The 463,385-nt window shown below is 54.5% G+C and overlaps 159 protein-coding genes across 159 annotated transcripts; 85 read left to right on the forward strand and 74 right to left on the reverse strand.

The window, feature by feature from the left end:
• Window positions 1-518: 518 nt before the first annotated feature.
• On the reverse strand, window positions 519-2,114 carry KRP23_6354 (uncharacterized protein; the record flags this gene model as incomplete). Its single annotated transcript, XM_067891537.1, has 1 exon — window positions 519-2,114. One exon carries the CDS (start codon window positions 2,112-2,114, stop codon window positions 519-521), a length of 1,596 nt encoding a protein of 531 aa, XP_067745883.1.
• A 3,878-nt stretch (window positions 2,115-5,992) lies between these two features.
• Window positions 5,993-6,825, forward strand: KRP23_6355 (uncharacterized protein; the record flags this gene model as incomplete). Its single annotated transcript, XM_067891538.1, has 2 exons — window positions 5,993-6,254; window positions 6,485-6,825. The coding sequence occupies 2 exons, from the start codon at window positions 5,993-5,995 to the stop codon at window positions 6,823-6,825; spliced, it is 603 nt and encodes a 200-aa protein (XP_067745884.1).
• A 257-nt stretch (window positions 6,826-7,082) lies between these two features.
• KRP23_6356 (uncharacterized protein) lies at window positions 7,083-12,242 on the forward strand (the record flags this gene model as incomplete). The annotated part of the gene is made up of 10 exons (XM_067891539.1): window positions 7,083-7,351; window positions 7,575-7,895; window positions 8,120-8,440; window positions 8,664-8,977; window positions 9,209-9,530; window positions 9,754-10,074; window positions 10,298-10,618; window positions 10,843-11,163; window positions 11,388-11,701; window positions 11,932-12,242. 10 exons carry the CDS (start codon window positions 7,083-7,085, stop codon window positions 12,240-12,242), a joined length of 3,135 nt encoding a protein of 1,044 aa, XP_067745885.1.
• Window positions 12,243-13,619: 1,377 nt separating this feature from the next.
• Window positions 13,620-14,997, forward strand: KRP23_6357 (uncharacterized protein; the record flags this gene model as incomplete). Its single annotated transcript, XM_067891540.1, has 3 exons — window positions 13,620-13,881; window positions 14,112-14,426; window positions 14,657-14,997. 3 exons carry the CDS (start codon window positions 13,620-13,622, stop codon window positions 14,995-14,997), a joined length of 918 nt encoding a protein of 305 aa, XP_067745886.1.
• A 256-nt stretch (window positions 14,998-15,253) lies between these two features.
• KRP23_6358 (uncharacterized protein) lies at window positions 15,254-21,525 on the forward strand (the record flags this gene model as incomplete). The annotated part of the gene is made up of 12 exons (XM_067891541.1): window positions 15,254-15,522; window positions 15,746-16,066; window positions 16,290-16,610; window positions 16,834-17,154; window positions 17,378-17,698; window positions 17,922-18,242; window positions 18,466-18,786; window positions 19,010-19,330; window positions 19,554-19,874; window positions 20,098-20,418; window positions 20,642-20,962; window positions 21,186-21,525. 12 exons carry the CDS (start codon window positions 15,254-15,256, stop codon window positions 21,523-21,525), a joined length of 3,819 nt encoding a protein of 1,272 aa, XP_067745887.1.
• A 1,345-nt stretch (window positions 21,526-22,870) lies between these two features.
• KRP23_6359 (uncharacterized protein) lies at window positions 22,871-24,790 on the forward strand (the record flags this gene model as incomplete). Its single annotated transcript, XM_067891542.1, has 4 exons — window positions 22,871-23,132; window positions 23,392-23,676; window positions 23,936-24,220; window positions 24,480-24,790. The coding sequence occupies 4 exons, from the start codon at window positions 22,871-22,873 to the stop codon at window positions 24,788-24,790; spliced, it is 1,143 nt and encodes a 380-aa protein (XP_067745888.1).
• Window positions 24,791-25,047: 257 nt separating this feature from the next.
• Window positions 25,048-31,322, forward strand: KRP23_6360 (uncharacterized protein; the record flags this gene model as incomplete). The annotated part of the gene is made up of 12 exons (XM_067891543.1): window positions 25,048-25,316; window positions 25,540-25,853; window positions 26,113-26,397; window positions 26,657-26,941; window positions 27,202-27,493; window positions 27,717-28,037; window positions 28,261-28,581; window positions 28,805-29,125; window positions 29,349-29,669; window positions 29,894-30,214; window positions 30,439-30,759; window positions 30,983-31,322. 12 exons carry the CDS (start codon window positions 25,048-25,050, stop codon window positions 31,320-31,322), a joined length of 3,711 nt encoding a protein of 1,236 aa, XP_067745889.1.
• Window positions 31,323-32,124: 802 nt separating this feature from the next.
• On the forward strand, window positions 32,125-45,468 carry KRP23_6361 (uncharacterized protein; the record flags this gene model as incomplete). The annotated part of the gene is made up of 25 exons (XM_067891545.1): window positions 32,125-32,393; window positions 32,617-32,937; window positions 33,161-33,481; window positions 33,705-34,018; window positions 34,278-34,562; window positions 34,822-35,106; window positions 35,366-35,657; window positions 35,881-36,194; window positions 36,454-36,738; window positions 36,998-37,282; window positions 37,542-37,826; window positions 38,086-38,370; window positions 38,630-38,914; window positions 39,174-39,458; window positions 39,718-40,002; window positions 40,262-40,546; window positions 40,806-41,097; window positions 41,321-41,641; window positions 41,865-42,178; window positions 42,438-42,722; window positions 42,982-43,273; window positions 43,497-43,817; window positions 44,041-44,361; window positions 44,585-44,905; window positions 45,129-45,468. The coding sequence occupies 25 exons, from the start codon at window positions 32,125-32,127 to the stop codon at window positions 45,466-45,468; spliced, it is 7,488 nt and encodes a 2,495-aa protein (XP_067745890.1).
• Window positions 45,469-55,026: 9,558 nt separating this feature from the next.
• Window positions 55,027-57,477, forward strand: KRP23_6362 (uncharacterized protein; the record flags this gene model as incomplete). The annotated part of the gene is made up of 3 exons (XM_067891546.1): window positions 55,027-57,007; window positions 57,075-57,215; window positions 57,302-57,477. 3 exons carry the CDS (start codon window positions 55,027-55,029, stop codon window positions 57,475-57,477), a joined length of 2,298 nt encoding a protein of 765 aa, XP_067745891.1.
• A 165-nt stretch (window positions 57,478-57,642) lies between these two features.
• KRP23_6363 (Phosphatidylinositol 4-kinase beta) lies at window positions 57,643-61,872 on the reverse strand (the record flags this gene model as incomplete). The annotated part of the gene is made up of 2 exons (XM_067891547.1): window positions 57,643-57,882; window positions 57,964-61,872. 2 exons carry the CDS (start codon window positions 61,870-61,872, stop codon window positions 57,643-57,645), a joined length of 4,149 nt encoding a protein of 1,382 aa, XP_067745892.1.
• A 489-nt stretch (window positions 61,873-62,361) lies between these two features.
• Window positions 62,362-65,142, forward strand: KRP23_6364 (uncharacterized protein; the record flags this gene model as incomplete). Its single annotated transcript, XM_067891548.1, has 8 exons — window positions 62,362-62,652; window positions 62,723-62,893; window positions 62,963-63,069; window positions 63,145-63,286; window positions 63,357-63,446; window positions 63,520-64,858; window positions 64,993-65,044; window positions 65,115-65,142. 8 exons carry the CDS (start codon window positions 62,362-62,364, stop codon window positions 65,140-65,142), a joined length of 2,220 nt encoding a protein of 739 aa, XP_067745893.1.
• A 118-nt stretch (window positions 65,143-65,260) lies between these two features.
• Window positions 65,261-67,023, forward strand: KRP23_6365 (Tubulinyl-Tyr carboxypeptidase 1; the record flags this gene model as incomplete). Its single annotated transcript, XM_067891549.1, has 6 exons — window positions 65,261-65,332; window positions 65,393-65,481; window positions 65,548-65,980; window positions 66,059-66,394; window positions 66,453-66,665; window positions 66,742-67,023. The coding sequence occupies 6 exons, from the start codon at window positions 65,261-65,263 to the stop codon at window positions 67,021-67,023; spliced, it is 1,425 nt and encodes a 474-aa protein (XP_067745894.1).
• A 79-nt stretch (window positions 67,024-67,102) lies between these two features.
• KRP23_6366 (Mitochondrial import inner membrane translocase subunit Tim22) lies at window positions 67,103-67,826 on the reverse strand (the record flags this gene model as incomplete). The annotated part of the gene is made up of 4 exons (XM_067891550.1): window positions 67,103-67,191; window positions 67,268-67,418; window positions 67,490-67,552; window positions 67,623-67,826. 4 exons carry the CDS (start codon window positions 67,824-67,826, stop codon window positions 67,103-67,105), a joined length of 507 nt encoding a protein of 168 aa, XP_067745895.1.
• Window positions 67,827-68,030: 204 nt separating this feature from the next.
• KRP23_6367 (uncharacterized protein) lies at window positions 68,031-70,285 on the forward strand (the record flags this gene model as incomplete). Its single annotated transcript, XM_067891551.1, has 2 exons — window positions 68,031-68,398; window positions 68,464-70,285. The coding sequence occupies 2 exons, from the start codon at window positions 68,031-68,033 to the stop codon at window positions 70,283-70,285; spliced, it is 2,190 nt and encodes a 729-aa protein (XP_067745896.1).
• Window positions 70,286-70,519: 234 nt separating this feature from the next.
• Window positions 70,520-71,699, reverse strand: KRP23_6368 (uncharacterized protein; the record flags this gene model as incomplete). Its single annotated transcript, XM_067891552.1, has 3 exons — window positions 70,520-70,842; window positions 70,900-70,909; window positions 71,004-71,699. 3 exons carry the CDS (start codon window positions 71,697-71,699, stop codon window positions 70,520-70,522), a joined length of 1,029 nt encoding a protein of 342 aa, XP_067745897.1.
• A 192-nt stretch (window positions 71,700-71,891) lies between these two features.
• On the forward strand, window positions 71,892-73,499 carry KRP23_6369 (uncharacterized protein; the record flags this gene model as incomplete). Its single annotated transcript, XM_067891553.1, has 7 exons — window positions 71,892-72,329; window positions 72,396-72,469; window positions 72,525-72,600; window positions 72,663-72,967; window positions 73,033-73,123; window positions 73,186-73,241; window positions 73,307-73,499. 7 exons carry the CDS (start codon window positions 71,892-71,894, stop codon window positions 73,497-73,499), a joined length of 1,233 nt encoding a protein of 410 aa, XP_067745898.1.
• Window positions 73,500-73,634: 135 nt separating this feature from the next.
• Window positions 73,635-79,037, reverse strand: KRP23_6370 (DNA-directed RNA polymerase I subunit RPA1; the record flags this gene model as incomplete). Its single annotated transcript, XM_067891554.1, has 1 exon — window positions 73,635-79,037. One exon carries the CDS (start codon window positions 79,035-79,037, stop codon window positions 73,635-73,637), a length of 5,403 nt encoding a protein of 1,800 aa, XP_067745899.1.
• A 256-nt stretch (window positions 79,038-79,293) lies between these two features.
• KRP23_6371 (41 kDa peptidyl-prolyl cis-trans isomerase) lies at window positions 79,294-81,918 on the reverse strand (the record flags this gene model as incomplete). Its single annotated transcript, XM_067891556.1, has 6 exons — window positions 79,294-80,478; window positions 80,544-80,683; window positions 80,758-80,888; window positions 80,952-81,050; window positions 81,311-81,600; window positions 81,679-81,918. 6 exons carry the CDS (start codon window positions 81,916-81,918, stop codon window positions 79,294-79,296), a joined length of 2,085 nt encoding a protein of 694 aa, XP_067745900.1.
• A 208-nt stretch (window positions 81,919-82,126) lies between these two features.
• KRP23_6372 (Kinesin-like protein KIF1B) lies at window positions 82,127-87,504 on the forward strand (the record flags this gene model as incomplete). Its single annotated transcript, XM_067891557.1, has 4 exons — window positions 82,127-82,311; window positions 82,612-86,822; window positions 86,909-87,097; window positions 87,158-87,504. 4 exons carry the CDS (start codon window positions 82,127-82,129, stop codon window positions 87,502-87,504), a joined length of 4,932 nt encoding a protein of 1,643 aa, XP_067745901.1.
• A 458-nt stretch (window positions 87,505-87,962) lies between these two features.
• On the forward strand, window positions 87,963-88,613 carry KRP23_6373 (uncharacterized protein; the record flags this gene model as incomplete). Its single annotated transcript, XM_067891558.1, has 2 exons — window positions 87,963-88,422; window positions 88,504-88,613. 2 exons carry the CDS (start codon window positions 87,963-87,965, stop codon window positions 88,611-88,613), a joined length of 570 nt encoding a protein of 189 aa, XP_067745902.1.
• Window positions 88,614-88,673: 60 nt separating this feature from the next.
• KRP23_6374 (putative E3 ubiquitin-protein ligase HERC1) lies at window positions 88,674-89,960 on the reverse strand (the record flags this gene model as incomplete). The annotated part of the gene is made up of 1 exon (XM_067891559.1): window positions 88,674-89,960. The coding sequence occupies one exon, from the start codon at window positions 89,958-89,960 to the stop codon at window positions 88,674-88,676; it is 1,287 nt and encodes a 428-aa protein (XP_067745903.1).
• Window positions 89,961-102,481: 12,521 nt separating this feature from the next.
• Window positions 102,482-104,567, reverse strand: KRP23_6375 (uncharacterized protein; the record flags this gene model as incomplete). The annotated part of the gene is made up of 2 exons (XM_067891560.1): window positions 102,482-102,589; window positions 103,554-104,567. 2 exons carry the CDS (start codon window positions 104,565-104,567, stop codon window positions 102,482-102,484), a joined length of 1,122 nt encoding a protein of 373 aa, XP_067745904.1.
• A 112-nt stretch (window positions 104,568-104,679) lies between these two features.
• KRP23_6376 (uncharacterized protein) lies at window positions 104,680-107,209 on the forward strand (the record flags this gene model as incomplete). The annotated part of the gene is made up of 8 exons (XM_067891561.1): window positions 104,680-105,047; window positions 105,106-105,166; window positions 105,236-105,360; window positions 105,784-105,897; window positions 105,977-106,028; window positions 106,094-106,324; window positions 106,396-106,437; window positions 106,514-107,209. 8 exons carry the CDS (start codon window positions 104,680-104,682, stop codon window positions 107,207-107,209), a joined length of 1,689 nt encoding a protein of 562 aa, XP_067745905.1.
• A 45-nt stretch (window positions 107,210-107,254) lies between these two features.
• KRP23_6377 (Myotubularin-related protein 2) lies at window positions 107,255-109,517 on the reverse strand (the record flags this gene model as incomplete). The annotated part of the gene is made up of 7 exons (XM_067891562.1): window positions 107,255-107,726; window positions 107,814-108,218; window positions 108,309-108,409; window positions 108,479-108,703; window positions 108,763-108,961; window positions 109,029-109,096; window positions 109,167-109,517. The coding sequence occupies 7 exons, from the start codon at window positions 109,515-109,517 to the stop codon at window positions 107,255-107,257; spliced, it is 1,821 nt and encodes a 606-aa protein (XP_067745906.1).
• A 229-nt stretch (window positions 109,518-109,746) lies between these two features.
• KRP23_6378 (uncharacterized protein) lies at window positions 109,747-111,345 on the reverse strand (the record flags this gene model as incomplete). The annotated part of the gene is made up of 1 exon (XM_067891563.1): window positions 109,747-111,345. One exon carries the CDS (start codon window positions 111,343-111,345, stop codon window positions 109,747-109,749), a length of 1,599 nt encoding a protein of 532 aa, XP_067745907.1.
• Window positions 111,346-111,502: 157 nt separating this feature from the next.
• On the forward strand, window positions 111,503-112,530 carry KRP23_6379 (Ethylmalonyl-CoA decarboxylase; the record flags this gene model as incomplete). The annotated part of the gene is made up of 2 exons (XM_067891564.1): window positions 111,503-112,298; window positions 112,376-112,530. 2 exons carry the CDS (start codon window positions 111,503-111,505, stop codon window positions 112,528-112,530), a joined length of 951 nt encoding a protein of 316 aa, XP_067745908.1.
• A 336-nt stretch (window positions 112,531-112,866) lies between these two features.
• On the forward strand, window positions 112,867-113,919 carry KRP23_6380 (uncharacterized protein; the record flags this gene model as incomplete). Its single annotated transcript, XM_067891565.1, has 1 exon — window positions 112,867-113,919. One exon carries the CDS (start codon window positions 112,867-112,869, stop codon window positions 113,917-113,919), a length of 1,053 nt encoding a protein of 350 aa, XP_067745909.1.
• A 49-nt stretch (window positions 113,920-113,968) lies between these two features.
• Window positions 113,969-114,952, reverse strand: KRP23_6381 (Ethylmalonyl-CoA decarboxylase; the record flags this gene model as incomplete). The annotated part of the gene is made up of 1 exon (XM_067891567.1): window positions 113,969-114,952. One exon carries the CDS (start codon window positions 114,950-114,952, stop codon window positions 113,969-113,971), a length of 984 nt encoding a protein of 327 aa, XP_067745910.1.
• Window positions 114,953-120,411: 5,459 nt separating this feature from the next.
• KRP23_6382 (uncharacterized protein) lies at window positions 120,412-122,630 on the reverse strand (the record flags this gene model as incomplete). The annotated part of the gene is made up of 3 exons (XM_067891568.1): window positions 120,412-120,424; window positions 121,398-122,415; window positions 122,492-122,630. 3 exons carry the CDS (start codon window positions 122,628-122,630, stop codon window positions 120,412-120,414), a joined length of 1,170 nt encoding a protein of 389 aa, XP_067745911.1.
• Window positions 122,631-122,852: 222 nt separating this feature from the next.
• Window positions 122,853-124,305, forward strand: KRP23_6383 (uncharacterized protein; the record flags this gene model as incomplete). The annotated part of the gene is made up of 6 exons (XM_067891569.1): window positions 122,853-123,026; window positions 123,086-123,238; window positions 123,294-123,665; window positions 123,725-123,898; window positions 123,984-124,169; window positions 124,258-124,305. 6 exons carry the CDS (start codon window positions 122,853-122,855, stop codon window positions 124,303-124,305), a joined length of 1,107 nt encoding a protein of 368 aa, XP_067745912.1.
• Window positions 124,306-124,538: 233 nt separating this feature from the next.
• On the reverse strand, window positions 124,539-127,897 carry KRP23_6384 (Kinesin-like protein KIN-14N; the record flags this gene model as incomplete). The annotated part of the gene is made up of 10 exons (XM_067891570.1): window positions 124,539-124,739; window positions 124,839-124,958; window positions 125,021-125,087; window positions 125,163-125,350; window positions 125,427-125,640; window positions 125,709-125,950; window positions 126,028-126,114; window positions 126,178-127,056; window positions 127,128-127,280; window positions 127,349-127,897. 10 exons carry the CDS (start codon window positions 127,895-127,897, stop codon window positions 124,539-124,541), a joined length of 2,700 nt encoding a protein of 899 aa, XP_067745913.1.
• Window positions 127,898-128,474: 577 nt separating this feature from the next.
• Window positions 128,475-130,659, forward strand: KRP23_6385 (Protein argonaute MEL1; the record flags this gene model as incomplete). The annotated part of the gene is made up of 3 exons (XM_067891571.1): window positions 128,475-128,693; window positions 128,756-129,096; window positions 130,062-130,659. 3 exons carry the CDS (start codon window positions 128,475-128,477, stop codon window positions 130,657-130,659), a joined length of 1,158 nt encoding a protein of 385 aa, XP_067745914.1.
• A 326-nt stretch (window positions 130,660-130,985) lies between these two features.
• KRP23_6386 (putative secretory pathway GDP dissociation inhibitor 1) lies at window positions 130,986-132,374 on the reverse strand (the record flags this gene model as incomplete). The annotated part of the gene is made up of 1 exon (XM_067891572.1): window positions 130,986-132,374. The coding sequence occupies one exon, from the start codon at window positions 132,372-132,374 to the stop codon at window positions 130,986-130,988; it is 1,389 nt and encodes a 462-aa protein (XP_067745915.1).
• Window positions 132,375-132,641: 267 nt separating this feature from the next.
• On the forward strand, window positions 132,642-133,991 carry KRP23_6387 (Actin-3, muscle-specific; the record flags this gene model as incomplete). The annotated part of the gene is made up of 1 exon (XM_067891573.1): window positions 132,642-133,991. The coding sequence occupies one exon, from the start codon at window positions 132,642-132,644 to the stop codon at window positions 133,989-133,991; it is 1,350 nt and encodes a 449-aa protein (XP_067745916.1).
• A 393-nt stretch (window positions 133,992-134,384) lies between these two features.
• KRP23_6388 (uncharacterized protein) lies at window positions 134,385-134,807 on the forward strand (the record flags this gene model as incomplete). Its single annotated transcript, XM_067891574.1, has 1 exon — window positions 134,385-134,807. The coding sequence occupies one exon, from the start codon at window positions 134,385-134,387 to the stop codon at window positions 134,805-134,807; it is 423 nt and encodes a 140-aa protein (XP_067745917.1).
• Window positions 134,808-134,988: 181 nt separating this feature from the next.
• KRP23_6389 (U3 small nucleolar RNA-interacting protein 2) lies at window positions 134,989-136,416 on the reverse strand (the record flags this gene model as incomplete). Its single annotated transcript, XM_067891575.1, has 1 exon — window positions 134,989-136,416. The coding sequence occupies one exon, from the start codon at window positions 136,414-136,416 to the stop codon at window positions 134,989-134,991; it is 1,428 nt and encodes a 475-aa protein (XP_067745918.1).
• Window positions 136,417-136,530: 114 nt separating this feature from the next.
• On the forward strand, window positions 136,531-138,255 carry KRP23_6390 (Sarcalumenin; the record flags this gene model as incomplete). The annotated part of the gene is made up of 1 exon (XM_067891576.1): window positions 136,531-138,255. The coding sequence occupies one exon, from the start codon at window positions 136,531-136,533 to the stop codon at window positions 138,253-138,255; it is 1,725 nt and encodes a 574-aa protein (XP_067745919.1).
• A 178-nt stretch (window positions 138,256-138,433) lies between these two features.
• On the reverse strand, window positions 138,434-140,769 carry KRP23_6391 (Dynein intermediate chain 2, ciliary; the record flags this gene model as incomplete). Its single annotated transcript, XM_067891578.1, has 2 exons — window positions 138,434-140,464; window positions 140,548-140,769. 2 exons carry the CDS (start codon window positions 140,767-140,769, stop codon window positions 138,434-138,436), a joined length of 2,253 nt encoding a protein of 750 aa, XP_067745920.1.
• A 127-nt stretch (window positions 140,770-140,896) lies between these two features.
• KRP23_6392 (DmX-like protein 1) lies at window positions 140,897-142,581 on the reverse strand (the record flags this gene model as incomplete). Its single annotated transcript, XM_067891579.1, has 6 exons — window positions 140,897-141,013; window positions 141,090-141,495; window positions 141,560-141,636; window positions 141,706-141,789; window positions 141,870-141,947; window positions 142,024-142,581. 6 exons carry the CDS (start codon window positions 142,579-142,581, stop codon window positions 140,897-140,899), a joined length of 1,320 nt encoding a protein of 439 aa, XP_067745921.1.
• A 236-nt stretch (window positions 142,582-142,817) lies between these two features.
• Window positions 142,818-143,030, forward strand: KRP23_6393 (uncharacterized protein; the record flags this gene model as incomplete). The annotated part of the gene is made up of 1 exon (XM_067891580.1): window positions 142,818-143,030. The coding sequence occupies one exon, from the start codon at window positions 142,818-142,820 to the stop codon at window positions 143,028-143,030; it is 213 nt and encodes a 70-aa protein (XP_067745922.1).
• Window positions 143,031-146,609: 3,579 nt separating this feature from the next.
• Window positions 146,610-149,279, reverse strand: KRP23_6394 (uncharacterized protein; the record flags this gene model as incomplete). Its single annotated transcript, XM_067891581.1, has 4 exons — window positions 146,610-146,612; window positions 147,571-147,605; window positions 147,672-147,771; window positions 147,837-149,279. 4 exons carry the CDS (start codon window positions 149,277-149,279, stop codon window positions 146,610-146,612), a joined length of 1,581 nt encoding a protein of 526 aa, XP_067745923.1.
• A 129-nt stretch (window positions 149,280-149,408) lies between these two features.
• KRP23_6395 (SAGA-associated factor 29-like protein B) lies at window positions 149,409-150,478 on the forward strand (the record flags this gene model as incomplete). Its single annotated transcript, XM_067891582.1, has 3 exons — window positions 149,409-150,161; window positions 150,233-150,345; window positions 150,454-150,478. The coding sequence occupies 3 exons, from the start codon at window positions 149,409-149,411 to the stop codon at window positions 150,476-150,478; spliced, it is 891 nt and encodes a 296-aa protein (XP_067745924.1).
• A 319-nt stretch (window positions 150,479-150,797) lies between these two features.
• On the reverse strand, window positions 150,798-151,217 carry KRP23_6396 (putative histone H2A.1; the record flags this gene model as incomplete). Its single annotated transcript, XM_067891583.1, has 1 exon — window positions 150,798-151,217. The coding sequence occupies one exon, from the start codon at window positions 151,215-151,217 to the stop codon at window positions 150,798-150,800; it is 420 nt and encodes a 139-aa protein (XP_067745925.1).
• A 436-nt stretch (window positions 151,218-151,653) lies between these two features.
• KRP23_6397 (putative histone H2A.1) lies at window positions 151,654-152,076 on the forward strand (the record flags this gene model as incomplete). The annotated part of the gene is made up of 1 exon (XM_067891584.1): window positions 151,654-152,076. One exon carries the CDS (start codon window positions 151,654-151,656, stop codon window positions 152,074-152,076), a length of 423 nt encoding a protein of 140 aa, XP_067745926.1.
• A 368-nt stretch (window positions 152,077-152,444) lies between these two features.
• On the reverse strand, window positions 152,445-155,110 carry KRP23_6398 (Reticulocyte-binding protein 2-like protein a; the record flags this gene model as incomplete). The annotated part of the gene is made up of 3 exons (XM_067891585.1): window positions 152,445-154,753; window positions 154,827-154,925; window positions 155,005-155,110. 3 exons carry the CDS (start codon window positions 155,108-155,110, stop codon window positions 152,445-152,447), a joined length of 2,514 nt encoding a protein of 837 aa, XP_067745927.1.
• A 136-nt stretch (window positions 155,111-155,246) lies between these two features.
• Window positions 155,247-158,068, forward strand: KRP23_6399 (Regulator of MON1-CCZ1 complex-like protein; the record flags this gene model as incomplete). The annotated part of the gene is made up of 6 exons (XM_067891586.1): window positions 155,247-156,890; window positions 156,968-157,168; window positions 157,226-157,311; window positions 157,373-157,589; window positions 157,675-157,777; window positions 157,848-158,068. The coding sequence occupies 6 exons, from the start codon at window positions 155,247-155,249 to the stop codon at window positions 158,066-158,068; spliced, it is 2,472 nt and encodes an 823-aa protein (XP_067745928.1).
• Window positions 158,069-158,756: 688 nt separating this feature from the next.
• KRP23_6400 (uncharacterized protein) lies at window positions 158,757-160,694 on the reverse strand (the record flags this gene model as incomplete). Its single annotated transcript, XM_067891587.1, has 4 exons — window positions 158,757-158,888; window positions 158,957-159,142; window positions 159,226-159,645; window positions 159,714-160,694. The coding sequence occupies 4 exons, from the start codon at window positions 160,692-160,694 to the stop codon at window positions 158,757-158,759; spliced, it is 1,719 nt and encodes a 572-aa protein (XP_067745929.1).
• Window positions 160,695-160,903: 209 nt separating this feature from the next.
• Window positions 160,904-162,394, reverse strand: KRP23_6401 (Equilibrative nucleoside transporter 4; the record flags this gene model as incomplete). The annotated part of the gene is made up of 1 exon (XM_067891589.1): window positions 160,904-162,394. The coding sequence occupies one exon, from the start codon at window positions 162,392-162,394 to the stop codon at window positions 160,904-160,906; it is 1,491 nt and encodes a 496-aa protein (XP_067745930.1).
• A 168-nt stretch (window positions 162,395-162,562) lies between these two features.
• KRP23_6402 (Syntaxin-31) lies at window positions 162,563-163,898 on the reverse strand (the record flags this gene model as incomplete). The annotated part of the gene is made up of 5 exons (XM_067891590.1): window positions 162,563-162,695; window positions 162,757-162,842; window positions 162,924-163,123; window positions 163,204-163,453; window positions 163,515-163,898. 5 exons carry the CDS (start codon window positions 163,896-163,898, stop codon window positions 162,563-162,565), a joined length of 1,053 nt encoding a protein of 350 aa, XP_067745931.1.
• Window positions 163,899-164,049: 151 nt separating this feature from the next.
• Window positions 164,050-167,606, forward strand: KRP23_6403 (Zinc finger CCCH domain-containing protein 3; the record flags this gene model as incomplete). The annotated part of the gene is made up of 9 exons (XM_067891591.1): window positions 164,050-164,331; window positions 164,398-164,569; window positions 164,635-164,782; window positions 164,871-164,980; window positions 165,044-165,168; window positions 165,319-165,541; window positions 165,971-166,572; window positions 166,662-166,885; window positions 166,961-167,606. 9 exons carry the CDS (start codon window positions 164,050-164,052, stop codon window positions 167,604-167,606), a joined length of 2,532 nt encoding a protein of 843 aa, XP_067745932.1.
• Window positions 167,607-169,244: 1,638 nt separating this feature from the next.
• KRP23_6404 (DnaJ-like protein subfamily C member 13) lies at window positions 169,245-171,442 on the reverse strand (the record flags this gene model as incomplete). The annotated part of the gene is made up of 4 exons (XM_067891592.1): window positions 169,245-169,304; window positions 169,376-169,624; window positions 169,692-171,146; window positions 171,221-171,442. The coding sequence occupies 4 exons, from the start codon at window positions 171,440-171,442 to the stop codon at window positions 169,245-169,247; spliced, it is 1,986 nt and encodes a 661-aa protein (XP_067745933.1).
• Window positions 171,443-171,659: 217 nt separating this feature from the next.
• On the forward strand, window positions 171,660-173,369 carry KRP23_6405 (2-oxoglutarate and iron-dependent oxygenase JMJD4; the record flags this gene model as incomplete). Its single annotated transcript, XM_067891593.1, has 9 exons — window positions 171,660-171,845; window positions 171,913-171,970; window positions 172,036-172,129; window positions 172,190-172,225; window positions 172,294-172,346; window positions 172,423-172,474; window positions 172,539-172,593; window positions 172,668-173,147; window positions 173,223-173,369. The coding sequence occupies 9 exons, from the start codon at window positions 171,660-171,662 to the stop codon at window positions 173,367-173,369; spliced, it is 1,161 nt and encodes a 386-aa protein (XP_067745934.1).
• A 135-nt stretch (window positions 173,370-173,504) lies between these two features.
• On the forward strand, window positions 173,505-175,616 carry KRP23_6406 (uncharacterized protein; the record flags this gene model as incomplete). The annotated part of the gene is made up of 1 exon (XM_067891594.1): window positions 173,505-175,616. The coding sequence occupies one exon, from the start codon at window positions 173,505-173,507 to the stop codon at window positions 175,614-175,616; it is 2,112 nt and encodes a 703-aa protein (XP_067745935.1).
• A 135-nt stretch (window positions 175,617-175,751) lies between these two features.
• KRP23_6407 (Protein disulfide isomerase-like 2-1) lies at window positions 175,752-177,467 on the forward strand (the record flags this gene model as incomplete). Its single annotated transcript, XM_067891595.1, has 2 exons — window positions 175,752-176,412; window positions 177,463-177,467. 2 exons carry the CDS (start codon window positions 175,752-175,754, stop codon window positions 177,465-177,467), a joined length of 666 nt encoding a protein of 221 aa, XP_067745936.1.
• A 1,536-nt stretch (window positions 177,468-179,003) lies between these two features.
• KRP23_6408 (Calcium-activated potassium channel subunit alpha-1) lies at window positions 179,004-182,374 on the forward strand (the record flags this gene model as incomplete). The annotated part of the gene is made up of 6 exons (XM_067891596.1): window positions 179,004-179,060; window positions 179,138-179,223; window positions 179,301-179,409; window positions 179,488-179,669; window positions 179,759-181,634; window positions 181,715-182,374. The coding sequence occupies 6 exons, from the start codon at window positions 179,004-179,006 to the stop codon at window positions 182,372-182,374; spliced, it is 2,970 nt and encodes a 989-aa protein (XP_067745937.1).
• An 80-nt stretch (window positions 182,375-182,454) lies between these two features.
• On the reverse strand, window positions 182,455-184,286 carry KRP23_6409 (Acid phosphatase type 7; the record flags this gene model as incomplete). The annotated part of the gene is made up of 4 exons (XM_067891597.1): window positions 182,455-182,500; window positions 182,550-182,688; window positions 182,761-183,568; window positions 183,648-184,286. 4 exons carry the CDS (start codon window positions 184,284-184,286, stop codon window positions 182,455-182,457), a joined length of 1,632 nt encoding a protein of 543 aa, XP_067745938.1.
• A 1,269-nt stretch (window positions 184,287-185,555) lies between these two features.
• On the forward strand, window positions 185,556-186,174 carry KRP23_6410 (Ubiquitin carboxyl-terminal hydrolase 19; the record flags this gene model as incomplete). The annotated part of the gene is made up of 2 exons (XM_067891598.1): window positions 185,556-185,911; window positions 186,000-186,174. The coding sequence occupies 2 exons, from the start codon at window positions 185,556-185,558 to the stop codon at window positions 186,172-186,174; spliced, it is 531 nt and encodes a 176-aa protein (XP_067745939.1).
• A 988-nt stretch (window positions 186,175-187,162) lies between these two features.
• Window positions 187,163-188,956, forward strand: KRP23_6411 (putative inactive serine/threonine-protein kinase slob1; the record flags this gene model as incomplete). Its single annotated transcript, XM_067891601.1, has 1 exon — window positions 187,163-188,956. One exon carries the CDS (start codon window positions 187,163-187,165, stop codon window positions 188,954-188,956), a length of 1,794 nt encoding a protein of 597 aa, XP_067745940.1.
• A 493-nt stretch (window positions 188,957-189,449) lies between these two features.
• KRP23_6412 (uncharacterized protein) lies at window positions 189,450-192,279 on the forward strand (the record flags this gene model as incomplete). The annotated part of the gene is made up of 6 exons (XM_067891602.1): window positions 189,450-189,550; window positions 189,633-190,234; window positions 190,311-190,366; window positions 190,432-190,500; window positions 190,570-190,640; window positions 190,740-192,279. 6 exons carry the CDS (start codon window positions 189,450-189,452, stop codon window positions 192,277-192,279), a joined length of 2,439 nt encoding a protein of 812 aa, XP_067745941.1.
• Window positions 192,280-192,456: 177 nt separating this feature from the next.
• Window positions 192,457-193,418, reverse strand: KRP23_6413 (Pyrroline-5-carboxylate reductase ucsG; the record flags this gene model as incomplete). The annotated part of the gene is made up of 3 exons (XM_067891603.1): window positions 192,457-192,698; window positions 192,769-192,847; window positions 192,921-193,418. 3 exons carry the CDS (start codon window positions 193,416-193,418, stop codon window positions 192,457-192,459), a joined length of 819 nt encoding a protein of 272 aa, XP_067745942.1.
• A 301-nt stretch (window positions 193,419-193,719) lies between these two features.
• Window positions 193,720-195,900, reverse strand: KRP23_6414 (putative serine/threonine-protein kinase; the record flags this gene model as incomplete). The annotated part of the gene is made up of 4 exons (XM_067891604.1): window positions 193,720-194,144; window positions 194,223-194,245; window positions 194,315-194,452; window positions 194,540-195,900. The coding sequence occupies 4 exons, from the start codon at window positions 195,898-195,900 to the stop codon at window positions 193,720-193,722; spliced, it is 1,947 nt and encodes a 648-aa protein (XP_067745943.1).
• A 440-nt stretch (window positions 195,901-196,340) lies between these two features.
• Window positions 196,341-199,259, reverse strand: KRP23_6415 (uncharacterized protein; the record flags this gene model as incomplete). Its single annotated transcript, XM_067891605.1, has 6 exons — window positions 196,341-197,696; window positions 197,765-197,854; window positions 197,936-198,006; window positions 198,071-198,146; window positions 198,235-198,774; window positions 198,834-199,259. 6 exons carry the CDS (start codon window positions 199,257-199,259, stop codon window positions 196,341-196,343), a joined length of 2,559 nt encoding a protein of 852 aa, XP_067745944.1.
• A 258-nt stretch (window positions 199,260-199,517) lies between these two features.
• Window positions 199,518-203,783, forward strand: KRP23_6416 (Rap-GAP domain-containing protein; the record flags this gene model as incomplete). Its single annotated transcript, XM_067891606.1, has 4 exons — window positions 199,518-199,583; window positions 199,648-200,033; window positions 200,095-202,039; window positions 202,107-203,783. 4 exons carry the CDS (start codon window positions 199,518-199,520, stop codon window positions 203,781-203,783), a joined length of 4,074 nt encoding a protein of 1,357 aa, XP_067745945.1.
• Window positions 203,784-204,047: 264 nt separating this feature from the next.
• On the forward strand, window positions 204,048-206,928 carry KRP23_6417 (Phosphatidylinositol 4-kinase beta; the record flags this gene model as incomplete). Its single annotated transcript, XM_067891607.1, has 2 exons — window positions 204,048-206,081; window positions 206,149-206,928. 2 exons carry the CDS (start codon window positions 204,048-204,050, stop codon window positions 206,926-206,928), a joined length of 2,814 nt encoding a protein of 937 aa, XP_067745946.1.
• A 122-nt stretch (window positions 206,929-207,050) lies between these two features.
• On the reverse strand, window positions 207,051-208,456 carry KRP23_6418 (DNA repair and recombination protein rad22; the record flags this gene model as incomplete). The annotated part of the gene is made up of 3 exons (XM_067891608.1): window positions 207,051-207,491; window positions 207,660-208,046; window positions 208,112-208,456. The coding sequence occupies 3 exons, from the start codon at window positions 208,454-208,456 to the stop codon at window positions 207,051-207,053; spliced, it is 1,173 nt and encodes a 390-aa protein (XP_067745947.1).
• Window positions 208,457-208,777: 321 nt separating this feature from the next.
• Window positions 208,778-209,058, forward strand: KRP23_6419 (Protein transport protein Sec61 subunit gamma; the record flags this gene model as incomplete). The annotated part of the gene is made up of 2 exons (XM_067891609.1): window positions 208,778-208,874; window positions 208,940-209,058. The coding sequence occupies 2 exons, from the start codon at window positions 208,778-208,780 to the stop codon at window positions 209,056-209,058; spliced, it is 216 nt and encodes a 71-aa protein (XP_067745948.1).
• Window positions 209,059-209,196: 138 nt separating this feature from the next.
• Window positions 209,197-210,348, forward strand: KRP23_6420 (Serine/threonine-protein phosphatase 6 regulatory ankyrin repeat subunit A; the record flags this gene model as incomplete). Its single annotated transcript, XM_067891610.1, has 2 exons — window positions 209,197-209,346; window positions 209,410-210,348. 2 exons carry the CDS (start codon window positions 209,197-209,199, stop codon window positions 210,346-210,348), a joined length of 1,089 nt encoding a protein of 362 aa, XP_067745949.1.
• Window position 210,349: 1 nt separating this feature from the next.
• KRP23_6421 (Serine/threonine-protein kinase TNNI3K) lies at window positions 210,350-211,603 on the reverse strand (the record flags this gene model as incomplete). Its single annotated transcript, XM_067891612.1, has 1 exon — window positions 210,350-211,603. The coding sequence occupies one exon, from the start codon at window positions 211,601-211,603 to the stop codon at window positions 210,350-210,352; it is 1,254 nt and encodes a 417-aa protein (XP_067745950.1).
• A 181-nt stretch (window positions 211,604-211,784) lies between these two features.
• On the forward strand, window positions 211,785-216,180 carry KRP23_6422 (General transcriptional corepressor trfA; the record flags this gene model as incomplete). The annotated part of the gene is made up of 2 exons (XM_067891613.1): window positions 211,785-215,882; window positions 215,944-216,180. 2 exons carry the CDS (start codon window positions 211,785-211,787, stop codon window positions 216,178-216,180), a joined length of 4,335 nt encoding a protein of 1,444 aa, XP_067745951.1.
• Window positions 216,181-216,222: 42 nt separating this feature from the next.
• Window positions 216,223-217,229, reverse strand: KRP23_6423 (uncharacterized protein; the record flags this gene model as incomplete). Its single annotated transcript, XM_067891614.1, has 2 exons — window positions 216,223-216,974; window positions 217,049-217,229. 2 exons carry the CDS (start codon window positions 217,227-217,229, stop codon window positions 216,223-216,225), a joined length of 933 nt encoding a protein of 310 aa, XP_067745952.1.
• Window positions 217,230-217,441: 212 nt separating this feature from the next.
• On the reverse strand, window positions 217,442-218,917 carry KRP23_6424 (Sulfhydryl oxidase 1; the record flags this gene model as incomplete). The annotated part of the gene is made up of 1 exon (XM_067891615.1): window positions 217,442-218,917. One exon carries the CDS (start codon window positions 218,915-218,917, stop codon window positions 217,442-217,444), a length of 1,476 nt encoding a protein of 491 aa, XP_067745953.1.
• A 391-nt stretch (window positions 218,918-219,308) lies between these two features.
• Window positions 219,309-220,808, reverse strand: KRP23_6425 (Sulfhydryl oxidase 1; the record flags this gene model as incomplete). The annotated part of the gene is made up of 1 exon (XM_067891616.1): window positions 219,309-220,808. The coding sequence occupies one exon, from the start codon at window positions 220,806-220,808 to the stop codon at window positions 219,309-219,311; it is 1,500 nt and encodes a 499-aa protein (XP_067745954.1).
• Window positions 220,809-223,147: 2,339 nt separating this feature from the next.
• Window positions 223,148-223,564, reverse strand: KRP23_6426 (uncharacterized protein; the record flags this gene model as incomplete). Its single annotated transcript, XM_067895875.1, has 1 exon — window positions 223,148-223,564. One exon carries the CDS (start codon window positions 223,562-223,564, stop codon window positions 223,148-223,150), a length of 417 nt encoding a protein of 138 aa, XP_067745955.1.
• A 569-nt stretch (window positions 223,565-224,133) lies between these two features.
• Window positions 224,134-225,780, forward strand: KRP23_6427 (Beta-glucosidase 32; the record flags this gene model as incomplete). The annotated part of the gene is made up of 1 exon (XM_067891617.1): window positions 224,134-225,780. The coding sequence occupies one exon, from the start codon at window positions 224,134-224,136 to the stop codon at window positions 225,778-225,780; it is 1,647 nt and encodes a 548-aa protein (XP_067745956.1).
• Window positions 225,781-228,258: 2,478 nt separating this feature from the next.
• Window positions 228,259-230,334, reverse strand: KRP23_6428 (Glutamyl-tRNA(Gln) amidotransferase subunit A; the record flags this gene model as incomplete). The annotated part of the gene is made up of 7 exons (XM_067891618.1): window positions 228,259-228,684; window positions 228,766-228,865; window positions 228,938-229,212; window positions 229,288-229,372; window positions 229,434-229,552; window positions 229,625-230,234; window positions 230,312-230,334. 7 exons carry the CDS (start codon window positions 230,332-230,334, stop codon window positions 228,259-228,261), a joined length of 1,638 nt encoding a protein of 545 aa, XP_067745957.1.
• A 42-nt stretch (window positions 230,335-230,376) lies between these two features.
• KRP23_6429 (60S ribosomal protein L28-1) lies at window positions 230,377-231,137 on the forward strand (the record flags this gene model as incomplete). Its single annotated transcript, XM_067891619.1, has 4 exons — window positions 230,377-230,386; window positions 230,564-230,571; window positions 230,645-231,017; window positions 231,091-231,137. The coding sequence occupies 4 exons, from the start codon at window positions 230,377-230,379 to the stop codon at window positions 231,135-231,137; spliced, it is 438 nt and encodes a 145-aa protein (XP_067745958.1).
• Window positions 231,138-231,385: 248 nt separating this feature from the next.
• Window positions 231,386-234,394, forward strand: KRP23_6430 (uncharacterized protein; the record flags this gene model as incomplete). Its single annotated transcript, XM_067891620.1, has 7 exons — window positions 231,386-232,150; window positions 232,215-232,538; window positions 233,523-233,609; window positions 233,682-233,744; window positions 233,816-233,911; window positions 233,979-234,155; window positions 234,209-234,394. The coding sequence occupies 7 exons, from the start codon at window positions 231,386-231,388 to the stop codon at window positions 234,392-234,394; spliced, it is 1,698 nt and encodes a 565-aa protein (XP_067745959.1).
• Window positions 234,391-234,723, reverse strand: KRP23_6431 (Protein MHF2-like protein; the record flags this gene model as incomplete). The annotated part of the gene is made up of 1 exon (XM_067891622.1): window positions 234,391-234,723. One exon carries the CDS (start codon window positions 234,721-234,723, stop codon window positions 234,391-234,393), a length of 333 nt encoding a protein of 110 aa, XP_067745960.1.
• KRP23_6432 (uncharacterized protein) lies at window positions 234,464-234,751 on the forward strand (the record flags this gene model as incomplete). The annotated part of the gene is made up of 1 exon (XM_067891623.1): window positions 234,464-234,751. One exon carries the CDS (start codon window positions 234,464-234,466, stop codon window positions 234,749-234,751), a length of 288 nt encoding a protein of 95 aa, XP_067745961.1.
• A 273-nt stretch (window positions 234,752-235,024) lies between these two features.
• KRP23_6433 (Ribokinase) lies at window positions 235,025-235,996 on the forward strand (the record flags this gene model as incomplete). Its single annotated transcript, XM_067891624.1, has 1 exon — window positions 235,025-235,996. One exon carries the CDS (start codon window positions 235,025-235,027, stop codon window positions 235,994-235,996), a length of 972 nt encoding a protein of 323 aa, XP_067745962.1.
• Window positions 235,997-236,798: 802 nt separating this feature from the next.
• Window positions 236,799-238,543, reverse strand: KRP23_6434 (Adenylate cyclase; the record flags this gene model as incomplete). The annotated part of the gene is made up of 2 exons (XM_067891625.1): window positions 236,799-237,804; window positions 237,864-238,543. The coding sequence occupies 2 exons, from the start codon at window positions 238,541-238,543 to the stop codon at window positions 236,799-236,801; spliced, it is 1,686 nt and encodes a 561-aa protein (XP_067745963.1).
• A 1,491-nt stretch (window positions 238,544-240,034) lies between these two features.
• KRP23_6435 (uncharacterized protein) lies at window positions 240,035-241,210 on the forward strand (the record flags this gene model as incomplete). Its single annotated transcript, XM_067891626.1, has 1 exon — window positions 240,035-241,210. The coding sequence occupies one exon, from the start codon at window positions 240,035-240,037 to the stop codon at window positions 241,208-241,210; it is 1,176 nt and encodes a 391-aa protein (XP_067745964.1).
• A 287-nt stretch (window positions 241,211-241,497) lies between these two features.
• On the forward strand, window positions 241,498-243,931 carry KRP23_6436 (Prostaglandin reductase-3; the record flags this gene model as incomplete). The annotated part of the gene is made up of 5 exons (XM_067891627.1): window positions 241,498-241,708; window positions 241,780-242,563; window positions 242,768-243,006; window positions 243,076-243,144; window positions 243,213-243,931. The coding sequence occupies 5 exons, from the start codon at window positions 241,498-241,500 to the stop codon at window positions 243,929-243,931; spliced, it is 2,022 nt and encodes a 673-aa protein (XP_067745965.1).
• Window positions 243,932-244,151: 220 nt separating this feature from the next.
• Window positions 244,152-246,687, forward strand: KRP23_6437 (uncharacterized protein; the record flags this gene model as incomplete). The annotated part of the gene is made up of 2 exons (XM_067891628.1): window positions 244,152-245,121; window positions 246,080-246,687. 2 exons carry the CDS (start codon window positions 244,152-244,154, stop codon window positions 246,685-246,687), a joined length of 1,578 nt encoding a protein of 525 aa, XP_067745966.1.
• Window positions 246,688-246,807: 120 nt separating this feature from the next.
• KRP23_6438 (uncharacterized protein) lies at window positions 246,808-247,503 on the forward strand (the record flags this gene model as incomplete). Its single annotated transcript, XM_067891629.1, has 1 exon — window positions 246,808-247,503. The coding sequence occupies one exon, from the start codon at window positions 246,808-246,810 to the stop codon at window positions 247,501-247,503; it is 696 nt and encodes a 231-aa protein (XP_067745967.1).
• Window positions 247,504-247,594: 91 nt separating this feature from the next.
• Window positions 247,595-248,872, forward strand: KRP23_6439 (Leucine-rich repeat-containing protein 45; the record flags this gene model as incomplete). Its single annotated transcript, XM_067891630.1, has 2 exons — window positions 247,595-247,666; window positions 247,733-248,872. The coding sequence occupies 2 exons, from the start codon at window positions 247,595-247,597 to the stop codon at window positions 248,870-248,872; spliced, it is 1,212 nt and encodes a 403-aa protein (XP_067745968.1).
• Window positions 248,873-248,987: 115 nt separating this feature from the next.
• KRP23_6440 (uncharacterized protein) lies at window positions 248,988-250,631 on the forward strand (the record flags this gene model as incomplete). The annotated part of the gene is made up of 1 exon (XM_067891631.1): window positions 248,988-250,631. One exon carries the CDS (start codon window positions 248,988-248,990, stop codon window positions 250,629-250,631), a length of 1,644 nt encoding a protein of 547 aa, XP_067745969.1.
• Window positions 250,632-254,244: 3,613 nt separating this feature from the next.
• On the reverse strand, window positions 254,245-255,898 carry KRP23_6441 (TRPL translocation defect protein 14; the record flags this gene model as incomplete). The annotated part of the gene is made up of 7 exons (XM_067891633.1): window positions 254,245-254,572; window positions 254,653-254,749; window positions 254,815-254,997; window positions 255,060-255,223; window positions 255,290-255,508; window positions 255,588-255,677; window positions 255,738-255,898. 7 exons carry the CDS (start codon window positions 255,896-255,898, stop codon window positions 254,245-254,247), a joined length of 1,242 nt encoding a protein of 413 aa, XP_067745970.1.
• A 473-nt stretch (window positions 255,899-256,371) lies between these two features.
• On the reverse strand, window positions 256,372-259,478 carry KRP23_6442 (Zinc phosphodiesterase ELAC protein 2; the record flags this gene model as incomplete). Its single annotated transcript, XM_067891634.1, has 5 exons — window positions 256,372-256,616; window positions 256,685-257,766; window positions 257,841-258,020; window positions 258,104-259,170; window positions 259,254-259,478. 5 exons carry the CDS (start codon window positions 259,476-259,478, stop codon window positions 256,372-256,374), a joined length of 2,799 nt encoding a protein of 932 aa, XP_067745971.1.
• Window positions 259,479-259,621: 143 nt separating this feature from the next.
• KRP23_6443 (uncharacterized protein) lies at window positions 259,622-260,092 on the forward strand (the record flags this gene model as incomplete). The annotated part of the gene is made up of 2 exons (XM_067891635.1): window positions 259,622-259,754; window positions 259,812-260,092. 2 exons carry the CDS (start codon window positions 259,622-259,624, stop codon window positions 260,090-260,092), a joined length of 414 nt encoding a protein of 137 aa, XP_067745972.1.
• Window positions 260,093-260,219: 127 nt separating this feature from the next.
• On the reverse strand, window positions 260,220-261,406 carry KRP23_6444 (uncharacterized protein; the record flags this gene model as incomplete). Its single annotated transcript, XM_067891636.1, has 5 exons — window positions 260,220-260,825; window positions 260,906-261,006; window positions 261,066-261,111; window positions 261,184-261,191; window positions 261,262-261,406. 5 exons carry the CDS (start codon window positions 261,404-261,406, stop codon window positions 260,220-260,222), a joined length of 906 nt encoding a protein of 301 aa, XP_067745973.1.
• Window positions 261,407-262,105: 699 nt separating this feature from the next.
• On the reverse strand, window positions 262,106-262,819 carry KRP23_6445 (CTD small phosphatase-like protein 2; the record flags this gene model as incomplete). The annotated part of the gene is made up of 1 exon (XM_067891637.1): window positions 262,106-262,819. One exon carries the CDS (start codon window positions 262,817-262,819, stop codon window positions 262,106-262,108), a length of 714 nt encoding a protein of 237 aa, XP_067745974.1.
• A 1,143-nt stretch (window positions 262,820-263,962) lies between these two features.
• Window positions 263,963-264,358, forward strand: KRP23_6446 (uncharacterized protein; the record flags this gene model as incomplete). Its single annotated transcript, XM_067891638.1, has 1 exon — window positions 263,963-264,358. The coding sequence occupies one exon, from the start codon at window positions 263,963-263,965 to the stop codon at window positions 264,356-264,358; it is 396 nt and encodes a 131-aa protein (XP_067745975.1).
• Window positions 264,359-279,832: 15,474 nt separating this feature from the next.
• On the forward strand, window positions 279,833-282,523 carry KRP23_6447 (Serine/threonine-protein kinase Nek5; the record flags this gene model as incomplete). The annotated part of the gene is made up of 1 exon (XM_067891639.1): window positions 279,833-282,523. One exon carries the CDS (start codon window positions 279,833-279,835, stop codon window positions 282,521-282,523), a length of 2,691 nt encoding a protein of 896 aa, XP_067745976.1.
• Window positions 282,524-283,182: 659 nt separating this feature from the next.
• Window positions 283,183-284,152, reverse strand: KRP23_6448 (Ras-like protein 1; the record flags this gene model as incomplete). Its single annotated transcript, XM_067891640.1, has 5 exons — window positions 283,183-283,314; window positions 283,386-283,625; window positions 283,687-283,787; window positions 283,867-283,957; window positions 284,126-284,152. 5 exons carry the CDS (start codon window positions 284,150-284,152, stop codon window positions 283,183-283,185), a joined length of 591 nt encoding a protein of 196 aa, XP_067745977.1.
• A 329-nt stretch (window positions 284,153-284,481) lies between these two features.
• Window positions 284,482-285,255, forward strand: KRP23_6449 (E3 ubiquitin-protein ligase SDIR1; the record flags this gene model as incomplete). Its single annotated transcript, XM_067891641.1, has 3 exons — window positions 284,482-284,581; window positions 284,644-284,935; window positions 285,078-285,255. 3 exons carry the CDS (start codon window positions 284,482-284,484, stop codon window positions 285,253-285,255), a joined length of 570 nt encoding a protein of 189 aa, XP_067745978.1.
• Window positions 285,256-285,485: 230 nt separating this feature from the next.
• On the forward strand, window positions 285,486-287,846 carry KRP23_6450 (uncharacterized protein; the record flags this gene model as incomplete). Its single annotated transcript, XM_067891642.1, has 1 exon — window positions 285,486-287,846. The coding sequence occupies one exon, from the start codon at window positions 285,486-285,488 to the stop codon at window positions 287,844-287,846; it is 2,361 nt and encodes a 786-aa protein (XP_067745979.1).
• A 184-nt stretch (window positions 287,847-288,030) lies between these two features.
• Window positions 288,031-289,999, reverse strand: KRP23_6451 (E3 ubiquitin-protein ligase RNF123; the record flags this gene model as incomplete). Its single annotated transcript, XM_067891644.1, has 2 exons — window positions 288,031-288,127; window positions 288,201-289,999. 2 exons carry the CDS (start codon window positions 289,997-289,999, stop codon window positions 288,031-288,033), a joined length of 1,896 nt encoding a protein of 631 aa, XP_067745980.1.
• Window positions 290,000-290,160: 161 nt separating this feature from the next.
• Window positions 290,161-291,515, forward strand: KRP23_6452 (Mitochondrial amidoxime reducing component 2; the record flags this gene model as incomplete). The annotated part of the gene is made up of 2 exons (XM_067891645.1): window positions 290,161-291,104; window positions 291,179-291,515. 2 exons carry the CDS (start codon window positions 290,161-290,163, stop codon window positions 291,513-291,515), a joined length of 1,281 nt encoding a protein of 426 aa, XP_067745981.1.
• A 1,692-nt stretch (window positions 291,516-293,207) lies between these two features.
• Window positions 293,208-294,083, reverse strand: KRP23_6453 (Protein tyrosine phosphatase domain-containing protein 1; the record flags this gene model as incomplete). The annotated part of the gene is made up of 4 exons (XM_067891646.1): window positions 293,208-293,216; window positions 293,281-293,597; window positions 293,658-293,738; window positions 293,825-294,083. The coding sequence occupies 4 exons, from the start codon at window positions 294,081-294,083 to the stop codon at window positions 293,208-293,210; spliced, it is 666 nt and encodes a 221-aa protein (XP_067745982.1).
• Window positions 294,084-294,650: 567 nt separating this feature from the next.
• KRP23_6454 (uncharacterized protein) lies at window positions 294,651-299,022 on the forward strand (the record flags this gene model as incomplete). The annotated part of the gene is made up of 2 exons (XM_067891647.1): window positions 294,651-298,567; window positions 298,644-299,022. The coding sequence occupies 2 exons, from the start codon at window positions 294,651-294,653 to the stop codon at window positions 299,020-299,022; spliced, it is 4,296 nt and encodes a 1,431-aa protein (XP_067745983.1).
• A 60-nt stretch (window positions 299,023-299,082) lies between these two features.
• Window positions 299,083-299,741, reverse strand: KRP23_6455 (Protein-lysine N-methyltransferase; the record flags this gene model as incomplete). The annotated part of the gene is made up of 2 exons (XM_067891648.1): window positions 299,083-299,332; window positions 299,419-299,741. 2 exons carry the CDS (start codon window positions 299,739-299,741, stop codon window positions 299,083-299,085), a joined length of 573 nt encoding a protein of 190 aa, XP_067745984.1.
• A 403-nt stretch (window positions 299,742-300,144) lies between these two features.
• KRP23_6456 (uncharacterized protein) lies at window positions 300,145-300,360 on the reverse strand (the record flags this gene model as incomplete). The annotated part of the gene is made up of 1 exon (XM_067891649.1): window positions 300,145-300,360. One exon carries the CDS (start codon window positions 300,358-300,360, stop codon window positions 300,145-300,147), a length of 216 nt encoding a protein of 71 aa, XP_067745985.1.
• Window positions 300,361-302,340: 1,980 nt separating this feature from the next.
• On the forward strand, window positions 302,341-305,179 carry KRP23_6457 (uncharacterized protein; the record flags this gene model as incomplete). Its single annotated transcript, XM_067891650.1, has 4 exons — window positions 302,341-302,474; window positions 302,799-304,041; window positions 304,121-304,373; window positions 304,848-305,179. 4 exons carry the CDS (start codon window positions 302,341-302,343, stop codon window positions 305,177-305,179), a joined length of 1,962 nt encoding a protein of 653 aa, XP_067745986.1.
• A 788-nt stretch (window positions 305,180-305,967) lies between these two features.
• On the reverse strand, window positions 305,968-310,082 carry KRP23_6458 (Calpain-7; the record flags this gene model as incomplete). Its single annotated transcript, XM_067891651.1, has 6 exons — window positions 305,968-308,184; window positions 308,247-308,393; window positions 308,458-309,429; window positions 309,489-309,677; window positions 309,748-309,824; window positions 309,890-310,082. 6 exons carry the CDS (start codon window positions 310,080-310,082, stop codon window positions 305,968-305,970), a joined length of 3,795 nt encoding a protein of 1,264 aa, XP_067745987.1.
• Window positions 310,083-310,253: 171 nt separating this feature from the next.
• On the forward strand, window positions 310,254-311,642 carry KRP23_6459 (uncharacterized protein; the record flags this gene model as incomplete). The annotated part of the gene is made up of 4 exons (XM_067891652.1): window positions 310,254-310,273; window positions 310,372-310,431; window positions 310,517-310,561; window positions 310,643-311,642. 4 exons carry the CDS (start codon window positions 310,254-310,256, stop codon window positions 311,640-311,642), a joined length of 1,125 nt encoding a protein of 374 aa, XP_067745988.1.
• A 417-nt stretch (window positions 311,643-312,059) lies between these two features.
• Window positions 312,060-313,725, reverse strand: KRP23_6460 (Regulation of nuclear pre-mRNA domain-containing protein 1B; the record flags this gene model as incomplete). Its single annotated transcript, XM_067891653.1, has 2 exons — window positions 312,060-313,245; window positions 313,325-313,725. 2 exons carry the CDS (start codon window positions 313,723-313,725, stop codon window positions 312,060-312,062), a joined length of 1,587 nt encoding a protein of 528 aa, XP_067745989.1.
• Window positions 313,726-313,999: 274 nt separating this feature from the next.
• KRP23_6461 (Tubby-related protein 2) lies at window positions 314,000-318,154 on the forward strand (the record flags this gene model as incomplete). Its single annotated transcript, XM_067891655.1, has 9 exons — window positions 314,000-314,288; window positions 314,355-314,424; window positions 314,491-314,994; window positions 315,062-315,131; window positions 315,208-316,193; window positions 317,147-317,766; window positions 317,841-317,914; window positions 317,991-318,030; window positions 318,105-318,154. 9 exons carry the CDS (start codon window positions 314,000-314,002, stop codon window positions 318,152-318,154), a joined length of 2,703 nt encoding a protein of 900 aa, XP_067745990.1.
• A 522-nt stretch (window positions 318,155-318,676) lies between these two features.
• Window positions 318,677-319,639, reverse strand: KRP23_6462 (uncharacterized protein; the record flags this gene model as incomplete). Its single annotated transcript, XM_067891656.1, has 1 exon — window positions 318,677-319,639. One exon carries the CDS (start codon window positions 319,637-319,639, stop codon window positions 318,677-318,679), a length of 963 nt encoding a protein of 320 aa, XP_067745991.1.
• A 362-nt stretch (window positions 319,640-320,001) lies between these two features.
• Window positions 320,002-320,916, reverse strand: KRP23_6463 (uncharacterized protein; the record flags this gene model as incomplete). The annotated part of the gene is made up of 1 exon (XM_067891657.1): window positions 320,002-320,916. One exon carries the CDS (start codon window positions 320,914-320,916, stop codon window positions 320,002-320,004), a length of 915 nt encoding a protein of 304 aa, XP_067745992.1.
• A 340-nt stretch (window positions 320,917-321,256) lies between these two features.
• On the reverse strand, window positions 321,257-322,162 carry KRP23_6464 (uncharacterized protein; the record flags this gene model as incomplete). The annotated part of the gene is made up of 1 exon (XM_067891658.1): window positions 321,257-322,162. The coding sequence occupies one exon, from the start codon at window positions 322,160-322,162 to the stop codon at window positions 321,257-321,259; it is 906 nt and encodes a 301-aa protein (XP_067745993.1).
• An 804-nt stretch (window positions 322,163-322,966) lies between these two features.
• Window positions 322,967-323,860, forward strand: KRP23_6465 (uncharacterized protein; the record flags this gene model as incomplete). The annotated part of the gene is made up of 1 exon (XM_067891659.1): window positions 322,967-323,860. The coding sequence occupies one exon, from the start codon at window positions 322,967-322,969 to the stop codon at window positions 323,858-323,860; it is 894 nt and encodes a 297-aa protein (XP_067745994.1).
• Window positions 323,861-324,155: 295 nt separating this feature from the next.
• On the forward strand, window positions 324,156-325,700 carry KRP23_6466 (U3 small nucleolar RNA-associated protein 15-like protein; the record flags this gene model as incomplete). The annotated part of the gene is made up of 1 exon (XM_067891660.1): window positions 324,156-325,700. One exon carries the CDS (start codon window positions 324,156-324,158, stop codon window positions 325,698-325,700), a length of 1,545 nt encoding a protein of 514 aa, XP_067745995.1.
• A 235-nt stretch (window positions 325,701-325,935) lies between these two features.
• On the reverse strand, window positions 325,936-326,774 carry KRP23_6467 (Eukaryotic translation initiation factor 3 subunit K; the record flags this gene model as incomplete). The annotated part of the gene is made up of 3 exons (XM_067891661.1): window positions 325,936-326,069; window positions 326,141-326,369; window positions 326,448-326,774. The coding sequence occupies 3 exons, from the start codon at window positions 326,772-326,774 to the stop codon at window positions 325,936-325,938; spliced, it is 690 nt and encodes a 229-aa protein (XP_067745996.1).
• A 271-nt stretch (window positions 326,775-327,045) lies between these two features.
• KRP23_6468 (uncharacterized protein) lies at window positions 327,046-327,498 on the forward strand (the record flags this gene model as incomplete). The annotated part of the gene is made up of 1 exon (XM_067891662.1): window positions 327,046-327,498. The coding sequence occupies one exon, from the start codon at window positions 327,046-327,048 to the stop codon at window positions 327,496-327,498; it is 453 nt and encodes a 150-aa protein (XP_067745997.1).
• A 68-nt stretch (window positions 327,499-327,566) lies between these two features.
• On the forward strand, window positions 327,567-328,829 carry KRP23_6469 (uncharacterized protein; the record flags this gene model as incomplete). The annotated part of the gene is made up of 1 exon (XM_067891663.1): window positions 327,567-328,829. One exon carries the CDS (start codon window positions 327,567-327,569, stop codon window positions 328,827-328,829), a length of 1,263 nt encoding a protein of 420 aa, XP_067745998.1.
• Window positions 328,830-328,859: 30 nt separating this feature from the next.
• KRP23_6470 (uncharacterized protein) lies at window positions 328,860-329,459 on the reverse strand (the record flags this gene model as incomplete). The annotated part of the gene is made up of 3 exons (XM_067891664.1): window positions 328,860-329,044; window positions 329,115-329,186; window positions 329,276-329,459. 3 exons carry the CDS (start codon window positions 329,457-329,459, stop codon window positions 328,860-328,862), a joined length of 441 nt encoding a protein of 146 aa, XP_067745999.1.
• Window positions 329,460-329,564: 105 nt separating this feature from the next.
• On the forward strand, window positions 329,565-332,688 carry KRP23_6471 (RNA polymerase II subunit A C-terminal domain phosphatase; the record flags this gene model as incomplete). Its single annotated transcript, XM_067891666.1, has 8 exons — window positions 329,565-330,345; window positions 330,431-330,559; window positions 330,654-331,117; window positions 331,198-331,305; window positions 331,382-331,582; window positions 331,648-332,256; window positions 332,347-332,571; window positions 332,650-332,688. The coding sequence occupies 8 exons, from the start codon at window positions 329,565-329,567 to the stop codon at window positions 332,686-332,688; spliced, it is 2,556 nt and encodes an 851-aa protein (XP_067746000.1).
• Window positions 332,689-333,022: 334 nt separating this feature from the next.
• On the reverse strand, window positions 333,023-333,598 carry KRP23_6472 (uncharacterized protein; the record flags this gene model as incomplete). Its single annotated transcript, XM_067891667.1, has 1 exon — window positions 333,023-333,598. One exon carries the CDS (start codon window positions 333,596-333,598, stop codon window positions 333,023-333,025), a length of 576 nt encoding a protein of 191 aa, XP_067746001.1.
• A 508-nt stretch (window positions 333,599-334,106) lies between these two features.
• KRP23_6473 (uncharacterized protein) lies at window positions 334,107-335,159 on the reverse strand (the record flags this gene model as incomplete). The annotated part of the gene is made up of 1 exon (XM_067891668.1): window positions 334,107-335,159. The coding sequence occupies one exon, from the start codon at window positions 335,157-335,159 to the stop codon at window positions 334,107-334,109; it is 1,053 nt and encodes a 350-aa protein (XP_067746002.1).
• A 1,666-nt stretch (window positions 335,160-336,825) lies between these two features.
• On the reverse strand, window positions 336,826-337,878 carry KRP23_6474 (uncharacterized protein; the record flags this gene model as incomplete). The annotated part of the gene is made up of 1 exon (XM_067891669.1): window positions 336,826-337,878. One exon carries the CDS (start codon window positions 337,876-337,878, stop codon window positions 336,826-336,828), a length of 1,053 nt encoding a protein of 350 aa, XP_067746003.1.
• Window positions 337,879-348,210: 10,332 nt separating this feature from the next.
• Window positions 348,211-350,027, forward strand: KRP23_6475 (uncharacterized protein; the record flags this gene model as incomplete). Its single annotated transcript, XM_067891670.1, has 6 exons — window positions 348,211-348,712; window positions 348,796-348,983; window positions 349,065-349,239; window positions 349,317-349,379; window positions 349,460-349,739; window positions 349,820-350,027. 6 exons carry the CDS (start codon window positions 348,211-348,213, stop codon window positions 350,025-350,027), a joined length of 1,416 nt encoding a protein of 471 aa, XP_067746004.1.
• Window positions 350,028-350,280: 253 nt separating this feature from the next.
• On the forward strand, window positions 350,281-352,557 carry KRP23_6476 (uncharacterized protein; the record flags this gene model as incomplete). Its single annotated transcript, XM_067891671.1, has 3 exons — window positions 350,281-350,434; window positions 350,497-351,291; window positions 351,365-352,557. 3 exons carry the CDS (start codon window positions 350,281-350,283, stop codon window positions 352,555-352,557), a joined length of 2,142 nt encoding a protein of 713 aa, XP_067746005.1.
• Window positions 352,558-352,738: 181 nt separating this feature from the next.
• KRP23_6477 (uncharacterized protein) lies at window positions 352,739-354,159 on the forward strand (the record flags this gene model as incomplete). Its single annotated transcript, XM_067891672.1, has 5 exons — window positions 352,739-352,909; window positions 352,975-353,034; window positions 353,096-353,425; window positions 353,506-353,669; window positions 353,748-354,159. The coding sequence occupies 5 exons, from the start codon at window positions 352,739-352,741 to the stop codon at window positions 354,157-354,159; spliced, it is 1,137 nt and encodes a 378-aa protein (XP_067746006.1).
• A 246-nt stretch (window positions 354,160-354,405) lies between these two features.
• Window positions 354,406-355,217, forward strand: KRP23_6478 (uncharacterized protein; the record flags this gene model as incomplete). Its single annotated transcript, XM_067891673.1, has 2 exons — window positions 354,406-354,598; window positions 354,658-355,217. 2 exons carry the CDS (start codon window positions 354,406-354,408, stop codon window positions 355,215-355,217), a joined length of 753 nt encoding a protein of 250 aa, XP_067746007.1.
• A 123-nt stretch (window positions 355,218-355,340) lies between these two features.
• On the forward strand, window positions 355,341-356,853 carry KRP23_6479 (Chaperone protein DnaK; the record flags this gene model as incomplete). Its single annotated transcript, XM_067891674.1, has 2 exons — window positions 355,341-355,922; window positions 355,996-356,853. The coding sequence occupies 2 exons, from the start codon at window positions 355,341-355,343 to the stop codon at window positions 356,851-356,853; spliced, it is 1,440 nt and encodes a 479-aa protein (XP_067746008.1).
• A 69-nt stretch (window positions 356,854-356,922) lies between these two features.
• On the reverse strand, window positions 356,923-357,387 carry KRP23_6480 (putative acetyltransferase; the record flags this gene model as incomplete). Its single annotated transcript, XM_067891675.1, has 1 exon — window positions 356,923-357,387. The coding sequence occupies one exon, from the start codon at window positions 357,385-357,387 to the stop codon at window positions 356,923-356,925; it is 465 nt and encodes a 154-aa protein (XP_067746009.1).
• A 213-nt stretch (window positions 357,388-357,600) lies between these two features.
• On the reverse strand, window positions 357,601-358,053 carry KRP23_6481 (putative acetyltransferase; the record flags this gene model as incomplete). Its single annotated transcript, XM_067891677.1, has 1 exon — window positions 357,601-358,053. The coding sequence occupies one exon, from the start codon at window positions 358,051-358,053 to the stop codon at window positions 357,601-357,603; it is 453 nt and encodes a 150-aa protein (XP_067746010.1).
• A 2,034-nt stretch (window positions 358,054-360,087) lies between these two features.
• On the forward strand, window positions 360,088-362,475 carry KRP23_6482 (uncharacterized protein; the record flags this gene model as incomplete). Its single annotated transcript, XM_067891678.1, has 1 exon — window positions 360,088-362,475. The coding sequence occupies one exon, from the start codon at window positions 360,088-360,090 to the stop codon at window positions 362,473-362,475; it is 2,388 nt and encodes a 795-aa protein (XP_067746011.1).
• A 321-nt stretch (window positions 362,476-362,796) lies between these two features.
• KRP23_6483 (Protein lap1) lies at window positions 362,797-363,883 on the forward strand (the record flags this gene model as incomplete). Its single annotated transcript, XM_067891679.1, has 2 exons — window positions 362,797-363,264; window positions 363,326-363,883. 2 exons carry the CDS (start codon window positions 362,797-362,799, stop codon window positions 363,881-363,883), a joined length of 1,026 nt encoding a protein of 341 aa, XP_067746012.1.
• Window positions 363,884-363,999: 116 nt separating this feature from the next.
• KRP23_6484 (uncharacterized protein) lies at window positions 364,000-365,348 on the reverse strand (the record flags this gene model as incomplete). The annotated part of the gene is made up of 3 exons (XM_067891680.1): window positions 364,000-364,371; window positions 364,442-364,597; window positions 364,665-365,348. 3 exons carry the CDS (start codon window positions 365,346-365,348, stop codon window positions 364,000-364,002), a joined length of 1,212 nt encoding a protein of 403 aa, XP_067746013.1.
• Window positions 365,349-365,822: 474 nt separating this feature from the next.
• Window positions 365,823-370,955, forward strand: KRP23_6485 (Centriolin; the record flags this gene model as incomplete). Its single annotated transcript, XM_067891681.1, has 1 exon — window positions 365,823-370,955. The coding sequence occupies one exon, from the start codon at window positions 365,823-365,825 to the stop codon at window positions 370,953-370,955; it is 5,133 nt and encodes a 1,710-aa protein (XP_067746014.1).
• A 155-nt stretch (window positions 370,956-371,110) lies between these two features.
• KRP23_6486 (Transcription initiation factor TFIID subunit 6) lies at window positions 371,111-372,742 on the forward strand (the record flags this gene model as incomplete). The annotated part of the gene is made up of 5 exons (XM_067891682.1): window positions 371,111-371,323; window positions 371,406-371,945; window positions 372,016-372,247; window positions 372,329-372,477; window positions 372,566-372,742. 5 exons carry the CDS (start codon window positions 371,111-371,113, stop codon window positions 372,740-372,742), a joined length of 1,311 nt encoding a protein of 436 aa, XP_067746015.1.
• Window positions 372,743-372,905: 163 nt separating this feature from the next.
• Window positions 372,906-374,123, reverse strand: KRP23_6487 (putative beta-glucosidase btgE; the record flags this gene model as incomplete). Its single annotated transcript, XM_067891683.1, has 1 exon — window positions 372,906-374,123. One exon carries the CDS (start codon window positions 374,121-374,123, stop codon window positions 372,906-372,908), a length of 1,218 nt encoding a protein of 405 aa, XP_067746016.1.
• A 334-nt stretch (window positions 374,124-374,457) lies between these two features.
• On the reverse strand, window positions 374,458-376,899 carry KRP23_6488 (putative inactive purple acid phosphatase 29; the record flags this gene model as incomplete). Its single annotated transcript, XM_067891684.1, has 1 exon — window positions 374,458-376,899. The coding sequence occupies one exon, from the start codon at window positions 376,897-376,899 to the stop codon at window positions 374,458-374,460; it is 2,442 nt and encodes an 813-aa protein (XP_067746017.1).
• Window positions 376,900-377,776: 877 nt separating this feature from the next.
• On the reverse strand, window positions 377,777-378,730 carry KRP23_6489 (uncharacterized protein; the record flags this gene model as incomplete). The annotated part of the gene is made up of 1 exon (XM_067891685.1): window positions 377,777-378,730. One exon carries the CDS (start codon window positions 378,728-378,730, stop codon window positions 377,777-377,779), a length of 954 nt encoding a protein of 317 aa, XP_067746018.1.
• Window positions 378,731-379,209: 479 nt separating this feature from the next.
• KRP23_6490 (Bardet-Biedl syndrome 1 protein-like protein) lies at window positions 379,210-381,624 on the reverse strand (the record flags this gene model as incomplete). Its single annotated transcript, XM_067891686.1, has 10 exons — window positions 379,210-379,267; window positions 379,360-379,451; window positions 379,513-379,617; window positions 379,689-379,781; window positions 379,842-380,002; window positions 380,076-380,686; window positions 380,756-380,929; window positions 381,006-381,201; window positions 381,282-381,347; window positions 381,411-381,624. The coding sequence occupies 10 exons, from the start codon at window positions 381,622-381,624 to the stop codon at window positions 379,210-379,212; spliced, it is 1,770 nt and encodes a 589-aa protein (XP_067746019.1).
• A 257-nt stretch (window positions 381,625-381,881) lies between these two features.
• Window positions 381,882-383,119, reverse strand: KRP23_6491 (uncharacterized protein; the record flags this gene model as incomplete). The annotated part of the gene is made up of 5 exons (XM_067891688.1): window positions 381,882-381,980; window positions 382,046-382,214; window positions 382,298-382,713; window positions 382,769-382,955; window positions 383,016-383,119. 5 exons carry the CDS (start codon window positions 383,117-383,119, stop codon window positions 381,882-381,884), a joined length of 975 nt encoding a protein of 324 aa, XP_067746020.1.
• Window positions 383,120-383,517: 398 nt separating this feature from the next.
• KRP23_6492 (1-phosphatidylinositol 3-phosphate 5-kinase fab1) lies at window positions 383,518-387,287 on the forward strand (the record flags this gene model as incomplete). Its single annotated transcript, XM_067891689.1, has 7 exons — window positions 383,518-384,123; window positions 384,285-384,634; window positions 384,722-385,158; window positions 385,246-386,444; window positions 386,527-386,847; window positions 386,928-387,044; window positions 387,120-387,287. The coding sequence occupies 7 exons, from the start codon at window positions 383,518-383,520 to the stop codon at window positions 387,285-387,287; spliced, it is 3,198 nt and encodes a 1,065-aa protein (XP_067746021.1).
• Window positions 387,288-387,455: 168 nt separating this feature from the next.
• Window positions 387,456-391,258, forward strand: KRP23_6493 (putative ATP-dependent RNA helicase DDX46; the record flags this gene model as incomplete). Its single annotated transcript, XM_067891690.1, has 6 exons — window positions 387,456-389,895; window positions 389,987-390,213; window positions 390,292-390,390; window positions 390,460-390,603; window positions 390,679-391,059; window positions 391,136-391,258. The coding sequence occupies 6 exons, from the start codon at window positions 387,456-387,458 to the stop codon at window positions 391,256-391,258; spliced, it is 3,414 nt and encodes a 1,137-aa protein (XP_067746022.1).
• A 477-nt stretch (window positions 391,259-391,735) lies between these two features.
• On the reverse strand, window positions 391,736-393,546 carry KRP23_6494 (uncharacterized protein; the record flags this gene model as incomplete). Its single annotated transcript, XM_067891691.1, has 5 exons — window positions 391,736-391,843; window positions 391,938-391,967; window positions 392,050-392,801; window positions 392,877-393,399; window positions 393,463-393,546. 5 exons carry the CDS (start codon window positions 393,544-393,546, stop codon window positions 391,736-391,738), a joined length of 1,497 nt encoding a protein of 498 aa, XP_067746023.1.
• Window positions 393,547-394,420: 874 nt separating this feature from the next.
• On the reverse strand, window positions 394,421-396,184 carry KRP23_6495 (uncharacterized protein; the record flags this gene model as incomplete). Its single annotated transcript, XM_067891692.1, has 5 exons — window positions 394,421-394,425; window positions 394,524-395,579; window positions 395,650-395,775; window positions 395,842-396,030; window positions 396,127-396,184. 5 exons carry the CDS (start codon window positions 396,182-396,184, stop codon window positions 394,421-394,423), a joined length of 1,434 nt encoding a protein of 477 aa, XP_067746024.1.
• An 89-nt stretch (window positions 396,185-396,273) lies between these two features.
• On the forward strand, window positions 396,274-397,578 carry KRP23_6496 (uncharacterized protein; the record flags this gene model as incomplete). Its single annotated transcript, XM_067891693.1, has 4 exons — window positions 396,274-396,612; window positions 396,679-396,789; window positions 396,857-397,431; window positions 397,506-397,578. 4 exons carry the CDS (start codon window positions 396,274-396,276, stop codon window positions 397,576-397,578), a joined length of 1,098 nt encoding a protein of 365 aa, XP_067746025.1.
• Window positions 397,579-397,932: 354 nt separating this feature from the next.
• Window positions 397,933-398,231, forward strand: KRP23_6497 (uncharacterized protein; the record flags this gene model as incomplete). Its single annotated transcript, XM_067891694.1, has 2 exons — window positions 397,933-398,012; window positions 398,087-398,231. The coding sequence occupies 2 exons, from the start codon at window positions 397,933-397,935 to the stop codon at window positions 398,229-398,231; spliced, it is 225 nt and encodes a 74-aa protein (XP_067746026.1).
• A 464-nt stretch (window positions 398,232-398,695) lies between these two features.
• KRP23_6498 (putative N-acetyltransferase CML1) lies at window positions 398,696-399,238 on the forward strand (the record flags this gene model as incomplete). Its single annotated transcript, XM_067891695.1, has 1 exon — window positions 398,696-399,238. One exon carries the CDS (start codon window positions 398,696-398,698, stop codon window positions 399,236-399,238), a length of 543 nt encoding a protein of 180 aa, XP_067746027.1.
• A 118-nt stretch (window positions 399,239-399,356) lies between these two features.
• On the reverse strand, window positions 399,357-399,674 carry KRP23_6499 (uncharacterized protein; the record flags this gene model as incomplete). The annotated part of the gene is made up of 1 exon (XM_067891696.1): window positions 399,357-399,674. One exon carries the CDS (start codon window positions 399,672-399,674, stop codon window positions 399,357-399,359), a length of 318 nt encoding a protein of 105 aa, XP_067746028.1.
• A 503-nt stretch (window positions 399,675-400,177) lies between these two features.
• On the reverse strand, window positions 400,178-400,450 carry KRP23_6500 (Mitochondrial 37S ribosomal protein S27; the record flags this gene model as incomplete). Its single annotated transcript, XM_067891697.1, has 1 exon — window positions 400,178-400,450. The coding sequence occupies one exon, from the start codon at window positions 400,448-400,450 to the stop codon at window positions 400,178-400,180; it is 273 nt and encodes a 90-aa protein (XP_067746029.1).
• Window positions 400,451-400,797: 347 nt separating this feature from the next.
• Window positions 400,798-401,502, forward strand: KRP23_6501 (Ribulose-phosphate 3-epimerase; the record flags this gene model as incomplete). The annotated part of the gene is made up of 1 exon (XM_067891699.1): window positions 400,798-401,502. The coding sequence occupies one exon, from the start codon at window positions 400,798-400,800 to the stop codon at window positions 401,500-401,502; it is 705 nt and encodes a 234-aa protein (XP_067746030.1).
• A 172-nt stretch (window positions 401,503-401,674) lies between these two features.
• KRP23_6502 (mRNA turnover protein 4-like protein) lies at window positions 401,675-402,379 on the reverse strand (the record flags this gene model as incomplete). Its single annotated transcript, XM_067891700.1, has 1 exon — window positions 401,675-402,379. One exon carries the CDS (start codon window positions 402,377-402,379, stop codon window positions 401,675-401,677), a length of 705 nt encoding a protein of 234 aa, XP_067746031.1.
• Window positions 402,380-402,676: 297 nt separating this feature from the next.
• Window positions 402,677-403,780, forward strand: KRP23_6503 (Eukaryotic translation initiation factor 3 subunit H; the record flags this gene model as incomplete). The annotated part of the gene is made up of 1 exon (XM_067891701.1): window positions 402,677-403,780. One exon carries the CDS (start codon window positions 402,677-402,679, stop codon window positions 403,778-403,780), a length of 1,104 nt encoding a protein of 367 aa, XP_067746032.1.
• A 389-nt stretch (window positions 403,781-404,169) lies between these two features.
• Window positions 404,170-406,860, reverse strand: KRP23_6504 (uncharacterized protein; the record flags this gene model as incomplete). The annotated part of the gene is made up of 2 exons (XM_067891702.1): window positions 404,170-406,628; window positions 406,710-406,860. The coding sequence occupies 2 exons, from the start codon at window positions 406,858-406,860 to the stop codon at window positions 404,170-404,172; spliced, it is 2,610 nt and encodes an 869-aa protein (XP_067746033.1).
• Window positions 406,861-410,667: 3,807 nt separating this feature from the next.
• Window positions 410,668-412,414, forward strand: KRP23_6505 (ATP-dependent DNA helicase Q-like 3; the record flags this gene model as incomplete). The annotated part of the gene is made up of 2 exons (XM_067891703.1): window positions 410,668-411,694; window positions 411,783-412,414. The coding sequence occupies 2 exons, from the start codon at window positions 410,668-410,670 to the stop codon at window positions 412,412-412,414; spliced, it is 1,659 nt and encodes a 552-aa protein (XP_067746034.1).
• Window positions 412,415-412,576: 162 nt separating this feature from the next.
• Window positions 412,577-415,734, forward strand: KRP23_6506 (Coiled-coil and C2 domain-containing protein 1A; the record flags this gene model as incomplete). The annotated part of the gene is made up of 5 exons (XM_067891704.1): window positions 412,577-414,313; window positions 414,403-414,843; window positions 414,917-415,000; window positions 415,076-415,381; window positions 415,450-415,734. 5 exons carry the CDS (start codon window positions 412,577-412,579, stop codon window positions 415,732-415,734), a joined length of 2,853 nt encoding a protein of 950 aa, XP_067746035.1.
• A 5,862-nt stretch (window positions 415,735-421,596) lies between these two features.
• KRP23_6507 (uncharacterized protein) lies at window positions 421,597-423,696 on the reverse strand (the record flags this gene model as incomplete). Its single annotated transcript, XM_067891705.1, has 5 exons — window positions 421,597-421,621; window positions 421,702-422,043; window positions 422,123-423,371; window positions 423,445-423,527; window positions 423,602-423,696. The coding sequence occupies 5 exons, from the start codon at window positions 423,694-423,696 to the stop codon at window positions 421,597-421,599; spliced, it is 1,794 nt and encodes a 597-aa protein (XP_067746036.1).
• Window positions 423,697-423,928: 232 nt separating this feature from the next.
• On the forward strand, window positions 423,929-424,906 carry KRP23_6508 (Eukaryotic translation initiation factor 4E1; the record flags this gene model as incomplete). The annotated part of the gene is made up of 5 exons (XM_067891706.1): window positions 423,929-424,039; window positions 424,124-424,245; window positions 424,314-424,488; window positions 424,560-424,801; window positions 424,891-424,906. The coding sequence occupies 5 exons, from the start codon at window positions 423,929-423,931 to the stop codon at window positions 424,904-424,906; spliced, it is 666 nt and encodes a 221-aa protein (XP_067746037.1).
• Window positions 424,907-425,100: 194 nt separating this feature from the next.
• On the reverse strand, window positions 425,101-426,866 carry KRP23_6509 (Angio-associated migratory cell protein; the record flags this gene model as incomplete). Its single annotated transcript, XM_067891707.1, has 8 exons — window positions 425,101-425,361; window positions 425,433-425,517; window positions 425,586-425,743; window positions 425,813-425,861; window positions 425,929-426,008; window positions 426,087-426,524; window positions 426,592-426,677; window positions 426,752-426,866. 8 exons carry the CDS (start codon window positions 426,864-426,866, stop codon window positions 425,101-425,103), a joined length of 1,272 nt encoding a protein of 423 aa, XP_067746038.1.
• A 178-nt stretch (window positions 426,867-427,044) lies between these two features.
• KRP23_6510 (CAAX prenyl protease 2) lies at window positions 427,045-428,467 on the forward strand (the record flags this gene model as incomplete). Its single annotated transcript, XM_067891708.1, has 8 exons — window positions 427,045-427,170; window positions 427,243-427,317; window positions 427,385-427,630; window positions 427,694-427,805; window positions 427,871-427,939; window positions 428,012-428,074; window positions 428,144-428,248; window positions 428,316-428,467. The coding sequence occupies 8 exons, from the start codon at window positions 427,045-427,047 to the stop codon at window positions 428,465-428,467; spliced, it is 948 nt and encodes a 315-aa protein (XP_067746039.1).
• A 311-nt stretch (window positions 428,468-428,778) lies between these two features.
• Window positions 428,779-432,519, reverse strand: KRP23_6511 (Remodeling and spacing factor 1; the record flags this gene model as incomplete). The annotated part of the gene is made up of 10 exons (XM_067891711.1): window positions 428,779-428,931; window positions 428,999-429,112; window positions 429,185-430,318; window positions 430,385-431,279; window positions 431,349-431,510; window positions 431,600-431,688; window positions 431,780-431,880; window positions 431,974-432,103; window positions 432,166-432,230; window positions 432,489-432,519. 10 exons carry the CDS (start codon window positions 432,517-432,519, stop codon window positions 428,779-428,781), a joined length of 2,874 nt encoding a protein of 957 aa, XP_067746040.1.
• Window positions 432,520-442,534: 10,015 nt separating this feature from the next.
• KRP23_6512 (uncharacterized protein) lies at window positions 442,535-443,017 on the reverse strand (the record flags this gene model as incomplete). Its single annotated transcript, XM_067891712.1, has 1 exon — window positions 442,535-443,017. The coding sequence occupies one exon, from the start codon at window positions 443,015-443,017 to the stop codon at window positions 442,535-442,537; it is 483 nt and encodes a 160-aa protein (XP_067746041.1).
• Between the last annotated feature and the right edge of the window lie 20,368 nt (window positions 443,018-463,385).

The following is a 463,385-nucleotide window of genomic DNA, read 5'->3' on the forward strand; positions in this document are numbered from 1 at the left end:
CCTAAGGCTGCGGTCCCTCAATCCCTTCGCTTCACCAAAGCTAAATGAAATTCATAATGCCAATACATACAAGTCATACACGGAAGTCAGTCTTACGAGCTAGCAATACGAACAGAGTGAGGATGAAGTCGCAGAGCGTGTAGTAGATACGTAGCATGGGCCGTGTTGCACTCAGAATCGGACCGTGAGACGAGTACGAGGTTATCAAGCAGCGCGTAGCGGTGGGTGCGGGCGTGGTGAAGCTCGGGCGCGTGTGTCGGTTGTGGCTGTGGCGGTATGGGTGTATTTTGGTGTGGGTGGTGTGGCATGTGGTTTGCCGGTCGTATAGCTCAGTCGGTAGATCAACAAATTACATTACACTTAGGAGTTTGAGTGTGCAATGAGCACTGCTAACCCACCTATCAATAAACTAATTACTCACTTTGTAGGATGGTCGAGTTGCCGAAGTATTTCCGATGATAAGTCGGGCTTGACGTGAAGGCACATGGTCGAAGTGCCTTGATCCTTGTTGCGAACACTTAGTCGTGTGCTGGTGTCATGTTGCTTGTGTTGTCTTGTCCGTCGTCGCGTGGATGTTTGCGGTGGCGGTTGGCTTCATCATGGTCGAGATGGCGCTTATGATGGCGTCCAATGGGGGGTTCAACACCGATTTCACCCGTGAAGACGAAGCGGTAGACCCCTGTGACTTGAATCAGGAAGCTCTTGGCCTCAGTGGCGGGAATCCAAGCGCCTTCATCGAAGACTTGGTAGAACCCTCCTGCCATGACTTCCATGGCCATGCAATGGCGAGCATGTCCGCTGATGAAGCAGTCCACGAAATACTTACCGATACCAAGATGGAGTCGGAAGAGTCCGCTGACGCCTTTGCCATTGCCCTTGTAAAAACTGTTCCGTTTGGACACGTATCCGGCGTGCACATGCGGCTCCGGCATCCGTGATCGGATGTATCGAAGTAGTGCACCGACCTTGGCCATGCTGATACCTGCGTTCTTGTCAAAGTGGTTCATGCTGAGGAAGTCCGTCCAGACTTCTTTCGTGATGGGGGCCGAGCGACCTGACGCCTCAAACAAGGCGTTGATCGCGGCCACCGCACAGTCGTTGTTCGGCGAGGCGCGCATGAGGTTCCAGCCGGTCTGGGTGCCTCGGTAGTACCGTTCAAAGGGTTGCGTCTCGCGCTTGTTGATGTCGATCCAGTCATCCACGATCTTGCAGTTTTCTTCGAGGTTGTCTCGGATCATGGCTTCTCGCGGATTCCACCATTCCGAGCCGTCCATGTAGCGGATCTGATACCAGTAGCCGAGACCGTCCAGATGCACGCGATCGTGTACGATTTCGATGGGGTAGCTCTCGTCCGACATCGTCTTGAGCCCTTTCTCGAAGTCGCGTACTTCTTCTTCCGTGTGTTGTCCAGCGGCGCGGAACGCAGCAATCTGTGCCTGCAATTCAGCACTGAAGGGTACGTCTGCGTCTTCGCTGGCATCCGCAGCTGGTGAAGTCATGCCGGCGTCAACGTCGGCGGCAGGTTGAGTCGACTTAGTTGCAGAGCGATGCGAGCGACGGCGTTCGCGATGCGTCTTGCGCGCTGTTTGGTGATGACGGTGCTCACCCATCATCTCCTTGTTCTGTTTGCGTACTTGCCGAAGATGTTCGCGGCGGTGTTGCTCCTTCTCCTCCTTGCGGCGGAGTTCGGCTTCCTCCGCGTTGAGCTCTGCGGCAGCTTGAATGGATGCTTCGTCCTTCTTGGCCTGAGCCGCCATATATTCGTCGAAGGTCATGTCTTCGGCTGGCTTCTCGGCTGGCTTGTCTTCGTCATTTTGTTGCGAAGCGGATGTACTGCTTGGATGGGAGTCGTCCGTCGCTCCTTGAGAGGGGGCGTCGTCGACCGCCTCCATGGCAGCGAGAGCGTCGACATGTTCGGTTTCAGCGTACTGTACCAGTGTCTCGAAAGCGGCAACTGGATCAGTAACGCTTGATGTCGAGGTCGACGGGTTCAGAATGTTGGCGAGGCTGGTGGCGATGCTGTCAATGTCCTCGTCAGCCATCTCCGCACAGCTGAAGGCGGGGGCTGTAGTCGAGTCCGGTTCGGGCGAGCCTGGAGTGGCTGGTGTAGCCATGTCCAGCGTAGGCGAGTTCGGGGTGGCGAGTGTAGCCCTTTCCCCCCCCCCCCGGAGTGTGTGGAGCACTTGGAACAACTCCACCTAGGCCGCTAGTGTCCACAGCCTCCTTCTCAACCAGTGGGCTAGCGAATGAATTAACAGACGCAACGGCACTCGGACTGGTCGAGGGTTGGAGGGATGCGGGCGGTGCAGCGCTGGGCGGAGCCATGTCCGTGGGTGGGGCTCGCAGGGTGCTGGGTGTAGCCATGTCTGGCGTGGGGTGGGGTCTTGGTCTGGGAAGAGATGTGAGCTCGAGCTGGCAAATTGCCGAATGAGGCTCTGCCGGCTCAGGGACCGATTCGGGACATAAAAACGTCATCTTTGTGACATGAAAATGGGTCATCCGGGGGACCCATTTTGGGTCGATTGGGTTCTGGAATGTATCTATTTGTGTATAAAAAGTACATTTGGGTACCCACTGGACCCAAATTCTGGAACATTCGAGAACTCCTGCTGGATTCCCGGGCCCTTCTATCGGCCCGTTTGTCCGGCCACATCACGAGGCTGGGTGAGTGCCCATTTCTGGCTGGGACTCGGGGCCACTCGTGTCTTCGGCTTCGAAGGGCGCGGTCACGGGCAGGCTGCCCAAAAGTGCTCGTAGCTGCACCTGCTTACGCGAGGAGTGCCGGAGCGCTTGCATGGCAGTCGCGCGCCATAGGGAGGCTACATGGAGGTCCACTAGAGCATGGACGTGGGCTTGTACGGTGATCAAATTCGGTTCATGATCGTGGAAACGGATGTCGTTCCGATGAGTCCAAAGACTGCGGAGCACTACCGTTCGCACAATGTGGAAGACAACAAAGAGGCAGTAGCCATATTCCTTCGTGGCACCCGGTGTAGGCACGATGCCTTCGAAGTAGACTATAGTGGCCCACTCAATTGGTGAATCCAGCCACTGTTGGAAGGCATCCAACCACTCCTTCCATACCTCAGTGGCGAATCCACAGATGCGATGTCGTCTCCAGAACTCAGTCGGTAGAGCACAGTGCTAATAACGCTGCGGTCCAGGGTTCGAGCCCTTGTATGACCATTTTGCTCTCTTTTGTCGTCTCCGTGGTGCAGCTGCGACGCTCGTTTTGCTGCTTCGGTGGCACTCGGCGACCTTCCGGGGCCGATGTGGCTTCGCACTCACGCATCCGCGCCTCCCCAAGATCGTTCTAGAAGTGGAGGAGGCCTGGATGGCTCCATCCGATGCGGCAGCGCGCATCTTCCCGGGTGGTCTTTCGCTCGACGTGGAACGCTTGGGTGCTCGCTGTGCGGCCTGTGGCGTCGGTGAGCGAGTGCACATGCGATTACAGCCGGCGAGAAGGTCGATACGAGGCGCCACGTTCGGATCGCGCTGGGCCGTGTTGCACTCAGAATCGGACCGTGAGACGAGTACGAGGTTATCAAGCAGCGCGTAGCGGTGGGTGCGGGCGTGGTGAAGCTCGGGCGCGTGTGTCGGTTGTGGCTGTGGCGGTATGGGTGTATTTTGGTGTGGGTGGTGTGGCATGTGGTTTGCCGGTCGTATAGCTCAGTCGGTAGAGCACAGTGCTAATAACGCTGCGGTCCAGGGTTCGAGCCCCTGTATGACCATTTTGCTCTCTTTTGTCGTCTCCGTGGTGCAGCTGCGACGCTCGTTTTGCTGCTTCGGTGGCACTCGGCGACCTTCCGGGGCCGATGTGGTTCGCACTCACGCATCCGCGCCTCCCCAAGATCGTTCTAGAAGTGGAGGAGGCCTGGATGGCTCCATCCGATGCGGCAGCGCGCATCTTCCCGGGTGGTCTTTCGCTCGACGTGGAACGCTTGGGTGCTCGCTGTGCGGCCTGTGGCGTCGGTGAGCGAGTGCACATGCGATTACAGCCGGCGAGAAGGTCGATACGAGGCGCCACGTTCGGATCGCGCTGGGCCGTGTTGCACTCAGAATCGGACCGTGAGACGAGTACGAGGTTATCAAGCAGCGCGTAGCGGTGGGTGCGGGCGTGGTGAAGCTCGGGCGCGTGTGTCGGTTGTGGCTGTGGCGGTATGGGTGTATTTTGGTGTGGGTGGTGTGGCATGTGGTTTGCCGGTCGTATAGCTCAGTCGGTAGAGCACAGTGCTAATAACGCTGCGGTCCAGGGTTCGAGCCCCTGTATGACCATTTTGCTCTCTTTTGTCGTCTCCGTGGTGCAGCTGCGACGCTCGTTTTGCTGCTTCGGTGGCACTCGGCGACCTTCCGGGGCCGATGTGGTTCGCACTCACGCATCCGCGCCTCCCCAAGATCGTTCTAGAAGTGGAGGAGGCCTGGATGGCTCCATCCGATGCGGCAGCGCGCATCTTCCCGGGTGGTCTTTCGCTCGACGTGGAACGCTTGGGTGCTCGCTGTGCGGCCTGTGGCGTCGGTGAGCGAGTGCACATGCGATTACAGCCGGCGAGAAGGTCGATACGAGGCGCCACGTTCGGATCGCGCTGGGCCGTGTTGCACTCAGAATCGGACCGTGAGACGAGTACGAGGTTATCAAGCAGCGCGTAGCGGTGGGTGCGGGCGTGGTGAAGCTCGGGCGCGTGTGTCGGTTGTGGCTGTGGCGGTATGGGTGTATTTTGGTGTGGGTGGTGTGGCATGTGGTTTGCCGGTCGTATAGCTCAGTCGGTAGAGCACAGTGCTAATAACGCTGCGGTCCAGGGTTCGAGCCCCTGTATGACCATTTTGCTCTCTTTTGTCGTCTCCGTGGTGCAGCTGCGACGCTCGTTTTGCTGCTTCGGTGGCACTCGGCGACCTTCCGGGGCCGATGTGGCTCGCACTCACGCATCCGCGCCTCCCCAAGATCGTTCTAGAAGTGGAGGAGGCCTGGATGGCTCCATCCGATGCGGCAGCGCGCATCTTCCCGGGTGGTCTTTCGCTCGACGTGGAACGCTTGGGTGCTCGCTGTGCGGCCTGTGGCGTCGGTGAGCGAGTGCACATGCGATTACAGCCGGCGAGAAGGTCGATACGAGGCGCCACGTTCGGATCGCGCTGGGCCGTGTTGCACTCAGAATCGGACCGTGAGACGAGTACGAGGTTATCAAGCAGCGCGTAGCGGTGGGTGCGGGCGTAGGTGAAGCTCGGGCGCGTGTGTCGGTTGTGGCTGTGGCGGTATGGGTGTATTTTGGTGTGGGTGGTGTGGCATGTGGTTTGCCGGTCGTATAGCTCAGTCGGTAGAGCACAGTGCTAATAACGCTGCGGTCCAGGGTTCGAGCCCCTGTATGACCATTTTGCTCTCTTTTGTCGTCTCCGTGGTGCAGCTGCGACGCTCGTTTTGCTGCTTCGGTGGCACTCGGCGACCTTCCGGGGCCGATGTGGCTCGCACTCACGCATCCGCGCCTCCCCAAGATCGTTCTAGAAGTGGAGGAGGCCTGGATGGCTCCATCCGATGCGGCAGCGCGCATCTTCCCGGGTGGTCTTTCGCTCGACGTGGAACGCTTGGGTGCTCGCTGTGCGGCCTGTGGCGTCGGTGAGCGAGTGCACATGCGATTACAGCCGGCGAGAAGGTCGATACGAGGCGCCACGTTCGGATCGCGCTGGGCCGTGTTGCACTCAGAATCGGACCGTGAGACGAGTACGAGGTTATCAAGCAGCGCGTAGCGGTGGGTGCGGGCGTGGTGAAGCTCGGGCGCGTGTGTCGGTTGTGGCTGTGGCGGTATGGGTGTATTTTGGTGTGGGTGGTGTGGCATGTGGTTTGCCGGTCGTATAGCTCAGTCGGTAGAGCACAGTGCTAATAACGCTGCGGTCCAGGGTTCGAGCCCCTGTATGACCATTTTGCTCTCTTTTGTCGTCTCCGTGGTGCAGCTGCGACGCTCGTTTTGCTGCTTCGGTGGCACTCGGCGACCTTCCGGGGCCGATGTGGTTCGCACTCACGCATCCGCGCCTCCCCAAGATCGTTCTAGAAGTGGAGGAGGCCTGGATGGCTCCATCCGATGCGGCAGCGCGCATCTTCCCGGGTGGTCTTTCGCTCGACGTGGAACGCTTGGGTGCTCGCTGTGCGGCCTGTGGCGTCGGTGAGCGAGTGCACATGCGATTACAGCCGGCGAGAAGGTCGATACGAGGCGCCACGTTCGGATCGCGCTGGGCCGTGTTGCACTCAGAATCGGACCGTGAGACGAGTACGAGGTTATCAAGCAGCGCGTAGCGGTGGGTGCGGGCGTGGTGAAGCTCGGGCGCGTGTGTCGGTTGTGGCTGTGGCGGTATGGGTGTATTTTGGTGTGGGTGGTGTGGCATGTGGTTTGCCGGTCGTATAGCTCAGTCGGTAGAGCACAGTGCTAATAACGCTGCGGTCCAGGGTTCGAGCCCCTGTATGACCATTTTGCTCTCTTTTGTCGTCTCCGTGGTGCAGCTGCGACGCTCGTTTTGCTGCTTCGGTGGCACTCGGCGACCTTCCGGGGCCGATGTGGCTTCGCACTCACGCATCCGCGCCTCCCCAAGATCGTTCTAGAAGTGGAGGAGGCCTGGATGGCTCCATCCGATGCGGCAGCGCGCATCTTCCCGGGTGGTCTTTCGCTCGACGTGGAACGCTTGGGTGCTCGCTGTGCGGCCTGTGGCGTCGGTGAGCGAGTGCACATGCGATTACAGCCGGCGAGAAGGTCGATACGAGGCGCCACGTTCGGATCGCGCTGGGCCGTGTTGCACTCAGAATCGGACCGTGAGACGAGTACGAGGTTATCAAGCAGCGCGTAGCGGTGGGTGCGGGCGTAGGTGAAGCTCGGGCGCGTGTGTCGGTTGTGGCTGTGGCGGTATGGGTGTATTTTGGTGTGGGTGGTGTGGCATGTGGTTTGCCGGTCGTATAGCTCAGTCGGTAGAGCACAGTGCTAATAACGCTGCGGTCCAGGGTTCGAGCGCCTGTATGACCATTTTGCTCTCTTTTGTCGTCTCCGTGGTGCAGCTGCGACGCTCGTTTTGCTGCTTCGGTGGCACTCGGCGACCTTCCGGGGCCGATGTGGTTCGCACTCACGCATCCGCGCCTCCCCAAGATCGTTCTAGAAGTGGAGGAGGCCTGGATGGCTCCATCCGATGCGGCAGCGCGCATCTTCCCGGGTGGTCTTTCGCTCGACGTGGAACGCTTGGGTGCTCGCTGTGCGGCCTGTGGCGTCGGTGAGCGAGTGCACATGCGATTACAGCCGGCGAGAAGGTCGATACGAGGCGCCACGTTCGGATCGCGCTGGGCCGTGTTGCACTCAGAATCGGACCGTGAGACGAGTACGAGGTTATCAAGCAGCGCGTAGCGGTGGGTGCGGGCGTGGTGAAGCTCGGGCGCGTGTGTCGGTTGTGGCTGTGGCGGTATGGGTGTATTTTGGTGTGGGTGGTGTGGCATGTGGTTTGCCGGTCGTATAGCTCAGTCGGTAGAGCACAGTGCTAATAACGCTGCGGTCCAGGGTTCGAGCCCCTGTATGACCATTTTGCTCTCTTTTGTCGTCTCCGTGGTGCAGCTGCGACGCTCGTTTTGCTGCTTCGGTGGCACTCGGCGACCTTCCGGGGCCGATGTGGTTCGCACTCACGCATCCGCGCCTCCCCAAGATCGTTCTAGAAGTGGAGGAGGCCTGGATGGCTCCATCCGATGCGGCAGCGCGCATCTTCCCGGGTGGTCTTTCGCTCGACGTGGAACGCTTGGGTGCTCGCTGTGCGGCCTGTGGCGTCGGTGAGCGAGTGCACATGCGATTACAGCCGGCGAGAAGGTCGATACGAGGCGCCACGTTCGGATCGCGCTGGGCCGTGTTGCACTCAGAATCGGACCGTGAGACGAGTACGAGGTTATCAAGCAGCGCGTAGCGGTGGGTGCGGGCGTAGGTGAAGCTCGGGCGCGTGTGTCGGTTGTGGCTGTGGCGGTATGGGTGTATTTTGGTGTGGGTGGTGTGGCATGTGGTTTGCCGGTCGTATAGCTCAGTCGGTAGAGCACAGTGCTAATAACGCTGCGGTCCAGGGTTCGAGCCCCTGTATGACCATTTTGCTCTCTTTTGTCGTCTCCGTGGTGCAGCTGCGACGCTCGTTTTGCTGCTTCGGTGGCACTCGGCGACCTTCCGGGGCCGATGTGGCTCGCACTCACGCATCCGCGCCTCCCCAAGATCGTTCTAGAAGTGGAGGAGGCCTGGATGGCTCCATCCGATGCGGCAGCGCGCATCTTCCCGGGTGGTCTTTCGCTCGACGTGGAACGCTTGGGTGCTCGCTGTGCGGCCTGTGGCGTCGGTGAGCGAGTGCACATGCGATTACAGCCGGCGAGAAGGTCGATACGAGGCGCCACGTTCGGATCGCGCTGGGCCGTGTTGCACTCAGAATCGGACCGTGAGACGAGTACGAGGTTATCAAGCAGCGCGTAGCGGTGGGTGCGGGCGTGGTGAAGCTCGGGCGCGTGTGTCGGTTGTGGCTGTGGCGGTATGGGTGTATTTTGGTGTGGGTGGTGTGGCATGTGGTTTGCCGGTCGTATAGCTCAGTCGGTAGAGCACAGTGCTAATAACGCTGCGGTCCAGGGTTCGAGCCCCTGTATGACCATTTTGCTCTCTTTTGTCGTCTCCGTGGTGCAGCTGCGACGCTCGTTTTGCTGCTTCGGTGGCACTCGGCGACCTTCCGGGGCCGATGTGGCTCGCACTCACGCATCCGCGCCTCCCCAAGATCGTTCTAGAAGTGGAGGAGGCCTGGATGGCTCCATCCGATGCGGCAGCGCGCATCTTCCCGGGTGGTCTTTCGCTCGACGTGGAACGCTTGGGTGCTCGCTGTGCGGCCTGTGGCGTCGGTGAGCGAGTGCACATGCGATTACAGCCGGCGAGAAGGTCGATACGAGGCGCCACGTTCGGATCGCGCTGGGCCGTGTTGCACTCAGAATCGGACCGTGAGACGAGTACGAGGTTATCAAGCAGCGCGTAGCGGTGGGTGCGGGCGTAGGTGAAGCTCGGGCGCGTGTGTCGGTTGTGGCTGTGGCGGTATGGGTGTATTTTGGTGTGGGTGGTGTGGCATGTGGTTTGCCGGTCGTATAGCTCAGTCGGTAGAGCACAGTGCTAATAACGCTGCGGTCCAGGGTTCGAGCCCCTGTATGACCATTTTGCTCTCTTTTGTCGTCTCCGTGGTGCAGCTGCGACGCTCGTTTTGCTGCTTCGGTGGCACTCGGCGACCTTCCGGGGCCGATGTGGCTTCGCACTCACGCATCCGCGCCTCCCCAAGATCGTTCTAGAAGTGGAGGAGGCCTGGATGGCTCCATCCGATGCGGCAGCGCGCATCTTCCCGGGTGGTCTTTCGCTCGACGTGGAACGCTTGGGTGCTCGCTGTGCGGCCTGTGGCGTCGGTGAGCGAGTGCACATGCGATTACAGCCGGCGAGAAGGTCGATACGAGGCGCCACGTTCGGCTCGCGCTGGGCCGTGTTGCACTCAGAATCGGACCGTGAGACGAGTACGAGGTTATCAAGCAGCGCGTAGCGGTGGGTGCGGGCGTAGTGAAGCTCGGGCGCGTGTGTCGGTTGTGGCTGTGGCGGTATGGGTGTATTTTGGTGTGGGTGGTGTGGCATGTGGTTTGCCGGTCGTATAGCTCAGTCGGTAGAGCACAGTGCTAATAACGCTGCGGTCCAGGGTTCGAGCCCCTGTATGACCATTTTGCTCTCTTTTGTCGTCTCCGTGGTGCAGCTGCGACGCTCGTTTTGCTGCTTCGGTGGCACTCGGCGACCTTCCGGGGCCGATGTGGCTCGCACTCACGCATCCGCGCCTCCCCAAGATCGTTCTAGAAGTGGAGGAGGCCTGGATGGCTCCATCCGATGCGGCAGCGCGCATCTTCCCGGGTGGTCTTTCGCTCGACGTGGAACGCTTGGGTGCTCGCTGTGCGGCCTGTGGCGTCGGTGAGCGAGTGCACATGCGATTACAGCCGGCGAGAAGGTCGATACGAGGCGCCACGTTCGGATCGCGCTGGGCCGTGTTGCACTCAGAATCGGACCGTGAGACGAGTACGAGGTTATCAAGCAGCGCGTAGCGGTGGGTGCGGGCGTGGTGAAGCTCGGGCGCGTGTGTCGGTTGTGGCTGTGGCGGTATGGGTGTATTTTGGTGTGGGTGGTGTGGCATGTGGTTTGCCGGTCGTATAGCTCAGTCGGTAGAGCACAGTGCTAATAACGCTGCGGTCCAGGGTTCGAGCCCTTGTATGACCATTTTGCTCTCTTTTGTCGTCTCCGTGGTGCAGCTGCGACGCTCGTTTTGCTGCTTCGGTGGCACTCGGCGACCTTCCGGGGCCGATGTGGCTCGCACTCACGCATCCGCGCCTCCCCAAGATCGTTCTAGAAGTGGAGGAGGCCTGGATGGCTCCATCCGATGCGGCAGCGCGCATCTTCCCGGGTGGTCTTTCGCTCGACGTGGAACGCTTGGGTGCTCGCTGTGCGGCCTGTGGCGTCGGTGAGCGAGTGCACATGCGATTACAGCCGGCGAGAAGGTCGATACGAGGCGCCACGTTCGGATCGCGCTGGGCCGTGTTGCACTCAGAATCGGACCGTGAGACGAGTACGAGGTTATCAAGCAGCGCGTAGCGGTGGGTGCGGGCGTGGTGAAGCTCGGGCGCGTGTGTCGGTTGTGGCTGTGGCGGTATGGGTGTATTTTGGTGTGGGTGGTGTGGCATGTGGTTTGCCGGTCGTATAGCTCAGTCGGTAGAGCACAGTGCTAATAACGCTGCGGTCCAGGGTTCGAGCGCCTTGTATGACCATTTTGCTCTCTTTTGTCGTCTCCGTGGTGCAGCTGCGACGCTCGTTTTGCTGCTTCGGTGGCACTCGGCGACCTTCCGGGGCCGATGTGGCTCGCACTCACGCATCCGCGCCTCCCCAAGATCGTTCTAGAAGTGGAGGAGGCCTGGATGGCTCCATCCGATGCGGCAGCGCGCATCTTCCCGGGTGGTCTTTCGCTCGACGTGGAACGCTTGGGTGCTCGCTGTGCGGCCTGTGGCGTCGGTGAGCGAGTGCACATGCGATTACAGCCGGCGAGAAGGTCGATACGAGGCGCCACGTTCGGATCGCGCTGGGCCGTGTTGCACTCAGAATCGGACCGTGAGACGAGTACGAGGTTATCAAGCAGCGCGTAGCGGTGGGTGCGGGCGTAGGTGAAGCTCGGGCGCGTGTGTCGGTTGTGGCTGTGGCGGTATGGGTGTATTTTGGTGTGGGTGGTGTGGCATGTGGTTTGCCGGTCGTATAGCTCAGTCGGTAGAGCACAGTGCTAATAACGCTGCGGTCCAGGGTTCGAGCGCCTGTATGACCATTTTGCTCTCTTTTGTCGTCTCCGTGGTGCAGCTGCGACGCTCGTTTTGCTGCTTCGGTGGCACTCGGCGACCTTCCGGGGCCGATGTGGCTCGCACTCACGCATCCGCGCCTCCCCAAGATCGTTCTAGAAGTGGAGGAGGCCTGGATGGCTCCATCCGATGCGGCAGCGCGCATCTTCCCGGGTGGTCTTTCGCTCGACGTGGAACGCTTGGGTGCTCGCTGTGCGGCCTGTGGCGTCGGTGAGCGAGTGCACATGCGATTACAGCCGGCGAGAAGGTCGATACGAGGCGCCACGTTCGGATCGCGCTGGGCCGTGTTGCACTCAGAATCGGACCGTGAGACGAGTACGAGGTTATCAAGCAGCGCGTAGCGGTGGGTGCGGGCGTGGTGAAGCTCGGGCGCGTGTGTCGGTTGTGGCTGTGGCGGTATGGGTGTATTTTGGTGTGGGTGGTGTGGCATGTGGTTTGCCGGTCGTATAGCTCAGTCGGTAGAGCACAGTGCTAATAACGCTGCGGTCCAGGGTTCGAGCCCCTGTATGACCATTTTGCTCTCTTTTGTCGTCTCCGTGGTGCAGCTGCGACGCTCGTTTTGCTGCTTCGGTGGCACTCGGCGACCTTCCGGGGCCGATGTGGCTTCGCACTCACGCATCCGCGCCTCCCCAAGATCGTTCTAGAAGTGGAGGAGGCCTGGATGGCTCCATCCGATGCGGCAGCGCGCATCTTCCCGGGTGGTCTTTCGCTCGACGTGGAACGCTTGGGTGCTCGCTGTGCGGCCTGTGGCGTCGGTGAGCGAGTGCACAGTGCGATTACAGCCGGCGAGAAGGTCGATACGAGGCGCCACGTTCGGATCGCGCTGGGCCGTGTTGCACTCAGAATCGGACCGTGAGACGAGTACGAGGTTATCAAGCAGCGCGTAGCGGTGGGTGCGGGCGTGGTGAAGCTCGGGCGCGTGTGTCGGTTGTGGCTGTGGCGGTATGGGTGTATTTTGGTGTGGGTGGTGTGGCATGTGGTTTGCCGGTCGTATAGCTCAGTCGGTAGAGCACAGTGCTAATAACGCTGCGGTCCAGGGTTCGAGCCCTGTATGACCATTTTGCTCTCTTTTGTCGTCTCCGTGGTGCAGCTGCGACGCTCGTTTTGCTGCTTCGGTGGCACTCGGCGACCTTCCGGGGCCGATGTGGCTTCGCACTCACGCATCCGCGCCTCCCCAAGATCGTTCTAGAAGTGGAGGAGGCCTGGATGGCTCCATCCGATGCGGCAGCGCGCATCTTCCCGGGTGGTCTTTCGCTCGACGTGGAACGCTTGGGTGCTCGCTGTGCGGCCTGTGGCGTCGGTGAGCGAGTGCACATGCGATTACAGCCGGCGAGAAGGTCGATACGAGGCGCCACGTTCGGATCGCGCTGGGCCGTGTTGCACTCAGAATCGGACCGTGAGACGAGTACGAGGTTATCAAGCAGCGCGTAGCGGTGGGTGCGGGCGTGGTGAAGCTCGGGCGCGTGTGTCGGTTGTGGCTGTGGCGGTATGGGTGTATTTTGGTGTGGGTGGTGTGGCATGTGGTTTGCCGGTCGTATAGCTCAGTCGGTAGAGCACAGTGCTAATAACGCTGCGGTCCAGGGTTCGAGCCGCTTGTATGACCATTTTGCTCTCTTTTGTCGTCTCCGTGGTGCAGCTGCGACGCTCGTTTTGCTGCTTCGGTGGCACTCGGCGACCTTCCGGGGCCGATGTGGCTCGCACTCACGCATCCGCGCCTCCCCAAGATCGTTCTAGAAGTGGAGGAGGCCTGGATGGCTCCATCCGATGCGGCAGCGCGCATCTTCCCGGGTGGTCTTTCGCTCGACGTGGAACGCTTGGGTGCTCGCTGTGCGGCCTGTGGCGTCGGTGAGCGAGTGCACATGCGATTACAGCCGGCGAGAAGGTCGATACGAGGCGCCACGTTCGGATCGCGCTGGGCCGTGTTGCACTCAGAATCGGACCGTGAGACGAGTACGAGGTTATCAAGCAGCGCGTAGCGGTGGGTGCGGGCGTGGTGAAGCTCGGGCGCGTGTGTCGGTTGTGGCTGTGGCGGTATGGGTGTATTTTGGTGTGGGTGGTGTGGCATGTGGTTTGCCGGTCGTATAGCTCAGTCGGTAGAGCACAGTGCTAATAACGCTGCGGTCCAGGGTTCGAGCGCCTTGTATGACCATTTTGCTCTCTTTTGTCGTCTCCGTGGTGCAGCTGCGACGCTCGTTTTGCTGCTTCGGTGGCACTCGGCGACCTTCCGGGGCCGATGTGGCTCGCACTCACGCATCCGCGCCTCCCCAAGATCGTTCTAGAAGTGGAGGAGGCCTGGATGGCTCCATCCGATGCGGCAGCGCGCATCTTCCCGGGTGGTCTTTCGCTCGACGTGGAACGCTTGGGTGCTCGCTGTGCGGCCTGTGGCGTCGGTGAGCGAGTGCACATGCGATTACAGCCGGCGAGAAGGTCGATACGAGGCGCCACGTTCGGATCGCGCTGGGCCGTGTTGCACTCAGAATCGGACCGTGAGACGAGTACGAGGTTATCAAGCAGCGCGTAGCGGTGGGTGCGGGCGTGGTGAAGCTCGGGCGCGTGTGTCGGTTGTGGCTGTGGCGGTATGGGTGTATTTTGGTGTGGGTGGTGTGGCATGTGGTTTGCCGGTCGTATAGCTCAGTCGGTAGAGCACAGTGCTAATAACGCTGCGGTCCAGGGTTCGAGCGCTTGTATGACCATTTTGCTCTCTTTTGTCGTCTCCGTGGTGCAGCTGCGACGCTCGTTTTGCTGCTTCGGTGGCACTCGGCGACCTTCCGGGGCCGATGTGGCTTCGCACTCACGCATCCGCGCCTCCCCAAGATCGTTCTAGAAGTGGAGGAGGCCTGGATGGCTCCATCCGATGCGGCAGCGCGCATCTTCCCGGGTGGTCTTTCGCTCGACGTGGAACGCTTGGGTGCTCGCTGTGCGGCCTGTGGCGTCGGTGAGCGAGTGCACATGCGATTACAGCCGGCGAGAAGGTCGATACGAGGCGCCACGTTCGGATCGCGCTGGGCCGTGTTGCACTCAGAATCGGACCGTGAGACGAGTACGAGGTTATCAAGCAGCGCGTAGCGGTGGGTGCGGGCGTGGTGAAGCTCGGGCGCGTGTGTCGGTTGTGGCTGTGGCGGTATGGGTGTATTTTGGTGTGGGTGGTGTGGCATGTGGTTTGCCGGTCGTATAGCTCAGTCGGTAGAGCACAGTGCTAATAACGCTGCGGTCCAGGGTTCGAGCGCTTGTATGACCATTTTGCTCTCTTTTGTCGTCTCCGTGGTGCAGCTGCGACGCTCGTTTTGCTGCTTCGGTGGCACTCGGCGACCTTCCGGGGCCGATGTGGCTTCGCACTCACGCATCCGCGCCTCCCCAAGATCGTTCTAGAAGTGGAGGAGGCCTGGATGGCTCCATCCGATGCGGCAGCGCGCATCTTCCCGGGTGGTCTTTCGCTCGACGTGGAACGCTTGGGTGCTCGCTGTGCGGCCTGTGGCGTCGGTGAGCGAGTGCACATGCGATTACAGCCGGCGAGAAGGTCGATACGAGGCGCCACGTTCGGATCGCGCTGGGCCGTGTTGCACTCAGAATCGGACCGTGAGACGAGTACGAGGTTATCAAGCAGCGCGTAGCGGTGGGTGCGGGCGTGGTGAAGCTCGGGCGCGTGTGTCGGTTGTGGCTGTGGCGGTATGGGTGTATTTTGGTGTGGGTGGTGTGGCATGTGGTTTGCCGGTCGTATAGCTCAGTCGGTAGAGCACAGTGCTAATAACGCTGCGGTCCAGGGTTCGAGCGCCTGTATGACCATTTTGCTCTCTTTTGTCGTCTCCGTGGTGCAGCTGCGACGCTCGTTTTGCTGCTTCGGTGGCACTCGGCGACCTTCCGGGGCCGATGTGGCTCGCACTCACGCATCCGCGCCTCCCCAAGATCGTTCTAGAAGTGGAGGAGGCCTGGATGGCTCCATCCGATGCGGCAGCGCGCATCTTCCCGGGTGGTCTTTCGCTCGACGTGGAACGCTTGGGTGCTCGCTGTGCGGCCTGTGGCGTCGGTGAGCGAGTGCACATGCGATTACAGCCGGCGAGAAGGTCGATACGAGGCGCCACGTTCGGATCGCGCTGGGCCGTGTTGCACTCAGAATCGGACCGTGAGACGAGTACGAGGTTATCAAGCAGCGCGTAGCGGTGGGTGCGGGCGTGGTGAAGCTCGGGCGCGTGTGTCGGTTGTGGCTGTGGCGGTATGGGTGTATTTTGGTGTGGGTGGTGTGGCATGTGGTTTGCCGGTCGTATAGCTCAGTCGGTAGAGCACAGTGCTAATAACGCTGCGGTCCAGGGTTCGAGCGCTTGTATGACCATTTTGCTCTCTTTTGTCGTCTCCGTGGTGCAGCTGCGACGCTCGTTTTGCTGCTTCGGTGGCACTCGGCGACCTTCCGGGGCCGATGTGGCTCGCACTCACGCATCCGCGCCTCCCCAAGATCGTTCTAGAAGTGGAGGAGGCCTGGATGGCTCCATCCGATGCGGCAGCGCGCATCTTCCCGGGTGGTCTTTCGCTCGACGTGGAACGCTTGGGTGCTCGCTGTGCGGCCTGTGGCGTCGGTGAGCGAGTGCACATGCGATTACAGCCGGCGAGAAGGTCGATACGAGGCGCCACGTTCGGATCGCGCTGGGCCGTGTTGCACTCAGAATCGGACCGTGAGACGAGTACGAGGTTATCAAGCAGCGCGTAGCGGTGGGTGCGGGCGTGGTGAAGCTCGGGCGCGTGTGTCGGTTGTGGCTGTGGCGGTATGGGTGTATTTTGGTGTGGGTGGTGTGGCATGTGGTTTGCCGGTCGTATAGCTCAGTCGGTAGAGCACAGTGCTAATAACGCTGCGGTCCAGGGTTCGAGCGCTTGTATGACCATTTTGCTCTCTTTTGTCGTCTCCGTGGTGCAGCTGCGACGCTCGTTTTGCTGCTTCGGTGGCACTCGGCGACCTTCCGGGGCCGATGTGGCTCGCACTCACGCATCCGCGCCTCCCCAAGATCGTTCTAGAAGTGGAGGAGGCCTGGATGGCTCCATCCGATGCGGCAGCGCGCATCTTCCCGGGTGGTCTTTCGCTCGACGTGGAACGCTTGGGTGCTCGCTGTGCGGCCTGTGGCGTCGGTGAGCGAGTGCACATGCGATTACAGCCGGCGAGAAGGTCGATACGAGGCGCCACGTTCGGATCGCGCTGGGCCGTGTTGCACTCAGAATCGGACCGTGAGACGAGTACGAGGTTATCAAGCAGCGCGTAGCGGTGGGTGCGGGCGTGGTGAAGCTCGGGCGCGTGTGTCGGTTGTGGCTGTGGCGGTATGGGTGTATTTTGGTGTGGGTGGTGTGGCATGTGGTTTGCCGGTCGTATAGCTCAGTCGGTAGAGCACAGTGCTAATAACGCTGCGGTCCAGGGTTCGAGCGCTTGTATGACCATTTTGCTCTCTTTTGTCGTCTCCGTGGTGCAGCTGCGACGCTCGTTTTGCTGCTTCGGTGGCACTCGGCGACCTTCCGGGGCCGATGTGGCTCGCACTCACGCATCCGCGCCTCCCCAAGATCGTTCTAGAAGTGGAGGAGGCCTGGATGGCTCCATCCGATGCGGCAGCGCGCATCTTCCCGGGTGGTCTTTCGCTCGACGTGGAACGCTTGGGTGCTCGCTGTGCGGCCTGTGGCGTCGGTGAGCGAGTGCACATGCGATTACAGCCGGCGAGAAGGTCGATACGAGGCGCCACGTTCGGATCGCGCTGGGCCGTGTTGCACTCAGAATCGGACCGTGAGACGAGTACGAGGTTATCAAGCAGCGCGTAGCGGTGGGTGCGGGCGTGGTGAAGCTCGGGCGCGTGTGTCGGTTGTGGCTGTGGCGGTATGGGTGTATTTTGGTGTGGGTGGTGTGGCATGTGGTTTGCCGGTCGTATAGCTCAGTCGGTAGAGCACAGTGCTAATAACGCTGCGGTCCAGGGTTCGAGCGCTTGTATGACCATTTTGCTCTCTTTTGTCGTCTCCGTGGTGCAGCTGCGACGCTCGTTTTGCTGCTTCGGTGGCACTCGGCGACCTTCCGGGGCCGATGTGGCTCGCACTCACGCATCCGCGCCTCCCCAAGATCGTTCTAGAAGTGGAGGAGGCCTGGATGGCTCCATCCGATGCGGCAGCGCGCATCTTCCCGGGTGGTCTTTCGCTCGACGTGGAACGCTTGGGTGCTCGCTGTGCGGCCTGTGGCGTCGGTGAGCGAGTGCACATGCGATTACAGCCGGCGAGAAGGTCGATACGAGGCGCCACGTTCGGATCGCGCTGGGCCGTGTTGCACTCAGAATCGGACCGTGAGACGAGTACGAGGTTATCAAGCAGCGCGTAGCGGTGGGTGCGGGCGTGGTGAAGCTCGGGCGCGTGTGTCGGTTGTGGCTGTGGCGGTATGGGTGTATTTTGGTGTGGGTGGTGTGGCATGTGGTTTGCCGGTCGTATAGCTCAGTCGGTAGAGCACAGTGCTAATAACGCTGCGGTCCAGGGTTCGAGCGCTTGTATGACCATTTTGCTCTCTTTTGTCGTCTCCGTGGTGCAGCTGCGACGCTCGTTTTGCTGCTTCGGTGGCACTCGGCGACCTTCCGGGGCCGATGTGGCTCGCACTCACGCATCCGCGCCTCCCCAAGATCGTTCTAGAAGTGGAGGAGGCCTGGATGGCTCCATCCGATGCGGCAGCGCGCATCTTCCCGGGTGGTCTTTCGCTCGACGTGGAACGCTTGGGTGCTCGCTGTGCGGCCTGTGGCGTCGGTGAGCGAGTGCACATGCGATTACAGCCGGCGAGAAGGTCGATACGAGGCGCCACGTTCGGATCGCGCTGGGCCGTGTTGCACTCAGAATCGGACCGTGAGACGAGTACGAGGTTATCAAGCAGCGCGTAGCGGTGGGTGCGGGCGTGGTGAAGCTCGGGCGCGTGTGTCGGTTGTGGCTGTGGCGGTATGGGTGTATTTTGGTGTGGGTGGTGTGGCATGTGGTTTGCCGGTCGTATAGCTCAGTCGGTAGAGCACAGTGCTAATAACGCTGCGGTCCAGGGTTCGAGCGCCTGTATGACCATTTTGCTCTCTTTTGTCGTCTCCGTGGTGCAGCTGCGACGCTCGTTTTGCTGCTTCGGTGGCACTCGGCGACCTTCCGGGGCCGATGTGGCTCGCACTCACGCATCCGCGCCTCCCCAAGATCGTTCTAGAAGTGGAGGAGGCCTGGATGGCTCCATCCGATGCGGCAGCGCGCATCTTCCCGGGTGGTCTTTCGCTCGACGTGGAACGCTTGGGTGCTCGCTGTGCGGCCTGTGGCGTCGGTGAGCGAGTGCACATGCGACTACAGCCGGCGAGAAGGTCGATACGAGGCGCCACGTTCGGATCGCGCTGGGCCGTGTTGCACTCAGAATCGGACCGTGAGACGAGTACGAGGTTATCAAGCAGCGCGTAGCGGTGGGTGCGGGCGTGGTGAAGCTCGGGCGCGTGTGTCGGTTGTGGCTGTGGCGGTATGGGTGTATTTTGGTGTGGGTGGTGTGGCATGTGGTTTGCCGGTCGTATAGCTCAGTCGGTAGAGCACAGTGCTAATAACGCTGCGGTCCAGGGTTCGAGCGCTTGTATGACCATTTTGCTCTCTTTTGTCGTCTCCGTGGTGCAGCTGCGACGCTCGTTTTGCTGCTTCGGTGGCACTCGGCGACCTTCCGGGGCCGATGTGGCTCGCACTCACGCATCCGCGCCTCCCCAAGATCGTTCTAGAAGTGGAGGAGGCCTGGATGGCTCCATCCGATGCGGCAGCGCGCATCTTCCCGGGTGGTCTTTCGCTCGACGTGGAACGCTTGGGTGCTCGCTGTGCGGCCTGTGGCGTCGGTGAGCGAGTGCACATGCGATTACAGCCGGCGAGAAGGTCGATACGAGGCGCCACGTTCGGATCGCGCTGGGCCGTGTTGCACTCAGAATCGGACCGTGAGACGAGTACGAGGTTATCAAGCAGCGCGTAGCGGTGGGTGCGGGCGTGGTGAAGCTCGGGCGCGTGTGTCGGTTGTGGCTGTGGCGGTATGGGTGTATTTTGGTGTGGGTGGTGTGGCATGTGGTTTGCCGGTCGTATAGCTCAGTCGGTAGAGCACAGTGCTAATAACGCTGCGGTCCAGGGTTCGAGCGCTTGTATGACCATTTTGCTCTCTTTTGTCGTCTCCGTGGTGCAGCTGCGACGCTCGTTTTGCTGCTTCGGTGGCACTCGGCGACCTTCCGGGGCCGATGTGGCTCGCACTCACGCATCCGCGCCTCCCCAAGATCGTTCTAGAAGTGGAGGAGGCCTGGATGGCTCCATCCGATGCGGCAGCGCGCATCTTCCCGGGTGGTCTTTCGCTCGACGTGGAACGCTTGGGTGCTCGCTGTGCGGCCTGTGGCGTCGGTGAGCGAGTGCACATGCGATTACAGCCGGCGAGAAGGTCGATACGAGGCGCCACGTTCGGATCGCGCTGGGCCGTGTTGCACTCAGAATCGGACCGTGAGACGAGTACGAGGTTATCAAGCAGCGCGTAGCGGTGGGTGCGGGCGTGGTGAAGCTCGGGCGCGTGTGTCGGTTGTGGCTGTGGCGGTATGGGTGTATTTTGGTGTGGGTGGTGTGGCATGTGGTTTGCCGGTCGTATAGCTCAGTCGGTAGAGCACAGTGCTAATAACGCTGCGGTCCAGGGTTCGAGCGCTTGTATGACCATTTTGCTCTCTTTTGTCGTCTCCGTGGTGCAGCTGCGACGCTCGTTTTGCTGCTTCGGTGGCACTCGGCGACCTTCCGGGGCCGATGTGGCTCGCACTCACGCATCCGCGCCTCCCCAAGATCGTTCTAGAAGTGGAGGAGGCCTGGATGGCTCCATCCGATGCGGCAGCGCGCATCTTCCCGGGTGGTCTTTCGCTCGACGTGGAACGCTTGGGTGCTCGCTGTGCGGCCTGTGGCGTCGGTGAGCGAGTGCACATGCGATTACAGCCGGCGAGAAGGTCGATACGAGGCGCCACGTTCGGATCGCGCTGGGCCGTGTTGCACTCAGAATCGGACCGTGAGACGAGTACGAGGTTATCAAGCAGCGCGTAGCGGTGGGTGCGGGCGTGGTGAAGCTCGGGCGCGTGTGTCGGTTGTGGCTGTGGCGGTATGGGTGTATTTTGGTGTGGGTGGTGTGGCATGTGGTTTGCCGGTCGTATAGCTCAGTCGGTAGAGCACAGTGCTAATAACGCTGCGGTCCAGGGTTCGAGCGCTTGTATGACCATTTTGCTCTCTTTTGTCGTCTCCGTGGTGCAGCTGCGACGCTCGTTTTGCTGCTTCGGTGGCACTCGGCGACCTTCCGGGGCCGATGTGGTTCGCACTCACGCATCCGCGCCTCCCCAAGATCGTTCTAGAAGTGGAGGAGGCCTGGATGGCTCCATCCGATGCGGCAGCGCGCATCTTCCCGGGTGGTCTTTCGCTCGACGTGGAACGCTTGGGTGCTCGCTGTGCGGCCTGTGGCGTCGGTGAGCGAGTGCACATGCGATTACAGCCGGCGAGAAGGTCGATACGAGGCGCCACGTTCGGATCGCGCTGGGCCGTGTTGCACTCAGAATCGGACCGTGAGACGAGTACGAGGTTATCAAGCAGCGCGTAGCGGTGGGTGCGGGCGTGGTGAAGCTCGGGCGCGTGTGTCGGTTGTGGCTGTGGCGGTATGGGTGTATTTTGGTGTGGGTGGTGTGGCATGTGGTTTGCCGGTCGTATAGCTCAGTCGGTAGAGCACAGTGCTAATAACGCTGCGGTCCAGGGTTCGAGCGCTTGTATGACCATTTTGCTCTCTTTTGTCGTCTCCGTGGTGCAGCTGCGACGCTCGTTTTGCTGCTTCGGTGGCACTCGGCGACCTTCCGGGGCCGATGTGGTTCGCACTCACGCATCCGCGCCTCCCCAAGATCGTTCTAGAAGTGGAGGAGGCCTGGATGGCTCCATCCGATGCGGCAGCGCGCATCTTCCCGGGTGGTCTTTCGCTCGACGTGGAACGCTTGGGTGCTCGCTGTGCGGCCTGTGGCGTCGGTGAGCGAGTGCACATGCGATTACAGCCGGCGAGAAGGTCGATACGAGGCGCCACGTTCGGATCGCGCTGGGCCGTGTTGCACTCAGAATCGGACCGTGAGACGAGTACGAGGTTATCAAGCAGCGCGTAGCGGTGGGTGCGGGCGTGGTGAAGCTCGGGCGCGTGTGTCGGTTGTGGCTGTGGCGGTATGGGTGTATTTTGGTGTGGGTGGTGTGGCATGTGGTTTGCCGGTCGTATAGCTCAGTCGGTAGAGCACAGTGCTAATAACGCTGCGGTCCAGGGTTCGAGCGCCTTGTATGACCATTTTGCTCTCTTTTGTCGTCTCCGTGGTGCAGCTGCGACGCTCGTTTTGCTGCTTCGGTAGGCACTCGGCGACCTTCCGGGGCCGATGTGGTTCGCACTCACGCATCCGCGCCTCCCCAAGATCGTTCTAGAAGTGGAGGAGGCCTGGATGGCTCCATCCGATGCGGCAGCGCGCATCTTCCCGGGTGGTCTTTCGCTCGACGTGGAACGCTTGGGTGCTCGCTGTGCGGCCTGTGGCGTCGGTGAGCGAGTGCACATGCGATTACAGCCGGCGAGAAGGTCGATACGAGGCGCCACGTTCGGATCGCGCTGGGCCGTGTTGCACTCAGAATCGGACCGTGAGACGAGTACGAGGTTATCAAGCAGCGCGTAGCGGTGGGTGCGGGCGTGGTGAAGCTCGGGCGCGTGTGTCGGTTGTGGCTGTGGCGGTATGGGTGTATTTTGGTGTGGGTGGTGTGGCATGTGGTTTGCCGGTCGTATAGCTCAGTCGGTAGAGCACAGTGCTAATAACGCTGCGGTCCAGGGTTCGAGCCCCTGTATGACCATTTTGCTCTCTTTTGTCGTCTCCGTGGTGCAGCTGCGACGCTCGTTTTGCTGCTTCGGTGGCACTCGGCGACCTTCCGGGGCCGATGTGGTTCGCACTCACGCATCCGCGCCTCCCCAAGATCGTTCTAGAAGTGGAGGAGGCCTGGATGGCTCCATCCGATGCGGCAGCGCGCATCTTCCCGGGTGGTCTTTCGCTCGACGTGGAACGCTTGGGTGCTCGCTGTGCGGCCTGTGGCGTCGGTGAGCGAGTGCACATGCGATTACAGCCGGCGAGAAGGTCGATACGAGGCGCCACGTTCGGATCGCGCTGGGCCGTGTTGCACTCAGAATCGGACCGTGAGACGAGTACGAGGTTATCAAGCAGCGCGTAGCGGTGGGTGCGGGCGTGGTGAAGCTCGGGCGCGTGTGTCGGTTGTGGCTGTGGCGGTATGGGTGTATTTTGGTGTGGGTGGTGTGGCATGTGGTTTGCCGGTCGTATAGCTCAGTCGGTAGAGCACAGTGCTAATAACGCTGCGGTCCAGGGTTCGAGCCCCTGTATGACCATTTTGCTCTCTTTTGTCGTCTCCGTGGTGCAGCTGCGACGCTCGTTTTGCTGCTTCGGTGGCACTCGGCGACCTTCCGGGCCGATGTGGCTCGCACTCACGCATCCGCGCCTCCCCAAGATCGTTCTAGAAGTGGAGGAGGCCTGGATGGCTCCATCCGATGCGGCAGCGCGCATCTTCCCGGGTGGTCTTTCGCTCGACGTGGAACGCTTGGGTGCTCGCTGTGCGGCCTGTGGCGTCGGTGAGCGAGTGCACATGCGATTACAGCCGGCGAGAAGGTCGATACGAGGCGCCACGTTCGGATCGCGCTGGGCCGTGTTGCACTCAGAATCGGACCGTGAGACGAGTACGAGGTTATCAAGCAGCGCGTAGCGGTGGGTGCGGGCGTGGTGAAGCTCGGGCGCGTGTGTCGGTTGTGGCTGTGGCGGTATGGGTGTATTTTGGTGTGGGTGGTGTGGCATGTGGTTTGCCGGTCGTATAGCTCAGTCGGTAGAGCACAGTGCTAATAACGCTGCGGTCCAGGGTTCGAGCCCCTGTATGACCATTTTGCTCTCTTTTGTCGTCTCCGTGGTGCAGCTGCGACGCTCGTTTTGCTGCTTCGGTAGCACTCGGCGACCTTCCGGGGCCGATGTGGCTCGCACTCACGCATCCGCGCCTCCCCAAGATCGTTCTAGAAGTGGAGGAGGCCTGGATGGCTCCATCCGATGCGGCAGCGCGCATCTTCCCGGGTGGTCTTTCGCTCGACGTGGAACGCTTGGGTGCTCGCTGTGCGGCCTGTGGCGTCGGTGAGCGAGTGCACATGCGATTACAGCCGGCGAGAAGGTCGATACGAGGCGCCACGTTCGGATCGCGCTGGGCCGTGTTGCACTCAGAATCGGACCGTGAGACGAGTACGAGGTTATCAAGCAGCGCGTAGCGGTGGGTGCGGGCGTAGTGAAGCTCGGGCGCGTGTGTCGGTTGTGGCTGTGGCGGTATGGGTGTATTTTGGTGTGGGTGGTGTGGCATGTGGTTTGCCGGTCGTATAGCTCAGTCGGTAGAGCACAGTGCTAATAACGCTGCGGTCCAGGGTTCGAGCCCCTGTATGACCATTTTGCTCTCTTTTGTCGTCTCCGTGGTGCAGCTGCGACGCTCGTTTTGCTGCTTCGGTAGCACTCGGCGACCTTCCGGGGCCGATGTGGCTCGCACTCACGCATCCGCGCCTCCCCAAGATCGTTCTAGAAGTGGAGGAGGCCTGGATGGCTCCATCCGATGCGGCAGCGCGCATCTTCCCGGGTGGTCTTTCGCTCGACGTGGAACGCTTGGGTGCTCGCTGTGCGGCCTGTGGCGTCGGTGAGCGAGTGCACATGCGATTACAGCCGGCGAGAAGGTCGATACGAGGCGCCACGTTCGGATCGCGCTGGGCCGTGTTGCACTCAGAATCGGACCGTGAGACGAGTACGAGGTTATCAAGCAGCGCGTAGCGGTGGGTGCGGGCGTAGTGAAGCTCGGGCGCGTGTGTCGGTTGTGGCTGTGGCGGTATGGGTGTATTTTGGTGTGGGTGGTGTGGCATGTGGTTTGCCGGTCGTATAGCTCAGTCGGTAGAGCACAGTGCTAATAACGCTGCGGTCCAGGGTTCGAGCCCCTGTATGACCATTTTGCTCTCTTTTGTCGTCTCCGTGGTGCAGCTGCGACGCTCGTTTTGCTGCTTCGGTAGCACTCGGCGACCTTCCGGGGCCGATGTGGCTCGCACTCACGCATCCGCGCCTCCCCAAGATCGTTCTAGAAGTGGAGGAGGCCTGGATGGCTCCATCCGATGCGGCAGCGCGCATCTTCCCGGGTGGTCTTTCGCTCGACGTGGAACGCTTGGGTGCTCGCTGTGCGGCCTGTGGCGTCGGTGAGCGAGTGCACATGCGATTACAGCCGGCGAGAAGGTCGATACGAGGCGCCACGTTCGGATCGCGCTGGGCCGTGTTGCACTCAGAATCGGACCGTGAGACGAGTACGAGGTTATCAAGCAGCGCGTAGCGGTGGGTGCGGGCGTAGTGAAGCTCGGGCGCGTGTGTCGGTTGTGGCTGTGGCGGTATGGGTGTATTTTGGTGTGGGTGGTGTGGCATGTGGTTTGCCGGTCGTATAGCTCAGTCGGTAGAGCACAGTGCTAATAACGCTGCGGTCCAGGGTTCGAGCCCCTGTATGACCATTTTGCTCTCTTTTGTCGTCTCCGTGGTGCAGCTGCGACGCTCGTTTTGCTGCTTCGGTAGGCACTCGGCGACCTTCCGGGGCCGATGTGGCTCGCACTCACGCATCCGCGCCTCCCCAAGATCGTTCTAGAAGTGGAGGAGGCCTGGATGGCTCCATCCGATGCGGCAGCGCGCATCTTCCCGGGTGGTCTTTCGCTCGACGTGGAACGCTTGGGTGCTCGCTGTGCGGCCTGTGGCGTCGGTGAGCGAGTGCACATGCGATTACAGCCGGCGAGAAGGTCGATACGAGGCGCCACGTTCGGATCGCGCTGGGCCGTGTTGCACTCAGAATCGGACCGTGAGACGAGTACGAGGTTATCAAGCAGCGCGTAGCGGTGGGTGCGGGCGTAGTGAAGCTCGGGCGCGTGTGTCGGTTGTGGCTGTGGCGGTATGGGTGTATTTTGGTGTGGGTGGTGTGGCATGTGGTTTGCCGGTCGTATAGCTCAGTCGGTAGAGCACAGTGCTAATAACGCTGCGGTCCAGGGTTCGAGCGCTTGTATGACCATTTTGCTCTCTTTTGTCGTCTCCGTGGTGCAGCTGCGACGCTCGTTTTGCTGCTTCGGTGGCACTCGGCGACCTTCCGGGGCCGATGTGGCTCGCACTCACGCATCCGCGCCTCCCCAAGATCGTTCTAGAAGTGGAGGAGGCCTGGATGGCTCCATCCGATGCGGCAGCGCGCATCTTCCCGGGTGGTCTTTCGCTCGACGTGGAACGCTTGGGTGCTCGCTGTGCGGCCTGTGGCGTCGGTGAGCGAGTGCACATGCGATTACAGCCGGCGAGAAGGTCGATACGAGGCGCCACGTTCGGATCGCGCTGGGCCGTGTTGCACTCAGAATCGGACCGTGAGACGAGTACGAGGTTATCAAGCAGCGCGTAGCGGTGGGTGCGGGCGTAGTGAAGCTCGGGCGCGTGTGTCGGTTGTGGCTGTGGCGGTATGGGTGTATTTTGGTGTGGGTGGTGTGGCATGTGGTTTGCCGGTCGTATAGCTCAGTCGGTAGAGCACAGTGCTAATAACGCTGCGGTCCAGGGTTCGAGCCCTTGTATGACCATTTTGCTCTCTTTTGTCGTCTCCGTGGTGCAGCTGCGACGCTCGTTTTGCTGCTTCGGTAGCACTCGGCGACCTTCCGGGGCCGATGTGGCTCGCACTCACGCATCCGCGCCTCCCCAAGATCGTTCTAGAAGTGGAGGAGGCCTGGATGGCTCCATCCGATGCGGCAGCGCGCATCTTCCCGGGTGGTCTTTCGCTCGACGTGGAACGCTTGGGTGCTCGCTGTGCGGCCTGTGGCGTCGGTGAGCGAGTGCACATGCGATTACAGCCGGCGAGAAGGTCGATACGAGGCGCCACGTTCGGATCGCGCTGGGCCGTGTTGCACTCAGAATCGGACCGTGAGACGAGTACGAGGTTATCAAGCAGCGCGTAGCGGTGGGTGCGGGCGTAGTGAAGCTCGGGCGCGTGTGTCGGTTGTGGCTGTGGCGGTATGGGTGTATTTTGGTGTGGGTGGTGTGGCATGTGGTTTGCCGGTCGTATAGCTCAGTCGGTAGAGCACAGTGCTAATAACGCTGCGGTCCAGGGTTCGAGCCCCTGTATGACCATTTTGCTCTCTTTTGTCGTCTCCGTGGTGCAGCTGCGACGCTCGTTTTGCTGCTTCGGTAGCACTCGGCGACCTTCCGGGGCCGATGTGGCTCGCACTCACGCATCCGCGCCTCCCCAAGATCGTTCTAGAAGTGGAGGAGGCCTGGATGGCTCCATCCGATGCGGCAGCGCGCATCTTCCCGGGTGGTCTTTCGCTCGACGTGGAACGCTTGGGTGCTCGCTGTGCGGCCTGTGGCGTCGGTGAGCGAGTGCACATGCGATTACAGCCGGCGAGAAGGTCGATACGAGGCGCCACGTTCGGATCGCGCTGGGCCGTGTTGCACTCAGAATCGGACCGTGAGACGAGTACGAGGTTATCAAGCAGCGCGTAGCGGTGGGTGCGGGCGTAGGTGAAGCTCGGGCGCGTGTGTCGGTTGTGGCTGTGGCGGTATGGGTGTATTTTGGTGTGGGTGGTGTGGCATGTGGTTTGCCGGTCGTATAGCTCAGTCGGTAGAGCACAGTGCTAATAACGCTGCGGTCCAGGGTTCGAGCCCCTGTATGACCATTTTGCTCTCTTTTGTCGTCTCCGTGGTGCAGCTGCGACGCTCGTTTTGCTGCTTCGGTAGCACTCGGCGACCTTCCGGGGCCGATGTGGCTCGCACTCACGCATCCGCGCCTCCCCAAGATCGTTCTAGAAGTGGAGGAGGCCTGGATGGCTCCATCCGATGCGGCAGCGCGCATCTTCCCGGGTGGTCTTTCGCTCGACGTGGAACGCTTGGGTGCTCGCTGTGCGGCCTGTGGCGTCGGTGAGCGAGTGCACATGCGATTACAGCCGGCGAGAAGGTCGATACGAGGCGCCACGTTCGGATCGCGCTGGGCCGTGTTGCACTCAGAATCGGACCGTGAGACGAGTACGAGGTTATCAAGCAGCGCGTAGCGGTGGGTGCGGGCGTGGTGAAGCTCGGGCGCGTGTGTCGGTTGTGGCTGTGGCGGTATGGGTGTATTTTGGTGTGGGTGGTGTGGCATGTGGTTTGCCGGTCGTATAGCTCAGTCGGTAGAGCACAGTGCTAATAACGCTGCGGTCCAGGGTTCGAGCCCCTGTATGACCATTTTGCTCTCTTTTGTCGTCTCCGTGGTGCAGCTGCGACGCTCGTTTTGCTGCTTCGGTGGCACTCGGCGACCTTCCGGGGCCGATGTGGTTCGCACTCACGCATCCGCGCCTCCCCAAGATCGTTCTAGAAGTGGAGGAGGCCTGGATGGCTCCATCCGATGCGGCAGCGCGCATCTTCCCGGGTGGTCTTTCGCTCGACGTGGAACGCTTGGGTGCTCGCTGTGCGGCCTGTGGCGTCGGTGAGCGAGTGCACATGCGATTACAGCCGGCGAGAAGGTCGATACGAGGCGCCACGTTCGGATCGCGCTGGGCCGTGTTGCACTCAGAATCGGACCGTGAGACGAGTACGAGGTTATCAAGCAGCGCGTAGCGGTGGGTGCGGGCGTGGTGAAGCTCGGGCGCGTGTGTCGGTTGTGGCTGTGGCGGTATGGGTGTATTTTGGTGTGGGTGGTGTGGCATGTGGTTTGCCGGTCGTATAGCTCAGTCGGTAGAGCACAGTGCTAATAACGCTGCGGTCCAGGGTTCGAGCCCCTGTATGACCATTTTGCTCTCTTTTGTCGTCTCCGTGGTGCAGCTGCGACGCTCGTTTTGCTGCTTCGGTGGCACTCGGCGACCTTCCGGGGCCGATGTGGTTCGCACTCACGCATCCGCGCCTCCCCAAGATCGTTCTAGAAGTGGAGGAGGCCTGGATGGCTCCATCCGATGCGGCAGCGCGCATCTTCCCGGGTGGTCTTTCGCTCGACGTGGAACGCTTGGGTGCTCGCTGTGCGGCCTGTGGCGTCGGTGAGCGAGTGCACATGCGATTACAGCCGGCGAGAAGGTCGATACGAGGCGCCACGTTCGGATCGCGCTGGGCCGTGTTGCACTCAGAATCGGACCGTGAGACGAGTACGAGGTTATCAAGCAGCGCGTAGCGGTGGGTGCGGGCGTGGTGAAGCTCGGGCGCGTGTGTCGGTTGTGGCTGTGGCGGTATGGGTGTATTTTGGTGTGGGTGGTGTGGCATGTGGTTTGCCGGTCGTATAGCTCAGTCGGTAGAGCACAGTGCTAATAACGCTGCGGTCCAGGGTTCGAGCCCCTGTATGACCATTTTGCTCTCTTTTGTCGTCTCCGTGGTGCAGCTGCGACGCTCGTTTTGCTGCTTCGGTGGCACTCGGCGACCTTCCGGGGCCGATGTGGTTCGCACTCACGCATCCGCGCCTCCCCAAGATCGTTCTAGAAGTGGAGGAGGCCTGGATGGCTCCATCCGATGCGGCAGCGCGCATCTTCCCGGGTGGTCTTTCGCTCGACGTGGAACGCTTGGGTGCTCGCTGTGCGGCCTGTGGCGTCGGTGAGCGAGTGCACATGCGATTACAGCCGGCGAGAAGGTCGATACGAGGCGCCACGTTCGGATCGCGCTGGGCCGTGTTGCACTCAGAATCGGACCGTGAGACGAGTACGAGGTTATCAAGCAGCGCGTAGCGGTGGGTGCGGGCGTGGTGAAGCTCGGGCGCGTGTGTCGGTTGTGGCTGTGGCGGTATGGGTGTATTTTGGTGTGGGTGGTGTGGCATGTGGTTTGCCGGTCGTATAGCTCAGTCGGTAGAGCACAGTGCTAATAACGCTGCGGTCCAGGGTTCGAGCCCCTGTATGACCATTTTGCTCTCTTTTGTCGTCTCCGTGGTGCAGCTGCGACGCTCGTTTTGCTGCTTCGGTGGCACTCGGCGACCTTCCGGGGCCGATGTGGTTCGCACTCACGCATCCGCGCCTCCCCAAGATCGTTCTAGAAGTGGAGGAGGCCTGGATGGCTCCATCCGATGCGGCAGCGCGCATCTTCCCGGGTGGTCTTTCGCTCGACGTGGAACGCTTGGGTGCTCGCTGTGCGGCCTGTGGCGTCGGTGAGCGAGTGCACATGCGATTACAGCCGGCGAGAAGGTCGATACGAGGCGCCACGTTCGGATCGCGCTGGGCCGTGTTGCACTCAGAATCGGACCGTGAGACGAGTACGAGGTTATCAAGCAGCGCGTAGCGGTGGGTGCGGGCGTAGGTGAAGCTCGGGCGCGTGTGTCGGTTGTGGCTGTGGCGGTATGGGTGTATTTTGGTGTGGGTGGTGTGGCATGTGGTTTGCCGGTCGTATAGCTCAGTCGGTAGAGCACAGTGCTAATAACGCTGCGGTCCAGGGTTCGAGCCCCTGTATGACCATTTTGCTCTCTTTTGTCGTCTCCGTGGTGCAGCTGCGACGCTCGTTTTGCTGCTTCGGTGGCACTCGGCGACCTTCCGGGGCCGATGTGGTTCGCACTCACGCATCCGCGCCTCCCCAAGATCGTTCTAGAAGTGGAGGAGGCCTGGATGGCTCCATCCGATGCGGCAGCGCGCATCTTCCCGGGTGGTCTTTCGCTCGACGTGGAACGCTTGGGTGCTCGCTGTGCGGCCTGTGGCGTCGGTGAGCGAGTGCACATGCGATTACAGCCGGCGAGAAGGTCGATACGAGGCGCCACGTTCGGATCGCGCTGGGCCGTGTTGCACTCAGAATCGGACCGTGAGACGAGTACGAGGTTATCAAGCAGCGCGTAGCGGTGGGTGCGGGCGTAGGTGAAGCTCGGGCGCGTGTGTCGGTTGTGGCTGTGGCGGTATGGGTGTATTTTGGTGTGGGTGGTGTGGCATGTGGTTTGCCGGTCGTATAGCTCAGTCGGTAGAGCACAGTGCTAATAACGCTGCGGTCCAGGGTTCGAGCCCCTGTATGACCATTTTGCTCTCTTTTGTCGTCTCCGTGGTGCAGCTGCGACGCTCGTTTTGCTGCTTCGGTGGCACTCGGCGACCTTCCGGGGCCGATGTGGTTCGCACTCACGCATCCGCGCCTCCCCAAGATCGTTCTAGAAGTGGAGGAGGCCTGGATGGCTCCATCCGATGCGGCAGCGCGCATCTTCCCGGGTGGTCTTTCGCTCGACGTGGAACGCTTGGGTGCTCGCTGTGCGGCCTGTGGCGTCGGTGAGCGAGTGCACATGCGATTACAGCCGGCGAGAAGGTCGATACGAGGCGCCACGTTCGGATCGCGCTGGGCCGTGTTGCACTCAGAATCGGACCGTGAGACGAGTACGAGGTTATCAAGCAGCGCGTAGCGGTGGGTGCGGGCGTGGTGAAGCTCGGGCGCGTGTGTCGGTTGTGGCTGTGGCGGTATGGGTGTATTTTGGTGTGGGTGGTGTGGCATGTGGTTTGCCGGTCGTATAGCTCAGTCGGTAGAGCACAGTGCTAATAACGCTGCGGTCCAGGGTTCGAGCCCCTGTATGACCATTTTGCTCTCTTTTGTCGTCTCCGTGGTGCAGCTGCGACGCTCGTTTTGCTGCTTCGGTGGCACTCGGCGACCTTCCGGGGCCGATGTGGTTCGCACTCACGCATCCGCGCCTCCCCAAGATCGTTCTAGAAGTGGAGGAGGCCTGGATGGCTCCATCCGATGCGGCAGCGCGCATCTTCCCGGGTGGTCTTTCGCTCGACGTGGAACGCTTGGGTGCTCGCTGTGCGGCCTGTGGCGTCGGTGAGCGAGTGCACATGCGATTACAGCCGGCGAGAAGGTCGATACGAGGCGCCACGTTCGGATCGCGCTGGGCCGTGTTGCACTCAGAATCGGACCGTGAGACGAGTACGAGGTTATCAAGCAGCGCGTAGCGGTGGGTGCGGGCGTAGGTGAAGCTCGGGCGCGTGTGTCGGTTGTGGCTGTGGCGGTATGGGTGTATTTTGGTGTGGGTGGTGTGGCATGTGGTTTGCCGGTCGTATAGCTCAGTCGGTAGAGCACAGTGCTAATAACGCTGCGGTCCAGGGTTCGAGCCCCTGTATGACCATTTTGCTCTCTTTTGTCGTCTCCGTGGTGCAGCTGCGACGCTCGTTTTGCTGCTTCGGTAGGCACTCGGCGACCTTCCGGGGCCGATGTGGCTCGCACTCACGCATCCGCGCCTCCCCAAGATCGTTCTAGAAGTGGAGGAGGCCTGGATGGCTCCATCCGATGCGGCAGCGCGCATCTTCCCGGGTGGTCTTTCGCTCGACGTGGAACGCTTGGGTGCTCGCTGTGCGGCCTGTGGCGTCGGTGAGCGAGTGCACATGCGATTACAGCCGGCGAGAAGGTCGATACGAGGCGCCACGTTCGGATCGCGCTGGGCCGTGTTGCACTCAGAATCGGACCGTGAGACGAGTACGAGGTTATCAAGCAGCGCGTAGCGGTGGGTGCGGGCGTGGTGAAGCTCGGGCGCGTGTGTCGGTTGTGGCTGTGGCGGTATGGGTGTATTTTGGTGTGGGTGGTGTGGCATGTGGTTTGCCGGTCGTATAGCTCAGTCGGTAGAGCACAGTGCTAATAACGCTGCGGTCCAGGGTTCGAGCCCCTGTATGACCATTTTGCTCTCTTTTGTCGTCTCCGTGGTGCAGCTGCGACGCTCGTTTTGCTGCTTCGGTGGCACTCGGCGACCTTCCGGGGCCGATGTGGTTCGCACTCACGCATCCGCGCCTCCCCAAGATCGTTCTAGAAGTGGAGGAGGCCTGGATGGCTCCATCCGATGCGGCAGCGCGCATCTTCCCGGGTGGTCTTTCGCTCGACGTGGAACGCTTGGGTGCTCGCTGTGCGGCCTGTGGCGTCGGTGAGCGAGTGCACGTGCGATTACAGCCGGCGAGAAGGTCGATACGAGGCGCCACGTTCGGATCGCGCTGGGCCGTGTTGCACTCAGAATCGGACCGTGAGACGAGTACGAGGTTATCAAGCAGCGCGTAGCGGTGGGTGCGGGCGTGGTGAAGCTCGGGCGCGTGTGTCGGTTGTGGCTGTGGCGGTATGGGTGTATTTTGGTGTGGGTGGTGTGGCATGTGGTTTGCCGGTCGTATAGCTCAGTCGGTAGAGCACAGTGCTAATAACGCTGCGGTCCAGGGTTCGAGCCCCTGTATGACCATTTTGCTCTCTTTTGTCGTCTCCGTGGTGCAGCTGCGACGCTCGTTTTGCTGCTTCGGTGGCACTCGGCGACCTTCCGGGGCCGATGTGGTTCGCACTCACGCATCCGCGCCTCCCCAAGATCGTTCTAGAAGTGGAGGAGGCCTGGATGGCTCCATCCGATGCGGCAGCGCGCATCTTCCCGGGTGGTCTTTCGCTCGACGTGGAACGCTTGGGTGCTCGCTGTGCGGCCTGTGGCGTCGGTGAGCGAGTGCACATGCGATTACAGCCGGCGAGAAGGTCGATACGAGGCGCCACGTTCGGATCGCGCTGGGCCGTGTTGCACTCAGAATCGGACCGTGAGACGAGTACGAGGTTATCAAGCAGCGCGTAGCGGTGGGTGCGGGCGTGGTGAAGCTCGGGCGCGTGTGTCGGTTGTGGCTGTGGCGGTATGGGTGTATTTTGGTGTGGGTGGTGTGGCATGTGGTTTGCCGGTCGTATAGCTCAGTCGGTAGAGCACAGTGCTAATAACGCTGCGGTCCAGGGTTCGAGCCCCTGTATGACCATTTTGCTCTCTTTTGTCGTCTCCGTGGTGCAGCTGCGACGCTCGTTTTGCTGCTTCGGTGGCACTCGGCGACCTTCCGGGGCCGATGTGGTTCGCACTCACGCATCCGCGCCTCCCCAAGATCGTTCTAGAAGTGGAGGAGGCCTGGATGGCTCCATCCGATGCGGCAGCGCGCATCTTCCCGGGTGGTCTTTCGCTCGACGTGGAACGCTTGGGTGCTCGCTGTGCGGCCTGTGGCGTCGGTGAGCGAGTGCACATGCGATTACAGCCGGCGAGAAGGTCGATACGAGGCGCCACGTTCGGATCGCGCTGGGCCGTGTTGCACTCAGAATCGGACCGTGAGACGAGTACGAGGTTATCAAGCAGCGCGTAGCGGTGGGTGCGGGCGTGGTGAAGCTCGGGCGCGTGTGTCGGTTGTGGCTGTGGCGGTATGGGTGTATTTTGGTGTGGGTGGTGTGGCATGTGGTTTGCCGGTCGTATAGCTCAGTCGGTAGAGCACAGTGCTAATAACGCTGCGGTCCAGGGTTCGAGCCCCTGTATGACCATTTTGCTCTCTTTTGTCGTCTCCGTGGTGCAGCTGCGACGCTCGTTTTGCTGCTTCGGTGGCACTCGGCGACCTTCCGGGGCCGATGTGGTTCGCACTCACGCATCCGCGCCTCCCCAAGATCGTTCTAGAAGTGGAGGAGGCCTGGATGGCTCCATCCGATGCGGCAGCGCGCATCTTCCCGGGTGGTCTTTCGCTCGACGTGGAACGCTTGGGTGCTCGCTGTGCGGCCTGTGGCGTCGGTGAGCGAGTGCACATGCGATTACAGCCGGCGAGAAGGTCGATACGAGGCGCCACGTTCGGATCGCGCTGGGCCGTGTTGCACTCAGAATCGGACCGTGAGACGAGTACGAGGTTATCAAGCAGCGCGTAGCGGTGGGTGCGGGCGTAGTGAAGCTCGGGCGCGTGTGTCGGTTGTGGCTGTGGCGGTATGGGTGTATTTTGGTGTGGGTGGTGTGGCATGTGGTTTGCCGGTCGTATAGCTCAGTCGGTAGAGCACAGTGCTAATAACGCTGCGGTCCAGGGTTCGAGCCCCTGTATGACCATTTTGCTCTCTTTTGTCGTCTCCGTGGTGCAGCTGCGACGCTCGTTTTGCTGCTTCGGTAGCACTCGGCGACCTTCCGGGGCCGATGTGGCTCGCACTCACGCATCCGCGCCTCCCCAAGATCGTTCTAGAAGTGGAGGAGGCCTGGATGGCTCCATCCGATGCGGCAGCGCGCATCTTCCCGGGTGGTCTTTCGCTCAACGTGGAACGCTTGGGTGCTCGCTGTGCGGCCTGTGGCGTCGGTGAGCGAGTGCACATGCGATTACAGCCGGCGAGAAGGTCGATACGAGGCGCCACGTTCGGATCGCGCTGGGCCGTGTTGCACTCAGAATCGGACCGTGAGACGAGTACGAGGTTATCAAGCAGCGCGTAGCGGTGGGTGCGGGCGTAGTGAAGCTCGGGCGCGTGTGTCGGTTGTGGCTGTGGCGGTATGGGTGTATTTTGGTGTGGGTGGTGTGGCATGTGGTTTGCCGGTCGTATAGCTCAGTCGGTAGAGCACAGTGCTAATAACGCTGCGGTCCAGGGTTCGAGCCCCTGTATGACCATTTTGCTCTCTTTTGTCGTCTCCGTGGTGCAGCTGCGACGCTCGTTTTGCTGCTTCGGTAGCACTCGGCGACCTTCCGGGGCCGATGTGGCTCGCACTCACGCATCCGCGCCTCCCCAAGATCGTTCTAGAAGTGGAGGAGGCCTGGATGGCTCCATCCGATGCGGCAGCGCGCATCTTCCCGGGTGGTCTTTCGCTCGACGTGGAACGCTTGGGTGCTCGCTGTGCGGCCTGTGGCGTCGGTGAGCGAGTGCACATGCGATTACAGCCGGCGAGAAGGTCGATACGAGGCGCCACGTTCGGATCGCGCTGGGCCGTGTTGCACTCAGAATCGGACCGTGAGACGAGTACGAGGTTATCAAGCAGCGCGTAGCGGTGGGTGCGGGCGTAGTGAAGCTCGGGCGCGTGTGTCGGTTGTGGCTGTGGCGGTATGGGTGTATTTTGGTGTGGGTGGTGTGGCATGTGGTTTGCCGGTCGTATAGCTCAGTCGGTAGAGCACAGTGCTAATAACGCTGCGGTCCAGGGTTCGAGCCCCTGTATGACCATTTTGCTCTCTTTTGTCGTCTCCGTGGTGCAGCTGCGACGCTCGTTTTGCTGCTTCGGTAGCACTCGGCGACCTTCCGGGGCCGATGTGGTTCGCACTCACGCATCCGCGCCTCCCCAAGATCGTTCTAGAAGTGGAGGAGGCCTGGATGGCTCCATCCGATGCGGCAGCGCGCATCTTCCCGGGTGGTCTTTCGCTCGACGTGGAACGCTTGGGTGCTCGCTGTGCGGCCTGTGGCGTCGGTGAGCGAGTGCACATGCGATTACAGCCGGCGAGAAGGTCGATACGAGGCGCCACGTTCGGATCGCGCTGGGCCGTGTTGCACTCAGAATCGGACCGTGAGACGAGTACGAGGTTATCAAGCAGCGCGTAGCGGTGGGTGCGGGCGTAGTGAAGCTCGGGCGCGTGTGTCGGTTGTGGCTGTGGCGGTATGGGTGTATTTTGGTGTGGGTGGTGTGGCATGTGGTTTGCCGGTCGTATAGCTCAGTCGGTAGAGCACAGTGCTAATAACGCTGCGGTCCAGGGTTCGAGCGCTTGTATGACCATTTTGCTCTCTTTTGTCGTCTCCGTGGTGCAGCTGCGACGCTCGTTTTGCTGCTTCGGTGGCACTCGGCGACCTTCCGGGGCCGATGTGGCTCGCACTCACGCATCCGCGCCTCCCCAAGATCGTTCTAGAAGTGGAGGAGGCCTGGATGGCTCCATCCGATGCGGCAGCGCGCATCTTCCCGGGTGGTCTTTCGCTCGACGTGGAACGCTTGGGTGCTCGCTGTGCGGCCTGTGGCGTCGGTGAGCGAGTGCACATGCGATTACAGCCGGCGAGAAGGTCGATACGAGGCGCCACGTTCGGATCGCGCTGGGCCGTGTTGCACTCAGAATCGGACCGTGAGACGAGTACGAGGTTATCAAGCAGCGCGTAGCGGTGGGTGCGGGCGTGGTGAAGCTCGGGCGCGTGTGTCGGTTGTGGCTGTGGCGGTATGGGTGTATTTTGGTGTGGGTGGTGTGGCATGTGGTTTGCCGGTCGTATAGCTCAGTCGGTAGAGCACAGTGCTAATAACGCTGCGGTCCAGGGTTCGAGCCCCTGTATGACCATTTTGCTCTCTTTTGTCGTCTCCGTGGTGCAGCTGCGACGCTCGTTTTGCTGCTTCGGTAGCACTCGGCGACCTTCCGGGGCCGATGTGGCTCGCACTCACGCATCCGCGCCTCCCCAAGATCGTTCTAGAAGTGGAGGAGGCCTGGATGGCTCCATCCGATGCGGCAGCGCGCATCTTCCCGGGTGGTCTTTCGCTCGACGTGGAACGCTTGGGTGCTCGCTGTGCGGCCTGTGGCGTCGGTGAGCGAGTGCACATGCGATTACAGCCGGCGAGAAGGTCGATACGAGGCGCCACGTTCGGATCGCGCTGGGCCGTGTTGCACTCAGAATCGGACCGTGAGACGAGTACGAGGTTATCAAGCAGCGCGTAGCGGTGGGTGCGGGCGTAGTGAAGCTCGGGCGCGTGTGTCGGTTGTGGCTGTGGCGGTATGGGTGTATTTTGGTGTGGGTGGTGTGGCATGTGGTTTGCCGGTCGTATAGCTCAGTCGGTAGAGCACAGTGCTAATAACGCTGCGGTCCAGGGTTCGAGCCCCTGTATGACCATTTTGCTCTCTTTTGTCGTCTCCGTGGTGCAGCTGCGACGCTCGTTTTGCTGCTTCGGTAGCACTCGGCGACCTTCCGGGGCCGATGTGGCTCGCACTCACGCATCCGCGCCTCCCCAAGATCGTTCTAGAAGTGGAGGAGGCCTGGATGGCTCCATCCGATGCGGCAGCGCGCATCTTCCCGGGTGGTCTTTCGCTCGACGTGGAACGCTTGGGTGCTCGCTGTGCGGCCTGTGGCGTCGGTGAGCGAGTGCACATGCGATTACAGCCGGCGAGAAGGTCGATACGAGGCGCCACGTTCGGATCGCGCTGGGCCGTGTTGCACTCAGAATCGGACCGTGAGACGAGTACGAGGTTATCAAGCAGCGCGTAGCGGTGGGTGCGGGCGTAGTGAAGCTCGGGCGCGTGTGTCGGTTGTGGCTGTGGCGGTATGGGTGTATTTTGGTGTGGGTGGTGTGGCATGTGGTTTGCCGGTCGTATAGCTCAGTCGGTAGAGCACAGTGCTAATAACGCTGCGGTCCAGGGTTCGAGCCCCTGTATGACCATTTTGCTCTCTTTTGTCGTCTCCGTGGTGCAGCTGCGACGCTCGTTTTGCTGCTTCGGTAGCACTCGGCGACCTTCCGGGGCCGATGTGGCTCGCACTCACGCATCCGCGCCTCCCCAAGATCGTTCTAGAAGTGGAGGAGGCCTGGATGGCTCCATCCGATGCGGCAGCGCGCATCTTCCCGGGTGGTCTTTCGCTCGACGTGGAACGCTTGGGTGCTCGCTGTGCGGCCTGTGGCGTCGGTGAGCGAGTGCACATGCGATTACAGCCGGCGAGAAGGTCGATACGAGGCGCCACGTTCGGATCGCGCTGGGCCGTGTTGCACTCAGAATCGGACCGTGAGACGAGTACGAGGTTATCAAGCAGCGCGTAGCGGTGGGTGCGGGCGTAGTGAAGCTCGGGCGCGTGTGTCGGTTGTGGCTGTGGCGGTATGGGTGTATTTTGGTGTGGGTGGTGTGGCATGTGGTTTGCCGGTCGTATAGCTCAGTCGGTAGAGCACAGTGCTAATAACGCTGCGGTCCAGGGTTCGAGCCCCTGTATGACCATTTTGCTCTCTTTTGTCGTCTCCGTGGTGCAGCTGCGACGCTCGTTTTGCTGCTTCGGTAGCACTCGGCGACCTTCCGGGGCCGATGTGGCTCGCACTCACGCATCCGCGCCTCCCCAAGATCGTTCTAGAAGTGGAGGAGGCCTGGATGGCTCCATCCGATGCGGCAGCGCGCATCTTCCCGGGTGGTCTTTCGCTCGACGTGGAACGCTTGGGTGCTCGCTGTGCGGCCTGTGGCGTCGGTGAGCGAGTGCACATGCGATTACAGCCGGCGAGAAGGTCGATACGAGGCGCCACGTTCGGATCGCGCTGGGCCGTGTTGCACTCAGAATCGGACCGTGAGACGAGTACGAGGTTATCAAGCAGCGCGTAGCGGTGGGTGCGGGCGTAGTGAAGCTCGGGCGCGTGTGTCGGTTGTGGCTGTGGCGGTATGGGTGTATTTTGGTGTGGGTGGTGTGGCATGTGGTTTGCCGGTCGTATAGCTCAGTCGGTAGAGCACAGTGCTAATAACGCTGCGGTCCAGGGTTCGAGCCCCTGTATGACCATTTTGCTCTCTTTTGTCGTCTCCGTGGTGCAGCTGCGACGCTCGTTTTGCTGCTTCGGTAGCACTCGGCGACCTTCCGGGGCCGATGTGGCTCGCACTCACGCATCCGCGCCTCCCCAAGATCGTTCTAGAAGTGGAGGAGGCCTGGATGGCTCCATCCGATGCGGCAGCGCGCATCTTCCCGGGTGGTCTTTCGCTCGACGTGGAACGCTTGGGTGCTCGCTGTGCGGCCTGTGGCGTCGGTGAGCGAGTGCACATGCGATTACAGCCGGCGAGAAGGTCGATACGAGGCGCCACGTTCGGATCGCGCTGGGCCGTGTTGCACTCAGAATCGGACCGTGAGACGAGTACGAGGTTATCAAGCAGCGCGTAGCGGTGGGTGCGGGCGTGGTGAAGCTCGGGCGCGTGTGTCGGTTGTGGCTGTGGCGGTATGGGTGTATTTTGGTGTGGGTGGTGTGGCATGTGGTTTGCCGGTCGTATAGCTCAGTCGGTAGAGCACAGTGCTAATAACGCTGCGGTCCAGGGTTCGAGCCCCTGTATGACCATTTTGCTCTCTTTTGTCGTCTCCGTGGTGCAGCTGCGACGCTCGTTTTGCTGCTTCGGTAGCACTCGGCGACCTTCCGGGGCCGATGTGGCTCGCACTCACGCATCCGCGCCTCCCCAAGATCGTTCTAGAAGTGGAGGAGGCCTGGATGGCTCCATCCGATGCGGCAGCGCGCATCTTCCCGGGTGGTCTTTCGCTCGACGTGGAACGCTTGGGTGCTCGCTGTGCGGCCTGTGGCGTCGGTGAGCGAGTGCACATGCGATTACAGCCGGCGAGAAGGTCGATACGAGGCGCCACGTTCGGATCGCGCTGGGCCGTGTTGCACTCAGAATCGGACCGTGAGACGAGTACGAGGTTATCAAGCAGCGCGTAGCGGTGGGTGCGGGCGTAGTGAAGCTCGGGCGCGTGTGTCGGTTGTGGCTGTGGCGGTATGGGTGTATTTTGGTGTGGGTGGTGTGGCATGTGGTTTGCCGGTCGTATAGCTCAGTCGGTAGAGCACAGTGCTAATAACGCTGCGGTCCAGGGTTCGAGCCCCTGTATGACCATTTTGCTCTCTTTTGTCGTCTCCGTGGTGCAGCTGCGACGCTCGTTTTGCTGCTTCGGTAGCACTCGGCGACCTTCCGGGGCCGATGTGGCTCGCACTCACGCATCCGCGCCTCCCCAAGATCGTTCTAGAAGTGGAGGAGGCCTGGATGGCTCCATCCGATGCGGCAGCGCGCATCTTCCCGGGTGGTCTTTCGCTCGACGTGGAACGCTTGGGTGCTCGCTGTGCGGCCTGTGGCGTCGGTGAGCGAGTGCACATGCGATTACAGCCGGCGAGAAGGTCGATACGAGGCGCCACGTTCGGATCGCGCTGGGCCGTGTTGCACTCAGAATCGGACCGTGAGACGAGTACGAGGTTATCAAGCAGCGCGTAGCGGTGGGTGCGGGCGTGGTGAAGCTCGGGCGCGTGTGTCGGTTGTGGCTGTGGCGGTATGGGTGTATTTTGGTGTGGGTGGTGTGGCATGTGGTTTGCCGGTCGTATAGCTCAGTCGGTAGAGCACAGTGCTAATAACGCTGCGGTCCAGGGTTCGAGCCCCTGTATGACCATTTTGCTCTCTTTTGTCGTCTCCGTGGTGCAGCTGCGACGCTCGTTTTGCTGCTTCGGTAGCACTCGGCGACCTTCCGGGGCCGATGTGGCTCGCACTCACGCATCCGCGCCTCCCCAAGATCGTTCTAGAAGTGGAGGAGGCCTGGATGGCTCCATCCGATGCGGCAGCGCGCATCTTCCCGGGTGGTCTTTCGCTCGACGTGGAACGCTTGGGTGCTCGCTGTGCGGCCTGTGGCGTCGGTGAGCGAGTGCACATGCGATTACAGCCGGCGAGAAGGTCGATACGAGGCGCCACGTTCGGATCGCGCTGGGCCGTGTTGCACTCAGAATCGGACCGTGAGACGAGTACGAGGTTATCAAGCAGCGCGTAGCGGTGGGTGCGGGCGTGGTGAAGCTCGGGCGCGTGTGTCGGTTGTGGCTGTGGCGGTATGGGTGTATTTTGGTGTGGGTGGTGTGGCATGTGGTTTGCCGGTCGTATAGCTCAGTCGGTAGAGCACAGTGCTAATAACGCTGCGGTCCAGGGTTCGAGCCCCTGTATGACCATTTTGCTCTCTTTTGTCGTCTCCGTGGTGCAGCTGCGACGCTCGTTTTGCTGCTTCGGTAGCACTCGGCGACCTTCCGGGGCCGATGTGGCTCGCACTCACGCATCCGCGCCTCCCCAAGATCGTTCTAGAAGTGGAGGAGGCCTGGATGGCTCCATCCGATGCGGCAGCGCGCATCTTCCCGGGTGGTCTTTCGCTCGACGTGGAACGCTTGGGTGCTCGCTGTGCGGCCTGTGGCGTCGGTGAGCGAGTGCACATGCGATTACAGCCGGCGAGAAGGTCGATACGAGGCGCCACGTTCGGATCGCGCTGGGCCGTGTTGCACTCAGAATCGGACCGTGAGACGAGTACGAGGTTATCAAGCAGCGCGTAGCGGTGGGTGCGGGCGTGGTGAAGCTCGGGCGCGTGTGTCGGTTGTGGCTGTGGCGGTATGGGTGTATTTTGGTGTGGGTGGTGTGGCATGTGGTTTGCCGGTCGTATAGCTCAGTCGGTAGAGCACAGTGCTAATAACGCTGCGGTCCAGGGTTCGAGCCCCTGTATGACCATTTTGCTCTCTTTTGTCGTCTCCGTGGTGCAGCTGCGACGCTCGTTTTGCTGCTTCGGTGGCACTCGGCGACCTTCCGGGGCCGATGTGGTTCGCACTCACGCATCCGCGCCTCCCCAAGATCGTTCTAGAAGTGGAGGAGGCCTGGATGGCTCCATCCGATGCGGCAGCGCGCATCTTCCCGGGTGGTCTTTCGCTCGACGTGGAACGCTTGGGTGCTCGCTGTGCGGCCTGTGGCGTCGGTGAGCGAGTGCACATGCGATTACAGCCGGCGAGAAGGTCGATACGAGGCGCCACGTTCGGATCGCGCTGGGCCGTGTTGCACTCAGAATCGGACCGTGAGACGAGTACGAGGTTATCAAGCAGCGCGTAGCGGTGGGTGCGGGCGTGGTGAAGCTCGGGCGCGTGTGTCGGTTGTGGCTGTGGCGGTATGGGTGTATTTTGGTGTGGGTGGTGTGGCATGTGGTTTGCCGGTCGTATAGCTCAGTCGGTAGAGCACAGTGCTAATAACGCTGCGGTCCAGGGTTCGAGCCCCTGTATGACCATTTTGCTCTCTTTTGTCGTCTCCGTGGTGCAGCTGCGACGCTCGTTTTGCTGCTTCGGTGGCACTCGGCGACCTTCCGGGGCCGATGTGGTTCGCACTCACGCATCCGCGCCTCCCCAAGATCGTTCTAGAAGTGGAGGAGGCCTGGATGGCTCCATCCGATGCGGCAGCGCGCATCTTCCCGGGTGGTCTTTCGCTCGACGTGGAACGCTTGGGTGCTCGCTGTGCGGCCTGTGGCGTCGGTGAGCGAGTGCACATGCGATTACAGCCGGCGAGAAGGTCGATACGAGGCGCCACGTTCGGATCGCGCTGGGCCGTGTTGCACTCAGAATCGGACCGTGAGACGAGTACGAGGTTATCAAGCAGCGCGTAGCGGTGGGTGCGGGCGTGGTGAAGCTCGGGCGCGTGTGTCGGTTGTGGCTGTGGCGGTATGGGTGTATTTTGGTGTGGGTGGTGTGGCATGTGGTTTGCCGGTCGTATAGCTCAGTCGGTAGAGCACAGTGCTAATAACGCTGCGGTCCAGGGTTCGAGCCCCTGTATGACCATTTTGCTCTCTTTTGTCGTCTCCGTGGTGCAGCTGCGACGCTCGTTTTGCTGCTTCGGTAGCACTCGGCGACCTTCCGGGGCCGATGTGGCTCGCACTCACGCATCCGCGCCTCCCCAAGATCGTTCTAGAAGTGGAGGAGGCCTGGATGGCTCCATCCGATGCGGCAGCGCGCATCTTCCCGGGTGGTCTTTCGCTCGACGTGGAACGCTTGGGTGCTCGCTGTGCGGCCTGTGGCGTCGGTGAGCGAGTGCACATGCGATTACAGCCGGCGAGAAGGTCGATACGAGGCGCCACGTTCGGATCGCGCTGGGCCGTGTTGCACTCAGAATCGGACCGTGAGACGAGTACGAGGTTATCAAGCAGCGCGTAGCGGTGGGTGCGGGCGTAGTGAAGCTCGGGCGCGTGTGTCGGTTGTGGCTGTGGCGGTATGGGTGTATTTTGGTGTGGGTGGTGTGGCATGTGGTTTGCCGGTCGTATAGCTCAGTCGGTAGAGCACAGTGCTAATAACGCTGCGGTCCAGGGTTCGAGCCCCTGTATGACCATTTTGCTCTCTTTTGTCGTCTCCGTGGTGCAGCTGCGACGCTCGTTTTGCTGCTTCGGTAGCACTCGGCGACCTTCCGGGGCCGATGTGGCTCGCACTCACGCATCCGCGCCTCCCCAAGATCGTTCTAGAAGTGGAGGAGGCCTGGATGGCTCCATCCGATGCGGCAGCGCGCATCTTCCCGGGTGGTCTTTCGCTCGACGTGGAACGCTTGGGTGCTCGCTGTGCGGCCTGTGGCGTCGGTGAGCGAGTGCACATGCGATTACAGCCGGCGAGAAGGTCGATACGAGGCGCCACGTTCGGATCGCGCTGGGCCGTGTTGCACTCAGAATCGGACCGTGAGACGAGTACGAGGTTATCAAGCAGCGCGTAGCGGTGGGTGCGGGCGTGGTGAAGCTCGGGCGCGTGTGTCGGTTGTGGCTGTGGCGGTATGGGTGTATTTTGGTGTGGGTGGTGTGGCATGTGGTTTGCCGGTCGTATAGCTCAGTCGGTAGAGCACAGTGCTAATAACGCTGCGGTCCAGGGTTCGAGCCCCTGTATGACCATTTTGCTCTCTTTTGTCGTCTCCGTGGTGCAGCTGCGACGCTCGTTTTGCTGCTTCGGTGGCACTCGGCGACCTTCCGGGGCCGATGTGGTTCGCACTCACGCATCCGCGCCTCCCCAAGATCGTTCTAGAAGTGGAGGAGGCCTGGATGGCTCCATCCGATGCGGCAGCGCGCATCTTCCCGGGTGGTCTTTCGCTCGACGTGGAACGCTTGGGTGCTCGCTGTGCGGCCTGTGGCGTCGGTGAGCGAGTGCACGTGCGATTACAGCCGGCGAGAAGGTCGATACGAGGCGCCACGTTCGGCTCGCGCTGGGCCGTGTTGCACTCAGAATCGGACCGTGAGACGAGTACGAGGTTATCAAGCAGCGCGTAGCGGTGGGTGCGGGCGTGGTGAAGCTCGGGCGCGTGTGTCGGTTGTGGCTGTGGCGGTATGGGTGTATTTTGGTGTGGGTGGTGTGGCATGTGGTTTGCCGGTCGTATAGCTCAGTCGGTAGAGCACAGTGCTAATAACGCTGCGGTCCAGGGTTCGAGCCCCTGTATGACCATTTTGCTCTCTTTTGTCGTCTCCGTGGTGCAGCTGCGACGCTCGTTTTGCTGCTTCGGTGGCACTCGGCGACCTTCCGGGGCCGATGTGGTTCGCACTCACGCATCCGCGCCTCCCCAAGATCGTTCTAGAAGTGGAGGAGGCCTGGATGGCTCCATCCGATGCGGCAGCGCGCATCTTCCCGGGTGGTCTTTCGCTCGACGTGGAACGCTTGGGTGCTCGCTGTGCGGCCTGTGGCGTCGGTGAGCGAGTGCACATGCGATTACAGCCGGCGAGAAGGTCGATACGAGGCGCCACGTTCGGATCGCGCTGGGCCGTGTTGCACTCAGAATCGGACCGTGAGACGAGTACGAGGTTATCAAGCAGCGCGTAGCGGTGGGTGCGGGCGTGGTGAAGCTCGGGCGCGTGTGTCGGTTGTGGCTGTGGCGGTATGGGTGTATTTTGGTGTGGGTGGTGTGGCATGTGGTTTGCCGGTCGTATAGCTCAGTCGGTAGAGCACAGTGCTAATAACGCTGCGGTCCAGGGTTCGAGCCCCTGTATGACCATTTTGCTCTCTTTTGTCGTCTCCGTGGTGCAGCTGCGACGCTCGTTTTGCTGCTTCGGTGGCACTCGGCGACCTTCCGGGGCCGATGTGGTTCGCACTCACGCATCCGCGCCTCCCCAAGATCGTTCTAGAAGTGGAGGAGGCCTGGATGGCTCCATCCGATGCGGCAGCGCGCATCTTCCCGGGTGGTCTTTCGCTCGACGTGGAACGCTTGGGTGCTCGCTGTGCGGCCTGTGGCGTCGGTGAGCGAGTGCACATGCGATTACAGCCGGCGAGAAGGTCGATACGAGGCGCCACGTTCGGATCGCGCTGGGCCGTGTTGCACTCAGAATCGGACCGTGAGACGAGTACGAGGTTATCAAGCAGCGCGTAGCGGTGGGTGCGGGCGTGGTGAAGCTCGGGCGCGTGTGTCGGTTGTGGCTGTGGCGGTATGGGTGTATTTTGGTGTGGGTGGTGTGGCATGTGGTTTGCCGGTCGTATAGCTCAGTCGGTAGAGCACAGTGCTAATAACGCTGCGGTCCAGGGTTCGAGCCCCTGTATGACCATTTTGCTCTCTTTTGTCGTCTCCGTGGTGCAGCTGCGACGCTCGTTTTGCTGCTTCGGTGGCACTCGGCGACCTTCCGGGGCCGATGTGGTTCGCACTCACGCATCCGCGCCTCCCCAAGATCGTTCTAGAAGTGGAGGAGGCCTGGATGGCTCCATCCGATGCGGCAGCGCGCATCTTCCCGGGTGGTCTTTCGCTCGACGTGGAACGCTTGGGTGCTCGCTGTGCGGCCTGTGGCGTCGGTGAGCGAGTGCACATGCGATTACAGCCGGCGAGAAGGTCGATACGAGGCGCCACGTTCGGCTCGCGCTGGGCCGTGTTGCACTCAGAATCGGACCGTGAGACGAGTACGAGGTTATCAAGCAGCGCGTAGCGGTGGGTGCGGGCGTGGTGAAGCTCGGGCGCGTGTGTCGGTTGTGGCTGTGGCGGTATGGGTGTATTTTGGTGTGGGTGGTGTGGCATGTGGTTTGCCGGTCGTATAGCTCAGTCGGTAGAGCACAGTGCTAATAACGCTGCGGTCCAGGGTTCGAGCCCCTGTATGACCATTTTGCTCTCTTTTGTCGTCTCCGTGGTGCAGCTGCGACGCTCGTTTTGCTGCTTCGGTGGCACTCGGCGACCTTCCGGGGCCGATGTGGTGTTAGAGGGTGCTGCGTGTGCATGTGCGTGTGTGCACCAGGTGTGGGTGCAAGGCGTGTGTGCGTGCGTGTGCCTCTACGCGTGTGCGGGGGGATTTGTGGCGGCGTCAAGTGCTCATGATGAGACGCGCAGGTTGCGTGCGCGTGAGAACAAGCGTGTGGGAGCGTGTCCAAGTGCTCAAGCGGCGTGGACATGCGTGTGGGTGCATAGTAGGAGATACATATGTAGGAGTAGGGTGTGCGTGACTTTGGTCATGCAGTATGGTGTAGTGGGTTAAGTGCCGGGTCTTTGATCCGAAGGGTGTGGGTTCGAGTCCCCACATGGACGTTTTTCTTTTTGCCGACAAGAGAGCGTAGGAGGCAGGCTAGCAGCTAAAACTCACTCAATCAATCTCACTTTTGGTTTTGCAATCTCGGCCCGAAGCCGTCTTCTAAGCTTTCAACTCTCCGCAGCTCGTAGCCCAACTTCCTTTTGGTTATGAGCCCAAGTACCGACACCAAGTTCAAGGTCGAGCCTTTCGACGGCTCGAACTACTCGCTGTGGAGCTACAAGATGAAGATGTACCTGATGTCCAAGGGATTGTGGGAAGCTGTCTCCGGGGAAGCCGGATCGACGGCGAAGGAGCAACAAGCGCACGCGGCGATTGTGCTCAACCTAAACGACTCGCAGTTGATGCACGTGGTGACGTCCACGACTGCGAAGGAGGCGTGGGACACGTTGAAGAAGTTCCACAAGACTCAAGACATGGCGAACCGGCTGTGGCTCAAGGAAAAGTTCTCGGCGTTCAAGTTCACGGCGTCCTCCGTCGGCAAGCACGTGACGGAGTTGGAGAAGCTCGTGATGGAGATGAAGAACGCGGGGTGTGAGCCAACTGAGGAAGACGTCTGCGCGACGATGCTGCGGAGTCTGCCATCGAGCTACGAGGCTCTGGTTCAAGCGTTTCGCATGTCAGTGAGTGAGTTCAAGCTTGCAGACCTGGTGAGCAAGCTGATTGCGGAAGAAGTGCGTCAGAAGGACTCGAACCGCATCGAAGAGGCGACTGCGCTTCTTGCCGGCAAGGGCAATGGGAAGCAGCAGCAGAAGAAGAAGAACCCACGCGGGATGCGCAAGAAGGGGCCCTTCGGGAAGTGTTTCAACTGTGGCAAGCCTGGCCACTATGCGAGGGATTGCCGTTCCGAGGCAAGTCCCGATGAAGATGTCCAAGACCAGTCGAACGTTGCGTTCCACGCGACGGAAGCTTTTGCTAGCGAGTGCTGGGTGATGGACAGCGGTGCTTCGGCACACATGTGCAAGACACGCGACGCGTTTCAAGAGTACTCGGGTGTAAAGACTGCGCGCACCATATCGAGCGCAAAGAGCAGCGCGAGCTTGAAGATTCTCGGGGTTGGAACAGTTGTTCTGCGTGTCTGGACTGGTAGTGCGTGGATAAATGCGCGACTGGAAAACACACTGCACGTTCAAGATTTGAACAAGAACCTGTTCTCTCTCACGGCTGCAACGGCACGCGGCATGACCGTGACTATGGACAGCGAGCAGTGCGTTGTGAAACGCGGCAGCCAAGTGGTGGCGACGGGCAGGAAGCAAGGCAAGCTGATGTTCCTCAACATTGAGGGCGGCGACGAGTGCCATGCGGCTGAAGACAATATGGATTTGTGGCACCGGCGACTCGGCCACGCGTCTTTCGGCACGCTGAACTCCATGATCAAGGACGGGAAACTCAAGGGTGCGCTGGCAGAGCCTGGAACCGTGTGTGGCGTGTGTGCGACTGCGAAGCAGGCACGCAAGCCTTTCAAGTCGACCAAGGAGGGACTCGAAGCCAGGGAGAGCGCACGCAAGGACACCACTGTGTGCTCTGATGTGTTGGGGCCCGTCACTCCTGCATCCAAGTCGGGCTACAAGTACATTGTGAGCTTCATCATGATGAAGAGTCGCTTTGTGACAATCTACCCACTGCACAAGAAGAGCGAAGTGTGTGAGGCGTTCAAGAAGTTTCTCAAGGAGGCAGAAACAAGTGCGGGCATCAAGGTCAAGGTGCTACGCAGTGACAACGGCGGTGAATACTGCAACGCGGGGATGGTGGCTCTGTGCGACGAGAAGACCATCAAGCAAGAGTTCACGGTGCCTTACAACCCGCAACAGAACGGCATGGCAGAGCGGATGAACCGTACGCTGGTCGAAATGACACGCTGCATGCTGGGGGAGAGCGGGATGGACAAGTCGTACTGGTGCGAGGCCATCATGACAGCTGCAGACATTCGGAACGTGTTGCCTAACACGTCAAGCCCACACGCAAGCCCATTCCAGCTGGTTTTCAAGAGGGCGCCACGTCTGGAGCACATGCGCGTTTTTGGGACCGAGTGCTACGCCCATGTGACCAAGCAGAAACGCAAAAAGCTGGACAACTCGGGGATCAAGTGCGTGTTTCTCGGCTACGCCAAGCAACACAAAGCATATCGACTCCTGGACCCCAGCGACGGATCGATCGTGATTTCAAGGAGTGTGGCGTTTGCTGAAGCGCCACCGGTCACAATGGCGAAGACGCGCAACCAGGAGGTGATCGACATCATCGACAACGATGAAGAAGAGGAGCGCACCGAAGAACCCAGTGTTGACGACGGTTTCAGCACGCCCCCGACACGCCCACTCCACGAACCCGAGGAGCACAGCGGACCGACCGGATCTGTGCCAACGCGTGGCTCTAGCACGCCAGGGAGAGACGGCGAAGAGGAGTGGATGGTGCGTCCGGCACGCAAAAGGCGTGGAGTCGTGCGCTACCAAGACGAATTTCCCGGGACTCGAAGGGGTGAGTTCAACCTGGACGACTACGAGGCTGAGTTCGATTCCCTCTACTGCTTCCTCACCGAAGACGACGACGGTGAGCGCGCGGTGTCGTACGATGAAGTCATGCGGAGCAAGTACAAGGACGAATGGCTGCGCGCCATGGAAAGCGAAATGAAGTCGCTTGAGGATCACCGCACCTGGAAGTTGGTGGACATGCCGTCAGACAAGAAGGCGACCGGGTGCAAGTGGGTGTTCCGTATCAAGCGTGACCCGAGCGGGAAGATCATCAAGTTCAAGGCTCGTCTCGTGGCGAAGGGCTTCACGCAACGTCCAGGGGTCGACTACACGGAGACTTTCGCTCCTGTAGCACGCAAGGAGTCCATCAACACGGCGGTGGCGATTGCAGCAGAGGAAGACATGGAGGCTGAAAATGTGGATGTGGACACCGCGTTTCTCTACGGCGACGTTGAAGAGGAGCTCTATATGGACCAGCCGGACGGATTTGAAGACCAAGTCAACCCAACCAAGAAGTGCCTGTTGATGCAAGCGCTTTACGGCACGAAGCAAGCGGCACGCCAATGGAACAGCAAGCTGAACAAGCACCTGGAGGGCCAAGGTTTCCATCGGTCAGCGGCGGATCCGTGTGTGTATGTTCGGCGTTCGGACTCGAAGTTCAGCATCATTATCGTCTACGTGGACGACCTCATGATCTTCAGCAGGACGAAAGCGGAGATCGGTGAGATCAAGAAGGCGCTGAAGCGCGAGTTCAGCATCAAGGAGCTCGGTGAGCTGAAGTACTGTCTCGGCATCGAGATCCACCGCAACCGCGACGACAAGACCATCGTCATGAATCAGCGAGCGTATATTCAACGACTCGCGGAGAAGTTCGGCGTGGAAAAGTGCAAGGCAGTGCACACACCAGCGGACAGCAACTCGAAGCTGGTGAAGCCGTCAGAAGACGAAGATTTCGTGCCCAGGTACCCGTATCGCGAGTTGGTGGGGGCTTTGATGTACCTCGCAACTTGTACGCGCCCGGACATTGCTCAAGCTGTGGGTGAAGTGGCCAAGTTTTGCGAGCGGTACAACAAGTCTCACTGGGTGGCTGCGAAGCGGATTTTGAAGTACTTGAAGACCACTCAGGACCTGGGACTCGTGTTCAACGGCGGGACTAAGGGAGAGCTCATCGGCTACGCGGATGCGAACTGGGCAGGTGATTTGGACACCCGGCGCTCGACTACTGGCTACGTGTTCTTCCTGAACGGGAGTGCAATTTCGTGGAAGTCGAAGCGGCAACCGACAGTGGCAACCTCGAGCACGGAGGCAGAGTACATGGCACTGTACAACGCCACTCAAGAGGCAGTGTGGCTGCGTCAGCTACTACTGGACGTGGGGTGTGAGTGTGTGGGTGCGACTACCATTTTTCAGGACAACCAAGGTTGCATTGCGCTGGCCAAGAACCCAGCGTACCACTCACGCACCAAGCACATCGACTTGAAGTATCACTTCTTGCGCGAGAAGGTGGAAGACAAGGTCATCGTGCTCGAGTACAAGCCGACAGACGAGATGATCGCAGACGGGTTTACCAAGGCACTGGCGCGACCCAAGCACCGCCAGTTTCTCGTCGGACTCGGCATGGACGCCTAAGACGCCAAGCACAGCGCATCAAGGGAGAGTGTTAGAGGGTGCTGCGTGTGCATGTGCGTGTGTGCACCAGGTGTGGGTGCAAGGCGTGTGTGCGTGCGTGTGCCTCTACGCGTGTGCGGGGGGATTTGTGGCGGCGTCAAGTGCTCATGATGAGACGCGCAGGTTGCGTGCGCGTGAGAACAAGCGTGTGGGAGCGTGTCCAAGTGCTCAAGCGGCGTGGACATGCGTGTGGGTGCATAGTAGGAGATACATATGTAGGAGTAGGGTGTGCGTGACTTTGGTCATGCAGTATGGTGTAGTGGGTTAAGTGCCGGGTCTTTGATCCGAAGGGTGTGGGTTCGAGTCCCCACATGGACGTTTTTCTTTTTGCCGACAAGAGAGCGTAGGAGGCAGGCTAGCAGCTAAAACTCACTCAATCAATCTCACTTTTGGTTTTGCAATCTCGGCCCGAAGCCGTCTTCTAAGCTTTCAACTCTCCGCAGCTCGTAGCCCAACTTCCTTTTTGTGGTTCGCACTCACGCATCCGCGCCTCCCCAAGATCGTTCTAGAAGTGGAGGAGGCCTGGATGGCTCCATCCGATGCGGCAGCGCGCATCTTCCCGGGTGGTCTTTCGCTCGACGTGGAACGCTTGGGTGCTCGCTGTGCGGCCTGTGGCGTCGGTGAGCGAGTGCACGTGCGATTACAGCCGGCGAGAAGGTCGATACGAGGCGCCACGTTCGGATCGCGCTGGGCCGTGTTGCACTCAGAATCGGACCGTGAGACGAGTACGAGGTTATCAAGCAGCGCGTAGCGGTGGGTGCGGGCGTGGTGAAGCTCGGGCGCGTGTGTCGGTTGTGGCTGTGGCGGTATGGGTGTATTTTGGTGTGGGTGGTGTGGCATGTGGTTTGCCGGTCGTATAGCTCAGTCGGTAGAGCACAGTGCTAATAACGCTGCGGTCCAGGGTTCGAGCGCTTGTATGACCATTTTGCTCTCTTTTGTCGTCTCCGTGGTGCAGCTGCGACGCTCGTTTTGCTGCTTCGGTGGCACTCGGCGACCTTCCGGGGCCGATGTGGTTCGCACTCACGCATCCGCGCCTCCCCAAGATCGTTCTAGAAGTGGAGGAGGCCTGGATGGCTCCATCCGATGCGGCAGCGCGCATCTTCCCGGGTGGTCTTTCGCTCGACGTGGAACGCTTGGGTGCTCGCTGTGCGGCCTGTGGCGTCGGTGAGCGAGTGCACATGCGATTACAGCCGGCGAGAAGGTCGATACGAGGCGCCACGTTCGGCTCGCGCTGGGCCGTGTTGCACTCAGAATCGGACCGTGAGACGAGTACGAGGTTATCAAGCAGCGCGTAGCGGTGGGTGCGGGCGTGGTGAAGCTCGGGCGCGTGTGTCGGTTGTGGCTGTGGCGGTATGGGTGTATTTTGGTGTGGGTGGTGTGGCATGTGGTTTGCCGGTCGTATAGCTCAGTCGGTAGAGCACAGTGCTAATAACGCTGCGGTCCAGGGTTCGAGCCCCTGTATGACCATTTTGCTCTCTTTTGTCGTCTCCGTGGTGCAGCTGCGACGCTCGTTTTGCTGCTTCGGTGGCACTCGGCGACCTTCCGGGGCCGATGTGGTTCGCACTCACGCATCCGCGCCTCCCCAAGATCGTTCTAGAAGTGGAGGAGGCCTGGATGGCTCCATCCGATGCGGCAGCGCGCATCTTCCCGGGTGGTCTTTCGCTCGACGTGGAACGCTTGGGTGCTCGCTGTGCGGCCTGTGGCGTCGGTGAGCGAGTGCACATGCGATTACAGCCGGCGAGAAGGTCGATACGAGGCGCCACGTTCGGCTCGCGCTGGGCCGTGTTGCACTCAGAATCGGACCGTGAGACGAGTACGAGGTTATCAAGCAGCGCGTAGCGGTGGGTGCGGGCGTGGTGAAGCTCGGGCGCGTGTGTCGGTTGTGGCTGTGGCGGTATGGGTGTATTTTGGTGTGGGTGGTGTGGCATGTGGTTTGCCGGTCGTATAGCTCAGTCGGTAGAGCACAGTGCTAATAACGCTGCGGTCCAGGGTTCGAGCCCCTGTATGACCATTTTGCTCTCTTTTGTCGTCTCCGTGGTGCAGCTGCGACGCTCGTTTTGCTGCTTCGGTGGCACTCGGCGACCTTCCGGGGCCGATGTGGTTCGCACTCACGCATCCGCGCCTCCCCAAGATCGTTCTAGAAGTGGAGGAGGCCTGGATGGCTCCATCCGATGCGGCAGCGCGCATCTTCCCGGGTGGTCTTTCGCTCGACGTGGAACGCTTGGGTGCTCGCTGTGCGGCCTGTGGCGTCGGTGAGCGAGTGCACATGCGATTACAGCCGGCGAGAAGGTCGATACGAGGCGCCACGTTCGGATCGCGCTGGGCCGTGTTGCATTCAGAATCGGACCGTGAGACGAGTACGAGGTTATCAAGCAGCTCACCCCCGTTGCGAGACGCACGCGGGGCAACTCGCTGGATCGTCCAGCGAATTGTTGGTCATCGGAACCAGACCCGAGGTCCGGTTCATTTTCGAATTCGTTGGAGAGGATTTCCTCCCCAACACGATACGTGGGAATCACGGAATGCCCTGATGGAGGACATTCCGGAAATGGTGACGGCGTACGAAGGCCGCCACCGCCACCGCCGAAGGGCGTAAAACTTGGGCGAGCGCTGTAGTCGCCTACAGCACTAGAAGATGCCTGCGCCTGAAAACTAGCGCGCAGGGTCTTGAGGTCGTCAGGTACACACATGGACGTGTACCCGTTGATGTCCCGTTCAGTAATGCGTACTGCTCCGGGGTAGCAGTACTCACAAGCAGTGTCATAAGGCACTGCGCAAGGAAGTCCAATACCGACTGCACCATGGTGCAGTCGTTCAAGTTTACCACGCTTCGAGAACTTCTCATAGCGCTCCCGCACCTGGCTAATCCGGTCGCGATAGCCAGCGGGGTTTTTGTTGAAGTTTTCAACAAAGGCACTCCAACTCTGACAAAGTGCCTGCCACTCGGACACTTTGCTTCTGCGAGAAGTCTTCTTGCTCGCAAACCATCGGAGCTCGTGGAAGAGCCCGATGTAATAGTCGCGCCTTTGGTCCGTCATCGGATCAAAGTGCAATCGCTTCGCGACGTCATCGTCAACGATGGAGTTGCACGAATACAGCGCGTACAGATTCGGTGGCGCGGTCGCACCGAATCGGCTGCTGATCTCAAACTGAGACGGCATCCACGGCTCGCGCACTGAGCCAGTGCGCGAGGCAGCAACAACAACGGACGGAGTGGAGTCATCTCCATCCCGCGGAGTCGTCAAGGCTCCAGCGGCAGCGAGCGGTGTTCCACTGCCGCTGCGCGAACGCTTCGAGCCCGAAGCGTTCGAGTCGTCCTCGCGTGGGCGACGCAGACCCACATTGGGGTCAGTGTGGCCCGGAGACAAGGTATCCTTGTCTCCTTCGAGTTCCCCCTCCTCGACTTCACTACCATAGTCGAGGGGAACTCCCTCTCCACCAGGAGAGTAGATGCCCACCCCAGTCTCGACAGCAATGATCTTGCATGTCTTGTTTCGGATGGCATGTTTCTCATGCCATCTCGAGTGGTATCCAGCAACAGAGAGGCGACTCTCTGTTGCCGCGCTTGTCGACATCGCCGTCGAGGCGATGTCAGTAGCGGTCGTGGCTGAGGCAGCGGCCGTCGTCGCCTTGGAGGCGACGACAGCACTTGCTGTTGCCGAAGCGGCCGGCGTCTTGGACGAAGACGTCGTTGGCGTGCTCATTCCCAATGAGCACGTATTCTCCCGAAGAAAATACGGATTGACGTGTCGAGACCGGCACGTCAAATCCTAACGGGGGGATGGTGTAGCGGGGCTACACAGTCGGTTCACCTCCTACCTTAGTGCAACATGCACTAAGGGATACATTCAGGTGACTACTCCATAGGGCGGTCCACATTCATAGCCCAAAGCATATGACTGGTAGAAATTAACATATTTCTACCAATGAGAGTCATTCAATAGATAGGGGTTCTGCCAGCCATCTAATGGCAGAACCTCTCATTAGAAATATCTGTTTTAGGAGGAAACCCCATTTACAATCAATACAGTTCTCATTTAGCACCAAAGCTATCATTCGGTCCCTTTGTCTTAGTTTAAGTATACTTGCGGATACAAGTATACTGAAGTTAAATACTCCTACGCTTCCTCATACACGTGCGCACACGTGTAAGCTTAAGTAGTGGGTCTAAGCAGACCCATTACACAGAGTTCGAGCCCCTGTATGACCATTTTGCTCTCTTTTGTCGTCTCCGTGGTGCAGCTGCGACGCTCGTTTTGCTGCTTCGGTGGCACTCGGCGACCTTCCGGGGCCGATGTGGTTCGCACTCACGCATCCGCGCCTCCCCAAGATCGTTCTAGAAGTGGAGGAGGCCTGGATGGCTCCATCCGATGCGGCAGCGCGCATCTTCCCGGGTGGTCTTTCGCTCGACGTGGAACGCTTGGGTGCTCGCTGTGCGGCCTGTGGCGTCGGTGAGCGAGTGCACATGCGATTACAGCCGGCGAGAAGGTCGATACGAGGCGCCATGTTCGGAACTGGCCAATGAACTGTGTAAAAAAATATAGTTTCGAAAAACTGAAGGATTGCATCTAATTTGTTGAAATCAGCTCCATGTCAGGTTTTCATTGGTTCGATTTATAGAAGACCAATATTTTTGCGGTCTACTGTGATGTATTTGATTGGGCGTAGTATCAACGTGTAAAATCAAATTTAAAAGCGTTTTAAAAAATCACTGGCGCGTTGTTTTTTCACCCCAGCCACTCACGTTGCTGGCAGCCATTCGCGCGCGCTTTTCATTCCTGTAGTTGAGCAGAGCACCAACGGAGCTATAGACAACTTTGACCACGCGGCGATGGCGACAACGCTGACCACTACGGAGGGCGAGATGGTTCTGCTGGCCACGCTGCCGGAGGAGGGCCGTATGCTGCTGGTGCAGACGCCGCGCCTGCGCACCATCGCGGACCTGGAAGGCTTCATCGTGGACGAGTACGCGCGCGCGTTCCCGCACCTGCCGGCGCTCAGCTGTGACGTGCGCATCCAAAAGTGCGTGTCGCCCGAGATGCTTGTGAACCGCCGCTCGCACGAGGTGCGTCATCAGTCGCCGCACTTCTTCGTGGATGTGTCCAAGAACGCGCAGGCCGGCATCGTGTTCGCAAACATGGAGCAGATCTACATTGTGATCAACGAGGGCGCCAAGAAACATGAGCAGCTTGAGCCGAAGAAGATTGTGGCTGAGGCCCACAATGTGCACATGACTGGTTCGCAGAGCAGCAAGGCTGCTACCAAGAAGAGCGTGGAGCAGCCAGTCTCGAAGAAGAGTACGTCGGCGAAGCCGGAGAACAACAAGAAGAAGGGCGCTGCTGAGAAGCTCACCCGCGACGAAAAGAAGGCCAGGAAGGAAAAAATCGACTCGAAAAAGGTTGCCTCGAAGGAGAAGACCGAGTCGAAGAAAGCGGCGACAAAGGAGAAAAAAATTGCAGACAAGACCGCAAAAGGTAGCACCGACGCGAAGAAGGCTGCGACGGAGGAGAAAACGGTTGCTACAAAGGATGGGGCTGAAGCGAAGAAGACTGCTACGAAAGAAAACGCCAAATCGAAGAAGACTTCGATGAAGGAGACCGTGGATTTGAAAATGTCTGCGAAAAAGAAGACCACAGATGCTGAAAAGCCCGCTGCTGGGGAAGAAGAATCCACCACAATGAAGGCCCCCAAGAAGGTTGCCCCGAAAAAGAGTGAGAACGCTCTGCTGAAGAAGATGTTGGCGGCGAAGCACGATGCATCCGAATCGGGTGCTGCTTTGATTGTGAACTCCCTTCACAACGCTTCAGCTGAGGTGAAGCCGATGGCGCAGTCGAAGAGAGAGCGAACGCGCAAAACCAGCGATAAGGACAATGCATCTGAGGGAAACGCTATGGACGCCAACGAACCACCACAGAAAAAGAAGAAGACTACTGCGAAGGCTGATACTAAAAAGACTGAGGATGCAAATCCTGTTGGGGATAAGCAAGCCGAGCCTAAGGAGAAGAAATCAGCAAAGAAAAAAGCTGCCGCCAAGTCTGTGGCGAAGGCTGATACTAAAACGGCTGAGGATGCAAATCCTGTTGGGGATAAGCAAGCCGAGCCTAAGGAGAAGAAATCAGCAAAGAAAAAAGCTGCCGCCAAGTCTGTGGCAAAGGCTGAACCAAAAAAACAGGAACTCGACACGACCGTGAAGACGATTAAGAAAAAAGGAGCCGCCAAGGCGCTTAGCAAGGCTGACGATGACTCATCCACTGCTAGCGAGAGTACGCCTACCAGTCGTAAGTCGAAGAAGAAGATTGATATCGAGTCCGATGACGTTGAAAAGCCAGCGTCGAAGCGCGCAAAGAAGGAGAAGTCACCTAAGGAGGCACCGGCAAAACCCACTAAAAAGACCGTAATCTCCGTGCTGGCGAAGGCCACGTCTGCTAAGACTGAATCAAGCTCCAGCTCTAGCTCGAGCCAATCGACTCAAGGAGATGAGTTAGCTTCTGGTGAAGAGACTGATGTGGCTGAAACCCCGGCGGAAACTAGCAAGCCGAAGTCGGGATTCGAGAAGATCCTAGCAGACAAGGGGAAGCGACTCGCTACTAAAGCTGACCTTGAGCATGCCGCAACTGAGAATTCGAAGCAGACGCCTTCCGAGAGCACGGCCACCGAGACTTCATCCGATTCAGACGAAGCTTCCGTTGTTGTGGGAACGGCAAAACGCTCTCCGAAAAATGCTGCCCCAGTTGAGAGTAGCTCATCCTCCTCTTCGGACGAGGAGGAGCTGGACTACTCCCAGAGCCTTTTGGCTGACTTGACCAAGAACGGTTAGGCTTAGCAATTGCTTGTGATCCCAATAGATTCATGAGCTCACGCGTGTGGGTTGCTTTGCAGATTCTGATGAAGACGAGGTAGCATCAGTTGTTTTCAAGAAGAGGAAAGCGCCGAAGAACGTTGACACGGACCCTACAGTGGATAGCGCTCAAGACACAGAGGACTCGCTGGATATGCCTTCATCCGAGCTCACTCAGATGTGTACGTGCTGTACTATTGCCGTGGCAAAAATGGGAACGCAGACAAAGGGCTGACTTCATTGATTTTTAATTTAATTTCTCTTACAGCGCAAGAGTCAAACAGCGTGCTGACGCCCTCGCTTTCCCGGAATCGCTTCTCGCTTGGAAGCATGCCAGTGGCCAAACTGAAAAAGTCATCCAAGAACCCGTTCTCATCCCCCAAGGAGGCGAAAGCCAAAACTGTCCGCCCGCGCGGCCGTCCATCTAAAGTGAAAAACGCGTAGAGAATCGACTCGCCCCGATGGGTGTGTTTTGCGAAAAGTGGGTTTGTCGAATATGTTCATATATTCGTGTTTTCGTTTCTCTTGTTTTCCTTTATCGAACCACGTCTAACACGTAAATCTAAGAACGACACAACTGACATGGTAGGTTCGCATCTGACCAACCTGCTAGGGAAGAATGCCATTTGTCATCCGCTGGAAAACATCGTATTGGCGCGTACGATAGCTGTTGTGGCTGCGACGGACAAGGCTGATCACATGCTTGATGACCTGGCTTTGATCGTAGTCGAGGCGGAAGAGCTGCTTGGTTGTGCTTAGAATGTCACGCGGGTTCTGGGACAAAAAGCATGGACACGACGACTCCTGAGCCATGATCGCGATCATCATCAGAATTGTATCGGCATGTTGCTGCAAAATCAACAAAATAAACGTTCACATGATCAGCGCGAAATCAACACATTACTACCACAGCAAGAGCGTTTCCAGTACCTGAAGAGCCAAAAATCCTTGGATTAGGAAGATGACGTAGGCCTTGAAGTAATCCGATTGAGTTCCACCCATGGCATCAACCATCTCGCCCGTTAGTTTGAATGGTGCCGTCTCCAAGCTGAACCGACCTCCGGGGGCGATACCAAGGATAAAACCGAAGTCGATATGGACCACATGGCCATCGCTATCAATCATGATGTTGCCATTGTGTCGGTCCTTGATTTGCAGAAAGTAGCACGCCAACGAATAAGCAGCCATGCTCCGCACAAAATTTGTCATCGCAGTCTTGTATGCAGCCGATTCTGCCTGACCATACGTTTTCAGGAAGTGGTCTGCCAGCGTCGTGTAGTTACCCCGCTTTTTCAACGCATCTAGAGACACCGCATTCTTGACGTACTCGATCATGCCGGTAGACGCCGAAGTCGCAATGATCTCGTACGGCAGCAGACGAAGAGGTAAATCCGCGCTCTGGAAGATATCCTGCAGTTGTCGAATGATCTGCTGACACAGCACCTCCTGTCGCAGATCATCGTTAGACTTGACAATGAAAGCGACACAATCCCAGTCGAGCGACTCCGATGCACCAACGTGAGACGATGTTTCACGCAAACGTTCCCTTTTCTCTTCAAAGCTTTCTCCGAACGCTGATTCCACCGCAACGTGAAGACGTTTCCGCTTATCGATGACGTACTCGTAAACAATACCCAGCTGTTCTCTCAGTACGTGGAGGTCTTCGTTAAGTTGAGCAGCGTTTGCAATGCCTTCTTGAGGCAGAACATACTGCTGCATCGCTTGTTCCACCGAATTCATCGCCGCAAGAGCCATTTCAGGCTCGAACTTCAAAATAAACGAGCCACCATGAACATTTGAAGCGACAGAGCGTCTATCATCACAAGAACCCGTTAGGCATTCCTGGAGCGGCCTAGAAGCTTTAGACGTGGAGTTCGGGGCACTTTCAGAAGTTGTTCCAGTTAAGTTTGCATCAACAGCGTCAGCTAAGTCAGCGATGTCCACTTTCTTTTCTTGAGTTTTCAGCATAATTCGTGAAGAAGTGCGAGTTAGCGATTGCTCGCGATCGGCAGATTCTGACGCCGATTCTTCCGTTGATCGTGGGGACTGTTCCAACATCGGTGGGTCATCATACTGCAGTGTGTGGCGGCGCCCATTAGATTGGAAAATTGTGCTCGACTCGCTCTTCAATTGATACGACGTCTCCTCATCGGCTGCAAACCCACTGACTGAGTTGGATGGAATTGACGTCTTCTCGAGAGCTCCACAACGGAGGAGCTCGCTTCCAAGCCAGAGAGCATGCGCCTTGTCCGATACAATCTCATTATTCGTCATCCAGTCTACGACTTGTTTGCCCGAAAAGATGCCATGATCAGAGGGATTGCTTTCCAGCATACTGATCTCCATGTTTTGGGCCATGGAAATTAATTGATCATCTGTGAAGTTTTCGACCTCGTTAGGCAGCGAGCCAAGATTGTTGTTCTGAGACCTCTCAAGTCCAATGAATCCGGAACCCTCGCTGATCGAGCGCTTTCGCCGAATCTTGATTGTGTCAGCACACGATGCAATAATAGAGTCCAAAGACTTCGTCGTCGAGTTCATCAGCGAACCCGTTCGAATGCGGCGACTTCGTTTCTTTTTGCCACCAACAGCTCGAGCCAGGGTGACCAGCGATGGCGGAGGATCAGAAGAAACACGATCTCTCAACTCTTCCGATTCGCTATCGTCCTCGTCTCCACCCGACGATTCCTCATCTCTTGTATTCTTTTTCGTATTGGAATCATCCGTAGGGTCGTCGTTGTGGCCATCCTCATCACCAGAAAATGTATCCATCGCTATGACTTGCGCGATATCACTGCTTGTGGCCATTTCAATGGCATTTTTCGCGACTTCGACTTCACTAGCAGGGACCAGCACTTCAAGCCCATTAACGTCGATTAGTTCCTCGGAATCACTGTCCTTATCATTTTGGACGCTGAAAGTGAGTGATCGACCCCGGTGCAACCACGCACTCTTTTCACTGGCAGTCGCATGCTTCGCGACCTCAAAGAAAATTAGCGCTGGTGCGCGTGCCCGTGTCGTAAAAACAGTCCCTTCTTCTTTTGCAATCGTAAGGAGCCGCTGCAGTGGGTCATCGCATGACCCTAGTGGGCAGAAAGCTCCTTCTGGCAACTCGAGTTTTTGCAATTCACGCCTCAATGCGTTCTTACGTTCATGCGGAGGACAGAACCTTAGTCTTTCTGTCATCGTACACAGCTCTTCGATGAACTGAATCTGCGTGGTGAAGATCCGACGCTCTTCCCCGTCATCACGATGAGAATCTTCTGGAAGAGTATTGTTTGGCAGTAGGAAATCTGGAGGAATTGAACAGCCATTAACAGCATCGCAGATTGCACCAAGCGGAATAGTGGCCTTCGTATCTGTGTGAACGAGGATTAACAGGCGATCGAACAGACACTTGATGATGGCCGTTTGCTCTGTCGAAGCTGGTAGATCCTTGTCCGTTTCAAAAGACCAATCTCCATGAGAAATCTGCATCTCTACGTTGATCATTAGCAACTTGCACATGCTCATCTTCCGGTACAGGAACTCGGGCACATACAACTCTGACTGGCCGAAACCCCATCCACAGCTGTCGTCAATTGCTGCGCGGGTTAACCAGTAGATAGCAGTTGCTAAGCGGATATGGAGCTGAGTCGCGTAGCAAATCACTCGAAAAAGAAGTGCCGCTTTGACACTGTTGCTTGTCCAGTCCACCGTGAGCCACATGTGAAAAATTTGCGGTAAAAAAAACTCGAAATCCGACAAATTTGATGCCGACAATTCCAGGAGCTTGTTCACAGCAAATGCATACGCTTCGTCGCAGCCATGGCGATGCAAGTGCAGCACTTGAATGACGTCAGATATACCAAACGCATCGTCGCCAAATATGGAGAACAATGCCTCCACCTCTTCTTCGTCGGCTTTCGACAGAGCAGGCTTCTTGGCACCCTCAGCCTCCGTCTGGGCAATGCTTAGCCGCTGCAGTAACATCCCGAGCCACAACACAAAGCGCTGAACTCGATAACATCCCACACAGAGGCGCACTGCGTGGTTCATGTGGAAATGCCTAAGCATCGCAAAACGGGAGCTGTGGTCCGAGCACACGGACCCGCCGCAATTCCGGCAGTGGTGCTGTCTCTTTCCCGTACTGTCAAAGCGTACATGGCAGCCTGGGTGGCAGCACGTCACATCATTCTTAAACTTGGGCGGACTGCACTTCTTCTCAGCAAACGCGAGACCTCCAGGGGTAATCTCCACGATCCCAGGGCTGACCGAGGCATGCGCATTCCACTTTTCCACAGCAGCCTCCGTTCCTCTCAGCGCCGTCTCGATATACTCGATCCACTGCCGCTTGTCCTCCTCCGAGTCCGCGTCCACATTAAACACGACCCCAGAAGTGAACGAGAGCTTAAACGAGTGGCGGTACGTGTGCCACAGCCCCTTGCCGTCCCACGCCTCCACCTTCTGCACCTCGGCACTGAAAAGCGCCGCGATCATCGCCGACGCCACATCACGCGACGCAAAGCGCGAGAAGTTGACACCCACGCAGCGACAGTAGAAGCGCTTCATGCGGTGGTATGTCACGCCCTCGTCACGCATGCACAGGTACCCCTTGATGCCCAGTCCGTCTCGCTCGACGCCCAGAGGGCCCAGCAGCTCCATGGAGGACGACGCGGCGTTTTCGGACATAGTGGAGCTGCGTCGCTCGTCATCTGCCCCTTGTGTGGACGGTGGAGCGGAGACGGCGGCCGCTGGAGACCGCAGATCGTCGTTGGTGGCATCGTCTGCACTGCGCGATCCTTCGCCGTCTTCCGAGTGATTCACAGGTGTCCGGGGCTCCTCCGACTCCTCGGTCATGTTGTCATACACAAGCAGGTAGGTACAACGCTAGTAATTGAGCTGTGGATGCGTCCGCTATTGTGCCTATGCAGCGAGCAGGACACGTCGACAGGTGAAGTGCCGGCGCGATTCAGCGGCAAACGTGAACGCGACGTCGGACCTCGACTGGACGTTTGCGTGCGGTTTATGTAACCAATGTGTGGTGCACATGGAATATGGTGTGGTAGACATAGCTTCTTTAATAGAATATTCCGGTCGATTTTCGAACGCTATAATATCAGAACTGAGGGGTTGATTGTGTGTAATTTGTGTATATCTGATCCGATTTGCCAGGGGATGGCACATCCTGAACATAAACACCGACAGCCGTCCATCTGTATGCGATACTAGAACGGGGCCAGATACACGGAGCACGCCGCCGTGGGAGGTTGACGGTCGCAGGAAGAAAGGAAGGAAGGAAGGTCGGCAGCGCCAGAGCACAATCCGCTTCTTCAAGACCGAGCAGCCATGACGACGGCTCGGCAGTCGCGGAAGAAGGGCGTGCGTCGCCTGAAGCAGATGCAGGGACTACTACGGCTGTCGCGTCTGGACGAGTCCGCACGCCACCACCAGTCGGGCAAGGCCAAGCCGCAGCGCGTGACAGTAGCGCTCCAGCCGCAGCTGCTGGAGCTCGCATACTCGGCGCTGGCGGACCAGGACATGCTGCATCCGTTGGGGCGCATTGACCTGCGCGACGCCAAGCTGGAGCAGGTCCCCGACGGATTCATCATCCACGAGGCGGGCACGGGGCTTCGCAAGGTTCGTGGAGGTAGAATTAGGTAGAGTGAAGTAGGCTCTGAAACCACTTTTTTGTTGTGGTGCTCTGCAGAAGGTCAAGCTGCAGGACAAGGACAAGGCCACCACGGACGCTTGGTTCTTCGCAGTCTACACGGCCATCACGGAGTACGAGCGCCTCCCGATCAGCGCCAGCGAAGACATTGGCCACAAGTTCTCGGCCGTGCTCACGTCCAGTTTACGTGATGAACACACGGAAACGGTGGTGCGTGTCTTCCGCTGTTCGATTCCATGACAGGATGGGGTGCTCAACATGTGGTGATTCTGTCTGTAGGAGTTCGAGTTGTCATGTCAGCTGTCGCTACCTGCGCGTCCACTTGATCAGCCTAGTATCAAGTGGAAAGTCTGGAAGACCTTCGAGGAGCTGCAAGCCTTTGACGAGTGAGTTGATGATGAGAGGTGGCGCGTTGGGACAGATTTCGTATTGACTTGCTGCTCTGCTGTATGCTTGTATAGTGAATTGCGCGTGTCATTCGGTGCACACATGACGCAAATTGCGTTTCCGAGAGACCGCAAGCGGGATTCGATTTTTGGTGGCATACGGAAGCGGTCCTTGCAGGATCTGAAGGAGCAGCAGCTTACTCTTTACGTTGAGCTGGTTCGTGTTGCATCTGTTACCGTTACTACTCCCTTCTTGATCATAGTTGCGGTTTGTTTGGTGATTGCAGGTGTTCCAAATGCCAGAAATCTCCACGGATCCTGTCCTGGTTGGCAAAGTCAAAAAGTTCCTCGGCTTCGATTCCTTCTTCGAGATAACCGTGAGTTGTGGTTGCTGAAATCCGATCCATGCGCGTAGCCTAATGCCTTACGTCTTCTTTTCGGATTGCTCAGCCATCTTCATCAAGCGAAGATGATGCAACCGATAATGAAGTCTCGAATCTACCTGTCAGTAGTGAAACAATACCAGCGCCGTATGAGCCGCAGTTTGCCGAGGCTGACGAGGCCAGCGGAGTATCGGAACCGCCCCTGACCAATGAGCAGCAGCAGAATGTTGAACAAGCCGCTGCTGAACCGCTGACCTATGAGTCTCACGCACCACCCAGCCAATATTCCAGCACAGATTCTACGTTGCCTGCGTTGCTACGTAGAAAGAGCTCAACAGCTCTGGAAGACGAGGGTGAGGAGTTTGTGAAGGTCGTCCCAGAAACTGACCCGAAAGCTGCGAAAAAGCTTCACAAAAAAATCATCCAAACGGTCCGCGAGCTGGTCTCTAATGACGAAGAGCGTGTGCAGGATTTCCAGGACCAAACAAAAGACTTTGGCCGAGAAAAGACATCTGCCATGGAATATTGCGCCTTCCTCCTAGGTGCTGTAGGTGCGCAAGAGTGCTGCAAGCTGATCCCAGAAATGGCGAGACTTCTTCCCGATGAAGTTAAGAGAGATGAACTGATACAGGCTCGAGCTGCGATCTGGAGACGTACCCACAGACGTCACCGCAGGCGCTCAAAACAGTTCTCGGAGAGCGTCGTGATGCAAACGCAAAAGGAGGAGCAGCAGCAAATGGAGAATGCGCATAGCAGAATGCGCCCGAAGTCTGACAGCCTCAGCGCTCTGAACTGGGGTTCGGATCGGGTGCAACCCATGCAGATACCGGGACGGAACTCGATGATTGAAAGACCAATGCCCGCTATTCACAGTGATTCTCGCATTGAGGCAGAAAAAAGTGCTGCACCAATCCCTGTTCACCGCGCAGGGGTGGCTGACCCACGACGCCACCTTAATCGACGCGCTTCGTTCAATACAATGTTCGGTGAAACATTGCAAACAGACCCGATCAAAGAAGAAAACCCAGCAGAAAACGACTCGGATGATGACAGCGACGATAGCCTTCTGGATAGACCGCGAGTCTCGAGCAAGGCGACTTCGCACATTGACCGGAAATCGTCGGGGAACGGAAACGCGGGGACGAGGCCTTCGGGCCTTGGACGCCAAAACTCGTCATTCATGGACGAAGATGAAGATGAAAGCACCGAAGAAGATGAAGAAATGCATCACTCTGGCCGCTCTCGTCGCTCTCGCCACAGCCGCCATCGGCAACAAAGTAGCAACGGTAGTGGCAGTCTTGAGAAGCGGACTGTGAAGGAGAGACCTTTGTCTCGTGGAGGACTGACACGAACGCGGTCTCGCCAAAGTTCTTCATTTATCGAAAGCGACGAGGAGCGTAGCGATGGTGAAGGGGAAGATAGCCACACGCGTTTCCGCAGAAGCCAACGCCGTGCAAGCCGCAAATTTGATGAAGAGACCAAATCTGGACCTGCGCCCGAGGAGGAGGAGAACCCCGTGCTGGCGCGCCTTAAGAAGCAGGGGGCTATAAACTTCATGGCGCAGCTTCGCTAAGGGGCCGTGTGCATATTGTGTAGGTAATGTTGCGTATGACTCGATTCTGAAGTACCTAAATCACTTTGACTGCTTTTTCGATGTGTTAGTTGCGGATCAAGCAAGGGCTCATGCTAAGATTTTCTTGCAGCCAAACATAGGTGTGGAATTGTTTTCGCCATTTTTAGCAGGAAACACGTTCCATGTGACGGTAAACACAGTGTGCCGTAGAAGTTAATTTGATTTGGCCAGCAGCATGGCGGCTATCTCCAGCGAGGAGCTTCAGGATGCATGGCAGAAGGTGAAGGCCATGACGATTCTTCCAGAGGTTCGTGCGGTGTTTAATTGTTTTTGCCATGGCCATTGGCTGACGCCTAATCAAACACAGCCGCCGGAACCGAAAATGCCCTCGTTCGGACCCAAGGTGACCATTAAGAGCAGGCTCCATGCTGTCCAGAATGTCATCACCTCTCTTGAGTGCGTAGATCGAGATCCCTGAGTGCAAGCAGACCCCGTCTTACTCATGTGTTTCGTTCTGGTCAGGTACAACTACACTGGGACCCTGTACTTCGACGTGAACAAGAATCGCAGTTTCAAAAGCATCGCAAACACCGCGAAGGAAATTATCAAAGAGGGTCTTCCTATCCAATGTCTGGAAGCGGTCTTCTTGGCCGCCTACCTGACGGCGGGACTGCAGACTTTGGAACGCTTTCCCATCAGCTTTAAGACGATAGCTGGCACATCCACGCACCGCCACATTGTGTTGGGTGTGCGCCACCAACAGCAAAAATGGGGAGCCTTAGGTCTCAGTCGATGCGACAAGCTCATGAACAAGGAGATGAAGTTTGACTCTCTAAGCGACCTCGTGCTCGATTACTGCCAAGAGTTTCAAAATGTTTACCACAAGGTTGTGAGGGTCAATGTGGGTTTTCCACTTTCCCACGATATTCATTCATCTGAGCGCGTTGAATGGCGGGTTCGTGTCTTCCCAGTTTACTAGCCGCGTGGTGGCAATTGAAATGATGAATGTAATATTGTTTTGCGAACGCTCTAGGTACTCAATCTCCCAGTCGACACGAACGTGTGGACGGATGTTGCCAAGCAGTTGGACAACTTCGGAAAAGATGCCGCAGAAATAGAGAGTTTCAAGAAAGCGAAGGGCGAGTTTCCAGCTTGGTTTGGAGCGAAGTACGCCCTGAACGCCCCAGAAGTCGAGATCGGGGTGCGCTCACCTCGGGCAGCTCAACGCTTCAACTCGTTTTCCGATGACTTCGAGGAGTTTGAAGAGGAATCACAGAGTCACGAACCCACACCTGTGCCGACTCCGAGGAAAATCCCAAGACCCATTCTTGTGACACCAGAAGAATTCACGTTCAAAAAACCATCATCGGTGCGTGAGTTAGATTTCTTTGACAAAGAATTTGTGCTAAACTCGTGAATTCTTGCAGAGTGCTGTTCCTGCTCCACCGACCAATATATTCCTGCAAAACACCTCGGCATCGCCGTTCCTCATCGAGATTGAGGACAACTCCGGCCTTCTGGAAATTGTCACGAAATCGCAGCCCGCTGCACCACCGGAGAAGACTCAGCAAAGTGAAGAACGTGACGAGGCCTTGAAGCTTAATACTACGAAGTGCACTGCATCAGTCCGCATTTCAGCAGTAAGTGTGCAATTCTTCGTATTGAAATCGACCAGGGCTCGGAATTGATGTTTGGGATGTTGTACATGATTTTCAGAGGGGGATGATTGTCGTGGCGATTAAGTACAATCCACATCGGCTCGGGACCAACAAGCTTGCATCTGTGTCTTCGTCCGAGAAATCCCCTCAGTCCAAGCTGCTCAAGAAGGGTGTGAATGAAAACGCATGCTCTGTCGAGCCTACCGCAACGAGTGAGCAGCACCAAGTCGTCTCGTTCCGCTGCACGCCCACGACACGTTCAAGTGAGAACCTGACAGATGCAGAGCCTGACGGAGAAACATTTACACTGGAAACACCCTTCGTCCTCAAGGACGTGTAGGCCAGAGAATAAAGCTCGTCTTCAGAATTCGGCATTTGCCCGAGCGCGTCTATTTGTTGCCCAGTCTTCAACCTGCAGTCTAATTCGTCATAAACTCGATACCCTTTTCAAACACGACAGCCATGACGGCGAACCCCGCCGCACCTTTGGCAGTGTTCTGCACCAGTACTGCACCCACCCCAATACGCAAAGCCACCGCAGGTCAGTACCCCATATTCAGTCTACCATCCCCAGTATAACTTACATTTTGCACCAGAACTGCGCGCCGCCCACGCGCCCAGAGCGCCACCCGACACGCCGCCAGCCAAGAGGGGGTTCAAGATGTCGTGTGCCGCTCGTTCACGCTCGATCACACACTCGACGCCGGCGAAGATACTGCCCACCAGCGCAAACTCCTGTCCACCGCAACAATGGTGTCAAAAAGTCAGGTCCCTCGTCGTATTCAATCAGTTTTTCCACCACATACCTTGGAGAAGTAGACGCTGCGCACGTAACCAGCCTTAATGGACTTGCTGAAGCCGTTAACAAGCTGCACACAGGATACCAACGTATTGCAGTCAGTATTTCCTTCTTGATTGCGATCAAATGTCCAGTCGCACCTGCTCGCGCATGTTGCGGCCCACCAAGTCTCCGTGTGCGCCCTCAAACGTTCCGAGGAACGTGCCCAGCCCCACGCCCATAGCCGCACCAGCCACACACGCAACGACGCTGCGCTTCCAGCAGCTCTCGCGAGACTCCTCCGCGAACTTCATGGCGCGGTAGGCCGCGATCTGCCCCATACTTGGCGTCTGCGAGTCGCTCATGGTGATCTCCACTATGGCATCCACTAACTGCCTGGTCCAGTATCAGGAATGCGGTTCAATAGTTCATTAAGTTCTACGTCTTTTATCATAATTTGTTTATGTGAGACTCAACCTCAGGAGTATGCTGGTTAGTAGGTATAAGGTATACGTGTTTTCGTCTCGGCCGTGGTCAAGAGCCAAATTCTGAAGAGCCGAGACAAGACGATGCGCATGCGGCTGCGGGCGCCGGACGAACCGGAGGCCGAGAGCAGCTACGACGGTGACAGCGTTGACAGTGCGCCGTCCATTCCCGAGGACAGCCACAGCCTGCCGCCGCTCGACGTGGGCTCGCCCGAGTACATCGAGGAGCGCCTGGAGAACCTCAAGCGCCGCCCCAATTGGGGGGAGTTCCTGGACCAGTACGTACAGGACCACCCGGACAGCGACAGTGAGAGCGAGGCTGAGGACTTTGTGGACGTCTCGGTGGTCGACACAACTGGCTTCCTCTGCTCGACGCTGTGGTCGCTGTTGGTCGTGTCAATCGCACCGTTGCTGGTGCTCTGCGCCCCGTGCTTGAGGCACAAGGAGTACGGGTGGGTTGGACCTGCAGATTGCTCATATATGTGCAGTAATTGCTGACTTTTGCGATGGTGGACAGGTTCTGGCCGTTGGGATGTCGCTCCTTGAAAGAACTTCTCGGTGTCGCCCTGACCAATGTGGCGTTCGTGGCGTTTGGACTCGTGCTGCTCTACTGGACAATCTGCCGAGAGCTGCCGGACGTTTTCAATGTGAGCAACACGCTGGTCAAGCTGAACGTGCAGATGGACGAGGTGCAGCGTGCGGCAAATACGTGCCATGCGGCGTTGCTGCAGTGGGAAAGGACGCTTGCCCAGGAGTTGTGCATGCCTGCGGGCATCGATGGTGTACTGTTGCTTCTGAATACGTGGCTGCTGTTGCATTGCCATCGCCGATGGGCGAGATACTTCATGGTACTCATGGCAGTGATGTTTGTGGTGGATGTGCCGGCCAAACTGTACGACGCCACTTTTCCTGCCCCTGAGATCTACAAGGTGGACCCAACATTTGCCATGGTTGACGAAGAACTGCAGGTTGCATTGGACGGGAAGAACTTGAAACCTGGTGGAAGTGTTGCTTGGGTGGCATATTGGGGCTGTGCAACTACATCGGATGTGGACACCTGTGAGAAGCAATTTCAATCAACCTTCGAAGCAGGCATCGTGCCTGTGACTTTCAAATCACTGGATCACTTCATCCCATGTTACCGTGATCCACCGAACCCACTCAAGGCGCAGGAATACCTGTGCTTTGAAAATGTTCGCATTCGTGTAAAGGACAAACAGAGCATTCCCGGATGGTCCAGATCTGCACCCCAGGCTTCAGTGAATACACGACCCACTCACGTCGATCACGCTCTAAATGGTGAAGTGCTGGACTATCTGGAGGTCCCTCCTCGGAAGCCTGAAGAGGCTTCATTGTCCTCTCAAATCAACCAAGAAGTCGTCGAGCCGACGCGCAGCAAGCAAAGGATGGTGACATCTTCCGAATCAAACGAATTAGTTGATATCGATATTTCTGCGACGATTACTACTCGTGAATATACCCTGGAAACCGATGATCGTAACGAGCTCAAGAACGAGGCCGTAGGTTTATCGGGAGAAGGGGCCACCCAAGACAATGAAAGCGAAGTTGAACCGGAATCGACGCAGTCAACAATTCTGCATGTAGAGAAACATGTTATCGGCGAAGAGCTAGACGTAACGTCTGAAGCGGAGTTGAAGGTGCCTCACGATAACGTCGAGCTGGAAATTGCGACACAACGCGAAAATGTTGTGTCATCACAAGAGAACTTGTGGCAACCAGCAACACAAACGAGAGGGCTGCAGGAGATTGAGGTGGATGGTACTGTGAACCAGGCAATTGCTGAAAAGGTCCAAGAAGTAGTGCTTACTTTGGACGAAAGTGAGCTGGAATTCGACCTCGTGGAATTTGACCTCGTGCTAAAAGAATACTATGATGCGAAATCGAATGGATTCGTCGAGGAGGTCAAAGCGAGTACAGTTATCGTTGTCGACGAGGAAGAAGAACCAGAAAAGCCGGTTTTACCAAGCAGCAATAATGATGAAGCATTTGAAGCGGAAGCGAAGAATGCCAAGGAGGAGAGAGAGAGTAGAGATGAGCAGCGAACTATGAAAGGGAGCACTGACGAGCCGCGGCTCGAAGAAGTGAGCGTGTCAGACATAGTTGAGCAGGAGAAACAAGATCCCAACCTGAAAGTCAGCACATCCGAAGGCGTGACTTCCCAGCCGAAACCTAGTGATGCAACGCAGCCGACTGGCGTCAATATGAAGGAGAAACCCTCGATGAAGCAAAAGAGCCGTCGCAGTCGCCAGGCCAAGAAGTCTTTGGATTCGGTTGTCGTGGACAATGTAGAACTCACCGCCGCTACCGGTACGGTATAAATGGTCGACAAGCTTTTAGTTTCAACGATAGTACTACGAAGAAGTACTTCGAAGTATTTTTTTTTCTATTTGCCTGCTTGCCTGCTTGGCTGCGTGCCTAGATCAATGTCACGATCAATATTATTTGGAGACGCTAGGCCCACAGGCGGAGACATGCTTCATGACAAGAACAGCGTGAAAGAATTTTGCGAAATAAACCGCGTTTCACGAGTACCGGTACAGTCGCATCGCAAATTACACCACGGACGCTGCTTCCGATGAACTTTGAGCTCCTGTGATCGCGTCGCGTAGGACCTCGGCTAAACGGTAGAACTTAGCGCTCTCGAGTTGCGCGTTGTCGCGATTTGCCTCGCATACCTTCTCCTGCAAAGCGATCTTCTGCTCCATGTGCTTCTCTCGAAGCGCTAGCTCGCGCTCTCGCAGTTCGACCTCCTTCTTGAAGCGTATTTTTTCGAACTCCAGGCGCTCGCGGTCCAGCGCGATCTGCTCCGTCAAATGTTTCTCGTAGTCAAACGTGCCCCGTGAGTTAGTTGTTGACCCTGAAGCCGCACCTGAAGCTGCACCATCAAATAAGTTAGTAAGCGGTTTACAACTAAAGCAAACTGGGCACTTACCGTTGTAAGTCTGACGTGAAACAAAGAATTTAAACATTCATCAACACAGAATCACAATCAGCCCAAAGTAATTCAACCTGGCTCACGCAGAAAAAAAAACGTACCAACGACGCTGTCATCTGCGTCCCGCTTTGATTCGAAGTATGCGCGTTGTGTGCTGCCTGTGCAGCTGCAGCTTGAGCAGCAGCATGTTGTGCTTCACTGATCGCCGCCGCCTGTGCAAGCGCCTGCGCCTGAGCGTACGCAATATCCGACTCTGCATTCAGCACCACGTCGTCCATCGGCAGGTCGTACGTCTGCAGCTCACCGTGCAGCTGCAGATAGCGCGCACGGAGGGTCTCCTGCTTGGGCAGCACCTCGTACTCGGACCACCGACGTGGGTGGGCGCCCTGCAGGTGGCTGCGGATGTTGTCCACCCGAAAGGCCCGGAAGAACTTGGTGGTGGTTAGCGAGCGCCGCCGCCGCTTCTTCGAGTCATTGCCGGCCTCCTGGTCCGCCTGCACCAGCTGCTCGTACTTGTCCTCGCGACCGAAGGCCTTGCAGAAGCCGCACATGGCCAGCAGCACGTCCCCGGACACGGAGTCGCGCTCGATAACCAACAGGCCGAACTCCATCTCATACTTGGACTGCCAGTTGTGGCGTCGCCCCTGCTTATTCAGTGCGCGCCGCTTCTGCGCCTCCTTGTCCTCCTCGTCCTCCTCTTCGTCCTCGCGCTTGCGACGCGCATCCGTGAGCTGTTCATTGTCCTCGAACTTCTCGAGTGTCGGCGGCTCCACGAGGAGCTGGTCGCGCGCCTCCATTGTATGCACTTAGTGTCCACCACCCAATTTCAGGTAGGACGTACTTAATAGTAGATATGGGACTGACTTCTCGAAAGACCCATAATTATCTTGTTTAAGTACGACTTCAAAGTTGAAGTTGTGCTGGCTAAAGTTAGGTGGTATTGTTGCTACTTCTGCTGGCGCCCAGATTGCACGACGGACGCCCCCAGCATGGCGGACGCGAGCGGGACGACGAAGCCGCGCAGCGAAAATGGCCGGCGACGCAGCTCCAGCGCCAGTGTGGCCAAAAGCCAGAGCTTAGTGGAGGCGAAGGAGCTGAGTAAGCAGAAGTACGACTCGCCGTTCGACGCGAGTCTCGTGACGGCTCGTAAGCGCTCGCAACAGGAGCGTCTGTGGGAGATCTTCACGGCCTACGCATTGCAGATCTCGAGCGAAGACCCCACTCGCATCCGCATCGTGAACGTGGTCAAGCTTCTGCAGGACTGCGGCATCATTGACGGGAACAACACCGAAGAGGCGAAAATGATCGAGAAGGAGGTCGCCATCGTGTGCGAAGCGTTTCTAAAAGCCCACCCAACTGATCGCGATAGCAGCAAGAAGTTAGATTTCGCTGCGTTCCTGGCTCTGCTTCTGCATTTCGCGGAAATGGTGCGGAGCATTGGCTTACATTTGATCAACTCTTGACTGTTTTTTTTTGCTGTTGTTTCATAAAAGTCAGGAGACCGGGATCCAAGTCGAGCATACGACTCACTAGTGCGCACCTGTCTGGAAAAGCAACAGAAGTCGAGGTATCTTGGCTGCGAAATATCTCAATAGGTTGGTGCTAACGTGGGCGATGCTTAGAATCCGTGTGGTAGTCGTACAAGAAATGCAGGATTGCAAGAAGGTTCTTTCTGCGTTCGAAGACCCGCTTACGAAAGTACGTTTCGATCCTGCACCACGATTGCAGTGCTTAACGTAACTATGCCATGGGTGCGTTAGATCTTCATATATTACGCAGCGCAAAGTCATAGCAAACTCGAAAAGATCGACACGAAAATGGCGCAGTTCTGCCCTCCTCACTTGAGCTACGCGGAGGCTGTCGCTTTTGGGCGCAAGTACGGTATCATCGCACACGGTGTGCTAACGACGACCGAGTTCGCAAGCATTTACATCGACAGCCTCCCCAAAACTCCTACCACAGAATACGAACGGGTTTTGACATACGACGCATTCTGTGAGATGCTCGTGCGATTATCGAAGAAGACGTGTCTTGATATAACCCTTCCTGCGGATCGAAATCTGAAGTACGCGTGCGTGGCAAATATTTCCTCTATTACGCATTGCTCACATTTGTATTTTACCACTCCAGGGGGTTACTTCAAGTGATGTGGCTGGCTTTGGCGTCTACTTCGCCCCGCGCTCTCAAAATCACAGACGTCCTCAAATCGGATCGGGTCGATGTGCGTAACAGCTCTTGGTTGCTCATAGTTCTTGCAAAGAATGAAACTAAACACTTTTTCAGGTCACCAAGCACTTCCTGATCCATTTTGAGAAGTACTGGAAGAAAGAACGCTACGAGTACGTACTTGCTTTTTTGCTCTTTTCATCCTTATCGTGTTCATCATCGTTCTGCTTCATGTTAGGAACTATTTTGGAGATCGACCGACTTCCGTACGGCAGACCGTGATGAATCCACCCTCTCCACCAAAACCACCAATGTCTCGTCGATGGAGCTTGAACCCGCCGCCAACCAGCAAGACAAAAACGCTTCAGCGCAGGCTTAGCGTTCAGGCTCCTCCACCTGCCCCAACTTCGCTGGAATCCGAGGCGATGTGAAATGCACGCAACACTTCTAGCTTAGCTTTACGAACGTGTATATTGTAGGTTGCAGTCATGAAAATATGGACATGGCTCGTGTTGTACCTGCTGCACTTCTATTTGCTACTGCGCTGTGTAGTGGGTAACTTCTGCTTATAATGCAATGGGCTGCAAAAGCGAGAAGCTGCCAGTACCCACGCGCGGCGGCTGGCCAAGCACCAGACGAGCGGACGGACTCTCCAACGTATCCACCAGACCACCCAAAGCGGCCTGCGACAGGAACTTCATGGACGTCTCGAACGTAATTTGCTGCAGGGATGAGCCCTTGTAGTTCATGCCCATACGGTTGAGCGGCATGTACCCGCCCTGCGCAGTCATGTAGTCGGCAAGCAAGCTCAAGTGACGAGGATCGACACTGATACCGTAAACGCCGAACACGTCCATAATCTGCTTCGAAATACTTGCGCGAGCGGCCTCAACGCCGTAAGTCTGTAGCACCTTGTAGACGTCGTTGGTGGCAAGGTTGTTGACATCCAGGATGTCGTCGAAGCCCCAGATCTCCTGGAAGTTGAGACCCTCCGTCTGCACGCATGGCTTCTCCTCCTGCGCCTCGCCAATACGCTGGTTGATGAGGTAGCATCGCGAAATACCTGGGCAGTACTGCACCAGCACCTGCTTGGCGATCTTCTCCACGAGCGGCACCATCAGCAGCGTCTTCGAGTGCGTTGGGAAACGCAGGTGCAGCTCCACGAAATTCTTTTTTTCATTGCGTCCGCAGAACACAAAATAAGGATTCTTGCGCACGCTGTTTGGGACCTCAAGGGACTCCATACCATTGGCAGCGAAAGTCTTCTTGCCGTTCTCCGCAGGCTCGTCATCCGAGCTGTTCATGTCGTTGATACCGGAAGCCTCATCGTCCGAGTCATTGTCCAAATCATCGTTGGCCATCTGATCCTTGCGAATCTTCTCGTCCTCTTCGTCCATCTCACCATAGCCCTGGACTTCACCACGGCTGCCGAAGCGGAGAGTGCCCTGTTCGTCGTCGTCATCGTCATCGTCATCCCCCTTCTTTTTCCGGTCAGATGCCGCAGGAGCACTAAAGTTGTTAGATTCCGCCTTAGCAGAAACAGTCACACCACTCTTCTTCATCTCACGAGAGATAAGTGTGAGCAGCTTGCCCACAAAGCCCCGTCCTACAGAGTTAAACACCTGGTCCGCACTCAATCCGAAAACGCGCTTGATCTCCTCCAGCTGGAAGAAGGTCAAACGGATCTGGTAATCGCGTACCCACAGAATGCCATTTTCGCTGCTGTGGAACTCGTCCTTCACGCGAACACCGTTGGTACTGTTGATGAGCTCAGATAGAGCAACCTGGTTCAAACGCTGTTCCACCTCCTGGGCCCTTGACGATTCAACATCATCGCGAAGAGGAATAGTCATCATAGGAGTAGACATCTTCTGACTAGCCGTCATGATAATTTCACGCAAACGCGGGATACCCAGAGTCACATTAGCAGCACCGTGACCAGCAAGATGGAACGTGTTCAGCGTCATCTGCGTGGACGGCTCACCAATACCCTGAGCTGCCAGGATACCAACGCACTCACCAGGAGAACACATGCTACGCAAGTAGTTCACCCACACCAAAAGCTGGAATGCATCAGGGGTCACCAGGTGCTTTGACTGCATAGCGTCACGGTCAATCTCGCCATCCCCGTCGTGCTTGCTCTTTTTAGACTTCTTGCTCTTCTTTTTCTTCTTCAGCTCCAGGCAGTGCGATGGGTTGCGCTTGTTGTAGCTGCGAAGTTTATCCTGGATTCTCTCTGAAATTAATCCAACGTGGTCGTTCAGCGGCAAACTCTGCATCACAGGGTCCTCAAGAGAAACCTTGATGATGTCAACGCGACCGGACATCGCACGAGTTGTGTTTGTCGGCTTGCTGGCCTTGAATTTGGTAGTGCGGGGAACTCCGAACGCCTTCAGACCCGTGTCCAGGTACTTGATGTCGTACTTGCTCTCTCGGCCGTCCTCGTTCTCCTCTACCACAGCCACGATCTCAGCAGCGTGGAAACCAAGTTCAATGGTCCCACGTTTCCACTTCGTCTCACCCTGCTTCAAGCGACGGCACATAGCCTTCACACCAGGCTTCAGCACCGACGAGGTGCTAGCGAAGTCGTTGTCCTTAGCCTCGCGAACCTCCTCGTGCAGCTTCAACGGCTTCATGATGTCCAGCTTCGTCTTCTCGAAGAACTTGGCATTAATGCCATGCTTGTGCGAAATACTACGGTGGTTCATTGCCTGGAAGTCAAACTGAGCATCCTTTCCGGACAGCATGGCGCTTTGCACCGGGTCGACACCATCTTCACCGTACAGAAACTGAACCACGTTACCATCACTGTTGCGCACAGTGTGGTCGTACCCAACCTGCAGATCTTCGAGATGCTTGATCAAACAGCGCTGCAGGTAACCACTACGACTCGTTTTCACAGCAGTGTCGACAAGACCTTCACGGCCAGCCATACAATGGTGGTAGTACTCCTGAGGACGAAGACCAGTAAGGAATCGATCCGTAACGTAGCCACCAGCGCGCGGGGCAGGGTCGAAAGGCTCAAACGATGGCAGAGAACGACCGCTACACAGGATAGGGACTCGACGACCCTCAAGAGCCTGCTGGCCAAGACCACATGAAATCTGGGAGTGGTTCACCATCGAACCCTTAGCACCAGTCAGCACCATGAGCGAGAAATTGTTCTTTGGGAACGGCTTAGACTGGCCTGAGGGCAAACACGTCTTGATAATGTCACTGTTGGATCCGTGAACGCAGCCCATCATGTGGGCATCAAGAGCCTTGGCGTTGTCGGCAGCGTCGGTTCCAGAAAGCAGCGTGCGCATGCGATCCCGGATCTGAGTACGCTCCATCTCGTTCATACGGCGTTTTTTGCCATCCTTCTCAGACTCACGCTTCATCTCGAGCAACTCAGTGAGGCCAGCAAACTCAGCGTAGGCCTCCTCGCCCATAACCTCAGAATCCTCAACAAGCTTGCGACGCCGCTTCTCGGCCGCCTTGTTGAGTGTCAGGTCCTCCATAGCGCATGTGTGGCCAGCAAACTGCAGATAGCAAGTGAACAGACGACCAAGCGCAGACAGAAGATCGGCGGCAATACGCGCACCGTACACCTCGTAGCATGCGTGAACCATACCGTGCATGCTCGCACCAAACTGACTCTTGTCCAGAACTCCCTGGAGCAGTTCGCCATCACGGAAGATCACAACGTGCTCATTGTTCGCTGAGCCGTAGAGATCTCCCTTAATCTTGGCTTTGCTGTCCAAGTTCAGAGGTGGAAGGCCCTTCGTCAACAGCTTAAGCACCGAAGTAATCACTTGTTTACCCGTCCAGAGCGGTTCCGGCTTCAGGATAGCCGGCGCCACGGTCTCAATGTGCGCCTTCTCGACACCGGCATCCTCCATACTAGCCCAGGCATTGTACAGGAGCTGCATGTACATGTCCTTCGTCAGGAACGTATCACGTTGCGTAAGCTTCACACCCGAGTCAACGTGATCCTGAATAAGACCACGCAGAGGAGATCCATCTGTCGGCACGATGTACTGGTTGTCATTCGAGGCAATGTTGTAAGCCTCCGAGCGAGCCAATTCATTCTGCGGAAAGTGCATGTTCATTTCATCACCATCGAAATCGGCGTTGAACGTGTTACAGTTGGCGTAGTGCATACGAATGGTCTGCATCTTCGGGTTCGTGAGAACACGCGTGGTGTGCGCCATAATACTCGGCTTGTGCAGAGTCGGCTGACGGTTCATCAGCACAACATCACCCGTCTTCAGGTGTCGCCAGACACGCTTCACGCGATTCTTACTGGTACCCTGAGCACTCGCAGAGCGCGTAAGTAGAGTCTTACTGATAGCCTCACGCTGGTGCGGCGAACGCTTGCTCAAATCGATAAGGCGGCCATTTTCGCTTTCCACAAAGTTTGCGCCAGGGTGTACATCAGGCCCGTTGATAACAAGTTGACGCATTTCCTCTACGTTCCACGGCGTCACGGGCTGAGGGTATGTGAGCGTCTTAGCAAAACGCAGGGGTACACCAATCTGACTGGTACTGATGTACGGATCAGGAGAAATAACCGAGCGGGCAGCGTAGTTCACGCGCTTACCCATCATGTGTTTGCGGAAGAGACCCTCCTTCTTTTCGATAACCTGCTTGATACCCTGCGCAACGTCGGTACCCGGTTTAGCCTTGCTGCTATCGACAAGGAGATTGACAGCGTTCTGCAATTCCGTCCAAAGCGCAAGCTTACGCGAGAGGTTAACCTGCGCCTCCTTCTCTGCATCCTCCTCGTCTGAAGTTGTGGCGCCTTGGCGCTTGTAGTAGTCGCCCTGCACAATGCTTTCAGCAAGGGTCATAATCTTAGACAGATGTGAGTTTTGGGCGTGCTCGAACTGCTTGTCACCCATGAACACGGGTGGACGGAAACGAGACGGCGCAACAGGAACAACATTCAGGAAGAACTTGCGCCAGCCGTCGGGCTTACGGCCAGAGATACGTCCGCTGGCAATGTGGCGGTCACCGTAAAGCAGCTCCATGAGACCATCCTCGTTCTGCCACATCAACTGCAACTGCGACTGCACCTCAAGAGGGGGTAGGAACTTGCTGCGCGAGGACGAGTCTTCAGTCATCGCGTATTTGTCCTCATCGTCCTCCATTTCCGACTCGGAGTCGTCACCGTTCATGGGATCGGCCTCACCGTCCGACACATTGCCACGAATCGTGTCCAAAGCCGACGTGACCGTCAGGTTCTTGGATCGGTTAACCTTGCGCGCGCGTGCGCTCAATCCCTTGAGGAAGATCTTGGCGTTAGCGTCCTGACGAAGAGCCGGAGAAATAGCTCCGCAGTTCTCGCACTTGTTCTTCATGCCCTTGAGGAATTCCGTTGCAAGCTTCTCGCGCTCTACCTCGGCGAGACGAGGCAGCGGGCGCAGCAGCTGCGTCTTTCCGTTGGTACTACTGAGGCTCTTAGACAGCGCGAGGCGCTCGTACTCATCCAGAATAGCCTGCTGGCGCTGGAGCGTGCGCTGCGGGGGCTCATCCTCTACACCGTTGCGCTGCTCGAGCAGCTCCGTCAGCTGGGCCGCCTCGTTCTCGAAGCCGTTGTCCAGCAGGAGGATCTTGACGCGCACCACGCGGGAGCGCGCACTGGCGACGCGGAACTTGTGGCACGTGAAGCACTTGCGCTTGAGCAGGTTGAACATCTGGCCGAAGAGCACAGGGCTGTACACGGGCACGGGCAGCTCAATGTGGCCCAGGTGACCGGGGCACTCCTTCTGCGTCTGGTGGCACGTGGGGCAGATCATGTTGAAGTCCACTGGGCCCATTGCTGGGTCGTACAGCCCGCCCATCACGGGGTTGTTGAGCGAGTCGAAGCTCAGGCGGCTCGTGAGCTGCTTGACACTCAGGTCGCGGATCTCGGCGTCGCTGTAGAAGCCGAAGGCCACCTCCGCCACCTCATGACGGAGGATGGTCTGGTCTGTGGCCGAGTCCATTGGCGGGTGCTTGCTACTTCCGCGCTTGCTGCTGCCGTGGAATGCGCACTGCACTGCCCGTGGTTGGAAATCTACTGGTGGGCACCAAACGACATCGCCGTTACAGGATTGTGGCCAGTCAAGTCAAGGCGAGTTTTAGCCAATCGCAAGATGTTTTCCGGCAGTAAAGTGGGATTTTCAGAAAGAGTGACGAAATCGAGATGGCTACATTAAAATGAATTGTTGCGGCCGCACCTGTGCCACTGCTGGTGGTGATCTATGCCTCCTCGTACATGCCGCAGTCCGCGATGACGACGGGAAGCGTGGGTTTGTCGCCCTTGTCCGTCTCCAAGTCCTCGAGTTGCTTCACCAGCTCGAAGCCCTCCACGACCTTGCCGAACACCACGTGCTTGCCGTCTAGGTGCGGCGTGGCCACTGTCGTGATGAAGAACTGCGACCCGTTCGTGCCCGGGCCGGCGTTGGCCATGGACAACAGACCGGGCTCCGTGTGCTTGAGCCGGAAGTTCTCGTCCGGGAACTTGTCGCCATAAATGCTCTCGCCGCCCGTGCCGTCCCCGCGCGTGAAGTCTCCGCCCTGGATCATGAAGTTCTTGATCACGCGGTGGAACGAGCTGCCCTTGTAGTGCAGCGGCTGGCCCGTCGAGCAGTTGCCCTTCTCGCCCGTACACAGCGCACGGAAGTTCTCGGCCGTCTTCGGGCAAATGTCCTTGTACAGCTGCATTACGACCCTGCCGGCGTCCTCCTCGCCAATCTTAATGTCGAAGAATACCTTCGGGTTGTTGGGGTCCAGCTCCGGCTCGGTCTCCACAGTCGACTTGTCGTCGTACATTGACACCTTGCCGAACAGACCGCCGAACACAGCCTTCTCTTTCTGGCGTGCATCCTTCATCTTCTTCTTGAGCACCTCGAGCTCGCGACGCACCTCGCGGTTGGCCGGGTCCTGCTTGCCAGCAGCCAGCAGGTCCTCCTTCGCGCGCTCCAGGTCGTTCGTGTGCATGCGGCCCACGCCACGGCGGTATAGCGCCTTAACATTCGTAGGCTCGTTGTTCAGCGCCTTGGTAGCAACGGACACTGCCTCCGCGTAGTCGTTCACCTTGAGGAACGCCATAGCAGCGTTCAAGAAGCACGTGGTCTGCAACTGCTTCATGGCCTTCTTGTCCTCGTCAGCGACATCGTACATGTCCTCCATGTACGAGGCAGCCTGGTTGTAGGTGGCCGCGGCGGCGTCAAACTGCTTGGCCTTGAACTGCTCCGTCCCCTTCGCTTTGAGCTTGGTCGCCTCGGCGATCTTCTCCTCGGCGTCCATCTCCCACATCTCCTTGGCCTTGGGGCTGAAGCCCAGCAGCTCTACGTCGAACTTGAGCGTGGCATTGGCCGGGATCTTGGGCGGGCTGCCGCTGGCCCCGTACGCGTACTCGGGCATACACGTCAGCACGGCTTTCTGCAGGCACAAAGCGTCAAACCGTCAGCAAACCAGCCACACTGCATTGCTGCAATTACACGCACCTCGCCAACTTTCATCGAGGCGAAGGCCAGGTCCCACGCCTTGATCACGTTGCCCTTGCCCAGCACGAACTTAAACTCGGAGTCGCGGTCGCGCGAACTGTCAAACTTAGAGCCGTCCAGCAGCGTACCGGTGTAGTGGGCTAGCAAAAGGTGCACATGATCCACGTTAGAGAGTCGCTGCATTGCAGCCAATTGGTCTGTGAATTGCACGTACCGCGGATCTCATCGCCGGCGGGCGGGAGCTCGCCCGAGCCTTCCACGTACGTCTCCTTAAGTACGCCGCCGTCTCCTGACAGGTCCACAGGCTCCTTCTTGGTAGCGTCGGCCATGGTTTCAGTCTCTAAACTGGAAAGGATAGCAAAAGAGGTCAGGGCGACGCAGCGGCTACTGCGCGGCACGGCGACTTACTTGGCTGCTGGCTGTTTACTTTGTGAGCGGGGAAGATCTGGCGGCGGAAAATCAGGTTTTACGAGTTTTGGACAGATTTTCTCATACAGGGTATATGATCTGGAAGATATAAAATGTTAGAAAGGTATTTTCAGCTACATTCAAGCCTAGCACTGTAATCACTTATATCCAACTATTCGTTATGACAGTTATCACTTATCTCAGTCGAAGCTCGTCGTGATTGGCTCGAATGTTCTGGAAAAGTATCCATTTGCTGACGATGAGCAACAACATGGCTGCAACGCGCACAGCGCAGAGCTTCTCTGCGTCAGCGCAGCAGGTTGTTCTTGGCCGCGGCCGCCGCGAGCGCCATCTTGCACTCCTCGCGGACTCGGGCGATCTGCGCTCGGTAGAAGGCGCGCTCCTTGTCGTGTCTGCGCTGCATGCGTTCGCGGCCGAGCGGGGCGACCTCCAGCCGCGTCGCCACCTCTCGATCCATCTCGCGAGTCAGCTCCTCCACTACCAGCTCCTGCAAGTGGCACGCGTAGCCCTGCTTGGTCTTTTCTAGTAGCTCCATGGTCAGACTCAGACGCGTCGCTTCCGAGAGTCCGCGACTCTGCAGCTCGTGTCGAATCCCTGCGAGCGAGTCCCGAAAACTTTCCTCCGCTTTCTGTTGGTGAAGTCCATTCAAGTATCATGGTTAGTGGCGCAATCGGCTGCATTTCATATGGTCTCAGATAGCTCGCACCTCCACTTTGGAGACTTGCTGCCGTTCCCAGTCGACATAGTCGCCCAGGGACCGTTGTGACTGTGTATCACGGTGAACAGCTCGAGTCGGGGGAGGCTGGATCTTTGGTGGCTCCTGCTGCTGGAACAAAGCCAATTGAACGATTGGTGCAGAAGATGATCCTGGAACGTCAACAACTACTGGTGACTGCTGCAAGAGCTCGAGCATTTCACCTGTCTCGGCATCAAACACGTCGTCCATTGCAACAGCAACAACTTCATGAAGCAGGGACGTAGCGTCTCTTATTTTTATCGCGAGCAGATATGTGTATGCGAATAACTTCTTCAGCCGACCTTCGACAGCAACCGACACAACAACGAATGCCCGGTGTCTGCCTGAGGTTGTCTAGCTACGGGTAAAACTCGGAGCAACGAGCAGGCACTAACCGATTTAAGCGGTAGAAGGCACCATGAAGGCCGATGAGAAGGAGGCCGAGAACATCCGCGTGGCCGTGCGATGCCGGCCCATGAACGAGCGAGAAAATCGTGAGCAAGCAGTCTCGTGCTTTACATGTCAGCCGAATGGTACGGCCGTGCTTACAAACATGGATAACCCGGCTGAGAAGCACGAGTTCGGCTTCGATTTCGTTTACGGGTGCGACTCGGAACAAGAGTCTGTATTTCAAGACATTGGTATGCCCCTGCTGGATCGAGCTTTCGGAGGCTACAACGGCACCATCTTTGCGTACGGACAGACTGGTAGTGGTAAGTCTTTCAGCATGACAGGTGTTACCGGCGGGACAGCGAGCCTAGAAGGTCTCATTCCACGAGTAAATCGCGCCATCTTTGAGCGAGTGGCCACAGAACGCGTCGAAAACCCCAACAAGCGCTTCCTCGTCGAGTGTTCATTCTTTGAGATTTACAACGAAATTATCTACGACTTGTTGGACTCCAGTGGGAATGGCAAGAAGAACAAAGGTGGCTTGGAGATTAAGGAGCACTCAGTGCTGGGAATCTACGTGAAAGATTTACAAGAGCGTGTTGTGGAAACGCGGGAAGAGATAGTAGAGCTCATGGCAATTGGTGCACAGTCTCGAACTGTCGGCTACACGCAGATGAACGCTGAAAGCTCACGTTCGCACTCCATTTTCACGATCAAGATTCACCAAAAGGATGCCGATGACGAAACTAAGAGCCTGTTTGCGAAGATCAATCTGGTTGATCTTGCCGGTTCTGAACGCGCTGCGTCTACTGGGGCACAAGGTGATCGACTTCGTGAAGGCGCCAACATCAACAAATCACTCAGTGCCCTAGGCAACGTCATCAATGCTCTCGTCGAGGCCTCCCGTGCCAGTAAAAAGGTGTTTATTCCTTACCGAAACTCCAAGCTCACGCGTGTGCTGCAGGAATCACTTGGTGGTAATAGTCTCTGCTCAATGCTTGCAACGCTATCACCAGCCAGCATTAATTTTTCAGAGACGCTAAGTACCCTCAAGTACGCTAGTCGTGCTAAGAGTATCAAGGTGAATGCCAAGAAAAATGAGGCATCGTCACAAATTTCACAGCTCAATGAAGAGATTGCGGCACTCAAGCAAAAACTTCAGGACCAAATGGAGGCTACGATGGGGCTCGATCCCAAAGAAAAGGATGATATCGTAATGAAATACGAGAAGCAGATTCAAGAGATGGATCGCGTGAGACTACAGACTTGGGAGGACAAGGCTAAACTGTCGAAACAGCATGAAATGGAGCGCAAAAAGCTTGCTAGAGAGCGTGCACTAGCTGATCAACGTATCCGTGAAGAGCGTACCAAGAAATGGCGGCTTCTGGAGGAAAAGGGCGACTTAGAGCTCATGATGCGTGCGCTTCGTGATCTTGACGGCAACAATACGGCTGCGACCGATGTTGTTGCTGCTTCTGTGGCGGTTCAGTGGCTCGAGATGGCCCAGAAAGTTAAGTCGATGGAAGGCGAAGCGAAAGACTTGCGCACACTCATTCAGGTATTCCGTGATTCACTCCAAAAAGACGTAGAGCTTTGGTCTCGGCGATGTGGTCTTAGCCAAGAGGCCAGCAGTGCCTCCAAATCGACGATGAACCTTTTGCCCCAGCGGCGTGAAGATTCAGTAGCTACGTCAGCGGCTCACATGACCGCAAGCCAAATGGGCAGTAAGTTGCAGAATATTGGAGACGAAAGTGACAAGCTGTTGAAGCTGGAAGGGCAACTCGTGAGTGATCGCAGTGCGCTCATCAACACAATGACTCGCGAGCTATTACGTTTAAAGGCAAGGCATGCACAGCTCAAAGCGGAGCAGGCTGCTGCATCAGCTGTCACGGCCGGAAAGGTGGCATCAAACGCTGCGCAGGCAGCAAAAGCTGCAAAGGAAGAAGAACAACTTCTAGAAGAGCGAGAGCGTGGCTTATCCATTACGTTAGCTCTAGTACGGACTCAGCGTTCGACGCTGGTTCAGTCCATCAAGAGCGATCGCGAGCGAATCTTCGAATTCGCCACCGTTACGAAGCACTTCGTAAGTTTTGCGGACCAGCACATCGTTCTGTTACAAGATGCTACCACTAAAACACCTGAGGTCGCTCAGCAGCTTACTCGCTGGGAGGAAGCTAGAACCAAGCTGTTAGCTGTCTCGAAAGCCTGGGAGGAAACGTGGAAAGCCAAGGCCACCTCCCAAAATGACAGCAGCTCTGCAGATTATATTGGAGACGGCGAAATAGCTGCACTTGGTCTGGAGTCACGATTACTACCAGATGAATGTCTCTCAGCCTCATCAAAAACGCAAGACGCGAAGTATACTAGACTAAACGGTGCTCAGTGCTGGACCCCCGACGCACAGGATACCACACCGTCGCTAGTGATCGATTTCGAGCTTCCCCGCATTTTTGACTCGGTATCTGTACGTGGTGGTACATTACAACCAAATGGGAGTTCGACCTCTTCAGCGGAGTCACGTGCAGCATCACAATCAGTAGGTGGTAGTGCCCCAGCCGCGGATCCTGTGGCTTCAACCTTTGTATTACCGAACACCGCTGACCTCCAGGTGATAACAGCTCGGTACAAGCTTGATCAAGTGGCTGGGACGAACGAATTGACTTATGAGCTGCTAAGTCATGCTATGTCCTGGCAAGACTTGTTGAAGACGGATGTGATCCCCGCAAAGCTGTTCGCACGGCCACCTGTGCGATTCTTGCATGATGTGATTTCGGCGGTCATGCGAAATACAGGCTTCGCAATCGACGCGATAACAGAAACACAGCGTGACTACGCGCAACTCGCCACCAAAACGGAACGTGGAGAGTATTTGTCTGCTGTGCTAGACTATGTGCAGGCTTGGTATCAACGTCAGCAACAAAATGTTGAGAATGCTCCGAGTGTGATCATCGCAGCTACGACCTCGAACATTTTAGCAGGCAAGGAGCCCACAGACACACTCCAGTTCTTAGGGTATTTTGTGCTCGCAGCGATAGACCATGCAGTGAAGCACCCACGTGTAGTCCAAGAGCAGAGTGCCGCGAGTAGCACTCCGGCAACCGAGACCGAAACTGAAGCCGAACCTGAAACTAATGCAGATACTCCACAAGATGGCTGGGTGACGCGCCTTCGAGTCGCTACAAGCTTCACAGGCAATGCTGACGACTGGCGTGTCCTAGGCGAGTTCGATGCTAACACGGATGCTGAAGGTACGATCTCCATTGCGCTAGCAGGCGATTCTAAGGCGGATGGAAGCAGAGCAGGTCGCTTTCTCCAGCTTACATGTGCCAAATGGCATCACCGCGCTGCATTGCAGTGCGAGGTTTTCGGCCGGGAGGCACACGAGAGTAGCTCCCTCGCACAGAATATTCAGGCGCTAGCATCCAAGGCTCAGGCGTTGCTTGAACAACTTCGGCACACTGCGGTACTTGTGCTGGAGGAAGCTCGTGCTCTGTATGAACGTGCTAAGGTTGCAGAAAGTGAAAAACATGCTCAGTTAGCAAGCTATGGAGAGGAGCTGGCAAAGTTGAGAGCTGCGAGCGCTGCTTGGGAGAAGAAGGAGCGTGAGATGCAAGAGCAGCATGCGCATCTTTCGGCTCAGGTAGAAACTGCAAACCAGCGCACCGATCGTGAGAAGTCTCGCGGGGATAGCCTTCATTGCGAGTTAACACAGGCCACTACTCAGTCTGACGATTTTAAACGCCGTGGAGACACGCTGCAAACGCAGCTCAGCGAGAAAGAGCATCAACTACAAACGCTATCCCTGCAGGCCGGAGAACAAAAGCGTGCTCATGAGGCATTGCAGCAGACAAAACAGCAGCTCGAGGAGTTAGCTACCAACTTGCGAGCACAGTTGACAAACAACAAGGAACAGCAAGATGCGACTCAACAAGAAGGACAGTCACGGTTAGCAGAACTGAATGGAGAACTCATGTCCGCTCGCGTGCAGCTGGATGAGCAGCGCCGTGCTCTAGAAGCAGCAGAGCTACAAAGCAAGGAGCAAGAAGCATTTGGACAGCAGCAGTATTCACTCCTTCAGCAAACACGAGCTGCACTTATGGAGAATGAAGCCGAGGCAGATGCAACACTGAAAGCTAAAGCGGCGGAGGGTGAAGCTGCACTTAGAGCTCTTCACGACGAACATGATCGCATGAAGCAAGAGCTCGAACGCGCATTGGCGGCCGAGACTTTACTCAAATTGGCTGCAGGCAGATTGGAAGCGCAGTGCAGCACTGCTGGAGCTGAGCTCGACAGTTGGAGACGACGAGCCGAGGCAGCAGAGGCCGAAGTACAGGCTCAACCCCAGTCGACTGCAGCAGATGGATCGAACAGTGCTAGGACAAACAATGGTGAATCGGAATCGGCAGTTCGGGAGAATGAAAGGCTGCTGTTGGAGGCACAGACGAACGAGCTTCGACGTCTAGCCGATCTGGAGAAGATGGAGGCTAAGGTGCTGACATTAGAACAAGAGCTTGCTACCAGCGAGGAAAAGGCACGGCAAGCAGAGCAGGCGCTGCTTGAGTCTGCCAAGCGTGTGAAAGAGCTCGAAGAGGCAGAGGAAGAACTACAGCTCCAGTTGCAGGTTGTGACTGAAGAACGTGACTCTGCACGGCAGAAGGAAGAGCAGCTTTTCGCCGAGACCAACGAAAAGGACCAAGAAATCGAGCGTATTCGCGATGGCTACGGTAAGGACTGGAGGTTGTTACGTAGTTCGCAATATGTAGTTCTTGCTGCTGACGGTTGTACATATTGGCACTGTTTTGTGAATTAGTGTGGGTTACAGATCGGATGAACTCGAAAGAAGACGAACTCAGTGAGCTACAGGAGCAATTGGAACGCTATCAGTCGCTGATAGAGATGACGGGTGCCAAAGGTGGAGGCAGCGAGACCTCAGTTCCCACAAAACACAAGGACGACAAGCTGGGTGCTGAAATTACTCAGCTATACGTGTTAGCCATCGGTGAGGGTCTGATCGAGCGACACTATTTAAAATATGCTAACAAACAATCTTTTGGCGCAGGAGCGGCGGATGCAGCAACAGGAAATGAAGCAATGATAGCAAAACTCGCGGAATGGATTCAATTGGCGAAAACGCCTTCGCAGACGGAAGTACAGCCCCAGCTACAACCATCTACTGACACGAACAAACTTGATGACAAAGGTGCAAAAATCTCAGCCTCTGATATTAATACCGTTGAAGTTACTAAGTCAGAAGCAGAGCCACAAGGTGTGCCAAATGACAATGTCCCTAGTGGAGCCGACAACGACGAAGCAGACTACGACGATGATTTCGACGAGACGGATGACACGGACGAAGCGCGCAAAACCCGGCGAAAAACCACCGTCGTAAACGCTAACCAGCATTAACAAAAGAAAAACTTCTTCTTGCTCTTATTCTGGCTAATACTAAAATTGTCCCTTTCGCCTCAGCTCCTGACGCAAGGGGTGCACCATGTCCTTACCCACTGCTAAGATCGATGCCTCACAAGCACACTCAGGGCCCGACCTTCCCTGCCCAGCATTATCTAAGTAACGAGGAGATACCCTATTTCGCCAAATACACACGGAGCCGGCCAACCTTGTGAATGCTGCCACTCCAGCTAGTGCTGCGACCTGAACGAGCTGAAAGCGCTTGGCCAACTCCTCCCCGCGCCCTCGTTAAGCGCCGAAACTCCACTTCGTCGCCAACACGCCGTGCAAACCCACGCTTCAGCAGGTCGCCCCTTGTGTTGTGCCCCGTACAACATCTGTATAGGTCTCCACCAACACCTAAAACAGCTTCCCGTCGTCGGTCTCGACACCTGGTAATTCACCATGACGCATGGATGACTATCGGCTCAAGCGTGTTGGACCTGCCGCGAGTCTGTATTAACCTTTTCGAGGCTGCTGTTTCGACGGCGGCAAGCATTGCCCAAACAGTTATCGACACAGCGTCAACGGTGCTGCTAAGGTGGTGGAGTGGAGACAAAGAGGATGATTCAAGTACGTTGGAGACCGTCGAGCGCCAGACTAAAGACGTGCAGGATCTTGACGACATCGTGGAGGAGAACAATCGGCTCAAGCGTATGCTGGAGTTTGCTATGACTTCCCACGTCATCATGAATGAGGCTACCAGCATGCTGGAAGATAACGCGGACTTCTGGATGAAGCGAGCAGAGGACATTGTGGTTGCCAAAGTGCAGGAGGCAGAGGCAGAGCGAAATGCACTCGCACTTCAATTCGAGGGGCTTCAGGAACAGCTCGGCGAGAAGGAACAGGAGATTGAGCGTCTGCGTGACGGCTTTGGTACGGACTCCCTGCTGGTTTTCGGCTAGACAAGACTTTTTTTGAGACGATGCTGAAGTGCTGTCTGCGTTCTTGCTACAGTGTGGTCGACAGAGAGCCTAAACGCCAAGGAAGACGAGATTTGCGAGTTGCACGAGCAACTGGAACGCTACGAAGCGCTACTGAAGGTGCTGCAAGCGAAGGTTTTGTAAAAATGCATTATGAATCAAAATTACTACCGACATACATGCACCGGGTGATCCACTGACTGTTCATTCCTCCCACCCGAGCTGATTTGCTGCAACACTGTCACCATCGCCATCAATTTCTTGGCAGTTGTAGATAGCGTACAGCAGTTTCTCGCGCAGTACAGCCTCACTCGAGTATGCAGGGAGTTCGATTGAGAAAAAACAAGTGTGGGCCACTGGCATGTAGGCATCGACGCTGCGACCTGCACGCTGTTGGTTGAATGACTGCAGCTTGAAACGCTGGGGAAACTCGTCTGCGCTAGCTGGAAGGCGTGAGCGGCCCCATACAAACCGTAGGAAGGCACTTCGCTCCTCATGTGAGAAATCTCGCAGCGCTCGCCAAAACCATACAATGTGGCCATCCGTTGGTGAGCAGCTGGAGTATTCCGTGCACTTCTCCAGCAATTCCACGTCCACTTCTGGGGACCCGCACACCATTAGCTCCAGCTCAGCACCAGAAAAGCATGCAAGTAGTTTGGCAGGTACAATCTTGGCGATTCCACGGAAGATTGCCTGCGCTTGCTCATCGCTTTCATGCAGTCGAGCCTGCTCAACGAGATCAGCGTACTCACAGCGTGAGCTAAATGTCACAGGCAAACTTGCACCCCCAGGTTTGAGCTCTACAATGCGATTATCTGCCCCTAGGGTCGTAAAAGTTTCCATGACGATATCCTCAAACATTTCCTCTGTTACTCCGTAGCGGTCGATTGTTCGCATCTTGGACATCGAGTTCACCAGCATCGAGTCCACAGCTGCTAAGTCGTCCAGACCCAGACGCTCACCAGCGAGTTTCTTCCAGATTAACGGCGCCATATTCAGCGCAAGATATTGTTTGCTGCGAATGGATGCACCCATAAGTTTACCGAGGAACTCGAGCATCTGGAGGGCAGTAAAAGATTGGGCACCTGGGTTTAACAACCATTTCTCGCGTCCAACACCAACGTTGTGCTGCGAGTTTGGAGTAGGCAGCATTAATGGCAACTGCGTACTTTGCAACTCCTCGCAGTATTGCGCAAAGGTCTCGCGGTACGGACCACCGGCATCTTGCGCATTTTCCCCAAGAAAAGTCACGTGATAGAACGCGTCCTCCCGCCGAAAATGGGTTCCATCAAGCGTTTGCAATTGACGGAACGCTTGCGAGAAGAGCGTGTGCCGACCTTCCACATCCGCTTTCCCAGTTGCGCGGAACCGCATAGCCTTTGGCCGGTTTAGCGTCAATTCAAACGGTACCCCAGGTTCGTTTGTACGTCCTAGTGCATTGTCCCAGACTGTGCGCTTTACGACGCTCAAGATCCGATGCCGCTGCTCCATTACGAGTCGACTAAGTAGGAATCGCTTGTCCAAGGTGCTGATGTCAGGATCGCCGAGACTGGGAGGGTGAAACGCAACAAACGGCAGGATCCGATGAATTGCAGCGTTGAACTCTTGCAATACTTTGAACCGCTTTGAAAGACGACCATGGGAATCAACGAGCGATTTGGCTGGCGCGGAGCTGTCTAAAGCTCGCGACAAGATGGTGGGTTTCGACTCGGCTCTTTCACTCTTCAAATCATCGCCCCCTGAATTTACGACTTCCATCAACGCAGGCCAACGCACCAATTCGTTTTCCTGTGGTGCGATTTCGCTCCAAGATCCATGCAGCAGCTGAGTTACGTTAAGGTTCTTGCTTTGCCCCTTTTTGTTAATGTACTTGATGAGCTGCTGATCATGACGAGGCAACAAGTTGCGAGGACAGTCACTGAAACGCACTGAAGGTGACTGGAAACGCCGACGACCAACTGTCTCCGCGGAATAATGTGGAATCACGTAGAATTTATACCCCCAAAAAGAGTCACGCTTTTTCGTAGCGTCACCGCTAGATCCAAACGAAAAAAACGGTGATGCATTGATACTATCGCCGGTACGTCTGCGCGCAACAGCAGGTGGAGAGCAGTGCTCATTCCAGCAGACTCCTTGGAGCATCTGCATCGCAACTGACCTTTTCTTTTCATCGACACTGTCATCGCATAAAACCAAAGTGCCCTGCTGTCTGTTTCCACTTGCATCATCAACAATGCTACCCTCGCCTTCGTTTAATTTCCACCATCCGACAAGACGAGGCGTAAAATCTTGAACCTTGTGGCGGTAGACAACCCGATCCCAGTGGTGTTCATCGTGGTCATACACTTCAAAATATGCATCATCCTCCTCACAGCTTGAGGCTTGGAAGATCGTCAGAATGTCTTGGCCCTCAAGAGAAGGCTCAAACTTGAACGGTCGTTGTCCAAAATTCCAGGCCAAACCTTGCGCACCTTCAGGGCCAAGACTCGCTGAAGGATAGAAGCTTCTTCCAGCAAAAGTGAATAGAGCACCAGCTGTTGCACTTGACTGCGACGGCTTCTTCACAGCGATGACCTCGTCGACCAAACCATCAAACTCTTGGTCCTTGCTATTGCTCAACAGGGTTGTAGACTCCTCGGTACCCGGACTTGCGCTGCCTAAGCTCTCACCACCGCTTGAAGAGAAATACTCCGCAACAAGCGCGCCATTTACGTAAAATGTTTGGTTGCCGGTTGCAAGATTAATGGCACAGCCGATTACATCACCACTGCGGCAGAAAGTATCGTTCGTGAAGGAGCTACCCCCGATTGACCGGCGAGGGCTGCTGCATCCAATTGGTTCGGCCCTGGTGAATGGCGCAAGGACTTGAGAAGAGGACGAAAAATTGGCCACCTTCTTTCCGAGGTCGATACCAAACGAATTACGCTCTTCTCCGATCATGGCCGACCGATTACTGACATTCACACCATCCAAAATCCATCCGACGCACATCTTGCCATTAGATAGTGCGTGTGCTTCGTAGTACACTGTAGCATTTGCCTTTGTATCGTCGCCACCTGCGAAGGGTAATAATTTCACGCAGCAATTCAAGCGAACAGTGGAGATCTCCCTACTAGTTCGATTCGTTGTAATCCATTTTCGTATGTGTAGAGGTATTGCGGGACCAGGGCGCAACCATCTCCGCGGTGATCGCGGAGAAGATAGATATCTCATGAATGGTGACAGAGGCTTCGTGCATCCATAAGTAGGTGTTCCTGAACGACTGTTGCTTCTGGGCACCACTACAACACTGTCCAAACCTCGGAAATGACTGCGAAGCTGCTCAACTCGAAACGCAACATCCCAGATCCGAATATCGTAGAGATGACCGTGGAATCCGATGCATTGCACCAGCGTGTTCATTTGACCATCAGGCCACGCGACATCGTGGGAAGTATTTCCAAAAACCAAGGATGGATTCGAACCCAAAGCTGATCTGTCGTGCTCCGAAAATCGAGCAGAATAGATTATGTCGCCATTCTTGACAACATATACCTTTGAGCCAGAAAACACCAAAGCTAAGTGAATCCACTGACCGAAGACAAGATTACCAGTTCTGCCGCTCTCTGAAGCAGTACACTCATCACACGGACGCTTTCCCACGACTGACTCCTTTTCATCCACTCTTTGAAAGTCGAGCGCGCATTGACCAAGTCCATTACTTAGTAAAACAACTCTGCCGTCTGTGCTATCGATGCGAAATACTTCCATGCAACCGACTGCATCAGACTGCTTTGCCATCAACTCTTGCACATGCCCGGAGATGCATGCCCAGAACTCTATAGAAAAATCACTTTTGGAGAGAACACGCTCATTCTCTTCCAACACCTGAAGGTCCAACTGCGACGACCCGTTTAGTTCCAAGCTACCAACAAATTCCGGGATTGTACTCAGATCAAGATTTGCAGGTCCTTGTGGCGTAGTTGGCACAAACTCATACGAAAATTTACTTCCTCGTATGATAAATGGCGTGTTTTGATACTTGGTATTCTCCAAGTTTTGCACATCGTAGCGGCCATTGAAATCATACCGGTACACACTTTCGAAGCCATTTTGTTGCCACCGGACGCGTACACCTTTTCCACTGTGGCCTCCCCAAGCAGTTATCTCTTGCACAATACCGATGCCCCCACCACCTCCATCCTCGTCACTGTATTCCCAATCCAGCGATCTCACGACCAAATCTCCAACAGACAAAGAATGATTAGATATCTTTAAGGTCTCGGCTGCAAACAACTGAGGAGCTTCTTTCTCGTCAACCTCGCCATTGATTCCCGAAAGCACCACAGAAGGTTCGTCACCGTCGTTAGGTGGCGTGGTAGACTGGTTTGTGTAAAAGAAACGGAGCTCATCGTTTTTCGGCAACTTAGTTCTCTTATCAAATCGGATCTCCAACGCTACTGCACCGTTGATATCAATATGCTCACGCGTAGGTTTAGAAAGCGTTATTGAAGACACCAATGGGTGGCGGCTTTCTCGCGAGACGATTGCAGGTGAAATGTTTTCTCGGAAATCCAACATCATACCAACTGCATCAACAATCTTGCGGTACCAGTTTGGCACTACACGTTGAGGAATGAGTGCGACAGGAGAAAACGGGAGTGAATTAAACTCAATCCGGTTTTCGGAGTTCGAATGTGAAACCACCAGTCGGATATCGCTCTCTTGGTTTAGTGAAGGTCGAAGGGTTTCCCACGGAACCAAAGCACCGGATCCTGTTGGCCCCGCGATTAGAGCCGCCACAATGCTATTTTTCCGGAAAACGAGTGTTTGCCGTAGGACATCAACTTGGATAGTCACTGTGTCTCCCTCACAAATTCGACTTTTGTAGCCAGGAATTTCGACGAGTTTGTGACCATCACTGTTGCTAGGATGAGAACTGAACGATACTCTTCCGTCGTTCTCCCATTTTACAAATAACACTGGGTCTCTTGTGGTCACCCCTAGTGTTCCATCAACGAGTCCGATAGTCACTGCCGACACGAGTCTGTTGAATACCAACTGGAACTGGTAGCTTCCGGAAGGTGATATACATGTACTTTGATCACTGACGAAGCTGCTAACACCTTCCTCACCGGATTCATACGGTAAGTAAACGTGCGCACTCAGTGTGTCGGTGCTCATAAGTCCATCAAAGCAGTGACTGTCTATCGATAGATCCACCGCAACAGCACACTGCACCAGTGTTTGCAGGTACGGAGACTTCAATTCTACACGGTCTTCGGCCTGATACTTTGCGCGCATTTTTACATTCATCAAGTCACGCACTTGCTCGACAAGGATGGCTGGTATTGTATGAAAAGCAGAACTTTGTGCCATGTTACCAAGCACTTGAAGCACACAAGTTTTAATGCATTGGGGCGAGTCGTCGAGGCTTTTCATCAGCGTCTGCAGAGCCTCAGCCGAGTACAGCGTTTTAAATGCTGTCGCGCTTGCTTGAAAGTCAGCATCAGGAATTGAGGTCACCGTTTCTAAAATCCAGGAAGCCATAGAAAGTAGCTGAACCACTGTCTCGGAGTTGCTTGACTCCTTGCTTTCCACCGGTGGCATCATTTCGTCCTCCATAAATATTCCGATGGCGTAAAATTTGAACCCCCAGTCATTATTACTTGAGTCAGAGTGGAAATATACTTCGAACGAGTCCGAGTCGACATAGAGCGGAGGGCGATCGCCACTTCCTGGCCAGTTTTCAGTGTCTGCACGCCCACCAATTTGATCGGGCCCTATTGTTTCCGTTCGGTTTGAGCCGGACTTGTAAATCCGCAACCAGTCACATCCCACTTCACTTTTGCAACGTCGATCAAAAATGAGTTTAATTTTCGTGGCTCCAGGAATTGAGATATCCCAGTACTGGTCCAAATTATCCTGGTATGGATGCGTGCTCTCTAATACCCGCACAGCACCACGACCTTTAGGAAGCAATCTCGGACCAGTGTTGAGAATCTTGAGGCTCTGAATTATGATTTCCGAAAGAACCGAGTCGCTAGCTCCACCTAGCACCATATGCTTTAATCGCTTGCGTAGTGCAAGCAACACACTAGATTGGCTATCATATGCTGCGCCAGAGTTTGACTTTGAGAACAAGTGTGACAGGAGTAGTAGGATGTCCTCCGCGTTCCCGAAATCACTAAGTGGTACCGGTGTTCGTGCTGGATCACAAGAAAGAAAAGTAAGAACAGCATCTCGCGCTGCCTTTGTCGTCATAGCACGATGCGAATCATACGCCAAGCTTTGAATCCGATCTGTTTGCCCTTTGAACTCGTCGAAAGCAAACGGCGAACATAAACCTGTCAGAGATTTTTCCTCGTCATTGCTCTCATCCATTTCTAATACGGAATGCTTACTCTCCAAAGTGAGGTCGTCCACGCCCAACGTCAGTAAATCCTCCCCGTAAACACATGATAAAAAGGAAGTCACGTGCACTATCTCGTCTGTTCGTTGCCATACCCAGCCGGAATTTCCATCTCCAAGCTGACTGACATTTTCAGAGCTCACTTTTAACCAACCATCTGGGTGGATTTCAGCGATAAATTCCGTTCCAGTATCAAGTCCAACCAATACACTCGATTCGCGATCCATATCATCATATATCTTTGCCCCATCTTCATCAATGACGCGGAAATGTTGCACTTTTCTAGACGCTGTGCTACCCCATTCAGTCAATCCAGGTGCCACCTTTGAGCAACAGACTGAAAGTAAATGACGAATTGGATCTCTCGTTTGCTTTTGCTTGCATGACATATCATCATCGGCAAACTCCTCAAACTCGCTCTTGAGCGGAACGCGTTGATGATTTACCTTCTCGTACAAGGTCTCAAACAGGCGATAACACCATGAATCTAGTTGCTTCAAACTTTTGTCCAAAGGAAACTGAGGCTTAAAATCCGCTGTGACGTTAAATTTCCAACCCCAGTCGACATTTGATCCATCAGTGGTCCAGAGAAGCGTGAACGAGTCCGAGGGAATGACGAGAGGAGGTCGGTCATCTGTACCAGGCCAGTTCGCATCGGTACCTATTCCACAGTATTGATAAGCGCCCCATCGCTCTGTCAGCGACTTGTCTTTAAAAAAGGAGAGATAGTCGCACCCTTGTTCTGTTCGGGATTGTGGATCGAATGTTATAGTTAACGTGGATGCACCGCTGAAAGTCACCTTCATATATTCCATCACCGAATTCGCGTACGGGTGCTTCGACTCGAATATTTGTGATTTTGGCGGCGATTGAATTGGACGCCCGTCACAGGGAGCCGTTGCGATCTTAGCCAGCGATGGAAGCAGCGGTGCAAAGGTTGGGATGATATCCGTATGTGTTCGTGATCGAAGAATTTGCCCGAGCGATTTAATGCATCTCGCGCGAATATCGTGTAGTGCACTTACCATAATTGGAGGTGGAATTTCTGGCGGATAAATCAAGGCCTCTTCGAATGCGTGTGCTGTGAGTTTAAATCCCCACTCAGAAATTGTGCTGGAAGTACTTTCCGTATAGTAGTGCACATCAACACATCCAGCCGGAATTCGAAGAGGTGGCATTGTACCCACACCCGGAAAAGATTCACCATAGTACTTTTCCTCGCCCCAGTACTTCGCTTCATTGCCACTTTCGTTGATATCTGCTTCCCGTTTTATGAACTGAATGTAGTCATTTGGTCCAGCTGTACACGTCATTTTATCGAACCGCACTGTTATCTCGCTCGCCCCTCGAAAATTGAGAGAGTAGGTTATATCTTCTCCTGCACCATATGGGTGATTACTTTCAAGCACCTCGACATTTTCTTTCTTTGTCAACTTTGGCTGGTACGACGCATCTTCCTGGGACATACCAGTGGCCAGATCAAGTACACGTTGATACAAATCCCTTAACTCCGAAGCAAAAGGTGTGATTCGTTGAAGGAAAGACGCAAGTTCTCCTTTCTCGATATCATCCAGGTGCGCAACGTCAGTCAATGGCACGTCTACAGTGCTCGACTGATCACAATCGAATATGACCCGAGCAATCTGAACTCCGCCTTTCATGCGGAATTGAACAAGGTATCCAGTCTCAATCATCTCTTTGCCATCAACGTTTACGCAGCAACTCACTCTGCCACCAACGTAAACACCACAGTAACTTCCACCTAGTATCGCAAGCGATGCTAGCATTGGACCGACATCACGTCCAGAGAACACGCCATCGTGCTTATTCCATTCGTGAGATGGTTGCAACCCAGCTATCACCAAGTCAAAGATCTGATCGCCCCAACAGGAACACCCCGCGGTCTTGCGAAGCAGCGATATATAAGCTGCCGCCAAGCTTGTCTCTCCTTGCGCTGAAATTCGCAAATCTAAAACGTCACCCATTGCTGCTGCCTCGTCATCTTGTTCCTTGCTGGCAGGCGTTGTAGCTTGCTTGTCATCCTCATACGAACGCCAAACGTTTAGAGAACGAGCTAAACGTTTGAAAACAAAAGGCAGGAAACCGTCAGTTTCAAGCGGCAGAGCTTGTTCTAGTTGAGCATCCATTGTTTCCGGTAACACAACGCTGGTGAGATCTTTCAGAACTCGGATGCCTCCAACTTGAACCTCTACAGACATACGATCATCAAACGATAAATACATGAGGTTTGCAAGATTCTCTTGGGTGCCAATGAGGCTCCGACCAAATGAAGTTTCCGCGCACGTCTGGATCAGCCCTAGTATGTGCAAAATTCTTTCTGACGGAACCCAGTTTGAAACAATCTCGGACGACGGGTAGCTAGCCTGGATCTCCTCTGTCAAATCACTTTCTGAAATTGGGTAGCCCAGCACCTTCGGCTGATAAATCCAACATTTAGCAGCAGGGTGGTCCAGGACCCGGCCTGGCGTCTCACCAAAGTAGAATGGATACGGGTTTAAGTGTGGCACTGGACTGAAATGCTCGCCATCGGATGGAGCGAACTCAGGTGATGCGAGAATCCGAAATCCCCAACTGTTAGTGTCTCCTTCATTATGGAAATACACCAAAAATCGATCCGCCGGGATCTCAAGAACGTTCATATCCACATCATCCGTCTCTTGTGTCTGTTGGAGACTACGAGCGCGGTTGCTCTGAGCACCAGGAAAATTTCGCTCGGGGTCGCTGTACTTGCCCGTATATTTGTCTTCGCCCCAATATTCCACGCATGTTGCATCTTTGTAAATGCGCACAAACCCTGTAGACCCATCAATATCACACAACGGATCAAACGTCAAACGAATTTTGACGGCACCAGGGATATGTACTGGACAGTATCCGTCAAGTGAGTCTTCAAGGGGATGCGCTGCCTCGATGATAGCGGATTCAGCTGGGTCGACATTCCCGTTCAAAACTAGAAATGACGCGAGTAGATGTTGCGATACCATTGAGCCGTTCACATACACCCTCAATATGTCTTCGTCTTGCACGATAGCAACATGAGACCACTGATCAGCATCCAATTCACAATCCGTTTCAAACACACTTTCCTTGTCCGAACCGCACGCAATTTTGTAGACTAGCATTCGATTATCAGTCAAAAACAAACCAAGGTGGCTCCATGGATTCGCCGCCGTAGTATCTTTGATCGTATTCTTGTTGCCTTTGAAGAAAACTGTGCCTCCTGCACCTTCATCGACTAAAACTACGTCAAAAATACCACTCTTCGGATCAAATTCACATTGGGAGGTTAGGTCCGAGGAATTCCATCGAACATGAACTTTCGTTGGCGTTGGGATGCTGATAACGGTACCAATTTCGGCCTCACCAGTTTCTAGCTCGTCAGTACCGACCCAGCTTGGACCTCGACGAACTTCATCGCCCACTTTGAGAGCGTACAATGGACCCTTGCTTGGACTGTAAATCCAGAGCATAATAGAATGATTCCAGCTGACGACATTGCGTTGTAAGCATGGAGCAGTGAATCCAGGCGAATTTTCGGGAAGAAATTGAGGAGATGACTTCTCCAAGTCGGTATCGCTGCCTGGGTTCGGTGATGATTTGACTATAGAAACGATACCCTCCAGCTGATGACCAACTGCAGAAAAAAGTTGAGTCTGAAATGCTGATACGTCATGCGCATTGCTAGATCCGTGCTCATCAACACCTTCTTCAGGGCTCGATTCGACTCGTCCAGCAATAAAACGAGAAAGAAGTACACCTAAAAGCGATTGTGCTGCATTTCTGGTCGGAACTGAGTCTGACGACAGCAGATGCAATATCTGCGGCAACACCCGGCTCTCCTGCAGCAGATACGAGTCCTCCAAATCGTAATCCAACGCACAGCATTTCAAAACACCAGTAATTAGTCCAGAGCAAGTGCTGTCATCACTAATTGACACGAGCTGCTTAGCAAATATGACAAGACAGTTGCCAAAAGCTTCTGCAATTCGTTGACGCAATGATTCGTCGCATCCTGGGAGTAGAGTATCGAAATGCAGTCTTGGAAAAGAGTCCAACACTGATGCACTAGTCGAGGGCGACACAGACATAGTTGCAGGAGAATTTGTGACAGCAAAAATCTTCAAGGTAGCGGCGAAAGACTCGAGCAGAATTCCTTTCAGGCGTGAGCTTTGACAATCATTTAATGTCTGGATGAAAATCTCCATACCAAGTGCGCGGCTCGCCGCCCTTTGATTCCGAGTTTCGATCACTTTCCGCAGTTCCGACACATCTACGTCACTTTGAATAAATTCTAGTACCTGCTCCGTGACCGATTTTGCTTGGCCATGCTTAAGGCGCTCACTAGACGACCTTCTGTACTGAAACAGGCTGCGTAGTTCGGTTGCAGCTTGCAGCTCATCCAATAGATTATACCATTTGTCTAGTTGCGTATCAGATGAACACTGTTTGCCAATGGCATGGCCATACTTGGCCAATAGGCCCCACCTCCGTTTAGCACCCGTCACATAGGCAAACGATACCGGCGTAATTTCCAGTAAAAAAGTTGCACGCTTGATAACGTTGTCGCACAAAATGGCAAGCGATTCTTCAGAGAGGCCCTTGTAAGCGGACGGTTGCCGTCGTAGTCGTCCGGAACGCCGTCGATTGGGCACCATCTGCCCGTGAATACCGGCATCCGCGGCGTCACCAAGATGAAACCAATCACGCATCTTCTGCGCGTTTTTCCAGCCACGAAGGAGTTGCTCAGAAATATCTTCACGCAAATTTTGTGTAAAAGCGTACGCATCCATTCCCCACATATTATGATGCAAGATTGCGGCTGCTACCGCACGAACGGCGCTGTTCACATATTTGTTTGGCGCAGAGCTTGTGATTTGATCGAACGATGATGACCGCGCTATAGCCGAGCTTGGGCGAGTTGCACCTGACCGCACTTGAAGGGCTTGGATTACTTTCTCCGCGTCGGACGATTCAGGTGGATCCACAAAGTCTTGTAGCAATTGTAGCACCTCTGCATTTTTGCTGTCTTCTGAACACACACCACTTTTCAGCAAGTCACTTAGTAGATACTGCTCGTTCGAAACCTCCATCTCCTCGATAGGAGTAAATGCAGTCCCATCAACTAGCAGGCTGATGCTCTCGTCCAATAGTTGGACTACGCTTTCCAGTAGAAACACGATCCAGTGCTGTTGCAAGCTCTTCGTCTTTTCCAAAATCTCAGCTGTCGCCGTGAATTTGTACCCCCAATCAGTATTGGACCCGTCTGTATGAAAGTAGACAAAACAGTGATCGCTTTCGATAATCAACGGAGGGTTGTCACCAACTCCAGGCCAGTTTTGTTCAGAGTCACGTCCCGAGTAAAACTGACTCCCGTAATACTCTCCTTGACTCTTATCCTTGCAAAAAGTCAAGTAGTCGTAATTAACTTCAGTTCGCGATCTTGGATCGAACGTGATCACCATCCGAGTAGCCCCCGGAACTTGAAGCTCCGTCAGTGCGTCCATGTTATTTTCATACTCGTGGGATGACTCCATCGTTTCAGTTTTCAGCGCCGTCGATACATTTTCCACAGTATGCTCTCTCTTCGATGGGTCTACCATTGAAACGAGAATGTCCAAATTCACCATTAACTTCAGCAACTTCGACGAATTTTCCTTGAGAAATTCAAGTAAACGTGAAGATCCGGATGATGTCTTGCATGCTGTACAACCGATAACTGTATCCAACAAACCTGATGTTTTTTCGACGCCGTCATTCAGGGAGCTTATGGCCTTTACGCTCTCGTGACTTCGCAATAGTGCTACTCCAGATGACAGTATGACAGGCGCCAAAATCCCGACAAATCCATCCTTAAGCGTCTTCTCCATTTCCAGCCACTGGGTTTGGCAATTTTGCTGCTTCACCTGATCGGCCAAATCACTGCAAATACTTGAGCAAGCGTCTCGAATCGTGTCGAATATCACAACCGCGATATCAAACGGTCTACGGCTGAGCTCATCACCAGTGTAAGCAAGTGTAACGAACGAGGTTTGGGTGATCGCATTCACTAGAGATATTAACTCAAAGCAGCTTTCTTTACTGTGCTCAAAACCTTGGGTTGGATTAGCCTGACCAGCGTAGACAAACCGGAGCTGTTGTTGTTGCATCGCTACTGCGAACTCGACCAGCGTTAAGAATTGCCCTAGTGCGTCATCTGACGCCACCATGGATAAATAAATGGTGTCCACGCGAGTACACAGATGAGCAAGGAGGCGTGCTAAAATCTTCAGCTCCATCTTAGTTGCCTTTGATTGTTGCCACAGCTGCAAATATTTAAGAACATGGGCAAACTGTTTGCTCACATCCGACTGGAAAATGCGAATGGATGTTGTGTACAGATCTAATGCAACAGATGCTACTTGAAGTCGGCTTCTTTCATCAACCTTTAACGTCGACAATGCTTCACCTCCATTCTCCGGAATTTGATTGCCAACTTCTTCAGTGGAGAACTCCAACAGCTTATCTAGAGGAATCGATAAACCATCCTTCAATATATGAAGTGACTCTTGTTTACAAGAATCGCTTGGAAGGAGCAGCAATCTCTCCAGATTTTTGTTTAGAATCCCAAGGCATGCTTGCAGAATATAAACTTGAATGATAGACGCGTCATTCGTCTTAAAAACATTGACATACTTTGATATGAAAGTCAGCAGCAACTGAAACGTCGTAACATCGACGTCCACAGCAAATGGTATCCGTGTCAGTAAACCAAAGTCTTCCCCAGCTTGCCCTCCAGTTGAATCACTTGCGATCGCATTTTTATATAAGAAGCTCAGCAATGAAAATGCCGTTGTTTCAGCAAAGCTTATATAATCACCACGACCAATTTGCGTCTGGATAATGGAGTCAGAAGGAATAGAATTCTCATCTAAGGGGATTCTTTTTCCCGAATTTTGGTACGACCGAAGAACCCTCTTATTCTCGTCATATAACCACAACAAGTTGTTCCTTGCATCGAAGCACACCGACGTACATGGAAGACAGCGCTCGAGGCAGCCAATACTCTCGCCATTATTATGCTGGTCCTTACTCTGACCGGTTTCACAATCAAACAATACGCTGTGAACGCGATTCTTCGTCGAAGGGTTTTCTGGTGCGATTGGATCTACGATCAGCATTCCCAGTATAGCACCATTGGTGTAAAATAATGGCAACTGCATTTCCAGCTCATCTTCACGATTCACAACGATGCTGCGAAGTTTCGCTAGACACAGCACAAATTCAAAACAGTGCACCGACTTCTCGTTTAAGATGAATTTGCGCGTTACGAAGAGATCTTTACCCCCTCCTGGCGCTGTCTTCGGGTTGATCACGTTCACACTAATTGCACGAGCCTCGACGTTGATCTCGTAGATTAATCTGCCCTCTGTAGCATACGCGTAAAATGGCATTCCACGGTTCGCATCAGCACTGGATGCATTGACGGCAGAGGATGAACTTCTCACTGACAAGGCCTCCAGAAAACCAAGATCTTGTGGGGATATACGCAACAGTTGACGGCATCGTCCAGGCGTTTCATCAGTAAATAATCCGCTTGTGCCTAACCCCGGATACATCACACTCAGATACAGTGAATCGTCACAGTATAGTAGACTCGAATAATACGAATCACAGCGTCTTTCTTCCACGTCGACAAATCGATCATCTTCATCAAGGACTTGTGCTCCCACTACGTTAGCATCATCATCACTTGCAAAAACCACAACCAGCTTCTTTGAATTCACAACGTTTTCCAGTGAAATTCCCGACAGAGTTAGGAGCTGTTCAAGCAGCTGACGGTTTAACGTAACACCTCGTTCTCCACCTTCCACCTCAGCACGAGCTTTCTTCTCTTCAAGCTGCTGCCGGAATTCCAATAGTGCTGCGGCATTGAGAACATCGAAGCTGCCGTACCACGCTCGATTGATTATCACATCGTCAAAGCAGTTATCTGAACGTGCCACGGGAAGCGCAAAAATCTCTCCATCGTCAAGAACACATATATCCTGGGACTTTCCTACACAGTACGAAATGAGCAGCTTGGATGCCGTAAGCGACCCTTGATCATCAGTTCCACTAAACAAGGCATGCACAGTCTCGTTCGACGAGTTGGTGGGCAAGAGAGAGCGAAGTCTCGACATTTTCTCTCTCGCGACTTCAGACACATCCTTAGCATCTTCTCCAAATCCATAGATCAACTTTCGAGAGACTCGTTTCACCTCAAGAACTTGTAAATATACACTTGGTGAAGTCTCGGCATATACTCTTCCGGCGATAGTGAAATTGAGACCTGTTCCAATCTTTGCTAAACCTTTCGTCAAGCTCCACGTATAGATAAAACTTCCATCCGTGGCCAAGGAACTCGAGGAGAAATTAGCGCCCATATCTTGCAACCCATGATCTGGCTTTTCGTCGCCTCTGGAGTTTATTTCACCGGGAAGTGTCTTCACCGTAAGCTTTTTGACGAATGTGCTCTCTTCGAACGTCCCCAAGGCATAATCGATGCGGTACGACTGCATTCGCTGCATGAACACCTTTATCCATGCAGAAAATGAATAGCCTTGCACAAGCGCTTCACTAAAAGTTGCTTCACGTGGCAGAGCTAGCAGCTCATCAACGAATTCGAGCAGCAGGCTGACGCGCCCACTACTCACTCCGACTGACAGCAAAAGCAGAAGGGCAATTTGTCGCTGTACTTGGGATGTCACTTGCCCTCCGTCTTCAGGGTACAATATATCCCTGCAAAATCTGTGTACATCGCTCAAGAGCGCATCTTCGGGGGAGCCTGCAACAACTTCTTGTAGTACAAAAGGCGGGCTGTCCAGCAATGTTTGCACGAGCGCCATCGTCCCGTTCTCGAACAGCCGCGGACTGAAAACGCGGAATTCACGCAGCATCTCCAGCTGCATCCGCAGCGACCCGACCGAAAAAATGCTCGCTGCTGTCACACCTTCCGAAATCTTGCATCGCTCACCCACAACCGGCCCGCATGGTAATGTCACTCCTAAAGACGATGGCATCCCATCGTCATCAGGTAACTCTGATGCTGTCAAATCTCTTGCAACTGCACCAAAACCTTCCTCCAACGTCTCCTCCTCTGATGATGATGCTTGGTGTAGCTTCATTCTTGCAGCAATCTGCTCAAAGTACACTTGCAGCAGCTCGTCTCGCTGAGCCCGTAGCTTCTCGTTGTCGAGGCTCTCCGGCGACTCTCTCGACAGAGTGTTCCCTAGCATTCCAGCCAAAGCGCTGGGCAGGTTCTCCTTGCTCGTAGACGACATCAGCGTTGACGCGATCGCCCCCGTCGCGGACGGAGACGCGGGCTGCGAGCCGCTCTGGTCCCCGGTCGCACCCTCCTCCCGCAGGGTGCGGGCGAACAGCTTGACGCGCGCCATGTCCGTCGCGTGCTGCATTTCATCCATGGGCGCCTCGTCCATCCCCGAGACCGTCGTTTGCGCCTCTTCCAGCGCTTTGCTCGGTGTTGTCTGCACGCTCGAGGCTGCCAAAATCTCGTTGTATTTCTCCACCACGAAGCCCTCGTCGTGCAGCAGCGTGAACGGCTCGCCCGTGCGCCATGTACGCGCCGCCAGCCGCTCGTCCTGCTGGCCCAACGGGCCTTCCGTACCCGCAGCGCCAGCGCCAGCATCGCGTGATGCCCGCGCCCCCATACTGGACCTTCTTGCTGGGTACAAAATGACCTCGCGTTAAAGATCGCTCACCTTAAAAAAAAACTGGTTAACGTAATATTTTTATCAGAGCCCTATATCTTGAATCGTCGCGATGAAGAGCAGTACCAAGGTCATGGAGGCGGCGTGGATTTGCGCGGCAGAAGTGGTTGTACAGCGCGAGGAGGAGGAACGCGTGGAGATGCTGGACAAGATGCGCAAGCAGAACGTCAAGGACAAGTACGAGCTGGGCAACGCCGCCACGCGCCTGGACCAGGAGCTCAAGGAACAGCAGCTGCAGTGGCACAAGAAGACAGAGGTGCGGAGGCTTCGGCAAATGCCGACGGACGAGCAGGAAGTGGCGCTCCAAGCTGCAGAGAGCAGCAATAACAACAACAGGAAGACGGGCAGCATCTACGCGATGGAGAATCAGCGATTGGCCATGCTCATGAAAGATTCAAAGTTGCGACAGCGAGTGAAGAAGTGAGTGTGATTGTTTTGTGTCGTTGATTGCGTCTGTTTATAACAGTGCATTGATCAGGAAGAAGATTCGGCCGCGGATTGTGCAGGATATGCTGGCGTTGGAGCGGCGATACACAGAGGTACAGACTTAAGAGGATATTTTCTTACTGATGAGAAGGACTTGAAAATATAAATTATACTGTTTGTAGGCAGCGCGCCGGCTGCAAAAGTGGTGGCAAGGGCACATGCATCGTCGGTTTTGGAGGTTTCACTTTCGCCAAGTGAAGGCAGTGGTGCTGATGCAACGCATTGCACGGGGATACCTGTCGAGGCGGTGGGTTCGCATTTGGCACGTGAATCGAACTATTCGAGTCACGAGATTGCAGGCGTTGTTTCGAGGCTACTACGTTCGTATGAGGGTCATACCTACGTGGAAGCGTTGGGAATATTATAATGCGGCCAAGATCCAGTCTATCATCCGAATGAACTTCTCGAAGAAGTTTTGTCGATATTATAAGAGAGAGATTGCTGCATTGCATATTCAATCAATATGGCGCGGATTTTCTTCAAGGAAGCAATCGGATATTCGCTGGTTAGAAGTGAGAGCAACCAATTTGCAGCGCCTGGTTCGGGGTACGTTGACACGAAAGAAAACACGAAGAAGAGCCGCACGTCTAGAAAGCAGTGCAGTTGAGATCCAGCGCATGTTTCGAGGAATGATGGCTCGAATGAAAATTGATACGCTGCTATGCGAAAGGGAAACTGCAAATCGACACGAATTTATGGCAGTCTTGGAAGCAGAAGAAGAGTGGCATCGTGTACAACGTGACAAGCTACAAGCAAGATTAAATCGTAAGCAGCTGCAGCAGCGGTAAGATAGATATGGTGAATGGGGGTCGCGCGTTCTCAAGAAACTCACCGTATTATGGTGGTTTTGTTATCTCCAACAGCGTAGCACAACTAGAATATGACTACTTTATCCAGCACGAACAGATTCACGATGTAAGCTTCTGCGGGCACCGTTCGTCAAGAAATGGGTTTTGCTCATCACTGTATTATGCTCGCAGATGGAAAGTATCTACCTCGACATGCAGACCCAGCGCATGCGAGTATCTCCCCGCGCCATAGAGCATGGGTGGGTGGAAGAAATGGAGGCGAAAATGAAGCAGCAACGCGCTCTAATTACCAAGATGAAGCTTGGAACTGTTTTCAAGCTCGGTCTTGAGTTTAAGAGAAAGGAGAAGGAGCTCATTGAGTTTCAGCAGCGCATCTACGCGCTCGAGGAGAAGAGGCGGCGGGTAAACCCAATGAATAGCTGTGATTCTTCTAGTTGAAAACATGCTAAATTGCCGTGGTTTGTGCTGCACAGTTTGAAGTGTGGCGAAATGAAGAATTTCTTGATTACTGGGAGGTATGTTCACTCCAGCTACAGTAAACCGGACATCTCATGGTGTAGTCCTTTTGAATCTAACTAATTTGTATGCAAGCGTGAATGTCGGTTCAGGTATCAGGAAAAACTAGTGCTAAGGCGTCAGAACATAGCTGAAACAAGACGAAGGTGGCAGGTTCAGTTTTACAGAACCAATGGAAAGCGTGACAATCGCTGGCGAGGAACCCACTGGACCCAGAACGTACTGGAAGCAGCCAAAGAAAAGGAAGTGTTTTGCATCGGAACCACAGATATCCTTGCTCTAGTTCACGACAAGTGGCGGCTTCGTTTGCAGAGCATTCAACTAAGTGATCAAGTGCTTGACGATGAAGAAATGGAGCGCGACACTAGAGACCATATTCATGACCTTACAGAGCAAGTCGCTTTAACAGCAGCCACAGCTCAAATCGAGCAGATGAAGACGCTCTTTGACCCTGTATTCCGTGAAGTCGAGCATTCGTTTGATAAAGTACAACAACAGCAACGCGAACATGATCGGCGTTTGTTGACAAAAAGACAGGAGAGGGAAATCCTGGAAGCAGCGAGGATAGATGAAAACAGTCACATGGCAGTCCAGCTCAAACGTGTCGACGATTCAATGCGCAAAGTAGACCACCAGAAGAGAAAGCGACAGCTACTGCTGGCAGCAAAAATGCCGTGGCACCTCCTTGATCAGTTGGAGGCAGAACGACGCGATCTTGAGCACGAGAAGGCGATATTTAAGATGTGGGGAAGAAGCAGTTTAGGTGAATAGGTACCATTGCTGATATGAATTGGTGGATTCCCGCAGTTGCATCGTCTAGTGTCTTGACCCCCTCCGGCCTTTAACCTTCGCCTCTAGATCTGTAATTCGCTTTTCGAGTTCCTGTATAAGTCGTGCTTCGCGGTACTTGACTGTAAGCGCAACATTCAGAGCGTTCACGGTGCCTTGAGGCAGCTGCCACGTTGGTGTGCGTTCTGCATTATCGGAAAAGAAATTGGTCACCATTTGAGGTTCTTGCACCAGCGGTTGACCTGACCAGCGCATGAACATGGCATCCCAGAGCGCGACGCGCTTCAACAACCCAGTCAGAGGAGGGTTCAAGACTTGTTTCGGAACAAAAGTCTGCTCCGTAAGCTGCGGGCGGAAGCCGTTTACCCAAGTCCATACAGAGGCTGTCCGATTCTCCAAATTTGCCTCCAGACGATGTTTTTTGCAGTCGAACAAAAACGTTCCAAATCGGCATGAGTGGAGAGCGTCAGCCAAGAGCAGCAGCAACCCTTCATTAAACCTGCAAATTGTTCACCACCACCACAAGAAATCGTCAGTCATTGTTGCACAATTTCGGTAAGAGCAATTGCAGCTCAGGCTCACTTACTCGAAGTAGCTGGGGTAGATCCGAACGAGCTGCGAGATACTGTCAAAAAATTGAATGAAGATTGGCGACTCCTGAGTGTCAGCTTTCTCACCGTGTGAATGCCGCAGATGAAATGGGTGTCCAAAAGACAGCCATTCTTTCTCGATGAGCACCTGAAATCCCTTCCACGTTCGAAAGTATGGGTCCACAAAAATTTGAGCGAGCGACGCGATTTGGCTCGTACGATCCCAGCCGTGACTACAGTGCAAAAGTACAGACTCTCCAGACCTGAGCAATGACGCCACATGAAGTCCCGACTTAAGTATCTGACGAATATATACCAGCCACTTGGTGTCCTCAATACTTCCCAGCCATCGCAAATTGTCGCATGATGGTGACGCACATAGGTTGCGCAGCTTTTTCATACTGGTGAAACCCCGTCAAAGAATACAAGACGCAAACGTTATCAATTTCAACTAGCGACACAGAAACCACCCAACGCTATCAGAATCGTACCTTTCTCTCATGGAGTGAATATTCGGGATTTCCATAAAGGTCACGGTGCAGTTCTTATAGTTGACCGAACTTTCAACGCCATATCCTTTCGCCCGGTTTGCCTGGATGCAAAGGCGAAGATTGATGAGCTTCCTTCAGATAGACGATTCTCCATCTGCCGCAAAACGTACCAGTGCGCTAGACATAGGCCTACAGTCAATAATTTGCAGTTGGTCCTGTAACAGACTCGAAGAAGCGATTCCCGCAACTAAGCTTTCATCAGCCGGTGAAGTGGCCTTCGACATTCCGACCTTCGGCTGACTGGATCGGCATAAAGTGGCCCCATTTGCCCCATTGAGCCACGTCAAACACGGAATTCTTCCCAGAGAGCGAAAATTCATTGCATCCAGAAGAACCTGGCAGAAGTCAAACTGTTAGCTCAACACAGCTACAGATCTATCCATGCCAGGCGAACCTCATCCGTGATTCCAACAGGCACCACAAGCCGTTCTGGATACGTCTCGATTGCGCGAAAGTTCTCGTTGCAGTTTGAAACCCTCCACTTCTCATTGTCAAAGACTCCCTGCCGCTCCCATTCAGTTCGGTCGTCGTAGACGTCCCAATCCAGAACGCACGGAAGTAGAGGCTCTTTTTCGAGCATATTCTCCGACAACCTAACAGCACACCAATTCATTCAGCACAATACAACACCCTCCACAATCCCCTCAACATCCATCTCACCTGTGATAGAAGGCGAACAAAAACTCGATTTTGTCCGGGAACACGTACGTAGTCAGCACCGAATAGATCTACGCAACATCAACGAAAAATAGCAATAAGATCCTGCTGAGCCTACGTCAAACGATCCCCTCCCTTCACCTTGGTGATTTCCACGACATCGAACCGGAACGACAATTGCCGCAGGTCCTTGGTCAATATCTCCACGATGGAATTCTTCTTCTTCACAGACGAGATGCAGCCCAGCGGGATGAGGAAGAAGCTCTCGATCTCGTCCTCACCTCGATCCAGCAGGTGGCGTCGCACACGGTCGTACTCGTGCTCGTCCGGTACGAACTGGAAGCGGAACGTGGTCATGAACACGCGCCCCAGACACACCGTGGCCGCCGCCGTGTCCTTCTTGCTCGCATTCTCGTCCAGGTACTCGCTCGTGATGGCCGCCAGCACATCCGTCTCCCCGATAAGGCGGCTCTGGGCGTCTTCTTCCGACATGTCGTCCGTTGAAAACTGAAGCAAAATGTGTCCATGTGCACAAACCTATCTTAAAGTTTGTATGCGATATATAAAATTGAATGAGGGACGTTTTTTGTGCACTTTTGTTGCTGCCAACGACAACACCGAAAGCATTGAACCTGATTGTGGCTACGATTGCATCTCAAAACCAAGGGGCGTCTCGACAAATAACGCTGACTGCGCTGAAGTACTACTCAACGTTAGGCCCTCACCTCCGCTGCTTCAACAGCGCTGCGATCTCACGTAGCGCGCTCATCTGCTCGACGTGCTGTTGTCGTCTCTCCTCGCGATCTTGGGCCATCGATAAACGCATCTGCTCCATGAACTCGCGCGCTGTCTGCGTGTCCATTGGCCCTGAGTTGGTCGTGGCGCTAGGGCCTTGGATGGACACTAGCTGCTCTTGAATCGTTCGCTGCCGCTTCGGTGTGCCCTGGACTGCGACTTGCTGAACTGGATAATAATTGGGTGTCTGAACATTCTGCGCGGTCGTGATAGGAGTTTGTCTGCTGATCTGGTGGTGATGTTGGTGGTGGTGCTGCTGCAGGCTACCGTTGTTATTCACAACGGCCGGAATAATCTCAAGAAGGCGCTTGGCACCGCACTCACAAGTGACCTGACCAGGCTGGCCGTTGCCATTCTGACCAAGAGCCGCATTGCCCTGTGAAGGTTGTCCCGCAGACGAAGTCACACGCGTATTGCTCGTGGAAATATACGTCGGTGAGACAAAGCTCGAATTGTGCAGGCTATCATCCAGATCCACGGGTGGCATGGGTGTAGATGCGGATTCGATAGCAGTCTCTGACGGGGAAATCTGGTTCATTCTCGTCATGAGCATATCGATCTCGTTGTAGACGTCCGGCGCTAGATTCGGTACACGGATCTTATTGGCAGCTCGGATTGCTCGTCGCTCGGGTTTGGTGAGATCGAACCACGGGGTTTTGGGTTCTCCGGAAGTCATCCGTTTCGTCTCGTAGTTCTTCATGAAGCGGTACATCTCCCTCATCGAGTGCATCTTGTCATCCACAGCCTTCCTCGAGCGGTTAGACCCGCCAACTGCCGCCATGAACGCATTGTACACATTCAAGCTCAACGTAGCACCACGCAACGCCGGGTTCTCTTTGTGGACGCTGTTCCAGACTCTCGCTAGCTGCAGAGTCACGTCGTAGCTCCAGTTCCGCTTCACATCCAGAATCTCCTGTGTAGCCTCCTGCAAGTCGTCATTCGTCGTGGTAGATACCGAGTTCGCAGGCGTCAAGGCACGATTGCCATTGCTTCCGTCTCCTATAGCAGACGCTCCCTGCGTCACAGCTGTACTCGCTGCAGCACCTTCCAACGTAGCTCTCCTTGATGCAACAGCACTGGGACTTAGAACACTGTCGAACACATTGTACACTTCCAGAGAAATGTTGGGGATGCGCACACGGTGCAGTGTACGGACGACGCGGCGCTCCTCCTTGGTAAGCTCGAACCAGGACGGCGATTGTGCCTTGTCGGGCCCTCCCTGCTTGAACTGGTCCTTCACCTGGGCGATAAACTGGTACATCTGCTTCATGGAGTACAGTTTGTCGTCCACGGCCTTGCGGGACCGCTGGGAGCAGTCCACCGTCTGCTTAAAGGCGTCGTACACGGTCTGCATGCGCTGCACGCGGCTCCAGTCCGGATGCGCCAGAAACACGCGGCGCCAGATCTTCACGAGCTCAAGCAGCACGTCCGGGCTCCAGTTGCGACCGCTGTCGGTCAGCAGGTCGTCCCCATCGGCCTCCACGTCCTGCGGCGGGCTCAACTCCGTCTGGCTTGGCTCTTCCATCGCAAAATGCATGCTTTGAACAGCCATACAAAGATCAAGTACATGTAATCAAAACAAAATTGTTCTTTTTAATTGGTTGGTTTTCGACCAATCTCAACACCTTTTGCTGACTTGATGTTTGTATGCTTCCATGCTTGAAGGTCATTTTCAATCCAAGATGGAGGTCTCTGCTAGCGAAGAGCTCTTCGCGTTCGTGAAGGATCTGACCGATGACCGCGACGCGCTCGTGGCCAGAAGTCGCGAGGTGCTGCGCAGTCTTGGCAGGAGCGACGACCGCGTGTCTCTGCACCTGCCTTTTGCCGCTAGCTCAGCGTCCAATGTGCACTCGTCGCTGCCAGTGGCGCTGCAGATACTCAGGAAGACGGCGGTGCTAGAGATCCATAGCCCGTCGGCCCGCAATGCGCTGAGTGGCAAGATGATGGCGGAGTTGGCGGACATTGTGGCGCTGCTTGAGAACCCGGAGGTGCACGGCAAGCTGAACGCCGTGGTGCTGCGAGGCACCGGCGGCTGGTTCTGCGCTGGTGCAGACTTGCGAGTTGCGCAGCAGGAGTTGACGTCGCCAGAAGCGGGGGCTGCGATGGGGGCATTGATGGTGGACACACTGACGAGATTCCGACGCCTCCCGCTTGTGAGCATTGCGTGCATTGAAGGCGGGGCATATGGAGGAGGCGCTGAGCTGGCGACGGCGTGCGACTTCCGGGTCCTCGAGTCGAAAGCTGTGATTCAGTTTGTACAAGTGCGCATGGGTGTATCGCCTGCGTGGGGTGGAGGTGCGAGGCTGTACAAGATTGTGGGGCGGCAAAATGCCCTTCGCTTGTTGTGCACCGCGGAAAAGCTGTCGGGCCAGCGAGCGTTGGAACTCAAACTTGCGGATTTTACTTTCGATGCTGAAAGCGATGGTGCAGATGCAGCAATTTGCAGCTTTGCATTCCCGTTTGATGGGATTGCGCCAGGTATCATCCTCTGTCTGCTTGCCAATCGATGATGTTTATTTCGGGTATGCTAACATCGTCGTTTAAATGTTGTTCAGCGGTCTCACATGGGGCGAAGCGTGTGATCAATCATGCTGACGACGTAAGTTTGGACGCAGTATTGTCGTATGAGCATGATGTGTTCAAGTCACTTTGGGGCGGTCCAGCCAACCTTGAAGCGCTGGAAGGAGCTCTGGAAAAGAAGAAACAGTAATCTACGTCTCACGCAGCCTTCAACGCAACCTCGTCGTGCATCTCTTGTATGAAATGGGTTGGGTAGGAGCTCCATCAAGTAAGTAAATCAATATTGTATTCTTGGGGGGAAATGGTGCTTTGGGCATGTGCTCGCTGAATGTTCTTATCCGCCTCCCAGATCCGTTCAACAGATTCCACCGAAGCACATCCGTTCAACAGATTCTGTCGAAGTAATAGGATTCTGCTGTAGGATGCTGCCATTTTTAGGAGAGTACAATTTTTAGGGAACGGAGTGCATAAGGCTTTGCCTTGACAAAGTACCTCTCGCCATTGACGCATTTGCCTTGCAGTCCAAATGACGAGCGTAGATGGCGATTACGAAGAAGAATGGGAAGCCGAGGAACCTTTCAAGAAAACAGCTATCGGCGGCCAAGTTTATCCACTGGAAGGCGACGAAAACAACCTAACTCGTGAAGCAGAACCAACGCAGGATGAAGGATTGATGTCAGGGTTCCCTGTGATATCTACTGATCATGAGTTGACGACATCTGAAAGCGACTTTAGGCACAAAAAGCCGAAAGCAAAGATCGACGGCAACATGTCGGATGAAGCACCAACATCAGATGATTCGCTTCCTAGCATGGAAGATGAAAAGGCCAGCACAGCTCAACAATTAATCCCGGATATTGAAGTTTCCCCTCCCGACTTGTCGAGCGTGGTGGAAGCGCAACATTTACTCAAGTTGATCCGGATCCATGGTCAGCACTATGGAGGTCAAACCCCACCACCACCAATTCCTGTTATGGTTTCAGCGGTGTCCAAAGATATTCACGAAGCCAAGTCCACATCAAAACATGATGTTAGTGCACTGCAGGCTCGAGTAGCAGCCAAGCGCATTTCCGACTTTCGAAGGCGGCAAACCTTGAAAGCAGATGAGGAACGTGCGTTGGAATCAGCGTGGACTCAAAAACGTCGCGAGGTCCGAAGATCAAATGACGCGATGTACAAGGCCCTCGGGGTCGCTGGATTATCTGCGCAAGATCATCTTCGAATAGCAAACCGTCGACGCAAACAAGAGGCAAAAGAGGCAGAAATGGTTGCAAGCCAAAGACGCCAGAACCGGTGGTACAACAACACCCCAAAGAGACTAGCAATTGCTCCGGACCATATTCGAGAGCTCAACATGGAATACAGCCGCGTGAAGTGGGAGCAACAGCGCGCCATGCAACTGAAACAGAACGTTGTTCGAGAAAATGAACTGGAGCTGAGACAGAAGGCTCGAGCAATAATAACCAAAGCAAACGGGGCTTACGTACGCGGCTCATTTCTGCTTAAATTGACGCACCATACCCTGAAGACTCAGAAAGAGTCTCCTTCAAAGGTGGGCAAGGAAGACGAAACTGCGTAACATTCTTCAGTAGCCGATAAACAGAGATCACTGATTCCACTACTGGTGGTCATTTTTTCTTGGCCAGAGCTTTCTTCAGAGCTTCCAGATTGGCCGGGCCTCCCCATAATGTCTTGAACACATCATGTTCGTATTCGAGGACGTCCACACTCACATCATCTGCGTTGTTGATTACCCGTTTTGCGCCGTGCGAGACGGGAGTTGCGACCCCATCGAACGGCTCCACAAATGCGCTGATGGCAGAGTTTAAGTCTTCTTCACTCGCAGCACTGAAAACGTCATCGGCCAGCTTCAGCTCCATCGCACGTTCAGGTGAAATCTTCTCCGCAGTGCACAGCAAGCGGAGCGCATTTTGACGCCCGACAATTTTGTACAGCCTGGCACCTCCACCCCACCCAGGAACAACCCCCATACGCGACTGCACGAACTGAATCACTGAATTCTTCTCCATAACCCGAAAGTCGCACGCCGTCGCCAGCTCCGCTCCGCCCCCAATAGCGCCACCTTCAATGATGGCAACACTCATCAGGGGCAGACGTCGGAAGCGCGTCAAGGTATCCACCATCAGCGTTCCCATTGCTGCTCCCGCCTCTCGCGAGTTCAGCTTTTGCTGCGCAACTCGCAAGTCCGCACCGGCACAGAACCAGCCGCCGGTGCCTTTTAACACGATAGTATTCAACTTTTGATGCACTTGAGGGTCCTCCAATACGGAAACGATATCTGCCAGCTGCGCCATCATTTTGCCACTCAGCGCGTTGCGCGCCGAAGGGTTGTGGACCTCCAGCAGGGCCGTCTTCTGCAGCGTCTCGAGACCAAGCGGTAGTCGCGTTAGTATATCCCCCGCCCTCGAAGAAGACGGAGAAAATGGCAGATGCAGAGTCACGAGGTCGTCATGTTTACCCAGTTGTCGCAGCGCTTCGCGACTTCGAGACACGAGGTCGACGCGCTCTTGATCCGCGTTGTTCACAAACGAAAACATGCCCCGACATCGCTGGAATGTCGCTGCCTTCGCTCCATACGATCCAGCGCGCATTGACAGCGGCAACCGACGCCACCGAGCCGCGTAACGTGTACCGGATAGCATCTCAATGACCATGTTCAACATCAGGATCAATTTCGTAATTCCACTAAGCCAACTAGCCACATTCTAAATTACCTAGAAATGGTTGTTGATTTGGGTAAATGACGGATGCTCCAAGAAGACTGGGACCAGCGATGTCCTGCTGACTAGCGTGTCAATCGTCTGCGAGCGCGTGCGTCCGCGTCTGCAGTCGCTTCCGCATGTTGCTTCTGCCCTGGACGCGTTCCTGGACATTTCGCGCTTGTGCTCCGTGGCTTTTGCGAGTTCCATTAGCTCGGTGCGACTCCTGCAGCGTATTGTCGCTCCGTACGCGAAGGCGACGGCCAGAGAGATCCTCTGTACCGACAGATCCAGTTCTTAACTGCGTGCGAAGCGGAGCACCCCCCGGTGGTGCAGTGGCTTTCGGCCTACTTCACGGCATGCTTCATGCCCCGCAAAGCAGTGCAGAACGCAGTGAAGAACGGACATTTACCGGTTCTGCAATGACTGCATGCCAAGCGTGAGGACATTTCTTGGCGACATGCTCTCATTTTCGCTGCAGTAAACGCAAACCGCATTGGTGTTGTTCAGCGGCTACAGCCCATGACTGACACGGATCAGAACAATGGAAGAATGTGGATCATTGCTGCTGCCAATGCTGGTAACTTGGACATGGTAAAGTGGGCTTACAAGTTGAAAGGGAAGACGCCAGCGAAAACGAGAGAAGCTCAAAAAGCAGCCGGTCGCAATGATAAAATGGAGGTGGTGAAGTGACTGCTGGGGCAAAAGGGCCTGGATGCACCTGAGAAGGCGGATTTATCGAGCTTGTTCAGAGAAGGGAGTCCAGATACTCTTGAAATTCTGCCAGAACATCGCGCCAAGTTGGCTGGAGAAACTTGGGCCCTGGGACAAGTGAACGCACTTTTAGCTGGAAATCAAGACGTGGCGGAGCGTATTTTCAAACTGGGCGCACACTAAACAAAATTGGGGATGATCTATCCTATGCGATTCAGGTCTGTTTTTTCGAACGGGCATCCTGGTATGTTAAAGGGGCTGGAAGAGCATGGAATCGAAGTTTGCACTTCTCGAGTTATGGATAGTGCCACGGCAAACGGCCATCTTGAGACCATGATCTGGATGAGCGAAAAACCTTCTACCGAATGCACTGGAGGGGAGCAAATGACGCGGCCGAGAATGGTCACTTGGATGCGGTTCGTTGGCTTCATTATCACAACCTCACAGCGTTTACTTTAAGTGCCATGAATTCTGCCGCGGGAAATAACCAGCTTGAGGTGGTACGCTGACTTCACTCGAACCGTAGCGAAGTCTGCACTGCGGTTGCGATAGATAATGCGGCACACTCAGGGCATCTAGAGATGATCAAGGGCTCCACTCAAACCGTAATGAAGGTTGCACCGCGAAGGCAATGGACTGGGCAGTTATGAACGGTCATCTTGATATCGTCAAATGGCTGAGCTTCAACAGAGCCGAAGGGTGTACCACGGAAGCTATCGGTTGGGCGGCTCGTTCTGGGCATCTTAGGTGATCAAATGGTTCCATTCTAATCGGTCAGAGGGATACACTGCTGATGTCAGTCTTACACGCACTGGGTGGGAGCGGTGGAAGTGTGGATATTGTAAAGTTGTTTGTTAAGAACCGACCCGATGACTGCACCGTAGAGGTCATGACAAAGCTGCATTGTGCAACCGCTTCGACGTCGTTTTATTTCTTCACCGTGAACGAAGTGAGGGGTGCTCGCAAAGCAATTGCAAGCGTATCAATGATGTTACAAGGGCATGAATTCCTGCCTTGGTTTTATATGTGAACTACCCCGAACATGCAAATACTGCGCTTATCGATGACGATGAGATGTATTTGTTACCCTCGCGAGTCGGCACCGTGAACAGTCCAGGAAACGCGTGTGTAGTGCAACAAAATTGCTACCGAGGGCTCGCTTGCAATTGAGCAGATTCACGCTGGCACGAAACGCATTTCTAGTGATATCGCATTCCTGTCCGACACAGGCATTATATTGGTGAAGGCTGAGGAAGCAGCATGGCAAATGGGGCTGCAGGCTGAGGTTTCATGAGCTTGTTAGCGGCGGAGAAGCCAAGGTAAAGGAGATCGTCGGGCGTGCTGGAGGAGCAGCCGCGAAGAAACTCGAAAAGTATCGTGCACATGAGCTCGACATGCAGCGCTTGGAGGTACTCGCCTCTCTTTCGCAAAACCCGAAGACCGTGGTGACCGGCAATGCGTCCAACAGTTTGCTAGCGGAAATGATGGCGGCGAACCAACACGGGAAAGTTCTGCTGAACGTCTGTGACGGCGGCTTCAAAGGGATCACTCTGGCGTCATAGCACTCGATTAGTAGCTGGATGAAAACTTCAAGTACACATTTTACTGTGACTTCAATAATCGCTCGCAGTCAACTCGAGCTGTCGGAAATTTTACGCCCTCCACGAAGCAATGGTATCAGAATATGGACTAAAGTTTGTCTATTGGTGTTTGTTCAAATGGTCACTACTCCTGGAAAGAATCTTCTCACAAAGTATGGCAGCATTGCTGCGCCTTGAAATTACGATGTGTTCCTGAGCAAGATCTAATGGGGTGAGATTGTTGTTGTTGTGCGTTTTAGCGCTGAAGCCACGCTCAAGCAGCCACTCGCACGTAAGGTGCTGACCATTCGCAGCCGCCTTGTGCAAGAGAGTATCTCCCTTGCGATCAACAGCATCCAAATTTCCATGACATGTAGCCAGATGCTCCAGTAAATGGACGTGCCCCTCACGGGCTGCCCAATGCGCTGCTGTCCAGCCCATATATCCGGGTGCATCGAGGCGAAGGTGGCACTGCATCATTCGAGTGCAAGACCGTTGAAATGATGGAAGGTCACCACTCTTTGCGCTTTCAATTAGTTGCTCGACATGTTCCACGCCGTTGTTGGAGGTGCTTTCGTCGCGGTGTGGCACCGGATCACCAATCAGCGAGATCTCGATCAAATCTGCCTGAATGAAAGTGCTGTCGTCGTCGGGGAAATCGTGCTGGTTCGGCCTTGCCAACATTCGTCGCCTATGGTGCACCCGCTTAGAGCGAGTGATCGACTCGGTGGAGTGCTCGATGGACCTGGTCTTGAGCTGGTGGTTGCCGCCGCTACCGCTTTTGCATATAATTGTACGACGGCTCTCCAGCACCATGCTGATATCAGCTGATCTGCTTGACTGGAGAGTGATTTTGCACTGGCGATCGAGGATTGATCATGCAGGTTCTGCTCTTGTAAGCACCACTAATAATACCAACAACAACATAAGAATTCCTACGGCAGGCACCATGTCACATAGACAACCAACAAGGATCCGTCTTGATCAAGTATCTTTAATGGGAATGTGTACGTTGGGCATGCTGCTTGATCCCATGCCAAGATGCAACTTCGCCTTTTATGGATCACCGTGTGTACACTCCAAAAGCGTCTTGCACAGCTTTCTTGAGTTGCTCGTAGGAAGCGTTGAGCACTTGTTCTTGCTCTGTTGGTTGAATGCTATCGTGGACTCCAATCTCCATTGAAAGCCTCCGTCGACATGCCCACTCGATCAAAGGGTTACTAGAATCGGCTTTGAGGCGACCTCGAAGTATTTTACCCACATACTTGCTGGTGGCTCGCGTGGTGCACATACCCAGTAATTGTCGGCACAGCGCAAAAGCATCGCCGTTGGTGACTTCAATGCATGTTTCGTGCCATGCAACTTCCACGATAAGTGGGTTCTTCTCGGCATCTAAGGAGGCTGCGTTCAGAGCCAAATCTGGCCACGCCTCACCATTTATGCTGCCATATCGTTCGCAAAGACCTGCACGGATCAAGTCACGTTCCGACTCATTTGCAAGTAGAGCGATGACTAAAGGCAGTGGTAATTTTGAGCACTGTATGCACTCAGTATCACCTCCCGCAGACCCGATTTGTGATGAATTGACGTTTTGAAGAGCTTGCGATCGCATTGTCGAGGATGAACCTGCAGTTAATCGTACCAGAGACCGAACTTGGCCGTCGTGTTCGTGGGGATACGCGAATAACATTTCGTTTGGAGCTACAGAAAGGATAAAACCCACAGTATCCGAAGGTGAGAAAACCCCACCGTGCTTGTCTTGAAGTGATACATCCGAAATACAACCACGATTTGCCGCGAAAGATTCGTTAAAACGACGTACAATTTCTCGACAGAGATACTCGACTTTTTCACGCGGATTGATAGGTATGCACAAACGGCATTCGCCTAGTTGAATTAGTACACGAACAACATCAGGAAACTCGGCCAGTTTAGCTTCGCTAAGGCCATTCGGTTTAGTTTCATGAATACCCTCTGATAGGGTTGATTTGTCTCCATTTTCACAGTCGTGGGTAGTATTACTGATAGCAGTGGGGTGTGAACCGATGCGCAGCATATCCTCCTCCAACAAATGTTTCTTGTTAGAACATAGAGTATCTGAAGGCGAGCCTTCATGTAGATCTTGTGTCGTTTTCAATAATGAGCCCTCTGTCGTGCGTGTGCTCGCGTCGGAAGTTGAAGAGTTATACAGAGCAATCTCTACCATAGGTGCAACCGAATCAAATGATGGTCTACGCTTGGCACTCCCAGTTGGCGAGAGTGTGCGATTGATCGGACTCAACAAAATATTTATTCCACCTCGAATGCTGTCTGTAGGTAGTCGTGTACGACTCAATGGGCTCATCAGTTTGCTTATTCCGCCACGGATTTCTCCAACTATATCATTGTCAACTCCAAGCACCATCATAGGACTTGGGATTCCTAAACTCAGTTTTCGAAGTGAGGAGTTAAGTGGGCTGCTATTACTTCCCTTTTCTGTTTCAGTGACCGTTATTGCCGATGTAGGACTTGGAGTGAGCTTCACAACTCCAGGTTCATAGTCGTCGGGCTGAAAATGTTGCTTCTCTTGCCTAACGAGTTGTTTTTGCCTCACCATTCGTTGGATACATCGGCAGGCATCTTCCCTTTCAAACTCGGGCTTAGTCGATGACGATAGGATTTCTTCACGATCAGGGCATACAACACTATCAGAAGCAGCGTTTTCGACCTCAGCAACTTCTGTATGAACGTGGGTCGTTCGTGCCTCTTCTGTGATATAATTCGCTTCTGGTGTAGTCTCACTTTGCTGCTCAATATTAATATTAGCAGTCATCTCCGTAATGGGTTGTGTACCAACTCCATCCGTGGCCGATTGGTGCAACACGATGAAAGATTCCGGGATGGTACTATCCGCTGGGGCTTGACGATGTACAAATCGCAGCGTTGAAGAGTTCAATATCGTCTTGAAATCCAGTGAGCTTTGAGTGCAGAGGAAACCCAGTTGATTGTCAAATACTACGATTGCTTGTTTAAGCAAAGATTTACCATGAACTTGTGCATCATCTTGCAATGTAAACTCTACAGCTCGAACCTGCAATACTCCAAAGAACAGTGTCATTATTGAGGAGTGCTTTGTCCCTCCGATATGCTCACAGATTTGTCGCGCAAGACGAAACAAAACTTCATCTAACAGGCAACGGACTTTGTCGATGCTCACATGAAATCCGAGTTGGGGCTGCGAAGAGGAGCACACGCGACTACCGTCAGAAAAACTGGACCGCATTTGAATCTTTTCCACTTTTACAAAACATTTTTGCGCCGAAATTGTGCAATGAGCGATGTCGAGGAAAAGTCGAGCAGGCCACTGGTAGCCGTGGATGATTCCGTGTGTGGCGTGGATGTTTTCCTTACGCCTTAGACATCTACAGCCTTGCAAGGAGCACTCGAGCATCTGGAATGCCAGTGGTAGTGCAGGTACGAAAAGGGCATCTCCAGTAAACTCATTGGATTCGGTCGTCAGGTGCAAATTCGACAGCTTAGCAGTCACTTCACGGTCGAGTAACCCATTAGCCTCGCTTACCCCAAATCGGGTAAGCATAATCTGGATCAATTGACTACCGGTCTGCAACTCGAATTCATCCATGTGTAGAACGGTGTGAACTTTTGGACGGCCATGCACATGATCCGACTTTCTCGTGGCTTCTTCTGCATTTAAGTCTGGACTTTCAGCACTTGAGTTTTCCGAAAAACTGCTTCTCCTGCTTTCCTTGCGAGCAGCTTGGCCAGCAAGTGGTGTGGATGGTAATGATTTGCTGCTGTTTCGAGGTGGACAAACATGTACATCGATCATGTCGAGGCTGATCTGTTGGTGGCAAGTGCCGCATCGGATCACAATGGTTTGCTCCTTTTCGTTCACAAACTGGTACATTTCTGATAACACTGTAGCTAAGTCATCATCAACCCGACAGAATACGCTTTGCACCCGCCATTTGACCGAGAGCGAATTGTGACGTTGCTCCAGATGAAATACCTCTCTGTCAGGCTTAAGCCGAAGTACGACATACCCTCGGAATCTCACTGCTAGTTCATGGAGGCTTATCTGAAGTTCCCGAGCACCATGTCGATGAATAATCACATTTCCAGCCGCTCGGTCCGCGATGAGGAACAACTCCTGTGGACCTTCTGTTGGCGAAGTGAACTTTAACTTCGCCTCGAGTGTGCCTCGAAAAGTGATCTGCAGCTCAATGCTCGCCTGGTCAGTCAGAACCGCCTCGGGTCCAAGAGGTTCACGGTCAGCAGCCATACCATCAACGGGTGCAGATAGCGCGCATTTCTCGGAGCTTCTTCCATTCAGAAACCAATTGCAGAGCGTTGAGGCAAGTGTATACACCTCCATAAAATCAGCAACACCAAACTCCATTTTCACCGCGCCAAAATTCACATCCACAAGCTGCATATGCCCTCTCCATGAATCTTGCAGCTCATTACGGTGATAGAAGCGAGTCACTCGTATAGTAACCGATACCTTTGTCATCAAATGAATCATCTGAGCTCCATCAGACCCTGGAGGGTTAATCCCAACACTAAGCATGAACGACATGGCTTTGAATCGCGTTTGCACCAGTTGGTCTGGAGAGTAATCCACACAAGTCGTAGGGTCCTTGACATCCTGCCACAGTGCATCTGTCGTTCGTGCATGTAAATCTGCTAAAATCATCTCCACGCGAGACACCCCGCCCACAAAAATCTGCACTCGTAGGTTGTCTACGACTAACTTCGTGCGATCATTCACGTCCCGAGCGAACTCGAACATGGCAGCACTTGATCCAAGCGGGTCCGGTTCCAGCAGCGCAGCTTGCACGCGTTCCTCGGCAGTCCGTCGGATCTTGCTGGTGCACTCCCAAATGTTCCTTACTTGAACCACCAGCTCGTTCATGTGGATCAGCACAGGTCGATGTGCAGCCTCTTTGTCCGAGTCCGACCAGGACGGCACCGCGATCGTCAGTTCAACGCAATGCACCGCAGTCACCAGCAACGGAGAGGGCAAATGTAGAACAGCAGCAACACGGTGCGGCTTGAGATCTGCAAGCAATTAACTACTGTTAGACTACGTCTTGTGATCCAAAAAGTGGCGAGTAATTCACGGATCCCCACTCACCAATTTCAGGGATCAAGAGCTGCGTTTTAGAGTAGGACTTGGACAGGAAATCGCGCGGCAGAATGTCGTCCTTGAAGTCGTCCACCCAGTAGCGCAGCTGTCTGCGCATGTAGTCCTTCATCATGCTGCCGGTCGCCATGGCGAAACGGAACTGCGACCGGCGAGCCACATGGCTACACTAAAATTCGATTAAAATCCTTTTCAGCCAATCGCCAGGTGGTATTTCCTTAATGGCTCACTTTTCCGCCGTGTCGAAGTCATCTGGACAATAGACATGGGTCGCAGTCGTCTCTGCCAAAACTGGCGGATGACTCCGTCAGTGTTTTATCTGCTATTTGCTGCCAGTAGAGCTCGCGCAGAGATGGAGGGGGTGGCGCCGAGTCAGGAGCCGTCGGGCGACCACAACGTGTCGACTGAGCAGGCGATCATGCTGGCATTAGACGCGTTGTTCCTGCTCATCGGCATCGTCTATGGCTCGCGAGTATTGGCGCCAAAACCCATGACATATTTATCAGAGATCGCATTTCCTATGGACGTACGTTGAGTGTTGATGCAATTGGCGGTGGAAAGGTATTGACTTTTTGTGTCTGGCAGTTTTGCGGGAAATTGGCGGCGTCGTTCACGTTGTTCCTGCTGAACGGGCTGCAGTGGCTGTACCAGGAGATTTTTTGCTCGTGGTTACTGTACCATCGGCCGTTTGGTCGTGACCAACAGAACGTGGTCGCTATGATGGAGACGCTGGTTTGGGTAGGTGCTGAATGGTGTTGGTAGTGGTCCTAGCTGACTGGGAGTGGCTGCACAGGGGACGTCTTCGAGCATTTTGTGGATGGAATATCGTCGCGGGTTGACGCCATCACTGTATTTGCGGCTCTTCTGGCTGATCAAATGGATCGACTCCACGCTCTTCCTCGTCGTGAGCCAACAGTTCGCTGGGATGTCGAGTATGGACGACGATGACGTGGGGTACATGACCAGCATGGTGTTTGGTGGCGTTTGCTACGTTGCTTCCGCAATTCTTGCTCTCTTCCTGTTTATCAAACCCACTACTGTCACTCCCGATTTCATCGCGTATCCGACAGAAGTGAACACCCCTTCAGCGTACCTCAATTCGTCGAACCATCAACCGCCCACCTCCCTGTACGGCTCGTTCAAGGACTGGGAGCTTGTAGCATATGTGCGTGCTGCTGTAGCTTCTTGTGTACCTTTTGATGCTGACTTCGATTCGCTGAGCAGCCGTCAACCAAAACCGCTGAGGAGAGACCAATGCTTGACGTCACGATTCCAGCCACCACATCTTCAATTTGGGGAAATGTGCAGTTTGTCGCCTTCAAGATTGTCGTACAGACTGACGAAGATCACTGGACCCTTCGACGGCCTTATAGTGATTTTGCGGCATTGCACGAGGAGGTATGGCATGCGCCTTGATGTGCATTGTGTGGCCGCTTTGTTGGTCTGCGGATTAATGACGTAATCGTTTTGTGTGCCGTGGTAGCTTCCCGAACAAGTTCGTGCTGATTGCCCCCTCCCCCCTGAAGAGTGTGACGACAGGAGATTGATATCGTGGAAGGATCGTCCGCGATCACTCAAGTCTCGGCTAGAAATGTATATGAAGCAGGTGCTACACCATCCCATGCTGGCTCCGTACGCATCGCAAGCGCTATGGGAGTTCCTCGAAATGGTACGTACACAAGAGTATTCTCTTTCGAAAAATGCTCGGCCTTGTATGGGTTTCTCACAGCTTTGTTGTTTTTCGTCCATTAACCAAGGAATACGTAGACGACATTGCATCTGTGCGCTCAAATTCGCGATTATGAATAATACATGCCGTATGTAATGATCCACAGTAGTGACTTGTTGCTAAGCAGCTCGAAGGTGGCTTGAGAATCCGAAAAGGAAGATCGACCAGAACTCCCGCTGTCGGGTTTTGTACGGCGAGCCGTTCATCAGTTTGTAAATCAAAAGCCACGGTACAGTTGCCGCTTGGACCAGAGGTGCCTAGTTGTACCACCCAGAGCAAAAGGGTCTATAAGCATTATGCGTTGAACCTCTATGATCGACTGGATACCATGGACGGATATGCGATCTCGCACGAGTTAACCATTTTGGCGAACCGCAACGAGTTTAGTGTTTCATCGCGGTGTGTTCCCAGCGGCGACAAGTTGCAGATCATGAGTGTCTTACTGTCTCCACCGAGCGAGGAACTCAGGAAGTGTGTCAGCTTTGAGTCGCGGAACGGAACATGCGTCGACTTAATCAGCAAAAGGTTTAACCAAATACAACAATAGTGTTAGTTTCCTAAGTGAACCGATCGCCAAGAGAAGAGTGGCTCAGCTTTTTGAACTCTTACCTTCTTCGCGAGGGCGCATATTACATTGCCAAGTGCCGAAAGGCTTTTGTTAATTGATGTGGCTTCCTTCAGAAGTTCCTTGTTGCTGTCACTACCCGACTTTGACAGGCGCTCGGATCCCTGGGAAGTAATAACTCGGTGAGTATTGTGCATGCAAGAATAAAATAAATACAATTGCGTACTGCTAGGTCCACCAAGTTGATGACGCCTGTCCGTTGATCACCAGTCAGCGAATTTACCCCGTTTAGCCTGAATTGCAACCATTAGTTCAGCTCGTTAGGACCCCAAGTACGCGGGTTCTTGACGGCAGGAAAAAATACGTACCTAAATGTGATGACGCAATGACTGCGAGAAGATCGGTCGTTCATTCTGGTAGACTTCGTTGACCTTTTGGACATCGCCTCCCGTAGAAGGTTCCATGCGTCCTGGTCGTTCTCAACCTCATGAATGCACGAGTTCATCATAACAACCTTACCCTCGCTATCTAATCGGAGATCAATCTTGTCGGTAGTCTACACAGTTAGTGAAGAGACAGTAGACGTGTTAGCAACAGACAAGCACACTTTGCTACATACACAGAGGTCTTACCGTAGCAGGTGCGAGTAAATCGCGCAGGGTTTCATTGTAAATTTCTACTAGTTCGAGACTAGCACTGAAATCCCATCCACCGGAACGCAAGTTCTCAATGCTCGCGAAGATATGAGAAATAGCTCGACCAACAATTCCCATGTCCGGAGAGGGATCCATCAGCTCAGCTTCGGAATCCTCTTCTCTCCCTTGCATCGTGTAAGTCTTTCCGGAACTATTCAATTGAAACATTGATGCGCTATGTAAGCAAACATTTTGTCAAAACTCCAGGATTAAGCTTACCCAGTTTGGCCGTAGGCAAAAATGCACACGTTGTATCCATCCAGTGCGGACTGGATCAGCGCAGACACCTCCAGAAAGACGTCTTCTTGCGAGCATTTGCTGTCGAATACAAGATCGAAGTCGAAGTTGTACTTCTTCACAACGCTTCTCGTTCCATTTTGCCCGTAGCCAACATGAGACTTCGGGTTCGCACTAAGCTCAATTTGCCTCCGCTCACCGCGGTAGTCAGGAAAAGCAAAGATCTACATGTGTACGACTTGTATCAGCCATCATCCAACACAAAAGGAAATATAAGCAAAGAAACAAAGGCAGTCCGTACCTCCTCGTTCTGGGAGCTTCCGAGTTCGTGCTGCAGAACTGGACGGACGCGGCAGAAGACGCGGATATTTCCTTTCAGTTCCATCACCTGCATTTCACGCAGCAACTTTAATCAGAAGCGTCTCACTATTTCGAGTGTAATGCGGCATACCTTGTTGTGGAGGCTTCTTCGCACAACTTCAGAATTAAAGACGCTCTTCTCCAAAAAGACAGCTCGCTCCTGGAATTGTGTTTTGACAGCTTGCATATCTTCTTCTCTTTGCTTGAGCCGTTCCTCGAGTTCATCCACATGCATCAAGCACCGCCGGAGCTTCTCCTTTGTACCCGACAAATCGATTTCGAGCGTGTTTATCCTTGCCTCTTTTTCCTTCAGCGTATTCAGCTGCGATCGCAATTCCTTCAGCTCCGATTCCTGGCGTGCAATGTGCGATTGAGATCTGGCGGCAGCTTGCAGCTGGATCTCCATGGTCGCAAAGTACTTCTTGTCGTTCTCCGACGACTGCCGGAAGGAAGCCTTCAGACCCTCATTATCCTTGCGCAATCGCTCACACTCTGCTGCGATTCTTGCTGACGTCTGGTCATCCTTTTTTACTGAAGCAAGCAAGCCCCTCTTTTCCTTAACCCACTGAGCGTGTAGCACAGTGGTTTGCTCTTCTGCCCGATCCAACCCATCTGACAGCGCTGATCTGGCAGCTTCGCACTTCTCATACAACAGCTGCAAATCTTTCAATTGCGCTGTCACTCTCGATTCGCGCTCCAGGGCCTCCTTCTTTTCGCGAAGTGCAGCTTCAAGCTTCAACTCCATGCCACGCAACCCACCCGTAGATTGCATTGTCTCGCTCGTATTGCTGGAGGTCAGACCCTGCGACAACTTCAGCTGGTTGATCACCCTCGCTGACCGATCTCGGTCTTCATGAAGGCTATTGATCAAACTATCTCGCTGGCCCAACTGCATCACCAAACCGGTGACTTCGCGGCACAGGGCCTGTATCTTTTTCTCCTGCTGGAAGTCTGTTGGCTCAGTCGGATGCTGTTCAAATATCGATTAGTAATATAGTCACCGAAAACAGCAATGATATTGTGCCTCTACAAAGCACCCACCTGGTGATCACTCATCGTGTTGATAATCTGCGTCTGCGTTTTGATCGTGGACCTCAAGTACTCGAGATCAGACTGCTTGTCGGAGCGTTCACGCTCCAGAGTCGCCGCATGCTTCAGCAACGCAACCGCGTGCTCGTACGTATCCGTATACCTCTACACCACATCCACCAGCATCAGCTTCAGCTTCACCAGCAGCAGCATCCGTTTAAATACACTCCTACCTTCTTGTACAAGTAAGCCTTGTCCCTGTCCGATTTGGCGTTCAGCACTCTCTCCTCTTCCTCGGGGTCCCTACTCATGAGAAACTTCACCGACACCGCCAAAGGCGAGTAGTTCTCCTCTTCCACCGTCTCCGCCGGAGGTTCTGCCCTGTAACTCGCACTAATATCCTGTTTGGAGCCCCTAAAAGCTGCAGTGGACGTCTCCGTAGTGTTTTTCGTCCCTCTCCGCGAATTCTTGACGTTGTGGCGCGGCGGAGAGAAGCTCATGGTGAAAGACTTGGGCTCGGCCGTCTCGGCGCTCAACTCGCTGCTGCGGCCACTGCTCTCCGTCTGGTTGTCCATCACGAAGTCGTCAAACACCTTTGGCTCTTCCTGTCGGGTGGGCTGCGGGACGGAAAGCGGCCCTACACTGGGCGACGCGGCCGCGCCTATGGAGCTGCGCTGCCTCTCGCTCTTCTTCCGGCCCACATCGGGCGTCGCGATGCTCGCGAAGTGGCTCAGCACGCTGCCACTGCCCGCCTGGTAGAGCGGCGAGCGGTCCGAGTCCATTGCGCGCACCTCGGAGGATTTTGAACTGAAATTTGTAACCGATAAAGTACACTTGGATCCAGTATGCGGACAATAATTGACAGGAGCTATGCCGCATTTTGGTCCGAAATGGGACAAGTCATGAAGGGCTCGCTAGCGGCCTGTTCCCTATGGAAGACGGCAGGAGAGCAGCAGGGAAGACCCCAATGGCTGCTACGCACTCACACTGATTTCCTCGCTCACCTGAAGGACAGGGGGATAATCACGCTCAACGTTGCTGCGGTCGATGAAGAAGTACTGGCACACGTCGGAGAACTCGAAGCTTTACGAGCCCGTCTATGGTGGACGAAATGCCTCAGGCTGCTGCAAGCTGAATCCGGTAACGGGTGGCAAATTGCTGCCACAATGAGCCTTCCTCGGAGACCATTCCTATTCAAAGGCGATGAACGACTCTGAAGACAGTGACGTTAGGTACCTGCATCTTCATCTTGCTGGCCGGTGCTGTTGTGCTTGTCGCGATTGTGATGGTCATATTGTCAACCGTCTCACTATGCCGCGTACTGCGCGGAATCGTCGAGCTACGACAGTCGGAGCAGCTATGCAGTCTCCGCATCTTTTGGAGATTACGATCAGAGCCGCAGTGGATATGACAATCGTGGTTATGGTGGAGGCAGTGGCAGCTACGGTTGTGGGGAAGACGGACGATGCTATAGCGGCCGTGATGATCGTGGATACTGTGACGGCGATCATGGACATGGTGGTGGTCGCTTTGGAGGAGGTGAGGGTCGCGGCGGTGGAGAGTCCGGTCCCGGTGTCGGTACGGTGACTGGGTCCGGGTATGAGGCATTGGGTGATCCCGTGGCTGATCCGCGTCTCCAGGACGAGTGGACCGGTCGCGCGGGTGTGCGCGAAGTTAGCGCTGCAGACCCAGAACTGCAGCATGAGTTTCTTATTTGCCGCCACCCGGGCGTCGCCAAAGGTGGCAAGTTAATGCAGTTTACTTCCTGGTCTCGCTGGACGCGGTTCCAGCAGAAAGTTTTAAGTACCACGAGGATGTCGAGTGCTCGCCTGTCGTCACAGCGGACTCGAAGTACTGTCCTTCTGGCAGTACACCTGGAGCCCAAAATGATGAGACCATTTGGCGTGAACTACGCCCGGAACGTCCCTCCCACCCTCGCTGATGCGCAATGTGATCACCGCTGCCCTCCATCAATACGAGAGTGAGTTTGCAGGTATCCGCGTTGTACATGACGGTATGTCTGCCATGTATGCGCCTGCTATGCTATCGTGGAAAGCACATTCCAAGACTTTGTTCCTCCGTCGCACATTTGTCGTAAATATCAAGCTCGCTGGGACGATCACGACAAAATCGCTTTCGGAGTACTACTCAAACGCGAACGGTGGCTGAGTACTTCAACAAGCGCTACGACGTGCAGTTAAGTCACCCACAACTTCCGCTAGTGAACGTTGTCAGCAAACGAGCGGGCAAGGAAACTTCGCTGCCGATTGAGCTGTGCAAGGTGGTACCTCGACAACGCTGCGCCACCATAAATGAGATGGATACTGCCGAAATCGTGCGCCAAACCAGTCAGCCCCCGCGCAGTCGCAAGGATACATCATGGACCAAGTTCGCCGGACCGGCTTCGAGAACGACCCGTACCTGGCAGCATTTGGCATGAAGGTGGGCCAGCGTTATGAGACGACGGAGGCTCGGCTAATGGATCCACCCGCTGTGCAGTACGCGAATGTGTCGGAGCGGCCCTCGTGGGGCCAGTAGAATTTGAGGGACAAGCTTCTTCTGGAAGGCTCTTTCCTCCGTTACTGGGGTGTCGTGAACACTGCCAACGCTGGCGACAGTGATGTGTAGAGATTTGTCCGCAGCTTAGTGAAAATGGCTAGCAAGAGTGGATTGACGGTTGAGGACAGCAACCCGCACATGATCCACATGGATCAGTACTGCGCGAACGTCTGCCTCAAGATGAACATGAAGCTGGGCGGAAAAAACTCGAGTATGTGTGAGGAACTGCCGTTGGTTAACAACTTCGCCCACGATTCTCATTGGCACTCATGTGGAGCACCCACGCCCCGGCATGGGCGAACGACCTTCGATCGCTTCTGTTGTTCCTTCGCTTGATCGCTACTCGGCAAAGTATGTTGCTAGAGTGGTTGCGCAAAAGGCTTCCAGTGATATCCAGAAGCTGCCGCACATGCTGCGCGAGCTGTTCTTGGCGTTTTACAAGAGCACAAGCCGCAAGCCGGAACATGTTATCTACCACCGTGATGGTGTGAGCGAGGGGCAGTATTATGTCATTTTGCAGGCCGAGATGCGTGCTCTTCGCAAGGCCTGCAAGATGATTTCGGAAGGCAACACGCCGTCCGTCACGTTCACCATCGTGAACAAGCGGCACCATGCGCGCACGTTTCCGGTGAACCAACGCGACGCTGACTGCAAGGGCAATGCGATCCATGGTACAGTGATTGACTCCGGCGTAGTCAACCCGCATCGATTTGATTTTTTCCTGTACGGTCACAGGCACGACCGTGCCGGGCATTACACGGTGCTCCACGATGAGAACATGTCGGCGAAGGACATTCAACGCCTCACGTACTACCTGTGCTACACGTTCTCGCGCTGCAATCGATCCGTGTCACTCCCTTCGCCGGTGCAGTATGCGCAATTGGCTGCTAAACGCGCTGATATCTTTTTGAGCGAGAACTCGGATGGTGCCTCCAGCTTCAAGTTTACGAACGTGCACAACAATGGCCTACGTGATACTACGTAGTATGTTTTATCTTTAAGTGGCGTGCAAAGGAGTAGAAGGAAAGGCAATCGCCATCCGTGGTGCCTGCATATTTCTTGCTGACCAGCGAAGATGATTGATCACTTCTACCGCGGCGACCAAGTTGATCAATAATTCAGTTTTGATCTTGAATGCTGGTTGTGTTTTGGCCTCGTTCTGTATACATGCAACTCTCAACAGATACTATTGAAATTCTCACAGGCGCTACAAAAGCCAGGCAAATGGACGATTCACTGGTCGGTTTTTGATCCCTTCTGCCCGCAAAGCCGACAGTGATCGCCTCCAACCTCACCCACTTATTGCGCTCTTTACTGGTCCACGTCGGTTGAGTCGGCGTTGATGTTCATGTCGAGATCCTCGCCAGTGATGCGCTTGTACAGGTCCAACACGTCCTCCGACGTGGTCTCAAAGTGGCTCGTCGGGTCGTAAGAGGCACTGATGAAGCAGTTGTCCTCCTTGCCGTCCGTCACGGGCTCGTACATGTCCGTGATGGCGTCGAAGCGCTCCAGATACGGACCCAGCAGCTTGACGCCGGGCTCCAGCTCCTGCAGCGGCACGGAGGTCTCCGCGAGCGTGCTCACAATGGCGATGTAGATGCCCTGCGGCGCGACGCAGTGGGCAGACGACACCACGGCGACGTAGATGTCGTTGTGGCGGTCAGCCTGAGCGGCGGGGATGATGATCTGCAGCGACTCGGCGTCGTTCGAGTTGGGCACCGGGTGGTTCAGGATGAAGATGGAGCGCACAGCCACGCCGTTCTTGCGCACCTTCTGTGCTGGGAAGTACGACGGGTCGCCGATGACGAGCTTGGCCTTGGCCACCTCGTTATCGCACTTGATGCCCCACGCCTTGCCGTCCTTGTCCGTCAAGATCTCGTCCACCGAGCGGTTGAGCATGAACGTACCGCCGTTGATCGCGCAGAGCCGCGAGAAGCTCTCGGGCAGGCCGCCCAGGCCGTACAGCGGGTAGATGTACGGGGACTTGCCGTAGCGCTCCAACGAGTAGGCGTACAACTTGATCGCGCGCACCGTCTCAATGGCGGGGCGCTTGTGGTACGACTCGTCGCGCATGAGCGCCATGGCGTGGCCCATGAAGCTCTGCGTGTTGGCGTCGACTCCGTACTTCTCGAAGAGCTCGCTCATGGGCTGGGTGAACAGGTCCATGCCCTCGTACGTCTTGGGGTCGTCCTCCTCATAGTTGTAGATGTACATGATGAGCTTGCGGAATTTGCGCTTCTCGAACATCCCCATGAGCGACGAGCGCAGCGCCTCCTCCCCCGTGGCGGGCACCTTGTACGTGCGTCCGCCCTTGACGACGTAGCTGCCGTCCACGTTCTTGAACTCGAGGTAGCGCGTCACCTTGGTGTGCAGCAGCATCTTGACGAGCTTGCCGCAGGCCATGATGAACTTGGGCACCAGGTCCACGTTGTAGTCGCGGTCGGCGCCCAGATCGGTGCGTGGCTCCTGATCAGGCTTGAACTTCTTGTACAGGTTGGTCAGGTTGGGCGACGCGCACTCACCGCCGTAGTACGGGTTGCGGTCCACGACCAGCACCTTCTTGCCGTTCACAGCCAGCAGGCCGCTCAGGATGCACTCCTTCAGACCCGTGCCCAGCACAATCACGTCGTACTCGCCATCAGCCAGCGCCTCGGTGCCCCGCGGCAGCCACGAGAAGTCCAGCTTGCTCTCCTCCGCCATGCTCAGTGTGTCGCTCTTCTACTTGCTTGCTCGCCGCTCGGGATCGTTCGACTATGAGGGGGCCGATCCTTGGAAGAAACTGATAATTTTGACCAATCGAAATTCGATTACGTTTTAGACAAACTAGCATTGAATTACACTGCGTTTTGATCAATCCGGAGACTGCTGCTAATACGAATTTCAATTAGTCAAAATTCGTATCTTTTTAACGGTATTGTTCGAATGTATATCAGTTAATTCTCCATCAGGTTTCAATTCGCAGACGAGATGTACTGCGGCGACGATGTGGAGGCGGTAGTGGGCGACGTGGGCACGCGTCTGAGCAAGTTCGGGCTGGCGGGCGAGGACACGCCACAGCTGGTGCTGCCGAGCGTCGTGGGACGTCGTCCCCCGCCTCCCAAAGGCGCGGCAGATGCGTCGCAGCTTTCTGTGGTGCTCGGGGATCTGTGGCATCGACGCGATCTGGAGGTAGCGCGGCCCATCGAGGCCTGCGCCGTGGCCAATTGGGACGCGCTGGAGAAGGTCTGGGGCCACGCCTTCGAGCGGCTGCACGTGGACGCCAAAAGCCACCCGGTCATCACGTCAGCGGCCTCGTGCTTCGCCAATGACGCGCTGCACAACGCCGCGTCTCGGGACGGCGAGAAGTACCTGGAGATGATGTTTGAGACCTTCCAAGTGCCGGCTTTCTACATGGCCAAGGACGCGGTGCTGGACGCCTTTGCCTTTGGGCGTTCGCTGGCTCTGGTGGCGGAGATCGGAGCAGGAGCGTCGCGGGTCGTGCCCGTCTACGACGGGTACGCACTGGAGAGACCCGCACAGTACTCGTCAGTGGGGTGCAATCAATTGTCAAAGTACTTGGAGCACTTGGTGGTCACGCAGAAGCCAAAGCCAGTGACGGTGAGACCGAGAGGCACGTTTACCAGGAAGATGAACCCGCAGACGGGAGTGTTGGAGACCATTCCGTTTTCAGAAGAACCGGCAATGCCGGCGAGCTATCTCAAGTACTCAAGAGCAGATTTGTTCCGGGATATGCGGGAGACTATGTGCGTGACGTCGCCAACACCGCTGGAAGCAGAACACAGGGACTCACCTGGTCACGACCAGAATGCGTCGTCGCCGGAACCCGAGCCGTTGGATATTACGGAACAGCAGTATGAGTTACCCGACGGACAAATGGTTGTGCTAGGCAAAGAACGGTATGAGGTTCCCGAGTTCTTACTGCACCCGAAGAACTTCGGTGGTGCTGTGCTCAAGAATGAGCAGCATGCTGCCGCAGCGGCAAAGGTTGTGGCGAAGGGTCTGCACCGCATGCTCTACGACGCTGTGCAGCATTGCGACGCCGACCTGCGGAGAGATATGCTGACCAATATTATCCTGTGCGGTGGAGGTAGCCTCACACCCGGAATCACGGAGCGGCTGCACACAGAGCTCACGAAGATGGTGCCCAGCACGTTCAAGATCCGCTTCACGACTGTCACGAAGATCGAGCGGCAATTTAGCGTATTCATTGGCGGGTCCATTTTGGCGTCATTAGGTTCTTTCCAGCAACTGTGGGTCTCCAAGCGCGAATTTGACGAAGTCGGTGCCCATGCGCTGTGCGCGGACCGATTCACTTAGACCACCAGCGCAGCAACCGGCGTGCTGGTAACTAAATGGCGCTTGTCGTCTTGGCCAATGCAGGTAGTTTGGTTCTCAACGCCGTGTAAGTTTCTACAGGGTTGAGGTGAAGCCTATAATCCAGCTATTCTCGTGCGAGATATGGTGCCATCTCCTGCGCGAGGAGGGCCCTAATGCCTTCAACAGCTCGGAATCCGGCACGTGCTCTGCTATTTGAAGGCAAGCTAGCCCTTGGAAGCAAGTTACCAGCTCCAAGCTCCCGGTCGCAGTTCTATTTCGACGCGCCAGCTTGGGCTACAGGCTAAGAGAAAAAGCCAACGCTACCAAGTCACTCACTCCTCAACTTGCCGAGTCCTCTCCACCTTCCAGCCCCTGTCCGCCTATTTCAAAACCATGGCTCGTTCCGGCTACCAGGTGACCCAGAACGTCGACAACTTCCTGCGAGACAAGCCCAGCACCCGGCTGCATGCGCCACCAGGAGGAGGCTCGTCGGTGGGCTCGCTCATTTTCGGCGGAGGAGACGGCGCGAGTCCGTTCGCTGGTCACGAACGTCACTCGACGCGCCGAAAGGTGGAGAGCCCTGAGCTGGCAAACCCCTACGCAAAGGACAATCGCCGCGGCAGCTACCATGATGCACCCAGCAACTTCAACCCTCCTGCGGGCCAGCAACCCCAGCCGATGGCTCGCGCAGGCGCGTCGTCGTCAAACCAGTACGCTTGCGGCTCTAACCAAAATGCTGGCAATGTGCTCACCGACCGTCGCATTACTCGGATCCACGCTCCTCCCGGCGGCGTGTCCTCGATTCACTTCGGTTAGAACGTTAGCTAGCACTTGTATACCCTGCCATCAATGAAAGCGACATCGTATTAGCCGCAAATGTCTGAGCTCCTGACATGATTGTTGACCCCAACGAAATTGTAGTAAACTGGGTTGGCTGCAAAGGCAGAAACATGCTATTATGAAGAAAAAGAGGGTGATAACAGCGCAAACTGCGCACCTAAGACTCGTCGTCGCTCTCCGCCTCCTCTTCCTCTTCGTCCTTCTCCTCCTGCTCGCCATCTAAGCTGGGCAAAGCGATGATAGCTATGCCATTCTTGACCTTCAACTTTTCCCATCGGCCAAGGCGGTGCTCTTGGCCAACGCCTGCAAGCAAAAACCGCGCCTTGGCGTCGAAGCACAGCGCATTCACATAGCCTTCCAGCGGGATCGAAGCCACAGGTACCAGCGTGCGTCCCTGCAGGTCAGCCTGCCACAAACGAATCTGACCGTCGCTAGATCCGGACGCAACCAGGTCCGTGCGCGGCATGACCGCCAGACTGCTGATCCACTTACCATTGTGAGCGTTGGGGATCACGCAGACCGGCTTCTTACGTCCGTTAAACCAAAGCGAGAGGGAACCATCATCTCCACCCGTGACATAGTACTCGTCCGTAACCATCTTGACGCAATCCATGGAGCCCGAGTTGCCGTAGAACACGAGCTGCGTCTCTTCCGGGATCTTCCACATACGCACACTGCGGTCGCGGCCACAGCTCACCACGCGTTCCTTGTACAAACTGTCGAGTCCGTTCACCTCGCTCTGGTGGCCGAACAGCGTCTCCACGTAGCCCATCTCCGTAAGGTTCCAATGCTTAATAGAGCGATCCAGCGAGCCTGAGAACAGCGAGTGCGAGCGCAGACGGAATGCTAGCGCCGACACTGCGTCGCGGTGTCCGGCGAAGCTCTCCTGCAGCTCGCCCTTCTCCGCATCCCACACCCGCACGAGCTTGTCGCGGCCTCCGCTGGCCACAAACTTCCCGTCCGAGCTGGCCGCGAGCGCCAAAATGCAGCGGTCGTTGTCCGTCTTGACCTTGTCGGTGGCGACGTCGTCCTTGGGCAGCTTAAGCTGGTTCTTCTTCTGCGCTGCCAGGTCCCAACGCAACAGCGAGCCGTCTTTGGCCGCCGAAAATGCTGTCTTGCCGTCTTCCAGCAGACATAGACTGGTCACAGGCAGGCGGTGGCCCTTGAGGAACTTGGTCGAGTCGGCGTCGAACTCGAAGTCAACGTAGTCGGCCGCCACCTTCTTGAAGAGCTTGCCCATGGCCTCCAGCGCGTCCTGCTGCAGTCTGGCGCCCACGCGGTCTTCGACCCCGCCGTCGTACTCTTCCTGCTCATCGTCGGTGCCGCCCGTCTCCTGCGCCGTGATCTTGCCCAGGTATTCCTTGGCCAGCCGCAGCCGCGTCTCCTGCGCCGTCTCCTTCTGCTCCTCGTCGTCCTCGTCCTCGCTGGCGTCGCTCGCCTGCTCGCTGGCATCGCTCTCCGACGCAATCACGTCGTTCGAGTCGCCCTTGCTGCCCGACCAGTCGAAAGCATCGTCGCCAAGCGCGCGCTTCTTGCGCTGGGGCTGGGCGGCCGAGCCGCGCTTCATCGCAACACGGCGCTTCATCGCGAATGGCTAATGTATTGGTTGGCGGCGCCGATCAGCAACTTTTTTGCAACTTTATCGCAACATTTACGCAACTTAATCCACTTTTTCGTCCGCAACTTTTCCAATACAATCATGGCCGGCGATGACGGTGCGCGGGAGGTGCTGGTGGCCGGGGAGGTGAACCGCATGATCCAGTCGGAGGTGGGCGCGCTGTACTCGCGAATGGAGGCTCTTCGCGCGCAGACGCGCTTCCCGTCCTTCGCGCCCGTGAACCTGCCCATGGTGCTGGTGCTGGGCAACCACTCGTCGGGCAAGAGCACCTTCATCAACCACATGCTGGGCCAGAGCGTGCAGAAGACGGGGCGTGCGCCCACGGACTGCACCTTCACGGTTCTCGCTGGAGGTGCCAGGGACGAACGACTGGATGGCGCGGCTCTCGTGCGCCACGCGCAGTACGGGTTTGGAGACGTGCAGCGGCTCTTCGGGCGGGAGTTCGTGTCCCAAGTGGAGCTCAAGGTGGTGGCCGGCAGCCAGCTGCTGGACGAGGGTGGACTCATGATAGTGGACTCGCCCGGGATGATTGACCCGCCGGGGACGTCACTGGACCGCACGGACGAGGACCGCGGCTACGACTTCAAGCGCGTGGTGCAGTGGTTCGCTGACCGGGCGGACGTCATCCTCGTCATGTTCGACCCAGACAAGCCAGGTACCACGTTCGAGACGCTGGACGTGCTCACGAACTCACTGCAGGGCATGAGCAGCAAGGTGCTGCTCATTCTGAACAAGGTGGACGACTTCCAGACGGTCCACGACTTTGCGCGCGCGTACGGAGCGCTGTGCTGGAACTTGAGCAAGGTCATCGGGCGCAAGGATTTGCCCTTCATCTACACGATGCATGTGCCGCGCGAGAATGGCGAATCGCGTCGGTCGGCGTCGGTGGATCAGGAGAACGGGGAGCCCGCGTTTAACGTGCCCAAGATGCTGGAACATGAGTTTGACGGGATTCGAGGCGAAGTGATTCGTGAGGTTGAACGAGCTCCTGATCGCGCGACAGACAATGTCTTGAATTTGCTGAAGGCCACGGCGTTGAGGCTCAAGATGCATATGACGCTGGTTGAGGCCTGCCGAAAGGAGTATCTGGATTTGCGTACGTTCTGGAAGCGCGCACAGATCGCGGGCATTGTCGTGGGAGTGGGCTTCACTGCGTTTTATCTGATTCGCACGGTGGGCTCAAGTGCCCCGTTGGAAGCGTTGTCGGCTGAGGATTTAGCGATTTCGACGTCTCCAGCAGTTTCGTCTGGGGGGCCTACGTCGTCTGGCTCAACCTCCGCGAAGCCCTCCGGAGCAACCAATTCTTGGGAAAAGAACTGGTCAAAGCAAGTGGCGCGTTCCCACTCGCTGTTCAAGTTTAGCACATTCTTCAAGATTGTGCTCTCGTCTTGCATGTCGAACCTTGCGCTTTGGAAGGCGTCAGTACTGAACCTAGAATTCAAGCGTGAAAGTGTGCTGCAGTGGCTCCCAAATACGTACCAGCGTGTTTATGGTCCACTTCTGTGCAAATCTGATCGCGCTCATGATGAAACCATGGCGCAGTGGAATGCTGTGCTACCAGGTCTTGAGCTGGCTCTGTCGTCTACGCCTCTTGAAGGATTCCCTACCATTGACACGAAACACAAGTCATTCTTGGATGACGTGCTGAGCCTGCACGTCCCGCGGCTGGATCGTTGTGTGCGCGATCGCACTGGAGACGATCATGCTTACCTGCGCTTCAAGCACCACATCAAGCCCGGGTCAAGCAAGGCGCAAGTGTCAACCAGGTCCGAAGTGAAGCCAGCGGCAGCAACAGAGTCAAAGTAAAAGCGACACTGCATACTAAAAACTTTCCAGAGCCCAGTATTGATGATGATAGCGTTCAGCATCTAGGGATGGATCTTCATGAGTCGTTCATGTGCGGTAAGTAGATTTCGTTGAGAAAAGTATCTAACATGCCTTCAGTCGCATTACTCTACCTTGGCATTCTGCTCAACCCTGCTCATTACCGGTCTACCTTGTTATCGTTTGCGCTCAGGAGCTTGTCAATCTTCTCAAACTCCTTCTTGAATCGCGCCTTCACGTTGCGTAGCTCAGCAGTAGTACTAACAACTGCGTCGACAGGACTTCCATTTGCAGCAGGCCCGCCATCCTCATCTCCGGAACCAATGATTTTGCGCAGGTTGGGAGAAAGTTTGAGCGAGTTAACACCGCCACGGTCATCTCCAACTAGCACAATAGGATCCTGGGAGTTGAAAGCCAGGTGCGTGAGCTTAGCGCGTTTCACAACCTTCTGCTCGCACAGCGGCTCGTTCTTGTTCTCCGCTAGGTCAAACACGTGCACTTTACCATCGCTGGTGACAGCAGCAAATACAGTTGACGAATATGGTGCCCACGCTACGTCACCAACAGCATTTCCGAGGTCGAAGGACATAATGGGCTCCGGCAAGTTATGATCCCATAGCTTCACGGTCCAATCAGCACTACAGGATAGAAATGCTCGCTCGTGGAACGGGTTCCAACGCACAGCGTACACTGCCATGTGATGACCCGCGTACGTTTCGAGATATTGGCCCGAGTATGCTTTTGAACACTTGTGCAGCTTTCCTTCCTCGGTGCCGACGATGAAAAGGTGCTCGCTGAAGCGGTTGAAGTCGAAGCAGCATCCGCCAGCAAGCCCAGATAATGAAGCCTCCTCTGGGTCATCCTTGGCCGCGGCCACTAGCTTCAGTTGCATAACGGGTTCCATCTTGAGTTCATTCTTGCTCAATATCCAGTTGGCCACTCGTCCATCGGACGAGATCGAGTAAAAGTTTAGCTCCTTGGCAAGGTCTTCCTCCTGCCAGTTCACTTGCCAAACAGGGTCCGTGTGCTTGCCTGTCTTGATCGTGGCCACGTAGATTGGACGGTTTGTCTTGCTGCGTACGTCATAGACAAGAACGGTGCCATCATAGCACCCTACAGCTAGTAGTGCAGCATGCTGTGGGTGGAAGTCCAAACACATTACACCCGACTCGGTTGTAAATGTGAACTCGGGGTGAGATGCATTCTTGAGCGAATAGCAGCAGATCACACCGCTGCCCTGCTTGAGAAAATCGTAGGAGCCGAAACCAATCGCAAAAAGGTCACCGAAGCGTGGATTCCAGCATACTGCGGTCACCTGCTTTTTCTTGGCGCGCTCGCTGGAGAAGCGCCACAGCGGCAGCAACGAGCCCTCACCTTCACGGAACTGATCGCTAGCATCTTCCCAATACTTGAAATCGTTGAATATCTCATCGTCTGCGTTCTGGTTAGCCATGCGCTCAATAATACGAAGCGTTTTCCCCATTGCTGCGGAGTGAACCATGTCATCACCTTTTCCCTTGCCTCCGCCACTGGAACCACCACCGCTGGCTGCTGCTGTTGGCACGGTTGTCAGTAGCTCCGTGCCTACTGCTGCAGCGCCCCCACCGTCTTTTTCGTCCTTATCCTTCTTTTGCGCCACCTTCTGTAGCTGAATTTGTTCTCGTTGGTGCTGTTCGTAGGCATCCATGAAGGTATCGTAGATCTCCCATTGCGTTACGGTAGCCATAAAGCTCACTACTGGCGGTGGCTCTGTTTCAACGGCACGTTTCCGCGATGGATTGGTGTACGTCTGTGCCGCACGCTCGCTGTAGTTGAACTGATTCTTGCCCGATTCAAATTGCAACGCGGCCTCGTCAATTTTCTCGCCTTTTGCCTCCGCTTCCTCTTTTGCCTGCTTGATAGCAAGCTCGCGGGTCTCCTTCTCCTCCTCGGCATATTTCTGGTCGAAGGCAGCTTGAGTCTTTGCATCCTCCGATTCCTTGTGAATCATGCTGCCATCGCAACAAAGGTGTACGTAGAGATGGTCTCCTGGTCCAGGTGGGTCTACCTTGTACGTCCTCTCCTTGTAGTTGTACTTGGTGATATTGTTGGGCACGTTCGGGTCGTTCGCTGTAAGAACACGTGAAAACTCCTCATTCAATTCCTGTGGTGACAGCTTCAGTTGATTATCGGGAATCACGATCCTCTTCACCTGGTTATTACAGCAACGCCAGAGCAGATCGTCAAAGCTACAGACAAAGCACCCACTCAATAGTAGCATTAAATGGTACGTACTGGTTCATGGTACGCATCCATATCCTCGTTGTCTGGCCCCGCGCCCGATAAAGAGCCCTCTCCTGCTGCCCCTCCGCCGCCAGCACCTGCTGCGCCGGGACCTCCTCCTCCAACTCCACGCTCCTTATCATGGCCATCTCCATTAGGTATAGCGATGCCCTTCGAGTGGTCCTTTGACTTCTTCTTCACGGGGGAGCCTACCAACGGCTTCTTCGGTCCCATGCTACTTGCAGTCTTGCTGGGAAATGGTCAGTGCCCGCCCGCCGGCAAAGGATCGCGACTCTTGCAGAAGACCCTTCAAACTACTGTAACGAGATTGGGTGCATTGGTAACTCGTGCAAACGTGCACTTAAAGTCGTGTCCCTAGCGAGGGTACTTTGAGACGCTGGACCGATCCATCCGTACCGCTCGTGAAGAACGCGTCTTTTGTGGCCACAGCATCCGTCACTCCCCACGAAGAATTTGTCTGCAGCGGCAAGATCACAAGGCAATTAACACGATACGATTCACGAGAAACATAACAAGCTAAAGCACGTACGTACCACATTGATTGCCACGTTCGACGCGGCATCCCCAAGGAGGTTTGTGGCAGCATCACCCAGAAACGATGGCTTGACGTGTACTTTGCTCAGAAAAGCGACTTCCCTGAAGATCGGCAAGGACCAAATCTTAACATCGCCACCAGCGGACCCGGAGAGTACGCAATCACCACTTGGGTGCAGCGCCAGCGTCTTGATCGGGGTCTCGTGTGCATTTGAAATTGTATGCAGGATGCGACGCTGCCTCATGTCGAAAATGCTCAGCGCACCGCCGGCACCACCCGTAATGAGCAACTGGTGGGTCGAAGAGAACGCGACTGAGGTGGCACCTGCAGGGTGGCAAGCCGGAGCCGCAACGAGTGCTTTTGAGCTTGGCAGGAGTGTATCCCATACGCACACATTTCTCTTCCTGCCACCCACGTTATCATTAGTCCTCTCAATATCTCCCCAGCATTGCAAAAGCAGAAACTCACTCGGACGATAGCCCCACAGTAGCGACGCTGCTGCTTGAATTGAGAAACGCTATCCCTTTCGCTCCTTTGTCATGACACTATGTACCCCCAATGCAGTTAGTTATTCACCACTGAAACATCACATTGTCAGGATGTCGAGTACTTACCACTATTTCACGATAGTAAGGTACTCGGTCCAACTCGGAGAACTTCCACAGGAACAGATGCCCTATGGCATCTACAGCACCAAACTGTAACCAACACAGAACAGAACAGCATTCAGCCACTCGCAATAATGTTTTGAAGCAAAGGTGACGCAAGCGATATATACCTGCTGCCCGAGGCTGTCGAATTCAAGTGCTTTGATGCTTCGCCAGCCAGCCAGCATGGACGGACTTGTTGGATATGGCTGAACGCGATTCAAACACGGCAACAACGTTAGCAATAGCAACACAAAACGTACTTCTGCAAAATGAGCTGCATACCGCCACAACGTCCTTGGTTTGGAACGCGCAGATAGCACTGAGGCGGTCGTATGACCACAGATGCACACGACCTTTGTGGTTCCCCGACACGAAGAGCGGCAAGAACGGATGGGAAGCCACAGCCGTAGGCTTGAAGCTCGCAAACTTCAGCTCTGATGGCGAAGTAAGCAAATGGGCTGGGTTTCGAAGAGGCGATGGGGGGCCATTACTTCGAGTGCTCAGAATATTTGATGGAGACAACTCCTGGTGGCCACTGCCAAAACTACCGCTGTCTGGGGTTTGTCTTCCTTTCACTGGGGAAGGCTGCGCCGAGTCGGACGGGAAGAACGATAAATTTTGTGGCGTAGCGTACATCCCCTTGAACTGGAAACGAGAGCCGTCAGCATAATCCATGCAGCTAGCGCGGAAAATACCTTTGCTGCTGCACATACTCACTTCTGCGTCGTCACCGGCGGCACGATTGAAGCACATCGCCTTGATGTTGGTCTCGCTGCGGTACACACACTGGACGTGAACAGCAGCAGCAGAAGCAGCAGTAGTCGTGGGCATGGACGCCATACGTCGCCTGAGTTGGTCCGTAAGGTTTGCAGCACGTGAAAAGGTTTGAGCGTTCTCGGCGACACTAGACAAAAGCAGCTTTTGCGAGCGCGTTAGTGCAGCTTTCCTTGAAGCAGGCTCAGGCAGTCGTCCCCATCGAACTTCTTCGTCGATCTTCTCGCTGCAGCATTCTAGCTGCGCATTGAGACGAAGCAGAAGCTCATTCTTGTCGGTGAAGAGCTCCACAAGCAGAAGCCATGGGCAGCGTTCGCATTCACACCTCAGGAGCTGCCGCCTGTTACCACGGCCAATGTTTTGTGGCGATGGAGGAGATCCTGGAGCATCTGAAAGGAATGCACGAGGACTTCCCATACCTCCTCGTGTTGGTGAAGGAGACGTTCGAGGCGACCCCGTTGATTTCGACGCTCCTACTGGGCTTGATGGAGGGTGTGAAATCGAGAATGGGCTGAAAAAGAATCCTGCCAAATCACACAGTAAGTGTTTCACCGCCGAGGTAGCAAGTCGATCGCCATAATCCCCCCACGCTTCCACGAGCTTTTTGGATAAGTCCGTGGTGGAAGCTGCTCCATCTCCCATGATTTTCGAGAGGTGAGCTGGCATGGCGCCTGCCGCCATCATCAATACCAGTCCCCAATATGAGCAGTACGAGAAAAGTGGAGTCGGCAAATCACGCGATGGCATCGGATGATGCAACCTGCTCGTCTTCACTGCGGCCGTGAACTCACCCAGCTCAAGCTCCAACAAGCACACCGCCTGGTAGAGCACTGGGATATCCTGCTGAAGAGAAGATGCGCCTAGTGCATTCGGTGGTGCCGTTGTGGAACGGCGAAGAGAAGCACAACTCACACAGATGTCGCCTCCAGAGATCTCATTCAGCGCTTCGTCCGAGTTTGAAGACAGTCCGTCCTTGTGTGGGAAGATGAGACCGAGCACACGATACAAGCAACATGGGTTCTTCAAATACCGACAACAAATGCAAATGGCACTGTGAACTGCCGCCACCGCGACACGAACAAACTCACGGTTCGGCAGGGTCGCACGTTGCCTTGCAGGTTTCAGGTAAAAGTACTGCAGCCATAGCAAGAGTCGTGTCGCCATGGCTAGTAAATCCGAGCACGTCTGGTCAACTTTGCGTGTGTGCAAACAGTCAGTAGCAGCAGACATGAGGTCCCCAGAAGCGACCGTCGCAACACCCTCCGCAATTACCTCAACGAAGCGGGGAAGCGGGCTAGTAAAAGCGAAATTGGGCTGCAACCCCTCCGAGTGGTTCCATCCAGAGATCAGAAAGTCTAACGCAGCAAGTCGGCCAGAATGGACCAACGACTCTACTACAGCGGCTCGAACCCTGTGCTCCAAATGATCTTTACTGGTTTCTGGAACCCCAGCCAGAGAAAAATCTCCGCCGCGTCGTATGACGCATTGTATCTCTTCGTTCAGCCGTTCTTCTAGGTCAAACCTAGTGCTGGAAGTTGGACTGGCAGGCGTTGTCATCGCCTCACGCATTGATTTTAAAAACGTGGCGTACAAAAAGTCAACCTGGTTCCCCACCGCCGCAACCACAACGCGCTGACGGCACCCAAGAAATGCTGCTGACCCTGCGCTGTTGGCACGCTCACGACGGAACTCCTGAACAAATGTGGCGGCATCGCGCTGATGAATCAATGCACAGATTCCAAGGCCCACATCTTGCATACGAAGCATAGCCGAGGTGTTTAGCCTCACAATCTTTTCCTTCAATGCCAACTTCATGGGCACAATCGTCTTTCGAAGAAAGCGAACGAGATCACACGAACCCAATAAACTCTTCCCAAAGGCTGACCAATACATGCTGGATGGATCGACACCGGAGCTTTCGCAGACGCTGAACACGCTCTGTATTTCCATAGCTGGTGGCGTCATCAAGATGTCGATTGCTTTGCTCGTCTCCCCCAGAAAGTATTTGACTAAGAAGCACATGTAGACATCCCCACGCGCAGAAGCCTTCGCCCATACAGTGGTGCTGAGAAAGTCAACACACACGGTTTTTGGTTCTGATTCCTCCTCCTCCATGGTCATGCCTGCATTTTGTGCAGGACTACCAGAAAATCCTCGAAGATTAGTGCTAAGGCCAGTGAAAGATGCTTGAGAGAAATCAGACATTCCAGTACTGCTTAACGAGTCATCTTGCCCTCCAAGATCCCATTTTTCCGAAACCCGAGCAATGAGAAATGATAATACAAGCGTCTCGTCCGCTTGCTCAGCCACTGAAACTGCTTCAGTAACCTTTCCGCCGAGAAGAAAAAACGCTGCCGAGAGCTCGTAGCGTTGCTTTGTCTTCAACACGAAGGCATTCTTTACGGCAGCATTTTTCCAGCGTAGGTCCGAAAAATTGTTGCTCAGCAGCTCAGAGATGCGGGGCTCATGAGCCATCTTGAACAAGCTGGCCAGCAACCTTGTCTTACCCAGCAGTACATAGAAAACAGCAACTGCAAATGGGTCACGATTCGCTGCATATTCACCTTGTGCCACCTTCTCTGCAAACTGTACAAGCTTAGCCGAGCTTTTCAACCAGAATGGCAGTCGCAAGTATCTCATCTCTTTCCAGCTCATTGTTGACGCAGGAAAACACTCCTGAAGTAACTCCGCCTGAAAATCACTGAGTGCTCCCCATGCTATTTGCTCCGAGCAAAGTCCAGCAGCGGCAACATTACTCGGTTTTGATGCAGGCATACCATCACTTGGTTGCTGCTCGGGTGGAACAGATTCCGCTTTCGGGGACTGAGTAGACATTGCATTTGCTGGTGATTCCATTGGCCACAGCAAAGAAGCATGAAAACGGAGGGCAGCCTCATCTTTTTGGCGGCTGCTGTCACGCTCCCAACTCATGGTTTTCCTTATGCCAGTAACAATAGCGAGGAAAATGTTCGTCTCCTGAGCCGTCATAAAGGTAAGTGAGCCCTTGTGCTCGTTGAAAAACTTTGAGAAGATGTCTGATTCCAGCTTGGACTTGGATTGTGCAGTGACTTGGGTGGCGCTTGAGGCATCCGACGGAGCCCTTTGGGGAGCGAATAGCATATCGGCACGATCGGCCCCACTTCCACTTGCCCCATACTGGCGAGAAGCCACATAGTCCATTGCAAACAAATCGCTTGCTCTGGCTGGGGTTGTCGATACTGTGCTGTCTCTGTTTGGCTTGCTTCCTTTCCCTCTCGTGTATACATCTGACCGTTCATCAGCCACGTTATCCGAAGACGAGGAGTCTCCAAGCAACTGGGACAATGACAGCAAAGGAAGAGTCCTCAACACGGTATCATCATCCATCCGCAGATAGCACGTTTCCTCGTGCTCCATAATTTTCGCCTCCACGTGATCAAGGATTCTCTCTAGAGTCTGAAACGATCCACGAGAGAGCAAGTACATCAACGTGATTGGATGGTGAGCAGGAAAGGCCTTTGAAGGCGGTTGAGAACCTAGAGATTGTCCTCGGAGAGTTGCAAATGGCAGTTGGAGCGGTGAAGACATAAATCCGTCTATATCTCGGAGATTGAGGTGCGCCAAACTGGACCCGATGGCGAGAAGGCCGTAAGGATAACTGGAGAGAGATGAAATTTTCTCGGGTCTCACGCTAAAGCGGCTGGAAGACCAGGCAATGCTCCACTTGTCCGTCGGCAAGGAACAGTCGAACTTCAGCATACCAATCGTCGTTGTTGATAAGAAAATGAGCTGGCAATCTCTCTCGGGTGTCACTGGCGGGGTCCATTCCAAGGATACGACTTGGCCAAACTGTTTATGCGGAACAACTACAACCCCTTCTAGCGAGCTTTCCACTGCAGGCAAGAAGCATATTTGATCGTCAGCTTCGGCTGCACTTATTGAAGCCAACGCCTTGTTTTCTTCCTCTCCAAACAAAATGGCCACTCGCCCGCTAGAGCTGAAGCTGAAAAGCTTGAATATAAAGCGCTCGTCAATCAGGTGAAATTCCATTTGCGACTTTTTAGCCCTGGACGCCATTTGCATTAAAGCGGCAACATCTACCCGGTGGGTAGGCCTCACTTCAAGCAAATCGTCGAGGTCAGAAAACGCCCACAGTGTCAGTTGATACTCCGCATCAAAGCTAGCAAACGTCACCTCAAATGTATCAAGTAACGACACGCTAGTAATACCCAATAACCTTGCTCCAGGAAGGTTAAGTGTAGTTTTCTGGAACAATTGGACAGACGCAGCGACCGACTCCGTTATCGTTGTCTCATATGAAAACACCCACACACTTAACTTTTTGCCACCTTTGTGCAAACCAACAACCATGCTGTAGTCCTTTGCGGGGGCTTCCACTGTTGTCTGCTTGAAGAATGACGAGCTGTTTGACCACTCAATCTTCACGGAATCCGGGATCAGCACAGCAGTTAATTCCTCCAATTCCTCGGTATTGTCACATTCGTCCACGTAGCATGTTGATAAACTGAACGCGTCATTATCAGCAATATAAACTGAAGAATACCTTTGGGGTCCCGGCGATTCTGAAGATTCTCCATCAATACATTTCCTTGTTTCGTGTGCTCCACCAGGAGTAGCCATTGCAACATGCAGCTTGCCACCGATGAACAGGTAAAACACGCCACACTCTTCGTACAATGCCATGTGCGTGACAGGCCCAATGACTTTGTCAAGTTTTGAGCGAAATGCAACTTCAAGCCTGCGCAGAGATGCGCTAGTCCCAAATACATTTAATCGCCCGCCCATGTTGGTCGTCGTGATCTTCATAGTTAACTCTCTGTCCGACTGTGAATCTGATACGCGCCTTGAAATCATGTTTGCAACTGAGAGGGAGGTAGATCGGATATTGCCTTCCTTCTGCGCACTCATTATACTGTTACATACTGCTGAAACATCGCAGCCTTGAACGCTGTAGCAACTTGAACCCCTTCGTCCTCCTAAAGAAGAACTTTCGACTTGAAGCTTCAATCTTGCGCAGTGTAAATAATTTTCAGCCTTTGTTCGTTGAAACAGGACCTCGACAAAGAAGCTTGCAGACTCGCTTTCTTGATCTATCAGCACATATCCACTTTGTTAATGAGCTGGATACAATTGAATGGAATTTTCACAACGCATACCTTGATAATCAGACGAGCTGACGCTGTACACGTGTGCATCAGCTAGCTGCTCACGCAGGTCACTGAAACTGAGAAGAAGAGACAAGCGTGGGGAAACTCCCTGCTCTCCACCAGCGATACAATCAGATCCCAAGCATAACATACAACGAACAAGACTCAACGTACCGAAAACGGAATGGACTCCACGCGGAAAATGCAGAAGTCGCCATTACTGAGCACGCCATACGTTAAGTGCACGGCAAAAGTCTTCTCGAGGGCTACATTCCCGCAAATAAAGGTTTCACCGACATGCGTATCTGCTACGGCGCCGCAACGATCTCCAAGAAGCTTAGCATTCATTTGCGTAATGCTGTCCATGCGCTGACTAACTAATTCGTTCCGACGCGCGTCGTTGAGCGAACCGTAGCCATAGTGGAATAGACACAGTGCATCCATCACGGTACATTCACTGAGCAAGGCCTCATTTATTGAGGGTACCGCCTTCGGGATTCCTCTTGCCCAATAATGATTCACCAGGCCAAATTCTCGAATTCGGCTCTTCAAGCTACTGCCATTCTGGCAGAGCGATGAGGAATTAAAGTCTTCAGCAGCAAACTGTTTCCACAGCACAAACGAGCGCAACGGAGCGATATTTTCTCTCCAGATAGATATGTTGCCTGCCCGATCCAGAGTGAACAGCATCTCACAAGCTCTCGGCGTCGACGCGACGGATGATCTCGCACTATATACATTCGCCTCCTTCGACCATGTCATGGATACCAGCGCGCGGGTATGCGCAAGAAACAAATACATTGGCGTACCTTCATGCGGCGACAACTCTCCCAAATTCCACAACTTGACAACTCTGTCGTGTTTCCCTGCCGTCGCAGCAAATCTGCCACTTGGAGCCACATCAAAGTGACACACCGGTACTACCGGCAACGGAGACTCAACTGAGAGACCTCCACCGCTCGACAACGTCACTGTACGTTGCAAATAAACGTGCACCGAATCATCCACGAGCTTCCAAATCGACATTTTCTCCCCAGCGCCAAGCAGGAACAAGTCGTCGCCACTCTCCACCCACTCCAAGTGGTTCAGCAGTCGGTCGTCACATTTCCACCTTACCGACTCGGCCCATCTGGGCAGATGCAGATGCAAATGAGCCTTCACATAGTCCGATCTAGGTATTAAATCACTGCCTGCAGCCATCGAGGGAGGGACCCCGCCTGCGTCGCCCAGTGTCGAGGCTCTGGAGGCCTCCGCCATGGCCGCCGCCCTGCTGGACGTCGCGCTCGCGGGCATGAGCAGCACGCCGCGGCCCTCGTCGATGCACAGAGCCAGCGCGCCACGCGCCACCTTCTTGCTGGAGTTGAAGCGCACGCATCGGATGGGGTCCTGGGCGTTCCAGACCTGCCACAACTCGAATCTGGACGCGCTCTTGGCCTGGTCGCGGGCCGAGGAGCTGGAGACGGCGGGCGCTTCCACGAGGACCACGAGCAGCGACTCGGCGGCGTACACGAGGTAGCGCCTGGACTCGAACACGGCCTGGCACACACGCAGGTCGGCGTCAGGTCCTGGAGACGGTGCGCATACGGCGGCGATGGACTCCTCGAGGCGGAAGACCATCGCGATCGGATCTTCACAAAGGCAATTGACAGATGAAGGAATGGCAAGACTTGTAGTAAAAACAAACGTAGAACCGTAAAAACAAACCAGAAACACTATATTGTGTGTGGCAGACTCCAGTTACGTGGCATGGCTGCAAGAATTAGCGGGAAGCGCACCCCAGCGTCGCAGGACGCGCTGGACGCGTTCGTGACAACGCAGCTGCTCGACAATGGCATGGACGCGATTGCCAGAAAGATCAACGTGCTCCGCGAGAAGCTGCTGCAGTCTGGAAGCAGCGAGGGCGACGCGCAGACCAAAAAGAAGTGGGCTCGCCAGCTGCAACATTGGCTTGCTCTGGCCTGTCGTCTGCTGGCCAAGCAGCGGCGGCAGCTGAATCACTGCATCGAGCGCGTGGAGAGGGACTACAGTCGCGGGGAGATTGGCCTGGGGGTGATCAAACAGGAGGCACAGGAAGAAGTCAACGTATACAGCCGTACATATGCGCGTCCGAGGGCGTCCTCGGCGACTGCAGCACCAACTGAGAACGATGGCTACGTGGGCATTATGGTGCCGAACAAGGAGGATATCCTGGCAATAGGTTGTCATGTTGCAGCTAAAGTGGCACGGAGCCACGAACTCTGGATTATGGCGCGCGTCGTGGCGTATAATGCCGACTCAAACACGTATGAGGTGGAGGATGTGGACTCGGGCGACGATGAGGAGGAGGAAGATGCACCCAGAAGGCACTATATTGTGCCGTGGCAGCAGGTGGTGGAGCTGCCTGGTGACTCGCTGCCCGAAGGGGAGTGGATCCACTACACTGTGGACGAGCGGGTCATGGCCATGTACCCCAACACGACCAGTTTCTTCCGTAGCACTATCCGCGTGCCAAATCCGAGGGTGAGCTGTGCAGTCAGTCTATGCGTTCGCTGACACAAGACTAACCTCGCGTTCTTGTTGTGGTGGTGCAGGGCGCCCCGTACGTGATTCTCAAGTTTGACGAAGATGAGGACGAGCACGGCTTGGTGCCGGACCGAAAGGTCCCATTCCGCTTTGTGGCTCCGCTCAAGCCGTGGCATCAGAAGTGAGTAATAACGTGACAACGTATAGACTGGACCTCGCGCTCCATTCTCTCCGAATCTCTAGCGACACCTCATGCTAACTTATTCCGCCGTACTTCCTGGTGCCCCAGATTCACCAGTATGCCATCCGTTTAACACGAGATGGCACCTCCTGGCAACATTACCACGATACACCTCCTCAAGGCCATAGCGTAGCAAACTCCAGCAAGACACACAATATTTTCTAGACCAGTCGCTAATGTACACTACCTATGTCGTTAACTTCTTCGCAAAGGGTGATGTTGAAAAACATCAGGGGATTGAGTACAGCCAGCAGCAAAGCCGCTAACTGCATAGAGATTGCATCTTTTGGCAGGCGAGAGGTCAGTTCACGCCAAACTTATCAGCAGCTAAGTTGGCCACCGACTCGCTCGAGATCACTGATTCACTGATCCTGCTCTGCGAAATGGCGCGCTTAGTAGTCCTGCGAGGCCGAGGCCTTGCCCTTCTTGCCAGCCGAGGCCGACTTCTTGGGCAGCAGCACCGAGTGGATGTTGGGCATGACACCGCCCGAAGCGATGGTCACATCGCCCAGCAGCTTGTTCAGCTCCTCGTCGTTGCGGACGGCCATCTGGATGTGGCGCGGGATGATACGCGTCTTCTTGTGGTCGCGGGCGGCGTTGCCGGCAAGTTCGAGGATTTCAGCGCAGAGGTACTCAAGAACGGCAGCCATGTAGACCGGAGCGCCACCGCCGGTGCGCTGGGCGTAACGGCCCTTCTTCAGGTAACGAGCGACACGACCGACGGGGAACTGCAGGCCGGCCTTGGACGAGCGCGTGCTGCCCTTTCCCTTCTTGCCACGGCCTCCAGTAGCGGCTTTTCCCTTTCCAGACATGGTTACTTGCTTGAGCTTCTTGACGACTTGAGTAAGTGCGTGTGAATTTCGATATGAGCTTCCGAGCCCGGGCAAGGCTGTGGCGCCAAAACTGCGGTGTTGCTGAGAGGCTTCAGGAGGGATTACCGACTACCATTTGCACCGCACCACTGCTTGAAATCGGCGGGGCGACGTGGTCTCGAGCCCTATCCCTTATAGCTGAAAGCGAGGACCTGGGCGAAAATCGGCTGCTCTTCCATTGGCTATTATTTGCACCGAGTGATTTGATTGACGGATCTGTGGAATTGTTAGCGGTGATTGGCGGAATCCTCCGTGAGGAAGAGGAGCCTTCCGGCGCCAAAGCCACCAAGACCCGAAGCCGGGTCGGCATGTATCCGACTCATTTTCGAATTTGCTTCAAAGTCGACTGCTACCAACAACCACCACCTCAAGAACCATGTCTGGAAAGGGAAAAGCCGCTACTGGAGGCCGTGGCAAGAAGACCGGCAAGAGCTCCACGCGTTCGTCCAAGGCCGGCCTGCAGTTCCCCGTCGGCCGTGTCGCTCGTTACCTTCGTAAGGGCCGTTACGCCCAGCGTACGGGCAGCGGCGCTCCGGTCTACATGGCTGCCGTTCTCGAGTACCTCTGCGCTGAAATCCTCGAACTTGCCGGCAACGCCGCCCGCGACCACAAGAAGACGCGTATCATCCCGCGCCACATCCAGATGGCCGTCCGCAACGACGAGGAGCTGAACAAGCTGCTGGGCGATGTGACCATCGCTTCGGGCGGTGTCATGCCCAACATCCACTCGGTGCTGCTGCCCAAGAAGTCGGCCTCGGCTGGCAAGAAGGGCAAGGCCTCGGCCTCGCAGGACTACTAAACGCGTTCCGACCGCGTTGTCAATGGTCTCTGACCTTCTGTGAGTGCGAATTGAGCCTCGCTTGATTGCCTCCACAAAGCCGAGTAGCTTCGCAAGAGACTACTCGGTCTCAATCCCCTGATGTTTTTCAACATCACCCTTTTCACAAGAAACACTCGTTAGTTTAAGTTCACACCAGGTCGGAGGTCGCAATGATAAGTTATCGTTCGTAACATCTTGGAGGCGTACTTGGTGAGCATACGGCAAATATTTTGCACGTACTGGCCGTTATTAATTCTGGGATCCGTAGTCGCCCTAGAATGCGATTTGATCTTCCGACTGAATTGATGTAGAGCTATGTCATGAAGATTGTACTTGCACTTCATTTGTCAAGATCCTCGACTGAGCTGGTTATCTTGGGAAGACCTTCCTGATGTCGCCCACTCGGTGCGAACCATGTTTCGGATTGTGTCGCTGAACTGGAACATGAAGATGAACTGCTTGTCCCGCTCGGCGTTCGAGACGCGGATCTTGCGCTCCAAGTCCGCGATGAGAGCGCCCAAATGCGCCACGTTCTGCATCTGCGCAGGATTCCCACTCGAGACGGCCTCATCGATCCCTTCCCGCAGCTTCTGCGCTTGTCGCTCGAACTGCCGGATTTCGATGGCGAGCTCGGCGCATTTCTTGTGCGACACCTTCAGCACGTCAGGAACGTCGCTCGTGGCCTGCGCGAACGTACGCAGCGCCCCCGAGAAGATCAGCACGCGGACCACAGATTGGAGCCTTTTCGTCAGGGCTTGTTCTCGCTGAGCGCGAAGGTTGTTGATCTGCAGCTTCAATTGCTCCGGGATCGTGATATTGTTTGATCTGTGCACAAATGCGTGTCCTTCCTCGGTCTTCTTCGCGATCTCCACCTCCAGTTGCGTGACCAGCGCGTTGACGTTGTCGTAATCGCTCACCCAGATCGCGCGCAATTCATCGTCTTCGCCACTCGTGCGAGGGCTAAAGGTTCCTGCTCCTCGGTGCGGAACCATAGCGTCCGAGAACTCTTTCTGCTGCTGCTCGTTCTGTTGGCGTTGAGCGTTGGGGTCTCTTACAACCATACGATGATCCCCTTCATGCTCCTGTACGGTCTCGAACCTAGATTCCATTACAGGTCCTTGGTTCTGGTAGACTGGGGCTCCATGTTCACTACCTGCACCCGCAAAACCACTCGAGACTGTTTGGAAGGGCTGGCCATGAGGAGAAACGCTGGTGATGGGGGACGGTATTCTCGTAAACTGGATGCCGGGGGTCTGCTGCATTGGCGCAGATATGGTTGGTGGGGCCATCGAAGTACCTACGTACCCTGGTTGGGTACGCAATACATGTTGAGCTTGGCTGATGAATTGGCTGCTTTCGTGCATCAATATCCGGGCTTGTGTTTGTCCTTGATGGTGTCGACGCTCCTCTTCCTGCTCTCGCAAGAGCTGTTCATGCCGCATCCGTTCATTCAGCAAACGCTGCTGCCGCTGCTGGTCCTCTTGCCGCCGCTGTTCTGCATGCCGCCGGAGGTCTTCTTGTCTCTGCTCCTCTTGCCGTCGAAGTTCCTCTTGGCGCCTCTGTTCCTCTTGTCGTTTTCGAAGCTCCTTTTGCCGCCAAAGCTCCTCTTGTCGTTGAATCTCTTCTTGTCTTCTCCGTTCATTTTGCCGCCGTTGTTCCTCTAGTTGCAGCTGCTCCATCCTCAACCGTTCAGCTCGTTCGAGTTCCAGCTGCTGCTGTTCATTCCGCACGTGCTTCGCTCGCTCCTCCAGCTTCTTCTGCTCTATTCTCAGCCGCTCAGCTCGCTCTTGTTCTTGCTGTTGCTGTTGTTGCTGCCCTCGCTGTTGCTGTAGTGTACGGTCGATTTGTCCTTGTCCTCCCTGTTGTTGCTTTTGCTGTTTCGTCCGCTCTCCCTTTCGCTGAGACAGAAGCTGGTCCAGACTCATTTTCGGGGATCGAGCTTGCGGCGATTTAGACTGCGAGGGTCTAGTTCGGCTGTCGTGTAGTGCCTTGACGCGTTCGTAGAGACTCATGCCGTCGCTTGGTGTTGCAGCGGATGCTACGCCTGAACGTGGAGATCCCTCTGAACGAATAGACTTTTGGCCTCTGTCGCCCGTGTCAGCCGGCACTGGTAATTGACGCTTTCGGGGCTGTTCTTGCGTGTGCAGACTCGTACCTAAAGATGATTTTCCAGTAGGCGGTGCGGTTGATGCCGAAGCTGATGAACCCGCAGTAGTACCATTCGTAGTCGTCACGACAGACGTAGGCCGAGGACCAATTGAAATTGTTGAGCTTTTGGCAGGCTGCAGTGGTTGTCTTGGAAACGACAAGGTACCGGTAGGCACTGGCGGCTTTGGATGTCCAGTAGTTACCGATGCAGGTTGTTGTGGCGTTGGCGCTGATGCTGGCTCTTTCGACGACGCCGCTTCATCAGCCAGAATCTTGTCATGAAGACGCAGTCGATACGTTGCATGCATCATCGCAGAAAACTCGTCCGACCACGCAGCATCTACAAAATGTTTTCCACTAGCACCATCAATAACGAAGCAGTGGTGGGGCTTTGAGCTCCCCAGCATGAGCACGTGCGGCTTCTTGTGGCATTTCGCGCAGAAGTACGCATCACACTCCGCACACCACATGACTGGGTCGTTCTTCTGATTGCATCGCATGCATTTACCTAGAACAAAGCACACAAAATCAACATTAGATTCCTCCCCATCACCAATCTTCAGTGCCTACAACCGACGTACGCAGCTTCTTGTGTGTGTAGTGACAGCTATCACACGCGTTGCTGCTGCTCTTCAGTCTTGCCTGGCACTTGGGGCAGCGGTTCGAGCTGATTCCGTACACTAAAATCCACCCAAATCACAGCCAGTTAGCGACTCATCATCGCACTACAGCGCACCAAACTGACACCACTGCACGCACTGTACAATCTGCGGTCGCTCTCCCTCCCGCTCTTGGCCACCGCGTCCGTCAGCATGCTGCCCCAGCCGTCGGCGGCATCCTCGCCAGTCGCCTCCACTACCGCCATCTCGCGCCAAAAACAATTGGTCACTGAAAGCAGTCTGATCCCGAAATCACTTTAATGACTGAATTATACTGAGTAAAGTGCGTGCACTTTAATCCGTATGCTCCTGCGTTCGGATCCCAAATTGAACCTCTCCGCCATGAGCGACGGGCACCTGTACCTGAGCGCGCGCGGCGGCGCCGACTACGCGGGCGACAGTCGCCACGCCTGGTACGACGCCACACACCAGAGCGTGTTGTTGCTTTCTCCGTCGCTGCAGCTGCAGCAGCTTCCCCTGGACGCGTCGCTGGACCCCGTGGAGGCCTCGACGGCCGCCGTTTCGTCTTCTGCTGCGCCGCTCTACAACTTCACAGAGCCCGAAACCAGTGACAATCACCGGAATACCGCACCCCAGCGTAGTTTAACGCCCATTGTGCTGCTGCAGCTGTCGGTGGACCGCCAGTTCCTCGCGATCCAGCGCAGCGACATCGAAGTGCAGGTGGTTCATCTCCCGTCGCGCGCCTCCTACTGGGTCCTGTGCAAGTCCAAGGCCGGCAACAGGATCCTACACGGGGGTGTGGTTTGGAATACACACTCGGTCAAGGCCAGTAGCTCGCAGGACCTGTTTCTGATCACAAAACTAGGGCTGGAGCACCATCGCGTGTCTTCGAAGCGTCGAAGCTGCACCTTGCATCGTACTGTGGGGTTGTATGTCCATGAGTTCTGGTATGCGTCGTCGCATGGAGTGCTGCTCGTGAGCTCTGGCTCCAGGGCGAATGAGATCGCGCCGTTTCTGCTGCATGGACCGAATGCGGAGAAATTACCGAAATTGGTCTTCTCGACGTCGGTGAGCAAGCAAGATCTCCATCTCGTGAGCTTGTATGGGGAGATGTACGCGGTGTATAGCGATACGCGTTCGACAAAGTTACTGTTGTACTTGATTGGAAGGACGAAGGTGACGTGTGTGCGCTCGCTGAACGTCATGCTTCCGTCTGGAACGGCCCTGGAGTACTCGGTCGTGGACAATTTGCTTGTCTGTCATAGTCTGGATTTCAACGTCAGCCTGTTCTTTGATATAAAGTGTGATGGGAATATCAGCGACCCATTCTCAGCGCCTTTGCCGATCTCGGCGCGGCCGCCGGGGCCTCCTCCTGCTGAAAATGCATCTTCAGCCGAGGCAGTATCAAGCAAAGCGACTGGTGACACGGAAGACAAATTTGATTCTGACGTCGTGGAGGTTATCGGTGATGAGAATGACCAACACATGTTTAATGAATCAGCGTGGGGTTTGCCGCAGTCTACTCTAGGCATTCGCCGCGCACTGAGTGTGGACGACCTGGACGTGCACCCATACATTGATGATGCATCACTTCCTTCTCCGCCATTTAAGATATCGCCCGCGTCCCATCTAGCAAGGAGGAGGTCGACGCGACGTCTACAACGTGCGATGTCAGCCGCAAGTCTGAAAAAAACGGAGACTTCCAAGCATGAGATCGTTGCTCCAAGCTTTGCTCGATGGCGCTTTCACGCCCCAAACCTTGTGCAACGATCCTTTTCGGTTAATGGGCGCGAGCAAGTTGAAATTCGGAAGCTGCAGGTGAATCTTACTGAAATATGCAAGACTTGCGAGCATCATCGCGAAATCCTTTCATTCCTATTGCGGAGAGGAGACCACGAGAAGGCGAAGTTGTTGGTTTTGAAGCTAGTGCGAAGCCATATTGTGGAACAACAAGCATCTCTGTCTTCAATTGTGCAACTGCTGGTTACTGTTCAGACTGTGTATGGCAGTGAGCGACAAAACAAGGTGCTGCTATTGTCCGATGTGGGCCTGCTAACCCTGAGACAGTCAAGAACTCACCTGATCGTAACTGCGTCCTGCAGAACATTGCAGGAAGCGAATTATCCGAGAGAGCAAATACTGTGCAGTCAGGTCATGCTACCAATCCAGGTCAGCGTGCAGCTGAAAGTTCCGTAGAGCACTTCAAAGCAAACCCACCTGCACGCAATGCGAGAGGTTTCCTTCTTATCGAGCAGGCCGAGTTTTATCGCTATGTGTGGAGCGAGACACTCCAAGACGCAAACGTACGTATCATGCACCGGTACCTTTACATGATACTAATGCAGACATTCTTGCTTCAGATCGTTAAAAGCTGCAATCTGAGCGTCTACATCATCGAATACATCAAGAATTTACGCGAGAACAAGGTGCCGGTGGAGGATATCACGTGAGTGTTCATCGCATCACAGATTGACGCTCTGCGCGGATGACTAACAGGTTGTTGACAGGTATGTTGCGCTAGCGAAGTGCTTTACAGCCGCGGGGGAACCCGGCAAGCTTTACCAATTCTTGCACTATCACGTGCTAGCTGACTCATTAACGCTAGCAGACCTGATGGTCCGTAACGGTGTCAAATATCCGGCCCTGATGCAAGTTGGGCTGGATATGTACTTTCGATTGAGAGAGATTTGCCCTCTAGTTCGCACGCTTTTGGACCTCGGACAGGTAACGTGTATGCCTTCTCCAGTCAATCGATGGACGTACTGGGGGTCGAGTGTTGAGCTGATTCAAATCGTCTTGTGCTTGTCAGACGGAGCGAGCAATCGAGGTTGCGTGGAGAAACATGGGTTTAACCTCCTGCGACGCGTCAGTTCTCCCAGGCGTTGTCTTCTTTGATTCTCTTGTCAAATCTGGTGCGTAGGGCGGCTGCCGCGTGTGTGATTTTTATCATCTATGCTAATACTGCGCTTTCGGTGCCTACAGTTATTTTATCCGAGAAGCCTCGTTCGCCACTACAAGTGACACAAATGCTGGGGAATTTGCTATTATTCTTGAATGTGTGGGACCCTGCAGCACTGCAATGCTCAGGGACGACTTCTCTCTCGACCCTCGCTAGCTGTGCCACCGCCGCATTTCCAGACGACCTTATTTCAACAAGCTCCCGCACTAAACTCAGAGCTGCTTTTGGTTTTGCTGCAGAGTAATGATACGGGGGACATCAGACCTGGACGTTGCTGCACTATTTGGCTGGTCGCTGTATAACTCGGATGCGTGGCGGTCCACCCGACGTTAGCGGCCGTCGACGGGCTTTAAGAAAGCAAGATGGCCGACTTGGATTTAACGGAACTAAGGATACCTCAGGTTGTGGCTCTTCATCAAGGCGTGTAGAGACTTCGTCCGCTATGTGCGGCAATTGATTGCTTGGTGACAGTTGAGACGTCACGATCGCCCTAGACGTTTGTAGGAGGCGTGAGATGACGGAAGTGCTGGTGATTTTGCAGTTCTTGGTCGGAGACGTAGTAGCCAGTAAATTGCCTCGTCGCTGATATCGTGGAGTACGTGGAGTGCTCACTTTCTCGGGAGACCGAGAACTGTCGTCTTTGGTCGCCTCAAACAATGTGGTTGTCACGCCGTTCGCTCGTGCCGCATTATGTTTGTTTGTGTTGCAGACATGCATGGCTAATGCAATTCGCTGGATACACCGAAGAAACTCGCGAAAGTTTAGATCTGCTGCTTCCCGTCTTTCAGAATTGGAGATACTAATGTCGAGCTTGGCAGCGTAATATTCACGAATAAGGCCAACGAGGCTTATTGGAGCGATGTTCGCGCTTGCGGGAACACCTGGAACAGTGTACGGCTCACCGTCACGGTCAGGCGGAGAGCGAATTATATCTATAGAAGGAAACAACGATTGCAAATCAACGTGAAGTTTCGGAATGGTAGAGGACCAAATGTGCAGTACTCACTGAATGCCCGCGCAAATGTGAGAAACTCCTTCATATCAAGGCGGACTTTGTTGTCAACCTGCGAGAGACGTGATACAGTGTTTAGTGTGACCTAAAAAAATGTTTTTGATAGGCGTACTGACTCACCTCGGTAAGGCTTTGGATCCCGAAGTGCGAAAATATCTGCTTGAGCTGCCATATATGCTCCTTGAGGAGCTTCACGACGTGGTTTTGGGATATGTCCGGCGCAAGCTGCTGCACTCGGATTTCTTTTGCTCGAGGAATCACGTGAATTTCCATCAGATGCTGCACTTCGCTGTCGGACAAGGAGTTCTGAAACGGCAAATAGCGTTTCTAGTGTTAACTGCGAGGTTGCAAATGGTGCAGCATGAAAATACTATCATATCCGAACGTACTGAAGAGTGATGCGAGCGCTGAAATATCAGGACGCAGGCCGACAGCAATTGAGCGAAGTCCATCGCCTTCCCCGTACCAGTGGCAGCTGCAAATATGTTGGTGATATCCACGTCCTTAAGGGCTGGGGTTGGAAGCAGATCGAGTTTGCAATCCTTAACGAACTTGATGAAGTTGGTGCGGGTGATCCAGACTAGATTCGTGACATTGCCTGTCATCGCGTAGTATGCGAATTGCCTTCGAAGTGTTGGATTCATCAATAATGTTTCCAGCATCACATCTGTTGTATGAAGTTGTGGAGATACGTGGATGGACTTCGCTGTGTTTGGTCTCGACAACGGCATATTGAGCGTGGGGTGTGACGATTTGGATGATCCCTGGCTGAGCGACAAGTCCATCATTCTTCGGTACTCGGCAGATTGCTGTGCAAAACGATGCATATTCGAGTCAACAAACGAGTAATGGACTTTCAGCAACAGCAGCATCGTACCTTTATATTGTCCGGTGGAGCGAGCAGCATCGAGTTGAGGATATTGACTCTTTTCCCTTCCCGCTCCAGATTGTAGCGAAAAAGCGTGGCATCACGGAGGTTACAATACGTGATGAAGTTGTTGAGACATTCGTAGACGTGCTGCTCGTTCTCGTATGTGGCCATGAGTCTTTCACTCGCCTCTCCGAGCGCGTTGTTGCTATCGGTAATGAGCTCCTTCTTCATCCGTCGAATTTCGCGGGTGAGGACGTCAATCTCTATTCGAAGCACCTCCGCCTTGTTATCGGGAACAGATGTGGGCTTTCGTAGTCGCAAAACATGTTGGTGCTGCTGTTCCTGCTGCAAATCTATCACGCGAAGCGTCTTGGTTGCGATTCCCTGCTCCATTTTGCGATTCACATCTTGTATTGTCGCCGAGAAATGGTTAAAAGTGATCTCCCCCTCTCGATGATAATACTGACGGCTTTTCACGCCTACTTTCGTGGCTTCAGCTGCCTGCGTGATGACTTGCTTGAGTATGCCAACGCCATGCAGCCCAGTTTGCTCGATACGATGCAGCACGTCGTGTGCTAGAAGGAGACCGTCGGCATCCGTGTCCAAGATCGAGAAAATACGCAGCAATTCCATTTGAGTGCTTTCTTCAAGGAGCATTCTGTAATAGGCTCGAGTCTGCAGGTACTCCATGAGCGACAAATGACCATCTCCGTCGACATCGTACTTGTTAAACACGGCTTGGATTTCCCACTCCGAGAGCGATGGATAGTCCTCTCGAAAGAGTTTGCAGGCACGAGCTGCTGGCAGTCGTGCCAGCGGAGCTCGGACCTTCTTGTTGTCAGCAGTGTTGCAGAGAGCAAACTTGTGCTTCAACAACTGGATCTCCTCGAGGCTGAGTACGCTTTCAGGTACAATCGCAGACACGTCCAAGTTCTCCAACGTAGAGACTGGGTTCGCCGATGGTGGGCGCTGCTGAAGGTTTTCCATTTGCACAAGCTCCTAGGTCATGCGCTACGAGCTTTGTTCGCATTGGGAGCAAGACCACCAAGTGCTGCCCCTATTTTCAGCGTTGGTCGGCACAAAAGCCCTGGTACGTTGAAAAGGAGGATCTACTGTAGTTGTAACAAGCACAGTGGAGGTGAGTTTGATGCCAATTTCATTCTATTCCCTACTGTTAGCTAAAAGGCTGGTTGTGACTACTTGGGAATGTCTCCCATCCAGAACTGAACGATGGCCTCCAGCGCCAAACCGTTATAGGAGCCAGCACACAGCCCGATGATGGAGCTGAGACCGCCTACCATACCAGCTACCTCTTTCTGGTACTCAGAGCACATGCTGGGTGCCAGGATGATGCTCGACGTGGCCACATAACCCGTGGTGAACCCCAGCAAGAGCACCGCTACGATGGTAGTAATATCGTCAAAGGGGTGCACGAGCGCTGCCATGAAGAACGGAAGGAACGAGAGCTGGAATAGCCACGGGAGATGCAGCGTCGACACGTCGAAGTACATGGCGTACACGGGCAGGTTCTTCCCCACGAGGTCGCCCAGGTTGTAGCATCCGACCAGAACAATCGGGAACCAGTCTCCCAGACCCAGCGTCACGGATGGGATGATCGAGATGATGCCGGGGAAGCAGGACAGACACACGAAGTAGGAGAAGAACAGCGAGAAGAAAGGTTTCAGCGCTGTGTGGAGCACGCTCACGACTGTGGCGGCAGCAGCATGTTCCTCCAGCTCCTCCTCGATCTCAAACGCGTCTTCTTCATCGTCCGCATCGTCATCCTGGTTGTTCGGGGTGCCTCCATTGTGCGCGCTCATATTGTTCGCTAACAGCGGGCTTCGTTCATTCATCCCGTCGCGACTGAAGAACGCATTCGGTCTTCGCAAAGGACTGATCGGGCTGGACAAAGGCGACAACACCGGTGGGGTCAGCGGCGTCTCGTGCTGTACTAGCGCGTACTCCGTCAGCAGCGGCTGCGCGAACCTCGTCCGCAGCAACGCCCAATAGAGCACCCACGTGGTCACCACTATCAGCAGTGCAACGCCGAAAAACACGCCCATGGACAACTTGGCGTAGTAATTCTGCAGCAGGTCAGCGCTATCGTCGCCTTCAAAGTACCACTTCAGCGCGAGTCTCACTGCGAACAGCAAAATCGCTCCAAAGCCTTTGCCGCCTTCAATAGCTTGAATAAATACGGGGCCGAACACTCCACCCAGTCCGTACATGCTCGACTGCATGATGGATGACGAGACCGTCGACCCCATGAGCGCCAGCAGCGTCAACGGGTAGCCCACATCGTGTGGCAGCGCCGCCACGTTGGCCAGCGGCAGCAGCAGCACGAAGGCGGTGTAGCTGGCCAGGGATCCGTGCATCCTCGCGTCCAGACACAGCTGTCGCCCTGCCATGACCATGTACAGACTCATAATCAGCAGCGTGGACATGTTGACGACCGGGAAGACGAAGCCCACGCGATCTTCCGGGTACTTGGCGTCGAAGAAGGTGAAGCACAACGTGATGCACGACCACATGGCGATGGAGCCCGCCCCGCTGAAGAAGAAGGCGCAGTACGTGACCCAGAAGCCTGCGCGGTCGTCCAGGTTGCCGGTAGGCAGCTCCAGCTCCGCGTCTTCCGTCATGGGCAGCGCCTCCAGGTCCAGCGTCAGACTCTTGGGCTTGAGCGCCATTTCTTGAGAATGGGGCTACACACTTCAACGGGGGCGTCAGAGAGCTAAAAATAGAGGGTACGATGATTGGCTGGGTATCTTTGGATTTTCGGTGGTCGCAATAGTACTGAAGTTGAAGTGCGGGATTCTATTGTATTGATTGCTTTCCAAATGCCCCGATTTGTTTGACTAGAAGACGACGACGAAGAGGAAGATGACGAGGATCAGCACGAGGAAGATCTTGAGGATTAAAGACCGGTTGCCCTGGACCATGTTGAACAGCTTCAGCAGTTCGCCATGCGCAGCCTCCACGTTTGTTTGCCTGGTAAGAGAGCCAGCGTCAGTAAGGATGCAAGCCAAGCAGACGCTATGCAGTTACGTACGCAATGTCCATGTCGTCATCGATGCGCGAGATGATCTCTCCTTGCTCAGCGACCATTGTCGCCATCCGCGTGTACATGCCTGTAATCTGCATCACAGCAAACGAAAAATTCAAGGCGTTTGTGAGCTTACGCTTCCTTCGGACACACCTGCAGCTACCGCAACGTACCTCCACGATAGTGCTCTCCACCTGCGCCGCATTATTATACCTTGTTTGGGCGTCTTCGCGAGGGCGATACTGTTGCTGTTGCATACCTACCCCACTTCCCGGTGGTGTTGTGCGCTGCTGCATAAATGGACTAGCTCCGAGGTTGGCACGGCGACGAAGCCCCGCCCCTGGTGCAGATAAACTCTGCGCTGGCGCAGCACCTGCAACCCCAACAATTAAAAGCACAACACACAGGAGTCAGACACGTGCAAAGCAAGCTGTGGTATCTTCTGCGTCGTACCTGGCTTCATCGGTGCAGGCGGAGCCTGAAATCCACTTCCGGCGGCGGGTTGTCTAGGCTGAGGAGATCGGAACGGAGTAGCAGCCGCTCCATTGTTCGTAGGCAGTACCTGGTGTCCATTCACGCCCGATCCTGTGCGTGCGAAGAGCGGTGCGTTGATATGCACCATGGGGTTGCCGCCTCCGTGCGAAAACTTGCTGCGTCTGGAACTGCGTTCCCGGATCGCAGCCGTGTGCTGTTGAAGCGCTTGCTACAAGTTGCACCACATCAGTACCGACCTCTGTCACTCAACGCACAGCTTCAACACTCACATGGAAGGCCTTGACGCTCTTGGCGCAGCGCGACTTGAGCGACGAGCAGACGATGGCGAAGTGCGCCTGGTGGTGCTGCTGGTGGCGGCCTCTCTGCGCGTTCACGGTCTGCTGGAACGTCTGGATGTTGCGCTCCACGGCGCCCAGCTCCTTCTTCAGCACGTCCGTAAGCGTCGCGATGTGCGCGCTTGGATCGTCACCGAGGATGCTCTTCTTTCCCACTAGCTCCTGCAGCTCGCGCAGACATAGCTCCTGCTGCCGCAGGTGGTCCGAGATCTGCTGCGCCAGACGCGCGTCCCTCGACAGCGGCCGGTGCGTCTGCGGCCGTGCGCGGCCTGTGTCGAACAGCACCGTGATACCCACGAAGTCGCTCGTGCGGTCCATGGCGACGCCAACGTAGCTGCTCGGCTATACTGGGGCCACGTCGACAATAGCAGTATCGTACTTACTATATCTTATCACTGTACTTTTTGGCTAACTTGGTTCAAGTATGCGAGCAGTAATTCAAACTGGCAGTTGAGAATCAGCGAAGAAGATGGAGGAGGCGACACTGCGCGCCAAGATTCAGGCCATGAAGAACCTGCTGGAGGCCAAGCGCCAAGGAGGCAGCGGTGCGGCGCCTGCAACTGCGGGATACGCGCAATCGAGAGCGTACGCACGGCCGCCAGTGAATGCGAATCGCTCGTGGACTCGCTTCCCATCGCCCGCAAATCGGAGTCACGCTAGTGCTAATAAAGTGTGGAGACGAGAAGAAGCGGCGACGGCGAAGTCGACGCTTGAGGCTGCGGTGGGGAAGCACAAGACGTGGAAGCGACCGGTGAGTGGCTGGCAGAGACTAAGTTGTTGATACGAGAGTGATGAAATTGGGTTATGGCTGGAGCAGGTGAAGGTGGCGGCAAAGAGCAGGCAGCTTCAGATGCTAAGGCTGCCAGACGGCGAGTATTCGAAAGTCAACGGCGGTTTCAGCCTCGTTCGGGCGGGAGTGCAGAAGCCCACGGTGGCAGCTGCTGCGTCACCAGCGGCCGTGTCGATGCCAGTGTCCCATTCGAACAGCAGTGAGTAGCAACTGTAGGCACTTGTTGAGGTTTCGCTTTTCAACTGACGATTGTGCTGGGAGTAGATTCCGTCCATATAGGTGGGGTCAAGTATGTTGTGGCCAACGGTGGGAAAGTGCTGAAGCGCTGCTTGACGGAGGAACGCAAGACGGCTGTTACCTACCGACCAGGCTCAAGGAGCTTGGTGACCAAGAGCGGAGCTGCTCGCGCCGCGTGAGTGTTGACGATTGGTGTTGTTACCTGCCGTATAGGTTTGTGTTGGTTGTGCCTGACCCATCGAGCTGCTTGTGTGCGTTGTTAGACTTTTTCGAGCAAAAGCCACGATTCAGCGTGCACGAAGCAAACGCCTTCATGCGGCAAAAAAGGCGGCAAAAGTCCGCACGGTGTATTGTTCGTTTTACAACCGCTTCGGCAAGTATTTAACTGCAGTTTGGCGCTTGCAGTCGCTGTCTGACCCGCGAATACTTGCAATAGGTTTCTGCAAGAACAAGGATGCGTGCAGGTTCATTCACGACAGTCGGCGAGTGGCGATGTGTCGGAAATTCTTGAAGAACGAGTGCAACGACCCCAAGTGCTTGCTGTCACACCAACATGACGAGGTGGAGAGAACGACTGACCCTTGCTTTACTCGCTCGCGCTGAAGCCCCCTGCTCGCTTCAGCGTCGAGACTTGCGATGGCTTGTGTTGCTGACTTTCGGTGCTGTGCATAACTTGTTGTGGTGTGTATGTTTCTCGCATCAAATCTGCAGAACAAAGTTCCGGACTGCAAAATGTTTCTTCGCGGAGCTTGCACGCGGGAAAACTGCAGGTATCGCCACGTGAAGGTGAGCGCGACGGCAGCGCTTTGCGAGCCATTTACCGGGGGATACTGTCCCAAGGGAGGCGCATGTCCGCTCAGACATGAGCTCCCTCTCATCAATCGCAAGTCAGCGGCCAGCGCTTCAGGGAAGGATACTACGACAAACGCTTCAGGTACGTTACGCTCTCCGTGTTCAGCTTCGTCGCCAGCCTCATCCGGCCAAACGTCGAGTAGCGGAAGCCCAACGAACGACAATTCCGAGCTGTCGATCCGGCCAAACATCCGCTTCGCCTCCAAGCACAGCACAGGCTTTCCGTCGCTTTTCGATGGGCTTCGTCGGACACCGAAGTGAGTTGTACTGCATGTGTCCATGTGGACATTTTTAGGTTAGATGAACCACAATAGGTAACCTTACCGAATAAGAAACCTTTTCATCAACAATTGGTCGATTGGTGGACAGGATGGACCGGACGCAGTTCCTGGTGTTCGCGGCACAGATCAAAGGCGCCACCGGCGTACGCGAGTTCTTGCAAGGCGCGTACTACTGTAGCGACTGTGTGGGCCGCCGTTCCTCACCCAATGCTTGTGCTTGCCGTGAGCAGATCATCGGCAACAGGCCCCCGATGTCCTGGGGAAGCTCAGCGCCTCCGTCCTGTTAGGCAATGAAGATGCTGACAGCGGCAGAGAAGTGCCAAGCACTGCGGTGTTTGGTATCCGCTTGGAGCAGTTGTCACTGCGGGTGCAGCGCGAGATTTGGAGCGCGCTGGCGAGTGGTGCGTCTCCGAGTGAAGACGCCGCTGTAGATTTGGCGCGGGCTTTTCTTCGGGTGGCTGCGCAGCCGCGAGGCCGTGAGAGCGATGCCGTGTGTGTGTCACTTGCGAGGATGATGCTGACTGGAGAGCAAAAGGAGATCGAGGCGACTGGAGCGGACACGGTAGACGCTGCGTTCCAACGTCGGATGCGGCGATTGACGCTGAGTCGGGTGAAGTTCCCATCGCAGGTCGAGGTCGACGAATTTGTTGCGACGGGGCTGCATAAGACGCTCTCGTCAAGTGGCACTGGTAGTAGGAGTATTCAGGTGACTTCTTCATTGTTGAGCAAGCGGTCGAGAGCGGACGAGGTGAATGACACCGAACAGGATTCAAGAGGCGAGGCAGCACCTACTTCTGCAATGCCGCAGGAGCGACCACCGCTCTCCAAACAGGTTTGTGGAAGGCGTCCATCTGAATTTGCTACGCTGCTGTACCTAGTCCTGGCCAGAGGAGACTTACTTTTGTTGTTGTTGCTATGTAGATGGAAGATCGTGCGTCGACGCTGGCGAAGCAGCTAGCCCTGCTTTCTCGTGCAGACGCTACAGCAGCAATGAGCGATGTTGCTACGCGAGCGTTTAGCATTCTTGCTGAAGTTGTGAACGACATTCACACCACATATGCAGCCAACGAGCGGAGTTTTCAATACCTATGCCAAATGCTGCGTATGCATTCTACCAGCGATGAAGCACTTCACCAGATCACCAGGTTTGCAGTCTATGAAAGTTTTGTAGCTAGTGTTGTGTGCTAACAGCGAACACTATTGACCGTTTTGCTTGGCAGTGCACTGATAGACTCCAACTGGAGTTCCCGATATGCAGCAATCTTCCTCGAAACTAGCGTGCTGCCCAAGATCCGTGCTGCAGACTCAGTGATTTCACGTATACTACTGCAGACGGCGCTGCGCTTCGGATCCAGCTACACTGTCGCGCTTGTTGACTCACTGTTGCTACCATTACTCGTTGCTGGTAATGCTGACCCTGGAGAATGTTTTGGCCCAGCACAAGCAGAAGCAATAACACGTATCCTGCGTAGCCCCGATACCGTCCCCGCGGATCAACTCGATGGATTTATCCAGAAAAGCCTCACCATAGTGTCTGTCGGTGAAGAAAGCAACGCGAGGCCGCATTTGCTCTCAAACGAGTCGGCTCTGCTGGTATTTCAGAACATCCTCAACACAAAACCAGTGTTGTCACCATTGACCGTGGAAAGGTTTGTTGGAGCTTGCGAGGCCGTTTTGGAGCGCCCTGAAGGCGAGCAGCTTCGAGGTTCTCTGAAATTTGCCACCGTCGTGTTTACGCTCATCTCGAAGTACCCACAGCAATGTGCTGGGCACCTGGAGATCCTCGAAGCGATTGCTGCGCAACTGACATCCATCATGGCAAAGACAACCCTGCGATCACTGCAGAAGCTCAAGACAAGCAAATGACCCCACTGAAGCTGTACGAGGCAAGCCTGCAAGCTCAACATTATGATGCATTATTGTTTCTGGCATAGTGGACGCGAACAACGTGGTGGACCTCGATCGAAATCATATATTGGTGAAACTCAAGACTTGTTGCACTCGTAGTACCGGCCAAGGCGATACTGCATCAACATTTCCCGTGCCGCTGGTGGGTGTGTCTTCAAAATTGGGCCACAATCTCCTCCATGCTGTGCAGCCTCAAGAAGTACTTGAGCTCCTCCCGGATGCACACCCAGCAAATCCGTCACGTCGAAGACACTGTCATCTACCCGAATCCAGCATGAACGCTGGCTTTGGTGCCGTCGCATCTCGCACGAAGAGTATTCACGTTCGACGTTAAAAGAGCTTTCAACAGACGACGGTGTGCGATGTTGCCAGGAAGCTTGACGCACTGTGGGCCCAGTAGCAACGGAAGACCCGGCGAAAGCTACTTTCAGCTGATATTCTTTCTCCGCACAGAAGAAGCATCGCTCATTAGTGCACACATCGTTGCACCCAATGCAGGCATCACATTCGTTTGCGGTTCGACGCGCTCCAACTGACGCCTGGAATGCCTTCCGTATGGCTCGTGGAGATCGTGCTGCTGCAGACACGTGGTCACTATGTAGAAGGGGGCCGACAGGATCATCTTCGTCATCATGTTTGAAAAGATTTGCTCCGACGTCGCTGCGGATTGAGCGTGTGGATTCAGGACTCGTTCTGCCGACTAAGCGCTCGACTGATGGTTGGAGTGATGGCTGATACACTTGGCTGCTGTCGCCTGGGGCGAGACTGTCGGGAGCGTTATGTCTGGTTGACTGCTCCAAGGGATTCTTGAAGACTTTTTTCTCCTGTGGTTTCTTCTTACAAGGTTCCAATCGCTTTTGCTGGGGCTCTGATGATTTCTTGTACATGTAACGATCCTGTATCAATGGCGTCACGTCGGCTTCCTCTTCACGGATTGAACTCGGTGGTTCGCTTGGATTAAGGTATTCAAGTCTCATGGACCCGTTCGACATCATCGTTCCGATACGATTGGTGTTGCCGGGATTTAGCAACCTCTCCATTGCTGCATTCGTGTAATCACTTCCGGTTGCACAGCTCAGAGCATTGAAGGGAAGCTCAATTGTTCTCTCTGAGCCAAATAGTAGTGACTGGGTCTCCGCTCTACTTTCAGCGACGGCGCGATAATCATCAAGGAACGAGCCAAGTTCACCCAGCCATCGCTTTCGAGTATCATAAAAGTCTCCGTCGCAGGTATGCGATAGCTGGTTATCACTTGGCGATAGCCGAAGTTGACTAGCGCTAGTCTTCGTCGCAAAGTGGTTCAGAACAAATTTTACGAGCGCCACCGATGTTTCAGCCATGCGAACAAGACGGACATCCACGATTGAGTCCATTAGGAATCGGTATTTCTCCAGCAGCTTATCTGCAAGTGCCTCCGTTTGCTTCTCGGCCGGTACGTCACTGTAGGTGTCCGAGTGTTTTTGGTGAATTTGGTGATTGCTTGCTGCAATGTAATTTTGCCTGTCGCGCATAGCTCGCTGGATCTTCGCAGTACTTCGCAAGTACACCAGTAAGTGGTGCAGAGTGAGCAGTGTATCGTAAAATACGACGTTGATTTCATTCTGCACCCGGGCCTCCTTTGTGCACAGAATCGATGACTGGGATGATGATGAAAGACTAGAAGGTGGGCTCCGCACAGCCTCCGGATCAGCCATCCAGAAGGCTGTTCCGATAGTGGAGGAATGTACCGTGAAAGATGAACTGGTCGATGCGGCAAAGGAGGCCGGTATAAGGTCAACAATGGCGTGCTGAAGTGTCCCGTTGTGTACAAAATGCTGGATCATCTTGGCTCGTTGGTCGCCCACTGCGTTCGAGTCCGCAGCAGTGTTCGGCGTACGGACACCCAAAAAGCATTGCAGCAGTCTGAGGCACCAATAGCAAGTGAGCACGTCTTGCTGAAGAATAAGCTCATGCACGGCGTCAAATACTCGGGGGATCTGTTGCATCAAGCATCACGTTAGTAAAACACTCCATACGCAAGAAGCTTCCAGCAAGAAGTCGCACCATGTCGTCTGTGAAGCATGCATCTGGATGGTGATACAAACGCACAAGTGCCTGCAGCGAAGTAATAAGCTCCGAGCTTGTAGTATCCCCGTATCGTCGCAGAGCTGCTACTAGTGTCACGAGATGCTCGAAAACGAGCTCCATGGCTCTATTCACGACTTCAACTTGCCCTGGGCCGCTGCGGGTGAGTTCGTCAAGTGGAAGGTTCGCGTTGAGCTCCTCCATCGCAATCGTGATGCTCACACTCTCGTTCATGGACAACCCCGAGTCGATAGAGTTGCGAGTTTCGTAGAGAGGCTCTGCTGTGCGCTTGTCCTTGTTGATGCGTCGCTGGAACCATCCGCCACGGCCACTTGAGTCAGACCCAGCAGACCGAAGCATGTCATTATTTCCTTGAGACGCTCTAGGTGCCGAAACGCTTCCTCTGCGTCGTCTGCGTGGTGACCACACACTGCTGCTTCGGCCTCTTCCACCGCTAACATCTTCCGGGCGAACGCTCGTTTGCGTGATTCTTCTCAGCAGAAAAGTTTCCATCGACGCGCCTGCAATGTTGGCGTCCTTTGCAGCAGTGTCTGCTGCATGAGGATGGTAGAATCGGCAATAATTGAGCCCAGAGGAAATCAACACGACGTTGTGCTGCCCCGCTTCTCGACACACCAACAGCAGCAGCGTCACAAGCTGATCTCGGCCGTCCACATCAAGAACCAAGGTATCTTCTTGCTTAAACTCCAGCACAAGCGTCCTCGGGTCCCAATCCGGGCGCACGATCGCCAACAACGCGCTGTAAGGACGCGCAATGACTGTGCGCATCGAGCGATGCATCTCCACAATGGCGTCACCTTGCAGAATCAGCTGAATTTTCTTGAACGCCTTCTTGACATCATCACTGCCCTCACTTCCGGATGCTACGTCGTCATTCCCCGACGTATTTCTCGCCTTCTTGACGTCGAACCGAATGACCGAAGGACGATCCAGCACCTGCGTATTCTGCAGCCGAAGCTGCAACGCCGTGATGGAACTCGACGTCTTGTACATCTTTACGCCCGCTTCATTTGCCGCTGACACGATCTCGCTCAGGCATTCGTGTCTCTCCCCACACAGGAAGAACCGGTCGTGGAATGCCGTGGACAGCACCATCCCGTCATCGTGCGCAGCTGAAAAAGCCACTTTTTGCAAGTACAAGAAGGGTAAAATTTGCACTCGCCGACCGCATTCGTCCAGAAAGACGACGCTGGACACTGTCACTTGCAGAAACAGCAACTTGTGCGACGCGTTGGCGAACTGCTCGATGCAGCGGAAATGCAGTCGTCGCGCGTTGACGAGGCGATACAAGAGCGCCTTCCCCTGAGCCTGTCGACGCAGCCGAGCCAGCAGCGACAGCAAGTGGCCGCGAGCAGAGCACGCGAACTTCAACTTGGACGACCGAAAGCCAGACTTCTCGAGCCGCAGCACGAACTGCACAAATCAATGCAACGAAAGGTTAAGTAGTCGATCTCTGCAAAGTGTTGTGGCAAACTTGTTTGTTGTACCTGGTTTTGCGTGTCGGAGACCTCGACGGTCTCGATATCGGCGATTTCCCACTGGTTGGTGCACTGGAACGTCTCCGGGTTGTACGTGCTCAGCGTCGAGGCCGTGACAATCAGGATGCGCGGGTATGCGGCCCACCAAGCCACTTTGGTCGCGAGATACTGCGCGATGACCGTGCCGCCGCTGCCGGACATAGACAAATCGTTCACTGGGGACGCCGCCATTGAGCGTAGGGAGTTTCACTCGCGACTGGCGAGTTGAAGAGCTCGGGTGCTGCAGAGAAGATTGGAAAGTGAGCCGCTGGACTGCTAGCCCAGCACTGGACTGTCGACTGGGGTGTTACCGTGGCGGTTTGCTGACGTATGTAAACGGAAACGTTTCCTGAATCTGATTCCAACATGGCTACTTTTCTGATTCTGTTGGCAATACTGGTAGAAGGCCATGGACGTGGAGGACGCGCGGATGCTGGGCTACGAGGCCTTTTGCGCGCGCTACTTGGCCCCCAACCGCCCGGTGCTTCTGCGCAACGTGACGGACAGGTGGTTCCCCGAGACGACGCAATGGCGCGATGGGCAGAGGATCAATTTCGCGCACCTGAAGAAGCTCTACGGAGCGGCAGTGGCGCCGGTACGTGCGAAATGCAATTATCAGCGTTGTTTGGTGGAATTTAGAGTGATTTTAAATGCAATTGAAGGTGGCGAGTGGAGATGTGGCGGAGTATGGCGCAGAGGAGCGATGGACCATGAGACTCGGTAAGTACCCAGTTAACTGGGGTTTGCAATAGGAAGAGGTTGTGACGGAGGTTGATGTTGTGTAGACGAGTACTTGGAAATGATTGAGAGCGGAAGAGCGGGCAAGAAATACCTCAAAGACTGGCATTTCGTGCACGCTTTTGGCCATGACAGCTACGAGTGCGTCGGAGTGAGCGTTTGATTGAGTGACTGGTTGTGCTGACTCGGTGGTGATTGCAGAACACCCCCATTTTTCAAGGATGACTGGCTGAACTGGTGTGGATTTGGTAGGTGTTTCGTCTCCTGGTTGCGGCTTAACGAGCATTATTACTATTGTGCGCTAGGTGGTGGGACCACAAGGAAAAAAGCGAAAGCGATTATCGCTTTGTGTATCTTGGCAAGTTTTACAGTAATGCTTACGATTCAAGCGATGACCACAATCTCACTGTTTTGCGTTGTGTTCATGAGCGTAGGCCCTGCTGGAAGCTGGACGCCACTTCATCAGGATGTGTTCCGCTCGTATAGGTATGCGCTCGTGACTACATATTTGTAAATTCATCTGCTCACTCATGGTATTTCTTGTCTTCAGCTGGTCAGTGAATGTTTGCGGTCGCAAAGAGTGGGTATTCTACCACCCGGATGATGTAAGTATCGCGGTGATGCCCCGCTATGTCTCTGCAAGCGGAGTTTAATATTTTGCGGTTTTATTTCTGAGCAGGAGCCAAAGCTGAAGGACCGTTTTGGCCGCTTCGTCTTGCCCGATGTGACAGTAGGAAATGTTGACACGGAGAAGTACCCCCATTTCCACGAAGCAAACCCAGTGCACGTCATCCAAGAAACGGGTGATGCGATATTCGTGCCCAGTGGATGGTATCACCAGGTCAAAAACCTGGAGGACACAATCTCGATCAACCACAACTGGTTTAACGGGTACAACGTCCGTGAATTGTGGAGTTTCTTCAAACGTGAGTACGCCGCAGTCGAGCACGAGCTGGAGGACCTGAAAGAGATCGGCCTGGTCGGACACGAGTTTGTAGACCAGTGCCAGCTAGTAATGCTCGCCAACACTGGAATCAATTACGTGGAGTTCCGCGAACTCTTGTACGCCAAAACCCGCGAGCTGCTCTCAAATCGCGAACACCAAGACGACAACAACTCCTCAGCAGGAGGAAAGGACCTTCTTGCTCACTTGGGTTATGTATGTTTGCAGAATTTTAAGCACATGGCATGCTTTCAGCAGATATTAACAGCGACGTCTATTGCAAATGGGTAGGTGCGCGATATTCTCCGAGAATTGAATGCAGTTTTGAAACCCGTGGATGATGCTGGCGGTTCAATAGTGAATGAAAAGTGGATCGATGTTGATTCGCAACTGGAAACCCTGAACGGTGTATCAAGTGAGGCAACCAATGCAGCTTAAAAAGGTGAGAGCAGTGGCCACAAGAAAATAGTTTCTTTGCCATCGATCTATTTTGGCTGGGGTGTTCTCGTGGTTTGCGACATTGTGTCACTTGTGTGTGTATTGGAGCGACGTTTGCCAATAGTTTGGTCGTCGATGGCGACCAAGACGTCCGAGGAGGAGATTGCTGAGCTTCGTCAAGCCAATGACGAGCTCTATCGAGAACACGCCAATGCGAAGGCGCAGATGCAAGCAGCAGTAGAACAGGAGCGACTGCGGACGGCGGAACTGGCTCAAACCGTTGAGGCCATCACCGAGGAGAATGGTCAGTGGCGTGAGAGCTACGCAGCCTTGGAGGAGGCAAAACGGTATGCTGAAGAGCAAATTGAAGAGACCAGGAGATATGCGGAGGATCAGTTCGCGGCTGAGAAGGGAGAACTGCAGGAGCAGATAGCTCAGCTTGAAGAAAGTGTCCAGGGTTGTACGGCACAGATGGTAGATGATCTCGCGGAGCTGGAGAGTCTTCGGTCCTCGGACATATCCCATGAACAGCAGGAAGCAGAACTCCAGCGACAGCTAGATGAGCGTGATGATCGCTTTGCACAGCTTAGCGCCGAGTACGACGCACTTCGGATGCAGTATGATCAGCTACAACAGGCGCAGGAAGACGCTCGAAGGTCTCATGAAGATGTTCGAAGGTCGCATGCAGACGAAATTGCAGCTAAACACCAAGAGCTGGGAAATGGCTTAAGCAAGATAGAGGAACTACAAGCACAGGTTTCGAGTATGGAGAGTCAACTGAAGGCGGTTGCTGCTGACGAAGACGTGCGTGAGGTTAACCAAAATGCATTGTTGCGACGTGCTGAGCAGCAGACTCAAGAGAAGCAGGAGAAATTGAATGGGGCCAGAGAGCGTGTGAAAGCTTTGGAAGATGAAGTAGCGCTGTTGTCACTTACAGGACCCGGTAACGATTATGCTGCACGGGTTCGGAGCCTGCAACAAGAGGTGTTCGTCAAGTCTGAGCAGCTCGTGCAGCAAGGGGAGAAGCATCTCCGAGCTGCTAACCAACTGGACAAGACTAAATCTGAGCTAGCACAGCTTCGAGAAGAAATTGGTAGCGTGCGACGCGTACTGCTTCGTGGAATTGGTCTTGATCCTACGCTCGCCAGTCAAGATACAAGCGAAGATGACGTGCTTTACCAGCATGTGAAGCTCGAGGAATTAGTACGCCTACGTCTGAAGGCACAGGAGCACGAGTGGCAACTTGCCGGAGGTCCACCGGCGTCTTCTTCATCGCTTGATCCAGCAACTGATGAGACACAAGACGGAGCGGAACCACCATCTTGTCACTTGCCGAATGTTGAGAACTTCTCAGCTCTAGATGTGCTGGGGCTCGGCGGCGTTGGGCGATTGGAACGCGAAATGCGCGTGCTACGAAGCCGCAACAAGCGGCTGATTGAACGCACGGAGCGACTTGAAAGCGAGTTAGATATTGCTCAAGCTGGGCTTCGTGATTTGCAAAGTATGCGCGAGAAGGTTGTCGAAGTGGTCGGTCGTGAACGCGTCGAGAAAGAACTGCGCGCGAAAAGTGAGCTGGCAAACAAGGAACTCAGTGAGAAGGTGGCGGCTCTCTCGGAGCACGTGGAGAAGCTCATGGTCCATCTAAAGCACGAAGCAGCAGCTAAGACACGCGCAGTTGAGGCGCAGCGTCGTTTAGACAAGGAACTTGTTGAAGCGAAGGATAAATTGGCCACTGCAATTCGCAAGCACGCCGCTCAGGACGCACAAGTGGCCGAGTTGGAACAAGGCGCGCGCATCCTGGAAGATCAATTGCGCCTCATGGACGAGAAGTTCATCGATGTGCGCAACAAGTTGGACTGGACACGTACTGCCGCACGCAAGGAGAACAAGCAGCTCTCTGCAGAGCTCCGGTCGTTGCGCATGAAGTGGCAGATGGCCAGCGACTCCGGAGCCCTCGCTGCTTTGCCAGAGTGGGCGTCACCCGCGTCCATGCCTCGCTTCTCCAAGAAGCCACCGCTGGGAACGAGCAGCTCGGACTCGCGACTGCCTACCCCCAAAGGTTCCAACAACGGACTCTCGCCAGTGGTAGCCGCTGTGGTGGAGGACGCTTTGGCCTTTGGCAATGGCGCGCGCGTCAAGTTTGATATCCCAAAACTACCACAGCCAGAGGCCGACGCCGGCACGCCCTGGTCCGACGCCAAGTTGTCCGTGCTGCAGCGTCAATTCCAAGACAGACGTCGAGTCTGACGAAGACACCGTAAATCCTATTGCACTTTCAACATGAAACCGTACAAATGGCTACAGTTTTACGGTCGACACAACTTCAGTTTCCATTCGATTAATTCCGACCAGGTAACATCAGTTCGCTTGCTCCTCTCTATCATGCTGCGCGTTCTTCTAGCGGCGCTGGTTGCGCTGCTCCCGCTTGCTACAGCCATTTCCCCACCGCATGACCGTGGTCCGCTGTTCAATGGGTCGTTGGTGGTGCGCTCGCTGGACGTGGAGGCCTACGAGGCGATGCTGAACGACTCGGACGCGGTCTGGATTGTCGATTATTACTCGTCTTGGTGTGCTCACTGCCGAATGTTCGCTCCGGAGTGGGAGAAGGTCGGGGAGTTCTACGCCGAGTCGAAGGTTGTGCAAGTTGGAGCGGTGGATTGCAACCTGCACAAGAGCGTCTGCACTCGTGAGGAGGTCCACGGGTATCCTGCTGTCAAAGCGCATCATGTGCCATTGGGATCGAGTGAGAAGGTCAATATGGAAGTCAGAGGACGGAAGAAGATGAAACCGGTGATTAAATGGGTGGAAGAGGTGCTGACAGAGCACGACATCGAGTCTGGAATGGACGTGGGCACTATTGCTGAAGGAAATAAATTACGACGAAATGAGCTCGAAGATGCAGACACGGAATCGTCCAAGGTTAATGGAGGGCTGAGCGATGATACTTCTGTTCAGACGAAGTACAAACGACTACGTGATGCAGGCAAAGCCGTGATGCTATCACTTGAGAACAGTTTTTTCATGGGAGTGCCTGCATTAGAAGGTGAGAGGTACAGTACGCGCCGAAATTATAGCCGCACCGGACAAGCGGAGCTCTTGCGCCGGGAACTGAGAACTTCCTGCAAACTGACGGCTCCGAGGCCGTCGTAAAGGAATAGAAAACTTATGCAGCAAGCGAAGTTGAAAAAGACCAAGATGGCTTGGAGCCAGGAGGCAAAATCTGGTTTCAGGTCGGGTCAGAAGTATAGCCGCACTTGGTATTATAAAGTTCAGTGGAGTAATAAACAAAATTGAAGGGCTATTAAACGTAATAAATGAGACCTGTGGACAGCTTTGTGAAAGACCTTTTAGAATCTGTTCTTGGATTCGTGAGGAAGCTGGAAACGATGCCACGAGGCAAGCAGCTAACCGAGGAGGAGTGCATGAAGATAAACGCACACTTCAGAGGCGGCAAAAGCAACCGAGAGATCGGGAGGCTCATCAGGCGCGACGAGAAGGCTATGAGGAACTACTTGAAGCGCGGGAAGGCGTCGTCGGTGACGAAGAGGACAGGAAGAAGGCCGAAAATAGTTGGCCGGGAGGCCAGGCGCGTCATTCGACTGGCAATTGTCCTAAACCTGTCCACCCAAGAGATCGCAGGACTGCTACCATCGAAACCAAGCAAGTCTACGGTACTCCGCGTACTGCGTAGCAACCGCTACGTCACGTACGCGAAGAGAAAACTCACCCCTGCCATCAAGCCGCATCATAAGAAGGCTAGGGTCGCTTTGCGGAGCGTTACGCCGGTAAAAGGGTCTTTTGGAGACGCGTGCTGTTCACGGATGAGAAGAAGTTCAACTTAGATGGCCTGGATGGGTTTAGATTCTACTGGCACGACTTGCGAGCAGAACCCAAACTCATGTCGAAGCGGGTCAACGGTGGCGGAAGCGTCATGATTTGGCCGGGGGTGAGCTGGCATGGCAAAACCGAGCTGCTCTTCCTGAAGGGGAAGCAGAACTCTGTCAAGTACACCGAGACGCTGACCTCCAGCATGCTTCCTTGCCTTCGAGAACTGGGGTCAAAATTGGGCAATTTGACCCCAATTTTCCAGCAGGATAACGCGTCCGTACATGCCTCGAGGCTCACCAAGGGATTCCTAGCCACCCATAACATCGAAACGCTGCCGTTGCCTGCCACGAGCCCCAATCTGAACATCATAGAGAACGTGTGGGGGCTCCTGGCTCGCCGGGTGCACGCCAACGGGCTCCAATTTGACAAGCCTGCCGACTTGATCAGACAGATCATGTTGGAATGGTCTCGCATTGACCCTGCGTATGTTAAGAAGTTAGTGCGAAGCGTCCCGAAGCGTCTGGAAGCGACGCGGCTGTTAAAACGAGCCAAGACAGGTTACTAGAGCCGTTAGCATGTAGAGCTTCCAAGTGCGGCTATACTTCTGACCCGACCTGAAACCAGATTTTGCCTCCTGGCTCCAAGCCATCTTGGTCTTTTTCAACTTCGCTTGCTGCATAAGTTTTCTATTCCTTTACGACGGCCTCGGAGCCGTCAGTTTGCAGGAAGTTCTCAGTTCCCGGCGCAAGAGCTCCGCTTGTCCGGTGCGGCTATAATTTCGGCGCGTACTGTACGATGCTGCATTGAAGTGGGTGAATGCGCTAGGAGCTACATTTCCTATGAAAGGAAACCGCGTGGCCCTAGCAAAGCTTGCCGATTCTCTAAAACAGAAACAAAGCTGGCCTCTAGCCGAATGGGATGAGCTCATCACTACATGGAGGTCCGCAGCGAAGGAAACGAGCTTCCCCCTCGATTTGTTCGATTCCGGGGTCGATAAAGACTCCGAGTGGGCTGTGTGCAAGACTTACACGTGCGGTCTTTGGACTCTGTTCCACAGCATGACAGTACGAGACACAAGAGTTGGAGACTCATCGGGATCTTGGAAATCCAGCGATACTATGGCGGCAATTCGCCTGTATGTGAAGTTTTTCTTCGGCTGCGAGGATTGCCGGCAGCATTTCATGGAAGCGAACCCCGAGAGTTTGGTTGAAGAACTGGCAGCTAGCGACACAAATGGACCTCATGCCGTAGTGATGTGGGCTTGGAAAATGCACAATAAAGTGAACAAGCGACTCAAGAGAGATCAATGGCCATCCACGTCAGATTGCTCCAGCTGCTACATTGATATCGGCGGCCCCGTGTCGATCGGTATGTCACTTATTCACGAAGATGGAATGGTTTCCTACCTCGCAAGCATTTACGGCCACGAAGACAAGGCCCTCTTTGACGAGATTGTTCTGACATCCTCGTACCAGGGATTTAGCGCCATAACGGCAGGCACACTCCTTTTCGCGTTGGTTGGCGTGGTCTTGAAAACCCAACGACATCGCTTTGCCATCTCAAAAGACAGTGATCACCTAGCTTAGATGTACGTCCAGTTGATAATTGAGTTTTTGAAAATAAAGTGGCAACGTATCGCTGGATACCATTTGGAGTCGTGCAGTTCAGGGACGTTGGATGGCACGCGAATAACGCGCTGAGAAATCCCCCAATGGAACTCCAACTGCATGTAATGGAGCTCTCGGTCGCACCTAACTGGAGCTACACACATTCCCAGGCTTGTCATTTTCTGATTTCCCCCGAACAATGGAGCGCAAGCCGCTCCGCCAACCCGACGCCTCGCGCTACGGCAGCGTCGCCGAGGTCTTCAGCCCCCTGTAGCATGCCTAGTCATAGCCCCAGTACCTAAACCCCCTGTTACTGTGAATTTCCCCCCTCAGACTGCCGCCGTAAACGCCAAAAACGCGTCCGACTCCAACGTTCTCGACGTTTTCGGCAATGCGCGTGACATTGAGCGTATCAGTCGGTCGGTTGCTCATTCGCAGCCTTAATATTGCTGCTCTAGTTGTGATGTTCTAACTGGTTCTGTAATATTCACGATAGAAACCTGGACAATGGCAACCTGGGCGCTGCTATCGACGCCTTCATGGCGCTGGTGTCGGTGGTCTTCGCGGGCACGTACATCGCCAACACCTACATCCCTGCCAACAGTGTGAGTTATTTTTCTTCATATTTTTAAAATTGTTTCATTTTTGTTGATTGAACTATGATTGCTAATTGCAACGTGTAGATGCCCCATTCGATCTGGGTGATTGAGGTGATGTGCGCCTCTTTGTTCACTGTTGACTTCGCCTTCCGAGGCGTGTATCTTGCCGCCAACCGACGTCGGGAGTATCTGCTATCAATGACGACGCTAGCCTATCTTGTGGTTATTCTACCCGTGCTTCCTGCCTCTTTCTTCACACGCTACCAGTAAGTAGATTCACTTCTTTTGAAGAGCTTGTGGTTGCAGTAGTAGTAGTAGTAGTGTTTGTGACGCACTCACTTATTGTCGTGTACAGCACTTTCTGGTATGGCGAGTCATGGTGGCGCTTTGTCTACCCCGCCCGTTTCGCCATGTGCTATCTGACGGGCAGGGCGGTGCTGAGTCGATGCCACGCGTATTTGACCCCGGTGCGTCAGTTCGCGCTCCTGTGCTATCTACAAATTGCGTGCATTTTGCTTGGCGCTGCTGGAATTATCCAGATCGCAGAGACGATGGACGGCACTCTCTCTGTGAAGAATCTTGGCGAGTGGACGTTCTTCAACTCGTTCTTCAACTCGGTGATGACATTTGTGACGATCGATAAGCCTCCATCAGAGAACGCTCTCTCGAAGGTGTTCGTGGGCGTGCTTGTCTGTATTTTCATCCTGGTTATCCCGTACCAGATTTCAAACGTGATGGATCTGAGCAACTCCGTTTCTGCGTACGAGCAAGCCAGCTACAAGCCTTCGGCCAACAACCGCCACGTCGTGCTCTGCGGAGACCTCACTGCAACTCGTATCAGCCACTTTTTCCACGAGATTTTCCATAATGACCATGATTTTGGTGGCGTCCACGTTATTGTGCTCAGTGAAGACCCGCCGGCGACGTCGCTTAAGGCGCTGCTTTTGGACCCGTTCTTTGCGAAGCGCGTGTGGTTCATCCAGGGATCGCTTCTTGATGTCGATGACGCGAAGCGTGCGGCTTGCGACTCTGCCGATGCCATCTTCATGCTGACGGACCGTGTGGGTGATGAAGAGTTCTCTGTCAGTGACCATCGCACGCTAATGCGTGTACTCGCAGCTAAACGCCAAGCTCCAAAGGCGCATATTTTCGCCCAACTGCACCGGTCCGTTCACTGCCAGCTCGTTCGCGACATGGGTGTTCAGAATGTGCTCTGCCTGTCAGAGGTAGCGTTGTCCCTGCTTGGACAAAACTGCATTTGCCCCGGATTCTCGACATTCATGTACAGTCTTACGTCGACTTCGAGTTTTGATGATGACAACGACGAAGGTCTCGGAAGTGATGCCAAGCGCACGAACCGATCGAAGGCGATAGATAACGGCGAGGGTTCGTGGGTTGACAGATATCTTCTCGGAGCAAGCCATGAGGTTTATGTGGTGGAGCTACCACCGGCGTCTGTCGTTGCTGGCAAGACGTTTTCTGAGTTGGCATCGCTCGCTTACTCGCACTGCAATGGAATTATAGTATTTGCTGTTGCCGATGGTCCTCGAGGCAAAGTGGTTCTGAACCCGGGTGACACGTACAAGTGCGTTGGTGGTGAGACCGCTTATGTGATTGCACAGACTCAAGCCGATGCCAGTACGCTGACAGAAATGTCCCCAAATGTTTCGATGCCGCTTGCTTGGCGAGAGATGCAAGTTTCATCTCCTTCATCTCTCGTTCGCAGCGAAAGCAGTAAAAGCGACGGTTATGACTCAGGTGCTCCTCTTAAACGACACCAAGCACGGTTCGAGCGCTGGCAGTTTGATACCCCGGAGCCCGAGAAGGAAACAGAAGGCGAAGAAAAGGAGAAGCCCCCCACTAAGAAATCCTCGAAATCTGTTGAGGACGCTGTTGTCGATGATGTGTGTGATCTTGGATTGACGGTAGCTCCTATCGTGGTCTGCGTTACCACGGAGTCTGCGTTTGCCAACGACTTGGAACATCTTATCAGGCCCTTACGCACTCAAGCCTTAAAACAGTACCACCCAGTTGTGATTTTGACGGCAAAGCTCCCGGACGACGACGCCTATGATGGATTCAGTCACTACCCTGACGTGCACTTCGTGGTTGGCGATCCGTACCGTCACAAGACGCTGAGTCGTGCCGGCGTCGCGGAAGCGTATCGCATTTTGATCTTAGGCACTTCCAATGCGAAGTCAGATAACGACTCGGAGCTGATCCAGGATGCGGTACGTTGCCTCTCGGTTGATGTCTTTCACCAGTGTACTTGCTTTATCGTTGCTGACGGCGGTGCTGCTTGCATACGTAGGAATCTGTTGCCCTTCACAAGTTTATCACGAGCTTTATTGGGGTGAAGAAGGCTCCGTGTGTTATCACGGAGGTTGGAAACCGAGCCAGTGTACACTTCATGGCCCAGAACCTGCTTGCCAACGGCTGGTTCCCCGGTTTCGACGGGGACAGCGAGCTGACAATGTTCTCTTCCTCGGAGACATTCTCGCGCAACTTCTTCCTTTCGCCGGCATTCACGTCCGGACTAACTTACAGCACGTCGTTGTGCGACAGCCTGCTCATCAACCAGTTTTTCAATGGCCAAATCAAGAAAATCCTCGGGGAATTCATGTTCACATCTCGTGCCAGTGACGCGTGGGCTGCTTTGCGTGGTGATAAGTCGAAGCCAGAGATCCAAGGCAGCTCCTTGTTCGCTGTCGAGGTGCCGCTGGACTTTGTGGGTCGCTCGTTTGAGTATGTCCTCCATTACTTGCTGTCATCGGATGACATTCTAGTGCTCGGGCTTTATCGCTGCCATCCGTACATGGACGAGTCTAAGGCACGAGTTGAAGTGCCTGAAAGTGAACGCAGCGTCCCGTTCGGCTATGTGTACGTGAACCCGCAGCCATTCGAAGTCATCACGGGCGACGATCTGCTGTATGTGCTATCGGACAAACAGCCGTGCTGGGTCTTAGGCTGAACAGCACAAGATGTATGAGCATCAAAATTGCGCTTCATGTCTGCTTACCCAATGAAAACTTTCAAAATGTATTGGCAAACTCACAACCGACTGTTCTCAAGAGTTATGCGCGAGTTTTTCATGACACTAAAAAACCGCAGCAACCACAACAGCTACAAATCCAGACACGACGTACTGCACTCCAAGCGAAGCAGCAGACGATGCCATCGTTGCAGACGAACTCGACTCGACAGAGGATCCTGCAGTCGGTTGGACTGTGCTGCCACTGCCGCTGCCACTGTCGCTACTAACGCTTCCAGCTCCAGCTCCACTACCTACGTCAATGAACGCAAACAACACAATCAATACAAACTTGCAATCTCAAGCTCAATCGAGTTCAAGCGTACCTGATGTTGCATTCGCCCATTCACCTGTCACGTCGACCGGCTTACTCACAGCGGAGCCTGCAGCGGTATATTCATCCGAGCTAGTTTGTCTGGGGAAGCTCACCTCGTCTTCTTTCTTCCACATGGCACTCGAAGGCTCATGCGTTGCATCTGAAGCGGCAGATCCCCACTGCCACTCCAAGGCATTTTTTGTCGCAGTCAAATAGCCATACCCGTACTTGGGGATCAGCGTTTTCCACGTGAAGCCTTCGATGCCGAGCTCAGCTTTCTCGCGAATGTATTCGTTGTTGCCCGGACTGCCGCTAATGATAATTGGAGGAATGTTGTAGTTGTTGAAAGTCGACGCCTCGAACATCAAATACGTGTGCTCATGTCCCGCCAGGTACAAGTCCACTTTGTACTTGCTCATCAACGGCACTATTTCCTTGGCAAATCGGTTCCCAGCCTCGCTCAAACCTTTTGGTGTCTTGAAAGGTGGTCGATGACCGCAGATTACGACGTAAGGCGTCTCAGAGCGCTTCACTCGGCTCAAATCGTACTCGAGCCATTTCGCCTGCGCAGTTCCAGCCGCTGTTCTAGCTGCTTCATCCACCTTCCATGTAACCCCATCGCCCTGCAACGCTGCATAGGCTTCATCTCCGTACACTTCCGTGTTGATGAACACGAAATGAATGAGCCCCGACGAGAAACTGTAGAATTCATTCGATGCTGAGCCACTTGCAGCTCCCGCACCAAGGGTGACCCCACGGAACCGCCGATAGTAGTTCTGAACAGCAAAGGCGGGCGACAACGCGTACTGGTACTCATGCTGCAGCAGCAAAGGCGACAACAGTTAGCAATTCTATCAGGGTGCAACTACGAGATATTTCAACAAGTGAAGTTCTTACGTTCCCGACGGTCGTCATCATTGGCACCTGTGACGTGATCGACTCGAGCTCCTCCATGTAGTTCTGTCCGTTCGACCCCGTGAGCTCGTACGACAAGTCTCCAATGTTCAGCACGCCGTTGTATGCTGCGTCGATTGACAGCGCGCTCTTCAGTGCTGGCAGCGACACCGCCGCCGCATGGCCCTGTACGGGTGCCCCCATGTCGCCGAAAACTGCCCACGTGACCTCTCCGCTCGGTACTGTAAAGTTCATCATCTTACTGGCGGCAGACTTGGACAGTGCGTCAAAACCCAGCGAGCTGGTGGTTTGCTGCTCTGTGTCGGACTCGAGCGCGTAGAAGACTGTGGCGCCTGGCTCCAGGTTGGCCAGCAGCGCCGACCAACAGGCCACAGTCTCTCCTGCCGACTCGGTAACTTGTCCTGCACTTTTGCCATTGATTGTCGAGCCGAGGTCGTCTGCGGACGTGCCGAAGAGCAGGCGCGACGAGTTGACCGTCGAGGCTGTAACCCAGTCGAGCATGTAGTGCACTTTGTCATTGCCCTGCTTCCCCACGATACTCAAATGGAATTGAGATGATGCCGAGATGGCCGGCAGCGCTGCAGCTGCAGTGAAAGCGGTGACACAGGCGCTGAGCTTCATTCGTCCGGTGGTGCTGGGCACAAGTTCCTCCAACCGTTTTCGAGTCCAACGCTAATGTGCAACTGACCAATTCACCGGATGTGCGAACAGAAAGAATGCGTGGTCTTTACGCCTGTGGTGCTGGGCGCGGCATATGCCGACCAAACTGGGTATATGCATGTAAGATCAACGCATGATGACCCTGGCATTGCCAGTGGTTATGCTTTATGATAGATGGCGACTCGCTCTGCTACTCGCTCTTCAGTACCGGTAGACTTGCAGACGAAAACAGCAAAAGTGTTCATACATTTCGACATTGACACCCTTTCCAGCTCATATTATGTGGGCCTCAAGGCACAGACGGCGGGATATTGCTCCACCAACACCCATAATGAGACCAATCTGGAAAAGATTGGAGAATACGCTGGCAAATGTTCCTTCAGGGTTCACCTGGCCGGCCGAGCTCTCTCCTGCGATTCTAGTGACAGTAATCCCTGCCAACGTGTGGACATCACGGTGGCTTTGCCAGCGAGTTCGTTTCCCTGTCCTCGGCAGCGCACGACCACGACCAGCTCAGAACAGGATCGTTCGGTCTCCGTTGCTGTGCATATTTGCCAGATCGTGTTGGTCGTATTACAAGCTGTTGAAAGCGTCGCTGACGCCGCGGGTGAACGCAGCTATCGCTTTACTGCTGTGCGCCGCACTCACCGCGGCTCTATCGGCACGCAAACAATCCCAGCGTCGGACGATGTGGATGCTGGCACGGAGATCTCATTAAGCGATCAACAGACGCTAGAGCCTTCACCCTCGTCGCGCCCGAGATCACCGCCATGATGGAGACCCGGGCGATCGGATCCGTTGACGGCGTCGAGATGCACCAGCTTGGAGTTCGTTCACACGAGCTTCACGACGCCACGCTCTCGACAGGCACGATCGAAGAGATGCTGGCATCGCAACATCCAACGCGAGCCAACATCAAGTCTCTCGTGGTGACGACATGGTGCGGCCACGCGGCAACTTGCGGCAGGGTTTGCTGGGACCTTTTTTTGGCGTCCGAGATTCCGCCAATCAGGACGCGGATATAGTCAAGTATCGGTTTTCACAGGACAGTCCGACCTTACCGCAACAGCAAATGGCTCGAAGCGCTATGATTGGAGGACCGAGTCTGAGCGGGAAATTGGATTCAGCAGGTGAGCAGTTACACGGCACCCGTCCGCTCGACGCATCCGAGCATTTCGAGTTTGGTCACCGCCCCCAGGAGACAAGCAACCACCAAGAGAGACATACACCATGGCCCCCAAGAAGACCCAGCACGAGGACGCCAGCATCTCGGAGAACGAGGTGCGCACGCTGCTTATCGGCAAGGACGGCAACCTGACGCGCGACTTCGAGGCCGTGCTCACGCGGCTCTTCATCTCGTTCCTCGAGAAGCCGACGGACAAGAGCCTGACGCTGGACAAGCTCCGCGAGTTCAGCAAGATCTGCAACGACGGCAAGCCCTTCTCGGACGAGGAGATCAAGGAGATCCAGACCTACTTCCAGTGCGACGAGAACAAGGGCCTGACGCTCAAGGGCTTTAAGGACATGTACCACACGCAGTCTAGCGCCGAGCCTATGGAGACCTGGCGGGACATGAAGAAGCTCAGGTAAAGTGTTCTGTGCATTGCATAGTTGGCAGCCGTTCCAACTGCATACTGACGCTGTGATTTGATGACTTTTTTTGTGTGCTCGTAGCTTTGACACGGAGCTCATCGAGAAGCGCGACGCCGCCCTGCGCTGCCGCGTGTGCAAGGGGCCGTCCACGCTCGTGTGCTCGCGCTGCAAGGTGGTGCGATACTGCGGCGCCGAGTGCCAGAAGCAGGACTGGAAGTCCTCCCACAAGCAGAAGTGCAAGCCGTCCACGGTCTAAGCACGTGTCTGACCGAAGCTCAAGTTGCTGACGAAGGCGACGATGGCCAAGTTCAATGACGCGGGTCCCCTACTACCGGTAGCAACTGACGTCATACAGCCAGACACTGCGAGGAACTGAGGGCGAGGGGAGAGAGATACAAAAGAAGGTGGCGGCGGCAGCCAAGGCGACTCGAAGGAGAGAAATCCCGCCTGCTGCGCGCGCTTCGTTAGGATAGATGCCGTTCGCGTTAGTGTAAGATCGAAACAACAAGAAACAAGAGCGAAATTGAAGTGCAAAGCGAGATAGTTATGCCTGCAACGTGGCTCGCGATCGTGACGTTGACAATTTTTTGATGATGGATACATTTATTCATTTGCCTAGAATCAAGGAGCCTGACGCAATGGCGCCGCCGCCGACGCGTGGCCGAAGGGTTGGTGTCGTCTCCACGAGAGACTCGGATGCAACGTCCGGCGGTTCTACATGTAGCAGCGTACACATTTGCAGCCGCTCGCACGACACATCGCTCGGCGTGGGTGAAATTTCAACCAGCAAGGCAATCCGACGATTATGGACACGTAATGGTACGTAGCAGGTGAAGCGCACGAGCCGCATCTGGTACGGTTGACCACCTCGCCAAGCACCACGGCTCTTTCGCGTCGTCCAACGGATCCGCTCCAGCGAACGCATGTTGTAGTTGGTTGACCAGACCAAAGTCTCCGATAGACCAAAGTTCCCGTTAAAGCCAACGCCACGGCGTCAATCCAGCACTCCATTACACAAGCGCTCCCATTGCAGCAGAGTCAGTGCCGCCTTCAGCTCGGCAGCTCAGCTCGCAGCAGTGGCAGCTCCTTTTCGCGCGAGTCAGTTCCGCAGTTTCAAAACCGAAGCGCTTACTCATTGGCCGAAAATCCGCTCCGTTCGCCCTCCACAATCACAAGAAGAGGAGGGAGAGCCTCGAGGCCAAGGCGACCAGTGACCGGTTCCAGGCGAGTCCCAGCCCCCCGCCATGGACGAGGACAAGCGCCAGTTCCCGCTCTCGGCGCGCTCCAACGCCGTCTACGCCAGCCTGAACCTGTCGACGCGCTCGCGGCAGGCCACACTGCCCAGTAGCAGCCGCTTCCCGGCCACGGAGCGCTCGCGACAGATGAACCTCAGCCAAGTGTCGACGCTCACGGGCTTCGACGATGTGAGCCGCGTGAGTCGCTACTCGTCGGCGTCCTCGGTCTCGTCGTCTACGTACTCAGCCGACCGCTGGGCGCCGCAGCACGCTTCCAACTCGTGCAACTTGTGCCGCGAGAAGTTCTCGCTGCTGCGCCGCTCGCACCGCTGCCGGAGGTGCGGCTACTTGTTCTGCGCCAAGTGCTCCAGGTACAAGGCGGCGCTCACGGGCCATACGCACAAGTCGCGGCTGTGCGAGACGTGCTTCCCCAAGGTGCTGTCCGGCAGCCAGCCCCCCATGAACGCCTTCGTGCACGCCAAGGCCTGGGTGCCGCGCGGCGTGTTCACGCACATGCTGAGTTATTTGAACCACGTGGACCTGTGCCTGGCCTCTATGACGTGCAGATTCTGGTACAAGCGCGCGCTGCTGGACATCACGTGGCGCCCGCTGTACATCAAGGAGTTCGGAGACGACGAGAGCAGCCCGCAGCGAGAGTCGCTCGTGGCCTTTCAGCGGGACGTGCACGGCATTGGCTTTGAGAACTTGTCGTGGTACAACAAGTTTGCAATCCGCTGGTCGGCGCGCAAGGCAGCCGAGAAGAAGAAGAGCTTCTTGGTCATGTCCAGTTTGCTGGCCTCGCTCAAGCTCAGCAAGTACGCGGCGTTGTTCGAAGCAGAGGAGATCGATATCGAGTCGCTGTGCTTGATGAACGCCGGCCATTTGCGGGACCTTGGCATCCCCTTCGGCCCTCGCATGAAGCTGCTGAACGCAGCAGCGTGTCTGGCCGACTTCAACGAGGATGACGATGATGAGCGACCGTCGATGGAGTCCAAGCCTATCACTCCTGTAGCCCGCTTCAAGCAAAAACGTGCCGAGATGAAGCACTTCCGCGCCGGTCTTGTTCGCCGCGTACAGCAGTCGGCCGTTCGAGTTGCCATCCTGACGAACGAGGGAGAGCTCTGCAACGTTGGATCTGGCATTATCATCCACGAAGACGGACTGATAGCAACTGCACGGCACTGCCTGCAGGGCGAACAGTTTGACTGTATCTACAGCGACGAGTACATGATCCTCGTCGCGCCCACAGAATCCACGTCCTTGCCACCATTATGGAAATATCATGCGCGTGTGATCCCGGAATGCTGCAACGAGGAATTGGACTATGCACTGCTGCGCTTGGATTGCGAGGTGATTTCAGACCCGCCTAGTGGATTGTACATTGGCGACGTCACGGACCGCATGATCGCGCGCAACTGGACCGTGACAAAGCTCGAAGGCACGTCTCGAGAGACGATCGGAAAGCTCCCGGCCGTGCGTATTGGAAATTCAAACAATGTGGAACCAGGTGACGAGATGTGGATGTTCGGCTACCCTAGCAGCGGTCACAACACCATCACCGTACATCATGCAATCTGTTCCGGAACGGACTCGCAAGTCTACGATGGCGAAGAAGTCGACAAGGCGATGCTCCGAACGGCAGCGCAGCTGGACAACGGCTTCAGTGGCGGTGCTGCCGTGGACAAGAAGGGCCAGCTCGTGGGATTGATCTCCTTCAGTGTGCTGCGCCAAGACCGCGTGCGCGCCATCAACATGGTCAAGGGAGCTATCGAATGCGCCAAGCGCGAGTATAACTTTTCATGAGGTGCGCAATCGCAGTGGGGAGCGTGGCCCTAATGTGCATCGGACGTGGCCATGCCACCCTCAGTAGGAATCAGTCAAAAGCGAAGACTGTCGGCGTCGGACGCCGCGCGCAGAAGACGTCGAAGCGAAGCACGAGGAGCAACGCGTGCTTATGTAGTTGTCGCAGAGCGTGAGTAGTGTCGTAGTATTCAAGGTGGACGGTGGTGATTTTTTTTAATAAAGTGAAGCTAGTCTCGCTAGCAAAAGGTATTTGCGAGTTCACTTCTACAGTGTCAATCTTCAAACAGGACCAAGTTGCAGTTTTACTGGTTCCCGTTAGTCACTCTCCCGGAATACTGACATACTGCCCAAAAGTGGGTGCTGGGGCGGGCTTGTATAGACCACACCCCATTTGCAAAACAAGTGTCAAGGTCGACGTCAGGAGGCGCAACGTGCGCAGACCACAGACAGCGGGGGCGTAGGGCGCTGAGCAGTGCATAGATACCAGTACAAGATGGAGGAGAAGGGCTCGGAGGCCGTGGGCGTGACGCTCTACCCGGCGGACTATGAAGCCGTGGAGATGGTGACGGATCAGAACAAGGAGATCCTCCAACAGTAATAACGCCGTTAATTCCTGCACAATGGCTGGGACAATAGTGACAATCTCATGTATTATTGTGTATTTTGCTGTCACTAGGGAATTCACTGAGGCGCAGCTGTTCCTGCACTCGATCCAGGAGTTGGAGCGCGTGCGGATCGAGCGCAAGAAGAAGAAGCAGAAGACGGAGACGGACGTTGCAGTTGAAAAGGCCAATGAGGTCAAGTTGGAACAGCAGGACGAGTCTATGGAGGCCACTGAGGTTGTGGAAAAGCTGGAGCAGGTGGAGCAGGACGTGGAGGAAGAGGAGGAGGTCATCGACCCGAGGATTCACTACCGTCCCATGGTGGCGGAGCTGCAGGCTGCAGTTGCAGAGCTGCACCAGCTAATTAACTCTATTGACTTAATCCGTCGTCGCGACTTCCTCGAGGAAATGCGCTGCATTCGAGAGAATACGGCTCCCAAGAGGGAGGAGCTGGAGCATCTGGTGGAGTCCAAGAGCGAGCAAGTGAAGGAGAGCAGCACCATCTTGCTGGATGGCGTTGAAGCGCTGGCGAAGACGGTGGAGAAGGAGAGCGTCTTCTTCCAGGGCATCACGCACATGCTGCGTAAGTGGAAGATCTGCGCACCGATTCACGGAAACATCCCCAAGCCGTTCCGCGCCGGCGAACCTTTGGCAGTGGATTGTAGCTATGGCAGCGGTGAGTTTACGAGCATTTTGTGTGGAAACCATCAGTTTGAGTGCTTTGTTTGACCGTGTGTTGTGTGCTCCAATAGCGGGGTCATTTTTCGCGCCTCAGACCCGATCAATTGCCGATCTCGCTTATGCGGAGGTAAGTCGTGAGTCACTCTTTGAAGGACATCATGAACACTATTCCTAATGCTGTAACATTGGTAGCTGAGTCGCACGGAGAAGGGCCTTGTTCGTGCAAAGACCCCAGAAGATTTCTTGGCTCGTACGATCCAGGTAGGCAAAGTATATTGCCACACTAGATGGGTAATACCGTGGTTGTCTTAAATTTTTGTGCGGGCTTAGCTGAAACTAGAAGCAAAGGACTCTGGACAGGAAGGAAACTACATCTTGCCGTCACCCTCTCTTATTCACATGTACGGTGGATTACTGTATCATACAGCTAGTCGCTTGCCAAGATGAACAATATTCATGGAGTGGTAACCGATTAAATTTGTGTGCGTTGGCTCACGCAGGACCAAGGCAGAGATGGATAAGCTCGAGGATACGCCTGAAGATCTTAAAATCCTGGAGGAACGCAACATATCGGTTCTCAAGGCTGTGCAGTTCTCTGTCTTTTGCGAGGAACTCTTCTACACGTTGATGAAGGAGGCGCTTCAAAACACATCGAAATGGACAGACACAGCGTACAATATCAGCAACTACATTGTGAAGAAGCATGGCAGGGAAGAAAAACCAGCCGCGGACACAAACATTTCGGTTCTTCAAGTCCTGGATGACGAAATCCAGCTCCGGGTCAACGAGCGGTACCATTTGACAATCAAGCTTGTAGACGTGAAGAGTTTGTCTAAGTCCAAGGATGCACTGTCGGAGGAGAATAAAGTGGCAGTAGAAGTGCTGTCTGACACGGCAGCCCAGGGACAGGAAGCAGAGCCCATAATGGATGTGAAGATGGAAGATCCCCAAGCGCCGACTAGCAGCCCAGTTAAGCCTCGACGCGCAGCATCAATCTCGTATTCGACACCCGCTGACAGTGACGAAGCTTTCTTGACGCAGACCTGCCGGTATACTCTGCTGTTGCTACAACAAGAAATCCGGACTCGTCACGGGCGAAAGGAGATTTCGCGAGCTTTGCTGTATACAGGATCGGACGTATCGACTGCCTCGGGGGGTGGTTTGAATTCTACCAACTCCGGTGCAGGTGGTGCTGCCGGTATGGGCCCCGCAAGCGAGATGGACAAACATGATAATACGCCAGGGACGCTGGCGACAGTGTTATCTGTGCTGGCGCACAACCTGCTGAAAAACGAAGTGGCTTTATACCTAGACGAGGTGTCTTCGGTATTGGCATTCCAGAAGCTCCAGGTATCAGCATCAGGTCGCGTTCTGGACGACGGCTTGCTGCAGCCAATTTGTGACTCGGTGCGTGGTGTGTACGTAAGCCCACGATGGAAAACGTGCGCGTACGACTCGACGCTATCGGCCTTTGATCTTTGCGTTGGCAAGAACTTTTCTACGGAGGTGCTGATCTCGGGAGCGCGGATTCTTCTTCAGACCGGGATCGCGTCGCAACGCGAGGTATCTGGCGTGGAGGGCCTGCGTGAATTTGTAGAGTCAACTGTGTGCTCTCAGGTGGCGCTAGCGCTGCACCGCGACGCAGCGTCCTTCGGCCTCAAACAAAGCTCTATGAATTTGGATCGCACGAGTGTCCGTCTAGTTGTCACCGGCGAGTGGGACGGCAGCTGCATCGGTGAAGGCCGTGTTTCAGATTCCCGTGCAGTGGGCTCGATCTTCTTGGAGCCATACTTTGCGACCGACGGCAGCTTGGCAATTAACTGCTTGTTGCAAGCGGTTGATGTTGGCAAGCTGAAGCCTGTGCAAGCTACGCTGTGCCGATCGGCGACTGGGGAGGTCCATAAGGTGGAGTGGAAGCGGATACCTGGGCTGAGTGATGCAGGCAAGATGCTTTGGCTCATGCAGAAGACGGGTGTGCTATCTGCCCCGTTCAAGGCGCCAATAAAAGCGAAGGAGACGCAGCTATCTAACGGCAATTGAGTGCAGCACGTAGCACTGTCGAAATGAGGCACGAGCGGTAGAACGTAGAAAAACAAAGAAGCTTGGAAACCTCCAGAGCAGGCACTTCACACAATAGCAGCATTTCTTTTGGTTTAGACCTCAGCATGTCGTCTTCAACGAACAATACACGAGAGTTCATGCGGAAACAGCTTCAACTCAGTTGTGGGCAGGACGGGGGGCCGGGTCGGTGCCGGACAGGCGCTTGAAGATCGCGTCCAGCTGGTCCGCCACTAGCTCGTAGCCTCCGTTGCCCTGCAGCGCGCGGTGCACCTGCTCGTTGAGACCACCGGGGGTGGCAGCCTCGTCGGCCATCTCGCCAAAGCCCTCCGTTGACTCAGCGCCGGCCGACGCCAGCGCGTGGAAGAAGGACGCAATGTAGTCACGAGACGCCTGGTCACCTATGAGAACAAGTCAACACGTCAGCTTTTGGCCACCAACCAATCTCCAGACAGCATGACAGTCACGTACCGACGCCGTTGTTCACACACCACTTCTGCGTCGTGTCGCATGTGGCGTAGAAGAAGGAGATCAGCGCCGTAATACCCGTCTAATACATTCAAAACACACACACCAAAAAGGTCAGCACCACTCCAGAACGTCCAAATCTCTCTCTAGCCTACCAGCTTGGTGATCTCAGCTTCCTCAGCCACCATGACGGGCGTGCCGACCTGGGCAAACAGGTCACGAGCAAAGGCGTTGTCCGGGTAGGCCAGGATGGGACCTGCGCGCTTGGCGGCGGCCGGGAGGGGCACGGAGCGCACGACGCTCTCCTTGGACAGCTTGACAAGCTGCAGCAGCTCGTCGTACGGGATGGTGGCCATCATGGACACCACCTTCTTGCCAGCGAACGAAAGCTTGGGCAACTCCTCGCGCGCCACATGGGGGAGCAGGCCGATGAACACGACGTCGCTCTGGTCCACGATCTCCTGGTTGGACGCGACGATGCTCACGCGGCCAGGGAACTTAGCCACGAGCGCCTCCGCCTTGGCCTTGGTGCGCGCCGACACGTACGCGTGCTTGGGCTGCCAGCCGTTGGCGCTACAGAAGCCGGAGAACACGGCCGAGCCGATCTTGCCCGTGCCTAGGAGGCCCAGCGTCGTGTCAGTGGAAGGAGCCATTGTCGAGGATGGAAGATCACTTGAGCTCTTGGTCGAAGATTGGCGAATGACGCACTTGGAGGGACGGTGATGAGACCGGTATACCGGTGGGTGGTACCGGTGATTTGGCGTGTTTGCGACATGTTGGCGTCCATCAAGCCGTCCATGTGGACAGTTTATGCTGTGAGTTGGCTACTTTTTGCTTTTTGCTTGTATTGGTGGTGGTGATTCACATTTTCTGCCTGCGTGGTCCGTTCGCACGCCCTGTATTCATTCTAACTACGCCTCGGTCCTCTCTTCTTCGTACATACACTGCGCCAGGTTACCGCATATTATGGGAGTCGCTGGGCTTTCGCTCGAGCTGCGTGGGTAACGAGCCGTCGGTGGAGCTGTTCAGGATCTCCAGCACCGCCTCGAAGCTTGGTCGCTTCTCGGGAGAGCTTACCCAGCACAGCGTCATGAGTTTCTTGAATAGGGGCGGACAGTTTTCGGGAACTGTCGGCCGCAGGTTGTTGTTCAGCACGCCGAGCGCCGCCTGGATCTGCGTGAGGCCCTCGTATGGACACTGCCGTGTGACCGTTTCCCAAACCACGACGCCGTACGAAAACACATCTGCCTTCTCCGTGTACTTCTCGGCCGCCAGTACCTCGGGTGCCATCCACTGCGTGGTTCCGCAGTTGCCTGTCATCGTCTGGAAGTGCGCTCGAACACGGGCCAAACCGAAATCCGAGATCTTCAGCGAGTACGCTGAGTCAATCAGCAAGTTGGGGCTCTTCAGGTCACGATGTAAGATCGGCGGCTGGAATGAGTGCAAGTAGTTCATACCCAGCGCGGTGTCACGCGCGAATCTATTCATGAGCACGAAAAACAGTGAGAAAACGCACAGCGGTAACATCCACTAACGACGGCCATCGTACCCGTACTGCTTGCCCATGTCAATGACGACGTCTTGGCGAAGCACATTCCACAGCGAGCCGCGTGGCAAGTACTCGATCACGAGGCAGCGTGTTGGCGGCTCCAAGCACGCACCCATCAGCAGACAAATATTCGGGTGCCTAAGAGTATCACAGACCACAGCAGATAAGCGAGTTAGGCGCCACGTTCGCAGTTTAATCGACACAGGACGATCAACTAAGTCGTACCTTAATATGCTCATGATCTGCACCTCGGCTTCGAATTCTTCCAAGATGTCCGCCGTCAGATACTGACAAACGAGAATCTTGACGGCCACTGCGGTCCCGCGCCATTTCGCACGATGGACCGTTCCGAATGCACCCTGGCCGATCATCTCCTCAATTTGCAGCTCGTTGTAGTCCACGTGCAAACTGTCATTCTTTGCCTTGGACAACTTAGGCCTTCTCCTCCTTGAGTGGTCTCCAGCAGCTGCATTGTCCCCAGTTCCCCCTCCTGCCCCTGCAGCGGGTCCTGCTTGCACTTCAGCATCTCCAATCCCCTCTCCTACTTCGGCTGCAAACTCGGCTACAAACTCTGCATCAATCTCGTCGACGAGAGGTGTCGTTGAAGTCTTCACATACATGGGTGAATGCAGGAACAGCGGGATGCGCGCTTTCCGCGCGACCTCAAGCTGCATTTGCGCGGGCGGTGCAACATCCCGCACAAACTGACGCTCGATGTTCGTCTTCAGTGTCTTTGCATCAGGCGAGGCCTCTGCTATATCAGGTGCTTCCAACAGCGCTCCTCCACGGTACTGCTCGCCAATACGCAGCGTGTTTCGCCCGCGCTCCGGTGTGTCTGCAATACGGAGCAAATGATCTTCCGGGAGATGATTCTCCAGATCGTAAAAGCCGTCGCCCTCGGCTTCAAATGACACACTCTCGAGCGAATCATCCGCAGCATCTGCATGTCGAGGTGGCGACAGGAACCCCATTTCTTCGTCGTAGTCGTCGAACGTGATCCGGTGTTGATTCCGTCCGGAATCCTGCGGTTGTCTCTGCTGTCTGAACTGGTCGTAATTGGCTCCTTCGTAAATCGTGGTGGGCAGTTGGTCCATCATGGGCCCACCGAGTTCTCCGCCGTCAGCAGTAGCCACCACGCCGCTCTTCACCTTGTTGCTCGGGGGTGCAGCGGACGTGGCAGTGGCGCTGTGCGTCCTGCGGCGCATCGGCTGCTTCTTGGGCAAGTAGGTGGCTCCTGTAGCTGCTCCAGGATCGCCGCCCGCCGCCACGACAGCGGAGGACGCCGTCTGTCGGTTCTGCTTGAATCCTGCGTACCCGTGATGAGGTTGCGGCTGCTGCTGCGTCGTCTGCTGTTTCTGGTTGACCTGTTGGCGTCCCTGTCCTGCTCCTCTGATCTGTTGCTGGCGGCCTGCGGGGGACGCAGGATGCAGGAACGGCATGGTGTCGTCTCCGTCCACGGGGCTGTTCTTGTGGTCCGACAGCTCCTCGTCGCCCCACGGCTGCTCGCGAATGAACTTGAGATACATGGCGATGGCCAGCACCAGGAAGCACAGCGAACCGGACAGCACGGGGTCCATGCCGAACATGCTGCGGGGGCTGGGGAGGCGGAGACGTTACGCTGCGCAGCCAATAAGACGCGCCGCCGAAGATAGTTCACTCTGCAGGACCGCAGTGCGTATCAGAGCGTGGCCCTGTCCTGTCCTGCGGTGCTGCTCTCGCTCGCCACCTACACCTGAGCTCGATGCCGCCACTTCGAAGTGACACTGTTTCTCCCCTTATATTTTGGCTTAAATTTTGGGTACAAAACATGAATTGGAACAAGCTATTATACCCGACTGGATGGGCATAATAGACGTGTTAATATACCCGATTATATAGTCGACTATACACGTCTGGATGATGGGGCAGAAAACTAAGATCTCCCCTGCTACTACTACCGATAAAAGTATACAGAGAGATTATCCAGTCGGGCAAAATAATCACTTTCATGTCGATTTAGACAGATGGCTACACTTGACATTTTCGTCTACAGGCCGTCGGTGCGGGCGCCGGGCAGCTCGAGCGACAGGATGTGATGCAGCGCGGCCTCGAAGGTTGCGAGGTAGTAGCCCGACTCGCTGCGCCGCTTCTCCGGGTCGCACAGGCGGTTTAGCAACACTTGTGTCAGGATCGGCGCCTCCAGCTCGCTGTGGACGATCACATAAATAAAAATGGGCAGAAAGTCGTCTCCGCTGAGCACGTCCTCCTCCTGCGGCGTCTTGGCAGCCGCGGATGCCTCGCCTTCTGCTGCGTCTCCGCCATCATTCTTTTCTTCAGCGCCAGCTTCGATCTCAACGGGCGCTTCACTCTCGTCGCCGACGGTCATCCCCCGCGACGATCTGCCCGAGCTGGTGCTTGTGGGAGACAGGATCCGGTTCATCGCCGGCGAAGGAGACTGCCAGAAAGCGCCAGCCATTGGCGTGGAGTTGCGGCGGCGGTGGTGCGGTGACTCGTTCAGGTACATGGTGCGCTCGGCCTTGTACAGCACGTGGATCTGGTGCGCGGTGGCGACCAGCTTACGCATCTTGTCCAACGGAAGGAACGCGCCGTCAATCTCCTTGATCACGTCCACCACAGAACGCCAACTGCTCAACGAGATCTTGTCCATCGGGATGCCAAAGTAGCTCTGGGGCTTACCCTTCAATTGGAACACACGCTGACGGAATTGGCGCTCTTCGTGCTGCACATGCCGCCGCAGGTATTGCGTCACGTCATACATAAGTGGCACGCAGATGCGATCCTCCAGCTCATGTCGAATTGCATCGGACAGCAGCTGCTGCAGCTTATCCTGGTTGTTGACTGCATCGGTCGTCATCAGGCTCACGAATGAGCTGTGGCGACCAAACGCTGGATTCCCAGCATTACCAGCGAGAATCTGCTTCATCAAACGTTGGACGATGAGCTCCATCTCTTCAAATCGATGCTCGAGCATGTACTCCTGCACACCGTCCAAAATCTCACCAATTTCATCCAGCACATTCTTTCCGGAATTGAAGCCGTTCTGCTTCATTTTAGCGAGAAACTTATGGCAAGCTTTTCCCTCGGGAGACGTCAGATCATTCACAGTGTGGTATACAAACACCCGAAGCTCTCGCGAGATAGGCTGAGTGCGATTGCGCTCAAGAATACCCACGTGCGGAACATCCAAAAACTGCTGCAGCTGCTTGAGAGCCACGCCATGCAAAAAAGTCAGGGGCGACGGAGCTACGAGCGCCGCTGTCGTACGCAAAAAGTTCTCCAACACAGGTGCACGGTCGTAAGCAAGCTGGTTTGGAGAGTTTCGGCCGTGTCCACGGCGTGTTGGGAAAACACACTCATTAACTTGCCCAGATAAACGACTCAACTATACAAACACAAGAACCAATTAGCCACGAATAGGAAGCGAATGTCAACGACTTGCACATAACGTACTTTGCGATGGAGCTTGTGAAGCTCTCGGAAGCGCTTCCGCGTAAACCATACAACGCCACTTTCCACATCGACAACACGCACAATATACTCCTGCAAAAGGCAACATAACATGATCATTAGTTCACTAAACATGATGACAATTGACAGTGGGGCGGAGATGGCATCACGTACCATGTGACTACTATTCCGAGCTGGCTTGCTCTCTTCGCGAAAGATGCGAATGCACAATGCGTGGCGAATTCCTGAGAAGGCACGAGTGTTAACTCACATCGCCCGACCTATCAACTGTAAAACGTATAAGCTTACCTTTTGCCTTCAGGATAAGAAGGTGCCATTCGTGATCAGAGATCATGCCATTCATGTTCATCGTCATATCCATCAACTAATTCAGACACACCGGAGCAAGCCGTCAGTTTAAGCACGCCGCGAACATTCAGACAGCCACAAATATCAAGCCACACCACACGCACCATTTTTGTCGGCTGGATCCTTGATAAAATCATGGACCGCAGATAATCGAGCTCCTGGCTCGAGATGACGCCGCTGCGGTAGATTTCGCTAGCCTTCGACAGCAGTTCAAACACGAGGTGCGGTTCCCGGTGTCGAATGCGCTTCTCCGCCTCTGACAGATCCAGCTTGCTCTTCTTGATCACATCAATGTGCGCGATATCAAAAATGCTCGAGCGCTCGTTGCGCAGCTCCGCCGGGAGGAACTTCTGGTTCATCGAGTCTGCCACGATCTTTTGGTTCGCGCGCATAGCTGCGTCGTCCAGCACAGGAGTGATCACTTCATCCGTAGAGGCGCTGTCATCGTCAAACTCCTTCCCATACAACGTGCCGTCGTCCTCCGCCAGGGTACTATTGGATCTGTCCGAGCGGATGTCTTCTGCTGTATCAGACATCGAGACGACGTCACTCTTGTCCTCCATCTCCTCCTTCTCACTCTCGTCACATTCCTCTTCCTCAGCAAGTCCCTCCTCCGACTGCGCATACTTGACCTCATCAGGCAGCTACAACACTCGAATTAGTTTCTCATCACCTCCACAACCTCCATAAGTCCCTAACTCACCCTCAAAAAGTCGTCGGCCAGAGGGTTCTTCACGGGCCAGTTCGTGCGGCCCGGTTCGGGTCCTTCCTCCGCCTCTGCATCCTCCGCCTGCTCCATATCCAGCACCGCCGTGATGGTGTCCTCCATAATGAATCCGTTGGCTTCCAGCACAACCTGCAGTGTCTCCGACTCCCACTTGGGGAAGATCGAGTGCAGGATCTCGACGCCGCGTGCCACAGCCGCCGGGTTGGGGGTCGGCGGGAGGCGATTGGGCGTCGGTGACTCGCTGACGGCGCTGGGGCTCTTCTTCTTGGAGAAAATAGCCTCCAGGAGACTCTTCCGGCCGTCGTCGCTGCCCTTCTTGAGCTTCAGGAGTCCGCCGCGGTCCCTCCGGCGGCGAGGCGGTGGGGTGCCCGAGTCCTCGTTGCGCGAAGCCATCCCCCGCATGAATGCGGGCGACGGAGGCTGGAATTGAGACATCGACCGCCGCGAGGAAGCCCTCGAGTTGAATGATCCGGAAACTACAACGTTCTACGACGGCTGTACGACCGGTAGTACCGAATACCGAAGCATCTTGTCCTGCGTGCAGGACAGGACGCTACACTTGAAATTTGTAAAACAGCCTACCCCTATAGGTTATACCGGTAATACCAGTTACGACGTTGCGAACTCAGCAGCGCATTCCTCTTCCCGCAGGACGGCGCCATGTTCCTGCAGTGGATCTCCAAGTGCGACCTGGTGCCGCAGTCGACGGACACGTACGTCCTGAAGGTAGGTGCATTCTACCCCTATTTCTCCCCACCCCCTGTTCTAACGCTCCTCCCTGTCCTGACAGAAATTCTCGGACAAATGCCAGCGCGGTCTGTGCTCGATGGTCGTGGGCTACCTCTCGGAGGACGACGTGGACACGGTCAACGTACTGCCTAGTGGCCACCACATCCGATGGTCCATGGAGGTGCTGGGCCACTCGTTTGCGCTACCCATGGAGGACTCGGACGTGATCTCCGGCTCGCTGGACATCTACCAGCGGTGGCTCGGAGTGGATGCTGAGGCGCTCGACGGCAAGGACCAAAGACCGGCCTGCATGCAGAAGGTGGAGCAGACCTTCATCCAGGACATGCTGGGCCAGATGACGTTGCTCTTCGAAGAGCGCTCGAGCAACGGCGTCCCCAGTGGGAGCGTCGAGAGCAACATGGCTACACATGTGTCACTGTGTACCAAGTAGGTTCTGCAAGTTTTTATTTGACGTTGTGCTGAGCTAATAGTTTATTTTTTATTGCAGGGTTTTGGAGACTTTTGATGCACTGGTGAAGCACCGAGGCGCGCAGCTTTCGAATTCTACGTGGGATCGATTGATCCGACTGATTCTGGGAGCTGCAGATGGACTGCTGCACAATTTACGCAACCAATTGGGCAACCAGCTGTGTGGGCAGCTTGTGAGGATTCTGTTCGAAGTGTATCTGCGCTCGCTGCCGCAGTGCGGACCGCGTGGAGAGCTGTGGAGTTTGCTGCAGAAGTTTTGCCGGCGCTGGATTCATCGCGCGCTCGTGATCGAGCAGTGGAATGCTGTCACGCTGGGACTTTCACGTAGCCTCATGCGTCAGCTTCACGACCGGGACGCTTCGAAAGAGGTCGAGATCATTTGGGCGGACAACCGACAGCCGTCCAAGTTCGAGTTGGAGAGTCCAATGCTGGCTTACGCCTGGTACCGTCTTCTCCGCGTGATCGGCCACCCTTCCGCGATTTTCGACCCAGATGTGTACCTTGCTGCAGTGAAGGGGGTGAGCCGACTGGCTGACGAATTTGCCCGGATTCAGAAAGTGCCCCGTGTTCAGTGGGAGCACGTGTTGGGTGCGCTTAACCAAACACCGAACCGCAACAGCCCCATGTTCCAAGGGGTACAGAATGGTGACGCCGATGGAGCCGACGACCTGTCCACAGCAACCCACCCGACGACTACGGAGCAGCCTCGAGCCCCGCCTGATGTCAACACAATTCTGAGACTGCTGGGTCCTTGGCTGTTTGACGCTTGCTTAACTCGCAAACCGCGCTTTGCTGCAGGGCGCAGTGAGGCGCTGCGCTGCCTAGGAAAACTCTTCTGCCATTACTCGAATGGCCGCTCCAAACGCGTTAACTGGGCTTACAGTGTTCGCAGTCTGATGGCTCTTCAGAACGCACTGCTCGATGACGATGAACGGATTGCAGCGTCGGCTGTCTACAATTGGTCAAACGTATTCAGCTTGTATGGAAACCACACTCTGCGTGGTGCAGGTGTCGTTGCAGGACCGTTCCACAAGGCTATCGAGCGTGTATTCCGTGCCGCAGAACGTAAGGACGCGCCATCAGCTTCAACTTCAAAGGCCGATGGTCGGCGTGGAGGCGACTCATTCTTTGTTCAGGATGACCAGCATATTGGCGGAATTCCTATCGTGCTGCTCCGACGTGCAAGTATCGAGGCCTGCAGTTCCCTTCTCACTATTCACGCCCACGTTCCGCGCAATCTGATTAAAGAGGCCGAGAAGGAGATCGTGGCACCTGCGATGGCTGACATTCCTGGTTTGTATTCGACCTTGCCGAAGTACACCAGCTCGAACGTTGTGGCCCTCCTGATGACAGCGATTAAGACCGAAACCGACCCCACGAACCAGCAGATGATGATGTGGGTCATGACGGTGGCCATCCAGCAGGAGGCCGCTTTTTGGACAAACGGCTTGGCATCCAGTCGCAATTCGCAGGTTCCTTTCACTATTTTGCTGATTTGCTCCATCATTAGCAAGTCTCAAAAGTACAAGCCGCCCGTGATGTTCACCGCATTTGAGTGCCTGCGCCACCTGTCGCTGGTATGCGAGGAAGTGTTTTTCCACCACGCAAACTCTGTCGTCCACTTGGTGAACGCGTGTTGCGACTTCATCAGCAACAGTGCACCGGTTCTCCGTTCGAGAACGGCACCATTTTATCTGGACAGCCTGATGGCAGCGGCGTATAACTGCATTATCGAATGGATAGTTGCTGTGCCTCTGTTACTGGGCAAGCAACAAGTTATTGCGAAGATCATCACGACCATCGTGGATGGCAATGAGCGGTTCCAGTCGTTGTCCCCCAACGCCACTAACATGGCGGTGCGCGAGGCTGCTCAGAAACTGGTGAACATGCTGATGAAGCATCATGTGTCACACACAAGCAACGCTGGTTCCATCGACACGCATTCGGCAGGACTAACCGAAAAGGTAGGCTGAACTGATGGCTGGTGGGGTGACGTTGGGGCTCAAGATACTAATGTTTTCTTTGCTGTAGTCTGTACTTTCACAGTATTGCGATCTTACGGATTCCACCGACATCTATCGTCACTGCCGCTTCTTCTCGGTGAACAAAAACTCCATTCTGACAGTAATCGAGAAACCTGCGAATGCGGCACAATCAGGTGAAGCAATCCTAATCATGCGGGACTCTACAGGTCGTTATGTCTGGCGCTCCAAGCCTCGACACCGCGACGGACCCCGCCCGAAGAGTATTACGGACTTCGAAAACTTCTCTGAAGATCCTGCTACTCAGGCTCGGAGAGACAGTGACTTCGACTCCGATGCAAACACACACGAGGATAGCGATGATGATGAAGACTGTGAAAGCGACGAGGAGTCTGGCGTGGAGGACCCGCTACTTGCTGCTATCCGTGATACTCACGCTAAGACTCCAATGACGAGCTGGCGTTCTGCATCTCCTGGAGGAGTGGACGCAGACGCTGATACTCTGAAGATTTTGTCAGGCGAAGGTAATACTGGAATGAGTACGATCGAGCGCAAAGCACAGGCTGGTCGCGATGATGCTCGGGGCACTCAAGACGCGGTGTTCATGAGTTTGTTGGTGTCGCAAAGCAATGAAGATATGCTTGCATCGGACCCGAAGTGCTCGGCGCGTGGCGTGAAATGTTACAAACCGACACCTCCAGAGAAGGACCCCGCGCTCCAGACTTGGGAAGTATCTCGGCGCATGATGAGCGAACTGGGCTTTCTATCGGTGCGCAATTGGGGCTCTGTATTCGCAATGGATGCAACCGTGACTACAGACTTCCTCCGCGATCTGGAGACACTGGACAAACTGCCAGAGCGTGAGACGTTTGATATTTCTGTTGCCTATGCGTTCACTGGCACCTCTCGCGGCGGCTACGACCAGATTCATTTGGCTACGTCTACCGATGTGCGTGCTGGCTACGTCGAGCTTTCAAAGGACTACCAGCTCTTCCTTTCGTCGATCGGCGAACAAGTCGGTGGTCACGACCACGCAGGATACTCGGGCTTTGACGCTGGTCTCGTAAATGGTCGGATGCTATACTACTCGCACTACAGCCACGAAGCGTGCATCTACGTGCCTACGATGCTTGTGGGCGGAGAGGACGACAGCGACAGCGACAGTGACAGTGACGCCGAGGATACCGAGGGGGCGAATGCTAGGATGCTATTCCAACACGCTAACGTACTCATCGTTTGGAACGAATGCCAGCAGACGTATCGCCCGGGGAGCGTGTTGTGGGACGCCGCATTCAAGCTTCCCATGCCCACTTCGGGTGTTGTGCTGATTATTGACCCGTTGGGCAATGATCTCTACTGCGTACACGTGAGTCACGAGTCGTCACCGTTGTTCAACCAACGAGATGTGATTGCAAACGAGGAGGATGCGTACGTTGACGAAGCCGACGTGTACACTAGCCGTGTGCTGGGTCCGTTGCTCGACGGTATGGTGGTCAACGGAGCTTGGCTCGCTCCTTTGGTGCGCCAGACGGCCATCAACGCCGCTATTCTTTCACGGTCCTTCCATCGCTACCAGCATGATATTGGTGCAGTCTCGTCTTCGCCTGTGGGCGCTGAGGCCAACCGCAGCAAGGTGATCTCATCGTTCGTTGAGAAGCACATGCGCCCGAAGCTTCCTGGCGAATTCTACGGCGACTTGTTTGCGGATCTGACCAGCGAGGCCTAAATGCGCGCTTTCGTTGAGACGAACGTGGCGTCAAATGTGTGACCAGTCCAGTTTTACCCGTTCTGTTTTAGCCTTCACGTTACCTTGCTTTCGCTTGTTCTTGTCTGTGGCTGAAGAGCTATGTTTAGGCAAAACCTCCAACCAAGGCGTGAGCGTGAATTCCCTGCGCTGTTTGGTCACTCATTCATTTGTGCTTGCAGGAAGATTGAATTGCTTCCTTTGAGAAGCGTTCGGCGCGCGTAGGAATCAGCATAAGTGACAAACATGAGGGCGGTGGGGCGAAGCTCATTTTCGTTTGGGTCTTCAAGGTCTTCCTCGAAAAAACTTGGAAAAGAGGGAGGCCACGACCACGACGAGGTTGGGACCAAGACAGTCGGTGAGGTGAAGCAAATCGACAAACTATTGAGCGATGCCGGTGCTGAGATAGATGACGTTGCTTGCGAGGCTGATCCTAGTGAACGGAAGATGGAAGGGTTTCTGGTGTTTCGGAAGCGAGTGCGTCGACGACGCTACTGTATTTTGCAGGGACGAACGATGCTCGTATTCAAGAACAAACCGAACGATGGTGCGTCGCCTGGTATACCTCAAAAGCAGATCACTGTGGTTGGTGTCAAGGGTGCCATGGAGCTTGAAACGAGCGTTCGAGCTGCGCTTCTTGGCAGTGGCGCGCCTGGCAGCTTTGACAACACGCTTGTAATCAGCTCGCAGAAGTCCAAGCTTGTCGTCGCAGAAGCCGATACCCACATCGAGAAGGAGCGCTGGCTGCATGCGATGTCGACAATTTATCTGACCAGTGGTGAAAATGAGAAGGCTTTTTTCCAGTCAATGCTTTCGGCTGACGGCTTCAATGCACACGTGGCTGTGACCTTGTTACACAAACACAGAACCAACACCGTGGCGACCGAACTGGTGCTTGATCGCTTGGCCTCGTACGCAGAGCAAAATGTCGACGACGTGGAGTTTTACATCCAGCAGATCGTCCACTTGACTGTCAACACCGAGTCAGCCGCGACTGACAAGCTGGTGCATTTACTGCTCTCCATATGCCGAGCAAAAGCCTATGTGGAACACCTGGGTAATTGCATCCATTTGGCCCTGCAACTCTTTTGGCTGCTGGAAGCTAAGATAGCCGACAAGGATCCGAAGACGTACAATTTGTGTGCCAAGTTGCTCATGTCCATCGAAGCAAAGGTCGTCAACCAGCAGTTTGAGCTGCCCAGCACACAGACTGCAGATGATGTCACCCGACGGCTCATGGGTATTCCTCACATGAAAGAGAAGCTGGAGCAAATGACCGTTCAAAACCAAAAGAATGTCGTCGACAAGGAAGAATCACCGCGTCCACCGGAAAGTCTCATGCCCAGTTCAAATGAAACAACTTGTGTGGGTTCGCCTCTTATGGAATCTGAAATCACTTGCAGCACAGAAACTTGTTCGCAGCAGCCCGCGCTGCTCCTACAGTGGATGGAGAAGGAGCGCCAGAAGCGATACAAGTATTTCCACGAGCAGCGAGACTTCGTTAAAGCGCTCTCCGACATCTCCGAACGAATGCGTGCGGTTGACCCACCGCAGAATCGAAAGAAACTCCTCCCTGGCGAACTAAAGGAGTTGTCAATCCCAGACATGGCTTATGTGCCTCTCGGCCGAGTCTCCGACCCTTTCAGCCGTATCACTCGCGTGCTCACGGATGAAGGCACAGTGTTTTCAACGCACAGTCGTGCACCCTGCCTGCTGTGCTTCGAGGTAATCGAGGACCAAGTCAATTCTGCAGGCCATCGTAGACTCTCCACGGAGCTAAAGGGACCTGTCGGACTCCTTCGTGGATCTTCATGTGACTCATCTCTGGCAGCCCAGGAAGCTGAAGTTGCAAGCCTCATTAAAACGTTTGCGATCAGTGGGCAGCTCATACGCGTCGAAAACCCATCGGTTCCCGATGAGGATGAAGAAGACGACGTCGAAATTGGCAACGACGATAGTGAGGCGGTGAACAATCACCGACCCAGCGAACCCTCTGTTCTCGTTATTCCAGACGTCGAAGGTGTTTTGATCTCTCCGCCGTCAACGCCTCGGTCGACGGAAAGCACCGACGGCTCGCTGGACTCGATGTCTGAGATAAGCGGAGCAAGTTCGCAGCAGTTCAACCTTATCCGGGGATACTCCAAGACAGCTTATGAAGTGGGTCTGTCCAAGTTGCTGAGTGCAAGCGAAGTGTTCGGAGAGGGATGGCAGGCGAAGAAAGAGCGCATTCGAGCCTCATCGCCTCACGGACACTTGCCTGGGTGGAACGTCATTTCACTGGTGCGTACTTGCAGGCACTCTGCTTGTTCTTGTTCATCTGAGCTGACGTTTTGCTGTGTGTGAACAGATCTCCAAGAGTAATGACGATATCCGACAGGAGGTGTTCGCGATGCAGCTCATCACAACGTTCCAGACTATCTTCCGTGACTGTGGCCTGCCGTTGTGGTTGCGACCGTATCGCATCGTCTCCACGGGTCGAACAAGCGGGCTCCTCGAGACAATCACAGACGCACAATCTCTGGATGCTCTAAAGAAGACGACCGGCTACGCAGGTCTGCGCGCACACTTCGAGAGCACTTACGGTGCTGGTGATGCCTTCAAGAAGGCCCAACGAAACTTCCTGCATAGTCTTGCGGCCTACTCGGTCGTGTGCTACTTGCTTCAGATCAAAGACCGACACAACGGAAATATTCTGCTTGACACGGAGGGCCACCTCGTGCACATCGACTTCGGCTTCATGCTTGGCATCGCGCCAGGAGGCAACTGGAGCTTCGAAACAGCACCATTCAAACTGACGAAGGAGATGGTCGCGGTGCTAGGTGGTGTGTCGTCCCCACTGTTTGGCGAGTTTGTGCAGCTGGTGGCGTTGGGCTTGATAGCAGCTCAGCGCCAAGCCGAGAAAGTCGTGGCACTCGTCGAAATCATGATGCACAACTCGACGTTCCCGTGTTTTCAAGGACGTGACGTGTCTCGCGATCTGCAAAAGCTTCGAAGCCGCTTCCACCTTCACTATTCCACCGAGAAGACCGTCAAGGCGGTCGTAAAGATGATTCGCACGAGCTACAAGAACAAGTGGACAAAGCGCTACGACCAGTTCCAAAAGATCACAAACGGCATCGTTCCATAGGACCCATGCACATCTGCCTCACCATTAATCAATGCACTTCCGTCTTCAAATGGCCGATGATTGCTTTGAACGCTCGACTTCTCCACGGGTAACTGTGACCTAGATTCTTGCTTCGAAGTGGGTCACGGCCGCATCCTCTTAACCGGGTTGCTGTTCTCCGAGTTAGGATCATAATCGAATTGCGAGAGACTAAGGTCCTCCATATTGTACTGAGCGTTCGGTCGAGCTTGGACCGTTGTCAGTAGCTCCGATTTAACGATGGTTGGCGGGTAGTTTGAAGTCATCATACGCGGCGGAGGCGGAGCATTTGATGAAACCCAACACTGCGGCTGCGGACGGAACGGGCTAGTTGAAGACGAGCTCGACACTGTTCCAGATGTGGACAGTCCATTCGTCGCACTCAGCGTGCTACTGGTCACTGGAGCTTGCACTGTCGAGCTTCGAGAGGTGATCGCATTAGCCCCCGAATTCGTCTGAGCTGGCTGATGCTGCACAGAAGCAGTACTGGGTGGTGGCTTGCGCGAGACTTGAGGTGGCTTCCACTGCTGCTGCTGCTGCTTCTCCTGCTGGACAGATTGCTGTGGTATCTGTGGACGTTGCTGCTGGTGCATCTGCTGATGATGTACAGGTTGATGTGGTGGCCCTTGCTGGTGCTGCTGCATCGGTTGTACTGGAGGAGGCATTTGCTGCCGCTGCTGGTTTTGAACCTGTTGCTGTTGCTGAGGTTGAACCTGATTCTGTAGCTGCTGTGGTTGTGGCGCTTGTCCAGCTGGAGCTGCAAGTGGCCTGTTCATCACCGCCGGTCGTGCGGCACCCTGCTGTCCTGGCAGAATCACATTCGGCGCCGCCGCCAGCGGAGCCATGGGTCTGTTCGAGTTGACGTCCTTGATATGCTCCTTGTCGTAGCACGAGTTGCCCAGATACTCTCCAAACAACCTGAGCGCCCGCTTCCTTGCGTCCGAGATGCTGGTCTTCTTGGCCTGCTCCAGGGCTGAACCCAAGTCTCTCTGTCCGTCGGAGGATCCAAAACCCACATCCTCGTGGCTCGTGCCGTCCTTCAACTCAATGCGCACCAAGGAGCTGTACGCGACGCTCCAGCGGTCGCCCTTCTTCTCTTTCTACCCAATTAACACCCCGTCAGTTCGTATTCCACCACCAATAACAGCCGCCCACTTTCACGTACAAATTCTTCCTTGCACTCGACGATGTGGCATGACCAGCCATTGAACCCGAACGCGCTATTGGCCAATTCGATGGCCTTACAACTTTCGATGTACGTGAGCTTTCGCCCCCCTGGCCCGGGTCGGCGCGCCAGGCTCTCCTTGCCCAACTTCTGGTGCAGAAACGCGCCGACGCTCTGCTGCTCCGCCGACGCGAAGGCTACGCGTCCAAAGCTACGCGTCGAGCCGCCGCCCAGCAGCGCGCTCGCCACCTGCTGCGTTATGAGCGCCGCCACCGTCTGCTGAAGGTCGCTGTCCGCGGCTTTCGGGTCGAGTTTCATCTCTGTCTCGCTCAGTCGCCGCTTCATCCTCTTCTCTGTCTTGACTTGGAATGACTAATGTCAACTGCAAACAAATTCAAACGAATGGTACCGATGGATTGGTACGCCCGTGTGGACCACGTCGTTTAAGATGCATAGACGGAACTTTTTGACACACGTGGCATTAGCAACGCTTTTCGACCAATGCAACGCCGCGATCTGCGTTTACATCTGAATAATTGGTTGAAACTCTTCTTCTAGCTCCCGCATTGGCTAAAAAGATCTCGCTCGCGATCCGGCAACGCCGCGTGGCCTGCATCGGGTCATTCCCCCGTTTTCCCTCCGGCGCACAGACCCCACCTATTTGCCATGTCGGACGTCAACACGCTCGTGTTCCAGCCCCTTAACCAGTTCTTTAAGAACAGTCTGCACCTCGTCAAGAAGTGCAACAAGCCCGACCGGAAAGGTGAGCCCTCTTTGCTCAATCCCCGTCTTGCAGTCTCTAAAACTGACTTTTTTGCTCCTTTTTAGAGTTCGCCCGTATCGCTGGCGCCACGTCCGTGGGCTTCCTCATGATGGGCTTCATCGGCTTCTTCGTGAAGCTCGTGCACATCCCCATCAACAACATCCTCGTGGGTGGCAGCGCCTAGGCACGCGGCTGCTGCTCAGTTGCCGTTCGACTCGGCGTCCAAGGCGTTATGATAAGTCGCCCCCGGCTGATAACTCAATAGACAGTAGCTTTTTGATATTTGTACACGAACGGTCGGTTAGTTTCCCGTTTCTTTGCCATGGACTGTATCGAGCAGGTGACGCCTGAGCAAGAAGAGCGCGCTGCGAGGCTCGAGAGCGAGCGACTGCGGCATTTGAACGGCAACCCACTCACTGTCAGAGCCTTCGCAGCCGATCAGAAGCTTCGCCAAGCGTGCCCAAGTGTCGATGTACGTGGCTGAAGGAGGAGCAAAGGAGCTGCTGGTTTCTGACTTTTCGTGTGTGGATTCTAGAGCTTCTTGGGAGCTGGAGACCGAGCTTTTCTCAGTCGAAGCTCGAGGGACGGACGTCTGCCTACTGCACATACAAGCGGCGGGTTGCTACCGCTGCAACGAGCTGTCGAGTTGGGCGATTTGAAGTCGCTGGAAGCTGCTTTGGCTACTGGAGACTCGAATCACCACCTGACGAGAACTTGCAACGCGTTCGGAGAGACGCTGCTGCACACGGCAGTGCTCCATGGACGGCTTGGGGCGGTGCAATTGCTGCTGCAGCATGGCGCCTCGCCGCTCGTGAAGCTTCCGGACAACAAGAACTTGCCACGGGCTCAGTCGACGCTGGAGAGCACGGCGCCACGCACGTCCAACTTCCGTTATAGCCTCATGCTCGACGCTGCAGAGGGTACACCACTGCATTACGCTTGTGTTGCTGGCCAACTGGAGATCTTGAAGCTGCTGCTGTCGTGTGCCTCGCCCTTAAACGACATACCGAAGCGGTGGCGGCCTGGCAGTTTGCTACTGTGGGCGATCACGAGTGCTCAGCCCCGCGTGGTGGAGTTTCTGGTGCTGCAGAGCCGTCTTGAAGCCGACTGCTTCGATGAGGACGGCAACAACTCAGTGGCCATTGCTGCACTTGTGCTAGCAACGCCAGAGACACCCGAACGATTTGCAACGCTAAAGACTATTCTTCAGTTGCTACTGCGCCGTGACCCAGAGGATGGCGGTGTCGACGTGAACCACAAGAACATGCACGGCCTCACAGCTTTCGACGTGGCGGAGACCCCTGCGTCGAAGCAACTCCTAGGACAACTCGGAGTAATGACTGCGCGCATTGTGCCGGTGGAGAGGGTCCTCCAGTGGGATCGGGATCGATTCCGGGACGAGATTGAGTACTTGCCACTCCCCGGGCGTCGCCGCGTTATCCTCCGAGACCAGTCAAGCAGCCAGGACAATTAACTCAGTTCTTCGTCGATAAGAACAACCGCTTGGGAGACGACAGTCCCCGCTTTCGCTTCTTCTTGATCTTCTTGTGCGTCTGCTGTCCAGTTGCAAGCTGTCGGAGTCTCTTGCTCTCCTGTTGAGCAACAAAATCGTCCAGACGCTTGACAATGTCCATGTTTTCAGCGATGCGAGCAAACATCATCGGAGTGAAGCCGTAGCAGTCTTCCACGTCGCTGCGAGCATGGCGTTCGACCAGCAGGTACTCTACGAGGTCCGGGTAACCTTTAAAGCAAGCTATGTGTAGTGGCGTCCAGCCCATGGCGTCCTGGCGATTCACGTCAGCACCAGATATCTCGACAAGCTGAGCGACGATCTCGAGATATCCACGCACGGATGCCCAGTGCAGCGGCGTGAAGCCTTCGCGGTCTGCCAGCTCAATGTCGGCCCCAGCTTTGAGTAGACGCCGAAACAGAGCTTTGTTGCCCATGATGATCGCGTTGTGGACCGGTGCCAGCAGGGAAACATCGTCTTGCTGGTTCACATCCGCGCCACGATCAATCAAAAGGCGAGCAATGGGCTCGTGTTGCTGCTGGATGGCAATGTTGAGTGCCAATTGCCCTGTCTCGAGGTCGCGCATGTTCACGTCCGCTCGCTGTAGCAAGTGCATATGAACCTGAAGGATGTCGCCATCCCATACAGCCTCAGGCAGCGAGCTTATAACGCAAGGCAGCCACAAGAAATGCCGGCGCAGGATCATTCGGGTCAGCGATTGACAATTCCATTGCGTGCGAACGCGGAGCTGATAGCCTGGCCGTGACTTCAACGTCAGGCGCTCGCGGATATTGGCCACGGCTTCCTGTCGTCGCTCGAAGTCTTCCTGGACGTAGCCCAGGTGTACCAGATCGATGCGAGGTCCTTCAGCCCAAGCACGACCAAGTTGCTTTTGCTGAGTGATTCTCACGCCGTCCTCGCTGTCTACAGGTCGTTGAGGCTTCGGACGACTTGGTGGGATCACGTACGACGCAGCGCCACCTGCCAGCACTTTGATCGAACTAGTTGCAGTCTTTGACGTCTGCTTTTTCTTCTTGTTTTCGGTTTGGTTATCGTTTGCTTCATCATCTTCGCCCTCTTCTTCTTCGCCCTCTTCTTCTTCTCCTTCGTCTCCTTCGTCTTCCTCTTGTTCATCGTCTTCATCGTCTTCAACATCTTCCAGAGCTTCTTCCTCCTCGTCACTCGGTTCATCTGCACCCTCCGGACTGCCCGAGGTCATCCCCACGCCACCTCACACCTCTACAACCAAGTTGTCTGGGTACCAGTCGAGAAGAAAATAGTTTGACGGTGCGTTTCAAGGTTTCTAGCGCATTTGAAAACGACGCTTCCATCAAGCAGCGACAATTGGTTCGGCATCCATGCTCGGACCTTAGAGAGTCGGCACATTTTGCTACGGGGTCATGCAGTTCCGTGTGGTGACGAAGGATGAAGTTGACGCTAAACACTTGGAGCTGCGTAGAGGTGCTCCATTCCAAGACGATGCCACAGAGCAATGGGCCGATAACAACGACGTCGAGCGACCTACGGAGGCTGCAATTGACTGGCACATTCGACCAGGAGAGCTGCAATCGGTTCGTCAGTTGCAGCATTCCAAAGCGCATCAACAGATCGAGCTGCACCGCGAAGCTAACCAAGGCCAAGTGAAAGCGATAAGCCCAACGAAGAAAGTTGTTATTGACACTGGTTCAGCGAAGAAGCTCCGAACGACTTTGGCTCCAGAGCCGATTAACTACTTAAAGTTGCGTCGAACGGAGCAGAGCAAGCGAGCCTCCATTCGCAATCGTGGCGCCATTGCTAGTGTGATTGCACAAGAAATCATTGCACCAGTTGCGGCTTCACCTCCTCGAGCTGCTGTTGCACCCCGTCAAGACTTTCGAATGCCTTGTCCGAGCCCACCAAAACTAGCAGTACCTGAGCTGTTACTGAAGATGGAGGAGCAACCTAAAGGACGAATCGATGCCGCCCCACTCGATGCGAGTATTCAATCTCTCGCTCGAGAGCAGCACAAGATGCGGCTTGAAGCTTTCCAGGAAGACACAAGAGTTCATGCGCTACTTGCAGACATCCGGGCCTCCAGTTTGGCGAGTTTGTACAAGTTTACACCGCTGTTCAAGCTGTATGCTCGTCGGCGACTGCGATCGCGCTGGAAAGTCTGGCTTGAGTACGTGGCTTGGCACACAGAAGAGCAGCGACGTCTTGAAACGCTTGCTCCATTCGCGATTCACATCCAGCGCGTGTTTCGCTTTCGTAGTCAGCGGTGGGCTCGACGACGCCGTAACTTGGAGGCGCTGTATGCACAATGGGAAGCTGCTCGCACGATTCAAAGCTGCGTACGCAAGTGGTTGCGCAGGCGAGAGCATTTACTGCAGCTGACGGTGATGCATGCAGCGAGACTCCAAGCAGCTTGGCGAGGTCGAGCAACGCGCAAACAAGTCAAGCGTGCGCTTCAAAGCCAGTTGAGGATGCTGCTGGCCTCGATTTCTCCAACTGGGAACCTGCATCGCCTCCACGAAATTGCGCGTGGAGATCGAGATCTTGCCGCAAAGCTTAACGCCATGTTGATTCTCGTCACAGAGACTCATGTAGCTGTCGAGGTGACTCGCGGTCAACAGAGAACACCAAAGCACGCAGCAATTGCAGCACGCAACGCAGCACGTCCGGTTGAAGCTACACGTCGACAACTTTTTCATGCCGTCCATGAACTGCGTCAGCTTGTAGCGACACGTGAACGAGAGTTACAAGCTGCAAAGGAGCGGTTCCTGGAAGCGAAGCGAAGTCGTCGAGACCAGAAGCGTGAAGCTCACGAAGCAGTCACGAAAAAAGAGCTTGCACGAACAACCGAGAGGCTTTCAGAGGCTCGGGAGCGCGAAATGATGCACCGCGCAGACCTCGAGACTCGTGAGTTTGTGCGTGCACTGCGTACGCTAGAGGAGGACATGCGACTGCGTCGAAAGCTAAAGCGTCAACGTCGTGAGCAGGAAGAGAACGCACTCATGCTAGTGGAAGAGTACCAAATGCGCTACGTCGTAGCTGAGTCTCAACGTCGCGAGCTCGAAGCTCGAGACCGGCTCCTGGAGGTGTCAAAGCGTGAAACATTTTTGCAGGAGCAAGCACAGCAGCAACTACGAGAGATGGAAGCAATCATGCGCGCTGATGCTGAGAAGAAAGCCGAGCTGGAACGACAGCGTCTACTAGCCCACGAAGAAGAAAAAACACGTTGGGCAAGTTTGTCAAAGGCAGCGAAGGCAGAGGCACAAGAGCGCTTGTGGCGACGTGACAGGGAGGAAGACGAGATGCGATGGAGAATTGAAGCTGAACAAGACGCCGAGCTAGCAAAACTACGAGAAGCTGAGCGACACAAGGAAGCTTTGAGACGACGAAAGCACGGGGAAATGACTCGAGAGCAGTCCGAGAGAGAGGTGATGGAAGATGCGGACAAGAGTAGTCGTCGATGGCACTTCGCTCAGAAGAAGAGCGACGCAGCAGAGCAGTGGGAAGCGAAGCGCGAGAAAGAGCGAACAAAGTATTCTCTAGACCCACTGGAGTTTGCCAAGATGGAGGCACAGAAAGCTTTGGAGGAACGCCAACGTCGTGAAACTACTTGGATGCGTGACGAGGACGCGCTCAGCAGAGCTGTCGAAGAAAAGGAGCGCAAGGAGCAATACTTCAAGCTTTGTAGAGAGCGGAGAAGGCTTCGAGAGGTTGAGCGGCGTCGTGAGAGCAACGAAACGTTGCAAATGCACATTGAAGACGACCGCGAACAAGAGAATAGGAGGATACTGCGTCAAGCGGAAGAGTACAAACGAACTCTTCAGCAGATGCAGCAGATGGCCGACCAAGTTGCGAAGAAACAAAAGGACCGACTGCAAGAGGCGAGGAATCGCAAGCTGATGTACGATGAAGAAAATCGTCAACGTCGCCTTCAGCAAGCCCAGCTGCAGCTGGATCGTATCCTCGAGAAGCGCGAACGAGAAAGCATGAAAGAAGAAGATCGCAGAGCACAGAATGTTGACGCAATTGAGGCTCGCCTGCAAGACAAGCGTATTCGTGAAAAGCGTAACCTGCGCATGATGCGGGAAGACGTCGTCACCATGGAGCGCCAGGACTGGGAGGAGGAGGGTACTCGGCTGGAAAAATTGTTGTGGTCTCCACAAGAAGCTGCAGCACTGCGTCACTTGGTAATTGACTACCCAACGTTTTTGAAGCTGAACGTCGAAGTTTTCATGGAGCTTGTTGAGAGTTTCAAGGGCCCACCACCTCTGGATTTGGACTACGAAGCCGTCGCAGCTCATTTATCAAATGAGCACAGCCTCACCGAAGATAAGGTGCCACCGAAGAAGAGGAAGCCACGGAAATTCTTCTATCACGAGTTTTACGAGGAGGATCCCATCATGGCGCGGATCTACAGCCGAAGGAACCCCAAACCGGAGCCACCAAAGAATGGGCCTGGAAGTACGAACAACATTACACGGGAGCGGTGGAAACGTGTCGCTGCGCATTTCTTAGGGCGCTCATGGGGATCCGAGGCTTCTCGAAAAGGGTTGGCGCTCATGCACAGCAGGCAATATGAAGCTGCTTGTAGTTGTCTTCTGGAAGCTGTTCACAACATGCAGTATTCTCGATTCGAAGTCGCTTCATCTTCCTCGTACTTGGATGTTCCGCCTGCCTTGCTCCGGCAGCTCGGACGGTGCTTTCTCAGACAATATGAGGCCAGCGCGCAGTGGGAATATCTGAGCAAGTCATTGTTCTTCTTCCAGCAGGCAAGCACACATCTCGTGTTTCTCAGCAGTCCGTCGTTCCTGCAAGAGGTTGCTTTCGCCCTCGAACTCAATGGGGACTATCGGCATGCAGCTGAAATACTCGGAGGTATCATCATGTGCTTTCCTCGGTATACTCGACTGACGGAGGTGATCTTCCGCGCTGGTATTGTGATGCTGTCGCTGAAGATGTTTCGCCAAAGTCGGGAATACGTGTTGCATACCATGGATGGCGCACCTTTCGGCTGGGATCCATTTGACATAGTTCTTCTTGCTGCGCGAATCATGGAGTTAGAGGGTAAGTCCAGTCGAAGCCTTTGCGCGGTTGCATATGAGGACGCATACCGCAAAAACTTGAAAGGATCTTTGGATCACGTTTACAGCACATGGCAGGAGTGGCTAAAAGCTCCCCAGACGTGGCGCGAACTTGGAGATCGGTACTTTGAACGCCACGAGTTTGTGCTCGCGAAAGATGCGTACCTCGTGATGAGAAAACGCCAGACACACAAACCTTCGGAATTGACGTCTAAGCGTCGAGCTGTTGTTGCTGCACTTCGTCGACAGCAAACTAAACAAGAGATACCTATCTCTATGTTTGACGACGCGGACTGGATGCGCCTGAGCTGTGCTTTTGCGATGCTGAATGACCGGTCGACAAGTTCGACTGCTATGAACAACTGGCTTGCAGCGGGTGGCGGATACCGAGCACGGGTATTGGAGCGCTTTTATCGCTGGCCACTCGTGCGATGGAAGCTATTGACAGGAATGTCCGTACCGAGGAATGTGACGCGATGGATAGAAGACCAGCGAAGAGCTAAGACCGAAGCTGAAGCTCACGGTCAGTTGGAACGCGAGGCAAAACGAAAGGAAATTTTACAACAGCGAAGAGAGCGCTCGCAGCTCGCTGTACAGGCATGGGAGCAACAAGATGAGCAAACACAAGGTGCTATCGATCAAGCCGCGCAAGACGGTACCTTCATTTCTACAAACGAAGCTGTACTTGGACTTCACGCTGGCGGAGACGATGGGATCGTTATAACGGGGACTAGTAGCGAGAAGGCTCAGCCAACGCCCGATGAAATCACTTGAACACTTCGGTGCTTTTGCCAATTACTGAGTTACGAACTGCAGTCGTAATTTGGCTCAATATCGGGTGCGGCGAGAACGTTCGCGTCATCGCCTTCTTGTCTCCCGGATGCTCATATTCCAACGATCGTGCGCCAAGCACCAGCCTCGAAGTGCTCGAGATAAAGCAACCTTGCCACTTCTCGACATCATCCAGCGTCGGAGGCGAGAGCTTGACTGGAATGCCATTTTCCGCACAAACCTCTAGCACGACCGACCGCACCGTTCCCTTCAAAATCCCATCCTCCGCCGTATGGACCGCTCCGTCTTGAATGGCATAGAAGTTGGTCTGGGAACCTTCCAGCAGGTGCCGCGTCGCCGGGTCCATGAGGATCACCTCCTCCATATCCGGTGCCATCTCGTCATAAATGGTCTTGCGCTCCCTCACCCAGGCCGAATCTTTGGCCGCCGCATTATGCCGCGGCAGCCCTGCCACTTGCAACTTCACCATCTCGGAGCGTAGCGGGGGCAGCAGACCGACATGACAGAAGACGTCTGTGTCTCCCAGCACCTGTCCTTCAACAGCGTCGTCCTCAGTAGGACACACCAGTACATTGATCTTGTACTCCTGGTCCTGCTGCACTTGGTACTGCGCCTTGAAAGCCTGCATCGCTGCGTTCAGCGTGGCTTCGGTCCTCGGTCTCAGCTCCTTCTCCACTGCACTCGGGGCGAGTTGCTTCTCCGTCTGCATGGCGACCGTCGACTCCACTACAATAATTTATCACCAGAAACTAGTCAGTTACCACATAGCTATAATATTTACTGTCATTGTAAAAACATACCGAGGCGACGGATATGCGCCTCGTAGTCGAAGATCTTAGTCTGCTGCACGGTGCGAGCGGCGGTGTACGCGCCTCGGGGATGCGTCAAGAGGAAACTGGTGGCGTCCGAGTCGCATGGAATGACCAGCCCGTTCTTGGCTGCTGCCACCAATAGCTTCTTCTCGGCTTGGCGTGCTGCCATGACTGAAGTTGCCTTCACTCGTGCTGGAATCGACTGACAGTTCTAAGTACGAAACTTTCCATACGGCATTTGAAACCTTTGCTGCAGCATATATATTTGCTAGTCGCACCATGTTGAAGTGGCTGTGAGTGTTTTTTTTATTTACGAGCACGAAGCCTCACTGTGCTGTTTTGATGCAGCGATGGCGAGGGCTTGCGATGCATATGGATAGGTTAGTCGGTCTTCTCAGTCTTGGGGGACTTCTTGGAGCGCAGCAAGAACGGCAACATAAGAAGCACGGTCACAGCTGCCATGGTGATCGAGCTGTATCGCTGCATCAAGGATAGCGCAGCTGGCCACACGCCATTAGAAGCGGCGTCCAGGAAGAACAGATCAGTGTCCTTGTGGCCGAAGACACTCGTCACGTAGGCCAGAATATCATCTTCGTGCAGCCGTGCCGGGTTCAGATCCAAAGGCTCGCCGTCGTTCACGTAGCACTCGGGACAACTCTCCAACGACGGCCACTGGTTGTACTTGAGCACCTTATTAACCTTGTTGTGCATCTTCCAGATCCAAATAGCGACGGCGCGAGGGCCTTCGGCGTCGCTCTCGGCCAATTTCTCGAGCAAGCTCTCTGGGTTGGCCATCATGAAGTGCCTCTGGCACTCCTCGCAGCTAAAAAAGTACTTAACGAACAACCGAATCGCAGCCATGATCTCGCTTGGCTTCAACGCTGTGTCAGTCTTGACCTCACTCACACTAAGCGTGTGGAAGAGCGTCCAAACGCCGCAAGTGTACGTCGAACAAAAAGCCCAGTTCTTCTTCTCACTCGACTCGAACAAATCGACTGGGAAGCTCGTCTCCGTCGCGTTCTTCTTCCATTCCGTCAGAAGCTTGTTCCAATCGTCCTGAGCCCACTTGTTCTGCTTCTTAATAGCTCCCACAAGCGATGCAAGTGCAGCACGATTGCCCGACATCGGGAAGGAATGCGACAGAGCCTCCACCCACGCCACAGCGGCGTCATACCTCTCTCCTTCCAGCACCGTCGTGCCGACATAGAATCCGTTCTCAAAGGTCGAGACGGCTGCAATTCCCGCATCATGCAGTCTCCTGTACTTCATCACCGTACTCTGGTCGCCCAGTACCTGCTCACTGCCCGTCGAGGCAATTGCTGTCTTAGTCGCAGTGCCCATCTCACAGTCAGTGCTGATCTTGTCAATATGAGCGTCGATATCTCCGGCGTCGGCGCTGGTCTTCATGCCGTGCTCCTCCATCTGCTGCTCCACCCAGGCGATGACCGTGTTGGTGTTCCTGCGGCTCTTTGGGGGCATTTTAATTGGTTCCTGGCCCTCCGGAGGCACGTGGTACAGCTTGATGCTCGGGTAGCCCAGGATGCCTTCCTTGTTGCACACGTCGCTGTTCTGCGTGCAGTCGACGGCCGCGACGTTGACGTTGGCCCTGTCGGCGTAAAAAGCCGCCGCTTTCTCCCACGCGGGGGCGAACTGGCGGCAGTGCGGGCACCAGGGCGCGTAGTAGTCCACGAGCCACACGGCGCTCGAGTCCTGCAGCATGGCGGTGTGGCTCTCGCTGTTGAGCGTACGCACTTGGCACTGCTCCGTGGTGAAGAGCGGGCTATTGTCTCTCGGCTGGCGCGCGCTCGCCAGCGATGCGGCCATCGCTGCCAGCAGCGCCAGCGTCTTGACGGACATGACAGAGGATTGGTGCGGTGGTATGTCTTAGTTGCGTTGTGACGCGTGGAGCTTCCGACTTTCGACACCTTGGCGAGCGTGTCCTTGAAGCCGATTGCGTATCTACCGCTGGAAGCTCGCCATTCGTACTTTAGAGAGAGGTGACGGTTCATGCTCCTTTGCTGAAGTACGTCAACAAGTGGACTAAGTGCTTCAAGTGTAGCAAGTATCCATACAGCTCCACAAGACAAGTCGCTATTTTCTTGTGGTGCCTTGAACCCCACGTGCCCCTGCTCCAAGGCTAGAAATTGCCATGACGCAATCGAGACTGGAAAAGACTTTGCATACGTGCTGCAGCAACCGGAATGTCCCAGTCGAACTCGTAAGCTACCAGGAATGCTTGTACACTACTTTATGCGGTGTGATCTCGCGTTAGGAGCACCTTTCGGTTTGGGGTGCGGTACCTCCTTGTCTTGTAGGCAAAAACAAGCAGCGCAAAGAACCCCCCTACCATCGCCAAAGCGCTGAAACCCTCCATCGACGACCACAGAGCGACGAGCGTCCCATTATGCGCAGCGTTCATGGCATAGATATCCTCCTCCTCGTGGCCGTAGGCGCTGGTGACATACGCTATGATCTCGTCTTCATGAAGCCGCACCGGGTCCAGTGATATGGGCTCCCCGTTTTCAACGTAGCAAATCGGGCACTCCCTGTTCGACGGCCACTGCTCCTTCTTGAGCACCTTGTTCACTGTATTGTGCATCTTCCATATCCACATGACAACAGCGTGAGGGCCCTTGCTGTCACTAACAGCCAGCTCGTCGATGATGCTCTCCGGATTTGACAGCATGAAATGCTCTCGACACTCCTCGCAGCCGAAAAAGTTCTTCACATAAAGCCTGATGGCTACCATAACTCTGCTCGGCTTCCAAGGCTCCACCGTCGATGTCTTCTTCACATCACTCACCGTAATGCTGTGGAACAGCGTCCACAAGCCGCACGTGTACGTCTTGCAGTACGCCCACCTCTTATCTTCACTGGACGCGAACAAGTTCACTGGAAAAGTCTTCTCCCTTGCAACCTCCTTCCACTTACTCATCAATATTTTCCAGTCTGCGTGGTTCCAGTGGTTACTTGTCTTCATCAACCCCGCCAGCACCGCCAGCACCTCACGGTTCTTCTCCAACGGGAAGGCCGCCACCAGCGCTTCCACCCACATCAGCGCCGCCTCATACCTCTCCCCTTCCAGGACGTTCGACCCCATAAAGAAACCATTCTGGAACGTTGACACCGCTGCAATTCCCGCGTCATACAGACGCTTGTACTTCATCTCCAGCGACTGATCCTTGAGCATGGCGTCTCCGTCCTCTCCATCAGCTGCAGCGACGCCATCACTGCGCAGAGCCTTCAGCTGCGCGGCAACATCCTCCGTATTGATACCGGACTTCACCCCATGCTCCTCCATGAGCCTCTCAGCCCAGCCAATGACCCCTTTACTGTTCCTCGCCCCTCTCGGCATCATAAGGCCCTTCTCTGCGTCTGCAGGCACATGGTGCATCTTCACTCCAGGATACCCGAATATGCCCTCTTTGTTGCAGATTTCAGAGTTCTTGGTGCAGTCCACAGCCCCCACTTTCACTTTGTCGGTTTTAGTGTAGAAGTTGGCGACTCGCTCCCATTCCGGGGCGAAGTGGCGGCAGTGGGGACACCACGGAGCGTAATAGTCGACGAGCCAGACGACGTTCGAGTCTTGCAGCATGGCATCGTAACTCTGCGAGCTGAGCGAATGCACTTGGAACGACTTGGTGAACAGTGGACTCGTGTCGTGCTTCATGAGAGAGAAGGCGGACACAGTGGACAGCAGGAGCAACGCCCAGAGCACAAGCCGCCCTGACAACCTCATCACGGTCATTGTTCCTAAAGTGTTATGGATACATTCGTGCAACAAACAAGTGTAGCCATGATGAAATGGCTACACGCGTTGAAGTGCCGCGAGGAGCTTGGTGCTGCTACAGAATATCACCAAGGGTGAGTTAAACGGCCACTTCCGACAAAACCAGTTGAGGAGTTTGCTGGCGTGTGGACCCTTTGTAAGCTCTGGCGACTATGGAATGAATTTGTATCGACTCTCGTGTCAGGAGATCATCCGTCGCTTTCAATGCTTAAGTGAAGTTTTTGTCATTATCATGTAAAGCTGAAAGTAAAATGTAGTAAGAAACAGCTATTGCGATTCACTGTCACCCGTGTCTTCCGGAGTCTTAGGCGTTTGGATGCTGACAAATTCATTCCCTCCGATAACAAACTGCTGGATTGGGTCGTCCACATTCACCAACACCATTTTCTCGAATCGAAGCGAGTCCATTGGAACGTCGTGCAGTTGGTTCTCTCAAAAGGTAATCGGATGCCATAGCAATCACCAATTGTGCATTCAGCACCGTACGCTTGTGCTGGTCCTCTGATGTCCACGAATGACACCCAACGGTAATCGAATATATCATTCGAGCATTGGTAGTTTGGGCAATGTCCTCTGTAAAAGATTCAAATGTGTCGCCTTCAATGCGTGTATCAACACTGACGACAATCATGGACGAGTTCGATCGCTGTTTGCATGACTGCATACACTCGTTTGGAGCTGAATAGTTAAAGTTCACGATTGCCTCTTCTCCCCCGTGAACATTCAAACAAATTGCAAGAGCCTGAACGCGTGGGTAAAAAGAAGGTATCGATTCATACGCCGTGTATTCTTCCTATTCACCATTGGTCAAAAGGCACTGGATTGCACTTGGTCAGAAATTCACTTACACTCGACCCGTATTGCTCGCCAATCTTCTGTGTCAGAACGTCTATCGTTAAGAGCATCAAAATCCTACACCTCGATCTTGAAACACTGCGTGGAAGCGAAACGATAGGCATTTCATGACTGTTCGTATTATTCTTATTACCACTGGTAGCTGTCGCTGGTAAGTTACCAGCGACAGCCTCAAATGACACCGACCACTTGAGCCTATGGCTTTTCTCCATGCCGGAAAATTGCCGGGCAGAAGTGGACGACCCAGAGTCTTCCAAGTGTCAATGTTAACTTCGGTGGTAAATAAATGTTTCAGCTGACGTGAAGTGCTTGCTTTATCACGTACCACCTACAGCGTATGGGGTGGCCTTGATGCGCTTTAAACGCATGCGTCTACTGCATTTTTTGTCTAGGTTGTGCACTCGTATCTCTATGCGATGTGATCCCGCGTTTTCATTACTTTGACGCCGATTAAACGATGTCTATGTTGCTTGAATAACGTGGCGAAGATGGCGATAACAAAAGCGAAGGCAGCCATCGAGGTAAAACCGCTCATCGAAAGCCACGATATATCACCAGTTCCAGTGTGTTGCTCTTGGTTGAGTCCTTCTTCAGCCTTATACACGGTTCTGATGTACGCGACGATGTCTTCTTCATTCAGCTGCGTTGGGTCCAATGATAACACCTGATCGGTAGCAGCGTAGCAGTTCGGGCAAGACATTTTAGTCGGCCAAATTGACTTGCTGAGGACCTTATTCACAGTATTGTGCATTGTCCACATCCAAAATGCAACCGCATGAGGGCCATCGTCATCCCTAAGTGCCAACTTTCTAATCAGACTCTCCGGGTTCGCCTTCATGAAGTGTTGTTTGCACTCCTCGCAACCGAAGAAATGCTTGACAACGAGGCGAATAGCTGACATGATCTCACTTGGTCTCCACTGCTCCTGAGTCGTTAAAGCCTTGACGTCAGATACCGTAATACTATGGAACAGAGTCCAGAGTCCGCATGTAAACGTCGTGCACAAGGTCAAATTGTCCTTATCTGCGAACAGATTCACCGGGTAACTCACGACATTCGCTTTAGCCTTCCACTTCTTCAGCAGTTCACTCCATTCTGCGTGATTCCATCTCTCCTGTTGCTTCATTTCATCCACCAGCAAAGCAAACGCACCTCGGTTCTCCTTCATCGGAAAGGCAGCCGCCAGAGTCTGCACCCACGTCACCGCAGCTTCATATCGTTCCCCCTCTAGCACCGTCGTGCCCATGAAAAATCCATCCTCAAACGTAAATAACGCTGTCGTTCCTGCATCTTTCAGTCTTTTGATCTGGATATCTACCGACCGATCGTCGTGCGTTGGCTCCACGGGGTCTCCAAACTTAAACTCCTTCTTCTTAAGATCCTCACGGAGCGCGTTATTCCGAGCAGGGTACACTTTGTCAATGTCGACCCCCGACTGCATGTCATTTTCCTTCAACGTCTCTTCGATCCATTTGGCCACGTGCCTGGCATACACGTGCCCTGCATGGGGCATCGTGACGGCCTCTTGCGCCTCGCGGGGCACGTGGTACATCTTGACTCCAGGGTACGAGTGGACGCCCTCTCGGTCGCACACCTCGTTCTGTCTCGTGCAGTCCACCGCCCCCAACTGAATAGTGTTCACTTGAGCGTAGACGTTGGCTACTTCTTCCCACTGGGGACCGAATTGGCGGCAGTGAGGACACCAGGGCGAGTAAAAGTCCACGAGCCAAACGGTTTTCGTGTCGTTGAGCATGGCGTCGAAGCTGTCGAGGTCCAGGGTGCGCACCACCTCTGAGGTGGTGAATAAGGGTCCTCGGTCTCGTCTTGAGGGGCCGATGGCCGAGGCGGGGGGGAGCCATTCCAGGGTGAGCAGCGAGGCTAACGTCGCGCAAAGCACCAGCACGTTAGTCATTTTTCGGATGGAAAACTGAACTTTGCGCGGCGAACAGGTATCGGTATACCGGTGTTTCATCAAGTTGAAGTTGTTCCAAGCAGAAAAACGCTAGTCGCACTTGACGGATACCGAAGCAGCTTCAACTACAGTGATAGGCGTCAGAAGAGGTCTTATCAAGTGAGCTACATGTACAGCCAAATGTTGCTGTCGTACGAGAACGCATGCACACGACTGTAAACCATCCTAGCTGTCGAGACCTCGGGAAGGAATCCAATGCGTTGATCAGCTCCAGTGAATCAGTGCTCAACTTGAACAAACAATGTTCTTCATAATATAAGGCAAGGTATCGCGTAGGGACTCACAAGCTTCAACCACGCTCCAGGCGGCAGCCTTGAAGTTGTCAGAAGCACGTTGAACGGTGGCAGCGTAAGCTTTGCGGGCTTGTTGTTGAGCCGTGGAAGTAGTCCTGCAGCACTGAAGAGCTCACTTTGGTATTTGTCTGCAGCTGCAAACGCCTACCTCAAGACTCCAGAAATGGTTCGCTTCGGTCTCTGCATCATTGCAGTGGCCCTGTGCTGGTGCGCTGCAGTCGTCGTCGCTGGCGAAACCTGCGGCGATGCCACCGCGACTAGCTCAGGCGTGAGCTCAACTACTTCATCTGGCAGTACTGCAGTCCAGGCATCGGGATCCTCCAGTAGTGCCAACTCCACGACCAAGTGCTTCCCCTCGAACTTCCTCTTTGGATCGGCAACCGCTTCGTACCAAGTGGAGGGTGCTGTGAATGAAACCGGTCGTACGCCGAGCGTCTGGGATGAAATCTGTGGTTCCGACTCGTTCCCGAGCTGTGCCAACGTCGCTGACGACTTCTTTCATCGCTACAAGGACGACGTCAACACTATGCAGAGCGACGGATACAGATCCATGCGCTTCTCTATCTCGTGGTCGCGTGCCATGACCTGGAACAGCACTCTTCAACGTATGCAAGCAAACCCCGAAGGGCTCGCCTTCTACCACTCATTGGTAGATGACCTCATTGCGAGCGGAATCGAACCCCTGCTCACCTTGTTCCATTGGGATATGCCTCTGGAGCTGTACTCGGCCGGAGATTTCCTGAACACGACGATCATCGACCATTTCAAGAACTATGCGGAGCTCATCTTCACGGAGTTCGGCCAGCAAGTCAAGTACTGGTCGACGATCAACGAGCCGCTCTCGTACATGTACATCTTCTACATCTACAGCGGGACTGACAGTGATGAGTACGAGGCAGCACACAACCTGCTGCTTGCTCACGCTGAAATCGTTGCCCTCTTCCGAAGCCTCCAGGGTCAAGGCACTGTCCAGAGCGGCGCGCGTATCGGCCTCGTTCTATCTGGATTCGGCATCCCGTACGATGATACCGATGATGCAGACGTACAAGCCGCTGAGCGCTTTAACCAGTTCAACTCGGGTTGGTTCCTCGCTCCATTAGCCACTGGAGACTACCCACCCATGATGCGCGAGCGTGTTGGAAGCCGCCTGCCAAACTTTACTGACGATGAAGCCGCACTTGTGAAGGGGTCGTACGACCTCATCATGATCAACCACTACTTCTCCAACTTAATCACCTTTTGTGACTCGGAGCACTCGGAGACGAACTGTTCGAGTCTTGCCGACGGATTCTACGCTGACATGGGCGTTGACAATACTCAAGTGCATGCCGATTCTGTCATCGGGTCTGGGAGTCTTGCAAACCCCACTAGTTGCACGGATCACTCCGGGTTCCCTCCCAGCTACATGGCCTACATCCGCTGGGCAAACGCCTACGACACGAGCACGGACATGCTTTTGACGGAGAACGGATGGTGCGGCAATGAGACCATCGATAACCAGGACCAACTCTGGTACTACCGCACCCACCTCGAAATGGTGCATCGTGCCATCTACGAAGAGAACATCCCCATCATCGGCTACACGGCGTGGAGCTTTGTGGACAACTACGAGTGGGGCTCATATGCTCCTCGCTACGGACTGTACTACGTGGACTTCCCGGATAATATCGGCGATAAGGACGTGTATTCCGTTCCGTCAACGTATTTGAACCGTACTGCGCGTACCGCTGCGAAGTGGTATGCTGGGCTGGCGACAACGGGCTGTTTCGAGGCAGAGCCGGAAGACGAGAAGTGGCTGGCGTATCTGTAGTGTGTGCACATCGACTGTCATTCCAACTGAAAACGTTTTGTCGAGGATTATTGCGATGCTATCAATGTGGCATTATCTCACAGTGTCACGCGTAACATGAAAGGAGGAATTTATCTCGGATTCATGCGAACCCAAACCTCGACATCGTGCCGTCTTGAACCAGAACAGCAACATCTTTCTCGAAGAAATCTCACAACATTTATTTCTCTCAAACTGTTGTGGCAAATGTGGCAATATTCCCATAAAAAAAGTAAACCTGATAACACGTAACCCCATCGCTGCTCGTCAAACGCAACAAAGAGGTTATAGCAGAAGTTATGCGGCAGAACACACCACAGTACATGGTGAAATTGCTTTGCTCTGTTCGATTGATAGCTATTCTATCCTACCCACAAGGTTGTTGTATGACTCGCACAACAAGGAAAGCAACGCCATTGCGGTGATAACCAAGACCATTGGATTTGAATCTACCAGCATCAAATCCTTAACCTCCTTCGAGCTCAGAAAGAAAAGCAATGCTAGTTGATGAACAACAGTTCCAGTACTGCGAATCAAACTCAAAAGGCTACTGCTTATCACCGCTCTCCTCCTGAAGAGCTTCCAGTGCTAGCAGGAGTTTTCCATAAGCTACCAGCTCACCTTGCTCTTCTTCTGCACTTGGAACATTTGCAGACTTGTGAAGGCGCCTGCAGACAGTGACAGCCCGATCTGGTCGAACACTTTCTTCAGCTGTTTCATCCTAATGCTTCCAGTATGCTTGCGATCCTTCAGTCTCAGATACTCCCCCACTATGTCGACTTGGGAATCAAAGTCTATGGAGGACATTTGATTGTAGAGCGACCGAAACATGGCGTCACATGCGCAGGGTGGCTTATCATCGCTTTTGGTACTTCCTTGGATTCGCGGATGCTTTTCAGGCTTGGCTGCTGGTCGCTGCTCCGTCCTTTTGATACCTCGCAGTGGAACAGAGGTAATACTGTTGACTGGAGATCGCCACTGAGACATCACCTTTAGGAAAAGCTTGTAGGCAATTTGTCCGTCACGGCTCACATCGAAAAGATGTTGTAGACGTAACCTCTCCCATTGTGTCACTTGGCGCTCAATTGCCTGCTCTAATTGGGTCCAAAACGCATCCTTAGGGAGGCTGCTCTCGTCGCGGATGCCACCGCACTCCATCAATAAGTGGCTCAAATATGCAACCCGAGGCAATGTGTCTTGACTGTGACCCTCCACTTTGCTGCATTAGAACACGAAGTAGCTCCTCCTGAGTTAATCGACTATCGTCCGAATTTACAAATGTAAGAAGTTTTTCTCTTAAAGAGGAGATACCGAAGCGATGGCATCGCTCGAGCGCTTTAGCCAACTGCTGCCACTGCGGTAGCTGTGCCAGGCTCTGCAGCAGTGACTGATAGAGAATCTCGAAACCATTAGCGTCAAACATGACTGTAAGAAGGTGAAATTCCTTGGACGAGAGCTGCACACCGAGCCGTGCGAGGCTCTCATGAAACTTCTTGGAAGAAATGACCCCAGTTTCATTCATATCTCCAACCGAAACAAAGGTGTGTGATGCATATCCAACATCAAAGAGGAATCGGCTTAGCACTGACATGCGTTGCTTCTTTTCATGCTCACTTTCTTCAGTTGATGTTGAGCAACCGAAATTGAGGAGGTGGCGATATGCGACCATCCCACGTTGCTTGACTGTGAAGTATTCAATAAGCCGCCAAAGTAATTCAGGTGGCAATGCGATACCAGATTCTTGCTGCTAGCGGAGGCAATAGCTTTCATTCGGGGCTATGTATATAGATACACCCAACTAATAACATGTCGAACGAATTAACTTTTTGGGAAATACAAGGGTGCCCAGATCGAAGAAGTATATTATTCTGACCCTAGTTATTGCCGATGGGTATTCAGTCAACCCAGTTTAAATATTGGGGAGGAGGCCACCGGAGATCGTATTGTATTTGTACAGCGATTCCTTCTGTTTAGACTCGTCCACATTGGAAGATAGATACGTGTCCACTTGAATTCCTTCGTCAGCAAATGGCAGCATGGCTCCGAGAAATGCGCTAGCCATTATCAGAGACCGAGGCACAGCTTCAAAACGATGAATGCCGATGTTAAGCATGTAGTCCGAAGAGCATTTCGAAATATCCTGCGAACCGCTCGTCCGATCCGACTCGCTCTGCAATGTCACAGTGTCCGGCATCGATGTTGGTGTTGCTTGGTAGAAGAAACAATGGCGACGTCGACTGGGCGGTGCACCCTCACCGATATCCAGCAGATCATCGGTCGACCTAAGTTATGATCCATCGGTCGACTGGACCTCTTGAGGAAGGATAACAAGTGCAGCCAATGGTGGTCAGAATAACGTCACGACGCCAATGAATCTTTGCACAACAGCCATGACATTGTTAGCCGTCGCCTTACCGACCCGCTGGGACTCTATCACACGAACCTAACGCTCCGTTCAGCTTATCTTTTCGTTTCGTACACGCGAGCAGGGACGCGACTAGCGAAACTGGCGCGTTGCTCGAGAGCGTTTGCTACCTGTAGCAAACGTTCCTCTGTCTTGCGAGCACCCATGAGCTGAAGTCCAAGCGGGTAGTCTCCATCACTCGTCAGTGCTGCTGGAATTGAGATGGAGGGGATACCGGCCATGTTCGCTGGCACGGTCATAACGTCGTTCAAATACATGCTGACAGGGTCCTCCATCGCCTGCTTGTTGTGGACAGGGAAGGGTCCCGACGGAGTTGTAGGAGTGAGCAAGACGTCAACTCCTTGCTCTTGGAACGCTCGCTCGAAGTCCTGACGAATGCGCTGACGCAGAATCACACCACGTTCGTAGTAGTCGCTCATTGCACCGGCGGACAGCACGAAAGTGCCGGAAAGGATACGGCGCTGGAAGGAAGTCATTCATGGCAATCGTTAGTCCGTCAATTCATATTCCAGTAAACTGAAAACTTGACAACTTTCACCCACCTGCACTTCTTCTCCAAAACCCTCCGATCGAGTTCTGCAATACAAGTCATGGAGAGCATCAGACTGATCCTCTTGCGTCTCCAGCGCAATATCCTTCGCTCTGGGGTACAAATCAAAACCAGCAGATCAGTTAGTGTATTGTCCAAAGTAAAATGAGGATAGAATTATTTACCTGTAGCCGTAGCGAACACCGTCGTAGCGAGACAGGTTCGAAGATGCTTCAGCACACGCCAGGATGTAGTACGCAGGGATGCAAAGCTTCGTTGTCGGGAGTGACACGCTAACGACTTGAGCTCCAGCTTCGCGAAGCCACGCTACCCCCTTGTCCCAGACGCTCAGGATTTCCTCAGGCAACTCTTCGACGAAATATTCCGCAGGCACACCCACGCGAACACCAGTTAGATCGACCTCCTTTGACTGCTGTGAGGCCTCAACCGTCTCTGAGCACTACGCAGCGATTAAGCGGAGCAGTTAGATGATTCATCGTCGATCATAATGCACAATTAAGTAGCAGCAACCTACCCAGTTTTCAGGCAAAGCGTTGGTCATACAGGTTGAATCCATGTGATCGGGTCCTGCAATGGCCTTCAGGACAACCGTGGCGTCACTACACCGTCACGACCGTCGTTAGTACAAGTTTACACCCAACGATCCCCCACCTCACTCACCCGACAGATCTGGCGAAAATTCCCGGTGTGTCCAGAGAACTCGCGTAAGAAATCATGCCATGGCGCGAAACGCGTCCGTAAGACGGCTTGAGCCCGACAACACCACAGTACGCAGCAGGCTACCACAACCAAAGTCAACCAACCACATAGATCATACCTACACCCAACTGACCATTCGACAATCTCCTCACCTGACGGACGGAGCCTCCCGTGTCCGAGCCTAGGGCCGCAAAGCAGCAACCCGACGCAACCGCCGCAGCGCTTCCGCCTGAGCTTCCGCCTGCAACCACCGCCTTATCTCCTAGATCCTTGGACCACGGGTTGATCGTCGCGCCGAACTTGGAGTAGAGAGTGCCGGAGCCCATAGCGAACTCGTCCATGTTGAGCTTGCCGAGAGGCACCGCGCCATGGTCCAGCAGCTGCTGGGTCGCCGTGGACTCGTAGGGCGACACGAAACCGTCCAGGATCTTGGAGGCTGCCGTGGTGGGGACGTTTTCCATGCAAAAGAGGTCTTTGACGCCCACGGGGATGCCGTCCAGCAGTCCCAACGCCCGACCGGCCGCACGCCGCTCGTCCGACGCCTTCGCCAGCTGCAGCGCGCGCTCAAAGTCCGTGGACACGAACATGTTGAACCTGCGCGTGCGCTCCACCTGCTGGATGCAGGCCTGCGTGAGCTGCACGGCTGAGACGTCGCCACGTTCCAGAGCCTCCGAGGCGGCCAGGAGCGTCTTGCTGCACCAGTCACCGACGCTGCGTGAGGACGCTTTGTGCCATGCTGAATTGGCTGCACTAGTGCAAGACCTATATGTACACAAGCACGCAAGAATTAGCGCTGGACAGGCAGCAGGGCGCGAGAAATCGCCGCCAAGAGCACGCACCGCCGAGAGATACCCGTGCGCATCATGTCGACCGCACAAAATGGAGCGATACTGTCAAAACGCATATGCTATCCTGTCATCGAGAATAGCAGACAAATTGTATTTTCGACATCAGCACGTAATTACGCTACGAGGCTCGTAAAAAGTCGGGGCCGCGTTTTGACGGGCGCTTGAGCGGATCGATTGGTCGAGCGTCTCGCTGGCCTTGCAACGGAGAAGAGCTCCGCCATCCCATTATTTCCATCGAAGAAGCGGAAAAGGTGCGTTAATGTTTGGACCTTCGCAATATATGTATTCAGGGGAGAATTAATGAACGGTGATGGCGTCATTCAGATGTCGAGCGATACCCTCACGTGGCTGCTGACCAAGAACACGTCGTCCTTCCTCGTGAAGCGTAACGGCAACGAGTTCGCGCGCGAGAAGTACAACCTGCTCAACCGCAACTGCCGCAAGTACTCGGGCCTGGCCTCCACCAAGGCCGTGGACCTCTCCATCGCGGACAAGAAGATCACGCTCTCCACCAAGATCGAGAAGGCCGGCAAGAAGCCCTCCAAGTCCAACAACGACGTGCCTCTTCGCAAGGGAGCTCGTGGTGGCGCCAACACCATCCGCGCCAACATCTCGCGCAACTACTACCGCCGCGACCTGAAGAAGGCCGCGCTGGCCAAGTGGTCGCGTCTGTCCACGGTCGCCAAGGTCGAGAAGGGTGAGTTAATGATTTATTCAGGAATGGTTATACAAATGCGTATACTGACTGGTGAATACGTACAATTTCTCAGGTGTGCTGCAGAAGAAGGCCATCCGCAGCCGTCGCATCAAGGCTTAAGTCAGTGGGCGTTGGATCTGTCGTCTGCCGCTTCCTGGGCGGTGGAGCAAAATTCGAGTTGGGAATAATGACAGGGAATAGAAGTGCGCGACTTTTGCTCCCGTGAAAATGTACGAACGATTCCTTTTGGTCCGACTCGTCTCTCCATTATTGGTATTCTTTAGCTGTTGATGGCTGGACGTCGAGTTAGTGGAGTTTCTAGCTACAGGACCAACAGTCGCTGGCTGACCAATAAAGTGTCTGCTGGGATGCCGTTCTTGCGGTCCTTGGATTCCGTCTCCAGCAGCCAGGAGCTACGCAGCTCCAAGACGCTCATCGGCTCAGGAGCTACGACATGTGATGTGGTCATCCCTGGAGACAACGTCTTGGAACTCCACGCACTTCTCAATCTGTCGGCGGACAAGGCGTCCGCCAAGTTGGTGCCGTTCTCGACGTCGGAAGCTGGTGTCTGCTACGTGAATGACGCTGTAGTTCCTAGAGAAGGAGCCATCGTCGTACATGGCGATCGTGTAGCCTTTGGGAATCCGCGCAATGTTTTTCTGTTTGAGCTGACACCGCATCCTCAGATGACTGCACTGTCTTCACAGACCGAGAACTCGGTTCAACACCCTATCAGCGCCAATCGAGCTTTTCGTAAAGCACTGGATACGTTGCGAGGAGATCGCAAGACTTCGACCCCAAATGCATCTGTAATTGCCTCCATCCAGAGCAACACTCCAGCAGCACGGAATCGCAATAGCGTGTCTTCATTTGAGAACTCCGACCCATCGCCGTCAAAGTCCAAGGACCAACTGAGCAAATTCCTGTTGGAGGCGTCAACCGATTCTCTGCTAAGTGACTATGTCGAACGCAAACTCAAGCAGCGCAAATCGTCTTCTGTTGGTGCCTCTAACCAGAGTAACAGTACTCGTCGAAGCAGACCCACTGTCAAAGGGAGGCAGTCAAGAGAGGAGCGAAACGCGGCGGAGGTGGAAAAACTACGGCTCTCTCAACGAATCCGCGAAGTAAACGATGTGAGTCGAGTATGATCGATCCAAAATGACACTGTGCTGACGAGTGATTGCGTGCATTGTGTAGGTCCTCAACGGGGATATGAAATTTCAAGAGAGCTATTTGTCCCCATCAGCAAAGAGCTCAAAGAGCAATAAACCACAGTGGGCAAACGACAACAACCATCGTCTTGGCAGTTCCAACGTCTTGCAGCCAGTGGAAGTTGAGGGTGTTGATGACAGCGACGAGGATAATGAGGAAGAGGACGAAGACGACCTGCCAACCATGATGGAGAGACCAGCTAGTACTTCTGCAGGCCGTGCACTGCCCAATCTCTCATCCTCTATTCAAACGGAGCATTCAGAGCAAGAAAGCAGCTCACATCCACCGAAATGCAAGGAAGTTGAAGAGGTGAGTGATACGCTGGACTATTCACTAGAAAGCTTGCCAATATCCGAGACAAGTCGATCGAACCATCGACCAGACCACGAGAGGCAATCATACAACCCGCCCAAAGTTCGTGACTTCTTTTCGAAGGCAGCTTCCCTAGGACTTAATGACCTCACGCGCTCACGTTCAATCAAGACACAACGACAAGATGCGGCGAAGACTGCACTACACGAGAAACTCATTAATCAGATGATCCGACTCAAGCGGAATGAGACTATGAGCCAAGCATTTGTGGGATGGAAGAGGGGTCTTCGAATACAGAGTCAAAATCGCGAACGCAAAGACCAGCAGCTTCGAGAAGTCGGAAACGCACTTACAATACTACGCCGTGGTCACCTCTTTTTTCGGTGGCGTGGGTTTGCGGCGGTGGCCAACCAAGTGATGATCTGTCGGTTAGAAGCATTCCAGCAGCGATGCGAAAGGCGCCTAGTTCGGAAATGCTGGGCAGTTCTTCAGCTGCATCGCTTGGCAGCAGGACAGCGAGCAAAGCTGTTACGTGGACTCGTTATTAAGAAAGCGACGTTGACCAGGTACACGGCATTTCGAAGATGGGAACACTTTACACAAAAGCACTCGGAACACAACAAGTTGGGTGAAGTGCGACGTGTCGAGCAGAGGAAGCTCGATGTTCATCTAACACGCATGTCGGAACGGCACTACTATCAACGAAGAGTGCAGCCGATGTTTGCACAGATTTTCCAAAGGTGGAGGGCAATTGCAAGTCTCCACAAGAAGCAGCGGCAAGTGCTGCGCAAAGTGCTTGTTCGTGGTACTGCCAAATGCGCTCAACAGGCATGGCGGAAGTGGATTGAAGTTGTACTTCTTTCACGGCAGCAAGCGAGCTTGAAGAATCAAACTGAGCAACGCATCAAACAAAGTACGGAGCGACTCACAGACCAGCACGAACAAGTGCAATCGTCCCTGCGAGAAGACTACGCGAATCAGCTGCAAAAATTGATGGTTATGATTGAGGAGAAAGACCAAGAGTTGAAAAAATTGAAGCAGCAGAAGCGCGCAAAAGCTTTCGAAAAGGTTGGTTGGTGCAGCTACAACTTTCACAGACTTACTCATCCCTGGACTAACAATCGGGTCAACCGATGTTAGACTGCAGCGAAGACGAAATGGGAGCAGATTCTCCAAAGTGTTCTTGAAAGCGCGATTGTCAAGGTACATAGCAACAACGTCCTCGCCAATTGCGTAAAGTGTCTTGCTAATCGAAACTCTTGTTTTCTCTTCAGTGCGACGAGCAAATTGCGCAGACCAGCGACCAACTGGAAGAGCTGCTCCGAAGTGCTGAAGACGATGTTCTTGCTGCACGTTTTGGTGCTGCGCAGGTGAGCACCAAACGATTTCTCAAAAGTGCAACCGTGTAGTCTTTAACCTCGTTCCGTTCATCAACAGTTCCTCGTCGACTCCATTTTACAGCAGAAGATCCACAACGCCACTGAATGGATCCGTCTGCAAGAAGTCCACATCGCAGCTCCCTCAAGTGGTAAATCTCCAGCGTCTAAAGACCCAAGTCCTGACCTATCCGACCTTTCATCCAATGGTCGATTCCTCTACGACATGATCCAGCAGGTAAATAGTCCACCCTCATCCCCACTCTCCACTAATTCTAACTCGTTGCACAGCGGCTCACGCGTCTGCAGCAGCTGCACGAGTCCTTGGCCAAGCTTGCAGCCGTGTCCGATTCGTCTAACAATTCCCTGGATCCAGAGCGTCTGCGCCACAGCTGCTTCTTGGCCGACGCGCTGCTCGTCCGTCAGCAGCTCCACATCTCGTCCATCCTGACGCTCCACCGTCGATCGGGCGTCTAAAAGTCCAGCAGAAGCTGCGCCAGGATCTGCTCCACGTGCTGTGGCTCCACCTTCTCGCTGTCGTCCACCATGGCCTCCATCTGTGCGCGGCGGAAGGCCTCGACCACGAACAGCCGCAGCATCTCGGCGCTGAGCTTCACGGCGTCCGCATGGATCTTCCGCACGCGGGAGGCGGCGGCCGCGGCGCTCACGAGCGGCGCAGAGTCGAAGAGTTCCTCCTCCCCGCTGCTATCGCTGGCCGCGCTCTCGGCGGCGCTCGCCGCGTTGGCCGCCCACGCGGACTGGAAGAGCTGCTCTACCAGCGCCGGCTTGAAGGTTGGTGGTGCCATGTTCGTGATCGGGTTTGAAAGGCGTTGAGTGGTACACACTGGTTGAAGTTTTGTAAACTGAAGCACTTGAATATTAGTTGCGGAAGGGTTATAGAATAAAGTTGTCACGAATCGTGCATAAGCTCATAAGCTGAAGTTTATATCTTGAAGGTTATTCGGACTAGAGAGAATTTAGTAAATAGACACGAAGCTGCACCGCGACCGCAACCACACTTCACGGTTGACTTGCACTTGGTGAGTCATTCGCTGCACCGCAGAGATCAATTTCCCCCCTGGAGCTCAAGTCAAGTCAAAGTTCGCAATGCCACAAGCTCGCAAGCACGTGCTGGTCATCGGCTCCGTGAACGCCGACATCGTCGTGGAGATCAGTCGCCTGCCGGTGCGGGGCGAGACGCTGTCGGCGTCCAAGTCGGACACGGGCAAGTTCTTCCCAGGCGGCAAAGGCAGCAACCAGGCGGCAGCAGCCGGCAGGATCCTCGGCACCAACCACCCGACACTGTGCGCCAAGTTCGCGGGCCAGTTCGGCAACGACACGCACGGGGAGGCGCTCAAGAGCGCGCTGGAGGGCGCCGGAGTGGACACGGCACTGGCTGGCAGCCCGGACTGCCCCTCGGGCCAGGCGTTCGTGTTCGTGTATCCGGACGGTGACAACTCGATCGTCATCGTGGGCGGTGCCAATCGCGCGTGGCCCGATGAGTTGCCTGCTGCTCTGACGGACGCCATCCAGTCGGCGGCCATCGTCCTGCTGCAGTGCGAGATCCCCGAGCGCGTCAATGCACTAGTGGCCAAGACGGCGGCTGAAACCAACGTCCCCGTCATGTGGGACACGGGCGGTGACGACACCCCGATCCCGGCCGAGCTGCTGCCGCTGTTGACGTACGTGTGCCCCAACGAGACGGAGCTCGCGAGGTTGACCAAGCGCGAGGTGACCAACACGGACGACGCCATTGCGGCGGCACGGTCCCTGCAGGAGAAGGGTGCCAAGAACGTGCTCGTCACGCTCGGCTCGGACGGGTCTGTGTTTGTTCCTGCGGACGGCTCGGAGCTGGTGCATCAGAAGTGCTTCAAGGTGGACAAGGTGGTGGACACGACCGGTGCCGGAGACTGCTACCGCGGTGCGTTTGCTGTTGCGTTTGCTGAGGGCTGCGCCGTGCAGGACTGCATGGCCCGTGCCGCTGCTGCCAGTGCTCTGTGTGTGCAGCGTCCCGGTGCGTTGCCGAGTCTGCCGTCTGGAGACGAGGTGGTGTCTTTCCTGAAGGAAAACGGTCTGTAGGCCAGGAGAAGCGAGAAAATGTGTCGTATGATGGTGGTTTATGCGTTGCGTTGGATATGAATGGGCGCACGTGCAATGGAGTGCTACAACTAAATATGAAATGCGGTGGCTGCTGGAGCAATTGCTTGTATCCTTTTCATTCCTTTCAGCGTCGGGAGGATTGCCTTGGTGTTCTGAAATTCGTAATCCAAACAATCAGATCGAATGGGTCTGTGTTAAGCTGCAACCATTGCGAAGCTCCTTGGGGCAGACTACTCAACACTGACAGCTGAGCTGGCCTGCCCATTCGGCCGTGACGATCACGGCAAAAGGTCAAATAAACAATCCGCGTTCTGCAATCAGGCAAGTTCTCCTCAGGGCACGCATTCCTGCTCGTCTTTCCCGATGGAGGCAACTTAACCGTGCGCGGAAGTGGCGAAAGCCGCCGCAGAAACCCACGTTCCGATCATGCAGGTGATGCCACTCGAATCCCTGCCGATGTCCTCTTGCCTTCCGTGTGTCCGAATGAGATGGAGTTGGCACGCTAACGAAGCGCGAGGTGAACAGCTTGGAAGGATGCAATTGAGTCAGAGCAAGAACTGGTCACCCTTGGATCGTATCGGATATCGCTCTGTGTTCGTTCTTGCTGATGGATCGGAGGTGGTGTACCAGGACTCCTTCAAGGTTGACAAACGACGGGTGCAAGAGATTGCTATCGCGGTGTGTTTGCTGCGACGACGCTCAGTTCATAAGTATATGCTAAGAGCTTCCGTTGCCAGTGCTCGTGGCGTTCCTCGAGGCGAATGGTCTATAGACTTGCAGACTAGTTGTCTTGTTCTGAATCGACACGCGGTTCCGGGGCTTCACTTCCGTTTGTAATCTTGACGGCTTCAAGACGAGCAACCCAGCGCTTGTTGAATGTCTTTTTGCGCGCTTCCAGTCCGTGCGGCGTGACTTGAAACACCTCCACCGACATGTTTAACGCTGGAATCTGGTGCTCTCCAATGCGGTCAATTTCGTAAGTGTGGCCGACCGAGGCGCTGTTCACCGATAGCCATTCTGCAACTCGTCGAGTCACACAAATCTGCCCACCTGCCCCCACGTCCCCCATCTCGTTTGCGATGACTTCAGATAACCCCGTGTACGTGACTTTCCCCGTCACACGATGGATATTCTTCACAAGGACGCCGTCAGCACATTCCTGCGCGTCGTGAATACCCATCCGAACCCGTAGACCACTAAAAACAAGTCGATTCGTTTTCGTCTTCTTGCGCGCAGTGGCTGGCGTGAGGTTGTGTAGCTTCTTCGGCCAGTGCGCGCTAAGTAACTTGAACTGGACCTGGATGCAGTACTCCACTGCTTCTCTGATGGTAAAGAAGGCGAGCTGGAAGGCATCGCCGGCAGTTGTAATTTCATATCCGCGGAACCGCGCTAGTGAGCCACGGATGATATCTTCATGGATCTCGTTGGCTCGACGCATGATGGTTCCATCCTCAATTCCCCACAACTGCGTGGACGATTCAATGTCCGTGAAGACGAACACAGGATTGCTCGTCGGTGGGGTGTACCCAGCGGCTGCGTTCGCCATGGCAAGTCCCGGATCGGACATGTAAAAGGCCTCCACGTACTCGTCCGGCACGTAGCGGCGAAAAGAGCGGAAGAAACACTCCTGACTGCACCCCATTACGATAGACAGCGCGGTTCCCGAGTTGTTGAACAGCAGGGTACTTAGTCCAACAAGCACCGCGGGCACCTGCACCTCAAAGTGGCTGTACAACAAGATGAGCGAAATGACCTGGTACTGGAACGAGAAGACCAAATACACGATCCTATCGACACCAACAATGCAGTTAGTGCCTCGCAGATACATTTCACACAGCGTGCGTACATGATGCCCTTGATGCGCTTGTACAGAGGCGACAAAACAATCGATCCGTCGATGGTCTCGTAATTGCGGCCAGTACACTTTAGACTGATGAGAACGTAGACGACGTAGCCCAGCGTGATGGCTTGCAACATGTTGCCGCTGATGAGGATGCGATACGACCTGTTGTTGAAGCCTGTGTTGTAGATGGTGTATCCAGCCTCGCAGACCAAGAAGAGCACGGTGATGGCGTGGATCCACTTGCAGTACGATCTCGCGGCTTCGTGTTCGCCAGTGGGTCCTCTGTCCATATTCTTGCGTGCGAGTCTCGAGAGCTCTGAGGTCATGGGCAGCATCCAGAGTGAGCAGGCGAGTAGCGCTGCATCACCTAAGACGGTTGTGCAGGAAAGCAGCGGCGACGTCATCTCGGACGAGTGCGCCACGCCCAACAAACCCAAGACATCGTCGTAGTCTGCGTCGCCTTCAGCCTGCGAGTCACCGAATCCGCCGGACAGGAAGGCGTCCAAGAAGAAGACGCCGCGGAAGAGCGACCAGAGCCACGAGTAGAAGAAGAAAAAGAAGAACACGAAGCGCACGGCGGACTTGCGCAGCTCAGCGTGGAGATACATTTCTGCGGCGATGGAGCAGGACGCCACGCTCGACACGAGCAGCGACGACGCGTACAAGAGACTCCATAGCCGCATTGGAGTGAGACGTTCGTCTGAGACTGCAAGTATTGGACTGAGACGGCTATTGCTCGAGCAGACGCAGGGATTCAATGGCCAGGGGTGTCAAGAGCGTTGCCCATTCGAGGCAGTTTACCGGACACTTTGGTTTTACTATGGACGTTGTTGAAGTTGATCGTTGCAATCCGGTGTTGGGGGTAGTTTGCGCACCTCTGTTAGCATGTACTTGACGAAGTTAGAGGCGGGAACACTAGCAATGAATGCTCCAAGCGAGCTCAGCAGTATTGCTTACATCCGCATCGTTCATTGAGCACGGCAGCCTGGACAAATCTAGGGATTGAACAGACACTCGAGCGTTCACTGAACACTGTTCAGACTGAAATCTTCCACTGTATCCTGCGTTTGCAGCGACAGCGAATAGACCACGCGGGCACGCAAGGGTCCACCTGCGCGAAGACACCGTGTGTGGAAGTTTTCGTACGATTCCGCGGCGCCCATACCTCGAAAGTGCAAAGTCGAAATGCTGGAGCAACTGGACGAGAAGATGGCGATGAATGGGATGTATGAGGTGACAATCAGCTCGCTTCGGTCGCAGTCGCGCCTGAAGACCGGTGTGCAGCTTAAGGCTGAAGGTGGCATGTGCTCTGAAGAATAGCGGCGCAAACCCGTTCTGGACACGACCGAGCTTCGACTTCAGTAAGATTTTATCTGTCTTCCACTCGCCAAGAACCGACCAAGGTGTTAACTTGGAAACGGCTGTCTGGAGACGCTGTGCGAATTTTGGCAGTCACGACGGCAGCACTGCAAGCATTCGCCTCGGAATATTGATACTTAGTAGGACGCAGCAGCGTGCTCTCTGAGTACAGACCCCCCCCTGCACGCACAGCTATGACTGTTTGTGCGATTACCACCGAGCGCTTCCGACAGACACAAACCATTCTTTGCTCGAATTAGTTGACACCACTTTCTCCTTCTGTTCACCTATGGATATCAGGTGGATTTCGTTCGCACGGTTTGATCGAATGCAGGCTGCAGGTTGCGGCGTATCTGGTCTGATGTAGCACGTGGCAAGCGGTTGTTCTAGCAACGGGGTGGTAAACTTTCTACGACAGGCAGAGGTGACAAACTTCGACTGGAAGGACAAATACTACCGCAGCACCCCACTGACGCTGCTTCGTGCATATCCACGAAAGGAGAAGTGTATTGCTGACCACGAGGCACTCCGAGCGTGGAGAATGCCGCTCCGCTTCGCCACATGCTCTTTACGAACAGTCAAAGTTAATTCACCTTCGGGCCTCCACCTGGTGAGGTGAACATTGCGACTGCTGCAATTGGACGGTATGATGTCGAGCAGCAGGCTTACCCGATGGTAATATTTCTACCACATGAAAGCCAGACGCAAGGTTGTGCGGCAACGGACGACAACCAGAGCACATGTGCTCTCTCGGTGGATAGAGACATTCCAAAACTTGCCTTCTGAGCAACAGACGCGCATCCTATTCAAGCACCATGAGACTTTCAATGTGGGCGAAGACTTCGCTGGCACTGCTTGCAACGGCAACACCAGCCGTGCTGGCGATGTTTCGTTTTGACTGCTTCAACAACCTGGTCGTGGATCGTGTCGATCCGATCGTGAACCTCGGTGCCGCCTCGGGCCACCTACACGCCATCAGCGGTGGAAACGGGTTCAGCAAAAATGCCGACGGCGCAGCCATGAAGGCATCAACGTGCACTTCTTGCCCCATCGGTGCCGACTTGAGTGCCTACTGGGCCCCTCAACTCTACGTCAAGTTCAAGAATGGCACGGGCTACGGCCTCGTAGAGAGCCACCAGATCGTCTACTACGAGCCCCGGCCGACGGGAGATGAGAAAGTCATCGCATTCCCTGACGGACTGAAAATGCTTGCTGGCAACCCGAAGCTGCGCGAGGAAGGTGAATCTATCGAGCAAAAAGCCATCACCTGGGTCTGCCTCGACTACGAGAATTCCCACCCAGAGCAGCAAGGAATCCCGGATTTCAAGTGTCCGAACGGGTTGCGCGGCCAGGTGAACTTCCCAATGTGTTGGGATGGCAAGAACCTCGACTCGCCCGACCACAAGTCGCACGTAGCGTACGCCACGGGCCTTGACGGCGGTAGCTGCCCCGAAGGCTGGAAGAAGATGGTCAAGCTTTTCTACGAGGCATTCTACAGCGTAGCGCAGTACGACGAAGAATGGGATGGAGACCAGCACCCGTTTGTGCTTGCCAACGGCGATCGTACAGGCTTTGGTTTCCACGGAGACTTTCTAAACGGATGGGACCACGACGTTCTTCAGGCTGCTGTGGACCAGTGTGCCGACAAGAACTACTTCAACTCTGGCGAGTGTGCTCCGCTGTCCGCCTCATTCAGTGACAAGGCCCCCGAAACGAGATGCACGACGCAGCCGGAGATCGTAGAGGACATTATGGTGGTGTCCAAGCTCCCAGGCAATAACCCCGTCGATGGGGATATCGTAACCCCCACTGGTAGCTCGGCATCTTCGTCGGGATCTTCCGCCCGTTCCATTGAGACTAACTCGCCAACTCCTGCAGCCGAGGACAAGAACTCTGTTGCGGGTGAAGCGGACAAAACCTCCTCAGCACCAGAGTCTACCGCCTCATCCACTACGGATGCCAATTGTAAGACCAAGACCCGCCGTGGATAACTCGCCAGTCTTTGATGTGTGTAGTGTACGTGAGTAAATGCAATGCTTCCTTCTTGTGTCTTCAAGGACAGTCCATTATCAGCCAACTCGAATCAAATGCACACCGCAGCTTTCGTCACCATCGCTGCATACGCAACACGCATTGAAGTGCCAACCAGATCGGAAGCTCACTTCTCGTCAAGTGTGGCACTTTGGGTCTTCGCGGAGCTCATCATGTCATGAACGCAACGTTTGACAGTCGCATGCGTGAGCTCACTTCCTAACTTGCCAAAGGACCGCCAGTAACCATGCCTTCCTATCGTCGCATTCAAGTGCACACGTACTCCACCGACTTTCTCAAGGCGACGGAGATCATAGAGGAACCGGAGCTCCCAACTGCTGGCCCCGGTAATGTGGTCGTGGAGAACCGCTTCCTGGGTATTAATGCTACGGACGTGAACATCACTAACGGAGGCTACGGACGCACTACACTGCCGGTCAAGTGTGGGCTCGAAGCAGGTACATGCTCAGCATTCAAGTTTTACTCAAACGAGAGGACTTATCTGTTGCCTGTGCCTTTACCTGTACAGCGGGAGTCGTCGTCGACGTGGGTGAAGGTGTTGCTGACATCAAAGTAGGAGACAACGTCGCCTACTCATCCATCGGAGCCTTTTCCGAGTACTTGGAAGTCCCCGCCACGAAGATCATCAAATCTCCTGAGCTGTCCCCGGCCCTGGTCCCGCTCACTGTCTGCGCAGTGTCTGCCTCGCTTGCTCTCGACAAGGCAGGTGACATGAAGTCCAACGAGACGGTCTTTGTATCGGCTGCGGCGGGAGCCACTGGCCAGTTCGCCGTCCAGCTCGCAAAGCTCGCGGGTAACCACGTCATCGGCGCCTGTAGCTCGGACGAGAAGGTCGAGTACCTCAAGTCTCTCGGTGTGGATCGCCCTATCAACTACAAGAAGGAGGACCTCAATGCTGTGCTGAAGGAAGAGTATCCGGACGGCATCGACCTCGCGTTTGAAGGCGTCGGTGGCGACATGTTCAAGGCGGTGTTGGACAACATTGCGGTCTTTGGTCGCATCATCGTTTTCGGCAATTGCTCTCACTACCACGGAGACGCTGGCACGGACCCGCAGTATGGCTACCAGCAGAACCGTAAGATGCAATTACGCTCGGCCTCCCTCCGCGGATTCCAGCGTCGCCACCACCCGAAGGACGAGCCCGAGCACCTGACGCGTCTTCTGAAGCTCGTCCAAGAGGGTAAGCTGAAGGCTGGCATCGACCCCACCGAGTTCCGAGGCTTCGACAGCATCCCAAAAGCTCTTGACCGCTTGTACTCGCAGAAGAACATTGGCAAACTCATCGTCCGCCTGTAGGATGTGGAATGCTGGCAACTTGAAGCATCTCGAAATGGCTACATCTTGCTAGTCATACATTTTGCTAGTCACGCGTCGCGGGTCTAAACCTGTTTTATGTCATACTCAATGCAAATATAATCTGATTCGTAATCACAAGCCCGGGTCTCACACGTCGCAGATTCATTCTGAATCGAGTAGCTCACAACGCAATTGACCAGCAACAGCACCAGTCGATCCACCCGTCGAGATGCCTTCATTCCGTCGTGTCCAAGTGCACGCGTGGTCCACCAACTTCCGCAAGCCACGAAGATCGTGGTGGACCAGGAACTGCCCAAGCCTTCGACTGGCAACGTGGTGGTCCGGAATCGCTTCCTGGGCATCAATGCCACGGACATCAACATCACGAACGGAGGCTACGGCCGCACGTCGCTCCCCATCAACTGTGGGCTTGAAGGAGGTCAATTGCAATGAAGAAAAACAGTGTTTCTGTAAGTTATTACAGTTTGTACTGACTTTTCCATTGCAGTGGGGGTCGTGGAGTCGGTGGCGGAAGGTGTGACCGACGTCAAGGTCGGCGAGACCGTCGCCTATCAACGTGAGAACTTGGCACTATCAAATTTAGTTGGTAGGTCTTGCTGATATGTTAATGCTGTAATGATGCAGATTTGGGCGCTTTTGCCGAGTACACGGAGGTCCCAGCTTCCAAGATCATAGAGACGCCGGAGCTGTCGCCGTCAGTGATCCCTCTCACTGTCTGCGGCGTGTCGGCCTCCCTCGCTCTGGAGAAGGCGGGAGATATGAAGTCCAACGAGACGGTCTTCGTGTCTGCAGCTGCGGGAGCTACAGGGCAATTTGTCGTGCAGCTGGCTAAGTTGGCGGGCAACCACGTCATTGGTGCATGCAGCTCGGACGAGAAGGTGGAGTATCTCAAGTCTCTCGGCGTGGACCGCCCTATCAACTACAAGAAGGAGGACCTCAGTGCTGTGCTCAAGAAGGAATACCCGGACGGCATCAACCTCGCGTTCGAGAGTGTGGGTGGAGAGCTGTTCAAGGCGGTGCTGGACAACATCGCGATCTTTGGCCGCATCATTGTCTTTGGTAACGTGTCGCACTACCACGGAGACGCTGGCGCGGATCCACAGTACGGGTACCAGCAGAATCGCAAGATGCAGCTCCGTTCCGCCTCGCTGCGCGGGTTCCTGCTCTTCCACCACGCCCAACACGTCCCTGAGCATTTGCAGCGCCTGCTGACTCTGATCAAGGAGGGCAAGCTGAAGGCTGGCATCGACCCCACCGAGTTCCGCGGGCTCGAGAGCATCCCGGACGCCATTGACCGCTTGTATGCGCAGCAGAACATCGGCAAGCTCGTTATCAAGCTGTGATTGTGCGTCCGACGGGCAGAGGTAAACTCTAATTCCAGTGTGTACCTAAATCGTCAAGCACCCAAAGTGCCACGCTCTTGGGTTCAAGTGTCTTCAACGCGCAGGATAACAACGCAACGCAATGTCAGTTTGGAAGTATCCCGGTTGAGAGCAAAGCGGTCTAGTAGAAGGCTGGCGTGAGATCAGTGCTTACCACACAAGATTTTGCCCACGTATTCGGATGAGTCGATCGGTTAACGTCGTCCTCGTACTTTTGCAGCTTGGCCAGGCAGCAACGGCTGTGGATTTGCTGGCCACGAGCTACTACGTTGACGAGAACTGCACTCATACGCCGCAGATCGTGACTATGGATTTTACGTACGACTCGGCCGCCGCCGAGTCGTATGTGGCTCCGGCGATTCTTCAGTCTTCGACTGGGATTCTCTCACGTCGCTTGGCCCAGTCAATCGTGGCGAGCTGTGTGGCTGATCCCAACTGTACGACCGAAGTCTACGGCGCAAACACGTACCACAGCACCAGCGAGTGCATCACCGACCCGTACACGTACTCGGTCCAGGCTTTTGGCGGGAGTGGCGGCGTGGGGCAGCCATTTCTGATGGTGGAGACGTACACAGGAGACGATTGCGCGACGCTGATCTCGATCAACGCGACTGTGGCGGCCGACGGCTGCCAGTTCGCATCCGAGAATTCCTCATCCAGCGCTACGTTGTTTTCGAATGGGTCTGCGTTGTTCCAGCTTTACGATAATGGAGCGTGCGGGGGCAACGTGACGCGATACTCTGTCGACAGAGCAACCCTCCTAAATCATACTTGCTACGGTGGAAATACCAAGTTTTACACCAACTACGATGCCAGCGTCAACAGCAACAGTGCAAGTGGAAGTGATGCAAGTGGTAGCAACTCTAGCGATTCCGGTACCGATGCAAGTGTTTATGGTGGAACAGTATCCACTCCCACGCCGACGTCTTCAACGACGTCTTCATCACAGGATACTGGACTCAGTGCAGGTGCCATCGTTGGCATTATTGTCGGAGTTCTAGCTCTCATGTTCATGGTCGCCGCCGTTATTTGGCGATCGCGCGTGAAGTCACGAAAGGATAGCGACGACACGTACCACATGGGCCCGAACGAACCAGCCACCATGTCTACAGATCCAAACTCGCAAGACGTAGCACCCCACGGTCTTGAAGGTTTGTGGGACGACGAAGTCATTGCTACAGCGCGGATTCCAAGGGAGAAGGTATTTGTTCAACATCTACTGAACCGAGGAGCTTACGGTGAAGTGTACGCTGGGATGTACAATGGAAAGCGCGTCGCGGTCAAGATGCTACTGCGAGAAAACCGAAAAAATGTTCAACAGTTGAATGAGTTCCTGGCTGAGGTGAAGCGGACTGCAATTCTGGACCACGAGCGGATTGTGCGGCTTGTTGGTGTTGCTTGGGACTCGCTGACAGATCTTTGTGCTGCCTTGGAGTACATGGAGGGAGGTGATTTGAGAGCTTGGCTCGATAAACTCAACGTCCAGGGGCACCAGCAGGGATTTGACCACGTGAAGGTGAACATCGCTCTTCATGTGGCCCATGCGCTCACATATTTGCACTCACTGGACATGCCCGTGATTCATCGCGACCTGAAATCTAAAAACATTCTGCTCAACGAACACTTGGAAGCAAAACTCTCGGACTTTGGTGTCTCGCGAGAGCGGATCACTGGAACTATGACCGCAGGGGTGGGCACATCCCTGTGGATGGCCCCCGAGGTCATGATGGGCGGGAAGTACGACGCCAAAGCAGACATGTTTTCGTTTGGAGTTGTGTTGTCCGAGCTGGATACGAACTGCTTGCCCTATTCAAACGCCAGAAAGACTAACAGATCCGAAGCAGCCGTCCTTCAAAGAGTGGCGGCTGGAATGCTACACGTTGAGTTCTCTCCGTGGGCTTTGAAATCAATTGTCGATCTTGGGCTTGCTTGTGTCGCTGTGGAAAGTAGCCATCGCCCTACTGCAGCAGAAGCTCTCTACAAACTTCACACAATTCTGGCCCAAGAAGTGTAACTCAACAAGCGAACGAATCTGGGACGGAGGCATCCTTGAGAACATTGGCACTGTCCGACCAGAAAGCCCCAGCTCTAAAATGACACGACATGCAGCTCCACGTCTTCGCTGGATGGCTCCTGCGTCTCCGGGTGCCTTAAGCCCGATGGAAAGACTGATGTCCTGGCTGGAGCGCAACGGAGAGGAGTATCGTGCCTCGGACCGCAAAGTCGAAATGCTGGAGCAACTGGGCGAGGAAATGGGGACGAATGGGATTTACGAGGCGACACTCAACTCTCTTCGATCGCAGATGTCGCGCCTGAAGGGCGGTGTGCGGTTGAAGGCTGAAGGTGGCAAGTGCGCCTTTAAGGACGTGAATCGCTACTATGAGCGTCTTCTGCGTCTCTTGTTTAGTGAAGAAGAGCGAGCTGAGATGCGTGAACGTGCTGAGCAACGCCAACGAGAACGAGCCGAGAGTCGCCGAACGCGTACGCTGCCGAATCAAGTGCACGTTGAGGAAGACACTGGCGATGCCACCGAAAACGGCGGCGAGGCGAGACAGCTTCCAGCTACCAATATACAGCGGACGGCGACAATTGACCCCATTCTGGACGCTGACGAGATTCACCGCCGCTTTGAACTGCTTTCTTCCCGCCAGAAACTGCAAGCGCAAGGTGTTGAGCAGGACAAGATCGATTGGCTTCTTCCGTTGGGTCGGGAGTAGTTTGGTTTGCGTTTGGCTCGGCTTTGAGACCGTTGATTCCACACTAGGAGAAAGTATTGCCAATGGCAAGTTTTGCTGGTCTTTCAAGCTTTGTCGATCTGAATACAAGCTTTTGTAGCGATGACCCGCCACTCTTCACCTTCCAGCTCACGCTTGTCGTGGCTCGAACCAGCCTCTTCCGACGGGATGAGCCCCATGCAGCTACTTGCTGTCTGGCTCACTCGCCACTACGCCACGTACGCCAGCTCGACCACGAAAGTCGAGATGCTGCAAGAGCTCTGTCAAGGGATGCGAGACTCTGGGTATCCTGGTTGTACGGTGAACGCAATTCGATCAAAGATCGACGGTCTGAGGAGGGAGGCGCGAAGAGAACGACAGAAGAACAGCCGATCGATCGGAGACCGTCGTCACTCACGAGCTTTTCAGCAGTACCAACAGTCCCTGATGGACATTTTCACTAGCGAGGGCGTCAATGGGCGTGAATACGATGACACGAGTGATACCGAGACTTCAGACGAGGACGAAAGCCCTGCGAATCGTGGAGGACGGATCGAGCCGAACGAGCAGCCCGACGTCAAGTCCGAACTGGTCCTGGAAAACGGATCCAGGAACGCTCCATTCACCCTCAATGAAGAAGGTGAATGCGAAGGCCGTGCACCCAGAACGCACTTTCGAGATGAGCTCCAGGGGGACCGCTCGCTCAATGTGTCCGAGATTCAGCGGCGCTTCAAGCTGCTGTGTGCGAGGCACGACCTCGAACAACGAGGTGTCGAGATGAATGTCATCGACAGACTATTGCCTTTGCCCGAGGAATAGCTTCCTGCGTAAATGTGTGGCGTTGCTGCATAGGCTTCACTTCCTCATCCACCAGTTTCATTTTGCAGCTTGAAGCGACGCAGATAGTAAGATGGAGAGACCTGTGGCGACACCTGTGCGACGCGTAGCACTGGAGCTGCCGCCGGAGGATCTGCAAGCAGAGGTTTGGCTTTCCCATGGCTTAGTTCTTCACCTTGATAATACAAACCAGTTTGCTGCCTGTTCGTAGTTGGCCAGTTACTCCATCGCCGTGGGAGACGCAAACTCCCGTTTGGCAGCATTGCAAGAGCAATACGACGAAGAATACGATGCGGTCATGGTCGAGTACGAGGCGGCCATGCATAAGCTCGAGACACAGCGAACCAAACAAGCCTTCCAGGACGCTCTGAGCACTGCCGTCGCGCTGGAACGGGAAGCTCTCGAACGTGAACCCACGTCGGCCACCATCGTTCGTGAAGTCGAGGCCAATGTGGCGCCAAGGAGACTCGTGGTGCGCGGCATCTCACAGCTCGCCTGTTGTGCGCTGCTACGGGCAATGCGCAACAACACGAACGTGAACTCGCTGGACCTATCCAACAACGGGCTCACGGACGTCGTCGGGGTGGCAACAGGGAACATGTTGGCTGTGAACAAGAAGCTGCAGGTGCTGGACCTGGGCTTCAACCACCTCACCAACGTCTCGCTGCAGCCCATCGGCGAAGCGCTTCGAACGAACACGGTGCTGGCGTCTCTGATGCTCAATTCGAACCCGGTCTTTCAGCTACCGAAGGAGCCACTGACTAGCAATGGTAGCAGTGCTAGCAATACGAGCGTGAATTCTGGTACTGGAAGCAAGATACCTGCTCACCTGGCAGCGGCTTTCGCGTACGTGGAGCCTTTCACGTCCGCTCTAGTCGCCACCACTTCTCTGACGACGCTGAACCTGTTCAACACGGGCATCGGCCATGAGGTGGGGCGTGCACTCGCCCACGCTCTGTCGAAGAACACAAGTTTGATCTCTGTTGACGTCGCAAGCAACATGTTGAGTCAGTCGGACCTCACGAGTATCGCGTCGTGTTTGACGAAGAACCAGGGTCGGTTCTTCCAAGCAGAGGCCAAGAGTGAGCAGGTATGGGAAGAGATGAAGGAGCAGGCGCAGCAAGTGCAAGTAGAAAGGACGAAGGAGGCAAAACGAGTTGCCGATGCAGCGTGGCACGACGAGAACGCTCGCAAACGCGCGGAAATTCGGGAAGCCGAGGAATGGGAGCGAGCGCGACGCACGGCCGAGGAGGAGGTGCAGCACTTCGTCACCATGGAAGCCGAGAACAAGAAATATCTGGAGCGACTTGAGGCGGAGAAGAAACCTGCCAAGAGCAAAGCGAAGAAATGAGTCCAACAGCACCGGCCGGTCGTACAATAGCTTGAACTTCGGCGTTATAATCTGTCACGCTCCTTATATTCTGTCGGTCTAAAGGGAATTTTATCATTTTTGATTTCCATCGAACATGTCGGCGCTGGACATCAACTGGCAGCGTCCTGCGGCGCCGGACGGCCTCAAGCCGCTGCAAATCCTCCTCGAGTGGCTCTCGCACAATGCGGCGGAGTACCACGCGTCCACCGACAGGAGCGACCTGCTGGGGGGCCTCTGCATGGAGCTCAATGCGCGCGGCGTCAAGTGCGACGTGGACCAAATCGTGGACTATATCAGTTACCTGCAGGAACTTATACACGAGGCGGTGACTCTGAAGCGAGACCTCCCGAAAGATCTGAAGCCGTTCCACGATCGTCTTAAGGAGTTTTTGTTCAAAGAGGGAGGAGGTCCTGTCGTCCACGTCAAGAAGAAGATCCACCGTCGTCGCTCGAATCGCCTGTCGTGGCTCAAAATTTCGTCTTCTGGAGGTGCCAGCGCCATGGAAATGCTCGTGGAGTGGCTGGGGAGCAATTACACTGCATACGCACATGCCACCAAGAGAGGGGAGAAGGGCAGAATGCTGGAGGAATTGGTGAGAGTCATGCAAGCTGCGGGCCATCACGAGTGCGCAGTGCATCCACTTCGAGCCAAGATCGACGCTCTGCAGAGGGAGGTGCGAGGAGAGAAGAACCGGTCGACAGCTTACGAGCAGTTTGGGGCAGTTCTTGAAGAAATATTCACGGTCGGAGACGCTGCCGAGGACGAGGAAAACTTGGAGACGAACTCTCAGTCCCTACAGGTTGAAGATCCACGTGGTGAGGTGGATTCTACCATGGAAATTGTGGATACCCCAGACGTCGAAAATCGAGAGATTAGCATGGCGGATAGTTCTTACGGCGACGTCAGTCCATTGCTGACTTCGCAGGCCACTAGCAAAGATCAAAGTCCCAGTTTCGACGCCAAACGTGACGATCAGATCAAGCAAACTGAGGAGAAGACTTCCAGTGGGACATCTGGACGCCTTTCCTGGATGAAGCCTACGTTGTCTGGCGGCCCAAGCGCTATGGATATTTTGGTGGAGTGGCTGCAGTGCAATTATGCCACATACACGCACTCTAGCAAGAAAGGTGATAAAGGGAAAATGCTCAACAAACTCCTGCACAGGATTGAAGACGCTGGGCACCGTGGTTGTGCCTTGCACGGCATACGAGCAAAAATCGATAGCTTGCAGAGGCAAGCAGAGGGAAGAATGCGCCCCTCAGCAGCCTTCGATCAGTACAGTTCTGCTCTCCAGAAAATCTTCACTGGCACAGACGGCGTTGATCATGATGAGCGGAGTGGATTTTCGCCACAATTTACGGCCGAGCATGACGACGATGAAGAATCAAACGATAGTGATGAAACGATGGAGGAACCAATTCCTGAAAGCCTTCTGACGGAACAGGTTGCTTTCCAGACCGCTGAAAACAGCTTCATCCACCATGTCAGCACACAAGAAGCTTACGGCAGCCCGAGGGAAGCTCCCATTTCGTTTGACATCGAAGTCGCAGAGGAGGATCAGGTTGGAAATTCCAATTCCTCGCCGAAAATGACCCAAGAAAATGTGCCATTTGCAACTTCTCAATCGACGAATGAGATTGTACGAATCGCAACCTTGCTTCGCGAGCGCCACGATCTGCTTCAACGAGGCGTGCCTCAGGACCAGATCGACAAGTTCCTCCCACTGCCCAATGTGTAAGCCCATTCATCACGATGCGGGATCGGCACCACGATTTCTACCTGTCAGTCACATGCACAGCTCGAGTTTAGTTTCGCTATCTTTGATTGTCTGCTTCATCCAGGTTTTCAAGAACGTCAACACTTCCATGGTCTTATATATTCTTTTCTTGAATGGGGAGCTCGATTCGACCAGATATGCAAAAAGAGATTACAATTGTTTGGAGAAGACTTGGGTAGTTTAAAGTGCTGGGTGCTTTTGCCAGTACGCCACCCGTCAACGTTATAGCGTGATTTGTCCGGAGATGAAGTCTTCTGTTCCGTCGTCGGCCATTTATTGCTGCATCTTAAGCACTCGGGTTAACGCTGGTGTGTTGCATTCCAATTTGGCTTCAGACCTTCTACACGATGGGACGAGGTGCGTTGGGAACTGCAGAGATGCAGAAAGGGTGTTGACGATAGTCGAGCGAGGAGCGAACGTTAGCAGCAATACAGTCTTGATTCCGCAAGTGCGAAGGGAGAAGACTCAAGAGCAAGAAACTAGTGGCAGATCTACGCAACTTGGCTGCCAGCCCGACAGTATCTTGTGTCCCTCACGTTGAAGTACCGTTGATTTTGTTCGATCCATTTTGCCGCACCAACTTCGGATCGATTGGCTGCGTCCTGCGGCCCCAAACCCATCCAGATATGCATCAAGTGCTGGCTCAGGACCTTTTGCAACATCGGGGTCGGCTGCTGCGCCTCATCCTGGTGACCAAGCGGGACAAAGACACAAAATTTGTGACTCGCTTCTCGTGGCTCCGTCCTTCTTCGACGGGCGGTGTCAGTGCCACGGACATTTTGGTCAATTAGCTGGAGCACAATTACGTTGCATATTGTTGCAAAACGGGGAAAAGAACACAAATGGTGACGGAGGTCCTGCAGGAGATCGAAGTGTCGGGCCATCCTGGACGTACAATTAGCAGAGTTCAGTCTCAGATCCGCCGTCTACAGCGGATTGTGAGCGACAAATGCCGTATATCGGCGTCTTTAGCCAAGTACAACGCTCGCCTCCGAGAAATGATGAAGAACAGGATTCCGACAAGTGATTCCCCGCACAAACGGACGGAGGAGGACAGCGACACTAGCACTGACAGTGAAGTTCCTGACATTGCTCAAGTGACGGAGGTTGACGGTGAAATTGTGTACAGAGAGCGTGATGCTGGACGAGAGCGTGCTGCTGGGAAGGGAGACCAAGGGCTACAAACAGGGTCAGGAGCAGTTCGAAAGTTGGAGAACTCGGATCCCTCAACTCGAGTTTTGTGGAACGAACCTGTACATCCCGGCGGACGGAGTGGTGGAAAACTGGTTCTTGGATCATTACAGGTTGTACTCCGTTTCAGATGCCACCGCCAAGCTGACGATGGCTCGAGATCTTTGTGAAGTGATGAAAGGTGCTGGCTGCAGCAACTGCACGGCGAACAAACTTCAGGGTAAATATGTAGTATGTTACGGGAGATTAAATGGGAACTCGACGATCTTCATCGTTTGGGGAGTGGCGGACTCGTCTCGGACTGTCGCGTTCATGCGTCCAGACACTTGGCTGCTCCTGAAGTCCATGAACGCGGTCGACGAACAGGAGCGGATGATGATACAGAAACTGAGGAGGAGAGCTGCGATCTTGATGAAACTGAGGTCTGTGAGGACCCCCGTCGTGAGCTACCTAGTGGGAGCTTTTCAAGAATTGGAGCTCAGATACAAAGACGTGAGAGTGAAAGCAGCGCTGACACGAGAGGAGTGGCGAGCCCTACGGTGGACGATGGAAACCAACGAGAGACTCCGCAGCCAACTCAGGAGGACAAAGGTCCATCAACTATTTGTTCGCGTGGTTTACTGTGCTTAGAAGAACTAGAAAGGCGCACTCGTGTAGCGCTGGCTAGGAAGCAGCTAAACGACAGGTGCTGCTCACACTACGAAGTCGATAGTTTGCTCCCCAAGCCTCCTCAGAACGTGAGAGAGCAGTACCTGTTGAGTCTGGGAGAAGTCGAGGTGCACACACAAGTTGGTCTGAGCAGGAAGAGACTCGAGGATCAAGGCGTTTGTGCAGCTGAAGTCGACGTGCTGCTCCCGTTGCCTACCGTAGGACGAGAGAAATCAAGCCAAAGTGCTGCTTGTCCATCCAGTTTGGAAGAGATTGAGGTACTCACGCAGCTGGGAATCAGCCGCCAAGTTTCGCGCAAGGCAGGCGTCTCTCAGGAGGAGATTGACGACTGCGTTCCGTTGCCCACGCGCAGAGCAGGAGTACAACGAATCACCTGAGTGCTGCTTATCAGCAGTGAACAACGGGTGAAGAAACAATTAATCGCCTCGCCCCACACATTCTTTCTCCAACTCCCCAGCCAGTTCCCGAAACATGAGCCGAGTTCCTCCCCGCTACAGCCAGCGGCGCTTCAATTGGGGCGAGCCCGTTGCCTCGGATGGCTCCATTCCTCTCGACTGCACCAAGCTGGTGACAAAACCAAAGTCTTGGCCAGGAGCTCAGCCAACGTGGACTCGAGTACACAGTTGCCAATACTGTGGTGGAGTTACTTGTTGGAACGCTCTTTCGATGGACAGGAGCCTGACCTCGTGCGCCGCCATCGGGACTCTCACATGCGTGCCAGTGCCATCGCTCAGACTGAGAGACAATCCATGTTTACGATGGCTGGAGGCTTCCTCTGCAGGCGGCCCAAGTCCAATGGCTATGCTGGCGTCCTGGCTCCCAAGCCTCTTGAAAGCGTACATTAAATGCACAAAGCCGATCGTCTCGCGATGCTGACAGCGACGAGATGAAGTGTGCGGGCCACTCTGCTGGCTCTGAACACCGGATCGAGGCCAAATTTTACGAGATCCGCAGTCGGGTCGAACGAGAACGGAGCGGCCATCAGGACCGACAGGAAGGCTTCCGGCGCTACCGTGACTAGCTCATGAATTGTTTCGGGTACGTGAGAGGACCACCACTAAGATGGCGTCGCCGTCGAGATCGCCGCAGCAGAAATCGTAACCCCTCGTCAGCTCGCCATCCTGTGGGTAATAGCGGTGTCTGCAACCAATGATGGGGTGCAACCGGTTGACGCCAACGTTGGCCACGATGGGGGGCAAGGCGATATCAATGCCAGCCTACGCGTTGAACGAGAGGACCCCAATGTCGCTCCTGCTGACAAGACGGAGCCAAAGTTTCCTGATGGGTCCGCACAAGCTCCACTGACCGTGCACGGAGACGACTGCGAGGAGCCTGCGCCGGTTGAAACGAGGTTTCCTCCTGCTCAAAACCCACCGACCGACGAGATCCACCGGCGCGTTGCTCTTGGGGTGGGCAATTGTCCAAGGAGGAAATCGAGAACTGATTGTTAGGAATGCGTGATTGGTCTCTGTGTGAGCATCGCTAGAGTTTCAGCGCTTTGGACACCGTCTCGATAGAGCAAATGAGAGCTCATGTTGCACTCCAGTGATCGATCACTTCATAAATCCTATAAATCCCACCTTGTTTCTTAGATTCGGCTCCACGTGAATATGCAACTTCACCTGATACGAATCTCGGTTCTCCTCGCCAATGCAGGCTACAGTACTCACAGTAGCGTGCGGCTTCTAGTTGTAGCGAAGGTTCCCCCCCTCTCCTACACCTCAGCTGATACCTTCGTCTCCAGGAGGTCCTTCTTCGACACGTTGTAGGCAGACATGGTCTCGTCGGAGTCCGGGACCTCCTTTTCGATGTCCAGGAACGCCGGCATGACGATGTCCTGGTCGTTCTCGCACGACGCCTGCACGTGCAGCACAGCCAGCCCCGCGACGTCTGCCGGCTCCTTGTACACGTGGATCTGGAACGACTGGTTCTCGTACAGAAAGCACATGCGCTGCTGCTTGATGACATTGCGCGACGGGTCGGAGCGATGTCGTACGGCGTACGAGTACTCGCGAGCACTGAGGACGCGCTTGAGGTGCACCCTGTTGAATAAAACATTTGCACGAATTGCAGTCAGTAAAAAAACACAAGCGAAGCGGAATTTTGCGCAACGCGAACGTACGCATCGCCAGTGTCTAGGTAGCGGACGGTGGTCATACCGTAGGCAGGGATGCCGTACTGCGAACGACAGCGCACAAAAGAGTAGTCTTTGCTCGTTTCTGTCATAGACAACAACAAATTAGTTGCGCAAATGACAAGACTGCAAAAATTTTGCGCAACGTACTTGCAGCCTCGGGTTTGAGATAAACCTTTTCCACCTCAAAGTCTTCGTGGTGGAAAGGGATCTCGATCGGCGTCTTGGCCAGTAGATACTTCCTCGACGCTTTGACCGTCGTGGGGATGCCGCAAAGTCCCGCTGCCGTGTCCACGAGTCGTTGCATTTTGCCCTCAAAAGTCGTCGAGTTGTCTGCAAAATCGCAAAACATGAGATAAAGAAGTACAACAGTTGCGCAAATTAGTTGCACCTACCGAAGACGTAGAGTTTCGGGTGGCCGATCCACGCGAGACACGTGCGCTTGTCAATAGCTCGAGCCTGGTCGATGGACTCGATGCGAATGCCGTTGTTTTCCAGCGAGTAAAACTTCTCAGCTCCGTGGGCCGCCGTCACCAAGTGGAAAATGGCAATGTAGCGACTGCAACAACCACGAGAGTGCAAAAGTTTAGCGCAAATAGTTGCGCATCAGTAAATTTGCACGCACGTGTCTCGCAGCGTGACGGTGTCGAGGTCGTGCTCGAGTTTGAGCTCTTCCCACTGCTCGGGCGTCATGTAGGCCGAGCCGTCCATCACACCTCGGTCGCACAGGATCACGCAGGGCTTGCCGCTGTCCTGCGCCAGCGAGTAGAAAGAGTCTTCGAGCGAAATTTGCAGGTTCAGAATCTGCCACTGAAAGTTGAGAATGTCCTTCTCCTTGAGGTCGCTGTTTTGCGCAAAATCAACAAGCCCAAAAGAGACCGTCAGTCGGTTGGAGCGACAGGGGATGATTGCAAATTGCTCACAGGAAGAAGGCGCCGCCAGTTTGCAAGAGCGTCGAAGCTTCGGGCACAACATACACTCGAAATCCGCGATCGCGAAAGAACGTGGACAACCTGCAAAAGTGCAAATTAGCGCAACGGGTCGTGGCTGCAAAGACTGCAAAAGTGTTGCACCTGTCGAGCGACGTGGTCTTGCCGGCGCAGGGGCCGCCCGTGAGCACGAACTTGTAGATGGGCGCGATATCCTTCTGGCCGCTCTGCAGCGGACTCAGCATCGGCGGAGACGCCTCCGTGGCGCAGTCCTGCGACCACATTTTGCCCTTGCCCATGCTCATCACCCAGAAGAAGTCCTTGCGCCGTGCAAAAGCAATAGAGGAAAAAGGTGGGATAAGGCTGTATTTCGCACTACAGTTAGTATTGACATTTGAACATAATATTTAGTTAATCAAGGTATACAGTCTCAACGACATTTAACTTGAAAATTGTAAGGTCAATGACTATCTGAAAACCGTTTTGTAAAGGGTATTTGTTCTTGACTGGGACTTGTTTCAAATACATATCGAAAACGGTAGTACAATCCGACCCACACCATCCGTTTTTTGGGGTCGCAGTAATTGGCATTCGCTGCGGCTCCTTGGAGTAAACACGCGGAGTCAACTTAGGATCGACCTTGCCATTGACACAGCAAGCAATTCGCCAGTGTTCCTAATCTGCATCAGATTTTTGCACTTGGCACGAGCTGTAGCCATCTTTTCGCACTCCAAATATTCAATTGTTGGATACATTTCGGTCTACTAGCGAAATGCTCTCAGAACGGCATCGCGTGTACGAATCCGTCGAATGCACACAAAACAGAGCTGCGATCACCGTCCGAGACTGGCGGGGGTAGCGACGGGTAGCGCTGGCTGAAATGTGTCAACACAATTTGCCGCGCTCGCATGCGCCGAGCGATATCCAGCGCCTGGCCCACGGTGCTGTGCTTCTTCATGGCAGCGTCCTGCTCCATCGAGTCGTCGAAAGTCGCCTCGTGCACTAAAAGCTCAGCGTCCAGACCTGCAAAACAAGCAGCAACATTAGTGCAATTGCACCTCACAAAGTGTCGTAAACTGCAGGGTCTCTACCTGCCAAGACGAGCTCATTGCACGGCTTGGTGTCTCCAGAGTAGACGAACTTCTTCCCTCCTTGCAGCGTTAGCACCAGTCCGTACGAGTCGTAGCAGTGAAACACTCGCACACTCCGTAAATTGGTCACTGCATACCCAATACTCGACAGTAATTCGTACCGCAGAGGGTGACGCGGGTCGTTGAAATCCGAGCACGTGACCAACTGGATCAGGTGGTCGTCAGAATCGTTGCAGAGGAACTGGGGCAGCCAACTCGCCACGTACGACAGCACCGACTGAGGTGCAATCACCACCAGTGGCCGGGGACTGTTGCCACGTCGGTGAAGCTGCCAAAACTCGTACAGCACTCGCACCAAGCCGCAATGGTGGTCGGCGTGGTTGTGGCTGATCCAGATACACCGCAAGCCGCCAATCCGTCGAGACACATCGGAGCCAAATTGACGCCACAGCTGGCCGAAAGTTCCTTCGCCGCAATCCACGAGCATACTTTCCACATCAGCAGCGTTCGTTCCGGACAGTTCCAAGTAGATCCCGCTACTTGCGCGAAGCTTGGAGGGAGCGGCACTACCAGTTCCCAGTACAATCAGCTTCCTTGCTGAAATGACATCCCGGGCTGGTCGAGTAGCCACTTGGTGATGTGTTGGTGCGCTGGTGTTGCCAGCCGCGTCCTCATCTCGGTCATTCTCTGGCCTCTGATGCCAACCAGTACGTTCGTAGTTGAATCCTAGCTGCAACTTTGGATGCAGAAGCCAGAACTGCAGTTTGCTTTGAGCAACATGTGCTTCACCGTCGTAGCCCTCCATTCGCCGTGCAATTTGACGTCGACACGGCGACTCGGCAGACCACGATGCGTCCTTCAGGAATTTAGCGAGACCTTGCATAGCTGGTGTTGCCGCTTGCTGTGGGGGGGATCCTGTTGCTAAATCACTCTGCAGCCCCATTCGCACCGCAGCCTTGGCTGAGGAAACGAACGCGTAGCTAAACGCACCATTTGCGACCGACTGTAGTGCAGCTCCGTCAAAGACCAAGTGTTCTGGCCGTGAACTCGACGAATAGAGACTCGCCATCCATTGCTTGTACCTGGCAGCACGCAACACAAAAAATGAGTATGAACATTTACATTGCGTTACCGGTAGTAGAAACTTCAGCCCCACCTTGGTTGAGACTGCACTTGTGCTGGACTCAGATGCACCACGAGCGAAGGCAAATGAACACCGCAACAGCCACTTCGAGTGTTTTGTGTTGCCGCTGAGAAATTGTGCTCTAAGTCAGCGATATTGTCCGGGGTGCGGCAGTCGATTATCCACACCACTGGATACGGATCATACTGGAATCTATTCCACACGCAAACAGCCACATCGAATATCGAGTTAGTTGCGCAACAAATTATTCACACGCACGCAGGCGCAGCACTCACTGTATAGCGTAGCAAATAGAGCTGGATGCATCGTCTGAAGGTGGGGAGTTTATCTCCTGGAAAGAATCTTCGTTCGTGTGAATCTTGGGAATCGCATCTTCACGAGGTGCTTCAATTTGAGCTTCAGCTGCACCCAGCAGTTTCCTTCTCTTGCTTGGGGCTCCGCTATCGTCAACCGCAGGGCTGTTACTTGATGCTGAGGTAACTGTGAGATTATCCCCATACTTTTTCATCAGCATTTGCTTGAGAGTGTCTTCTCGTCCGGAGAACTGCCGCAGTACTCTGTCGACGTGAGAGAGTTTTCCTGGCTGATGCTCGCCGTAAAACTTTTCCAGCCACCTGCGATCGAGTGGCTTCTCTGCATAGCCAAATGGACCGGCATCAGCACCATCACTATCGCTGTCAGGCGAGGAATCGGAACTCGGAGATGAACCGGCAGCAGTATCGCCAGCCTTCACGCGAGTTTCATCCGGGATGTCGCCATACTTCCCACACAATTGAGCTTTTAAATCAGCGTAGCGCCCACGGTATTGGTTCAGGACGACGTCAACATAGGGAATCTTTGCGGGTACTTTCGCAGTGTAATATTGTACGAGCCACGTTCGCCATCGTTCATGCTCGTCACTTTCATCATCACGCCTGCGTCCAACTTGGCTGTCATGAACCTTTCTGGTGCCGGACAGCGACGTATTCCCCACGTCCGCTAAATCTTCTTGCGCTTGTCTCTTTGGGGCGTTCTTCTCGCAAAGTAGACAGCTTTTTGCAATTCGGTCAGCGCCACTTTTTTCCAGTGCAATCGGAATGATGCATGCGTGCTGATCAGTCCGTTCGTCTCCTTCATTCCACGTTTCGCACTCGATCGTTGCATTCCCGCCACAGTCTCCATCCTGTTCTGCATTGCCACCTCGTTCAGCGATTTCCACGCACTGAATCTGAGGATATTTCCTCCGCACAAAGCTTCGAATCGCCCCGAGAAACCCTCGTAGGCCCACAGGTCCGTGAAGTTTCAACCTCGCTGCTCCACACGAACCAAGCGCAAAAATGACACCAGGGACGCCACTCACCGACTGCTCTAGCAGATGAAAATGAAAAAGTTAGCATTGCAAGACATAGGCAACAATTTTCTGCAGCTACAATGGCAGCTTAGCACCTTAACGTCGAAGTGCGTGAAGTACATGGCGTCCAGCGAGCTGAGCTTGATGCCATTCTCTCCAGCCAATCGCTGCGTCCCTTCTCCGCAATTGAACAGGTACCTTTTGAGCACTTTCACGTCCTCGCTATACAGTCCATGACGCTGCACGGAGAACAACAGCGACGGCTCCGTGCCATCGGAGCCGGAGCCCACGACTTCAGCAGTCACAGATATCCGCGTCATGGATTTTGATTGGAGATGCCGCTCGTACTTAGGCGCGTGGCCGTACTTTATTTGACGAGATGGCTACAGATTCTATTTTCAGCAAAATGGCTACGCATTCTACTTTTTTCTTACCTGACAACCCACTTCTCTGTTTGAGCGCGATGGGTCTCCAGGAAGAGCAGACGGCCTCGCGCGAGTTCATGTTGGCACTGCTGAAAGGTCTGGACGCTCGTGCATCTTCGTCGAAGGAGTTGGAGATCGTCGTGGAGCAGATCCTACCCGTTCTTGTTCCAGGTGCGTTGTTGCCACTTCGGCATCGAGTGGAATAGTTGCTGACCCATGTGCATATAGCGATTGTACACTTGCTAAAGGCTGTGGAAGCGAGCGAAGGGCAGGACGAAGACAGTGAAGATGGACGTCCTCCCATCCGGCCGTTGGATCACTTGGCTCGTTTCATGATGCGCCGAAACCCACGACACACGGAGCCTGTACGTCCAGAAGTGTGCACGATTGCCTACCTTGACGAAGTGAATGCAGGCAGTGAACTCACCTTGACCTGTTTGGCACGACCTGAACAGGCCACTGAAATCATCGAATTGCAGGCGCTGGCTCGTAGACTTCTACGAAAGTGAAGCATCTGTGGACTACGTCCTCAAACTATGCTTTCAATGCAACGTATAAATGCCTTGGATTGCTTCTTGTCTGCTTGCTTCCTACAATTCAGCATCGCCTTCGTGGCTACTGTCGGTCAAGTGTCGGCTACGGTGACGGCGAGCGAGACACCATTCCCGGCGAAGACTGCGGAGAAGCCGACGGAATCGACGAGCCCGAGTTGGCAGATGCATCATCGTCGCTGACGGAAGCTGACGAGTTTTCAGCCGATTGTTGCTTAGAATCAGTGCCACTGGAATGCTGGAGACTGGTTCCTGGGGCGCCAGTGGGTGCCGGAGTCGGCAAGAAGGCAGGGTCCAGAGCATCCAGATTGAAGCTATCGTCCGCGTCAAGCATGGGCAGGTCGTCGAGGACCATCTCCAGTTGCTCGTCCGACGGCACTTCCACCATCATGTGGGTCGACACGGGCGGCATCATCGGCATCATTGGCATCGCTGAGGTCGGCAGTGCAGCCGCGGCAGGAGCAAGCTGCGCAGCTTCAGCTTTCACCGCAGACTCCATGACAACCGGAAGCACTTGTTTGACGGGCGTAGCAGCAGTCAGCAGAGTAGACGTGGCTGCAACTTGTACCTGGGCAACGATAGCAGCTGTCGCATCTCCAGTACCATCGGGAGATGGCAATGGCAGGGGCGTTAGCGCCAGTGTAGCCTCCGCCGCCGTCGTCCGCGCAGGCGAAGAGTGCCGCGACGAGTGCTGCACGAATCAGGACAAAAGTGCAGCAAGTCAAATACCAGATCACGCTTGCGAGCCACTGAAAAGGAAGAAATGCGTACGACGCGCACGGGATACTCGGACAGCAGCTCCAACGGGGCTGCCAGGTGCTGACGTACACTGCGCGTCATGCGCCCCACTTCACCCGCGCCGCGCTTGCGTCCTATCGCCACATAACAGTCAGCATATACATCCACCGCTGCCAAGAATGCCTTCCCTCACCCTTCGACTTCTTGAATGCTCCCTTCTGCAGCGCCTCCGTCGGGTTCTGCGCGCAAACAACATCGCAGTCAGTCGAAAGTTGCCCCCTTGGAATAAATTACATCGCAAGCCGTCGAACCTCCTGGTCTGGAGCACGAAAGCAGCAGAAACAACGTCAGTTCTTTCCCTCCTTGATGCAGCGACTAGAGGCGCGTACCGGGGACCCACTTGGGGATGTTCAGGTGGCCCACGCTCTTGATCTGCTTGGACCATTTGCGCGTGCGGATCTCCGCAATGGGGGCGCCCGGCAGCGCCCCGTACGCCGCGTGCACACGTGACGCCCGAGCCGCCCTGGACGACATGCTTTAATACCGTGTAAGCGTCTCTGATGGAGAGGCAACTACCGTGGAGAATCGCATTAGGTACGATTCGAATAATTAAATAATTAAATCGCACTTAGACCAGGCTTTTTAGACACGCGCCGCCCTTTCCCAACTTCAACGAGCGCGTCGCTTCGTCTATCGGTCTCCGCCAGCGCGATGCCATCAGCTCCTCGACCTCCAACTTCATGGCCAAGTTGGCCTTCGCCATGAAGTTCACGTCCTGCAGCTCCATCACTGCGATGAATCTCCGAGGAGGCCGTGGCAAGACAGTATGTCGATTGTATACGCTCCCCCACTTCGATGAGATCTTTGGCTTGCTTATCGCGCTGAATGACAAAACCATAGAACAAACGAGACAGTAGTGATGACACCTTGGTAGACGCGGCGACGGAGAGGAGACCGAGGCCCGCAGCTCAGGCTGTGTGCTGCACAGCAGGAGGGATGAAGGAACCAGGCAGGAGAGGTAAGATACATGATATTTGTTTTTGTGGTCTCAGGCGGCCGCTTTCTTGTCTTGCTGTCGCCGCCCCGATCGTCCTTGCTTTTAAATATAGCGGCTATCTAATTTTCACCTCGTACTCTTTCACGATACTGCACGGCACCTTGGCTTATATACTTGCTACTGATACTTGGTCCATCATATCCATCCACCCATGGAGAGAACGGCACTCGACGGTTTCACCCGAGGATCACGCGCTGGTGCTCGGCCAGCAGGTCCGCGAGGCGGAAGAGCTGGTGCAGCCTCGGACGCACGTCCTCCACTTCCTGCAGACTGGCTAGCACCTTGCTCAGCGACTCGAGCGTGCGGTCGTTGGCGTCGTCGTAAAAGCTCGGCACGGGGATGCCGTTGCTGGGCTGCATGAGGAAGGACACCGGGTTGTTGTCTACGAGGATGACACGCGACAGGTCGCCGCCGCGCACCACGCTCAGGTCCTTGAGGAACATGCCCTTGCGCTGCTGACACGACTCGCGGAAGAAGCGGCCGGCGAACAGGTTGCCCTTGGGGTCCAGCTCGTCCAGGATGGGCTTGCCGTAGGCCTCGAGCCCCGCCGTGAACACGTACACGTCGTAGTGCTTGGCGGCCTCCTCGAGGAAGCGGTCGAGCCCTGGCCGCTTGTTGACGACCGCGCGCTCACCGTCGTCCATGACGATCTCGAACGAGTCGGCGAAGTCCTCGAGCTGCTCGGGGCGGAACTCGCTCTGACGGTACTCGACCTCGTTCTGGAACTTGCTGTGCACGAGACACTCGTCCATGTCGAGCACGAGCGCGAGGCGCTCGCACGGCGCGCGGGTGTGGGAGCTGCTGCGCTTCTTGGCGGCCGAGACTTGGTCTGCGAGCCGCGAGCGCGTCACGCGAGGCTCGACGGGGTACTGCACGACGGTGGCGCTCATGGCTGGCTACGTGGTGGAAGGCGGTGGGAGGGCAGCGGCCGACACTCGGGAAATGCGAAAGTGAACGTCAACGACGCGGGCGGCGATTCCTTCTCGTAATTTCTTCTCGTCACAGCTGGAAGGCGAGGCGCAGACAGAAACAAGCCGAAACGGACTGGAACGGTAAATTACGGGGCGCGAGGCGTTTTTCGATGCCAAATTCAACAATGGATGAAGGCCCCTTCATTGAAGGAGATAAGAATGCTCGCGCTCTTACAAGACACAATTGTTAGGGGTCAAGCTGGTCGAGAGACTGGATGCTAAATCGGCCGCTAAAAGCAGGGATGCGCTCTCAACTGCAACGGCCCATCTGCGAGGAGGTGTGGGCTCCATAAATCTCCGCCGTAAAAGCTGCGAGAGGCGCCGCTAATTGAACGGAGCCGGCCCGCCAAAACGCCGCGAGCTGCATATAGCTCACGCATGGCGTAGAGCTCACGCACGCAGCATGGTTGAACTCGGGCCGCGTTCGCATCGACGGTCAAGTGAAATCGCATTGGGAGCGCAAAATGACGCACCCCGAAAGGTCATTTCGAAGCGGCAGCGGTAAGCTAACCGTCATTTTCCCGCTGACGCACGGGGGGAAGCGTAACCGCCGTCGGAGCATAGTGAGCCCAAGAGGAAAAAGCGCGTGTTTCGAGCGCGTTTTAAACCTGGCGCGCGCCGATTGGCCCGCGGGCCTAACCGTTGTCATCAGCTGAACCCAAGCCCGGCCAATCAGCGCGCGCCCAGAATAAAATGCACTGAACACCCGCCCTGCAGTGGATTCTGCGAGTGCCTGTCCTCTCAAGAGCCATGGACTCCATCCATTGCATACGGCGTCGGGCTCCGGAGAAGCGCTGCGCGGTGTGCGGTGCGCGTGCTATCGCCGTCTGCATTGCCTGTGGCGAGTCGTCAGTACCATTAGGCGCCGCCTCGCCACTAGGCCTTGTCGCGGGCTCGACACACCCATGTTGCGCCACGTGCAGTGCGCCAATCGACGCGGTGACGTACGCCGATCCGAGCGTGTTAAACGCCCGTATCCGCTATTTCGAACAATAGGTCCGCTATTGCCGAGGCCTGTCCTCGCGCCGAGAGCTGGCTGGCCTCGGCTTCAGCCACACACATATGGCCGCAGCCACCGCACCGCACGATGCCAACCCGCTCAGCGGCGACGAGAGCTGCGCAGCTTGCACCGCCCGCCGCTCCGCGGCACAGCGCCGCGTCAACTTCAAGGCCGCAGGTTATCAGATCCCGTGCTCAGAGAGCGCTCTCACCATCCGCGGGGCACGCGTGGCTAGTGAATGCAAAGCAGCAGGGTGCCTGTCAGACGGCGATGGCTTCTTGCAGCACCACAGTGACAGCGGCAGTACCGTATCCGCCGGGATCAGGGCAACGAGCTCTCCCCCGTGTCTCGCCACGTACGACCCGCTGCGGCCGAGCGCTCGCCACGTCAGACTGGCCGAGGGCTGGCCTGGATTTGCAGGTGTGTTCATGGGACAGCCGTTGGCGACAGCGTGTTGATGTTGTCTGCAGGTGCGCTCGTGTCATCAAGCAGCTCCGCTGGACACGTTGGCATGTCATGCTGCTGAATGAAGCACAATCGTGCCGATATCCTCCTGGCTGAGAAATATTGTGTATCTTGCGTGCTTCGAGGAGTGGATTGTGGCCACAGTCGGCGCAGACCTCCCAATCGATGATCTCGCGGCAGGCTACCAAGGGGACGGGCCCCGCACAGTCGCAATCAGACCCATTCGCAAGAGCGATTGACAGCTCGTGCTGCTTTGTTCGGTCAATATGCCGAGCAGCAGCCGCCGCCGGCCTTGAACGCTGAACGTGGACAGCACGTACTGTATATTTTTCTGCTTCGTATTCGCCGCGTTTCGATGCAAAGCTTTATTTGAGTACATGTAGTGCGTTTGTGAATTTTACTACATGTGGTTGCTACTGGTACTGATGGTGCGCGATAGGGAGAGCTGATAGACAGCTTGACCATTGAAACTGAAGAAGGGATGCGTGCAAGCCGAACTGAGATGATTGGTGGTGGTGCACGAGTCCTTGTCAGTCTACCGTTGCTTGGACCAAGCGAGCCGAGGGCAAACCCTATAGTGCCCCAATGAGAACTGCCCAACTCCACATACATGTCGGCCAGATTAGCTATACACTAACAAACAGTTTGCAATCAGTAGTGTGAGCAGTACAGATACAGATAGCGAACACCACGCACGATGCGACAGGCAGTAGGGCAAGGTACATTACAGACCCGTGGTCGTGGTTGGCGGGTACTGTATTCGAGGAAGGCACTTCGAGAATCTCGAGCCAAACATTTCGACCGCTACACATACTTCTAACGCTCAAAACCGCTGTCGATACCCCGCGGTAGTATTCACCAAAGTTTGACCGACCACACCGGCGTGGGCCACGGCTTGTTAGAGAGACCTCACCGGTTGAGCAGCTCAAATTGAGCTTAGCTTACATAAATATAAACGACGTTTTGAGCCACTTTTGAACTGTACAGTAGCTTATTTCCTGATATATCCGAGTTGACCAGGGCTTCCGTTTTGAGAGGCAAAGTCTACATTGATTTCTATATTTTTGAATAATACATAAACATGTGATATTACAGGTAATTAGTTAAAAGGTGAATATATAAAACGCACATGTACTGCACTATTTCATAGTACATAGTACCATGACTACTCTTGGGCTTGATAGGTAGTATGGTAGCAGACACCATAGTTTTTCTCATACCGGCGTTGTAGCCCAGTTATTTCTCTCGGACAGCTTCCGAACTCACTTCACTAGAATATCACTCCTTCTTTTGACAGCTACTCCTCAACCTACGTCTTCTCTATTTCCAGCCTACACCATCAACACTAAGAACGACCATAAGTGATAGTCATGTCACCACGTCCATTTGGGTCTAGGATAATAAATGCTGAAAAACAAGCGTATCTCTTCGTTAGTTTTCATGTCGCGTTTTCGAGTTCACCAGGTTGTGTCACTACTGGCAACCCGAGGGTGTTAAACAAAATAGATGTTGCCTAGGAGTAACGGTGACGGTACGCAGCATACGTTTGCGAATAAGGCGAACGTGGGGGTCATGCAGGCACCGACACCAATGCAGTCTCCGAACCATCATCTGCGCAAAGAAGTGAAACAACATGTCGCCACTCCTCGAATTCCACTTCGCTAGAGTGTTCCAATCCAAGTCGACCACGACCGCGTTGTGTATAGTAAGGATCGTTCTTAGCATATTTCTTGTCAGTGGACGGCACAAGCGGATTCCTCTGGAGGAGGGATGATTGACATCTATTTTCGACATCTGTGAAGTACGCTGGTTGGAGCATTTTTTTTAGGAAGCAGGTGCCACTTCAGAAGCAATTACGTGCACTTCAGCTTTCCAAGACTACCGATGGTCACAGTCCTTAACGTCGTTGAAACCACTCTATGTAGCGGGGCTACACATTCGGTTCACCTCCTACCTTAGTGCAACATGCACTAAGGGATACATTCAGGTTGACCACTCCACAGGGTGGTCCACATTCATAGCAAAAGCATATGACTGGTAGAAAGTAACACCTTTCTACCAATGAGAGTCATTCAATAGATAGGGGTTCTGCCAGCCATCCAATGGCAAAACCTCTCATTAGAAATATCATTTTTAGGAGGAAACCCCATTTACAATCAATACAGTTCTCATTTGGCACCAAAGCTATCGTTCGGTCCCTTTATCTAGGTTTAAGTATACTTGCGGATACAAGTATACTGAACTTAAGTAAATTACTCCTACGCTTCCTCCTACACGTGCGCACACGTGTAAGCTTAAGTAGTGGGTCTAAGCAGACCCATTACACCTGGTAGCACTTTGTAGTCCGTCCAACGACCGACTAATACGAACGCGGGGCTGAGAACCTGCCCTCGGACAGTAACATGTCCGTGGGTAGCCCAAACACGTCTGCAACGCATGTTGCGCGTGCAGACTGCCCCCACCTGTCGGAACCAGAGTGGGAGGCCCTCCAACGACTGTCAACAGTCATTGGGGAAGCAGCGGTAGCAACGATGTTGCGAACGCTATCGCCGACGGAGCAACACGGTGTTGCTCTGGGTTTCATCGTGAAGGAACAGCATGAAACCTTCGGTGTCGCCATCGGCCACACCGCGCGTGGAGTCATTGAAACTCCACGTAAGCAGTTACGTTGGAAGAGAGGGCGAACCTCTCCTCCGTCGGCTTGTCGAGGTCGACACTGCCATTGCGGCTCGACGTATCGTCGACCCGTTGTCGAAGGTTGCGTTCGCCATGTAATGTCTTGGCGGACGAGCGAGGAGTTGGGCGTACGGACGCCGACTCACAGACCCTACGTGCTGTAGCACGTACGAAGAGTTCAAGGAGGAGCTCAAACTAGCGTTTGAGCCCCCGCAGAACGAGTTCCGATCGAGGGCGGAGTTCCTCGATCTGCAACAGGGCAAGCATGACGTGCATGCTTACGCCCAAAGGGCACGGTACTTGGTCTCGAACATCGTGACCAACCCGATTGACGAGGCGACCAAGGTCGTCACGTTCATGAAGGGCCTTAGAGATGGGCCTGTGAAGACCTATCTCTTCCGAGAGTATCCAAATACGCTCGAGGCTGCAATTGCGCTCGCAATGCAAGAAGAGTTTAGCCTGCGGCAGGCTAAACTGCATGTGAACGCCCCGCGGCAAATGCCACGACCGGTGGCAAGGCCGTCGGGAGGTCCCGAACCAATGGACCTACGGCTGCTGGTCCCCAGCAGCGTCGTGGATCAATGAATGTGCGTTGCTTCCGCTGCGGAAACATCGGTCACTATGCCCGCGAGTGCACAGCACCTGTGCACGCGGCGAGGAGCCGTCGTGGCGATACCGGGTATCGTCACGGGCAATAAAAAAACTAAAGGGACCAGCAGGCGCGGGGCGCCCTGCTGGTGATGCGATCGAGCGTGTCGACATCGGACACGCTGCAATGAAAATCGCTGCCCCCAGTGAGAGTCAATCTCACTGCAAGAAACAAGATGACAAGCCGAACTTTGTCATCCTGAAGGTAAGCTCGAAGAGAGAGAAGTCTCTTCGTGCTCTAGTGGACTGTGGTGCGTCGAACAACTTTGTTCGACTGCAGAGCCTTCCAAGGCTTGACTTCGAGGAGGTGAAAACACCTCGAAGTCTATTGGAAGTGAGACTAGCAACGGGTGTCGTTGCTAGAACCGAGAAGCGTATCGTACGCGTACGCTTCTCTTATCAAGAGAAGGAGTTCGTCGACGAGCTTATCGTCCTGGAACTGGACGATAAGTTCGATATGGTGTTGGGCATGCCGTGGCTTGCACGGCATGATCCGGTGATCGACTAGACGAAGCGCACGATCGTGCGCTTCGGGAGCAGCAGCAGCGCGACAGAGAGCGATGGCCCTGTCGGCGCAGCACAGGCGCCACGTGGTGCATGCGGCCCTCCACCAGAGACAGAGCGGAATGCGGCTATCTCCGGTCACCCCAAGCGAACGCCAACGACTGCGAGAGTCGTTGGGAGAAGATGTGAACCGAATCAGCAGGGCCTGGTTCAATCCGATTCGAGAGGGTCTCGAAGCGTCCGGGGCGACGCGGTAGTGTCGACAGGTAATGTCGACACACAATTGGTCGAAAGACACTCCGCCGTTAGGCGTAGAGGTAAAGAAGACGCTCTGGGAGCCAACGCTGCAAGCAGTGCGGACGGTTGCAAACGGCCCGCACCGGAAATGCTTGCGAGCTCGCGTGCAGCCGGGCTGCACGACGAAGCGGTGCGCGATCAAGCCGGGCTTGAACGCGTGTGCCCGCGGGTAAAACCCGCCGGCGAATACAAGGAACAACTGTCCACGGCCGGGCCTGGACAAGAAGAAACTCGCGGAGCCGGGCTCCGCACGAGAAGTGAACGGCGCAAGCGAGAAAAGCTGCGCAAGTCTCGGTCAGGGACCGAGACGCTACAAGCAGTGTCTGCCGGGCAGACACAGGAGTTGGAGACGACCGCCGAGACATTGAGTGTCTTGACGCGTACAAGTATTGGTCTCCAATACAAGAAGATGAGGCTGGATAATCCTCCGACGTTAGCGTCGGAGTTAATGTCGCTCCCAGTCACAAGCTGGAAGCGTTTCGCTCGCGAACTGCACGATGGACGCATCGAGCAGATCTGCATCCTCTCGGACGTCGAGAGGATGACGTGTGAAGCAGAAGAGCTGAATCAGCTCATCTCTGAGGGCGCGGACGCCCTCAGCGCGAAGTCGAAGAAGGAACGCTTCGACGAGCAAGGCTGGGACTCGCTCAAGGCGAGCCCCTTTTACAAGGTCTTGCGTGAGTACAAGGATGTACTCCCGGACGACATTCCTGCGGAGTTACCGCAGGATAAGGGTGTTCAGCACGAGATTGATCTCGTGCCGGGAACGAAGTACTGCGTCACGCGACAGTGGCCACTGCCGCGTGAGCAAGTCAAGGCAATCGACGACTTCTTTGAAAGTCGTCACAATGCAGGACAAGTGCGGGAATCGAAGTCCCCGCATAGCGCGCCTACGTTCTGTGTGAAGAAACCATAGGGCGGGTGGCGCATCGTTCATGCGTACAACAAGCTGAACGATGTGACGGTACCGGCACAGACGCCGATACCTCGAAAAGATGTGATCATCGATTCGATGACCTCGAGTACTATCTTCAGTACTCTGGATCTGAGAGACGGGTTCTATCAGATCCTCATGCGTGAGAGTGATATCCCTCTCACGGCGGTAAGCACTCCGAGCGGCATGCTCTGGGAGTGGCTCGTGATGCCGCAGGGGCTGAAGAACGCCCCAGCGACGTTCAACAGGTGCGTCACGCACTTGTTGCGCTCGGTGCGCGACTTCGCACCGAGCTATTTCGATGACGTGTTCTTTCACAGCCGGGCTGTGAATGGGAGGTCGGATGTGGAGATGCATACAGAGCATCTCCGCAAGTTGCTTGAGCTCATGCGAAAGCACAAGCTCTACGCGAACCTGAAGAAGTGTATCTTCGGGGCGACCGAGATACCCGTACTTGGGTGTCTCGTGGGGAAGAACGGCGTACGCCCTGACCCAGGAAAGGTCAGAGTGATCAATGAATGGCCTACGCCTTCAAATGTAAAGAAACTGCGGCAGTTCCTTGGACTCGCCACGTACTTGTGCAAGTACGTGAGCAACTACGCGGGCAAGATTCGCCCGCTGTCGCAGCTCTTAAAGAAAGAGGCTGCATGGGAATGGACTGCTGATTGTCAGCAGGCCTTCGAATCAGTCAAGCAGGGCTTGACTGAGGCGCCGATCTTGGCGGTGGCCGACCAAGATCGCCCATTCCACGTGGTGTGCGATGCATCCGATTTCGCGATCGGATGCGCACTGATGCAACTCGATCACGAAGGTCGTGATCGTGTGGTTTACTACCAATCGCGTCAGCTGAAGCCAGCTGAGCGCAATTACCCGGTACATGACAAGGAACTCCTTGCCATGAAGTATGCACTCGCAAAGTTTCGAGTGTATCTACTTGGGAGTAGACCATTAGTGGTCTACACCGACCACGCATCGTTGCGTACGGCGATCAAGTCGCCGCACATATCCCAAAGAATGGCACAGTGGCTGCCATTCTTTGCTGAATACAACTTCCAGGTTGAATGTCGTGGCCGACGCGCTTTCGCGTCGACCAGATTATGCGGTGCAAGAGGCCGACTATTCCCTCGTCGTCCTTGTTGGATGACGTGAACGCCGCATACGCGCATGATGCGGATGCGAAGCAGTTGTTGGAGTACTTCTCCACACCTTCTGACAAGTCTTGTCAGAAGCTGGCCAAACACCTCCGTGCTCGTGTACACCGTTATCGTGTACACAATGGTCTGCTGCTTTACAGCGCAGTCGACGACAACGCCGATCGCATTGTCGTGCCGGATGATCATGAGTTGAAGCTCAAGATCACGTACGAGTACCACGATGCCCCGACATCGGGACATCCTGGCCGTGAGAAGACATACTTGCCAGCCAAACAGACGGCATGTCTGTTTGTTGACCTGGTGTTTAGACACCATGGTATGCCCATCGACATTGTGTCGGATCGGGATCCGCGCTTTACAGCGCGATTCTGGCAAGAAGTGTTTACACTTCTTGGGACGCAGTTGTCCATGTCGACTGCGGATCACCCGCAGACCGACGGACAAACAGAGCGTGTCAACCGCGTGTTGGTTGACACCATGAAGAGATACGCGCACTCGTTCCATCAATGGAACGACTGCTTGCCGATGGCGGAGTTCGCCATCAACAACTCAGTGCATGTCTCGACAGGACACACACCGTTCTACGTGAATGCCTTGAGGCACCCACGCGTACCGAGCGTACTCGGTGCGGTAGTTCCTTCCTTAAGTGGGGGAGGATATCCGGTTAATTCAAAACAACCGGATAAGCACGCTGATACGAGCAATGTATCAGCTGTGACGACTCGCGCACGTACTGCGCGCAGTCATGAAGACGACAAGACAGTGTCTACGACGGGCGTAGACACTTTAAACAACAACGAACATCACGCGCAGGCCGGGTCTGCTGCGAACAAGGAGCACGAACTGAACCAGGGATTCAGCTCGCATGCAATGGACTTGTCCAGCGCCGACAAGCCGTAATTCGGTATGTCCAGGACGCAATAGCAGCTTCTGTCGATCGACAGAAGCTGAACGCCGATAACACCGGCAGGGGAAAAACAAATGAATTCAAAGTTGGTTCATTAGTTCTGTTAGTTACGCAGAACCTAGCTAAACATGCAGTTTCCGATTTCGGAGCAAGCTTGCTTGCTCCGCGCTTCATTGGGCCATTCACCGTGTTGGCGAAGCATGGCAACGCGAACACACTGAACATACCGTCCAGCATGCGCCTGTACCCAACGTTTTACGTTGGGCGACTGAAGCCGTACGTACAGCACGAGTCACCAACGTCTGGTGACTCGCCAAAGCGCTCTCGAGAGCGGCGACGCGCTTCAAGGCGGCAGCGACCCTCGTCCCGACCTCGACCTTTACGTTCGAGGTCGTCTGCGCAACCTCCGCGAGCTGATCCTTCAACAAACTCATCTCCTGACGCAGAGCAGCGAACTGCGACGCTTGGAGACGCTCAACAGCCTCCAAGCGAGACTCAAGGTTTGGTTGACCAAACCCGGGGCGTCTTCCCGCCGCCCCCCACCCCACCCCCGTTGCGAGATGCACGCGGGGCAACTCGCTGGATCGTCCAGCGAATTGTTGGTCATCGGAACCAGACCCGAGGTCCGGTTCATTTTCGAATTCGTTGGAGAGGATTTCCTCCCCAACACGATACGTGGGAATCACGGAATGTCCTGATGGAGGACATTCCGGAAATGGTGACGGCGTACGAAGGCCGCCACCGCCACCTCCGCCGAAGGGGAGTAAAACTTGAGCGAGCGCTGTAGTCGCCTACAGCACTCGGATAAGTGCTGCGAATATCCGGAGCACTAGAAGACGCCTGCGCCTGAAAACTAGCGCGCAGGGTCTTGAGGTCATCAGGTACACACATGGACGTGTACCCGTTGACGTCCCGCTCGGTGATGCGTACTGCTCCGGGGTAGCAGTACTCACAAGCAGTACTGCGCAAGGAAGTCCGATACCGACTGCACCATGGTGCAGTCGTTCAAGTTTACCACGCTTCGAGAACTTCTCGTAGCGCTCCCGCGCCTGGCTAATCCGGTCGCGATAGCCAGCGGGGTTCTTGTTGAAGTTTTCAACAAAGGCACTCCAACTTTGACAAAGTGCCTGCCACTCGGGCACTTTGCTTCTGCGAGAAGTCTTCTTGCTCGCAAACCATCGGAGCTCATGGAAGAGCCCGATGTAGTAGTCGCGCCTTTGATTCGTTAACGGATCAAAGTGTACTCGCTTCGCGACGTCATCGTCAACGATGGCGTTGCACGAGTACAGCGCGTACAGATTCGGTGGCGCGGTCGCACCGAATCGGCTGCCGATCTCAGACTGAGACGGCATCCACGGCTCGCGCACTGGCTCAGTGTGCGAGGCCGCAACAACAGCGGATGGAGCAGAGTCATCTCCATCCCGCGGAGTCGTCAAGGCTCCAGCGGCAGCGAGCGGTGTTCCACTGCCGCTGCGCGAACGCTTCGAGCTCGAAGCGTTCGAGTCGTCCTCGCGTGGACGACGTAGACCCACATTGGGGTCAGTGTGGCCCGGAGACAAGATGTCCTTGTCTCCTTCGAGTTCCCCCTCCTCGACTTCGCTTCCGCAGTCGAGGGGAACTCCCTCTCCACCCGGAGAGTAGATGCCCACTCCGGTTTCGACAGCAATGATCTTGCCTGTCTTGTTTCGGATGGCATGTTTCTCATGCCATCTCGAGTGGTATCCAGCAACAGAGAGGCGACTCTCTGTTGCCGCGCTTGTCGGCATCGCCGTCGAGGCGATGCCAGTAGCGGTCGTGGCTGAGGCAGCGGCCGTCGTCGCCTTGGAGGCGACGACAGCACTTGCTGTTGCCGAAGTGGCCGGCGTCTTGGACGAAGACGTCGTTGGCGTGCTCATTGGGAATGAGCACGTGTTCTCCCGAAGAAGATACGGATTGACGTGTCGAGACCGGCACGTCAAATCCTAACGGGGGGATGGTGTAGCGGGGCTACACATTCGGTTCACCTCCTACCTTAGTGCAACATGCACTAAGGGATACATTCAGGTGACCACCACAGGGTGATCCACATTCATAGCAAAAGCATATGACTGGTAGAAAGTAACACCTTTCTACCAATGAGAGTCATTCAATAGATAGGGGTTCTGCCAGCCATCCAATGGCAAAACCTCTCATTAGAAATATCATTTTTAGGAGGAAACTCCATTTACAATCAATACAGTTCTCATTTACCACCAAAGCTTTCGTTTGGTTCATTTATCTAGGTTTAAGTATACTTGTGGATACAAGTATACTGAACTTAAGTAAATTACTCCTACGCTTCCTCCTACACGTGCGCACACGTGTAAGCTTAAGTAGTGGGTCTAAGCAGACCCATTACAATTCCGCCTCCTTCTTCAAAAGGTTCGTCAGTGGCCGTGCCATCTCAGCGTTGTTGGCGCTGTACTTGTGTAAGTAGTTGGCAAGGCCAAGCCACTTGCACAAGTCCTTCTGATTTACTGGCACTGGCCATTGTGCGATCGCGCATATCTTCTCAGGGTACCATCCTTGCCAAGGAAACATCCCAAGAAGGGAATCTCTTCGGCTCCGAAGATACACATGTTGATGTTCGCATACAAGCGATTATCGCGCATGCACATCAATTCCTCACGGAGGTGGTTAACGTGCACTTCGACAGCCGTCTTACCTCCTGAGGCACGACTGTGCACGAAGATATCATCAAAGTACGTCTGTACGAACTGCCGCATCGGCCGGAAGAGTTGAGTCACCAGTCGATTGAACGTGGCTGGTGCGTTCGACAGCCCCTGGGGAATCACGAGCCATTCCCACAGCATCCTGCTGGGTGTGCTCACCGCTGTGAGCGGGACGTCTGATTCCCGCATCAGCAGCTGATAGTAGCCATCGACCATGTCGAGTGCACTGAAGATGGTGCAGCCCGCCATGTTGTTCTGTAACACGTCCTTGCGAGAGATAGGCGTGGATGCCGGGATGGTTGCTGCATTCAACTTGTTGAACGCATGTACCATACGCCACTTCCCATTGGGTTTACGCACGCAAAACGTCGGAGACGAGTGCGGCGATTTTGACTCGCGCACCATGCCCGCGGCATATTTCGCCGCGAAGAATGCGTCGATCACATCGACTTGCTCCTTCGGTAGTGGCCATTGGCGTGTGGTGCAATATTTGGTGCCCGGCACCAAATCGATCTCGTGTCGCACACCTCGATCTGGAGGTAACACCGACGGTGGGTTATCGCTGACGACGTCCGAGAACTCCTTTAAAAGGGGGTAGTACGGATCCGATGGGTCTTTCAAAATGGCCGCGCCATATCGTTTCTGCCGCGAGGAGGTCCTCTCGTCCTCCAACACCTCGGGGTCCATGACCGAGGAGGTGTTGAGCTCGACCGAATCGAGTTCGCGACGGATCAGGACCATCTCCTCGAGCTCGCCCACCTTCAGGGAGTCGACAAACTCGACATACGAGAGCTCCTCGAGTTCCAGTAGCTCTGCTACCGTAGGCAGAATAGCTAACCCCCCGCCGTCCTTGTACTCGCCCGTGAGCACGTCCAATACCGTTGGTCCGACCACCCTATCCGAGGGGTCTGCAATGCGGCGTACTACGCCTGGACGTAGTCCCGCTGCAGTTGTGCCAGCCTCAGCGTCTTCCGACGTGGTAGTCTCTGCTTGACCACACGTCCGTGCGCGAGCCCCAGCTCCAACGTCTTCACCTGCGTGAGCTGCCGCAGCTCGAACGCTTTGCGTAGTGGGAGACCCCGCTCGACCACTCTCAGTTGCGCGAGCACCAGCTCTAGCGACTTCACCTGCGTGAGCTGCCGCAGCTCGAACGCTTTGTATGCCACCCGCCCCGTGGACAAAGGCGACGTTCTCGTTCTTGAGAGTTTCATGAGCCTCATCCTGAGGAGCACACAAAAAATCCCATATCTTCTCCCACATCCACCGAAGGCTCATGAGCTCTCGAAGATGTAGAACTCGCGGTCGGCATAGCCGAAGGCAGTCCAAGTACTTCCGAAGTACCTGCAAAGTGCAGTTCGCCGTGTGGCACACGATGTTCATGCACAAACCCGTCTCGGGAAGAGGAGGGGACATGACCCGCCAGGGCTCTGTCCGCGAGGGACTTGTGACTAGCACCAATGGTGCGACTTCGCCAATCAATCCACGGCTCATGTTTAGCAAGCCAAGGCATGCCGAGGATAAGATCGTACCGATCGTCCATGTCGAGGACAATGAACGGTCCGACCGAGTTGAAATCGTCAAATTTGACGTTTAGGGATAGAAGGACCTTCCGTGTAGACACGATGAATCCAGTCGCCAGGCGAACAGATACGTTTGTATTTCGCTTAGATGCTTCCAAAGCACTAGCATACAATGCATTGTTCCTAGCCACACTGGCCTTCGTGGCGAAGTTGTAGGACGCTCCCGAATCAATCAGGACCTTCAACGGCTCGTCATATCCCTTAACGCTGGCTGTGACAACCACGAGGTTGGACCGCGCGGCGGCCACGGAGAGACACAAAAGTGTCGTCCCTGGGACTTGCTCCCCAGGAGGTGGAGGTGGCAGAGCAACCGACCTCGAGGAGGAGCGATGTCTCCCAGCAGGGCGTCCCGCACCTACTGGGAGTCGCCGTTTTCCGAAACCGCAGACTCGATCACATTGAGTGACGGAGCGGCCATACCGCGGCCCGTCTTCCACGGATTCGTTGGGCAGTTCCGGCGGAAATGACCAAGCTGATTACAGCCAAAGCAGCGACCACTCGCGCGTTGATTGCGCTGGGGACGAGCCGACTCGGCCGACGAGATCTGCATAGGACTGGGATCTTCCGTCGCCTCTGCGCGACCCGCGTAACCCTGCGCCGAGCGCACGCAATGATCTTCCAGCATGGCGATGTGCACGGCATCGTTGAACGTCGTTGGCTGTCTGCGGAAGAGCTCAGTCCGAACCGGACCCGAACGGACGCCATCCATGAAGGCCGTCACCTTAACGTCCTCAGAGAGGGGAGCACCTGCCATGGCAGCCTCGAGATTCTGCAGCTCCATGACGTAGTCTTGAAGTGTGCGCTTTCCTTGCTTGCACCGCAAAAGAGTGACCGGTAACGGTAGGCCACATTGGCCAGGAGGAAAGTCGAACGCAGTTCTTGTTCCATGAACGCCCACGAGGTGAAATACCCCGGAGACGAAGTCTCTCGTGCCATCGCCCATGCGTGTGCACGCCCTCCCAGATTGGAAAGCGCGAAGGCAACTTGGGCTCTTGACCTGCCCAGCGCTCAGTGCTATCTCGATCTCACGAATCCAGAAGACAAGACTGTCTGCTTCTTTACCGTCGAACGTCGGTACCGACATCCTGACGGGCTTCGTAGTTCCTTGCCGTGCGGCGTATGAAGCAGGACCCGAGGGGTTCGCCTGCGCCACACTCTGCGCCTCAGCTCGCATCGCCGTGCGAGCAGCTTCCTGTGATGCAGTACTCACGTGAGCAATCAGCGACGACTCGTACTTGTCGAAGCGTTCCACGCGTGACCTCTGCTGCTCTGCAGGAAGGTTGGGGAATCCAGCAAACGCTGCTTCGCCCAGGAGACTAACCATCTTTTCCAGTGTAGCCCAGTGGGCATCTGAAAGATGAGGAAAGTCCTGCCGGGACGGCAGCCTGCTCTCTGAGTCTTCCATACCCAGAGAGATCTTGATTGTAGCGATCCGCGCCGGTCGCGGGAGTGACTACAAGTGCTACCAGGTGTGACGGGGGTCACACGCACCTTAGCCTTAGAGGAAGCGTTAACGCGCTAACCACAACAGACGCCTGGCGTCTCTGTTGTAAGCTTGCCTTCCAGTCGTTTCCGGGTACCGGGTACCAAACGACTTGCGAACTTCCAGGTTAGAGTTAAACTGTCTGTATTAATCTCACCTGTAAGGTTCTAACTACTGTAAACTATCTGCATACTGAACTCCTGTCTAAACTGACGATCTTCCAAATGGGTGGCCCCCATTTGATCCGCTACGGTAAGTCCGACTCCGTACCTAGTGTGATGTACACCATCGTACTTAACGTGCTGCCGAGTGCCACATGTGAAGTACGTACTCGTACTTAAGGTGACCAGTGTGAACCACACCGAAGAACAATGGGTCTCCCCCTTTCACAAGTTCTTTTGCTCGGCAACGGTGTAGGCCAGCGTGACCCCATTACAGCATTAGAGTGGGAGAGAAAGACGTTGTGACTGCCCCAAGAACGTAGCTTTTCAACGTCAAGACGAAACAGGCAGTGGTCTGGCAAGGTGCCAAACCCTGGGAAGCATTTTTATCTGGAGCTGGCATCTCGATGCGTACGTGCCATAATCATGAAGCAGGACAAAGGGATAGTACTCTACCCCAGCAAGGCAATCATACTGTGTGGGTTGTCAAAGGGGCTGGATGGCTTGTGGCAGGAGTCCCAGCTCTCGGAGCACTTGCAAGTCATTATCGAAACGTATCGCGTCGACTTTGAAGCTGGAAGTGCTGAGGACCACGACGACTATGAACGTGGGATTTCCGGAGACGATTCCCTTGTTGAGGCTACTGTGTAGCTATAACGTCTTTTCTACATTGTCTATTAGCTTAACTGTATATTGAAAGGGGTTAGCACAATAATATTTGGGTATTAGAGAGGTGAAGCTTCTAGTTGCCCAGACCTTCACCCCTACCGCTGACGCAGAGGAACCATGAGACCGTTTGATTGGTGCGTTGGCAATCCTATTGATGGTTGCTTGGGTTGGACTTCGAGAACCACACACAGCAAAACTGATGCATAAGAATTCAGCATAATGTGAGACTTGAACCCTCGCCATCTTGACCAGACAATTGCACCCTTTACCGTCTGAACAGAATGGGACTATTATCCGGGGGCGAAATTAGTGGGACTTCTCGTGCAATATTGGAGATGCAGAATTGGTGTGGCCCATGCTATTTGCGCAGCCACATTAGTTTTCCACCCACACTAAAGACATATTTTGCTGTAGCTGTATATGAATAAGATTGCTAGAGTAAGGGAATGAACTCCCTTGGCCGTGTCTCCCTCGACCCTGACGCCAATAAGCCAACAAGACCAGCATAGCGGACAGCAGCAGAGCAGTAAAGACCAGCGGGGAGTCATGGGAGACGTTCACCTCAGACGGGCAACCAAGATCCAACGCGACAAGATTCAGATAAGGTCGCAGTGAGTTGCGATGTTCTCTCGAAGAGGCACAGTTGCTGGATAAGGACCAAGCGACGAGTGAGATGCATGTATAGGTTAGACTAAGCGCAGCGACAGAGCTAAATCTGCGGCCTAGCAGAGAAGCGAGACTGTCGGCGGAGTGCACAAGCAGCCGGAGCAGCGAAGTTGACGTGCCGGTGTGGTACGGGTGACTGACAACCAATATACCTGACAGTTAAGTGACGAAGTGTCTTCAAGAGCAAGCCGACGTGCGTGGACGGCTAGTCCCCCAAGTGTGTAGAGAGACGGGTCCGTAGAGTCGTCGGTATCAGAGCCCGCAAAGCACTGTTAGGTGATCAAACAGAGAGTACTAGGAGCCCCCGTGAGCGATTTAGCATAGATCTTGACTACACTGCGAACAACCCAGGAACGCGACTACTGCCCGTCATACCAGTTTAGGATAGCTACGTGCATTGGTAGGACGGCAGCAGTTGTAGCCACCGGACACTCTCTCCTAGCTCGGGACAGGACTGGAGTTGACGTAGTGCGGACCCCATATGAACGGCAACGCAATCGCAAGACGCGGGACACTCAACAACAGAAGGACAACAGACGGAAGCTTACTCTAGCACACGTATTCATTTGATGTTGGTGTTAACTTTCGTAAACCTAAGCCCACCAATTGAAGCGGGGGCGAGCTTTGAGACTGCTCCAACCCTTCCTGCCGTAGAGCGGCGGTGCTCGGCTAGTACAGTAGTACGTGTGCCGGTCCATGTGGGTCGCCGGCTGTCGAGCGATAGCGAAGAGGCTCCGATTCGCAAAAAAAACGTATTCGTAACGCCGAAGAAGAGACCTCATTGGTAAAAAAAAAAAAAAAAACTGTAAGTATGGTGTGGGCCACACTTGTAACTCACGATCGGAATCGAGAGGTGCCCTATCCCACGTGTACTATCCTCCAATCGCAGCGCTTCTGCGGATCCGGCGCTCCGAGCAAAAGAAATCACAAGCCCAAGAAGGCCCGAGTCCGCGCAGCTCGTCGTGTTCCCCGCCGAAGCGTCGCTCGTCTCTGCCTGAAGCTTCTCCTCGTATCTGTCGCTGCTGCTTCAGTGCCCAATCTCCGTTTGTGTCCGTCCCTCTCTCACTCTCTTCTCCACCTCCGCCTCCGCCTGCCGCCATGGACCCATCCGAAGTGACGGTACTGGTCGTGGAGGATGACGAGTTCACGCGCATGGCCACCATAGATATCCTCAAGTCGTGTCGCTACACGGTTTTCGCGGTGGAGAATGGCCGCCAGGCACTGGACCTGCTCGTGACCAACCACGCCAAGTTCGACCTCGTACTGTGCGACGTGATGCTGCCCGTGATGACGGGCATCGAGCTGCTGGACGAGATCCAGAAGCACAGCACCACGCTGGGCCACATCCCCATCGTCATGACCTCCAGCAACGAGGAGATGGACGTCGTCACGTCCTGCCTCAGCAAGGGCGCCAAGGACTACCTCATCAAGCCCATTCAGGTGAACACGGCCAAGACTCTCGTGCGCCACGTGTGGCTCAGCCGCCGCCTCGAGCGCACCTCCAACAAGAGCATGTGGCAGGACATTGAGGTTATCCGCACCATTGGCAAGGGCACGCACGGTACTGTGGTGCTGGCGCGGCGTAAGGTGGACGGAGCCGTTGTGGCCGTCAAGCGCGTGCGCATCTCGCAGATCTCGGAGAATGGCCGCAAGCAAGCGGACAACGAAGTCATCCTGCTCAAGTCTCTGTACCACGTCAACATCGTGCGCTTCTACGACCACTTCTTGGCGGACGACGAGCTGAATATCGTCATGGAGTACTCCGATGGCGGCAACTTGCGGCAACTGGTGAAGCTGCGTTCTCGCGAGAAGATGGGACCGTTCCCGGAGCCTGTGATTATGAGTTGGTTTGCGCAGCTTGTGCTGGCCGTGGCCTACATCCACGGCAAAAACGTGCTGCACCGCGACCTCAAGGCGCAGAACGTGTTCCTCACGCACAAGAACGTGGTGAAGTTAGGAGATTTTGGTATCTCCAAGGCCTTGGCCGGGGACGACACGGCGAACACGGCATGCGGTACTCCTGAAAGCATGTCCCCGGAAATTTGCCGTGGTGAGCCGTACGGCAAGAAATCAGATATCTGGTCACTCGGTTGCATTCTGTACGAGATGATCATGCTGCGCCGACCGTTTGAGGCATCGACTCTGCCAGAAATCTTCACCAAGATTTGCAAGGGTGAGTTCCCGCCTATTCTGCCTTCGTTCTCACGCGAGCTACGTCTACTCGTCCAGCTCATGCTGCAGCAAGATGCTTCAAAACGTCCGTCGATCGAAGATATTTGTCGGTTCCCGTTTGTGCAGGCACCCATCCAGGCCTTCCTGTCTGAGCACGTGGCGGAATTCCAGGAAGCACTGGAACTTGAGGCTAAACTCCACCAGCCATCACTGTACAGCGGTGGCAACCCACCAGGCTCGCCAGTGTCTCCGGCGCGTCGTCGCAACCACAACAGCAGCAGCGAAACTCCGGCGAGCGGATTTGGTGAGTCAGTTCCTGAATCGGGCTCCCCTGTTTCAAGTCGCAGTGACGGCTCAAGCAATGCTGGCTTCAACAACGGAAATCTGCGCAACTCGGCGATTGCTTCAGTTGCTATCGGTCTTGCTGCTGAATCTGTACCTAGTTCAGGGGCTCGCCCGCAGCAAAACAGTGAGCTGTCCAAGATAGCAGCAGACGCTCCAGGTTTCGTTGAAGACACATTCGCTGACAAACTGCGTGCGCAGGTTACCATTGGGGACGTTCGTATCGGACTGTTCACCACCTACACAGCCTGCATTGGAGCTGATGAACTTATTCGTGTGCTGAAGACCACATTCGAGAAGACCGGTGAGCAGGCTGTCAAGATCCTGGCTGATTTTATCAAGACGCGCGTGCTCGCTGTGGTGTTTTCAGAAGACATTGCTCAGCCCGATTTGGCCGCGAGTAGCACGTACCTGCGTTTCCAAGTGGACGAGCTGTTTGTGCCGCTCAACATGAAGTATGTCTGTGTCGACGGCGTCCAGCAAGGCCCCATGGAAATTTGTCTGCGCGTGCGTGAAGCGATTGCCAGTTTGCATGCGCTAAAGTCTTTCCCACGCGGAATTGCAACTGGTTTTAGCCTTCCGAATCATGTGTCGGTGACGGCGAGCAGCACCACAGAATACTTTGACGCGCCGCTTTGCCAAAAGTATCGTCGGTTCCTAAAGTTGGCGTCTAAGCTGCAAAAGATTGACGTTGGAAATCTTCCCAAGCACGAGCGCCAGCCGTTCTTCATCAACATCTACAATGTCATGGTGCTGCACGGTCTCATTGAGTTCGGTGTACCGCAGAACATCGGTCAGTACAAGGCCTTCGAGCGAGATGTTGCTTACACGATTGGTGGGCTGGACTTCACGTTGGGTGATATCAAGCACGGTATTTTGCGTTGCAATCGCAAACCGCCATCGAACTACTGGGAACGCCAACTGCAGGCACAGGATCCGAAACTCCAGTTCCGACTCCATATTCGTGATCCACGCTCACTGTTGGTGCTGATTGACTGTGCGGAGCCTCTTCCAAGTGCTGAAGACGTTCCTATTCTAAAGCCAGGCCGCACGGACACGGATCTGGAAGAGCAGGCGGAGAAGTTCTGCGAGCGGCTGGTTGAGGTGAACGAGCGTACCGGTGAGGTTGTTCTGCCGCGTGTACTTCGTATATTCCGCGATGATTTTGGATCTTCCGAGGCTGAAATGGTATCGTGGCTGGTGCAGTACATGGATAACGCTCCATCAAACCTCGTGAACTACCGCGTAAGGTATCAAACGGGCATTTCGTCGTGATTGAAGCGATGGCGCAGCACCCCTCGCGTGAGGGTTGGTTTGGTTTGTCCGTCTGAAATGGAGGTTTTTCTTCCCACTTCTGTTCGCACACTTGAAGAGACCCTCAAAGTACCAGCGACATATCTGGTCAAGGATACCTCTTATGTGCTGGAGTAACGTTTCTTGTGGCAGATGACGATGGTAGCGCTTGTGTTGATTGAGGGATTGAAGCAGCCGACTAGCGGGAGCAGCAGGTCAAGCATATATGCATTTATAACAACAAGCGCTATTTTGTCCTTTGCTTCTTGCTCTTGTTTGTAGGATTCACGGCAAACCGAACGACGAATTATTTTTTGGTTTTTTTGCATTTTCCGTTATCGAGGAACGTTATCGCCAGGAACGAACACAGGACTCCACGTTGACTGAGCAGCAAACGAACGGACGAGACGGCCAACGAACGTGTCGAGCGGGAGACAGCATATGTACAAGCGAGTCGTAGCTCGGCAGCGTCCGTAGACAGCGGCCAGGGTAACATGAGGCAAAGCGAGTGAGCGCGGCGGCGGGATGGCGAATGGGTAGTTGTGGGCTAAACTGACTGTTGTATGTAAGCAGTTGTAGCGAGTCGATGGGCATGGGATGGGGTCTCATGTAACGCGAGGCAACAAGACCCACCTGCGCTTCTATAGGATGGTGCATTTGAACCCAGACTTCTTGGGCGGCTTCTGCGTGGGCGTCGGTCGCTCCACGTGCACGGGGCGCTCGGCTTTCCTGATCTCGCGCACCACCTGGTAGAAGCACTCTTCATTCAATATCTACAGCAGCATGAAGCAGGCCACCGTCAGAAATAAGCTCCATCAAAGCTACCAGCACGGCAGCCACCTACTCTCTCCTTGGCACTGGTCTCCATAAAGGCGCAGCCCCACTGGCGAGCGAGGTCTTTGCCCTCGTTGGCCACCACCTGCCGCTGGGCCTCCAGGTCGCACTTGTTGCCCACCAGGACAATGGGTACGTTGTCCACGTCCTTGGCTCGAAGGATCTTGTCCTTGAATGCTGCAATGTCGTCGAACGAGCTGCGACTGGTCACGCTGTACACAAGCAGAAAGCCTTTGCCCTCGCGCATCCACTGTACAGCACCCAGTTAGCTTCTTGTGCCTTCATACCCCTTCTTCTCTTCGGTATCGCACCTGGTCCTGCATGGACGTGTACTCCTCCTGCCCCGCCGTATCCAGAATGTCCAGCAGCGCAGGGCTATTGTCGATGGTAGTCTGCTTCCGGTAACTGTCCTCTGTTCATCACAAGATAATCCACAGGATGCGTGAGTGATTACTCCCGGTATCCCTCAAGGTCATTGCTGCTGTTCGCACCGATGGTGGGGTCATAGTCCTCCAGGAAGTTGTCGGTCACGAGGCGGATGGTCAGCGCAGATTTACCCACGCCACCACTGCCCAGCACCACCTGAAAATAAGTCACAAGAACGACCGTCAGACGCAATTCTACAAGGGGGAGAGAGGGAGAGAAGGATGGAGAGAGAGGGAGCGAGCTGGGAGATACGAACGCACCAACCGTCCTCCTGCTCCGCTCTACGCGACTCCCCTCTCCACCAGCGAGGACAGCAGCACGTACCAGTTTGTATTCCTTGTTGTCACTCATAGCGGAGGCGTCGGCGGCGGAGGAAGAATGCGATGGAGGCGTCGACTGCGGGCGGCTTCTTCCCTCTGTGTGAGTCTATTCTCCCGCCTGGCCCGCACTGAAAGTCTGTGCGCATAGCCGGTCACGCGTCGGCGCATCCTCCTCAAACGAGTCTACGATTGGCAGAAAAGACAAAGGGGAAGGTCTACGACCTGTTTCCACCAATCGTATCCGCGACAAACGGGCGATGGCCAAGGGTACGTTTTGCATGTACCCCAGTGAGGACGCGAAACGTACCCAAAGGTTACATTCCTGATAACCTGACCTGGTCTCACACTTCTTGCAAGAACATGGCGGCGGTGGAGCTCCTCGCGACGGGCGGCCTGGGGGCCGTGATCGCGTTCCTCGCCATGTACCTCCCCGAGTGGCTCTTCCCGCTCGCTGTAGCGTGTACGGGCGCTTGAACCTCTTCCCACCCCTGTTGTTATTCTAATTGTCGCTCTGGGTTACAGTCGGACTGCCGCTCGTCATGTACGCCATCATCTCGCTGCTGGAGCTGATCATCCTGGGCTCCAAGCGCGACCAGATGCAGAACCAGCAGCAGCGGCGGCCACGCGGCGTCATGCAGATGAGCCGCGCGCTGTACGATCAGCTGGACGGCGAGATGCTGCAGCTGCTCATGAGCAACCGAGACTTCGACAGCAACGACTACGAGCGCCTCATGCGCCTTGAGGCGCTCAACGAGCGCAAGCGCGAGGGTGCTTCCCCTCATCAGATCCAGCAGCTGCCCATCGTCACTGTGACGTACGTGCTGTTTCGCGCTCTATCGCAAAGTGGACATGTTGTCCAGATTGTGGGCTGGCTGGCACTGTTGACGCCGGTAGAAGCGCTGCTAGACTGACGTCCGTTGTGTTTTGCCTTTGTCGATGCGTTTCCTACTTTGCAGGGAAAGCATGTTGCAGGCGTCCGAGAACGCGAGCTGCGCCGTGTGTCTCAGCACCTTCCAACTGGATGGCCGCGTGCGCATGATGCCGTGCTTCCACCGCTTCCACCAAGAGTGCATCGATCCCTGGTTGCAGGAGAAAGCCTCGTGTCCGGTCTGCAAGTTTCCAGCCATCGCATGAGCCTCAAGACGTTGCGCGTTGTATGACGAGCTTCAATAACCTCGGTTTTGTGTATCGTACTCCAGTAAATGTAACACTCGTTATTGTACATAATTTCTTATCCTCTCCTTCCATTCGTCAAAACCCAAAACTAGACCTTATTGCTCATCCATTGGTCAAAACCCTCCCCATACAAAAAATCCTCCTCCAAACTCGAATCCTCGATCGACCTCACCAAGCTCCGCTCCTCCATGACGCAGCCGTCGCCCGCCAATTGGCGGGGCGTTTCCTCCCAAGCCAGCCGTGCCACCTCCGCGGGCAAGGCGCGGCCTCCCACGCGCTCCAAGTCGCAGCCCAAGCAGCGCATCGCCAAGCCCAAGAAGTCCGCTTTTGAGCTGGGCGTGGCGCAGGCGCGCGCGTATGCGGAAGGCGCGAGCCCCGAGCAGCTCGAGACGCGGCTGCAGCAGCTGCTGATGGGCGCCAAGTTCGCGGACGCCGCCTTTCTCATCGCCGCCAGCCCGCACCTGAGCACGCGCTTCCAGACGGCGGACGTGGTGCGCCTCATGCTCGAGCAGGCCAAGAGCCCACGCACGCTGGAGCAGGCGGGGCAACTAGTGCGTGACCTGCAACTGCAGCACAACGACGCGCTCGTGACGCTGCTCATCAACGAGATGGTGCGCGCGCTGCAGTTCAGTGCGGCGGTGCGACTGGCGCAGGAGATGGTGCCGGGCTTCGAGCAGCTCGCGGCGTCGGCGGCGACGGCGGAGCGTCCCATGTGGACGCCACCCGCTCTGATCCAGGCCATGATCCGAGTGGGGAAATTCCGCGCGGCGCTCAAGTTCTCCAAGCAGTTCGGGCTGCTGGACACGTTCCCGGCCCCGCAGCTGGTGGCGGGCATGCTGGAGACGAGGAGCTGGGAGGAGGCGATCTCAAGCGTCATGGAGATGCAGCTGTTCAAGGAGTTCCCGTTGGAGGCTCTCGCAGTGGAGATGATGAAGCAGCGGCAGTGGTCGCAAGCGGTCAAGTGCATGAACAAGTTGTCGGATAAGGACGATACCAGAGCCAAATTTTACGAAGCTCTGGTGCGCGAGACTGCACATGTAGGCGATTTTGTGACCTCGTTGCGATACCTGCGCGAGTTTAAGCTGGATCAGGGCAATGGAGACGCGACGTTGAGCTTGCTGCGATACTTGGTGGATGCTATGCTCGCACACGGAGAGTTCTACAAGGCGATCAAGTACGCGATCAAGTTCAACCTGGCGAAGAACCCGCTTGATGACGCTATTGCCGCCGCTGAGGCTGCACTGGCTGCTGCAAATGGCGACGAACTGCCACCCCCAAAGGTAGAAGATGACAGCAACTATTTGCCGCAGTACAATGTCGAGACGCTGATTCGCAAAGCCGTGGAGGGCGGCCAATTCCACGTGGCAACAACGTACATCAAGAAGCTGCGTCTTCGTGAGAAGTTTGTAGATGAGCTCGTGTCGATCGAGAAGGCACAGCAGGCTCGGCTGTTAGAGTTCCGACAGTACGCACAGCTGCGGCTGGCGCAGTTCGAAGACCCAGCACTCCAGCAGAACCTTCACGCATTGTTGGGTGAGGAGGCACATGATGAGATTGTTGAGCTTGAACCCGTGGAGGTGGAGATTGTCCTGTCTGAAGAAGTGGAGATTTTCCCTCGAAAGAAAAAAACACACCCGGTCGAGCAAGAAGGCGGGGGTAAAGCGAAAGAGAAGCAGGGCCAGACACCCATTTCTGAGAGCGAAAGAGAACAACCGAACGCTCCTGATGAGACTGCGGGTCAGTCGCGTTTTGGGTTTGCGCGGGCATCGTTGCCTACACCCCCACCGCCCCCGAGTGTTCCTGTCCCAGCTGTGGAAGAGCCTAGTACAGATAGCGATAACCAGCCTCGCAGCAAGTCTGTGCCACCTGGGAAGTCAGCTCCCCCTCCTGGCCTCTTCAATGCCGCACAGGGTGCCCCTCCTCAAAGCAACCCCCAAAATGGTGCAAATTCCTCAGGTGGTGGATTCAACTTTGCCGATTTCGCCAAATCGGTGCAGGTAAGCGGTCCACCACCTCCCGGTTCGGCTCCTTCGTCTCAGCCACTTCAACCACCACCCCAGCCACCTCAACCATCGCAGGAGCAACCATTTTTGAACCAGCAACAGCAAGGCCAAGCGATGTATGGTCGCCCCATGCCGAATGGTCAGTTCGCAGGCGGGCCACCAGGATATCCGATGCCACCGATGATGCCGCCGCAGAACCCCATGTACTTCCCCCGAGGAAACATGCCGCCTGGAGCGATGCAGCCGCAAGGTTACCCGCAGCCACCACCTCCTCCGCCTCCTTCGAACAGCAGTAGCGGTGCGTTCGACGTTGCTGCTCTTGCGATGCAGTTCCACAACTCCAGAGGCGGCAGTGGGTCGTCAGGATTCGGCTCGTTTGGTGCTCCACGTCCACCCATGGGTTTTCCTGGCGCCCCACCGACTGGCCAACAGCTCTTCCCAAGCATGCCCCCACCGCACTTCGGCGTGCCTCCTCCCCCGCCGCAATCTACATTCAAGCCCAGCATGTCGTACACCTCCGTTACTACGACACGCCAGAAGAAGTAACCTCATGTGCTTCGCTCTAGCTTCAACTCCGTATAGTAGTAGCTCAATCTGCATATTTGCATGTGCTGCACGTTGCATTTTTCATATTGCATGTTGCATTTTTCGTAATTCTCGGGCGCTAAAATGCCACAATCAAGAAGAGTACTCAATGCTTGGCATGCAATCTCTACCCTCGTGGTGCCGGTTAATTGTTTTTCTTGGCCTTGAGCTTGGGGTCAATATCTTCCCAGGCTGTTCCTCGAACGCTAAGCAGTCGAGCAGCACGCTGGCTCAGGTTACCACTAAAGAATACAGGTTAGACTTCAGGACACCAACACGGTCCAAAATGCTACTTCACTACCACGATAAACGTACCCGCATTTCAAGTCACGACGACTCAACTCTAGCTTTAAGCTGTCCAGTCCCAGCGCTTCAAGGGAGTCGATAGTCTCGAATTTCTGAAGGTCGATCGGGGGTTCTGTAGGAGTTACTTTCTTCTCATGTTCCTTTGGCGCCTGGGGTGTCTTGGACCTGGTTTTCGTCGCTGGGCTCTTTTTACTTTGGCTCTTGAGTTGGACTTCTTCGGAAGTGAATCCTTCGGGGTGCTTAGCCGTCGCCTTGGCAACTCCAGAAACGTCTACAGACGCGGGGATTACTGTTGAATCATCTGTAGCAGCAGCTTCGAGGATATCAATGACAGGTTCAAACCCAGGAGCTTCATAAACGAATGGCTGAGAGCCAATGTTCACTAGCAGAATCTCTGTCTGCTCAACACTGATAGCTGGGAAGAAGCCTTGATCACTTGAAGTATGTTTAACGTTGCGGAATGCCACACCAAGATCGATTCCATTCCGAGTGAACGAAACGGTACCCTCGTCGAGATCCAACAGGCACCCGATCACATCGTTCTTGTTCCAGGAATCACCCGCAGCATACTCCTCGTCCTTTCCACCATTCCATTTCACCTGACGAGCACCATCGTAGGCCCAAGACCGCTCGTGGTCGCCTACGCCATCTCCAGTCTCCGAGTTCGCCAGGAACGTCGAGTCTGCCCAGCCAAGCTGCACCACTCCAGCTGTCACAAGTCGCACTTCGTAGTACCATTTGCCTTTCGTCACGGCGCAGCAGTGGCGCGCCGCCGCCGTGCCAAAGTTGCCTCGGCCACGAAGTTCGCACAGTCCGTGCTTGAACGTCGTCCCCACGCTAGCAGTCGCGTTTTCTTCGCTGCCTTCGCCAACCAGTTCCAGCCACTCCTCCACAACGGGAGGCGGGTGCTGCGCCGAGCGCACACTGATGCGTGTGGTTGCATCGGGCGGGAGTACCCGAGCGTCGGCCTCCTGTAGCTCCATCTTGGCCTTGGCCTTGGTCTTCCGACGTCGGAGTCCGCTTTTAATGGCGTCCAGCACATCGTCAGGCATCTCCTGTTCAAAGTCGACATAGTCTTGTAGCTCCTGCTGCTTGAGTCTCTGAGCATCGTCTCTCTTGGCTCGTTTAAAGTCCGTCAATCCTTCTCCACGCAGTTCCTGCTCTCCATGAGCAAAGTCACACTGTCGTCCACGTGGACAGCCCCACCACCTCGGAGCCCCGTCAGGTGGGGCACGTCCTCCTTCTCTAGCCTTCGCCCAGCTCTTGCAAAGCACCGTGTTGCGCCGTCTCTTCATGTACGACTTCTTCACTCCTTCCGCCCACGAGGGCGTGGCCAGGTACCACCCGGGGATACCGCTGGGCGTCTCCTCGTCCATCATCTCCTGGTCCGTCACACCGTCCTTCTCCCTTTTGGATCGGGCCTCTCCGTCCTGCTGCCACTTGCTCATGGCCACCTCCTGGTTCACGTGGCGCAGTCGGCGTCCGTGCAGATCTCGACACGCGCCGAAGTTCGTCGTGGCCTTGGCGCCCGAGGCCTTCCCCATGCTGCGTAGCATGGCTCCGAAGCCGCCTTTGCCACCACGCAGGCCGCCGCGGAGCCGCGCGCGAATGATGGCGGGGAAGCTGGGCACATGGGCGAGATCGTCCAGCTTGCGGCCGTCTACGTAGAGATCCAGGAGAGACGCGGGTACGCCCTCGCGCTGCTGGACGAAAGACGCAAGGCGCTCCACGCTGGCCGCGCCTGCATCCAGCGACAGGCACAGCGTGCGATTGAAGTGCACCAGGAACTGCAGCTCATCCGTCGCCATTGTCGGTGGTGCTGCCAAACAGGAAATGGGCACTAATTGTGTTATGAATTAATGACAGCCGTGGGAAGTCACTGTTGCAAGAAGAGTGACATATCATCTAATCAGATTTTGTGACGTTCCGTAAAGTTGGTTTTGGTCAGTATCAAATTTGCTGATCGATCATGTCGACGGCGACGCTGCTGCTGGCGCTGTTCCCGGCAGCATGTGCGGCGGCCCCCACGTCGTCTCAAACGCTCTCTTTCTCTGTTCTAATAGCCACGTCACTCGCGCTTCTGTTCGTGGCGGTTGCAGCCAAAAAGAAGCTCTCCAGGCCTCAGCAGACGCCTTCCAAGTCGTCCACTCCCTCCGTTCTACAGCGCGACGACGTCAAGGAGCGACTGGCGGAGACGCGCAAGAATTTGCTTCCTGTTGATGCTGTTGTGTCGCTAAGGCATCCCCAAAATGGCCAAAAGGTGGGCTCAATTCGGAGCTACGACGCGGATTGCGACCGCTACGAGGTGCAGCTCTCGGCTTCGCAGGCTGTGACGCTCCAGAGCTCCGAGGTGCAATTCCCGACGGTCTCGGGTCTTTATGTGTACCCTATAAAAGGCTGTGCTGGTGTTTCATTGAAGCAGACGCAGCTGACGCCGAGAGGTGTGCTCCACGACCGAGAGTGGGTCATTATCGACGGTGGACGAGACAAGTTCGTGAGCCAAAGAAGATACCCCACAATGGCTCTGTTGCACCCCAAGTTGCTCCCAAGTAATGACTCTGTTCAAGCTACGGGTGTAGTGCTGACGGCCAAAGGGATGCCGGATCTGGAGGTGCCGGTGGTGGAGAACGGAGAGATGCGCGTTGTGCGCATCTGGAAGGACCAAGTGGAGGCGGTGGACCAGGGAGATGCTGCCTCGAAGTGGCTAAGCACATTTCTACAAGATGATAGCCGCGCTTTCCGTCTCATGCGGATGAAAAAGGACTTCACGCGTCCCGTTAAGCCCAAATATGCACCTGGACACTCCACCAACTTTGCCGATGCGTTCCCGTTCCTCCTTGCACTTGAAGAATCACTGGAGCAGTTCAACACGACTCTGGAGACTCCGATTCCTATGAACCGCTTCCGCCCAAAGTACGTATTTCATATCGAGCCATTGATGATTTATTTGCTGGGTTGACGTAGCTGTGGGTTTCCTTGCCGAACAGTATTGTGCTGCGCGGCAGCCCGCCGTTCGCAGACGAACACTGGAATTGTGTCACGATTGGGGGTATTCAATTCCGTAATGTGCGGCCTTGCTCGCGCTGTGGTGTACCGAGCGTGGATCAGGCTACTGGCGAAGTCCACCCGCAACGTGAGCCTTCCCGTGCGATTGTTCGGGAACGCAATGGTGTCCTTTTGGGCTTCACTGATGGCAAGAAAGTGGAGGGATACTTCGGATCCAACATGGTCTTGGAGACGACGGAGGGCGATTCGATTCCTCCGCGGATTGATATTGGTGCAGATGTGAAGGTGCTTACACTGAAGAGTGAGATCATCGCTTGATTGCCCCTGCACAAACTCATATCTACAGACGTCGTGCAGTGCGCATGTGAATACAGATGTGGCGATCAATTGTGTTCTCATTTCCTTATATTTTTTGGAATCTCACTTACTAACACGGAAGGCGTTATTTGGCTGCGTTTCCTGTTCTCCTGTTGTAGCGCCCTCCATCTCGCACACTTGGAAGCGCAGGCGGGTTCATGTGAAGACTGCTTTTTGTAAGCTCTGCAGGTAGTGATACCGTGTAGCTGTCATCACTCAGCTCCGATTCCTTGTCGGGAATTGGCTGTGGTGGCAAAGGGCTGAGGTCTATCTTCTTGGGTGACGCCGACGATGTTGAAGGCTGTGATGCTGCTAGTGGCTTGCCATCAGCTTTATCTTCTTCACGTCGGGTGAAGGCGGTTGGGAGAGGCTCGATCTTGATCGGAGATGACGACCGTGGAGACGATCGCGGAGATGTTGTAGTGACTGCAACACACGAAACGGTGCTGGGTCGTGGTTGTGCCTCGCCTTGTGGCTTGTGCGGTAGCTGCAGCTGGAAGTCCCCAAACTGTTCCGAAGTCAGTGCTTGCGACTGCAGTAAAGTTTCTGCTATGTCGTCACTGAGGGTGCCCGGCAGACTGCTGGTTGGGCTAGCTGGCTCACGTGGAGTTCTAGCGGGGGACGAAGTTGGTGACAATGTTAAGCGTGTAGGTGATCGAGAAGGCGAGTGTGGTTTCGATGCGCTATCGTGAGATGTAGCTTTGTCTCCAGTCTCGGTACTGAAGTTGATGGTGCTAGCCGATTGAGTGAGACGGCAAGTGGAGGGTCTATGAACGCTGAGTTTTTGAAGTGACTCCAAGTTCAGTTCCAAGCGCTTGGGGGCATGCCACTTATCGATGAGCAGGGCAACGCAGTCTGCATGGCGTCGTAGTGATGCTGTTGAGCAAGTGGTGGGCAAGTGGAACAGTGCCATGGCAGTTCGCACGCAGATTGCGTCAAAAAGAACATCCCCAGTGTCAAACTGCTCAAGTTTAGCCTCAAGAACGCGTAGGCATGAAAGCACGCGATCCAATGATCTCATAGCGTACGCTGGTAGTTGGTGGAGTCCTTGGAACTGAAAGTTGCAACCGATGTTGTTGCTGGCGCTAAGGTGGCTTTCGCTTTCGCTCCGCGAATGCTGTATTGTGGCCGCAGGGTTTCCAAATGTATTCGGAGAAGGAAGTTTTAGCGGAGGCACGGGAGGACTGTTCAATAGCTTTTCAACAAGTTGGCTACTGAGAATTGGTTCGCGAAGGTGCTCGAGCCAGTCAAGCAGCAGTATCGCGTGAATGGAAGCGTTGGGGCACAGGGCTGAGGCTTCTTCCCAGGTCCATTCGCCAACGTTAAAGCCGACTTTGATGGGGAATAGCTGCTCACGCGTGACAGCTTCAGGTACCTCCATGTCATTCAGCGAAATTCCACTGCTGCCTGCTTGGGACTCTCTTACTGCTGCTGCAATGAATTGTCGGTGCCGTTCAATCAATTCTGCGGTTCCTGAAGGAGTCGCGCGATAAAACTCTTTAGTGGATTCGCTGGTTCGGGGCCAAGCCTCTTGCTGACGCACGCACAGGTGATTTATAAAGGCCGACGCGACGGCCACAACGTCAGATGCTGCTGCGATCGCGCTTTCAACTTCGACGCACAGGAAATCAAGTACACGCGGCAGATTGGTGTTTACTGCGCCTTCACCATGTAAACGGCGATTCTGGTGCTCCACAGTCTCTGCAAGTGTAAAGCGGTCATGCACCTTTGGGAGGGCGAACACGACGCGAGCGGCATTGAGGTAGGCGTGGAAGTCGTGCACAAACTGAGTCTGCCCCGTAGTCTGCACGGATCCAGGTCGATCACGACGCACGAGACGAATTGCTAACTCCGGTGGGATATTGTGCAGGAAAATGAGTGCACAAGCTATGGTAATGCCAGTCCGTCCGTAACCAGCATGGCAATGCACCGCCACTCTGTGGTGACCAGTGAGCAACACGGAGGCGATGACCTTGACAATATCCATCATAAACGATTGCGTCGGTGTCGTCATGTCTTCCCAACCAAAGTTGTAAAACCGAACTGCAAGGAAAGCAAGAACGCGTTAGACCACTAGATGAATGCAGCACGACATGTACGCACTGTTGTCAGCCATGAGGTCCTTCTCCGGATCATAAGGGAAGCCGCTAGCTCCAAGCCCGTCACCGCAGTACGGGTGTTCACCTGGAAGTGTCAGATTGAATACCGCTGTAATATTCAGTCTCCAAGGACACAAACAGCAAGCGTTGGGGTCGACTTGTTAGTGTCACCTCGTGCAGGGATTTCATGAAAGTTTACGCACTTGTGGAACTGCTCGGCAATTTTGTACTCGTTCATGAGTCTCGAGGACGGCCGCATCATCGCCAAGGCGCAATCCGCCACCCAGTCAGCGTGCAGACCCCGCACCGGTGAATCCAACTTGGCCAGCGCAGCACTTTCACTGCAGCGCTTGCAACGCGCACCACCGCATAGTCGACACTTGACTTTCAGTGTCTTCTCCCATTCGCGAGCTTTCACGGGCGACCCCATCGCAGCAACTCAGCTCGGCAACTACCGATGCAGTTCTCACGCGCCGATTGCAGGTCGGGCAGGTTACAGAAGCTTCGTGTGGGTTCGTGACGGCTAAATGGAGTGAGCTGCGGAGAACCGCCAAGTCGCCAAACATAGATGGCTACAATTGGTGCAGACAGCACTGGCAGTGGGTGCTCTAAGCTCTGCAAGGTTACACAAAGTGGTCCAAGCCAAGTGGTCTAGTGTTTTCTTGCAATGAAGTCCGGCTCGGGGCGAAAGTCGTCCTCCAACGCGCTTGTCGGTAGTAAGCGCTCGCCACCGATGACTGCCAAGGCGCGACGCAACTCGAACGCTGGTACTCACGCAGAAGGCGCAGGCTCCTACAATTCTCTTGACTATGACCACGGACGCCAGGCGCTACCATCCCAACCGCAGATACTACCCGTGGGCAGTGCCGATTTGCTGCTTCAACTTCAACAGCTTCAGCATCAACAAAGCCTTGCAGCTTTTTGCTACCCTACAACAGGTGCCTCCATCCCACGCACACTATCTCTCGGGCCGAGCGCATTTCCATCCACAGCTTATATGGCCCCAGCAGGACTGCAGCAACAGCAATTTTTGAGTGCGCCGGGAAGCTCCAGCGCCAATCGTGAGTCATGGGGCGTGCCACCAACCGAGAAAAGCGGCCAAGTCCTAGAGCAGCTAGGATCCGTGCTAGAGCAGATGAAGCAAGAATCGGAAGGCTCGGCCGCTGCGTGGCGCGAAAAGCTAGTGGAGACGGCTCAGTTGGCCGGGCAGCTAGCTGAAACTCGAGAGCAGCTGACTACTGCCACAAACAATGAACGTGCCACAAGCGAGGAACTTGCACGAGTCCAAGAAGCACTCGAGGCACTGAAGGCCGACGCAGCTCAGAGTACAACGCACCACCGCGAAGAACTGTCAGTAATGAACGATGAAGTGCAGCGGCAGCAACAGTGCGCCGATGAGATCCGTGAAAAATGCGAAGCTGCACTCCTCGAAGTGCGCACGGAGCTCCAAACTGCGTGTTCTCGCTACGAGCAACAACAACAAGAACAACAAGAGGGATTTCGTGCCGAGATGGACGAGTTTCAGCAATCTTCTGAGGCTCGAGTTCAAGAGCTAGAGGACCAACACAACGCAGAGCGCAACAAGCTGCTCGAGACGCTGCACGAGCTGGAACAGGCGAAGCAAGAGCTTGGCCAGCATCTTTGGAACGCTACCAAAGAACTGGAGACTGCATCTCAACTGCGCGAGCAACAGCTTCGCTCGCAGGCTCAGGATGGCCAGCTGGAACTTGCCCGTTTGCAAGCCGCCGCTGTTGCACGAGAACGCGAGCTTCAGGTGCAAGCAGAAACTCAACGCAATCAGTTGCACGAAGAGCTCAAGAAACAGCTAGAAGCTGCTAGAGCTAGTGCCGATGAAGAGCGAGCTCAAAAGGAGGAGCTCAATGCTCTCATGGTGGCTGAAGTTGCTACATTCCAAACACAAGCAGAGCAAATGAGCCAGCAACACGCAGCAGCACTCGCTGAGCATGAGAATCAAGCACAAGAGGAGCGTTTACAAGCCCTAGAGCTACGAGAAAAAGCCGAACGCGTTGTGCGTGAAGCCCAAGACGAGCTTCGAGAACTACGAACCGAGCTTCAGAACACGAAAGCTGAAAAGACCCGCCTCGAAGCACAGGGGTCCGCGGAAAATGGTACCCTACAGGAGCTGAACGAACAGCTACGGGAGACTGCGGGTCAGCTGGAGGATTCAAACTCTCAGCTTCAGCAGCTCTCGAGTCGATGCAAGACTGCTGAGCGACTGACGCGGCAGTGTCTCGATCTCATTACACAAGCGCCACTCGGCTCCAGCTCGAATTCAGATGAAGAGGAGGAAGACGACAATTCTGATGAAAACGATGACCCACTAGCGCAATTGCCATCTGTAGTTCGAGCGCTCAAGCAGCTCACAAAAGTGTCTGGTGCACTGGAGCCGTTGCAGTTAAAGGTGCTGCGCTTACAGCAAGAAAGCGATACTGACCGTGAAAAGCATCGGACACGGGAGCAAGAGCTTCAAACGCAGATACAGAATACGCTACAAGAGCTGGAGGCTGCACGCAAGGATGCCAAAACATTAGCTGAAGAGCTTGCACAGCTTTCTCAAGCTGCCGGGGGCCAGGAGGCACAACTTACACGCTCGAATGAGCAGCTTCGTCAACAAGTGCAAGAGCTCGAGCACCTTCGGTCTGCAAGTGCGTCGCAGATTCTGCAGCTGCAAAAGGTGTTGGATGCACAGCGTTCTCGAAGTACAGCGCTCGAAGCGGAGAAGCGCGATTTGCTGGCTGAAGCTGAACAGCTCAATGCTAGTCTGGAAACACAATACCGAGCAGTAAATGACAAGCAGCTGGAGCTGGAGCAACTTCGTGGCTCCTACCGAGAGCTTCAGCTCACTCACAGTGATCTCCAGGAAGCTCATGCGGACTTGGAAGAGAGCGCGAGGCGAACAAATGAACATCTCGCTACCCAGCTTCAGAACACCCAACAGGAAGCTCAAGCAAAACTACGGGAGGCCCATGAGCTTCGAAGTGAGTTAGAGCGAACGACCCAGACTTTGAGCGAGGAAAGAGACGCTCTAGTACAAACACGGGATGCAGAGCAAGCCCAGCGCTCCCAAAGCGAGCACGAATTATCTCTCGCACTGGAGGAAAAGACGCATCGGCTAGAAGAGATGCTTGTCATGCTTACCCAGCTGCAGAACAAGCTCGAGCATTCAGAGCAAGCTCGTGCTCAGGATACTGATGTTGCTCGCCAGCAACGGGATACACTCTCACGTCAATTGTCAGAAGCCCAGCAAGCTCAAGCACGGGCAGAAACCTCGCTAGCTGCAGCAGTGCAAGCGCAACAGGAAGTGCAAGCGCAAGCTCGGTTTGAAGTTGAGCAGCTTCGAGCAACGCTAACACCCCAATTTGCTGAACTGGAAGCGCAAAGGGAAGCACAAGCTGCAGAGCTGCGCCGACTGGAAGCTGAACTTGAGCGTGCCACACGCAGCAAACAGTCGTTGCAAATGGAGCTTCAACGAGCTGCAGACGACACTCAAGATGCACTACGAGCAGTTGAAGTTGTCCGCCGAGACGCTCGAGCGCAAGCTCAGCAGTTTGGAGAGGAGCACGAAAGACTTCGACAAGAGCTCGAAGCCGCGCGGATTGAAAATCAGGACAATGCAGCACTCTCCGAAGAGCTACAAGCCAAGATCACAGCGATCCAGAGTGCTGCAAATGCTACCATTGATGATCTTGTAGCAGAGCTACAAGGTGCGCAGGACGCTCTTGAGCTCGAACGTGCTCGTGCCAAGAAAGAGAAAGATGGAGGCACAACACGCTCCAAGCTGCGCGAGGTCGAGGAGCAGCTACGGACACGTGATGCACAGCTTCGTGAAACCCGTGATGAAGCTGCTCGAGTGCAAGAGCAGCTCGAAGAACGTCTAAGCGAACTCGAACTGAGGCTACAGCGCACAGCAAATGCCCTCGAGAGTAAGAAGCAGGAAAATGAAGCGAAGACGCGCGAGATGGAGATGCTGTCACGCCGTGCCGGTGAGGCTGAGCGAAAATTGGCGCCACTCACAGCTACACGCGACGCTCTTCAAGCCAAAGCGAACGAGTTGAAGCAGGCACTAGACGCAAAAGTGCGTGAAGCTCAGGATAGCGAAGAGAGAGCTCGAGACGAGGTTCTACGAGTGGCTCGAGAGCGTCGTGCTCTCGATGTGCAGCTTGCAGAAGTCCGTGAAGACAGTGAAGCTTCGCAGCAACAGATTGTGCGAGCACAACGCGAAATGCAGGCAATGAAGCAGGCATTAGAGCGTGCAAAAGGTGAATTGAGCCGCTCGGGTGCTGAACTGAGGGCAGCTACACAGCGCCTGGAAAGCGTACAACAGGCAGCTAATCAGACGATAACCGATGCCACTGCTCGAATGCAGGCAGCGCAACAGCAAGGTGAGCGTACAGCATCTCGATTGCAGCAAGAACTCGATCTGGAACGAGAGCGTCGTCGTGAAGCTGAAGTTCACCGGGCGGAGCTTCAGCGTGTATTGCGGCAGCAACAAATTCAGCCTCCAGCAGTGGCAACAGGCTCGAGAAGTGATGATAGCAGCAACCAAGCTCGAGTGAACTCGCCGGACAACTGCGATTCGAGCCCGGAGCTTGTAGATAGACCACCGTCGAGCCAGTCATCGGGTCCTACAGCCGACTACCGCAAGTTTTACTCGAACGAGCCGCTGACGTCGGCTGAACTCTCGAATTTGCCCATGGCTGTCATCAAGGCTCAGCTTGGACTCGAATTCAGCCAGGGCAACAACCCTTCCATTGCAGCCTCCGGGTCACATAAGAGTGCGAGCAAAGCTAGAATCCAACATCAGCACAAGGAGCGCTACGCTGCAAGCAAGGACAACCACAACGACGACGAAGATGACGCGATCCCGCTCCTTCCGCTGGAAAAGCTGCCCTAGTAAGCGCCCTGCATGTCTTCATCGTCCTTGTTTTGCATCCGCAGTTTGTAGCTCACTTTATTTGCTCTGAAACAGCTCGCCAGAGGCAGACGGCCGAGAGAGTTCGTCAAGCAGTCCGACAGAGATGGCTTCAAGCGGAGGGCGTTCAAGCTCACAGCTGCTGAGTTCCCGCAGTTCGCCATGGTCGTCTCGGTCGAGTGGTAACAGCCACCTCTCGTTCTCCAGGAATAACGCCGCCTCGCCTGCCACTAGCTCCACCAGCAGCCCAGCCGCTCGCAAGAATTCAGTACCAAGTGCTGGTACCAAGAAGAAGAAATCAAAGCAATCGCGACCTGCTGGACTTCCTTCAGCGTCAGGGATGCCCTACGGAGTCGTCTCCTCAAATGTGTCCCCTACAAAACATCAAAAGCCCAAAGCTCGCGGCAAACTCTTGCCCCGCATCAGTCTGCAGTGAATAGCAGGACTAATCTTTGTAAAATGAACACAGTCTGGGTTCCATTGAGATTTTTCATACTCACGCCGAGCGGGGCAGCATCATGGCGGAGCTTGTCGACGTCGGGAAGTGGTAAATGTACACCGGGAATACCACGTCCGCCGGGCCCACTGCACAATTACTCGTCTGCTCTTCCTGTTCTCCAATTTGTTCTGGTGCTGGTTCTCTCGACGGCACGAGGTGCTTCTCTAGCGGCGTCAGGTTCGGGATCCGATACAGATACGTGATGACTCGACACCCTGCCAGCTTCTCGAGCTTTGGGCGCACCAGCCTACAGGCACAAACACAGAGTCACACGTCGAAAGTGCTCGTTAGTCACGTGCAGCTGGGGGTGGATGACTGGATGACTGGACGTACGACAGGCCGCGGCCGATGAGGAAGAGGAAGACGACGGTGGCGTCAGTGGGGATGTCGAACTCCAGCGCGTTGGCTTGGTGCACCGTCACGAGGTGGTCCACGCCCTCCCTCTGCGCGGCGTCTCGCGCCTGTTGCGCGCGCTTGGGGTCGATCTCGACGCCGACGGCGCGCACGCCGAAGCTCCGCGCGGCCTCGATGAGCAGGCGGCCGTCGCCGCAGCCCAAGTCGTAGACCACGTCGGAGGCCTGTACGTGCACGAGCGCCAGCGCGCGGCGGAAGGCGCTCAGTGGCGTCGAGTAGAGCGTCTTGCGCGGCGCGAGCATGGGGCAGCGAGGGGGCGAGGTGATGCAACTTTGGCTCGCGATCCAAAGTTGCGCCACCAAGGACCGGAAAACGGCGAAAATGTGACGAGGCTCCAACCGTTGGACGAGCAGCAGCTGCAAGACAAGGCAAAAAGGGCTGAAGAGCAGACAGATGCGGGTTGATCTAAACGATGCATGGGATTATTGTTGATTCGGCTCGGTGTAAGTAAACCTCGAACAAGAAATAGATACGAAGGGTGGTGGGTGCCGCCCGCGGACTGCGCGGCTTGAAGCGCTAGACTGCTCGGTCTTCTTCTGCTGCTTCTTGGGGACGGAAGACGGAGGAAGCTGCTCTTGGGGCCGCGCACATATAATATATACGTGCTGCTGTGCTGAGGGGAGCGTGCAGCTCTCTCGTGGACAATTACCGCGTACCCTTCCAGGGCAGCGCCACGTGCTGGTGGAGGTGCTCTTCTCGCTCGTGCTCGAGGTCGGCGGGGTTGCTGGTCGTGCTCTCTGCGGGCGAGTGCGTCGCTGCGTAGCGTGCGTAGCTGGTGATGCCAGCGGACGTGAGCACCAGCGGCATGACGGCGTTCGCGGAGCTCTTGGTCACGGCGGCGACGATGGTGGAGAGCGGCATGGCGACGATGAGATTTGGGGGCTTGGAGCTGGAGCTGGAGCTTGTGGAATGCACCAGAACGTGCGTGGCGGACTTGCGACCAGGCAACTTGAGCCTCGGCGAATCTTGGCGTTGCAGCCACTCACTCGCGTCCCTGAAAATCCATCACTGCTCTTCCTATATTTGGAAAGCGGTTAATTCCGTCTAATTAGACTTAAATGTAGATGATTAGACTAATTCGCTGTAGGCTTCTATTTTCGTCGTGGCTATGTTACTGGCGACAGTCAAAGGGGTAGGGTTCTCACGAGTAGTGATTGGCCGAAAATAGTAAGCGCAATTAGACGGAGGCCAACGGTAGAATCTGAAATAGCTTTCTATGAATAAATCTACAAATATAGGTATGTGGACCACACAGATTGAACTTTCGGTGAACGCCAAATCCTGACTGCAATGGCTTCGCAATGCATGGAGCAGCATTTCGTGCTGCGGCATGCCGACGTGCTCTATCGAATCGCATCCAGCTCAACGCTGTCTAACGTGGCATGGATGCACAGCAGTGGCTGGCAGGCAGGCAGTGCGCACCCTGTCTTGTTTGCAATTTCGGTGCTCGTTGCTCATCGGCGGCGTTCGTCATCAGCGGCGTCATCGCAGTCAATTGCGGCCTCAAGTAGCTCACTTCTCTGGCAGAAGGAGTACCACTCGTTTGATCCATCCCCGGCATCGGTACCACAGCGTGCAAGGTGCGCTGTTGCACGCTGCCTCACCGAAGTTCGCCGGTCGAACATTATAGCGCTCTGTTCTTCTTACAGTATTGCACAGCGACAGTGGCCGAGACGTGCGTGTAAGTACGAGCCCTTCAGCAGCACCGAAGCAATGGTTGCCAGCGACAAGCAACGCGCCGAGCGCGTCCAGCGTCAAGTGTCCAGGAGATGACACTCAGCGTCTTCAGAAGACGCTGATGAGACCCACAGGCGCCAAGCACCAGCAGTGTTGCCAACGCAAGGAGGACTGGTGAAACTTCGATTTTCGGTGCATGCTGCCCGCGGGAGAGGCTGAGATCCACGCCGACACACGAGTAGCGAGAGCGGAATAAGCATTTGAATAAGCATTTGAGCGTGACCCCTCGATACGCTGCAGGTCGCCCCCAAAAGCAGCTCGGGCGATGCAAGTCAAAGCCCGGCTGGTGCGATGGCACCGCCGCAGGCAGACAAGCCAACGGGGCGCGCCCCTCGTGGCAGCGTGTGGCGCTGCCAGCGATGGATCTGTCAGTCAGAAGCGGAGTCCTGAGGGATGATGGAGCCATGTTGGGCAGACGAGCACATGGCTCCGACCGCGGTACTACAGTGGGCTCCGAGAGTAGCATCGTGGCCATGAATGGACACCGAGACCGACGACGCACAGCGCGGCGCGGACGCAGCGAGTGCACGCGACGACGCAGGCGGGCTCCGACCATCGTCGTGGCGCGCTTGGCGCTGCGATATCCGAGAGGCACGCCTTCGTTTATGGAAAAAGGCTGGCGCAAACTGAACGTTTTCTCTCCGCCCGTCTCGACCCGTGTTTAGTGACGTGGGTAGATTGCGAATCTTATTCGGCGCAAGGTCTCCAGTAAGAAATCCATCACCGCGTCCCTTTCGTTTTCATCCTCTAAAACCGGGGAGAATATCTTTGTATACCATAGCCTCCCGCTTAGGTGCGAGGTGTCCGCGCGTTGGTTGGGCAGCGGCGGGCCAGCGGGGCGGCTTGTTTCTGCGTGGTTTTCAAATGACCAGAGCGCCACGCCCTAACTTCCGATCCCTCCCGCCCGCGGCCAGCGGCAGACAGCCCACAGACGCAGAGCCGATCCTCGCCAACTATTAGTCCCACCCGCACGGCCGAGCCAAGTTGGCCGCCTTCGCTACGCCAGCCAAGAAAACAGCCAGCAGGGCAGCCAAGCATCCGCGCCTCCGCCCCCTCCCTCCTCTCTGAGCGATCCTCCGCGCCCACGGCGAGCGGGCAGCGCTGATGAATGAGCTCACGCCCAGCCATCCCGCGCCGCCGCCGCCGCAGTCCCGCGGCCTCGCGGCGCCCTACTCCTTCTCCGCCAACGCCTTGAACGCCAACGTGGTGAACGTCGCCGCCATGGACCGCGCCAAAAGGTTAGATCCCTAAACGCCGTGCCTGGGTGCCTACACTTTTTGGTTGCCTTTGAAGTTGAAGCCGCTGCTGTCTGTTGTGGGGCCCCCTTCCCCTCGGGCAAGGTTGCTTTTTGTCTCTTTCCCCCTGTCGCTCCCCGTCCCGCATTGGAGACATTCGACCAGCGGAATGCACTGCGGCGAGGGGAAAGAGGACCATCCTCCCCATGTGGAAGAGGAATGGGGGACGCAGCGGAGCGTCCACTTCTTTGCTCCATCAAGTCGAAGGACCAATGCGGAGGAAATTGGATGGTCACTAATTGTTTCACTGTTTTATTCGTCTTGCAGCTTCCAAGGAGGTCCTCGAGGCAGCGTGCCCAAGTACCAGTCGCAACAGCAGCAGCAGCAGCTGCAGCAGGTGAACGACTACCATACTGGACCCTACGCCAACTACTCGCACCTCAAGAACCCCGCGGACAGCAGAACCAAGTTTGATTATGCGCCGAGTCAGCAGTATTCGCCGCATCCGACACAGCAACAGCAGCAGCAGCAGCAGCAGCAGCAGTCGTATGCAGCGGCATATGGCTACCCGGCGTACGCGCAGAATTACGGCGGCACTGGAAACTATCAGCAGCAACAGCAGCAGCAACCGACGCAGCAGCAGCAGTATCATGGAGGCTACGCACAGGTTGGCGAGACAAATCCCTTGGGCATGCTGGTGAGCTCGGCGACGAACCCACAGGCGCCGCAGGATGCCATGCCGCACGAACCTGTAAATATTGGGCTCAAGGACGCAGGAGACCGCAAGTTCAGGCAGCCGTACGGTGTGGTGGCCACCGACTCGTTCCTCAATTCCGGTGGTGGGTACGTACACGGCATCGAGCGTTCTGGTAACGTTGTGCAGATCAAGGCGACTTCGAACAGCTCGCACCAGCAGCAGCCAATGCACCAGCGCTCCAACATGTACGGTGGCGGCGCGTCGTATTTTCCCCAGCAGCAGCAGCGTACGCAGGAGCCGTCGCAACAGCACAATCCGATGGACCTGGTACCTCCTGGTGCTGCAATGGGGACCAGCTTCGATGCCAATGGTAATGGAGGCGCTTCTTCCGCTATGGGACGAGGCATGCACAACGGCGTTGGCGGGATGTTTCCTGCTGGATTGCGGATGCCACAGTTCAGTCCCAATAGCTCAGCGTCATCCTTGACGACGCGCTTGAAGGACGGAAGTGTGGATATCTCGACGGGTGTTTCTTCTAACGGCGGCCACTTGCCGTATATGCAGCAGCAGCCCTCGAAGTCGCTTGAGGGTACGCACCCGACGTCGTTGTATTCAGATGTCGCGAGCTCAACAACGTCCATGTCGATGGTGAGTCTATCCTCGGATGGTCCAGCAACGGCATCGGTCAATGCAAATGCCTTGTACCCGCCATCCTTGGCGCCGCCTACGTCTCAGCTCAATGCCAGCGGTGAAAACGCGTGCATTTTGTGCAGTGGCGCACACAGCGACAGAATTGCTAACCATTGCGGCCATCGGTTCCATGCGCAATGCCTGCACTCGTGGGGTGCGACGACGTGCCCAGTTTGCGTACAGGTACGACTATTTCTTGGGCTGACACGTTTTCCGTTGAACTTGTGCTCACGATATTCGTGCTTTGATCTCTGCGCTCTAGGCATCAAATAACATCACGAACCTCTCGCAAACGGCCTCTGCCGTTAGCTATAACCTCGGAGCAGACAGTGCCTCGGTTTCTGGGATACCACAAGGCTCGACAGGGCAGGGAGAATTTCCTCTGAGTAGTGGTGGGGCTATCAACAGCGCCACCACTAACAGCGGCAGTAATCTGATGTCCATTTCGCCGAGTTCTGTAGGATCCTCGCAAGTTACGGCAATCAACAACCTGCAAGTGAACAACACTGTGGCAGGTAGCCGACCGCCTCCGATTGACACACGCATTGTTGATACTCGCTTGGGAGCAACGACACTGAGCGGAGGCAAGCGTAGTTCAACATCCACGCGGTCGGGTTCCAGTAGTGGCGGGCGCGTGCGCAAAAACAAGAAGCTGAAGGACTGCTCCGTGCCAGGGTGCGATCGAACGGTTCGGTCCCGAGGCCTCTGCAAGGGGCACGGTGGTGGTCGTCGCTGTGGATTTGCGGGTTGCGGGCTAAGCGACCAAGGCGGAGGTTTCTGCATCAGTCATGGTGGTGGTAAGCGCTGCCAGCATGATGGATGCGACAACTCGGCCCAATCGCGTGGACTGTGTAAGTTGCATGGAGGTGGTAGCCGCTGCACGATTCCCAATTGCACAAAAAGCTCTCAGGGTCGCGGACTTTGCCGTGCGCACGGTGGCGGTCGTCGCTGTATGGTCGAGGGTTGCAACAAGACGGATCGCCGCGCAGGGTACTGCGTGACGCATGGTGCCGACAAGAAGTGCATCATACCGGAGTGCTCCAAGACTGGCCGCATCGACAATATGTGCACGAAGCACTACTTCGAGCGCCATCCTGCGCAGCCGCCTGGAACTGTGAATACGACCCCACCTCCTGTCATTACTGTCAATGCCAACACTACCGCGGCAAGAGCTCGAGCGGAGAGAAAGAAAGCCGCCGAGCACGCTGCTGCCGTGGCTGCCTCCACCAACTATGCGGGCATGTCTTCAGCGATGCTTGCAGCCTCCAACGCACCATTTATCGGTGACGGACGGGGGTTAACCAAGGCCGAGCCGTTCTAGGCATCTGTCCTGAGTGCTAGCTGTGCTGCGGCCAGTGGTTTATGCGCTGCTCATGAGATTTTAAAATTGGTTTCGTGAGCGTGCAGGCTGAAGGCGGCAGTGAGGCGAGCGTGGGGATGGATGGATCGCTGGCGGCCCGAGGAATGTATTTGTAACGAGACAAAATACGCGAAGTGGAATTACATGTTAAAGACGCGAGCTGAATGGAGACTCGAGCGATAAAAGAATCGGCTGCTCGGCGACCGAGATGAAATGGACGACCGGCAGAAATTGAAAGTGAAGACGAGACGGCGATCACGAGGAAGTTGAAGTGATCAAAACTGAAGATTGAAGACGCACAACGCGGACAACACAAAAATGGCCAGATGAATGAAGAAGGGCCACAACAAAATTGCAAATTGCACAAATTGCACACCCGCCACCAAGTGAAAATGAAAATGAAATTACACAACTTTTGAAGCCCAGGGAGAGCGAAATGCGAAATGCAGTAAACAAAAACAAGAAAATTGAAAAGACCCCGGGTAGCTCAACGCCAGCTATAAAAGTTAGCGTTCAAGTGCACTTAGGCTTCGACGAGCAATGGTGCGAGGAGAGAAGACCACGGCTCAACGGAGTTCGAAGAAACCGCCGACACAGCGACCCATTGCATATAGGAAAACTCAAGTGTAGTAAAGTGAGCGCCTCCTCCTCAGGAATTAAAATTGGGGAGGGCGTTGAGGAAATAACGAAGCTCACAGGTGAATGTTCAGATGACTGGTCTTGAGGCAATGGACAGTCTGTCTCAATGACTAGGCCGACTGCGTCTGTACTACTGACAGCCCTCGTTTCTGCTCGTGCTGCTTCTTGAGTGAGACCGCGCGCTTCTCGACCACAGATCGAATCATGCTTTTCAGCTCTTTTGCACGCTCCTCTTTGGCAAGCGCACGAACTACCCGGCGCTGCTCCTTATCCGCTTCAACAGCACCGATTCGTTCGAGCAAAACGCGCTTGCTTTCAGCGAGTTGGTCATCGGACAGCAGCATTTCATTGCCGGATTCAACTTGCTCCAGATATGACTCGCCATCACCTGCCTTGGATGCGACCTTTGCCTTGATCGCTTGGACCCCCTCGAAGCGGCTTTTAATTTTTGCGATTTGCTCTTCTGTCATGTTGTCTTGCTTCATTCTCGCCTCTGCTTCGTCCAATCTTCTCAGGTATAAAAGGCGTGATACTGCTCCATTCGTGTTGCGGTCCACAGCTTTTTCTGCCCACGACGCCCGAATTGCGTCGTACTGGAGCTCTTTTGTGTTGTCTTCCTGCAGTTTTACGTCCTCCGTGCTCCAGCAGCGGAGTCGCCACTTGATTCCTCTTAAGACCCGGGAAGAGCGAGCTGTACGAGGCGGCAGTAAATCAGAGTTTCCCGGTAGCGGAGCTTCAGAAGGTACGTTTTCGTCCACGGACATTGTTGTGTTCTCCTTGGGAGGAGAGCGGTTGGAGTCACTACGGAACGGGCGTAGCGATTGCAAAACGTCCGGCACAACACAGGTACTTCTATCAATGCTACCTTGAATGATGTACCCGCGTTTATCATCTGCCGGTGGCTGAGCATTATCACTTGCAGGGATTGACGGAAGTTGAAGCAAGCGAACGCTCCCCTTGGAACTAATCTCTCCGATCCGTGGATGTTGTTCCGCGCCAAAATAAAAGACCTCGAGCTTCGCAGCGAGATCATTCAGAACGGTTCCGTCACTCAGAAGCTGGAGCTGGAAACTAGTCCAGAGTGAGGACTTCGGCGCTACCACCATGTCTCGGAAACACAGCAGAGGCTTGTTAGGCTCGTACATTCCTTCAAATTGGGTCATTTTCATCTGATGCGTCGTCGACTTGGCGAAATTCCAATCACTAGCCATTGTGAGCTTCCATTTGCCTTCACGGATTTGGAAGCAGCCTGGAGCGCAGTCGACTATCAATGTGTAAGCTGCAGTGGTGAATACCCCACTGTTGCCCGAGGCTGAAGCACCTGGGAGTGTGACCTTGGAGCAAAGAGTGTTTACCTTCTTGACCTCACTCGTAGCATCATTCACAATCGATATGTGCGTAGAGCTCGCAAGCAACTCCTCGGAGAGATGAAGATCAATTCTCAGTTCTGGTGGAGATGTGTCTCCGTCTTCCCGTGCGGGCGGGTTGAGCTCGAAGCTCTGCTTGAACAGGATATTCCAAGTTCCGGGCAACATGACTGGATACGTTCCATCGCACTCGATGACGTGAACGTTACTCAGACTGCGCCAGTACGAAGGAGCATCCTGGAAGGTTACCTTGTGATCGGACTCAACTTGCATGCTGTAGCCGTATCGCAACGTTTTTTGCGGATAAACTCGATACACGATGCTGCCTTTATCCACTGGCGGAATGCTGATGTGCCCCGAGAATATCGAGTTTAGAGTCACAACCGAAGGCAAAAAGGATCTCGAGGTTTTCTTCGTGTCCAGTTCCTCAATCAGGATCACGCCGCCGTTGGGATCAACACCGAGGTGGGTGGCCATCAGTTCTGATGACTTTCCCAAACTGTCGACAAGTTGATCAGGTTTCTCTGGTGGATGGACTGGTGTTAGTGTGGCAATAAGGTTGACAAGTGGTTGATCAGTGCGAGGGGTATCGCTAGAGCTGTCTCCAGAAGATTGTCCCGATACTGGATCGGGCATTACCACCACCACAAATTGCACACGAGGTGTTTCAAACGGCACGAGTGCTGTACGCGAATCCTCGACACCTTCGAGGGGTGGCTCAGGATTTGGAACCCAAGCACGAACTAAGGTGTCGGAATATTGCAGTACTGGGTGAACTAGCAGGAACACCAGTTCGTTAACGTTGGTAACTTCTTCAGAAATTGTCGCTGGGGAACCTTGCCGAACTACCTTGAACGTAGTGTTTCCAATCTCACCTACGATACCAGTTACCAAGACAGCTTCACCGAAAATCATGTCGGCAACTCGACTGCTTCCTGCACTGCAAATAATCGCGCGAGGCTACGGAGAAGTTAGTGTGTGATAGTCGTAAGATGTTCATTCAAAGCACCAGACTGGCATACCGTAGGTGGGCTTGCAGTAGCTGGCACGTTGGTAATTTCAGCTACGGTGGGAGGATTTTCAGATGTACCGTCAGCGACCGTCTCGCTTTCGAGTGGTGCCTCGTTGGTTTCTTCAGTTTGCTCAGGCTCCTGAGCGCTTGGCACATACTAGCAACTCGTGCAAAGTCAGTGCCTACTGACAAAAGCCACCTACCACGCATGTGGTGCTTACCTGGTGCAGTTGATGGAAAGCATTTTCACTGAAGCTCTCACAGCTCTGCGGCTCCCATCGAGATACCTTCCAACTGGTAAGCGCCAGCATGGTCTGAACCACATTTTGGCACATGCTGTCGGTGCCGTTACCAAGCGCAATTTCGCCTTCAGCTGAGTCTGAATGAAACCAATACATCACTTTATAGAGCGCCTTCACCAGCAAAGACGGCCAGATCTCATTTTTCATGGAGCTTGACAGATATACGATATTTCCATCGACGTCCAGCGGTAGCTTGTCGTCAACATCGATTCGGCGCCACCGGCCGAAGACGAAGAGCTTCACACTGTATTTACCACCGGGGTTATACACCGGGTGTCCTGTGCTGTCTTGGGGGTAAATCGCATGCCACAAAAAGGGAGTCGGCTGCGCAACTTCATCGCTCGTCTCATTGTTCGAACTGTAAAGTTGTTCAACAACTCGGAAATACGATGCCATGTTAGCGTGGATAATCTCCCCGTGAGGAATTTCAGGCTTGAAAACTGAGTTCGGAGCGACCTCAATCCTTGGAGGAGGCACAACTCCCCACGGGGACGTAGCGTTGCTCACATCCATAGCTGACGTTAGCGCTTCGTCCTCATCTTCTCCATCGTCCACTAAATCGTCTTCATCAAAATCCCCTTCTGCGAGGAGATCTCGAGGGCGCTCATTGACGATGTACGCGATAGCGTCCTCGAAGCCCATGTACACCCGCTCGCGATTTTGTTGTTCGCGCTGGATGCGCTCCTTTTCTTTTGCCCACGCCTGCAGTGCATCCGTTTGCTCGACGCTCCATCGTCGCTGGAAATCCCGAGGAATCTGCCACGGCTGATCATGGTGATCAGCCGCAGCTGTTGCAGCTGATGGCGGTGTAGACGCACTAGACGCAGCAGCACCCGCCTTTTCATTCCTCGAGAATGCATACTCTTTCTCTCGTGACTTTGGGAGAAAAACCTGCCAAACACACGAACAATGAGCGCAAACCAAGAGAATCGCCAATCTCTATCTCATACATGTGCATGCTTCGATGGGGGCGGCTTTTTAGTCTCTGGCTCCCCTTTCTTGGCAATAGGAGCTAGTTTCTTGCCACCGGCGGCTTTTGGCTCGGGAATCGGCGGCGCAGGAACCACCGGTGTATCTACGATGACAGGCAGAAACTGACTTGGGCGCTTCCACGTGATCGTTCCTTTAGTTTCCACCACCTATTAGGGCAACAAGTCGTGATCCTTGAACCTTTTTCCAATAGGAGATCGGAAGCTACTCAATGCAAACCTCTTGTGGGACGACCAAGTTTTCAGGCGCCAACGGATCTTCGTACGGCTCTTCCGCAGTGCCCCAATGCTCGATCGCTAACAATAAAAGTAGATACCCATAAGTTTAAACAGCTTGACCTAAATCAACGACTCAAACGTACGCAAAGCTGCAGGGTCCGTCCACTCTGGGAAAACCTCCGTCGGAAGCGCATTGGGCGTCCAGAGCGGCGGGATCGAGTCCGTCGGAGGCAAATTCGGCGCTGGTAATGGCTGACGATAAGTGCGCGCAGTCGGTGGCGGGTTTAACGCTGAACCCTGAGGCGTCAGCTTGGACGGCAGCTTCTTGGGCGGCATGGCGAATCCTGCACTAAAGGTCGCCATAGTTGAAGTGCAGTTGCAGGCACTAAAACGGGTGATTAATAGTGACATACCACTAAAAAAAAGTCGCGAATTAGCAAACTCAGACGTGAAGAAGAGAAGACCGAGTCGCCTGCTGCAGTCGCCTCCTGGTAGTTTCGCTCGACGATGGAGAGCAGCCAGAGCATGTACGTGTCTTACTTACAGTAGATGTGGAGCTGCTACTGTGAAGTTCTGGCTGCTATAGACGAAGTATCGGCGCTGAAACGTTGGTTCTTTACTGCAGGACTTTCGAGCACAAGACGGTTGCGGGCGGGAAGGACATTCAGGTGGCCTGCGCTACGTGGTGCGTGCATGAAATATAACAATAGGGTTCTATCGTAATTTGTACATTGAAGTGCTGACAAGAATTATTTTGTGACTGCCTCCAGCACTTTCTTGAATGCCCCCGACGTCTCTTCCTGCGGAATGTGCGGGTGGGTGCCGCAAAATGTATCAAAAAATGCTAGTTTTATGACGTATTAATTCATTATTTCATGCGATTTTGTGCTGTATAGGGCGGAGCTAAAGCCCCCGACCCACGATGTGCAGGCCGACGGCAGTTGGAAATGCGGCGGCTGCGGGACGGTGAACCGACGAGCAGGGAAGGAATGTTCGCAGTGCCACCTTCCTTTCTATTCGCTGGTGACTACGGCAGCGCCGGCTCAGATTTTCTGCTCGCGATGTGGGTTTCTGAATGACGGAGGGAACCTCACGTGCGTGCAGTGCGACTACACTATCCGGTCTACTCTGGACAAGATTGGCTCCGATCTGCGGGACAGCACGAACTTTCTTGCGCGAGACATGGGCGTGAACATCCACGTCAAATGTCCTGGGTGCTTTGTGGTGTGCTACGTTCCCCCGGCCACTGCGTGTCTGCGTTGTGGCGCCTGCCACACGTATTTTGCGTCGCCTTCGGTTGGGGAAGTGACGAATTTTCATATGACACGTCTTGCGTCATCCATCTCGAGCTCGTTCATGGGGTTCTTTGGAGGGAAGCGAGGTGGTCAGGAGGAGAGCGAGGCCTCACGCCGCCAAGAGGAAGCTCGCGAAGCGCCTGTTGGTCGCCTGATCGCCGCGGGCCAAGGTGTCGTGAACTCTCCGCGTCATTCCTCGACCATCAGTGAAGGTAGCGATCTCTCTACGAGTCTTCAACAGCTGGACGACAGCGAAGTGTCTGGGGACGAAACGGAGGAAAAGCTTGATGCGGCTCAGGTCCAGGAGCGGACAATGAAGCCGAAAGCTCAGGAGAAACGTTCACTAGCTGAAGAGCCGATGGAAGCGGGAAATCGAACACATGAAACTTTCGACAGCCGAGATCAGGCTGTATCGCAGAAGGAGGAGGTACCTGTGCAGACCAAAAAGGAGGATCCTTTTACCTCGGTCAACCTGTTGTCCAGCTCAGGGAACTCGGCAAAAGACCAGCCAGTGTTGGCACGGTCAATGCCACTTCGTACAGCTCTTCCGCCACCTCGACAGGAACTCGTGGAGGTGGAGGGGGATATCGTGGAACTGTAGCGGGGTTTGCTGTTGAAACGATGGTGGCACGGCCAAGTTATTCTATTGACATGGTGCTTGCTCGCAGGAGAGACTGAGGAAGAATTTTGCCAAGTCGGCACGCACCAATTGCAGGAACGAAAATATATGTTTGATTAGGACACTAGCTCACCTGAAAGGCAGATGCCTTCTTCTTGTTTCTCGTGTTGGACGCTGAGTGTCCTGATGTGACGGACGCACACATCCTGCGTCGTCTCATTCCAACCTAATACCAAAAGGAGTATTGCACTACGGGCGAAGCAGCGGCGTAGCCTACAAGGTATAGCTTAAGCTTTGTTGTTTTTGCTACATGTTGCGCTACGCAGCGCTTGCCGGCCTGGCGGCAATACTGATAATAATAATATTGTTAGGAAGGACGATGCGTGTGCAATGGCCGAGTCACCATCTCCTGTCATCGTAATGGTTGTTGAACCGCTGCTCAGGCATCGAGTCCCATCGAGTGCGGCGGCGCGGCTGTGGCGGCGGTGCCTGGTAGTGGTCCCTCGGTGAATAACGGTTGTCTCGAGGCGAGTGCTCCCTTTCCACTGCAGCGTACGGGTTCGGCGGGACCCCACCTCCATGTGGCGAGTAGCGAGAAGCTTCTTGCCATTGTACGTTCTGCGACTCCATGCTATGCGAGTGGTGCAACTTTGGTCTCTTGCTGGTGGAAGGCGAGTCCTCACCGTATCGATCGTTGTTCTGCCTGTATCCGTGATGATCATTGTATCGATCGTCGATGAAGCCGTGCTCTGTGACTGCCGAGGCGCTGCTGTGGCGGCGAAGCGTGGGCGACGATCGCTGCGGTTGATCGTACTCGTAAGCAGATCTGCGATGGCCCAGGTGACTGTTTCCACTGTCGCTTCGACCACGACTCGACGAAGTCGGGGTGATTGGCCGATACGAATCCTCCGCCGGTTGGTAGCTTGAGTACAACGGATCCGAGGCAGAAGCAGCCAAAGACGCCTGCCGTGCACGGAATTCGGCGCGTTGTTCTTCCAACTGTTTCATCTCCTGCGCCTCAGCCTCGCACGCCACGTCGTAGAGTCTCTCCAGTGCTCTCTCCTGTTGGCCGGCCTCCTCTTCTGTTGCTGTACCAGAAGGGAACGTGAACAAGTCCGTGTTCTCCAGAGCGCGCAGCTCCTGAATCAGCGATTCACGCTTCGTCGCTTGATCTGTCAGGTTCTTGCGATACTGCTCGACGTGGCCGCAGCTGTTTTCGATGTCCAAGTCATATACTTGCTGGTCCATCTTGGTCCATGCGATGTCTCCCACACAGGGGAACGTCCTGCCGTCCGTGCTGCCCACTTCCATTACGTCGTCGTCCGCGTCGTCCTTCTCCGCACACGCGTGATGGAAGACACTGATGCTCGACTTTAACTGGAACATTCTGTCACTCAGCATGTCTGCGCTGATCGTGGCGTTCACCAGATCCTGGAGGTGAGTGGCCAGCTGCGCAGTTGCAGCAGACTCCACCACCTCGGGCATATCTTCCAGCACTCGTTCTACCGTGGCTTCACTCGTCATTTCCCGCAGCAGCTTAGCCCTGTCCTCTTCCGCCTTCCCGTCGGCCACCGGGACCTCCTCACTGCACGACAAACACACACAACCATTAGAATTTCCTGCTCTTCCTACTAGTACCTGTCCCACCCTCTCTACTGTCGTACATTGCAGGTTTGCCCGCACACACGTTCTCGAGCATGGCAAGCAGTGAGGGCGTCACGACCGCACGCTCCTTCCAGATGCCCACGATCTTGATGGCGCAGCGCTTGACCTTCTCCTCCCCATCGCGCATGATGAACTGCACAATGTCCACGAGTTTCTCCTCAAAGGCCGCGGCGATGTGGCGCCCAAACTTGCGCACGCCCACCTGCATGGCGTCGTTGGCCACGTACAGGTACACGATCTGGTGCTCGGCCTCCCCCTCGAACAGCAGGTCGCGCCACACGCCCACCATCTCCGGCAGGTGTTGGCGGTGGTTGAGCATCCACTGAGACACCTTCTGGATGCTCTGCGTCGTCACCTTAGCCTGCCGCAGCAGGCGCTCCAACTTCTCGCGAGAGTACATTGGGATTCCGCTAAAGGTTTGACTCGACTCAAGCAGCTCCACCCGGTTTTGAAAACCTATATGGCTTCATAGATCTGTTATATAGCATATATAATGAACCTGTCGTATAGAATAAAGGCAAGTTGAAGTGGAAAAAACGACCTCGGTGCCAGGAATAGGCGGGCGCTGCGCTGGGCGGTTGCACCGTGCGAGCTCCGCCAACGCCCGACCGGCGCTAGTTGGGGTTTCGCCTCTCGCAAGCGAGTTCAAGACGAGCGATTGGTGACAGAGCAACATGTTCATGAGCGGGTCGTCGTTCGATGACGACGCTCCTTCGCGTGGTGGATCAAGAGGACGCAAAGGCGGGAGCCGCGATGACGACGTATCCGATGTTGTGGAGGTGCTCACCCTGGACGACCACCGCACCGGGAGCGGAGGGGTGTCCGCGCACCCGAATTCGCTCAAGGACGACGATTTGGAGGGGGAAGTCGGAGGGGCCGAGTACCTTTCGGGTGCCCGCTCTAACGTGATCCAACAGCAGCGTGAATTGCAGAAGAAGAAGCTGCAGGAACGCATGGGAGGAGGTGAGGCGATAAGAGGGTGACAGTGTAACTCCTTGACGGATATCTGACAATTTGTGCTGTCTGCAGGTGTTGTGCGAACTTCGTTGCCGAAACAGTATTCAGCACCACGGTCGATGGATGTGGACGAAAGACCCTCGTATGTTTACTTTCGGTAGTTGCTATCGCACTGCAATTCAGATGCTGACCTTGTTGGTTCTGTTAGGCGCTTTGGTCGAGATGACGACGAGCTAGACGAAGACCCGCCCGGCGGTCGACCTTCGGTGCGTCGAGCTGGATCGTCCCGCCAAAGTGTCAACGGCCGTGGCAGTGCTGGTAGCCAAGCGCACTCTCGTCGCAGTCGTGATGACGATGACGACGACGATGATGTCCGACGGCCTACTGGTAGTCGCACTGCCGGCACTCGCGATTGGGAGCGCGACCGGGAGCGCGATCGGGACTATGACCGCGACTACGATCGTGAACGTGAGCGCGGGGGGGGCAGCCGTGAGCGCGATCGTGATCGTGGAGGCCGTGGAGAGCGTGGATACTCGCGCGACCAAGACCGTGATCGAGAGCGAGGCCGTGGTCGGGACCGCGATCGAGACGACAGCGATGACTCAGATCGTGATCGCTCACGGACGCCCAAAGGCGCGCGCAGTGGATCCCGCCGTGGTAAGGACTACGATGACCCACCACCCAAGGGTCCCAAGCGCGGAGCAACCAGCAGGTACGCAACACGTCCAAAGACTTGAGTTGCAGTCAAATCTGACGAGTATTCCCTTTTGGTATGACAGTCGCGGCCGCGACGACGATGATGGCGACCGCCGTGGAGGACCGGGTGGTCGAGGAGGCTTCTCTCGCAATGTAAGAGAGCAGCTTGGTCAAATTCAACGGATGAACGAGCATTGATCCTCTTGTATCTTCATTATTGATTCATCAGGGAAGCGCGCGAGGACGCTCACACTCTCGGTCACGCTCGCGATCGAAATCTCGCTCTCGTTCTCGATCGCAGTCCAGATCGGCGTCGGATGCTTCCTCGGACGATGATCGCAATCGCAACGCAGCCACTTCGTACGATCCATCGTCGAATGGACGAGACGGCGACAAAGGACGTGCTGCGGCCGCCAACGCACGGAAGCCGAAACTCGACATCGCGGACATGCGGGCCTTCATTTTGCGCCCCATTCCAAAGGCCTACGATGTGGTCGAATGCTACATTGAGCGTAACAAGTCTGGCGCGAACAAGATGTTTCCAGAGTACTGCCTGTACATGAAGGAAGGCGACCGTTTCTTGCTCACAGCCAAGAAGCGCCCGAAGAACCGCACAAGCAATTATTTGGTCTCATTACAGCGTGGAGACTTACTGCGTCGTGGTAGCGACAACTACGTGGGCAAGCTGCGAGCCAACTTCCTGGGAACTGAGTTCACGATCTACGATAGCGGGTCAAACCCAAAAGATGCAGACCAGCAGACCATCACAAGCAACCCTGCAGGCATTCGCCAAGAGTTGGGCATTTCCATGTACGCAGCCAACGTTCTGGGGCACCGCGGGCCTCGTAAAATGAAAGTTTGCGTGCCCCGAGTGCGTGAGGATGGCACGCGCGTGGTGTGGAGACCACTCACCAAGGACGACGAGATGGTCAACAAGTGCAAAGAGCAAGACCACACGAACCTCACGTACCTCATCAACAAGCCGCCGCGCTGGAACGACCAGGTTTGCGCCTACGTACTCAACTTCAACGGCCGCGTGACCATGGCCTCCGTCAAGAACTTCCAGCTCGTGACACCCGAGGACCAAGAGACCGTCGTGCTTCAGTTTGGCCGGGTCGGCAAGGACCTCTTCACGATGGACTTCCGATGGCCACTTTGCCCCCTCCAGGCCTTTGCCATCACACTCAGCAGTTTCGACTCGAAGCTTGCTTGCGAGTAAGGCATGGAGCAACGTACGGCTGTTATCTTCAGCTTGAGCACGATGGCTGAAAACTTACAGCTTGGACTACCTGCATATACTACATTGAAAAACAAAAATATATCAACCTTCTTGCTGCTGCTGCATCGCATATCCGTTTTACTGCTTGAGATCGTGCATGGATTTCCTAAATGTAAAAGCAAAGCTAACGAGCTGTGAATTTGCAAGTCACAACTGCTTTGACACGTCGAGACATCAGCATGACTCTCGATCGACGCACCTACAGCACCAGCAAGACACCAAAACCGATGAAAGGCGATAGGACTGCAGCACCCGGTGAATTCGCGAGCGTACAGGAGAGACGCGTTATGAAGAAGGTGGCTCAACCGGAGCACGCTTACACGGGGTGCGTGCCGTACACCCCCGCAGACGACGAGTCTGACTTTCTTCCTACGAGGAAAAACCCACCGATTCTCGGGTATCGAGGGCATCTTCGTCACGATGAAGACCGCATTGGCACGACATTCACGCAGGGTTTGTCAATGGTGTCACGAGCAGAGCCGATCTTGCCACTCTCCAGTGCAAAAGCTCGGCCCCCGAACAATCAGCCACGACAGGTTCGCTTTGCCGAAGAAAATCGGCAGCCCAAGCCATCGAGGGCAGCCAAGCCAGTCGGTATGTCTCCACGATCGGGATATGGTCAATTTGACAATGCCAGCGGATACGGAAACTTTGCTGCACCTCCTGCAACAGGAGACAATAAGGGTATGTCACCACGATCCGGTTACGGCGCTTTTGACAATGCAAGCGGCTATGGTGCATTTGCTGCACCACCAGCTCATGGAGGGTTATCTTCTCGCTCAGGTTATGGAGAGTTCGAAAACGCCAGTGGATATGGTGCGTTTGCAGCATCGCCACCGCGTGGAAATATGTCACCCCGATCAGGATATGGTGCTTTTGATAATGCTAGCGGTTATGGAGCGTTTGCCGCTCCGCCTGGAGATGTTGGAATGTCAGCCCGATCGGGCTACGGTGAGTTCGATAATGCCAGTGGGTATGGTGCGTTTGCCGCACCACCGCACCAGAAAGCTGAAGCTATGTCGCCTCGATCGGGCTACGGAGCCTTTGAAAACGCTAGCGGGTACGGAGAATTTGCGGCACCTCCTCCGGGTATGTCGCCAAGGTCAGGATATGGCGCGTTCGACGATGCGAGCGGGTATGGTAATTTCGCCTCGCCTCCTGCTGCCCACAATTCAGGTTCCAATCATACCCGAGGATACACAGCACCTCAAGGCAAATCGACACTTGGCCAACTAGAAAGACGTAACCCCGTCGACAACAGACGTGGGAATTACGTTCACCCGTCCAGTAGCCAGACTCAAGAGCAGCAGCAGCATCGCAACATCAAGCCGCAATCTGTCGACCCAGTTCTTCACGCAAAGTATCAGCATGCTATTAATCGCGTCGGTGGAGAGCAGACAGCATTACGCCTATGGTTTACGGCGGCACAGACAATTTGGCAACGACACGCGATGCGAACAGAGCTCTTGCAGGCTGTAAAGCGCAGTTTCGAGAAGCACGAACGTGCAAGTACGCCAATATCGATGCGTTGCGGATCGATGAATGTCCACTAATAAAGACGCCTATTATGTGTGCTGGATCAGACCACGGATTCATGACAAAAGCGCAACTGAAGGAAGCCCTGCGAGACCTCGGATGCGTCTTCACCGACGACCAGGTTTGAAAACGCGCAAAGCATTGGCTTCGGCCAAGACCAAAACTAACCACGACTTTACTCATAATTTTTGTTGTAGATCACTGCATTGTTTGGAATGTATGACAAGGAATGTGTTGGTAAGCACACCCACCCAGCCTCTTTTCATTATCGACAACAATCTTACGAGTTGGTGTTGGCGTCTTTGATCCAGGCACTTTAGCAATGTCGGATCTCCTTGTTTCCTTGACTGATACGCTGTAATGTACATGAAGGATAGTAACACGAAGCAGCACAACACGAATCATATTGATTTTTTATTTTGTACAGCTCGTCTTGTTCAACTTCTTGATTCAGAATTTATCTAAGCCTTCTCAAATTCATTCGCATCCACATAAGCGTCACTGCTTCCGTCAACGTCGTCAAAGTCGATCGCTTCATTGCCAACCCCAGATCGATATAACAAAACCATACATACGATCAAAAGCACCTGCAGAAGGCTAGACACGGTCGTCACCCCAACGACCAAAAGGACGAGATGCAGTCCCAGCAACACGAGAAAGTCGCGCGCGCACCACTGACGGATCGCCGCTCTGCCCAACGGTACCATTTTGATTGTGAGCGAGAGGGATACCGTCATGATGACGAAAAATTGCGATCGCACGTCATTCCAGAGATGCAACTTGGAAATCCAAGCAGAACTTTTGACATGAGCTCTTTTACATGCTATTTTAGCAGAATGAGATACTATCTTACAATAGTTGGTTGTTGTTGTCGTTGAGGCCTCTACGCCTTGGAGTACTGGTATCTTGGATGCTCCATCGATGGTGTGACCGGGTCGTCTTCCAAGTCGGCGTGGTTGTGGCCGAGCTGCTCCCGCCGACGCAGGCAGCACGCAAATATGATAACCAGGAACGCGCTGACACACACAAGCACGCTGCCGATGCCCAGATACAGCGAATAGTCTTGCACGAGATCCAGAAACTCGGCGCGACACTGCGTATAAGGTGCGATTCCAACGGTGACGCTCGATATATTGCCGCCGGTAAGGAAGGCGCCGCAGTACTCCAGCGTATCGGTCGTTCTAGGACACTGGCTGTTGGCCCAGTCAAAAATCTTCGTGTAGTTCTCAAACTCTCGCGCAGTATCGCATCCATCGCAGAGACTTTCTAGCTGGCTATAGTCACTAAGGTAGTCGTCGCACAACGTGTTGACCCCCCCCGTCATGTTCTCAAACAGAGCCACGACCGTCGTGTTGAGTTCCGGGGCGAACATGGTCAGCGCCTCTGCGACTGACGCCTCGTTGCAAACGTACTCGCCCTGAGCGTAGCAGTAGACCTGGTCGAAGTCGGTCTTCACGGTCTCTTCCATACTGTCCGCCGGGTACGTCGTGTCGCTCCAGTCATCGGCCTTGGCCATGAGGATGAAGGCGGCGATCGCCACGATAATGAACAGGATCAAGAACAGCAGCACGACGATGGAGTACGTGCAGAGCCCGAATCTCCAGCGGCACAGCGCCGCAATGGAGCCCAGCACCGCCAGTCCGATGATCACGCCGCCGATCACGATGAGCGCCGTCACGGCGTCGCCGATGTTAGACCAGTAACCTGAAATCACGTCCACCCAACCGGCGTGGCGCATGTAGATGCCCACGTACAGCACCAATGCGCCGCCAAGCGCCAGCACGCAATTAATGGCGATCAGGATGAGCTCCGTCACGCATCGCCCCATACACGAGCACAACCCCATTGCCACTCAGTTGTCTGCAAATTGAAGAATGAACAACGGAATCCCTCCGAGTCTCACACGAGACATGTCACTTTTGTCATCGCCTGATATTTGGGGCTGCAGGTCGCACCGTTACAACAGTCAAGTAAACGTTCGTTGTTTTAGCATTCTACTAAATGCGATATAACATCAAACAGTTTAGACGCGAAAAATTTCGACCGGATTTTCGGGCATTTGATCGGTCTGCCGTGCCTGGGCATGGGGATACGACTGCGGAAACGATGAAGGCAACTTTGCATGTTATATTGATTGTTGGTTGCGTCGGTAGGACCCTCATCCGTAAAGCGCCTTTCCTGCTGTGTTACTAAACGCTTCGTAACGACCTAGAAGCGACCGTATGCCGATTGTGTCTCTGGACGCCGATCCCGGCGGCGGCGCAGGATGCACGCGAAGGTGACGACCATGAGCGATCCGGCACACACGATGATGCTTCCGATGCCGAGCCAAAGAGCATACTTCTCCACGAGGTCCAGGAACTCCGTGCGGCACTCGGAATATGGCGCCGCGCCCGACGAGCTATTGGTGTCTCCTGTAGATAGGAACACTCCGCACCAGACCAGCACATCGCTCGTAGGCGGACACTTGTCGTTCCCCCAGTCGACCAAGGACGAAAAGTTCTTGAACTCGCGAGCTTGATCACACCCGTCGCACACGTCCGAGAGCGCCTCATAGTCGCTCAGATAGTCGTCGCACAGGGCGTTGACCCCGCCAGTCATGTTTTCAAAGAGCGACGCAACAGACGAGTCGAGTGTTGGAACAAACATCGTGAGCGCGTCCGAGACCGACGCCTGGTTGCAGATGTACTCGCCTTGAGCGTAGCAGTACACTTGATCGAAGTCTTCTTTCACGGATTCCTCGTTGCTGCTGGCGGGATATGTCATGTCCTCCCAGCTGTTGGCTCGGTGTCGTAGCAAGAAGGCTGCGACCGCGACCACGACGAACAAGATGAAGATGAGAAGCACCACGCTCGCGTAGATGCACAGACCGAACCGCCAGCGACACAAGGCAGCAATAGAGCCGAGCACAGCAAGACCGATGATAACGGCTCCAATTACGATAAGCGCTGTGACGATACCGTCAATCGGAGACCAGTAGCCTTGGATAACTTCTACCCAGCCTGTGTGCCGGAGGTGGATGCCGACATAGAGCACCAGCGCGCCACCCAGCGCCAGGATACAGTTGATCGCAATCAGGATCAATTCACTCACGCATTTCGCTAAACACCCGCAGAGCCCCATCTCGTCGCCACGGATAACCAGTTTGTGTTCGCCTCGAACGTAGATTCAAGAGTGAGCTTTCACCAGCACGGAGAGACGCTGACCATATCGTGGATGCAATCCATCAGCTTCGGCAGCCATCAACGGAAACAAACATTTCAGCACTCACCAATGGTAAGTCTTGCGATTCGCACTTGTATTTCGCAACTTGAGAAATACAAGTGGCCAACGCCTAACACTGAACAAATACGGCCAGCACTTGTGGCACGACTAGCTTCAAATAATCAGGTATGCTATCCGAGGTTCGCCCAGTTTGGTGATAATAACACATTTACTTCTGCACAATTCAGTATTCCAAAAACTAATGGTACGCCTCATAGACGTCGTACATGTCGTGGCGCCGCAGATAGCAGGACATGATAATGACCGCCACCGATCCAATCACGACGATGGTGCTCCCAATTGCTAGGTACAGCGAGTAGCTGCCCACAAGGTCGAGGAACGCGCCGCGGCAGTGAGTATAAGGAGCTACCCCCACTGTGATATTTGCTGCGCTGCCGTCGATAAAGAACTCCCCGCACCACTCGAGTGTGGAGTCGACCCTTGGGCACTCGTTGTTGCTCCATTCGAGGACGGACGAGAAGTGCTGGAACTCGCGCGCTTTAGCGCATCCGTCACAAACGTCTGCCAACTGCTCATAGTCACTCAAATAGTCGTCGCAAAGCGTGTTCACCCCTCCCGTCACGTTTTCGAACAAGGCCCCGATGGACGCATTGAGGTCGGGGGCGAACATGGTGAGAGCGTCGGAGACGGACCCTTCGTTGCAAATGTACACGCCCTGAGAGTAGCAGAAGACCTGGTCAAAGTCGCCCTTGATGTCTGCCTCGCTGCTGCTGGCCGGGTACGCGTCGTCCTCCCAGTCGGCGAACATGTTCCAGAGCAAGAAGGAGCAGATACCCACGAGGAGGAACAGCAGCAGCACCAGCAGCACGAAGACCATGTAGTAGCAGAGCCCCGCCCTCCAGCGGCACAGCGCAGCCACAGTCCCAAGCGCCGCCATGCCCATGACGACGCCGGCCACGACGATGAGCGCAGTGGCGAGACCGTTGATCGGCGACCAGTAGGCCTGGATGACGTCCACCCACCCCGTGTGACGCACGAACACCGCCACGTAGAGCACCAGGCCACCGCCCAGCGCCAGGAACACGTTGATGGTGATCAGCAGCAGCGCGCTCACGCATTTCGCCAGGCAGTCCATGCAGCCCATGGGCGTTCCGGTTCGCGACCCAAGGAGAAATAATTACCGGCATCTTCATCGAGTCAGACCATTTCCTGTCTAAACCGATGCGATTGGTTTTGCAAGACACCCCGCTACCAGGAACACTGAGCGTTGCAGACTGAGTTGGTAGCTTGGACACACTCCATGAAGCGTTGATGCAGTGAGCTGTCGGTGTCGAACATTGTGAGCTCGAGTTGAATTAGTATCGGTACGCACAGAAAAGATCAATCCATCATGGACACCGATGAACTGTTTGAGCATCTGTCAATGCTGGTCGTCCGCGCCACAGGATCGTAGTGACGCTTGCGGGGCAGCGAAACCCACTGCCGCTGATTTTCTCGCTGAGGCTGGATAGTCTGGCAATAGAGCGAGCAAACCCTACGGCGACAAACAACGCGGTGCCAGGTTGTCGGTTGTCACTGCGGCGTTGAGATTGGAGAGGATCTACCTCGGCCTGATTAGCTTAATGCACGGAGCTACTGTAAGTTTACATGTAATACTTCGAAGTACACAGCCACTCGTGCACGAGTTTTCATGCACCTTGATTCAAGGCTTGAAGCGGTGCCAGCAAAATTGTCAAGTTTCTTTTCGGACAGCAGCTTTTTTCATGCACTTCGATTCGCTGAAAATCCATAATCTCACTTCTTATTGGCCATATCGCTGCCCGCAAAGATAATGTTGGGATTTGCCCAGGCTGGTCGGGTCTCACCCTCGGCTTACGGACTCTACATCGCTGGGGTAGGTTGAGATCATTTCGCGATTCGGACTCGACAGCCAGCAGCTCTCGTGACCATGGCTCGACTCACTCCCGCCGGCGGCCTCATGGTCCTGGTGAATATCGGCTTCCTGGTGGCTGGCATCCTGCTGCTGCGCTTCAACACGACTCTCGAGAGCAGCGGCTGGGCCGACGCGCTCAAGGACACGGACTACGAGTCCGCCGCAGACACGGCCACCACGATGCTGCAGCTGCTGGGCGTCGGGGCCATTGCGCTCGCGATCGTCGGCATAGTGGGCGCCATCGTGCAGAACCGCCTACTGCTCCTGCTGTACTCAGTCATCATGGTCGCCGCCATGTCGGCCTTTGGTGTGCTCGCCGGCACGGCCTTCACGTTCAAGACAAAGATGACGGATTGGGAGGACACCACGTTCCCTGCCGAGGCCTCGGAGACCAAGCTGGCAGAGACGTTCAACGAGGTATACTGCTACGCTGAAGGGTACTACTACTGCAACAACGCCACGGCGCAGGAGGCGTACGGGATCTTCTTCCCGAACGCGTCGACGACGCTGGTGAGCTTGCTGCCTAATACCACCGGCATCGTATCCATTTGTGACGAGTACGAGAGCACGGTGGAAGGACTCACCACCGTGTGCGATGCCTGCAACATGTCGACCACGTTCTCCAAGTACGACAAGATCTTGACGTGGGCGGAAAGCAAATGCCCCCGTACAGCAACTACAGGAACTTGGTGTGCGTCGTTCCTCGCGACGGGAGCTGCTGGCGAGGTGTACAACGGCTCTCCGTACGGCCAGTGTCGCACCATTTTCCTAGATGTTGCTATTGACTGGAGCGGCACAATGGCGATCGCGGGACTCCTGGTGGCAATCGCGGCTGCTGCGATTGTGGCGCTGGCATGCTTCGCACGTCGCTCCAAAGGGGCTAACGATGAGCGTTTGACAAAGGTGTAAAGAGTAGCAGAAATTTGTTCGCAAGCAAGAATAGTAGTAGATGGATGGGGCAGTCAGTACGTGAACGCTCGCAAGTTAATTTCTTAAGTCAATGATGCCCCACATTATTGATATTAGGTAAATCCCACATCAGGAGCACACCAGCCTGTGTAGTTTTGGTGTGGCAGAGCTTTGACACCTTGGCTGGCTGGCAACAACTCCAGTTGCAGGCAAGTGAGGCTGCGCAGTTCAGCTTCCTAGTCGCGTTCCCCTTGTTGGCGCGTCTCTCTCTCAATCAACCATCGAGTGCAGCAACATGGCGACCAGCGGCGAGTTCAAGCGACTGGTGCTCAAGCAGTTCCCGGCCTCGACCGAGGTGGAGACGGCCGAGAATTCATACTGGAAGAAGTTCCACGCGCCCGAAGAGCTGCAGCAGGTGGGCCCCGTGACGCATATCGACGTGTCGCCCGTGTCCCCGCACCAAGTGGCTGTCACCTCGTCCACACGCATCCACCTCTACAGCACGAGGACCAACGAGATCGTCAAGACCTTCAGCCGCTTCCGCGACGTCGTGTACTCGGGTACATTCCGCTCGGACGGCAAGCTCATTGTGGCCGGTGGAGAGTCTCCCCATGTGCAGGTGCTGGACATCAACACGCGTGCAATTCTGCGCTCCTTCAAGGGCCACTCGGCCGCAATCCGCAGTACCCGCTTCTCGGCCGACAATGTGCACGTGATTTCATGCTCCGATGACAAGACGGCTCGCTACTGGGACCTGCCTACGGGCAAACCTCTAGCTCTGCTGGGTGAGCACTCTGACTATGTGCGCTCGTCGGCTGCCAGCCCGTCGTCGCAGAACGTCTGGGCCACGGGCTCGTATGACCACACTGTGAAGCTCTGGGATCTGCGCACCTCGGATCAGACTGTATCCAAGAGCACCATGAGCCTGGACCACGGCGCTCCGGTCGAGACGTGTATGATAATGCCTGGAGGCAGTCTGATGCTTTCTGCTGGTGGCAACACAGTTAAAGTGTGGGACATTCTTAGCGGCGGACGCTTGGTGCACTCGTTCTCGAGCCATCAGAAGACCATCACAAGCCTGGGCCTGGATGGAACCGGAACCCGACTGATTTCTGGATCGCTGGACGGCCACGTCAAGATCTACGACCTGAAGACATACGAACTTGCACACGGTTTCAAGTACAAGAGTGGTGTGCTGGCCTTTGGTATGTCGCCGACGAACTCGCACCTTTTTGCTGGCACTGTGGACGGCATTCTGGCTGTGCGTCGACGCACGGTGAAGAAGGCAGAGCAGCAGGAGATTATGAATCGCCAGGCTATCGTTCGTGGCGGCAGCTACAAGTACTTCTTGCGTGGTAAGAACGCGAAGCCGACACCTGCAGATTTTACGGTCGCTACCGCACGCCACAAGCGTATTCAGCCGTACGACCGCGCTCTGCGGAAGTTTGACTACAAGAAGGCACTCGACGAGGCTCTGGACACGCGCTCGCCGATCGTTGTGGCTAGTATGCTGGAGGAGCTGCGTCTGCGTGTCGGACTCAAGCGTGCGCTGACAGGACGCGACGAGGAATCGCTCGAGCCGCTTCTCGCTTTCCTCATCAAATACGTGACGGACCCCAAGTACGCTTCCCTGCTTATTCACGTGTGCTCGATCGTGTGCGACTTGTATGCACCGAAGCTGAGCCAGTCCATGCTTATCGACGGCTTGTTCCTGAAGCTGCGTGAGAAGCTCAACGAAGAACTTCGGGTGCAGAAGCAGGTGCTGAACGTGGTGGGCATGCTGGACTCGGTCATGGCTGCCCAGTCAAACGGCACCGTCGGTGTGAACCCCAGCAGTTAGATTAGACGATGCTGTAGGCTTTTACCGAGTTTATAGATTTCATTTGTGTGCACAGCAACCGGAGGTGGGTTTTCTTTTCTCGTTCACTCATATGGAGAGTCTCAAGCATCAGAATGGGTCAAAGAGATGCATGCCGATATGCGCCAACGCGATTCGATTCCTGCTTCCCTGGTCCTTCGCTATTCGCTAGTTTCGTTCCGTCGGTTGCCATCCTCCACCACCTTTACAACAAAATCTATCTAGAAAGGGTGTGGATGACCTTGAGGACGTCTTCGAACTCAATGTTCTCCTGGACCTTCTTGGCCTGCATCTGGTTGTCCTCGTTGGGGCTGATTTGGACCAGGTTATCCGCCACAGTCCACTTCTCGGCTGCAAGGTTGCAAACACGCACAACCTGTCAAATTACCGCTTCAATGACAAGACCTGACGCAGAAACGTACCAGCGACAATGTCGGCCACCTCCTTGTCAGACACATTAAGCTTGGCCTTAAAGACCTCCGTGGAGATGGCGCTGTGGCTGCGGCTGATGGCCGTCAGGATGTACGCGCGCACCGACTCCAGGAAGCCAGGCACCTTCTTGGCGAACGTCACTTCCTCCTTCCAGAAGTCCTCGAATAGGCACGACTGCAGCAGGAAGCCCGTGTGCAGCACGGCCGTCACACTGGCGTCCTATAGTCCAGCATAAAACACTCAATTAGACTCAAACACTCAAAAACAGCAGCAATCTCGGGAGTCTGTGGCTCGTACCTCGCGGATGCTCTCGGGCACCAACGTGGAGGCGCCGGTGAAGAACGTGGACGGCAGTGCCATTACACCCTTGACGAGAACCTTGGCTACGTTCTCAGCGTTGACCGTGGCCGGGTATACCAGGTACAGCTTGAGCAGCGCCAGGTCGGCATCAATGTCCACGGTTGAGTTCTGCACCTGCTCGGCCAGGTACGTCTCCAGAACCTTCACGCTGGCTTGCTCACAGAAGCCTCGGCCATTGTGCACCGCCTGCAGCTGCTGCTGCGTGGCTGAGGCGCTCTCCGCCGTCACGAAGTCCACGATCGTCTGCTGCTTGAAGGCCGGCATGGTGCTCTTGACGTTGCTGGGATTCTTGTGCGGTCCACTGGTTGGGGGCACAAAATGCGATCTCGAAGGCTGTCAATCGGGATTCAAGGGGTATTTAGTGTCCAAGGTCCACAACCCTACACCTCGCACCGCATCTAAATTTACAGCCAATCATGGGGCGGGAGCCAAATTAGACTCGTCACATGGCTACAAAGCGTGGTGCAGGTTCAACCGCTTGTTGTCTGACTGTCCGTCGCGCTTCGAGCTCAATTGGTGCCGCATCGTCCGGTCGATGGACAGCGTCGACCGATCGGATCTGCTTTCTCGAGTGCCGCAGCGAACGTCGATGGGCAAGAAGTCGATGCTGCGTTCGCCGTCTGTGTGCGTCCCAGACCGACTCCGATCCAACCAGGAAGAGTCCTCTGAGTACGACGACCGCGACCGTGACAGCAACTGTAACGTCAGCACCACCAATCGCCGAGCGATGCAACATTCTGCTTCCTACGACAACGCTCGTCACGAAGCAGCAACGTCCGCAACAGCCGATCTCAGCCGGTCCAAGTCCGTCGTGGTGCTTCGACGCTGCGAAGACCTGAACGTCCGCACGGGCGGGTTCCAGAAGATTGAGGAGGCCGCGCATCGGTTGGATATACGCCGCCAGCGGCAACAACACCAGCAGCAGCAACACGCTCCAGGAGACCAGCACAGGGTCAGGTGCTCGCCGAGCCGGTCTCAGGACGCCTAAAATGACTTGAATAAAGTAAACACTATTTACCACATCAGCGACACACCACATTCCAGTTTTGAGCAACGATGGCGAGCAAGAGCGGCGACCTAACGGACGAGGACGACGTGGACATGGACGCCGAGGTGCGTCTGCAGACGGTGACGCTGGGCATGAAGCAGCAGGCGGACGAACTTCTTCTCGCCGACCAGCTCGACCAGGCGCTGACGCTGTACCGGGAGCTGCTCATGCACCTCACGCGCTCGCAGGTGACGCTGCTGCAGCAAAGGGAGTTGGTGATTTCCTGCCGCATGAACATTCTGGCCGGCCTAGGCAAGGCCAAGCGCTGGAGCAATGTCGTGGAGGAGACGGAAGAGACGTTGAACGTGTTTGGAGAGCTTAAGGAGGCCAAGCAGAGGCTGGAGACAGCAGAGATGATGCCTGGGGAGCAGGAGAGAGAGAACCAGGTGCTCGCTCGAGCCTACTATTTCCGAGGCTTTGCCTATATGAAGCTGGGTACTCTTCTGCCTGCGCAACAGGATTTCCGCCGAGCGATGGAGCTGAACCCGGAGGATGAGACCGTTCAAAACGACTACAGGGAGCTGCTGCAGACTGTGGAACAAAGGGTCAAACAGTTCCTAGCAACATCCATAAAGTTCTTTCAGACTGGGAAGTACCAGTCCGCGGTGGAAGCGTGCACGAGTGCTTTGAGAGAGAGCCAACAGCTGCAGAAGACGGAGCTTACGGGGTTGATCCATGGCAATCTGGCGGCGATCTACGTGAAGATGAAAGATGATGCCAAGGCGATTGAGCACTACAAGCGCACGATGCTGTTTACTCGGTGCGGTGATATGTCCACGGCCGCGCAGAATGAGAGGGTGTATGACATCTTGGATAGCTTGGCCGGGTGCTATTCGCGCAAGCGGGACTACAGCTCGGCGTTGTCAGTGATCGATGATCAGATTAAGTTGTTCCCTCTATGCCCCGAGCGAAAAAACCGCGAGGCTATGATGTACCTGAATGGCGGGCGCATCTGCTACACGATGGGAAGGTATCCGCAGGCCAAGGAACACCTGGAGAAGGGATATAACGTGGTGAAAACGACAACAAACCAACTTGACGTAGCGCTGAATTGCGCGTTCTGGCTTAGTAAGGCCTACGCCAAGAACAACGAGGCAGAAAAGGCAATGGAGGTGCTGGATGGGGCTATTTCAGCGGCCGAAAAGGAGGCAGAATCGACAACCATCGCGGATTTGCTGGAGAAGCTCTCGCTGGCACGACTGGAATTGCTAGAACCAGAATCTTCGTTGGCAGAGCCAAGGTCAAGTGCGGAGCACCAACCAATAGGGTAATGTGCAAACTTCTTTTTACTTACTCCTGCATCACTCTCCGTCATTGTTCTTTGCCTCAGCGTCATGCTCATTTGCGCCAGACTCTTCGCCCTCCTCCTCTTCATCGTCTTCATCTTCTTCCGAGCTGTCGTCTTCGTCCTCTTCATCGTCCTCTTCATCGTCCTCTTCCTCTTCGACATCATCAGAGCTTCCTTCCTCAGCCTCTGCAGCAGCTTCTATAGTTATCAGCACACATTAACACTCAGCACGAATTCAACCCTGATCCATCCACAGCTTGAATTCTACCCATTGCGGTCTGCTGCTTCATGGCGTCCAGCAGATCCTGCACTAGGCGGTTGTTGGGCTCCACCTTCAGAACTAGCATCAAGTTCATCCACAACGCATCAACATTTCTCCACCCACCCACCCACCCTTACAGCAAGGCAACTTCACTATTTGTTGCCTACTTTCTCGTGCAGCTCTCTCAGCCTCGACGCTGTCTCCCTCCTGGACGCTCTTGAGGAACGTTGTGAGCAGACTCACAGGTGCCTTGCCTGGCGCCCACGCACCATCCACCTGTTCATTCCAGACCTTGTCCACACATTCCGGTCCTCGCGTAACTTCAGCATCACCTGCTTTCGCCTCCAGCATCTTCAACGCCTGCGTCGTTTCACGGATTACCAATTGACCAATTAACCTATTTTTGCTCCCCCAATTTGTGCGCAAATACGTCCATTCCGCTTTTTGCCCCGAGCAATGGCGTCGAACGGCGTGAAGCGCGAGGAGGCAGCAAGTATCAAGGCGGAGGAGGCCCCGGACGACGCGCAGGTGAAGCTCGAGGCGGACGAGAACAAAGACAGCGTGAAGGCCGAGACAAATGCCCCTTCTGGCGTGAAAACGGAGGCGTCAGAGGCCGCCCAAGACGAGCAAACACTGCGCCACGTGAAGCAGGAAAACGGCCGCGTCAAGGCTGAAGAAGCGGCCAACGGAGTGAAGAAAGAGGAAGAAGATCAGGGAAAAGTCAAGAAGCAGGAGCTGGAGCAGGTCACGCTCGCGCCCGCGGTCTTTGGAGATGTGAAAAGGGCCGTCAAAAGTACCGTCAAGAAGGACGAGGAAGCCAAGCAGCAGGAACAGCAGGAAGACCGCTCGCACATCCGACGCAAACCCGTCACCTGTGACGCGGCGGTTTGGGACTCGATTGAGTGGTCGGCGCCTGCAGGAGCCGAGGTAGACGCTGGCCAGAGGCTCGGGACGACCGGGAGACTGGAAGAAGGCAATCATAGACCCATGCAGGCCCCGTGCAAAGGGCGACTCTACATTTTGAGCAAGGAGCAGTCGGACGAACTGATGGGGGATAAGAAGGGAGGAGCGATGAGGACAGTGGCCTTTGTGGAGTACTGTATTCATCCTGTACGCAACGGCCGCACATGTTTGATGTGTCTGGCGGTTGTGGACGAAAATGAGGAAAACGAGGGTATGGAGAGTGTCAACGTGGTATCGCACGGACAGGTGATCCGGCTTAATGTCGAGGAAGCAAGTACGTATGGACTGCTAGATGAGAAGGGATGGAATCGTGAAGGGCTGACTTTTGTATTTGGTTGTTCTGTTTGCTGTATTGCTAGAAAAATTCGACTCGGATAATATTAGACGTCAGCTTGGAGCGAAAAAGCTATCACTGGTGCTTGATCTGGATCACACTCTGCTCCATGCTGTCCGTGTCGATGATGTTGTTGGCGAAATCACGAAAGCAGGTAAGGCATTTTTTTGCTACGTTGCATTGGCAATTCGACTATCTATGTTATTGCAAGAATTCTTATGGCATGATCGTTGTGTTGATCCTTGCAGACGACATATATTTCTTTTTCATTCCTGGCCTCGCTCAACAGCACGTGGTGAAACTACGACCCGGTCTGAATGATTTCTTAACGGAACTTTCAGCTCTATACGACCTCTTCATCTACACGCACGGCACTCGGCTGTACGCTGAGCAGATAGTGAAAATCATTGACCCTGACGAAACCTACTTCAAGAACCGGATTGTTGCGCGGACGGACACACCAGACATGCTTCACAAGTCACTCAAGCTGCTTTTCCCCTCGTGCGACGACTCCATGATTCTTGTTCTTGACGATCGAATTGACGTGTGGAAGGAGAACGAAGGCAATGTCTTCCTAATTGAACCGTATCACTATTTCAAGTGCACGTCCGAGATCAACAACGCGTCAGGACGTGGTGCGACCGGGTTGGAAGATTCTGATTCTGAGGCCAGAGAGGACAGGCACCTTGCTCAGTCAACAACAGTCCTCGAGGTATGGTTTGACCTCTGCAACAAGCTATTGGTTGGCTCCCTGTTGTGCTCACAATCGTTTTTTTGTTTTTTGTTTTCTAGCATGTACATGCAGCATTTTTCACTGGCCACGAAACAGGAATGAGAGGTACGACTGCCGAGGAGCAGATGGCTGGCAACGGTCGTGACGTTAAAGCGATTTTGAGCGAGGTGAACTATTGGATTATCTTGCTTGGATACTTGGTTGCGGGTCATGCCTGAATCTAACTTCATGATTGCTCTTCAGCGAAAACGCGCAATCTTGCATGATTGCCGTATTGTTTTTAGTGGAGTATTCCCGATCGTTGGTCCCCAAAGCCACGAGTCACATTACTTGTGGCGTCTGGCCGTAGACTTGGGTGCTACTCCCAGCATGACGTTGAAGGACTTTCCGCTCACGCACCTTGTGATCCATCCAGAACGGTTGGGAACTCAAAAACACGTTCAGGTGAGTGAATTTCTTCAATCTGAGAACTGACAAGGTTTTTGCGGCTGACTCGGTGTATTCGATAGGCAAAGCAGATACCTGGGGTGCTTATTGTGACTCCCGACTGGATTCTCAAGTGTGCTCGCTCATGGTCCCGCGTACTGGAGAAAGAGTTCCTTGCCGATGAATGGAAAGCGAAGCACACAAGGCAAGAATCGGCGAAGCAGTCAAATGATGCTAGTGTGACTCCTGGAAAAGGTGCATCTTCTGAAAAGCCTGACGCGGCAGTGTCGGCCCTCAGCAGTGATGCTGCTGGGAACCCACCTCCTCCAGCAACTACGCCAGCTGCCGAAGAAAAAACGGTGGCGAGCATTCTGGCGAAACGAGAGGCAGAGGATGAGAAACAGGGTAAGCGGGTCACGTTTGCAAAGGTTATTGACGATTCTGGCAACCCTCCTAGTGAAGATGGAACGGTGCAAAAGTCCAAAGTGGTGAAAAGGTCCCGCGTTGTTCGCAGGCCGTCGGGTGCTAGTCGTACTCGTGTTGCTGTCGGTGCTGTTGCAGCTGGCGTTGTGGCGACTGGAGGCACATTTGATTTTCTTTCAAAAATTAAAGCTACGAAGCGTGAACCGGCTCGCGCTAACCTCAAGGCCAAGAAGGCTGAAGAGGCAAAGAATGTGGCTTCCCCGCCGAAGGTAGGATTGCATTTGTATATTTTGCTGCCCATATGGTATGGTGATTTTGTCATGCTAACGAGAAAGTGGCTTGATGGGTGTCACCAACAGGATGTGGACGATGCCTTTATGCGCCTCATTGAGGCCGAGGAGCGTGAAAGCAAGGAGGAGGAAAAGCGCAAACAATCGTCATCAGACATCAAGGATCAGCTTTTCTCTCGACGGGCCAGCAAGGACAACAACAGCAAACGGGTTCACGAGTCAGATACTGTTTCTGGAGAAAAGCGTATGCGTGTTTCACCTCCGGTTGAAAATGGTGAAGAGGAGGAGGACGAGGTGCGTTTTGCAGTTGCTAGCGATCGATTGCTTTGTTCTGAGTGCACTGTGGGTGTTGTGCTCTTCTTCTATAACCAGCTGGACGACCTTGAAGCCGACATTCTCGGGGATCTATAAATGTTGCGCGGGGCTGCAGTCACTTCACCACCTTTGTGCGCTTGCTTGCGGTGTATTCCTCGGGTGCTGGCAGTAGCTAACGAATAAGCAAGCTCAGTGAGCTCCACGTTGCTAACCACTCAACGACTCGAGTTCGACGTCCGAGGGGATGATGCTGCTCCACGCCAACTGCCGAGCGAGGTTCGTTCTTCAACATCGCTTCACGCTCAACCATGGCAGACTAATCACTTCACTAAAAAGAGGTGAACTGCACTGGTACTTGATTACTAGGAGATGTTACGACTAGAAACGTGGCCACTGCATCGCTAACAGTAGCTTCCCACACAGCAGGGTCTCATTCCCCCGATGCCAGTTGACGGATTCCTTCTACCAGGGCCTCGTATCGTGCGTTCGCCTCAGCCAGTAGTACATCCTTGCTGGCGATGATGGCGCTGAGCTCACTGATGCACTGCTGGAGCGACTCCGCCTGCTTCTGTCGTTTCTGTTCCTCTGCAAGAAACGCGTCCTTCTCCGCGATGACTGCCTTGAGCTGCTTGACCTGTTGCTTGAGCGCTTTGATCTGGTTGCCTCCGTCTGAAACCAGCTCGTCCTTGCGAGCGTATAGCGCCTCCAGTTCGCTGACTCGCTCGTCAAGAGGCTCCGGCTCAGCGAAAGCTTCATCCACGTCGCTAACTCGCCGCTTGATTGGCCCAGGGCGCTGCTTCGAGAGCTGCCGCATGACTGTTTTCCCTTCTCGCCGCAAGAGGTCGTAGGTCAAATTGGCGAACGAGGCGCTCTCGATCATTTTGCGCCAAGGAATCTGCGCCCCGCCCTCCATTGCGGCGCAAATGATGTGCTCTAGCTCATCCTGCTGCGCTCGCGTCAGCGCGGAGCACTCTCCAGTGCCAACTTTCATTCGCTTCCGCGCCATCTTGAACGTCGGAACTTGTTTGCACTTGCACTTTGCAAGAAAGTTGATTCACTTCAAGTAAAGTTTTGCTAAACCTGGACCTATTGTAAAATGTTGCGATACGGGATCAGCACTATTTACGTTTTGAGGGATAGATAGATCTTCCTACAAAACTGGAGATCCCAAGCTTTTGCATTAATGCTTGGAAGCGGTTGCATGAGCACCGAAGCGAAGAATGCACCGCAGACGACGTTACGGATAATCCAGTCCCCGGGGATACTTGGGTACTCGTATGCCTTGAAGACAAACAATCGAGCAGCAGGATTAAAATGATCGCTTGCGTGCCGCAACTTCCGAATCACGATTCGTGATGAACGGAGACTGTGAGATGAAGATTCTACAACCCCAGAAGTGAAGTCAAATTAGATGGTTCAGTAAAGCACTCGGAAGTTTACTTACACTACATTTTACGCATATACGATCGTTCCTTACGCATGTCGGTTCAACACCATTCAAGCTGAAAGCAGCTCTACACAGACTCGGTTGGCTGGGGGTTGTAGAACTCTGAATACCACTCCCACGTCTTCATCAGACCCTGCTCCAGAGGCGTAGTAGGCTTGTAGCCGAGCATCTTCTGGGCCTTGGAGATATCGGCGCTGGTGCGCGGCACGTCACCCGGCTGGTCCGGCAGCATGTTGATCTTGGCCTTCTTGCCCACGAGTCCCTCGATGATCTCGATGAACTTCGTAAGCAGCACCGGCGTGCCTCTGCCCAGGTTGAACACCTCGCAGCCGTGGCCACGGTCCAGGCTCAGTAGCACACCCTGCACGATGTCGTCGATGAACGTGTAGTCACGCGACGACGACCCGTCGCCGTACTGGTCGATGGCCACGTCGCGCGCAATGCGGTCCATGAACTTGAACGGCGCCATGTCGGGGCGACCACGCGGACCGTACACCGTGAAGAAGCGCAGGCCGATCGTGTCCATGCCGTGCAGGTGGTGGTACGTGTGCGCCAGCAGCTCGCAGCTCTTCTTGGTCGCGGCGTACGGGCTCACGGGGAAGTCCACGATGTCCTCCTCGCTGAAGCTTTCCTTCATGCTGCCGCCGTACACCGAGCTGCTGCTCGCGTACACGAACTTGGTGATGCCGAACTCGCGACACGCCTCGAGCAGCACCATCGTGGCCACCACGTTGGCCTGGATATACATGAGCGGGTTGTCGATGCTGGGACGCACGCCGGCACGGGCGGCCAGGTGCACCATGGCGTCCGGCTTGGTCTCCTTGAGCACGCGGCGCACCAGCTGCTGGTCGCACAGGTCGCCGATGTACACGCTCACACGGTTGCCATACGTCTCCGTGAGCCAGTCTAGGTTGCTCTGCTTGAGCTTCACGTCGTAGTAGTCGTTCAGCTCGTCCACGATGACAACATCGTCTCCGCGGGCCAGCAGTGCCTTGGCGGTGTGGAAACCGATGAATCCGGCGGCTCCAGTCACGAAGACGCGGCGACGCGCAGCCGACGCGGGGGAACAGGCGTTGACGGCCGTGAGCACGTCGGACACTTCGAACGGGGTGGGCGCCATTGCGATAGAGGTTTGAGCAGAAGGCGGATAAATGGAGAGTGAGAATCTGCGATGGAAATGAATTGCATCGAGCGAGTGCTCTCGCAATCTCGTATTCCACAGGGCTGCATCATCACTTGGTACATGTAAATGTCCTGCAATGGAGACTCCATCTCTCAACAGTTCCGAGGATACACCGCTGCTACGGCTGTTTATTTAGCCAACAGACAATAGATAGCCTCAACAAAAACGGCAAAACAGGAAACAGATAGGCTCGTGCAAATTGTACGATTCGTACGTCCAGGTCTTACGTGTGGTGCTCGCTGATGAAGATTGCGTTATTAACGACTGCTGCTTTTACAGTCATCCTGCAGATCTGCTTGGTGGTCGGCGAGTATGACTCCTCGGTCTTCAGAAAGCAACATCCGATCTGATTGTGTATGTTTTCGTATCCCGAAGTGACGACAGGCTGCTGGGAGCGCGTGGCAGCCTGCCAGTCACAGACTTGGCGTGTTGCCCGCAATTCATGTCAAGTCTGCCTCACACTGCCCGCCTCTACGTTTAACTCGGGTCGACGCGCGCTTGATAGCTGAGTTTGGGATCGCTTCCATCCTGGTGGGAAGCTTGATATCACGATACATGTGCAGTACATCGTGCCAATACTGCACAGTGCACCCCATCTGATTCGACACATGGCCTGGATAACCTGGCGCACATATCTCTCATACCAGAAGCACAGTCCAGTGGTTCTGGCAGAACAAACGCAGGAAGACAAATCAATCAACCAGAACTCGCTCGATTCGTTGGCGAGTGCGTGCGGGTATTGCTTCAGCTTTTGGTGTATGCTTGCCATCCATACAACATATATATAAGACAGGAAGGTCGGAACTTCGCTGTCTTATGGTTCCCTAGGATCCTCTTATTGATCCAAAGCTGTGCTGCAGATACGATCTGCTGGATATGTGGCAACGAGACGATGAAATTTGCTGGGATAGTCTTCCCCTAGAATATGGTGCATTCCTGTCGTGGTTTACGTACATGTATGGTATTTTGCCTAATTCGTTCGATGTCTAATCAATCGCTTCGGCGACCGTTTTTACGGAAAGAAGTGGATTTCGCGCTGTTGATGAACTGTTTGGCGCCGTCAACCAAAAACTACGGGAGTGGCAGCGTAAAGTATCAATTATCCTTTGTGTGAGACTCGAAACGAATAAGTGAACGAACTTTACATACAAGTAATATTTCCTTGTTAAATAAGGAAATGAACACGACATTACACCGCACCAAGTTACTAGTATAGTCTATCAGCACCGACATTCCCATCTCGAAGACGGAAACCCGCATGCAACTGCTAGAGCGTGCAGCACATGTGTGCATGACACGCATCACCCAGGGCACAGTGCAAAGGACAGAGCTCCACGCAGCAACCCGCATGGAGTACGTGGGGTACAGCCAGTAATTAAGTCTTTAGCTTTGTTGGTGCCCACTTTGACTTGCGGATTAGCTTAGGTTGGCCGGGCAAAGGGACTGCAATAATCAAATCAGCAACAACAACAAAAAGGCCAAGCTTACTTTAAAATTCCTTACACTCACGAGTACCGGCGGCAGCCGTACTCCAAAAAAAAGGTGCAACTCACCAACTCGTTAACAAAATTCAGCCGCCGAAGACAAATGTACAGCCAAAGATCTAAACCGTCCCGGTCGGCTGGGGGTTGTAGAACTCTGAATACCACTCCCACGTCTTCATCAGACCCTGCTCCAGAGGCGTAGTAGGCTTGTAGCCGAGCATCTTCTGGGCCTTGGAGATATCGGCGCTGGTGCGCGGCACGTCACCCGGCTGGTCCGGCAGCATGTTGATCTTGGCCTTCTTGCCCACGAGTCCCTCGATGATCTCGATGAACTTCGTAAGCAGCACCGGCGTGCCTCTGCCCAGGTTGAACACCTCGCAGCCGTGGCCACGGTCCAGGCTCAGTAGCACACCCTGCACGATGTCGTCGATGAACGTGTAGTCACGCGACGACGACCCGTCGCCGTACTGGTCGATGGCCACGTCGCGCGCAATGCGGTCCATGAACTTGAACGGCGCCATGTCGGGGCGACCACGCGGACCGTACACCGTGAAGAAGCGCAGGCCGATCGTGTCCATGCCGTGCAGGTGGTGGTACGTGTGCGCCAGCAGCTCGCAGCTCTTCTTGGTCGCGGCGTACGGGCTCACGGGGAAGTCCACGATGTCCTCCTCGCTGAAGCTTTCCTTCATGCTGCCGCCGTACACCGAGCTGCTGCTCGCGTACACGAACTTGGTGATGCCGAACTCGCGACACGCCTCGAGCAGCACCATCGTGGCCACCACGTTGGCCTGGATATACATGAGCGGGTTGTCGATGCTGGGACGCACGCCGGCACGGGCGGCCAGGTGCACCATGGCGTCCGGCTTGGTCTCCTTGAGCACGCGGCGCACCAGCTGCTGGTCGCACAGGTCGCCGATGTACACGCTCACACGGTTGCCATACGTCTCCGTGAGCCAGTCTAGGTTGCTCTGCTTGAGCTTCACGTCGTAGTAGTCGTTCAGCTCGTCCACGATGACAACATCGTCTCCGCGGGCCAGCAGTGCCTTGGCGGTGTGGAAACCGATGAATCCGGCGGCTCCAGTCACGAAGACGCGGCGACGCGCAGCCGACGCGGGGGAACAGGCGTTGACGGCCGTGAGCACGTCGGACACTTCGAACGGGGTGGGCGCCATTGCGATAGAGGTTTGAGCAGAAGGCGGGAAGTCTGGGACTGACGGTCGAGGATGTCGCTACGTACGCAGAGTATACAGTACTCACTGTCTTTCCGCAGAGCCTCACGTCTTGCACCAATGGTGTGGTGCCTCGACAATGACTGGAGACCATCATTCTGTTGTATAGGCTTCAGCCAATGGCGTGTTCGCATCGATTGCTGGACCAATTGTATCGCGTGAAATTGTGTTAACCTAATCAGACTCGGATTCGTGATCGGAAATGTTCACATCTGCGGCCGACGCACACATCTGCTAGATTCTGTCCCAAACAGCAGCTGGACAAGCTGCTACAGTTTGAACTGCGTCCGAGATGGGGTCGCAGACTGGCAGAATGAGGCTGCTGCTTGGGCTGCAGCCAGCCGGCAGGATCTGTTGCACAAAAAGCTCAGTTAAACCAGGCCGGTCACAGCCACTTCAGAAAACGAGCACCGAAGTGGCTACGGCAACAGAAGTCTCCTTGCGACACTTCCAGCACTGAGATTCTCAGGGAGATCGCTTGGCAGTCAGCTGAGTTCCGCCTGCTTGAAAATGTGGCCCTTGTTGGTGCGGTGACAGCAAGCGTACAGCCGTGGCATTACATGTAACATCCTGGCTCTCAAAAAATTGGCTGTTCGATGGCAACGTTGAAGTTGAAAGTACAGGAATATTCCTCTTAAGTTCGTCTCTCAGCCCGCGAGCTTGGTTGACATGTTGTCATGATGGTGCGTTGGGGCAAACTACAGAGTTCCCCGGCAAAGGGAGAATTGCGTGCAGCAATTTACCTTGCACAGATAGTACGGATCTGCAGAAGATTTGCTCTTGCTGCCGCAATGCTATACTGATCTAACTTACATTTACTGGTCTTGCGGGAAGCATGGATGCATGCAGGTTGCACACATGCTTTGCTATTAGTCGTGTAGTTCGGAATAATGCAGTGCATTTGGCTCTAGATGAATTCCTGTGCTAGTCTTGTAACCTCACAGTCTTTATTGGTCCCACCTTTCTCCCTTTGCCGGGGAACTCTGTACCTTCACACCGCGGAGAGCATCGCTAAAATAAAATAAAAACTGGGAAATTACAAGTACCGCCAGCAACTTACTGGAAAATGCACAGGGGCAGCGAGACGGAGTCGTGTTTCGTCTTGATTGGCCGAGATCGTGCGGCGGATAGCAATGACGCAATTGCGGCGCGAATGAATCTTGGCCAGCATTCCCATATTCCGTGTACTTCACATAAACCTCCTGTAGAGCTTGATATGATATTACCTAGTTCTACATGTGTGTTCTCTACGTAATGTATCCAATCAGTACTCTGAATGGAGGCCAGACTCCACTACATCCCGACACTTTAATATCTCAATCACAACTCAATTTACCTGGTCTTCCCCAAGCTCCCTCGCTTCGCTCCTTCCATTTCAACGACCTCTGATAGGTTATGAGCCCAACGACTGACTCAAGCGCAGACGACCGCGATTTTCCGCGCCTTAATGGCCGGAATTTCGTTATCTGGAAGACTCGAGTGACCGCCGCCCTTGAAGGCAAGAACCTGATCGGCTTCGGTGACGAAGCCGACTACGCGGGCGACGAGGACTACGACTTCTCCTCCGATGAAGACCTCAACCCGGCACTGGCCGACATGGGGAGTAATTGAGGCCGCACTAGATGCCGTTGGGGCGCCCAAAGCCACCGACATGGAGGACTCCTCATCGAGTGAGTCCTCTTCCGACTCAAGTTCGGAGGCCGCCACCGCTGGAGATGACGGCGACGTGGAAATGGGGCAGGTACAACCACCCTTGATCCAGTCATTCACCGCTAAAAAGCGTGATGATCTGAAGCGAGCTGAGAAGCTAAAGGCCAAGAGCCTGAAGCTGAGCTCGAGGAAACTACGGCTCGATGAAGCAAAGGCTAAAGCCTTCCTCATCAAAACCATCGATGATCAACACGTTCTCATGGTGAAGGACAAGACTACGGCGTACGAAATCTTTCAAACGCTCTGTAGCAAGTACGAAGGTGCTGCCATCCACGGTGACCCGTACTACATCCAGTCGTACCTGATGGCCCTCAAATACGAGGAGGGATCCGACCTCATGGCTTTCATCATCGACTTGGAAGAATCCATGAAGGCAGCCGCGGAAGCCACAAACAGTGTGCTGAGCGACGAGCAAAAATCGCTCTATCTGTATCACTCCCTTCCAACGGAGTGGAAGCCTGAACTAGCAGTCTGGAAAGGCAGTCGGAAATTCATTACGTACGAAGACCTGAAACGGCACATCGAGACCAAGGTCCAGAATGAGCTAGCGCGCAATCGCTACGTCCTCAGACAAGGAACCCCAGAGTCTAAGGAAACACGAGCTGAGAGAGCTCTTCGAGCCACGGCACCAATTCCGATGCCAGCGGATCTCCAAATCCCCGCCAAGATGGAGACAGCTCTCGTGGCTTCATTGAAGTGCACGTACTGCCAGCGTGACAACCACGACACGGTCGACTGCTACATCCTGCAGCGCCACCTACGTGATGGCCAAATCAAGGCTGGTAGGGTTCTTCCCGCCAACTTTAAGCTCAAGGCACCACAAGGCACGCAGAGCCATCATCCTTACAAGGGCAACTACAAGGGAAACCGTGGCAACAACTCGTGGACAAACTATCATGGTCGTGGAAGCAACAATCGCGTTCCTAATGAAAAACGCCAAGATCGCCGTGGAAATCACAGCCGCAACAACCAAGGCAAGCCAAGCGAGTTTCACGGTCGACGCAGCCAAGACGCCCATGGATCGGACAACAACGAGTATGGCATAATTGCTATTACAACGCTCGATTGTTCCCCAAAAACTGTGGAAGTGAGTCTCACTGCTCATGTCGGACACCATGATCCATCATGGACGATCGATTCCGGCTGCACTCGCCACGTTACGTTACGTCCAACAGAGAATGGTTTGTGACCCTAAAACCGACCGCGGGTAAGTCCATCACGGTGGGGGGCAATCACCAGATTCCCATTGCAGGAACAGGTGACGTGAAGCTATCCATCAAAGATACGAAGGGAAGAGACAGAGTCATTACCCTGGTCAACGTGCTGTACGCACCTGACCTCAAGTTTAACTTGCTCTCAGTTCGTCAAGCTGTCGAAACGGACTACAAGATCAACTTCCCGAACGCCAAGAAATGCGTCCTGTTCTACGACCGTGGAACCAAGTTCGAAGCCAAGACTGGCAATGGCACTCGCCTCTACCAATTCGAAGCTCGCCCGGTGAACACCGACCACGCAGCCCATGTGGCCAAATCTGGTGCGTCCGATAATATTTTACTCTGGCACAAACGAATGGGCCATCCTAACTTTCGCATTATGCAGGATCTGGCTAAAGCAGACGTTGTCACAGACATGGGGATGTCGAAGTTCGACTCAAGCAAAGACTACTTTTGCTCCTCATGCACATACGCTAAGGCACATCGTAACCCATTCAATAAACGTACTGTTGAAAGGGCAAAAATCCCTCTTGAAAAGGTTCACACAGATATGGCTGGACCCCTTCCTGCGCCAACACTATCAGGATGTCAATATTTCTTGACCTTTATTGATGACTACTCGCGCTATATGTTTATATACGTTATCATGCGCAAGTCAGACCTTTATGGCTGCTACGAGGACTTCAGAAAGAAAGAACAGAACATGTTTCGCGCTGATGTGGGTCACTTAGCATACGATGCTAATATGCACGATGAAGAAATCCGGAACCTCCAAAGTGACAACGCTCGTGAATATGAAAAACTCGGCAGAATTACCTTCGAAAAATATAACACCCACGCACAGTTCACTAATGCGTACACACCACAACAGAATGACGTGGTAGAGAGCCGTATGCGCACACTCCTTGAAAGAACGCGAGCTTTTCTAATTGACGGAGATCTTGATCAACTCCTTTGGGGCGAATGCATCACCCACGTCGCTGATCTCCTCAACATGACCCCGAGCTCGGTCACAAACAACGCTACTCCCCATGAAAAATGGTTCAAAAAGAAACCATCAGCACACTACATTAAAGTTTTTGGCTGCACGGCATACGCTCACATCCCGGAACTATACCGCAACAAACTCGAAAAACGGGCTAGAAAATGCATGTATCTCGGAATTCCATCCAACAAGAAGGGCTACAGGCTCTTAGATACGACAGAGAATCGCATCATTTACAGTCGTGATGTTACCTTCCGCGAACATGAATTCCCCACGCTGGATTTTCTCGATCTACAGAAATCAACAGACATACTTAGCCCTAAAACAGGCACTACAGTACCAGCACCCATTCAATTACCCTCGCTGTCAGCAATGCGAAAACGCAATGCTAATGCACTTGCTGCTGAAGATACAGAACCAGCACCTAAGAAAGCAAAATCTCTCTTAGAATGCAGATGTACTGATCCAGTAACAACCTTGCTCAATGACACCCTCGATCTAGAGGAACGCGAAACAAGTCGCAACGCCCTCCACACACTACTTGCTATCAGGCATATATCGGAGCCAAAGACCTACAAGGCAGCCATACAACTGCCAGAAGCTCCTCACTGGAAAATAGCCGCACGATCTGAGTACAAGTCTCTCATGGACAATAAAACGTGGATACTGACCAAGTTGCCCAATGGCAGGCGTGCATTGCAATGCAGGTGGGTATTTGTCGTCAAATACAAAGGCGACGGCACAATAGATCGCTACAAAGCTCGCCTAGTTATTAAGGGTTTCCTCCAAAGATATGGAATTGACTATAATGAGATTTTCTCCCCTGTCATCCGCATGGAAGTCCTACGACTGATACTTACCATCGCTGCTTTATTGAATATGGAAATCCATCAGATGGACGTCAAAACCGCATTCTTAAATGGGCATCTAGATGAGGAAATATACATGGAACAACCTGAAGGATTCTTTTGCCGAGGTAAAGAACACCTCGGCTGCAAACTGATGAAGACTCAAACAAGCCCATCGAGTCTGGTACTTGACACTGTGTGACTACTTAGCTACGATGAAGTTTCGCAAACTTACAAAAGACCAATGCGTCTTTGTCGGTGAAATTGACGGAAAGACATGTTACATTCTTGTCTACGTCGATGACCTTCTCATCATTGCACCTACAGTCGACATTGTCACATATATCAAGGACGCACTGAAACAGCGCTTCAAAATGTCCGATCTGGGCGAAGCCCAATATGGTCCATTGTACGCGATCGAAAAAATCGCTCCATCTTCATACACCAAGAAAAATACGCTACCAAAGTCCTGGACCGCTTCTCCCATCTAAACTCATATCCAGTGGAAACACCCACTGATCTGAGTATCAAACTCTCTCTAGATATGTGCCCACAAACTCCTTTGGAACACGATGAGATGAAGGCGATCCCGTACAGAGAGGCAGTCGGTAGCTTCATGTACCTGATGATAGGAACGAGACCAGACCTAGCCTATTTTCTACGAGAGGTCAGTCAATTTCTGGCTAATCCAGGGAAACAACACTGGAATGCGGTTAAGAGAGGCCTTAGATACCTAAATGGTACACGTAACCTCGGCATTACCCTTGGAGGAAAAGAAAACCTACAGCAATATAACACAAAGCACTACCTCGCAGCCTTTGCAGATGCAGACTATGCTAACTGCGCCGACACACGTCGATCTGTAGGAGGATATATTACCTACATGTGTGGCAGTCCAATTTCATGACAGTCTAAAAAACACCACACAGTCGTGCTATCCACAACAGAAGCAGAATACATCGCACTATGCCACTGCATACAGGAAGTCATCTTCTTAAAACTCCTACTGATAGAGCTAAACCACAGTAGTTCACATGCCATCACTCTCTACGAGGACAACCAGAGCTGTAATAAACTCTCATATAACCCAGAACTTCATGGTAGAAGCAAGCATATACATATTCGCTACTGCTTCGTACAAGAAAAGGTAGAGCGAAAAGAATTCGAGATAAAATACTGTAACACAAAGGAAATGGTGGCAGATATATTCACCAAGTCACTCGCAAAGCCGACTTTTCTACGCTTGCGTAATGGCCTTTGTAAAAACGAATTAATCCTACCACAATAATTGGTGCAATAACTATGTGCAACCACTCATCCTTTTATGTTAAACACACAACAATAATTGATAATGATTAAACGAACAAATCAAGTGAAAGACAATATATTGTACCAGTTACTGGGTACTCCCTACTGCTCAATATTCTCTATAGCGTACACGCCATCAACGTGCTCAAAGTATGAACTAAGCTTCACTACAGTATTAGGAAAATACATGTAGCTGTCGGACTCAATAAAGAGGTTTTTCTTACCTACAGTGGCTCTGGCAATACAATGCCAAGAACCCTCCTGCTGTCCAGGGCGCCGCCCAATAATGAGGAGTGCAGGCTTCTTGCACCTGATGACCTTCTTGATAAGCTTGTCGCTCTTGCACTTGAATCTCTTGTTCATGAACACCAGCTGTTTTCCATGCTTCTGCAAAGCTTGGTGCACAGCATGGGTGGTGTAAGCGCCGTCCCGCTAGCTACCATGGTCCTCCTTGGGTCGCTCGGCCTTGAGCTGCTGGAGAATTCGCTTCATCACAATTCTGGTCAAGAAGTCTCGCTTCTGCAAGGCGTTGTTCACCGAGAACATGCCGCAAAACGAGGATCGATCGGGCAGGGCCTCCTGGTTCTGGCAGACGACCGGAGTACGAAGAGCGCGAGTCATCTGCAAATCATGTATCGATAAGTCAGTAACATATTACATGGCAGAATAATTACAAAATGATTCAATCAATACAGCACATTTGACCACACACTGAGGGCTTTTTCGGAAAACAGGCACGAATGCCTGAATCCTAGTGAGGCTACGGGACCGTACAGAGACCTCAGTGAACGTATGCGGCACAAGAGGCTGTCTCGATCTCTTCATGTATCGAAAAAACAACAAAATAAAATACTCACTGTTGATAGGCAGGACAAATTGCTGAATGAGCTACTGGAACCCTTAGCAAAAAGCTACATGCGAAGCAAGCAAGGTGGTGCGTTGCAGTAGACCTAGACGACTCATCTCATAAGAGGCTATATCCCATGAAAGCAACAGCTAAAAGAGCAACACAATCGCAAATATACTGCAGGAACATTCTTACAATAACCGTTAACAATGTACCAAATAAAATGTTACGCTAAAGTATCAAAATTGCATACAAAAATGCTGTGTCCAGGGTCAATGTGCCCTCGAGAAACGAAAAAGGCAGCGTTTCACCTCGTTGAGACGGTGGCGCGGTCATCCGCTCTAAGCCACCACTATTGTCTATCTTCTACTCTTTGCAATACCGCAAAACTCTTATCGAAAGGCACCCCTTGCAGCACCAGGGATGCCGAATGCATGGGAAGAGGCATCTGCAAATAAATAACAGCTGCATCACTCGGAATTTATTTATCAAGGATATTTTCCTGAATAGATTACGGCCACCTCGCTGGTTCAGTTGGTGAAAGCGGCTGTCGTTGATGCGACAGACTCAGGGTTCAAATCCCCTTGTGGCTACTCGGAAAGTTAAGTCATCTTATGATGAAATCTTGGTGCCAGGGTTCCAAGAGAAGTAGGTGCACCTACTTACGTCCCCTCCGTTTCATTCTCAACAATTGTAGTTTCGCATTTTATTGCTGTTATCTCGCTCTGCATCTTTTGAGACGTCTTCACCGATCTTGCAGCTTTCGAGAAGTTGAATTCCTACCTGCAGCTTTGCATCGTACGCCCCTGCATCATCTAGCGGGACTTTGCGCTGATCCGACGGCACGCCAAGCTTCCTGAATCCAGCCACAATGGTGCTCGTAGACAACCTGGCCCAACTTGCATGTAGCCAACCCACGACGATCTCTCGTGTGGGAGCTGTTAGTACAAACCTACTCTGTTTACCTTGATGACGTTCGAACTGCTTCTCGATGTCCGACAGCCACTCGGCGCGCAGATGAACCTTGAGTGGTCGCATCCACGCGATGTCAGCAGGCTGGCAGACGGAAGTATATCCACCAGGGACTTTGAGCAGAAGCACATTCAGCTCCTTAGCGCACGCCTCCACCTCGGAAGTCCAGTGCCCACTAAACTCGTCCCAGATGAGGAGGACGGGCTCATCGATGTCAGTGCGCGCTGCGAAGTGGAACCGCAAGAACAACACGGAAAGCTCAGCGTTCCACCACCCACGACTGTTGCAGTAGATCGGCATCCCAGTCGATGCCTGCATCGCTTTTACCTTCTTCCAGAGGTCTCGACCGAAACCCTGCTGCTCCTTGTGGTTATGCTGTTCGGTGGCCGGCACTCGGGACGGTGGCTGCTTGAAAACGAGGAAGGGGGCGCGCTTGATGCCTCTCGAGTCAGCCAGAACCATGGCTGTGAGGCGGCTCTTTTCCTTCCCGCTGTTGCGGACCCACACCGTTCGTGTGCCAGTCTCGTCGATGGTGTGCGTGGGGAGATGCTCAAAGTTGAGCGCCGTCTGGTCTGCGTTGTACACCTCCGTGATGCCGTTCTTGAGCATCATCCTCTGCACCTCCTCGCGAAACTTCTCCGCCACCTCACGCGAGTCGCTGGGGGTCTTCTGGCCGATCCTGGTCCGGCGCCGCAGTGAGAGCCTGTACGACTTGAGAAATCGGAGGCGCCACGACGAGCTTGCCGAAAACTGGTCGAAGCGAAGACCCAGCTCACCTGCTACTGCACGTGCCTTCATCTGGAGCATGAGCGGAGCCCTCGCGCCTCAGGTCCCTTATCCAAAAGGCTAGGTAGTCATCCTCCGCCCGAGGAAGAATGCAGCCGACGCCAGATCGTGGTTCTTTGCAGAGGTGCCCGTTGCCTTGGGCAACTTGTTTGGCGATGTCATCACGGGCTTCAAACCACTTGTGCAGTTGCCGCTTCTTCCGCTTTCGGGCTTCCGCTTGGAGAGAGGGATAGAAGCGTGTTACTGCTGCTGCCATGCCGTTCTGCTCGACGAAGCTATTAATAATATACTTGCGCTGGTAGCTGATAGCACTGGCTTGGCGAAGCCTCGAAGCCTTTCACGCGTGGGCGGCTTCCTCGGGGCATTCTTGCAGACTGAGTAATGGCGAAGTGCAGAGCTGATGAATGGCTAGCTCGCTGCGTAACCTATCGACTGGTGGTAATTTATCTCCGGGGTGCCTTTCGATATGTCATGATAGATGATAAAAATGGAGTAATCTGATAGGTTGATATTTTTCAACCGTCGCCTGCAAGGGGTGCCTTTCGATAAGAGTTTTGCGGTAAGTAACCCCTCAACGGAAAGACAAAGACGGTGTATGCACCATCCCTCGCAAGAGAGGCTGTTGGGGATATGATCCCATATTCCGTGTACTTCACATAAACCTCCTGTAGAGCTTGATATGATATTACCTAGTTCTACATGTGTGTTCTCTACGTAATGTATCCAATCAGTACTTTGAATGGAGGCCAGACTCCACTACATCTCGACACTTTAATATCTCAATCACAACTCAATTTACCTGGTCTTCCCCAAGCTTCCTCGCTTCGCTCCTTCCATTTCAACGACCTCTGATAAAATCCAATCAGGATTAAATTAATTGCATAATGAATCGCTCCAATTCAAATATTTTAAGTGAAATTATTGTATTGCACATACAAATATTTGTCTAAGTTTTTTGTAGAATCCTGAAGTATCCAGAGCAATAATAATTGCAATTTGACAAAGCTCACCAATATATATTTAAACCAATTATTTATTGTATTGCACCTATATTTCCGTGGATGTGGCCCACATTATGGCTACATGTACTTCAACAATGCACAATTGAAGAGCAGAATTAGTCTGCAATGACTTCTCGAGTCCTGCTGGCTGTTTCGACTGTCATGAGCTCGGCAGCATCCTGTCGCTACCACGGTCTTTGCATGTCCAACTGAGCGTCGCATACACCCGCCTCGCGCCAGGCACACAGCGACGGCAATCCTTGGTTGATTCTGGCCATGCCGCTAAAGTGGAATTACGACACAGCAGCACGTCCACCCGTTTCTTTCACGCTTCTATTTTTTCTGGTTGCTCCAAGAGCATACTTTATTCGCCAACGGAGGTGCTAGGAGTTGGCTCGGATTTGGCAGCACTTTTGGACCGAAGCTGAAGCAGAAGCGTGCGCTTCCATCGAAGGCCGCGCCGCAGTCGGAGAGAGGCCCGCCGAGTGACTCCATCAATCAGCGCTCGCTCGCTTTCTCCCCGTCCGCCCACATTCGTCTACTGTCCGCCCTGGTGGAGAACACCGTGACTATAATAGCAGAGACAGGCAGAACGGTCTCGGCGATGGGCAAGCGCAGTCGCGGCAGCAGCGCCACCACCAGCAACACCATGAGCACCGTGCCCAGCGCCGCGTCCACCGGCAACTACGGTACCATCGTGGACCTAGAGCCGGGCTCTCCGCCCGAGGCGCGGGCTGCCAGCGCGCTGGTGGGGCCCGTGCCCGCTGGCCCCGCCTCGGCGGCGGCCAAGAAGGCTGGGCGCGACGGCAAGGACATTTGGGACGAGTACTACCCACTCGTGCAGCCTGCGCACCAGTACCACCACCGCAACGACCGCGGCTCGTCCAACTACTTCTTCCATGGGATGTTCTCGGCCGACGTCATGTGGGCGTATCGCGACGCTGTGATCGCCTACCTCGTGTCGCTCTACTCGATGGTGGTACTGTCGCTGACGGGGCTAGTGTTCTGCAAGCAGTGGGGGATCTCGCCCAACACGCCGATTGTGTTCGCCTTCCGATGCTTGTGGTTTGTGAGTCCGGCGATTGCATCGCTTGCACTGAGGAACAGTACGCCTGCCTGCCAGTTGGATATGATCGAGAATATGGGGTTTAGTGCTGATGCTGCTTTTGATTTTGTTTTGCTGTTGTAGTTGCAAAGCTAAGACTGCAGGCGTGTAATACGCCACCCCACTGGAACATTCCGCCGTTGTACCACCTATTCAGGAGCTCGCATTCGTCTCGATCGACGTTCAGACTTGCGCTTCTCAGCTACGCAGTGCCGGTGCTGTGCGAGCTGGCGGCATTCTCATTTACTGCTGCTACAAGAATGGTCAACCCGGTGCGTACACAATTATCGTGATGTAGTTTCCAGTTCACCTTGCTGAAATTTTGTTGCTCTCGTTGCTCGTGTTCCTCGTAGTTCAACCGCACCTTCGTGCGGAAGCTAGAGATGGTATTCAGCTTCAACGACGTCGAGGCACTCGACTCCGGGCTGGTGTTTTATGTGTTCTACATTAGCTTCCTCGGGATCTTTTGGGATCCGGTGCCGCCGCAGCGCTACGACGTCGGACTCTCCATGGGCCTGCGACCCTTAGGTGACGCCACTCCGATGCTTCGTGCGCGATATGCTATTTACTGACCTGATTTACTCGTGCTGATTGCTCATTTGCAGGCACGAGCTGGTTTTTCTTCGCAATGATCCAGGAAATCGGGTGGAGCGGATCACTTTTCCCAGGTGAGCCTAAATTTTGAGTGCGTCGCTCAAAGATACTCGTGAGCTGAAGCCCGTGTAATTTTTGTGCATGTTTGGTGCAGCGCTGGAGATTGTTTTTAGTCACTCGACCATACTGGCATCGGCCATCACCGGCTGCATATGGGCGTTGTGGCATTGGCCCATGGTCATCGCCGACGCGCTGGAGGTGATTCCCAAAGGCTCCGGCTATGCTGTCGCTGAAACACGCGATTTTCACCTACTCTACGTGCTTGCCGTTTTCACACTACTGCTGATAGGGTCCCGTATCATCATGTGCTGGATCCAGGGTAACTCCAGCTACGTCATTTGGTCCAGCGTCGTCTACCACGCTACCCACAACCTGTACGCGGAAAGTCTTGTGTCTGTATTGCTGGTGAGCGTCTTAGTGATTACCGTATCGTTTGTCTTCGCCCCCCCCACAGCTTTATTACCTCGGTGTTCGGACAGCTAACAGCTCCGCTCTACGAGAAGGCCCAGCTTTTCAGTTTCTTCAGCTCGGAGGCGTCGATATGTCTGCTGGTGACGGTGTGGTTCTCCACATGCATCCTCTCGCAGATGTTCCGATGGACAAACCTCATGCCCATGCTACGTCGCGCCAATCCAAGTGCCACGCGCGCACTCGCAGCTTAGCGTGCTGTTGCAGGCAACATGTAGTTACAAGTAATACTAATATCCGTCATGGGTGACGAAAGACTGCACACGCTTTGGTTGTGGTTCATCGACAGCATGTCAAATTGAATGCTTGAAGTCCAAGTTGAAGTTTGGTACTTAGCCGAGTTGTCACTGTACTACATCAATTCATTTCTGAATTGGACACGAGCGAGCTGTGGCCAGCGTCTGCCCGCGGTCCGACTCCCGGCGCCATTCCACCATCGGCATCGAGATGAGGCTCCTCTCTCTCTTGCATCTCCCGCTGCTGGCGACAGCTCTAGCGGGAAACCTCTGCAATGCGCACAGCGTCTCCCTGCAGACGCCCACCGTAATCCTGCAGCAGGTGATGTTCGAGGCGTCGATTGAGTTGCCAGAGCTCAAGAATGGTGCGTTTCTTGTTGATGCTCTGACTTGTGTGCAGTGGTTGAACGTTGACGTATTGCTGCAGGCTCCGTGTACCCGCGTCACTTGTCGTACCGCGTGGAGGACTCGGATGGGGCCGTGCTGACCAACGGCACCGTCAAAACGCTGGATGCCGATGGCAACTTCAGGTCGCAGCTGTCGATTGCTCTCAAGCAGTTGCAACTGGAGTCCTACGGACAACACAACCTCACTTCGACCGTGTGGGAGAAGGATCCCGAGCCTGTGGTTGTCCCTGCGTCAGAGGTGAATGAGACGGACGCTAACGCCTCGGTGGTACTACCCCCGACGGTGCAGTTCGACGATGTGCTGCTGTTCTCAGCGTCGCACACGACGTCCGTGAATGTCTCGCCTGGATGGGTCTCGCTACTGCCTCCGTTCGTGACCCTGGTCTTGTCGGCGGTGCTGGGCCAAGTGACGGTCTCACTACTTGCTGGTATTTGGTGCGGTGCCATTATTGTCTCGAATGGAGACCCATTATCAGCGTTCCTGCGCACGTTTGACCAGTACTGGGTTAATGCGTTCACGGTGGATGACCATGCTGGTGTGCTGCTGTTCACGATCGTACTCGGAGGAACTATTGGCGTAGTTCAGAAGGGTGGAGGTGGTCATGGATTGGCGCTGGTCGCCAAAAAGTTCATGACGTCCTCGCTGCGGATGCAACTGTCAACCTGGTTGCTGTGCCTTGTCATTTTCTTTGACGACTACTCGTGTATCCTCATTGTTGGAAGCTCGCTGCGTCAAGTTCTGAGCCAGACAGGTGTCAGTCGCGAGAAGTTTGCGGCCATTATCCACACGATCGGCGTTTGTTTGCCCTCCATGTGTAAGTGTTTTCTGTACTGTTAGCGTTTGCACGCTAGTAACTAACTTCGTTGTGGTTGCTTTTACTGGTACAGCCCCGGTTAGCTCTTGGATTGGCGTAGAAATCGGCTACGTGGCGGCGCAGCTCCGCGACCTCAAGCTCGACTGGGACCCGTTCGTCACGTGCCTTTCGTGTCTGCACTACCGTTTTTTTCCGATTCTTTTCATCGCTTTCATCTTCATCACGATTATCTGCGAGAAGGATTTCGGCCCAATGGTGCAGTTCGAGAAAGACGCAGCCGCATCGCCAATAAACGATGGCCCCATGACCCCAGTTTTTCCAGGGCCGATGGACAGCCCCAAGCCCGAGCTTGCCCCGTTGGAGCCTGATACTACGAAGCCGCTGCGGTGGCAAAATGCTGTGGTGCCATTCCTGTCCATTGTCGTGCTGACGTTTGTGGGGATGATTTTTGACGGCTTCAATAACCTGTACACGCAGGACCCTGATGGATCGTTCGGTATTCTAGACGCGCTGAGTCACTGTGACTCGGTCTCCTCCCTGATCCGTGCATCGGCTGCTGGCTGGGTCATCGCAGTTTCGTTGCTGCTGTTGCAGCGCATTATCACACTAAACGAAGCTACTAAAGCGTGGATGGAAGGTGTGAAGGACATTCTGGACCCGACCCTGATTCTCACCCTTGCGTGGGCTCTTGGCTCGGTCATTGGTGAAGTGAAAACAGCTCCGTACATCGCATCGGTGGTTGGAGATTCGATCCCCAAGCAGTTCCTGCCGGCAATCGCGTGCCTTCTGTGCTACGTCGTGTCCTTTGCGGTGGGCAGCGCGTTTGGCACGATGGCCATTATGTTCCCGATTATTGCACCGCTGTCATGGTCTATAAGCGGTGGTGACGCCGAGAACCTGCGTCAATGCTTCGGCAGTATCCTGGGCGCCTCCGTGTTCGGCAACTCGTGCTCGCCTATCGCCGATACGTCCATCCTGGCGTCTCTCTCGGCTCACGTACCGCTCGAGAACCACGTGCGCAGCATCCTGCCGTACGCCGTGCTAGTGGCTGTTGTGTCCGTCGCTGGTGGCTCTCTGCCCATTGGCTTGAAGATCTGCAGTACGTTCACGGCGTTCGGCATCTGCCTGGCGGTGCTTCTGCTCGTCGTGTTCTTCTGTGGCACGCGAGTCAACACGCGTTACCGGTCGCTGTCATCGTGCAGCTTCATGAGCGTGTCACCACCGCTTAGATACGAGGGCGAGAATCAGCCATTGCTTTCGGCATAAGTTTCCTGAGCCTCGACAGCACATACTGCACTGCCAAAACCAAAGTACTGTATCCGCAACCTGCACCTCGTCCATAGTGTAGCCATGTTGATCACACCACTGTTAATTTCCAATTATACTCAATTTTGACCAATCACGCTTCGAAGCTTCGCTCTTCCAGCCACTTGAGCATCAAGCAAGCATGGCGGACTCGGAGGCGCTGGAACTGACGGCGACGAGCAATCCGTACCTGGAATTCTACCACAAGTTCGTCCGAGAGCATCCAGGAGAACTCGCGGCAGTTTTTGACCCGGAGCTGAGCGATGAGGCGCGCTCCGAGATGTACGCGGCGCTGGACGTGAGCGTCGCGATGGTGCGCCGTGACTCCACTACGTTTCTAGAGGTCAATTGTGCTAATTATTGCTTTATTGTATGTAGAAATACTCGTGGGCCATCCCGGATGAACGTGCACTTCAGATTATCAAACATTATGGACCGGTGAGCTGCTGTCAGCTTGGAGTGTAAGTGCGGGGAAGTGACTTTTGACTGGTACTGGCAGATTGTGGAAATGGGAGCTGGTAGCGGGTACTGGGCTCGATTGCTGCAGCTTCGAGGCGTGGGCGTTGTTGCCTATGACCTTCATGTGGCTGGAGATGATGAAGAGGAGAAGGAAGAGGAGAAAGAGGAGAAGGAAACGGGCAAAACTGCCGCTACGAGTGGAGAAGAGAGTTATGGCGATGCAGAGGAGACGCAAGGGAGCAATGGTGAGGAGGCAGATGAGGAGCCCGACGAGGAGGAGGAAGATGTTGAAGTAGGGGAGGACGACGACGAAGAAGAGGTGGAAGTCGAGCAGGTCTACTGGGCCGAAGTGCTCAAGGGAACCCCGAAGGTGCGTGACAACGATGTTTGCTTGACACTGACGGAAGGATCGGTTATATTTACGATTGTTTGTTGCCTTGCAATGACCAGGACTTGCGTAAGCATGCAGACCGTACGCTGTTCCTGTGCTACCCCGACGATTTTGAGGACAGCAGTGAATCCATGGCGATGGCAAGCCTCTGCAACTACGCAGGCGATACGGTGATCCACGTTGGAGAGCTGTTCGGCCACACCGTTTGCCTTCCAGGCGCATGGTAAGTGTAAATTATTCGAGGATACTGATTGCGACTCGTTGCAGCTTGTAACAACGAACTATGTCGTTAATTTTATAGGGGCAGGACATCGTCTGAGGAGTTCCAGACTCACCTGGCGACTGTTTACCACAAGGTGCTACAGGTCCCGCTGCCTTCATGGCACTCCAGTATGGACACCCTGACTGTGTGGAAGCGCACCAAATCTTCCATTACGGATGGTGGAATGTACGCGTTCATCCCGGAGGAAGAGCGCCTTGATCTGGTTGCGGCGTCCGCTTCGACACGCCATTTGCTTCTTCTCGGCAACAATTCAGCAGAACCGGCTAGTACGACGAATTCGAAGAAAAGGCGCAGAGGCAAAAGCAAGGCTGCGGTGGAAGACGAAGAGGAAAGCGAAAACAGCGGCGAAGGAAACTCGATTGCGTCCTCAATCAAAGTGAAAGGCAGCCCTAGTGAGCCCAAGGCAGGCAAGCAGGCAATGCGCGACTAACTGCAGCGGTGAATGAACTCGCCAACCTCTAGTGGCTGCCCCGTTGTTATTCTGTATCATGAGTATGAAATAATGCTGCTGTGAAAGACCATGAGTCTTATTCCTGCCCACGGTGCTTATGTGTGGAGCCCCGAAATAAATGGCACACATTGAACAGCTAGCTGGGGGATTGGTAAGTCCGTCAAAACAGCAGCCAGCAAGTATAAGGCGGTTCACGTTCTACGGTTGGCGGATTGTGCCAGCTACATGACGAAGCAGCGGCGCTCACTTGCTTATTCGGCAGAATATGAGTTTGGCGACGATAACATCTTAACAGCGACGTACCTCGAAGAGGTAAGACTGCTCAATGAACAGCGGGTTAAACACGCCCAATCCGTCTTAGACACAGAGGGAGACGGTCGCACCGTCAATAATGCAAAGCGGATTCAACAGGAGCAAGGTGCGTTGGCTGTCTGAAGTTGATAGACAACTTGTACTTAAGATCTACATGGATGCCAGACAGAGAGATCGAGATCTCACAGCACAACCAGGTCCTATTGCAGCGGCTTGAGCGCATACACAAGAAGCTCCCAAAGCAGTTCGACTTCTCGCACCACACAGAGGAGCATCTGAGCGCCCATCGTCCGACCAACTTCCCTCTGTGGCAACGCGAGCAAGGACATATAGCAGTGGAGAATAAGAAAATGAAGCGAAGACTGCGCCAGACCAAGTCGCTGTTCAACACCAAGCAGCTCGCAGTTGATGCTGCTAAGCACCGCTACTTTTCCGAACAGCTCTCGAAATCCGACCGACGGATGCAGGTGAAGCAAAAGTGCAAGCAGCTTGAGTTCCAGAACAACGCAAAGGGAATTGGCGCCGACAATTGCACATATTCGCCTTCCAAGGCTTCTCATCGCCACAAACGGCATCAATTGAGCGAACTTGACCTTGACTCGATGAAGGGTGTCATCCCGACCACCGCGAACGTCGTCGCGAGTCGGGCGAATTGCCCCGAGCCTGGGCGTCTCAGAAGGTTGAAATCAAGTACGCAACGCCACAAGAAAGCTTCCCTACCGTGACCAACACCTCCAAACTCATTCGTGCTGCCGACTTGTTGCCTCGCTTGAGTCAAAAAATGTAGCCATCTGTCTTCAACTTGTAAAGACGGATTTTGAGCCAATCAGACATTTAGAATCGCGGATATGCAGGTCCCCCGGTCGTCCCTCGGACGCCCCAGCGCGAGCTCGGTGCGTCACTTCCACTCGACACAGCCGCAGCCGTGGCTCGTCCCCGTGGGTTTGGCATGCGCGGGCCTGTTTGTAGGCACTCGCTACATCTTACGGGCGCAGGAGCGCGTGCGCAAACGCCGCGCGGGCGTCCCGGGCGAAGGAGACGAGGGGGCAGACGACGACGAGGGCGTGTCATCGCTGAGCAAGATGCAGCAGGTGCTGGGCGTGGACGTGGGCTCTGCAAATTTGCGCGTGGCAGTGGCGTCGCTGGTGGACTCGGAGCACGCAGCGCGCGTCATCGAGAGCGCGGACGGGCTTCGGGCGACACCTGCGGCCGTGGCGGTGGACAATGGCAATGTCTCTGTAGGAGCCATCGCCAAGTCGCTGCAGGGTCGAAAACCTGGCTACACTGCAACGGCAACGAGGCTGCTACTTGGGGCTGCTACTAGAGATAAGATGGAGTGGGAGCAACTGATCAAGAAACTGCCGTACGCGGTGCACCAGCGAGGAGACACGCTGGGGCTGGAACTAGATGGGAAGACCTACAGTCCAGAGGTTGGTAGGCTGTTCTGGTGCTGTGGGCGATGAAGGTTGAGTTGCTGATTTTGGCGCTTGTATGGATGTGCAGTGGGCCGCGGAGATGATGCTTGACCATTTGCACACGACCGCAGCGACGTCTTTAGGAGAGGATCCGATTGAGAACTTCCCTGCTGTTCTTGCTGTTCCAGCAGGGACTGATGAGCAGGAGCGCGCAGCCTATGAAAAAGTGGCTAACAGCGCAGGATTTACGGTGTTCGCTGCTATTGATGAACCTGTGGCTGCTCTGCATGCTGCGGAGAAGTGCGCCGTGCAGGAGCTCCGGGGTGCTGAAGTGCTATCGACAAGTGGGCCTATTGCTGTGTTCGACATTGGTGGATACGTATCGACAGTGTCACTGCTCGAGAAGGAGCACCGTGGCAGCGGATTTAATTTACTTCACACGTTGTCCACTCAAGCTGCTTCAGGACAACGAGTGAACGAGCTTCTGTTCCGTTCAGTGGTGGAGAAGTTTCAAGAAGATCACGGCATTGACCTATCAGTAGATTACATGGCCAGCTATCGCATTTTGGAGGCGGTGGAAGCTGCAAAGATTGAGCTGTCGAGTCGCGTGAGCACAGACATCAACCTGCCGTTTATTACTGCAGACCAAAAGGGTGCCAAACACTTGGTGCACAAGGTTACATCCTTTGATCTCGCCCGCATTCAGGAAGGACCCGCCCAGGAAGCAGCTGCACTATGCAGCCGTGCGCTCAATGACGCAGGTATTTTGAAGGAGGAATTGAGTGCACTGGTTCTCGTCGGTGGGGGTGCGCGGTCCGAGTTCATGCGGCAGCAGCTCGAGAAATTCTTCAATCGATCTGCGTTCAACACGAAGAGTTTCAGTCCTGAAGAGGCCGTGGTTTTAGGTGCCGCGGAGTACGGCCGCAAGCTGGTGCAAGAGTACTGAGCAGCGTGGTCAAGTTAAACACGCGATATGGTCATGTATTATGAGCGGCTACATAGATATCAAGCTACTCTAATCACTCTTGGCAGAAGCCGCTTTGATCATGTAGCAGTGCTTGGCGCCTTCTTCCAGGTAGATCTCTTCGCTCGGGCAGTGGTAGCCGCACTTCTCGTAGAATCCCTTTCGTCCGAACTGCGAAGACAGCGCGAACACGTCCACGCGGTCTCGCACATGGTCTTCGACGGCGTCCATGAGCTCAGCACCGAAGTTCTTGCCACGACACTTGGCCAGCACCGCCACGCGCCCGAACTTTGCCTTGCGGTTGGGTTCGTCCAGGAGACAACGAGCCACCGCCACGTACTCGCCCGTCTCCGAGTCCTTGCCCACGAAGTGGATAGTGGTGGGCTTGTCGTCGTTTGGGTCCTCCGTCTCCACAGCTTCGCGGAATCCTTGCTCGTCGATGAAAACGCGACGACGCACAGCCAGCGCCTGTTGCATCTCTTCGGGGGTCGTTACGGGGGTCACAACGAGCGTCATAACTTGGGAACAAAATTGAAAAGTGAGGTGTTCGGCTGGCAGGTTCAGGCGACCAGTGAGGCGGTGGAAGAGTGCATCAAACGACCTGTTTCGATGAGCGAGTCAACTAATCAATGTTGACCAACAAGAGGAACAGCTGCCCAGCGCAGATTGGACTGGCAGTAAATGCGAGCGCTGCCACTGAATGGGTATTATCATTAGCACCGCTACGCCCTACGGGTTGGCAGCCTTGGTCATCCAGCAATGCTCGACGCCCTCGTCGAGGTGGATCTCGTCGGCCGTGCGTTGGTAGCCGCACTTTTCGTAAAAACCGCGCTTATCGAACTGCGCCGACAGCTTGAAGGTGTCCACGCGGTCTCGAAGGTAAGTCTCCATGCCGTCCATCAGGGCGGCGCCGTAGCTCTTGCCGCGGCACTCCTTCAGCACGGCTACTCGGCCGATCTTGGCCACGCGGCGCGCCTCGTCCATGAGCACGCGTCCCACGGCGACGAACTTGTCCTGCTCGACATCCTTGCCCACGAAATGGATTGTGGTCGGCTCGTCGTCGTGCCCGTCGAACTCCAGCACCGGGTCGAAGCCCTGCTCCTCGTGGAAGACCCGCAGACGGATCGTCTTGGCCTCCTGGAACTCTTCGGGCGTCTTCACGGGCGTCACCAGCAGCGTCATGGTGCGAGTCTCTCCCTCTTTCTTAAAGTGGCCTCTGCAGGGCCGATTAAGTGGTTGTCGGATCCACTCATCCAAGCGACCACCCGGATGAGCACCTGAACAGTCTTTGTCGGCATTGACGACGTGGTCACCTACGCTGCCAAGAAGCTGCCAGCGACGACAACGACCCTTGACGTAAGCTTGGATGCTGAGCGCAGCGCCACTACAAGCGCACGAGAATGTGGCTCTCGAGGCTTTGTCGGCGCTGTAAAAAAATCGAGGCCTCGAATGAAGTTGGCGAGGGGGGGGGGCCGAGCGCGGGGCTCTCTCGACGTTGGTAATGTCATGGCATTGTCATGCCGGCCACGTCGACGACGAACGGATCTTCCACCTCAAGATCGGCCGTAGTAATGTGTCTCCTGGTGCCTTTACGTCAGCTGGGAAGCAGCTCAAGTGTATACGCGTTCCTGTATGACGGTGGAGAGCGCTGCACGTAAGTGTGCTGGTCCAGACGCAGCTGGAAGCGCTGCGCTTGAGCTGCGCCGCGTTAGTACGTTGCGTCCGAAACAGCCGCGGTCGCGGCGATGCCGAAGTTTCTGTGGTCGAGCTCTCTGGGATGTCGTCTCCGATGGGAGGGCTTGCTCAGGTTGAAGCGAGTGCGCCTCGACCGCGATTTGCCTGTCAGGTTGGAGGCTGCTAGTCAGTGGATCTCGCTCAGAGCGCTCGAGTTGCTAAGTTGACCCACTCGACGTGGTGCTGCTGACAGGAGCTTGAGCCAAGTTGGAAGGATCCCTTCGTCGAAGGTGAAGCCTGTCGTGGGCTGGTTCGGCTGAAGAGATGTTGCCGTCGCGCGTCGCGGGGCTCGACTGGCCGATGCACGACACATCGTCCATGGGCGCGACCTTTTCCTCGCATTGCAGCGCCACTGTTCGCACGCCGCCAGGCCTCTGCATTTTATCCACGTTGCCCCAAACAACAGCAACGTTGCAGGCCGTTGACCGACATCCTCCTGGCACATTGAGCAGCACTGGAGTGCGCTGCTCACGTGTTGATTTCTCGTCGGGACGTGCCGACGACGGCGTGGTTGCACTTATAGATTCACGAGGGCCGCTTTCTGTGCGCGGTTTTTCAAATCCTGCCAAGCCCAAGATACACCAAGGGACCAAGCAAGAATGGAGTTGCACGCGGACGAAAAGCCCTGCGACTTGAGTAAGCGGAGACTTCGCCGACTTTGGCTCTTGATTGGGTGGGACGACATTTTCGCCCGATTCTGGTTGGCCGAGACGCGGACGTTCGATTTTCGTTGCATAAACTCGCCGATTGCGTCACATTCGTACCGTAGCCGTACACTTGGAGAGTCTTGGGGAGCGCGAACCTGGTCTCGACCAGCCTTTGGGCAGGACTCAACACCAAACTGCGTCTCTTCTTCGGTTATCTCAGTCACAAAACCAGATTCATTCGATCGGCTTCAACGACGACACCGTACCGCGCACTGAAAGCTTCCTTCGGCAAACGCAGACGTAAAGCAGTTCGCCATCTCCGTCTGTTTAGCTCTGCTACTGGTACTGAATCCACAGTTAAAATAATAGTGGTAACGAAGGATCAGAGACCGTCGAAAAGCGTGAGTTTTTAGCCGAATACCACACAGTAGGGGGGTCTGGAGTTTTCGGGACATACTTAACACGAGTAGACTTCAAGTGTCGATTGATGAAGCCGATACAAGTCAGGAATATCCTGGGAAAGCAAACCTGTATCCGACGTCTTCTTCGTTGTTGAAATGGACGCCTTTCATTCGGCACGAAGGCACACGTCCGTCCACATCCCAGGAATTCCCGATCTCATGCTCTTCCGGATCGACATCGCCTATTGCAGCGCAAGAGAGAGTGGGACTCACTTGTGAGCCGCTCGCAATGCTCGATGCAGTGACCACTTTCACTGTCGCTCCTCTGCAGCCTCTGCATCGACGGTCTCCCTCCCAACTCGGGGTTCATGGCAGCACATCTTGGTGCATCCTACTGCCAGACTGTCTCCGCACTCGTCAAGACTCAGGAGCTCATGGCGTCCTTCCCGCTCTCGCAGCGGCCGTTCCCGCGGCTAGAGCTCAGCGAGGCCGAGTGCCGGCGCTTCCACACACAAGCCACCGAGCTGCTGGGCAACGCGCTCAAGGAGTACGAGGAGTTCGCGCTCATCCGGCACCACCAGGTGGACCGCCGCCGCTGGAAACCCGTCAAGAGCCACGAGAACGTCGCGGTCTATCGTGAGTCGCGCTCCTACGCCGTCAGCCGCTCGCTGAGCGTCGAGGACGAGGAATCGTTCGCGCGCGCGGCGGCCATGGCCCCAGTCTCATCCGCGGGGCGTCGCCACAGCTCCAGATCGAGCTCCAGCTCGGGCGGCTCCGGCTCCATCTCGACCATCCACGAACTGCCGGCGCACCAAGTCACGGAGCTTGAGCTGCTCACAGGATGGGGCCCCACGGCCACCGAGGCTCGAGAGCAGAGGAAGAGAGCCAAGAGTCGATCGGTTAGCGCCAGCGGCAACTTGGAGCAGCTCCCGGCGCTGCTGGGCGTCGGGAACATCATTGGGTCGCTCGACGACGTCATGTACGGCGTTGCAGCGCCCGACTGTGCCAGTATGGCACTCAAGAACGCCTCCTCGCACGAAGACGTACTGGATGGGGATGTGCTGAGCGCTATTGAAGGCCCCTCGCAGCGCAGTCCGTTCCGGTTCCTCGGCATCAAATGGCTCGTGAAATCCACGACAGCGGGCACTGTCAAGCACAAACTTGTGTCACCGCGCGACTTGGTGTATCTGGAAGCGACGGGGGTTATCACACGAGGTGACGGAGTGAGGATCGGATACCAGATCATGCACTCAGTGAAGCTGCGGAGCTGTCCGGAGCTCTACGACTCGCATGGCGTGGTGCGAGCACGATGCGAAAGCGTACATCTCTTTGTGGAACTGAACAGCAAGACTGTGGACGTGTTTCTCAAGTCGAATGTGGCACCTAACGGCAAAATCTCCGAGTCCGCAGCGCTACAGAGCTGCGCAAACTCGCTGCTGTACTGCGGCAAAGCGGTGCAGTGCTCGCAGGACAAGAAGCTCATGTGGCGACTGGATTGCAACGGCAACAGCCAACCCGTGCGCCGACAGGAGAAGGTCAAGGCTACACAGTGCAGCGTCTGCAGCAAGACCTTCGGTCGGTTTCTCCGACACAGCATAGAGTGCAAACTCTGCTCCGCTGCCATGTGCTCCAAATGCTGCGTCGAGCGCAGTCTGAAGAGCGTAGATGCATCGGGCAGCAAGCGACACATCAGCAAGTTCGTCTCTACGACTGTCCTCGAGCTCTGTACAACCTGTATCGCGACTAACATTCAGACAAGCGCGCTCATGATTGCACGGGAAGAAGTGATGTCCGGCCGATTTGGCCGCGTTGCGAAGAGCTCAATGCTTCCACCCAGCCAACGCCGTAGTAGCGAAATGTCGGGTGCTTCAGTGGCTACCATTAGCATCGAAGACATCCCAGGACAACGTGAATATCGCGCACGCCCACCGCTTCAATCCGACGGAACCAGCCGAAAGGGCCACCGCCCCCAGTACAGGGAAGGAACGAGAAGAGGCCACAGAGAGCATAATGACCCCGTGGCGGAGGATAACTATGGCAGAGGATACCAACCTCAATCTGCGTATCCAGATGCCCCGGTGTCTGAACGTAGAGGCCACGCACACCGTGATTCGCCTCCGTCGCATGTGGATCGGGAGATTCCGACGAACAGAACCCGCTCTGGAAGTCATCGTCATGAACCTGTATACCAGGATGCACCTCCGCGTCAGCCAGTCGTTCAAAGAGGCTATTCCGATGAGATGTTTCAGCGAGCTGAGGACATTGATGGACCGCGTCACTACGAGCGATATGCACCCCAAGAAAACATCTTGCGCGAACGACACCACCCTGTGTATTCAGACTCGCCCGTGGAGCTTGATAACTCTGGAAGAGGCATCCGCGACGTTCCAGTGGATTTGTGCGACCTTGACGATGTATCCCCGTATACTTCGAGTAAGGAGAGCATCCGGAAGACCACAAGTTCAAGTGGTAGCAGTCTGGAAGGCATCCACACTGCGGGGGTGTCGCCACTGCAAATGGCTGCCCAGGAGTTTGAAGTCGACGATGACACGGAGTCATGGGACACGTTCGAGAGCTTTGGCGACCTCATCGAGATCCGCGACGATCTGGACGACGTCGACGAAACACTGGATACCAAGGACATGGAGGCTGTGAAGCGCGCTTCTCAAGTCAATCGCCAATTGTGGCAGCAGATCGCCGACCTGCGCGATGCCGCAGAGAATGTCTACCAGTACACGAAAGAGAGCACTGCGATGCACATGACGCAGGGTGGATCAATACGATCGCCCCCGGTGCGCCCTGCTCACCTCGGCGACTATTAGGCGCATACAATTGAGGTTATGATATCAATAATTTACCCGAATCCAAGTCTTGAGCATGTGCCATCGGACAAGAACCTTGTGATGTATCTCCAAACTCAGGATTCTTGGGGATCAGGTCAGGGACAATTTCTAGGTTACGTCGAAACGCAGCGTAAGGTGAGATTGTACATGGTCCAATTTTGGTTGAGGTCCTTCCTATCAATCGTGACTCGAAACGGATAAGAACCGCTATGATCGTTCTTGGGATATGTCTGGCTGTAGTGTGGGCGAGACGGAGTTTGCGATTAGCCTCAAGGACGAGTCACCCACAAAGCAGCAGTCATGAGCGATGACGGAGCCAGTGGCGATGGCAACTCCCGCCTCGAGATGTTCCTGGCTGTGGTGGAGAAGTTCGAAATCGAGTTGGACGATCCCGTGGAAACGGCGGAGGAGTTTGCGGAACTTGAAGAACTTGACTTGTCCGAGAAGGGTCTGGCTGAATTGCCTGGGGATCTCGTGCTGGCACTCCCGCCAAATCTCAAGACGTTGGCGTTGGAGAAGAATGGACTCACCCAGTTACCTGAAAACTTCGGTAGCGATGCAGCGTCTTCAGCTGCATGGAGGCAACTCACAGAACTATATGTGCGCGACAACGAGCTCACGAAGCTACCTGCAGCAATTGGTGAGCTGACCAACCTCGAAAGTCTGTATCTGGAAGGCAACAAGCTGACAAGCGAAGGATTCCCAGGCGAAATCGCCCAGTTGTCGGGTAAACTCGCTGGACTTTGTCTGCATCGCAACTTGCTCACGGTTTGTCTTGCGGTTTCTGGTGCTTTCTGTTATAGTATCTGTCTAACATCGAATTGTGTAGACATTCCCTGTCAGTTTGTGCCAGCTTTTTCAGCTCGAGGAGCTGTACCTAGATGACAACGCGCTCGAATCGCTGCCAGAAGAGTTCGGGCTACTCCAGAACCTGAAGGAGCTCGGTATTCTCGGAAACAAACTCACGTCGCTGCCAAGCTCCTTCAAGAACTTGCGCCAGCTCGAAATTCTGCATGCTGAGCGCAACCAATTGGTCAAACTGCCCAAACATCTAGGCGAACTTCAGTCGCTGCGCAAGGTCTATCTGCAGAACAACTGCCTGGCCAAGTTGCACGCATCACTCGGTCGCTGTGCGAGGCTGGAGGTTCTGAATGTCGAGGACAACTGTGTAGCTAAAGTTGCTAAGCGAATCGGTGACTTGCCCAAGCTGAAGCACCTGCTACTAGCGAACAACCAGATCACGGAGCTTCCGTTCAATCCTGTTGACAAAAACCCGAATTTACGTCGCCTAACACTGTCAGGTAACCTGCTACCAGCACAGACGCTCGAGCTCGAAAAGCAAGTGGCCATGGCACAGGTGACCGAAGGCGACGAGAATGAGGACTAATTGAGCACGCGATAGTACACGAGACTGCATAGTATACTTCGCTTCGTTCAGATACAGACCATTTCACATTTCGAGAGCCCGTTTCTTCCAGGGTCCTGAAGTAAAGTGAATGGGTTTCAAGTGAAAAATGCGTGGGTGTCTAGGTCCGTCTTGATGGGCGATGGCAGCGGCAAAGGTGACGGCGGGGGCAATGTTGACATACCCGTCGAGTTAGCGCCCATACTCACCGATGGACTCCCTAGCTGGTACATGTTCATGTGCTGGTTGTACGCGCGCTTTCCCGCGGGCGTGCGCTGCTGCTTGGCAGAGCGAATTGGCGTGCGTAGGAAAGTTCGCGCGTCCATGCTGATCGGAGGCAGCGTCGTCGTCGTAGGTGCAGTGGCCAGAGAGCACGGAGCTGATGTTCGACTTCCTGTTGTGCGGTTGATGTTGCTGTAGTGCAGAAGACGCTTTCCGCCTTTCGCCGCCATCTCTTTTTGCTGTCCGACCTGAATTCACAAGAAAAACTGCTTAGTATCGAGAAAGGTGGACATGCTCAAGCGACAGACTAAACCGTACGAGGTAGTTGAAGGCGATGATCTGCTCCTTGAGCTGTAGTTGCAGACCGTAAGCGCGGAAAAATGTCGGATTCTGTTCCTCGAGTTTTTGCCACACCACGTTCGCGAAGGCTGGATCCACGTTAGCCTGTTCCTTGAGCATTATCAAGATATCGTTCTACAAAGCAGCACCAAGATAAGCATCACTGAAAATATTGCTACACCATGAAGAGAACCTTTCGTACCTTGCTCAAGTACTGCTGCAGACATCTCTCGATTAAATTTTGCACACGTAGGATATCGTTCCACGAGAAAGTTGGCGGTGACACCGGCGTTGGAGGTGGTCTCTTTGCACCGACACCAGTTGAGCCGAAGCCCGTGTTGATTGTGATTGCCGGTTTGGGTTTGCGAGAGCCTGACGCTACGCCAGCTCGCCGCGGCTGCTGTTTAACAGTAGCAGGTGCCTCTTGTGGCGTTTCCTGAGCACTCTCCATTGTCTTCGCTTCAACTTTGTGGGTGCTTACAGACTGGAGAGGAGAGGGTTCACTGCTTGGCTCGGCAAGACGCTCCTCCTCCGTCTTCTTAGTGTCTGATAGTGTTTCTAGCTGAGACTTTCCATCTTGTAACGCTGCTGGTTGTGAGCTCCGCCACTGCTCGTCGAGCTCTTCTCTCGGTAGCGATGAAAAGTTGAATCCGAAGGCGTCGTCCGTTGGGTTGGCGGTCGAGTCCGTCGTGGCGGAAGTGCCATCGTCTGCAGGACCGTTGGTGGTGGACTCGGAGGGCGTCTCCATGAGACTCTCGAGTGTCCCCGTTGACTGCTGCGAGCGCTCGTCCTGCTTGAGCAAGTCGCCTGGACTCGCCTGGCGCTCCGCCAGCTTCAGCTTGCGCTCCTGCGCCGTGGGCGTGTCCCGAGCGTACAGCGATTCCATCCAGTTTGACTGATTTTCTACTGCGCGAGAATGCAGATCGACGGGTCGCGGCGCAGCGAAACGTCGTCTTTCCTCTGGATCGGCTCGATAGAACCATGTCGTCCGTTTCGAGTATCCGTTATGGCAGCACTCAGGCGTGAGGGCTTTGATCTGCAATGTTTGCATAGACCTGTATGAATCGGACGGCGAGGCTGTTGGCAAGCGAGCAGTTCCGTTAACTGCCCAAAGTATTTTTTTTCTTTCTGTTTGTTGTAGTTTGATACAAGTTTGTTTGCAGGTATTTGGTATTTGCTCACCTACCTGTATTCGAGTCACTTCAACTTGGACATCTAAAAACACAGCAAGAAGCTGTTTATTTTTACAGCAGACAGCTCTCTTTTTATTTAGCTCAGCTCTGCTGGCCATGTGCATGGTGGAAGTCTCAATTGTGTAAGCAGCATCCTGCTCTCGATTCGGGTTTTGCGCGAGGCAGCAATGGATGGAGACCACTCCGACGTCGAAATGCTGCGAGAGGGAGAGGTAAAAGAAGAAATCGAGACGGAGATGGCGACGGAGCCGCCGATCAGTATCACGATCCCACCGACGCAGGATGAAGCCTCTTCCTCTGGTAGTTGCAGTGAGGAAACATACGAAGACGACCAAGCTAGCAGTAATGGAGGTGCGACTCCGTCACTGTCGATTCCGCCATCGCTCGGGTCATCGCCGATGATAACCTCACAGTCGATAGGTTCCAGAAGCTCCTTTGATGGGTTCCCCAGCAACTCCAGCTCGATTTCAATGACAAGCGACAGGGAACTCGTGAGTCAAGCCTGCATTTCACTTCGACAAGCGCCGGTAGAAGTACAAGCTTTGGATCTGAGTACGAATACCAGGAAACCGCGTCGACCGCTCAAAAGGCTGAAAGCGCTTTCCGAGCTCACAAACCTCGTCCAGTTAGACTTGTCGGGCAACGCAGTGGAGCGCCTGGATGGTTTGCAAGCATTCACACAGCTGCAGTCTCTAGCGATGCCTCGCAATCACCTAAAGACCGTGTCTGCTCCGTTGTTTGCTTTGAAGGGACTAACACACTTGGATTTGTCGGGAAATTTCATCGTTCATTTGCCGCGGGCTTTCTCGGGGCTTACACGGTTGGAAGTGCTTAACCTCTCGGGGAATAACTTGGGCACCTTGCGTGAGGTGGACGCGCTGGCACCGCTGACAAATTTGCTTTCATGCAGTCTAGCAGCTAACCCATTTTGCCGCTTACCTACCTACAAGGACTACGTGATCTGCAAAGTGAGATCCTTAGAGCGTCTAGATGACGTAGAGATTTCACGAGTTGCCCGTGATCGAGCGGCGAAGCGGTTCGGATCCGCCATGTTCTCTCAGGAGGCGTGTCTACGAGAAGCAGACCGAGTACACGAGGATGAACAAAACCGCTTGCTCGAGGCACAAAGCGCATTAGAAGCCGAGAACATTCGTCTGAAAGGCGAGCTGCAGGTCAAGTCAAAACTACTCCAAAACAAATCGCGGGCGTGGTCCAGTGCTACGGAGCAATTGCTGCAGTTGCAACAAGAGGTGGCTATGCTCAATCTTGACCGCAGAAGCTCCGTGTCGCTTCCAAATGACGAACCGAGTGAGGCAGAGCAGATAGCAATGGCAATAGCGGCACGACATCGACCTACGAACTCTATTCAGCAGCGACCACAGTCCGCTCCGCGCATGCCGTCACCCGAGCGCAGCGTCGAAAAGAGGCGTGGGTCTTTTTCGGACCGTGACCTACAACTCAGTCAAAGTCGAGATGCAGAGGACGATGGAGAGCTTGCCATCAAGTCGAAAGACGCAGCGTGTACGCCGATGTCTCCAAGTGCGAATGACGCCTTGAAGCGCAGTAAGAGTACGTTATTCGTTGACGCGTCCTGTTCTCCGCTGAGAGTGATTCCGTCTGCAATTACTACCAACCTTCTCAAGGACCAGGAAATTGAGCAGATTGATGATGGTAGTGAAGGTGATGAAGACCAAGAAGGTGAAGAAGGTGGAATAGTCGCGCAAAACTATGAAGATATTTCGTCCCCTCCTCAGACCTGCGAGAAAGAGGGGATGATGGCCTTGGCCCGAGCAACTCAACAGCGAGAGAGAGCACAAAGTCAGAATCAAGTTCGAAGAGCGTTATCTGAACTGGATCCGCACGTGGATAACCCCCCAAGATCAGCACGGACAACATCTACATCGTTCGACTTGGGTCTCGAAGAAGACGAACCGTTTGCAATGAACGATCTCAGTGCTAGTCGATCAGCACGCTTCCCTACATTTGAAGACGATGCTGCCTGTCCAGCCTATGAGGATACGCACTATCCAGCTCTGCAAGCAAGGTCTTCGTCAACCAGTGCCCTTGGAAACCGAGGGAGGAGCTCAAACTACAGTATTCTCCCCACGATGTCTTCCTCCGGCAGCCACTCGCTTCCACCTTCCCCGAAAAATTCGCCATCCCGACTGCGGGAATGGTATCGCAAGCAGAATGAATTGCGATTGATGACACCACCACCTTCACCACCTAGAAGAAGCTCTTCGCCTCAATCCAAAACGCGTCGATCGTCGGTGGAAGCTTCGCCACTGGCACCTTTCGTGGATAAGGATGTACTGGCACGTCAAATCCAGGCTTTGCAATCGTGCAAGCAATCGCTTTTGACCGAAATCCGTAACGAGGAGCATTTGCTGCATGTACTCAAGCAAGAAAGCGCGCGATATGCCGACCAGATTGACTGTTTGAGTGTGAACATTCAGGCGTGTTTGGATGGAGACCCAAGCGCGATACGCTTCTCGTTTTCCCCACCAGGTTCCCCGCGTGCTAGAAGCAAGAAACGACAAGAAGAGGAAACTGGGCGTGCACGGCTAGAGATATTGCGAAACAAGCTGCGGTTTGCGGAGGACAAAGAGAAAGAGATCGAAACCGCGATGGTTCGCATGACGAAGCGTGTCCTTCATGCCGACCTGAATCCGGTGAATGGCGAGTCTAGCCTTCGTGAAAAGTTCAGCCCAGTCGAGTCGTCCAACGTACCGTTCGACAAGGAGATTTTCGCGCTTACGCACAAGTTGCAGCTCGTGATCGTGGAGAAAGAGGAGGTTCACATGCAAATGAGCCAACTCATGGCTCAACTACGTGGTGAGAGTATTGCAAATGGCGGTGCTTTAAGTTTTGGTGGTGATACGGATGACGATAGTTTGGATGGAGGAGTGAGCCACAAACAGGTTCTGTCGCTGGCAAAAAGCCGCCAAATGGGGGATGAACTTCGCACGCGCCATCGCGAGGTGACTGACCGAATTCTACTTAAGGAGCGACGTATTTCATCGCTGCTCGAGGAGCTCAAAGAGGTCGAGACAGAACTGCAGCACATCAGCTCTCTGAATGTATCTTCAGCACTCAGCCCGTTGTTCCAGCGTGAGCGTACAGCCAGTCTTGAGTTCTTGCGAGCTATGCGCTCTCAAAGTACAGGCGAAAACGCTTTCAGGGCGCTAGATGAAATGAACACAGCAATCTTGACCGCAGATGCTGCTGGAAGTGGTGCCGACTCCTCCCTTTTCCAACCTTCACCGCTTACTAGCGATCAAATCTTACCAGCAGCAGAAGGGTCAATAGACCAATCCAGTCAGGGAGGACTCTTACCGATGAACCTTCAGTTCAAGGAGCTGCTTAACCCAGACATGCTCGAGGAGATAAAGGCTGACATCTACGAGAAGTTATCACAACAACTCGCGATGTCTGCGGGTAAATCAGGAGACGAACGTTCTGCCGATGGAGGTCGAACAGACTTGCACCAAGCCATTGCTTCTGCTCTGGAAACTCGACTGCATCATGCGCTTAACCCGACAAAAGACACCGACGGCCCCGATGGATTTCAGCCAGAGGATACACAACACAGTGGCTCGCAAGAAAACGAGACCCTGGACAATACAGAGATGCCCGTGGATGCTCCTACCACTGATGAAGTCTGCTGCGACCAGTTTGACGAATTTTCCCCTGTGGAAGCGTATTATGCGAGGAAGTACGTGTTAGCAAAGGATCGTGTTTCAACCTTTGCTAAGAGCATCAGTGACGAGGATGAGAATACGAATGCGATGACAGCGACACAAGTAACGAGTGCTCAGCGAATTCTGAAAATATGTGAGCGTTTGGAGACCGCGGAAGCAAAGAGCAAATATGACTCTGTTAGCAAGATTGAAATGGATCGACAAGGGAACAGTCGGGGGTCCCTGAAAATCCTGCTCCTAGCAGCCCGTGACCTACCTACATCTCACTTGCGGACGAAAAATCTGGATCCGTACGTGTGCTTGGAAGTGGTTTATCCTTCCCATGTGGTACCTTTGTCAGCGAACTGTTATCCGACGACAGGAAGGACTTTTCGTAGTCGGACAAAGAAGAAAAGCATTTATCCAGTTTGGGATGAAGACTTTGAGTTCGCTCCGATTGTCTCTCTGAATGGCTACCTTCATGTTCGCATTTTAAACGACCGCAGACTCAGCCGTGAGCAGCTTGTAGGTGAAACTCGTATCCCACTACAAACGTTGCTGCACCAGAAGCGTATTGTGGAATGGTTCTCTCTCGGACTCAATGTCTCACCTGTATCGACCGGCTCGGGTCCACCCCCGGGCAGCGTGGTCTCCAAGCTTTGCGGCGGTGCTGTCAGGCTCCAACTTCAGCTATATTTCTCGAGTATCGAGAGATATAAGCACGTTATTGACGAACTCGTGACGCGATATCTTCAGGACCACAGCGACTTGCCACCGTTCATCGATTCTGTTGATGAATGCGAGAAGCGAGGGGATCAAGCTCTCATGACTGAGCAACCGGAGCAGAATGGAACCGAACCGACATTCACAGCAAGTCAAAGAGATGAATCAACGGTGTATGACCAGTTGCGCCAATCGGACGTAGAGGCTCATTTTCCTCTGGATGAACTAGCAACGTCGCTGCCTCCTTACAACGTCGTAAAAGCAGACAAGCAGGATGCACCACCACTACAGCGCACCAATTTTCTATCAAATATGGAGGATCGTGTCAACAGAACAACACAAGGGCCCTCCATTCAATTGTCGTCTGAGCGACGGAAGTCGCTCTGGGAGACGAAGGCCACTACAGCTAGCGATCGCCCCTCGGTCACCACTCTCGACGATAAGAAACCATACTTTGGGTTTTCAGCGAGTACCACAGAACAGAAAAAACAGTCACCAGCCTCGGCTTCAACAGGGGGCGGTCGCAGTCGAACACCCACAGCGCAGTCCAAAAGAATTCGGAGCACCGCCGCTCTGCAACCACACAGTTCCTTGCGAAGGAGAAATACAGAGACCCCCGAATGTTTTGACGAGTACAGTCCGTACCACCCAGCATTCAAGAGCGCAGACTTGATGGAAGGATGCAACAACGAGCTTGGTGGCGTGAAAAGTGGCCGCATCGTATCACGTGGCTCCGACATGAACCGAAATGCAGACCTGAGCATCTTCAAGCGACCCAGCTTGACTCGACGGCCGCCAAGCTCCGGCTTCCCAGAGCGCTACATTGGTCTGGACAACCAAGCATGCGAACGGCTCAAGCGAATCTTCGGTAGGATGGATGGCACCCCCAGCAGTTAGCTAAGCTCACTCCCATTGCCTCTCAGATGGCTACACTTTTCAATACGTATATGACACAAAGATAGCCCTGTCGGCACAACGTTTCGTCTTAAACGGTACTCCTACCATGGCCTCCCCTACTTTTGTGTCATTCTTGAATTTTGTATGGGAGAGCAATGAGTCTGCTGCGGCCCGAGACGCTCCAGGTCGTGGCTCAGAGCCTCGGCCTGGACGACATCAGCGACGACTGCGTGCGCGATTTGCTGCCCGAAATGGAGCTGCGCGTGCGGGAGGTGGTGCAGGATGCGCTCAAATTCCAGCGGCACTCGCGGCGGCCCCAATTGGACCCTTCGCACGTGAACGAGGCCCTCCAAGCGCGCAATTTAGAGGTGAATTGTGCACCCACACATGTTCAAATTGAGAAACAGAAGAATTCTATTCGCTAATCCTATTACTCTATGACCAAATCAGAGTCTGTATGGCTTCTCGGCACCTGGCACCGTCAAGTACAAGCAGTGTGAGGACCATGAGTCGCTCTTCTACGCGGAGGAGGAGGAACTGGAGCTTGGTGAGCTGCTGAACGCCCCATTGGGCCAAATCCCACTCCAGCCGGTGCTTAATGTGCACTGGCTGGCGGTGGACGGAGTGCAGCCTCTTATCCCGGAGAACGCGTCGGTGGAGGACGACTCAACGTGCCACACGTCCATCAAGGACGAGGCCTTCGTCAGCAATGTGGACAGGAAGCCTCGTGTCAAGCACGTGCTGACGGAGGAGATGCAGCTCTACTACACCAAGGTGACGGAGGCGGTCAAGAGCGACGACTTTGAACTGCAACGTGCAGCGTTTACCAGTCTGGCTCAAGACCCGGGTATCCACCAGCTGCTGCCGTATTTCTCGCGCTTCATCTACGAAGAGGTGAAGCACAGCAACCACGACCTGTCGCTACTGTTCTCGCTCATGAAAGCGTGCAGATGCTTGCTTGTAAACCAGACCTTGCACGTCGAGCTATACGTACGTAGCTTGACGCAGGGAGTATTGCATTATTTGGATTGTCTAATTATCGTTGGGATATGTGGTTCAGCTGCATCAATTGATCCCGGCGATCCTGACGTGCGTGTTGGGAACGCAGCTCTGTGAGAACCCTGCGGACGACCACTGGGCGCTGCGCAAGTACGCGGCCAAGTTGGTGGCGCAGATTTGCGAGCGCTACGGAGAGAAGTATGCCAATATCCAGGCGCGTGTCTCCAAGACGTACCACAAGGCGATCACAGACCCCGTGTGCCCGTTCTCGACTCAATATGGCGCCCTCCACGGTAAGATTGAGCCCGCTGCCGTACTTGTTGTTGCCTATCTACAGTAATCATTGACCTTTATGGCTATGGTTCTTTTTCCAGGCATGCTGTTTCTGGGCTCTTTGGTGATGGAGAGCTTGCTCTTCCCAAACCTAGAGAAGTACTACCGGCGACTGGAGCCAGCGCTATCGTCGTCAAACCCCAACCTTGTCGAGAGGCTAGAGGCGCAAAATTGTCTTGGCATCCTCGTGGTAAGTGAACCTCGCGAGTCCGCGTTATTCTCCATTATGAAGTTTCTAACCTACTGCTATTTATTGGATGATGGTTTGAAATACACAGCATGCTTCAGGAACCTATTTTTCAATGGCCAAGTCTTTGGACCGCAGCGCGTCGCAATCCATGCCGTCGTCTGCGCTGGGTGATATCGTGACCCTGTTGTATGATGCCTTTGGCGAGAGCCTTTTGCCCTACATTCGGCCAGAGCAGCCGACAAGTATGCTCGACATGTGTCTCTAAATCTCGGCGCATCAATGAGTAGTAAGCAAAAATGGATCAGTTTTGGCACATTTTACGAATGCTAGGAGGAAGGAAAGGAATGTATTTGGTTGATCATTATGATTTTGTGTGTAGAAGCTGACAGAGTGAACGGAAAACAACCTGGGACACAAGGTGCTGGTGCTTATTTCGTGAAGACCTTGTGAACACGGCAGACTTGTGTCGAGGTGCCAGCCGATGCCGTTGTCGGTGTTGGTGCTGTCGTCGGAGCTCTCGTTGGTGCCGTCGTTGGGGCACTGGTAGGTGCCGTCGTTGGGGCACTGGTAGGTGCCGTCGTTGGGGCCGCGGTCGAGGCCAAAGTTGTTGAACCCACCAATGTCGGGAAACCAGATGCCTTGGCCACTCGGTTCCACGTGTAAAACCCGAAGTATTTCTCGAGCTCGAGCTCCATGGTGGTGTCATCGGGTCTGCGGTCGAAGAACATGAACCAGAAAACTTCTTGTCCACCGCTAGCAGGACTCCAGTTCAAGAATGCCTTGTAAAACGCAACCGAGTTAGCGACACTAGGGATGTTGTACGGTGCGAAAGAAGCTGGAGATCCAGCAGTCGGGAAGCCAATCTCCGTCAGCCGAACCTTGTCTGACGGGTAGACAGTCAACATGTTGTTCCAAGCACCGTTGAGCATTGCAAGTGGGTCACTAGCAGTGAACGAAGCATCGAAGAACGGGTAGATGTTCACACCCAGGATATCGCAACCATTAGCAAGAGCCAACATGTCGGTGCGGATGCTGCTGGCCATCCACTCGTTGTGCCGCTGCACCGTTCCGATGTTCACTGTGCGTCCGGTCTCGCTGAGGATCCGCGAACGTAGGGCTGTAATGCGGCGCAACACTTCTGCGGGTGAGTACGGACCTGCGGGATAGATGTTTTCATTGCCCACCAGGATTGCTTTGATTGTGTCTGGGTAGTCCTTCACGGCAGCGATGGCAGCGGTCACTTGGCCTTCGTACCAGCTCTCGTCGGTCATGAAGACGCCAAGGTACAGGGAGATGCCGTACTTTGCAGCATGAGGCGTCACCGGATAACCGTAAAAGTTGGAGTAGTAGGTGCGTGCAACCGTGATGGAATTCTTCATGATGCTGAAATCGGTGTCCATGGCTGAATCGAGGCCCGCGGCGCTTCCTCCGTTCAGCGGATACTCCGAGTTATGGAAAGGTGAGTAGCATGCACCCTGCACAATTGGAGACGATGATTCAACACGGTCCGGCGGAAGTGTCGTGTTGATGAAAGGGCTCAGTTCATGACCCGTGAAGCCCTCGAGGTTCAAGGCGGCAGTTCGCGACAGCAGACTCACTATGGCCGAAACTCCAGCGAGCGTAAAGCGATGACCCCAAAGCTGCATACTTAGCTGTTACCTTCCAAGATGCGGGAAGTTTGGAGAATGCGCAGCACAAACTGCTAGCCAAAGTCTTGGTTTGTGTCGAACGGAGCGAGCAGTTATATGCGATGAAGTAGAAGTTTCATAGAAGTTGCTTTCCTATTCCGAGTAGGGAAACTCGATCGACTGGATTTTGGTCTACAAAATGTCTGCGTTGTATCAAGCTCCTATCCTGGGTCGATCCCCGGACTCGCGCTTGTTAGCCAACTAACTGCCTAGGGAAGGCGTGGAGGCAAATATGCTGGTCGCGGTTGCATAATATGCATATTTTAGGATGTATTAGAAGTTCGTAGTTTTCCTATTCCGAGTAGAGAAGTTCGAGCGACTGGATTTGTGTGGGGTCTGCGAAGTGCCGCTTCCAGCTGCGCAATGTGCGGGTCTGATTGGTGTTGAAAGTCCACTCGAGCACCCGAGCCCGTCGCTCGAAGTCGCTGAGTCCATAAGCTCTGCCTAGTCCAATTCCGCCGCCATAGCAGAGCTGAACGCCTTGACGCAAGTAGCAGTACTCATTAATGTGATCGTGACCGACAAAAGTGGCCTTCACATCGCCCACTTCCACGAGAGCCGAGAACAGACCACTGTTCACCGCAGAACTTGCAGTCTTTTCATTCTTGTCGCCCATCCGGTTCAACGGCGATGTCAGTGCATACTCTGGGACAGGGATATGATAGTACATAACGGCAGGTACGCTGCCGTCTGTGGCATTCTGAGACGAGCTGTTGCTGGATCCTTCTTCAGCATGAGACTGCACCAGCTCCCGGTAGAACTCGACTTGAGACTCCTTGATCCAGTCATACGTGGTAGGATTGTTGACCAAAGGGTACGTTGCTGTATCAATACTTGCATGCGAATCCAGGAAGTACATCCTAAACACTGTCACACCCTGCAGACCCCACGGACCGTCGGTTGGTGCTACGACGTTGACTTCGTAGTTTCCAACGCCCCCGATATCACGAGGCCCGTACTTCACGTGCGAGTACTGCTTCCCTTGAGTCATTAACTCCAGCATTTCGTCCCGTGTCAAACCACCTTCGATATCGTGGTTGCCGAACACTGCAGCCCATGGGATTCCTCGGCTTTCAACACGCGCAGTGAAGATACTCATAGCGAAGGCATGGATCGTGGTATCCAGATCTGGCTGGACGTTATCACCCGAGAAAACAACGAAGTCTGGCTGCTCGATGTCAAGCAGCTCATCGAGGAACGCAACCGTAAGCGCCTCACGGCACTCGTTGTACTTGGGGTCGTTTTCTTCGCCAGCACTTGCCGAGCTCGAAGAATTACTTTCTTCTCTTAGCTGCTCTGCGATAATCGAGGCTGCCGCCAAAATACTCGCTCGAATGGTGCTCGACGGTCCTGACGAGCAAGGGTAGTCCGGGTTTCCTGTAAGGTGCATATCCGCAATTTGCAACACCTTGAAAGATAATTCCTCCGTAGAGCTCGACGCAACAGCCTCCACTGATGAAGACACCTCGTCGTCGTTGCTTTCACCGCTACCCGTGCTGACTGTTGTCGAGTTCAGGACAAAAGGCTCAAACTTCCTTGCCAGGAAGAAGGTGTGAACCGTACCCGTGGACTCATTGCCGATGATATCCCAAGCGCCAGGAATCGTAGCAGAAGCGTTGAAGTCTGCTGCCTCGCTGTCAGCTGTTTCGTATAATGACAGCTCTGCTACAAACGGGGATGTTGCCTGGTTGGACGCTGAGATCGTGGAGTTCAGGCTGCTGTTATCAAACTCGACACTTCCCCACTCGGCGCACAGCTTAATCAGGTCGCTAGTGATTTCCGTACTGGTAGCAGTCTCAGCAACCCCCGGACATGTCTCGGTGGGCAACACCACGTTGAGGTCGGTCAAAACAGTAAGTGCACCCGTTGCGTTGGCTAGCGGACGCTGTACACAGACGATCACATCGCTCGTGTCGCTGTTGCTGCTTGCACCTTCGGAGGATTTCAACACAAAACCCGGCGTCTCCCATTCTCCTTGTGGCCCCAGCTCTTGACACGCGGAATAGATTGAATTGGTGTCCACATTCGTCAACACTTCAAGCGCGACAATAGGGCGGACGGGGTAACGAGCACTCAGGAAGACGCTGGAAGCGTCCGAGTCGAACTTGAGGTCTACGGGCCAAGTGATCCACCCAGGTGTGTCGTGGTTGTAGAAGGACTCGGTAGTTGTCATGAGATCCACCACATATTGCTGGGTGTCGAAAGCCTCCGTCGCTGATACGAACTCCACGCACACGAACACGCTCGAGGCCGGGTTTACAATCGCCTGCATGTTTGATGGACAACTGGTCGCATCCGACACGACCACAACTCGCTGCATCACCGACACCTCGTCCAGGTCGACCGCACCAACGTCTCCTTCGCTCTCTGTAGCTTCCACACTCTGCTGCATGCACAAATACCAAATGCTGCTTCCAGACGACGCCACCCAGTCGACACCCGTAGGAATCCACTCGAGCTCGACGCACCTGTCCTTGGAATCATCGTCGGTCGTGGCACTCACCATGGTGAGGTTCGCGACCGCCACTTGAGGCAACATCAGTGAATTGCTCGTCGTCACTGCAGTGCTGTCATCAGAAGTATTGTTATCATCGTCCGACTGGGTTAGCACGACGGACAGGGTGATGACTGCAGCCACCACAAGCACGACGGCCCCCGCGATGAACGCTTTGTGGCGGTTGCTAATGGCGCGAAAGCCCTTGGACGGAACTGCCTCGTAGGGAGTGGAAGACATGACGCCGCGCAGAGAGGCAGTCGGGTGAGAGTTACGAGTGCTGCAGATCCGCGGTCGAGTCCTCCGTTGTCTTTCTGATCTGCTTCGGGTGTTTGGACTGAGCAGTTGAGGAAGGAGGTGATGGTGAGGCGAACTGTGACTCAACAATTTGTGAACGACGGATGGAAGTTGCAGACAACGACGGCAGGCCTGACGGAGTGTCGATGATGGAGGCGGGACTCGGTAACTTGAGATATGTTGCGGGCATGGGGAAGCCGCCGCAGGAATTGCTGAGACCGCATCATCACTTGTACCGTGAGACATCGGTTCTCAAAGGTGCTAAATGTAGTTTTTTGTATTGGATTCTTTTTTTAAATTATATTCAATCATAGAGGTTTATGACTAAAATTAGCCATCTTGGGATTATGCAGCACAAATGATTACGTACCTCAGAAATGGCATACTTGGTGCGAGGACACGAGACCACCTTTATTGGAAGCGCACACTTGATCGTCCTGGACAGGATGCAAGCTCCGCCCATCTGCGAGCCGTGTCCTCTTCAAGACCGTCTCGTCGTCCAGCGGAAGCTCTGTAGGCGTCCGAAAAGCCAGATTAAACTGCGCCGTTGCTAGCAGCGACTCGCTACAGACGAGGTGCTGCCGGAGGTATATATTTCAATCGCCCTCGGAATTAACCCAGCCTGTCTGGGCTGGCTGGGTGTTGATGGAGTATGGAGAGTCGTCGGTGTTGTCCAGCCCAGTCTTGTCGCAGCTACCGGCGACGTCGGAACTCCTCCAACTCACCGAAGAAAAGGTAGCTTGAACGAGAAAAGTAAAATATATTAAACGTTAATTAAAACACTGCGATCAAGTACGGTCAAAACGGTAAAGCACTACGATCAAAACTCGCCCTTCCTCAGCTTCTGCTTGCACGGTGGCTTGTTCTTAGCGAGCCCAGCCACCAAATCCGAGTCGAAGTTGGTGGGAGAACTTTGGCTGGCCTTCGATAAAGTTGACCATATCGACGTGTCCTTCTTGCCGTTCTTGGACTTCTTGACCTTCTTGACCTTCTTGACCATCTTCCTGGACTCGGGACCCGAAGGTGAGATGGGCTGAGAGTTGTTCACTGCATTTTCGGGCGATGTACGCTTACGCTTGACGTCTGAAGGGTTGTCGGATGGATGACTTGGAACATTGTTTCCGGGACTGTCCAGGGTTTTCATTTCCTGCGTCAGGAAGTTGAACTGGTCGTGTACGACCTTGAGCTGTTCCTGCATCTCTGCAATGGTAGCGAGATCCTTCACACACTGTTTCTTCAACTGTCCGATTTCCTTTTGGTTCGCGTAATGCAGTTCCTTGTACTCTTCTGTCATCGTGTTGCTTCTCTCCATGACCATATTCTGTATCGCCTTCGCCTTCAAATACAAATTGTCCAAGAGTTGCAAGTATAAAGCGGCATCACTTGATTCTTCTTCGGCATCATACTGTTTTTCATTGTTCGTGTCACTGTCTTCACTAAAAGCAACCTCGTCGGGCTTCCCTTCGTCTTGGTCTTCGTTTTCGTCTCGTTCCTCCTCTCCGGCGAGCTGATAAAGGTGTCTTGGATCAGCAACCTTTTCTTCGCCGACCTTCTTTTCTCCCTCCTCCCTTCGCTGACGCAGTAGAGCTGCAAGTCTATCGGAAGCGCGCTTCCCTGCACGAATGTCAACTGGGCGCGGTCCGAATCGATGCTTGAATTTGGGCGTCCACGCCACCCTCACCGTGGCTTCTCCCGCGTAGTCTTTGAGAATCTTGTTAGCTGCGGCAACCAGCTTTTCAGGCTGTAATATGGAGAACTTCCCGCCCTGCATCATCAGGTCCTCTATATCCACGCCTTTATCGTCTGCTTGGGCCAGCAACTGGCTCAGCAGGGTATTTTGCCGAGACCGCTGCCGACGTTGCTAGGATGGAGAAGGTCGGTAGCTGTCGTTCTGCCGACGTCCTTCCCGAATGTTGTGGTGGCGCAGATGGCCAGATGATACATGGGTTGCTCGGGGTTCTTTGCGCGCAGCTCCTACTGCTCCCAGTCAGCAATTGCACCTTGGGCTTGACCATGGCGATCTCGAGTGGCAACTTGAAATGTGCGCGTTCGTATGAAGAAAGGAACTTTACTATTTAAAGTTGCACTAAAAGTGAATTAAGCCAAGTCGCAAAGGACAATGTTGCCCGTGTTGGTGTTGGCAACCAGCGTTCTATCGGTAGGGCTGGATGAACAAGGCAGACCTCATTTTGGTATCCTACGTCGATATTCATCCTCTGGAACCAAATGCTGTGCAAAGCCTCCGACCGCAAGCTACAACTCGGGTTCACTCAGCGGCATGCTCACCACCGCTGACACGAGCGGGACGCAACTATAGTTTGGCATAGAAAATCATCACAACACGCCCTCGTTAGCCTCTGCTTTGATCATCGATTGGATACATTGGATGCGCTCGTATCGTACCTCTCCTTGCCGCACACGAAGATGGACACATTGTCGGCAGCGCCGAGCTCCGAGATACTCTCCACGTCTACAGCGTACTGGTATTGCACGTTCTGGATGCAAAGGAAAGGGCATTAGCTTCGAACAGCAAAAAGGGGCCAAAGATCAACTTACAGGAATCACGAGCGGGATCAGAAGCAGACTCTGCTCGACGCGGTACAACTCATGGTCGTAGTGGAAGGCAACCGTGATATCGGTCACGGCTTTCGAGCCAGCATTCTGAACGAAAATCAGTCGGCACGAGTCGTTAGGAAAACTTCTAGGTCTCTTTACACGTCGAAGTCACGTACCTGAACGTTGAGCTTGATTCGGAAAAACGGACCAATTCCCTGTACTTGCGCGTTCAATCGGATTGCTGCGCCCGTTGAGTACGACACCGGCCCCTACCATCGTGAAAAGCATCAGCACTACAATAACACAGACCGTATTCTCGAGTACAGTACCTGTCCGTCTTTGATGATTTTGACGTAAGCGCGAGCTGTGGTCAAACGCAGCTTGCACAAGTCGCGCTGGAAGTGGCGATGCATTTCAGTAGCATGGTCTCGCTCACGCTGGGTTTGTTCGACGTACAGAGTCGTCTTCTTAGGGATATTCAGTGGAATGTCTGACGTAAGATTGACAGTCGAGAAAACGAGTTAGCTCAAGCACGACAGCTTTCCAGGACGAGTAGAACCGACCTTGTTCAGGCGGGGGTCCTGCCGCCTCCGAGATCGCATCCAGACTAGCCGTGCGCTTCAGGATCTTCAGCGATAGCGCGCCACTCTTTTGAACAAGTACGAGTGATGCTTCCTCCCGTCCATATTGCCCGAATCGCATGCCTGTAAGCAGAGTCTCCGTGCTGAGGGTGCACACTTTGACCTTCTCATTGTACAGCGTCACATCACCGTTGCGTAGCGCAACGAGAACACCGCGAGTATCTTTTGTACGCCGGAGGCTGAAAGCTTCCAGGGCTACGATATCGTCGCTCATGGTCAAACTCCAGTTTTTCTTTCCCTTGAGGTGATACGACGTGAGCTTACGGCTCACAGATGCAATCACGATGCTTTTCTCCAATTGCACGAGGCCACACGCTGCGGATTCCAGCTCAATCACCGACTTCAGCAGTTCTCCGTTCTTGATCATGTATACGGAGCCGTTGCGTGTTGTGATAACAAGTCGGCATTCGACGTCAAGCAGCCCGACGGCCACGATCTCGACAGGTACGCCTGGCACTTTAATTTGCTGCACAAGGGACGTCCCCTGCGGGTCCAGTACGTACACCATGCAGCCCTCAGTCGCCACGACAAGGCTAAAGCACATACAAACAAGAGATCAGTGATGTTCGAGCTGGTGTTGATTCATTGTAATCCAACCGTACCAGCTCACTGCGTCCTTGTCGTCCATGTTCTTGTTGATTGAAGTCATGCATGTTACGCATGAGCGCTCGACCAGTGGGTCATCCATGAAGCGAGATACGTATTCCGCCTGCTCTTCAATATTGTCAATTGCCAGCAGACCCCGCGATCGTTCTGACAAGCGAATGCCTAGACCACTGCAATCGTTTGAAGCAAGCTCATCAGCACTCCAGACACATAACAGTTCTATTTCAACACAAGTAGGTTGCTTACCGCATGGTTGAGAGCTGAGCAAGTGCATCAGGAACCTCGATAGTACACTTCGCTAACGCCTCCCAAAGCTTTGTTTCCTGAGCATCGATCTCAATTGCCGGTACTGTGAATTTGTAGTGCGGGCGAAAGTTGCGATAGATGAAGATGAATGGACCTGAGGCAACAGCTATCGCTGGGATCCGGGGTCGATTGTTATCTGTATGCACAAATGAAGCAGATCAACGAGGTTATTGAAGTGCTCAACAGAGCCCGCAGTTGTTTCTTATGATTCCGTACCCGAGTAGAAGTAGCTCAGAGCTGATGGCACCCCAAGAACCGCTTGCTCACCGTGAAGTGACGAGCCTGTCAAAGATATCGAGTAACGTGAGATGGTCGACCAGCAGCGAGGACTACAGCATATCCTACCTTTATACATCTTGAGTCTCTGATCTCCATCTGCAACTACGAGCTTGGCATCACCATCTCCGTAGACATCAACCAGCTGCATGCAGCTCGATCCAGCCTTGATGCCAGCCACTGAATTGTGGTATGCTGACAGCCACGGGCTCTTGGATACTTTCTTCGCCGACGCATCGACTACGGACGGCACGTCCTTCTCAGTATCTTCGGTCGTGGACATCGTAAAAGGCTGGCTTCGAAGCCGACCAGTCTTGAATGGGCCGTAGCGGATCCTTTCAAGTACCGCGAAGAGGCGCCTCGAAGGTTTGCCCAAGTTGAATGCAAATAAAATACTTGTCAAGGTGTCATTGCCGACAGCAATGCGACAGATCAGAAGGGCTGGTCTGGTAGTAATAACCTCGGTTGATTAACAAATATGATGGCAATACTTTGGCAATGTACTTCCTCAACTCTCTCGCCCATTCTCTGAGCTGGCGCTCACGAAATGCTGCGCTTCCGCTTGGAGAAATGGTCGACAGGCGAGCCCAATAAGTTACTAAATTGATCAACGTCTTCGACTGACCGTGTATCCAGCACCTGTGCACAATTCACAAACAGGGTCAACTTGGGCAGCAATGCAAACGAGTAGCTGTCAAACGCACCATAAACCGATTCGACACAAGATCGTAGTGCCTCCAGATCACAGACTCGTCAACCACAGGCACGCGGATGATGCCGCGGTGGTAGCTGTCGGGAATCAGCCCGCAGCGGCAGGTGCTCAACGAGGTACACCGCCCAATCCGGCGAATCGGCACCCACAGCGCGCTACACCTGCAAGACAAACAGCAAATTGCAGCACCACGTGAGTTAAACCTTCACCACCAAACAAATATACAAGCCGTATCCACACGTACGACTCGAGGAAGTCTGGCTCAAACTCGCATCCAGTGCACACGACGTTGACCGCCAGCACAGCGAAGTCGAACATCTGCAGTTCGAGCAGCTGACTGGTGAGCGTCGGGTGCACGTCGACGCCGTTCACTGCCAGTACCACCGGCGCGAGCTGCTTCGCCCGACCAGCAGCTTCGACAATCGGCTGGTTCGCAGCCGGTCCGACCCCAAAGATCGTTCCTCGGCTGCCTCCTTTCATGCGAACTTCCAGTTCCTGCAGGTCCACAGTGAGAGGCTGCGCGCGCAGGTTTTGCACTACGACCCGCAGTTGGATGTACGCTATGTCGGCCGTGGAGAGCACCTGGCAGTTGGAGCTGTGCGCCACCGTCATCCATACGTCGGCGCCTTCGTCTCGTCCGCGGCCCCACACGATCTGGTGCTACTACAAGCGTCAGAACTGTATAATAATGGCCAATAGACAGCGGCCTCTGTACCTTGGTCGTGTACTTGCCGCGCGGCAGGTAGCGTGCGCGATCCAAGTACAGGAACAGCTCGTAGAAGCTGCTTGTGCCGGTGCTGCGTCGCAGGCGCTCGGGGCGCGGAAGCAACCAGCGCGCAACGCACAGGCGTCTCCAGATGACGTCGTTTGAGCACACGACGCCCCACCACGAGTTCACTTGGCTGCAGAAACGTTCAGAGCGTCAGTGGGTCCCAATGGGACAAGGGAGGAGCGTGACGCACATGGCGGAGATCAGGTCGGAGGGCGTCAGGAAACCCGCCACGTAGTGCACGAGGTCATCGGTCATGAGGTCCGCGAGTCCCGGCGTCTGCTCAGCCCCGCCCATGCTCACGGAAGTAAGCTGCTAAATGTGACTGCAACTTGCATCTTGACCTTGGCACAACGTCGCCAGTCACATGAGCTTCTTGAGGGTCACGCCCCTGTCGACGACGCGATTGGGCATAAACACATCTTGCGCTAGTCGAGTCTAGCAACGACCTGGTATTGGATGAAAATAATAAACGCCGCGGATTGGCTGAAATACCACGATATAAACCCGTCGTCCGTGGAAACGTTCATGGAATATGAGCAGAAGAAAAGGCGATTTGCGCCGGCGTCGCGCGGCGCCCTCCATTGGGCAGAAAGTGTCAAGCGCTCGCTGCCTCCCTCCTGCATTCTCCAGGCCGCAACTCACGCTCGCTCTTCTCCCCTTGAGCAGACAGCAACAGGTCCCAGCGCAGGCAGATGAATCCCGGTGCGGTGCCGCCTCCAGCACCAGCTCCAGCTGCACCTGCTGCCCCTGAGGGCGACGCCAACGCGGCCGCCAACGCCGCGGACTGGAGCGACTCTGCAGACAATTCGAACTCGCAGGGCGACGAGTTTTTACCGCCGCCGCAGGGCCCGTCGCTCTCGTACGAGCGCAAGATCCGCCTCCACAAGTACGCCGAGAACCGCGCGCGGTCGTGCCTCAGTCTGCTGAGCGACTCGAGCAACGCGCTGTGGAAGGTGCACGACTGCAAGAACGACATTGGCGTGTACAAGCCCAGCCCTGACTGGTCCGAGTCGGTCTCCGCCAAGGCCGTCGTGTTCGCGAACGCCGCGTTCCCGAACGTGCTCAAGACCATCTACGACCTCAAGACGTCCGACAAGTTCAAGCTCTTCATGCGCAAGGTGCTGGGCGACATGTTCCTGGACGCAGAGGTGCTCGAGGACCTCAACGGCACGGGCGTCTACCCGAGCGCCAACCCGCCGCGCGACGGACGCGAGATGTACAAGCAGGCGGCCATCAAGTGGTGGGCCATCAAGTCGGGTTCCCTGGCTAGCAAATCCTCGGACTTCTACGTGCTGGAGGTACGGACGTTGCACGTGCAGCTTTGCAGCAACGGACGACACGATGTGACGTGCTGCGCTCGCTGCACTTCTTCTATTTTCCAGCCGTTACTTGCAGTGCTGGCAACATGACGAGCGGTGATTGAACTGACCTGTGTGTGGATATGGTGATACATGTATAGTACATCGGCATCGAGACCTCGGGCGGGGACATCGTAGCATGCTACCTCTTTCAAGAATCTCTGGCGGAGGTGGGCGGCATGCCGCATATCCAGGGCAACAACCTGGAGCGCTCTCAGTTTGACGCACTCATCTGCAAATTCGAGCGCACGTCCTCACCGGACTACAAGGATGACTTCGTCACGATCTCCATCGCGTTCCAGCGGCCGCCACCTATGGTCAGTCTGTTCCGCAGCAACCCAGCGGTGGAGATGGTCACGCAGCTCGCTCGCGGGCTCCGAGACTTGCTCGAGGACCCGCCAGAGCTGCAGGAAATATCGGTTGTGAAGACGTCCGCTTGGGTGAAAGACAAGTACGTTGCACTACTTGCTGTTGGCATTGTTCCATCGCACACACTCGGTTTACTTAATGAGCACACCTTCGCCTTCCATTGAAACAGAGAACGCCGCTTCTGCGTGCTTTGCAATCGGCGCTTTTCGCCAATCTTCCGCCGCCGCCACCACTGCCGCACGTGCGGCGAAGTGATCTGTTGGTCCTGCAGCAGCACCATCCGCGTGCCGTCGATTAGCTTCACGCACAATGACACAGGTAAGCAGGTGCTGTCGCGGCACCAGCCGAGTATCCGCGTGTGCAGCAAGTGCGTGGTATCCCACCATCGATCAAAGAGTGGGAGGGAGCTGAATAACCAAGAGGATTTTAAGGACTGGATCCAACGAAGCACAGAGCAGCAGCAGATCGCTGCAGGTGCAGAGCCCAGTGCTGCCCAGCAGCTCCGCCTCCCAAGTCCTTCGCACTCGCAAGACCTGTCGGGGGCGCTGGAGACTCCGGGCAATGTGCCGGAACGAGTTCCTAGCTCCAAGGAGGAGCGAATGCCACGTAAGTACCGTCGCATCAGTCTGGACAACGAAGAGGAGGAGAAGGAGGATGGAAACAGCCGCCCTCACCAATATCGTGAACTTCCAGATACCATTGACGACCGGGAGCGCCGCGATTCGAACCTGCGGACTTCGCGGAAAATCTCAGGAGGAAAGCAGCGGCAGAGCAATATGCAATTGCCGCAGCGCCACAGTTACGGAGAACAGGCAGCTCGAGGCTCGAAGCATATGCGCCGGGTACGCCGATCGCACTCTGAAGTGAGTATTGAGCGCGCCACCGGCCACAGCCGAGATAACCAACTGAATGTGGTTAAACCGGCAGCTGCCAAAAGTCCAGGTAGAGGACGTCCCACCAGTGCTGGCCGCCGTGGTCCACCGCAAGACCCAGCGCGACAGTCCGTGCAACCACCAACTCATGATAACCAGGAAGAAGCGGGACGTCGATCCAGTTCAATGGAGAGGCTACCGGTGCAAAACACTAGCAGCTACGTCCATGCGGCTTCTGCTTGGGCGACAAACAAGACGGAAGTGCTCGCCATGACTGGAGCTTTTCAGGAACTGATGACGAAACTCGGGGGGGATGTCCACTTCGTGGTCGTCGGATTTTCTACAGGCTTTAGTGCAGAAGTCATCGTTAACCTGCTGCGCCAGTTAGCACCTGGGGTCCCCTACATCGGTGGCACGATCGCGCGTGGCATGTGTGACGAGAATGCGTGGGTTTCTGTGAACCGGCATAACGACGAAGGTCTAGTCACGCTGTGGGGTGTGAATGACCCCCATGGGATTTACTCTGTCGTCCATGCAGAGTATTCACAGAGCGATGCCCATGAGAAGACGTACGCTGCAGCGAAAACTGCGTTCGCCCGAGTGGCAGGTGATGTTGATGCCGGTGAGAAGCCGGCATTCATTGCAACTTACGCTTGCCCGCTTTTTGTGGAACATGCGATTGACGGTATCAGGGAAGCGATTCACTGTCCGATCATCGGTGGATGCTCTTCGGATGCCACTAGGCACGGTGAAGGTGAAGTCTCTGTTTCTTGGATTCAAATTAGCAGTAGCAGCAGCTCTGATTACACGAAGAGTGTCCGTGACGGACGAGGTGACTGGACAGAGATGGGCATCGCATTTGCGTTGTGCTTCCCGAGCGTGGAAACGTATGTGAGCTGGTTCAGCGGCTACAGTCCCGTGGGTGTAAATAGTGAATACTGCATGGGCACGGTCACGAAGGCGTCAAACAAGACTATCTACGAGATTGATTGCAAGCCAGCTGCGGAGGTCTATCAAGAGGTAATATCTCACAGCCTGATACGATCTTGTGTTACCGGCAACTAACTAGCTTGTTGTGATATTCATTTTGTCGCTCTTGTAGTGGCTTGATGTTGCATCAGACAAGAGCCAGACTGAGCTCTCTTCAATTGGATTTCCTCGGCTCGGGAGTCTGCACCCACTGGGCACAACCATTGATTTTGTTTCAAACCAAATGGAAGTGGACCGCAGCATTGATGCAAACTCTTCCTCCTCGCTGTGCTCAATGCAGTCAAGTGACTGGTCGAAGCTCATCAACATGACGGCAGTGATCACTGGTATCAACGAGGATGGTTCGCTAAGTACGACGAGCTCGGTCGCGTCCGGCACTAATGTCGTGCTGATGGAGACGTCCGCGCAGTCCTTGAAGACTGCCATCAACAAGGTTCGTACCACGATATTCCTCGGCTTTTCATCGGTAGACCTGTGCATCTTACGTCTTGTGTATTTTTGTTGGTTATTCAGATGGGAGCCCAAGCCGTGGAAAGCAACAAGTTCTACATCCACGAGACGATCGGTTGTCTGATGTTCCTGTCAGCCGGCGTGCAGGCTCTGTTGGGTCACAAAAGCATGGCCGAGATGGTAAACTGCCAATTGATCAAGTTTCATTGGATGCTGATCCATTTCTTACCTTGTACTCTTTGTCCATGCGTGTAGGTTGGTGCGTATAAGGACTGGTCAGGTGGGGCGTCCTTGATGGGGATGACGACGTTCGGCGAGATCGGCCATCTGCCCAACTCGAACGACTTCCCGCACTACGACTCGCTCATGTTCGGCGCCATCATCTTCTCCAAACGCAAGCGGAAAGAGTATCTCTACTTCTAACCGGATGGCAGGCAGCAGTCGCTAGTGTCCTTCAATGTCCACATGCAGCTGCACCTCTGTGCTCATTTTCATCCAATCCCTGCTTCCTCCTACTTATTTTCGACCAATCGCCATGTAGGAAACCGCCGGCGCCTCCGCCTTGGATTCATTCCTCTTTTTGCTCGCTCTATGGCAGAAGACGCGGCCAGTCCCAGTCGCCACCGGCGGCGACGTAGCCGCAGCCCGCGCGCGTCGTCCCGTCGCCATGGCGCATCGTCCTCGCGGCGCACACGCTCCCGGTCTCACTCGCGCGGCCGTAAGCGGTCGCTGTCGTCATCTGGCGCCTCTCGCTCCAGATCGCGGTCCCGGGAGCGCCGCCGCTCGTCCAAGGCGGGCGACAAGCGCCGCAAGAAACGGTCCAAGACGGAGCGACGTCGCTCGCCCTCGTACTCGCGCTCCAGGAGTCGCTCGCCACGCAGAAGCTCCAAGAAGAAGAGAGACAGGAGCTCGCGCAGAAGCTCACGAAAGAGCAGGAGGAGCAGAAGTCACGAGAGGTCGGAGATCACAAGACGCAAAAGATCCGAGTCCAAGGAGGAGAAAGAGGTGAAACCTGCCAGCGATGATACTGCAGTGGAGACTCAGGAGCCAGAAACGGCTGCTGTGACTGGTGCAGCTAAGAGCAGCCCAAGTTCCGAGAAGAAGAGAGCTGCTCTAGCTCCCCCGGTTGCTGTGATGGCAACAACGTTGAGGAGTGGAGGTGCTACGTTGAAGAAATTCAAGTTTAGTGGCATTTCATTGAAACCTGGCAACCAGGCAATGAAGAAGAGCCAAGTCACGACAAACAAGCCTGTGAACTTTTTCAACGCCTTGGGTGGCGACAGCAAACCTCCGTTTAATGGTGAAAATACGATCAAACAGGGACAGCGGGAAATAGTTTTGCGCGAGGTGCAACTCAAACAGAAGGAGGAGAAAGCCAAGTTTCTGGCGGAGGACGACGCTGTCCCTAAGCAATTGGATCTATGGACAGTGGAAGACGAGGAGAAAAGCGAGACACCTGAGGAGCGTAAGAAGCGGGAGGAACAAGAGGCGCGCCAGCGTGAACGAGTGCAGAAGGTCGTGGAGGAGGCAGACCCTCTGGATGCCTACATGGCTGGGCTGGTGGATGAGGCGGCTCGCGCTAACCCCGCCGCTAACGTGATTTCGCAGTCGGAAATTGAAGCCAAGGGTAAAATCAATATTTATGGCACGTTCTTGCCTCCAGATGCGGTGGAGCAGTCGAGTGCGGCCATGCCCAAGCCTTCCGTTGAACCCCACGTCAACACTAATGCTGCAAACGAAACGCTGGAGGTGCGTGAAGCCCGTGAAGAGCGTGAGCTCAAGGAGTTTATGCGAGCGATTAAAGAAAAGCGTGAGCAAGAGGAGAAGACGGCCGTAAGTTCACCACAAACTGCTACTATCAACGGCGAAGGCAATGGCGCAGGACTAGAACCTGGTGACGATCCAATGCTGAAGAAGGATGAAACTGGGCGAATCTACCAGGGATTTGAAGAAGATATTATTGGTGAAGACTCCGAATTAGTGGATCAGCGTTCAGCACTGGAGATTCTGCAAGAGCAGCAAAAGAAGAAGGAGATCAAGCCAGTGGATCACTCGAACATGAACTACGTCCCATTTCAGAAGAAGTTCTACGTGGTTCCCAAGGAAATCAAGGATATATCGGAGGAAGAAGTGGAGGCCCAGCGCAAAGAATCTGAAATCAAGATTCGTGGAAAGAGTTGCCCACGTCCACTGCAAAAGTGGACACAGTGCGGCTTTAGCGTTCGAATGCTTCAGCTGATAAAAAAGCAAGGCTACGAGGAACCGTTTGCCATTCAAAAGCAGGCTCTCCCTGCTATTATGTCCGGACGTGATGTGATCGGCATTGCCAAAACGGGTTCCGGCAAGACGCTAGCTTTCCTTCTTCCGATGTTCCGTCACATTCTCGCCCAGCCTCCTTTGCAAGAAAATGAAGGTCCGATTGGAATTGTCATGGCGCCTGCTCGTGAACTCGCTCAACAGATTTATGTAGAGACCCGAAAGTTTTCCAAGGGGCTTGGATTGCGCGCTACTGCTGTTTACGGAGGATCGTCAGTGTCAGAGCAAATTGCTAACCTAAAGCGAGGCTCGGATATCGTAGTCTGCACTCCAGGGCGCATGATCGACATTCTTTGCATGAGTGCTGGCAAGATGGTATCACTGCAGCGTGTTACGTACGTGGTGCTGGATGAGGCTGATCGCATGTTTGACATGGGCTTCGAGCCGCAGATCACGAAGATTATGTTGAACATTCGTCCAGACCGGCAGACGCTGCTGTTCTCAGCAACCTTCCCTCGCTCAGTGGAGTCCCTTGCGCGCAAAGTGCTACGGAAACCGGTTGAGATTACTGTGGGAACACGCAGCACGGCATCGGGTGATATCACACAATATGTAGAGGTCCGCGAAGAGGATGACAAGTTCATGCGACTGCTGCAACTTTTGGGTCTTTGGTACGAAAAAGGAAATATCCTCGTATTCGTGAACAAACAACAAGCGTGTGACCAGATTTTCCAAGACTTGATGAAAGCTGGGTATCCCGCGCTTTCGCTTCACGGTACGTCACGGTGAACTTACTTCAAGTATCTGATGCTTCTACTGGTGCTAACGGGTGTTTGTTTGATATGTGTGGCATTGTGCACCTGTAGGTGGCAAAGATCAAGTGGATCGAGATTACACGATCGATGACTTCAAACGGAAGGTGCGAACCGTGATGGTGGCGACATCTGTCGCTGGTCGTGGTCTTGACGTGAAGGATTTGGTTCTAGTCATCAATTTCCACTGTCCCAATCACATGGAAGACTACGTGCATCGTGTTGGGCGAACCGGGCGAGCTGGCCGGAAGGGTACAGCTTACACCTTTATTTCTCCGGATGTACGTTTCTGTGAGGATTTTACTATCAAAACGCAAATTCCGTGCTAACTACCGTGTGTCTTTGCAATTCAATTGTAGGAGGAGGAATACTCGGTGGATCTCGTGAAAGCATTAGAAAATGCCAAACAGATCGTTCCACCAGAATTGACGGCACTTGCAGAAGGGTTCAAGGCAAAGGTGTGCTTTTTAGATCACCTCTGTTATCGCCTGAGCTTAGCTAACAATTTTTACACATGGGGGCTTCAGGTCAAGCGCGGCGAAGCGAGATACCACGGCAGTGGCTTTAAAGGCAAGGGTTTCACGTTCGACGAGACGGAGCGAAACGAAACCCAGCGAACAGCAGATCTCCAGAGGCGTCAATATGAACTGGACCAGGGCATTTTGGTTGAGGTACGACTCTATAAGTCTGTTTTTGATCTCCAGAGCCAGGATTTAGTAACGTCGTTTTTCTTGCTTTACTTGCAGGATTCTGGCGCAGGCGATGAGGATGATGTGGATGAGCCTAGCAAAGAGAGTACCGCTGTTGTGGCTGATAAATCATCGGCGCCTGCTGGCCAGAAGCAGATAACGATTGATAGAGAGGCGATGTCGGCGTTCATCAAGGCCCAGAAAATCATCCAGAATCTGGATTTGCAATACAAGGGAAATGGCGACGGCAGCTCTGGCGACAACCACTTCGTGGAAGAGCTCGAGATTAATGACTATCCGCAGCAGGCTCGCTGGAAGGTTACCCAAAAGGAAGCAAGCGACTCGGTGGCGGAGCTCACTGGCGTGGCTGTTATCGCTCGAGGGTCGTACATTCCTGCAGGCCGCAAGCCCAACCCGTCAGAACGGAAACTGTACTTGGTACGTCAAGATATTTTGCAAGAGGAGATGTGTGTTCCAGGTGATTTTAACATGTATACCCTCGTGTGTTTGGTAGGCAATCGAGGGTCCAACGCAATCTTCCGTTATCGAGGCAAGGCGAGAGCTACAACGCATCCTGGACGAAACCACGATGCAAGTCGGACTGGGTGGCGACAAATACGGGAAGTACATTCTGTAATATCACAGAGCAGCGAGACCTTCTTTGTTGTTTCGGTTGAGCTTTTCAAAATAGGCCCCAAGCCTGGTGCGATCGTATCACGGCAGCAACCTAGCCAATGATGGGAACTCAGGTAAGGGGAAGCATTCACAAATGTTAGCATGCCATCAAGCGATCTGAAGCTCTTATAATTGATTTATGCGTAGCCCAACGTTTCTCGAGAAATGGACAATCGGCAACACGAGAGTACGGGCCTGCGACTCGCTTATGAGTTCTAAGCTGTAACCCCCAGACGCAACCCATCGAGACACCATACTTCGACAGGCGCTTCAGCAGGCAATTCCAGCGCCTGCAAGTCGAGTGCGGTGATGTCGGGTGCTGACATCTGGCTAAACACATGCGCATCCTGAGAATGCAGTGTTAGCGTCGGGTAAAGCTCGCTCTTAGATGGAAACGGCAGCGCAAACTCCATCACGCGGTTATTGCTGTCGCGAAGTGCTATTCCATCGATGGTAAACCGCACAAAGGCTTCGCCGATGGCTGAGCCAGAATGTGAGGATGGTGGCTGAGGCGCACTTCCAGGTGGCGCGCCCACAGCTCCATCATCTTCATGATCAATTACATGAGCCAATACTCCAACTGTAGACTGAAAGCCGTACTTCCGCCCAACTCCGATTGAGCGCCGCCTCTCCGAGCCTACGAGCACATGACCAGCAGAATAGAATCCTATCTGTTTGCATCAACACGTTATACATCAGTAAGAGTTAGTTATTGGGTCTCACTCAAGACAACCCCGAGCAAAGCAAACTCACAGAGTGTTTTGACGCGCCGACCAGTGTGTTGAGCGGCATTAGGCGGGTGGACAGCCCGATACAGACGCTTGCATCAATACCAGGTCTGTCGTTAACATTGCCACCGGTGCCGCCAGATAGCCCTGGTACGTTGCGTGCTGCTGGTGAAGGAGCCTCTAATCTGTTCGCGCCCTGGTTTGCTCCACGCACCGGTGTTCGTCCTTGCTGAAGGGTCATTTCAAAGTATACGAACCGGTTCTTCTGCAGCGGTACAGTGGAGCGCACACTGCGATACATGCCTGTGCCTACCTTGGATGCGCAATGGCGGCCACAGGATAAATAGATGTCTTCGTGACAATCGTGCGAATTAAATCGTGGGACGCGCAGACCGCGCTCGCCCGTCAACGTTGCCGCACGCTCCTGTCGTAGTCGATCCCGTGCCTGGTATAGCACGTCGTCCGAGAAATTAGAAAATGCCAGCTGTACACGCTTGCGCGCAAGCGGTGACACTGGAATTGACCGCGGTGTCGCGGAACTCAGGTGAGCATAGCTTGAAGTCGTCTCCTCCTGGGCTCGATTGTGACCACCAACACTGGCATCGCTAGCACTTCTACTCCATGTAGTGGTGCTTTGTGCGTTCTCTGGGGGCAACCGCACGGTTGCTTCAAATGAATGCAGCGGAATCTGAAAGTGCATGACGCGTCGTATCCTCCGATCAATATTTGAAGGCACCATGCACTCCTTTTCCTTGTATTCCAGCACCACCGCTGTCACTGTCATTCACGAACACATCAATCTGTTATAACCTCATCAACACTACCGTTCACATTGGCACACATCGAACGCACAACTAGGGTCGGCCACGTAGCTTTCCACGCCGCGTGGGTGTCGGTGATGCAAGTGATGGTAACTTCGGCTGCGTCCGCTACCCAACCCCGAGCCACCTGCAGATGCAGCTTCCATGATCTCTTCACTCGACAATCTTAGCGTATCCTCCACCGCTTGCAGCAGTCCATAAAAGAGTGAGCATGCCGTGGACACGCCCGGCAGACTCATGATCAACACGTAGATGCCATTGCACACTCCCAACGTGGCATTGACCGCCAGTTTCTGCAGCGATTTGGTCACGGCCAGCACCCAGTGGACGACTCCTCGCACCTCCTCGGGCTTGGCGGAGTTCCAGACGCTGTTGTCGGCCACGGCGTCGCCCAACTCTCGGTCGCTTGGACACTTGGTCTTGAGCCTCACGGACGATCTGCTCACCATCTTGGCCAATCGGCGCTTGAGCTCCTTGACGATGGACGTGGGCAAGTGTAGTCGCTCCTGCAGGCGATCCAAGGCTTCCAGCAGACCTATACAGACCAGAATCAGCTGTCACAAAATAATAAAGTTAGAGAACCGACCGACACACAAATCAGATTTGAGGCGTCGTACAGTGTTTTTGGTCTCCGAGAGCGAGCGCAGCGCGTAGGAATAGACCCGACCCAGCGTCTGCGTCTGTGACACGCTGCCGCTCATGCTGCAGTTCGGGAGGCGATTGCGGCCGCTACGACGGGTGAGAGGCGGCGGTTCCGGCGCGACGTCCGAGCTGAAGCGGTGGCGCTTGATCTGGCACGGTGCGGCGGGGTCTGCTGGACGGCGGGACGTAGTAGAGACAGCTCGCGGCGCGCACTCCTCCGGTCCGGCGCCTGCGTCTTTTTCTCTTTGATATCTTGACTCAAGTTCAAAATGAAGGTGGGACTATCAAAATCTACAGTATTCTCACGACTCTTTTTAGAGCCACAGTGTGAATCCAATAAGCATACGTACTCATTACTAGAGGTAGATGAATAGCTGAAGTTCTTGGTAGACCTATCCCTCTTTATACTTCGAAGTATATCTAACCAAAAAGGCAACGTGCTGCTGGCAGGCTCAGTGGCATGAACACATGAATACTGCGCTTGAATCGTCTGATAATTCGTGCAGTTTTGAGCAGGTTTTGCACTTGCTACAATGCAGACGCGTCGTCGAGTCCCACGTTCCTGCTTGGTGCAAGTGGTCCTCCTTCGAACGAGGTGCAACACGACTCACAACCAGACAGAAGTCTGCGGCATTGAATCAGGCGCAACGGCATTGCAACGGGTGAATAACTATTTTGCAAGTCTCTCGAGTGGAGATCGCGATGCCCTCATCGCGGATTCTCCATGACGACACCAGGCGCCGGTGACTGCTCGCAGCACAATTCTGCGGTGTCATCAAAAGGTGCTTTTGCCATATAACACAGTCAAAAAGACGATGACAACAATAACAAGTCACGGATTGATTCTCGTCCGCAAAGCCATGGCAGGCACGTTCCAGGGTTGTCAAAATTCCACGTGCACCCTGATTAGCGTGTACTCTGCCGCATGCATCGCTAAACTGCAAGACAAACAAGCTGGCGTCACGTACACAACATTCTACACGGAGGGCCTATCACTGCGCGCTTGCAGCCCGCACAGCGTCCTGGATCGACTTACTGAACTGGCAAAGACACAAGAACTCGCCCTGACGGTCCTTGTCCAGCTTTCGAACGTCTTCCTCGCCCTCCGCGATTTCAGCCCCGAGTCGAGTGACCTCTGCGAAGGCATCCTTCTTCATGTTGATCAATTCCTCCATGTTGCGCTGAATCCTCTGGATGTTTTCCAGCTGTGCACGGATGCCAGCCTCCAGAGTGGCACACTTGCGGTGGCTGGCTGTTTGAGCGTAAGGGACGTTGGCGGCGCATGATTTCAGGAATTCCCTCAGTTCATCTGGCTCTGACTTGACATACACAACGATGTTGGCCACCACTCCGTCCCGAGACTTCTCCGCTTCAGCCTTGTCTTTGCTGAGCTTTTTCTTCAAGGCTTGAGCTTTCTTAACCTCTGCCATATTTAACCGCTGAACACTGGACAATTCCTTTGTTTTCTTGCGGACGTTGTCAGCTTCCTGATCAATGTCATAGATCTTGGCGCTCAGCTGGTTGTACTCACCGATCATGGAGCGCAAGATAGGGTCCTCATCGTCGCCCATTGTTTTCTCCATCAGTTCATCTACATCAAACACGGGGTTCTCTTGGGCAGCGGTAGCCGAGTCCAACCATGCGCTTTCGGTCTTTACGCGGAACTCGTCCTTAATTTGGGGCTGAGCTGGGTGCCAAGATGATGATACACTGCTTGTACTGGTTTGTGAGTCGCATTCATCATCCAACGTCAGGTCAACAATTGTTGTGGTGTCCACTCGAGATGAGCGCTTCGCTTGACTCGTCGGTAGTTCAGCTGGGGGCTGCGATCTTGTGTCGGGAGCTGCTGCATTGATCGATAGGTTCCCCAATGCAGTTGCCGTGGCACTAGTAGACGCCACTGCTTTCTCCATTTTAATGTTGACCGCGACCGAAGCGCTATACTTCTCTTCCGGAATTTCCTCCGCAGCTTTACTTGCTAAAGCCGCCTCTTTCTCTGCAGCTTGGTCCTGCAGTTCCCCCTTGCGCATCTTCACCATTTCCACAAACATCAAGTTCCAAGTCGCGAACGGAAACATCTTGGGCGAAGAACCTGCCACATATTACGTCAGCAACAGCTCCATACCATTGACTGTAGCATCGTTCACTCAGAATCTTCCTACCTTCCAGACAAAAGTAGAAATGCGATTCCAACTGCTTATGTTTGGACGCGCAGCACTGCTCGCACTGATGCATGTTGCAGTTTATACAGAAAAACTCCATCGTGTTCTGGCCGCACTCCTCGCAACCTGCAGACACGTGACAGAAACGTCAGTCGTCGCTCTCGTTGTCTCTAACAGCGCGTTGCAACGCACCGCTGATCCACTTAAGAAATTCCTGGTGCGGTCGGCCGTCGCCCTTGCTCTCCTCGTGCTTCAAGGCCAGTGCCTCCAGTCGGTGGTGGACGGCCAGCTCGCATTGCGTGCAGAAGCGCTGGACGCAACGTTGGCACTCGTAGTCGGCGATGGCGACGCGGCACTGGTCGCAGTGGGGTCTCTGCAGCTCTACAGCGGCGGAAAAAACGACGTGTAGATACAAGACATGCATGCAGAGTTAGTGGCGCGCTCGGGACGAAGCGAAAGCAGCCGTAAAAGTCGTACGCGGGGTCTCCGGCACCGACGCGAAGCTCGGGTCTTCCTGCTCCTCCAGTGGCTGCATCTTGTTTGTCAAACTGCGGCGTCATCTGTTCCCTCTGATTGGTCGAAAGTCTGGAATCCACAGACGCCGCTGCTTCAACTACGAGAACAATGGAAGCCTCGCTGCTGCGCGCCGACGTGCTGTGGCTGGCCAAGCCGCTCAAGAAGCAGGTAGAGCCCCCACATGCACCACAAGCTGCCCGTGTGACAGTGGTGCTGCCTTCTACCGAGAGCCGAGAGGAGGAGGAAACATCGCTGCCCTGTCACATCGCGTTCTCTGCGTCGGACTTGGAGGCTGAGAACAAGACGTCGCTGCTGGAACGTCACGCGACCTTCAAGCTGCTGGACGGAGACGACCTGGTGGCGACGCACGCGCTGAAGCTGCGCGAGTGCGTCCCCGTGCTCGCGGAGGGTGCCATCCATTGGGCGCAGCCCGTGCTGCACAAAGACGTTAGTATCGTTAGCTGGGACTGTCGAGGGTGGCAGCTAATGGGGCTGTTTTTGGCGAACACGTAGGTGCTGTGGGAGCTGGAGATCCGTATCTACGTGAAGACCGACCGACGTCCACGCGCATTGGTCTCCCATGCCATTACGATCAAGAACGGAGCGAGCAACGTCGCGCACCAGGTTGGTGATGCTGGTTGGTTGTGTGTAGTTTGATGGCTGACTCATGGAATCTGCCTGCTTATTGCAGTTGTTTCTGCATAAGAACAAGGCCGTGCTTGGGCTCCTACCTGCGATTGCGGGTTGCGTGCTGGGCATCGTGGGGACGTCTCCAGTCTGGCTACCGCTGACGCTCCTGGTGGGCGTGATGGGCTTCCCCGTGTGGTTCGTTGTTGGCGTCGCGTTGTCGCTGGTCACAGTGTTCTCTGCCATCTCGACAGTCGTGGCGGTGAAGCTAGCGCGGTCGGAGAGAGTCAAGGGCGCGTGCCAGCACTTCTTACGCAGTCCACAGGGCCAGTTGCTGCTGTTCAAGGGCATGCCTGGGGAGGAATCTATGTCGCTATCGGCTCTCTCTGCTCGCGCAAAGGAATTTGTGCTGGAGAATCCATCGCGTAAACTCGTGGCCAGTCTGGCCATCGATTTTCTCGGGAATGCAACGTTTGTGGTGCCCGGCCTGGGCGAGGTGGCAGACGTGCTGTGGGCGCCCGTGTCAGCAAAGATGGTGGACACGCTCTACTCGCAGTCGTCTCCACACGCCAAGTACGTGGCCTTTGTGGAAGAACTGTTGCCCTTCACGGACTTTATCCCCACCGCGACACTAGCCTGGTACGTTATACTTCACGACTCCAATCTGCCGGCGAGGACATTGATTGACCATTAACACGATTTGATACCTTCAGGCTGAAGGAGAATTTGGGCTCGGAAGAACTGGACAAGCTGCTCTTGCTCACGAAGTTCCGTAAGCAAGCGTGAGCAACGCGGCTTTCGATCTTTTGTGTAGGTACATGTAGCAGACATCTGTAAGCCGACTGGAAAAACTGGAAGGGAAACTTTGGTGGTCGACCTGATTGAAGGGGCACGATAACTATAACACCGAAAAAGAAGCCATCTGTAGCTGTAAAAATTGCCACCATCAGAGGCGCAGGAAAGCAGTGCAGTTCGCGGATGCGAGCTGCCTAGACCACATCTGCTCGTCGCGTCGCCAGTCCGCATGGTAATATGTCGGCTGGGAAAGGGCTGCAAAAGACGGAAAGAACAAGTCGACACCTCCCAGGGTCATTCTCAAAAAAGCAACAACCTGATAAGAACTCGACTTGAGCACCGAAGATGGCCGGCCAACCTGAGCACGCACAGAAGCACAACCTGAGGGCCGTCGAGAGCCTCATGACTCCACCGAGGAAGCTCCGGTGCGTCTTGCTGTCGCTATCACTAAAGGTGATATAATAGATGAAAATGACTCACAATCTTGCTATCGCTGCAGCCAACTCACGGAGCCTCCAAAGATCAACCAGTCGCGCCCCGTGTACCCGGTGCGCATCGCCCCGCTGGTGCCCTCGTTCGACGACTGGAGTGACGAGGAGCCCGAAGATGTGGAGCCCGTGAAGCCGTGGTCCCAGTCGGCATGAGGCAAGCGAGAACATGGGCTGGACCAAAGAATTAGGTGGGCCAACGCAAGAACCATTTTTTTATGAACGATCGAGCAGTCGCATTCAAGCCGCGCGAGACACAGCATTGCAAGGGCAATGTACACTAAGCGAAATACACTAGCGTTATGAACTAAAGCTTCAGGCTTCCATGATCGAGCCGTTATGGCGCGCTGATCATCAACGGTCGTTCAACGGTCGATGCCGTCGATTGGTTGAAAAATCATTTGAATTGGCCAATCATCGAGTACTCATCTCAGCGAAAAGTTGAGAGCCGCCACGCTTGCTATAACATGCTTTCAAAGGTGGCGATACCTGCGAGCGCATTGCGCTACGTGTAGCTAGAGCATACGCGACGTCATGCACAAACTCAATGCCACATCGTCGTGCCATTTTAAAATTCGCATTGCAACACGCAAAGCATTAACCAATTCCACCGAGTCGCCATGACCCCACCCTGCACTACCACATCAGGAATTTGCATTCGTCAGTTCCGAGACGAAGACCTGCCTGAAGTCGCCGCCATTTTTGAGCACGGAATGATGCTGTACGCCAAGAACGACCCAGCATCGAGACACCACTGGGCTGAGTACGTGCGCAAATGCCTCAAGGACGACCTCGCCGACGTCGAAGGCACGTACATGGAGCCCGGGGGCAATTTCTGGGTGGCGACTCTGGAGGACGACGGCGAACCCAAAGTCGTGGGCATGATCGCATTAGAGCCGAAGGGCAACGGCGAAGGTGAAGTGCGACGTGTTTCAGTCCACCCCGGCTACCAGCGCATGGGCATCGGCCGAAAGCTTATGACGCATTTGGTGCACTGGGCGACCACTCACAGCTTCAAAACGTTGCAGCTCACAGCATCGTACGCAGAGAAGACGTCCGCCGTCACCTTTTACAGCTCCTTCGGGTTCATCACCCGTGAGACCTTCACGCTCTGGGAAAACCCCACGCATGAAGCATTCTGGATGGCCAAGACGCTTCTGTAGCTGCAGTCCAGACTCCTTGCAATGGAGGCGAGTAAGTTACTACAGTAGCTGAAATCAACGCACACGAATTCAAAGAGACATTATATAGCAAAGAACGTAATCTATATAGGGTTACCATTTACTCCTCCACGTCCATGACGGCGTCGGCGTCGGCGTCGACGTCGTCTGACTTCTCGGCCTCCATCTTCTCAATGTCCTCCTTGGTGATCAGGCCGCTCTTGAGGAGCTTTTCCTTCTCGGATTCGACGTAGATGCGGTGACGCTTGGCGTCCTTCTGCTGTTTCTTCTTGGACGGTCGGTGCTTGCGCAGTACCGTCTTCTTGCCCTTCTGCAGCACCGCCACCTTCTTCTGGTTGCGGACCTCTGCGCGCTTCTTGTTGAGAAGTTTCACCTTCCTCTTGTTCATGGTCTGCACTGCCTGCCCGTTGGCCCCCATAGTTGATAGTAGTTGGGGTTGATGCTGGAGCTGCGTTGAACCTGTCGGCTGCCTTCTTGCTTGGGGAATGAAGCGCTTCGCAGTCCAAAACCAAGTCAATCGACTGGCCACCGCGAGAAGTGGTACACTAGCGGTACAATCGTACCTACCATTGGAAAAGTACCGTGGACGCCATAGAGTTGATACAGTGCCTCTGCAAGCAGCACTGCGAGCTCATGGCAGCCACAGTGTTGAGCCCTTTACTCGGCATTATGCAGCGTTATTGCTTTAGTAGAACAACAAAGAATGAGACACAAGGCGACGGAAAAGCACAAAACACAGCTAGCGTTGCTCTAATAGCGGAAACTTGTCTTGGCTTTAGATACCTACCACGATAGTAGAGGACGTGCCACTGCAGCAGACCTGCTCATTTGCATCTGTGCTGGGCCTCAAGTTTTCAATAGCAGGGCAACAGCAGCAGTTCGACGCTCCCGCCGTTGGTGGAAACAAAAGCACCGGCCTCTCTACTTCTTGGAACGCTTGCCTGCACCCTTCTTGGGGATGGACTTGCCCCGCCGCTTCATCTGATCGATCTTGCCGAGACGCTCCTCGTTCAGGATCTCAAAGTTGGGGTCATCGCCGCCGAGACGCAGCAGCAGTGGCTTGTTGAACCACGAGGCCACCTTCTCGCCCTTGAGCTGCTTGCTGATGACCTTGTTGCCTGACGGGATGTTGCGCTGCGGCAGGCGCTGGAAGATCTTGCGGCTCAGGTCCGCAATCTGCTGGGGAGACGCCATGGACGGAGACTTGCTTCAGGAAGGACTCGCCACTTGGGTCTCTTGTCGGCTGCTATCGTAGCCGCTCGTCCAGCGCAATGTGATCGCTTGTGATTGGTCGAAATTGGCATAACTAACTACATAACTAGGCACAACAATAAGCAGAGTCTACGTAGTCACACAAAATGTACACAACGTTAAATAGAAAGACAAAGTAACTAGGATAGGCAAAATTACCTTTCCGCGACTATATAGCCCTGATGACGTTCCGCTGGCAATCAGTGCTGAGATCGACACCTCCCAGTCTCTCACACATCGGTCGCTGCGTTCTCGCCTCTCCCTTCCAGAGCTTCTCCTCCATTGCCACCATGTGCCACAGCTGCACGTGCAAGATCGGCCCCTCGCTGCTGGCGTCGGACCTCTCGTGCCTGAAGGACGAGGCCCTCAAGGTGGTGGCGGCCGGCGCCGACTACTTGCACCTGGACGTCATGGACGGCCATTTCGTGCCCAACATTTCGTGGGGCCCACCCGTCATCAAGTCGCTGCGCCCGCACACGAAGGCGTTCTTCGACTGCCATATGATGGTGTCCAAGCCGGAGCAGTGGGTGCCTGACATCGCGGCCGCTGGCGGTGACCAGTTTACCTTCCACCTGGAGGCGACGCAGGACCCGCTGGCCCTCATCAAGCAGATCCGTGACGCCGGTATGAAGGTCGGTCTGGCCGTAAAGCCTGGCACCAGCGCTGAGGCCGCCTTTCCGTACGTGGAGCTGGTGGACATGGTGCTGGTTATGACGGTGGAGCCGGGCTTCGGCGGCCAGAGTTTCATGGTCGACATGATGCCCAAGGTGGAGACGTTCCGCGCTAAGTACCCGACGCTGGACATTGAAGTGGACGGCGGCTTGAGCCCCTCTACGATTGATGCGGCTGCCAAGGCTGGCGCCAACATGATTGTCGCTGGAAGCTCCGTGTTCAAGGCGGCGGATCCCAGTGCTGTCATCTTACAGATGCGCCACAGTGTAGAGAAGCTCGGCAACGGCAAGAGGGACGACCAGTTGACTACTGGTAAGTTGTAAATGGTAGCAATTGCTGCAGAATAGCACGTCGCATTTGCACTCACTTCAAACGAAAAGCTCACAACGAACAAATCAATCCAAAATGCGATTAGATGCAAAAAAAAGTGTACTAAAGAAGATGCTGCGCTGCATCGCGAGACGCAGCTCCAGCTGGCACTACGTTCCGTCGTCTTTACATATCCTCGTCCTCGGGGTCGTCGCCGGTGGTGGCGTTGGCATCCTCAGCAGCGATCCGCTGGTACTTGTCCTTGGACCAGAGACTGAGCATCACCAGCTTGAACTCGGCCATCTTGTGGTCGAAGTGGACAAGCAGTTTAGCCTGCTCCGGGGTCAGCGTCTGTCCAGGCTTGCAGATGGTGTAGTTACGGCTAAGCACGATCACACCGTTCTTGAGGTCCACAGGCAGTCCCAGACCGCGCAGCGACTCGAGCATGCTGCCAATGAACTGCGGCAATGGACCCTCGGGGATTGTGACCGTCTCAGTGGCCACGAAGCCTGAGCGCGGGTGGTCGCTAACCGAGAGCTTAGCAAAGTACGCCACCACTTCCTCGTGTGGCTTGTTAGTGAACAGGAGGCCGGTGCTGCCGCTGACGTCCTTGGAGAGACGGAAGAGGTTCTCGGCGTACTCTTCCTCCTTAGAGCGTCCAAGCGCGAGCTTCATGACCTTGTTCTTGCCCAGGAAGAAGCGGCTGTCCTTGAAGTCCATGCGCACATCCTTAAAGTGGTTGGTGCGCATGTTCTGGAAGCTGAAGACGTAAGCGGACGCGTACGTGTCCACCGCATTGCGGATAGCCTCCACCACGTTCTGCTTGAGCTCGTTGCCCTTCTTGTTGGCCTGCGTGAGCGGCTTGGTGCGTTGTCTCTTGGACTTGGGCATATTTTCTCCTCAAGGTACCTACGGCGACTGGCTTGGCTTGGCTTGTGTCAACTGCCAGCAACGTCTGTGCCTCTTGATGCGCTTCGGTCTCCACCAACCAAAAAGTCAACGCTTTGCATCACCTCCTTTTCATCCAATCCAAAACCCCAAAATCAAATCCCAGCATACAATTCGCTGAAAAGACAAATTTAAGCGACTTCATTGGCCAAAAACGTGTTTCACACGGCCCAGCCAGTCGTCTGCTGGGGGGAAATCCATTGCCATCCCCAGAGAACCACCTGGAAGCACCGACGTACCATGGCCTGGGGTCTCGATACGACGCCGACGCCGGCGCGGACGCCCGCAGCCGCTGCTGCACCTGCACCTGCTGCGCCTGTCTCTTCTCCCACCGTTGCCGTGCTGGGCCCCGTGCCCGAGAGCGCCGAAGCCATCGACATCTATGAAGGTGTGACGCCCGTGACGAGCGTAGCGCTGGACGGTGTGGCGCTGCTGCAGATCATCAAGCACTGCCACGACAGCATCCCAGGAGGCGTGGCCGGCTCGCTTCTGGGCGTGGACAGCGAGCAGGTGCTGGAGGTGACGAACAGCTTCCCGTCGCCACCCAGCAGCGAGCGCAAGAAGGGCGCGGACGAGTACCAACTGGACATGATGAAGGGCCTGCGGGAGGTCGGCATGGACAACAACAAGGTGGGCTGGTACCAGTCCGTGACCATGGGCACCTTTTGCACGGCCTCGTTCATTGAACACCAGTTCCAGTACCAAAAGTCGCTGGGCCCGAATGCCATTTGCCTCATCTACGACTCGGCCGAGACGTCCAAGGGATCGCTCAGCCTGCGCGCGGTGCGGCTCACCAAGGCCTTCATGGACACGTACAAGAGCAGCTCCTTCTCCAAGGAAAGCTTCGCCAAGGCCGACATCCGCTCGGCCACAGTGGTGGAGGAGCTCCCCGTTGAGATCCGTAACTCGGACCTCATCACGTGCTGGCTTCAGCAGACGGCGCACGCCAATGACAGCGCAGCCGCTAGTAGCTTCGAGCGTCTGGACCTGGCCACCAACGCCTACCTGGAGAGCAGCCTCAAGAACATGACGCTGTGGGCTGACGAGCTTGCTCAGGAGCACTACAAATTCCAGGGCTATGAGCGCGCATTATCAAAGCAGCGTGCCGCCTACCAGCAGTGGCAGAATAGACAGCGCGAGGAGAACAAGGTGCGCCGTGAGAACGGCGAGGAACCCGTGCCCGAGGAGGACCCGAGCTTTTTCAAGTCAGTGAACCAGCCCTCGCGTCTCGAGTCTCTCCTCATCACCAAGCAGATGAACACGTACTGTGAGCACATCAACCGTTACGCCGGAAAGTCCTTCCAGAAGCTGTTCTTGGCTGCTAAGATTCACCAGAAGGAGTAAACAGGTACAACGTGGCGTCTCATCTTGTAAATCCGTCGGCTTTTGGTGCGGCAAAAAAACTGGCAAGGCTCCGCGAGTAACTTCCGAGTCAGACAGGAAAGCAGGCAGCAGGCGGCAGCGAGTACAACGTCACGAAGGATCTCATTAGCTGGTTGGTGGGTTGGCAGTGATATGTCGACAGGGCTAGATAGAACAAGGTTGGATGGAATCGGTTGCTTCCCCACTTTGAGGATTGATTCCCTACCGCTCACTCGTTCGTTTTTAAAAGGGGAAATCCGTTCATGTGCTTTACCTCCTGTCAACGCATTGCTACTTGAAGCATTATCAATCAGTCGTTGAAGTAAAAAGTGAGCTCCTGAGCTCAGCGCGAGTCCAAGTTCGCCGCTTCCTCACCGGTAGAGGTGGTGAAGCTGCGGGTTTGCTTTGATCTCGGTGATCTCAGCATCCATGTCAGCTGCACGTCGCACCAGACGCTCCTTCACAGTCATCAAGTTCTCTGGAACGAACTTGACCACCAAAGACTGCAAGAATGAGTGCCACGTGCTAGAGCCGTCCATGACATCGGCACGACGAACAATCCGATCCCCGGAGCTATTGAGGTGCAGTGTAGACCCCATCGGTCTGCTTGGCTGCACTTGCTCGCCATGGTCTGGATTGTTTTCAGGAGCAAGGGGCGCAGTGTCGCCATTCCGGATGAACTCGAACAGAGCGCAGAGTTGGTTCATCGTCTCAGAGCGATTGCCACTAGTTCGTGTATCATGTTGGTTCTTGGCAGTTTGATCGTGCATACCGAGATCTATACGAGAAAGCACCCACTTGACGCGGTGCAGCAGCATTTGGTCCTCATGGGTTCCAGCTCCCTTTGAAGCATTTTGCACCTCGAGTTCCGTTCTATCCAGCTCAATTTTCGACAACAGCTCACACCGTTTGCTGGCGTGCAGCGTGATGACGTCCTTGAGGTCTTTCGACAGCAACGGGTTGTCCCTGTACATCGTCTCGATGCGCTCCACTGTACCTGGATGCACAATTCTGACCGCCTCCAGCATTCCTTGCACACGAGCAATACTCTGTTCGGCTTTGTGGATTCCGAAGCGCGTGGCCTGCGTCGTTTCATGCAGCTGTGCGAGCTCTTGTTGCTTGTCCATGAGTTTGTCTTCCAGCTGCACGATCGAAGCCTGCAGTGCTGCGATGTTATCCCGGTATAGTGCAGCATTTGTCTCCAGTCCGAGACACATTCGCTTCTGGTCTTCAAGGCTACGTAGCAGGTGAATCTTCGAGTGCAAACCTTCAATGTGTCCAAAGAGTACTTGGTGTTTCCACAGCCGGAAGAAATTGTACTTGATGTGGCGCCGCTGCCGGCGCTCGTACGCTACACAAATGCTCTCCTTGGCCATACGTGAGGCACGTCTGCGAGCCATGAACACGTACCATCGTCGGAACGGTATCGTAAAGATGCGTCGCGAGTATGCATGCCATTCCTCAACAGCATTTTCGCGCAAAGCATGCTGATATTGTGCTCGGATGTGCCAACGTTTCATGAGCCAAGAGAGTGTCTCCTTCGTACTGCCTTCAAACAACCGGCGGACACGGCGAATGAGCTGGCAATGCTTAGTCCAGGCACGAAGATGCTTGAGCATGTGCGTGCGTTTGTAGTGAGCATCAATCTTGCGAAGGTTAAAGTGCTGATCATAGCGCTCGAGGGAACGGCGGTCCACAACGCTAGCAATGGCCTTGTCGATCTGCGTCGCACGGAAAGTCTTCACCCATTCATCCACAACACGTTTCAGAGTGCATCGACTGTCGTAGGCGATTGCAATTTCCATGTTCTTCTTCATGGGCAGGAACACTACGTTCTTTATCAAGTAGAAATAGCGCTTGAGTACATGCATCGGGTGCCGTGCACGAATTCTGCGGATGTTGTCTTTGAGAAACTCTTCATGCACCATTTCTTGCGTGAGCACAACAAATCGATCCATTGCTTCAAGTCGTTGTCGAGCTGCGTAGTGGCGTGCTCTCGCATCTGCCGACGCTTTCTTACGGCTACGGGGTCCAAGAGCTGCCGACTTCCATGGCAGGAAAACGTGCCGTAAGAGATTGCACTGCTTTTTGTGGAAACGAAACTCCGTTTCTTCAAGGCGGGACATTTTCAAAGGTAAGTTCATGAGCACCACGTCACGGATTTCTGCTAGTACACGACGCAAAAATGATCGGGTACGCTCTTCTTGCATAAGCACGATCTGCTTGTTCACAAACTCCTCTCGTGCAGCAAATTGCTCCACATACGTAAGAAAGAGAGCGCATTTCCGTGCTCGCCAGCCACCAAGTGCGATCTGCAGCTTCTGGAATCTGCGGCGCACCACAAACCCACGGCACATCATGGAGATCTTCGTAGCTGAGAGATGGCGCTGCTTATCGCCTGACGCCACTTCGTGAAATACCTTGTCTAGTCTCCGTATTGTCGAGCGAATATCGCGAACACTGTGAGTCACTTGCGCACTGGTCTTTGGATTTACAAATGTTGATCCTCGTGCTCGACTGTCACGTCCGCCATCCCGATGGGCATTTGAGACGTCTTGTATGCTTTCTTGTAAGAACTTTTCAATTCCTAGCTGATGAATGGTGCGTTCGTCGTCCTTCACAGTGTCTGCACACTTCTCCATTCCTCGACTTGGCGCCGTAGCCAAATTTGTAGCCACCCGCTGCAAACGCTGATCGAGGCTGGTAATCTCACTTGACATTTGGTGCATGAACTCGAGCGTCATGGGCGGTGCGCCTGCCGACAACCCGGTGGGTGTAGTAGCTTTTGCCGGTGCAGTTACGGCTCCTGCACGAGTGCCGACTGATAAACCTATTGCAATATAGCACCATAGGCACAAGGATAACATATCAACCAAACTATCAACACAAATCAAGAGGATAAACGGCGCACGCTTGTTGATTCCAGCAACTCGAGGCGCAGTCATAGAGTACGAGGGTCGACGCGTCGCTGCTGCCTCGTTATCTCCATTCGCCATGCGGTTCAGTAGCACTTCCTCCACCGACTGTTGTCCTGGCGCCAAGCGCGACGCCTTCCGCACCATCTTCGACTTGGCCGCGTCGTTTCAGGATCGCATACCCACTCAATTTATTAGCTGAAAAAATTCTTTTCAGAGAGGACGCGTAGTACTTCTGAAGTGCTCAAGTAATAAATACTAAACCTGATAACACGTAACCCCATCGCTGCTCGTCAAACGCAACGAAGAGGTTATAGCAGAAGTTATGCGGCAGAACACACCACAGTACATGGTGAAATTGCTGTGCTGTTCGATTGATAGATATTCTATCCTACTGTACCCACAAGGTTGTTGTATGACTCGCACAACAAGGAGAGCAACGCCATTGCGGTGATAGCCAAGACCATTGAATTTGAATCTACCAGCATCAAATCCTTAACCTCATTCGAGCTCAGAAAGAAAAGCAATGCTAGTTGATGCACAACAGTTCTAGAACTGCGAATCAAACTCAAAAGGTTACTGCTTATCACCGCTCTCCTCATGAAGAGCTTCCAGTGCTAGCAGGAGTTTTCCATAAGCTACCAGCTCACCTTGCTCTTCTTCTGCACTTGGGGAGGCTATACCTGGAAAGAATATTTGCAGACTTGTGAAGGCGCCTGCAGACAGTGACAGCCCGATCTGGTCGAACACTTTCTTCAGCTGTTTCATCCTAATGCTTCCAGTATGCTTGCGATCCTTCAGTCTCAGATACTCCCCCACTATGTCGACTTGGGAATCAAAGTCTATGGAGGACATTTGATTGTAGAGCGACCGAAGTATGGCGTCACATGCGCAGGGTGGCTTATCATCGCTTTTTGTACTTTCTTGGATTCGCGGATGCTTTTCAGGCTTGGCTGCTGGTCGCTGCTCCGTCCTTTCGATACCTCGCAGTGGAACTGAAGTAATACTGTTGACTGGAGATCGCCACTGAGACATCACCTTTAGGAAAAGCTTGTAGGCAATTTGTCCGTCACGGCTCACATCGAAAAGATGTTGTAGACGTAACCTCTCCCATTGTGTCACTTGGCGCTCAATTGCCTGCTCTAATTGGGTCCAAAACGCATCCTTAGGGAGGCTGCTCTCGTCGCGGATGCCACCGCACTCCATCAATAAGCGGCTCAAATATGCAACCCGAGGCAATGTGTCTTGACTGTGACCCTCCACTTCCGAATACAGCTGATCAGAAAGCGTCTTCAGTAAACGAAAGCCGTAAGGGTCTAGCACGAAAGAATCAAACTCTGTTCGCGAAAGTCCACCACCAGTGTGGCGAAAAATGCACATCTGTGTCATCAAGGTGCTGAGTTGTTCTGCTGTCAGCTCATACTGTAAAGCTCCCAAACCTCTCTGAAGACATTCCGCTGTTAAAAAGCCCTTCTTATGACGATCGAAGTGGCTAAAAGCGCCATCCAACTTGAGATAATTTGTCGGATCCGAGTGGTCGATTTTACCGGCAAAGCTGGCTTTCAAGCGAATTCGCGACCGCAAATGTTCGCTTATCTGAGCATATCGTGAATCAGGGCCTGGTTTAGTGGCGTCAAACAGCATCGCAGTGTAGTGAACTGCATCGGTCTGTTCTGCACTCCGAAATTGGTAAACTAATTTCCCTATCACGACTTCGGCAGATGAAGGAGAGACAATGTTCGCGATGCCAAGGCGCAGTAGGGTTTGTTTCAGTTCCATCGCAGTGACAAACCCCGTGTAGGCATCATCATTCACTTCGATCTCTCCTCGAAGGTCGATTTCGTGCTCGTCACACCAGCTCACGAATTCTGACAGAATTACAATAGGAGTTCTTGGCGGCTTCGGTCGAACTGCTGGTGCTGCTTCTGCTTCTGGCACTGCAGAAGCTTTAATAGAACTATGTTGTGCTTTAGCGGGTGCATCGTTCAGGAAGTCCTTGAGGTAAGTGTGGACAGCTTTAAGAGATACACTCAACTTTGAACCACCTTCCAATTCATCTTCATCGTAGCTTGAAGTCGAAAACTTTTGTGAGAGCAAATCTGCACCTCTTTTGGATAACAATTTCACCAAACCGCTTGCATCCATCTGACGCCACCACTTTGACGGCGCAATCTCACCAAAATCATGAACTATACAAAACTCTTGAAATTGCACAAAGCTTTTCTGGAACTTCGGCAGTGAACATTTTACAGCTGCCTCCAAAGCACATTTCAACCGAGTTTCGTTTTCGCATGAAAGTCGGTAATCAGGCTTTACATCCGACGTGATGATTATCACCAAATTGAACGAGTTCTTGAAAAACTTCACGAAATCTAGTTTTCTTTTCTCTGGTTCTTCGGCAAAAGCAACAAAAAGAGTCTGCACGTCATCGGACGACAGCGAGATTCCAAGTTTCCGCATTGCCAGATAAAACGGTCCGCACTCCACAAACTGATCACTGGTGTCATCAATATATGAAAAGGCATCGGCAATATCTCTCGTGATACCTTTCCGCTCTTGAAACTTCTCGCTGATCTTCTCTATGATGCATTTTGCTTTCGCGCCATCGTGGACTACCATCACTCGTTTCTGACTTGGAATAGTTGCCTCTCGCCAATTCATACGTAGAAAAGCAACGCAGTCGATTTGATCAGTTAACTGAGGATCGTAAGTGTACAGTAAGGCCCGCATTTCATTCTCGTCAAGTGGTAGACTCAGGCAGGTTTTGCATATCTTCACAAAGTGGGAACGATTTAACACTCCATCAGTGGCTGATCCGGCTTCGGCCGAAAAAGTCTGGGTCCAATTTGCAAATATATCGGATAGCTGCCGGCTCGACACGCTGTCGGCTTGGGTCTGAGCGAAGTTTCGGAGCTTTTCCTCTACTACGTCCATATCGACTGGTGGAGGTGGAGTAGTCCAATCTAAAAACTGCCGATAGTTAACGCCAAATGATCCACTTGTCTTGACACCGAAGCGTTTAGCAACCCCTTTTAGCTGGTTTTCAGATAATAGTACAAAGCCGTTCCGACGTGCGATCGCGACGAATTCCACTAAGGAGACAAATCCTCTCTCCTGCCAGTCAAACCTCTCAAATTCATATTTCAAGTCTGAATATCTTCCGCAGATTAGTTTTCTGCAATTCCACGTCAACCTTTGAAGCTGGTGCATATCATACTTGGTCCAGTCATCGTAGGATGACTTCAGCCCGTATTTTGCCGCTGTCTCTAGTCGAAGACACAGCTCCTGTATCGATATCCGCTTTGTATTGTCACCCTGTCCAGCAATCATCTGGAAGAGTAAGCTAGCGTCCTTCGGCTCGAAGTGTACACCCTCCCCACTCTGCTGCATTAGGACACGAAGTAGCTCCTCCTGAGTTAATTGACCATCGTCAGAATTTACAAATGTGAGAAGTTTTTCTCTTAAAGAGGAGATACCGAAGCGATGGCATCGCTCGAGCGCTTTAGCCAACTGCTGCCACTGCGGTAGCTGTGCCAGGCTCTGCAGCAGTGACTGATAGAGAATCTCGAAACCATTAGCGTCAAACATGACTGTAAGAAGGTGAAATTCCTTGGATGAGAGCTGCACACCGAGCCGTGCGAGGCTCTCATGAAACTTCTTGAAAGAAATGACCCCAGTTTCATTCATATCTCCAACCGAAACAAACGTGTGTGATGCATATCCAACGTCAACGAGGAATCGACTTAGTGGAGCGATTCCCGCAGCTATTCTGGGATGCGGAAACATAGATTTAGCTGGTGCGCACAGATTTAGAAAAATACATGCTGCACCGGTGTGATTTAGCAGTTTTCTGATTTGGTCCGCGTCGTTTCGTTTAGTCGAGTACGGACTATAAATTGTATTCACCCAATTAATAGTCCACGTACAGGCTATTTTGGTCACTTCACATCCGCCATGGCTGACGCGAAGGCAGCACGGCGGGCCAAGATCCGGTCGGCGCTGCAGCGCTTCGGCTTCACGACGCTGCGAGGTCTGCAGGGTGCAGCGTTGCGTCGCGTTCTGTCTGGTAAAGACACTTTAGTACTCATGCCCACGGGTGGCGGGAAGTCGCTGTGCTACCAACTACCGGCGCTGCTGCTGCCCGGTCTCGTGGTGGTCGTGAGTCCGTTGCTGGCTCTGATGCAGGACCAGGTGGCTGCTCTACGCAGGAAACACATTGGCGTGGAGATGCTCTCGTCGCTGGTGGTGCAGAAGCAGCGCCAGCAAATTGTTGCTCGGCTACTGGAGGTTGAGGCCAAAGCGCAGACCGAACGCATCGAGATTCTCTACACAACGCCCGAGACGCTGCAAGGCGAGCAGATGCAGAAGTTGCTGCAGCAGTTGTACAAAAGAGGTGGCCTCGCGCTGTTTGCAATTGATGAGGCACATTGCATCAGCTCCTGGGGGCACGACTTCCGACTGGCATACCGAAAGCTGGGCAAGCTGAGAAATCTGTTTCCTAAAGTACCAGTCATTGCACTCACTGCTACAGCTACGGAGCGTGTGCGGGAGGATATTACACGGCAGTTACACTTTGCAGCCGATGGGTCGGACGTGCTCTTAGCGGACTTTAACCGTGCAAACATCTCGTACACAGTGCATGATAAGGAAACGTTGGGCGACCCGGTAGGCGCCCTCTGTCGGTATATCAAGAAAGAACATGCCAATGCCTGTGGAGTTGTGTATGTACACAAGCGAAGTGATACAGATGATCTTGTGGTGTCAATGCACAAGCGAGATCCCACGCTGAACGTCGCTGCATTTCATGCTAAAATACCGCAGCACGAGCGTGAAGAAACGTTGCAGAAGTGGCTGAGTGGAGATGTTCATATTGTTTGTGCGACGATTGCGTTCGGAATGGGCATCGATCACCCACACGTTCGCTTCGTTATTCACTGGAATATCCCAAAGACACTTGAGAACTTCTATCAGGAATCGGGACGTGCGGGTCGAGACGGAGAACCAAGCCAGAGTATTTTGCTTCTACTCCTCTCGCGACTATGATTCGTTTCGCTTTCTTCTGGAGCAAGAATCGACCAAGCCCAACGAGACTGGATCGAGAACGACCGAACTGAAAAAGTTGAAGAAAGTGGACACGATCGCGCACGCCCTGAAGCTGCTGGAGCACGTCAAGACGTTTGGGACTAAGAAAGAGTGTCGACGCCAAGCTTTACTGCGGTACTTTGGCCAGAAGATCGCGGTGGCCGACTGTAAAGCAACCTGTGACGTGTGCAACGCACGGCTCAACGCATTCCGATTCGAAGAGAAACCCATCCTGGATAAGCGGACGGAGGGATTTTGTCGGCAGTCGCTCAAAGCGGTAAAAACGCGAGACTCTTTCACGGAGAAGAAGATGCGGGCAGGAGATGTGCGGCGCAACAATTTGATCTACGGGCAGAAAGGTTCGTATGCGCCTGAAGAAACGAAATCCGTCGTTGTTCGAGGAGGAAGCAACCGCGCTCTTGCAGCTGACGGATTTATCGCTGTTAATGGAGACGTGAGCTCTGGTGAGGAAGACATTGCTGATGATGACGAGGCGTCAGCCGTGGTTCAGACCCTGCACAAAAGGCAGAGCCTAGACGACACGTTGGACGCGTTGGAGCGAGCGGAACGTGCATCAACAAGTAATGGCGGCGACTGGAAGCGCCAAAAGTATTCCTGAGTGTGAGATTAGCTGCAGCAGTAATAATGTTGCTTCGATGCCTTGACTACAACTAGTTCCTGTTGAAGTGCACTGTATGTCACTCATTATGTCACTCAAGTGGGGATTGTACTGATACATGCAGTATTAATAGCGTCATTTTCGCTTCAAATCAAACCCCTGATGTTCTGGCGCCGCAGTCGTCCGAAGGAGGGGGAGGCAGAGGAGACGGACGACCTGGTCAAGCTGCAGAAACAGTTCGGCATCAAGCCCGTGAGCGACGCGGACGTGCAGGCGGAATTCCAGTCTCTTTTCGGCGCTGCTAGCGGTTTGAGTCCGACGGAGGAGAGTCTTCTCGTTGGGTTTGGGGACGACGAGGGCGACGAAGAAGCCAAGATCCTGCGGGATCTACAGCTGGACGGGGTGAATCTGGATGATGATGAAAGTGATGGTCACCAAGAGGCCAAGAGTGAGCTGCGTGGGGTGCTAGAGGAGGCGCACAGAACTGCACAGGAGAATCACAGTCGCCAGATTGCAGAGATGAGTGCGGGGCCGCCAGTACAACAATCTAAGGGAGGGGATGGACAGAGAAATACAGTGGTGCTGGCACCGGCGAACATTCATACGTTGAAGATGGAGGCGTTAGCGCTGAAGAGGGAGGGAAAGCTTCAGGAAGCTTTGGCCAAGTTTCGAGAAGCGAAGCAGCTCCAGGAGCAGTATTCTATACTAGGTACTACGGACAACCAGCAGTCTGCTTCAAGTGGTTTAACGCCAGATATGGGATCGAAGCAGCATGTGCGACCACCGATGGACACTTTGCTGGATGATGTTGAAGTTACAGATGAAGACATGCAGGATCCCGAGTTTCTTGCTCAATTGGAGAAAATGGGAATTACAGGTGATAATGATGGCACTGATGAGGCAAAAACAGTGCAACATCGCGACGTGATGCAGCAGTTGTCGGCTTTAGAGGCTCAAATTCAAGAGTACAAACTGCAAGCTCTGCGATCCAAGAGACAAGATCAAATTGCCGATGCGCTGGCCTGCATGCGGAAAATCAAAGAGCTCGAGGGAAAGTGTGATGAGTTGCGGGCCTCCCCAGCGGTATCTACTCCAGCACCAGCCGTCCAAAACACTATTACTCCGGAAGTCACGGAGTCAATTTATCGTCCCACTACAACCAGTACTTCCACTGTAGTGTTTGTGAACTCTGGTGCTATCCCTATCGACAAAACTTATCCCGACAGTGAAAATGATAGCGTTTCAGGTGTTGAAGTTACACCTGAGGACATGAGCGACCCAACGTTTGCAGCAGAATTGCTAAACCTGGATATTGAAAACACGCCATCGATTGAACTGCCCGTACTACCAGAAATTGTGGCAAGATCATCGATTGATGCGCCTAAGCCAAGTTTGCCAAGTTCTCGATCGCTAAAAAATGCTCCATCTATCGATGAAGACTTTTTGATCGACGCATTTGATGACAAATCTGATTCCGAAGAGGAAACAAGCCATCTTACTTCGGTGTTGTCGAGTGGATCGCTGCACTCTATTCTAGCAACAGAAAATACTGTTCCGTCATCTGAAGATGGGATTACGAAGACTACGACGACAAATTCTCAAATCGCTGATCTTACCGCACAGTTGCAAAAATCAAGACAAACTGCGTTGTCTCTGAAGAGGAAGGGGGACATTCAAGGTGCTCTAGAGTCTATGAGACGAGCAAAGCAGATTCAAAATCTTATCGACCTCAAGCAGCAAGCGTCTATAGGCACATTGACTCAACCTCAGGACCCAGCGCTAGATACCAAGTTCCAGGAGGTTGAACAGCTGCTGGTTGATTTTGGTAACCGAGCAATGACGCTGGCAAAAGACAACCTATCCGCAAACCGTGAAAAATCATCAGAATGGTTGCTCAAGGTACGCAAACATGTGACTTTGCTTTGTTTATCCCATTTGATATTACTGTATTGAAATGATCTGAAGCTCAACATTATGTGTGCGAGCAGCGGAAGCGTTATGGGGCCGAGTTGGAAAAGCTTCGCCAAATGCGACAGAACTCGCTGCAGCTACCTCCACCCTACGAGATCGTCAAAACATCTCATCAAGTAGACTATGAGTTACCCTTCATTCCAGATGATCAGGTCAAAGTCTCTGTGAAAAGCGTAAACGGGTTGGCGCAGGTTGCGGGTAAATCCGTATTCGTGAAGTTCTGCCTGAATTTTCCATCCGCACCACCACATGAAGGTCAGACCGATGTGTTCGTGATCACCTCCAAGACCCCATTTACTACGGTGGTCCCTTCAAGTCAGGCTGAATTCGTCTTCAAATTAGCTCGATCACGAGGAACCTTGCGTCTTTTTGAGATTAAAAAGGCGGTTTTCGAGGTTTGGAAACCGGGAACACTATTCCGGAACCCTGAACTTGTTTCCCGGGCCTATCAGGAACTGGTACGTATTGCTCTTGGAAACTGAATCTGGTGATTTATATCGTAACCACGTGTACGCTTCCGCTCCGCCTCAGACACCTTTATTAACCTGCTGTGAAGTCAGCACACATATCCCATTCCTCGGATCAAACCGAAAGCCATGTGGAGGAGATATCGAGGTGATAACGAAAGCGTGTGCCTGTGACTACGTCGATAAGAGACTAACGTGTATGCTGATTGCGTGTGGTAAATAGATTGCACTCCAAATGCACCGCCCTCTAAAGGAGAAGGAAATTCGTCTGGAGACTGTGGAGGATCTGGTCATTGGTGAATACCCCGAGCCAATTGCATCCTTTCCGGAGCATGTTCCTATGCCAAATACTTCGCTGGAGCCGGCACCCGTCGGCACAAGGAGTTCAGCCACCAAAGAGATGGCATCATCGTTGTCACGTCAAGGCAGTGTAAATGTAAGCAAGAAGCAACCAACTCCTGTGGAGGACCTACCGGACAACCCACACCATGTTGATCTGATTGTCAGCTACGACGTCATCAACGAAGAGGTAAGCGAAGCTGCAAATATTTTGGGAGAGTCACTGCTGTTAACACGGTCGGTATCACAATATCTTAGCTTGAAAAGGTGGGGGTCAAGTTGCCTTCTCTGACTGGGCCAGCTGCGATAGAGTGGGGCGATCGATACGATTCTCTGGCATTGAAGAAGCAATTGCTAGAAATTGAGATGCAGACAGGCAAGCTGACTTTGGATACGTATGTCGAGCGACTGCACAACCGCATATCTGCGGATCGGGTGCTGATCTCACAACTTCTAGCATCGAATCAACGTTTGGATGCTGCTCGTGTTCTTCATCGCATCAAGATCATGCAGAAGGAACTTGAAGGTACCGAAGGTGCTTGAAGAATAGGCTACGAAGTTTTGTACTTGGATGTATATTGCTAAACACAATTGGCAGCTTTGCTTTACTGTTTGTTGCTACTCTCTTCATGAAGAGCTTCCAGTGCTAGCAGGAGTTTTCCATAAGCTACCAGCTCACCTTGCTCTTCTTCTGCACTTGGGGAGGCTATACCTGGAAAGAATATTTGCAGACTTGTGAAGGCGCCTGCAGACAGTGACAGCCCGATCTGGTCGAACACTTTCTTCAGCTGTTTCATCCTAATGCTTCCAGTATGCTTGCGATCCTTCAGTCTCAGATACTCCCCCACTATGTCGACTTGGGAATCAAAGTCTATGGAGGACATTTGATTGTAGAGCGACCGAAGTATGGCGTCACATGCGCAGGGTGGCTTATCATCGCTTTTTGTACTTTCTTGGATTCGCGGATGCTTTTCAGGCTTGGCTGCTGGTCGCTGCTCCGTCCTTTCGATACCTCGCAGTGGAACTGAAGTAATACTGTTGACTGGAGATCGCCACTGAGACATCACCTTTAGGAAAAGCTTGTAGGCAATTTGTCCGTCACGGCTCACATCGAAAAGATGTTGTAGACGTAACCTCTCCCATTGTGTCACTTGGCGCTCAATTGCCTGCTCTAATTGGGTCCAAAACGCATCCTTAGGGAGGCTGCTCTCGTCGCGGATGCCACCGCACTCCATCAATAAGCGGCTCAAATATGCAACCCGAGGCAATGTGTCTTGACTGTGACCCTCCACTTCCGAATACAGCTGATCAGAAAGCGTCTTCAGTAAACGAAAGCCGTAAGGGTCTAGCACGAAAGAATCAAACTCTGTTCGCGAAAGTCCACCACCAGTGTGGCGAAAAATGCACATCTGTGTCATCAAGGTGCTGAGTTGTTCTGCTGTCAGCTCATACTGTAAAGCTCCCAAACCTCTCTGAAGACATTCCGCTGTTAAAAAGCCCTTCTTATGACGATCGAAGTGGCTAAAAGCGCCATCCAACTTGAGATAATTTGTCGGATCCGAGTGGTCGATTTTACCGGCAAAGCTGGCTTTCAAGCGAATTCGCGACCGCAAATGTTCGCTTATCTGAGCATATCGTGAATCAGGGCCTGGTTTAGTGGCGTCAAACAGCATCACAGTGTAGTGAACTGCATCGGTCTGTTCTGCACTCCGAAATTGGTAAACTAATTTCCCTATCACGACTTCGGCAGATGAAGGAGAGACAATGTTCGCGATGCCAAGGCGCAGTAGGGTTTGTTTCAGTTCCATCGCAGTGACAAACCCCGTGTAGGTATCATCATTCACTTCGATCTCTCCTCGAAGGTCGATTTCGTGCTCGTCACACCAGCTCACGAATTCTGACAGAATTGCAATAGGAGTTCTTGGCGGCTTCGGTCGAACTGCTGGTGCTGCTTCTGCTTCTGGCACTGCAGAAGCTTTAATAGAACTATGTTGTGCTTTAGCGGGTGCATCGTTCAGGAAGTCCTTGAGGTAAGTGTGGACAGCTTTAAGAGATACACTCAACTTTGAACCACCTTCCAATTCATCTTCATCGTAGCTTGAAGTCGAAAACTTTTGTGAGAGCAAATCTGCACCTCTTTTGGATAACAATTTCACCAAACCGCTTGCATCCATCTGACGCCACCACTTTGACGGCGCAATCTCACCAAAATCATGAACTATACAAAACTCTTGAAATTGCACAAAGCTTTTCTGGAACTTCGGCAGTGAACATTTTACAGCTGCCTCCAAAGCACATTTCAACCGAGTTTCGTTTTCGCATGAAAGTCGGTAATCAGGCTTTACATCCGACGTGATGATTATCACCAAATTGAACGAGTTCTTGAAAAACTTCACGAAATCTAGTTTTCTTTTCTCTGGTTCTTCGGCAAAAGCAACAAAAAGAGTCTGCACGTCATCGGACGACAGCGAGATTCCAAGTTTCCGCATTGCCAGATAAAACGGTCCGCACTCCACAAACTGATCACTGGTGTCATCAATATATGAAAAGGCATCGGCAATATCTCTCGTGATACCGTTCCGCTCTTGAAACTTCTCGCTGATCTTCTCTACGATGCATTTTGCTTTCGCGCCATCGTGGACTACCATCACTCGTTTCTGACTTGGAATAGTTGCCTCTCGCCAATTCATACGTAGAAAAGCAACGCAGTCGATTTGATCAGTTAACTGAGGATCGTAAGTGTACAGTAAGGCCCGCATTTCATTCTCGTCAAGTGGTAGACTCAGGCAGGTTTTGCATATCTTCACAAAGTGGGAACGATTTAACACTCCATCAGTGGCTGATCCGGCTTCGGCCGAAAAAGTCTGGGTCCAATTTGCAAATATATCGGATAGCTGCCGGCTCGACACGCTGTCGGCTTGGATCTGAGCGAAGTTTCGGAGCTTTTCCTCTACTACGTCCATATCGACTGGTGGAGGTGGAGTAGTCCAATCTAAAAACTGCCGATAGTTAACGCCATATGATCCACTTGTCTTGACACCGAAGCGTTTAGCAACCCCTTTTAGCTGGTTTTCAGATAATAGTACAAAGCCGTTCCGACGTGCGATCGCGACGAATTCCACTAAGGAGACAAATCCTCTCTCCTGCCAGTCAAACCTCTCAAATTCATATTTCAAGTCTGAATAACTTCCGCAGATTAGTTTTCTGCAATTCCACGTCAACCTTTGAAGCTGGTGCATATCATACTTGTTCCAGTCATCGTAGGATGACTTCAGCCCGTATTTTGCCGCTGTCTCTAGTCGAAGACACAGCTCCTGTATCGATATCCGCTTTGTATTGTCACCCTGTCCAGCAATCATCTGGAAGAGTAAGCTAGCGTCTTTCGGCTCGAAGTGTACACCCTCCCCACTCTGCTGCATTAGAACACGAAGTAGCTCCTCCTGAGTTAATCGACCGTCGTCAGAATTTACAAATGTGAGAAGTTTTTCTCTTAAAGAGGAGATACCGAAGCGATGGCATCGCTCGAGCGCTTTAGCCAACTGCTGCCACTGCGGTAGCTGTGCCAGGCTCTGCAGCAGTGACTGATAGAGAATCTCGAAACCATTAGCGTCAAACATGACTGTAAGAAGGTGAAATTCCTTGGATGAGAGCTGCACACCGAGCCGTGCGAGGCTCTCATGAAACTTCTTGAAAGAAATGACCCCAGTTTCATTCATATCTCCAACCGAAACAAACGTGTGTGATGCATATCCAACATCAAAGAGGAATCGGCTTAGCACTGACATGCGTTGCTTCTTTTCATGCTCACTTTCTTCAGTTGATGTTGAGCAAATGAAATTGAGGAGGTGGCGATATGCGACCATCCCACGTTGCTTGACTGTGAAGTATTCAATAAGCTGCCAAAGTAATTCAGGTGGCAATGCGATACGCGGACATTTGGACAGCAAATAGCTGAGCTGCTTTTTCGTAATCAATTTAGTTTGTCTTGCTCCTGGGACGTCACGTTCGATTTCAGCAAGCATGGAGTCTTGCAAGTCATTTAGATCGGCAAAGGTCTGCTTACGCAGCATACGTTGCAGCTGAATGTCTGCCTCCATGATCGTCGTCTTGATGTAATCCATTTCATGACACTGTTGCTGTTGCTCTTTGTACTGTCGGTATTGTCGTTGGAGGGTTTTTGCAGCAGCATGATGAATACTCTGAGGGGCGTGAAGCTGTTTAAGTTGCTGCGTAAGAAGATCCTGTCGGGATAATGATTTTGCTCTTTGTTCCTTTACTTGCACACGCTCATCCTGTAGCTTCTTCTCCACTTGCTCATATACCAGATTCTTGCTGCTAGCGGAGGCAATAGCTTTCATTCGGTCCATGAAAGCTTGCTTTCGTCGATGGAATTCAGTTGCGGCTGGAGCTGAAGTTACAGTCAGCTCTGAAGCATCCATTGCTGGTACTTCGCTATGGGTTATTGATGTCCTCTTTTTCGCTTCGATCTCGCGATGAAGCCCTGCCGGTGGCTTGACTTCCTGACTAGGCTTGGCAGTGATATCTTCTAAAACGTCTTCATCCAAATCGATGGCGCCTTGAGAGGGAGATGTCGTTTCGATTGCAACGAGATCACTTTGAACGCCTTCTGAAGTAAGTTGTTGCGTGTGATTCCGAATCAATTCACGGTACTCTGACTCTATGTTCATCAAGTCGAAACCCAACGCTGACAAACACTTCCTGAATGCAGATCGATTAACTCTGCCACACCTGGCTTCATCAAACTTCTCAAAAAGCTTAGGAGCAGGCGCAATATCCCCTGCCTTGCGCTTACTTTGTTCTCGTACATATCCACGCACGGTTTGACGAATTTTGTGACACAACAACCGCTCGGTGCAGCTGAGGCGAGGGTTGACATGCAGCAGCAAATAATTCAAAGCAATCAATCCATCGTGCTCCGTAGAGCTACCTGCTGCATTCCCTGCAGTCCACGTGCGCTCTGGAGAAATATCAGCTGCACCAAACGTGGCGAGCAACAGTCCTCGCTCTGTATCTGACAGGAAAATGCCGTTCTTTTCACTTACCTTCAAAATTATACTCACCGGAACGAGCATACGTTTTCGTTGTGATATGTCTGCTCCCGCGGTGAGAGCGTCTTGAACCGAAGCCATCAGCTCTGCGTCAATTGCGTACTCAAATCGCTCTTTGATCTTTGCAACAAGCAACTCCAGTTCTTCTGATGGGGCTGCGTAATGTAAGAACTGACGGTAGTTAACCCGCCCATCCAAATCAGACGAAAACATTGCCAACAATGAGTGTTGTTGGTCAAAATCAAGGGAGTGCATGTCAATCGGGCGCCCATTGATTCCTCGTGCACGTTGAGAAGAAGTGAGTTGAAGCACCTGGAAAGGGTCTTTCCACTGAATTAAAACGGAGATATCTCCAGCATGGTGCTCATTTTGATCTTTCAATGAAAACCAACCTCGGATATTCTCGCCATCCACAAGATCGGATAGCAAGAGCCCACACTTGCCAACCACCCCGTCTTCTTGTGTGCTGCCATCAAGTTCAGCTTGGTCATCAAATACAGTAATCCAAAGGCGGCATTTTGAAAAGAACCGAAGAAGACACGCATCCACTGCCAGAACGAAGGCTTGTCGGCTACAGTCCAAATCATATCCTGGGCTCGATGATTCTGGAACAATGTTCGTGAAAACATCAGGAAATCCAAGCAGCTGATAGTGTGCGTATGAGGATGGCACTCGCGATGTTGAACCATCTGATCGCTTTCCGTAGGACCGCAGGTTCCTACAGCCAAAAACTGTCACTTGCAACTCGTTCGTGCCATGGTCTGCATTGTCACTGAAGTCTTCACCACAAAATATATCTGTCGGGGCTTCTTGGTCTCCACGTTTGCGCGTCGCTGAAAGAAGCTGCATGTCTTGTGGGTACGAGCGGAGGTGCACATGCCAAATCTCCGAGATTGGTGTTGAAAGTCTCATCACTACATTTAACGATCCCAGCACGACCGCCTCGCCATCATTACTGGCTATCGATTTCACTGCAAGCAAAGGCTCTTTCACGACCCCTTTTGACTGAAGCAATTTGGATAAACGAATTGACGCCTTGCCAATTAACTTAAAGTCTCCTCGGATGGCCTGATGAACTTCCAGAACAACAGACTCCGAGGCCAGATAGCGTAAGAAAAATCCGTCCACTGTCACTTTAAACGTAGTCGACAGATTATATCCCGGGCGGTTTCCCATGAGAAGTGGTGTCGACTGCGACTCAAAGTCATAGAAATCACATAGCACAAATGTCGACGAGTTGATCCCAACAATGCTGCTGTCAAAGTTTCCGCTCAGAATCCCCAATTCGAGAAGCTGTTCGCCGGGAGCCAGATCCCTCGCAGCTAAGATTAATGATTCAGATAACGATGCTACTTCGCTCCCTTCATCATCACTAAATGAGCCGTCAGAGAATGCACCATCAGCCTCTCGAACGTTGAGCAACATTTTCTCTCGAGCATACTTCAGCTGTTTGATTTCGGCTTGGAGAAAGTGAATTCGTTGCTGGCGCTCTTCGCAGAGTAGCTCAAGCTCTTTCATACGACGTTGGAGTTGATTAGAGCTCGAAATTTTAGAAGTGGTCAGCTCCTCGATCTCCAAAGCCAGTTCTCGATTGATGTTCGTCTGTGCTTGAAGCATTTTTTCACAGCGCTCCAGCTCCTGCATCGACTTCAAGTGAGCAATTTGAAGAACATGCACGCGGTTTCGCAAGTGTTTCACGCTACTGTCCTCCACCCCAGTCACATCGAGGAAGCTAGCAGTCGTAGGCAATTCTCCATATGTGCGTCCTACTATGCCTCCACCTCTACGAATGACAATCACCAAGCAAATGTTAGTGGTGGTATGTTCAATATTCTAACGAGAAAACAAGTTAGAAGACGTACATGGGCAGTGAGGGAGCATAAACTTTGGGCGGTGATGCGTTGTTGTTCACAGGGGAAGAACATGCATCTCGTTTTTCAGGAGGTTGGTGCTGCGCTTCAGGTGTGTGCAAACGGGCGATTACAGGTGACTCTGGTCTTGGTACTGGTGTGCTAACGGCAGACGATTTGATGACTTCGAGGCTCCTAGCATTTCTCTCCTCCATCAAGTGGTGTGCCATTCGTTCTAGATCCTTCTCCACTCTATCTTTCGCTTGCTTCAGCTGTTTGATGCTGCTTTGTAGCTCCCGAACGACACCTTGCAGTTTTTGGTTTTCATCGGATATGTGAGCTATTGTGGCCTTCTGTTCTTGTGTTAGCTTCTCTAGGTCGAAAAGCTTATCAATACGTTCCTTGCGCTGAAAGGCGTCGTTTATAAACGGGCTTTCACAAAGTGACGTCATACGCTCCTCCAATCGGCAATTTTGTTCACGTAGCAGCGCTATGTCTTTTTCCTGATCTCCGGTTTTCATTATTCGGATCTCCAGCTCCTCCTTTTCCATTACTGCATCTTGTAACTGTGTTCGAAGCTTGTGTACCTGGCGATTCATCTGTTCCATTTGCCCCAGGGTTTTCTCCTGGATTTCACGCTCAGCTAGTGCGTTGGATTCCAAGTTTTCGTAGCGAGCGTTCAAAATTGCGAGCTGTGCTTGACGGTCGCGAAGCTCTCTTTTCAGCTGGTCAATCTCCAAACTGGTAGGGTCTTTGTTGTTGGCTCCCTTGACGTTATCTGCTTCGTCACTCGATCCAGAGTCCTCGTTATTATCCCGTCTTGGCTTGAGCAAAAGTCGGCTACTACTCGTTCGCAGTTGTTCATTCTCTTTTTGTAGCTTCATGAGTTGTTTTTCTGCAATCACCAAGCGCTTCTTCAGCGCCACCTCCAGATCCCCCGAAAACGTATCTCTGTGCAGCTTCCGTGCGCTCTCGGTCTGCTTCTCTAGCGTACTTCCCGGAAAGCTTTCATTTCGAGCTGTCGTGCTCCGAGCAGCGGGTCTGTTGTGCATTGGCGTCCGTGTGGTTGAAGCGGCAGCGGCGCCAAATCTCTTCAAGGAGCTGGACTGCCGACATTGCTTCTCCAGCCAGCGGTTTTTCTCCATCAGCGACTGGTTCTTCTTCCTCAGCGTGGCGTTCTCATTTTTCAAGGCGGCAATGAACTTCTCCGTGTCCAGATCGCGTCTCACAGGGACGACTGCAGATCTGTTCCCACCGGTCTCTGCAACCCGACAGCAAACAAAAACAATTAGTGCCCTGAGAGCTGTGTGGCGAGTTGTCCCAGCAGATCGCACCTGCATCGTCCTGGTTGTTTGTGCCTTCCGTTTGGCGCTTCTTGGTGAGTTTCTCTTCGATGATCGCCAGCTTGGTGTACATTCTTGAGCAATAAAAAATATGCAGCGCACAAACATTAGGAGCAGTCCTGACTGGGCTTGTATCGGCCTTGCCTACCGCTTGATGGTGGCCTCCTGCTCATTCTTCTTCTTCTTGAGCGCCGTGTTCTCGTCGCGCAGCAACAGGTACTTGTCCTCATACTCACTCGGCATGGCGACGACTCGAGTGCTAGTGTTGGTGCGGTTGAAGCGGAAACGTCCGACTATCATTCCTCGTTTGGTGTCACTGTTCGCTTTAGTGCCATTTCTTTTTGAGCCAACCAAGTCGCGGCGAGGGAGAGCAACAATCGCCACCAGAAGAGAACGCATCGTCGACAGGTATCCCGAGAGCTCTTGACGCGCAGCAGCAGCAATCAGCCCCACGTACAGCCACATAGACAACAGCATGAGCGAGCACAACAATGTGAAGGAGCCCCAGCCAGTGGAGGAGCAGAAGAAAGCAGTGGAGGACGCAACGGTTGCCGTCCCCGCCACTGTGGACGACGTGGTCACCAAGGTGACTACGGGCGATGGCGGTGCACTAGTAGGGTAGCATACAGGTCGCTGACTATGTTGTATTTGTGGCGTTTGTTCGTAAAAGCACCCGCTGCAGAACCGATGGGTGCTGTGGTATGACAACCCCAAGAAGCGCAACTCGAACGAGTCCTGGGAGGAGAACCTCAAGAACGTCTACACGTTCAGCACGGTGGAGGACTTTTGGTGGTGCGTGAGCTGGCGATGGTGCAGACTTTTGTATAACAGGAGCTAACAATGTGTGGATCGTTGGACAGTCTGTACAACAACATTCTGGCACCCACGAAGCTCTCGATTGGCAGCAACTACCACCTGTTCAAGGAGGGCATCCGGCCCATGTGGGAGGACCCAATTAATGCCAAGGGAGGCAAGTGGATTTTTACCAACCCTCGCTCGCGGAAAGCGCGACTCGATGAGTGCTGGCTCTGCGTGGTACGTTGACGGCGCTGCGGCTTCCAGGCGATTATTGGTTCTTACAAGTTGCAATGTGGTTTTCGGTGTAGATGCTTTCGCTGATCGGTGAAACGCTGCAAGACGAGGATGACGTCTGCGGCGCTGTAGTTAGTGTGCGTAAGGCGCAGGACCGCATCGCCATCTGGAGCGCAACTGCTAATGCAGAGGACCGCCAGAAGGCCATTGGTCGGGGATTCCGTCAGGCACTTGTTGAACTGGGCAAGAACGAGACGCTCAAGTATCAGTCGCACGCGGATGCTGCTGCCAGCGGCTCCAGTTTCCAGAACGAAGTGTACGCTTGTTGGTATCTCGTTACTAGCTGCTTTGATGATTCTAATGTTCTTCTGTTGCTGTTACTGCTGCTTCCGCGTATGTTTGCAGATTGTATGAGGCGTAACTCTACGCCGATGTAATCGAGCGCACGGTTAGTTTCGCATTCGCGTAGTAGAGATCTGCAGAATATGCAATTCATACACAGCATTTTGAGATTCCACGCTGCGTTTTCGATGGATAAATGTTGAAGCGCTTGCATTGGTACATGTGAGATTGTCCTAAACAAAAAGCCCTTGTTTGAATTCTTTACACATCTGCCTAGTTGTTCACGCGAAAGAATCGCACGGACTCGTCGTCGCTGGCCGTAAGAAGACCAGCCACTGGGTTGCTTTCGAAGGCAGGGATGAACGCCATGTCGAGCACCATATCGGTGTGGCCGGCCAGCGTCTTCAGGAGCTGCCCTGTCCGGGCGTCCCAAACGTAGATCAGGCCTTCCACCGTGCACGAGTACACAACCGGCTGCGTAGGATGCCACAACAACTTGATCACACCGGCAGGGTGACGGCAAGCATGACGACACTGCATCACATCCAAGAAAGTTGTGAGCACATTAACCTCTAGAGATGGAAATAATGCAGCACAAAACTCACCTGATTCGTTGCCAAGTCCCAGATGCGCAAGTATCCACCCAGACAGCCCGTGGCAGCCCAATTCATAGTGTTGCAAAATCCACCGCTGCAACCAAACACAATCCAGGTCAGCACGAAGCGTGCCACCTCGTATTTACAAGAAATGGCACGCACCACTCCACCGAGTTTTCGGTCGCAGTCGCAGTGTCGTTAACAGTTCCAGCGACGCTGGGGTCAATATTATCGTGCGAAAGCGTAGCAAGCACACGCTTTGTCTGCACTTGGATCAGGCGAGCAGTTCCGTCTTGGGATCCGGAAAGCGACAGAGGTTGCTACAAACCATATCACATTCAGTAAGCACTTTTGCGAATAAATTGCATGCACACGAGCCGAGTACATACACTGGGGTGGCAGACAACAAACGTGACTGGGCCTTCGTGAAAGCCGTGGCTGTTCATTCACAAGAACTGGTTAAACATTCGCTCAATGGTCGGGTGTCCGTCATAACGAAGCGTACCCTCGGAACACGTGGTTGCATTCACCAGTCTTCGGATTCCACACACGCACAGTTGCATCGGAGCTACCCGTAACAATCATCTGCAACACAGCAACAAACAAACAAAGCGCATGAGACTACAATAAATGCCACAGGTCCGACACAAACGTTTTGCGCACCTTTCCGGTTCCCGTAAACGAACCACAGGTTACGCCGTCCTCGTGTCCCGCAAACACATGCATGCACTCGCCAGTTGTCGCTAGCCACATCCACACAGTGCCGTCTCCTGATCCAGCCAGCACAACATTTCCCTTCTTGTGCCAGCAGACCCACTCGACCTCTTGCGATGGTCCCTCCAGATTCTGCACCAATTTGCCCGTAGCAACATCCCATACCTTGACCATGCCATCGTATCCGCCAGTAGCAGCGTACTTGCCGTCGAAGCTGAAGTCCACGCTCACGACGGAGTCCGTGTGGCCCGCCAGCGTGTATAGTACGTTGCCGTCCTCGCGGTTCCAGATCACAGCTACGTCGTCGCCTCCGCCAGTAATAACAATCCTCGGGTCCACTGGGTTCACTTTGATCGAGTAGACAGGAGCTGAGTGCTTGTTAAAGACCTGTGTATCCATTTATCCCCCAGTGAGTATTTTATCACCATTCTCCATTGGTAAATGAGTTCCGTACCATGTCAGCGTCATCACGCACGTCCGCATCCTCCGCGGAGATCTTTCCGTCCTCATCCTCGCCCTCCATGGCGTCATCCTCGTCATCTGCAGAATGGTCAGTCAGGTCTTCGTTAGATCTCGAGCTCTCAGGAGGTCTGTAACAGCTCCAGAGCGCACACCTTGCGGTGCCTCTCCGATGTCGAACTCCTGCGTGGTCTCGTCGGCCGTGATGACTTCGATCTCCGTTTCGTTCGCGTCCGCCATGTTGGTGTCTGCCATGTTGCTGTCCGCCATGCTTCTCGTCCGGTAGCTTGTCAAATTGGTTGGGCTTGGCTTCCTTCATCTGCGCCACACTATCTACACACCACTTCACTCCCATTCGTTGAAATACATATCGAGAAAAGACCAATCATCGTCTGCCACTTTATACTCCGACGCACGCGGCACACTCGACACCAGAGCTGACCCAAAGATGCGATTCAGTGTGACCGCCACGACGGCTGTCATCGCCTGTTCCTGCATGGCGGCGGCATACGTCGGCGTGCTGTACACGCTGCCGCACGCGATCCGGCGGCTGCCGCGTGACCACCCAACGCACGTACGTGATCGCTCTCCACTCAAAGGAGCTGCTCGCTCGCCGGGAGCTTCTGACTCTCTTGGATTGCTGCAGATTCTAGCGCGCTTCCTACTGATCTGCATCTTCTGCGCAATCTGTCCGTTCGTGCTGGCAGTTTTCTACGACCACGTACGTGCTGCCGGAGGAGGCGACGCCGCGGACGCTTTACTGAGACTATGACTGTTGCGTGCTGCAGGATGAGGCCAGCATGTCGTTTGCGCAGTGGTTGGGCATCCGCTGGGAAGGACTGGTGCAGGCCATCGTCATCCCGCTCTTCACGACGGCTGTGCTGTTCTCAGGCTCGCTGCTGGCCAACGCGCTGCGGCTTCTGAATGTGTCGAAGCAGTTCCACTCGAACGGACTGTGGTTTGCCGTCAAGAACTCAGCGCTCTACTACTCCATCACGCGTGATCGTCTGCCGTCGCTGCGCACTTATGTGCTGGTATGTGCTGGGGGTTTTAATTGCGAGAACGGGGTAATGACAGAAGGTGGTCTGTTTGCGCAGGGTCCTTTGACGGAGGAGTTTGTGTTCCGAAGCTGCATGGTTCCGCTGTTAGTGTGTGCACAGTTCACCGTCAAGCAGATTGTATTGGGTAGTCCGTTGATGTTTGGGGCAGGTATGTCACGCGTAGTGCCATCTGACTGGGTAAAGAGTCTTACCATATGTGTTCGTTGCGTTCAGCCCATTTGCACCACTTCATGGAGTATGTGCGACACGGTCGGTCTCCAAAAGACGCTGCGTTGACTGTTGGTAAGTGTTGCCAGACAGTGAAATGGATGTTATTGCTTGCCATATCTAACGTGGTTGTTGGATTTTGTGTAGGCTTCCAGCTCATCTACACGTCTCTCTTTGGAGCTTACGCTACTTTCATTTTCTTGAGAACAGGTTGAACTCATCTCTCTTATGTTGTTATTGGTTGCACCTCATCTCACATGTTTGTATTTCCTATGACAGGCCACTTCGCATCAATTTTCCTCGTGCACGTCTTCTGCAATGTCATGGGGTTCCCAGACCTTTCTTTCTTCAACCCAGAAAGCTCATTGCACCCTTTCCGATTAGGTAAGTTGAACAATCCGATTGTTATGGCTTATAAGCGCTGACTTGTATTACTTGCCATGTTTGACAGTGCTCCTCGGAGCTTATTTCTTCGGTATCTACGGCTTCTCTCTCCTCCTGATGCCGTTGACAGAGCCATCCATCTATTCGTCGGAAATGTGGAACGTCACGGCCTCCACAACTGAGCACGAGCTTGTGTTCGGGTATTCGGAAACTCTGTGAGATCCAACCACCACAAAACTCTGCTGAGATGTTTCTTATATCCATGCATTGTATCCGCAGTGGAAAGCACACATTATAGAGCTTTTCATTAATCGAGAGCAAAAGACCACCGCGCTATCAACGACGTTTATGCTGTTCACATGATATATTGCACGCCATTTACTTGGTTGGGTCCTCTCTGCAGCTCTGGGGTGGGGCTGAGTCCCGTCAACGATGCCGGGAATACTCAAGACATTCGAAGAGCATGCACTGATGGATAGGTCTGGTGGGAATAATATCGTCATCCTATCGTTGGAGTGACGCCTGGTCTACTAAAACGTGTGCTCCTCATCCGTGCTTCGATCTGGTGTGGCTACAACATCTCCATCGGAGATAGTGTCGTGGTTATCGGAACGAACGTCCGTGTTGCCGTCAGCGTTGCTGCCGGCTTTGGCGATTCGATCTTCCAGGTCTCGGGAATGAGTCTGCACAGAAAATATAATCATTAAAAAATATTCCTGGCGTGCGCACCAAACATGGATGTTGTCTTACCTTGCTTTGCGAGAGATCCCTCTGAAGATTGATCACCTCAGCTCTCAGAGCCATGTGGTCGGAAGTCAATTGATCAACTAATTTGTCCTTGTTACGCAGTCGCTGCCTCAGGTTCTGGACATTACATCACGAAATATTAGCTGAACGAGTTCATGCCGATCTTCCAATGTACTATGGACGGCGTACCTTGTTTGCTAATCGCAGTTCCGCAGCAAGTCTACCTTCGCCCACGGTGAATCCACCATGCCCACCAAGACCCAGCATATCTTGCTGGCTGATGAGCCACGATCGTTGAAGTGTCGAGTGCGCCTCTAACGCGCTTCGGAGGAGTGTAGACTGCTGGTTAAACATGTGCTGCATTTCGCTTGTCGATGGCGAAAGGAAAAACTCTCGAGCATCCATGTTGTCTAGCTCTTTCGTCTGCTCGCCACCAAACCTCCGTTTATGGATGCCAGAGCCTGGCTTAGAGAGATCGCCCAGAGCAATCATCACATCCGTTCCTTCCGATAAACTAAGACCTGACTCGGTCCGTGCGGCGGCCGGAGATGATAGGGGGGCAGACAGATCATTAACAGAGCCTGATGACGGGCTCCTGCCACGCGCCGACCCCAAGTGCCGGTGAGAAACATCTTCGCTACCACTGAAGTCGTCACTCATGTACGTTCCAAACCCATTTCGACCGTCAAATTCGTCTCCGCTTGCATATAAGGGTGCTGCTGAAACAAGTGTCGTCCACTCATCTAGCGACTTTGCGTCCAACTGCGCATAGTACTTGTCTTCGAATAGACCGCATTCCTGACGCCATCGAAAAGGCCATGTTTTGTTGTCTCCATTTGCCATTTCATTCTCATTTTCGTCATCGCGTCCATTCTGTTGATCGGTCTGCAGGCGGCGGATCTTGCTGTCCAGGAAGCTCAGCTTCTGTTGGTGGATAGCAAACTGCTCGTTGCGAATAATTTTCAGCGTTTTTGCTGCCTCCATCAGTGGATAGGAACGGTGTGCGATAATATCAAGTGCATTGGCCACCACCTCATCAATGTCTCTTGAAAATGCCGCCGATTCTTCGTAATCCAGTCGACGAATTCGTGCTAGCACCTTGAATAAATCCAACTGTATTCGAGTATCCTCAGGTTGCCCGTCAACCGGTTCAACCCCACACAACACCGGACCGCAGAATGGCATTCCCTGTCGATTCGTTGCCAACGTCGACCATATTTTCTCCAACCTTTTGGCGAGCTGGACTTTGCATGGTGCGTTGAGGTAGCAATGCGGACATATAAATATCCGAGCTTTTTTGGAGAAAATCTGACCTTGCGGTAGCTAATCACGCAGAGGATCATCAGTATCATACAGCATCAATCAACCCCAACAGTTAAATCTATTTACCTGCGGCAGCGCTTCGTCCGATATAGCGAGAGGGCACTGGTTACACTTCCACAACAGGTTCTTGACGTTGTTCTTGCGAGGAGACGCGTGTTTCAACTTGCTAGGCGATTTTTCTTCATCGTCACACCCTTCCTTTTCCCCCGTCGCAGCACAAGTATGCCGAGGGCAATACCAAGTCGCATCTTCGTCCTTAGGGAACGGATATGCGCCCAAACAAAATTGGTGATAGACCTTGGTGCACCCTGGAAATTCGCACACAATGAGATCCCCTCCAAATCCGCACAGCAGACACTTCTCTTCAGATCGCTGCTCATCATCAGCTGTACCGCTATCTGGGTCAGACAAGAGCTGGGCTCTGCTGCTGGGGATCGCAATTTGAGAGGGTTTCTTCTTTTTTCCGTCCAACCTTTTGGGCACTGTTGAATCTTTTCTCGGAGGAGGCGATACTTCTCGTGACGAAGATCGATGACCACGAGGCTTTTTTACTGGGCCATTAGATCTATCAGGAGAGGTCGACGCCAACCGGCGCTTCATTGTGCCATCCCGTGCATGGTGCTTGTGCTTCTTCGTCTTCTTCGCGACCGGGGTCTTCAACGCACCAGCAACACCATTCACCCCCACGCCGCTAGAATCCTGTTTATCCATCGTCTCTGTCTTTGCGAGCCTAAACACCTCTTTCTCGCGCTCTCTCTCACGCTCCTTTTCACGTTCCTTCTCGCAGTCTGGGCAGAACCAATCTCCAGGAGGAACCGCCACCAATGGGGGGCTCAAGCAATTCATGTGGTACTCCCGCTTACACTTCTTGCCATCGCATAAAATAAGAAGTGAGTAGTGATCGTCCACTCGATTGCAGCGTTCGCACGGTAAATCGACCGCTTCATCCTTGCGTTCCGTGCTACCGTCGAGAACAAAATGTGTGAATGAAACTCCAGCGGAGAAGGAAATATTTTATGCTTCCACTCACATGCGGTCGAAGAAGCGCCTGCCTGTCTCGTCGGTCATATCCATAACGAGCTTCGCTTCGTCTAGCGCTTCCTGGATGAGATGTTGGTTGTACTTGTTCGATGCCGCTAGCGCCGTCAAGTCTTCCGGAAACGGTTGGATCGACGACTTGGAGACCCACCCGCTGCAAAACGTCACCGCAGACAGGAATTAGCCATAAAGTTAACTCGACGCGTCCTCAACGATTCGTCCTGTAAAATCTCCGACACGTACTAGTTCCTGCTGCCGAAGAAGTAGACACAGGCTTGTCCCTTCTTCGCCCGATACCGCGCCATCTTGACGAATTCCCCTGGCTCGCTGAACTGCACGGCGCCAAGTGCAAACATATCAATCAGGCCGGTGATCAATGGACCCCAGAGCTTGGAAATAGAGAAGGGGGAAGGGAAGCGTTACCCTTGCCGGCCAGGGTTGATAGCGTCCTACACGGGCGAGAATGAGCCCGCCCCTCTGGTTGAGCACATCTCGGAGCGACTTGTCGCTAGAGGCCAGCAGTTCTGGGAGCAAGGACACACACATACACACGAATAGGTGGTCAGCACTAACACACCCTTCGTGTCTCTCGGCTCTAACATCGTCTTATCTCTCACCGTAGTATTCCTCTTTGCGCTGCGCCAGCTCCGCCGAGCTGATTCGCTCCTTGGTCATCGCTGCGCCACCGACTGGTCTGAAGTGAGCAGTGGGTGGGTAATCGGGAGAGTGGGTGTCGGTCGGCACTGGCTACATTTCTCCAATGAACCTTGGTGAGCTCCGACACGACCGAGACATGGCAGTGGACTCACCTGCAGCACGCGGTCGGATCTCCGGATCTGTCGCTCGTCGCTTGGAAGAGTGGTGTACGGACTGACTGCGAAACTCCTTGCCCTCACAACAAAATATCATTTTGGGAGGGTTTAGCATCAAGGTGAGAAGCTTAAGAACGACGTGACCTTATTGGCTAAAATGGTTTAAAAGGCTTCAACGCTGTTGTCAGCGACAACACCTTGAGCGCTGGATTTGACCCGACGGGTGTTCCTCAAGCGATGGCGGCTTCGTTTGAAATAAGATAAATGTTAAATACCACTAAGTTCTTGTATTATACATGTAGTATGACCGACTGACTTACTTGCTTGCTTGCACTCGGCACTACTGAACATTCGGAACCTATAAGAACATGAATATTGCGTCTAATGCTTTTGAATTGATTGCAGTTTAGACGGCTGATTGTGCCTAAAGCCGCGCAAGTACAACCCATCTCAACTAATGCTACAGTGATGACACAGATCTGGGTATTATCCTTCTCAGGCATTGAAAAAGAAGCTGGGCTAGCACTGATCTGGTATGGGTCAAGACACGCCACTCCTCGACACAGTTACTCCGTGTAAATCACTTGATTTCAAAATGGGGCACATGTGATTTGCCCTTGGACTCCTATTTCAGACCAATATATCTGATGTTTAATTATATCGGACTCAGAAATAAATCATAAATCGGTCGATTCGTTGGGGGTCAGGAATTTTCACACCCAACACTAATCCTAGATTCAAGTCCAGATTGTCCAGGATGGAGTACAGACAATGACTAATAAAGCCGGCAACGCAAAACTCGTCATACAACAGTGGCACGTCTTCATCTTCTATACTATTTTTTTATTATTTTAGCCAATAGATTCCAGGAATTTACTTTTTTAAATACCAAACACAAAACTTCCGCTAATGAGTGGCTCAGATAATACGCTCGTAAAGCTGCATTAAAACACTGCATTCCAAAACATGCCTCGACGCAAGCAAAATAGCTACACAGTGAAGGAGAAGCAGGTCGGCGTTCTGCTTGCACGGGATATAGGAGTTGAGAAGGTGGCACGCGTCCTCGAATGTCCCCGAGGCTTCGTTTTCACCTGGAACAAGCAAGCTGAGAGCCTTCTGGACATCCGTGGCCCAAAGATCTCGAAGACGCTCAAGGGCCAGGGACGCAAGGAAATATTTCCCAGCGTCTCTGCCGTTGTCACCTTCATAAAGGATGTAAGGCGCGACGAAAAGGTAATATTTATTAGTTTTATTCTGGCAATTCTTCCACTTAAACGTTTGTGTTTATATTTGGTTTTACAACATTGTTCTATAAGTTCTATCAACAAATGCTATTATCGACCGGATGTGCGCAGAGGACCCCGAATGGGTTACGGAGTACATTGCTAGCAGGAAATGTGGTGTCCTTGCGCTAGAGCGCCTCTGCCAGCGTCTCGCAAATCGGTAAGCCATTTGGTTGTATTATTATCCATCAAGAAATGATTTTAGTGTTGTTTATATAATTTATAGCCACGGGTTTTCATCACAGACACCCCAAGGCGCCAAGAAATCGCTGGAGGAGCTCCAGATGGTTCGGGCTGAGTTTGCCCTTTCGTTTTGGTCACAGTACAACCAGTATCAGAGTTGTGGTATACTCGATGTTAATGAGACCAGCATTAACTTTGATATGCCACCACTCCGCGCCTGGGCTTTGAAGGGCCGTAAAGACCCCGCCATCATCGGGCTGAGGAAGCACACGGGAAGGATGACTGCAGTACTCACGAGTCGCGCAGACGGTAAGCTTTGTTTTTAAAACTGCTGATATGTTTTATTTTGTTTCGTATTATTCGTTTTATTAATTTAACTTGTTGATTATAGGTGGAAAACTTCCTATTCTCGTCATTGTGCGCGGTAAACCCGGAGGTCGTATTGAGAAGAAGGAGATCCCAAAGTACCCAGGTGGCCACTTCTACATCGTGCAGGAGAACGCATGGATGGATGATATAGGCTGGAAAGTTTATGTAGAAAAGCTTTTAAAATATGAAATTACTCCTCCTCCTGGACAACTTTGAGTATCACGATTTGGAAGAGGGACAGCGACTTGCAGCTGAGGTTGCTAACGCTACAACGGTCCCATTACCGCACAACAGTACGTCGGTATGCCAACCGCTTGATGTTGGCGTAATAGGACCGCTAAAGGCGGCCATTCGTGAAGATCAATAAAGGCAAGCCGGAAGAGAGAGGTATGCGTGTAATAAAGGCAACAATTGCTGCCTGGGAGAAGTTATATAAGGAGGTGGTAAAACGTAGATTCGAGAAGGCTATTCCTCGCCACCCAGAGATAATGATCTAACAAGTCAGCCATTTCTTTGAATTCTTTGACTTTTTATTGTATTTTTTTTCACAAGCATGTACTGTTTTATCCAATCAAAATGCTTAATTTTTTGTACCGAGTTTTTCAGTCGGATGCAGTATTTGTATGATAGCATGGCGGATGGCGTTCAGCAGCGCCGGCTTTTTTTAGTCGTTGTCTGCATACGTCGAATGTAACGTGGTTACCTGAAGAGTGCCCGTCACTCTTCCGAGTTGGGTACATGGTGTATCCAACACCACTGACACGTGGTAGTGGCTCACAGCCACCCATACATAAAACATATAGGATAAACTATAGTTGACTTAGGAATTGTATTGCAAGACGATCTCTAGGTAGCTAACTATAAATATATCAGTCTATAAACTACGTTGTCTAAGTCAACCGTTCCCCAAGACCGGGAACTAGTGAACCGTCGTTCACTTGGAGTTTGTATACTCCTAGCACTTCCTCGAGCGCAAGGTGCTGTGTGACTCCCGTCACACTTGGTAGCACTTGTAGTCAATCCTCGCCTACGCGGGTAAGATTGGACTACCTGAATCCTCTGTGGTCTCAAGCATTGAGCCACCATGGATCGCAGTGCGTTTCCTCACTTGAACGACTCGCAGTTCGAGTCCGTTCGGAAGATCACGGGCATCTTCGGGATGGATGCCCTCCAGAGCTTGGCGGCAGCAACACCTGCCGATCAGCTCGAGCGCGTAAGCGCTTTCGACACGTACGAGCAAGGGCTAATCGCCCATGTACGTGGGAGCCTACAGGCCCTTGTGGCTGAACGGAAACCAGTTCAGCCCAAGCCTTTGAGGCTGAAGGTTAACCCCTACGAAGGGAAGGAAGGGGAAAACCTTCACTTCTGGGTCCGAGAGGTCGAGCTCGCTATGAACGCGGCTCTCGTCTCGGACGAGCGACTCCGCGTCGCTTTTGCTCTCTCCCACCTTAGTGGTCGAGCAAAGAGCTGGGCGTATACGCGCGAAGCGACAACGCCAGGATGCTTTGCATCCTGGGCTCAGCTGTGTGAACAGCTTCGAGCCGCCTTCCTCCCGGCGAACTATGAGTACCGCCAGCGCTCACGCTTCCTTGCGTGCAAGCAAGGGAGACGTGAGCTGCACGAGTACATCCAGGAGATGCGGGAGCTCACCGCATCTCTGGTGGGAAACCCACTCCATGAACACATCAAGGTGACGGTGTTCATGGACGGCCTGCGAGTAGGCCCAGCGCGCACGAAGCTGTTTCGGGTGCAAGCAAGCACCCTGGAAGAAGCGATTCAAATCGCTCTTCAGGAGGAGTACAGCCATCGACAGGCTCGCACTCCTACCACTGCGTGGCTTGGGGGCTCCACTCAGGGCGGGCCCCAAAGTAGAGGCCCCTTCAACGGTCCTGTGCCGATGGACCTGAGCCTTGCCGAACAGCACGACATCCGCTGTTTCGGCTGTGGCAAACTGGGGCACATGAAACGTGCGTGCCCCGCGGGAGGAACAAAACGGCGGTTTCCTCCCAAGCCTTTTGGTCCTAGGAGTCGCTGGCAAAAGCCGCGACCCCGTGGCCAGGGGAACGCAAGGAACCAGTAGGGGCGGGGCGCCCTACTGGGGAAGATCTAAGTCTTCATGAGTGGTGCGCATCATGAAGGCTTAGCCCCTGAGAGTCTCTGTACTCTCGAAGCGGAGAAGGGCAGCGGAGGGCTGCTTGTAGTACATGCAAGTGTACGGGGATACGATCATCCCATGAGAATCTTGATCGATTCTGGGGCGTCAAAGAACTTTGCACGCCGCCGGACGGTCGCTCGCAAGAGCGACCAGTTCACCGATGCTTTACGAGAAAGCAAAGGGAACGGCCATGTCCTAGTCAGACTGGCTGACGGGACTGTAGTGGAGGTGCCCAAGGTCTTTATGGACCTGTCCGTCAAGTTTGAGGACTTTAATTCCACTGAACGATTCCTCGTTCTTGATATGGACAAGTACGACTTGATCCTGGGCATGCCATGGCTTGAGAACCATGAGCCCTGGATAGACTGGCGCGGCAAAGCCATCGGGGCTAGCCGGCCTGCTGCTACTGACAGAGCATTGGTGAGTCATGTTCCCACCTCTGTCAGCAGCCGGGCCTACCACCGGAGCCGAGTCGGAAATGACTCCGAAGAATTAGTTGCGGCAGGAGCCGCAACAGGTGTCATGACACCGTCCACTGCGGGCAACGGACCGCCACAGGCAATGCCGGTGGACAGAACGTCGAGTCCAGCGAGGGGAACTGCAATGCCAACAGTACCCACCGCTCCTGACTATGGCACCGTACGGCCTTCGGCCTTATCGACGCCGGGGAAAGTCAACTCCCCAAGGGAAACGAGCCCACGTGAGACCAAGGCGGTCGAGACCGTGGCCAGGGTCGAGGTTGCTGGGAGCACCTCTAGTGTGGGTAACAATGTGCCACACGGAGTCGATGGAACTCCCGACTCCATCCCTGAGTCACCACCGGCTGTGGGTAACAATGGACCATGCCGTGGTGGGCATCGACGACGTCATCGCCGCCGTAAGCCGAGTCTGTTGAGACAGACTGGAGTCGCTACAAGCGACTCGGAGAGAGAGAACTCTCCTCAGGCACGGCCGGCCGAAGAATGCTATCACTTCTTCGACGGCGAGACCGGGTGTACGGTCAAGGCGGGCTCCACAACGTTGGCAGCCCTGCCTGAGGTGTCAGAGCTACTGAACCTCGAGGAAATGTCGATGGACGATTTCCTGGCACAATTGAAAGCCGGGTCAATCGCGGAGATGGTGCTCCTGAAGCCGGAGGCCTCTCCAGAAGAGCTGAGCTCCTCTTCCGTTATGGACAAGGATGTCCTGGACGAGCTTGTCAAGAAGCGCGCAACGCGCACGGGCTCTGCGGTCCTCGAGAACCCCAAGGATCCAGTGTATCCTTTGGTGAAGGAGTTCTCGGACGTGATGTCCAAGGACCCGCCGTCCCAACTCCCACCTGACCGAGGAGTTAGGCACGAGATTGATCTCGTGCCAGGCACAAAGTACTGTGTGACCAGGCAATGGCCACTGCCTCGCGAAAGTGCGAGGTCATTGATGCCTTCTTCGCCGCGAAGGCAAAGGCAGACATGGTGCGTGAGTCGAAGTCTCCGCACTCGACGCCCACCTTCTGCGTTCGCAAGCCGAACGGGAAGTGACGTCTGGTTCATGCTTATAACAAGCTGAACAGCGCAACGGTGCCCGCCCAGACACCCATTCCCCGCAAGGATGTGTTGTTGAACAACATGGCGGGCTGCGAGCTTTATAGCGCGCTGGATCTGGTGGATGGATACTACCAGATCCTGATGCGCGAGCGCGACATCCCGCTCACGGCGGTGAGCACCCCGAGCGGCATGCTCTGGGAGTGGCTTGTGATGCCACAGGGCCTATCAAATGCCCCAGCGACTTTCAATCGCTTGGTCACACAGTTGTTTAGAGTCCACGCAGACGTACTTTGACGATATCTTCGTCCATAGCCGTGCCGGGGAAGGCAAGACGGCTATCGAGGTGCATCTCGAGCACCTCCGTCGAGTGTTTATGGTCATGAGAGCAAACAAGCTCTATGCCAACATCGACAAGTGCGTCTTTGCGGCACAAGAGGTCAAAGTTCTCGGCTGCTTCGTCAGCAGCGTCGGCGTTCGAGCCGACCCTGAGAAGGTCAAGGCCATTGCGGCCTGGCCCACACCTCGATCCCAAAAGGATCTTCGCAAGTGGTTGGGTCTCGCCAACTACTTGCACAAGTATAGTGCGGGGTATGCCGGGCTGGCACGACCCCTGTCGGATCTCCTTAAGAAGAATGCCGACTGGCGCTGGGAGAGCCGTCATCAGGATGCATTCAACAGCATCAAGGCGAGCTTGCAGCGCGCGCCGGTCCTGGCTTTGCCGGACGAGACAAAACCGTTCAGCGTTGTCTGCGACGCCTCCGACTATGCCATCGGTTGCGCGCTGCTGCAACACGACGCGGACGGGCACGAGCGAGTCATCTCGTTCCAGTCCAGGCAGCTTAAAGCCGCCGAGAGGAACTACCCTGTCCATGACAAGGAGCTCCTCGCAATGAAGTATGCCCTTGTCAAGTTCCGGGTACACCTCCTGGGCTCTGAGCCCTTTGTGATCTATGCAGACCACGCGTCCTTGCGGACGGCCACCAACTCTCCGCATCTGTCTCAGAGGATGGCCCGCTGGCTGTCATTCTTCGCGGAATATAACTTCCGCGTCGAATACAAGCCGGGCAAGCTGAACGTGCTTGCCGACGCGTTATCCCGTCGACCCGACTATGAGCTCACGCACATTAGTCGGGTTACGACAGATCTGTACGATCGGATACGCCTGGCGTATCGAGATGATGAGAATCTCTCCCCCATCGTGCGGTTCCTCACCGTTGGCAAGGAGGCCAAGCCTGCATGGCTAACGCCCCGCCACCGTGCCCGACTCCATCGCTATGCGTGGGTCGATGGCCTCCTCCACTACCGCGTGGATCCGGCCGATCCTCCGCGGATAGTCGTCCCCAACGACGAGGATCTGAAGTATGACATACTTCAGGAGGCGCATGATGTGCCTTCCAGCGGCCACCTTGGCCGCGAAAAGACCTTCTTGTCAGTCTCCCAGGTCTTATGGTGGGCCCACATGTACAAGTGGGTCGCCACGTATGTGGAGACCTGCGAGACATGCCAGCGTGTGAAACCTGCTGGTCATGCCTCGGCTCCTTTGCAGGGCCTGCCAGTCCCGGAAGACTGCTGGAAGTCGATGAGTCTTGACTTCGTCTTCGGACTGCCGGCTAATGCCCAGGGCAACACCGGCGTCCTGGTGTTTGTCTGCCGCTTGAGCAAGATGGTACACCTTGCTCCGGTGGCTGACTCAGTCACCGGGGAACAGACTGCACGGCTGTTCCTGGATGGCGCAACACGGCTGCTGCTCCAGTCTTGGCATCAACACCATTATCACCTCCATCCACGTTGTTACGCTTGCCCACATATACTTCAAATCTGGAGAAGTTACGACATAAAGATATATTAGCATCTGCAGCAAGTCGTAAGTTACGACATAGCAAAAATATGGTAAAGCATACCTGTGGCAGTACGCAGTCTTTGCGTCACACAGCATAAACAGTTTGGAGCCGTATCGGTGCGGCATGTCGGACATGAACATGCGAGTGGTATTGCGCTTCGATGTGGCAGGAAGTACGCCTTCATCAAATGAGAAGACGGCTGGGAGAGACCAACCTGCCAAGAAGCGCTCTTGGATCTTGTCCACGACAGGACGCAGCTTCCACAGCTTATCGTGGCCGTGGTCCACGGTGTTGTCGACGAAATGAAGGTCACGCAGGATGTTTTGGCAGCGGTCACGCCTCATGTACCGCCCGAAGAGTCCGGCTGGGATGGCGCCGTCCTCGACCATGGACCAATGCGCAGCAAAGCGCCTCTTCTGGGGACACAACATGCGCGCCACTAGAAGGCCAACTACATGAAGAATCTCCTGTGCACCGTACGCCTTCGCTGCATTCAAGCGCCGAGCATTTTGTGCAGCGGTCTCACGCTGGCGTCCAGTCTGCCGCGCAGCCATTCTTTCTGCTCGCCTCTGCACTTGCTGCAAGCTGTAGTGGTTCGTCTTCTTCGTGATCGAGACCCACATGGGTTTCGGCATGAAGTAAAACAGCGTCAGGAGTGGCGACCACCACGCATCAAGCAGCTCGCCGACAGGTCTTGCCTCCTCCGAACCCAACCACGAAGGAGTATCTGTCTCGAACTCTGCCGAGGCTGGGGTCCACTGCATCGCCCGCAGAGCTTCCGTTCGCTCCTTGACAGCTGATCTGCTCACTGCACCGTCGCCGCCAACATGCAGGGACGCGAGGAAAGCTTCATCCATCTCCACCGCGTCAGTGTCCGAGACTTCATCACCCTCATCGTAGAACTCCTCGCCTCCAGAATCACGGTCGTCATCGCAGATGCCAACGCCATCGCTCTCATCAGAGCTGATGTTCTCGTAGTCACTGCTGCTCTCACCATCCTGCAACACGTTCACGTCGGCACGGAGTTTCAACTGTGTGCGTGTTCGGCGTGGTAGAGTAGTGGGGGAGGTGATAGCACGTTCGTCCTCCCCCTGACTCTCCAACCCCGACGCCTCCGATAGCATCTGCAATCCGGTCGCTGCATCTCGCTGCTCCTCGTCAGCTTGGAGGTCTCTCGGAGAGAGATCAAAGGCTCTTGCTACTGCAGTCTGCGAGAGTTCAGTGACACGAGACTGAGTGCAATTTCTCGGTTGGAATCAATGGGTGACTAGTGACGTGGATATGCGCTGATATTTGATTGGCTACTGAAAATTTTGAGTACTGGTTATGCGCATTGCGCATGTTGAATGTGGAATTCGGCTGTGTTCCGCGGAGCGGATGCGCTCAGCTTTAAGATGGGCCCCCCAGATTTGGAAGGTCAGATTAGGCTCTAAACAGCCTGAAACTGGATCTATGTCTGAATCAACCCCGTCCTTAAGCGGGTTAACCCAATGGAGTTGAAAATGCCTATGTGAATGTATCACATATGGTGTCCCGCCTTGCCTAAAGCCTGAGCGTGTGAATGTCCGTGTACCCGGAGTGCACCGTAAGTCACCAGACGCCAGACAAACAAAAAGCCCGTTGAAGAAATGCCGTGTGGACACTCACAATGAAGTATGATTTTGGTCATGAGACCTTGATCACATTAGATGTCTGAACGCAGATGTCTGAACGCAGATGTCTGGACGCAGATGTCTGAACGCGGATGTCTGAGCGCATGTATTATACGTGCTCAAGACTATCCCGTACTGTGAGGTCGTACACACTGGTTTCAGCTAAATGTCCAAGTTGAAGAACCCTGAGCGTGAGTTTGAAGTATCTACGTTCAAGAAATTGGAACCTGAAAATGATGTTCAAGGTCAAGTAACTTGAAAGTAGGTTTGAAGAACCCACGTTCAGACAACCCAGAACCCAATGCGAGGATTTGACTCCTTGAAGATGGAAAGTGAACCCACGAAGTGACAGCCAGTATACTCAAGCCAAGTGAAAGTCAGAAGGTCGCCAGGAAGAACACGGAAGAACACAGAAGAACACAGAAGAACGAAGACAGACAGATACCCTTTACGAAGAAGCTAGCGATCGGCTAGCAAAGATAACAATCAGAGTTCGTTTAACCCCCTACTACGCAAGTCGCTCAAAGTAAGTGAGCTTCTGACAAGCAGGACACGGGTCCGCCGTTCAGTTAAGGGCAGTTCGGTGCGGGGCTCTCTACAAGATTCAAGCCCAGTTGCGAGGGGATCATTCACGTAAGTATTTGACGTGATCCTTGCATTCCCTATATTAGTTGGACCCGTTGCGCGTACGGTAAGGGCGGGGTTTTCATTTCATATTAACAAGGCCTTCTTGGGTGATAGTAGCAGTCATCCCCAGGAATATTTGATAGACTGCGTTTGAGATAGGATTGTATTGGTGTGTATTATTTCCCTCATCTGAGGGTGGTGCGCGTGTGAAGAAAAGGCTTCAGGATTGACCAGTATCCTGGATTCAGCCTTAGTTGACTGGTGTTCAGACCCACCGTTCAAGGGTCTATAAGAATAAGTAACGGCTGCGTGTTGTATATAACTCTGTATTTGTATTGGGTATCTGAAAGTGGTGTTTGTTCCGAGTTCTCGATACCGGTTCCAGACATTGGAGAAGTGCGTTCAGGAAGTGGACGTTACGCTCAGCATTTTCAAGGCCTATTTGTATTTGACAACTCATTGTGGTGATATATCCGGGCTTCCCCCGAAGCAATCGACGCCGATAGGGATTACACAAGGTGCAACTCCACTCTGAATCACGGTTTCAAGGAACCGCGTTCAGGGTTTACACCCCCCAGGCTTAAGTTTCAGGACTAAGTCTAGGCTACCGCTATACACTTGGGCGAGAAAGTTTCATCGACTTCGTCACATCAGTCTCCGAGGAATCGGAGACACCAAATATCTGATCGATTGTGTTCTGCGACAGCTGAACACTGGTGTCGATCTGGGAGGGTCAAACGGTGGCGTCTTCACACCCAACACCACCGCCGTCTTCTCCATCACGCCCACCTCCGCCGCCGTCCTCTCCAACCCGTGCACCACCACCGCCGTCTTCTCCATCACGCCCACCTCCGTCCCCGTCCTCTCCAACCCGTGCACCACCGCCACCGTCCTCTCCAACAAGTGCACCACCACCGCCGTCCTCTCCATCACGCTCACGTCCGTCCCCGTCCTCTCCAACCCGTGCATCACCACCGCCTTCCTCTCCAACACGCCCACCTCCGCCGCCGTCCTCTCCAACACGTGCACCACCACCGCCGTCCTCTCCATCACGCTCACGTCCGCCGCCGTCTTCTCCCACACGTGCACCGCCGCCGACGTCCTCTCTAACACGCCCACCTCCGCCGCCGTCTACTGCCTCGGCTGAATTCTCCTTGCCTTCGACCAGCAATCCCGACTTGAAGGCGTGCTCCACAACAGCACTCTCACCCACCATCACGTTGGCTCCCTTTGGACTGCTATAGGTCCACTCTGTCTGGAGACCGGCCGGCCGCTTCGACGTCCACCCCGCAGCTCTGAGCTGCCGCCATAAGTGCCTGAAGTCAACGTCGCGCGCTGCGGCGGCGGGGGCGGCGGGTTTCCCGCGGCGACTTGATCTCATGCTCGCGAGCCTGCAAATTCTGGAATGAGTGGTTCGGACCAGACTGGAATCCATCACCCATCCTCTGACCCGGTTTTGTGAACTTGTCGCAGAGACCTCTCGCAGCTTATATGCTGCGGTTGTCTGAAAAGCACTTGATTAAAGTATGGGAAAATCGTGTCCGAGCCATTTTCTAATATGAATCGCGCAATGTCGTAAGTTATGACATACAAAAAAAGACATGTCGTAACTTACGACGTTCGGAACCAAGGTGTTAACTGGGTCAGATAAGGTGGTCCACCCAGAATATGAGTTTCCCTACACCACCAACATTTCCCGGAGGCGAAGGCTTTGATTTACCACTTTCATGAGATAAAGTGGTTGAAGCAGGAACGCGCTGAGCTGAAATACGGCCACGTATTGTGTGAGGACGGTGGTTCCATTGACGCAATGGTTCACAGGATGGTTTACGCATGTACGGATGATGCATACTGCATGAACCGGTTTTCCTTACGTGAATTGTAGGCTTTGACACATTCTTCGCGTATTTCGAGCAAAACTGGCACCACTGCCGACATATGCGGGTTATGAGCTACCGGGTGAAGCTCTCGCATCTAAAGCAAAGCACCAACAACCGCCTTGATAGATTTTATTCGTAAACTCAAGAGTTGTGACCAAGGCAACATAAGTATGGCCATGTGTGTAAAGTCGCTGGTTCAGTTTGACTGCCGTGTTGAAAATGAGAACGCCTATAAGACAGATCGGATGCACATTTTCAACTATCCACTTTTTAATGTCAACTAGTCACTTCGCGTAGTAATGTTCCAACTAATCACTTTTACATTGCACCGCTAGCTATTTGTTACTACTGGACGCGCAAAAGTAGCCAGTCCAAAATTCGAACGATCCCTGAAATTAATATTAGACTAGTCACTTGAATGCAATGCTCGCTGGCGATGTTCGTCAAAGACCAACCGGATACTCGCGCGTTGGCACTCGCCAGGCGCGGTGTCTAGGGAGAGAAGATACCTCGTTGCAGCGCTTAAACATCCCCACCTCATCGGCGGGCGTTGGTAATCCGCGAATGGATTGAGTGAGTCTCGCCCTCGCGTGTATTGTAGTTGACTCCGACAAAACATGCCCGGTTTGGTACGATTTAAAGCAGCTACTTGACAATGAAAAGGTAGCTCGTTGGGGCTTATGTTTTGAGTATCTTGGAACTTATATAAGTACGATCGAAAGTGAATACCCGACACGGTAAAAGTGACTAGTTGAAACATTATTGCGAGAAGTGACTAGTGAAGAATTACAAAGTGGCTACTAGAAAATGAATACCCAGGCAGATCGTGTTTTGGGCGGTTTGTCAACGGGAGCTACGACGAGGAGCTAAATTTTGTCCTCCGTTTCATGAACCACTTCGAGACGCAGCAGCTCGAAGCTCAGAACGTCAAGGATTTAGCCAAGTTCAGCGAATACACATACGATGAGGCTGCGAATTAACTGCAGGTTGTGTTCGTCCGAGGTCGCCACAGATCTTATCATCTGCAATTGGACGGCTGGGGGTGCGACTGCGAATTCGCCGCGTCTATGCAGTTGCCGTGTCGACATGCAATTGCGTTCAGGGCTCACAAGGTCCTCTAATTTTGATGGCACGCATTGGCGAGAGAGATGATGTAAACTCATTTGTGCTACATATCGTTATCAGTCATGACTGACCCAAGATTCAATCATGCTTGACCCATGTTTGTGTTAGGTGGACGAACCAGACAGCGGTTTTAAAGCCGGTGCGGCAGCTTTAATACCACCGCTCTTACGGAGAAGAAATCCCGGACACGTACAGAGATATACCGAGAGGTGGTGCTTGCAACGCACATAATCGCTCGTGAGCTAGCAGACGTCGACGACGAAGCAAAATTCGATTCTCTGGAGTTTGTTTTCGGCTAGTGGCGAAACAACAGGCAACGCAAGAGGGCACGCTCAACCACGGAAGATGAATAGCCTGATGATCATGCCGGGGAACGAGCATCTGGGGATCATGGAGGGGGTGGGGCACTTGATTTGTCGCGGCCCCATAGTATGTGGTCCGACGACGTGGGCAACGCGGTGATGTTGATCCCACGAGGCGTTAACCAGTTGAACTTTCCAACAGGCGCGCGGCTGCCATTGTACAGATAAAGAGCCAGCGGTCCGTTAGACAGCGCCGCGCCGAGGCAAAATGGAAGTAAGTGATGGCTCCCAAGACGGCCGCAGCTCCGATGTTCTCTTAAAGAGAAGTTGAAGATTAAAAAAAAATGAGCCCAAAAGCACGAAAGGAGCGGGAGAAAATGACAGCATCAGAGCGCACCCGTCACGGGTGATTCACGACAGCTAAAATTGGACGCCAGGTTGCTGGGGATGTCTCTCTGAAAGCGTTTGTTTGCTCACTGGTCGGGCAAAACCGGATCTTGAAGAGCCCCAACGTCGATACTCTAACGTTCTTGTCAAACACTGTGTGGTGAATAACAAGAAGTCAAAAAATAAAAGCTGAAGAATCATGGTGTGAATCTGAATGCGTACCATCTCGTGCTTACTACTTGCACACGGCTTACACGCGCGCTACGGCGCCGAGCGACCGATCGGGCATATACTTGACCATCCGCCGCAACCGTGGGCTTGGGCTTGAGCTTGGGCTTGGGCTTGGGCTTGTGGGCTTGTGGGCTTGTGGAGTTCGGACTGTCGACCACGCGCGTCTGTTGTGTGTCGTGGCTGTCGACTGCCTCTATAGCCGTTCGGTATAGGACTCGATGGAGTGGAGACCACCGGCCGCGCTTGTGCCGATCAAATAGCCGGTGGTGGGCGAATTGGTCGCGGTCGGGAGAGCTCGAAGCGGTGGTCATGTTTCGGATCAAGCTTGGAGATAGAAAATGGTCTTCAGCGTCCCCCGTGCTAGACCTCAGAGCCGTAGCTGAACTGGGAACTGAGCTAGGTGCGTGATAACGCGCTGCGGCGTTTCATTCGCGATACGTCGGCGCAGCAGTGTTTTCGAGTCCGTGCGTGTGTTTGAGAGCTGGCTGGGTGGTGGGGCCGGTCTGAGGGTCTGGGAGGGTACGATGCGGTACGGTGAGGCGTCGTGGTAAGCGTTTTGCGTAGCGGATGCGTGTGGTTGTGGTAAATGCAGATTTCGCGGCGCGTGTGTGGGTGCGTACGTCGTGCTTCTCCTATAGCTCAGTTGGTAGAGCGTGCGGCTGTTAACCTCAAGGTCGCTGGTTCAAACCCAGCTGGGAGAGTTTCTTTTGCGCCACGCTAAAACCCAGCGTCCCCACCGCAAAACCAACGACTGCCGCTGCGCTGCCCGCTCTACTGGCTTGCACACGGCTTACACGCGCGCTACGGCGCCGAGCGACCGATCGGGCATATACTTGACCATCCGCCGCAACCGTGGGCTTGGGCTTGAGCTTGGGCTTGTGTGCTTGTGGGCTTGTGGGCTTGTGGAGTTCGGTCTGTCGACCACGCGCGTCTGTTGTGTGTCGTGGCTGTCGACTGCCTCTATAGCCGTTCGGTATAGGACTCGATGGAGTGGAGACCACCGGCCGCGCTTGTGCCGATCAAATAGCCGGTGGTGGGCGAATTGGTCGCGGTCGGGAGAGCTCGAAGCGGTGGTCATGTTTCGGATCAAGCTTGGAGATAGAAAATGGTCTTCAGCGTCCCCCGTGCTAGACCTCAGAGCCGTAGCTGAACTGGGAACTGAGCTAGGTGCGTGATAACGCGCTGCGGCGTTTCATTCGCGATACGTCGGCGCAGCAGTGTTTTCGAGTCCGTGCGTGTGTTTGAGAGCTGGCTGGGTGGTGGGGCCGGTCTGAGGGTCTGGGAGGGTACGATGCGGTACGGTGAGGCGTCGTGGTAAGCGTTTTGCGTAGCGGATGCGTGTGGTTGTGGTAAATGCAGATTTCGCGGCGCGTGTGTGGGTGCGTACGTCGTGCTTCTCCTATAGCTCAGTTGGTAGAGCGTGCGGCTGTTAACCTCAAGGTCGCTGGTTCAAACCCAGCTGGGAGAGTTTCTTTTGCGCCACGCTAAAACCCAGCGTCCCCACCGCAAAACCAACGACTGCCGCTGCGCTGCCCGCTCTACTGGCTTGTACACGGCTTACACGCGCGCTACGGCGCCGAGCGACCGATCGGGCATATACTTGACCATCCGCCGCAACCGTGGGCTTGGGCTTGAGCTTGGGCTTGTGTGCTTGTGGGCTTGTGGGCTTGTGGAGTTCGGTCTGTCGACCACGCGCGTCTGTTGTGTGTCGTGGCTGTCGACTGCCTCTATAGCCGTTCGGTATAGGACTCGATGGAGTGGAGACCACCGGCCGCGCTTGTGCCGATCAAATAGCCGGTGGTGGGCGAATTGGTCGCGGTCGGGAGAGCTCGAAGCGGTGGTCATGTTTCGGATCAAGCTTGGAGATAGAAAATGGTCTTCAGCGTCCCCCGTGCTAGACCTCAGAGCCGTAGCTGAACTGGGAACTGAGCTAGGTGCGTGATAACGCGCTGCGGCGTTTCATTCGCGATACGTCGGCGCAGCAGTGTTTTCGAGTCCGTGCGTGTGTTTGAGAGCTGGCTGGGTGGTGGGGCCGGTCTGAGGGTCTGGGAGGGTACGATGCGGTACGGTGAGGCGTCGTGGTAAGCGTTTTGCGTAGCGGATGCGTGTGGTTGTGGTAAATGCAGATTTCGCGGCGCGTGTGTGGGTGCGTACGTCGTGCTTCTCCTATAGCTCAGTTGGTAGAGCGTGCGGCTGTTAACCTCAAGGTCGCTGGTTCAAACCCAGCTGGGAGAGTTTCTTTTGCGCCACGCTAAAACCCAGCGTCCCCACCGCAAAACCAACGACTGCCGCTGCGCTGCCCGCTCTACTGGCTTGCACACGGCTTACACGCGCGCTACGGCGCCGAGCGACCGATCGGGCATATACTTGACCATCCGCCGCAACCGTGGGCTTGGGCTTGAGCTTGGGCTTGTGTGCTTGTGGGCTTGTGGGCTTGTGGAGTTCGGTCTGTCGACCACGCGCGTCTGTTGTGTGTCGTGGCTGTCGACTGCCTCTATAGCCGTTCGGTATAGGACTCGATGGAGTGGAGACCACCGGCCGCGCTTGTGCCGATCAAATAGCCGGTGGTGGGCGAATTGGTCGCGGTCGGGAGAGCTCGAAGCGGTGGTCATGTTTCGGATCAAGCTTGGAGATAGAAAATGGTCTTCAGCGTCCCCCGTGCTAGACCTCAGAGCCGTAGCTGAACTGGGAACTGAGCTAGGTGCGTGATAACGCGCTGCGGCGTTTCATTCGCGATACGTCGGCGCAGCAGTGTTTTCGAGTCCGTGCGTGTGTTTGAGAGCTGGCTGGGTGGTGGGGCCGGTCTGAGGGTCTGGGAGGGTACGATGCGGTACGGTGAGGCGTCAGTGGTAAGCGTTTTGCGTAGCGGATGCGTGTGGTTGTGGTAAATGCAGATTTCGCGGCGCGTGTGTGGGTGCGTACGTCGTGCTTCTCCTATAGCTCAGTTGGTAGAGCGTGCGGCTGTTAACCTCAAGGTCGCTGGTTCAAACCCAGCTGGGAGAGTTTCTTTTGCGCCACGCTAAAACCCAGCGTCCCCACCGCAAAACCAACGACTGCCGCTGCGCTGCCCGCTCTACTGGCTTGCACACGGCTTACACGCGCGCTACGGCGCCGAGCGACCGATCGGGCATATACTTGACCATCCGCCGCAACCGTGGGCTTGGGCTTGAGCTTGGGCTTGTGTGCTTGTGGGCTTGTGGGCTTGTGGAGTTCGGTCTGTCGACCACGCGCGTCTGTTGTGTGTCGTGGCTGTCGACTGCCTCTATAGCCGTTCGGTATAGGACTCGATGGAGTGGAGACCACCGGCCGTGTTAGAGGGTGCTGCGTGTGCATGTGTGCACCAGGTGTGGGTGCAAGGCGTGTGTGCGTGCGCGTGCCTCTACGCGTGTGCGGGGGGATTTGTGGCGGCGTCAAGTGCTCATGATGAGACGCGCAGGTTGCGTGCGCGTGAGAACAAGCGTGTGGGAGCGTGTCCAAGTGCTCAAGCGGCGTGGACATGCGTGTGGGTGCATAGTAGGAGATACATATGTAGGAGTAGGGTGTGCGTGACTTTGGTCATGCAGTATGGTGTAGTGGGTTAAGTGCCGGGTCTTTGATCCGAAGGGTGTGGGTTCGAGTCCCCACATGGACGTTTTTTCTTTTTGCCGACAAGAGAGCGTAGGAGGCAGGCTAGCAGCTAAAACTCACTCACTCAATCTCACTTTTGGTTTTGCAATCTCGGCCCGAAGCCGTCTTCTAAGCTTTCAACTCTCCGCAGCTCGTAGCCCAACTTCCTTTTGGTTATGAGCCCAAGTACCGACACCAAGTTCAAGGTCGAGCCTTTCGACGGCTCGAACTACTCGCTGTGGAGCTACAAGATGAAGATGTACCTGATGTCCAAGGGATTGTGGGAAGCTGTCTCCGGGGAAGCCGGATCGACGGCGAAGGAGCAACAAGCGCACGCGGCGATTGTGCTCAACCTGAATGACTCGCAGTTGATGCACGTGGTGACGTCCACGACTGCGAAGGAGGCGTGGGACACGTTGAAGAAGTTCCACAAGACTCAAGACATGGCGAACCGGCTGTGGCTCAAGGAAAAGTTCTCGGCGTTCAAGTTCACGGCGTCCTCCGTCGGCAAGCACGTGACGGAGTTGGAGAAGCTCGTGATGGAGATGAAGAACGCGGGGTGTGAGCCAACTGAGGAAGACGTCTGCGCGACGATGCTGCGGAGTCTGCCATCGAGCTACGAGGCTCTGGTTCAAGCGTTTCGCATGTCAGTGAGTGAGTTCAAGCTTGCAGACCTGGTGAGCAAGCTGATTGCGGAAGAAGTGCGTCAGAAGGACTCGAACCGCATCGAAGAGGCAACTGCGCTTCTTGCCGGCAAGGGCAATGGGAAGCAGCAGCAGAAGAAGAAGAACGCACGCGGGATGCGCAAGAAGGGGCCCTTCGGGAAGTGTTTCAACTGTGGCAAGCCTGGCCACTATGCGAGGGATTGCCGTTCCGAGGCAAGTCCCGATGAAGATGTCCAAGACCAGTCGAACGTTGCGTTCCATGCGACGGAAGCTTTTGCTAGCGAGTGCTGGGTGATGGACAGCGGTGCTTCGGCACACATGTGCAAGACACGCGACGCGTTTCAAGAGTACTCGGGTGTAAAGACTGCGCGCACCATATCGAGCGCAAAGAGCAGCGCGAGCTTGAAGATTCTCGGGGTTGGAACAGTTGTTCTGCGTGTCTGGACTGGTAGTGCGTGGATAAACGCGCGACTGGAAAACACACTGCACGTTCAAGATTTGAACAAGAACCTGTTCTCTCTCACGGCTGCAACGGCACGCGGCATGACCGTGACTATGGACAGCGAGCAGTGCGTTGTGAAACGCGGCGGCCAAGTGGTGGCGACGGGCAGGAAGCAAGGCAAGCTGATGTTCCTCAACATTGAGGGCGGCGACGAGTGCCATGCGGCTGAAGACAATATGGATTTGTGGCACCGGCGACTCGGCCACGCGTCTTTCGGCACGCTGAACTCCATGATCAAGGACAGAAAACTCAAGGGTGCGCTGGCAGAACCTGGAACCGTGTGTAGCGTGTGTGCGACTGCGAAGCAGGCACGCAAGCCTTTCAAGTCGACCAAGGAGGGACTCGAAGCCAGGGAGAGCGCACGCAAGGACACCACTGTGTGCTCTGATGTGTTGGGGCCCGTCACTCCTGCATCCAAGTCGGGCTACAAGTACATTGTAAGCTTCATCATGATGAAGAGTCGCTTTGTGACAATCTACCCACTGCGCAAGAAGAGCGAAGTGTGTGAGGCGTTCAAGAAGTTTCTCAAGGAGGCAGAAACAAGTGCGGGCATCAAGGTCAAGGTGCTACGCAGTGACAACGGCGGTGAATACTGCAACGCGGGGATGGTGGCTCTGTGCGACGAGAAGACCATCAAGCAAGAGTTCACGGTGCCTTACAACCCGCAACAGAACGGCATGGCAGAGCGGATGAACCGTACGCTGGTCGAAATGACACGCTGCATGCTGGAGGAGAGCGGGATGGACAAGTCGTACTGGTGCGAAGCCATCATGACAGCTGCAGACATTCGGAACGTGTTGCCTAACACGTCAAGCCCACACGCAAGCCCATTCCAGCTGGTTTTCAAGAGGGCGCCACGTCTGGAGCACATGCGCGTTTTTGGGACCGAGTGCTACGCCCATGTGACCAAGCAGAAACGCAAAAAGCTGGACAACTCGGGGATCAAGTGCGTGTTTCTCGGCTACGCCAAGCAACACAAAGCATATCGACTCCTGGACCCCAGCGACGGATCGATCGTGATTTCAAGGAGTGTGGCGTTTGCTGAAGCGCCACCGGTCACAATGGCGAAGACGCGCAACCAGGAGGTGATCGACATCATCGACAACGATGAAGAAGAGGAGCGCACCGAAGAACCCAGTGTTGACGACGGTTTCAGCACGCCCCCGACACGCCCACTCCACGAACCCGAGGAGCACAGCGGACCGACCGGATCTGTGCCAACGCGTGGCTCTAGCACGCCAGGGAGAGACGGCGAAGAGGAGTGGATGGTGCGTCCGGCACGCAAAAGGCGTGGAGTCGTGCGCTACCAAGACGAATTTCCCGGGACTCGAAGGGGTGAATTCAACCTGGACGACTACGAGGCTGAGTTCGATTCCCTCTACTGCTTCCTCACCGAAGACGACGACGGTGAGCGCGCGGTGTCGTACGATGAAGTCATGCGGAGCAAGTACAAGGACGAATGGCTGCGCGCCATGGAAAGCGAAATGAAGTCGCTTGAGGATCACCGCACCTGGAAGTTGGTGGACATGCCGTCAGACAAGAAGGCGATCGGGTGCAAGTGGGTGTTCCGTATCAAGCGTGACCCGAGCGGGAAGATCATCAAGTTCAAGGCTCGTCTCGTGGCGAAGGGCTTCACGCAACGTCCAGGGGTCGACTACACGGAGACTTTCGCTCCTGTAGCACGCAAGGAGTCCATCAACACGGCGGTGGCGATTGCAGCAGAGGAAGACATGGAGGCTGAAAATGTGGATGTGGACACCGCGTTTCTCTACGGCGACGTTGAAGAGGAGCTCTATATGGACCAGCCGGACGGATTTGAAGACCAAGTCAACCCAACCAAGAAGTGCCTGTTGATGCAAGCGCTTTACGGCACGAAGCAAGCGGCACGCCAATGGAACAGCAAGCTGAACAAGCACCTGGAGGGCCAAGGTTTCCATCGGTCAGCGGCGGATCCGTGTGTGTATGTTCGGCGTTCGGACTCGAAGTTCAGCATCATTATCGTCTACGTGGACGACCTCATGATCTTCAGCAGGACGAAAGCGGAGATCGGTGAGATCAAGAAGACGCTGAAGCGCGAGTTCAGCATCAAGGAGCTCGGTGAGCTGAAGTACTGTCTCGGCATCGAGATCCACCGCAACCGCGACGACAAGACCATCGTCATGAATCAGCGAGCGTATATTCAACGACTCGCGGAAAAGTTCGGCGTGGAAAAGTGCAAGGCAGTGCACACACCAGCGGACAGCAACTCGAAGCTGGTGAAGCCGTCAGAAGACGAAGATTTCGTGCCCAGGTACCCGTATCGCGAGTTGGTGGGGGCTTTGATGTACCTCGCAACTTGTACGCGCCCGGACATTGCTCAAGCTGTGGGTGAAGTGGCCAAGTTTTGCGAGCGGTACAACAAGTCTCACTGGGTGGCTGCGAAGCGGATTTTGAAGTACTTGAAGACCACTCAGGACCTGGGACTCGTGTTCAACGGCGGGACTAAGGGAGAGCTGATCGGCTACGCGGATGCGAACTGGGCAGGTGATTTGGACACCCGGCGCTCGACTACTGGCTACGTGTTCTTCCTGAACGGGAGTGCAATTTCGTGGAAGTCGAAGCGGCAACCGACAGTGGCAACCTCGAGCACGGAGGCAGAGTACATGGCACTGTACAACGCCACTCAAGAGGCAGTGTGGCTGCGTCAGCTACTACTGGACGTGGGGTGTGAGTGTGTGGGTGCGACTACCATTTTTCAGGACAACCAAGGTTGCATTGCGCTGGCCAAGAACCCAGCGTACCACTCACGCACCAAGCACATCGACTTGAAGTATCACTTCTTGCGCGAGAAGGTGGAAGACAAGGTCATCGTGCTCGAGTACAAGCCGACAGACGAGATGATCGCAGACGGGTTTACCAAGGCACTGGCGCGACCCAAGCACCGCCAGTTTCTCGTCGGACTCGGCATGGACGCCTAAGACGCCAAGCACAGCGCATCAAGGGAGAGTGTTAGAGGGTGCTGCGTGTGCATGTGTGCACCAGGTGTGGGTGCAAGGCGTGTGTGCGTGCGCGTGCCTCTACGCGTGTGCGGGGGGATTTGTGGCGGCGTCAAGTGCTCATGATGAGACGCGCAGGTTGCGTGCGCGTGAGAACAAGCGTGTGGGAGCGTGTCCAAGTGCTCAAGCGGCGTGGACATGCGTGTGGGTGCATAGTAGGAGATACATATGTAGGAGTAGGGTGTGCGTGACTTTGGTCATGCAGTATGGTGTAGTGGGTTAAGTGCCGGGTCTTTGATCCGAAGGGTGTGGGTTCGAGTCCCCACATGGACGTTTTTTCTTTTTGCCGACAAGAGAGCGTAGGAGGCAGGCTAGCAGCTAAAACTCACTCACTCAATCTCACTTTTGGTTTTGCAATCTCGGCCCGAAGCCGTCTTCTAAGCTTTCAACTCTCCGCAGCTCGTAGCCCAACTTCCTTTTGGCCGCGCTTGTGCCGATCAAATAGCCGGTGGTGGGCGAATTGGTCGCGGTCGGGAGAGCTCGAAGCGGTGGTCATGTTTCGGATCAAGCTTGGAGATAGAAAATGGTCTTCAGCGTCCCCCGTGCTAGACCTCAGAGCCGTAGCTGAACTGGGAACTGAGCTAGGTGCGTGATAACGCGCTGCGGCGTTTCATTCGCGATACGTCGGCGCAGCAGTGTTTTCGAGTCCGTGCGTGTGTTTGAGAGCTGGCTGGGTGGTGGGGCCGGTCTGAGGGTCTGGGAGGGTACGATGCGGTACGGTGAGGCGTCGTGGTAAGCGTTTTGCGTAGCGGATGCGTGTGGTTGTGGTAAATGCAGATTTCGCGGCGCGTGTGTGGGTGCGTACGTCGTGCTTCTCCTATAGCTCAGTTGGTAGAGCGTGCGGCTGTTAACCTCAAGGTCGCTGGTTCAAACCCAGCTGGGAGAGTTTCTTTTGCGCCACGCTAAAACCCAGCGTCCCCACCGCAAAACCAACGACTGCCGCTGCGCTGCCCGCTCTACTGGCTTGCACACGGCTTACACGCGCGCTACGGCGCCGAGCGACCGATCGGGCATATACTTGACCATCCGCCGCAACCGTGGGCTTGGGCTTGAGCTTGGGCTTGTGTGCTTGTGGGCTTGTGGGCTTGTGGAGTTCGGTCTGTCGACCACGCGCGTCTGTTGTGTGTCGTGGCTGTCGACTGCCTCTATAGCCGTTCGGTATAGGACTCGATGGAGTGGAGACCACCGGCCGCGCTTGTGCCGATCAAATAGCCGGTGGTGGGCGAATTGGTCGCGGTCGGGAGAGCTCGAAGCGGTGGTCATGTTTCGGATCAAGCTTGGAGATAGAAAATGGTCTTCAGCGTCCCCCGTGCTAGACCTCAGAGCCGTAGCTGAACTGGGAACTGAGCTAGGTGCGTGATAACGCGCTGCGGCGTTTCATTCGCGATACGTCGGCGCAGCAGTGTTTTCGAGTCCGTGCGTGTGTTTGAGAGCTGGCTGGGTGGTGGGGCCGGTCTGAGGGTCTGGGAGGGTACGATGCGGTACGGTGAGGCGTCGTGGTAAGCGTTTTGCGTAGCGGATGCGTGTGGTTGTGGTAAATGCAGATTTCGCGGCGCGTGTGTGGGTGCGTACGTCGTGCTTCTCCTATAGCTCAGTTGGTAGAGCGTGCGGCTGTTAACCTCAAGGTCGCTGGTTCAAACCCAGCTGGGAGAGTTTCTTTTGCGCCACGCTAAAACCCAGCGTCCCCACCGCAAAACCAACGACTGCCGCTGCGCTGCCCGCTCTACTGGCTTGCACACGGCTTACACGCGCGCTACGGCGCCGAGCGACCGATCGGGCATATACTTGACCATCCGCCGCAACCGTGGGCTTGGGCTTGAGCTTGGGCTTGTGTGCTTGTGGGCTTGTGGGCTTGTGGAGTTCGGTCTGTCGACCACGCGCGTCTGTTGTGTGTCGTGGCTGTCGACTGCCTCTATAGCCGTTCGGTATAGGACTCGATGGAGTGGAGACCACCGGCCGCGCTTGTGCCGATCAAATAGCCGGTGGTGGGCGAATTGGTCGCGGTCGGGAGAGCTCGAAGCGGTGGTCATGTTTCGGATCAAGCTTGGAGATAGAAAATGGTCTTCAGCGTCCCCCGTGCTAGACCTCAGAGCCGTAGCTGAACTGGGAACTGAGCTAGGTGCGTGATAACGCGCTGCGGCGTTTCATTCGCGATACGTCGGCGCAGCAGTGTTTTCGAGTCCGTGCGTGTGTTTGAGAGCTGGCTGGGTGGTGGGGCCGGTCTGAGGGTCTGGGAGGGTACGATGCGGTACGGTGAGGCGTCGTGGTAAGCGTTTTGCGTAGCGGATGCGTGTGGTTGTGGTAAATGCAGATTTCGCGGCGCGTGTGTGGGTGCGTACGTCGTGCTTCTCCTATAGCTCAGTTGGTAGAGCGTGCGGCTGTTAACCTCAAGGTCGCTGGTTCAAACCCAGCTGGGAGAGTTTCTTTTGCGCCACGCTAAAACCCAGCGTCCCCACCGCAAAACCAACGACTGCCGCTGCGCTGCCCGCTCTACTGGCTTGCACACGGCTTACACGCGCGCTACGGCGCCGAGCGACCGATCGGGCATATACTTGACCATCCGCCGCAACCGTGGGCTTGGGCTTGAGCTTGGGCTTGTGTGCTTGTGGGCTTGTGGGCTTGTGGAGTTCGGTCTGTCGACCACGCGCGTCTGTTGTGTGTCGTGGCTGTCGACTGCCTCTATAGCCGTTCGGTATAGGACTCGATGGAGTGGAGACCACCGGCCGCGCTTGTGCCGATCAAATAGCCGGTGGTGGGCGAATTGGTCGCGGTCGGGAGAGCTCGAAGCGGTGGTCATGTTTCGGATCAAGCTTGGAGATAGAAAATGGTCTTCAGCGTCCCCCGTGCTAGACCTCAGAGCCGTAGCTGAACTGGGAACTGAGCTAGGTGCGTGATAACGCGCTGCGGCGTTTCATTCGCGATACGTCGGCGCAGCAGTGTTTTCGAGTCCGTGCGTGTGTTTGAGAGCTGGCTGGGTGGTGGGGCCGGTCTGAGGGTCTGGGAGGGTACGATGCGGTACGGTGAGGCGTCGTGGTAAGCGTTTTGCGTAGCGGATGCGTGTGGTTGTGGTAAATGCAGATTTCGCGGCGCGTGTGTGGGTGCGTACGTCGTGCTTCTCCTATAGCTCAGTTGGTAGAGCGTGCGGCTGTTAACCTCAAGGTCGCTGGTTCAAACCCAGCTGGGAGAGTTTCTTTTGCGCCACGCTAAAACCCAGCGTCCCCACCGCAAAACCAACGACTGCCGCTGCGCTGCCCGCTCTACTGGCTTGCACACGGCTTACACGCGCGCTACGGCGCCGAGCGACCGATCGGGCATATACTTGACCATCCGCCGCAACCGTGGGCTTGGGCTTGAGCTTGGGCTTGTGTGCTTGTGGGCTTGTGGGCTTGTGGAGTTCGGTCTGTCGACCACGCGCGTCTGTTGTGTGTCGTGGCTGTCGACTGCCTCTATAGCCGTTCGGTATAGGACTCGATGGAGTGGAGACCACCGGCCGCGCTTGTGCCGATCAAATAGCCGGTGGTGGGCGAATTGGTCGCGGTCGGGAGAGCTCGAAGCGGTGGTCATGTTTCGGATCAAGCTTGGAGATAGAAAATGGTCTTCAGCGTCCCCCGTGCTAGACCTCAGAGCCGTAGCTGAACTGGGAACTGAGCTAGGTGCGTGATAACGCGCTGCGGCGTTTCATTCGCGATACGTCGGCGCAGCAGTGTTTTCGAGTCCGTGCGTGTGTTTGAGAGCTGGCTGGGTGGTGGGGCCGGTCTGAGGGTCTGGGAGGGTACGATGCGGTACGGTGAGGCGTCGTGGTAAGCGTTTTGCGTAGCGGATGCGTGTGGTTGTGGTAAATGCAGATTTCGCGGCGCGTGTGTGGGTGCGTACGTCGTGCTTCTCCTATAGCTCAGTTGGTAGAGCGTGCGGCTGTTAACCTCAAGGTCGCTGGTTCAAACCCAGCTGGGAGAGTTTCTTTTGCGCCACGCTAAAACCCAGCGTCCCCACCGCAAAACCAACGACTGCCGCTGCGCTGCCCGCTCTACTGGCTTGCACACGGCTTACACGCGCGCTACGGCGCCGAGCGACCGATCGGGCATATACTTGACCATCCGCCGCAACCGTGGGCTTGGGCTTGAGCTTGGGCTTGTGTGCTTGTGGGCTTGTGGGCTTGTGGAGTTCGGTCTGTCGACCACGCGCGTCTGTTGTGTGTCGTGGCTGTCGACTGCCTCTATAGCCGTTCGGTATAGGACTCGATGGAGTGGAGACCACCGGCCGCGCTTGTGCCGATCAAATAGCCGGTGGTGGGCGAATTGGTCGCGGTCGGGAGAGCTCGAAGCGGTGGTCATGTTTCGGATCAAGCTTGGAGATAGAAAATGGTCTTCAGCGTCCCCCGTGCTAGACCTCAGAGCCGTAGCTGAACTGGGAACTGAGCTAGGTGCGTGATAACGCGCTGCGGCGTTTCATTCGCGATACGTCGGCGCAGCAGTGTTTTCGAGTCCGTGCGTGTGTTTGAGAGCTGGCTGGGTGGTGGGGCCGGTCTGAGGGTCTGGGAGGGCACGATGCGGTACGGTGAGGCGTCGTGGTAAGCGTTTTGCGTAGCGGATGCGTGTGGTTGTGGTAAATGCAGATTTCGCGGCGCGTGTGTGGGTGCGTACGTCGTGCTTCTCCTATAGCTCAGTTGGTAGAGCGTGCGGCTGTTAACCTCAAGGTCGCTGGTTCAAACCCAGCTGGGAGAGTTTCTTTTGCGCCACGCTAAAACCCAGCGTCCCCACCGCAAAACCAACGACTGCCGCTGCGCTGCCCGCTCTACTGGCTTGCACACGGCTTACACGCGCGCTACGGCGCCGAGCGACCGATCGGGCATATACTTGACCATCCGCCGCAACCGTGGGCTTGGGCTTGAGCTTGGGCTTGTGTGCTTGTGGGCTTGTGGGCTTGTGGAGTTCGGTCTGTCGACCACGCGCGTCTGTTGTGTGTCGTGGCTGTCGACTGCCTCTATAGCCGTTCGGTATAGGACTCGATGGAGTGGAGACCACCGGCCGCGCTTGTGCCGATCAAATAGCCGGTGGTGGGCGAATTGGTCGCGGTCGGGAGAGCTCGAAGCGGTGGTCATGTTTCGGATCAAGCTTGGAGATAGAAAATGGTCTTCAGCGTCCCCCGTGCTAGACCTCAGAGCCGTAGCTGAACTGGGAACTGAGCTAGGTGCGTGATAACGCGCTGCGGCGTTTCATTCGCGATACGTCGGCGCAGCAGTGTTTTCGAGTCCGTGCGTGTGTTTGAGAGCTGGCTGGGTGGTGGGGCCGGTCTGAGGGTCTGGGAGGGCACGATGCGGTACGGTGAGGCGTCGTGGTAAGCGTTTTGCGTAGCGGATGCGTGTGGTTGTGGTAAATGCAGATTTCGCGGCGCGTGTGTGGGTGCGTACGTCGTGCTTCTCCTATAGCTCAGTTGGTAGAGCGTGCGGCTGTTAACCTCAAGGTCGCTGGTTCAAACCCAGCTGGGAGAGTTTCTTTTGCGCCACGCTAAAACCCAGCGTCCCCACCGCAAAACCAACGACTGCCGCTGCGCTGCCCGCTCTACTGGCTTGCACACGGCTTACACGCGCGCTACGGCGCCGAGCGACCGATCGGGCATATACTTGACCATCCGCCGCAACCGTGGGCTTGGGCTTGAGCTTGGGCTTGTGTGCTTGTGGGCTTGTGGGCTTGTGGAGTTCGGTCTGTCGACCACGCGCGTCTGTTGTGTGTCGTGGCTGTCGACTGCCTCTATAGCCGTTCGGTATAGGACTCGATGGAGTGGAGACCACCGGCCGCGCTTGTGCCGATCAAATAGCCGGTGGTGGGCGAATTGGTCGCGGTCGGGAGAGCTCGAAGCGGTGGTCATGTTTCGGATCAAGCTTGGAGATAGAAAATGGTCTTCAGCGTCCCCCGTGCTAGACCTCAGAGCCGTAGCTGAACTGGGAACTGAGCTAGGTGCGTGATAACGCGCTGCGGCGTTTCATTCGCGATACGTCGGCGCAGCAGTGTTTTCGAGTCCGTGCGTGTGTTTGAGAGCTGGCTGGGTGGTGGGGCCGGTCTGAGGGTCTGGGAGGGTACGATGCGGTACGGTGAGGCGTCGTGGTAAGCGTTTTGCGTAGCGGATGCGTGTGGTTGTGGTAAATGCAGATTTCGCGGCGCGTGTGTGGGTGCGTACGTCGTGCTTCTCCTATAGCTCAGTTGGTAGAGCGTGCGGCTGTTAACCTCAAGGTCGCTGGTTCAAACCCAGCTGGGAGAGTTTCTTTTGCGCCACGCTAAAACCCAGCGTCCCCACCGCAAAACCAACGACTGCCGCTGCGCTGCCCGCTCTACTGGCTTGCACACGGCTTACACGCGCGCTACGGCGCCGAGCGACCGATCGGGCATATACTTGACCATCCGCCGCAACCGTGGGCTTGGGCTTGAGCTTGGGCTTGTGTGCTTGTGGGCTTGTGGGCTTGTGGAGTTCGGTCTGTCGACCACGCGCGTCTGTTGTGTGTCGTGGCTGTCGACTGCCTCTATAGCCGTTCGGTATAGGACTCGATGGAGTGGAGACCACCGGCCGCGCTTGTGCCGATCAAATAGCCGGTGGTGGGCGAATTGGTCGCGGTCGGGAGAGCTCGAAGCGGTGGTCATGTTTCGGATCAAGCTTGGAGATAGAAAATGGTCTTCAGCGTCCCCCGTGCTAGACCTCAGAGCCGTAGCTGAACTGGGAACTGAGCTAGGTGCGTGATAACGCGCTGCGGCGTTTCATTCGCGATACGTCGGCGCAGCAGTGTTTTCGAGTCCGTGCGTGTGTTTGAGAGCTGGCTGGGTGGTGGGGCCGGTCTGAGGGTCTGGGAGGGTACGATGCGGTACGGTGAGGCGTCGTGGTAAGCGTTTTGCGTAGCGGATGCGTGTGGTTGTGGTAAATGCAGATTTCGCGGCGCGTGTGTGGGTGCGTACGTCGTGCTTCTCCTATAGCTCAGTTGGTAGAGCGTGCGGCTGTTAACCTCAAGGTCGCTGGTTCAAACCCAGCTGGGAGAGTTTCTTTTGCGCCACGCTAAAACCCAGCGTCCCCACCGCAAAACCAACGACTGCCGCTGCGCTGCCCGCTCTACTGGCTTGCACACGGCTTACACGCGCGCTACGGCGCCGAGCGACCGATCGGGCATATACTTGACCATCCGCCGCAACCGTGGGCTTGGGCTTGAGCTTGGGCTTGTGTGCTTGTGGGCTTGTGGGCTTGTGGAGTTCGGTCTGTCGACCACGCGCGTCTGTTGTGTGTCGTGGCTGTCGACTGCCTCTATAGCCGTTCGGTATAGGACTCGATGGAGTGGAGACCACCGGCCGCGCTTGTGCCGATCAAATAGCCGGTGGTGGGCGAATTGGTCGCGGTCGGGAGAGCTCGAAGCGGTGGTCATGTTTCGGATCAAGCTTGGAGATAGAAAATGGTCTTCAGCGTCCCCCGTGCTAGACCTCAGAGCCGTAGCTGAACTGGGAACTGAGCTAGGTGCGTGATAACGCGCTGCGGCGTTTCATTCGCGATACGTCGGCGCAGCAGTGTTTTCGAGTCCGTGCGTGTGTTTGAGAGCTGGCTGGGTGGTGGGGCCGGTCTGAGGGTCTGGGAGGGTACGATGCGGTACGGTGAGGCGTCGTGGTAAGCGTTTTGCGTAGCGGATGCGTGTGGTTGTGGTAAATGCAGATTTCGCGGCGCGTGTGTGGGTGCGTACGTCGTGCTTCTCCTATAGCTCAGTTGGTAGAGCGTGCGGCTGTTAACCTCAAGGTCGCTGGTTCAAACCCAGCTGGGAGAGTTTCTTTTGCGCCACGCTAAAACCCAGCGTCCCCACCGCAAAACCAACGACTGCCGCTGCGCTGCCCGCTCTACTGGCTTGCACACGGCTTACACGCGCGCTACGGCGCCGAGCGACCGATCGGGCATATACTTGACCATCCGCCGCAACCGTGGGCTTGGGCTTGAGCTTGGGCTTGTGTGCTTGTGGGCTTGTGGGCTTGTGGAGTTCGGTCTGTCGACCACGCGCGTCTGTTGTGTGTCGTGGCTGTCGACTGCCTCTATAGCCGTTCGGTATAGGACTCGATGGAGTGGAGACCACCGGCCGCGCTTGTGCCGATCAAATAGCCGGTGGTGGGCGAATTGGTCGCGGTCGGGAGAGCTCGAAGCGGTGGTCATGTTTCGGATCAAGCTTGGAGATAGAAAATGGTCTTCAGCGTCCCCCGTGCTAGACCTCAGAGCCGTAGCTGAACTGGGAACTGAGCTAGGTGCGTGATAACGCGCTGCGGCGTTTCATTCGCGATACGTCGGCGCAGCAGTGTTTTCGAGTCCGTGCGTGTGTTTGAGAGCTGGCTGGGTGGTGGGGCCGGTCTGAGGGTCTGGGAGGGTACGATGCGGTACGGTGAGGCGTCGTGGTAAGCGTTTTGCGTAGCGGATGCGTGTGGTTGTGGTAAATGCAGATTTCGCGGCGCGTGTGTGGGTGCGTACGTCGTGCTTCTCCTATAGCTCAGTTGGTAGAGCGTGCGGCTGTTAACCTCAAGGTCGCTGGTTCAAACCCAGCTGGGAGAGTTTCTTTTGCGCCACGCTAAAACCCAGCGTCCCCACCGCAAAACCAACGACTGCCGCTGCGCTGCCCGCTCTACTGGCTTGCACACGGCTTACACGCGCGCTACGGCGCCGAGCGACCGATCGGGCATATACTTGACCATCCGCCGCAACCGTGGGCTTGGGCTTGAGCTTGGGCTTGTGTGCTTGTGGGCTTGTGGGCTTGTGGAGTTCGGTCTGTCGACCACGCGCGTCTGTTGTGTGTCGTGGCTGTCGACTGCCTCTATAGCCGTTCGGTATAGGACTCGATGGAGTGGAGACCACCGGCCGCGCTTGTGCCGATCAAATAGCCGGTGGTGGGCGAATTGGTCGCGGTCGGGAGAGCTCGAAGCGGTGGTCATGTTTCGGATCAAGCTTGGAGATAGAAAATGGTCTTCAGCGTCCCCCGTGCTAGACCTCAGAGCCGTAGCTGAACTGGGAACTGAGCTAGGTGCGTGATAACGCGCTGCGGCGTTTCATTCGCGATACGTCGGCGCAGCAGTGTTTTCGAGTCCGTGCGTGTGTTTGAGAGCTGGCTGGGTGGTGGGGCCGGTCTGAGGGTCTGGGAGGGTACGATGCGGTACGGTGAGGCGTCGTGGTAAGCGTTTTGCGTAGCGGATGCGTGTGGTTGTGGTAAATGCAGATTTCGCGGCGCGTGTGTGGGTGCGTACGTCGTGCTTCTCCTATAGCTCAGTTGGTAGAGCGTGCGGCTGTTAACCTCAAGGTCGCTGGTTCAAACCCAGCTGGGAGAGTTTCTTTTGCGCCACGCTAAAACCCAGCGTCCCCACCGCAAAACCAACGACTGCCGCTGCGCTGCCCGCTCTACTGGCTTGCACACGGCTTACACGCGCGCTACGGCGCCGAGCGACCGATCGGGCATATACTTGACCATCCGCCGCAACCGTGGGCTTGGGCTTGAGCTTGGGCTTGTGTGCTTGTGGGCTTGTGCGCTGGATCGTCCAGCGAATTGTTGGTCATCGGAACCAGACCCGAGGTCCGGTTCATTTTCGAATTCGTTGGAGAGGATTTCCTCCCCAACACGATACGTGGGAATCACGGAATGCCCTGATGGAACCCTAGAACATCCCGGAAATGGTGACGGCGTACGAAGGCCGCCACCTCCACCGCCGCTGAAGGGCGTAAAACTTGGGCGAACGCTGTAGTCGCCTACAGCACTCGAATAAGTGCTGCGAATATCCGGAGCACTAGAAGACGCCTGCGCCTGAAAACTAGCGCGCAGGGTCTTGAGGTCATCAGGTACACACATGGACGTGTACCCG

The sequence above is a fragment of the Phytophthora ramorum genome (genome assembly GCF_020800215.1).
Source record: "Phytophthora ramorum isolate Pr-102 chromosome Unknown Phyram_PR-102_s0005, whole genome shotgun sequence".
NCBI lineage: Eukaryota > Oomycota > Peronosporomycetes > Peronosporales > Peronosporaceae > Phytophthora > Phytophthora ramorum.